Genomic DNA, 544160 nt, shown 5'->3' on the forward strand with positions numbered 1-544160 from the left:
TACCTTAGCAACTACCCACGTTTCATTAAATCTAGGACATCAGCCAGGCATGGCGGCTCACGCCTGTAATCCCATAACTTTAGGAGATGGAGACAGGCGGATCACGAGGTCAGGAGTTCGAGACCAGTTTGACCAACATGGTGAAACCCCGTCTCTACTAAAAATACAAAGATTAGCTGGGCGTGGTGGCACACACCTGTAGTCCCAGCTACTAGGGAGGCTGAGGTAGGAGAATTGCTCGAACCCAGGAGGCGGAGGTTGCAGTGAGCCAAGATCATGCCACTACACTCCAGCCTGGCGACAGAGCATGACTCCATCTCAAAAAAAAAAAAAAAAAGGCCGGGCGCGGTGGCTCAAGCCTGTAGTCCCAGCACTTTGGGAGGCCGAGGCGGGTGGATCACGAGGTCAAGATATCGAGACCATCCTGGTCAACATGGTGAAACCCCGTCTCTACTAAAGATACAAAAAATTAGCTGGGCATGGTGGCGCGTGCCTGTAATCCCAGCTACTCAGGAGGCTGAGGCAGGAGAATTGCCTAAACCCAGAAGGCGGAGGTTGCGGTGAGCCGAGATTGCGCCATTGCACTCCAGCCTGGGTAACAAGAGCAAAACTCCGTCTCAAAAAAAAAAAAAAAAGGGGAAGTGAAGTCACTTTGTGGTCATGAAGTGGCCTCATCTATGTCTCATTCTAAAAACATAGCTTACGTTCTGCTGGTAACAGTACAGTCTGAATGCCAGAAAAGGCATCTTTCACTTTCTTGATATTCCTAAACTTCACACTGATGTCAATTACAGAAAGCATCCCCATTTGGGGGATATTAAAATATGGGGGAAATAGTCACCTTAGGCTTAATGAAATAAGATTCTTGCAGTATTACCTTGGGCAAGTAATCTAACCCTTTAAGCTTCAACTTCCTGTTCTATAAGCTGAGAATAATATGACTTAAAAGAAAAAATGTCTACTAATTGGGTGGTACAATACTGTATCACTCAAGGTTCAACCAGGAAAATAGGAACCACTTTTTTTTTTGAGACAGAATATAGCTCTCATCTCTCATGGTGGACTGCAGTGGCACGATTTCAGCTCACTGCAACCTGCGCCTCCTGGGATCAAGCAATCCTCCTGACTCAGCCTCCTGAGTAGCTGGGATTACGGGCAAGTGCCACCAAGCTCAGCTAATCTTGTATTTTTAGTAGAGATGGGGTTTCTTCATTTGGTCAGGCTAGTCTTGAACTCCTGACCTCAGGTGATTCACCTGCCTTGGCCTCCTAAAGTGCTGGGATTACAGGCGTGAGCCACCATTATTTTTTGTTTTGTTTTTTAGTAGAGATGGGGTTTCGCCTTGTTGGCCAGGCTGGTCTCAAACTCCTGACCTCAAGGGATCCACCTGCCTCAGTCTCCCAAAGTGCTGGGATTATAGGTGTGAGCCACTGTGCCCTGCCAGGAGGGAACCACTTTAAGTATTGAAAACAGAATGTAATGCAGGGTTGTGGTGACATGGTTAATAGGGGTAATGGCCAGTGTGGACAACATGGTGAAACCCATCTCTACTAAAAATACAAAAAATTAGCAGGGTGGTGGTGGTGCGCACCTGTAGTCCCGGCTGCTAGGGAGTCTTAGGCAGGGGAACCACTTGGACCCAGGAGGCCAAGGCTGCAGTGAGCTGAGATCATGCCACTGCACTCCAGCCTGGGCAACAGAGCAAGACTCAAACAAACAAACAAACAAACAGGGGTAATGGAAGGTCTGGGAAGCCCAGCAGGGGACAGAAAGAGGCAGTACAGAGATTAGCAAAAGCAAGAAGCTGCCCACCACTCCTAACCTGAAGGGACAAACAGAGGAGCTGGCCTAGATGGAGCCCAGGGGCATGGATCACCCTACAGATGTTGGGACCTCAGCTCCCTGTCCATGAGCTGGAGCCACAGAGAGGCCTCCTCTGCTGCTGGAGATGTGCCTCAGCCTGAGCAAGAGAGACAAAGAGAAGAAATACCCTGGCTTTTTCTTTCCTCCTGCCTTCTCCTCTCCTGCCACTGCCTCTCACTGGCCAAACTGAGGCCCGAGGCCAGATGCTCTGGGAGACTGAGAAACTGCCCAATACAAGATTCAGCCCCCTGCAATACAGAGCAGAGCAGAGGGGCAAGGAAGGCATCTGTGGCAAATGGTAGAGAATGACTAATAGAAATAAACAGGTTTAGTAATACCTTTATTTGTAAAACCTTTAAAATACCGAAAACACTTGTATGTAACAAAATAATTCATTTAAAAATATACTGCAGTCCGGCCCGGCGGGGTGGCTCATGCTTGTAATCCCAGCACTTTGGGAGGCCAAGGTGGGTGGATCACGAGGTCATGAGATCGAGACCATCCTGCCTAACATGGTGAAACCCTGTCTTTACTAAAAATACAAAAGTTATCTGGGTGTGGTGGTGGGCACCTGTAGTCCCAGCTACTCGGGAGGCTGAGGCAGGAGAATCACTTGAAACCGGGAGGCAGAGGTTGCAGTGAGCCAAGATGGAGCCACTGCACTACAGCCTGGCAACACAGCAAGGCTCTGTCTCAAAAAAAAAAAAAAAAATATATATATATATATATACACACATATATGTATATGTGTATATATACATATATGCATATATATGTGTGTATATATATGCATCTATATGGGTATACATGTACATGCATATGTGTGTATATATATACACACACACACACACACACTGCAATCCAAATAGCCTAGTTCACACTTCTTCTCCCACCCCCATCCGACTACACGTTTCTGAATACTACTGTATCTGGTCTGATATAACCACATTTAAAGATGGATTTTCAGTGTCAGACATTTTGCATTTTCTGAGCTGAAATCTCATGAGGGCTGCTATAGAAAAGGAAGATGCACATTCTATGTCACAGAAGTAAAAGCTCACCCAGAGTATGGTTGTAGCTCAGCAATTTCATAGCAACTAATCTCTGGTCTTGGGGCTCTCAAGGGATTGCTGTGTGTCCTTGGAGAGGGTCACAAAATCTCTGGACTCACGTTTAAAAAATGGAACTCATACCCATCCAGGGTGGTCTGCGTCCGCCCACAGTCCACTCCGCTCCTCTTCTTTGCCTTCCCAGAGGGTCCAAAATGGTTTTTGAAAGGATGAGCTGGTCTAACAAAACAGATAACGTGCCCACGGTCACAGAGCTGGCAGTTGAGAAGGAATTCGGTCTCCACGCTTCCAAGCCCAGGCCCTTTCCACTCCCCCACCGGCTCTCTCCCTGCGCGGGGCATCTGCTGGCGGAGAAAGGCTGGTCCACGGAAAGGCAAAAGCGAACCCCCTTCAAAAACTGGGGGCACCTGGTAGCGCTCTCCACGCCAGCAGAAACGCCCAATCGGTTTCTCAATGGACAGAGAACCCCAGGCTCGGCCAGCCGACTCAGGCGCCCGCGCTGGGGGAATCTGGGAGCCCCTCAGACTCTGCGAACAAGACGGCCCCGGGTCCGCTCAGCCCTTCCCGCCGCCTCCCGGGTCCAGGGATTCTAACGGGGCCGCGTGCCCGGGGCGGGGCCGCGCGCGATTGGCCGCGCGGGGCCGGGGGCGGGCCCGCGGCGGGCCGGCCGGGCGGGAGCTGACAATGAGCCTCCATAAAAGGGAGCGGCAGGGGGCAGGGGCCCCGGATTGAGCCCTGATTGAGCCCTCCCCGCCCGGGCTCCCGACGCGCCGAGGTCTCGGGGAGGCCCGGACGCGCCGGTGGCAAGTTCGGCCGGCGAGTGGCGGGGAGGGGGCTGTTCCGGGCGGGAGGCTTGAGGCGGCCGCCAGCTGCGCGCCGAAGCCTGCGCGCCCGTCCTCCGGCCACCGCTTTCGCCCACGGCCGCACGATGGCCGTAAAGGCCGAGGGCGCCGCACTCGACTGCTTTGAGGTGACGCTCAAATGCGAGGAAGGGGAGGACGAGGAGGAGGCCATGGTGGTGGCCGTAATTCCGCGGCCTGAGCCGATGCTCAGAGGTGAGGATGGAGGGGACCCCACTTCCGCGTCACGGTGCGGGGCCGCCCTTCCCCAGTCGGGGTCTGAGACCTGGGTATCTTCTCACCCCCTTCAGCCTGGGGCGCAGCCTCCCCTCGGTTGTGGGTCCAGGGCGCGCTCTCGCACCTCCCCCACCTTGGTTTGGAAGCTCAGGCCTCCTCAATTTCCCCTCGCTCCCCCTCCCCCTCCCCCCGTCCGGGGTCTGGAGACATCGATCCACGCCCCGCACGCTCCGGATCTTCCGGTGCCCGAGCGCCCCCTCTCCCGGGCCCAGCACCGGAGGCCGGATCCCCAGAGGTGCTGGGTGGCCGCCGTCTCATCGCCTGAGAGGCGGAGGCCAGCACCACGGCCCGGCTGTGTTCTAGGCTGAGGGGCGGCGAGGCCTCTAGGCCCGAGGCTGGAGGCGCGCGCCGCTGCCGACCTCCAATAGAATTTAAAGACTCTCCAAGCACAACGCTTTCCTGCCCAGCACCCCGCTTCATCGCATTCCCGAGCCTTCCATTTGCACGAGCCACAGGTGTCAGGTTCTGGAGAGAAGGGCTGCATGGGACTGCATACGACACCTAGTTTGGGAAAGCAGTGCAGTGCCAGAGTGAGCTTCGCTTTGGGAGGGGACGGGAGAAACAGTTTGAGAACGTTCGCTCTCCCCTCCCCCTTCACCGATTTCTTTAGTCCTCAGGAGCTTGCAGACCGTCAGAAAACCAAGAGCCATGTTTGTGGGAAAAACTTAATATGCGTGAAAATGCAAATATCTTTCCATTCTTCAGTCCCACTTTTCTTAGGGGGGGGATAGTACCCAAAAGAGGTTGAAAGCCCCAAGGCCATTCTTTAAACTTCAGCCCAACCGAATGCTGTCTGTCTGCACTGCCTCTCATCCTTTTTGGAACTGGAAGGGTTATAAAATCAATGAGGGAAATAAAGGTCACCTCTCTCCTCGGAGCATTTAGTTAGGTTATTTTCCTACTTCTGCTGCTAATATTTGTTGAGTGTTCACTGGGCATTGTTAGAGGCTGTCTCAGTTAATCCTCTCCACTCTGCAAAGATTGCCTTATGCCCACTGTTAGGGTGGGAATAGACAGGTGAATTCATGCAACCAGTATTCACTGGGTATCTGCTTTAGGCTGTTGAGGCTACTGTTTTAGGCTGGGAAGCAGCAGTGGCAGTCAACAGAGCAGCCGAAACCTTGCTCTTGAAGAACACATATATGCCAATGGCTGAAGACAAATACATAGGTTCCTGTATAGGATGTTAGGTGGCGATAAGTCGTTCAGAGATCACTAGAGCAGGACGAGGAGAAAAAGGGGGAATGGGTATTCAATTTGGTATATCGAGTGGTTCAGAAAGGCTTCTCTAATAAGGTGAATTTTGAGCACAGACCCGAAGGAAGTGAGGATGGCCAACTTTGCTGATACCTGGAGGAAGAGCATTTCAGGCCAAGTAGCAAGTGCAGAGGTCCAGCAGCACACGCTTCTGCAAAGATTTCAGCGGGGAGGCGAAGAGAGATTGAATTCAAGGTTTTTGGCCTGAGCAACTGGAGAAACAGCCTTCCTATTTTCTGAGATGGGGAAGGTTGCAGTACTCATGGGAGATTGGAAGTGAGCGTTTAAATATGATTAAGTTTGACATGCTATTTATGACATATTCAGGTAGAGAGGTCACTAAACAGTCAGATACAGGAGCCTAAATTTCCTGGAAGTATCTGGCTGGTGGTGTCAAGGAAATTGCCAGCAGGCAGGCAGTGGCATCAGAAGGAAGTAGACACAAGTGTCCAAGGACCGAAGGCCCAGTGCAATGGCTCATGCCTGTAATCCCAGCACTTTGGGTGGCCTAGGTGAGTGGATTACCTGAGGTCAGGAGTTTGAGACCAGCCTGGTCAAAATGGTGAAGCCCCGCCTCTACCAAAAATACAAAAATTAGCCAGACATGGTGGTGCACGCCTGTAATCCCAGCTACTCAGGAGGATGAGGCAGGAGAATCGCTTGAACCTGGGAGGTGATGGTTGCAGTAAGCCAAGATTGAGCCACTGCACTCCAGCCTGGGTGACAGAGATAAGACTCCGTCTCAAAAAAAAAAAAAAATGTTCAAGGACTGAGTCCTGGGAAACTCCAGTGATGGCAGGTTGTAGACCGAGTCAGTCCATCCTCACAATTACTAAATGCCACTACATGCCAGGTACTGCTGTTCTTGGTGCTGGAGATCCAGATGCAAAACATCAGAAATCTGTGTGGTCCTGTATTCTATGGTGGTGAGGAGACAGGCAGTGAACATCCCCCAAACAGGTGCCGGGTGGTGACGCGTGCTGGGTTGGAAATGCTGCGTAAGGGGAATGGAGTGGTCTAGATGGGGAGATAGTTCTTCAGCAACAACCTGGAGGAAGGGAGGGAATATTGAGAAGAGACGAGGAAGAACCAGCACACGTGACTTAGAAGGAGTGCCAGGGAAGTAAAAGAAGAACCAACAAAAGGTCATTCCCCGGACGCAAGTGATGCAAATCAAGATGGAAGAGGTGATCAGCAGAGGCTGACGTTGAAAAACTGGTCACCGGGTTTAGCACTGCTGACGTGGATGAGAGCTGCTTGGGAGAACTAGTAGGGAAGAAAGCTGATGGCAACTGACAGGTCAGGTTTTCTGCCCATGGTCACGTGAGAGATGGGTATAAGACATGTCTAGTCTCTATTTCAGCCACCACCTCTTGTATCCATGCAAGCCGAGGCTCCTATTTATTTCTAATGCCGCCTCTTCCATGCAGCCTCCAGGTGTTTTAATTTTGTCTCGTCCTCTCTGGAAGGTAGGAGAGAGATGCAGCCCTGAGGGATCATGGGCACTTCGTCAAAGCACTGAGCCTCCAGGCTGATGCAGTTCTTAGGCTACCTTTGCTGAACTGGAAAGGGCTGGTGCCCTGTGAGAGCTTATGGTCTGTCTGCACAAAGAGCAGGTATCAGACAACAGGAGTGAGACTGCAGCTGTAAATGTGTGAGCACTGAGGGGAGGGTTCTGAGGGGATGGGGTGGCCCTTAGTAAGATGATAAAATATACTGTTCTGGGCTGGGCACGGTGGCTTGTGCCTGTAATCCCAGCACCTTGGGAGGCTGAGACAGGAGGATTGCTTGAGCCCACTTCAAGACCAGCCTGTTACTATGGGCAACATAACAAGATCCCATCTCGGCTCACTGCAACCTCCGCCTCCTGGGTTCAAGCGCTTCTCCCGCCTCAGCTTCCAGAGTAGCTGGGACTACAGGCGCTTGCCACCACGCCTGGCTAATTTTTTTTTTTTAGGTTTAATTAGATAGGCATGATAGTGTGCATCTGTAGTCCTAACTACTCAGGTGGCTGAGGATGGAGGGTCCCTTCAGCCCAGGAGTTAGAGGCAGCAGTGAGCTGTGATAGCACCACTGTACTCCAGCCTGGGCAACAAAGTGAGACCAGACCATTTCTTAAAAACACAAACAGGCCGGGCACGGTGGCTCAAGCCTGTAATCCCAGCACTTTGGGAGGCTGAGGCGGGTGGATCAAGAGATCAAGACCATCCTGGTCAACATGGTGAAACCTCGTCTCTACTAAAAATACAAAAAATTAGCTGGGCATGGTGGCACGTGCCTATAATCCCAGCTACTTAGGAGGCTGAGGCAGGAGAATTGCCTGAACCCAGGAGGCGGAGGTTGCGGTAAGCCGAGATCGCAGCATTGCACTCCAGCCTGGGTAACGAGCGAAACTCTGTCTCAGAAAAAAAAAAGAAACACACAAAAAATTATTAGCCAGGCATGGTGGTGCTCACCTACAGTTCCAGCTGCTTTGTGGGGGCTGAGGAAGGAGGATCGTTTGAACCCAGGAGGTCAAGGCTGCAATGAGCTGAGACTGCACCATTGTACTCCAGCCTGGAGACAAAGTGAGACTCTGTCTCAAAATAAATAAATAAAAATTTTTAATTAAAAAAATTTACTTTTCTCACAAAGCGTAGAAGTCAGATTTGGATGAGATCTGTTGTTAGGAGTGGGGTCTTGGAAGGCTTCTCAGGGATGGTGTCACCCAGCTCAGTCAGGGTGGTCTGGACAAATGTACAAAGGCTGGAGACCAGCAAGAACGTGGCTGTTGGAAAAGTATGTGTAGTCCTAAGGCCCAAGAGTAGGCAAGGGGAGTGGGATCCTGGGCACACTGGCTGTGTTTAGTGTGATGTGTGCCTCATGGACTCCAGGGGAAGGAAGAAGAACAGTCTGGACAGAAATGCTGTCCCCCCGCCCCACCCCACTCAGACCTCTGAGTCTGGAGCTGTGCTAAGTATTGTCGGTGGCGGGCACCTTTAGTGATAACACCCTCCGCATCTCCCCTCGCAGTGACCCAACAGGAGAAGACCCCGCCACCTAGATCCAGCCCACTGGAGGCAGGCAGTGATAGCTGTGAGGAACCCAAGCAACAGGTGTCTTGGGAGCAGGAATTCCTGGTGGGCAGCAGCCCTGGAGGCAGCGGGCGGGCACTGTGCATGGTGTGTGGTGCTGAGATCCGGGCACCCTCGGCCGACACGGCGCGCTCGCACATCTTGGAGCAGCATCCTCACACCCTGGACCTGAGCCCTTCCGAGAAGAGCAACATCCTGGAGGCCTGGAGTGAAGGGGTGGCCCTCCTGCAAGACGTCAGGGCTGAGCAGCCATCCCCACCCCACTCAGGTAGTTGGGCCTGGGGTGGGTGAAGGGAGAAGGTGGACTTGCTGAGACACTAGAAGCTCACTGTGCCCTTGCCCCCTGCAGACTCAGGCCAGGATGCCCATCCAGACCCAGACTCCAACCCAGACCCTGCCAGAGTGCCAGCTGAAATCGTCGTGCTCCTCGACTCTGAGGATAACCCATCTCTCCCTAAAAGGAGCCGTCCCAGGGGACTTCGCCCCCTCGAGCTTCCTGGTTAGTTAACGGGGAAGCCAGTGAGCCCCGGTGGAGTGGAGGTGGGGGTTTGGGGACACGGTGAAGTACAGATCCTGTGTTCTGGGCAGGAATCTTTGGGAGCCCTGGGGTGGCAGGGTTGGGGGATGGCCTCTTAAAGAAGGTATGAGGTCTTTTCTTTTCACAGCTGTCCCTGCCACAGAGCCAGGAAATAAGAAGCCACGTGGTCAGAGATGGAAGGAGCCCGCAGGGGAAGAGCCAGTCAGGAAGAAAAGAGGCAGACCTATGACCAAAAACCTGGACCCTGACCCAGGTGAAGGGGAGGCTCAAGGGAGGTATGGGCTCTGCTTGCAGGGCTCCACGGAGATCCACATCAGTGAGGATGGACCAGGGCCCGGGCACTGGGCGCCTGCAGCTCCCCTGAAGCATTTTCACTCACAGTTCCATCCTGTCTTCCCTTCCAGAGCCTCCATCACCAGACTCACCCACGGAGACTTTTGCAGCACCAGCAGAGGTCCGACACTTCACTGATGGCAGCTTCCCCGCTGGCTTTGTCCTGCAGCTCTTCTCCCACACCCAGCTCAGGGGCCCAGACAGCAAGGACCCACCCAAAGATGGGGAAGCGGCAGAGGAAGCCCTTCCCCGGGAAGAGAGCCCCTCTCCAGGTAAGCCCTCCGCAGCAAGAGGCACGGTGGGGACCTCACAGGCAGTACCCCTGGGCCGGGCCTCAGCAAGGCTACTCTGTGGCGGAGCCCAGTATCGGGTAGGTGGTGCTCAGGTTTCCTGGGACACGGGGCCAGAGGCAGGGGGATCTGAATGATGAGGGAGGCTGACCTGAGAGTTGAGTTTTTCTTTTAAAAAAAAAAAAATTATTATTGTTTGTTTTTTGAGATAGCATCTTGCTGTGTCACCCAGGCTGGTATATAGTGGCACAATCTCAGCCCACTGCAACGTCTGCCTCCCAGGTTGAAGCAATTCTCCTGCCTCGGCCTCCCAGTAGCTGGGATTACAGGCAGGTGCCACCACGCCTGGCTAATTTTTACATTTTTAGTAGAGATGGGGTTTGGCCATGTTGGCCAAATCCACCCACCTCGGCCTCCCAAAGTGGTGGGATTACAGGCGTGAACCACTGTGCTTGGCCTATTTTTTTATTTTTTGAGGCAGTCTTGCTCTGTTGCCCAGGCTGGAGTGCGGTGGTGTGATTTGGTTTCACTGCAACCTCCAATTCCAGGTTCGAGCAATTCTCCTGCCTTGGCCTCCTCAGTAGCTGGGACTAGTGCATGCCACCACACCTGAGTAATTTTTTGTATTTTTAGTAGAGACAGTTTCGCCATATTGCCCAGGCTGGTCTTGAATTCCTGAGCTCAGGCAGTCCACCCTCCTCAGCCTCCCAATGTGCTAGGATTACAGGTGTGAGCCACCACGCCCAACCAGCTGAGCTTTTCTTAGTGTTCCTTAGGAGTTTTCTGGAATTGGTCATTGGGTCAGGGTAGGCCGTTTCCCAGAAGCTGATTTCCACATATACAGTTGTTCTAGCTAGAGTATGAGAGATGCTCTGTTGGAGCAGAGGCCCAGATGGGGCTGCTCAGCAGTTCTCTTAAACGTCCAGAGAATAGATGGGATGAACAGTGAACAGACACCTCCAGGGGATACCAGCTCAGTAAATTGCCTGGTAATAGCAGTAAGTGCTTGTCGTGTTCAGTGCCCTACTAAGTTTAAGAAGCTTACATACAGGCCAGGCGTGGTGGTTCATGGCTGTAATCCCAGCACTTTGGGAGGCTGAGGGAGGCAGATCAAGAGGTCAGGATTTCGAGACCAGCCTGGCCAACATGGTGAACCCCATCTCTACTGAAAATATAAAAATTAGCTGGGTACGGTGGCAGGCGCCTGTAATCCCAGCTACTCAGGAGGCTAAGGCAGGAGAATTGCTTGCACCTGGGAGGTAGAGTTTGCAGTGAGCCAAGGTCGCGCCACTGCACTTCAGCCTGGGTGACAGAGTGAGACTCTGTCTCCAAAAGAAGTTTACCGTATATGGTTTATTGGTCCTTATAAAAATAGCTTGTATAGAAGGGCAGATGTCCATTCCTTTTTCCAAATGGGAAAACCATTTCTCAAAGAAATGGTTTCTTCTTCTTCGTGATCCTTATGTCAGTTTCCTGTTTGCTGCTGTAACAAATCACGCAAATATAATGGCTTAAAACAACACACATAGCTTGTGCCTGTAGTCCCAGCCACTTGGGAAGCTGAGACAGGAGGATTGTTTGATCCAGGAGTTCAAGGCTGCAGTGAGCTACGAGCACACCACTGCACTCCAGCCTGGACGACTGAGCGAGACCCTCTCTAAAAACAAAACATAACACACATTATTTTACAGTTCTGGAAGTCAGAGGTCCAAAATGGGTCTCACTGAGCTAAAATCAAGGTGTTGGCAGGGCTGTGTTTCTTCGTGGAAGCTCTAGGGGAAAATCTACTTTCTTGCCTTGCCCAGCTTCTAGAGGCTGCCTGCATGTCTTGGCTTGTGGCCTTCCATCTTCAAAGCCAGCAATGGCCAGTCTTTCTCAGATACTGCCCTGGTTCCAGCTCATCTGCCTCTTCCCCATTCAAGGACCTTCATGATTATATAGGGCTCACTCAGTCCAGGATCATCTCTTTTTTTTTTTTTTTTGAGACAGAGTTTCGCTCTTGTTACCCAGGCTGGAGTGCAGTGGCGTGATCTCGGCTCACCACAACCTCCGCCTCCTGGGTTCAGGCAATTTTCCCACCTCAGCCTCCTGAGTAGCTGGGACTACAGGCGTGCACCACCATGCCCAGCTAATTTTTTATATTTTTAGTAGAGACGGGATTTCACCATGTTGACCAGGATGGTCTCAATCTCTTGACCTCGTGATCCACCCGCCTTGGCCTCCCAAAGTGCTGGGATTACAGGCTTGAACCACTGCGCCTGGCCGGATCATCTCTCTTTTAGTCTGCTGATGAACAACCCTAATTTCATCTGTAGCCTTCATTGCCCTTTGCCATGTAACAAAACATTCAACTCACAGGTTCCAGGGATTAGGACATGACTATCTGGTGGGGGGTGAGGGGCATCATTCTGCCAACCACACTCATGTGACCCAACAAGCAGAATTAGGATGAGACTGGAATGTAGTCCAGCAGGCAGAGACCAAGCCTAGGTCCTCTGTTCACCTCTCCATGCCAAGCATAGTTTACAGGCACTCAGGAAATGCTTCTTGAAGAAGTGAATGGGTCAGGAGTGCATGGTTCCTTGTACCAGCTTGTCTGAAATGTGTGTTTGGAATTAGAGCAATAGAATGATGGCCAACGGGGTGGCCGGAGGTTCTCCTGAGAGTAGGGCTCTCAGAAAGCAGGTGTGCTCTTTGTTTTTTGAGACAGGATCTCTGCCCAGGCTAGAGTGCAGTGGTACCATCATAGCTCACTGCAGCCTCAAACTCCCAGGCTCAAGCAGTCTTCCTGCCAGAGCTTCCTGAGTAGCTAGGACCACAGATGTGCCTCTCCATGCCAGGCTAATTTTTAAATTTCTTGTAGAGACAGGTTTTCCCTATGTTGCACAACAAGCTGGTCTTGAACTCCTGGGTTCAAGCAGTCCTCCCACCTAGGCCTCCCAAAGTTCTGGGGTGACAGGTGTGCTTTTTTGCATAAAGAAAAAAATCCTTGGCTAGGCACAGTAGCGCACACTTATTATCCCAGCACTTTGGGTCGCATGGTGGGAAGATTGCCTGAGGCTCAAGTTCCAGACCAATCTGGGCAACATAAGGAGGAGACTCCTTCTCTATAGAAAGTTTTTTTTTTTGTTTGTTTGTTTGTTTGTTTTGAGATGGAGTTTCACTCTTGTTACCCAGGCTGATGTGCAATGGCACGATCTCGGCTCACCGTTGTTTTGAGATGGAGTTTCACTCTTGTTACCCAGGCTGGAGTGCAATGGCACGATCTCGGCTCACCACAACCTCCGCCTCCTGGGTTCAAGCAATTCTCCTGCCTCAGCCTCCCGAGTACCTAGGACTACAGGTCCACGCCACCATGCCCAGCTAATTTTTGTATTTTTAGTAGAGACGGGGTTTCACCATGTTGACCAGGATGGTCTCGATCTCTTGACCTCGTGATCCACCCGCCTCGGCCTTGGGATTACAGGCATGAGCCACCACGCCTGGCCTAGAAAGTTTTAAAAGTCCTTACTAAGGCTAGAGACTAAGGCAAGAGGGTCACTTGAGCCCAGGAGTTTGAGTAAATTCTGATTGTGCTCCAATCAGATTGTACCACTGCACTCCAGCCTGGGCAACAGAGCTAGACAGCTGCGCACGCGGACGCGCGCACGCACGCGCGTGTGTGTGTGTGTGTCTGTCTGTCTGTCTGTAGTTGCTTTTATCTGTTATTTGGGTCCCCCTTTTTCTGATCTCAAGGCAGGCCTCAGACCTGACAGAACTAGACCATTTTGTGTGTGTGTGTGTGTGTGTGTGTATTTGGGTCCCCCTTTTTCTGATCTCAAGGCAGGCCTCAGACCAGTCGTGTGTGTCTGTCTGTAGTTGCTTTTATCTATTATTTGGGTCCGCCTTTTTCTGATCTCAAGTCAGGCCTTACCCCTTCATAAAGATCACAGTTTTAACTATGTCAAGTTTCAGCCTGAGTCACATTCCAGTCCTGGCTCCCTGAGACCATGTGTTCCACTTGGACTTGAGCATGTCCCGAGGCTCTTGGTTCTCTCTGGTGGATCCCTGCTCTAAATGGCTGACCTCTTCCACTGTCTAATGGGTCTTCTGGTTTCATTCTCGAAAGGGAGCCTTCATTTCGAGTCCTGGGGTACTCTGTGCGCAGACTCCACCTATCTGGAGTGGTGAGTAGATGAGAAGAGAATCCCTGAGCTTTTAGATTTCTTTGGGGTGAATGGGCAAAGTCTGAGTGGAAGGGGGCTTCATCTGCTGCTTGAGTGATCTGAGAGGGACAGAGGCGATTGTAGGGTGTTGTCAAGTGGTGGCAGCATTTGTGGAGGTTGGAGAGGCCTGGGAAACTACAGAAGACCTGAGTGGTGCACAAGTGTTCCTGGAGCCTGTGCCCGGGGGAAGCACCCTGGGAGATGGCATGAGTGAGGCAGCCTTTGTCCCCCAAAGCTCAGCGTGTCCACTGAATTTATAGGCTCCAGTTTATAGGCTGGAGGCAAGTAAATCTTTAAAAACCAGGGGACCCTCATGGCAGTTCTTTGCAGAGCAGAGGCTCTGGACCTACGGTTTCAGATGGTCTCTCGAACCAAAAGCTTGGCCAGATTTCTCAGAAACCTGTGATGCTTCCACCAGAATGTCTCTACTTTCTGTATTATGTACATATTGAAGTTCTCTGAAGACTTCATTTAAATAAAGATCCTGCTACTTTAAAAAAATTTAGAGGTGTAAAAATTATGGATTTCACAGTTGGGAAAGGCCACTGTCGTCAGGTTAGCTGAGCTGATGGATATCAATGTGAGGTGGTCTGGGAAGACTCTAGAACCCTCCACGGACCTTGCCAGAGGAGGATGGAGAATGTGTCCAGGCCAGGAGGGGATGGGCCACAATGACCTGCTGACAAGTAATGGAAAGAGGAGCCTCTCTGTCTCACTGGTGTTTAGTTTGAGTAGGACCTAAGGATAGGATACCTCGGCCAGATCCTGTGTTTCCAGGCTGGACCAAGGAGGAAGCAGAGTAAAAGAGTGAGTGTGTGTGTGCGTGAGTGTGAGCTTCAAACGGGTGTTTTGTTTGGTTTTTGAGTGTCACTCTGTCTTCCAGGCTGGAATGCAGTGGTGCAGTCTTGGCTCACTGCAACCTCTGCCTCTGTGGTTCAAATGACTCTTCTGTCTCAGCCTCCCAAGCAGCTGGGATTACAGGCATGTGCCACCACACCCAGCTATTTTTGTGTTTTTAGTAGAGATGGGGTTTCATCATGTTGGTCAGGCTGGTCTGAAGTCCTGACCTCAGGTGATCCACCTGCTTCGGCCTCCCAAAGTGCTGGGATTATAGGCGTGAGCCACTGCGCCCGGCTGGTCTTTCTCTTTCTGATCTGGCAGTTACAGTGGACCCATCACTCACTCCTTCCTGGGGACAACTTTCTTCCCTTGGCTCTTCAGGCAGCTGCTCGCCTGGTTTCCTCTTCCCTCACTAGCTGCTCCTTCTCAGTTTCTCTTGCTGCTCATTCTCAGCTCCTAGAGCTAGAAACACGTCACATCGTTGTCTGCCTTTCCCTTTCTGGAATGTAAGGGCCTACAGGTTAGGGTGTTTGCGTCCTACACTGTGATGTCCCCAGGAGCCAAAACAGTGCCTGGCACAGAGTAGGCCCGACTTATGTGTTTGGTGAATGAATAAGTGCTTAAATATTCCCAGCCGGCCGGGAGCGGTGACTCACGCCTGTAATCCCAGCACTTTGGGAGGCCGAGGCCGGTGGATCACGAGGTCAAGAGATCGAGACCATCCTGGTCAACATGGTGAAACCCTGTCTCTACTAAAAACACAAAAAAATTAGCTGGGCATGGTGGCACGTGCCTGTAATCCCAGCTACTCAGGAAGCTGAGGCAGGAGAATTGCCTGAACCCAGGAGGCAGAGGTTGCGGTGAGCCGAGATCGCGCCATTGCACTCCAACCTGGGTAACAAGAGAGAAACTCCATCTCAAAAAAAAAAAATATTCCCAGCCATGGGCCATTGTCAGACCTTGCTCCCTGGGAGGTCTCACCCAGATTTGCAGCTTTCAATGCCTGTGTGCTCGTAACACCCACTTCGGCCCCTCCTTCCTGGTTCCATCCTCTTTTCCGGTTGCCCAGGTGGCACCTCTACATGGTTGTCTAAAAGATCTCAAACATCACGCCACTGCACTCCAGCTTGGCGACAGAGAGAGACTCCATCTCAAAAAAAAAGTCAAACTCAGCACGTTGAATCTGAACCCCCAGTCTCCCCAATGCACCCCACCCCTAGCCTCGACGATTTTCCCTTTCCCAGTAAACGACAGCCCCAGCCTTCATTTGCTGTGGCCACACCCATATAGTCACTCTCTTCTTTCTCTCTCCAACCCAGCATCAGTCCAGCAGCCAATCTTTCAAAACAAGTTCAGAGCTCACGTTGCTGTCACCACATCCACTGCTGCTACCCTAGTCCTGGCTGGCTCTCACCTGGTTCCCGAAACAAACCACTAAGTCATTATAAATTCTAGCACATTGCACAGTAAAATTGTACCTGTTTTCTCTGCCATGTTTTAAGCAATCGTGTCTCTAAAAACAGGAAGAAAAGGAACAAATGAGTCCTTCCCAATATAGACGGGGCAGTAGTTGCAATCACCATTTTCTGTTTTTGCCTTTAAAAAAGTAACATAACTTTTTTATGTATGTGTGATGGAGTCTCGCTCTGTCGCCCAGGCTGGAGTGCAGTGGTGTGATCTTGGCTCACTGCAACCTCAGCCTCCTGGTTTCATGTGATTCTTCTGCCTCAGTCACCTGAGTAGCTGGGATTAGAGAGGTGCACCACCACGCCCATCTAATTTCTTTGTATTTTAGTAGAAATCAGGTTTCTCCAGGTTAGCCAGGCTGATCTCAAACTCCTAACTTCAAGTGATCAGCTCGCTTTGGTCTCTCAAAGTGCTGGGATTACAAGTGTGAGCCACTATTCCTGGCCCCAGTGTAACGTAACTTTTGCACATGTCCCTGTTGCATGCTCGTTTTTTGTGACTGCACACTAGCTACAGCAGTCCTCTTTTCTCTGTCTCAAGGCCCAGCTTTGCTCATGGGAGTGGCTTCTCCATACTGCTAAGGTGAATGCCAGATCCTAGTGATGTAGGTGTTGACACTCAACAGATAAAGAGCCTGGTAGAAGCTGCAGTGTGGAGCTGGTCACTCACCAGGGCTCTTTTCTCTGCCCTGTGTAGTCCCTTATGAGCTCTTTGGTGGACACAGCTATGCCTTAGACTGCTTCTGGGTGTTCCCACCCCTGCACCTCTGCTGTACTCAGGCAGAACCCATTAAACTAGGATGCACAGTAAGCTTGAGATGAAATGGAGTTGGCTGCAGGTAAGAGTTAGAGGGAGAGGCACACAGCACCAGGCATCCCTGTGCCAGAATACATACAGGAGGAAGGCTGCCTAGCTTCATCTGGCTCTTGCCTAGGGAGGCTGTGAGCCTCATTTTCTGGCTGGCAGCAGTCCTCGATCAGCCAGGAGTGGAGCTTCCTGCCATCCTTGGACTTCCCCTCATGCTAGGCACTAGGCTGTAGACATAAAGCCCTGGAAATGGGGATACAGTTTGCAGCGCTTCCAGGGAGCATCCTCATGGTGGGGTATCTGGGGGGCCCTGACTCTGCTCTCTGCTCTCATCCCTGCCCAGCTCCTCCGGGGCTCCGTGGGACACTGGATCTCCAGGTTATCCGCGTGCGGATGGAGGAGCCCCCAGCGGTCAGCCTCCTGCAAGACTGGTCCAGGCACCCCCAGGGCACCAAGCGTGTTGGAGCAGGTGACACCCCAGACTGGCCCACGGTTCTGTCGGAATCCAGCACTACTGTGGCGGAGAAGCCAGAGAAAGGGAATGGGGTGTAGATTCTTGTTTTCCTGGGGGAGGGAGGGAGGGAGGGAGGGAGGGAGGGAGGAGAAGGAGGAGGAGGCAGTGTCCCCCTGTGGCTTATAACTCAGAGCTGCCCAGCTCAGCCACCTGGTGGAGAGAGTAGAAACAGGTGCCAGGGCAGGAGGCGGCTGGGCAGCATCCATTGTTATTTCGAGGCACTGGAAAGTGTCTGCTCCTAGCCAGGCCCGAGGTCGGCGAGGGTGGCTGAGGCTGTTGTGCAGTAGGGCACTGGGCCTGTGGAGAACACCTACCCCAGCCCTTTGCTGACCCCACCTCTCTCTGTCCCCCATGACACCCTCCCCTGGCTCCCCACCATTCTCCCTTGGCACAGTGCCTTACACAAGAGTGGTCATAAGGGGGTTTGAACTGAGTCCCACTACCTCGGGGGACACCTCCCCTCCCCACTTGTTCAGGCTCCTAAACCAGGAAGCCTCCATTACCTCTTCCTATCCCACCCCTGCAGAGGCCTGAGGCTGCCTGGCTGGGTGCCCCATTCACTCCCATTCTCTTTTTCGTCTGTTTTCATGTTGTATATATCACCTTTGTTGACAATAAATTATTTTTTTTTATGAAGAGTTCCGTCTGGGCCATCATTGGGGGAAGGGGTTTGCTAGCATGATACCTGGCCACCTAGAGCAACCCTGAGGGTCAGGGGGGCTGGAAGATGATCCTGGGGGAAGCCAGGGAGCCACCTCTCCCGAAGGTGGGACAGCGCCGGGGTGGGGGGACAAGGGCTGACTTGTGCTCAGTCACCTGCAAGTGTCTCACCCCCTCCCCTCCTCTCTGCCCTGGAAATGGGGTCAGAAGCAATCTTCTTGAACATTGTACCTCCTGGCTCACCTGGTAGGCCTCTGGCCAAAAGAGGCCACTGTGCAAGCCCAGGGGTGCTCACACCCAGGAAGAAGCTGAGAATTATCCTGAGCTTTCTAAAGTGAAATGGTGGTAGCCAGCTTGCAGGTGGGAAGATGCCTCTCCTCCCTTTCCTCGTGACAGGGAAGGGAGCACAGGGGTCCTAACTCAGCCCTGCCGTGTACAGCCCTGCAGGCCTGCACCCTCAGCTATCCAACTTCATCCACCCACCCCTTGGCTTAATTAAACCCAAATGTTTGCTGGATTCCCCCATTCCCTGGACCACGAGGAGGCCACTTTGGCAGGTGTGGGAAGCGGGACCATGCACCTGTGGACAAATGTGCATGTAGGATAAGTGGGGGCACAGGTGAGACTTGGAGGGCAGCTATTCCTGTAGGACGCTGACACCGCCAAATTTATTTATTTATAGCAATGGAGTCTCGCACTGTTGCCCAGGCTGGAATGCAGTGGTGCGATGTCAACTAATCGTTGATATTTTTAGTAAAGATGGGATATCGCCGTATTGGCCTCCCGGGTTCAAGCGATTCTGCCTCAGCCTCCCGAGTAGCTAAGGTTACACGTGCCCGCCACCATGACTGTCTAATTTTTGTATTTTTTTGGTGGAGACAGGGTTTCTCCATGTTGGCCAGGCTGGTCTCGAACCCTGACCTCAAGTGATCCTCCTGCCTCAGCCTTCCAAAGTGCTGGGATTACAGGTGTGAGCTGCCACCCCTCGCCAACACTACCAGACTTGAGATTGACCAGGGATTTCATCTCAGGCAAGCAGGGTCTGGGCCTGGGCAGTGTGTGCTGCATGCTCACCTGATAGGGTGTTGCCATGGGCCAGCCATGTACCCATGAGGGATCTCACAGCTTGGTGGGCTCCTGGGACATGGTCCCTTCTCCCCATCTGACAAGCTCAGGAGGAGCCAAAAAATGTATAGGGTCAGCCAGGCATGCTGGCTCATGTCTGTAATCCCAGCACTTTGGGAGGCTGAGGTGGGCTGATCACCTGAGGTCTGGAGTTCCAGACCAGCCTGGCCAACAGGGTGAAACCCCACCTCTACTAAAAATACAAAGAATTAGCTGGGTTGTGGCAGTCATCTGTAATTCCAGCTTCTAGGGAGCTTGAGGCAGGAGAATCGCTTGAACCTGGAGGGTGGAGGTTGCAGTGAGCCAAGATCTTTCCATTGCACTCCAGCCTGGGCAACAAGAGCAAAACTCTGTCTCAAAAAAAAAAAAAAAAAAAGTACAGGTTCTTTGTCCAGGGGAGATTAAAAGACGGTGAGGTATGGTGGCCAGAAGGCAGTGGCCAGGGCTTCAGGACACCTTGTACCTAGGGTGGCTTCCCCGCTGCATGACGGCAGCCAGGCCACAGAACCCCCATGTCTCAAACACTGTTACCCGAAGATTGGCAAAACTTATATCCTACCTGACAGGGAGGAAGAAATAATGCTAAAAATTTGGTTCTGCAAGCACAAATATTGCAAATGGTTTTCGCCCATTCTTTCAATCCTGTGACTTGTGTTTACATTTATGCCAGTGTGCTTTTAAAACCACATGACTGTGTTGCTGGGTGTTTACACTTGAGAAAAACCTATGTAAAAGTTTGTTGTAAAATTGTGAAGCTAAATGCACCTTTGCTGATTTATGGCTTAGCCCTTTAGACTGTGAGCTCCTGGGCAGGGACCAGGTTGTATTGACTTTGTTTTCCCAGTGTCCTGCCTAGGTCCTGGCACATAGTGGGTGCTCAATAAATGTTTCTCGAGTGCACTCTGAGTGTGTATTCCTGTGTGACATTTTTCTAGTGCATGCTGGTCCCTGGAGTGTGGTTCTCAGCAAGCATAGTGACTGTGGGTGGGTGACTTCATCCCCACATTGTGGCCAGTAGGGGTCTGCTCAGCCTCAGCTAGGACCCTGGGGACTTCATGAGTGTGTGTGGCCAGCAGGTGTGTGTGGCACCTCTGGGCTTCCAAGGAAGAGTTGGAGAAAGTGGGGCTGGGGCTGGGGATGGAACTCCTCCAGCCCAGGCTAGAAGGACCTCACTGATGACTGCCTAGGGCAGCACCAGGGAAGCTCTGCACGAATGCCAGTGGTCTCAGGGCTGGTGGTGGCACCTTCCTGTGGTGCTGAGGCCCAGCCATGCATTTGGGTGAAGAGGTTGGGGAAGAGGGTGCTGCTGCCCCCCGACTGCTGAGCCACACACCCGTTTCTGTGCTCCCCAGTCCTCGGCTCTCTGAAGCCAGTCCCTCCTGCCCTCCCAGCTGCCTTCCTGGGGACCCAGATGTGAGAAGTCTTTCTGGATCCCTAACAAGGAAAATCTCTACATTTCCAATACTTCTGACACCAGTGTTAGTGGGGAGGGGTCTCCCACACCAATTCTCCAACTCTCCAGACACCAGCCAGCTGTCCTGACATTCAGTTCTGACACTACCTGGAGTTAGCACAGACCCCGCAGGTTCAGGGCTCGGTCCCAACAGACTGCCTCTGCTTTAGATGCCAGATCTAGTCCCAGGTTGTCACCTGTACATCTGATCAGCCCAAATTTGGAAGTTTCCCACAACCCCCTCCTTAGCTTTGATAATTTGCTATAATGTCTCAAAAAAATCAGGGAAGCAGGCCTGGTGCAGTGACTCATGCCTGTAATCCCAGCACCATGGGAGGAGGCTGAGGCAGGTAGATCGCTTGAGGTCAGGAGTTCAAGACCAGCCTGGCCAACATGGTGAAAGCCCGTCTATACTAAAAATACAAGTATTGTATTGTTGGTCATGGTGGCAGGTGCCTGTAATCTCAGCTACTCGGGAAGCTGAGGGAGGAGAATCACTTGAATCCAGGAGGTAGAGGTTGTAGTGAGCAGAGATCACACCACTGCACTGCAGCCTGGATAACAGAGCAAGACCCTATCTAGCTCAAAAAAAAAAAAAAAATCAGGGCCGGGCAAGGTGCCTCACGCCTGTAATCCCAGCACTTTGGGAGGCCAAGGCAGGCGGATCCCAAGGTCAGGAGTTTGAGACCAGCCTGGCCAATATGGTGAAACCCCATCTCTACTAAAAATACAAAAAAATCAGCTGGGCGTGGTGGCAGCTGCCTGTAGTCCCAGCTACTCAGGAGGCTGAGGCAGGAGGATCACTTGAACCCGGGAGGTGGAAGTTGCAGTGAGCCGAGATCACTCCAACCTGGGCAACAAGAGCAAGACTCCGGTCTCAAAAAAAAAAAAAAAATCAGGGAAACATTTATTTAGATTTACTGGTTTATAAAAGATGTTACATAGGATATAGACAAACAGGTGATGAGGTACTGAGGGTGAGGTTCAGACAGGTCACAAGCACAGGAGCTTCTGTCCCAGTGGAGTTGGAGTGAGCCACCCTTCTGGCATGTGGGTGTTGTCACTCACTTAGAAGCTTCTCAAACCCCATTATTTAGGGTTTTCATGGAGGCTTTATTAGGCACGATTGATCAAATCATTGGCCACTGGTGATTGGCTCAATCTCCAGCCTCTCTGCCCTGCCTGGAGGTCTGGGGTTGGAATGAAAGTTGCAATCCCATAATCACGTGGTTGGTTCCTCTGGCTACCAGCCCCATCCTCCAAGAGTCAGCTCAGTAGCATAAACTCAGGTGTGATGAAAAGAGACTTATTATGATTAACAAAAGATCTCTCCCATCACTCAGGAAATTTCAAGAGTTTTAGTTCTGGGCCATAAACCAGGATGAAGACCAGATGCATATGTCTTTTTTTTTTTTTTTTTTTTTGAGACAGAGTCTCACTCTTGTCACCCAGCTGGAGTGCAATGGCGTGATCTCGGCTCACTGCAACCTCTGCCTCCAGGGTTCAAGCGATTCTCCTGCCTCAGCCTCCCAAATAGCTGGAATTAAGGTGAACACCACCATACCCAGCTAATTTTTTGTCTTTTTAGTAGAGACGGGGTTTCGCCATGTTAGCCAGGCTAGTCTCAAACTCCTGACCTCAGGTGATCCACCCGCCTCAGCCTCCCAAAGTGCTGGGATTACAAGTGTGAGCCACTGCGCCCAGTTGACATATATGTCTTCTTATATCACAGTGCTGGTCATCCTCTCTTGTGCTCAAAGCCAGGCTGAGACCAGGGAACAGTCACCTCTGCCCTCCTTGAAGAGAAACCGGAGCATGTGGGAATGTGAATGGGAACGGAGGACACTGGCTGGGCCCCTGCCGGCACCCCAGTGGTGGAGCCGGTCTGGTCCAGGGCCTGAGGCTTTCGAACAGATGCTCCTCCAATCTGTGCTTCTTGTTTGCAGAAAATGTGGCAGTTACCCCCACCTCTACCCCACACACAGCTGGGCTGCTGTGTGGCTCAAATGAGACTCTGCATGTGGGGTCCTTTGTAAACTGTAAAATCCTGCACACCCCTGAGGTATGGTGGAAGATGGGGGCTGGGATGGGAGAGGGTCTCTGATGGGCTTGGGGAGTCTCTCTGCCACCAGAGTCTCTCGGGGGAGGGGGTACCCTGCTGAGGCTGCTTGCAGGTGCAGTGACAAAGGAAGATGCTTCAACACCTCCTGGGGTGTCTGCCTTCCCACCTCTCCGGAGTCAGGTCTCAGCCCAGAGCCTTCATGCCACCAAATCTGCTCAGTCCCTTTCTCCCCTAGAGGGAACACCCTCATTCTCAGGACAAATGTACCAGCCTCCGAAGAAGGAAGAGGAGGCTGGGCGCTGTGGCTCACACCTGTAATCCCAGCATTTTGGAAGGCTGAGGCGGACATACCACCTGAGGTCGGGAGTTCAAGACCAGCCTGACAAACATGGAGTAGCCTCATCTCTACTAAAAATACAAAATTATCTAGGCATGGTGGCGCATGCTTGTAATCCCAGCTGCTTAGGAGGCTGAGGCAGGAGAATCACTTGAACCCGAGAGGTGGAGGTTGCAGAGAGCTGAGATTGCGCCACTGTGCTCCAGCCTGGGTGACAAGAGCAAAATTCCTCTCAAAAAAAAAAAAAAAAAAAAAATGAAGAGGAGCTGGCCTTTAGGTTCCCAACATTGATGTCCATGGCTTGGATCTCTTCCAGCACCACATCTGGTGGGGGTGGGCAGAGGAAGCAGGAGCACCAGGTGGGTGATGGGGGATGGGGTGACCACCCTGCAAGGCTCAGATCCCACAAATGTCCATGAGGGACTTCATGGGCAGGCACTGTGTTAGAAACTATGGGGTACGGACCGGACACCTATCCTCGTTTCATCACAGACTGCCTCACACTGCACCCATTATACAGGTGAGGAAACTGAGGCACAGTGAGATGCACACAGTGATTTGCCTGCCATTCCAGAGCTAGTAAAGGAGCAGATCCAGATGGGTGTGGTGGCTCAAGCCTGTGATTCCAGCCCTTTCAGAGGCCAAGACAGGCAGATCACCTGAGGTCAGGAGCTTGAGACTAGCCTGGCCTACATGGTGAAACCCTGCCTCTACTAAATATACAAAAATTAGCTGGGCATGGTGGCAGGTGCCTGTAATGCCACCTACTCAGGAGGCTGAGGCAGGAGAGTCACTTGAACCCGGGAGGCAGAGGTCGCAGTGGATGGAGATGGTGTCACTGCACTCCAGCCTGGGTCAAAGACCGAGACTCTGTTTCAAAAAAAAAGAAAGAAAGAAAAACAAGGGAAAAGGCGGTCTCTGTTGCCCAGGCTGGAGTGCAGAAGTGTGATCATAGCTCACTGCAACCTCAACCTCCTGGGCTCAAGTAATCCTCCCACCTCAGCCTCCCGAGTAGCTGGGACTACAGTTGTGCCACCATGCCTGGCTAATTTTTTTACTTTTTGTAGAGATAGGGTCTCCCTATGTTGCCCAGGCTGGTCTTGAACTCCTGGATTCAAGAGATCCCCTCCACCAACTTTGGCCACCCAAAGTGCTGGGATTACAGGCATGAGCCATCACACCTGGTCTTTATTTATTTACATGTGTATTTATTTATATTTAGAGGCTCACACTTGTAATCCGAGCACTTTGGGAGGTTGAGATGGACAGACCACCTGAGGTCGAGAGTTCACATCCAGCCTGGGCAGCATGGTGAAACCCTGTCTCTACTGAAATACAAAAAGTTAGCCAGGCATCTTGGGGTGCACCCAGGCTGGAGTGCAGTGGCGTGATCTCGGCTCCCTGCAACCTCCCCCTTCTTGGTTGAAGCTGGTTGAAGTGATTCTCCTGCCTCATCTTCCTGAGTAGCTGGGACTGCAGGCATGCGCCACCATGTCCAGCTAATTTTTGTATTTTTAGTAGAGATGGGTTTTCACCACGTTGGCCAGGCTGGTGTGGAACTCCTGACCTCAGGTGATCCACCCGCCCCAGGCTTCCCAAGTGCTGGGATTACAGGCATGAGCCATTGTGCCAGGCCCACTCAAGCAATTCACCACCCACCTCAGCCTCTGAAAGCCTCTGAAAGTGTGGAGATTGTAGGCATGAGTCACCATGCCGGGTCCAGCCTTAATTTTAAATTTTATAAAATATTTTAAATTTTAAAATATTTTTGGGAATCGGGGGGGCTGGGGTGAGGAGATTCGGGAGGGATAGCATTAGGAGAAATGCCTAAGGTAGATGACAGGGCGATGGATGCAGCAAACCACCACCATGGCACGTGTATACCTATGTAACAAACCTGCACATGTACCCCAGAACTTAAAGTATAATAAAAAGTTTTTTTAATGTTTTTAAATTTAAAATTTTTGATACATTTTATTCAGATAGTAATCTGACCACATATAGTCCAAGAACATTCAAATCATAAATCAAACATAAATGTTAAAGATGAATCTTCAAACATTGTAGCCAATGATGCCACACTTGCCTCTGATCTATGTCACATAAAACTATAAAACCACGTCCACACCCCAGCCGCCTCTGAAACATTCAGTGCAGCCTCCTTGACTGTGAGCTGTTTGAAGCTACCAGTTTGGGCTCTATTGACTGTTTTTTTTTCCTGCCCCGGATAACTCCAGGGATCTCAGCAGGATTTGGAGGAATCTGCTCAACTTTGGCATAGAACCAAAACGTGGCCAATCAAGGCTTCAGCTGAGTCATGGCAGTGTTCACCCATACCAGGGCAGCGAGGCGATGGACACATCAGGTCATGGCTCTAGAGTGGAAAGTCTGTTGCCCGAAAGGCCCACTGAATGCCACCACCTCTCGGCAGTTTTACTTTCTGTATATGTTTTGTTTTCATTTGTTCAGGTGGGAAAGCCTGGAATCATCCATTTCACTCCTCTCTCTCTCATAACCCCAACCCATCCGAAAGCCCGTTGGCTGTACCTTTCAAATATGTCCCAAATCCAATCACTTCTCAGTACTTCCACTGCTGCTGCCTGGCCCCAAGCCACTGGTGTAAAAGCCTCCTTGCTGATCATCCGGGTCTGCTTCTGTCATGCCCTTTCACTCTGTTCTCAGCCCAGCAGCCAGTTAGATAATGTTACTCCAGTGGCAACTCATCCCACTCCCAGGAAAAACCACAGCGGTAGCCCACCAGGCCTGGTTCCCATGGCCACATACCTCCTCACTCACTCTACTCCAGGCTCATTGGCCCCTTGCTCTTCCAACAGGCCAGGTATGCTCCTTTGCCTGGTTGCTCTTCCCCCGGATGTCTAAAGAGCTCATGTCTTCACTTGCTTCAAGTCTTTTTTTTTCTCAGCCTCCCAGAGTGCTGGGATTACAGGTGTAAGTCACCACGCCTGGCCTCCTTCAAGTTTTTTTTTCTTTTCTTTTCTTTTCTTTTTTTTTTTTTGAGATGGAGTTTTGCTCTTGTTGCCCAGGCTGGAGCACAGTGGCACAATCTCAGATCACTGCAACCTCCACCTCCCAGGTTCAAGCAATTCTCCTGCCTCAGCCTCCCGAGTAGCTGGCACCACAGGCATGCATCATCACGCCTAGCTAATTTTTGTATTTTTAGTAGACACAGGGTTTCTCCATGTTGGTCAGACTGGTCTCAAACTTCCAACCTCAGGTGATCTGCCCGCCTCGGCCTCCCAAAGTGCTGGGATTCCAGGTGTGAGCCACCACTCCTGGCCTCCTTCAAGTTTTTACTCAAGCGTCACCTTCTTGTCAGGGCTTCATGAACCCCCTCAATACTGTAGGTTGTCTTCTACCCCTCACTCCTGTAATCCTGACACCCATTAGCTGGCTGTTTTTTTCTGATGTCACTTAATACTGACTCTTTTGTTTGTTGTGTCTTCCTCAGAATGAAAAATAAGTTCCCCAAGGGCAGAGATCTTCATTTTTTCACCAATCTACCTGAAAAGCCTAAAATAAAAGGCTTTTGCACATAGTAGGTGCTCAGTAGGGATTTGCTGAATGAAGGAATACGTTTGCAGATTTAGAGAGGGAGTAAATGTGTGGCAATAATTCTTTTTTGAGGAGAACTAGGAGGGTTTCTGGATTTGAGTAGGTGAGATTTGAACTGGATCTTTTTTTTTTTTTGAGACGGAGTTTTGCTTTTGTTACCCAGGCTGGAGTGCAATGGTGCGATCTCGGCTCACTGCAACCTCTGCCTCCTGGGTTCAAGCAATTCTTTTACCTCAGCCTCCCAAGTAGCTGGGACTACAGGCGCGCGCCACCATGCCCAGCTAATTTTTGTATTTTTAGTAGAGACGGGGTTTCACCATGCTGACCAGGATGGTCTCGATCTCTTGACCTCGTGATTCACCTGCCTTGGCCACCCAAAGTGCTGGGATTATAGGCGTGAGCCACCGCACCCAGCCTGAACTGGATCTTGAAGTGGTTCTGGAAGCTGAGGTAGGTGACGGGCAATCATCTATCAGCTTGAACAAAGGCATGGAAGTGAGAGAGCTTGGCAGCAGGGTGGGAGTTAGGGAGAAGTGTGATCAGTGATAGTTGGAGAGGTTATTGCAAGGTAATGTGAGGTGGGATTGAGCAAAGTTTTGAATGCAGGCTTTTCCTACAGCCAGGACCAGCTACATAACTTGTGGGGCACAGTGCAAAATGGAAATGCAAGGCCCCTTTGGTCAAAAAATTCAAGATGGTGGGCCTGGCATGGTGGCTCACACCTATAATCCCAGCAATTTTGGAGGCCGAGGAAGGTGGATCACTTGAGATTGGGAGTTCAAGACCAGCCTGGCCAACATGGTGAAACCCTGTCTCTACTAAAAACTAAAAAAATTAGCCAGGCATGGTGGTGGGCACCTATAATCCCAGCTACTGGGGAGGCTGAGGCATGAGAATCACTTGAACCCGGGAGGTGGAGGTTGCAGTTGGCTGAGATTGCACCACTGCACTGCAGCTTGGGTGATAGAGCATTATCTATCTAGTCTAAAAAAAAAGTTTGTTTTTTTTTCAAGACGGTGATGGCAGAGCATTAATCCAAGCTCAGGGCCGTCCTGAGCTCAGGGCTCTGTGTGACTGCACGGGTCCTGGGGCCATGAAGCCAGTCCTGCCTATAACCCATTAGGGAGCTGGTGATAGCTTTCTAGCAGAGCAGAGACATTACTGGAGCTGGACTTTGGGAAGATTATTCTGACATGTCTGGTGCAGTAGGTTGGAGGGAATCAAGGCAGGGAGACAAGCTCCACAGCCTTTGCAAAGCTAGTAAGGAAACGGTTAGGTAGGGTCGGGGTCACAGCCAAGGGCCAAGGGATGAGGCAGGGGTTAGAGCTACAGTGAGAAGCATGGAGGAGTTGGAGTCTATTTAGACGAGAGTGTGGACCAGGGCAAGACTGCTGGAACATCAACCACCAACTGCTTCCTCTGAATTTTCCCTGCTTTTATTAGAGGTGATACCAGGCAATGCATCTCCCTTTGGCCACCAGAGGGCAGATGATTCTCAAGGATTGAATTTGGGTTGGGGGAGTGAAATGTTCTCTGTCCTCTTCCTCTCTCTTCCTCACCTCTATTGGTGTACCTTCACCACCTTCTTCCTCAACGGGTGGGTGCCTGAATGGAGCTGGGGTGGGGCATGGAAAACTGTGCTGGAGTCCCAGGGATTTACTAAGAGTGTGGGTGATACCTGTTGCCTTAGGAAGTACTTTCATACCCCCGCTAATTACATCTGCTCAGATGCCTATTTCTCTGATTGATGGAATGAAGGCTGGCTCAAGATGCTGTAACTGGGAGTTGGAGGTCAAGTAGCCGGGGACCAATCAGCAGTTTTCCCAATAACTCCTGGGTCCTCTCTGCTCCTGTGTACCTTTGAGAACCTGTTGCTTGAGCCTGGTTTCTGACTTCCATGGGGCCTCTGCCTCCCGCCCACCTTAAGCCATGGATGGGAGGGTGTGGTTCCAACGTGTTTCAGCTACTGTGGGTGAGGACAGCTTGGTGCTGGGGAAATCAGCCCAGGATACTGCCTGTCCTTGGTAACAGTGTAAGGGGAAGTGAGGAGTTGACTGCAGTTGCCAAATAGATTTCCTGTTAGTCAAGGGCTCTCCAAAGCCGAGAGGGACCTCAGAGTTCATGAATCCAATGGCTTCACTTTACTGATGGGGAAAATGAGGCCCAGAGAAAGAAAGAAAAGAAACTTTAAATACCTTATCTTGCAGAGGCATTTTAAAAGGTAATTGGAATACAGAAACGTCATTTCGAGTGTCAATGTAGGAGCAAAGGCATAGGAAAGAGGAGCCTAAACTCAGTGATGTTATGTGATCACGCGGCATTTTCACTTGGCAGAGCTGGGGCTGAACTGCAGGGCCCCGGATGCTCCCGCATCCAGTGCAGAGGACGCTGCCCTGGGCCTGCCTGGGGCCTTGCCGAGCCCTGCGGACTAGATGCGGGGATCCATAGAAGCCAAGATAGACGATGGCAAGTGGTGGATAGGAAGCAGACAGGCAATAGACTGATTCTGCATAAGACAGGTATGTTGATAGGCTAGATGATAAAAGGGAGGTGGATTTTATGAGACGACCGACAGACGGACAGAAATGCAGACAGGAAGTTGCTATAGAACCAGAGGATGCTAATCGCAGGGACGGCTAACAACCTTGTTTTGTATTTAGTCAAATCACAAGCACTGACAGGTGACCGACGCTTCCCGTTCAAGATTTGAAAATACCCGAAAACTGACGGAAAGACACGAAGCGAATCAGACTCCGAGAGCCACCCGGGGAAACAACCGGGGGCTCGGAGGGCCTCGGGTGTTGCCGGAAATGGCCGACGACCGCCCTCAGCAGCGCGGCGGGAGGGGGCGTGGCCGGCTCAGCACGCGGAGCAGCTTCGGGTGTTTCCGGAAATTGCCGAAAGCCCTCTTGAAGTGGGCGGGGGAAGACCGGTGGGCGTGGCTGGATGGTTGTGTAAGGGGGCGGAGGGGTAGATACCCGGGGTCGCTTCGTGAATTTCCGTAAACAGAGCCGAAACTTCGTCTTCGGAATCGAGGAGGTGCGCGCGTCCCCGGAGTTTACCTTCTTCGGCTGTTTCCGGAATTCACCCGTAGTCTGTGGCCGGGAGGAGAAGGCGCTCCCCACCTCCCTTTTCTAGCCGCTTCGGATGTTTCCGGCTGCTGCCGGCGGAAAGAGCCGAGGGCCGGCGGTGGTGGCGGCCATGTTGGGAGCAGCAGGTCCGGCGGCGGCTGCCTGTGTGCCGGGCGCGGAGCAGTGCCGCTGAGGGCAGGGGAGGAGCGAGGCAGGCGGCCGGCTGCGGCGGCAGAGAGTAGGCGGAGCGGCGCGGCCCGGCCGAAGGGCGGCACAGCCCAGCCGGGGGTCGGGGGGGTGCGGTCCGGAGCCGCTCGGAGCCGGCGCGGCCTAGCCCGAGCGGCGCATCCCCGGGCTGGCGTGAGCGGCTGCCCGGCCTCCCCGCACCCCCGGCCGGGGCCCATGCGGCGGGTGCTCCTGCTGTGAGAAGCCCCGCCCGGCCGGGCTCCGCGCCTTCCCTTCCCTCCCTTCCTCCAAGCTTCTCGGTTCCCTCCCCCGAGATACCGGCGCCATGTCCAGCGCCCGGACCCCCCTACCCACGCTGAACGAGAGGGACACGGAGCAGGTAAGGAGCCCTGAGGGCTCCCCGAATTCTTTGGCTGGGCCCCTTGCACCTTGCGGAGCCTCCTCCCTCTGCTCTCCTTGTGCCCCTGCTGCCATCCTGCAAGCCTCGGCTGCCCTGTCATCCGGCTCCCGGCTCCGGCCCCGCACATACCGCTTCCGAGTCCTGACCTGGGACCCACCTTGTCCTGACTACAAGCTGTACACTTGTCTTTCTGCCAACCCCCCCGCTCCCCTCACCACCCTCCTGCGCTCTTCCGTGTCACCTCCCCAGCTTCCCTTTCTCTTCCCTTTTTCTCTCAGGGGCCTTTCTGGTCTTCCTCCACCCACGCTTAAAGCAGCCACCCTCCCGCCCCTCGAATAGCAGCACCCGGCGATTTGCCACAGATCTTTGTCCACCTCTCCCTTCGTCTCTCCTGCCTCGCTTCCCCTCCGCCCGCACCGGTTCTGCTAGTCTCTGGTTATCACCCTCAGGGTCCTTGCCCCTGACTGTGCTCTCGATCTTGGCCCCTTGCAATTCCCTCACATTTTCTACCCTGCTTCGTCGTTTTCCAAATTGTGCTCTCCCTCTTGCTTGCAACCCACCAGCTCCACCCTCATCACCTTTCCAAATCCTTCGCCTACTCTTTGCTCATCACTTTCCCTTCTTTTCTCCAGGAGCTCCCTGAATCCTGGCGCTGGCATTTGTCGCTTCCGTGTTTCCCACAGCTGTCATGCGCATAGTTTTCCCACAGGTTGCCTTTGGGGTAACAATCATCACTCCCTTCAGAGTCTTTGGATCCCTCTTGTTCTCTTCCCCACGGGTTTGGCTTTTAAGTCTCTGGGCCTCCTGTTTGTCTCTGTGAGTGTTCTGCCAGCCTTCTCCTGGGCTCTTCCTCCCAACCGAAGGACGCTTGGCCCCACCGCGTTAACACAACCTGTTGCTCAGTCTTTTCCCGGACCTCGCTGCATCACAGTTTTTGCCTTTCTGTCTTTGTGCACTGGAACACAAACCATGATGCCTTTCCGTGTCTTCACTCCCGTGCCTGGCCCTTCTCAGAGTATCTTCCTTGCTTGTTGCCTTCCTGTTTCTCTGCCCTCACCCACCTTCCTTACTGTGCCTTTTAATCAGGGTTGCCCTTCGTCTCCACGTTAGTTTCCTGCCTTCTTCATGTCGTATGTGTCCCCACCATGCTTGGATCCATTCTGTTCCTTTCGGCTAGTCTCTAATTCCCAGGAAGTCCAGGTGTTTTCCGTGCTAGTTTCTTGAGCTACACCTCAGCCTCACGACTTTACACGGTCCCCCCTCATCTTGGCAATCAGTGCTATGGTTTGTCACCCAAGTCTTAGTCTTTCTGGGTCATCTCACTTTGGAGCAGAGAGGCATCCACTTTCCATCCCTCCCCTTCACCGACTCCAGCGTCCTTTGCTGACTGCGCTGTGGAGAGTCCCCTGCCTGTCACACCTTTATTGGTGGAGAACTTTCCTAGGCCGAACAACTTGACTTGAAAAAGGAGCGCTTCTGCCCCAGGGCTGCTGTGCTTTTTGCCTTCTTTCCCCTCATTCTGTCCTTTATGTTTCCCTTTTACTCCCTCCTTTCTTTGTAGCCCAGTAGAGCAGTTGTACTCTTGCATGTGAAGATTCTTCTCTGAAAAATCTTACCTCCTTTCATTTACTGTGTTTTTCTGTTTTGTCACCCCCTGGCTGTCTGCCATCTGGGCAGTTAGGAACTCTGAGTTCCTAACTCAGAGAAGTTCTAGACAAGAGTTTTTCTCTGCAGGGTTGACCCTTCTATTACTTGTGGATTATTTGCTTCTGAGGGTGAAATAGTGGTTGAGAGGGAGGGATGGTTGATTTCCATTTCATCACTGGGTTTGGCAGCTGGTTCTGCATGGGACAGAGGTCTTTGGAGACAGAGGAGCGTGTTCTCTGCCTCACAGTCTTTCTCTCCCTTGCTTGCCAACTGTGTCTTTCTCCTTACTGGGAATCGCTTTCTCTAGGTCCTCTTGAGGTTGCTTATTCCATCCTTTTTCCTCTCACAACCTTTGTTTGAGCAGGTAAACCCTGCTTAACTAGAGAACTTTCCCAGACTGTTGATTGTGAGCTGGTAGGAGGAGGCCAAGTGACTGACTGGCACCCTCAGGCATTTGGGGAGTGGTGATGGAGTGCCTGCTCTTTCAGTGAGGCTGGTTGGGGGGCATCGTGTTCAGCAGAGCAGAGTAGCAGACTGCCTCAATGTGGTTTCTTTGTGCGGGTTACTAAAGGTAAATGTATTATTGCCATGGTGTTTTTCTTGTGATGTGTGTGTTGATTTCCTCTCCTCTTTACATGCCTAGCATACTGCTGAGCATACAGTAGGGAATCCACCGTAGTGCACATCCACTGATTTCATGTTAGCAGCAATCAGTGACCATTTTGGAATGTAAGTAAGCTCTTTGCTCTTTGATAACTTTGCCCAGAGCAGTAGCTGCATACATTGTCATCCTGTTCCAATTATGAATTTACCCATCCTATTTCTGCTCATTATGGACTTAGATTCTCCTTAGCCCCTTGATACCTTCTGTTGTTCTCAGGGTAGCCAGTCACAGCATTGACTTAATATTAAGTCTCATTCCAGTAAAAGCAGGAACTTTGGGAAACCTTGGATGTACCTATTCCATTCACATTCCTGTATTCCTTTTTTTTTTTTTCTGAGGCAGAGTCTTGCTCCGTCCCCCAGGCAGGATTGCAGTGGCGTGATCTTGGCTCACTGCAATCTCTGCCTTCCTTGTTCAAGCAATTCCCCTGCCTCAGCCTCCAGAGTAGCTGGGACTAAAGGCGTGCACCACCACGCCCAGCTAATTTTTTGTATTTTAGTAGAGACAGGATTTCACCATGTTGGCCAGGATAGTCTCAATCTCCTGACCTCTTGATCCACCTGCCTTAGCCTCCCAAAGTGCAGGGACTACAGGTGTGAGCCACCGAGCTCAGCCTGATTTTTGTATTCTTTAAAACAGAAAAAAAAAACAAGCAGCAGCTCCTCAGGTCACAAGGCCAGGAATATCAAATATTGGCCTTCGAGAATAGAGAACAGATCATGCCACCAAGTGAAAGAAACCTCTTCTTGGTCCTGTGATTTTAGCTAAAGTGGTCATGGAAGCTTGATCATTACTGTAGTCTTAATGTTATTTTTTTAAAAAGGGGATTTAGTTGGGCTGATTTCCTCCCCCTAAAAGTCCTCTGTCACCTTATTTAAATTATTTAAACTGGTTTTACCAGAAAATAGGTAAACAAACACCACTGGTTGTCTCCAGTCTCTTTCTTTTCTTGCTCTTCTTAAAAATGTGGCTGATGAGAACCTGTTTCCAGGAGACCTTTGATCACATCTGAAATACACAGACACAAAATATTGAAGCATAAAAATAAACCTTGCGTTGCAGGGAGATTGCGAGTTTGCTGTTGACTTTGCTTATAACAGTGAAAGTAGGAGATTAAAAAAAAAAAGTTGAGTCCTGTTTTTTTGTTTTTTTTTTTTTGAGATGGAGTTTTGCTCTTGTTGCCCAGGCTAGAGTGCAGTGGCATAGTCTTGGCTCACGCTAACCTCTGCGTTCCAGGTTCAAGCAATTCTCCTGTCTCAGCCTCCTGAGTAGCTGGGATTACAGGTGTGTGCTGCCATGCCTGGCTAATTTTGTATTTTTTTTTTTGAGACGAAGTTTCGCTGTTGTTACCCAAGCTGGAGTGCAATGGCACGATCTCGGCTCACCGCAACCTCCGCCTTCTGGGTTCAAGAAATTCTCCTGCCTCAGCCTCCCGAGTAGCTGGGACTACAGGCACCACCATGCCCAGCTAATTTTTGTATTTTTAGTAGAGACGGGGTTTCACCTTGTTGACCAGGATGGTCTCGATCTCTTGACCTCGTGATCCACCCGCCTCGGCCTCCCAAAGTGCTGGGATTATAGGCGTGAGCCACCGCGCCCAGCCAATTTTGTATTTTTAATAGAGATGGGGTTTCTCCATGTTGGTCAGGCTGGTCTTGGACCTCAGGTGATTCGCCCGTCTTGGCTTCCCAAAGCTGTGGGATTATAGGCGTGAGCCACTGCGTCTGGCCAAGCTCTGTCTTTAAGATGGTTTTTGTTAAACCAATGAGACTTAATATTAAGTCAATGCTGTGACTGGCTACCCTGAGAACAACAGAAGGTATCAAGGGGCTAAGGAGAATCTAAGTCCATAATGAGCAGAAATAGGATGGGTAAATTCATAATTGGAACAGGATGACAATGTATGCAGCTACTGCTCTGGGCAAAGTTATCAAAGAGCAAAGAGCTTACTTACATTCCAAAATGGTCACTGATTGCTGCTAACATCTGATTCCACATGTGCTTTTTTTGCAGAAGGAGGGTTCTAATCTGAGGCTGGTAGTTTTGGGGATTCTTCATCTGTGAGCTGAGCTTTCTGTTCACTTCTTTTCCAAATGACTCTGCTGGCCTGGAAGCTTGGCAGTTGTGAAAGCAATCAGCAAGATGATTGTTTGTCTTCAAGCCAGCAGCAGCAGTAACAGGCAAGCCTGGAGAAAGGTCCAGCTTCCAGGCTTCACCTGCTTAAGTTTTCCATAACATCTGGGGGAGAGGCTCCTCAACTTGAGACCTGCCTCACCTCTGGGCCACAGAAACTGTGAGAGAGGGATTAAGAGAAAACTCACCCCGCTTCTGCTGCAGTGAGCAAGGGAGGGGGCTGCTGTCAGGCTTCTAGGCAGTGAGTGGAATTGTTTATTCTCTCAGTTCTAGGACAGGGAGTTTGGAAGTACTGGTGAAGAAAACAAATCTAAGTTACAAGATCCTGTAAAGAACAGCTGAACCACTCCAAACACACTATTCATTGAACCCCAATATATTGGACCCATATGTGTGTGTGTGTGTGTGTGTGTGCGTGCGCGCGCATATATATGTGTGTGTGTATATATGTGTGTGTGTATATATACATATATACATATATACACACACACATATATACACACACACATATATACAGAGCGAGAGAGAGAGAGAGAGAGAGAGAAAGAGAGAGAGAGAGGTGGGGACAGAGTCTTGCTCTGTCACCCAGGCTGGAGTGCAGTGATGCAGTCTTGGCTCACTGCAACCTCCACTTCCTGGGTTCAAATGATTCTCTTGCCTCAGCCTCCTAGAGTAGCTGGGACTACAGGTGCCCACCACCACACCTAGCTAATCTTTGTATTTTTCGTGGAGATGGGGTTTTGCCATGTTGGCCAAGCTGGTCTCGAACTCCTGACCTCAGGTGATCTGCTGGATAAATACGGTTTTTGCTTCTTGTGTCACTTAGGTAGATTGGCTCAGCTAGCTAGCTTCTCACTGCACACTCTGAGCTGTTCAGTGGTGTGCCCTGGTGCTAATTTTCACTCTGTTCTTTGATTCTGGCCAAGGTGCTACCTTCTGGTTAGGAATGTGGATGAATGTTAGACCAAATAGTGTCACTTTCAGCTTGACCCTAGAGATCAGGAAGGAAGTGTTAGAGCAAGGGCTTTGGGAGTCCTTGGAGTTCATAGAATTACCATATTGTAACTTTTGGACCTGGTAAAAGTAACTTTACCTAGTAATTTATCATAATTTCTCTCTGGTCAGGCACCGTGGCTCACATCTGTATTCCTAGCACTTTGGGAAGCTAAGGCAGGATGATTGCTTGTGGCCAGGAGTTCAAGACCAACCTGATCAACAAAGTGAGACTTCATCTCTACAAAAAAAATTTTTTTAAATTTAGCTGGGCGTGGTGGTACATGCCTGTTGTCTGCAGCTGCACAGGAGGCTGAGGCAGGAGGAGGGCTTGAGCCAGGGAGGTTGAGACTGCGCGCCACTGCACTCCAGCCTGGGTGATAGAGCGAAACACTATCTCAGAAAAAAAAATACTTTTCTCCAATTTATGGACTTTGGGAAGTAGCTAAACAGATAGATAAAAGGCAGTTGTTGAAACTTGGCCTGCTTCAGGTTAAAATTAAAAGTTTGCACAGGGATAACTGGATCTTTCAGACTAACCAAAGATTGGGCTGGAGATTTTTCTCAGCATAAATGTCCTAAGCAGGGTTGGTGCCTGTGAGGTAGGGAAAGATTGAGACTTGTTTGCTTAAGAGGTTTGCAGGGTTAGAGCTCTTGGGAGTCAGAACTTCTCAGACTAGATTGTTTCCCTTTTGGACAGAACAACCCAATTCTCAGTGGGCATTTGATCAGGACTAACTCAGGCCTTCATGAACTCTTTCCCATTGAGCACTTAGCAACCTGGCTGGCATTTCTCTTCTCCCAGGAGCTTCCACGAGGTTCCTACATATGTATTATGTTGACTTGAATGAATATTTTATGCTTAGAGTGCAGCCAAGCCTCAGACTTTGTGGCCCATTATTGACAAATGGGGTAGTGGGTAGGCGCCACCTTTGGCCCCATGATAGCTTCTCTGCTAAATGGACTCCCCCCAGCAGCTCTTTGAAGCCCATTAATGGATTGGGATGAAGTAACCTCAGCAGATGGAAAGGGTGAGGAGGATGGTCATCTTCCTTCCCCGAGACTGCCTGATGAGGCTTTCCTAACAGTAACCAGTACCAGCCTCTACTCCCTCTGCTTGGTTAAGCTGTGGATTGGAGCTATCAGGCCTCCGATTTCAGAGATGTATGGAAAGGATTTGATTCTCTTTTAGCCATGGTGGGGCTGCCAGTTTCCCTACTTTCCCATCAAAGCAAAAATTGAGAGGGATGTGGAAAGGGTGGGTGGAGTTTAAACCTGGCGCTTCCTCCTTCAGAGGAAGTTCAGCAAAATGACAAACCAGATAGGTGGCTGAATTTCCTTCTCTTGACGGGAGATTCCAGTATTTGTTCGTTTTGTGCTTGAAGCTTGGATTCTCCAGGCTTTTTCCCAGCCTTCATCAAACATGAGTGAGTCACTGAAGTGTTATCTATGCATTTTCCCCCTTCTGTCTCAGCAAAGGGGAGAAGAGTAAGCCTTTACAAACCTCATGGGGGAGGAAGTCACCCTTTTCCTACTGCTGGAGAGCCAAGCTATCCCCAGGTTAACCCTGAAAGTTCTAACTTCTGAGCAGAACATTACTGCCCCCTACCCCTTCCTTTTTGGTATAGGCCTGAAGGTCATTGTTCGTCTTTTTTTTTTTTTTTTTGAGATGGAGTCTTGCTCTGTCACCTAGGTGGGAGTGCAGTGGTGAGATCTCAGCTCACCATAACCTCCGCCTCCCGGGTTGAAGCAATTCTCCTGCCTCAGTCTCCTAATTAGCTGGGACTGCAGGTGCATGCCACCACGCCTGGCTAATTTTTGTATTTTTAGTAGAGACAGGGTTTCACCATGTTGGTCAGGCTGGTCTCAAACTCCCGATCTCGTGATCTGTCTGCCTTGACCTCCCAAAGTGCTGGGATTACAGGTATGAGTTACCACACCTGGACAAAAAATTTTTTAATAAGTTACCTGGTGGAGCATGGTGGCTCACACCTGTAATCCCGGCCCTTTGGGAGGTCGAAGCAGGCGGATCATGAGGTCAAGAGATTGAGACCATCCTGGCCGACATGCTGAAACCCTGTCTCTACTAAAAATACAAAAATTAGCCAGGCGTGGTGGTATGCGCCTGTAGTCCTAGGTACTCGGGAGGCTGAGGCAGGAGAATTGCTTGAACCCGGGAGGCAGAGGTTGTGGTGAGCCGATGATGCCACTGCATTCCAGCCTAGATAACAGAGTGAGACCCCATCTCAGTATAGATACGTTTTCTCGGTGCCTGTGGGGGTTCTTTCCGCAGATGTCTGTCTTTGGGTTTGCGCTTATTTCCCCCTGCTTGCAGTTATTCCTTACATTTCTCATTAGAAAAGGGCAAAAGTAAATTTATTTTTTTTACACCAAATTGTTAGTTTTAGGCTTATAAACCCAAATAATGAACAAATGATTTGGTAGGAGAGGGAGGGAGATGGACACTGATACTGGTGGCTAGGTATCCTGAGGGACAACTGGTACGGGCAGGAAGAGAAGAGGGCTGTGTTCAGTGACTGGCTCCCAGCCACCTTTTTGGCCTTTTTCTTCTTAACATGAGGAAGGCGGAGCAGACCAGGGGCTTCTCTGTAGAACCAGTCAAGCTGGTTTTGGGCAGCCTCGGCCTATTTTCTTCTGTGCTCTTTGGGAAGTTGGCAATACAAAGGTCTGCCTCCTTTGGGGCTGTGTTCGATGAGGCGTAAGTTTGGAAGACATCTATCTGTAAACAACCCCTCCTCCCCAAACACTGAATGGGTCTCTGAGCTGTTCCTTCACTCCAGGAAGGAGGCTTTCTCTCACCGTATGCTGAATCTGAAGGCAACTTTGCTTTATATACCTTTCACTGGAAGCTTTAAGACTCCTTTTCTGGGGCCCTCCTCCCAATTCATAGCTTGGCAAAAGGCCCTCAGCCTGGCCAGGAGGAAGGGACTGGGTCTGCCTTTGGCTCCTCATTTATGGGTCTGGAAGGGGATCAGGACTCCTGACTGCTATTATCTGGCTGCTAAATTCAGTGACACACCAGGCCTTTTTTGGTCTGCAGTGGGACTGTCTGTTCAGGCCTGCTGGGAAAGAAAAGAGAGAAATAATATTTATGCTCTTTGGCAGCTTACAGGCACTTCAGCCACAGGAAACAACCTGTAGGAAAGCGGGGAGCTGCTGGTCACCATGTGTGCCGACACTTCCTGCAATACCAGTAGGGAGTCTTTGTCAGGGAGCAAGGCCCAGCCAGGTAGGATTGTTTCCCAGTCTCCCAGCTAAGCAGGAATTGCCAAAATTTGAAGGTTTAGTAATTAGTATAACTACCTGCAGACAGGGCTCCAGCCTAGACCTTGTCCTTGAGGGCTGGTTGCCCTGTTGATAATACAGTGAGCTACTCATTGCTTCTGATGACTTTCAGTAGGAGTTTTGCTTTGGTTTCTGGTATCCCATATGCATGGTGGCTCCCTTTTTTCTCCACCTTGTTGTTGTTGTTGTTGTTTTCTGTTACCATGCTGCAGTGCGGTGGTGCAATCTTGGCTCACTGCATCCTCTGTCTTCTGGGTTCAATCGATTCTCCTGCCTCAGCCTCCTGAGTAGCTGGGATTACAGGCATGTGCCACCAGGCCCGGCAAATTTTTGTATTTTTAGGGGAGACGAGGTTTCACCATGTTGGCGAGGCTAGTATTGAACTTGTGACTTCAGGTGATCCGCCCTCTTCGACCTCCCAAAGTGCTGGGATTACAGGCATGAGTCACAGTGCCTGGCCTTGTTTTTAAGAGACAGAGTCTTCTTAACATACCTTTCTTGAGGAAAAAAAAAAAAGACCAGAATCTCATCCTGTCACTCAGTCTAGTGTGCAGTGGTGTGATCATAGCTCACTGCAGCCTCTAACTCCTAGGCTTAGGTGATTCTCTCACTTCAGCTTGCAGAGTACTGGGACTTCAGGTCACACCTGACCCACTCCACCTTCTGGAAGTTCACTCACCCCATCACTTCCTACTTCTTTGCCACAGAAGACTCTCACTGGCTATCTTTGCATGTAGTGTTGAAGGCACTTGGGGATTGTTGCTTTATCTTTTTGCCCATGAAAGTTTGAATTACTGGTTCTCCCGTCACAGGAAGTGGGATTCCTCAGGGATTCCTTAGGCCAGCTCCATCTCACATAGCATACTGATTATGTTGAGCTTATGGTACAGTTGAGAGGAGAGTCCAGCACTTTTTGACTGCCAATAAGTGGTTCCATTCTGGTTAAAAGCAGGTTTTGTGGGTTGGGGGCAGTGGCTCACAGCTGTAATCCCAGCACTTTGGGAGGCCAAGACAGGCGGATCACTTGAGGTCAGGAGTTTGAGACCATCCTGGCCAACATGGTAAAACCCCATCGCTACTGAAAATACAAAAATTAGCACGGTGTGGTGGTGTACACCTGTAGTCCTAGCTACTCAGAAGGCTGAGGCAGGAGAATCGCTTGAACTCAGGAGGTGGAGATTGCTTGCAGTGAACAGACTGTACTCCAGTCCGGGCAACAAAGTGAGACTTTGTTTCAAACAATAAGAGCAGGTTTTGTGGCTGGATTTCCTGTATTAGAATCCTGGATCGTCCTCTCCTGTGATCTTAGCATCCCTTTGTGCCTGTTTGCTCATCTGTAAAATGGGAGAAAAGCAGTACCTATCTTATAGGTATAACTGTTACGAGTGTTAAAAGAGTTAATGAATAGAAAGCACTTAGAATAGTGCCTGGCACAGCAGAATAATCATTGTCATTATTGTTCGAGTTGAACAACACAGTGAATTTTATCTGAGCACCACATAACTCTAGGTCAGTATAAGGGGTAATGATTGGGATTTCTTTGTAATCAGTTGAAAAAATCTTGTTCTCCTGGCATCTTCAAGCCATTGGGGTCCTATAGGTGCTTTTTCTTTTCTTTTCTTTTTTTTTTTTTTTGAGACGGAGTTTCACTCTTGTTACCCAGGCTGGAGTTCAATGGCACGATCTCGGCTCACCGCAACCTCCGCCTTCTGGGTTCAAGCAATTCTCCTGCCTCAGCCTCCCGAGTAGCTGGGACTACAGGCGCACACCACCATGCCCAGCTAATTTTTGTATTTTTAGTAGAGATGGGGTTTCACCTTGTTGACCAGGATGGTCTCGATCTCTTGACCTCGTGATCCACCCGCCTCGGCCTCCCAAAGTGCTGGGATTATAGGCATGAGCTACCGCACCCGGCCCTTATAGGTGCTTTTTCTAATATATTTTTAAAAAATGGTTTAATTTTTCCTTTTTTTTTTTTTTTGAGATGGGAGTCTTGCTCTTGTCGCCCAGGCTGGAGTGATGGTACAGTCTTGGCTCACGGCAACTTCCACCTTCCAGGTTCAAGCAATTCTCCTGCCTTGGCCTCTCAAATAGCTAGGATTACAGGCACCTGCCACCATGCCCGGCTGCTTTTTTTTGTGTGTGTGTGTTTTAGGGATGGGGTTTTGCCACGTTGGCCAGGCTGGTCTTGAGCTCCTGACCTCGTGACCCGCCTGCCTCAGCCTCCCAAAGTGCTGGAATTACAGGTGTGTGCCACTGTGCTTGACCTAGTTTGCTTTTTTACCAATCACCTATTTGAAAAAAAATGGAATGCTACTGGAGAGATTTATGTACTTCTGAGAGCACTTTTAGCTCATTTTTTTTTTCTTGAGATGGAGTCTTGCTCTGTCACCAGGCTAGAGCACAGTGGCGCAGTCTCGGCTTACTGCAATCTCTACCTCCCAGGTTCAAGCGATTCTTCCGCCTCAGCCTCCTGAATAGCTGGGACCACAGGCGTGTGCCAAACGCCCGGCTAATTTTTGTACTTCTAGTAGAGACGGGGTTTCACCATGTTGGCCAGGATGGTCTCGATCTCTTGACCTCGTGATCCACCCGCCTCGGCCTCCCAAAGTGCTGGGATTACAGGCATGAGCCACCGTGCCCAGCCTTAGCTCATTTTTTATAAGTCATCAAGATTAGGTGGTTTTCTTGATTAAAGAAAAAAAACACAACCGGCTGCCTGCCTATATTTCCGTGTTGCAAATGATGGTGGTGGATGTGCAGCCTCATCTGTGGCTGGAAGGCCAAATCCAAAGTCACCAGAGCTTGGATTTTTGAGAGTTGAGATCTGAGTGTCAGAGGGGAAGCCCTAGGATTCTCTGCAAAGCCCCACTAAGAGCAGGGTTTCATTTCATCATGTTCCTTTTTTTTTTTTTTTTCCTTTTCTCTCTCTCTTTTTTTTTTTTTTTTTTTGAGACGTAATTTCCCTCTCGTTACCCAGGCTGGAGTGCAATGGCACGATCTCGGCTCACCGCAACCTCTGCCTCCTGGGTTCAGGCAATTCTCCTGCCTCAGTCTCCTGAGTAGCTGGGATTACAGGCATGTACCACCATGCCCAGCTAATTTTTTGTATTTTTAGTAGAGATGGGGTTTCACCATATTGACCAGGATGGTCTCGATCTCTTGACCTTGTGATCCACCCGCCTCGGCCTCCCAAAATGCTGGGATTACAGGCTTGAGCCACCGCGCCTGGCCTTCTCTCTTTTTTTTTAGGTGAATGAGAGGTTCTTATGTTGCCCAGGCTAGCCTCAAACGTGAAGCTTAGCTTCCTGAAGCTCCGTAAGAACTGGCCTGAGCTACCGTGGCCCCCTTTTCTTTTCTCTTTTTTTCTTTCTTTCCCCACTTTTTTTTCTCATGGGTTCTTGCTATATTGCCTAGGTTGGTCTTGAACATCTGGCCTCCAGTGATCCTCCCACCTTGCCCTCGATGTGAGCCACCACACTCAGCCGTGTTCCTTTCTTCAAGTACAGTATTGACCCTTTGATCACAGGAGAAAGCTCCTGGTTTCTCTTAAAAGACCATGTGGGAACTTAACAGCCCACGAATGTAGGTTCCTTTTTCCCTAGTAGAGTGGCCTTCAAGGGCAGGTTCTTGTTACCTCCCTTTCAGAGACCTGAAGGGACACAGGCATTTCTGCGCTGCTCCTGGGAATTTGTGGACTTTGAATCTTGAGCTGAGATTTTGGTCTCCATTGGTTGCTTGTTTATCTTCATCTCTTGCCATTTCTGGAGCCTTCATGCCTTCTCAGAGCAGCAGGTAAGTTGCTTAGTTTTTTTCACATTGTAGCTGTGGCTGGGGGAAGGTAATAGTGTCCCCCCAGAACTCATGAAGGGGCCAGGCATAGTGGCTCAAACCCCCGTAATTACAGTGCTTTGGGAGGCTGAAGTGGGAGGATCACTTCAGGCTGGAGAATTGCTTGAGGCCAGCCTGGGCAACATAGTGAGAGCTCATCTCTACAAAAATTTTAAAATGTTTTTTAAAAAAGAACTCATCAGGGACTATTTCTTTCATTGTATTTTCCTCTTCCTTTAGCCCCCTCTGCTGACTTGACTTCCTTTTGTTTTGTTTGGTTTCTTTGAATCCCCTTCCTTCATCATCATGTCCTTGTTCCAGTCATCTCAGGTTTTCATCTCCTCATTCCACTCTCCCCAACCTGTTTCTGTGCCCTGTTTATGATAGGCATGGCTCAGGATATGAATTTTGGTACTCTTGAGATTTCCTTCAGGTATAGAATCCCAGGCTACCTGGTTCTTTTTTTCTCTCATTCCTCTGATTTCTGTACATTTAAGGATTCACTGTTTTAGAAAACATGTTTGTTTTTTCCTTTTAATGTTTCTGGAGCCACCTCTCTCAGTAAAGCCAGGCTTGGCAGCTTATTAGGAACAGCATTCTGGTTTCCCTGGTGACAGGGTTTAAGCTCATTCTAGGCTGTTTCCTCTAACCTATCGGGAATGTCACAAGTATAGACCCTGTCTTGGAAGAGATCTGGAGAGGTACTTGAGAATTTTGGACACTGTGATGTTGAATTTGATTCTAATTGTGGTCTAGAGACCCTTAGACTCTTTCAGGTGATACAGGAAGTCACATTCTGCTCATCCTACCATTAACACATTGTTTCCTTTTTCACTCTCATTCCCTCACCAGTATACAGTGGCATTTTCCAGAGGCTAAATGATGTGTGCTGACATCATCATTCTTCTGGCTAATTAAATGTGTAATTCTCTGTTCTTGTGTTTTCTATATTTTTTAAGGTAGTACTTTAAGGTAAAAATATAGAAGTTTTTGCTGATGAACTCAGTTTGTTCTTGGTTACTTCTGTGCTCTTACTAGCTCTCTTCAGTTCTAAGTGCTATCATCTTTTTGTATACTTCATTACTGTCTAATAAATCCTTATTTTGAAATCCCAACATTTTCCTGCAACCTTTGAGGAAATACAAGAAGTAAGTACTACTTGTGAAACTTACTTGTAAGAACTTTTAAGAAAACTCCTAACTTCTAAAATTTTATTGACAACTTACTTTAGCACTTTATTTTATTCTAAAATAGAATAAAATTTGTAATAGTTCTCTTATATTTAAAGATGGATTGTTGTCTTAAAAAAGGGAGATTAGAAGACTTGCTTTTTCAACCTGTAGCTGTAACTTATATGTTGAAAAATACTGAATGGACACATCAACCAATATATAGCAGGACTCTAAAGAAACTAGGCAAAACTGGCCCGTCGCGGTGGCTCACGCCTATAATCCCAGCACTTTGGGAGGCTGAGGCAGGTGGATCACTAGGTCAAGAAATGAGACTATCCTGGTCAATGAGGTGACACCCCGTCTCTGCTAAAAATACAAAAATTAGCTGGGCATGGTGGTGCACGTCTGTAGTCCCAGCTACTCAGGAGGCTGAGGCAGAAGAATTGCTTGAACCCAGAAGGCATCGGTTCCAGTGAGCCGAGATCGTGCCATCGTACTCCAGTCTGGGTAACAAGAGCGAAACTCCATTTCAAAAAAAAAAAAAAAGAAACTAGGCAAAACTGTAAATAAGAACTAAAAGAAAAGAAAACAAATGAGACTATAATGAAAGCTATCTTCTTAGCTTTAGAAATGTTCATAATGTACCTTATTGTGTCTTAGGCGACAGAACATTTTAGTATCATGGTACCAGTTAAGTTGTGGCATTCTTTCAAGATCATTTAGAGTTTAAAGAAAAAAGGAATTACGTATTTTATGTATACGTACTATGAGCTCTTTAAGAGCCAAAATTTCGGCCGGGCGCGGTGGCTTAAGCCTGTAATCCCAGCACTTTGGGAGGCCGAGGTGGGTGGATCACGAGGTCAAGAGATCGAGACCATCCTGGTCAACATGGTGAAACTCTGTCTCTACTAAAAATACAAAAAATTAGCTGGGCATAGTGGTGCGTGCCTGCAATCCCCAGCTACTCAGGAGGCTGAGGCAGGAAAATTGCCTGAACCCAGGAGGCGGAGGTTGCGGTGAGCCGAGATCGCGCCATTGCACTCCAGCCTGGGTAACAAGAGTGAAACTCCGTCTCAAAAAAAAAAAAAAAAAAAAAAAAAAGCCAGAATTTCTTCCAGCTTTTAAACTAGAAATGAAAAAGTCACCGAAGCCTCTACCTAACAGGGTAATTTGCCACATTGCTTTGGCTGGAAAAGCCCACACATTAGCTGAGAGACTAATGAAGTCTTGAACAGCTGACATTCCTGAATGCCCACTGGATGAAAAGTCAGTAAAATTCAAAGCAGTGCCACTTCAGATGTTACCAGGACTCGTTAAAGATTTAGCTGCACACATGAAGAGAAAGCTGAGAACTTATTTACAGAATTTTACTTTCACCTTACAAATGAGCAGATCTGTAGACGTGGCTCGACTTGCCGTATCAGCACCAACTGCTCATCAAAGAATAATTTATTTTATGTGAATGCTCAGCAACAGATACAAATGGTGATAAATATTCAAAGGGTTGAATAACTTCCTGAGTCGCATGATTTCTCCTGGAACAACTTTATTTCCATTTGCGCCCTTGGTGCAGAAGCGGTGGAGAAAACTGCTGGTGCCGTGCATGGATCAAGGAAGTGCCACTGAATTCTACCAGTGGTTATTGTCATGGTCTTCTTTCCCACCAGAAACTTGTGGTTGAAAAATAAAAGCCATTTTTATTTCATAATGTCTTAAATCAAGGACTAAAGACTACTAATTTATTTTTTAATTTTTTTTTTTTTTTGAAATGGGGTCTCACTCTGTCACCCAGGCTGAAGTACAGTGGCATAATCTCAGCTCACCGCAACCTCTGCCTCCTGGGTTCAAGTGATTCTCCTCCCTCAGCCTTCCAAGTAGCTGGGATTACACACCCAGCTAATTTTTGTATTTTTAGTAGAGACGGGGTTTCATCATGTTGGCCAGGCTGGTCTGGAACTCATGATCTCAGGTGATCCATCTGTCTCGGCCTCCCAAAGTGCTGTGATTACAGGCATGAGCTACCATGCCCGGCCAAGACTATTAATTTTTGTTTTATTTTGTTTTGAGACTGAGTCTTGCTCTGTCGTCCAGGCTGGAGTACAATGGAACGATCTCAGCTCACTGCAACCTCCGCCTCCTGGGTTCTAGTGATTTTCCTGCCTCAGCCTCCCAAGAAGCTGGGATAACAGGCATGTGCCACCATGGCCAGCTGTTTTTTTTGTATTTTTGTATTTTTAGTAGAGATGAGGTGTCACCATGTTGGTCAGGCTGGTCTCGTACCCCTGACCTCGTGATCTGCCCACCTCAGCCTCCCAAAGTGCTGGGATTACAATCATGAGCCACTGCATCCAGCCAAGACTATTAATTTTTTGTGTGTCAGCCTTTGTGTGTATGTGTGACAAGGTCTCACTGTGTCCCTCAGGCTGGAGTGCAGTGATGCGACCTCAGCTCACTGCAACCTCTGCTCCTAGGTTCAAGTGATTCTTTCACCTCAACCTCCCCAGTAGCTGGGACTACAGGTGTGCACCACCAAGCCTGGATAATTTTTCTATTTTTTTTGTGGGGGGGAGCGGGGTAGAGATAGGTTTCACCATGTTGGCCAGGCTGGTCTCAAACTCCTGACCTCAAGTGACCTGCCGGCCTGGGCCTCCCAAAGTGCTGGGATTACAGGCATGATCCAGCATGCCCAGCCTTTTATTTTATCAACCCTTTAATAAAGGTCTCTTTAGGCTGGACACAGTGGCTCACATCTGTAATCCCAGCACTTTCGGAGCCTGAAGTGGGTGGATCACCTGAGATCAGGAGTTTGAGATCAGCCTGGCCAACATGGTGAAACCTTGTCTCTACTAAAAATACAAAAATTGGCCGGGTGTGGTGGTGGGCGCCTGTAATCTCAGCTACTTGGGAGGCTGAGGCAGGAGAATTGCAATGAGCCAAGATCATGCCATTGCACTCCAGCCCAGTGTGTCAACATCGAGACTCCAAAAAAAAAACAAAGGGTATTCCAAGTGGTGAAAAACAAAGTATCCATGAAGCATTGCTGCTGTGTGCCAAACTTGAGGAAAGCACTTGTGTTGGAGCTGAACCAGCTGCAGGGATCATAATTTTTTCTTGAACAACTGATGGACAAACGAAAGTTGTTTATGTGGACATTTTCATGAAAATGAACAAAGTGAGCCTGTCAGTGTTGCCATTGATAAAATTCAGATTTTCAAGTGAAAATTAGAATTTTGGAACGCTTATGTCTGCTAAAACTTTTCCGAGATTGATAGTAAAATTAATGAGTATGATTTTTTTGATACTGTGTGAAATGTCAGTGTTTGGAAATTCTGCACAATTCAGTGAAGAAATATTTTCCAGATTGCTAATGGGTAAAAGAGCCATTCAAAGTGCAGGATGAGGCCAGGCATGGTGGCTCATGCCTGTATTGTCAGCACTTTGGGAAGCTGAGAAGGGAGGATTGCTTGAGGTCAGGAGTTCAAGGCCAGTCTGCGCAACATGGCAAGACCTCATCATCTCTGCTAAAAATTTGGAAAATTGGCTGAGCAGGTGGTATGTACCTATAGTCCTAGCTACTCAGGAGGCTGAGGCAGGAACATCACTTGAGCCCAAGAGGTCAAGGCTGTAGTAAGTCGTGATTGTACCACTATATTCCAGCTTGGGCAACAGAGTGAGACCTATCTCAAAAAAAAAAAAAAAACCAAACAAACAAAACAAAAAAACCCGAAGTGCAGGATGACCAATGGATTTTAATGTAAAAGTATATGAAAAGTTCATTGATAAACTTTCAGATTCCGTATTGCAACTATCCTTTAAAAGCTACCACTTGTTAATTTTGATGTAGTATCAAAGAAGAAAATGTTCAGTATCTGAAAAGCTATTGAGCTCAACTACATGTCTCTGTGAAGTGAGATTGTCTTCATATACTTCAACCACAACTTATTGAAACACATTGAATACGGAAGCAGATGTGAGAGAGAAGTCAGCTGTCTTTCATTAAGCCAGACATTAAAGAGGGGCAAGAATGTAAAGCAGTGCTCCTTTTGTTGTGAAATTTCGTTTTATTTTAGAAAATCCAGTTTTTTTAAGGTTATTAGCATAAATATGTAGGTTAATTATCTTGAATGAATTAATAATTTTTTTTAATTAGTTTCAGTTTCTAATAAGATAGCAGCTGTGGATAGCTGTAAGCCACTTAAAATATTTTTGCATTCCTTAATAATTTTTTAAGCATATAAAGAGTTCTTGAGACCAAAGGTGAGAAAACTAAGTTTAGACATAACTTTGGGACCCTGGTCTTGATTGGTTGGTTGGTTACTTGCTATGACTTCATAAGAAGCACTTGTTTTGCTGTTCCCAGCCCCAGTATAATCCCTGCCTGGGCCTCAAAGAGGCATTCATTACTTTGGTTTGCAGTCCTTCTGGTTCCAGAAGTAGTTCTCTGTGATGTGAGAGATTTTGACCAAAGATAACTGATTTCCTCCTTCTGAAACATACAGCATTGGCCCTCTGGGGTTTGTTGGGGTTTTTTTGTTTGTTTGTTTTTTTAAATATGTGGCTTGTTTATTCTTTTTCTTCTCTTTTTTCTTTATGTCTTACTTTTTTTTTAATTTTCCCTTTTCACTCCTTTATTTATTTATTTATTTATTTATTTATTTAGAAACAGAGACTTGCTGTGCCACCTAGGCTGGGATGCAGTGGTGTGATCTCGGCTCACTGAGGCCTTGAACTCTCCAGGCTCAGTTGATCCTCCCACCTCTGCCTCCCAAGTAGCTGAGATGACAGGTGTGCGCCACTACATCTGTCTAATTTTTGTATATTTAGTAGAAACAGTGTTTCGCCATGTTGGCCAGGCTGGTCTTGAACTCCTGGTCTAAGTGATCTGGCTACTTCGGCCTCCCAAAGAGCTAGGATTACAGGTATGAACCACCACACCCTGCCTTATTTCTTTCCTCATTTTTAAACTTTTTATATTCATCTCTTTTTTGTTCTTTTTGTTTCTTTAATTTGTTAGTATTTTTTTTCTTTTTTTTTTTTTGAGACAGAGTCTCATTCTGTCGCCAGGCTGGAGTGTGAAGGCGCGATCTCATCTCACTGCAACCTCTGCCTCCTGGGTTCAAGCAATTCTCCTGCCTCAGACTCACCAGTAGCTGGAATTATGGGCGCCTGCCACTGCGCCTGGCAGATTTTTTGTTTATTAGTAGAGACAGGGTTTCTCCATGTTTGCCAGGCTGGTCTCAAACTCCTGACCTCAGGTGATCTGCCTGCCTCGACCTACCAAAGTGCTGGTATTACAGGTGTGAGCCACCGTGCCAGGCCCTGGTATTGTGTTTTGATTGCATTATAAGATTAGTTCATCAGGTGGACTTCCTTTGATATATATTTAGTTTTGGTTTGGAAAATAACTTTTTTATTAAAAATGAGTCATTTATATTTACATGTGATGAGTTTATTCATGTTCTGTTATGAATTGATACATATTTAAATTTTTCCTTATCTGAATTTCTAATACAGTAAATATTCATAGATACAATTCATATAAGCAAAACCTTCTGGGTCTTCAGTTATTTTTCAAAAGCAGAGTCCTGAAACCAAAAAGTGTAAGAATCATGGTTGTACACAAAACTTAGGCTGGTTCTCCATGACTTTGGTTGATCAATTTTTTTTTATTTTTCGTTTTTTAAGACAGGTTCTCACTCTGTCACCCAGGTTAGGGTGCAGTGGCATGGTCTCAGCCCATTGCAGCGTCAGTATCCCAGGCTCAGGCAATCCTCTTGTCTCAGCCTCCCAGAGCGCTGGGATTATAAGGCATGAGCCATTGTGCCTGGCTTTATTATTATTATTATTATTATTATTTTGTTTTGTTTTGTTTTTTGAGATGGAGTTTTGCTTTGTCACCCAGGCTGGAATGCAGTGGCACCATCTCAGCTCACTACAACCTCCTCCTCCTCCTGGGATCAAGCGATCCTCGTGCCTCAACCTCCCAAGTAGCTGGAATTGCAGGTGCACATCCCCATACCTGGCTAATTTTTGTATTTTTAGTAGAGACAGGGTTTTGTCATGTTGGCTAGGCTCCTGGCCTCAATTGATTTGCCTATCTCAGCCTCCCAGAGTGCCAGGATTATAGGCATGAACCACTATACCTGGCCCTGTAATATAACTTACATTAGTTATATAACATTAGTTAATAGTGTAACATTTTATCAGTTTTAACTTTAATACAATAAATATCAGTAACTATCACCCACATGAACAAAGCCATTTGATGTCATCAGTAAGAGTGTAAAGGGTTTCCAGAGAGTATGAGAACTCTTTTGTAGACAGAGATAGGACTGATAATCCCTGTCTTTGATTGGTTGATTACTTGCTATGACCTCATAATGAGCCTCTGTTTTGCAGTTCCCGGGGTCCTGGCTGGGCCTCAGGAAGGCACTTGCTGTCTTGGTTTTCAGTTATCTAGCTGAGGAAGCTGGTTCTCAGTGACCTCACAGACCTTGGCCAAAGTTGGCTCATTTCCTCCTTTGAATACATACCATTACTTTTTTTAAAATTCCATTAAAAAGATCATTTGGCTTACTTCGATTTTATTATGACAGTAGGTGTGTGTGTGTGTGTGTGTGTGTGTGTGTGTGTGTGTGTGTGTTTAACTTACATATGGGCTATTGGTCAATTCCAAATTTGAAAACTACAAAGCTTGCACAGCGTCTATCCTTAAAGGCATCAACCTTGGTGCCTACAATAGCTGAGGACTGGTAAGCTGCAGTCACTAAGGACAGACATCCAGTAGTCTATTCCCTGGGCAGCTGGAGAGCTGACATACTTTGTTTTTTTTTCCTTTTGTATTTGACTCTTTTTAACCTGTGTTTCTTTTTTCTTTTCTTTTCTTTTTTTTTTTTTTTTTTTTTGAGATGGAGTCTTGCTTTGTCACCCAGGATGGAGTACAGTGGTGCAATCTTGGCTCACTGCAACCTCTGCCTCCCGGGTTCAAGCAATTCTGCCTCAGACTCCCGAGTAGCTGGGATTACAAGCGCCTGCCACCACACCCAGCTAATTTTTGTATTTTTAGCAGAGATGGTGTTTCATCATGTTGGCCAGGTTGGTCTTGAACTCCTGACCTTGTGATCCACCCACCTCGGCCTCCCAAAGTGCTGGGATTACAGGTGTGAGCAACTGTGCCCAGCCAGTCTCACTCTTACGTAGGTATATTTTATGTTATCCTGTAAGAAGTAGGCATATTTGGAGTGTTTGTAGCAGGGTGTGAACATTGTATCTCTTGACAAGTCCTTAAGTGACAGGGAAAAATCTCTAAACTACCCTGTAATTCTCAGCCTTATTCTTTTGCATATACTCATTGTCCAATTTCCATAGCACCTCTAACTTTTAAGAGCTTCCCTACGTCCCACAAATAGTAGCCTTGGGCCTCCTCTAATAGTCACTTTGGCCAACTTTAAGCAAATCTTTTAAAACTCATGTCGGCTGGGCGCGGTGGCTCACACCTGTAATTCCAGCACTTTGGGAGGCTGAGGTGTGCGGATCACAAGGTCAAGAGATCGAGACCATCCTGGCCAATGTGGTGAAACCCTGTCTCTATTAAAAATACAAAAATTAGCTGGGCGTGGTGGCTCGCACCTGTAGTCCTAGCTACTTGGGAGTCTGAGGCAAGAGAATTGGTTGAACCTGGGAGGCAGAGGTTGCAGTGAGCTGAGAGCTTGTCACTGCACTCCAGCCTGGGCAACAGAGCGAGACTATTTCAAAAAACAAAACAAAACAAAACAAAAAAACTCATGTCATTTGCTCAGAATCACGTCTCATTTGGAATCATTTTTTTAAAACTTTAATAACGCACAACCTATCAGTTCACCTCTGCATATGGGATCATAGCTCCATTTCTCATCACTTAGCAAGTCCTATAATGTGCTTTTTACACGAAGCATATTTCTTTTCAGATTTACACGCGGCTTGCATTTCAGTTCCAGAATTGAACTTAATGTGCTATTTTCTCTCTGGCTACTGGTCTGTGTGGAAGATAAAGAATGTTAATTTCAAAGATTTGTTTACTGTATTAGCTAAGGCAGCAGCTTAGTAATGGCACCACCTGGATGGCCCTCTCAGTGCATTAATCTGGTCCAACTCATTGGGAAACTCAGCCTTAAAGGGAATGGACTGAGTAATTGAACAGTAGGCATGGCCCCCTCATTCTTGGATGGTTTGTCTCTGATGCTGTGTATCTTTAGCTGTAGACAGAATAGCTAACATTTACTGAGCACTTACTCTGTCCCAAGCACTCGTTTAGCTGTTTTACATTCATTAACTCTTTTGCTCTTTGTAAGTTAGTAGATCTTACTGTTTTACAGTTGAGGAAATAGAGGCCCAAAATGTTGAATAACCTGTTTAAGGCTGCAAACCCAGGTGGTCCAGAGTGTGTCATTGTCAGAACCAGCCTTTCTTGATTGTAAAGAATCCTTTGTCCCTGCCTTTGGTGTGTCCAGGCAGTAGAAGATAGTTTCCTTAGGATTAGCTCCCAGTTGGTGTGAGGCAGATGTCTCACAGATGGGATTTAGAGTCACACATGGCCTCCTCTGCCTCCAGTCATTTCTTCTGTCCTTGGTGGCCTTTGGTAAATGTGGCAGAAATGGTGCAGATGCAGTGGGAGCAGCTTTCTGGGCTTACCTCCCTGCTGTTGAGCGCTCTATGCAAGAGCTGTGAGAGACCTTTTTAAGAAACCTTCTTTAATCCCAGCCTCTGATTCACATCTTTTCCTGCCTTCTGGAATTTCAAGAACCCCTTTAGAAAAACAAAAGCCCTGAGTCATAAAATTGATAACCAGCAAGTAAGTACCTTAAAGTATAAGACACTGGATTTCTAGGTTTGACTAGAACCTGCTTTGTGGCACCCACGAAATGTTGGGACCCATGAAATCCTGCTCTGTGGCACCCACAAAATTTTGGGATTCTAGAACTCTTTCTTTGTAAGTGCCCCACTCCCCACAAAAAAATCCCCACGAAAAGTAAGAAGCTTTTGTGTGTGGATCTTAACTGTGTATATTTTGTCTCTATGAAGCAAACTCTAATTCTGTCTTACAAACCCCTGTGCACCAGTTGCACATGCAGAGGCACAGAGCTACTTGCTTCTAGCCTTGACTGCCAGCAGCCCTGAGTACCGTACCTGGTAGTGTCAGGCCTTGTGTGTTTTTAGGACTTGCCAGTTCAGTCCTGGGAGCTGAACTCTGGGCATCCTGCTGTGTGTCTCTTGATCCCATCACTTGTGTAATTTATTCCACTACTTCCTGTTTGCATTTGCTCAGCCTCTCCTCTGGATTGCTTCTCTCTCCTGAAGCTGGACCCCAGAATCATGCACATGGCTAGCTATGGGGACCAGACATCTAGAAATCCTAGACATCTGCAGTTGTTTATTAGTGGGAATGGTTGCTTTGTGCCTCTCTACAGAATTTTAGTTAAACTTGAGTGTATGGCTTAATTTACTTGCTTGTCTGACTTTGGCAATGAGGCCTTTTATTTTAAGATGCTAGCATGGGTGAGAGTAAAGAGAGGAAAGGGGTGAGCTGTTGCCTCCCACCACCTTTTTTTTTGAGACAGGGTTTCTTTCTGTCACCCAGGTTGGAGTGCAATGGCGCAATCTCTGCTCACTGCAAACCTCCACCTCTTGGGTTCGAGTGATTCTTGTGTTGCAGCCTTCTGAGTAGCTGGGACTACAGGTGCCCGCCACCATACCTGGTTAATTTTGTACTTTTAGTAGACACGGGGTTTCACCATGTAGGACAGGCAGGTCTTGAACTCCTGACCTCAAGTGATCTGCCTGCCTTTGCCTCCGAAAGTGCTAGGATTACACGTGTGAGCCACTGTGCCCATCCACCACCACTTTTTATTGAAATAGGATCTTGCTCTGTTATCCAGGCTGGAGTGCAGTGGCCCAAACATGGCTCACTGCAGCTTTGACCTCCTGGACTCACACAGTCCTTCTGTCTGAGCCCCCTGCGCAGCTGGGGACTAATAGGCACGTGCCACTATACCCAGCTAATTATTTTATTTTAATTTTTTTCAATTTTAATTTTTTCGAGATGGAGTTTCACTCTTGTTGCCCAGGCTGGAGTGCAATGGTGTTGTCTCGGCTCCGTGCAATCTCCCCCTCTAGGGTTCAAGCTGTTCTCCTGCCTGAGCCTCCTAAGTACCTGGGATTATAGACATGCGCCACCTCGCCCAGAATATTTTTGTACTTTTAGTAGAGACAGGGTTTCTCCACGTTGGTCAGGCTGGTCTCAAACCCCTAACCTCAGGTGATCCACCTGCCTCAGCCTCCCAAAGTTCTGGGATTACAGGTGTGAGCCACCGTGCCTGGCTTTATTTTTATTTTTTGTAGAGATAGGGTCTTGCTTTGTTGCCTAGGCTGGTCTCAAACTCCTGGGCTCAAGTGATCCTCTCCCGCCTTGGCCTCTCAAAGTGCTGGGATTACAGGAGTGAGCCACTAGGCTCCTCCTGTTGCCCTTTATTAAAGTATCACTTAGGGCTAGATGTAGTCCCTGGCTCACAGCTGTATTCTCAGCACTTTGGGAGGCCAAGGTGAGAGGATCGCTTGAACCCAGGAGTTTGAGACCAGCCTGGGCAACAAAGCAAGACCCTGTCTCTAATACTAAATAAATAAATAAGATTTACTTATCCAAAATCACAGTTATGTGCCATTTCTTTTTCTTTCTTTTTTTTTTTTTGAGGCAAGAGTCTGCCTCTGATGACCAGGCTGGAGTGCAGTGTGGCAATCCCGGCCTTGACCTCCCAGGCTCGAGCAATCCTCCCACCTCAGCCTCCCAAGTAGCTGGGACTACAGGCATGTGCCACTACGCCTGGCTAACTTTTTGTAGAGATGGGGTTTTGTCATGTTGCCTAGGCTGACTAGAACTCTCGGCCTCAAGCAGCTTACCTGCCTTGCCTCCCAGAGTGCTGGGGATTACAGGCATGAGCCACTGCACCCAGCCCAGTTATGGAGTTTTGTGCCATTTCTAAATTACTTTAGAACCCGTCTCTTTGCGTGTTTGTTTGTTTGTTTCTTTGTTTGTTTTTTGAGACAGAGTCTCACTTTGTCACTCAAGCTGGAGTGCAGTGGTGTGATCTCAGGTCACTGTAGCCTACGCCCTCAAGCCTCAAGCAGTCCTCCCACCTCAGCCTCCTGAGTAGCTGGGACCACAGGTACTCTTTGTGGAAAAGCCAAGGTCCATATAAATTAATTTGAGAAGCACAGCCTGTTGGCTTTCTTAGGAGTGGTTCTGTCCCTTCCCGTACCCCATCCCCAACACATTTTTCTCTCTCAACAGAGGTAGCTGCTATTCACTCAGGTGTTTTTTAATGCTGTGGCCACTGCCTCCTTGGAGAGTGTGTAGCAGTGCTTTCCTTGCTAATGAAAAGGCTGTCATAATGGGTTAGGTCCATAGGGGCTCTGCCCTTCTGTACTTGTATTCCCAGGGAGAAAAATCTCTGCCTTAATTACCGGCATCATGCTGGCAGAGGTGTGGCTGCTAATTGATTAGATGACAGTTCTTTGCATTGATGTGGCACTGTTGGGCTGGTTTTGTTTTGTTTTTTTGAGTAAACAGATAGATTTGGGCCAGGTAAGCTGATTTTGGAGAGATGAAGATCTGTATAGGGAATTCCCTTTATTAATCTCACATCTTTAGTGCCACTTCTATGTCCTAATTTTCTAACTTGGTAGTAAGAAGTACTAAGTTAGCTTGTCTTGCTGTTTTGGTGTGGCTGGTGAATAATGTCTCTTCCTACCCTGTGCTCCCGTTCTGTTTGGTAGTACTACATTCCTTTATTTCATTTGGTTTTCATTCCATCCTTCTCTCTTGGAATCGTTGGACCCTATTCTGAAATGTATTTTTAAGATGGTGTTACTTTGGGAGGTCGAGGTGGGCAGATCACCCGAAGTCAGGAGTTTGAGACCAGCCTGGTCAACATAGTGAAACCTCGTCTCTACTGAAAACACAAAAATTAGCCAGGTATGGTGGCGTGTGCCTGAAATCCTGGGAGATTAAGGCATCAGAATTGCTTGAACCCAGAAGGCGGAGGTTGCAGTGAGCAGAGATTGTCACTGCACTTCAGCCTGGGTAATAGAGTGAGACTTGGTCTCAAAAAATAAAACAGTAGTGTTTAAAAGCAAACACCCTGCCTTTAGCTTGAAACCACAGAAACTGCTTGTGAAACAGCCAATAGGGCAGGCTGCCAAATCCAGACTGTTAAAACCAATCTCTTAATGACAAAATGTCAAACAGTGATGTTAAACCTTCATCATGATTGTGGTGTGAGGATTTTTCTCAATAATAAATGTTTAAGTGCTGAACTCCCAGTTTCACATTCAGAGTGCTTACATTATAAAATTCCTCTTGGTAAATCATTTCAGGAGAGGCTTGTGTGGCTAATCCACTATCTGCTGTACAGGAAAGGTTTTAAATAAACCAATTCCCATTCACTCTCGTCTGTGTTTTTTGTTTTAGTTTCAAGAAGTGATTTTCTTTTCAAGTGATTTTGACTAACCCTCTCACTAGCTTTTCCCATTTAAGATAGGAAAACTAGCTTCAGAATTGTGTCTTTTTCCTAAAGGAAAACTGGGGCCTTGATTTTTACCGCCCCCCCCCCCCCCCCCCGCCCCATCCCCAAGCTCTAATTAACTGACTTTTCTCTTTTTAGATGGCAGAGAATCTTCTGTCTGTCTAGGGAATTTTATTTCTTGCCAGGCATTTTCAGGAATTAGTATTTGTTTCTGCCTACTATCTTCCTGAAGAGCTCTGAACCTGCTGGTAGCCTGATGGATAAGGGGACAGTTATTTATTTGTTTGTTGAGACAGGGTCTCACTCTGTCATGCAGGCTGGAGTGCAGTGGTGTGACCTTGGCCCACTCCACCTCTCAGGCTCAAGCTCTCCCCCGACCTTAGCCTCCTGAGTAGCTGGGACCACAGGCATGTGCTGCAACACCCAGCTAATTTTTTCCATTTGTTATAGAGACAGGGTTTCCTCATGTTCCCCTTACTGGTCTTGAACTCCTGGGCTCAAGCAATCCACCCACCTTGGCCTCCCAAAGTGCTGGGATAACAGGTATGAGCCGCCGCACTTGGCCAAGATATAGCTTTACGAACTGAGCTGGTTGAATGGGAATTAAGGAAACCAGACAACCAATCATTTGAAAGTAAAGGAAAAAGAAATGTGCGTTCTTAGTCACAGCCAGCGTTGTGATATTGGGGTTCTGGATGCAGAACTTCAGGAATCCCTTCCAGCTCTTCCCCAGGAGAATATTCTTTTCATATTATAAGGGGATTTTTCCAACTTCATTTCCATTACCAAGAGTCTTGAGCAGCATTTTTTTCAATGTTGGTTTTTTAAGCTCTGTGTCACCTTTGCTTGTATACTGGGCCTGTCTCAAGTTTCCAGAGGGAGATGAAAGATGAGAAAGGCTAAATGACTGGTTCTTCCGTGAGTCTCCCAGAGTTGGCTTCCTCTTATTCCAGCACTGCCTACCTTGTCACCATGGCTGACGCCACAGCAGACATCCTCATTCATGTCCTAGCTGGAAGTGACACCTGGGATCTTCGAGTCTCTCTTTGCCCATTGTTCCTCTGAAAAAAACAAAAGCCATAGACAGCTAGTAAATTGAGGGAATAGGCTGACTGTAACTTCAGTTCCTGGATTTGGGTCCCACACTGGATTGATGATTTGTGCTCATCTCCTAGTAGATTGTTACCTTCTTTGAAGGTTGGGCTGTATTTTACCCTTCTCTGTATCCCTTCTCACACCCACAGACTGTTGGAGTACTTTGCAACAGTGAATTATTTGTGAAATAAAAATTTTTTAAATTTGTAACATGAGGCTGGGTGCAGTTGCTCACACCTGTAATCCCAATACTTTGGGAGGCGGAGGTGGGCAAATCGCTTGAGTCTGGGAAATTGAGAACAGCCTGGGCAATGTAGTGAAACCCTGTCTCTATAAAAAAATTAAAGGTTAGCTGTGCATGGTGGCGCAGGCCTGTAGTCCCAGCTACTAGGGAGGCAGAGGTGGGAGGATTACTTGAGACCCTGTCTCAGAAAAATAATAATTTTTTTTTAAATTGTAACACGGGTATTCTCCTTTACAGCCACCCTTAGGGAAGTGCGTCTGTATTGATTTGTAAGTCAGACATTCTTTAACCAGTATCTTAAGCAGGTGTGGTAATGACTACAAAAATGTGCTTTTTCAGGATGAGAAGATGAGGGAGAAGGTTTAAACCATTGTTGGATTGTGTTAAGAACTTGGAGGGGAAAGCACAGAGGGAGAATGTCCTGCAGAGGCTACTGTCTGGCTTCCTGGAGTAAGGACCAGAGCCAGAGAGCCAAGCCCTCCTGGCCTTGCTGAGTTCTGTGCTTGCCCCTGACACCAGCCTGTCTGCCTGCCTGCCTGCCTTGTTGCTCCTGACTACAGTGAGCTCAGTCTTCCCTCTTTTGTGATGGGTGGGCAGAGGAACACTAGTGTTGGGGATTTTGTCCAGTGTTGGAGGGATCATGTGGTCTGTATCAGAAGGCTGGAGTTATTTATAGTGGGAGAGAAGCCCAGGAGCATGGCACAGGAAGAACTGATTTCACACCAGCTTCAGCGCCTGATGATGGCGAGGACCCAGATTTTCCTTTAAGTATCTGAGAGCAGATCAGTTGCTTTTCCTATTTGACCCACGAGCTGAGATTACGGACCATGTTTTTCGAGGCCACTGTGGGTAGGGCAAGAGTGAGAAGGATGACCATTTTCTTCTTTCTTGATTCTAGTCTTTGTGGTGTGTGGTATGAAAGCTCCATCTGACTTGAATCTTCTTTTATTGAACTGGTGAAGAAGGCACCAGCTGTGTAGGGTGGAGGAAATAAAGACCTGTTAGACTGGTCTGCTTGTACCCGCCTCCCTCCTCTCCCCTCACCCCACCCACCCCCACTCTGGGCAGGGAGGCTGAAACTGCTGCTCGCTGGGCTTTGCCAGCTCAGTTTCTCCTCGTGGGGCAGCTCCCCACCTGGGAGCCTGCAGACTCACCCAGCTTCTGTGGGAACCATGCTGCAGGTGGGGGCAGGTGCTAGGAACTAGGTGTGCCACTTGCCCTAACAGGGGCTGTGCCTACTCCAGGCTGCTCAGACTAAGGTTGCAGAGCTCTGGGTCCTGTTGGAAATAGACTGTACCTTTCCCTGCGCCTTGTGGCCGCATTTATGGTATGTAGAGAGTCTGGGAGGGGCCAAGAGCTTGTAAATTATGAGTAAATAAAGTCTAGGAAGGGAGAGGATCCTTCCCAAGGGCACCCTGAGTCCAGGGTTGTCATGTTTCTGAGGTGTGCTGCTCCTTAGTACCTTAATTTCTGGAGTTGTCACGTAGGGTGTTTTTTAATCTTTTCATCCTTAGGCGGGAGAGATATTTCCAGCCTGGTGTTTAGGTGAGGTTTACTTCTGGAGGCAGACTTTTAGGCAGGTTGTCTTGACATAAGCCAAGGTCAGGAAGCTATCTTCAGGACACACAGATGATGCCCACTTCCTGCTGTAGTCTTGAAGAGGGCCGGAAGGCTTGTGAGCACAGAGGCACTGAGAGCTGTCACATCCACACAGGGCAGACACTCAGGACTCCTCTCCAGTGCCTCATTTTATAAGCATGGAAACAAAGGTCCCAAGAGGGTGAATGACTTGCCCAAGGTGACATAAATTGTTTGGGCAGAGCTGGGTCTAGAATGGATCTTAGGGCCCTTGGCATCGTGCCCCCATTACCATCACTTCAGAGGGGCTGGCTGCAGCCCTCATGGCAGAAGGCAGGCTGGGAAAGAACAAGTGGAAGGGCAGCAGGCACTAATTCTACACATCAGAGAGGAACTCTGACATCCTGCCAGAGACCTTGTCCGTAGAGGCGCCAGAGGCCCTCAGGAATGATTCTTTATTTTGGATTTTTGTGGAGACAGGTCTTACCATATTGCCCAGGCCGGTCTCAAATCTAGACTCAAGTGATCCTCCCTGCTGTGTTCCCAAAGTGTTGGTATTACAGACATGAGCTGCGGCGCCTGGCTGGGAATGGTTTAAAAGTGGTCACCAGCATGCTAGCCCTGACCCAGGCTGAAAGGGGTCACACGGAGCAGAGCTGTGTAAAGGGCTTTTGTGTGAGGAGTCACTCCAAGAAAAGCAAGAAGATTTTGACCCCGAGACTTTCCATGATGAGTTAGGAAAGCATTTCTGGAGAGCCTGTTAGGTGCCAGGCTCTGTGCCTGGGCCCTGAAGACACAAAGTGACTTAGTCTGGAAAATTCCCTTATGCTGCTCTCAGTCTGTGTAATAGTGAACAAGACAGCCAACAGGAGCTGTGAAGCAGACAGGCCATTCAGCAGCAGTGAAGTGCTAGTGCAGGAAGCCCCGAGCTGGGAAATGTCCAGAGAGACCCTGGGAAGTGATGCATGGAGCAGGGAAAGCTTCCTGGTGGAAGTGATGTGTGAGAGGCTCATCACGAAGAGGAATGGGAGTGGCTGCTAGAGGGAAAGTGTTCCCATCAGTGGAAAGCTGTGGCCAAGATCTGGAGGTCTGAGAGACCATTCTACATTTGAAGACAAGGTGGCTGAAGCCTGGAGTGAGACTCTAGGAAGGGAAGAGAGTTAGCCTGGAGCTGCATGCAGAGAAGGGGAGATAGCCAGCTCATAATGCAGTTGGTTTCAGGAAAAAAATCTAGAAACCATGTGGATCTAATCGGGATATCAGTTTAGCTAAACATTTTACATGTATATGTGTATGTACATACACACACACATAAAAATCAGTTGTGTGTGTGTGCGCACGTGCATGCATACACGAAGTATTTTTCTTTTTTGAGATGGTGTCTTGCTCTGTCGCCTAGGCTGTAGTATAATGGCGTGATCTCAGCTCACTGCAACCTCTGCCTCCCAGGTTCAAGCCATTTTCCTGACTCAGCCTTCTAAGTAGCTGGGATCACATGTGTACACCAACATACCTGGCTAATTTTTGTATTTTTAGTAGAGGCGAGACTTCACCACGTTGGCCAGGGTGGTCTTGAATTCCTGACCTCAAGTGATCTGCCCGCCTCAACCTCCCAAAGTGCTGGGATTACAGCCGTGAACCACTGTACCCGGCAGAAGTTTTTTTTAAGGCATGCCTTGAATATAATGCCGTCACTTCCTTTTCCCAGTGTTGGTTGCCCTTTTGAGATGACTGTTGGTGCTCCCCCACCGCTGTGTGCCATGTTCTAGAGTAAGAGGGAGTGTTTTTTCTGGGTGCAGGTGTGAGTGAAGAGTAGGCTGTCCAAAATTTCAGTCCTTGGCTTTTGCTCTACAGCAAGGGCTGGCTGAGGGCACTGTGAGTCTTCTTCAGGCCCGGGAGTCAGGCCCACTTTTCCTTTTCTCTGGCGGGAATAGCTCAGAGAACACTGCTGCCACCAGAGGTTCTGCAGGCTTTTCAGAGGCAGCCAGTGGAGGCTGATGGTAGCAGTTGGTGAGAAAGAGGAAGTATGTAGTGGCCATTCCTTCTGCCACTCCTGACAAATATTTCTGTCACTAAATAGCACCTCTCTGTGGCAGCCTGGGACTCTGCTACCACAGAGAGGAAAGGGAGGAGCTTTCCTCTCCCTGTGGGAGGGCCCGTCATCTGAGGCTTCCGCTCTGCCCTTGGCCACAGACTAGATTGCACAACACAACCAATGAGAGTCCCCTTTTCCTCTTATCAGTGGCACAAGTGCTTTGAGTGGCAGACCTTAACTTACAGGGTTGTAGAGGTGGCTGTGTTCCACTCTGCAGGGTCCAGGGCACAGCCGGCCAAGCATATGAAAATTGACCTAAGGTTAGAATGTGATTGTCCTACTGGGAAAGGTTTCCTGGGACAGCATTTCACTTCTGACTACATAGGCTGTTGTCTCTCCTGCCAGGGAGTGAGTTTTGTTTCCATGCTGTCCAGCCTTTACTGCTTTCCCTCCTGCCTTTTCCCAGAGGCCACAAACCTGCCAACCTTCTGTTATGTTCTGGTTCTGATAGGAGTACCATTCAAAGTTCTTGGCAGGGGACCAACCCACTTCTACCCTGGTTGGTTCCCCCTCATTTTCCCAGCTTGTTTGATGTGCACATTCTCCAGAATTCTTATGCCCGTTGGCTCTGTAGTGCCCAGAGATTGGAGCTTCTGCAATAGGAACCCCGATGCTTCCCTCCCTGGTTTTAGGGGTGGGGCTTGAAAATAGAGAATCATAATCTCCCTTCCTCCTCCTCCTCTCTCCCACTTCTCCCTGCCCCTCCCCCCACCCCCATGCTGCCAGGCAAACTGGAGTGACCAGCTCAGAGCGGGACTCAGTCCACCTCCCTGCTCTGCATGTCAGCAGTGATCTGGAGGAGATTCCTGGGCACGTGAGTATGTGAACTCTGGAGCACGTTACTGTCCCGGGCTGGCACTCTGGCAGGTGTATGCACTCTTCTGCTGTTATTGGAGACCAGGCCCCATAGGAGTGATGGTGACCCAGCTAGATGTCTGCCAGGTCTGCCCAAGGCTACCCTGTTCTTTAATGCCTTGGGAAATGGAAAGCATTTCTAAATATTCCTCTTCTTTAGAAGAACTGGCTGAGTGGTTTAGGGAATTTCTTTTTGGAATCCCTTGGAGTACAATATCCCTTTTTTCCCCAAATCCAGGTTCTTTAGTTCCTAAGCTGGGTTCTCTTGTCATTAACTTACTAACTTCAGTTTTCTTAGGTTGGGCGCATCTTCCCTGGCCTCAGCAAGACTGTGGATGGAAGGTCAGGGGAGTGGTGGCTGCTCCTGTGTGAGAAAGGGCATGTTGGAGTGGGAGCACAGTAGCCAGCAGTTGTTTCACGTTCCCCCTTTGGCTGCTAGAAGAGAAGCTGTAGCCTTCTGCCAACCTCCACAGCCAGCTGTGGGAAAACCCAAATGGAAACATCCTCTTGCTGCTAAATAAGACTTGAGTGCCTAAGGCAGAGACCAGCCAGTAGCAGCCCAGCCTTGCTGAACGGGGAGGATTGGTTATTTTATTTATTTGAGACGGAGTCTTGTTCTGTCACCCAGACGGGAGTGCAGTGGCACAGTCTCGGCTCACTGCAACCTCTGCCTCCCGGGTTCAACCAATTCTGCCTCAGCCTCCCTTGTAGCTGGGACTACAGGCATGCGCCACTACGCCTGGCTAATTTTTGTATTTCTAGTAAAAATGGAATTTCACCGTGTTGGCCAGGCTGGTCTTGAACTCCTGACCTCAAGTGATCCACTCGCCTCAGCCTCCCAAACTGCTGGGATTACGGGCATGAGCCACAGTATGCGCCTGAGGATTGGTTATTTAGAGGCTATGACAAATGGTTTTGTAGAGGAGCAGTGGAAAGGGTCTAACTTCACAGAGCCAAGGGTCAGCTTCTGCGCCATAGCCATATAGCTTCTGTGGCCTCTACTGCCTGAGGCCAGGGGCTCAGATGCTGACCACCTTTCCCTCTTCCTTCCTGTGTTTTGCCGCCAGTGACTGTCATTGTCAGGTTGACCCGCTGGTTAGAGAGGATGACTCTGGCCTGGTGTCCAGACTTCCTGCTGCCTGATCCCTTCTGCTCTAGAAATGCATCTAAAAGCGATTACTTTCCTCCCAATTCCAACATTGATTAGGGCAAGATGTGATCACACAAAGTTCTGTTTTGGCATTTTGCCTTCTGTTTGGGAGTTGAGGCATCTGAGAATTGAATGCTTGCTTTATATAAATACACCCTTAAGACATCTCTTTTTTAAGCCCTACATGCTTTGCTTGAGTATTAATTGAACTTGGGGATTTATAGGGACCCTATGTTGCTTATCCCCCTAGAATCCCCTCCACTCCCAAAAAACCCAAAGAACATTGGAAAAATTGAGCAGCACCTCGAGGTTACTTGATCATAAGTAGTACTTGGCATAGTTAGCTGGTTTGATGTTTGGTGAGAGAGTTCTGCTTTATGTTTGAGCAAAAGATTTGGTGGGTGGCCTCTGTGCTGTGTGGCCAATGCTTGCCCTGTGCACAGGGTTCCCCTCCCTCCCTTGACAGGTTGTTTTAATCCCCTTGCCTATAAACAAGTTTAGCAGAACGTGTTGGCCCAGCTCACATGACCTTGGTTGTCTCTTCATGGGGTAACCAGCATCAGCGTTAGATACCATGGTCACTTGACATGGTAGAGCTGTCAGGGTAAAGAGTGGAGACACCAGCAGGAAGCCTGGTCTGCCAAGGAAGTGTGTGTGAGGCCTTAGGACCAGGTGGGAAAAGTCTCCCATGGGGTGGGGCTTTCAGCTGTGAGAAGAGAACAATTTCATTCCTTCTTTTTTTTTTTTTGGTTTTTGAGATGGAGTTTTACTCTTGTTGCCCAGGCTGGAGTGCAATGTCACAATCTTGGCTCACCGCAACCTCTGCCTCCCAGGTTCAAGCAATTCTCCTGCCTCAGCCTCCCAAGTAGCTGGGATTACAGGCATGCACCGCCACGCCTGGTCAATTTTGTATTTTTAGTAGAGATGTGGTTTCTCCATGTTGGTTAGGTTGGTCTTGAACTCCAGACCTCAGGTGATCCACCTGCCTTGGCCTCCCAAAGTGCTGGAATTACAGGCATGAGCCACTGCGCCTGGCCCTTTTCCTTTTTAAAGAGACCGTCTACTCTGTCACCCAGGCTGGAGTGCAGTGGTGTAAACAAGGCTGACTGCAGCCTCAACTTCCTTAGCTCAAGCAATCCTTCTGCCTCAGCTTCCTAAGTAGGTGAGACCACAGGTGCATGCCACCATGCCCAGCTGGTTTTGTCGTTGTTGAGATGGGGATCTCATTATATGGCCTAGGCTGGTCTCGAACTCCTTACCTCAAATGATCCGCCCACCTCAGCCTCCCAATGTACTGGGTTTATAGGCATGAGCCACTGTAGCCAACTTTCATTTCTTCTTTATCCCCCTAAAATTTCTACTTCTGGCATCTTGTTTATCTTTTTCAAATCCTGTCTGCAGGGGCCTAGGACATGCAGCTGTTTCAGGAAACTGCCCCGGAGATGGGGTAGATCTGTGCTAGTTCATGGGCTACAAAACCTAACACCAAAAATCCTATCTTCCTAAACAGTGATCCTGTTATTGTTGTGTGAAGGACAGCTGGCGATGGGGGCCTGGCTGCCAGAGAGGCTGCTGAATTCCACTCAGGAGCTGGAAGTGTGGCTAAGCTTTCACCAGCACCATCACTTCCCTCCCCATAAACATGCACACAGATTTCCCTTGTCTCACAGCTGAAGAGGCAGTGCCCAGCTTCAGTAAGCACTGTATATGAGAATGGACTTATTCTGGCCACACTGTGCAGGCACGTGTGTGTAAGAGAAACACTGATCACATTTCCCATTATGACTGTTGATTTGCAAAGGTTTCAGGTCCATACATCTACGGCGGGATGTGTCTGTTTTCATCAGGAGAGAGTAGAGTGGCCTTTTGTGGAAGGGATAAAATGGCTGAGCTGCTGGAGCCTTTTCTAGCTCCATTTATGCAACGGCCTTTCTGCCTGGGTACAGACTTGAACTCAAGTCCCAAGTTTGAGCCATACGCGTAGATGACCAGAACTTAGCCTTCAACTGCAGGGTTATCCTGGGCCAGTTTGAAAACATCCATCTCCTTTTGGAGATGCAGAGAATTTGTGGTGAGCTTTGGGTAAAGAAGTTCAAGCTGTATCTTCTGGCAACCTGCAGAACAAGTTGGGAAAGCATATGTAATTATAGAAACAACCAGCATATTGCCAGGCATTGTCCTCAGTGCTTTGGACGGTGTGGATATTTGGTAATTTCTGATTCTGTACCTTCTGTTTTCAAGATTTGGTAGAGACCCTTTATGCCTTTGGGGTTCTTTTTCCTTGGTAGTTAGTATGAACTATGTAGAATACCAGAATGAGTAGACGTAGCCTGTGGCCGCCCAGCTAAATTCTACTGTTGTTCCTGGGTGGCTTTCTTCTTTGGGTCTTCATTTATGCCACCATACCTATTGCCAGTTAGAGCTGCCTTTTAGGATTTGTTGGGTGGGAGCGGTATTCCTCTTGGAGCCATCTTTTCTTCCCTGCCATCTCTGAGTGAATGCAGAGGTGGAGAGCCGCAGACTTGGCTGCTTGCCTCCTTCAAAATACCCAGCATTCTCTTGTCCACAGTCTGTGTAGCAGCACATGTAACAATGCCCGAGCGGCCCCCTTCCTCCCAGCACCACCTGTTAATTGATGGTTCTAGTTCCTGAGGACTTCTACCAGTGCATGAGCTAATCTGCACCAAAGAGTGCCATTCCCAGGTTCATACCACAGAAATTACAAAGCTCAGAACCCAGGTCTTCTGCTACCTTGGGCCATTCCCTTCTCTTGGAAACCAATTCAATCAGACTTTTTCTTTTTTTTTTGGACGGAGTCTTGCTCTGTCAACCAGGCTGGAGTGCAGTGGCACGATCTTGGCTCACTGCAGCCTTAACCTCCCCAGGCTCAGGTAATCCTCCCACCTCAGCTTCCTAAGTAGCTGGGACTACAGGCGCTTGCCACCATGCCCGGATAATTTTTGTGTTTTCGGTAGAGATGGGGTTTCACCATTTTGGGCAGGCTGGTCTCAAAACACCTGACTTCAAGTGATCTGCCTGCCTCAGCAGTAATCCCAAAGTGCTGGGATTACCAGCGTGAGCCACTATGCCCAGCCCAGACTCTTCGTAGGATGCTGAAAGGATGAACTGAGCATAAAAAGTGCCTTAGGCCTGGTGCAGTGGCTCACGCCTATCACTTGAGAGCAGTCTGGGCAACATGGGGAAACCCCATCTCTACAAAAAATACAAAAATTAGGCCTGGCACGGTGGCTCACCCCTGTAATCCTAGCACTTTGGGAGCCCGAGGCAGCCAGATCAAGAGGTCGAGATCATCCAGGCCAACATGGTGAAACCCCATCTCTACTAAAAATACAAAAATTAGCTGGGCCTGGTGGCACACGCCTGTGGTCCCAGATACTTGCAGGGCTGAGGCACGAGAATCACTTGAACCCAGAGGCGGAGGTTGCAGTGAACCGAGATCGCCACTGCACTCTAGCCTGGTGACAGCAAGACTCCATCTCAAAAAAAAAAAAAAAATTAGCAGGGCTGGTGGTGGGCATCTATAGTCCCAGCTACTCAGAAGGCTGAGATAGGAGGATCACCTGAGCCTGGGAGGTTGAGGCTGCAGTGAGCCAAGATTATGCCACTGTACTCCCACCTGTGTGACAGAGTGAGACCCTGTCTTGAAAAAAAAAAAAAGTGACTCTTCTTTTTGTTTTTCTTTTCTTTTTTGAGACAGAGTCTCGCTCTGTCGCTAGGCGCCAGGCTGGAGTGCAGTGGCATGATCTCGGCTCACTGCAACCTCCAGCTCCTGGGTTCAAGCAATTCTCCTACCTCAGCCTTCCAAGTAGCTGGGACTATAGGTGCATGCCACCATGCCCAGCTAATTTTTGTATTTTAGTAGAGACAGTTTCATCATGTTGGCCAGGGTGGTCTTGATTTCTTGACCTTGTGATCTGCCTGCCTCAGCCTCCCAAAGTGCTGGGATTGCAGGTGTGAGCTACTGTGCCTGGCAAAAGTGCTTTTTAATAAGGCAGATGTAATAGAAAATGGCTGTCATCTAGTTTGGCATACTCTGCTCCTGGGTAGAAAGTACAAACAGCGAGGGCCCCTTAGAGCAAAACTGTCATTGCCGCCAGTAAATAAACAGCAGTTTTGGCTTTGAGGGGCACCTTCAACCTAAAGCCGTAAGCTGACATATACTCAGTCTCACTGAGAAGCTTGAGCTTTCCACTCTTCACCTAACTGCTGACAAATGAATCCTCCATTGATCTGGCAAGCTGGCCAGGATGCCTGCCCAGGCCACGGCCACTTAGTAACAGGATCCAGCCCTCAGCACAGAGTTGAGACTGCAGTAGCAGAGGCAAGCCCAGGAAGGCAGGTTTGCAGTACAACCCCTGTGTCAGTTGCCTAGTAGGAGAGACAGTTGCAAAGAGCATTTGCCCCTGATATGCCAGGGCACTGTTGCAGGTTGTCTTTTCTTTTCTAGCTGGAAGTTGTTCTGCCTGGTCTTCTGTCTTGCAAGGCAGCACCCATTCAAAATTCCTTTCCTCTAGCCCCATTCCTCATCTCCATTTGGGTTTGTATCTTCTCAGACCCTCTCTCCAGCCTTAAGCTCTACCCCAAATGCTTTGAAGCTCTCTTTTTCAAGTCTTTTTTTTGAGACAGAGTCTAGCTCTGTTGCCCAAGCTGGAGTGCAGTGATGCGATCTCAGCCCACTGCAGCCTCCACCTCCCTGGTTCAAGTGATTCTCCTGCTTCAGCCTCCTGAGTAGTTGGGATTACAGGCGCCCACCACTACGCCCAGCTAATGTTTGTATTTTTAGTAGAGACAGTTTCACTGTGTTGGCCTAGCTGGTCTCCATCTCCTGACCTCGTGATCTGCCCACCTTGGCCTCCCAAAGTGCTGGAATTACAAGTGTGAGCCACCACACCCAGATGTTCAAGTCTTCTTGATTCAAGCTCTCATCTAAAGCTTGAAGGTTAGGGATCCCCAGGGTCTGCTGCCCATGGTGCTTGGAGAGCAAAGATCTGTTCCCAGGTCCTGAGTTGGAACTCTGAATTCATTTCCTGTTCTGGATGATGGTTTAACTCTTAAGTACTTGAAATACTATGCGAGGACCTCATGGGCTGGCCAGAGCACCTAGCTACCATTTGTAACATGTTTCTGTGGAAAAAGAATTCCTTCTCAGAACAGAACTTTTGTTAACTTGGGGTTTTCTTGACTAATAATGCTGCAACAGATTTGCATTTGCCTGTAGAAGTGTCTATTTTGTATTCAGCCGGGTGTGTTGACTCATGCCTGTAATCCCAGCACTTTGTGAGGCCGCTGCAGGCAGATCATTTGAGGCCAGGAGTTCCAGACAAACCTGGCCAACATGGTAAAACTCTGTCTCTACTAAAAATACAAAAAATAAATAAATAAATAATCTGGGTCTGGTGGCACGCGCCTGTAGTTCCAGCTACTCGGGAGGCTGAGGCAGGAGAATCACTTGAACCTGGGAGGTAGAGGTTGCAGTGAGCTGAGATCACGCCAGCACAGGTGATAGAGTGAGACTCTGTCTCAAAATAAATAAATAAAAATTTTAAAATATCATATTTTGTGGTCATAACACTATCTATCACACAAGTAAGTTGTCCTCCTGTATGCCAAATGACAAAAAAGAAGCACTCTCCTCTCCCTACCCAGAAAGGTTGCTAGAGAGCTACCCTTGTCTCTGTGATTGCCTTGAGGGGCAGGTTTGTCTGGCTTCTCCATGTCAGCAGATTTGATCCGTGGTTCCATAGCACCTGAAACAGAATGCCCTCTCCTGCTTGGGTTTTTAATGATCTACTGTAGGAGAACAATAGCATCTCTTTCTATCAACAGGAGCAGCCCAGTAAGGGCTTCTAGAAAGATCAGCCAGTTGGATTTTCAGTGGTCGCTTAAGTGGAATAGCCATGTTGCAGCCTGGTGCAGCAAGGAGAGAGTTCTGAGGTGAGGGTGGCAGTGACAGCCTTGGGTGGTTTCTGATGTGCTCTGACCTCTGGCCATGGTGACTTCTGGGGCAACAAACTTTGTCCCAGTGTTTTTTCTGACATTTCCTCCTCCTTATTCAACTCCCTCTTTGAAACTGGAGGAATAGGAAGGCGGTATTTGTTCACTTCCAAAGACAGATGCAGCAGAAAGAGGCACATGTCTTGTTCAGCACCTTCCAGCAGCAATGCTGGGACTGGGAGGTCTAGAAGGCCTGTTTCCCAGCTCCAGGCTGGATAGTATCCTCAGCATACAAGCAAGTTTTAAGGAAACCACATTGGAAAGGGCAGAAACAAAGGGTTAAATCTGTACCCAGGTGGAAAGGCTGTTGCATAAATACTGAGAGAGTTTTTTTTTAAGATCTCATGCTTCTTTTTTACTTTGTGTTGGCAAAAACCCCAGGAAAAGATGGGAGATTCTGGGAGGAGATGATTATGCTGGGTGAGTCAACTGAGCTCCCCAGCTGCCGTTTTTAGTTCCTTTGCTTTTCTGTAACAGGAGGCAGTTTGAGGAGGGGTTGGGGGCAGGGTGGGAATACTGATTTGTGCATCAGGACGGGAGGCAGGTGTGTATGGGTGAAATTATTTTGACACCCTAGAGTTAACAGGGCCTTACAGTCATTACGTTGGTTCAAGTAAGAAACATTAAAGCAGAACTCTTAGTGTGGCAAACAATAAATGAATGTCTTCTAGATTCTTATACAAGTCACTGTCTGTCCCCAATTGGTAGCTCTTAGGATGGCTTGAGTTGCATTCATGGTCACAGCAAAACACAATGGTTTTGATAGCAAAGCAGTAGAGAAACTGAATGTGGAGAGGCAGAACTGTCTTAAGTGGGAGGGCCTGGTGGTTGTCACGGGCAGCAGGAAGTTTGAAGGAGAGGGTTTTCCCTCTGATGAAAGGAGGGCTAGGGTTTGATTCAAGGGAGCAAGTGGGATGGGCCCTGCTGGTCCCTGGCTGTGCCTATATTTTGAGTCTGTCTCCAGCTCACCTTGCTGACCACTTTTCATCCATCCCTGGGATAGGGGATCTTGTGGCCCACTACCCACATGGGTATTTTCTGCGGAGTACGCTGATGTGGGCTATGACTTGTCAGTTATGGGTCCCAGAGACTGTCATGAAGACACCCCAACACATTTTCTTATTTATTCATTTGTATACATTTAGTTATTCAGTACTTTTTTGAATACTGTGCTGGGCATTGTTCTGGCAAATGAGTAAGACAGACCTGGCCAGGCACAGTGGCTCATGCCTCTAATCCAGCACTTTGGGAGTTTGAGGCGGGCGAATCACCTGAAGTCAGGAGTTCAAGACCAGCCTGGCCAGCATGATAAAACTCCGTCTGTATTTAAAAAAAAAAAAGTACAAAAAGTAGCCGGGCATGGTGGTGGGCACCTGTAATTGCAGCTACTTGGGAGGCTGAGGCAGGAGAATCACTTGAACTCGGGAGGTGGAGGTTGCAGTGAGCTGAGATGGCACCATTGCACTCCAGCCTTGATGACCAGAGAGAAACTCCATCTCAAAAAAAAGACAGACCAAGTTCCTTCCTTTTGTAGTGTAGTGTAGCAGGAAGGACAGATAGTAACCAACCAACTTCAAGGGCAACAGATGCCTTGAAAGAGGGGAAATCGGACTGATGGCAAGAGGTTGTGATCTTCCTTTCTCTACCCTTATCTCTTGTGAGAGCGGGCAACTTTAAAGATCAAAAATTGTGCCTCTCTTGTTAACTAAGTATTGTAACAAGGGCCAGCTAGGTGTGGGCACCGTTGGGCACTGAGGGTATATAGAGGTGAGGGAGACACTGGCTCTAATCTGTCAGAGCGTGAGGGGGTTATGGTAGGGGGACACAAACAAGAAATTAATGGGGCTGGGTGTGGTGGCTCGCCCCTGTAATCCCAGCACTTTGGGAGGCTGAGGCAGGAAGATTGCCTGAGCCCAGGAGTTTGAGGCCAGTCTGGGCATGATGGCAAGATGCCATCTCTACAAAAAAATGAGATTAAAAAACTAGCCAGGAGTAGTGGTACTCACCTGTAGTCCCAGCTGTTTGAGAGGCTAAGGCAGGAGAATCCCTTGAGCCCAGGAGTTTGAGGATGCAGTGAGCTGTGATTGTGCCACTGCAGTCCAGCCTGGGTGAGAGAGCAAAACTTTGTTTCTTACAAAAGGGGAAGAAATGAAGGGTACAGATAGAGTGCTGTGAGAGTCTAGAGAAGTGAGCTACCACTCCCAGCTAAGATAGTGTCTGGATTTAAGATAAACAAGGGATGAGAAGACGTACCTGGATCAAAGGAAGGCACACAGGATAGATGAGCACTTTCCTTTTAGCGTGTGCAGACCTGGGTAGCTGTTTGTACCACAATTCTGACCCATTCTCTTGTATTATTTATTTGTTTGAAATGTATTTATTTATTCATTTATTTATTTATTTTGAGATGGAGTCTTGCTCTGTGGCCTAGACTGGAGTGCAGTGGCATGATCTTGGCTCACTACAACCTCCACCTCCCAGGTTCAAGTGATTCTCATGCCTCAGCCTCCTGAGTAGCTGGGACTATAGGCACCCGTCACCACACCCTGCTAATTTTCTTTTTCTTTTTTGAGACAGAGTCTCGCTCTTGTTGCCCAGTCTGGAGTGCGATGGCACAATCTCAGCTCACTGCAGCCTCCGCCTACCAGGTGCAACCGATTCTCCCGCCTCAGCCTCTTGAGTAACTGGGATTACAGGTATGCGCCACCACACCCAGCTAATTTTGTATTTTTAGTAGAGACAGGGTTTTACCATGTTGGCCAGGCTGGTCTCAAACTCCTGACCTCAATGATCACCCACCTCACCCTCCCAACGTGCTGGGATTACAGGCATAAACCACCATGCCCAGCCTGAAATAATAAAATTTTTAATATTTTAGAAAATATGGAATGCAGCCAGGCACGGTGCCTCATGCCTGTAATCTCAGCACTTTGGTAGGCCAGGGCGGGCGGATCACGATGTCAGGCGTTCAAGACTAGCCTGACCAATATGGTGAAACCCTGTCTCTACTAAAAATACAAAAATTAACCGGGTATGGTGGCATGAACCTGTAGTCCCAGCTACTCGAGAGGCTGAGGCAGGAGAATTGCTTGAACCCAGGAGGTGGAGGTTGTGGTGAGCAGAGATTGAGCCCCTGCACTGCAGCCTGGGTAACAGAGTGAGACTCTGTCTCAAAAGAAGAAAAATATATATGAAATGCTTCACAAAATTGTGTGTCATTCTTGCACAGGGGCCATGCTAATCTTCTCTGTATGGTTCCAATTTTAGTATATGTGCATGTGCAGAATGGTGGAGCTGGGTTATCACCACAGGTCTAACTCCAGAATGACACCCTTCACTCCTATACTCTATACAACACCCCAGTATATAGCAGCGGAGCTAGGAAGAGAAGCCTAGTGTCTAGAGAGCCCAGAAAATCTAAGAACATACACACTAGGCAAAGAATATGAGATTAGGAGGAAGCCCAGCCACCTCAGCTGCACTGGTTAGGATCTGCTACCTCCCCACAGTCCTCTGTAAAGTGAGCCAAACCTCTATGCTGCAGGCTGCCTTCTTTCTACCCCCACCACCCCCATCCCCCAGGGCCTTGGGCTACTGGCAGCCTGGCTCCCCTGTGATATGGAGGAACTTGCTGGTCTCCATGGTTACAGTAACCCACTGGTATGGGAGGAACCGCATAAAGAGCGAGGCTGGCAGTGTGAGCTTTCCCCAGCCCTTGGCATTATGTGGTACTGGTATGTCGGCTGTTTCTCTTGGACCTTTTCTGGGAGGAAGGAGTTAAGGAACTGACGAGGAAGGGAAGAAGCCTGGCAGGACCACTGTCATCATCCTCTGGGCCACACAGAGGGCAGAGGCATGGGCACGTTGTCATTCACCACTCCTCTTGCAGGATGGTTTTATGTTAGTCTATCGAGACCATCCTGGCCAACATGGTGAAACGCTGTCTCTACGAAAAACACACAAAAAATAAGCTGGTTGTGGTGGCGCACACCTATAGTCCCAGCTACTTGGGAGGCTGAGGCAGGAGAATTGCTAGAACTCAGGAGGTGGAGATTGCAGTGAGCTGAGATTGTGCCACTGCACTACAGCCCCCTGGGCGACAGTGTGAGACTACATCTCAAAAAAAAAAGGGGGGTGGCTCCTCTTTGCCTGATTGCCCAGCCATGGCAAGAATTTGACTTTTCCTTGTTATAGAAGGAATACCAGGATGACAGGAATCAACTTAGCTACACTGGTACTTTCAGCCAAGTTCCTCGATATTGTAGCTTTTCCCAGAGCCCAGAGCCCTTGGAGATGGGAAATAATGGTTCCTACACAAAAGTGAAGTAGGTAATAGGAGAATACATCACGACATCACTGAACACCAGGTTCTATGGTAAACTCTGACGTGGATTTTTTTTTTTCTTTTTCTTCATCTTCTTGAATTATCTTTTTTTCTTTTGAGACAGGGTCTTACTCTGTCACCCAGGCTGGAGTGCAGTGGTGTGATCATGGCTCACTGCAGCCTCAGCCTACTTCCCTGGGTTCAGGTCATCCTCCCACCTCTGCCTCCCAAGTAGCTAGGATTATAGGAATATGCCACCACATCCCAGCTAATTTTTGTGTTTTTTTTTTGTTTTTTTTTTTTGTGGAGACTGTGTTTTGCCATGTTGCCCAGGCTGGCCTTGAACTCCTAGGCTCAAGGGATCAGCCTGCCTCGGCTTCCCAAAGTGCTAGGATTGCAGGCATGAGCCACTGTATGTATCTGGCCAGATTTTCTTATTTAATAATCACTCTAATTCTGTGAAATGGGTATAGCTAGTATCTTTTTTTTTTTGAGATGGAGTTTCGCTCTTGTTACCCAGGCTGGAATGCAATGGCGCGTTCTCGGCTCACCGCAACCTCTGCCTCCTGGGTTCAGGCAATTCTCCTGCCTCAGCCTCCTGAGTAGCTGGGATTACAGGCACGCGCCACCATGCCCAGCTAATTTTTTGTATTTTTAGTAGAGATGGGCTTTCGCCATGTTGACCAGGATGGTCTCGATCTCTTGACCTCATAATCCACCCGCCTCGGCCTCCCAAAGTGCTGGGATTACAGGCTTGAGCCACCACACCCGGCAGCTAGTATCTTTACAATCCAAATGAGGAAACAGATTTGGAGAAGTCATGTCACTTTGCTCACATTCAGTCAGCTGGTAAGCAGCAAAGGTGGGCAGAGCAACTGCAGTTACGTTTTTATTTTTGTTGTTTTCTTTTTTTTTTTTGAGATGGAGTCTCACTCTCGCCAGGCTGGAGTGCAGTAGCAGGATCTCGCCTCTCTGCAGCCTCTGCCTCCCAGGTGAGGTGATTCTCCTGCCTCAGCCTCCCACGTAGCCGGGATTACAGGCATGCGCCACCCTGCCCAGCTAATTTTTACATATTTAGTAGAGACAGGGTTTCACCATGTTGGCCAGGCTGGTCTCAATCTCTTGACCTCATGATCTGCCCACCTCAGCCTCCCAAAGTGCTGGGATTACAGGTGTGAGCCACCACGCCTGGCCCAACTGTAGTGAGTTTTCTATATAGTTTCCCTCTTCTGAGTTTCTGGAAAGCAGGAGCCACATCTCACTGAGCTTGGCAACTGGAGCCAGGGCTTCAGAGTACTGTTCAACAAAGGTTTCCTGGGGCAACAGTAGTTGGGGATTTGGAGGGCATACCCCAGCAAGCAGATTTCAGGGATGAAAGTAGTCCTGGAAGCCTCTGAAACCCTGGTTGCTCAGTGAAATCCAGTATCAAGAGGAGCCCATCATTTCAGGTTGCTCTGAAGGCAGGAGGTTTGGAGAGTGCTTTTTGCATTGTGGCTTCCAGGTCTGAAGGGGAGTGAGCTGGAGGTGGCTCTCTGTTCTTACCTCTTATGCCATGTCAGGTTTTTCCCAGGCAGGCTTGAGGCCTGGGGCTGTGGGGGAGGGGCCACCTCATGGCCCAGGCTATAGTGCTTATCTCCCTAGCTACCTTGGGGTGAGGATTGCAGCTCGGAGAGCTAAAGGGCAGTAAATCATGTTGGTTTTGGCCTTGTGCTTAAGTTGCAGGCTCTTCTGGTATCCTTTGTGAGGGGGGCCCCTACCCTGGCTGGAAAGAGGGAGCAGCCCCTACCTCCCATCTACAGTGGGATAGTAACGGAATCTGTTTCTCAAGTAAAACAGTCATCACAGTTAATTTTGGGTGTGGGAGCATCCAGCCTCTCCACTGGTAAGTGCCTGCCAGTTTTACAAGTTTGCTCCTCTGGTTTATTGACTCTTGGCAGTTGATAGCTGATAGTTGCTCAGAATCAAAGGATGCAACGATATCCACCTGGATATGGTGGAGGGAAGAAGGGTCAGAAAACTAGGGACTCCAACTTCCAGTTACAAGATGTCCTATATGGCTGTGCACAGTGGTTCACACCTGTAATCCCAGCATTTTAGGAGGCCAACGTGAAAGGATTGCTTGAGCCCAGGAGTTTGAGACCAGTCTGGGCAACATGGCAGAATCCTGTCTGTACAAAAAATACACAAATTAGCTGGGCCTGGTGGCACATGCCTGTAGTCCCAGGTACTCAGAAGGAAGATCACTTGAGCCCAGGAGGCAAGATCGTGCCACTGCACCCCAGCCTGGGCAACAGAGCAAGATCCTGTCTGAAATAAATAAATAAATAAATAAATATTGACTTGCCACAGGCACATGACTTTTTTTTTAAGAGGCAAGTCTTAGCGGGGTGTGGTGGCTCACGCCTGTAATCCCAGCACTTTGGGAGGCTGAGACAGGCGGATCACAAGGTCAAGAGATAGAGACCATCCTGGCCAACATGGTGAAACCCCATCTCTACTAAAAATACAAAAATTAGCTGGGTATGGTGGCATGCGGCTGTAGTCCCAGTTACTCAGGAGACTGAGGCAGAAGAATCGCTTCAACCGGGAGGCAGAGGTTGCAGTGAGCCAATATTGCGCCACTGCACTCCAGCCTGGGCGACAGAGCAAGACTACGTATTTAAAACAAAAACAAAGTTTTGTGCTGGGAGTAGTAGCTCACGTCTGTAATCCAAGCACTTCAGGAGACCAAGGTGGGCAGATTGCTTGAATTCATGAGTTCAGTACCAGCCTGGGCAAACTGGCAAAGCCCTGTCTCTATAAAAAATAAAAAATTAACCGGCCATAGTGCCGTGGGTCTGTAGTTCCAGCTACTCGGGAGGCTGAGGAGGGGAATGCCTTGAGCCCAGGAGGCAGAGGTTACAGTGAGCCAAGATCATGACGCTGCACTCTAGCATGGGTGATAGAGTCATACCTTATCTCAAAAAAAAAAAAAAAAAGGCTGGGCGCGGTGTCTCACATCTATAATCCCAGCGCTTTGGGATGCTAGGCAGGTGGATCACTTAAGGCCAGGAGTTGAAGACTAGCCTGGCCAAGGTGGTAAAACCCCATCTTTACTAAAAATACAAAAATTATCTGGACGTGGTGGCATGTGCCTGTAATCCCAGCTACTTGGGAGGCTGAGGTAGGAGAATCACTTGAACCCAGGAGGCGGAGGTTGCAGTGAGCCAAGATCACATCACTGCACTCCAGCCTGGGTGACAGAGTGAGACTCTGTCTCAAAAAAAAAAAAAAAAAAAAGACAAGTCTTATTCTCAGTCTGTCACCCAAACTGGAGTGCAATGCCACGATCATAACTTGCTGTTACCTTGACCCCCTGGGCTGAAACAGTCATCCTGCCTTAGCCTCCCGAGTAGCTGACACTGCAAGCCCATGCTACCACACCTGGCTAATTTTCTAATTGCAGAGAGAGGGTCTCACTTTGTTGCCCAGGCTTGTCTCGAATTCCCAGGCACAAGTCATCTCCCACCTTGGCCTCTCAAAGTGCTGCGATTAAGGCATGAGCAACAGTGCCCAGCCCCATATGGCTTTTGAGAGAGTCTCACTCTGTCGCCCAGGCTGGATTGCAGTGGCGCAATCTCTGCTCACTGCAGCCTCCCCCCAAGCAGTTCTCATGCCTCAACATCCGAGTAGCTGGGATTACAGGCAGGCACCACCACATTGTGCAAATTTTTGTATTTTTAGTGGAGATGGGGTTTCACCATGTTGCCCAGGCTGGTCTCCAACGCCTGACCTCAAGTGATCCACCTACCTCAGCCTCCCAAAGGGCTGGGATTACAGGTGTAAGCCACCATGCCCCGCCCCCATGTGGCTTTTTATCTAAGTCCCACCCTGTCTCTTCCCAGCCTTTCTGTTTGAGGTCAGTGCTTTATACTTCCTCAGTTTATAAAACCCTCTACTGTCTCCCACAAATAGGATTGACAAACAGTCCTTCTGTCACATTGCAAAGCCCTGGTTAAATGAAGGGACTGGAAAAAACAAGCTGTTTGATCCTGCTCTGGTTCTCAGTCTACCAGTGAGTGAAGGGGCCGGAGGTCCCAGGAAGGCTCGAGCCCAGGATCCAGAATAAACTACAGCTGACCTCCTCCACTGAAGTCAGGGCCCACTTTGAGGGGGCTGGGAAAAGGAAGGGTTGCCGTGGGACCACCAGGATAGGCCTGTAAACAGCACTCCACCATTGGTCTGAATCACACGTCATCGTTCATTGTCCCGAGCACCTTTCCTGAGTCTTCAAACCTCCCTCCTAACCTGTAGAGGAAGAGCCAGGGGCTTATCTTGTTTTGGGGGAAATGAGAGCACAATTCAGCATCAGGAAGGGTTGATGAGAAACTGGTAAGGGGGACTGACTGTCAGAAGCGGCAGAGTGCTGAAATGGTGACAAAAGCTCTGGGCTCCGGCCCCAGCTCTGGACTTAGAAGTGTTGAGATTTTGGGCAAGTCTCGTAACCTGTGAATGTCAGTTTCTCAATGGAAAGCAGGGAGACTACCTGCCCTGTAGGTCTGTGTTTGGAGAAAACAGTGTAAGCGTTGGGCATACAGTGATCAGAAATGTTGAATCTGCTGACCAGGGCTTGTGGGAAGGCAAACATTTCTCGGCCCCTCCTGAGTAGCATGTTCTTGTAAGGATGTATGCTTAAGTGCTGTGAGGGCACAGAGGAAGCTTTGCCCTTCCCTGGAGGGTTAATGGCTACCAACAGGAGAAGGTCATGGAGTTCCTTAATGAAAAGGAGCCTGGCCTAGAGTCCTGGAATGAATGAGAAATAGATCTGAGATCCAGAGGAAAGGCTGCAACCAGCACATAGACAGGGGTGGTTGGTCTGAAAGGAGAGTCTTCTCCAGATGAGAGAGCCAACTTGCTCCGAACTCACCACATACCCAGATAGTGGGGCTTAGCAGGAGGAAGGTGTAAGGAATCCCAGGCCTTTGGAATTCCTTGAAAAAACAGGTGTTTTGAAGGTAAGGCAGGGGATTGGTGACTGGAAACTTGGAGATGAGTGAGAATCTAGGGGTAAACTTTCAGAAGCAGGCCTAGAAGGAACCGAGAAGGGACATTTGGATCATTTATAGCTTTGGGGCAAAATCTAGGATTAAACATGATTTTATCATGGATAGAATGCTCTATGAGTGATAAAAGCCCGTTATCTAGAAAACATAGACCTCTAGGGGGCTTTACGTAGAGTCCCTGAACTCCCTGAAATTATATCCAAAGTATTTTGTGTCTAAGTGGAATGCGCATGTTTCTAAGGTTAAGCACTGCTTTTTTAGGAAGTAGGAGGTCCATCCGCCACTGTCGGCTTGCTGGTTTCTACTTACCCTCCTCCCCACTTCGTTCTTGAGCAGGTGGTTTGCTGGTCTTTGGCGGGGCTGCCACTCCGGGTCAGCACATCTGAGTCACACATATTCCTCCCCAGCCCTATTCAAGGCCTTGTTAAAGTGATCTGCCCCTACCCAAGTCCCACCTGCTACAGGTGAGATAGGGCTTTATGACAGCCGTGGCTGCAGTGAGTCTCCTCGCCCTCTCACCAGCTGTTACCCTGCAAAGTACCTTGGGGAGGGTGGGGCAGCCCACTTCCGGGGAGGGAGGGAGGGGGAGGGGAGAAGGAAGTTGATCTAAACCCGCCTCTTTCTCTGTCTCCCTTCCTGCCCTATTCCCCTCCTGCCCCTTCCCTCCCACCTTGCTCCTCGTGTACTGTCCTGGAATTGCACATACTTCCTGACCACCAGGCTCTGGCCCAGCGGGGCTTTGTCCCGGTTGCTCTCCTTGCCAAACCTCTCTGCTAGTGGTGGTTTCGGTTGCGACACTGTCCAGGTTCCCAGGCAGGAACCGCTCGGCCTGGCTGCTTAGCTACTTTTCACTGAGGAGGTGGTGGAAGGTGTCGGCTGCTCTGGCTGAGTAAGGGTGGCTGGCTGAGCCGGCAGCCCCCGCCCTGGGCCTGGCTCTTCCCGGCCTCTGTACTTTGCCCTCGCTGCCTGACAGGTTCTGCTGTGGGCTCTGCTGAATGGAAGTCGCTGGTAGTCCTTGTCCCTTTCTCCAGCCGGGTATGTTGTTCCCTTTTTCATCTGAGGATTCCCTTCTCCTCTTTCTTCCCTCTTACCTCAAACATAGGATCTTTAGAGAGTTGCTAAGTGGTGCCATGCCTGAGTCCAGCATAATAATATTCATGGGAAGGGTGTCCAGATGTGGAAGAGGCATTGACTAGGAAAGGAAGAGGAGGCACATACCAGAAGAGTCTCCCCTGAGAACAAGCAGCTGGACAAGTGGGCGAGGAGGGGCTGGTGGGAAGCAGAGGCCTGAGGCCTCAGGGAGGATGCTCCGGTGCTACAGTGAGGGGGAGCCTAGGATCTGGGGCTGTTGGCCAGGGCTACTGCCCAAGGGACACTTTTCTCCTTTGACTCCATAGTGCCCAGCTTACTCTGTTTCTGGCCAGGGAGTATCACCCCTCCCAGTTTGGCCCCTCCCCAGCCCTCGGGAAGCCAAAGGACACTTGAGTCCAGCCCTGATTGCAGAGCCCCAAAGCTTCTCCAAGGGCCAACTGTTGGTAGGCGCCTCCAGCATTAGGGCAGGGAGCCCTGCCTGCCTGAGTCAGCGCCAGGCCTCTTGGGGTGGAGGCTGTCTTCTGGGCGAGCTCACAACACACCTACCGAGTCTGAGATCCCAGACAGAAGGACCCTGGCAGATCCAGTGGATGTGAAACTGTCTTTTTCTTTTCTCCTCCATGTCCTGCCTTCTCTCTTCCTCTCAGTAACAGAACCCAAAGCTGTTTCAGCCCTACTTCTGAGTCAGGCCTGCTTAGTAACTGGTTGGTCTGCCTTTTGGTTCCAAATAACTGCCTTGCAGGGTAACCCCTTTTTCTTTCTAAAGGCTGTTTGAGAGCCATCGGGGCTACTCTCAACAGACCTCCTCCATCCTTTAGGGCTTGCCTGGGGTATGATGCAAGCCAGAGCTTTGGGAGTGCCTCGTGTGCTACATCTTACTATGAGCAGGGAGGATGGTGGTGCAGGGGAGAGCATGGCTTTCACCAGGTCCTGTGGAGTTGGCCCAGCAGGGCAGCTAATCCTCAGCCCGACATCCTGTTGGTGAGACCCAGTGCCAAGCTGAATGGTGTGCCCAGAACCACAAAAGGGAAACTCTGTCTCCATAGTAGCCCCTGCACACCTTTACCTCTTCATCCCTCAGGGAAGCACCCAGGTGAGGAAGTTGCCTCACTTGGGCCTTGGCCCAAGAAGCATTTCTTGGAGACTTTCTCCTCTCTATTCCCTTTCTCCTTTCTCTGCTTCTTCCCAGTGGCTTGCCGCCTTATGCTGGCTCACATCCCTGCTGTGGGAAACATCTTACAGCATAGTAGAGGGGGTGGGGGATAAAGGAAGGATTGAGCGCTTGGAGTCCTATGAGTTGGATGGTTCAGTCCTGAAAAGAGCGTTGGTGGCTTTGGAGCAGGGGATCAAAGAGCAAACACCAGTGCTTGTCGCTTCCCTGGCTCCTGAACAAGCAGAACCTCCTCTCTTTCCCTGTCCTAGATACCCAGCGTGGGACCAGTGCTTCACAATGACCCTGTCTTGAGTTCCTGACTCCCCTTCTTCCCTCTTTTGAAGGCTAGAGGTGCTGGTGTGGGCTAGCAACAGGCTGAGGGAGTGTGGCATTTTAGCAGGTCTGGAGGAGAGTGGGCACTCAGTCTGGCCCCCTCTGCAGAAAGGCCCCTAGCATCTCCTCAGCCTCCAGCTAGGCTGTAGCTGGCTTAGGCTCCACCTCGCTACAGAAGGTTGTTGACAATGAGACTGCTGGATTGGCGGGCAGTAGTATTTGGGGACTTAATGGGTGCTCTTACTGAACATTGGATAAGGCCTTTTACATGTGTTCTCTCATCTACCTGGGTAAAGTAGGGAATGTTTATAGCGACTTTACAATTAAAAAAATTAAAGCTCGTAGGTGGGGGAACCGGGACTTGAACCTGTTCTGTTGGACTGCAGCGTTCTCAGGATCGCTGCCTGGCACTGATGTGCCGCAGTATTGGCTGCAGGTCTTTTGGGTAGTCTCTTCCTTGTTTGTAATAATCTCACCTCCCTCTTGACAATGTTGATGTTACACTTGTTTTGTTTTGGATTTTTTTTTTTCCTTTTTGTGAATGGGGTCTCGCTATATTGTCTTTTTAAAAATATATTGTCTTTTTTTTTTTTTTTCCTTTTTGTGAATGACAGGTCTCAAACTCTTGGGCTCAAGCTATCCTCCTGCCTCTGCCTCCCTAAAGGAGGCCCGAGCCACTGCACCTGGCTTGATGATGTTGATGAGAATCATAAAGTTAATATGTGCTGAGTAGGTGGCAGATTTAGGATTTGAAACCTGGCAGTTTGTCTCCAACATCTACAGTCTTAACTAGAAGGAAGAGAATGAATGGCAGAATCTTGCTTGTGGTGCTTAAGCTCCTTGAGGCCCAGCATGCCACAGGGCCAGGCAAGGAATGCTGACCTGCTGTGCCATGCACACCAGCCCCTCTGTTCACAGGGATGAGACGGGCAGAGCTTAGGAGGGGCATGGGATGCCCAGATTTGGTTTCAGAGGGGCAAAAGGCCCAAGTGCCAGGTGGGTGCTAAATCCCTGTTCTGGATTTTGAGAACTTAGAGACTGTATGCTTCCTGCTGTCTTGGGCTTGTATCCTCAGAGAAAAGGGGAGTGACAAGAAACTTAGAAGGTGTCATCCGACCTGGGTATAGGGAAGTAAGACAAAAAAAAAAAAACAAGTTAGAAGGTGAACTAGAGGTTGCCAAGGAAACTTTCCCACCCATCTTCCTCTTGTAGGAGTTGGGGCAGAAGGAAGGTTTTTCCTGTTCATTGCCCCCTAGGCAGACTAGGTAGGGTGGGAGGCAGTCTAACAGCACTTTCAGGGAGGATGGGGCTGAGAAAAAGGTAGCCAAGGAGGCCAGGCTTTCAGTACCCGGCTGGACAGGGCTAGGGTAGCCCTCAGGAGACTGGCCCAATCAGGTGCCAGCAGGGCCTAGAAATGCCCTTCTCTTTGAGGGGTGTGAACGCTAGAGTTCCTTTGGAAGGGAAAAAAGCAGGTATTCAAAAATCTGCTTGTCTAGCAAACACTGAGGATCAACCAGGCTTAGGTGAACTGCAGGGTGTGTGAACAGAGCACCGGCGAGCTCTATAGGCTGGAATGAGCAGACAGTAAGGGCTGGGGGGCTTCGTGGAGATGCAAAGGTCGGTGAGGAAGAGAGAAGGAAGGAAGTTAAAAGGGCCTCTTCTGGGATGTGAGGAGCGTCCCCCTTCAAACATCTAACCAGATGCATGGGTTCTTCCTCCTCCAAGTTCCAACCCCACGTGTTTCTGGGATCTGGTCTAACAGTTCACCAAAAGACAGCCTGCAGCTACTATGCAAAGGCCTATGTGGGCACAATGTCAGAATCAGGATACTGTACTTAGTTGTTAACTGTCGTTTTTGCCTGAAAAGCATCTGGGTGGGCTAGTAAGCTGCTTGCCTAGGAACGCTGGACAGTTCCTCGGGTAGTAGCAAGTCATTCTTTTTCTTTGTGGTTTTTGAGTGCTTCACTTACAGCCAACAGGGGCCATGAAAGGAAGAACTTTGACTCACACTCCTCTGGTCACCCTACTGCTCTCCAAACTGTTTCCTTGAAGTTTCCAAGACAGCTCTGGATGATTCTGGGATGAGGCTCTGGCCTCTTGTTTTGTTGCAGTATGCTGGAGCAATTGACCCAGATGTTCTTTGTGAGACATAATCAGGGCTCTAAACAGGAGTTAAAACAGACTCTGCCCCCATTTTTTTTGTTTTTGTTTTTGTTTTTTTGAGACAGGGTCTCGCTCTGTTACCCAGGTTGGAGTGCAGTGGCACTATCATGGCTGGCTGCAGCCTCGAATTCCTCCTGGGTTCAAGCGATCCTCCCACCTCATCCTCCAGAGCAGCTGGGACTACGCCACCACACCTGGTTTTCTTCATTTTTTGTAGAGACAGAGTCTCTACAAAAAATGTAGAGTTGCCCAGGCTGTTCTTGAATTGCTGGCATCAAGTGATCCTCCTGCTTCAGTCTCCTAAAGTCCTGGAATTATAGGCATGAGCACCTTGCCTGGTCCAGACTCTGTGAACAGTTTTAATGAGAGATAACTCACATATCATACAGTTTATCCATTTAAAATGTAAATGAGTGGCTTTTATTAAATTCACAGTTGTATATCCATCACCACAATCAATTTAGAACATTTTCATTAACCCAAAAAGAAACCCCACATTCCTTAGTCACCCTCAAATTCCCCCTATCCTTCTCAGCAACCGCTATCCTACCTTCTGTCTCTATAGATTTGTCTGTTCTGGGCATTTCATATAAATGGAATCATACAATATGTGGTTCTTTATGACCAGCTTTGTTTACTCAACATTGTTTTCAAGTTTCCTCTGTGTTGTAGCATATATTCTTTTTACTGCCAACCAGTATTCCCCGATATGGATATGCCACATTTGTTTATCCATTCATCCAGTTAACGGGCATTTGAATTGTTTCCACTTTTTGACTGTTATGGATTGTGCTGCTGTGAACGTTGGTTACAGGTTTTTGTGTGGATTTCTGTTTTCGTTTCTTGTGTGAATACTGAGGAGCGGAATTGCTGGCTCACAGTCACTCTGTTAGCGCTTAGAGGAACGTACACATCTTCATGTGGATGTGTATTTTTGTATAGACCATATCCATTTTGTACAGGTTGAACATCCGTAATCCAAAAGCCAAAATGGTCCAAAATCTAAACGTTTGAGTGCCAGTATGATGCCACAAGTGGAAAATTCTACATGTAACCCCATGTGACAGGTTATAGTCAAAATTCTATCACTTTGTTTCATGCACAAAATTATTTTAAAATGTATGAAATTACCTTCAGGCCATGTATATGAGGTATACATGAAAAATAAATGGCTTTCGTGTTTACACTTGGGACCCATTCCTTAGATACCTCATTATGTATATGCAGATATTCCAGAATCCAAAACAGTCCAAAATTTGAAAAGTTTCTGGTCCTAAGCATTTTGGATAAAGGATATTCAGCCTATATTATGTTTATATGCCTGTTGAGTGCTGGTCATTGTAGCTTCTGCTTCCTCATGCTCTCGTTTGAACCAGGAGGGCAGAGCAGGGCAGACTGCTGCCTTGCTCAGACCCAGTCGTTCAGTTCATTCATTGTACAAGTATTCATTGGGCAGCAAACATAAGCCAGTCTCTCTGAGAGCTGGGATGTATCCGTGCATAAAGAATACATGCCTGCTTTCATGTGCTTCCATTCGCACTGGGTGAGACAGCAAATAAATGATAAATAATAAAGGTTCATGTAAGTGTTGGTGGCGATGAGGGTGTTGAAACAGTTCTGACCATGTTGCTGCCAGGACTTTGAGATGCAGTCTTCTCCCAGTGTGCACAAGCAGCACAGAGGGAAGCAGGGTACTGGCTCTCTGTCCTAAGGCAGAGGAGCTATTGTGTTGCCAGGTGAGGTTCAGAGAGCCAGTGGTGGGACTGCTCTGCTCCTGAGCTTTGCCACCCATGGGACCTGGGCACCGGACCTTATGATGTGCTCCTTTGGAATGAAAACTGGCTGTCATCTCAGCCCCCTCTCCTTTCTTCTGCCCTATGACTCTTCACATGCCTACCAGCCCCCTGGAGTTTGCCCTGTACCCTTATTCCTTACGTATTTTGCAGAGAGCTGAGGGCAAGGGTTTAGGGGACTGGAAGGGTGGCATGTAATGGTATCTCTGTTTCCACCCTGCAGCCCACCTTGGGACACCTTGACTCCAAGCCCAGCAGTAAGTCCAACATGCTTCGGGGCCGCAACTCAGCCACCTCTGCTGATGAGCAGCCCCACATTGGAAACTATCGGCTCCTCAAGACCATTGGCAAGGGTAACTTTGCCAAGGTGAAGTTGGCCCGACACATTTTGACTGGGAAAGAGGTGAGCACTAGGGCTAGGGACATGGCAGCACCGTCTACCCTGGTTGATACTCCAGCAGATGGTGATGGGACTGCTACTGTAGCCATCCTCTTGTTTATTCAAGAGAAATGAGATCTGAGATAATAGGGTGCAAAAAGCTGTGGGATGAAAAGGAGTGGGAAATAGAAAGGAAGAAGTAGATTAGCGTCCTGGTTTCCACCTGGTCAAAGAAGTGATTTGGGGCTTTTTTGTCTCATGCTTAGGTAGCTGTGAAGATCATTGACAAGACTCAACTGAACTCCTCCAGCCTCCAGAAAGTAAGCACACAGCCCCTCCTGTCCCTTTCTAAACCCCTCTTCTGGGTTCTATGAGCTAGTGACCCCATTTAGACCTTCTCTTGAATTCCTGGTTTGAATTTTCTGGCCGTTGTACTCACCACCCCTCCCACACTTCCCTCCCATGGCTCTGCTGCCTTCAGGGCTTTAGTTGGATCCTCTGTGGGGACTCCTCCTGAGTGGGTTTCCTGGCCACAGGCACTGGCTCTTCTGAAGTCTTTCTGTCCATTCCCAGCCACTTGGCCTACCTGTCTGACCCACTTCCTGCATCTTGTTATCTTCTGGCTTGTGGCCAGCCCTATGCAAAAACACATGTTTGTAGCCACTACTAGAAACACACAAGCTTCTTCAAGATCTGGAGTGATCCAGGGGAGTGGCTTTAGAAATACGAGGATAGGAGGAAGCAGGGAACCTGCGCTGGGTTCGGTGCCAGCTATTTTTTAGAGAATGAGCTCTGGCTTAGATTTTCTGAACAAAACCTAGATCTGTTCATCTTGTGGCAAATCAGATATTTTCTCCATAAATATATTGTGGTAGTTGAGTTAGGAGAAGGCATGATTTGTGCTAACAGAGTCAGATACAGTGATACTGGCAACCTTCTGAGTAGGGGTTGAGGATTGTTGTTGAGGGCAGTGCTTATGGAATTAGAGTGGATGAGATGTTCCCCTGACATGCAAACAGCTAGAACCAAGGTGTTTCCTATTTATTGTTAACGCCAGAATCCCTTCAAGGGTTCTTCAGTTCAATGGAAGCATTGCTGTCATCACCAGGATGTCCCTGCTTGGAGCTTTCCAGGAGGAAGGAAAAAAGGGCTGCTCATGACATATTGGCTCCAGCCCCACAGAAGTAGAAGTCCGCATGGGATGGGCATTTGGTCTTGGGAGCAGTCTAGCCTGCCATCATAATAGTTGCCAGTCCACCAAGCCATCTTATTCCCTGCCTTGTTTTTCTCCCTAATTCTTCCTGACTCTCTGGAAGGCACCAACACCAGACAAATAGAGCCATTTTCAAAACCTTTGAGACTCTTTGTTACTAAAGCCAGTCTGATTCTGGCCAAAAATGTGATCCCAGCAATGATTCCTAAAAAATGAATATTGAAGAATCTAGCTCCCTCAGGGGTCTAGACGAGCTCAGAAAACCCCAAGTTCTCCCAGAAGAATGCCGCTTTCATGCCGGGTGAGCACCCTCAGGGGAAGAAGCCCTGGTAGCCACCACTGGCGCCATTTCAGTGCTGCTCTCCATGACTCCCCAGAGGGTGGTATCCAAGCTTTTTGCCTCTTCATCCAAAATATCTATTGGACCAGGGAAGAAAGTAAGAAAAACCTAGGCTCTGGCTGGGCGCAGTAGCTCACGCCTGTAATCCCAGCACTTTGGAAGGCCAAGGTGGGTGGATCACGAGGTCAAGAGATCGAGACAACCCTGGCCAACATGGTGAAATCCCATCTCTACTGAAAATACAAAAATTAGCTGGGCGTGGTAGTGTGCGCCAGTAGTCCCAGCTACTTGGGAGGCTGAGGCAGGAGAATTGCTTGAACCCGGGAGGCGGAGATTGCAGTGAGCTGGGATCGCGCCATTGCACTCCAGCCTGGAGCCTGGCAACAAAGCAAGACTCTGTCTCGAAAAAAGAAAAAAGAAAGAAAAACCTAGGCTCTAATAAAGGGTAAGGTCAACACTGGGTTCCTGAAGATTGGAAAGCCTCTTTCTTCTTTTCCTTTCTAGCTCAGGAGCTCTAGGGCATCATTAAAGGGGAAACAAATGTATTCACTTTACTCCATAAACCATATCTTGAAGTAGGGCTTCCCCTAAGCCCCTGACAAAACAACAACAAAAACTAGTTCTCTTCTTTGTGCAAGTGATGAGGCCTGGAATTTCAAAAAGCCCCACCTCCAGTTCTCTGGCCCCCGCAGAGGGGAAGGAGTTCATTTCTGTCATCTTTCTTTATGGAAGTACATGGTTTGGAGCCCCTGGTTTTGTTTCACAAAGAGAGCGTGAGTGTGTGGAGGTGGATTTGATTAAAATTGGCATCAGCTATATATAGGAGTGGCTTCTTCTATCATCACCCTGAAGGCCTATCCTCTAGAACAGAGCCCTCCGACTGCTGTAAATGAGAAAATGATGGGGTCCCTCTCTGGTGCTCTACCACCCCTTTACACAGACCAAGCTGGGGTGTATGCTGTCACTGAACCGAGGCAGCAGCTCGGGTTCTGAATATTCACGCACATGGGTTCGCACTCCCTCCAGTAGAGGCACCCAGCCAAAACCCGCCTGCTGTTTTGGGGCTGGATTTGGTAGACGCAGCAGAGGGCATGGCTGGCTCATCCTGATGCCATGCTGGGTAGCAAGTCCCCACAGCAGCCCTCCTCCAGCTTCCCTGGCTTCCCAGCCACGGGGAAGGCCATGCATGAGCTAGACAACAACGCTATTTTCTTTTCCCTGCCTGGTTTTGATTTTCTGGGGAAAAAAGTCCTAGCAGGGGCTCTGTTTGGAGGGACCTGAGGGGAGCAAGTTGAGCATGCCTGAGCCCTGGTATTTTATCTTCCAGCTATTCCGCGAAGTAAGAATAATGAAGGTTTTGAACCATCCCAACATAGGTGAGCATACCTTGTCATTTCTCTCTTCTTCCCCAACAGCGAGGCTCTGCTTTCCAGCTTCTCATCTTCTCTCTGAGATGCACTGCCTTTTGGAGTTTGCAGTCTTCAAGGAGTTTCCTGGGGAAGCTCAGCTCAAAATCCATCTCCCCTTCTGACACACTGGGCTGTCCTTAGTAGTTTGGCTGGCATGAGAGGAGCTTGTTCTTGGGAGTGGGAGATCCTGAAAGGAAGGGAGACTTTCGTCCCTAGGATGCTCCTGGACATATTGGAGAGCAGTATGTGGCCCCTGCTGCTTCTTGACTTAAGGCTTGGCCTTTTCTCTTGTAGTTAAATTATTTGAAGTGATTGAGACTGAGAAAACGCTCTACCTTGTCATGGAGTACGCTAGTGGCGGTAGGTGTGGAAATGCCTCTTCCTCTTGTGTCCCTACTTCTTCCACGTCCAGCCAGCTCAGACTGAGGTCCCTGCCTGGTCTCTTACAGGAGAGGTATTTGATTACCTTGTGGCTCACGGCAGGATGAAAGAAAAAGAGGCTCGAGCCAAATTCCGCCAGGTAGGTGTGACTCCATCCACAGGCTCTGGGCCCGACCTCTGCCTTTTGGGGTTTGACATGTAAGGATAAGCTGCCTGTACTTTGGGCTCTGCTTATCTGTGTGGCAGCTTAGCACTAGGTCACAGGGTCACTGCTCTGCCAGGCCCCGTGGCCCACTCTCAGGTGCCCCTGGGTTAACCCTTCTTCCTTCCTTTCAGATAGTGTCTGCTGTGCAGTACTGTCACCAGAAGTTTATTGTTCATAGAGACTTAAAGGTAAGGCACGCACTTCTCCTTGTGCCTGTAAGTGGGGGCTAGGTTGTCCCTCTTGGTTCTCCATGATAAAACCATCAATAACCATCAGGCCCTGAGTCTTCCAGGAAACTCGAGGCTTTCATTTGTTTTTTTGAGATGACCAGAAAGCCCCTAGGGCTGCTTCTGATAGAGACCTTGCGGCTGGACCTTGGGTTCCACCCCAGCCTGTGAGCAGGGGGCCTCTGCCATTTCACCTCCCAGCACATCACTCTTCAGTGCTGCCAGGCAAGGCAGGCACACTCCAGGCTTTTTCGGTCTTTCAGGCAACCTGGTAGCTGACCCAGGGAAGAGTGCTGAAAGTTCCGCAGCTGTATCCCAGCTGCTTTGCAGGCACGCACGCATATACCATCTCCATTACCAAGATGCTCAAGTTTGAGGACACCTGTGAGTCTTCTGGCTGCCAAGTCCTCACAGACATGATTTGATTAACCTGGGCCTGATGCTGAAGCTTTGCACAGCTCACAGGGTCTCTGGGCCTTCTGATCCCAGTCTCTCATTGCTGCCCGTGTGAGGAGTGGCCTACACTGCCATCCTCCTGCCCAGCCTGCACGCTGATTGAAGCCCTGCCCTGAAATTGGTGGAGAAGGTTCTGAGACTGAAGATGACTTCCCATTTGTTCTCCCATTCCCCTCAGCTCCTTCCTGCCTGGGGCCTTAGTCTGTTTCACTTCTTCCCTCATGTTTTCCATCTTACCTCCCAGGCAGAAAACTTGCTCTTGGATGCTGACATGAACATCAAGATTGCAGACTTTGGCTTCAGCAATGAATTCACCTTTGGGAACAAGCTGGACACCTTCTGTGGCAGTCCCCCTTATGCTGCCCCAGAACTCTTCCAGGGCAAAAAATATGATGGACCCGAGGTGGATGTGTGGAGCCTAGGAGTTATCCTCTATACACTGGTCAGCGGATCCCTGCCTTTTGATGGACAGAACCTCAAGGTGGAGTGAAGTGCAAGCTTTTTATGGCTTTTCATTTCCTCTCGGCCTCTGGTCTTAGCCCTGACCTCCCGCCTTTGCCACCTGTCTACATTTGTCCTGAGCCAAAGCTTCAGAGAAAGGCTTGCTGAGGTAGCAGCAGTCAAAGGCCTTCTGCACCTGGGAATGAATAACCTCAGTTCCTTTCTCGAAAGATGGGATAAGTTGTGTGTGTGTTCATCCCCCAAGGCAGTCCGGATTGCAGGCCTCGGACTGGTCAAGTTAGAGGGTACGAGGGTACTTGACTTCACTTGCCTCTCTGGTGAGGTGTCTGGTCCCAGCCTGTCTGCCTTCTTCCATACTTCATTTGTGTCTGCTTGGCCAGGCTTCAGCTCTAAGGATCCTGGATATTAGGTTTCTTCCTTTGGCCTTGGGGCGATTTCTAACCCTGGATCCTCCTACAGGAGCTGCGGGAACGGGTACTGAGGGGGAAATACCGTATTCCATTCTACATGTCCACGGACTGTGAAAACCTGCTTAAGAAATTTCTCATTCTTAATCCCAGCAAGAGAGGCACTTTAGAGGTGAGTGGTGGAGCCCAACTGGTGGGAGGGCCTGGGGTCCCCACAGAAACTTTCCAGCTGAGTTTCTTCCCCCTTCCCTTTTCCTTCTCTGTGCTCCCCAGCAAATCATGAAAGATCGATGGATGAATGTGGGTCACGAAGATGATGAACTAAAGCCTTACGTGGAGCCACTCCCTGACTACAAGGACCCCCGGCGGACAGGTGAGGCTGTGCTGGGCTGTGAGGTTAAGCTCGCCTAGGAGTTGAGGCCAGTCTTAACTATATGTCCCCCTCTGCAGAGCTGATGGTGTCCATGGGTTATACACGGGAAGAGATCCAGGACTCACTGGTGGGCCAGAGATACAACGAGGTGATGGCCACCTATCTGCTCCTGGGCTACAAGAGCTCCGAGGTGTGTGCTCCCTGCTCCATTCTGTGACCTGGCCAGTCTCACTGCCAGTAGCACCCCATGCTTCTGACACCTGTTTAGAATAGAAGCTCATCTCTGAGGAGGTGTGCTCTCTGCTCAACAATTTGAAGCTTCCGCTTTGGTGTCTAAGGTCCACTGGCCATTCACTGATCTCCATGAGTGAATTAATAGAAAGCCGGTAGGGTCTGGGACTGGGTTAGGGTTTCAATATAGGCAAGTTGATCTAGGTTAGTCTTCGTTGATTAGATGTGTCTAGGTCACTGGCTAGCACTTCTGTGTTGATCTAGATATCTTTGTGTCTCTTTCTGTATCTGGAAGTGTACGTTTCTGGGTGGGTGTGTGTGTGTGGGTCTCTGTGTCTGTCTTATAGGAAGCTTGAGTCTGTTGCTGCTGCTGCCTTTTTTTTTTTTTTTTTTTTTTTTTTTGAGATGGAGTTTCACTCTTGTTGCCCAGGCTGGAGTGCAATGGCAGAATCTTGGCTCACTGCAACCTCCACCTCCCGGGTTCAAGTGATTCTCCTGCCTCAGCCTCCTTAGTAGCTGGGATTGCAGGCATGCGCCACCATGCCTGTCTATTGAGTCTGTTGCTTCTGTTTAGTGCTTACATCTGGGTGTGTATCTGTGTGCGTGTATGTCCATCTTCCCGTCTGTGGATCTGGAGACTTTGTCATTGTTCCTCTGCCCATTTGGGTTTTGTTCATCATCTGTGTGTCCCCATATGAACCCCCAGCCTCCCCACGCTGCTCCTTAAGAGGCCCCTGGTAACACTTGGTACAGGCCCATATTGCTGTGTGTTGAGGGGAGTGGTGTCTTAGTCTGGACATGAGTTCTTGTGGATGTCTGTGTCTCTGGGTGTGTGGCCATATGTATTCCTCTCTGAGGGTGGGGAGTCTTTCAGGGACATATTTGGCTGTTGGTCAGTGTCTGTGTCAGAGCATGTGTCTCCAGGGTGAGGGGATGTGCTGGTCTTGCAAGTGGATGTCTGGGATGATCCTGGGGTGTGTGTGTGTTGCGAGACGGTGGTATGTGTAAATGTGTCCATCTTTAGGGATCTCCATGTGACTTCTGTCCTCTCTTGAAGCCACTTTCTTGAAGCCGTTTTCTGTTTCTTTCAGCTGGAAGGTGACACCATCACCTTGAAGCCCCGGCCTTCAGCTGATCTGACCAATAGCAGCGCCCCATCCCCATCCCACAAGGTACAGCGCAGCGTGTCAGCCAACCCCAAGCAGCGGCGCTTCAGCGACCAGGGTAAATGCTTTTGGGAGTTGTAGATGGGGACTCGCCCTCTCTGGAGAAGTCCCAGGTTCTGTGGGGTCTTGGGTAACACAGCTAAGTTTCAGTCCTGCTTCAGCCACTTATTAGTAACACGGCTGTGGGCAAGTGAATTCCCTTCCCTCGCCTCTGTGGAATGGCGGCTTGCTGGGTTGTTGGCCAGACCTATAGGAGATGACCATGCATGGGACTGGTGCTCAGCGGACCCCTTGGCCTCACCCATTCCCACCCTCCCTCTGGCCCAGCAGCTGGTCCTGCCATTCCCACCTCTAATTCTTACTCTAAGAAGACTCAGAGTAACAATGCAGAAAATAAGCGGCCCGAGGAGGACCGGGAGTCGGGGCGGAAAGCCAGCAGCACAGCCAAGGTGCCTGCCAGCCCCCTGCCTGGCCTGGACAGGAAGAAGACCACCCCTACCCCCTCCACGGTGAGCCGCCCCTCCCGCCCCTCTCCTTCCTTCCTGCGGTGGGGCCTGCCCTCTCCAGGCAGCTCATCTCTTAATTCAGACTCTGTTCCCTTTGGCTCCCACTTCCGCTTACAGTAGGAAGCCTCACTCCCAGGAGTGAAAGCAGAATCCTTTCCTTAACCTACCACTGTCTGCTTCAGGTGGAAGGGAGAGGAAGGGAAGAACATGGCTATAGACCACTTTGGTTTTCTGATAGAATGCTTGCCCTTTATTCCCCACAGAACAGCGTCCTCTCCACCAGCACAAATCGAAGCAGGAATTCCCCACTTTTGGAGCGGGCCAGCCTCGGCCAGGCCTCCATCCAGAATGGCAAAGACAGGTGAGAGACCCGGGTCCTGCCTGCCCCGCTCCCTAGGAGCCGCGTCTCACAGGGTGATGTCTGTCAGCAGCCCCGTCTCCTGTCCCTGCCAGCACATTGCTCCCTGCTCCCTGGAGTTCCATCCTGGCTGTGTCCAGTCCAGCTTTCCCCTCCCCTGTTCCACGCCATCGCCTCCTCCCCATCTTCCTCTGACTGCTTCTTGCAGTTTACCAAATGTGGGGCTGACTGTGGCCATCTCAGCTGCACACTCGCTTCTTGGCCACAGCCAGCGCACAGCAGCTGCCCTTCTCTAGACATGAGCACCTAAGGCCTTGTGTTGGAGGTTCCAGCTCAGGGCAGAACCAAGAGATGCCCATCTTAGGGGTGTACACATAGAGGGCAACTCCAGCCATCCCCAAGAGACCAGAGCTTCCCAGCCTTAACCATCAGTATTTCTTGGTTTTGCATTCCTGGCTTTTCCTCTTCTGAGTTTATGAAAGTTTCCCCTTAGCAGCACCCGACTCTTTATGCAGAAGAAACTCTCCTGTTCTTAGAATTCTTAGGAGGCCAGTGCAGCGTGGCGGCAGTGACCCCCGTCTGCTCTCCTTCATTTCTGGTTTCCTCTTCCCGGGCTCTGGCCTACCTTGCTGCTTCCCCACCTCACCTCCACTTGCCAGCCCCGCATTCCTGAGTTCTGACTTGCTTCCTGCTGCTGCCCAGGCCTGACCTCTGCCCTGCTAGAGCTCCCCAGCTCTGGCCCTTCCCCACCCTTGCTTCCTAATCCAGGCCTCCCACCCTCACTCACCCCTAACATGGGCCTCTCCGCTGCTTTTGTCTCCTAGCCTAACCATGCCAGGGTCCCGGGCCTCCACGGCTTCTGCTTCTGCCGCAGTCTCTGCGGCCCGGCCCCGCCAGCACCAGAAATCCATGTCGGCCTCCGTGCACCCCAACAAGGCCTCTGGGCTGCCCCCCACGGAGAGTAACTGTGAGGTGCCGCGGCCCAGGCAAGTGTGCTGGGGCAGCTGGTGCACCCGCTGCCCTCAGCCCACCCTATCCCCTCACCCCAGCAAATTCTTCTTCCCACTTGGGGGTCCTGCTCTGTTCTTGTCATCTTAGCCACAAGAAATGGGTCTGTCCCCTGCGGCCAGGAAGTGGAGGGAACAAAAAAGAGCCTTAGTGCCCCTCTTTTCCAGTTCTCCCTCTCAGAACAGGTATGCAGGAAGCTGTCCTAGGCTCCAAAGGGAAACCTTTTTGTTCTGAACCTTCCTGGGTTTCCTTAGGGACCCTGGGGATAGTCAGCATCACAGGGACTCAATCCTTGAGGGTCGATCCCCATTGTCCCCTTGAGGGTCCAGTCTGCCTGGCTCCCAGGGGGTCCGCTCTCTGCAGCCTGAACCACACTCCATACGTGGGTCCTTCCTTGCCTCCCTCCCTCCCAAACCATCTCCTTCCACTTCCACGAGACTTCCTTCTCACCAGTGTCCTCAGTAGTCACACCCTTCCTTCTGTGTCCTCGTGATGGCTGCCTCTGCCCTAGCATCCCCCTCCCTGTCCCCACCACAGGGTATCCAGGTGCCCAGTGATGATGGCTGTCCTGTACCCTAATGCGTCCCCCTCAACCCCACTTCTCTTCCCACAGCACAGCCCCCCAGCGTGTCCCTGTCGCCTCCCCCTCCGCCCACAACATCAGCAGCAGTGGCGGAGCCCCAGACCGAACTAATTTCCCCCGGGGTGTGTCCAGCCGAAGCACCTTCCACGCTGGGCAGCTCCGACAGGTGCGGGACCAGCAGAATTTGCCCTACGGTGTGACCCCAGCCTCTCCCTCTGGCCACAGCCAGGGCCGGCGGGGGGCCTCTGGGAGCATCTTCAGCAAGTTCACCTCCAAGTTTGTACGCAGGTAAGCACGGAACTTTGGGTGGCAGAGAGGCTCAGGCCAGGCCTTCCTCCTTGATTGGGTGGGGGTTGGGGTTGGGGTTTTGGACACTCTGTGCCTGTATTGGGTCTTGGGGTTAGAAGAGGCTTCAGGAAGCACAAGAAATTGGGTCTTTGTCAACTCCTTATGTGCCCATGCCCAGCCCCACCCCTCTTAGGCCTCTCCCCAACTCCCCACAGGCACCCCTCATTCTCTGGCCCCAAGCAGATGGCCGATGCCGCCTCCTCTCTAGGAGAGTGTGAACTCAGATGCTAAAATAAAAGCCCCCCCTCTCTCCTGGGTTCCCATGGAAACTTATATTTGGTGACGCAGCTGCAAAGTCATGAGGCATGAGCCAGGCTGGGGCCAGCAAGGAAAATTTTGTCCTGGTCTCTTGCCCCTTTGACCACCTCTCCCCCTAGTTGGTTCTGTCTGACTGCAGGCCCAGGGATTCTTAGGGTGAAACCTATAAATGAAATCAGTGGCGAGGGCCCACAGTGGCCTCCTCCCCAACCTAACTCCTATGTGCCAAGGCTTTCCTCTGTTGGACCCAGGGTATGGTCTCTTCAGGGGGTTTCTCATACCTGAGCACCCAACCCCCACAGAGGGGCGGCTTAAAGTACATCCAGCCATGTGGCTGGCCTCCTGAGATGCTCCACGTCCCCATCCCACCCATTCTACTCCCCACCTTGGAGTAGCAACTCAAGAAGCAGCAGGGGCCTGAGAGAGCAGGCGTGCTGCCCTTCCCCTACGTTTCACTCCACTCCGCTGGAGCCAAAGCCACTGCCCAGCCCAAGCCCCAGAATGCAGGTGTGAGGCTGCAGAGAGGGAGGGCAGGTCTGGAGGCCTGGGGCTCTAGTCCTGGTCCAAGCCCCAGAATGCAGGTGTGAGGCTGCAGAGAGGGAAGGCAGGTCTGGAGGCCTGGGGCTCTAGTCTCGCTGAGCGGCTCTTCCAAAATGGGATGACCCATGAACCTGTAAAGCCCACTCCCCACCTGCTTATCCACATACCGTCTTGTTGGTTTTTTTTTTTATTTCTCTTTTTATTTTGTCTTTTTTTTGTTTGTTTTTTTTAGAAATCTGTCTTTCAGGTTTGCCAGAAGGTAGGCGTTGAGCCCGCTGTGTGTGTGTGTGTGTGTGTGTGTGTGTGTGTGTCTGTGTGTGTGTGTCTGTGTCTGTGTCCTGTGTCTTGCCTCCATCACTAACTCCCCTTTTCTGGCTCTTACTCTCCTCCATCTGCTTAATCAAGTCTGTGTGGCCCTCCTCTCTCTGCCATCTTAAAGGGATGAAGACTCCCTCTGAGTGGGCATCGGCACAGGGCCTGCCCTCCATGCGCCCAAGTGCAAACAGGCAGGGCTAAGAGGCCACGTTGCCCTACTCTGAGCAAATAGGCTTTTAAAATGAGGGGCCTTCCTTGGGCCCACAGTTACGCCTGTCCTCAAGTCAGAGGAGACCATCTCAGGGAAGCCTCCCTTTAAGATTGTCTCCTCTCACCCACCCCACCCCCACTCCCCCTCACCCCAGGTTTTGGTCACAAGTGTTGGGATCCTTTTCTGGCTCCTTCCCTGTCATGTGCATGCGCTGTGAGGAAGCTCCAGGGTTACGAGCGCATCTGGGATGCTTTCACCTTTGTTGTCTTCTGGGCTTCCTGAACTTCAGAGCTGTGTGACCTCTTCCCCGTGGCCTGTGGGATGGCAGGACTTTGGAGACACTACAGGGACCCTGGGGCCCCAAGGTTTCAACTGTGACTCCTCCAGACCTAAGGAGCTTTTGTCACAAATGGAGCACAGCACCCCCTCCTGGCAGCTCCTGCAGACCTAGGCCCCCTCACCCACACCCCTGCCCCAGCACCTCTGCCACCAGCAGCATCTAGATAAATCAAGCCTCTTCTCCTGTAGGCTGTTTTGTGGAGATATGGCCTGTCCCTTCCAAAGTGCCAGGAGCTGGAACATTCTAGGGCAGGGGCCATTCTACCCCAAGCCCTAGCAAAACAGCTGGCAATCTCTGCACCCTCACTGTGGGTCTCCCTTCACGGGCCCCATCCTGGCCCTTTCCGCGCTGGCCTTATGCTCATCCTTTCTGCAGGCCTCAGGGGCCAAATACCAAGCTGAAAACCAGGGGTCAGGTTGAGAGTGCGGGTTCCCCAGTGCTGTCTGCTCAGGCCCTGCACTGGGGCTGGACACCTGGCAGGCACATTGGCGCCACTGCTGACAGAGGAACTGTCCAGACAGGGTCTTCAGGCTTTCCCCATCCCCTCCTCCTCCCACCCAGCTCTTGACTGCATGGCTGGCTGCTGCCTCAAGGAGCCCAGCAGGGGGCTGCCCCACAGGGGGTCTGGAGAGAGCAGGGAGGTGCCTTCCTCGCACAGCGGGGCTCTCTGCTCGCAGTGCGCTTGTGTGCACCCCCGTGTTGGTTGTGTCTTCCTGTTTATTTCTATGTGCTGCTGCTGCTCTTTCTCCCTCCAATCACATCCCCCCTCCTCAGCAATCCCCAATTTCCTAGCTCCAGACACCCATCTTTCAGCCAGGAGCTGGAGAAGCCGCTCAGCGGGGCCAGACCTCTTCCCCACCCACTCCCCCAAGGTGTCTGCCCTGCCCCGCCCGCCCCATCCTCCCTGTTTATGAGCAGATGGCCTGGCAGGCCGGCAGGTAGGGGAGTTGGGAAAGGTTGGAGGAGGCGGCGTTTTGCACTCAGCAGCTGGCATCCACCATGCAGACCCAGGCCGTGGCGCTTTGAGCCTCGGGACGGAGGCCTCTGCGTAGCCCCGGCCCCTCCCCCACAGAGATCCAAAGCATTGTAGCCCCTTTTCTCCAAAAGGACTGCAGTCCTGAGACCCTAGCGTGTGGCTCCAAAAACCCACTCACACCCACAACCCCTAGAACAGCGCATGAGCCCTGGCTGTGGGGGAGCAGCCTCGTGCCGGGCCGTGTGCTCAGTGTGCTCAGCGCGAGTTTGTGCACAGCCACGCCCCCTCCTCCCCCAGAGCAGAGGCTCCTTCTCCCTGGCACCTGGTAGAGATCTGGGAGTGTGGGGAGGGACAGGCCCATGTGCTGGGCTCCCTGCTGGAAAGGAATAGTGGAGCCACCAGTGTGAGGTGCTGCAGAGCCCTGCTGGCCTGCCGGGAGATGGGCAGAGGGCCCTGGGCTCGGATCCTGCCCACCCACTAGTGGCACCTCCCCAGACCCACTCTCATCTGGGTCTGTGGTGGTGGAAGGAGCGAGAGAGCTCAGCACTAAACTCTCCCTCGCTCTGTTTTTTGAGGAACCTGAATGAACCTGAAAGCAAAGACCGAGTGGAGACGCTCAGGTGAGAGGGCTGGAGCCAGCACTGGCCCTGCCCGGGCCACCGGGCTTGCCACAAGCCTCCTGCTCCTCTCTTCCTTCTGCCACTTGGCTCTTCCTCCCGTGGTTCTGCCCTGTCCCTACCCTCTGGGGCCTCCCTTTCCTCAGAGAGTTTCCCCTTCCCAAACCCAGTTGCAGGAGTTATGGGCCCTTCTCAGGTCTGGTATATTCTGTGAGTCTTGAGTTCTGGGTCGGGTGGTCGGGTCTACAGATTCCTACCCCTGGACTACTGCCCTCCTCTTCCTGTCCCTGGACTACTACTCCCGCACCCCCACACTGCTTCCTACCCCTGAACTCCTCCTCCCTCCCCATCGTCCCCTCCACCTGGTGCTCTGAGGCTCCTTTCTAGAGAGGCAGCCTATGCTCGGCTATTGAGGGCACTGGTGTCTTCCCTAACCCGGCTCCCTGCTCAAGGCTGGCTTCTCCTCCCCTTCGCTGTCCTGAGAGATGGGGATGGAGGACGGCCTCCCTCTGCCCCCTGGGGCCGGGCTGCACCTCGCTGCTCCTGCTCCCTCTCGCTCTCCCCTCTGGTCTCAGGGGCTGTCTGCCAGGGTGGCTCTGTGGGGGTTGGGTGCCTTAGCCCCCCCACCGCCACCATGACGCCTGCCTCTGCCCTCTCCACAGACCTCACGTGGTGGGCAGTGGAGGCAACGACAAAGAAAAGGAAGAATTTCGGGAGGCCAAGCCTCGCTCCCTCCGCTTCACGTGGAGTATGAAGACCACGAGCTCCATGGAGCCCAACGAGATGATGCGGGAGATCCGCAAGGTGCTGGACGCGAACAGCTGCCAGAGCGAGCTGCACGAGAAGTACATGCTGCTGTGCATGCACGGCACGCCGGGCCATGAGGACTTCGTGCAGTGGGAGATGGAGGTGTGCAAACTGCCGCGGCTCTCGCTCAACGGGGTTCGATTTAAGCGGATATCGGGCACCTCCATGGCCTTCAAAAACATTGCCTCCAAAATAGCCAACGAGCTGAAGCTTTAACAGGCTGCCAGGAGCGGGGGCGGCGGGGGCGGGCCAGCTGGACGTGCTGCCGGGCCGCCGCGCCGCCCCACCCCACCTGGGTGAGACTGCAGCGATGGATTGGTGTGTCTCCCCTGCTGGCACTTCTCCCCTCCCTGGCCCTTCTCAGTTTTCTTTTCCATGTTTGTGGGGGGTGGGAGATGGTTCTCCACACCCCCCACATTCAGCCCTGCCCAGAGATTCCCCCTTCCCCTCTCCCCCACTGGAGGCAAAGGAAGGGGAGGGTGGATGGGGGGGGCAGGGCTCCCCCTCGGTACTGCGGTTGCACAGAGTATTTCGCCTAAACCAAGAAATTTTTTATTACCAAAAAGAAAAAAGAAAAAAAAAATCCCAGCGGCCACCTTTCCTCCCTGCCCCATTGGGACAGTCGAGACTGGATCTGTGGGGTTTCCCGGGAGGGTGGCTCAGGGCTGGAACACTCTCAGGCAAGAGTGGTGGAGCTCCCGTCAGGCCCTCCGCCAGGCCCACTGTGGGCTTCTCCCCTCTCCTCCCTCCTTCCCCTCCAAGCAAACCACCAGAGGTGGCCTTCCCCTGACCTCAGGCCCCTGGGCTGGAGGCCTGGGCAGCGGGGCGGGGTGGGGCGGGGGTGCTGCGCAGCCCTGCAGTGGGTGGGGCTGGGGGCTGCTCCGGGCTGCTGAGGCTGGAGGGCCAGCTTGAGGCTCCGCCTCCCTCCACACTGTACCCTCTGCCCCTCCTTCCCAGAGCTGGGCATTTCCTTCCACAAGCTGCTGTGGGGACGTGTGTTCCCTCCTCAAAGTCTGTGCCATCTTCTCCCACCCCTCCCGGGTAGAAGGAGGGGCTGACCCCAGGGCTGGGAGAGGGGAGGGGACTGCAGGGCAGATTGGCTCCTCTGTCCCCAGGGGGCCGCTTGGGCTCTTGGTCTCCAGAGCCAGGCCGCTGGGCACTGTGTGATGGGGGAGCCTTTGTCTGAAAGCACAGCCCCCTCACCCTTCCTCTCCCCATTGGCTTCCCCTTCATTGGCATTAATCTGGGCACCAGCTCTCTCCATAGCAGTGACTTCCCTCACCACTCTCATCTCTCAGCCTTGCCTTTTCTTCCTGACACTGTCGCCCCTCCTCTCAGGAGACACTGCCCAGGGCCACCTGGCAGAAGGCTGGGTTGGGCAGCAGGGCCGGGAGCATCTGCCCTCCACCGGGTGGGGGACAGATAGGCAAAGCGACTCCCAGCTTGCTACCCTCAGTGGCCGGCGTGGGCGTGGGCATGGGCGGTTTTGGGCGCTGGGCTGGTGGTGGCCACTGCATCCCTTAATTTATTTCTCTGCTGTTTCTGTTCTTGAGAAATTGGGGGAGGGAGTCCTATGCAGAGGCTGCCCCTACCCTCACCTGAGTTGTACATTTTTTTTGTGATGGGTTTTATTTTTTATTTTATTATTTTATTATTATTTTTTTTTGATTTATGATGACTCCACCCCTCTTCATCACCCCCGCTCCCAGGCCAGGCTCAGCGATTAAGTCGAGCCCTTGGGTCCTAGGAAGGGGCCTCGCCAACCTCAGCCCTCCTGCCCCACACTCCTACTGCGGCTCAGACCAAGGGCTCCCCTCCCTCCCTTCCCCCCTCCTGCCCTATGGAACAGCCCGGGTGCTCTGAGGGGGCCGGGAGGGCATGGCTTGGCTCCCAAAGGGGGTAGGGGCCTGGGGCACCCAGGCAAGGTGGCCCCTCCCCATCTAACCCCCTCCTCCCCAACCCTGCACTTAGTTTCTCCTCTGGATCAAACACGTAATAAAGAGAATGTTTGGAATCTGAGCTGCCTCCTCCTGTTTCTTCTCCCAGCCAGGCAGGGACCCAGTCCCCTGTGGGCAAGATGTGGCCCAGCCGCCTGCCTTGCAGGAGACCAGCTCCCCACCCACCCTCAGGGCACAGACAGGAAGCAAAGCCCAGGGCCCTTGCACCAAAAGGGAAAGAAAACTCACTCAATAAGCTTAGGAGGTTTTATTTTTTATTTAATTTTTTAAAAATGTTGAAAAATAAATCCAAGTCTGCATAAGTTCCCAACCCCCATTTCTCCAAGCTTCTGGAAGGCGGTCCTGGTGGGTACCCTCAGCTCCTTAGCACTTCCCAGCTGACCCCTGAAGACAGAGCTTCCCTTCCAGCCTCTGCTGCTGTAAGGCCCCTCTGCCCACCTCCCCACTGCAGCCTCCCTCCCCACCTCACCCCAGACTTATTGCTAAAAGAACGGAAAGAGGAATGAGGACAGCCAGCACACCCAACTGTCCTCTCTCCACCCCCATGCTAAGGTCACTACCCCCCACACAGAAAGGGCAGGGCCCAGAGGCCAAGCCCCAACAGACTAGGAGGCAGCCATTCCAGTCCCGGCCAGGAAGCAAAAGTGCCCTCAGGCCAGCTCAAAGGCTCCTGAGCCCCGGCCATAGCCCCTGGGAGACAGGCCCAGCTTCCAGGAACACATGCAGAACCCACAGGTCTGGGCCGGGCTGTCGGCAGCTCTGGGTCTTGGAAAGACCAGGCAAGAGCCCTAGTCCCTTCTGTCCTCAGTGACACTAGCGATGCCTGGGGATGTCCAGCAAATGGGTCCTGGAGCCTGTGGTTGGTGGAGGACCTCAGGGCTCAGAGTGAGGGTGCTGGGGGCTCCAGAGGGGCTCCAATCAGGGTGGGTGGGGGCTGAGGGCCAGGTCGGGCACTGTGGCGGGAGGCAGCCAGAGCGGGGCGGATGAGAGGTGGTGGGGGTTGGTTGGGGGCCAGCCGGGGCTGGAGGAAGCGGCCCTGCTGCAGTGGGGGTGGCTGTCGGAGTAGAGTGGGAGCCGTGGGTAAAGGTGGCCTCAGCAGTGGAGGTGGCTGAGACAGTGAGGTGGGAGGTGGAGGGGGGGGTGGCGCAGGGGGCACTGATCGGGGCACAGATGTGGAGACGGATGTAATCTGGACCTGAGGGGAGAAAAAAAAGAGTAAGAAGCCAAGCTCTTCGCCGCCTCAGCCAGGTCTAAGGACTGAGGCAGCACCTCGCCTCGCCTCTCCTCTCTGAGGGTTTTCTCTCATCCCCTTCTCACCTCATCATCTTCCTCTAGGGCTGGGGCTGGCAAGGGAGCCCCTCTCCTAGCCTCCTCCATGGGGACTGGGGCTCCAGGGGCCCCATCCTGCTCAGCCTCCCATTCCTGCAGCACCTCCTCCAGATTAAAGCGGCGCCGGTAGCTCACAAAGAAGGTCTTCACCTGGGTCAGAGTCTTGTTCCCAATCACCTCTGCAATAGCCCCAAAGTCTTTGCCATACCTACGGATGGCTGCAAGGGTCAAAAGGGCAGCAGTGTCAATACCCCTTAGAACTAGTTACTTCCCTGACCCTTTCTCTCTGCCCCACGCTCCTTGGAGGGTGGGGAGATAGATTCCTGCAGTCATCTCTTCTCACCACAGTTTAACCCACCTTGGACAGCCAAAAGCTGCTCATCCGTGGTCCAGCGGGAGTTGAATTTGGTGTTGGCCTGGAAAGCAAGAAACACACATATTCTTTAGACTCAAAACTGTGCAGAAGGCAGCCTTGCTCCCCAAGCAGTACTCTTTCTGTTCTACTCCAGAGAGAATCCCTTTTGCACCCTAACTTAAGGAGCCGCCATACCTCCGGGGGTCGGAGTGGATCAATGCCGCCCTCCAGGGCTTGGCGCAGACTGCTGTTCGTCTGCTTCATGCTCTGTACCTGAGAAGGCCAGGAAGTGGAGGAACATCAGACTCCCCATCTCAGGCAGGCCACCACGCCCCTCAGGGCCCTACTTCTGCAGACACCAGCACCACTGCCCCAGCAAAGGTCTCTGCCATCCACCATCTGGCTTGTTCCCCCTGCACAGCTACTCAGTAGGGAGTTCTCCCCTTTCTGCAGACCAGGTTTTATTTATTTTATTAATTTTTGAGACAGAGTCTCATTCTGTTGCCCAGGCTAGAGTGCCATGGCAGAATCTCGGCTCACTGCAACCTCTGCCTCCCAGGTTTAAGCGATTCTCCTGCCTCAGCCTCCTGAGTAGCTGGGACTACAGGCGCATGCCACCACACCCAGCTAATTTTTGTATTTTCAGTAGAGATGGGGTTTCACCACGTTGGCCAGGCTGGTCTTGAACTCGGACCTCAGGTGATCCACCCGCCTTGGCCTCCCAAAGTGCCTAGATTATAGGTGTGAGCCACCGTACCTGGCCAGCAGACCAGTTTTTAAAAGAGGGCCCCAAAAGAATGCCACATTACCCAGAGTCTCAGAGGATGGGGCTCAGCCCCTGAATCATCTCCCTTACACCTTGGCTGTCCCCAGAGTTCAGTTCCCAGGTGCCAAATACCCCCTCTGCATAGCCCCTTAGTTTCCCAGGCCCCCACCTGGCGTTTGAGGGAGATGAGTTGAGAGTCAAGACCTCGGAGTGTGAGGTTGGCAAGGTCCGGGCTTCCTGACACTGCCGTGAGGCCCTCAGGACTCAGGTACATGCCCTTGGGTGGGCGACGACGGGTTCGCAAAGGGTGGTGGCGGTACTGAGACACCTGGACCTCCTTCTTCCCAGGGCCTGGGCGTGCATTCAGGGGCCGAGAGGGCAGAGGCTGCCAGTGAAAGGAGAAGCGGGTAGGTGGTCCAGAGCCCGAGAGAGACAAGAGGGCAGGCAGGGCCTGAAGGTTCTGGGAGCTCACCTCTCTCTTGGGGTCTCCAGCATCAGGCTCTCCCTCACTCACACCTCCTCGACCCTCTTCAAGCTCATCACTGCTGACACAGGGGCCAGGGAGGGAATGAGGCAGGTGCCAGGAGCTGTGCCTGCCCCCCTGCCCAGTGCTTGCTCCTGTCCCCACCTGTCTTCTCTGTCCTTTCGGCCCCCCAGCCGCCGGGCCTGTCTATCCATCACGCTAGTTCGGCTTCGGGTCTTCTTCCAAGAGTAGTAATATTTCACCAGGCTGGGAATCAACTTGTCGGGCAGCTGGAGGAGGCAACGCCAGACGCTGGGGCTCACCCAAGACTCTGGGCCCCAGGTAAGCTCTTCAGAAAGGAGGGGCTGAGGTGAGCCAGGGAGTGGGAGTGGAAGGGCTTTACCATCTGCTGGATCCGCTGGAAGCACTTTCCGTGGAAGCCAAAGGCCTGTTCAAACAGCACCTTGTCCTCTACTGTCCACTCATCAGGGAACGGAGTGAAGTTGGCTAGGTCAGCCAGCGACTTCTCCACATCGTGCTTATGCCACAGGAGCATGCCCAGTGCCTGGCCCGGGACAAGGGGCAGTTCAGGCTTAGCTGCCCTCAGTACATTCCACCCCACTCCCAAGTTCCTGGGGGCCAAGCCTCACCTGCTCTATGTTGTAGCCATGCTTCTCCTTGGCCATCGCAATGTACTTGTCAACTGCAGGGGCAGGAGGGGCAGGCTCTTGGAGAAGGAGGTTATAGCTCCTAACCCAGGCCTGTCCAGAAAAGGACCACCCCCCCATCTGCCAGGTCCCTCAGCACCAGCCCCAGGGCAGGGGTTGGAGCCCCACACGCCTCAGCCTCCAGCCCCTTCTGAGAAGAGTGGCCTGGAGCTGGGATGAACCCAAGCCCCCACCTCCCAGGGATGTGCCCACTCACGCTTGGCATCTGACACACAGTGGTTGGGTGACCACACCAGCATCCCCTTCAGCTCCTTGTTGCTGTAGCGTGCAGGGCTCTCTGAAAGGCCAAGGAGCAGGAGGGAAGACACTCAGATCAGCCTGGTGGCACAAGCCTGGACCCATGCCAGAGGGTAGCAGAGGAGTGGGGCCTGGGCGGTGAGGCCCAGAAGGGAAGGAGGGGCAGAGGCCCAGACAGGAAGGCAGGGCAGGAAAGCTAACCATGCCACAGGGCCACCCACCCCGCCAGTCTGTCCTTCCAGGGGGAGCCAGCCAAGGGTGCCCCAGGTGGAGCTTCAGGCCAAGCCCCAGGCCTCCACCCCCACCCACTTCACAGCCTGTCCTGCCACTCACCAGGCTTGCACTCCGGAATTACCGCCTGGTAATTGGTTCCAACGCGGATCATGCTGTCTGTGGAGCCAGGGGGAGGCAGTCAGGACTCCAGGGAGGGCGGGTGGGAGGGAGGATGTGGCGGGGGAGCTGGCTGGCCTGGAGTTCTCCTTCCTGACCACCCAAGGCCCCACCTTCCAGGAGGCTCACTTTTCCCTGATTGTCCCCCTCATTTACCTGCAGCCACAGAAGGGACTGGAAGAGGAAAAGACCCTCTCCAGCCATGGCCATTGGGGCTGGAGGGTGGACAAGAGGACAGTTTTAGAGCCCAGGCCAAGCAGAGTGCTTTGTTCCGGCTGGGGGAGGGGAGAGGGGTTGGAGGGCAGCCCCTAGGCCTGGACCACAGCCCTGCAAGGACCCCAAGGCTCCTCCTCACTGCAGGAGCCTGAGCTCCGTGTGGAGGTGTCTCTCCAGCCTCTGCTCCAGCCAGACCTCAGTACCCTGCAAGGTAGCAAGATATGAGGGACCCACTCTGTGCAAGGGAGGGATGCCTCGGTCCCTGAGGGGCTGAGGGCAGGGCAGGGACGCCTCCACAGCAGCTAGGGGCCCAGGTTCCAGATTGGCTGTGCCGGCAGCCTGGGCTAGGGGGAGAAGCAAGACAGAGGCTCCAATCCAGGAGAGGCAGGAGCCATTGGGGTATCAGGCTCGTGGTCTGCAGCTCCTCCCCTTCCCGCCCCACTCCGCTCCCTCCAGGCCGGCGCGCCTTTAACCCTAGGCCACCGGGCTCACCGTGCGAGTGCTCCTCCTCGCTGCTGTCATCCTCCGAGTGGGGCTGTCCGCCGTTGGGCACCGTCTTGGCCCGGCTGCGGGACAGGATCCCGGAGCCCGCGCTCGGCTTCTCCATCACCGAGGGCATTACACCGCCCAGCTGCCCCGGGGGGCGCGGGAGCCTTGGGAGAGCGACAGTGGTTGCGGCACTCGCCCCGAGTGCCGCGCCCGGCCCGGCCTGGAGAGGTCGCCACTGAGGTTAGGAGAGGCAGGAGGTCAGCGTGGCTAGGGTCCAGCGGGGTGGGAGCCCACCGGGCAGCCCCCAGCGCTCTCTGCGACCCCAGGAGCCAGGGCGTCAGAAAAGTTTGTGCAGAAGTGGGGTACGCAAGGGATGAGGACAAGGTCCGGTGCGGCTGAGGCGCGACCGCTCTGTACGCCCCTCAGGATTGGGGTTCCCCTGAAGAAGTCGGGACCCCTGTCCTCGGGGCGCCCTGGAATCCCACCGCCCACCTGCCCACGCCGTTCAGCGACCGGGCGCTGCAGCGCAATCTGCGCCCCCCGCGGGCTCTGCGCCTCTCGGCTGCGCCCAGGATGCCCCAGTCCTCGGGCGGGGACCCGTGTCCCAAGCAGACCCCTGTCCGCGACGACAGCCGGCCGGGGCCCCGGCGGCGGCGGCGGCGGCGGCGGGACGGCGCGCACAGCGCGCGGCACTGGGCAGAGTTGCCGGGAGGCGGGCGGAGCGCAGCCGCGGGCGCCGCCTCGCACCCTCCCCGGCGCGCTCGCTCTCCCCGCAGCGCTCGGGCTGCCGCTCGCTCGCCCGCTCTCCGCCGCCGCTCACTCCTCGCGCACACAATGAAGCTGCTGGCAGGGAAGTAGTGCCGGCTGCGGCCTCAGCACCCCTCCCCCAGCCGATGCCTCCGCCAGCTGAACATCTGGCCCTGGGGTGGGAGGGAGGGCCCGGGGGGCGGGGCCTAGGGACCGGGGCCAGACCTCTAGGGGGTGGGATCAGGACCCTGGTGGGCCGCGCGTCCCGCTGCGGGGGCTCCCCTCGCGTCCCTGGGCTCCCAGACTTGCCCCCGGGGGAGACCCCACTGCCCCCCAGGAGTAGCCAGGGGTCAGCCCCACCCACGCGCACACCGGCACCACACACCAGTGGGCTCGTGTTACTGCCGCCTGCCCCGGGGGCCCTGGGGCCGCCTGCCCGCCCGGGTGGAGCCCTGCTTTTCCTTCCATTTCTCTTCCTGCCAAGGAACTCCCCGCCCCCCCTTCCGCAGGGGGGACCCCCCTTCATGAGCCCTTGGGGGCCAGAACGGATGGGAGGCTGGACAGGCAAGAAATGAATTCCTCCAAGAGCTACCCAGCCAGAGCTTGGCTTCTGGTGTGGATCTGTGGGTCCCCAAGGGTCGCCCCAATTCCCTTTAACTGCTGCAGCGTGCACCCCAAAACAGTGGTAGCAAGGACTGAGGGATGGGGAGTGGGAGTTGTAGGGGAAAGTCAGGGCTGCAGGGGAGGGAGGAGCTGGGTCTCCTCCCCACTGGGTTCACTGTCACCCCAGCTGGAAGCAGCATCCGCCTCCCCCCGGACAAGCACGGGCAGAGTGACAGACAGGGAAGCGGGTAGAGCGGCACAGACGGAGATGGGGGAGGGGGTGGGCAGAGACTTTCAAAGCCAGACCCAGCCACCCTGCCAGGCACACAAAGAGCCAGCGCACACACCGGCGGCGGCTCCGAGCCTGGGAGCTGCGCCCATGCCCGTCCCCGCCGCCCGGGGCACGTGCTGCCGCGCACACAAGCCGAAGCCCCCGCCCGCCGCCCCTCCCACCCGGAGCCCCAGGCTCCTGGACACACCTCCACCCGGGCACACCCCGCTGTGCCCAGACTGAGCCGAGCCCGCACCCGCGCCCTCCTTTCCCTTCCCTTCCCTTCCTCGGCCACTCTGTAATCAGATTCCTAAATTTAGAAGCAGCCCAGGGCCCAGCCAGGATCCCTGCCCCCACCCGCTGCCTGCGGCAGGGCGGCCGGGGTCCTGCGGTCGGGCCACGACCCGGCTGGGGCCAGTTGTTCCTGGGGCTACCGCGGACAGCCAGGGAAAGCCAGGCTCGACCCCACCCGGCTGCTGCGCTGTCGAGCCACATGGGGCCACCCAGCCAGCGGCCACGTTGCCCGCCACACCTCGGGCCAGGGCTATGGGGCCTTTTTCCTCCTCTTGAATCATGGATTGGGCACCAAGCCCCAGGGCGGGGAGGTCTGGACAAAGGAGGAGAATGAATGGACCTAGGGCCGGTCTGAGCTGAGGAGGTCTGCTCCAAGAGGAAAAGAGTCTTCCCAGGCCCACCCCTCGTGAGTGGCAGGGCACCATCCCTGTCCCCAGCACCTCCACCCTTTAGGGAGGCTCTCATCTCGGGCCTCTCCTGCCTGGCAGGCGACCATTGCTGCACACCATCCTCTCCTACCGTTCTGTCTTCCATCTTGCCCCCGCCCCCTATTAGGCAGGGCCTCAGTGGAATCCCCCACCCCCCTTGCCTCCTTTCCAGACTCAAACCTGGGGACCCGGGCCCGGCCTCCTGCCCCCACCTCCAGGCTCACCATCCTGCTTATTTCTTGCCTCCTTCCTTCAGGGCTGCCCCAGGTACCCCTAGTCTCTCTAGCAGGGATTGCCAGCCACTGGCTTCCCTCCGAGCCCAGCACCCCTCTTCCCCGCCCCCTAAGAACCTCGTGCTCTTCATTTCTCACTAGAGCTAGGCACTCTGGGCCAAAGGAAGACTCTGCTCTAGAGGTGGGGACAGGGAGGGGAGGTTTATTTCTTGGGGCGGCGTTGGGGGAGTCCGTAGGCCCTGATGCAATGAGGCTTCTGCCTAGGAGGTGGGCCAAGACAAAGGAAGTGTGTCCTCAGAGTTTTGGGGCAACTGTGGGGGCCACGGTGTCCAGAAGGTGAATTCCTAGTGAACAGCCCCCTCATCAAGGGGCAAGGGTGCAGGGTTAGGAGGGGGAGGGGCAAGGCCCCACCCCTCCCACCTGCTACAGCGGCCCCCTCCCCAGCTGGCCCCCTCTTTTGTGCGAAGCCACACAAAGGACAAGGGGCCCCGGCCGGCCTGGCCATCTGCTCCCAGCAGCCTGAAGGCTCTTAAAGAGACAGCACCCCCTCCCTGCCGCCCCAGGGCTGCAGGGCGGGGCTGCGCCACCAGATCCGGGCTCCGAGGTATCCCAGATCCCACCCACCTTTCCCTGGCTCCACTTGCCCCCAGGTCAGAAATCGTCCTCTTCTGGGCCTGGGGCACAGAGGTGCCACGTGGCCAGGAGCATGGGGGTGTGGGAGGGGAGGGAAGAAGAGGCAGCCTGGGGACCAGCCCCTCCTCTCCTGCAGCCTGAGGCAGCGGAAGGGGCCCGGGAAGCTGGGCGGTGCAGCCGAGCACCCCAGGTCCTCACTCCCTGAGCCACTTCCGAGCTTGGTGGGAATCAGCGGCCTCCCGGGAATGCCCTCCCCACCATTTTCGTTGATGAGCTCGGGCTCACCCTTCCACTAGGAGCGACAGTGCCTTCTTTTCGAGGGCTGTCAGCCAGGACGCAGGATGCAGGACGCAGGATGCAGGACGCAGACCGCCTGGCAGCAAGCGTGATCAGGGCATTTATTTCGTACGTTGTTCCAGATGAGGAAACTAAAGCCTTGCACAGCCCCTCCACAGGCCTCTGCCAGAAGCTGCATCCCTTGCCCGGCCCAGAAAAGCCTCCTCACCCCTCCTCCGGTCCCCAGGGAAGTCCGCCCTGGCCAGGCCGAGTCCCACTCTGCGCCTTCACCACACACCACACAGCTCAGAGACACACATCTACATGATGTCTTGGCGGTTTCCTTCCCTGTCTCCTGCTGGGCTGTGACCCCATGAGGGCAGGGACTCTTTCTCCTGTGTTCTCAGGGCCTGGCATACAGTAGGCACTCAGTGTTTGCTGAATGAATAAGTGACAGGAACCTTTTCCATTCCCTGGGCTCCTTTGCGCTCTGCCTGCTGGGTTTCTCGCCTCCTCCCTCCTCAAGGTGAGGCTGAAGGGACAAAGGTTGAGCAGCGATGCTGGGAGGGAAAAGGAGGGTGACCTTGGGCCAGCCACCCGGCCTCCCCTCACTGCTTCCTCCTCCCACAGGCGGGGGCTGCTCCAGCCAATCCCGAGGCTGCCAGCCCTGCTAGACAGACTGGGACTGTCCCTCGCTCCAGCCCTAGAGCCTGGCCGCTGTGTGGTGTGGTGCCTGGGACCCTGGCCAGGCCCTCAGCGGCCACAGCCAAGGGGCTAAACTTGGGGAGGGAGGGAGGCGGTGGGAGGGCCCTGGGGTCGGGGAGGGAGTGTGATGGGATCCAAGCCAAAACCTGGCTGAGCAATTAGGGGGCCAGGGGGAGGTGCTCCCATCGACTGGGGGCCTGTGGGGAGGTGACCCAGGGGAAATGGAGGAGATGGGCTAGAGTGGAAAGACCACACAGCTCCCTCTGGGGCCCCCACCCTCTCAGTCCTGCCCAGACAGGAATTCAGTTCCTCCCTCCCCTGCCACCCACTGGGGCCCTGGGCAGGCTGTGTGGCCCAGAGTGCTGCCCTCCCCTTCTCTGGCCCCTGTCGGTGACCCCCCTGGCTGAGCCAGCACTCCTTCCCCCACCCGCCTCACCCCCCCGCAGGGTTGTGAAGAAGCTGAGAGAACTGACCAAAGTGGCAACCTGGCACTTGGCACCACCCCGGCACGGTGGCTTCGCAAGGAGGGGTCACGACAGGCCCATCTGGGAGTGGCACAAGGGTGGGGGGTAGGACACAGCAGACCAGGCTCGGGGTCAACAAGGAGACTCCAGGCTTCTGACACCCCTGAGGAGGAAATCTGACTCCCTGAGCAAATCCCACTTCCCTGGGGAAAGTTAAGCAAGACCTCGGGTTGAAATGAGAAGTGACAGGAGCTCCCCAGCTCTTTGAGGGGGAGCCTACTTAATTTCTCTGGAAACTGGGATGGGGGGCCTCCCCTTGCCCTCACCTGGACAACAGTTGCGCCCTCTGGCGGTGACAGCATGGACCAAGGGGGTCCCACCTCCTTCTGGGCACAAATGTCCTCCCAGAAAGGTGGAGCCTGGCACCCTGGGCAGCCCATGCTCCTGGGAAAGGGCCTGGATCATTGTCCCCCTGGGCCATTGGAATCATTGAGCGTTAAATCTGTCCCCAGCAAGCCCTGCCCCAGAACGACCCATCACCTTCCAGAGCAGTCAGGTGGAGCAGAGGGCCCTAGAGAAGTGGCAGGAGCTTAGACATACAGTGAGTCCTGGTTTTGCTTCTTGCTTGCTATGTGGCTTTAGGTGAGTTACTTGTCTTCTCTGAGCCTCAGTCCTCCCTCTCTAAAAGGGAATGATGATCCTGACCTCATTGACTGTTAGGAGGATCCAAGGACCTCTCAGATGGAATGCAGTCACAATATCAGTGCTGGTTTCCATCTGAAGCCATGCTCCCCTCCTGAGCACTCCCTCTGCTCCATGAGGCAGCCCATGCCCAGTGGGCCAGCTCCAGGCCAGCCCCACCTTGAGCTCCTGGGTCTAACCTCTGGAGCAAGAAGCTTCTCCATGACAATGGGCACTTCACATCTCGACTATGGTTTGAACGTTTCCCACAAAGTTCATGTGTTGGAAACTTAATCCCTAATACAACAGTGTTGAGAGGTGGGACCGTTAGCCTTGAGGCACTGCCCTCAGGAATGGATTACTGCCATTATCTCAGAAGTGGATTAGTTACTGAGGGAGTGGGTTCTTTTTTTTTTGGTTTTTTAAAATGTTTATTTTATGTACAAAGCACTACCATGGTTTTTCATGGCAGATGTCTTGGATAATCCTTTGAAGGTCATTTAGTCCAACTTAATGAAACCTATATCCTTTGCGTACTGACGGAAACACTGGCGGCACATATTGAGACCCTGTTTCCGGATCAAACCCTGCCGGTTTGAACAGACTCAACAAGAGCGAGAACCCTGGCTGAATTTGCTCGGGTGGCTCCAGTACAGCTGCTGGTGACCCATCTTGCTCTCAGAAAGGCAACGAGGTAAATGGGGGAGTGGGTTCTTGATAAAGGATGAGTTTGGCCCCCTAATCTCCACCCCGAACATAAGCTCCTTCTGCCATGTGAGGATACAGCAAGAAGGCCCTCACAAGATAACAGCACCATGCTCTTGGACTTCCCAGCCTCCCGAACTGTGAGCCAAATAAACTTCTTTGTTTATAGACTACCTAGTTTTGAGTATTCTGTTATAGCAACAGAATAGGCTTAGAAAATGGATTGATACTTCCTTTAGACATGTCAGCACTTCCAGATACCTGCCTTCAGTCTGACCTCTCTAATCCATTATACACTATACACATATACACACATAACTTAATACAAATTCTTTTTTTTTTTTTTTTTTGAGACTGAGTCTGAGTCTTGCTCTGTTACCCAGGGTAGAATGCAGTGGTGTGATCTCGGCTCATTGCAACCTCTGCCTCTCAGGTTCAACGGATTCTTTTGCCTCAGCCTCCCAAGTAGCTGTGATTACCGATATGTGCCACCATGTCTGGCTAATTTTTGTGCGTTTTTTTTGTTTTTGTTGTTTTTTTTTGTGGAGGAGTTTCGCTCTTGTTACCCAGGCTGGAGTGCAATGGCATGATCTCGGCTCACCGCAACCTCTGCCTCCTGTGTTCAGGCAATTCTCCTGCCTCAGCCTCCTGAGTAGCTGGGATTACAGGCGCGCACCACCATGCCCAGCTAATTTTTTGTATTTTTAGTAGAGACGGGATTTCACCATGTTGACCAGGATGGTCTCGATCTCTTGACCTCGTGATCCACCCGCCTCGGCCTCCCAAAGTGCTGGGATTACAGGCGTGAACCACCACGCCCGGCAATTTTTGTGTTTTTTGTAGAGATGGAGTTTCACCACTTTGGTCAGGCGGGTCTAGAACTCCTAACCTCAAGTGATCCACCTGCCTCGGCTCCCAAAGTGCTGGGATTACAGGTGTGAGACACCGCACCTGGCCACTGAATACAAATCCTTTTTTTTTTTTTTAAGGTAGAGTCTCTCTCACTCAGGCTGGAGTGCAGTGGTGCAATCTTGGCTCGATGCAACCTCCACCTCCCCAGTTCAAGTGATTCTCCTGCCTCAGTCTCCCGAGTAGCTGAGATTACAGGTGCCTGATGCCATGCCCAGCTAATTTTTGTATTTTTTTTTTTTTTTTGAGATGGAGTTTCGCTCTTGTTACCCAGGCTGGAGTGCCATCGCACGATCTCAGCTCACCGCAACCTCCGTCTCCTGGGTTCAGGCAATTCTCCTGCCTCAGCCTCCTGAGTAGCTGGGAATACAGGCACCCACCACCATGCCCAGCTAATTTTTTGTATTTTTAGTAGAGACGGGGGTTTCACCATGTTGGCCAGGATGGTCTCGATCTCTTGACCTCGTGATCCGCCCGCCTCGGCCTCCCAAAGTGCTGGGATTACAGGCGTAAACCACCGAACCCAGCCTGCAAATTCTTAAATTCGGCTTTGATTATGTTCCATTCCTGCTGAATAGCCGTCCATCGCTCCCTATTGCCTTCCAGGCAAAGTCCTCACAGCCCAGTACTCTAGGGCTTTTTATCCCATGTATGATCCAGCCAAACAGGTCTGCTCACCATTCTCTGAGCCTCACTTGGTACCCTGGATGCTCCACCCACCCTGCAAACCCTAGCCTGGCCCACACATCCGCATGCCCCATGCGCAGCCCTTCGCTCAGGGCTGCTGGGTCCTTTGAGTGAGCTCTGCTCTGCCAGGGCACCTCCAGGGATCCCACTTCAGCCATGAGTAACCTTCCTGCTTTCCCCACCCCCGCCATCTCCCCTCAGCCCCCCCACCACCCTACCTGCCATATGGCTCTTAGCATATGACCTTGCCTCCCACTTCCAGAGAGAACGGAGGCCATCTGGGAGGAACCCCCTCCCTGTAACATAGATGGACCTTCCCCCTTAAGGCCAACCTCACTCCCAGGCTTTGCATCACCCCCAGTGCTGGCCCCATCACACACAGACCCCAGTCCCAGTCCTGAGGACCCTGATTTCTATTTTCCTCTCCTTACTCATGTGCATCTTTCTCTTCATCACATGAACCTGCTTCAGTCCATTCATCAGAAAACACACACACACCCCTGCACCTCAGTCCCCGACTCCCAACCTTCCTCCATCCCTTATTCACCTTAGTTACCCTTTCAGCTAACAGTATCGCCGCCTCAAAAAAAAAGCACTTCTTAAAAGAGATGTTCACACCCCTCCATCCTTGTCCTCACCTCCCACTCACTCCCCAGCTCCACCACTCCACAGAAACCGTTCCTCCAAGGTCACCAGTGACTTTACTAACTCTAAACCCAAAGGACCTTTGCGGGTATGAGCTCACTCCATCTCTGGGCAGGACTGGATATTAGGGCCACCTCTAGCTCCAGGACGTGGGCTCCTCACTGGCTCCCCTCCTGGCTGGACTTCAAACCCTTCATGTGGGTCCTTTGGACTAGATCCACTCCCTCAATTCCCGAGACTCAGATATCAAAGCCTGGGTTGTGGGTAACTGCTTTCATCGCCAGCCCAGACCCCTGACCCCAGGCTCTGAACCCCCATATCCCCCCACCTGCCTTCCTGACTCAGCATCACTTGCTGTCTCCCAGGCCTGTCCAAAACTATCATAGAATCTTCACCAGTCTTTACCACCATATTCCCAGCCTGACCCTTCCCTATGCCTCTTCCATTTATTTATTTATTTATGTATTTTTCAGACAGAGTTTCACTCTTGTTGCCCAGGCTGGAGTGCAATGGCATGATCTGGGCTCATCACAACCTCTGCCTCCCAGGTTCAGGCAGTTCTCTTGCCTCAGCCTCCCAAGTAGCTGGGACTACAGGCATAGGCCACCACACCCAGCTAATTTTGTATTTTTAGTAGAGATGGGGTTTCTCCATGTTGTTCAGTCTGGTCTCGAACTCCTGACCTCTGGTGATCCACCCACCTCAGCCTCCCAAAGTCCTGGGATTATGGGCATGAGCCAATGCACTTGGACTATTTTATTTTATTTTTTGAGATGGAGTTTCACTCTTGTTGCCCAGACTGTAGTCCAGTGGCACAATCTTGGCTCACCACAACCTCTGCCTCCCAGGTTCAAGCAATTCTGCCTCAGTCTCCTGAGTAGCTGGGATTACAGGTGCACCCACCATATCCAGCTAATTTTTTTGTATTTTCAGTAGAGATGGGGTTTCACCATGCTGGCCAGGCTGGTCTCGTACTCCTGACCTCTAGTGATCTGCTCACCTCAGCCTCCCAAAGTGCTAGGATTATGGGCCCCTATCCTCCTCCCCATCAGGATCCAAAGTCCAAACCTGGGAGTAGCCCTCCACTCTTCCTTCTCCTTTACTTCCTGATCCAAAGGGATCCAGCTCTTGCCAAGTCCCCTCCCCCACTGTTCCTCCTGGGCCTCATCCTCTTCCTGAAAGTCTGCGCACTGGCCTCTCTGCCTCCTCTCTTGCCTTCCTCTAATCTGTTCTTTATTTGACAGCCGGGATGATCTTTCTTTTTTATTTTTTGAGATACAGTCTCCCTATAATGCCCAAGCTGGTCTTGGACTCCTGGACTCAAGCTGCCCTCCTGTCTCAGCCTCCTGAGTAGCTGTGATTACAGGCATGTGCTACCATGCCCAGCCAGGGTGATCTTTCTAAAACCCAATCTGATCAAGTCAATCCTCTGCTTCTCATTATCCTTGGATTAAGTTCAAGCTCCTTAGCACAACTTATCTCCTTCAAAATCTGGCCCCCTGACATCCATTCCCCTTCCCCTTTTTTGTTTGGGGATCCATGTGGTGCTGTGAGGTTGACCCCCACGCCAATGCCAGCCGTTCCCAAGGCCCTGGATACCATGAATGCTTCAGAAAGGAACTAGAAACCAAAGCTGGTCCAATCGACATGTCGTAAATGTAAGACAAAGACCAGGAAGCTGAGCGCAGGAGTGTTGGCTGCCATCTTTGATCTTCGGGGAAAGCGATGGATCTATGGAGAATACCATGAGGAGATGGAAAAGGCCACCCAAGACCAGGTGCAATGATTCACACTGTAATCCCAGCACTTTGGGAGGCAGAGGTGGGTGAATTGCTTGAAGCTATGAGTTCGGAACCACCCTGGGTAACATGGCAAAACCCCTGTCTCTGCAAAAAAAAAAAAAAAAAAAAAAAAATTCGCCAGGTGGTGGCACGTGCCTGTAGTCCCAGCTACTAAGGAGGCTGAGGTGGGAAGATTGCTTGAACCCAGGAGCCATGAGTGCACCACTGCTCTCCAGCCTGGGCAACAGGGTAAGACCCTGTCTCAAAAAAAAGAAAAGATGGGAGTCTGAGGCATGAGAATCACTTGAACCTGGAGGTGGAGGAGAAAAGCCACCCAACCACCCTCCCTTGAAGCCACTGAACCTCTAACCCTTTTATTTTTATTTTATTTTATTATTTCTTTTTTTTTATTATTATTTTGAGACAGGGTTTCACTGTTGTTTCCCAGACTGGAGTGCAATGGCATGATCTCGGCTCACCGCAACCTCTGCCTCCTGGGTTCAGGCAATTCTCCTGCCTCAGCCTCCCGAGTAGCTGGGACTACAGGCGTGCACCACCGTGCCCAGCTAATTTTTGTATTTTAACAGAGACGGGGTTTCACCTTGTTGACCAGGATGGTCTCGATCTCTTGACCTCGTGATCTACCCGCCTCGGCCTCCCAAAGTGCTAGAATTACAGGTGTGAGCCACCGCGCCCGGCCTTATTTTATCATTTCTTTTAATTTTATTTTCTTGAGATGGAGTCTTGTTCTTTCGCCCAGGCTGGAGTGCAGTAGCTCACTGCAACCTCCACCTCCTGGCTTCAAGTGAGTCTCCTGCCTCAGCCTCCCAAGCAGCTGGGACGACAGGGCTTGCCATCATGCCTGGCTATTTTTTTTTTTTTTTTTTTTGGTGAGACAGAGTTTCGCTCTTGTTACCGAGACTGGAGTGCAATGGCACGATCTTGGCTCACCGCAACCTCCGCCTTCTAGGTTCAAGCAACTCTCCTGCCTCAGCCTCCCGAGTAGCTGGGACAGGCGTGCACCACCATGCCCAGCTAATTTTTGTATTTTTAGTAGAGATGGGGTTTCACCTTGTTGACCAGGATGGTCTTGATCTCTTGACCTCGTGATCCACCCGCCTCAGCCTCCCAAAGTGCTGGGATTACAGGTGTGAGCCACCGTGCCCAGCCTTTATTTTATTTTTGAAACAGAGTTTCTCTCTTCTCTCCCAGGCTGAAGTGCAATAGCCCAATCTGGGATTATAGGCATATGCCACCATGCCTGGCTAATTTTTGTTGTTGTTGTTTGTTTGGTTTTTTGAGATAGAGTCTCACTCCATCACCCAGGTGACTGGAGTGCATTGATGGGATCTCGGTTCACTGCGACCTCCGCCTTTGGGGTGCAAGCAATTCTCCTGCCTCAGCCTCCCAAGTAGTTGGGACTACAGGCATGTGCCACCACACCCAGTTAATTTTTGTATTTTTAGTAGAGACGTGGTTTTACCATGTTGGCCAGGATGGTCTGTCTTGATCTCTTGACCTCGTGATCCGCCTGCCTTAGCCTCCCTAAATGCTGGGATTACAGGTATGAACCACTGCACCTGGCCCCACCTACCTGTTTATCTGGCTGTCCCCTCCAGGAGACTGTGAACCCAGAGAGGGTGGGGCACCTGTCTCACCCCAGCTCCTCACACAGTTCCACAGCAGCTGGTACACAGTAGGTGCTTAACACACAATTGGCTGTTGGGAGAATCAGCCTCAGGTGTCCCAAGCACCACCTCCCCAGGAAAGCCCTTCCTAACTGTCCAACTGTCCCCAGCCCCCTTCCTATCTGTTCCTCCCCTCCCTAACTACCCGTAGCCCCTCTCACTCCAGATACCCACACTGCTAGGTCCAAGAAGATCAATTCTGCCAAACCTATCCTGATTTTACCAACATATTAGGACCTGCTCCTTGAAGGCAAAGACTTGCAATAATAGTAGAAGTAACAGGCAATTTCAAGTGCTTATTAGTTTTTCACAACTACATTCCCAGACCCTATTAGTGCCAGGGCATAGTAGGTGTTGAGCTATGATTATTGAATAAATTAGTGGAGGAATAAACAAATGAACTGAATGCGTAGCTATGCCAACCACTGTGTGCAAAATGACTTACTTGAGTCATCCCGTTTCCCCCACAGCAGCCCTGTTTTCCAGATGAAGGCTGAGGCTTCAGATCATCTGCCTAAGATCACACAGCTTGGTGGTGCGGAGATGGTATCCCAAGCTGGGTGATACTAGAGTCATATTTTCTTTCCTTCTTTTTTTTTTGAGATGGAGTCTCCCTCTGTTGCCCAGGCTGGAGTGCAGTGGCATGATCTCGGCTCACTGCAACCTCCACCTCCTGGGTTCAAGTAATTCTCCCGCCTCAGCCTCCCGAGTAGCTGGGACTACAGGCAGGTGCCACACCGTCCAGCTAATTTGTAATGTATTTTTAGTAGAGACGGGGTGTCTCCATGTTTGTCAGGCTGATCTTGAACTCCTGACCTCAGTTGATCTGCCCACCTTGGTCTCCCAAAGTGCTGGGATTACAGGAGGGAGCCACTGTGCCGGGCCCAGAAAAAAAACTTTAATTAGCTTGGTGTGGTGGTGAACACCTGTGGTTCCAGCTCCATGGGAGGCTGAGGCAGGAGGATCACTTGGGCCTGGGAGGTGGAGGCTGGAGTAAGCCAGGATTGCACCACTGCACCCCAACATAATCAAAGGAGTGAGACCCTGGGGTTTTACAGGCTGACTTATGTCCTCCCAAAAATTCCTGTATGGGACTGGGTTCGGTGGCTCACTCCTGTAATCTCAGCACTTTGGGAGGAGGAGGCGGGCAGATCATGAGGTCAGGAGTTCAAGACCAGCCTGGCCAACATGATGAACTCTTGTCTCCACTAAAAATACAAAAAATTAGCCAGGTGTGGTGGCAGGCGCCTGTAATCCCAACTACTCGGGAGGCTGAGGCAAGATTAGTGCTTGAACCCAGCAGGTGGAGGTTTCAGTGAGCTGAGATTGCACCACTACCCTCCAGCCTGGGCAATAGAGCGAGACTCCATCTCAAAAAAATAATTCCTGTATGGAAGTCCCAGCTCCCAGTGCCTCAGAATGTGACCTTTATTCGAAATAGGGTCTTTACAAAGGTAATCCAGCTAAACTGAGGGCATCAGGGTGGGCCCTAATTGTCCTTATAAGAAGGAGAAATTTGGTCGAGTACAATGGCTCATGCCTGTAATACCAGCACTTTGGGAGGTTGAGGTAAGAGGATCCACTTGAGCCCAGGAGTTTGAGACCAGCCTGGGAAACATGGTGAAACCCCATCTCTACCAAAACACACGCGCGCACACACACACACACACACAAACATTAGCTGGCATTGTGGCTTATACCTATAATCCCAGCTATTCAGGATGCTGAGGCAGGAGGATCACGTGAGCCCGGGAGATGGAGGTTACAGAGAGCCAAGATCAAGACATAGCACTCTAGCCTGGGCAACAAAGCTAGACGCTGTCTCAAAAAAAAAAATAATAATATTTAAAAAGGGAGCCCGGGAGCAGTGATTCACTCCTGTAATCCCAACACTTTGGGAGGGAGGACTTTGGCAGGCACTTTGGGCAGGCGGATCAGGAGGTCAGGAGATCAAGATCATCCTGGCCAATATGGTGAAACCGAGACTCTACTAAAGATACAAAAATTAGCTGGGCGTGGTGGCAGGCGCCTGTAGTCCCAGCTACTCAGGAGGCTGATGCAGGAGAATTGCTTGAACCTGGAAGGCAGAAGTTGCAGTGCGCTGATATGGTGCCACTGCACTCCAGACTGAGGACAGAGTGAGACTGTTTCAAAAAAAAAAAAATAGGCTGAGCGCAGTGGCTCACGCCTGTAATCCCAGCACTTTGGGAGGCCGAGGCGGGTGGATCATGCAGTCAAGAGATCGAGACCATCCTGGTTAACATGGTGAAACCCTGTCTCTACTAAAAATACAAAAAATTAGCTGGGCATGGTGGCGCGTGCCTGTAATCCCAGCTACTCAGGAGGCTGAGGCAGGAGAATTGCCTGCACCCAGGAGGCGGAGGTTGCGGTGAGCCGAGATCGTGCCATTGCACTCCAGCCTGGGTAACGAGCGAAAACTCCGTCTCAATTTAAAAAAAAAAAAAAAAAGGGCTGGGAGTGGCGGCTCATGCCCGTAATCCCATTATTTTGGGAGGCCAAGGCAGGTATATCACCTGAGATCAGGAGTTCGAGACCAGCCTAGCCAACCCCATCTCTACTAAAAAAACAAAGAAAAATTAGCTGTGCGTAGTGGCACATGCCTGTAATCTCAGCTACTCGGGAGGCTGAGGCAGGAGAATCACTTGAATCCGGGAGGCAGAGGTTGCAGTGAGCCGAGATTGTGCCATTGCATTTCAGCCTGGACAACACTGCGAAACTCCCGTCTTAAAAAAAAAAAAAAGATTACTGGGGCCATGTTGGTGGCTGGCCACACAGGCCAGATAAGAGATCTGGTAGTAGAGAGGGTTCTGGGGCCGGAGGTCCTAAAGGAAGAAACAGATTTCAGGAAACATGGAGCCCCGGGAGTGTGTTAGTTTCCCAGGGCTGCCCTCATGAAATATCACAAACTGGATGGTTTAAAACAACAGCCGTTCATTTTCTTCCAGTTCTCCCAGAAGCTCAGAATCAAGTGCTGGCAGAGCTGCTTCCTTTTCCAGGCTCTGCAGGAGAATCCATTGCAAGCCTCTCTCCTTGGCAGTCCTTGATTGTAGCTGTCTCATTCCAGTCTCTGCCTCTGGCTTCACAGGGCCGTCTTCCTGCTGATCTCCAATCTCCCTCTCCTTTCTCTTCTAAGGACACCAGTCATTGGATTTAGGGCCCACCCTAAATCCAGGATGATCTTATCCCAAGAGCTTTAACTTAATTACATCTGCAAACACCTATTTCCGATTAAGGTCATATTCACAGATACAGAGGTGGGGGGGCAGTTAGGACTTGAACACATAATTTGGAGGGATTCCATTGAACCCAGTATGGGAGATATCTCCGTGGAGGGGCTGTTGGTGCATGACCTAATATTTCCATCTGCAGGGCTCAGGTGTCACCTCCTCTAGGGGCCTTGCTTCTTTTATGCCCCACAACACCTGTGCCTGCCACCATCACTGCCCATATTTCTTCAGCTAACACTGAGTGCCTGCTCTATACCAGGCACTAAGCTGGGTGCTAAGGGTACAGCAGTGAGGACTGCCAAATTTAACACATAAAAATACAAGACAGCTGGGCACAGCGGCTCAGGCCTGTAATTCCAGCACTTTAGGGAGGCCCAGGTGAGCAGATCACTTGAGGTCAGGAGTTCAAGACTGGTTTGGCCAACACAGAGAAACCCCATCTCTACTAAAAATAGAAAAATTAGCTGGGCCTGGTGGCAGGCGTCCATAATCCCAGCTACTCAGGAGGCTGAGGTAGGAGAATCACTTGAACCTGGGAGGCGGAAGTTGCAGTGAGCCGAGATCGAACCACTACTCTGCACTCCAGCCCGGGTGATAGAGCAAGACTCAGTATCAGAAAAAAGAAAAGAAAAAAAAAAAAGAAAAGCAGGATGCCCAGTCATTTATTTTATTTTATTTTTGAGATGGAGTCTTGCTCTGTCACCCAGGTTGGAGTGCAGTGGCTTGATCACAGTTCATTGCAACCTCTGCCACCCAGGGTGAAGCAATTCTGCTGCCTCAGCCTCCTGAGTAGCTGGGATTACAGGTGCCTGCCACAGTGCCTGGGTAATTTTTTTTGTTTGTTTGTTTCTTTTTTGTTTGTTTTGATTTTGAGATGGAGTCTTGCTCTGTCACTCAGGCTGGAGTCCAGTGGTGCGATCTCAGCTCACTACGACCTCCCCCTCTTGGGTTCAAGCAATTCTCCTGCCTCAGCCTCCCAAGTAGCTGGGATTACAGACACCCACAACCAGACCTGGCTAATTTGTGTATTTTTAGTAGAGATGGGTTTTCACCATGTTGGCCAGGTTGAGCTCCTGACCTCATGTGATCCACCCACCTCGACCTTTCAAAGTGCTGGTATTACAGGCCTGAGCCACCACGACCGGCCTATTTATTTTTTTGAGACAGGGTCTTGCTCTGTTGCCCAGGCTGGAGTACAGTGGTATGACCACAGCTTACTGCAGCCTCAACCTTCTGAGGTCAAGTAAGCCTCCCACTTCAGCCTCCTAAATAGCTGGGAGGCTGCTATGTGCCATCACATCCAGCTAATTTTTTTTTTTTTTTGAGCTTTAGTTTCTCTCTTGTCACCCACGCTGGAGTGCAATGGCTGGATCTTGGCTCACTGCAACCTCTGCTTCTTGGATTCAAGGGATTCCCCTGCCTCAGCCTCCAGAGTAGCTGGGATTACAGGTGTCTGCCAACAGGTCCAAGGTAATTTTTGTATTTTTAGTAGAGATGGGGTTTCTCTGTGTTGGCCAGACCAGTCTTGAACTCCTGACCTCAGGTGACCTGCCTGCCTGTATCTCCCAAAGTGCTGGGATTACAGATGTGAGCCACCGTGCCCAGCCTGATTTTTTAAAATTTTTACTTTTTGTAAAGGCGGGGAATATGTTTATATTGCCCAGGTTGGTCTCAAACTCCTTGACCCAAAGGATCCTCCCACCTTGGGCTCCCAAATTGCTGGGATTACAGGGGTAAACCACTGTGCCTGGCCAGTTAAATTTAAATTTCAGATAAATGCTACCATTTATGGGGCGTGGTAACATGCACCTGTAATCCCATCTACTCTGGGGGCTGAGGCAGGAGAATCATTTGATTCCGAGGGACAAAGGTTGCAGTGAGCTGAGATCGCACCACCATACTGCACTGCCGCCTGGGCCATAGAGACTCTGTCTCAAAATGAAGTAAAATAAGGCCAGGCATGGCGCACGCCGGTAATCCTAGCGCTTTGGGAGGCCAAGACGAGCAGATCACAAGGTCAGGAGTTCAAGAACATCCTGGCCAACATGGTGAAACCCTGTCTCTACTAAAAATACAAAAATATAGCTGGGCACGGTGGCACACACCTGTAATCCCAGCTACTTCAGAGGGTGAGGCAGGACAATCGCTTGAACCCAGGAGGCGGAGGTTGCAGTGAGCCAGGATCGCACCACTGCACTCCAGCCTGGTCAACAGAGCCAGACTCCGTCTCAAAAAAAAAAAAGAAAAAAGAAAATACAATTAAAAATACATTTCAGATAAACAGTGAGTTTCAGTTTGTCCCACTTCTTGAATCTGGCAACCCGAACAGCAGAAAGGCACAGTCCCCACTGCAGGGAGCACAGGACGCGGTGTGGAGCCAGTGACCTGGGCCAAGTGGGCAGGGATGGAACCGCCAGACAGTTTCAAGCCGAGGAAGGCCTTTCACTCACCAACCAGTTGTGGGTTTTAGAAAAACAGGGGTGTGTGGTGCCACAGGAGCCAAGGAAAGAACAGTGTTTCAAGGAAGAGGGAGGAGAGGGAGGGAATAACAGAGCTACATGTGTTGCAGGAAGGGCTGGAGGATGAGGCTGAGACCCGGAAGCAGAGCTGGAGTTCGCAAAACTGCCAGAGGCAGCAGGAGGGAGGCGTGGGCTGGGGTACAGAAGCCAAGCTGCAGGGCTTGAGGAGTGAGAGGAATGAGAAGCCCAGGCGGGACACACAGGCTAGGCTGCTGCCCCCACATGCTTTTTTTTTTTTTTTTTGGAAACAGTCTTGCTGTGTCACCCAGGCTGGAGTGCAGTGGCTCAATCTCGGCTCACTGCAACCTCTGCCTCCCAGGTTCAAGCGATTCTCCTGCCTCAGCCTCCCGAGTACCTGTAGCTGGGATTAAAGGTGCCCGCCACCACGCCCAGCTAATTTTTTGTATTTTTAGTAGAGACGGGGTTTCACTGTGTTGGCTAGGCTGGTCTCGAACTCCTGACTTCATGATCCACCTGCCTCGGCCTCCCAAAGTGCTGTGATTACAGGTGTGAGCCACCACGCCTGGCAATTTTTTATACTTTTGATAGAGGCAGGATTTCAACATGTTGGCCAGTCTGGTCTCAAACTCCTGACCTCAAGTGATCACCTGCTTCTGCCTCCCAAAGTGCTGGGATTATAGGTGTGAGCCACCTCGCCTGGCTTCCGCAAGCTTTTGAGTCAGGAAGAGAGGCCCCCCGAGGGCAGGCAAGAGCCAGGGAGGAGCAGAAGTGAAGAAGGCTTGGGGAGAGGGGTTCAGGGCCAGTGGGGGGGACCCCGAAGAGCCTTAGTGTTTTCTTGACACTCTAGGCGGACCTGGCCCTGGGTGGCAGGAGAAGTGTAAATTCAGATTCTTTGGGGGAAGTCCGGGGACTCTCAGCTGCCCACTCATTACACAGTGCGATGGCTGCCCTCCCCAAATGTGCTTTCCCTCTCCGACAGGAGCTGTCTCCCAAGCTCTTCCTCTGCACAGAAGCAACGCGAGCATGTGGCAGCTCCCGCGCCTTGGCTGAATGAAGGAGTGAATGAATATCTGGGAGCAGCTGAGGGCTATAGAGTGAGAAGAGGGCAAAGCCTGGAGGCGGGGCAGGGGCTGCGTCCGAGGAATAGGGAGAAAGAGGCGGCGGGAGAAGGAACCAGGGAGTCCAGGGGCCGGGAGAGATGAGGGAGACCAGAGAGGTCGGAGCAGAGCGTGGAGGAGGGGTGCCTCAGTCCCCTGCGTGGGGGTTGGAGGTAAGGATAAATGAAGCAGCGTAGAAAGCGTGGTCAATGTGGGTGTGGCGGGAGGGATGTCATGCCAGGGAGGGGAGAAGGGGAGATATACCTATTTTTTTTTTTGAGACAGAGTCTCACTCTGTTGCCCAGGTTGGAGTGCAGTGGTGCAATATCAGCTCACTGCAACCTCCTCCTACAGGGTTCAAGCTATTCTCCTGCCTCAGCCTCCTAAGTAGCTGAGATTACAGGTGAGCGCCACCACACCTGGCTAATGTTTGTTTGTTTGAGACAGGGTCTCCCTCTATTGCCCAGGCTGGAGCACAGTGGCGCAATCTCAGCTCACCGCAACCTCCATCTCCTGGGTTCAAGCTATTCTCCTGCCTCAGCCTCCCAAGTAGCTGGGGCTACAGGCACCCGCCACCATGCCCAGCTAGTTTTTGTATTTTTAGTAGAGACAGGGTTTCACCATGTTGGCCAGGCTGGTCTCGACCTCATGTTCTGCCCACCTCGGCCTCCCAAAGTGCTGGGATTACAGGCATGTGCCACTGCCCCCTGGCCTAATTTTTGTTCTTTTGGTAGAGACTGGGTTTTGCCATGTTGGCCAGGCTGGTTTCGAACTCCTGACCTCAGGCAATCCACCCACCTCCGCTTCCCAAAGTGCCGGGATTACAGGTGTGAGCTACCACGTCTGTCCACTTTGATGTACTTTTGTATGGGGGTAGAGAGTTCCATTCATGCCCTATTTAATTCTCAAACCAGCCCTGGAAGAAGATTTTACTGAAGATGAAGATGACTGCTACTGGTGGTCTCACTTTACAAATAGGGAAACTGAGTCTCAGAGACAGTAGGCCCCTTGCCTGAAGTTATAAGGCAAACAAGCAGCAGAAAGGAGGATTAAACACAGGTTCCAACTCCAGAGCAGGCTCCGTCCACCACCCCACAAGAGCAAGGAAGCTCTGAGCAGGGGAGACAGCCCATAATCAGGGCAGGTCGCAGACAGAAGGAGGCTGCCTTGGGGCAGAAATAGGGCATTGGGTCTTTTCAGGCCTCTCAGATGGCCCGGATGATGCCCCTTTCTGCCCCCACTCCCCCGCCAGGGACTACTGGGCTCACCTCCCAGGTCTTGCCTGGTTTCCAGCAAATCCTGGAGGAGCAGGGAGCAAACCCAAGAGTGGGGTGTGGCAGAAGGAATAGGGCACAGGGGATGGTGGTGGCAGTCACCTGTGCACTGAAACAGCTGACCGTGACGTTCACTGCAGGTAAGGAGACCAGAAAAACCAAAACACAGTGAAGACTGTGCCAAGGCGCGGGTGGAGTCTCACCCCCCACCTTTTCCATTCCCTCATACCTCCCTGGCTCTGCAAATCCTTTTCTGTCAGTTAAAATTTCCTTGTCTCGGCCGGGCGAGGTGGCTCACGCCTATAATCCCAGCACTTTGGGAGGCCGAGGCGAATGGATCACAAGGTCAAGAGATCGAGATCATCCTGGTCAACATGGTGAAACCCCGTCTCTACTAAAAATACAAAAAAAATTAGCTGGGCATGGTAGTGCACGCCTGTAGTCCCAGCTACTCGGGAGGTTGAGGCAGGAGAATTGCTTGAACCCAGGAGGCGGAGATTGCGGTGAGCTGAGATCGCGCCATTGCACTCCAGCCTGGGTAACAAGAGCGAAGCTCGGTCTCAAAAAAAATAAAAATTTCCTTGCCTCATCGGCCAGGCACAGTGGCTCACACCTGTAATCCCAGCACTTTGGGAGGCTGAGGCAGGCAGATCATGAGGTCAGGAGTTCAAGACCATCCTGACCAGCAGGGTGAAACCCCGTCTCTACTTAAAATACAAAAATTCGCCTGGTGTGGTGGTGCATGCCTGTAATCTCAGCTACTCAGGAGGCTGAGGCAGATGAATTGCTTGAACCCAGGAGGCGGACGTGCAGTGAGCTGATATTGCACCCCTGCACTCCAGCCCGGGTGTAGAGTGAGACTCCGTCTCAAAAATACATAAATACATAAATTTCCTTGCCTCCTCTTCCTCCTTCAAGGATCAGCTCAGATGTTCCCCTCTTCCCACCTGGCTACCCTCCTCCCTCTCTCAGCTCCCTCTCCTGGTCCCTAGAGGGCTGGCAACCACAAATTTCCTTACTGCACAATAGGGCTCTCAGGCTGAAGACCCACTCACTGCCGTCTAACTACATTCCCTCCACAGCTTCATCCACTCTCACAGCTTTTTTTTTTTTTTTTTTGGTAGTAGAGACAGGGTCTCACTATGTTGCACAAGCTGGTCTTGAACTCCTGAGTTCAAGGGACCCACCTGACTCAGCGTCCCAAAGTGCTGGGATTACAGGCATGAGCCGCCACATCAGCTTCAGTCTTACAGCTTTATTTATTTATTTATTTAAAAAAATCAAATTGGATTTGTCTTTTGTATTTATTTTTTATATTTATTTATTTTGAGAGGGAGTCTTGCTCTGTCACCCAGGCTGGAGTGCAGTGGTGCGATCTCAGTTTACTGCAACCTCCGCCTCCCAGGTTCAAGTGATTCTCCTACCTCAGCCTCCCGAGTAGCTGAGATTACAGGCACACGCCACCACGGTAGGCTAAGTGTTTCCTGTATTTTAGGAGAGATTGGGTTTATCATGTTGGTCAGGCTGACCTCGAACTCCTGACCTCAAAAATCCGTCTGCCTTGGCTTCCCAAAGTTCTGGGATTACAGGTGTGATCCATGGCACCTGGCCAGTCTCACCGATTTAAATATTATCTATGTGCTGACTGAACTGAAATATTTCTTTTTTTTTTTTTTTTGAGACAAGAGTTTCCCTCTTTGTCACCCAGGCTGGAGTGCAACGTGCAATGGCGCGATCTCGGCTCACCGCAACCTCTGCCTCCTGGGTTCAGGCAATTCTCCTGCCTCAGCCTCCTGAGTAGCTGGGACTACAGGCTGTGCCACCATGCTCAGCTAAGTTTGTATTTTTAGTAGAGATGGGGTTTCACCATGTTGACCAGGATGGTCTCGATCTCTTGACCGCATGATCCACCCGCCTCGGCCTCCCAAAGTGCTGGGATTACATACAGGCTTGAGCCACCGTGCCCGGCCTGCACTGAAATTTTTATCTCCAGCATGGACCCCTCTCCTGAGCTCCACTCTGACTATCCCACATCTCCACAAGAATGTCTAAAAAGCACTCAGACCTGACGTGGCCTAAACAGAGTTCCAGTCTTCCCTGTACTCAAGCCAGCTCCTTTCAAAGTCATCCATGTCTCCATTGAAGCCACTTCATTTTCCCAGCAGCTCGGGCTAAAAACTATGAAGATATCTTGGTTCTGCTCCTTCCCTCACACCCCACATCCAGTCTGCAAGTTCTGTAGGCTCTGCCTTCAATGCCCTTCTCCCACCTCCGCTGCTGGTCAGCCATGGAGGCTTCATCCCTTGTATTGATTATAGCAGTGGCCTGTGGACTGTCCTTCTTTTTTTTTCTTTGTTTTGAGACAGAGTCTCGCTTGGTTGCCCAGGCTGGAGTGCAGTGGTGGGGTCTCAGCTCACTGCAACCTCTGCCTCCCAGGTTCAAGCGATTCCCCTGCCTCAGCCTCCCAAGTAGCTGGGATTATAGGTGCCTGCCATCAGCTGGGCTAATTTTTGTATTTTCAGTAGAGATGGGATTTTACCATGTTGGCCAGGCTGGTCTGGAACCCCTGACCTCAAGTGATCCACCTGTCTCAGCCTCCCAAAGGGCAGGGATTAGAGACCTGAGCCACCACCACGCCTAGCCTAGACTCTGTCCTTCCTTTTGTTTTTTTTGGATCTGTTGCCAGGCTGGAGTGCAGTGGTGCAATCTCAGCTCACTGCAACTTCTGCCTCCCGGGTTCAAGTGATTCTCCTCAGCCTCTCAAGTACCTGGGATTACAGGTGCCTGCCACCATGCCTGGCTAATTTTTGTATTTTTAGTAGAGATAGGTTTTTACCATCTTGGCCAGGATCGTCTTGATCTCTTACCTCATGATCCATCTACCTCGGCCTCCCAAAATGCTGGGATTACAGGCCTGAGCCACCGGGACCGGACACTGCCTTTCCTTTGATCTTGTCCCTACATTCTCATCTCAACCCAGAAGCCAGGGTGTTTCTGGGACCCTCCTACCCCACAATCCCCTTCCCCCAGACATTCTCATTACTTGCTCCCTCACCTTTGGATTTTGACTCAAGTATCACCCCATTTTTGCCTTTCCTGAGCATCCTAGTTAAAACTATAAATTAGCCGGGCGCAGTGGCTCAAGCCTGTAATCCCAGCACTTTGGGAGGCCAAAGTGGGTGGATCACGAGGTTAAGAGATCGAGACCATCCTGGTCAACATGGTGAAACCTCATCTCTACTAAAAATACAAAAAATCAGCTGGGCACGGTGGCGCATGCCTGTAATCCCAGCTACTCAGGAGGCTGAGGCAGGAGAATTGCCTGAACCCAGGAGGCGGAGGTTGCGGTGAGCCAACATCGCGCCATTGCACTCCAGCCTGGGTAACAAGAGCAAAACTCCGTCTCAAAAAAAAAAAAACCCTATAAATTAACCTACCGAGAACCATCCCAGCAACCTGACTGTAGTTGGTCTTCCCTGGACATCATGAACCACACTGTCCAAACCTTCTTCACTCCCGCCAACACTGACCATCCCCACAAGGAGGAGCATGAGGTGGCTATGCTGGGGGCGCCCCACAACCCCGCTCCCCCAACATCCACCGTGATCCGCATCCACAGTGAGACCTCTGTGCCTGACCATGTCATCTGGTCCCTGTTGAACACCCTCTTCATGAACTCCTGCTGCCTGGGCTTCATAGTGTTCGCCTACTCTGTGAAGTCTAGGGACAGGAAGAGAGTTGGCGACCTGACCAGGACCCAGGCCTATGCCTCTACTGCCAAGTGCCTGAATGTCTGGGACCAGATTTTGGACATCATCATCAGCAGAATGCTCATCATGATCCCAGGATTGATCTTGCAAGTCTATCAATAGATCAAGAGGAATCATCCCGGCCAGGAGCTCTGCCCGTGACCTGTTTCCCACATACTCCACCTTCCATTCCTTGCCCTGCCCCCGAGCTGAGTCCTGTATCAGCCCTTTATCCTCACATACTTTTCTTTTTTTTTTCTTTTCTCGGTGCCATGACTCGGATCCTCACACACTTTTCTACAATGGTGTTTGATAAAGTGCACATGTTCCCAGAATAAAAAAACTATAAATCTCCTTTTTTTTTTTTTTTTCCGAGACAGTATCTGGCTTTGTTACCCAGGCTAGAGTTCAGTGGTGCGATCAGCCCACTGCAACAGTCACCTCCTGGGCTGAAGCAATCCTCCCACCTCAGCCTCCCAAGTAACTGGGACCACAAGTGCACACCACCATGCCTGGCTAATTTTGTGTGTGTGTGTGTGTGTGTGTGTGTGTGTATTCTTTTATAGACACAGGGTCTCACTCTGTTGCCCAGGCTGTCTTGAAGTCCTGAACTCAAGAAATCCACCTGTCTTAGCCTCCTAAAGTGTTGGGATTACAGGTGTGAGCCACTGTGCCAGTCCAAAACTATGAATCTTGACCTTCCCTGTCCTCTCTCTCTGCTTTCTCTTCCTTCTAGAGCCTGTATCATTTAACTTACTATGTATATTACCTATTTATTTCATCTATTACTGGTCTCCTTTTAGGATACAAGACTGGTGTCTATTCTGTTTTTTATTGTTTTCCTTGCTGCTTGGAACATACAGTAGGCACTGAATTTGCCCTGAGCACTAAAGTTGAAATAATGAGACTAAGCCCAGTGGCTCATGCCTGTAATCCTAGCACTTTGGGAGGTCAAAGTGTTTGAGCCCAGGAGTTTGAGACCAGCCTGGGTAACACAGTGAGACCCCATGTCAACAAAAAATAAATTTAAAAAAAATTTTAGCTGCATGTGCTAGTATATGTCTCTAGTCCTAGCTACTCAGGAGGCTGAGGTGAGAGGACTGCTTGAGCCCATGAGGTCGAGGCTGCAGTGAGCTGTGACTGCACTGGGTGACCAGGAGACCCTGTCCCTCTCTCTCTTTTAGCAGAGACGGGGGTTTCTCCATGTTGGTCAGGCTGGTCTTGAACTCCGGACCTCAGGTGATCCGCCCACCTCAGCCTCACAAAGTGCTGGGATTACAGGCATGAGCCATCGATCCTGGCCCTTTTTTTATTTTTATTTTTTTTAGAGACAGGGTCGGCCAGGCATGGTGGCTCACACCTGTAATCCCAGCTACTCGGGAGGCTGAGGTACGAGAATCGCTTGAACCCGGGAGGCGGAGTTTGCAATGACCTGAGATCGCGCCACTGCACTCCAGCCTGGGCAACAAGAGTGACATTCCATCTCAAAAAAAAAAAAGATGTAATGAGCAAAACCTGAAAAAGTCCATTAAACTTGAAGTGTTGGGCAGCATTTCTCTGATTTTCGTGTCTAAGACCCTACCTGGGGAGCACCAGGAAGTGAAGACTCTGGCTCCACCCCAGGAGATTCTGGGGTAGATCTCAGGGGTGTGCACACTGCGGAAGCGCCCCTGGCGGTTTGGATTCGGGTCGGGTGCGGGTCAATCCGGAGTGCTGGGGATGGGTTGAAATTAAAACTGTCAGGGATGCCTGGTGTCTCACCCTAACAGCACCATCCACTCTCTCCTAAACAGTGCTTACGTGACCGTCTCCCCTCTAAGCCGTGAGGTGTCGAGCTGCGATGGCACCTCTCTCCTCTCTGTGCCCCCTAGGCTCAGCACCGTGCAGGTGCAAGTTAATGTTTATTGAGAACGTGATGAATGGAAGGCGAATGCATGGTTAGAAGACGAGTGAATGAGTAACAGGACTCTGGTTAGAAAAGGAATTTGAAGAGTCAAGATCTGGAAGACGGGAAAGTTTCCAAAGACTTCCGCTGCGCGCAGGCGGGGGGGGCTCGGGAAGGGCAGGTACTTCACAGGTCGAGACGCGATTGGCCGCCTGGGAAGGTAGCTGTGCCATCGGCTGCTAAGCGCTGGCCTCAGGGGAGCTGCTGTCATTCAACCGGCCCCCAGCGGCGCTGCGGCTCGCGGCCGGGGTGAACGGCCAGGCCTGCGCCGCCGTTGCCATAGCTACAGACGCAAGCCGGCGAGGGGGCGGGCCCGGGGCGCCCGGCATTCCTGGCGCGACGCTCCTCCGCGCTCCCGCCTCCTGGTCGGAGACCCTCGGCCCGCCTCGCGGACGCTCCACCTGCGCGGCGGCTTCCCGCTCCCCCACCCCGGTCTGCGCCGGCGCGGTACCAAGGCGCGCGGGGGAGCTGCGAGGCGCATGCGCGGTGCGGAGCCCTCCGCTCTGCTGCTGTCGCTGCCGCTGCCTCTGCCGTCGCAGCCGTTGCCGTTACCGTCTCCCTGCCGGCAAGTGTGTGAAGAAGGAGCTAAGGGTCGCCGCCGCTGCCGCCGCCGCTATGGGGGTGAGTGAGGCTGAGGAGACGGGAGGTTCAGGGGCGCTCCTCGCTACCCTCACCCCCTTTGTTCTTAAACCCCCCCTCACGTGACCCCAACCCCCTCCAGCTTCACGTGACCCTTTGCCCCCATTTGACCCGACTCCCCGATTCTAAGGGTCCCCACGCTAGGCCTAGCCCGGGAATCCTCTGGAGAGCCTCTAGTCCGGGGCCCCACCCCCTCGCCGCCCCCAGCGTCACGCCAGCCCCTTCCTGCCTCGCGGACCCCTTACCGGCCTCCCCACCCCCGTCGCCAGCGCGGACCCTGCGATTAGCTTCCCGCTCCCCCGGGGTCACTCATCACCTGGCAGTCACCAGCTTCGCCGCTTTCACATCCGAGGTCAACCCTGGCTTGGAGGGAATTGAGGCCCAGAGGAAAGAAGGCGCCTAGCCAAGGTCACACTGGCTGGGGCGTCAGACCCCACTTTGAGTCAATCGAATCCCAGTCCACTGCACTTCCCGCTACTCGAGTCTCAGCGAAGCCAGTTCCCCTACACTGTGGGGAAACCTCTCCAGCAGGTTCCTGCTGCTCTTGATAAACACAGCCTTCCCTTCCCTTCCCATAGACTCCTGTCTTGACGCCTACTGGTTGCAGTGAAGTGGTTCTTAGGACCACTTGGGTTGTTAGGAGTTTGGGTAGTGCAGATGCTTTTGCAAGGGGAGGGCTGTGCAGGTGAGCCGAGAAGATGCGGGGAAGGCGGGGGCGGAGGCCGCGGATGGATATTGACCACCTGTTCCGGCCGGCAGCCTGGGGGTGCATTTTGGTTTACTTTCCCAGCATATAGGGTAGGGCAGAAGTTGTTTGCAAGTTTCTGTGCGTTCACCGTGCTAATTCTTAATTACAGCAGTATCAGTCACCCTCTTTAAAAGATAACGTCCTCCCTGGTGCTAGCTATATTAGTTTTTTTTTTTTTTTTTTGAGATGGAGTTTCGCTCTTGTTACCCAAGCTGGAGTGCAGTGGCGCGATCTCGGCTCACCGCAACCTCCGCCTCCTAGGTTCAAGCAATTCTCCCTGCCTCGGCCTCCCGAGTAGCTGGGACTACAGGCATGCGCCACCATGCCCAGCTAATTTTTTGTATTTTTTAGTAGAGACAGGGTTTCACCATGTTGACCAGGATGGTCTCGATCTCTTGATCTCGTGATCCACCCGCCTCGGCCTCCCAAAGTGCTGCGATTACAGGCTTGAGCCACCGCGCCCGGCCTAGTTTTTTTTTTGAGACCGAGTTTTGCTCTTGTCGCCCAGGCTGGAGTGCAATGGTGCGATCTTGGCTCACTGCAACCTCCTCCTGGGTTCAAGCGATTCTCCTGCCTCAGCCTTCCTAGCAGCTGGGATTACAGGCGCCTGCCACCACACCTGGTTAATTTTTGGATTTTTAGTAGAGACGAGGTGTCACCATGTTAGCCAGGCTGGTCTCGAACTCCTCAGAAGTCTACCCGCCTGGGCGTCCCAAAGTGCTGGGATTATAGGTGTGAGCCACCACGCCCATATGGAATTTCCATCACTTAAGGGAACCCTGACTTTGGAGGTACCTCAATTCCAGCTTCATCTTTGCTGCTGCCGGTATAATATTGTGCCAATGAGTTGGCCTTGATGTGTTTGTTTGTTTGTTTGTTTGAGACGGAGTTTCGCTCTTGTTACCCAGGCTGGAGTGCAATGGTGCGATCTCGGCTCACCGCAACCTCCGCCTCCTGAGTTCAGGCAATTCTCCTGCCTCAGCCTCCTGAGTAGCTGGGATTACAGGCACGCGCAACCACGCCCAGCTAATTTTTTGTATTTTTAGTAACGACGGGTTTCAGCTTGTTGACCAGGATGGTCTCGATCTCTTGACCCCGTGATCCACCCACCTCGGCCTCCCAAAGTGCTGGGATTACAGGCTTGAGCCACCACGCTTTGATGTGTTTTAATTTCCTCACCTGTGTGAGGGATGTGGGGATGCAGATACCTCCCCCTTAGGTTGGTAGTGAAGATTAAGTGAGATAATGGATGTGGATTACTAAGGAGGTGTCTCCTAAATAGTGGCTGTTATTTTTGCCTGTATCCTCAGCCTTCACTTTACTGATCTAAAATAGATTTGTGCTATTTTTAACTGTTGTTAACCTAGTTTTTTTCCCCTCCAATATTTGTCGACTGAACAAATCAACATATTAGACAAAAATAGTTGTCTATGTCAAAACAGTCATCATGTTTTACCAAAGATTTTTGGGTATTACATACTTCATATGTAGAAAACCAAGTCTAGAGATTTAGGCATATTTAACCTAGATTTTGGTGAAAGGTCCTAGATGCAGCCATTGTTGAAACTAAATGAAAACCGTGTCCCGGGTGTCGCTTAGTAACTGTCTAACCAGAAGCAGGCACTACGGATTCAGCAGAAAACAAGAAGTGTAACGTGACATTTTACTTCAACACTTCCTCATTGGTTGGGTCGAAATAGCAGGCCCTCCACTCCATTAGACAGGGTGAGGGAAAAAATAAGAAATATGCCCCAGAGATTCCGTGATCCTTGCTTCCTTTAGGGCCTCAATCTGATTACTTAAACTTTTTTTTTTTTTTTTTTTTTTGAGACGGAGTTTTGCTATTGTTACCCAGACTGGAGTGCAATGGCACGATCTCGGCTCACTGCAACCTCTGACTTCTGGGTTCAAGCAGTTCTCCTGCCTCAGCCTCCCATGTAGCTGGGACTACAGGAGGCCAAGGCAGGCAGATCACCAGGTCAGGAAATCGAGACCATCCTGGCTAACACAGTGCAACCCTGTCTCTACTAAAAATACAAAAAATCATCCAGGCATGGTGGCGGACTACTCCCAGTTACTTAGGAGGCTGAAGCAGGAGAATCGCTTGAACCCAGGAGGTGGAGGTTACAGTGAGCAGAGATCACACCACTGCACTCCAGCCTGGGTGACAGAGCAAGACTCCATCTCAAAAAAAAAAAGGCCAGGCGAGGTGGCTCATGCCTATAATCCCAGCACTTTGGGAGGCCGAGGTGGGTGGATCACGAGGTCAAGAGATCGAGACCATCCTGGTCAACGAGGTGAAATCCCGTCTCTACTAAAAATACAAAAATTAGCTGGGCATGGTGGTGTGCGCCCAAAGTGCTGGGATTACAGGCATGAGCCACCGAGCTCCGCTTATTACTTACGCTTTACAGATGTGTTTCTCACATCAGACCTACAAAGTCTCTTCTGGCCTAAAATTCACAGTAACAGAGACTTGAATTGTCCTCCCCGAAACAGCTGGAACGATCTCATCACCCTCATTCCACAACTGTGGGTGCTGGGGAGTCATCATTCCTTGTAGTCACCCTGTGGCAGAGGGCTGGGCTCCACTTGACAGCCTGGCCTCAGGCTGAGTGAGGCTTCAGATGGAGGCTTTCTCTTCAGTTGCCACACATGTGTCCTGGTCGCCACACATGTGTCGTCTTTCAGGAATTAGAATTTGCATTTCTCTTGCTTCACCAAAAACAGGTTCATTTTGGATACTGGATACTATATGAGATGGAGACATTGATACTGAAAACCTCAGAGATGCCGAATTCCTTTTCTGAAAGGTGCCTCCTCCTCCCATCTGGACATTTTTTTCTTTTTTTTCTATTTATTTATTTTTATTTTTGGAGACAAAGTTTTGCTCTTGTTGCCCAGGCTGGAGTGCGTGGCACAGTCTCAGCTCCCTGCAACTTCTGCCCCCCAGGTTCAAGCCGTTCTCCTGCCTCAGCCTCCCAAGTAGCTGGGATTATAGGCATCCGCCACCACATCCAACTAATTTTTTTGTATTTTTTGTAGAGATGAGGTTTCAGCATGTTGGCTAGGCTGGTCTTGACTTCCTGACCTCAGGTGATCCACTCGCCTTGGCCTCCCAAACTGCTGGGATTACAGGCATAAGCCACCTTTTTTCATTTGTCTTTATGACCTCTTACAGTCGTAGAACTGTGTGTGGACTTGCTTCTTCGATGGGAATAGTAAGGGGAGGAGTTTTGCACTGCACAGGAAAATATTTATAAAACCCTTTATAACAAAAAGTGCCATATAAACATAATTGTGACAAAGTGGAAGGAGCATGGACTTTAGGTTCAAATGTGGGTTTGAATCTTGGATGATTCATTCAGCAGCTATGATCTGAGTGCCTGCTGTTTGGTGAGCACTGGGTGAATATAGGCAGATAAAGTGGATCTACCCTTGCAGCATGGGGCAGAGTCGAGGGAGTGAGGAGGGAGTGGGAGGAAGAGCAGCTTCGAGAACTCTCCTCACCGGCTCTGTGTCCAGTCTCTGTGCCTCAGACTTCTCATCAAAGAAGTAGTCACACCTACCATGCTGGGTTGTGAAGATTAGATTGATCACCCTTATGGAAGCACCGGCAGAATGTCTGAGGGAGGTCCCTGTAAACAGAATCCCTTCCTGCAGCTGCTGGTGTAGGCATTGTGAGCCCCATTTTATGGATAAGAAAACTGTGAGTCAGAGAAATTTGGAGTAACTTGATGAAAAGAGCTCAAGTAACTTGCCCGAAGTCACATAGCTATTAAGGGAAAGAGCTGAGAATCAAATCCAAGTCTTTTGACTCAAAATCCTGCACTCTCTCTTTTTTTTTTTACAAAGCTCCCTTGGGAAAGACACTTAACCACAGTGAGCTTTACTGTTCATTGTGCTTATTTCTCATTTTAATTAGGAGCATTTTCTCGTGCCTTCATAGGACAGCCTCACCTCCATAAGGCAGGGGCAAAGCTATTTGGAATAGTAGGAGACCACTTTTCCTAGTGTGGCCCCTCCCTGCGGTCTGCCCAGCTGGCTGCACCCTGCCTCATGCCCCGTGGGCAGGCGGTGGAGCACATAAGGGGTTCTTGAGTTACCGCAGTCTCAGGTCATGGCAGCCCCAGGCCTTGCTTTGAGGATTGCCTAGCTTGCCAGGTCTGCATGAATGAGCCTACAGATCTCCTGGAGGCCAGACTGGCCCTCCTGCTGCTTGTGCTTAGGAATTACTTCTCATACTTAGAAATGAGATAGAGGGAACCCAGGCTTCAGTGCTTTCTGAGTTCTGGGCGTCACCCTTGCCCTCCAGCACCTTTGGTCCTTGAGCCCTGTATTGTGGTAAGAGAGCAAGCATGTAGGGTAAAGGAAGGGAACTTGTACCCACTCTGAAGGTGTGCTGGCTCCTAATCTGCCCTTACAGCTCCAAGAGGTCAGCATTTGCACCCGCATCTTCATGGAGATGGAGTTGCTTTCACAAGTCATTCTAGGGGTGGCAGGAAGAGCATAGGCCCGGTCTGATTGATGCCAAAGCTCATGCTCTTCTGCCCCATGGTGCAGCCCTGGAGACCTTCTATCCGAGGCTTCTCTGTTCCATCTCTGCCTCGGTGCTGAGGGTAGGGCCTGTACCGGCACTGTATTGGCACGCTGTTAACAAACCAGCTAGGCAATGAGAAAGGAGTTGCCAAGTGTTTGCTGAGGGCTCCTGAAGCCCAGGTGTTATCTTGGCAGGGTGCAAGAATCTTTGTTGATGATGGAGTGGAAGTCCACTCTGCAGGATGTGGGTGCCTCAGTAGGAGACAGTGTGTAACAAGCATGAGCTGCAGTCCATCCTGGGACTGAGTCTCCCTCTGCCCCTCTTCACTGCACAACTCTTGAGTGGTCAAATTGTCCCTTCAAGCCTCAGTTTCCTATTGTGTAAAGGGAGGTGATAGTTTCTGCCCTGAGAATTGAAACACATAACGTAGGCTGGGCGGTGTGGTGCCTCACGCCGGTAATCCCAGCACTTTGGGAGGCCAAAACAGGAGGATTGCTTGAGCCCAGGAGTTTGAGACCAGCCTGGGCAACATAGTGAGACTCCCCCTATCTCTCAAAAAATAAAAAGAAACATAATGTTTATAAAAGCACTTTGCAAGCTGTATCTCGTTGTTGTCTTGAAACCCACATTTCCAGAGAAAAAGATAAATACTCTAAGCCTATCCATGGTAGAGGGAGGATGGTTCTGTCCCAGGAGTCCAGCCTTATGCAGACAGCCCATTCTCTGGTTTGTTCCTTCCTCTAAGGAGGTAAGACAGGAGATCTTGCCTGTGTTCCACACAACGCTCAGCCATGAGATGATTAGTAACTGGTGTTGGTAGAGTTTGTGCCTATGAGAGCAATCCCTGTAAGTTCCTGGTGAGTTCTTTCTTGGCTGATTAAAGCAGGAGGTAAACTGTCATTCTTTGGAAAATCGAGGGTAGAATTGATTCTGAGAACTTCCCCAGCAGCTGGTTTTTCAACTCATGCAGAAGAGTTAATCCCTCTGAGTGTCCTTTCCTGGGGCCAGTCTGTGTTAGGGCTAGATGTAATTGGGGGTTATCAAACCTCTAAAAAGAGCTTGGGGAAAGGAGGGGTAGGAGGTGTCAAAAGAGGCTGCTCTATTGGTAAAAAGCAGAGCCAGCTTACCAGTGCCTTTGGAGTGCCTTCTGGGGACTGGCTGGGTGGCATGGGCCCTCTGTGCTCTCAGGTTGCCTGCGGGAGAGAGAATGAGAACGGCTGTTTATTGAACACATATCCTATTGACCCTCATGGGGATCCTCACTCATCAGGCCATGGGAGGAGGCTTGAAGTGCTGTGTCTTGTCCTAATACTGCGGGGGCGTGGAGAGCAGGAAGAGGCTTTGATGGCTCCCACCTGAGCAGCTGGATTACTTGAGGTCAGGAGTTCGAGACCAGCCTGGCCAACATGGTGAAACCCTGTCTACTAAAAATACAAAAATTAGGCCAGACGCGGTAGTTCACACCTTTAATCCCGGCAATTTGGGAGGCCAAGGTGGGTGGACCACCTGAGGTCAGGAGATCAAGACCAGCCTGACCAACATGGTGAAATCTGTCTATATTAAAAAAAAAACAACAACAACAGATAAAAGAAGCCGGGCACAGTGGCTCACGCCTGTAATCCCAGCACTTTGGGAGGCTGAGGCGGGTGGATCACTAGGTCAAGAGATCAAAACCATTCTGGCCAACATGGTGAAACCCCGTCTTTAAAAAAAAAATTAGCAGGGCGTGGTGGTACATGCCTGTAATCCCAGCTACTCGAGAGGCTGAGGCAGGAAAATCCCTTGAACCCGGAGGCAGAGGCTGCAGTGAGCCTAGATCATGCCACTGTATTCCAGCCTGGGCAATAGAATGAGACTCCATCTCAAAATATATATATATATAAAGGAGGCTTTCTTCAGTGCGCCTGAAGAAAGAAAGAAAAAAAAGGAGGCTTTAGATGAAGTCTGCCAGACTTCAGAGCCTGGCTCTTGCCCTGTGTTACCCAGCTTTTCACAATAGGGTGAGCAGGTCTTAGGCCTGAGAGAATCCCGCCTTGGCCTCAAACCAGGACCTGCTCTAGAAACAGCTGTGGGTGATTTGCCGTTCTCTGCTCTGTGCCAGGAGAATCCCCCTTTGCTGCTCCTCTGCTGCGAGCTGCTGACTGCCTGCAACTTCGTCTTGCTGACCACGTGTCACCTCTGTCCTGAGGTGAACCCCTTGGGCCCCTGTCCTCAGCCCTTTGGCTAGCATATAGTGTGCCTGCCACTCATTGGCCTTAACTGAGCAGGGCTTCTCGGAATGGCTATGTGTCTTAGAGTCAGAAGATGGCCCCCACTTTAATGAGACCCCACTCCCACAGGAGCTGTGGCCGACCAGATCTTTGTCTCCCAAAGCCAGAAGACACTGAAAAGGGTTTGAATGAACTTACACTTAGGAACAGCCTCAGCGACTCCCTCAGATGCCGCATCCTCCCTGAGGCAGTCTTCAGTGTGCCTAGAGTTGGATGTTCCCTCTTCAGTGAGTGAATGTTTACTAGGCGCCTGCTGGGGACTGGCCTGCTGCAGCCACTGTCTGCTGTCTCACTGGTCCCCACAGTGTCTGTGTCAGGAGGGCCACTGCTCTTCCTGAGGGGAAGCTGAGAAGTCTGGTGACCTCTGAGGACTTCCTGCTACCAAGTGACCTTGTTGGGTCTTCCCCGGCCCTCCAAATGTGTGGCAGCCGAGGTGGGAAGTTTCTTGCTGCTGGGCCAGGCCTGTGGATGCAGGGCCCTTTGGTTCCTCAAAGGGAAAATCAGTGTTTGATTGGCCACAGCCCTTCAAGCTAACGTTGCTTTTCCCTGTTGCAGAGAAAGTCAAGCAAAGCCAAGGAGAAGAAGCAGAAGCGGTTGGAGGAGCGAGCAGCCATGGATGCCGTTTGTGCCAAAGTGGACGCTGCCAACAGGGTGACTCTCCCTTTCTTCCCAGTCCTTGCCTCCTGGGACTTCCACTTGGTTTATGATTTGGCCTATTTTGTCGCCACCCTGTGGCAGAATTGTGACACTACCCACCCACACCTCTGCCTCCTTGCTGTTCAGAAAACTGAGCTCATACCTGTGTGTTGGGAGGAGGCGCCAGCAGTTGGCCCAGGTGTTTAGGAAAATGTGGATTCCAGTGAAGCAGCTGCCTCCCTGTGGATCTTCTTCCTTATGGATAGAGGAGGATCTAGATAATTTTAAAAAATCTTTTTATGAGAGAGTGTTTCACTCTGTCATTCAGCTGAAATGCAGTGGCACGATCTTTGCTCACTTCAGCCTTGCAACCTCTGCCGCCTGGGCCCAAGTGATCCTCCCACCTCAGCCTCTCAGCTAGCTGGGACTACAGATGCCTGCCACCACACCTGGCCCATTTTTGTAGAGATGGGGTTTGGCCATGTTGCCCAGGATGGTCTTGAACTCCTGAGCTCAAGCATTTCACCTGCCTTAGCCTCCCAAAGTGCTGGGATTACAGGCATGAGCCACAGTGCCCAGCCCCTGCCTCATTTAGTATCCCATTTTTTGGTTATTCTTTTAGCCCACTCATAGTAAACACTCCACATTTATAAGGGTGTGGCTCAGGGACATGATTTTCCATCTGGAGTTTTAAGCAGGTGAAGGCAGTGGAGGCTTTTAAGAAGTGTGCAGGCAGATCAGATGGCCTCTCTGCTTTGGGTTAGCTGTGTTCTGAGCAGGTAGTATGCCCACAGGCCAATGAACAGGTGATGCCAAACTTAACTCTCCTGGGCTTCCCCACCAAAGCCTTCCTCGCACATGTGACTTCAGAGCCAGGCAGATGGAGGGTCTGTAAGGCTGCAGCTAGTCTCCCGTTGTGGGTCCCCACAGCGTCCCACTCCAAGACAATAGCTCTTGGGACAGGGCCTGCACCTCTGCCACACGTGTCTGTGCTAGTCCTCTTTTCTTTCCCTCCACAGCTCGGAGACCCTCTGGAAGCTTTCCCAGTGTTCAAGAAATATGATAGAAATGGGTGAGTCATATTGAGCATTACCAACTGCTGTCTGCTTGAGTATCTTCAGGAATTCCCCTTCCAGAGTGGGCTTCCTCAGACCCACATTTTCTTTCTTCTTCATATTATGAAAAAGCAGAAACTGGCTTATCCCCCAGGTAGGGTGACAGGAATCCATAAATGAGCAAAGATTGCTCTTAATCTCAAAGATGTCTTTTTGTTTTTGTTGTCTTTGGTTGTTTTTTTTGTTTTTTTTGAGATAGAGTTTAGCTCTTGTTGCCCAGGCTGGAGTGCAATGGCGTGATCTCAGCTCACTGCAACCTCTACCTCCCAGGTTCAAGCGATTCTCCTGCCTCAGTCTCCTGAGTACCTGGGATTACAGGCACCACCACGCCCAACTAATTTTGTATTTTTAGTAGAGACGGAGTTTCTCCATGTTGGTCAGGCTGATCTCAAACTCCCAACCTCAGGTGATCCGCCCGCCTCGGCCTCCCAGAGTGCTGGGATCACAGGCATGAGCCACCACGCCCAGCCTGATGTCTTGTTAGATAAATATATGTGTGTGTGTGTGTGTGTGTGTATGTGTGTGTGTATGTGTGTGTATTTGCCACTCTACACGTAACATCTTTGACCATAGAGATAAATATTTATTTATTTTTTGAGATGGAAGCTTGCTCTGTCACCTAGGCTGGAGAGTAGTGATGTGATCTCAGCTCACTGCAGTCTCCATCTCCTTGGTTCAGCGATTCTCCTGCCTCGGCTTCCTGAGTCGTTGGGATTACAGGTGCATGCCACCACACCCAGCTAATTTTTGTATTTTTATTAGAGACAGGGTTTCACCATCTTGGACAAGTGGGTCTTGAACTCCTGACCTTGTGATATACTCACCTCGGCCTTCCTAAGTGCTGGGATTACAGGTGTGAGCCACTGCACTTGGCTAAATTTAGTATTTTTAATAGAGATGGGGTTTCACTGTGTTGGCCAGGCTGGTCTTGAACTCCTGGCCTCAAGTGATCCACCTGCCTCAGCCTTCCAAAGTGCTGGGATTACAGGCATGAGTACCGTGCCTGGCCTAATGTCTCTTTAGTACTGATGATTCTCTCTTTACAAAGAATTATTGAGCTGAAGCAAACTTGGAAAATTATCTAGGCTGACACTCACATTTAACTCATGGGAAACTGAGGCTCAGAGAAGTCAAATGAGCTTTCTGAGTTTATGGAGTTTCCCTCTGACAGCTGAGGGGTCTTTTAATTTCCAATCTAGTGATCTTTCCCTGAGTATATAGTATAATTGTTAAAAGCCACTTACTGGCTATTTGGCCCTGAGCAAATTACTTTTTCTCATATATATATATATATATATATATATATATATACACACACACACGTATAAATTTTGGTCTCACTACATTGCCTAGGCTGGTCTCAAACTCCTGTCCTCAAGTGATTCCCCCACCTAAAGTGCTGCACCTAGCAGACCCTCAACAAATTACTTAACCTCTCTGTTCCTCAGTTTTCTGGTAAAAAATGGGCCTAGGCCAGATGTGGTGGCTCACACCTATAATCCCAGAACTTTGGGAGGCTGAGGTTGGGAAGATCATTTGTGCTTAGGAATCTAAGACCAGCCCTGGCAGCATAGGAAGACCCTGTCTCTACAAAAAAAAAATTTTTTTTAATTAGCTGGGCATGGTGGCACATGCCTGTAGTCCCAGCTACTGAGGAGGCTGATGTGGGAGAATTGCTTGAGCCTGGGAGATGGAGGCTGCAGTCAGCCGTGGTGGCACCATTGCACTCTAGTCTGGGTGACAGCAAGATGCTGTCTAAAAACAAATCCAACAATGGTTCTAATAATAGTACCTCTCTCATGGAGTGTCAGGAGGATAAGATGCAGAGTGTTAGTTCCTGCAGCATAATGAAAACTAGATAAGTGTTTGCTGTTATTTTATTTTGGATTGGGGGGTACATGTACAGATATCTTGTGTAATAGTGGGGTTGGGTATCTAGTGTCCCATCACCCAAATAGTGACCATTGTACCCAGTAGGTCAGCTTTCACCCCTAACCCTGTTTGCTGTTATTATTGCTGATCCAGTTAACTACAGGCCATGGATTGAAAGCTTCCTCACCTTTTTTTTGTCCTTTTGGTATCTAAAATAGGAGGCATAATCTGCCTTAGTTGAAATGCTGTTGATGAGTTGTGCTTCCAGAATATAACATCTTGGCTTGGGGATGAACAAGGGCTGTGGCTTCTCTGTGCTGGGGGTTGGATTATAGCTGGCTTGCTTATTAACTCTATTTGGAGAAGTCGCTCATACTCTTCAAGCCTTATTTTCTTACCTGTCAGATAGGATTATGCCAAACTTGCAAGGTTGTTTTAAGAAGGAAACAGAATATATTCGGCTCAGTAAGTAACAGCTGGTATGGGTATTGTTTTTTTTTTTGAGGTGGAGTCTCACTCTGTGCCTAAGCTGGAGTGCAGTGGTGCAGTCTTGGCTCATTACAGCCTCTGCCTCTTGGGTTCCAGCAGTTCCCCTGCATTAGCCTCCTGAGTAGCTGGGACTATAGACACTATCATGCTGGGCTAATATTTGTATTTTTAGTAAAGATGGGGTTTCACCATGTTGGCCAGGCTGGTCTTGAACTCCTGACCTCGAGTTATCCATCCACGTTGGCCTCCCAAAGTGCCAGGATGGCAGGTGTGAGCCACCGCTCCTGGTCTCTGAAAAGTCTTTTGACATGCTTTAGAGATCCCATATTGTGATGTCTCTTAGTGTTTCCATATTTCACATTCCCACCGACTTCCAGAAATGTGTTAGCTCCAAAACAGGCGTTGCCAGCCAACTCTGGGCTCCTCTGGTGCCTTGAATTTTGTGTGATTCCTGTAGCTGTGATCTTACTTTCATGTTCTTTTTTTTTTTTTTTTTGAGACGGTGTTTCGCTCTTGTTACCCAGGCTGGAGCGCAATGGCGTGATCTCAGCTCACCGCAACCCCCGCCTCCTGGGTTCAGGCAATTCTCCTGCCTCAGCCTCCGGAGTAGCTGGGATTACAGGCACGCGCCATCGTGCCCAGCTAATTTTTTTGTATTTTTAGTAGAGACAGGGTTTCACCTTGTTGACCAGGATGGTCTCGATCTCTTGACCTCGTGATCCACCATCTCGGCCTCCCAAAGTGCTGGAATTACAGTCATGAGCTACCATGCCCGGCCGATATGGGAGCTTTTTAAAGGCTTAGCGTTTGCTGACTCTAGTCCTTTCAGAGTGTAGTGCTATCTAGAGAATGTGATTTCACAGATTGGTCAAGGAGTTTAACTGCTTTTTACTTAAATTTCATTTAGAAACAGATACCTTAACATCTGTGGCATTTGTGGATTTAGAAAAATAGTGTTGTACTGGAGCCTGCTTCACTCCGTTTTTTTTGTTTGTTTGTTCACTCTTGTTGTCCAGGCCGGAGTGCAGTGATGATCTCAGCTCACTGCAACCTCTGCCTCCCAGGTTCAAGCGATTCTCCTGCCTCAACCTCCTGAGTAGCTGGGATTACAGGCATGTGCCACCATGCCCAGCTGATTTTGTATTTTTAGTAGAGACGGGGTTTCACCATGTTGGCCAGCTTCTGGCCTCAGGTGATCCACATGCCTCGGCCTCCCAAAGTGCTAGGATTACAGGTGTGAGCCACCATGTCAACCTCACCCTGTTGATTAGCTGAGAGTATCCCCCTTCCTCAGATGAAGCAGACAGGACTCCTGGCATGGGTGGGCGGGTTTGGGGTGTGTTGAATTATAGTCTTCTTGAAGGACCTTGGGTCACCCAGGGGTTTTGAAGGCGAGATTGGTAGATAAGAGGAAAGGGGTCCCATGGGAGTACAGTGAGGAGTCAGTTCAGAAATTACAGCAACAGGAAAAATGCCTAAGGGCAGGAACGAAATAACAGAAGACATGAGTGTTTATAGCAAAGTACAGAAGAGACAGAAAAGGTGGGAAAAGAATAAAGAGGTAGCAGAGAGAGACAAGAAGTTTACAAAGTGCCGAGGCAGATAAGGACATCCTGGGGAGGCAGGAGGCAGGCCTTGTGGTGGGGGGTGGGCTTCGTGGCCACAATTCTTAATCTCAGCCTGAAAGACTTCGTTCCTGCAAGGCACCTTCTCTGGTCATGCTGGGGAAGGTACAGGGTTGGCTCTTCTCTGTAGATAACAGAGACCAGGCCCTCTTCCCTGGAGCCTTTGAGTGGGGAACAGCAGTGTCCTGGCAGGAGCACTGTAACCCATTCAAGCACCACCTGTTCTTCTCAGGTTGAATGTCTCCATTGAATGTAAGCGAGTGTCTGGACTAGACCCTGCCACCGTGGACTGGGCCTTCGACCTGACCAAAATGAATATGCAAACCATGTAAGCGTATCCTGGTGAGGGAGCCTAGTTCCTCTCGCCTTCCCTGTCTGACTGCTCCCAAATTCCCCAGGTATGAGCAGAGCGAGTGGGGCTGGAAGGACCGAGAGAAACGGGAGGAAATGACAGATGACCGAGCCTGGTACCTCATTGCTTGGGAAAACAGTTCCGTCCCTGTTGCCTTTTCTCACTTCCGGTTTGACGTGGAGTGCGGGGATGAAGTCCTGTACTGGTAGGAGCCATGGCTTGGGGGAGGTCAGGGAGAGAGACCCTGGTGAATCCAGGCACTCACTCCAGCCTACCTAGGTCTGTGGGCTGCCAGGAACTGCAAGCTCCTCTGCCAGCCCTTACAGCCTCCTCATGCTCATCCTGCAAGCTCACCTCTCTGCTTTCTTCACCTAGCTATGAAGTGCAGTTGGAAAGCAAGGTGCGGCGGAAAGGCCTGGGGAAGTTCCTCATACAGATCCTGCAGCTCATGGCCAACAGGTAAGGCCCCTGCTTCTTAGGAGGCCCGTGCAGCACTCAGTTGCAGGGAGCTGTCACTGAGGCACTTGCTATTCTTTGAGCTTCGTTGGAGGGCCAGGCTCCTAGGCATGTTTTGTGAGAAAGGTGTCTTAGAACCCTCTCAGTAAGACACTCCCTGCCTTGTTATGACTCCAGATTTTGTATGTTCACCTCAGCAAAGAAAAATCTTTTGAGTTCCTAAGCTGTGCCACATTCTGTACCTAAGTAATGGGGCTACAGAGGGAAAGTGGGAAAGATCCCTACTCTGGAAGAAGCCAGTCTGGTCAGGGCTGATGCTTCTGCAGTCTCATCAACCTGTGAAGGAGGGAAGCAATGAGTGCTATGGGGGTCCAAGACCTCTGGAGGCTAGAGGCCAAGTTCAGGAACACTTCTTTGGGTGAAAGGGAGGTAAGAGAGACAGAAAAGAAAGGAAGCATGACCTTAGTCTCTGTTTTTCCTGTTTTTTTTTTTCCGAGACAGTCTCACACTCTGTCACCTAGGCTACAGTGCAGTGGTGTGATCATATCTCACTGTAGCCTCTACCTCTGAGCCTCAAGCAGTCCTCTGGCCTCAGCCTCCAGAGCAGCTGGGACTATAGGCATATGCCACCATACTGGGCTAATTTTTTAAATTTTTAAAATGTTTTGTAGAGACAGAGTCCAACACTGTTGTCCAGTCTGGTCTCCCAACTACTGGGCTCAAGTGATCTTCCCACCTCAGCCTCCCAAAGTGCTGGGATTACAGGTGCAAGCCACCACGCCTGGCCATGTTTCTCTTTCTAAAAGGTGCTTGCTCTGCTTTCTTCCAGCACACAGATGAAGAAGGTTATGTTAACAGTATTTAAACACAATCATGGCGCCTACCAGTTCTTCAGAGAAGCGTTGCAGTAAGGAGCTGGGTGTGGGTCCTTCTGGGTGGTAGGTGGGCCTGCTGAGGACCATTTTTCTGGTCCTGGCCCCCACTCATCCTGATACCTGAGCTCACAGTCCAGTGGCATGGGGGTTCAGGTTTGGGGAGATGGTATGGTAGTGCCCTCTGACTTGGTCCCCTGCCCTCCTCCTGCACCTTCATCCAAGGGCCTTATCGGTGTGGCTAGTAGAAGAGTCCTCGGGCCAGGGAGGAAGGCATATTCAGCTCCCTGCCACCAACTCTTCTCTCCTGCCTGCCTTGCAGATTTGAAATTGATGACTCTTCCCCCAGCATGTCCGGTTGCTGTGGGGAGGATTGCTCCTATGAGATCCTGAGCCGGAGGACCAAGTTTGGGGACAGCCAACACTCCCACGCGGGTGGGCACTGTGGTGGCTGCTGCCACTGAACTCTCAGAGCCACTTGCAAGTCACAGTGCTCTCTCCTAAGGCCTTTCCTCTTTCCTGGTCTCACCGTTTGCCAGGTGCCCTCAGAGCTGTAGCCTCCCCAGCCCTGCATGTGCCAGGCTGCAGCCTGAGAGCACAGAATCCTGGAGAGAAGTGGTATGAGCTGCTGCTCCTCCTCTCCTAGGAGACCAGAGTGCCAGGAGGGAATGAAGGGGAGAGGGAGGAGTGGGTGGGCCTGACTGTGAAGCTCATCCTCCACGGCGGCTGCCTCCTCACTTGGCTCCTGGGCCCTGCAGTGGAAGTTCTCCCACCACTGCAGCCCCTAGATTCCTGGCACCGTCCCTGCTCCCATACACACACACTTGGACAAATGGAATGTTTATGCCCACCTTTATGAAAGTTCTGGAGTCCTGGGTCTAGGGTTTGCTGATCCCCAAAGAGGAACACACTGGTTATAAGATCTGGGCATACAGGGAGGCTTCAGAGAGACTCACGCTTTCACAGATGGAATGCTCCTATGGAGACCATGGGAAGATCTTTTGTGCCAAGACGCAGGGAAGTGAAGAAAGCTCTTTCCAGCTGTTTTTATGGATTCACGGAGTGGGCTCATGTTGGGACCAGCTGACTCGAGGAAGACTGCTTCTCTCCATCGCTGTCAGTGAGAGAGCCTGAAAGGACCAGGAATGAGGTGTTCTGTGGGGCCCGCTGTGGGGATGATCTTCTCTAGGCTCCTGGACTTGGCTGCATTCTGAGCTTAACCTCCGGCTGCTTTCTGAGCTTAACCTCCTGGTCTCATGTCAGTCACTTGAGCTTTTGATTCATAGAAGAAAGCCAGAGGTTCTGCTTGTTCATGTCTGCCAGCCCTCACCGTTATTTCTCCTCTGCCTCTCGCCTCTACCCTAGATACCTCTGTTCTTAGTCTTAAGGGGAGAATAACATCAGGGAGCCCCTTGTCATTCCCAGAAGGACTTCTCTTTCCTCCAATAGTTAACTCCATTTCTTGTCTTCTCTTGGTGCTGATCGCTCTCTAAGGGTAGGGCATCCCTCCCTGTGGCCACTCGCCCTCTTCAGAGAGCCCCCAGCCAGCAGCAGGCCCCTCTGCCTGCACTCCTCAGCCTTGCCCCTCACTGCCTCAGTGAGGCACTAGTGCCACTGCCATGGCCTAGCCGGGCCATAGCTCAGCTGCAGCAGGAATGCCTCTCAGTGGCCAAAACAGCTGCTTTTGTCTCTGGTGTTACCCTGTGGCAACAGGCTGGAGCAGGGGAAGGAGAAAGCCTTCTCTTCTCTTACAGAATAGAGAGGATGCAGGCTCAGAGCTAATGCTCATCCTGATCTCCAGGCCTTGTTCCTCTTCCAGGAAAGAAAAACCAAATCCTGGCCGGGCGCAGTGGCTCACGCCTGTAATCCCAGCACTTTGGGAGGCCGAGGTGGGCGGATCACGAGGTCAAGGGATCGAGACTATCCTGGCCAACATGGTGAAACCCCATCTCTACTAAAAGTACAAAAAATTAGCCGGGCATGGTGGTGCATGCCTGTTGTCCCAGCTACTCGGGAGGCTGAGGCAGGAGAATTGCTTGAAACCGGAAAACGGAAGTTGCAGTGAGCCAGGATCGTGCCACTGCACTCCAGCCTGGCAACAGAGCAAGACTCTGTCTCAAAAAAAAAAAAAAAAAAAAACAAATCCTTATCCAGGAAAAAGCACCTAGCAGCTCCCCTTGGACATCCCTGAGCTCTGCTTTGGGGAGTATCATAAAGGTTCTAGCCTTCGTGAAGTTGCTCCTGTGGAGGTCTGTTGGTCCCTCTGACCTCAGCATCTGCTCACACCCGACCCTATGCCCGACTCCGGCAGTCTGTCCTGGCAGATCTCCTAAGTGGTCCTTGCTTCGCACAGGAGCCTCTGTGCACAGGGCCTCCCTCACCCAGCCTGGCCCTTCTGCTGAGCACTCTGCGCTGCTCTTGATTGGCAGCAGTGGGACTGGGCACTCCTAAGAGAGTTGCCTTGTGGCATTACACTGGAATAAGTCTGCCTCTGCCTCACCCTGCTGGCTCCTGGGGCTTTCACCCCAGGGAGAGTTGACATTGCTGGAGGGTTTGGTGGATTCCTAAGAACCATGAAATCACAGGAGCATGTTTAGGAAGACATTTTTCTCTGGTCCCTGTCTCACAAAGGACACATATGATTAAATATTTATTGTCTTAGATCATGGATTCCTGATCCTTCTCCCTCAGGGGGATCGAAAGGAACCCTCTGTAGTCATCCCATGTAAGGTGAGTTCGGTGTACATTGTCTCTTTCCAGTCACTGGATGCATGGCACCAGCTGGACAATGGTGCTTGGTGCCATGCCTTGCTTACCTCAGTCTCTGCAAGCCATGTCCCAAGGCTTCCTCAGGAGATCGGGGCTGGGGTGGGAGAGGCACTGAGACCCGCAATCACCCTTGGTGTTGAGCCTATTCGTTTCCAAAACATCTGTCTTTTCTCCAGTTCCCCTAGGTCTTGGTTTTGAGAAACAGCAGGCATGGCTGGTCGCGGTGGCTCACGCCTGTAATCCCAGAACTTTGGGGAGTCTGAGGCAGGTGGATCACCTGAGGTCAGGAGTTCAAGACCAGCCTGGTCAACATGGCAAAATCCCATCTCTACTAAAAATACAAAAATTAGCTGGTTGTGGTGGTGGACGCCTATAATCTCAGCTTCTTGGGAGGCTGAGGCAGGAGAACCACCTGAACCTGAGAGGCAGAGGTGGCGGTGAGCCAAAATCACACCATTGCTATCCAGCCTGACAGTGAGACTTTGTCTCAAAAAACAACAAAGAGAAACGTAACAGCCGTTTTGTACCAGGCTTTTTGTTGTTGTTTTTTGTTTGGAGCATGTTAAGATACTTTTTTAAGATTTTTAAATTTTGTTATATCCATCCTAATTTTTGTTGATGACAAATGTGTATAGGACATGTAAATGGTTCTTTTTAACCCCTTCTGTTTTTTTTTAAGAGGAAATTTTTTTTCCCTTTAGCAGCTTGTTATCACTGGAATCAAAGGGAAAAAGTGATCTCTTTTTGCATTGCTTGTATTTGTACGTCACAAATAAAAGACACTTTGTTCAGCTGCTGAGATGGCTTCCTGATGCTGGGACACTGTGGGCAACGTGGACCCGGGAAGCCCTAGGCCCTGAGCCTGTCCCAGCATTGGCCCCGAGTCTTGGGAGATGCGTGGCTATGATGGCCCGATACCCTGCCCTGTGAAGAAGCCCCAGGCTGGAGAAAACCTCAGGGTGTCTGGGGCAAGCAGCCAGAGGTGGGGACAGACCAGATGTATGTGTGTGCTGCTTCCCAGAAGTTCCGAGTGTGGGCAGAGGTGTTCTGAAGGGCGCTTGGTGTGCATCCTGGAGAAAAAGTCCCAAGCTAGGGCTTGGGACATTTAACATCTGTCCAAGCATAAATTCCAGTGCCTGTGTGTGGGAGGTCAATAGACGAGAGTGCTGCTTTCCTCTTCAGCATTATTGGGTTACTCAAAATATTCATCTCTCTTTTTTTTGTTAGAGTTGGGGTTTCACCACATTGGCCAGGCTGATCTGGAACTCCTGACCTCAGGTGATCCACCCACCTCAACCTCCCAAAGTGCTGGGATTACAGGTATGAGCCACCTCGCCTGGCCAAAATATTATTTGTCTCTTAAAACTCCTGCCCTCTTCCCTCCATTCACAGAAGACAAAGGCTTCAAAGAAGGGCAGCTCACGTCAGGCCTGCCAGAGCAGGAGAGTTATGAGCTAGGGGAGGCTCTGACCCCCCTGATGTGACAGATGGAGTTGTGCAGCTTGTTCCCCAGACAGGGATCCTGCCAGGTCCTGGTCCGGGGAGCTGGATCTCGGAAGTACTTTCTGTGGCCAGTGGAGGGCCTACCCTGCTATACTCTGCTTGGCGGTCTGCATCTGCTGGAGCAAAGAGTGGGAGACCCTGATCCACACGGAGCGTTTTGGCCCTGGCAGATTAAGCATCTGGGGAAAGGAGCCAGGATCACACCTGTCCTGTGGGTACCAGCCATGGCATGTTGTGGCCTCTCACCTGTGGGCAGGGCACACCTGCGGGTGGTCTGTGCAGCTATCTTACCTGAGGCCGGCCCAAAGAAAGGCAGCACAGCCCTTCCTTGGGAAGGGAAAGCAATTTGCATGACGAATCACACAGCCAGTTTTCCTTGTGGCAGAATTCTGGACCCCATGTTCTTTGTTCCTTGAAGATTGTGTTTTTGTCCCAGGCAGAAACTTCTTGAGATGGCCATCCCTTGCTGAAGGGTAAATGGCCACAGTTGGAGGGCATGGGGCCATTCCTTCATCCCTGCTGGCTGAGTGCAGGGAGAGTTGAGGTCTGCGCCCGCTCTTCCTCCGTCTTCACAGTGGCCTGGGCCCTCCACAGCAGCTGCCTCAGTGAGGTGTGGTGTGACTCCTGGGGCTGCCCATGGGCAGGTGGAGCCAGAGCCCCCGCTGCCAGGCAGTAGACAGCCCAGAGCCTGTGCTGGATTGAAAGGGACTGTGTCCCAGGGAGTGGGACGCCACTCACCAGATGGTTTCTGCTGCCGGCTTTGGAGGTAGTCAGTTCAAACTAGGGGGAAGGCTTTTCTAGTTTTTCCTAGAATCCTCTCCCCATGTGCAATAGAGGTTGTTCTACACCCCTGAGGACAGATGGGGTCTGGGGAGAGGGAAGATGTTGCCGTGGAGCCTGGTGAACTACTTGTGGTGGCATTACTTCCCTCTAAGGATAAATTGCCAGTGCCATGGCTCATGCCTGTAGCCGAAACACTTTGGGAAGCTGAAGTGGGAGGATCGCTTGAGGCCAGGAGTGCAAGAAAACCTGTGCATCATAGTGAGACCCTGTCTCTAAAAAAATATTTTTTTAATTAGCTGGGTGTGGTGGCTGGCACCTATAATCCCAGCTATTTGGGAGACTGAGGTGGGAGGATTGCCTGAGCCTAGGAGTCAGAGGCTGCAGTGAGCCATGATTGTGCCACTGCACTCTAGCCTGAGTGACAAAGCAAACAAAACCCTGTTCTTTAAAAACAAAAGCAAAAAAAACTCTAGGCATGGTGTGTCACGCCTGTAATCCCAGCACTTTGGGAGGCCTAGCTGGGCAGATCAGTTGAGGCCAGGAGTTCGAGACCAACCTGGGCAACATGGCGAAACCCCATCTCTACTAAAAATAAAAAACTTATTACCACTGATTCTAAAAAAAAAAAGAAAAAAATAAAATAAAATAAAAAATTTAGCTGGGTGTGGTGGTTTCTGCCTGTAATCGTAGCTATGTGGAAAGCAGAGGCTGCAGTGAGCCAAGGTAGCCCCACTGCACTCCAGCCTGGGTGACAGAGTGAGACTTTCTCCAAAAAAAAGATAAATTGAGAGTGAAAAGTAACTTGCTCATAGTCCCAGTAGGTGGCAGAGCCAAGAATTGAACACAGCAGCGTAGGAGGTGTTACTCCATTTAATAGGTAACCGGGAGCTTGGAAAAGAAAAGAAAAAGAGGAGCAAGCCAAGGACAACCACAGCTGTGTGCCTGACTAGGTGCCTTCCCTCCCTAAGCTGCCCTCCTGCACAGTGGCTGTGAGAGGCCTAACTTCTTCCTGAATGGGAGCTATGGGCCCCAGAGGCCCCTCCCGCCCCACCTTGCTGTTCCCGGTGCTGGGGACCAGGGTGGTGTCTCCTGCTTCTGGTCTGCAATGCCAGCATATTATGCAGTGCTGACCTGGACACAGGATGTTGGCTTCTGTGAAGTCCATCTACGTTCCTGGCTTCTGATTGTGCTGAAGTGAGCAAAGAGAACCTCTTGGCCTGTACTGGGGCTTTAGGAGTCTCTGTTGTGGTTTTTTTTTGTTTTTTTGGCAGGGCCTTAACCCTGTTGCCCAGGCTGAAGTGCAGTGGCACAATCAGCTCACTGCAGCCTCAACCTCCTGTGCTCAAGCAATCCTCCCACCTCAGCCTCCTGTGCACTGTCAAACCCGACTTAAATTTTGTATTTTTAGTAGAGTCAGGGTTTCACCATGTTGGCTAGGCTGGTCTCAAACTCCTGAGCTCAGGTGATCCTCCTGCCTCAGCTCAAGTGTTGGAATTACAGGCATGAGCTCCCAAGCCTGGCTCTGCTGTGGAGTGTTAATTCCATTAAGATGAACATTTAAGGCCAGGCGCGGTGGCTCATGCCTATAATCCCAGCACTTTGGGAGGCCGAGGCAGGTGGATCATGAGGTCAAGAGATCGAGACCATCCTGGTCAACAAGGTGAAACCCCCGTCTCTACTAAAAATACAAAAATTAGCTGGGCATGGTGGTGCGTGCCTGTAGTCCCAGCTACTCGGGAGGCTGAGGCAGGAGAATTGCTTAAACCCAGAAGGCGGAGGTTGCGGTGAGCCGAGATCGTGCCATTGCACTCCAGCCTGGGTAACAAGAGCGTAACTCCGTCTCAAAAAAAAAAAAAAAAAACATTTAATAGTCCCTACAGACTGGCAGGGCTGGGGCTGAGGTCACACCATGTGGTGTTGGTTTTAGCACAGGCCACCCCAGTGTTGGAGGGAGGAGGCCCTGAGCAATGGGAGCAGGCCAGGAGCCTCCGAAGGGGTGGAGGCTGTTTGACTCAGAGAAGGGGTCGGAAAGCCATAGTTGAGGGCAGATCAAGAGCTGGGAGCAGGGTTAGAGCCAGCTGTGGCTGCTCTGGCGGTTGAAGGCCAGGCCCTGTGCCTCTCTGGGGTCCTGCTGTGGCACGGCGGGGGCACTGTTGCAGCAAGTGAGGCTGAGGGGTGGCCTGGACACTAGTGGCTTCCCCTCATTGGTGACAAAGGACTAGGCAGCCATGTTCACTGACTGTCGTCGTGAGGTCTCAAGCCGCCAAGAGCAGGCACCGTGGGTGGCATGGGGCAGCACATGCCCTCGAAGTTCGGCGTGTTGTGAAACTGTCCCCATGTCTAGCTCAATGCTGGGCAGGTGGGCCACACAGGGACGTCACACTTGGGAGCTGTGGGGGAACCACTACATGGTGGCCCCTCTCCTAAATGTTGGATACATGGAATGGGGAAGGTGGGGTATGTGGCTCCAGGGGTCCAGGTATGCGGAGCTCAGTTAGGGCCCTCTGAGGGCCCCAGCAGTGAGACTGGTGTCCAGGAACAATGAAAAGGAGTGGGGACCCACCTTAAGCTGATCAGGGGTCTAGAGGCAAGAGGCCCCTGGGTTGGGTAGGCCCGGAGGCTCATGCATGTAATCCTAGTACTTTGGGAGACCAAGGCAGGCAAATCACCTGAGGTCAGTTCAAGATTAGCCTGACCAACATGGAGAAACCCTGTCTCTACTAAAAATACAAAATTAGCCAGGCATGATGGTGCCTGTAATCCCATCTACTCGGGAGGCTGAGGTGGGAGAATCGCTTGAACCCGAGAGGCGGAGGTTGTGGTGAGCTGAGATCACGCCACTGCACTCCAGCCTGGGCCACAAGAGCAAAACTCCATCTGAAAAAAAAAAAAGGCCCTGGCCAGGCGCGGTGGCTCAAGCCTGTAATCCCAGCACTTTGGGAGGCCGAGGCGGGTGGATCACGAGGTCAAGAGATCGAGACCATCCTGGTCAACATGGTGAAACCCCGTCTCTACTAAAAATACAAAAAGTTAGCTGGGCACGGTGGCACGTGCCTGTAATCCCAGCTACTCAGGAGGCTGAGGCAGGAGAATTGCTTGAACCCAGGAGGCGGAGGTTGCGGTGAGCCGAGATCATGCCATTGCACTCCAGCCTGGGTAACAAGAGTGAAACTCCGTCTCAAAAAAAAGGCCCATGGGTATTGGAGCTGTGAGCCTGGGCTAGGGTCTCTAAAGGCAGAGGGCCTGGATGCGCTTTACAGCCTGGTAGGGGCTAGGATTGGGGCCAGCCCATGATGGAGGGAAACGAGGCCTGAGAAGCTGGTCTTCACCGAGCTGGAGCCATGGTCCCCCTCCACCGGGTGCAAACGCGGTGATCTTGCCCTCATCACATAATGCTGCTGTCTGCGGTCTCCGTTCCTGAAGGGGTTAACCACCATGGGCTCTCGGCAGGCACACCCAGCCCTCAGCTTGCACCATTCCCTCTGGAGGCTGCCAGACCCCTGGGGTCCCCAGCCGGGACAGCTGTGCCTGCCTAGAGCACAATCCTCCACCCTCAACCCCACCCCCGACAGCTATGTCTGGGCCCGCCCCCTGGACGCCTAGCAACAGCTGTGCCCCGGGAAGAGCAAACCCTTCAGGAACCCTTATTTCTGTCCCGCCCCCTCCCTTGATCATTGCCTGCTTAGGTTTCCCAAACCAGCTCTTCCAATGAGGACGTCTCTTTCTCCACCTTCTCCTGCTGGACTTTGCAGTAGCGCCCCAATTTTGCAGATGGGGAAGCTAAGGCTGACTCAGGGAAAGGCACATCCTCAAGGTCACCCAGCACACCAGTGTAGGCCTGTACCTCCTCCCTCAAGCCCCTTCTTCACCCACCTCCTCTGGGCACTGGGCCCTTCCTGTGGCTTCACTAGAATCTCCTACTGGTGCTCTCACCCCAAGAGTCATTCCTCCACAGGCAGTTGGAGAGGCCCCAGCTGCCCTCCGATAGCATAGGGCTGGCTCCTTCGCACCCTCACCCTGAAGCCCTCCCTCTGGCCAGCCCCAGGGCTTGGAGCCTAGTACCCACTTGACGTGCCAGGAGGAGAGACCAGGCCAGGGGGGATACTGGAGACCCAAAACTGAGTTTTGTTTTTGTTTTTGAGATGGAGTCTTGCTCTGTAGCCCAGGCTGGAGTGCAGTGGCGCAATCTTGGCTCACTGAAACCTCCGCCTCCTGGGTTCAAGCAATTCTCTTGCCTCAGCCTCCGGAGTAGCTGGGATTACAGGCACCTGCCACCACATCTGGCTAATTTTTGTATTTTTTAGTAAAGGCCATGTTAGTCAGGCTGGTCTTAAACTCCTGACCTCAGGTGATCTGCCCGCCTTGGCCTTCCAAAGTGCTGGGATTACTGTCGTGAACCACTGCGCCAGCCAAAACTCAGGTTCTTACCAACTTCAGCTCAGATGCTTTGGGAGGTGGCAAGCTCTAGAAGGTGTGGAGGGGAGGGGCAGCTGAGGCATTTCTACCTGCTGGCCCCAGAGGATTGGGGTGCAGCACCCTCCCTGGGCCTCAAAGCTCCATATTTGGACCAGAGCAGTTACTGGGCCAGAGCCTTTCATGGAGAGAGGGCAGGCCTGGGGTGGGGAGACCTAGTGTTTGCCCAGCCCGTGTGTAAGCAGATCTGGGGGCCGGCTGTAGGGTGGGGCACCTGGTGTGACAGTCAGTCACACTGGAGGCCTAGGCCAGCTCCCCTACGCATCCCCAAGGGTTGGGATCTATCCCTAGTGCCCCACTTGGGAGGGAGCATGTTGAGCCCTGGGATCAGAGAGACCAAGGGCTCAAGAGACATAGGTCTCACTCCTTGGTATGGAGAGACTCCCTAGCAAGCATTCTGAGCGTGGGGGCAATCCCAGGTCGGGGAACTAAGCTCCCAGTCCTTGCAGGCAGCACAGCAGCTGTCCAGGGTAATAGACGGGGTCCCTGTCCCGTAGAAGATCCCTGTCACCGAGTCTGTCACCACATGGAACACATCTCCCTCATTGGACCAACAAACCCCCACTTCTCCTTGCTTATTTTATTATTTTATTTATTTAGAGATGGAGTCTCATTCTGTTGCTCGGGCTGGAGTGCAGCGATGTGATCTTGGCTTACTGCAACCTCTGCCTCCCAGGTTCAAGCGATTGTTCTGCCTCAGCCTCCCGAGTAGCTGGGACTACAGGTGTGTGCCATCATGCCCGGCTAATTCTTGTATTTGTAGTAGAGACAGGGTTTCACCATGTTGGCCAGGGTGGTCTTGAACTCATGATCTCAGGTGATCTTCCTGCCTCCACCTCCCAAAGTGCTGAGATTACAGGCGTGAGTCACTGTACCTGGCCTTATTCATTTTTTTGAGATGGGGTCTCGCTGTGTAACCCAGGCTGGGATGCAGTGGTGCAATGATAGCTCACTGCAGCCTCAACCTCCTGGGCTTAAGTGATCTTCTTGCCTCAGCCTTCTGAGTAGCTAGGACTACAGGTGCACACCACCATGCCCGGCTAATCTTTTGTTTTTAGTAAAGACTATGTTGCCTGGGCTGGTCTCGAACTCCTGATCTCAAAGGATCCTCCCACTTGGGCCTTCCAAAGTGTTGGGATTACAGGTGTGAGCCACTGTACTTGGCCTTTGTTTGTTTATTTATTTATTTATTGAGACAGAGTTTCACACTGTTGCTCGGGCTAAAGTGCAGTGGTGCAATTTCAGCTCACCACAACCTCCACCTCCCAGGTTCAAGTGATTCTCCTGCCTCAGCCTCCCAAGTAGCTGGGACTACAGGCATGCACCAACATACCTGGCTAATTTTTGTTTTTAGTAGGGATGAGTCTTCATTATGTTGGCCAGGCTGGTCTTGAACTCCTGACCTTGTGATTAGAGCCTCAGCCTCCCAAAGTGCTGGGATTACAGCTGTGAGCCACTGAGTCCGGCCTCTTGTCAAAAAAAAAATTTTTTTTTTTTGAGATGGAGTTTCGATCTTGTTACCCAGGCTGGAGTGCAATGTCGCGATCTCGGCTCACCGCAACCTCCGCCTCCTGGGTTCAGGCAATTCTCCTGCCTCAGCCTCCTGAGTAGCTGGGATTACAGGCACACGCCACCATGCCCAGCTAATTTTTTGTATTTTTTTAGTAGAGACAGGGTTTCACCATGTTGACCAAGATGGTCTTGATCTCTTGACCTCGTGATCTACTCACCTCGGCCTCCCAAAGAGCTGGGATTACAGGCTTGAGCCACCGCGCCCGGCCCAAAAAATTTTTAAGTTTTTAACTGAAGTGTAACAGACATACAGAAAAGTGCACAATCATGAAAATCCCACCACTCAACGATGGACTCATAACTAAGTGAACAGAGTGACCAGCACCCAGAAGCCAATCATTGCCTCTTCTTGGCTCCGTCTTCCCTCTCCCCCTGGGGTCCCTACCTCATGGCTCAGACCAGCTTGCTGTTGGGCTTTGTATAAATAGAACCATGCGGTCTGTGCCCCTTCACGTCTGGCCTCTGCCCTCAACATTGCCTGTGGGATCCAACCATGCCGCAGCTAGAGTTTGTTCTTTTTCTGCTGTTCTGTCACATCTCATTGTATCAATGCACCACACAGTCTCATTGCTCTCTTGTTAAAGGACTGTGCCTAAATTTTGGGAAAGGTTGGTTGCTGGGAGGGATGAGGAAAGAGCAGAGACCTTGGTATTAATCCAGTGGACAGACCTAGGTGCAAGCCCTGCCTGGCACTAACAGACTCGACTGCATTATGGTACCTGCCTGCCAGCCTCTGTTTCCTCCACTCTGATGGGGATTCTGAGAGATACACATCACAGGGACCTGAGGAACGTGTGGAACAGAGCACAAACAAAAAGTTCAGTTCCCTAGCGCCAGAATGGCCCCATCACCTCCTAGAGTATCTCCAGGCTCCTTGCCTGTGCTGGGGCTCAGGACACACCACCCCAAAATGCGACTGTAGGAGACCAGAATATCCCAGCCCAAAATGTAATACTTTGGCATATTTTGAGCTGGTTATTCAGAGAAACTGCAGACATAGGAGTAGCTCTGAAGAGCTAAACTTTTGAAAAACATTTTTTTTTGAGAGAGATTTTCTTTGCTCTTGTCGCCCAAGCTGGAGTGCAATGGCACGATATCGGCTCACTGCAAACTCTGCCTCCTGGGTTGAAGCGATTCTCCTGCCTCAGCCTGCCAAGTAGCTGGGATTACAGGCATGTGCCACCATGCCAGGCTAATTTTTATATTTTTAGTACAGAGGGGGTTTCTCCGTGTTGGTCAGGCTGGTCTCGAACTTCCGACCTCAGGTGATCCTCCTGCCTCGGCCTCCCAAAGTGCTGGGATTACAGTCATGAACCACTGCACCTGGCTTTTTTTTTTTAGGGCACCGGGACCAACGATCATCAGCTGCCCAAGTACCAAAAATTATGCTTCCAAAATCTCTTGATGTCCATTCTGCACGAAGAGCAATCAAGTTGCCCTGCATGTGCCACTTATGACAGAAGCCCTTTTTATAAATAAATTTGGCTGGGCACAGTGGCTCAAGCCTGTAATCCCAGCACTTTGGGAGGCCGAGGCGGGTGTATCACGAGGTCAAGAGATCGAGACCATCCTGGTCAACATGGTGAAACCCCGTCTCTACTAAAAATACAAAAAATTAGTTGGGCATGGTGGCGTGTCCCTGTAATCCCAGCTACTCAGGAGGCTGAGGTGGGAGAATTGCTTGAACCCAGGAGGCGGAGGTTGCGGTGAGCTGAGATCTCGCCATTGCACTCCAGCCTGGGTAACAAGAGCGAAACTTCATCTCAAAAATAAATAAATAAAATAAAATAAATTAAAAAAAATTTTTTAGTCCGGGCGCGGTGGCTCACGCCTATAATCCCAGCACTTTGGGAGGCCAAGGCGGGTGGATCACGAGGTCAAGAGATCGAGACCATCCTGGTCAACAAGGTGAAAACCCCGTCTCTACTAAAAATAAAAAAATTAGCTGGGCATGGTGGTGCGCGCCTGTAGTCCCAGCTACTCAGGAGGCTGAGGGAGGAGAATTGCTTGAACCCAGAAGGCGGAGGTTGCGGTGAGCTGAGATTGTGCCATTGCACTCCAGCCTGGGTAACAACAGAAAAACTCCATCTCAAAAAAAAAAAAAATTTTTTTTTAAAACTAAAGCAATAAAGAATGGTTACTCTGGCTGGTCGCAGTGGCTCACACCTGTAAACCCAGCACTTTGGGAGGCCGAGGTAGGTGGATCCTGAGGTCAGGAGTTCAAGACCAGCCTGGCCAAGATGGTGAAACCCCATCTCTAGTAAAAATACAAAAAAAATTAGCTGGGTGTGGTGGCAGGTGCCTGTACTCCCAGCTACTAAGGAGGCTGACGCAGGAGAATTGCTTGAACCCAGAGGTGGAGTTTGCAGTAAGCCAAGATGGCACTATTGCACTCCATCCTGGCTGACAGAGTGAGACTCCATCTCAAAAAAAAAAAAAAAAGGTTACTCTATAGGCAGAGCAGCAGCATGGGCTACTCACTGACTACACTTGAGTTATTTCTTGATCATGTGCTAAATAAGAGTGGATCATTCATGAGTTTTCCAGGAAAGGGGTAGGGATTTCCCAGAACTGAGGGTTCCTCTCCCCTTTAGAGATAAAGGGTAACTTCCTGGTGTTGTCATGGCATTTGTAAACTGTCATGGTGCTGATGGGAGTGTCTTTTAGCATGCTAATGTATTATAATTAGTGTATAATGAGCAGTGAGGATGACCAGAGGTCACTTCTGTTGCCATCTTGGTTATAAGTTTTTTTTTATTATTATTTCTCTTTTTTTTTTGAGACAGGGTCTCACTCTATCACCCATGCAGTGGCATGATCATGGCTCACAGCAGCCTCTGTCTCCCAGGCTCAAGCAATCCTCCCACCTCAGCCTCCCAAGTAGCTGGGACTACAGGCACTCACATGTCACATCAGGCTTATTATTATTATTTTGTAGAGACAAGGGTTTTACTTTGTTGCCCAGGCTGGTCCTCCTGCCTTCCTGTCCTCCTTTTTTGCCTTTGCTTATTTATTTTTTGAGACAGAGTCTCATTCTGTCTCAACCTCTGCTCACTGCAACCTCTGCCTCTCGGGTTAAAGCGATTCTGCTACCTCAGCCGCCAAGTAGCTGGGATCACAGGTGCACACCACCACACGCGGGTAATTTTTGTATTTTTAGTAGAGACAGGGTTTCACCACACTGGCCAGGCTGGTCTCGAACTTCTGACCTCATGATCTACCCGCCTTGGCCTTCCAAAGTGCTGGGATTACAGGCATGAGCCACTGCACCTGGGCTCCTTTTTTTGCCTTTAAAAATCTATTTACAACTGCTGCTAATCAGAGTATATTTTCAGGACAAGTTGATTCTGCGCTTTCAGGTTATAATCATCAAACTTGGCCCAAATAAGCTCTCTGCTTATGTTAATTTTGTTTCAGCTTCTTCCTTTTAGGTCGCTATTTTGTAATTTACATCCATAATGGAAATTTACATTAGTAAGAGTATATCAGGAAGAGGGTTGCTCCGGACAACTTATTTGTTTTTTTGAGACAGAGTCTCGCTCTGTTTACAGGCTGGAGTGCAGTGTCGCAATGTCAGCTCACTGCAGCCTCCAACGTCTGCCTTCCAGGTTTAAGTGATTCTCCTGCCTCAGCCTCCTGAGTAGCTGGCACTACAGGCATGCACCACTATGCCCAGCTAATTTTTTGTATTTTTAATAGAGACAAAAATTTTTAATTTGCCCGCCTTGGCCTCCCAAAGTGCTGAGATTATAGGTGTGAGCCACAGTGCCCGACTGAGTTTCATGTTTTGTGGTACTCCCTTGCGTATGTGTATTAGGGTTCTCTGGAGGGACAGAACTAATAGGATCTATCTATCTATCTATCTATCTATCTATCTATCTATCTATCTATATCTATATCTATAAAAGAGAGTATATTGGCCAGGCACGGTGGCTCAAGCCTGTAATCCCAGCTCTTTGGGAGGCCAAGGCGAGGGGATCACAAGGTCAAGAGATCGAGACCATCCTGGTCAACATGGTGAAACCCCGTCTCTATTAAAAAAATACAAAAAATTAGCTGGGCATGGTGGTGTGTGCCTGTAATCCCGGCTACTCAGGAGGCTGAGGCAGGAGAATTGCCTGAACCCAGGAGGTGGAGGTTGTGGTGAGCCAAGATTGTGCCATTGCACTCCAGCCTGGGTAACGAGCGAAACTCCATCTCAAAAAAAAAAAAAAAGAAAAAGGAGTTTGTTAAGTATTAACTTACATGATCACAAGGTCCCACAATAGGCTGCCTGCAAGCTGAGGAGCAAGGAAGCCAGTCCGAGTCCCAGAACTGAAGAACTTGGAGTGTGATGTTTCAGGGCAGGAAGCATCCAGCATGAGAGAAAGATGTAGGCTGGGAGACTAGGCCGGTCTTGTCTGTTCAAATTTTTCTGCTTGCTTTATCGTCTAGCCCCACTAACGGATGATCAGATGGTGCCTACCCAGATTGAGGGTGGGTCCGCCTTTCCCAGCCCAGACTCAAATGTTAATCTCCTTTGGCAACAGTCTCATAGGCACACCCAGAATCAATACTTCCTATCCTTCAATCCAATCAAATTGACAATATTAACCATCATAGTATGTACGTAAATAGAACTGTATTTTCACCTGTTGACCTGTTAAGTCAATTTAGTTCATAGTCCAGCCAAATACCTAGAGTGTTGGAGGGAAGCCATTTTTCTCTTGCCTACACCTGACTGATTTGGGAGTTATTCCTTTGTTTTCCAGTGCCCAACAAGCCCAGGAGGGGAGCAGGGAGGTCCTTGCTCCTTCCTTCTCCCAGTGGTAGCTTAACTGGGCCTCTTAACCTTGTGCCCCTAGGACCGGAGAGGGAGTTTAGAAGCATCTCTCTGGGGCCGTTTGCTAGGACTCAGGGCAGGGCAAGAACAGAGGCATGGTGGTTGTGGGTGGGGTTGGGTTGAGACTGCTAAGAAGGGGGCCAGGCACAGTAGCTCACACCCATAATCACAGTACTTTGGGAGACTGAGGCAGGTGGATCACTTGAGGTCAGGAGTTTTGAGACCAGCCTGGCCAACATGGTGAAACCCTGTCTCTACTAAAAATACAAAAATTAGCCAGGTCTGGTGGTGCATGCCTGTAATCCCAGGTACTCAGGAGGCTGAGGGAGGAAAATCATTTGAACCCAGGAGGCAGAGTTTGCAGTGAGCTGAGATTGTACCGCTGCACACCACTGCACACCAGTCTGGGTGTGCAGAACAACTCTGTCAAAAAAACAAAACAAAACCCATAAAATAGAGTGGGGAAGGTGAGGGAGAGATGAAGAGGGATGAGCTTGGGGCCTGGGAACACATCCCTCCAGAGGAAGCTCAGACACAGCTCCCCTTCTAGGGCACCCCGAGTTCATTGACACCTTGCTGTGACACTCCCCCACCCGTGGGCTGAGGTTTCCTCTCAAAGCTCCGGTATCTCAGTCTCTTGCCACCCCATCACTACACGCTTTGGTGGTACTGACCTCACTGTCAAAACTGGAACTTCTGGAAACTCTGTCTCTGCGGCAGCATGTGTGGTGACTAAAAGCATGGGTTTTGGAGGTGACAGACCCGCCCTGGAATCCTGGCGAGGCAGCCTTGTAGCTTCATGAGCTCCAGCAAGCCTATTTCCTCATGTGTAAAAAATTTGAAATAGACCAGGCACAGTGGCTCTTGCCTGTGATCCCAGCATTCTGGGAGGCCATGGTGGGAGGATTGCTTGAGCCCAGGAGTTCAAAACCAGCCTGGGCAACATAGTAGGACCTTGTCTCTACAAAAAATAAAAAGTTAGCCAGGTATGGTGGTGTATGCCTGTAGTCCCAACTACTTGGGAGGCTGAGGCAAGAGGATCACTTGAGCCTGGGAGGTCGAGGCTGCAGTGAGCTGTGGTCATAACACTGTGCTCCAGCCTAGGCAACAGAGCAAGACACTGTCTCAAAATAATGAAATAGCCCAGGCATGGTGGCTCGTGCCCGTAATCCCAGCACCTTGGGAGGCCAAGGAGGGTGGATCACCTGAGGTCGGGAGTTCAAAACCAGCCTGACCAACGTGGTGAAACCGCGTCTCTACTGAAAAAATACAAAATTGGCAGGGCATGGTGGCACATGCCTATAATCCCAGCTACTTGAAGAAGGAGAATTGCTTGAACCCAGGAGGCGAAGGTTATGGTAAGCCAAGATCGTGCCATTGCACTCCAGCCTGGGCAACAAGAGTGAAACTCTGTCTCAGGAAAATGATTTGATAATAATGAAATAATAATAACATCTCTTTCGTGACATTATTGTAAACCTGGAATGAGATTGCACCATGAAGACCTGGTCCAGTGGCTGGGCCCACACTCCCCTTCCTGGGGTGCCTTCTACCCAGTGGAATGCTGTTAAGCCTTCTGCAGCTCATAAACATTCTGAGTGTCTGGTTGGAAACACTGGCGAACTAACACAGGCTCTGCCCTCAGGTGGCCCCGAGTCTTGATGGAGACACACTACCAAGTACCAGCTCAGCCAGGAGACCCCCCACCCAGGCAGCACTGAAGGTAATGAGAGGCAGACACCCAGATAGAACAGCAAAGTGGGTCTATCTGGGGGCCAGCAGCTGACCGAGCTGAGAGCCTCAGGGGCTGACAGCATTCCAGGCTGAAGGCCCCGAGTAGATTCTGATCCACATATTTATTCTCTCTTAACTGGTGACTATTACTAATAACTCAAAAAATTCCAAGTAGGCAGCTGTTACCCTTACCACTAATTGCAAACTAAAAGGTATTCTCTACAACGGAGCCATGGCGGCAGGGTAAACTTAATGTTTCTCAACAACCCACCTTGTGGGGCAGAGCTGTCACAGGTGTCACTGGCACAAAGGAGACACAGGCCCAGGGTGGCCAGTGAAGGCATTCTGAGGGTGCCACCGCACGTATCTTCCTAGCTCATCATGGTTTTATTTTCACCATGACACATACATGATAGTTTCTAATTAAGTGCCTGTTTATTCCATCCAGAATGTCAGCTCTGTGACAAGAAACCTTATCCATGCTGTTTATACTGGTGTCTACAATAGCTTCTGACACACAGTAGAGGCTAACAAATATTTGTTGAATAAAGTAAGTTGTATAATTAACTGGAAGCCAGGAAGCAGGAATTAGCATGGTGAAAAAGGGAGGCTGGGTAGGAGTTGGAAAAAAATGAACATAAAATGCAGAAGCAACGCTGGATGTGGTGGCTCATGCCTGTAATCCCTTTGGGAAGCCAAGGCGGGCAGATCACATGAGGCCAGGAGTTCAAGACCAGCCTGGCCAACATGGTGAAACCCTGTCGCTATTAAAAATGCAAAAATTAGCCAGGTATGGTGGTGCACACCTGTAATCCCAGCTACTTGGGAGGGTGAGGAAGGAGAATCGCTTGAACCTGGGAGATGGAGGTTGCAGTGAGCCGAGATCGCACCACTGCATTCCAGCCTGGGTGACAGCTTGTCTCAAAACAAAACAAACTCAAGCAGAGGCAAGGTCAGGTACAGTGGCGCATGCCTGTAATCCCAGCACTTTGGGAAGTTGAGGCGGGCGAATCACCTGAGGTCAGGGGTTCGAGACCAGCTTGGCCAACATGGTAAAACCCTATCTCTATTAAAAATTCAAAAATTAGGCTGGGCGCAGTGGCTCACCACTGTAATCCCAGCACTTTGGGAGGCTGAGGTGGGTGGATCATGAGTTTAGGAGTTCGAGACCACCCTAACAAATATGGTGAACTCCGTCTATTCTAAACATACAAAAAATTAGCCGAGCATGGTGGTGCATGCCTACAGTCCCAGCTACTCAGGAAGCTGAGGCAGGAGAATCACTTGAACCCGGGAGGTGGAGGTTGCAGTGAGCCGAGATCGTGCCATTGCACTCCAGCCTGGGCAATAACAGCAAAACTCCGTCTCAAAAAAAAAAAAAAAAATAGCTGGGCGTGGTGGCAGGCACCTATAATCCCAGCTATTCTGGAGGCTGAGTCAGAAGAATTTCTTGAACCTGGGAGGCAGAGGTTGCAGTGAGTCAAGCCACTGCACTCCAGCCTTGGCGACAGAGCAGGACTCTGTATCCCGCTCCCCCAAAAAAAAAAAATAGCCAGGTATGGTGGTGGGCGTCTTAGTCCCAGCTCCTCAGGACGCTGAGGTGGGAGAATGTCTTGAGCCTGGGAGGTGGAGGTTGCAAGAGTGCTGTCAGCTGAGATCACACCACATTGCCCAGCCTGGGCAATAGAGCTGGACATTTTTTTTTTTTTTTTTTTAGACAGAGTCTTGTCACCAGGTGCCAGGCTGGAGTACAGTGGCACAATCTTGGCTCACCGCAACCTCTGCCTCCTGGGTTCAGGCAATTCTCCTGCCTCAGCCTCCCGAGTTGCTGGGACTACAGGCACGCGCCACCGTGCCCAGCTAATTTTTGTATTTTTTTAGTAGAGTCAGGGTTTCACCATGTTGGCCAGGATGGTCTCGATCTCTTGACCTCGTGATCCACCCGCCTCGGCCTCCCAAAGTGCTGGGATTACAGGCTTGAGCCACCGTGCCCGGTCAGAGCTAGACTTTTTTCAACAACAACAACAACAACATGCAGAAGCAAAACGCTTGGTGGTGGAAATCAGAGAGCAGGGTCAAAGGTGTGGAATATTGCAGAGTTTTGAGAGTTGAGGCTGGACAGTGACATCCAGGAATTGGGATTTTGCCTAGGAAGCAATGGGGAGCCACTGAAAGTATACGACTTGGTCAGATTTAGGTTTAAAAACCAAAGAAAGAAGGGTTGGGGAGGGAGAGATAGAGATAGGGTAAGAAGGAAGGGAAGTTGGCTGCCCCAGCATGGTAACTGCAATTGAAGAGTGTAATAGTAATTGAGGGGAGTTTGGTTACTATGTCAGTGTCAAGAATTCTGTGCAGAAATGAAGGAGGCCTGACAGAGACGAAGGAACTCTGAATAGAGATTTTATTTTTTTGAGATGGAGTCTCGCTCTGTCACCCAGGCTGGAGTGCAGTGGCACAGTCTTGGTTCACTGCAACCTGGGTTCAAGTGATTCTCTTGCCTCAGCCTCCCGAGTAGCTGGGATTACAGGCACCCACCACCATGCCTGGATAATTATTATTTTTTCCTCCAGAGGGAGTATTGCTTTGTTGCCCAGGCCAGAGTGCAGTGGCACAATCTCAGCTTACTGCAACCTCCGCCTCCCAGGTTCAAGCAGTTCTCCAGGCTCAGCCTCCTGAATAGCTGAGATTACAGGTGCCTGCCACCATGCCCGGCTAATTTTTGCATTCTTGGTAGAGACGGGTTTCACCATGTTGGCCAGGCTGGTCTTGAACTCTTTTTTTTTTTTTTTTTTGAGACAGAGTCTCGCTCTGTCACCCAGGCTGGAGTGCAATGGTACAATCTCAGCTCACTGCAACCTCCATCTCCTGGGTTCAAGCAATTCTCCGGCCTCAGCCTCCTGAGTTCCTAGAATTACAGGCACCAGCCACCACACTCAGCTAATTTTTGTATTTTTAGTAGAGATGTGGGTTTCATCACGTTGGCCAGGCTGGTCTCGAACTCTCCACCTCAGGTGATCCACCCGCCTCGGCCTCCCAAAGTGCTGAGATTACAGGGATGAGCCACCGTGTCCGGCCTGAATAGAAATCTAAGAGTATGAATGGAGGGAGGAGTCGAGAACAGTTAGGCTTCTCGCGTACATCATTGGGTGGCTCCAGATGTCACTCACAAATATAGGCTTTGGAGGAGGAACATAACCAAAAGAAACGCCCCTTTGTGCTCCGCCCATAGCGGGAGGAAGGTGTCAATTGGCTGCTTCGAGCAACGCTCCAAAAACTACCGAGGGTGGTGGGAGATGTGTTCTTGCGTTATTGCCGAGACTTCCCGGCCTCCCCAGCTCCGGAACTTCCGGCCGGCGCAGCCATCTTGCCTTCCTGACCTTGGGCTCCCGCCGGTGGCTGTCCGTGGTGTACTCCGTACCATCATGTCCGTCCTGACACCGCTGCTGCTGCGGGGCCTGACAGGCTCGGCCCGGCGGCTTCCGGTGCCGCGCGCCCAGGTCCATTCGATGCCTCCGGAGCAGAAGCTTGGGGTCCTGGTGAGGAACGGGCCGGGAAGAGCACGGGAGGCGTCGTGGGCTGGCCCCTTCTGCGGCGCTGAGCTCAGGCGGCCCTGAGAGTGCCCCGCACCCCGCGGCCAGCCGCGTAACGGGGAGCAGCATTGCCGGTTTGGGCGTGTCTGAAGGGCGCGGACGACGGGGACAGTGCCCGGGTGACAGTAGGGACTATCGGCGTTAGGTCTTTCCCCAGAGCCTCACCATCTCGAGTCAGGCCCCGTCAGGTCCTCCCTCCCCTGTCGCTTTCTCGCTGCGCCGCCTGGAGCAGACTTCTTTAGCCCTCTCTGAGCCCATTTTCTCATCGGTTCACTGGGGGATGCCTGACGACCGTCAGCGACGATAATGGTCGTTACTGCCATTTAATTCACGTTTTTTGAGGCTGAGTCTTGCTCTGCTTCTTGGCTGGAGAGCAATGGCGCCGTCTCGGCTCACTGCAACCTCCGGCTCCCGGGTTCAAGCGATTCTCCTGCGTCAGATTCCCGTACGGGCCCGTGCCACCACAGCCAATTAATTTTTTATTATTAGTAGAGACGAGGTTTCACCATGTCGGCCAGGCTGGTCTCGAACTCATGACTTCCAAGTGATTCTCCCTCCTCGACCTCCCAAAGTGCTGGGATTACAGGTGTGAGCCACCGTGCCCAGCCCTGCTATTTATTATCATTAGAGACGGGGAAAGAAGACCCCAACAGGCTTTCGAATTCCCAGAAATGTGGGGGTGTTTAGCTCTTTAGGGCATCTTTCACCTCTTTCAGCTTCTGTGCCTTTGCCTCAGGCGGTGGAGCCAGGCATTAAATGCCAGCCCTCAGAATCCAGGTTAGTGGGCCTTGAGTGTGAGGAGCAGAGCCAGGAGGGCACTGCAGCTAAAGAAACATCAGTGATGATAAGGAGTGTATGGCCATAGCACCCGGAACACGCCACATCTCCTCTGATAGAAACTGCACCCATACACATCGCCTGCCGTGTGCCAGATGCTGTGCTGGTCTGATTCAGTCCTTCCAGTGACCCTGAGAAGAAAGCATGATTTATTTGCATTTTTTGTGTTTTTTTTTTTGAGACGGAGTTTCGCTCTTGTTACCCAGGCTGGAGTGCAATGGTGTGATCTCGGCTCACCACAACCTCCGCCTCCTGGGTTCAAACAATTCTCCTGCCTCAGCCTCCCGAGTAGCTGGGACTACAGGCGCACGCTACCATGCCCAGCTTATTTTTGTATTTTAAGTAGAGTTAGGGTTTCACCATGTTGACCAGGATGATCTCGATCTCTTGACCTCATGATCCACCCGCCTCAGCCTCCCGAAGTGCTGGGATTATAGGCGTGAGCCACCATGCCCAGCCGCGTTTTGTGTTTGAAGGTGCTGAAACATAGGAGCAGTGTGTTGATTTGTCAGAAGTAACTTTCAGTCAGGTGTGGTGGCTCACACCTGAAATCCCAGCACTTTGGGAGGCTGAGGTGGGTAGTTCATGAAGTCGAGAGTTTGAGACCAGCCTGGCCAATATGGTGAAACCCCGTCTCTACTAAATAACCCTAAAACTAGCCGGGCATGGTGGCGTGTGACTGTAGTCCCAGCTACTCAGGAGGCTGAGGCAGGAGAATTGCTTGAACCCGGAAGGTGGAGGTTGCAGTGAGCTGAGATTGCACCACTGCACTCCAGCCTCAGCAATAGAGGGAGACTCTGTCTCAAAAAAAAAAAAAAAAAGTTACACCTTCAGTGGCAAAGGATTTTATCACCCAAGCTGGAGTACTGTGGGTGCGATCATGGCTCACTGCAGCCTCAACTTCCTGGGCTCAAGGAATCCTCCCACCTCAGCCTCCCAAGCAGCTGGGACTACAGGGACATGCCACCATACCAGGCTAGTTTTTGATGTTTTGTTGAGACAGGGTCTCACTACATGGCCCAGGCTGGTCTTGAACTCCTGAGCTCAAGTGATCTCCTGCCTCAGCCTCCTAAAGTGCTAGGATTACAGATGTGAGCCTCCCTGCCCCAAAGATGGAATTTGAACTCAAGGCTGACTGCAAGTTGTTCTGTGGACCTAATTACTTTTGAGACGATGGCAGTGGCTGAAAAGGTCTTTTACCCCTAGCCTCCAGGTCTTGGAGAGGAGGTGGGAAGGGAGGGCTTTTAAAAAAAATTTTATTTTTATTTTTTTATAAAAATGGGGTTTCACCATGTTGGTCAGGCTGGTCTTGAACTCCCGACCTCAGGTGATCTGCCTGCCTTGGCCTGCAAAGCGCTTGGATTACAGGCTTGAGCCACCACACCCAGCTGGAAGGGAGGGGGTTTTAAGACAAAGAAGGATAGGTATAGTTTTAGTTACTGGCCAATGCAAGGATCCTGGGTCTCAACAGACCAGCTTTGTTTTTGTTTTTGTTTGAGATGGAGTGCAGATCTGTCACCCAGGCTGGAATGCAGTGGCACGATATCAGCTCACTGCAACCTCTACCTCCCGGGTTCAGGCAATTCTCCTGCCTCAGCCTCTCCGGTAGCTGGGACTACAGGCTCCTGTCACCACTCCCCACTAATTGTTTGTATATATATATTTTTGAGATGGAGTCTCACTCTGTCACCTAGGCTGGAGTACAGTGGCTCAATTTTGGCTCACTGCAACCTCTGCCTCCTGGGTTCAAGCGATTCTCCTGCTTCAGCCTCCCCAGTAGCTGAGATTATAGGTGCCCACCACCATGCCTGGCTAATTTTTGTCTTTTAGTAGAGATGGGGTTTCACCATGTTTGTCAGGCTGGTCTCAAACTTTTGACCTTATGATCCACCCGTTTTGGCCTCCCACAGTGCTGGGATTACAAACATGAGCTACCACATCCAGCCTTTTTTGTATTTTTTTTTTTCTGTAGAGGTGGGGTTTTTCCATGTTGGTCAGGCTGGTCTCGAATTCCTGACCTCAGGTGATCTGCCCATCTCGGCATCCCAAAGTCCTGGGAATACGGGCGTGAGCCACCACACCTGGCCCCTTTTTTGTATTTTTAGTAGAGGCGGGGTTTCACCATGTTGGCCAGGCTGGTCTCTAACTCCTGACCTCGTGATCCGCCTGCCTCAGCCTCCCAAAATGCTTGGATTACAGGCATGAGCCACTGTGCCTGGCCCAGACCAGCTTTAAAACAGGTTTCTTTTTTTTTGTTTTGTATATATTTTTTTCTTTTTTCTTCTGCCCAATTCCATTTATAAAACAGGCTTCAGTGAATCCTGCTTCCTGTCCTTTCCTTTATGATCTGGTGGTGGATTTCTCCCTGGACCCTGACCCTGGCTGTCTCTCCTTCCTCTCAATCCTCCCCCTCCTTATAACTGATCCTTTACCTCAAGGGCTCAAGGGTTAGTGTGGCCTTGGATCTGCTCTGTCTGCTCCCTCCAGCCTGGATTCCTTTAATGTGAGGATGCCGGGTCCCATTTGCCTCTGAGTCCTGGCTCCCCGAGGGGGGCTTTCTGCTGCCTGGTAACTGATAGGACTTAAGAGAGCTGAGGAGAATCCTGACTCTGAGGTGCCTTCTTTCTTGTGCTCTGTGTAGGAATTGGCCATTGGGCTTACCTCCTGCATGGTGACCTTCCTCCTGCCTGCAGGCTGGATCCTGTCACACCTGGAGAGCTACAAGAAGCGGGGGTGAAGGGGGCCGTTCTGGTCCTCACACCGTGACCTGACCAGCCCCACCAGCCCATCCTGGTCACGTTCCTGCATTCCTGGCTGGCCTCCCCTGGATCATGTCGTTCAATTCCAGTCACCTCTTATGCGATTATGACCTCTCGATGTCTCCATGGTGACCTCCTAGGACCACAAATATTGACCCTGCTTGGTGGGGTCCCCGTTGTAACAATAAAATCTATTTAAACCTTACTTCAGAAATTCATGGTGCCTTCCCTCCTGCCTGAGCTCATGCCTCCACTGGCACTGGTGGGGATGTGGGGAAGAGCACCCAGCTGGCTGCCCTGTGTTGTGTGTGCCTCAGCCGGACTCCTCGTGTGCTTCTGTGCCTTTAAATGGTGCCTGACTTCCTGGGAAGACAAAGCCTGTTGTCACTGGGCAGCTTTTGTGGCTCATCCCCTCCAGCTCCCTTGTTTGTGCAAAAGCCCAGTGGGTGTGTGTGTGTGTGTCTGTGTATCTGTCCTGTTAGGGCTGGGTCTTCAGCCTCTCCTCTAAGGGGCCAGCCTTCCAGCCTGCCCTGGTCTTCCTTTTTGGTGGACTCCATTTCTTGGGTGCTGGTGCCCTTCCTAATTAGGGGTAGGGACTTTGCAGAACTTTGCCTTTGAGACGGAGTCTTACTCTGTTGGTCAGGCTGGAGTGCAGTGATGTGATCTTGGCTGACTGCAACCTCTGCCTCCCAGCTTCAAGCAATTCTGCCTCAGCCTCCCATGTAGCTAGGACTACAGGTGTGTGACACACCAGCTAATTTTTTTTTCTTTTTGAATTGGAGTCTCGCTCTGTCACTAGGCTGGAGTACAGTGGCTGGATCTCAGCTCACTGCGACCTCCGCCTCCTGGTTCAAGTGATTCTATTGCCCCAGCCTCCTGAGTAGCTGGGACTACAGGCACGTGCCACCATACCCAGATGATTGTTTGTATTTTAGTAGACAGGGTTTCACTGTGTTAACCAGGATGGTCTCGATCTCCTGACCTTATGATCCACCTGCCTTGGCCTCCCAAAGTGCTGGAATTACAGGCGTGAGCCACCATGCCTAGCTGCTGCTTGCCTTTTTTTTTTTTTTTTTTAATTTGAGACGGAGTTTTGTTGTTGTTACCCAGACTGGAGTGCAATGGCATGATCTCAGCTCACCGCAACCTCCGTCTCCTGGGTTCAAGCAATTCTGCCTCAGCCTCCCGAGTAGCTGGGACTACAGGCGTGCACCACCATGCCCAGCTAACTTTGTATTTTTAGTAGAGACGGGGTTTCACCTTGTTGACCAGGATGGTCTCGATCTTTTGACCTCGTGATCCACCCGCCTCGGCCTCCCAAAGTGCTGGGATTATAGGCGTCAGCCACCGTGCCCGGCCGCTGCTTGCTTTTTAAATGTCAATTCTAGGGCCCCTTTCCTTCTAGCACTCTCCATACATGGCTATGGACTAACTGGTCTTTGTTCTATAGGCCAGCTTCCCTTTTTTCCTCTGTTTGACTTGTGGAATCTGCCATTCCTCTGTCCCCAGGAGTCCTTCCTCAGCAATCCTTTCTCCTGGTTATGAGGGGCAGGTAGTGCCTCAGCAGGGACGATGTTTTGAAAGGCTGCTGAGCTGGAGTGCTGATCACTGTGGAAGGAACACTCAGGCCTGCTGCGTTGCACCCTCCAGGAAGACATGGCTTTACCTCTCGTTTGCATCTTCTTTGCTGGGGTGACTTGACTGATCTCTGAACAGACACAGGTTCAGTGTCCCCTGTGGAGCTGAGGCTGCCAGGATGCCTGTGTCTGGAACAGTGGGCAAAGATGTCAGGTGAGAGCTGAGGGCTGTGGTTGGCCTCAGGCCCTGGGTGTCAGAACACACGTTTTCCCAGCTCCTCTTCTGCAGGCTGTTCCCTGATTGATGTTGACATTGCTGAGAGGGGACCCGACTCTCCTGCCTTAGTGTGGTCTTGTTTGGCCTTTCTGCATGATGTCTAGGGAACCCTGTGGGGCCCAAGGCCTGGATTCAGTAGTGGGTTCAGTTCCTGCCATAGCTGTTTCTCTGAGCAGTAGGAAACTGTCCTCTGCCTCCTGGGTGGCTCCTTTCCTTCCATACAAGCTGGACTTTGTGTCTGAGACTGAAGGGATGGGGCCTGGTTGGAGGGCCAGGGAGAAGCTACCATTGAGCCGGTTGCCTGCAATGGTACTCGGAATGCTGCAGCTGTGCCCGGTGGGAGCATTGGCTGAGGAGGGGCGAGCCTGCGTTGGATCTGGAGCCTGGATGGGGTGCTGACCTAGGATAATCCACCTGCCACATACAGGCACCTCAACAGCTCTCTTGTCTCTGGATGGAGGGGCCTCAATGCTGTCTCCTACACAGCAGGACCACCCCTTGTTCTGTGCCTGTTCTAGGATGCTTTTCTGCTTAATGTTAGTCCCTGGGTGGAGGTGGGACCTGACGCCCCCTGCCTGTCAGGACCGTCTTCTGGCCCAGCTGGGACCAAGCACAGCTTGGAGCTGCAGTGTGGGAGGCCAGGCCATTCCCACCGAGCCTGCACTTCCTGAGTAAGGGCCTGAATGGCCTAGCCCTTGGTTGGCCCAGGGCTGCTTTCCTCCGGCTGTGGGAGCAGATGAAGCGCTGGTCTCATAGCCATGGCTCTGCACAGAGCAAGTACATGGCACTGGAAAAGAAGCATTGTCTTGAGTTTCTTCTCTTTTTTTTTTTGAGACTGAGTTTCGCTCTTGTTACCCAGGCTGGAGTGCAGTGGTGCGATCTCGGCCCACTGCAACCTCTGCCTCCCGGGTTCAAGCAATTCTCCTGCCTCAGCCTCCCTAGTAGCTGGGACTACAGGCGTCTGCCACCACACCCAGCTAATTTTTGTATTTTTAGTAGAGACAGGGTTTCACCATGTTGACCAGGATAGTCCCGATCTCTTGACCTCGTGATCCACCCGCCTTGGCCTCCCAAAGTGCTAGGATTGCAGGTGTGAGCCACTGCGCCTGGCCTTCTCTTTTTTTTGAGACAGTTTTGCTCTGTTGCCCAGGCTGGAGTGCAGTGTTGCGATCTCAGCTCACTACAGCCTCTGCCTCCGAGGTCCAAGTGATTCTCCTGCCTTAGCCTCCCAAGTAGCTGGGACCATAGGTGCCCACCACCACACCCGGCTAATTTTTATGTTTTTAGTAGAGACAGGGTTTCACCATGTTGGCCAGGCTGGCCTCCAGCTCCTGACCTCAGGTGATCCTCCTGCCTGGACCTCCCAAAGTGCTGGGATTACAGGTGTGAGCCACTGCGCCCAGCTGGTTGTCTTGAGTTTTTATGGTGACTCCACTGCCCTGCTGAGGGTTTGCTTGGGTGTCTTCCATTTTTTGTGCCCCTGGAATTAAATGATAGGTGATGGTCCCCTTCCCAGGGGACTGCTCCAGCCCACAGTTTGATGTATTGAGCCACTGCTCCACCCTGTGCAACACCAGGGGCCACAGGCGATTCCTCAGGACCCTGGTCTGAAGAAGCCCCAAGCAAACCCCACTGTTCCTCAAGCCTCTTCCTCCCACAGCCTGCCACGTCCTGCAGCATTTGTGGGGATGGATGGGGTGATATGCATAAGGGTGGGCAGGAGAGTGTAGAGTTAGAGTGACCTGTCATGTTTGAACCCTAAACTCCTTGGTCTCCTCGGTGGCCATTAGGTCTGAAATCTGGTCAGCTTTCACTGGTCTGCCCTTACCCCCGACCAAGTCAGGGCCCTGGAGCAATTCCCTGTAGAGAAAGCAAGGATCCTTGTACCCCAAACATTTTCTGTGTCCACGTGTGTGGGGATCTGTGCCTGCTGTGCACACTGGCTGGAGAGGCTACAGTCCCGGCAGGTGCTGGGATGTCAGGAATGGTGGTCCGAGAGTGGGGAGGCTTGGGCTTGAGGCCTGGCCTGGTTGCTAAACTGTACGACCTTGGGCAAGTCATCTGGTCTCTGAACCTCAGTTTTATAAAATGAAGATACTGTGGCAGGCAGAATAACGGCCCCCCAAAAATGTCCATGACCTATTCCTTGGACTGGTGAATATGTCATCTTACATAGCAGGGGGCTTTGTAAATGGGAATAAGGTTGAAGACCTTGAAATCCCAGGCTGTCCTTGGAGACCCAGGTGAGCCCGATGTTGTCACAAGCCCTGCCTGAGAAGCAGTTGGCCTCCCGTGCTGGCTTTGAGGGCAGAGAAAGTGGGCCATGAGCCAAGGACTTCAGGGACCTCTGGAAGCTGGGAACAGCCCTCCATTTACAGCCAGCAAGAACATAGGAACCTTGGTCCTACCTTCTGCCAACCTGGATGAGTAAGAAGTGGATTCTTCTTTAGAGCCTCCAGAAAGAAATGCAGCCTGCAGACACCTCGACTTTAGTCTGGTGAAACCCAGGCTTCTGACCTCCAAACTGTAAGAGAATAAATTTATGTTGTTTTCAGCCACTAGGTTTGTGGTGACTTGTTACGGAAGCAATGAGGCAAGTCATGCATCACGTGATGCTGTGAGACCCTCGGGAGGGGTGGGTACCAGCTGACAGGCCCTCTTTGGGCATAAGGTGAAACGAATCTATGGCATTTATAGTGGGTACGCTGCAAGGACTGGGGCAGTGTGAGTTGCTTGAGAGGGGCTCTGCCTGCATCGCCTCTGCCCCTCTGCCTGCTTTCTGCCTTAGGTGGTGAGATGTTGATCACCACCTGTGGAGGTCTGTCCTGCAGACCCTGACTTAAGACTGGATGAATGAACGCACTCACACACAATGCAGCCAGCCGCCTCGCGATTCCCAACAGGTGGTCTGAATGCTGCAGGTGACTCATTCCGCCCATCAGCCTGGCCTTTGCTGCCGTCAAAGCCTCCCTAGACCATGATTTCAGGGCTGCTGCCTGGGGACTCTCATGAGGACAATGCAAGGTTCATGTGCCTGGCCAAGAGAACAGTTATTAACCACAAATAAACCATCACTGAAAAGAGCTGGGTGTGGTGGCTCATGCCTGTAATCGCAGCACTTTGGGAGGCGGTGTGGGGTGGGGGGGGGCGCAGATCACTTGAGGTCAGGAGTTTGAGACCAGCCTGACCAATATGGAGAAACCCCGTCTCTACTAAAAAGACAAAATTAGCCAGGCATGGTGGTTCATGCCTGTAGTCCCAGCTACTTGGGAGGCTGAGGCAGGAGAATTGCTTAAGCCTGGGAGGCAGAGGTTTCGGTGAGCTGAGATTGTACCACTACACTCTAGCCTGGGCAACAAGAGCAAAACTCCATCTCTTTTATTTTCTTTTTTTATATTAAAAAAAAGTTATTTTTTTTTTAAAGATGGGGTTTCACCGTGATGGCCAGGCTGGTCTTGAACTCCTGACCTCAGGTGATCCACCCACCTCGGCCTCCCAAAGTGCTAGGATTACAGGCGAGAGCCACCGTGCCCGGCCAAAACTCCATCTCAAAAAAAAAAAAAAACAGCTGGGCAAAAGTTGACCATCATGGGGCTGGACTAAGAGCTAAAGCTTCCCTCTGGCCATTTCCTCCCCATTCTGCTGGACAAGGAAGGGAAGGCTTAGGAGACTTGGGCTGTGTTCTTCTGCTTCTGGCAGGGCTGGACCCCAGCTGCGAGAGGGCGCTCTCACTTACAGGCCCTTTGGACATGCAGAGTACAAGTCTGTTCTTCAAGACCCACAGCCTTGGCCAGGTGCGTGGCTCACGCCTGTAATCCCAGCACTTTGGGAGGCCGAGGTGGGCGGATCACTTGAGGACAGGAGTACCAGACCAGCCTAGCCAGCATGGTGAAACCTCATCTCTACCAAAAATATAAAAATTAAAATTAGCTGGGTGTGGTCGTTCATGCCTGTGATCCCAGCTATTGGGGAAGCTGAGGCAGGAGAATTGCTTGAACCTGGGGGTTGGAGGTTACAGTGATCCAAGATGGCACCACTGCACTCCAGTCTGGAGACGGAGTGAGGCTCTGTCTCAAAAAAAAAAAAAAAAAAAGAACACGGCCGGGCTCAGTGGCTCACGTCTGTAATCCCAGCACTTTGGGAGGCCGAGATGGGTGGATCACGAGGTCAAGAGATGGAGACCATCCTGGCCAACATGGTGAAACCCCGTCTCTATAAAAAACACACACACACACACACACCACAGCCTTGAATGGGAGGAGGCATTTGCTTGGCACTGGCAGCCTGGCTGCAGGCCAGCACTGAGCCACCACAGGGAGTTCCTTCCACTTTCCAGAGCAGCCCTTCCCTGTCGTGACATTAGTCCCTACCCCAGCTCTGCTGCATGTACCCCCTAGTCCCGGTAAGGGGAGAAGGGGTAGAGTTGTCTTATAGCTATTTTGAAGATTTTAAAAAGCCAAATAGAAATATCTCTGTTCTCAAAATCTTTGCCCTTCATTTGGTACCTGTTCTCTCCGGCTGGCTGTGGGTCTGACTGGTGGTTACGAATTTCATGGTTCACAAGGAGAAAAGGAATGAACAGTTTGATAGGCATGGGGTCCATGTAGGGTGGACCTTTTGTTTTCTTGAGTTTGGAAGCAATCCCAAAGGTCTAATGACCCAATAAGTAGTAATGTGTAATGTTGCTGTGTAATGTGTAAGATGTGGCATTTGTAGACTTGCTGTGAGAAGGCCAATGTGAGCTGAGTGTGGTGAACCCAGGTACCCACTACACCTACTCCAGGACTGGCGCCACCTAATGAAACCATTCAGTCATACTCCACTCCTGTCCTTGCAGGACCCAATGAGGCTGATTGGGACTGACGGAGGCAGCCTCCTTGAGTGCTAAAGGATGATGGTCATAAAAAGAACCCTAGACAGTAAAAAGTCAGGAACCTGAGCCGCAGACTGTGACCTCTTTCTGATGCAGCAGCTTCGGCATCTCTGGCCTTGCTTTTTTTTTGAGACAGGGTCTTGCTGTGTCTCAAAGGGTCATCCAGGCTGGAGTGCAGTGGTGCCAACATGGCTCACTGCAGCCTCTACCTCTCGAGCTCAGGTTATCCTCCACCTCTGCCTGTCAAGTAGCTGGGACCACAGGTGCATGCTACCACACCTGGATAATTTTTTTTAAATGTTTTTTGCAGGGATGCGGGGGTGGGTCTCCCTATGTTGCCCAGGCTGTTCTCCAGCAATGCCTGAGCTTGAGTATTTCTCTCACCTTGGCCTCCCAAAATGCTGGGATTACAGGCATAACCCACCACACACAGCCATTTTTGCTGTTAAATACAGTGAGCCCCAAGTTTCTCCTAAAAAAATCAGTATGTCAATATGTTCAGTTCTCTTATTCTTTGTCCCCCATTTTAAAGTTTAACTTCCTGGTTTCTCTTTGCCCCCTTGCCTCTAGTTTCAGTAAACAACTTTCCTGACAGTTCTAATCAGTTCACATCTGTTCCCCTGGTCACCTGCTCTGTCCTGACTCATCCTGGTCACCTGATCTGAGTCACCTTTAGTTACCTGTTCTGTAACCGTCCTTCCCACCAAACTGCTTGCTCTGCTACTCTGGCTCATACCCCTGCTCTCTTTAAAATAGCCAATGGGAATTAGCTTAGAGTGTGTGGTCGAACCCTAGCCAATAGGGGAATGACACAGAAGAAGGGATACCTGCCTCAGGGATGAGAACCCCTTTCCTTCCCCTGTTCAGGTGTGCTCTCACCACTGCTCCATCTGTGAGACACACCCTTCTCCAGAAGTAAATAGCCTTGCTGAGAAAATTCCTTGTCTGAGCTCTAGTTCTTCTTTCAGCACTGAGGAACAAGCATTTGTTTCTAATATTTGCCATTTAAAAAATTAAACTTGGCTGGGTGCAATGGCTCACGACTATAATCCCAGCACTTTGGGAGGCCGAGGCAGGCAGATCACAAGGTCAGGAGTTCAAGACCAGCCTGGCCAACATGGTGAAACCCCGTCTCTACTAAAATACAAAAAATTAGCCCACTGTGTTGGTGCGCACCTGTAGTCCCAGCTACTCTGGAGGCTGAGGCAGGAGAATTGCTTGAACCTAGGAGGTGGAGGTTGCAGTGAGCTGCACTCCAGCCTGGCGACAGAGCAAGACTCTGTCTCAAAAAAAAAAAAAAAAAAATTAAACTTAATTTTTAGATAATTCACAGGCAACTTAAAGAAATTATCAAGATTCCATGTATCCTTTACTCAATCTCCCCTGCCCACACCAACATCTCGCAAAACTGTAGTAAAGCATACACCAGAATGTTGATACAGTTAGGGTATTGCACATTTCCACCTTCACAAGAATCCAGACTTTTCCTTTCACAGCCACACTCACTTCCCTCCAGCACCTCTGCTTAACTCCTGTAACCTTTATTTTCCTTTTTTGTTAAGTCTTTGCTTTTATAAAGACCCTGCTTTAGCCGGGCGTGGTGGCTGGCGGCTGGAGTCTCAGCTACTCTTCAGGCAGGGCCGGAAGATCGCTTGTGTCCAGAAGTTCGAGACTACCCTGGGCAACATAGCAAGACCCTTTCTTCTTTCTTCTTCTTTCCTTCTTTTTTTAGAGGCCCTGCTTTGTCACAACCAGAAGGACACAGAGCTCAAAGTTAGGTCCCAGGCTTTGGCTTGACACCAAGGGACGCATTCTCCCTGCCGGAAGCAGCTTACCAAAGCCTGCGGAGAACGGCAGGCTAGGTGGGGCCGCGATGTGGGGCTACGCCGGCGCCCCGGCGCTGGCCGACTTCCTGTCTCCTGGGCCAGATGCTGCTCTGCACTGCAGCTACGGTCGCATGCAGTGCGTGCGGAAGCCCGCAGCAGGAATGCTGCCTTCGGTGATTTTAATTTCACCTTTCTACTTCTTTCAATAACACAATCCGCGTTTCAAACTCCATTGAAAAGAAAATGGAATTCGCTCTAGGAGGCTTTGAAATCACCACCTGGAACCTCGGGAGGCTGAGAAGATGGAGCCAAACCAGTGTGTGGGATGGAGTTGCGGACCGGGGTCGGCCGGCCTCTTCTAGGGGTCTCAGGTCCGCGGGCCTAGCGTGGCAGCAACTGCCACTTGACTGGGAGCCCTTTCGTTGACAACGCCTAAGAGAACCCCGTTGCTAGGGCCGTTGCCGAGGCGGGGCCACGAGGAGGGGCTCACTTCCTGGAGGAGGGCAATTGGCAACCCGGAAGCGGTCGGCAGTGCGGCGCTGTTTAAAGATGGCGGCGGAGGAACCTCAGCAGCAGAAGCAGGAGCCGCTGGGCAGCGACTCCGAAGGTACAGATCCAAGGAGGGATGTCCGGCCCGGGCTAGTGGGGGCGATGCCGGGCCAGCTGCTACCGATGAGAGAGGAGAGGCAGGGCCTCCGGCGGTGGGGTCGAAGTGCGCGGGGGTCCCTTCCTCCACCTCCGCTGCCTCCCCTCCCCCTCACAATGGAAGGAGCCACCGCCGCGACCCCCGGCCGGGAGGGAGGACAGGCGAGGCGGGCCGAGGCCCGATGCCCTTCTACAGCGTGCGCGCCCGGGGCGGGGCCTGGGCTGCCCCGCCCTCCGCCCGGCCCCTTGGCTCCAGGCTTCAGGGGCGCTGAGCCCTCCCGCCCCAGTCCTTGCATTTAGGCCGAGGCCTAGGTCAGGGCTGGGCCCCCTTGGCTGCTCCACCGCAGCCCGCGCCGTGAGGGCCTCGGGTTTCGCTGGGTTCCGGAGCACAAAGGTTCGGGCGTGCCGTTCGGGATGTCGCAGGCGGCCCTGGGATGTGAGGGGCTGCGGGGTCTGTCCCTGAGGCCTGCGACTTTTTCCGGTAAGCCTCCTTTTCTGGCCTTGCAGCCCCTTTCCGCCTGCCTAGGCATTGTTAGTCTCTTGAGAAGATGGGCTTTTCAAAAATGACCCCACTCTGTCTTTTCCCGCCTATGAGTTGGGCCCTGGGGACCACGTAGGTCACTTGGGTGGCAGGGACACCTCTTTCGCTGAGTAGTGCAAAAAGGGCACGTCGACGCCCAGCCGAGAATCTGGGATGGCGAGCCCCAAAAGGGTTGACCTTAAAAGTCATTCAGTACACGCACCTCATTCTCACCGAACACTTTGAGGGAATGAGAAATGGGAAAACGGGCCCAGAAGGGACTTGTTCAAGATCACATTAAGAGAGAGTCAGGACTAAAATTCAGGTCTCCTGGCTCCTCAACTCCGGGTGGACCTGCCCAGCTGGCTGATGATCCTAGAGCACATACTGGTATGCCTCTAAGAAAGGCGGGGGTATTCACCCCATTTTACAGTCTCCACTGTGAAGTAGCCAGGGAGAGGTATTGTGCTGAAGAGCTCAGCCTGGAATTAGACAAACCTGGGTTTGACCACATGTCTTTGCTAGTTACGACCTTGGGCAGATTGCTTTCTTTGCACTTGTTTTGTTAATTGTAAAATGGGCACTATTAACAATATCCAGGAGGCAAGAGGATGAAGGGGTGATGGAGCAAAGTGCAGGCTCACAGGAAGCTCTCCTCCACCCCAGGATTCTGCCTCCTCATCTTACTTTTCCCAGGAGACCCCGCCTGGCCCCAGAACATTCCCAGGCTGCTGGGAAGTGATGTTAACCCGAGGAAGCGGGTGTCAGAGCTGGAAGAGCGCACCTTAGGGGTACCACGGTGCACCTCTGCGCCTTCTTTTTAAATATGAGGAAATGAAAGCCCAGATGGGGAAGGGACTTTGCCAAGATGACACATTTGAGGTGGGGCAGAATGTAACATGCTTGCTTCCAGATTCTAAGCTTGTCGTCCTGCCCCTGGGCTGCTCTTGTGCCTGACCCAGCTGCCTGCAGTGGAGATGGCCAGGACACCTGTAATCGTTGCTTTTTTCCTTTTCTCAGGTGTTAACTGTCTGGCCTATGATGAAGCCATCATGGCTCAGCAGGACCGAATTCAGCAAGAGGTGAGGGGCTGCAGCGGGCGAGGGAGGCAGTGGCCAGCAGCCCCACTGTGGCAATGCATAGGCTGAGCCTGAGGTCTGTTGTCTGTCTCTACTTGGGAAGCTCCCTCCTCCCCAGGCTGTGCTAGGTACTGGCTGTTTTTCTGGGGGTCACTGTGCCACTGGCTGAGCAGCCCAGCCCTTTTGTGGGCGTTCCGGCTATTAGGCCTGGGGCACTCCATCTCCCCGCCAGAGCGTGACAGATCCCCGCCTCTTCCAGATTGCGGTGCAGAACCCTCTGGTGTCAGAGCGGCTGGAGCTCTCGGTCCTGTATAAGGAGTATGCTGAAGATGACAACATCTATCAACAGAAGATCAAGGTGGGAGCTTGGCCACAGGTCGGGGGAAGCATCCTGGGGTGGGGCAGGAGAGTGCCTGCTTCAGACCTGCTTCCTGCTGGGCCTGTCCCTGAGGGAGGAGGCTGTTGGGGACACTTCTTGTTGCTGATCCTTGAAGTGTGCAGGCTGGGACCTCAAAAAGACATTGATTCAGCGCTTGAACCCAGGAGGTGGAGGTTGCAGGAAGCCAAGATTACACCATTACACCCTCCAGCCTGGGTGACGAGCAAAACTTCGTTTCAAAAAAAAAGGCCGGGTGGGGTGGCTCATGCCTGTAATCCCAGTACTTGGGCAATTTGGGAGGCCAAGAGGATCACTTGAGATCAGGAGTTTGAATCTAGTTTGGCCAACATGGTGAAACCCCGTCTCTACTAAAAATACAAAAAAAAAAATTAGCTGGGCATGGTGGCAGGTGCCTGTAATCCCAGCTACTTAGGAGGCTGAGGCAGGAGAATTGCTTGAACCTGGGAAGTGGAGGTTGCAGTGAGCCGAGATTGTGCCACTGCACTCCAGCCAGTGCGACAGAAGAATAAAAAGAAATCGATTCAGCATCTAGACTCCACTACTCAGCAGGTGTATCCTTGGCAAGTCCTTCAGTGTCTCTAACATGGGTGTCCTCATCTATAAAATAGGGACAATAAAAGCGTCTTCCTGGCCAGACGCAGTGGCTCATGGCTGTAATCCCAAGCACTTTGGGAGGTTGAGGTGGGAACTTTTGACCTGAGGTCGAAAGTTCGAGACCAGCCTGGTCAACATGGCAAAACCCTATCTGTACTAAAAATGCAAAAATCAGCTGGGCGTGGTAGCAGGTGCCTGTAGTTCCAGCTACTCGGAAGGCTGAGACGGGAGAATTGCTTGAACCTGGGAGGCAGAGGTTGCAGTGAGCCGAGATCCTGCATTACACTCCAGCCTAAGAGAGTAAGACTCTGTCTCAAAAAAAAAGCCATTTTCCTACAGGGCAGTCGTGAGATTGAGGGAGGTGCAGGCTTGGTGGTAGCTGACGATCTCAGTGTCCATAGGGGGGCTGACCAGGCTGGTGCTGAGTAGGGCAGGAGGGTTGCAGGAGGGCCATTTCCCACAGCATGCCTCCATGATCTTTGTGGAGGGGCAGGGGGCACCATTCCCTCCAACTGCCCTGCTGCATTGCTCAAAGGGAGGCAGACTTCACCACCTACTTACTAGGTCTGTGGGCTGGGAGGCTGACATGTGAAATGGGGCCAGCCATGGTGGCTTGTACCTGGAATCCTAGTACTTTGGGAGGCTGAGGCCAGAGAATCGCTTGAGCCCAGGAGTTCAAGACCAACCCATGCAACATAGTGAGACCTTGTCTCTAAATCAAAAAACTACTGGGCATGGTGGCATATGTCTGTAGTCCCAGCTACTCAAGAGGCTGAGGTTGGAGAATCACACGCCCATGACAGTACCACTGCACTCCAGCCTGGTTGACAGACCCTGTCTTTAAAAAAAAAAAAAAAAAAAAAAAGGCTGGGTGTGGTGGCTCACACCTGTAATCCCAGTACTTTGGGAGGCCGAGGCAGGCAGATCACAAGGTCAAGAGATCCAGACCAGCCTGGCTAACATGGTGAAACCCTGTCTCACTAAAAATACAAAAATTAGGTGTGGTGGTACGTGCCCATAGTCCCAGTTGCTTAGGAGGCTGAGGCGGGAGAATCGCTTAATGCTGGGAGGCAGAGGTTGCAGTGAGCCAAGATCATGCCATTGCACTCCAGCCTGGGTGACGGTGAGACCCTGTCTTTAAAAAAAAAAAAGGGGGGACCTGGCGCGGTGGCTCAAGCCTGTAATCCCAGCACTTTGGGAGGCCGAGGTGGGTGGATCACGAGGTCAAGAGATCGAGACCATCCTAGTCAACATGGTGAAACCCCGTCTCTACTAAAAATAGAAAAAAATTAGCTGGTCATGGTGGCATGTGCCTGTAGTCCCAGCTACTTTGGAGGCTGAGGCGGGAGAATTGCTTGAACCCAGGAGGCGGAGGTTGCGGTGAGCTGAGATCGCGCCATTGCACTCCAGCCTGGGTAACAAGAGGGAAACTCCGTCTCAAAAAAAAAAAAAAAAAAGTCACAGCGGGTGTGTGGAAACAGTATCTGGTAGGTCAGTGTAGGTGTTTAGTAAGCATTTCTCTTCCCTGCAAAGATCACAGATGCTTAGAATCTTCCACCTGTAGGGGAGGTGACTGAAGATGGCCAGGAAGTCAGGTGTGGAACAAGGAGGGCACCACAGCTCGGTATCAGCCAGACTGTAATAGGGAGTGGAGGCCCCTGGGGAAAATGGGAGTGTCCATATCTGTCACTCCATTGTCTCCAGACCTGTTTTTTCCAAGAGAACCCAGAGGTAACCACGCTCCAGACTGAACATTTGGCAGCTAATTCAAATTTTAAATGTGTGGGCGAAACACCTGCAGGCCAGATCCAGCTGTGTGCGCTCTGTGATCTACAGATACCTCCTGCTCAGGGAGTGGGATTTCCTCAGGGTGCCTGTGGAGAGGAGGCATTGGCTTTGGAGCCCGACAGCCTGGGTTCCAGTCCTGGCTTCACTGCTTCAAGCTTTGTGATCTCGGGCAGCACCCTGAAGCCCTTAGATCCCTGTTCTCTCCTCTTTGGGCAGGGCGTTGTCTTCCTCACAGGGCCACTGTGAGGGTTGAAGGAGATGTTACCGGGTGTTGTAAGCAGCAGGTTACAAACCCCCTCCTCTCCCTATGCAGGGGGTGACCTTCCTTCATTCATTCCGCTTATGTCACTGCCCACCAGTGGGGCCCCCATGCCAAGACCTGCTGGTCATGCTAGACCACCCTGGGAAAGTAGACAGGCTTCTTCCCCCAGGTTCTTCCCATGGAGTCATCAGATGTTTGGATGTCCAGAGCGTGCTGTCTGGTATCCCTGTGCCCCCAGCACCCGCATTCTTTGTGTAGAGACAGCTGTGGCAGCAGAGCCCGAGCAGGCCTGGGCGCAGACTTTGCTCCTCTCTATAAATGGGCTCTTGTGAGATCAGCTAGGATGACATTTATTTGCCCTGTGCCAAGTGCCTGGCACAGAGAGTGTGCTCAGAAGGCTGTTCCTGTAGCAGCAATGATTCGGGCTCTTTGTGGTCCTGGTGTGCTACTTATTTAACAGTTATTGAGCATGGATTGTGGTCCAGGCGCTGTTCGAGGTACTGAAGACAGAGCAATGACTAAACAGACAAAGCCTGCCCTTGCAAAGCTTACAGTTCAGGGTGGAAAGACAGATGATAAGCCAAAGAGGGCTCTAGGACGTGTCGGGTGTCCGAAGGTGGAAGGCGGTGAGTGCTGTGGAGGAAAATAACAAGGAGAAGGGGATTGAGGCCAGCTGTGGGGTCTCACACCTGTAATCATAGCACTCTGGGAGGCTGGTTTGAGACCAGCCTGACCAACATGATGAAACACCATCTCTACTAAAAATACAAAATTAGCCAGGCGGCGTGGCGCATGCCTGTAATCCCAGCTACTTAGGCTGAGGCAGGAGAATCGCTTGAACCTTGGAGGTAGGGGTTCTAGTGAGCCAAGATGATGTCACTGCACCCCAGCCTCAGTGACAAGAGAGAAACTCCATCTTAAAAAAAATAATAAGAGGGGATTGGGAGTGGGAGCGTTTGCCATTTTAAATAGGGCTTGGTGAAGGCCTTGCTGATGAGGTGGTATTTGAGTAATGAACAGAAAAAGGCCAAGGAGCGAGTCACAGGTGTCTGAGAGCAGTGTTGGCCCAGGCCTGAGGCAAGAGGGCGCCTGGATGGCTTGAGGCCAGTGTGGCTGGAGCAGAATGAGGACCCAGGGGTTGGGGCTAGGGAACTGGTTGGGGGAGAAAGGACTCTGAGGGAGATGGGGTGCATCTAGCAGGTGACTCTAGTCAGTCTTTTTTTTTTTTTTGAGACAGAGTCTTGCTCTGTTGCCCAGGCAGGAGTGCACTGGAGTGCAGCGACACCATCTTGGCTCACTGCAACCTCCACCTTCAGGTGTTCAAGCGATTCTCCTGCCTCAGCCTCCTTAGTAGCTGGGATTACAGACACCCACCACCATGCCCAGCTAATTTTTGTATTTTTAGTAGAGGTGGGGTTTCACCATATTGGCCAGGTTGATCTTGAACTCCTGACCTCAAATGATCCACCAACTTTAGCCTCCAAAGTCCTGGGATGACAGGCGTGAGCCACCTTGCCCGGCCGACTGTGGCCACTCCTGTGCTGGGGTGAGCATGACTCCAGAGGGTCAGGTGGAGGCAGGGACGCTGCTAGGAGGCTTGTGCAATAGAATCCGCCACAGGCGGTAGAGGTGAGGAGTGAGAAGCCGTTGGATGCCAGACATATTGAAGGGATGGATACAGTGATGGAGTCGGCAGCGACTGTAAGGCTTTGGGTGCTGTGGGTGACCGGGGTGGGGCAGCTGGGGGAGGAGCAGGTGTTCAGAGGGTGATCTCAGCTGCACTCAGTTCAGAGGAGGCGTGGTGAGGCAAGTGGGTGTGAGGGCCACGACTGGAGTTGAGATGGACACTTGGGGCTATTAAAATCCTTGTGACTTTGGCAGGGTGCAGTGGCTCACACCTGTAATCCCAGCACTTTGGGACGCTGAGGCGCAGGGATCACTTGAGGTCAGAATTTCGAGACTAGCCTGGTCAACATGGTGAAACTCCGTCTCTACTAAAAATACAGAAAAATGGGCCAGGCACGGTGGCTCATGCCTGTAATCCCAGTACTTCAGGAGGTTGAGGCAGGCGGATCACCTGAGATTGGGAGTTTGAGACCAGCCTGACCACCATGGAGAAACCCCATCTCTACTAAAAATACAAAATTAGCCGGGTGGTGCATGCCTATAGTCCCTGCTACTCAGGAGGCTGAGGCAGGAGAATCACTTGAACCTGGGAGGCGGAGGTTGCAATGAGCCAAGATTGCGCCATTGCACTCCAGTCTGGGCAACAAGGGTGAAACTCTATCTTTAAAAAAATTAAAAATTAGCCGGGTGTGGTAGTGGGCACCTGTAATCCCAGCTACTCAGGAGGCTGAGGCAGGAGAATTGCATGAATCTGGTAGGCAGAGGTTGGAGTGAACTGAGATCATGCCATTGGACTCCAGCCTGGTGACAGAGTGAGACTCTCAAAAAAAAAATCCTTGAGACCAACATTGTTAAGAGAGTTTTTTTTTTTTTTTAAAGACAGAGTCTCACTCTGCTGTTGCTCAGGGTGGCTTAATCGTGGCTCACTGCAACCTCCGCCTCCCGAGTTTAAGCCGCCTGTCTCAGCCTCCCGAGTAGCTGGGACTATAGGCACATGCTACCTTGCCTGGCTAAGTTTTGTATTTTTAGTAGAGACAGGATTTCACCATGTTGGTCAGGCTGGTCTTGAACTCCTGAACTTGTGATCCACCCGCCTCAGCCTCCCAAAGTGCTGGGATTACAGACGTGAGCCACCGCACCCAGCTAATTTAAGTTTTTGTAGAGATGAGGTCTTGTCATGTTGCCCAGGCTGCCCTCGAAGTTGATCCTCCCACCTTGACCTCCCGAAACCCGGGGATTACAAACGTGAGCCACTGTACCTGGCCATGTGAGTGAGTGCAGTTTAAACGAGGAAGCTGGAGGTGCAGCACTTTGGGAGGCTGTGGCAGGCAGATTACTTGAGCCCAGGAGTTCAAGACCAGCCTGGGCAATATGGTGAAACCCCATCTCTACAAAAAGTGCAACAATTAAATGGGCGTGGTGTGACCTGTAGTTCCAGCTACTCGGAAATCTGAGGTGGGAGAATCACTTGAGGCTGGGAGGTTGAGTCTGCAGTGAGCCTTAATCTTGCTACTGTATTCCAGCCCAGGTAACAGAGGAGACCCTGTCTCAGAAAAGACAAAAAAAGTAGAAGTTGTCCCAGGCCTGAGCAGGGCGGTGACGGCACACGGGAGACAACACTCGCACCTGTGGTCACATGGCAGGCACAGTGGCTGAGTGTGCAGTGACCGTTTTCTTGCAGGTGACACACCACGCCTTGAAGGATTCAACCTTGTTGTATGGTTTGGTGGTGTCCTTGACCCTTGGAGCTTAGAGAGCTGGGGAGTGGCCTCAGGCAGGAAGAAGACAAGTAGAGGGTGGGGGCACCAGCCCAGGGCAGGAGGCATCCAGGTAGGGCTGTGGTCATTGGCCTCAGTGCCGCTAAGTGGCCAGGGGCGTTGGGGGCTGGGTTTGCCCCTCTAACTGAGGGTGTTCAGCTGACATTGGCTAAAGCAAAAGCCTCCTGAGGGAGGAAGGAGGTAGAGACAGCACGGATGGATTCATGAGAAGTTCCACTGTTAAGAAAGCAGAGATAGCGGCCAGGTACGGTGGCTCACGCCTGTAATCCCAGCACTTGTGGGTGGATCACGAGGTCAGGAGTTCCAGACCAGCCTGGCCAACATAGTGAAACCCCATCTTCACTAAAAATACAAAAATTAGCTGGGTGTGGTGGCGCGCTACTCAGGAGGCTGAGGCGGGAGAATCACTTGAACCCAGGAGGTGGAGGTTGTAGTGAGCCAAGACCATGCCATTGCACTCCAGTCTGGGTGACAGAGTGAGACTCTCTGGGGAAAAAAAAAAAGGAAAAGAGAAATTGAGGGGTAGCTAGACAAACGGAAGAAAGTGCAGGATTCCCGTCCTTTGAAAGAAGTAGCTGAATGTGTATCTGCTTTTGGGCCTATACCAGTAGGGAGGGAAAACCTGACGACGGGGGCACTTACTAGGATGATGTCTTTAGTTTTTACTTTTGGAGACAGCATCTCGCTCACTCTGTCTCCCAGGCTAGAGGGGCAGTGGCGCCATCACGGCTCACTGCAGCCTTGACCTCCTGGGCCCACACAGCCCTCCGACTTCGGCCTCTTGAGTAGCTGGGACCACAGGGATGCACCACCATGTGCAGCTAACTTAGGTTTATTTATTTGTTTTTCTGAGACTGGGTTTTGCTCTGTTGCCCGGGCTGGACTGCGATGGGGCAATCTTGGCTCAGTGCAACCTCTGCTTCCCGAGTTCAAGTGATTCTCCTTCCTTAGCTTCCCGAGTAGCTGGGATTACAGGCATGTGCCACCATGCCCAGTTAATTTTGCATTTTTCGTTGAGATGGGGTTTCCGTGTTGGCCAAGCTGGTCTTGAACTCCTGACCTCAGGTGATCCACCTGCCTTGGCCTCCCAATGTGCTGGGATTACAGGTGTGAGCCACTGCGCCTGGCCAGTTGTTTTTTTTAGAGAGATGGGGGGGGTCTCACTGTGTTGCCCAGGCTGGTCTCGAACTCCTGGGCTTAAGTAGTTCTCCCACCCTGCCTCCCAAAGTTTTGGGATTACAGGCATGAGCCATGGCACCCAGCCAGGTGAGGTTGGGCTAGTGTGGAGGGGAGAGGCAGCTTAGGTGGCAGCTGGAACAGATCCTCTGAGGATTGTGGGAGGAGGCTAAGGGCAGACGTGCTGAGGAAAAACAGACAAGGTCACCAGCTGGGGGTGGGAGCAAGATGGGTAGGGGAGAGGCAAGGGTGCCCAGGCCAGGGGAGTGAAGTGTGCTTGCCAGGCGGCACTACCAGCCTACTAGTGTGGGAAGCACAGGAGACAGGAGACACTCCCTTTAATTTCGGGAGGAACCTGTAAAAGGCTGCATGGAGATGGCACCTATGAGTGGGCAGGTAGGGTTTAGAAGTGAGAAGGGAGGACAGGCATGGTGGCTCACGCCTGCAATCCCAGCGCTTTGAGAGGCTGAGGTGGATGGATAACCTGAGGTCAGGAGTTTGAGACCAGCCTGATCCACATGGTGAAACCCTGTCTCTACTAAAAATATAAAATTAGCCAGGCATGGTGATGCACATGCCTGTAGTCCCAGCTACTTGGAAGGCTGAGGCAGGAGAATCGTTTGAACCGGGGAGGCAGAGGTTGCAGTGAGCAGAGATCGCACCACTGCACTCCAGTCCCCATGGGCAACAGAGCAAGACTCCATCTTAAAAAAAAAAAAAGTAGAGGAGGGCTGTGGGCAAGGCCTGGAGGTGAGGGAAGTGTTAGTCTGGTAGGAGCTGGGCTGGGCTGGGCTGGGCTGAGCTGAGTTGGGGAGAGGGCCCAGCTGCCTGGCCGAGGTGTGGAGCCCAGCACTCCGCCCCGCCCTGACTTGCTTGCCCTGAGGTTCTGTGGGCTGAAAGGGTGGAAAAGACTCATTGGCCGAGGACAGGCTGACTCCCGTTTTTGTACAGTCCTGTAGGCCCTGCAGCACTTTGGTGACCCATGCGACTAGTTTGTCCTTAAGTGCCCAGCTTCCTGCAGCTTTTTGGGGGGACTCTGGGCAGTGGGCCACTAAGTCAGTCCCATTACCACATTCGGCAGCCTGTTGTAGGGGCCCAGGGTGGCAGGTGGCTGCTTTGAGTTCAGTTGCCACCTTCTGTAGTGTGACCTTTGCTGGGGACATTTCCTGGCCTTCTGTTAACCCGGTGGGGTGGGACTGTCTCTGTAGGACCTCCACAAAAAGTACTCATACATCCGGAAGACCAGGCCTGATGGCAACTGTTTCTATCGGGCCTTCGGATTCTCCCACTTGGAGGCGCTGCTGGATGACAGCAAGGAATTGCAGCGGTGAGAAGGGTGGGCATGGGGTACAGAGGCAGGTGGGCTGGGAGGGTAGGAGGTGCAGCTCCACCTGGGGCCAGGCGATGGGCTGGGCTTTAGCCTTGCCAGGCGGGGCAGTGCTGGCTGGGCCCTGGCATCTGGGCTGGTCAAGGAGCCCATGCTGGGCCGGCCTTTCCCTCCCACCCCCAGGTTCAAGGCTGTGTCTGCCAAGAGCAAGGAGGACCTGGTGTCCCAGGGCTTCACTGAGTTCACAATTGAGGATTTCCACAACACGGTGAGCCCTGGGGCCTGTCTTGGGCTGGGCCAGCGTGGAGGGGTTCACCTGGCTGTGATGGGGACCACCCACCCATCTTCTCCGCCATCTTGCCCTTTCTCCCTCCGTGGCTGCAGTTCATGGACCTGATCGAGCAGGTGGAGAAGCAGACCTCCGTCGCTGACCTGCTGGCCTCCTTCAATGACCAGAGCACCTCTGACTACCTTGTGGTCTACCTGCGGCTGCTCACCTCGGGCTACCTGCAGCGCGAGAGCAAATTCTTCGAGCACTTCATCGAGGGTGGGCGGACTGTCAAGGAGTTCTGCCAGCAGGTGCCGTCCCCCTCCCCTTTTCTCTCAGCCAGGCCCCGGGTGGCGAGCACCAGGCCAAGCACCAGGCTGGGGAGTGCAGTGGGTCCGCAGGGCCTGGGGCGGGGTACGGCGCGGAGACCGGGGCCTGACCCGCCCCTGTGCCACAGGAGGTGGAGCCCATGTGCAAGGAGAGCGACCACATCCACATCATCGCACTGGCCCAGGCCCTCAGTGTGTCCATCCAGGTGGAATACATGGACCGCGGCGAGGGTGGCACCACCAACCCGCACATCTTCCCGGAGGGCTCCGAGCCCAAGGTCTACCTTCTCTACCGGCCTGGACACTACGATATCCTCTACAAATAGGGCTGCTCCCGGCCTGCTGCTGCCCTGCCTGCCCCCTCTGCCAGGCGCTAGACATGTACAGAGGTTTTTTTTTGTGTGTGTGTGTGGTTGTAAATGGTCCTATTTCACCCCCTTCTTTCTGTCACATGACCCCCCCCATGTTTTATTAAAGGGGGTGCTGGTGGTGAGCTGTGTGTGTGTGTGTGTCCCTGCTCTGCTGCCCGCCTGCCTGCTCTGTCTGCTGCTCCCTCCCCCCCAGGTGGGTCCCCCTGCTTTTCACCCATCCACCCGAGCTTACCCGACAGGAGCAGGTTTAAGGGGCCAGGCCTTTTGGAGGCCCCTCCTACTTCCTTGGGTTCCGCTTCCTTCCCTAAGGCCCCACTTTCCTTCTTAGCTGGCTCAGGGGCTTATATGGGATTGTGGAAGTTCCTTGGGGACTTGCCCAGGGTCCCGGACTTGACCTGCTCCCTCACAGGCCCCACTTCCACCCTGCTGTCCCCAGCCAGGGCCCCAGAGCCCAGCTTCCTGCCCTCCATCAGGGGTCTGCATGGTTGGGAGTCCAGGGTGGAGGGGCCTTTGTGAGGCTGGGCCTGGCTCAGGGCAGGTGGAGGATCTGGGCCTCCCACAGGTGCCCGTGCCCCTGGCAGTGCCAGCCTGGTGGGGGAGGGCAGCCTTCTAACCTGTGCGGGGCCCATAGTCCTCAGGTCTTGGCAGGGCTGCTGGTTCTCCACCTCCCCTTCGCCCCCAGGCCCCCTGCCTGTGCCTGCCTTGCACCCCCTCTGCTTGGGCCACGGTGTCTCTGCATTGCCTGCCTTTTTGCCTTCACTTGTTTTCTTCCCTGCCCCCTGCACATTCAGGGGCTCAGCCCCCCCAGGCTGTGAGCTCCTTGGGGGCAGGCCCTCAATAAATGTGAACTGCTGCTGCCGCCTTCGCCTTCCACACGTGCCGCCGTCCACCTGGCTCTCAGAGCTCTTGCCGGCAAAAGCATCTGGCCAGGGACTCCATCCAACACCTGGGCTGCCTCCCTCCCCACAGTCAGAGCTCAGACAATAGGAGCTGCCACAGGGTGATCTTTATTAGGCTCCTCCGGGTGGGCGCAGAGGGAAAGTGGGGGTGGCCAGGCTGCAGGCTTTGGCGACCTCTCAGAGCTGGGAGCGAGGTCCGGAAGGCGGGTCTGAGGGCAGAGCAGAGTCAGAGGTGTCTGTGGGTGTCCCCGACCTCCCAGGTTGCCCCATGGTTTCCCGACCTGCTTGGGGATGAGCCGGTGTTAGTGGGCGGGTTAGTCTAGGGCCTGGGCCACCGCATGGTGCCAGGCCCTGCTTACCAGTCCCGGTCAGGGTGGGCTGCAGGAGCCTCAGGCTGGAAGGCAGAGGACAGTGAGAGCCCGCCCCCAGGGTGGGCCGGGGCCGGGGTCGGGGTGGGTGGTGGGGCGGTGCGGGGTACTTAGTACGCACCCACAGGGAAATAGTGGGGAAGCCGGCTCCGGTAGATGTCCTCGTCCTTCTCGTGGAACACGCAGATGATCAGCCGCTCCACCTGCGCCAGGGGCTGGTCAGCCTGGGCCGGGCCACCATGCCTGGCCCCAGGATCCTGTCACTGCCCACCAGGTGCAGGCTTTCACCTGCCTGGCCCAGCACCCTTCACGGAGGCTCAGGGCTGTGTGTCTTCATCCCATCTCGCCACCACCAGGTGCCCTCGCGCAGGAGAAACCGGGATGGAAGGGGTGGGCCTGGCCCTGAGCTCTGCACCCTGACTCCCTGGGCACCCTCACTCCTTGGGCGATGACTGGGGCTGGTCAGACTGGTGGGGGTGCGGAACCCACCCTCGCCCGGGCCCAGGCCCCACCTTGTCCTTGTGCTGCTCCAGCCACTCGCGCAGCGTGGCCAGCACGACCTCGGCCGCCGCCTCACTGGGGTAGCCTGTGGCCGGTGGGGCAGGAGTGAGTCCTGGGCTCTGGCCCCGCCCCCCGCCAGCAGCAGGTCCCGCCCAACCCTGACTCTTGCCCTTCGTCCAAACCCACTCACCAAACACGCCGGTGGAGATGCAGGGGAACGCCTGGGTGGGGAGGGGTGAGAAGGGTTTGGGACATTGTCACTGCGCCCCGCCTCCCGCCCTCCCCCGCGGACCGCCCCTCACCACCGAGCGGAGCCGGTGCTCCAGCAGCAGGTCTAGGCTGCTCAGGTAGCAGCTGCGGAGCTCGGCAGCCTGGCTGGCGCTGGGCTCTCCGTAGGTCATGGGTCCCACCGTGTGGATGACGTCTGCGGGGAGCGACCGGGTCAGACCAGACGGGACCTACGCCGTCCTCAGCTCCCTCGCTTCCCCCTGCCGGCCCGGGCAGAAGGGATAAGGAAACCCCTTTCTCCCCAGGCGCTGAGCCTCCTCGGCGAAGGCCCCCCTGGGGACCCCCTCGAGCCTGGATCGGCACACTCTGGGCGCTTCGCGCCCGCTCCCCATATCCGTATGGGCCTGAGACTCAGGCGCGAGTGTGGGCGCAAAGGCGTTGCCCTTCAGCTCCTTCCCCAGCCTCCACGCACGGTCTCCCCTATCTGCTTTCTGGGTGTTCGGGGGCGGGGGGCCGGGTCTTGAGCCTTAAGGTTGAAAAGGGCCCTCTGAGAAGGTCCCCAGCACTCCTGTGGGGGCCGCAATCCTGATGCCCCAGTGACACACAGGCGCCCTGTCTGCGCCCCGCGGCTGGGGGCGCTTCGGGGACTCACATTTGGCGGGCAGCCGATAGCCGCAGGTGATCTTGGCCTTGCCGGTGTCGCAGCTCTGCAGGGTCCGGCACTCGTCGGTGAGCAGGGCGCCGGCGGCCCGGTGAATGCAACCGTCCACTGCGGAGAGGGCGGGTGGGGCTGAGCCGGCCTGGCCGAGAAGGCTGCGACCCCGGACTGAGCACCGGCAGTCCGGAGAAGCCCCTCGGCGGTGCGAGGACCCACGCGGCGCCGCGCCCCAACCCCGCGGCCTCGGCCGCTGCCCCCATCCCCACCCAGAGTGTTTATCTGGGTGAACCGAGGCGCACAGCGGGGCGGCCCTGGGCCTGGCGGGAAGTGGCGCAGGGAGGCCAGCAGGGGGCGCGCCCGGCCCACCCTGCTCCTTCCAGGCCTCCCCGCCAGGGCCCAGGCAGGGCGGCTCCGGGAGGCGGGGGCCGCCAAGGCAGGAACTGCCGCTGAAGCCGGGGTGACGGGAAAGCTTCACTGTCCTCCCCGACGCCCCTCTCTAGCCCTGTCTTGCGACCAGTCACTGCCTCCTCCCGGGCCTCGGCGTTGGTGGGATCCCAAGGACCACCTCCCCAGGCAGCGCCCCACGGGACGGGGGCAAACCGTAGGACCCATTTTGCGGAGGAGGAAACAGAGGCCACCTTGTTACAAGGTGATCAGATCCGGAGCTGGGGGCCCGGGTCTCCCCGCGCAAAGCCTGCTGGTTAATGAGCCTCCTCGTTAGCGCATCCGGCTTAATTGCGGCCCCTCCTGGGCTTGTTTATCCGAGGGCGGCTCCAGGGCCTCGCGAGTGACCCTGGGGACCCGGGCCCAGATAAACAACCCGGGCGCAGCGGGAGGCTTGGAGGAAACCCTCCAGCAGCCCAACCTCGCCAGGGCACCGCGTAGGTGAGGCACCGCCTCAGGCAGGCCTGGGTCCAGCCCGGGCTTGCCCCTCATCGGCTACGAGATCCTGCCTCTTACCCTCTCTGGCGTCCACTGTCTCATCTGGAATACTGGGACAGCGACCCTCCCACAGAGGAAAAGACCCCGTGCTGGCCGGGAGGACCCGGCCCATCTGTGACAGCTCTAATCGCACCCTAGGCCCGTGCCAGGAGCTCCTCAGGCACCAGCTCCCTGGTGCTCAAGGGCGGGCATCAAGAGAGACCATCATTCCCCATTTTACAGATGGACAAACCAAGGCTCCGCCTCCTTCCTCATCTCAGCCTCGGCACAGCTCCAGAGATGCCAGCTGGCTCACACCCCTTTCTTTTGTGTCCCAGGGGCACAATTAAGCCTCATTTTGCAACTTTACTTAGAGCTGGCACCGGGCAATTTCCCAGAGCGTCCCAGGGATAGGTGGGCAGAGAGGTTAGGGGAACCCTGAGAATGGCTCAGGCCTGGATCCCGACCCCCGCTTCTCTTCTATGCAGGGAGAAAGGCAGCTGCAGCCGGCAGGGAGGCTGAGCTGGAGCAAGAAGGGTGGGCCAGGAGCGGGCGTCCGGGCTGGAGATGGGCAGCGAGGGTTCGAATGGGGAGCCATGGCTGGCTGTGGAGATGGGCAGTCTGAGTTCAAATCCCGGCTCTGCCAGCCACAGATGTGAGACCCCACACGTATCGTTTAACCTCTCTGGGCCTCAGTTGCTCCATCTGGAAGATGGGATAGTAGCACCTGGAGCTCACTGGGCTGTTGGAAGGATTGAGTTAACTTTGGATCGTGCTTAAGGCAGTACTTGGCACGAGTGGAGGTGATGTGAGTGTATCCTGTTACTAACAACAGTGTGACAGCGTGGGCATGCTCGGGTGTGTGTACACCAGCATGATGGGAGGGGGTGTGCGCAGGGTGTTCACGAAGTGTGGGGTTGAGCGCAGGGGCCTGTCTGAGCCGGCTCTCCTAGGAGCCTCCCAGCCCTGCCCTGATGGCCTCAACCACCTGGCACCCAGCTGCTCGCTGTCACTGGGTGCTAACTGCCCTGCAGGCGACCTTGGCCAGCTGTGGGGGCCCTTCGGAAGTGGAGCTCAGTATTCAGGGATTTAATGTTTCCTATGGAAGTGGCCCACGGGCCTGCAGCCAGGCCTTTGGGGCTGACCTGGGGGCACAAGGGAGGTGGAGGGAGCTGGAATCCATGCTGGGAGAGGCTCAGGCCAGACACCCCCTGTCTCACTGCCAGCAATTCCAGAACAGCGCCCGCCCAGCCAGGTGGTGGCTCTGCAGGTGCCCCAGGGAGGGGCTCCCCTAAAGCAGACATGACAGACAGGTCATTATCGGCCCATGGCTGCCCACCCTCATCCCAACAAGCGAGTGAGCAGCCTGGCCCCTCCTGCCTGCATGCCCCTCCCTGTCTACACACTGGCCTCTCTCTCCCCAGCAAGTGCAGAGGGGATTCCCCACCCTGCTGTTCTTAGCCAGGGCCCACAGGGCCCCTCCCACACACACACTCCCAGAGCCCCCTTAGCTCTGCCCTCTAGGCCTGTCCTGGCTCTTACTGGGTCCTAGAGACTCAAGCCTCCTGATGTCCCGTCCAACGGAGATGCCCTCCTTCCCTCTTTCCTCTTCCCACGCCACCCCAAGGCAGCTGGAAAAGACCCGCAGCCCTGGTCGCCGGGGCTGCCTGGTGGAAGGTGGGATCTTCCCAGTTCCCGGGAGCTGAGCAGCCCTCAGTCTCTCTTCAGGTCCCTCAGCCACCAAAACAAGCCTCCAGCCCAGCCTCCAGCTCATCCTCCATCCCAAGTCAGCAGAAGACCTGGGGTCTTTCCTGGGGAGACAGAACCGACGGGTGGCGGGGCCCTCCTGGGATGTTTCTCCATCAGGTCAAATGAAGCCTTCCTCCACCTGACTGCAAGATGGCCCCTGAGGCCCTCCTCCCCGCTGCAGTCTCTTCCTCCCTCCTCTACCTTTAAGCTTCCCTCATCCGGCACCTTCACGTCAGCCCTCTGTCTCTCTCTGACGCCCAGTCTGGAGTGCAGTGGTGTGATCTCGGCTCACTGTAACCTCTGCCTCCCGGGTTCAAGTGATTCTTGTGCCTCAGCCTCCCAAGGAGCTAGGATCACAGGTGCACACTACCACGCCTGGCTAATTTTTTGTATTTTTGGTAGAGACAGGGTTTTACCATGTTGGTCAGGCTAGTCTCACACGATCCACCTGCCTTGGCCTCACAAAGTGCTGGGATTATAGGCATGAGCCTGTTTTTTGTTTTTGGAGAGAGTCTTGCTCCGTCACTGGGCTGGAATGCAGTGGTGTGATCTTGGCTCACTGCAACCTCTGCCTCCCGGGTTCAAGCAATTCTCCTGCCTCAGCCTCTCAAGTAGCTGGGATTACAGGCACCCACCACCATGCCCCGCTAATTTTTGTATTTTTAGTACAGATGGGGTTTCACCACGTTGGCCAGGATGGTCTCGATCTCTTGACCTTGTGATCCACCTGCCTTGGCCTCCCAAAGTGCTGGGATGACAGACGTGAGTCACAGCGCCCAGCTGAGCCTGCTTTTTTTTTGAGACAGGCTCTTGCTATGTTGCCCCAGCTCAGCCTTCTAAGTAGTTGGTATGACTCACCCCCACCCCGTGCCCTTTCTCAGTCCTCTTGTTGGGTAAGCACCTGCGCTGTGATTTATATCCACTGTCCTATTGTATTTCTGCTTATAGAAGAAGAAACTGAGGCACAGAGAGGGAAACTTGCCCAGCAGCTGGAAGGCTGGGCTCTCAACCTAGGTGGCTCTGCTTCCTCTGGGACCCTAAGAGGGCCTCACCCTGAAGCACTCTGACCGACTGGCTTGAATGGCCCGTTCCCACTCTTGGGGAGGCACGTCCCCTCCCAGCAGAGGGGCTGCCTGGGGCCTCTTGCTGCTCAGTGTTCTGAGACCACTGTCTTTCTGGACAGTGTGGCTGCCCCCACAGCTGACGGCTCCTCCATTCAGCGGGCCCTTCCCTGTCTCCTTCCTCAAGCTGCTCCTCAGATGTCGACGGCGCCCTGTCTGCCCTTTCCTGAGCCCTGAGGAGCCTCTTTCTGCCCCCGCCCTGGCCTCTGAATAGCCTCTGGCCCTCCGCCCCATCTCAGGTGCCTCCCTGCTTCGCAGGGAAACCCCGGCCTGCCAGCCTCCGAGGTCCTGCACTCAGCCCCCAGCCTCTCTGCGCCTCCCATGGAAGGATGCTGAGGAAGGAAGGAAGGCTGGGCCAAGTGATTGTGGCCCCGGGCATTCCTGGGGCAGAAGAGGGCACCAGGAGTGGGCAGGCGGGGCTGGAGCCAGGCCATCCTCAGAGCCAGCAGAGGCGGAAGGCAGCCAGGCTCCGGTGAGGCCGTCCGCCAAGGCGCTTAGGATGAGTTGGCCGCTATTTAGGGTGCTGTAATATTCATGAAGGGAAGATTAGATATTTAAATTTATTCAGCAATAAATGCGTCTCAGTGGGGGAGCATTCCTCATGCTAAACAAACAAGCAGGCAGGGGCTAATTAATTATTTACGGGAACAAGAGGAGGCCTGTGCCCGAGGGACCAGGAGGGCAGCTGTGCCCCTGCTGAGGGCAGGGCACCCCAACCTGCAGGCCTGGACCTGCTCCTGGTCTCTCTATGCCACCCGGTTCCCCCACCGTCCTGTGGGGCTGGTCCATGGTGTGCTCTCTTTGGGATTTTTCTTCCCAGAATTCTTGACCATAAGATTGCTGGTGATTTGGGGCAAATCACTTAACCTCTCTGAATCTCAGAGCCCTGGCCTCTAGGGAGTGCTGGGGCTGGGCAGGGTGGCTCATGCCTGTAATCTCAGCACTTTGGGAGGCTGAGGTGGGAGGATCACTTGAGCTCAGGAGAGTCAGATCAGCCTGGACAACATAGTGAGACCCCATCTCAAAAAAGAAAAAAGAGTGGTGGGGGAAGTGAGATTATGCTGGGAGCTGTCCAGGGGGATGGGACTGAGGGCCCAGGGTTAAGCAGCTTGTCCAAGGTCCCACAGTTAGAGGAGGAGCAGGAACTGAGACCCACATGATGGTGACGATGGTGATTATTTTTCGATACAGAGTTTCACTATTGTCGCCCAGGATGGACTGCAGTGGTATAATCTCATCTCACCAAAACCTCCACCTCCTGGGTTCAAGCGATTCTTCTGCCTCAGCCTCACGAGTAGCTGTGATTACAGGCATGTGCCACCACACCTGGCTAATTTTGTATTTTTAGTAGAGACAGGGCTTCTCCATGTTGGTCAGGCTGGTCTCGAACTCCTGACCTCGTGATTCACCCACCTCGGCCTCCCAAAGTGCTGGGATTACAGCAGTGAGCCACCACGCCTGGCCAAGACCCACAATATTAACCACAATATTAATGAATATTAACTTCATCTTATGGAAGTAGTGATAGGCTCAGAGAGGCAAAGCCACTTTCCCAGAGCCACCCAGCAAAATGTAAGGCCTTGCCTGGACAGCTCTTGCTGCTGCCCCCCACCTTCCTAGACTCCTGTGGGCCTGAAGAGCAGCCAAGTGAGCAGGAAGGGGCCTGGGCCGGGTTGTGAGGGTGAGCGGGGCCTGGGCTGGCAGGGTCTCTGGGCTGCTGGTCTCCAGCCTGCCCCATGACTGCAGTGTCTGGCCCTGCGCCTCAAGTGCCAAGTCTCATGCCTCTGGCTCAAACTCACACCTTTGAATGAGCTTGCAGGGGCGATGTGGGGGCATCCCCTTTTACAAACAGGAGGCTGAGGCTCAGCTATGGACTTTACAGGCAGGGGATTCCTTTGCCCCGTCATGCTCTCAGGGGACCTTGTACCCCAGGATGAGCCGCACTGCTAGGGTGGAGACGTCCCTGACAAGGCAGGCAGGAGGGGCTGGGGAGAGAGGGCCTTGGGGAGGCAGAGGCGAGAGCTGGGGTAGGGGAGAGGTGTGCCTCCCCTCCAGCCCAGGGAGGCACAGGGGTCTGGGCTCTGGGAACCACTCCTGCCTAGACGGGCTGAGCACAGCAGGGAGGGTACTGGCAGCTGAGCCTTGGTACGGCCCATGCTGATTTCCCTCTCTGGGGGAGGGCTACAGAAATACCTGATACCAAGGCAGAAGGGCCAGGCTCCCTGGGAAATGGGGGAAACTGAGTCCTGAGAGAGTGCCAACTACATCAAGGACAGGCATCAGAGCTGCTGCCCCAGGCTCCCAACCCTGCAGAGGGAAGGTCTGCCCACAAAGCCTGGGTAAGTGACCCACCCAAGGGTCTTGCCCTCTCTTCTCTCCTAGCCCATTCCTCATTCTCTACCTCTGGCTTCTCTTCAACTCCTCGGCCAAGAGCCTCAGTAATATCCCACTGCCAGAACCATCTTTGCCTCTGTTTACACCTCCTGGTCGCCCATTCAATCAACAAACCCTCGCCAGCCCCGGCTGCGGCTTGGGCTCAGCCCAGCACGGGTACAGAGCCCATCCTTACCAGGCCCCACCCTCTCTCGGTGCCAAGGCGGGTGGGTGCCCCAGGGAGAAGATGGATGGACGACAGCTCTGTTATGTGATCTGAAATTCATTACGGGGTGAGATCAGCTCCTTAAATGGGGATTTGAAAACATTAGGGCTTCATTATGTACACAACGGCGGTGCCTCATTCATCATGCAAAAATCACTCCCGTTATTAAAAATCCCTGTGGCAGCTGCATGCAGGGGCTCGGTGGCATCGTGCCTGTGGGGGGCGGAGCAGGAGCCCCACTAGCTGCCTGGTCAAAGCTGTGGCCATGGGACAGGGGCCCAAGTCCCAGTGTCCCTTTTATACAGCAGGGCCAGCTGCAGGGTGGGGTGAGAAGGTTCAGCTCCGGGAACTTGGTGCCTCAGTTTCTTCATCTGCAGAATTAAGATGCTGATGCTACCTCCCTTAGGACTGGGTGAGGGTGTGTGAGATTTTGCTGGGAGAGGTTCAGAGGGCACTGGTGGCCACGTTGTGAGTACTGAGAACGCCCGGCTGTTGTTGGCACCATCATCATCATCACCAACTGGGGTCAGGCAGGGGTGGCAGGGAGGCCTGGGACCTTTCCTTGGAAAAGGGCTCAAGCCATCTGCTCCTAAAACCTCCCATGGCTCCCAAGGGTACATAGAATAAAATCCTCAATTCCAGTGAAGCTTTCAAGGACTCTCTGGGGCTCCCTGCTACCTCCCCCTCAGATGAATGCCCTACCTCCTGCATTCCTCCTACTGGCTCCAAAATCTGCACTATTCAAAGAATGCGGGCGAGGCCTGGGGGGTGGCATTCCACGTGCCAGCCCTGTGCAAGGCCAGGCCTCCCGTGGCCGCAGTTCTAGGGACAGGACACGCGGCTGTAAGTCATGGCGGTGGTGAAAAAGAAGGGGAAGATGAAGCTGGACAGGAGGGAGGCGGGAGGGGCTGGCGCTGTTCAGCAGTGAGGAGGCCCCTTGGAGGAGGCGGCATCTGAGCAGAGCCCTGATTAATGAGAAAGAACTGGCTTTGAAGGAGATGGGGAGGAGAGTCGGGGGTGAGGCCCCGGGGCAGAGAGCTCAGGAAAGCAGAGCCCTATGGTGGGAACAGGCCGGCAGGTGAAGCTGGGAGGAGCCGCCTCTCCAGGGCCTCCTGGGTGCTGAGGAATCAGGAGCTGGGAATTGAGTCCAGCGGGGTGGGAAGGTTCTGGCAGGGGAGGGAGGTGTTCTGAGTTGGCATCTGGGTGCCCTTCTCTTCCCTCTTCCTGGCACGCCCTTCCCTTCTATGCTGAAGCACAGCCCCCACCCCTGCCCTTTGCCAGACAGCCCCACGCCCCACGCCAGAGAGCACGTCCGACACCCTGCACACCCAACACCCACCAGACTGGCACAGGGACAGGTGCAGGGCTGCCGAGCCCCTGGACCACCTGCTTCTTCTGAGCTCAGCTCAGCCAGGGAGGGGTGGGACACACACAGCCCGGCCTCCAGAGGGCCAAGGCCGGCCACAGACCACGGAGACCACGTTATCTGCTCTTGGAGCCGGGCCACAGCTAATCGGAGCGGCCGGAGCTGAGCCTTTTCCCAGCGGCCATGGGAAGCAATCACGGATTAGCAACAGCAGGGCGATGGGAGATAGTGCCGGAGCAGGGCGTGGAGCGCTTGCCAGTGGGGCAGGAAGCAAGGACTGAATACTTAGAGGCTGGAGCGAATCCTCCTGGGCCTGCCGGTCTAGGAACAGAGAGCGCCAGAGTGAGAGGAATGACAGAAGGAAGAGGGAGCCAGAGAGAGGCAGAGGGTAGAGGGAGAAATGGAGAAAACGAGGGAGAGAGGGGGGTGGTAAGGGAGATGCCCAAGGGAGAGAGGCAGGGGTGTGGGGAGGATGCTCGGCTGGCCCCCAGGGCCCCAGCACGTGTGTGAAGAGCTTCTGAGCAGCTTCTGGGTGGCAGCTTCTGAGCATGCTAGGGAATCCATGGTGGGGGCCTGGGGCAAGGCGAGAGGTGCACACACACACACACAGGCGCCCAGGGTTGGCACAGGGCTGGGAGGGTTGTTCACATGGCAGGCTTCACTAAACGGAGCAGAGTGGAGGGGGTGCCCTGACATGGGAAGGTGAAACTAGGTGGGAGGGTTGTGGCAGGAGGGCAGAGGGGCACTCAGGCCAGGTGCAGCATGTGCAAAGGCCCAGTGCCCAGAAGATAGTGAGGGAAGCCCAGCCACCCTCCCTTCTCTTGGACCGGAAGCAGCTGGGCCAGCATGTACAGGACACACACACACTCATGGGCTTGCCCTGTGGGCACAGGGTGCAGGGGTGCTCAGGGTGAAAGGCATTGGGGGCAGGGGCACTTGTGCCCACATAAAGTGGACCCTGCAGTTTGGGTGGGGTCGCTGACCTCAGGAAGGCCCAGGGCAGAGGGTGGGGATGGGGTTCCATCCGCACCCTGCCCACCTGCCAGGGACCTGCCTGACCCTCTCCTGCCCACTCCAGGAGCTGACCCTTTGGGGCGCTGGCCAGGCCAGAGTAGAGATGGCGGCCACGCAGGCAGAAGAAGGCGGCCCTGAATTAATCTGTCACTAAAGCTTGGCCGTGGCAGGCGCAGTCATGATTTAGATGAATAATTGAAACGCTCCGATACATTTATTATCCCTTTAGTGCAAAAGTGGCAGAGAAAGACGAGGGGTAATTGAAAAAGAGCGCACAAATCTCCCCGAGAAAGCCGGCTCCTTATCGCCGAGTAAACATTTCAGTCCTAATAAACAGGAGAGACGCGTCAGGGCCCCGTCGATTCCGTCCTGATTTAGGACCTGCCTCCCTTTTTACCATACAATAGGAGAGTGTTTTAAAAAATGTTTTTATTGAGTCAGTAAAAGCTTTCCAGGAGGAAGGAGGGAGAGAGGAGGGGGCCTGGCAGACACCAGGCCAAAGGGTCTGTTGGGGAGGCTGGTGGCTGCCCAAGTCCATCAAGCCTCTCTGAAGCAGACACAGGCCCTCTCCCTGGGGGTCTCCATCCTGCTCTACCAGCAGAACTCCTATTCAGACTTCAGGACCCAAGTCAAATGCTCCCTCTGCTGAGAAGCCTCCTACCAAACTGGGTCTCCCTGAAGGTAGAGCGAAGTCCTAAGTCCCAGCATTTGGCATAGCTCCCCCAACTCAGAGTGTGCCCCAGGAAGGAATGGGGAGCTCGGGAGCTTGCCCGGGGCTCATTGCGTTGCCAGCACCATCTAGTTTGGCCTCAGGGCCTGATGGGTGAGTCCAGGCAGTCCAGGCCCAGAGTGAGGCAGGCCCGCTCTCTTTTTTTTTTTCCTTAATCAGAACTCTTTTTTTTTTTTTGAGACAAGAGTTTCGCTCGTTACCCAGGCTGGAGTGCAATGGCGTGATCTCGGCTCACTGCAACCTTTGCCTCCTGGGTTCAAGCAATTCTCCTGCCTCAGCCTCCCGAGTAGCTGGGGCTACAGGCACGCACCACCATGCCCAGCTAATTTTTGTGTTTTAATAGAGATGGGGTTTCACCTTGGTGACCAGGATGGTCTCGATCTCTTGACCTCGTGATCCACCCGCCTTGGCCTCCCAAAGTGCTGGGATTATAGGCGTGAGCCACCGTGCCCGGCCCAATCAGAACTCTTGAGCCACAGGTTAAGTCCCTTTAGCCTAGTAACCCCTGGGGGCTCTCACTGCATTGGGGCTGCCTGGGAGACTCCCTTCCCTGCTCTCCAGACTCGAGCCCTCTCCTGCTCCAAATCAACACACATCTGCCGTAAAAACAGTGGGCTTAGGCCCCAAAGCCCTGCAGGCCAGTGCAAGCCCTGGCTTCTGAGCCCAGCTGTGCCAGCCCCTCCTGGCAGAACTCCATGCCACCACACACTCCAGGAAGCTGGACAGGGTATTGGCTGGGGTGTTGGTTGCAGCGTTAGCTGGCATGTTGACTGAGGTGTTTGTTGGTTGGGGTGTTGGTCCGGGTGTTGGCTGGGGCACTGGTTGAGGTGTTGGCTGGGATGCTAGTTGGGATGTTGGTTGGGGTGATGACTGGGGTGTTGGTTGGGGTATTGCTTGGGGTGTTGGCTGGCATGTTGATTGGGGTGTTTGTTGGTTGGGGCGTTGGCCAGGGTGTTGAGTGTTGGCTGTTGGTGTGTTGGCTGGGGTGTTGGTTGGGGTATTGGCTGGTATGTTGATTGGGGTGTTGGTTGACTGGGGTGTTTGTTGGCTGGGTGTTGGCTGGCATGTTGATTGGGGTGTTGAGGTGTTGACTGTCATGTTTGTGGGGGTATTTGTTGGGGTATTGGCTGGGGTTTTGAGGTGTTGGCTGGGGTGTTGGCTGTCATGTTGGTATGTTGGGGTGTTGGCTGGGGTGTTTGGGGTGTTAGCTGTCATGTTGGTTGGGGTGTTGGGGTGTTGGCTGGGGTGTTGGTTGGAGTGTTAGGGTGTTGGCTGGTTGGGTGTTGGCTGGCATGTTTGGGGTGTTGGCTGGGGTGTTTGGGGTGTTAGCTCTCATGCTGGTTGGGGTGTTGGCTGGGATGTTGGTTGGGGTGATGGCTGGGTGTTGGTTGGGGTGTTTGGTGGTATGTTGTTTGGGTGTTGGCTGGCATGTTTGGGGTATTGGGGTGTTGTCTGGGGCGTTGGCTGGCATGTTGACGGGTATGTTGGTTTGGGTATTGGATGGGGTGTTGGCTAGCATGTTGCCTGGCATGTTGGTTGGGGTGCTGGTTGGTTGCCTGGCAGGCTGGCAGTCCCTGGAGTGAGAGGATGGGATGGGGTTGCCAGACTGAGAGCTGTGTCCTCAGCTCTCAGTTTAGGGCAGGCACATAGAGGGTGCCACTCAGCGCACTGCAGACGTTCACTATTTACTGCAGAGCAGGCAGCTCTTCCAGAGGCTCAGAATCTCCCAGAACCCTGCCCTCAGGGAGAGTCCATTCCAGTGGGGAGGAAGGCAATGAAGAACAAACACAAAACATAAGTGGGGACCACGGCTGTGGGACAAAGACATGGAGCAGGGGGCACATCAGGGCGCCGGGCAGCATGGCCAGGGCAGGCAAGAAGGCCCTTGTGCTTGTTGGAACAATGGGTGGGTGGTCATGGGAGGGAGGGGTAGAAGCCTGAACCCCGCGGGGAGGACGTCAAGGGGCATCACAGGAAGATGCGTGTGTCTGGGCAGAATCAGGTGGGGTCTAACTTGGGCAGGTAGGGGATGAGGGCTGGGTGGACTCAAAGAATGGCGGAGGAGTAAGGGTACAGGGGAGGGCAGAGCACCTCCAGGGCCCAGGCTGGGCTCCATTCCAGCCCCAGGCTCGTCCCTAACAAGCCCCTCCCTGCCACCTCCACTGTGTTCTCATCCCATTAGCAGAGTGACAGTCCCAGCAAGCGCTGGCGGTGGCTCCATAAATCTCAGCCTGTGTTAAAAGGCTGGACTCCGGGCCCACGTCCTCTGGGCACCCGCTCCGTCCATCTCTGTGTCAGTCAGGTTGTGCGAGACGCCTGTGCCAGCTGCTCCTCACCCCTAAATGCTGGCAGGGGAACCAGAATGACCGTGACCCTGAGTGGTTAGGGCAGGGCCCCTCCACTTTCCAGAGTGAGGTCACAGGCCACCTGTGAGCCAGTCCTGGATGTGCCAAAACTTCTGTGGTTTCCCCTGCTGCCCGTGGGAAAGTCCCTTGATGAATGCATAGGGTCCCTACCTTCACCTGTAATTCAATCAACTTTTGTCAGTTTTGAGACAGGGTCTTGCCCTGTGGTGATGTGGTCTCAGCTCACCTCCGCCCCCCAAGCTGGAACTACAGGCGCATGTGCTACCACACCTGGCTAATTTATTTTTGTTTGTAGAGATGGGGGTCTTTCTATGTTCCCCAAGATGGTCTTAAATTCCTGGGCTCGGCAATCCTCCTGCCTCGGCCTCCCCAAGCGCTACGGTTATAGGCTGGGATTACAAACCTTTATTGAGCACTTATTATAAGTGCCAGCCCCAGTTCTGGGTGCAAAAGATGCAGTCTTTCATTTTCGGGGGACAGAAGACAAGGAATACAATATGTAAGTAGATTATACAGCACGTTAGGAGACAGGCGCTCAGAAAAATGAAAACCGGAGCAGGGCGGGGCCAGGGCGGGCCCCCGAGAGACAGCATTCAAATGAAGGCTTGTGGGAGTGCAGGGAGCAGCCGAGTGGACACCTGGGTCAGGAGGACCTCGGGCAGAAGGACCTGCAGCGAGAGGCCCAGAGGCAGGAGTGCTTGGGGCCTGTCCGGGAAGGCAGGGGTGACTGGAGCCGAGGGGGGAGGGTGGCAGAGTAGAGGTGACTGTGAGAGGTGGCTGGGACCTGACAGACCATGGAAAGAACCTTGGCCTAGGCCTTGAGTGAGATGAGAGCCCAGGCAGGGTCGTGGGCAGAAGAGACTCAATGAGCTGATGTGGGGTTGAGGCCCACCCCTGTGTGACCTTTGTCTTCCTGAACTGAGTGGCTAGAGATCTCGTTCCTCATGGGTTCTCTGGGCTCCTGGGCCATCTCCCGTCTCCCCACCTCTTGGCCGGGCTCCAGTCATTCCCCGAGTCGGAGCCTCCCTAAATTCCCCTCCCTCTCCTCCGCTTCCAAACCTTTGCCGTGCTGTTCCCTCTGCCTGGGACACCCTTCCCAGCAGTCTTCACCGGGCTCATACCCACCCATCCCTTGGATTGCTGTGGAGGTGCCACCTCCTTCTAGAAGCCTCCCTGATGTCCCCAAGTGGGGGCAAGCACTCCTCACCAAGCTTCTATGGTGCCACCCCCACTCTCACTCCCACACCCATGCCACAGCTCACCCTGTGTCATGGTGGTGCCCTCATCTGCACTGTGAGCTCAGGGGACAGGAACCAGGCCCATCTGTGCCGAGGAGTACCTGTCCCGGCACCCAGCTCAGGGCCCAGCACACAGGGGTGATAAAGGAACAGAGGAAGGACAGTGCTGTGGGTGGGACACGCAGGGGCTGGGTCTGCAAACTGTCCTCCCAAAGGACAGGCTTCGGAAGATGGTCTTAGGTGGCCTGTCCTCAGGCCAACAGTCCCCAGCAAAGTCCCTCACTTTATGAGGCCTCCAGGGAGCTGTGACCTCCATGGGGACAGCTAGAGGAGAAAAGGGAGGAGGGAAAACATCTCGGCCACAAACAGCCCCCCACCCTGCATCCTGGCTGGCCACCGACAGCTCTTAACGCTGCTCTTATTTATTCCTGACCTTCATGCCCCTTTTATTTTTCCCCCTTTTAAAACCTGGCCTGGACCCCGCCACCGCTGCTGTAAACACGGCCCCCGGGATTTATTCCACGGCGCATTAACCCCTGGCCCCTGGCTCACCAATCATTCTGCTGCCTGTGCAGACAGTGGGCAGCCCGGCCAGCTGGGGGTAAGGGGCTGGGGTGGTCTGCCCAGGGTGGGCTGGCCATGGAGGCAGGGGCTGGGGGTAGAGAGACACACCCCCACTTGGTACCTGTGATCTGGGCCTGTATCCCTGGTGGCCGGGTCCACCCTGACCTCCGACCTCCTGCCCACCTGGCCCTGCCGGAACCCCTGCTCCGTGGGGGTTGTTAACAAGGGTGAACACAGCGACATCCCAGGACTGAGAGCTGGCGGCTCTCTCCCTGCCTTTCCAAGACCTGTCCTGGCTGCAGAGCCTGAGGTCCAGGGGCAGGGCAGAGATGATCATTTTGCCCTCACAGGTGGGGAAACTGAGGCCAAGAGGGATAGAGCTACCCAAGATCATGGGGGGATCAAGGGCAGGGCTGGGCTTTTCCCACCACACTTGCGGCCCCTGCCCAGTTACAGAGCAGGAGGTTTGTATTCAGAGGGGTGGGGAGCTGGCCTGGGGTCCCTGGTGGTGAGGGTGGCAGGCCTGCCATCCAGGTCTCTAGCTCTGGGGGAGGGATACGCCCTGTGAGGTCATCAGGGAATGTGGATGGCAGTGATCTGGGCACCGAAGTCGAGGGGCAGGGGAGATGCCACTCCCACCCTCACTCCCACCAAGACAGAAGGTCCACTCACCACCACCGCCTCCGAGCAGGGAGCTGTTGGCTGCAAGAGAGACAGACAAAGGCTGATCAGTGGGGACAGGGCTGGGGTGGGAGTATCAGTCTTGAGGGGAGGGTGAGGTCGAGATGGGAGTGGGCTGCCAGCTGGGTCTTCAGCCTCAGGGCACAGGATCTTCCCAGTCCTCTGGGGCAGTGGTAGATGATGGGGAGAGGGAGGAGGTTCCTCATGGGCTTGGGGTTTGTAGGGTGGCAGGGGTGGGGACACAGGAGAGCTACTAGGGCCTCCTGCCCGATCACCCAGACGCAAAAGCATGGGGGGTCCAGAGAGGCAGATGGCTTGCACCACGGCCCTTTCATTCCTTCACTCTTTTGTCCACAGTGTGTCCTGAGGCTGGTCAGCACCAGGCCTAATGCAGAGTTGGGGAGGATGGCACAGGTCCCTGTCCCCAGGGCTCACAGCTTCTGGCAGGACACAGCCTTGAAGCCACTAGGAAGCAAACTGCCTTTGCAACCCAGCTAAGTACTGCCCAGGGCCAGGGCAGGAGGGCTGAGAACAAGGACCCTCACTGGGGGTGTGGGCGTGGTCATGGGAAGGGGCACCTAGCTACGAGAGGGACAAAGTGAGCCAGGTTAAGAGGCCTGGAGCCCTGCCACTGGAGCCAAAGCCAGACCAATAGCGGGTGACTGGGGCCACGTAGCCTCATGCCTCAGTTTCCCCATGTGGGAGAACAGCCCCACCTTGCCGGCCCGTGTGAAGGCCAATGGAGAGGGATCCTCAGTCTGGGCCTTGCTGCAGGAAGGCCTGGGTCCCTCCCCGTCCCTGGACTAGGGTGGTGCTGCCAGGCAGAGCTGTACGGACGGCTGTATGGCTGCCACTTTCCTGCACAGCCCTGTCCCTCTCAGTCTGCCCAGTCAGTGACCCCCACACCATGCAGCTGACATGGGGGCAAAGTGAGGCTGGCAGCCCCCCTCTGCAGGAATGCCAGGGCCGTGCAGGCCGGTGCTGCCCCCAGCCTGGGCTCCAGCTCCCGCCGGCAGCCTTCGTCCTTGGAAACTGCCAGAGCTCATCAGGGAAAGCGGTGGGCGAGGCCAGGCAGGTGCCGCCCAGGCCTAGATGCTGCCCAGGTGGGAGGCCAGCTGTGCCCGCCCCTCTGCCCGGGAGTCCTGGCTCCCAGGCAGGGCTTCAGCTCCGCACACAGCTCTGCCCCCCACCCCACCTGCCCAGCCCATCACAGCCCTTTCTGTAGAAAGGTGGTGGTGGGGGGCACAGAGCCGAGCTGGGCCGGCCAGGCTGCAGGCCCCAGATGCCGCGAGGATGGCGTGGACGCTGCTGAGTGGTGTCGGCGGCTCCGAGTGGCTGGTCTCCCACAGCTGACATCTCTTCGCTTGGGGAATAATTAATTCCACAGCCTGAAAACCCAGGGCTGCAAGTTGCCACGTTACTTGCGAGATTAATACAAGCAGCTAATTAAGATGGAGAGGCCAGGAGCGACTGGGCGCTCCCAGAGCAGGGGTGGGGGCCTTGGGAAGTGAGGGGGAGGTGAGCCAAGCGGTGCCAGGGAGGCAGTGGGAGCATGAGCCGGTGCCGGAGGGAGAGCAGGGAGTCGGACCACAGTGGGGTGCCGAGGCCGGCCCGGGGCAGCCCCCGTGACTCTGGGTAGGGCCTGTGCCCATGAATAGACATTTCTTTTGTTGTTGTTTTTGAGATGGAGTCTGGCTCTGTCGCCCAGGATGGAGTGCAGTGGCATGATCTTGGCTCACTACAACCTCCACCTCCCAAGTTCAAGCGATTCTCCTGCCTCAGCCTACCAAGCAGCTGGGATTACAGGTGCCTATCACCAGAGCCAGCTAAGTTTTTGTAGTTTTGGTAGCAACAGGGTTTCACCATGTTGGTCAAGCTGGTCTCAAATTCCTGATCTCAAATGGTCTGCCCGCCGTGGCCTCTCAAAGTGCTGGCATTACAGGTGTGAGCCACGGCGCCCGGCCATGAATGTACATTTCTGCTGACCAAAGACTATTTGCTGCGTGTAGGTTGGACGCTGGGCACAGATGGGCCCATTTATTATTATTATTATTATTTTGAGACGGAGTTTCGCTCTTGTTACCCAGGCTGGAGTGCAATGGCACGATCTCGGCTCATTGCAACCTCCGCCTCCTGGTTTCAGACAATTCTCCTGCCTCAGCCTCCTGAGTAGCTGGGACTACAGGCACGTGCCACCATGCCCAGCTAATTTTTTGTATTTTTAGTAGAGACGGGGTTTCACCATATTGACCAGGATGGTCTCAATCTCTTGACCTTGTGATCCACCCGCCTCGGCCTCCCAAAGTGCTGGGATTACAGGCGTGAGCCACCGTGCCCGGCGGGCCCATTTATTATAACAAAGCCACAAGGGAGGTGCCATGGTTCCCACTTTACAGAGAAGGAGACTGAGGCTCAGGGGGCTTGAGTCATGGAGTGATGGTAGCAAAATTGGGACAGGGTCTGACTCCAAAGCCAAGCCACAAAGCCAGCTGACCCCTGGGGAGACTGCCTGAGGTATGGTCAGAGGGACCACCTTCCCCTGGCCAGGGGTGGGGCATGCCTTCTCGAAACCAGGCAGAACACCCCACAGGCCCCAGATGCAAGCTCCACCCACTCCCCACACAGCAGGTCCGGCTGTAGAGGTGAGGGCTGGGTGTCTGGGCAGTGCTACCCCAGAGCCAGCAAGGTAGGAGGGGGGCATCGCGGGTCACAGTCCAGCTCTTGGCCCCTCGACCTGGGCAGTCTGGGTGCCTCTCGGCAGCTGCCCTCCTTGGCCCCTCCCCACCTACCCCCATCACCTCTCTCTTAATTAACACCGGCCACAAATGAGCTGGCTCCCGCTCAGAGAGGGCACTGTGCCAAATAGGCTGGCAGTGAGCCACGTAGGGGTGGCAGGGGAGGGTGCTGGCCTGCCGCTCTGTAGGCCCCTGTGGGAAGGTGATGCTGTCCCCTGCCCACCTGGTGCCCCCAACTCCACTGTGTGTGGCCTTGCCTCGGCAAGGTGAGTGGGTGAACTGACCCGATGCCCACCGGCCAGAGCTTGAGGAGGGAGGTGGGTGGGGGCAGAGGGAAGCCTTCACTGGGTGGAGCTGCGGGAGGCCAGGAGGTGTGATTGGCCACAGGTGGGAGAGGGCGGCTGCGGCCAGTGTGGGGTTCAGACTCGGCTGCACAGAGGACCTGGTTCCAAGCCTGACCCACGCCCAGTGGGTGCCCTGGGAGGTCAGTCTGCTGTGCCCCTTTCTCCAGCCTGCCATGCCTGGTGTCCCATGGGTGGGGGCTCCAGGGGGCAGGTTGCCAACCTGGTGGCTGGGACCCTGTTCCTCAGCTCCTCTTTTCTCTGGGTCCCCGTTCTGGCCCTCTCCCCTAGGTCCCGACACCCGTCCACATGGTGGTCCCATAAAGCTACCTCCAAGACCCGACAGCTGGGCTGTCCAGGGGAATGGCCTGGAGGCTTGGGGAGAAGAACCAAGGCTGGCTGTGCCAGCTGACGCCGACAGCCAGCCTTCCAGGTGTGGCCACCAGCTCATCCAGCCCAGGGCCAGGCCTCCTGGGTCTCCCTGCTCCCCAGGCCTGTGTGCACCCCAAAATCTTGGCCCGTGTCCAACCCTTTTCACCTCAGCCAGTCCCTAGCCACCAGCTTGAGCCTCCAAGTTCCTGCTCTACTGCACCCCATGCCCCCCTCAGTTTGCTGGAAGGCTCTAGTCCTTATCCAATGGGTCATCAACCCAGTTTCCAGAGGGGGTAAGTGAGGTTCACCGAGTACCCAGGGATGGGGGGAGATGGACCTGGGCCCAGGAGACTGGCTGCTATAGCCCCTTTCCTTGATTGCAAACACACCCATCTCAAACGGTTGTTCTTTCGAGATTTGGGGGCTGCAGGCAGGCCATGGCCACGTGAGGTGGGGGATGGGCGCTGGACTTCCGGTCCGAGCTGGGGCTCGTGACCAGGCCCCACCCAAGGGACCCAGACCTGCTCCCAGCAAACAGGGGTCTCTGAACGCCGTGTGTGGCTGAGGGCCCCGAGCCTGGCCCTGGGAGCTTGGCGGGGGGCACAGCTTGCTGGGGCTCCAGGTGGGGGTGCAGCTCCCGGCAGCAAGCACAGCCTGGAGGCTGTGGAGTGCCCTGGTCTGTGGCTGCTCCTGGAGTCACCTGTTGCCCCCACTGCAGGCAGAGGTGGCCCGGTCCCGCTCGCCTCGGCCTCCCAAAGTGCTGGGATTACATGTGTGAGCCACTGCTCCCAGACAGATATAATATGAATAAATTTGTCTTGATGCTAACCAAGTCATAAAATGTAATTTAAGATATTTTTATGGAGGAAAGGGACCAACATGGCGGCATGCCTGGGCCCAGGCTGGGGAGGCTCAGTGCGTGCACAGCTCGATCACAAACCCGTTTTACAGATGAGGATGCTGAGCTGTGGAGAGTGATCCTCTCACACTGTACATTTGGAAAGGAGGTAAAATCTCCTCTTTCACACCAGTTGCCCTATGAAAACCCTCCCAATGGGAAGCCCTGGGGGCCTTGGGAGCCCCAGTGAGAAATGAGAAATCCTCTTTGCTCTTAGGATAAAGACTAGCCCTTTGCAGACCCCTAAGCCCCATCGACCATGCCCTCCCCTCCACCTCTCCCTCTGCTGTACACATGGTTCTCAAACTTGCCCCCTGCCCTCCAGCCCCAGGGCCTTTGCACAGACGCTGCCATGGTACCTCTGTCTGGAGGAGACCCTCATCATCCCCCACCTCCTTGGGTCTGGTGGCCCCGGCAATGCTCTCTGGGGGGCCATGAATCGCTGTCACTACCTCCAGAATCCTCCCCTCCCAGGTGCCTATGTTTTTTTTTTTGGAAACAAAGTCTCACTCTGGTATTCAGGCTGGAGTGCTGTGGTTCCATCTTGGTCCGCTGCAACCTCTGCCTCCAGGGTTCAAGCGATTCTCTCACTTCAGCCTCCTGAGCAGCTGGGACTCTAGGTGAGTGCCGCCATGCCTGGCTAATTATTTTGTATTTTTAAGGACAGGGTTTTATCATGTTGGCCAGGCTGGTCTTGAACTCCTGGAGCTCAGGTGATACACCTGCCTTGGTCTCCCAAAGCGCTAGGGCTACAGGCGTGCATCACGGTGCCCGGCCACCAGCTGCCGATCTTGATACCCCCATTCCTGCCCTCGGGTGTCTCTCCCACAGTTCTTCCCCAGCTCTCAGCACAGCGCCTGGCTCACAGCAGGTGCCCATGAATGAGTTCCTGAAGGAGCCCATAGACATTACAGATGGTGCCCAGAGTCACTTGGCTGAATTTGAGCCGGGTCTGCCTGTCTGACTCCCAAGCTTCAGCTTTCTACCATGGGCCTTGCAGAGGAGCCCACCCAGGACCGAGGCTGGGGGCCCTTGGGAGGCAGGACCAGGGCTGGGAGCTGTGGAGGTGACAGGGGCTGCTCCAAGGGCACAGCAGGCTCCCCGACAGGGACGACTTCATCCAGCCAAGGGAGGGGGACTGCCGAGGGCGGCGAGGGGCGCGGTACAGGGCTGGGGCACCAGAGGAGACGCAGTGACCCGAGGAAAGCGCTGAGCAGGTTCCTGGCCCAGGGAGAGGCCGGGCAAGCAGGCACAGCGGTGACTTTGAGGCGGGCACAGCCCCACGCATGTCCTCCAAGGCTGCCTCCACTCCCTGTGCCCGCTGCTCTGCACCTCACCCTGGCCTCACCTGCCTGGAGGGGCCCCAGCCAGGAGTGGGAGGCTGGGGGCTGCTCCCCTAAGTCACCCAGCGTCCTGGCCTGGCCTGCATTCTCCCCTCCCCCTTGTGAGCCCAATCTCAGCCTTCTGTCCTCTGACAAACGTGCAGCCAGTCCCACTGTGTGCCAGGCACTGGGACACGGATGGGCACAGTCCTGCTGGCACATGGTGCATCATCTGGCCAGGAGATTGGCAAGAAAGACAGCATAAAAATCAACTTGCATAAGAATTCCCGTGAGTGCCAGAGGCCAAGCAAGAAATGCAAGGGCGGGGAGGGTGGCGGCAGGCAGTGGAGGGGAGGGGCGGGGCGGGCGGGGCCTGCTGAACCCCAGAGCCGGGGTGAGCAGCTCAGCCAAGCAGGGGTCAGGGACACAGGCCCTGAGGCCCTTAGTGAGAAATGGGAGCCACTAGGGGGCTTTAGACAGAGTGGGGTTGAGCCAGTCGCACAGGGAAGGGACTGGGGGCACAGGTGGTGGCAGGAGGGGCCTCCTGGCTACTGCAGGGTGACCCCTGCCTCCAGGACACCTCTCAGACCTCCTTGGTGCCTTCATAAAGTGCATTCCCCAGTAGCCTCCTCACCTTCCACCCAGATCCTGCCCCCAGCACAGAGCCTGGCACCTCAGAGGGGCTCTGTGACTGCCAACTGTCCCACCATCTGACCAGCTGGTAGGCCCAGCCCCACAGGGGGCTCCGGGGAGCAGGTGTGTTCTTGGAAAATCGATACCCCACTTCCCACAGGCCAGCGGTGGGTATCCGTGTGACTTGAGGGTGAGTCGTTTAAAACATGTTTCAGATTAGAAAACCCCGCAGATGGAAGAAAATGTGAGATGTGCTGGATTTTGAAGATAAAATAAGAGACTTCAAAGGCATCTCCCAGCTGTGAGAGCAGTTGCTTGTTTGACAAGCTCTGTCCCCCCAGGCCAAGGTCACTGTCCTCCGAGGTGGGGTGGCCCAGGTGGAAGGTGGGGGCTTCCTGGACATTCCCCACCCTGGGGGGCCAGAGGAACATAGGCCTCACTGGAGGGTGAGGGCTCCCATTTGTGGGAGTACATTCCCAGCAAGCTTCCACATGGACTTTTTTTTTTTTTTGAGACAGAGTTTTGCTTTGTTGCCCAAGCTGGAGTGCAATGGCGCAATCTCAGCTCACTGCAACCTCCACCTCCCGGGTTCTCCTCAAGTGATTCTCCTGTCTCAGCCTCCTGAGTAGCTGGGATTTCAGGCATGCACCACCATGCCCAGCTAATTTTGCATTTTTAGTAGAGATGGGGTCTCCGTGTTGGTCAGGCTGGTCTTGAACTACTGACCTCAGGTGATCCACCCTGCCTCAGCCTCCCAAAGTGCCTCGATTACAGGCATGAGCCACTGCACATAGCCTTTTTTTTTTGAGACAGAGTCTTGCTCTGTTGCCAGGATGGAGCGCACTGGTTCGATCTCAGCTCACTGGAACCTCTGCCTCCCAGGTTCGAGAGATTCTCCTGCCTCAGCCTTCCACGTAGCTGGGACTACAGGCATGTGCCACCACGCTGGGCTAATTTTTCTATTTTTAGTTGAAACAGGATTTCACCATGTTGGCCAGGCTGGTCTCCAGCTCCTGACCTCAAGTGATCCCCCCACCTTGGCCTCCCAAATGCTGGGATTGCAGGTATGAGCCTCCACACCTGGCCTCCACATGCATCTCTGACCATCATCTTCACATGCACACACACATCCTCCTGCCCCACTTACAGATGGGGAAACTGAGGTCCAGAGAAGAGCAATGACTTGCCCAAGGCCACAGGCTTCAGTGGGAGTAGCCAACATCCTTTTCCTTCACCAGCCCTGGTCCTGAAACCCCCAGCTGTGATCTTCGGTTAGCTGCTCCACCCCTGGGGTCTCAGTTTCCTCATCTGTAGAGTGGGTGGTCATTTAACTGAGGGCCTTGTGAGGCATAGATGATAAAGTTAAAAATGCCAATAAAACAGCCAGGTGCGGTGGCTCACACCTGTAATCCCTGCACTTTGGGAGACCAAGGTGAGCAGATCACCTGAAGTCAGGAGTTCAAGACCAGCCTGGCCAACAAGGTGAAACCCTGTCTCTACTAAAAATAAAAAAATAGCTGGGCGTGGTGGTGCATGCCTGTAGTCCCAGCTACTCGGGAGGCTGAGGCAGGAGAACTGCTTGAACTTAGGAAACAGAGGTTGCAGTGAGCTGAGATCATCGTGCCACTGCACTCCAGTCTGGGTGACAGAGTGACACTCCATCTCAAAAAAAAAAAAAAAAAAAAAAAATGCCTGGAAAACCTACAGCCTCATAGGACTTCTCTGAGGCTATGGGTCCCGGAGCTGGGGGGTGGGGGGCAGTCCCTGAGGCAGAAGCTCCCAGCATCCCTGGTAAGTCAGGGAGAAGGATTTGAATGCCACTGGTCCAGGGCTAAGCCGATCGCCACCCCTTCTCTGGCAGGAGCTTGGGAGCTGCCCAGAGCTGCTGGGGCTGGCACCCAGCTGGGCCTCCCCACGAGATTCCCCTTGTCTCCTCCTCCATACTGGCCCCATTCCAAGCCCTCCTTCCCCCAACTCCCCTGCACCTGAGAGCAGCCTCCTTCACTCCAGCACCCCTCCGAGTGCCCCCTGCCCGTTCACCCACGTCCACTCCACTCTACAGCCCCTCTTCCTGGTCTATTTGAGGCATCCCACCCCCATGCCTCTCCCTATAAAAGCCTCACAGTTCGCTGTTTAAAGCTCAAAGTAGGTGACGTGGCTGAGGTTCCAGCTGGCCTGGGCCTCCTATTCGTCCCCTTCCTGCCTGGGTTTCTTGGGTTCTGCCTTTGTCCAGCTGCCTGGGCCCCTGGAGACCCAATCTCCTGGTCAGTCTCACCCCAAGCTGGCCCCTGAGCCCCTGGCAACACAGAGGTCCCCTCAATACCCACCCTCCAAGCCCCGTCCCCGGCCACCTTCCACTTGCTGGTATTTTGCTAAGTAAGAAATTCATGTTCATTCCCCCAAATGGAATACCACGAGCATGCAACACGGGAGCAAGGCAGCTCAGCTGCTCACGACGCAGACTCGGCTCGCCCCATTCCGGTGGCCCTGATGGACCTTCCAGATTTTGAAACAAAACGAAAAATAGCTGATAACGCATTTGTCAAGCAAGTTCTCGCAGCAACGCATTCGGCCAAGTGTTTCCGGTGGCTTCTCTCAACTCACCCTCCCAAGAGCCCATTGAGGGGATCCTATTATTTTCCCCACTTTACAGATGAGAAAATAGAGGTTCACCGAGGCTGAGTGACTTGTCCAAAGTCACAAAGCTGGGAAGTGGGGAGCGGGGTCTGAATCAGGAGGCGTGACTTCCACCGCAGGACTAAGCTGCAGCCGTAGCACTCGGGACCCCCAGCTGCTGCCTGGGCCTCCCCTCCCCCTGCGACGGGCGCCTTGGGGCAGGCACTCTGCATCCCACATTAGCATAACCATAAGCATCCCTGAAACTCAATTACCAGGAGATGGCTTGGGCCCCAGCCAGCCGGGCAGTCTCCATCCTTAGAGGAATGAGGGGCTGGGGATCCAGGGAGCCTTGCCCGGTGGGAGGGCGGAGGGCAACAGAGATGAGGGAGGGGTTGGGGGGCCTTAGGGCGGCCAAGGACCCCTCAGTGGGTGGGCCTGGGCAGGCCCGATTGCTGCATAGGAAGGTCATGGTATCCTCTGCATCCAGCTTGCTGGGTGACCCCGGAAAGCCCCTTGCCTCTCTGTGACTCAGCTTTATTCTGAAAGGAGAAAACCAGGGGCTATTCTATAATTTTAATTTTTTTTTTTTAGACAGTCTTACTCTGTTGCCCAGGCTGGAGTGCAGTGGTGCAATCTGGGCTCACTGCAACCTCCCACTCCTGGGTTCAAGTGATTCTCCTGCCTCAGCCTCCTTCGTAGCTGGGATTATAGGCACAGGACACCACACCCAGCTGATTTTTGTATTTTTAGTTGAGGTGGGTTTTGCCATGTTGGCCAGGCTGGTCTTGAACTCCTGAGCTCCTCAAAGTGCTCGGATTAAAGGCCGGAGCCACCGCATCCGGCTGGGGCGACTTTAGGAATACAAAGCAGGGGTTTACAGGAGGAAAGAGTGAGCAAGCGCCAGCTCCGAACAGCCAGGCCAGCCTGGGCTCCACCCGATCCCAGATCCCCATCCCAGAGGCTGGGCTGCTGTGGCTGCCCACCTGTGCGGCTCCTCAGCTGTCCCTTGCCCCTCCCTGCCTTCCTCTCCCAGCAACTGGCGAGCCTTTCCCATGCATTTCCTGCACGCAGGAAATCAACCTCACAGAACAGCAGAAGTCCCTCCCCGCAGAGGTATCTGCTACTCTGGATTTAGCATGTATTTTCTCTAGAGTTTACTATGCATGTCCCTCAACAAGGTAAGACTTAGGTTCTGTGTCTCTGAGTTTTGTATGAACAGGAGGTCCCGCTTTGCTGTTACTATTCATTGCCGTGCCTGTGAGATTTATCTGGGCAGGCCCACACTGCTCTCATGGCCCTCCAGCCTTTTTTTTTTTTTGAGACAGGGTCTTGCTCTTTTGCTCAGACTGGAGTGAGTGCAGTGGAGAGCTCATAGCTCGCTGCAGCCTTGACCTCCTGGGCTCAGGAGATTCTCCTGCCTCAGCCTCCCAAGTAGCTAGGACTACAGGCACACACCACCATACCTGGCTAATTTTAAAATTTTCGGGCTGGGTGCGGTGTAATCCCACCTATAATCCCAGAATTTTGGGAGGCCAAGGTGGGCAGATCACAAAGTCAGGAGTTAGAGACCAGCCTGGCCAACATGGTGAAACTCCGTTTCTACAAAAATTAGCTGGGGATGGTTATGCGCACCTGTAATCCCAGCTACTCAGGAGGCTGAGGCAGGGGAATCACTTGAACCTGGGAGGTGGAGGTTGCAGTGAGCTGAGATTGAGCCACTGCACTCCAGGCTGGGCAACAGAGCAAGACTCCATCTCAGGGAAAAAGAAAAAAAAAAAAATTGTAGAGACAGGGTCTCCCTATGTAGCCCAGGCTGGTCTTGAACTCCTGGGCTCAAGCAAGCCTCCTGTCTCAGCCTCCCTGAGGGCTGAAATTACAGGCTGAGCCACTGTGCTCAGCTTCATGGGCCCCTTTTCACTGGTGTTTAATGTTCCATGGTGGAACTACCCCACGCCCAGCCACCCATTCTCCTATGGACCCGCAGTCCACCGTGCCTGGTTTTTTCTCATGCAAACATGCCCCATGCACCAATCCACTACATGCACATATGCACCCACGTTTCTCCTGGGTCCATGCTTGGAAGCGGGCTACTAGGTTGTGGAGTACACAGAATCTAAACTTTATTTATTGCCGAAGTGCTCTCCAAAGGGGTTGCTGAGATGATCATTTAAAAATATAAATTAGATCACATCACTTCCCTGCTTAAAATTCTCAAATAGCTTCCAATTATACTTAGAATGAGATCTATGCTTCCCCCATGGAGGCATGGCTGTACCCCACACGCCCTGCCCCACAATCTCCTGGCCTCCTTTTTCTTCCGTCAATAGGTCTGGCTCTTTCATGCCCCGGGGCCTTTCCACATACAGGTCCCTCTGCCAGGCACATTATTCTTCCAGCTGTTCTCAAACTGGGCTCCTTCTTATCCTTCAGGGCTCAATGAAAATGTCCCCTCCTCTGAGGCGCTGCCCCTGACCACCCAGTTAAAGTGCCTTTTGCCCCATTCCTCTTTTTTTTTTGAGATGGAGTTTTGCTCTCGTTGCTCAGGCTGGAGTGCAATGACTTGATCTTGGCTCACTACAACCTCCCCCTTCCTGGTTTAAGCGATTCTCCTGCCTCAGCCTCCTGAGTAGCTGGGATTACAGGCGTGCACCACCATGCCTGGCTCACTTTGTATTTTTAGTAGAGATAGGGTTTCTCCGTGTTGGTCAGGCTGGTCTCCAAGTCCTGACCTCAGGTGAGCTGCGTGCCTTGGCCTCCCAAAGTGCTAGGATTACAGGCGTGAGCCACTGTGCCTGGCCCCCGTTCCTCTTATCAGACTCTTATTTCCTTGGGAGCCCACACCCTGGGCCCATAATGACCCCATCCTCTGACATGTCTGCTGGTTTATAAACAACATGGCAGCCTGTAGGGAGGCGACCTCATCTGCTTCATACGTTTCCTGGATCTCAAAGGTGGGCATGGCCTGGCACCTAAGAGTTCCCTTCAGGACTGTTCGTTCCTTCAACAGACATGATTAGGCCACAGATGTCACAGTGGGTGAGCAGTGGGGAAGGGGCTTCGTAGAGGGGAATGTGGCTGAGAGGAGGGCAGAGGAGGTGCCAGGCCCAGGGGGTCTCCCCGATCCTTCTTCCACAGTCATAGGGTGTCATGGCGGGTACTGGAGCTGGGAACATCAGGGTTGGGCTTGCACTTTAGAAAGACCCTTTTTTTTTTTTTAAAGACAGAGTTTCCCTTTTGTTGCCCAGGCTGGAGTGGAATGGTGCAATCCTAGCTCACTGACACCTCCACCCCTCAGCTTCAAGCGATTCTCCTGCCTCAGCCTCAAGAGTAGCTGGGATTACAAGCATGCACCACCACGACTGGCTAATTTTTGTATTTTTAGTAGAGACGGGGTTTCTCCATGTTGATCAGGCTCGTCTTGAACTCCCGATCTCAGGTGATCTGCCTATCTCAGCCTCCCAAAGTGCAGGGATTACAGGCGTGAGCCACCTCGCCCAGCTAGACAGATTCTCTTTAGAGCTAGGGAGGGGAGCGAGTTGAAGGGGTGGGCCTGGAGGCAGGGGCTGCCGGATGATAGTGTCTGAGGATGGGTTGAGGGAGGGCTGGGAGAAGTGGCATGACTGAACCCATGGGACCAGGGGAGGCGGTACTGGGTCAGGGATGGGATCAGCTTATAACTGTGGCTCAGTCCAGTCAATGGAAGCGACATGGTACTGAAGACACAGTGGTGGCCCTCGCCCTCCTCCCCTCCTGCCCATGCGGCCTTCTGCCACTCTCTGCAGGAAACTGGGAGGGAGCTCATTCCCGTCTAGCCTATCCAGAGACCCAGGTCTTAACCTCTGGGGTCACAGCCTCCCCCTGCCCCAGTGACAGCTTTTAACACTTCTCCAGGAGCTGCTTGTGACCACAACTCTGGGCAGACAATTTCCTACACTTTTCGGGGGGAGGAAACTCCCTAGGCCCCCAGCAAGGCGCCCTTGACCTATGTTCCTCTCCACCACCGCAGACCCGAAACTGAGGCCAGGGAAGGAGAGGAACTGGAGGAAGATGGCACAGCTGAATCTCACTTTGCTTTTTGGAATACCAAGTATTGTGCCGAGGCCAGAAACGTTCCCTTCTCAGTGCGGACAGAGAAAGGCAGAGGAAAGGCCGTCGCCACTTGCTGCACAGGGACTCTAAGAGAGCCACCAGAAGGCCCCGTCTACTGCCTGCCAGGCACCCCTCTGCGCAGCCAGTGGCAGCTCACTCGCTGAGGCTGCCAAAGACTCTCGGGAGGAGGGGCTGGGGAGGGGGACGAGGCAGTTGTGTCTGACTCTAAAACTGGTGGCCCCGAGTGGGGAGTGCCCAGAGTCTCGTGGGAAGGGCCAGGTGGGGTGGGGAGGAGGCCTTCTAGTTCCCTGCTGTGCTGAGGGTCTGGAGCCCACGGTGCCCCATGCCGTGTGTTATAACCCCTCCCAGGCCTTGTCCTGTGGGGACATGAGAGGACCCCACCTAGTCCCTGCTTGCCTGCCTACCTCAGGCCCCCCTGGCCCCATGCCTCCTCCCGTCTGTTCTCCTGCCCTCCCAGCTTGGGCTCCAAGCTGCAGAGGGAGGAGGGAGAGGGAGAATGAGGAGGGCAGAGGGAGGAAGGAAGAGGGAGGAGGTTGTGGGAGGCGGGAGGAGGGAGCGGGAGGCAGGAGGAGGTCACTGTGGCAGCCATTGGTATGCGAAGCCCAGTCTCAGCCCCTTTGCGGCCCAGCCTTTCTGCTCAGCTCTTTAAGAATCCCTCCTCAGTGGCAGCAGCGTGGTGGTTGCCTGGCAACCCCCTCATGCCCCGCCCCCTGCCACTGGCGCTGGCCCTTTTCCCTTCCCCCTCCTCCCACAGCTCCTCCCAGTGCCCAGCCTAGCTCAGAACCTACCAGGCCTGGCTGCTGGAGGCACCTGAGCCTGTTTGGAAAGGGGCTTTGAGCAACTGCATCCAGTACCAGCCCTGGACCACAGCTCTGCCCCCCAGGACTCAGGGAGGGGACCCTGGATTTAGGATACCCTTTCTCTTTACTCCTCTGCCCCTGGAGCACCTAGGCCAGCAGCTAAGGGCAGCTGAGGGGTCCCAGAAGATGCCATGTTTCCTTGGCCCCAGCCCTGCATCCCCAGGACTCTGGGAGAGGGAACCTGGGCTCAGGGCACCCCACCTCAGACTCTTCCACCTCGACCTGCCCGCCCCAGGGCACCATCAGCGGCCTCAGCTGCCCGAAGATATTGGAGTCTGTTGGGGGACAGAGACAACCCAAGGGGAAGGGGCAGGAGCTGCCTGAGTTCCCAGTGGGTTGGGGAGTGGTGACCTGCTGCGGTTGGTTGAGCTGGGTGCTGGGCTGTAGGGGAGACCAAGGCCATAAAACAGCTCACACTGGGGCAGAGGAATGGGAGGGGGAGATGAGGGGCTGCAGAGCTTGGAGCCCCTGCAACAGGAGTCTGGCGGCTGGCAGAAGAGGCAGTGACAGAGTTGGGGGATCCCCAGTAGAGGTCTCTGAGACACCAATCTCAGAACCTCTTGCATCCCCAACCTTGGGCAGTCATGGGGACCAGGCTCCTTGGCTTTTTTTTTTTTTTTTTGAGTTGGGAGTTTCGCTATTGTTGCCCAGGCTGGAGGGCAGTGGTGTGATCTCAGCTTGCTGCAACCTCCGCCTCCTGGGTTCAAGTGATTCTCCCGCCTCAGCCTCCTGAGTAGTTGGGACTACAGGCTTCCTCCGCCACACACAGCTTATTTTTTGTATTTTCAGTAGAGACAGGGTTTTGCCATGTTGGGCAGGCTGGTCTCAGACTCCTGACCTCAGGGGATCCACCCACCTCAGCCTCCCAAAGTGCTGGGACTGCAGGCGTGAGCCACTGCACCCAGCCTCCCCAGTGTCTTGGGGCTGCCACCCTCTCTTTGGATCAGGCCCCACCTCTCACTCCCAACAGCAGCCCCTTGCCCATGGTCCCGGGCCTCATCAGCTTCCACCTGCCACAGACTTTTGCACCAACCAGAAAGCCCAGTCTCTCCCCTGGAGACCCTTCCCACCCTGCCCTGCACAGCTGGCCTTGACCCCGCCCCCTCTCAGACGCACGCACCCGGCCCTCCCTGTCCTGGCCCTGGCTGGTGTCTCCATGGGGCTGTCTTTCAGGACATGGTTCACATCTGCTTCACGAACTTGGATGTGTGTAACAGGTGAATGACAGCTGGAGTCAAGGAAGGTTTAAATCACTGCAAAAAGCATATCCTCTGCTGGGAATGATGGCTGGGAAGGGAGGGAGCCAGGAGAGGCAGCCCTGGGTGCCTGGAAGGGGTGGGAGCAGGGGAGGTGATATCACTGGTGGGGAGGCAAGGAAGCTCCCAAGGGAAGGAGGGGCCCAGGAGAGGAACCTGGGCACCAAAGCCTTGGTCCTGCTCAGGCTGGGGGCTGACTGGCTGACAGGTGGAAACAATGCCTGGCTGGGTGACAGTCCGGCCTCTGCCCAGGCCTGCATTCCCACCCTATCTGGAGTCTGTCTCCCCACCCACCCAGGGGCAGCTGGTGAACCTGATCTCCCCTGTCATGTCCCCTTCACCCCCCAAACTTACACCCAGACGCTACCCACTCCCCAGTAGCTGCATGTGATCTGGCCCCCCAGAACCCCAGGAACCATCATCTCCAGGCAATTCTGTTTTGTGAATCATAGCCGGCCTTGGGACAACTTGTCATTGTTGCCTTGAAGGGCTCCATCAGCCTGATGCTCATTCACCAGTGCCTGACCATGCTGTCCCCACATGCCGGGCACTGTAGCAGGGGTTGGGGACATGCAGGAACCCAAATAGGCCCGACTGTGCCCTCGAGGTGCTCACAGTCCGGTGGAGAGTTGAATACTAACAGAATGCTCACGACTGGACACAGATGCCTGTCATTCTAGTCCCGCTCCTATTGTATGTACTCTCCAGGAAGCAAACATACCGCCAGAGAAAATTAGCCACACCCAGATCTTATAGACGCAAACACGTTGGCCAGTAGATGAAAAACACCACTGAAATCATAAGCGGTTGGGTGAGGTGGCTCACGCCTGTAATCCCAGCACTTTGGGAGGATGAGGCGGGTGGATCACCTGTCGGGAGTTCAAGACCGGCCTGACCAATATGGTGAAATCCCATCTCTACTAAAAATACAAAAATTAGCTACTCGGGAGGATCAGACAGGAGAATCTCTTGAACCCAGGAGGTGGAGGTAGCAGTGAGCTGAGGTTGTGCCATTGCACTCCAGCCTGGATGACAGAGTAAGACTCCATCTCAAAAAGAAAAAGAAATTATAAGCAGTCACCAATGAGCTAAGTGCTACAAAACAGAAGTGAAGGAAGGAGACAGAAGAAGGTGACCTAACTGGGAAGGGGGCTGAGGTGGGAGCGTTGCTCGAGCTGAGGAGCTCAAACCCAGCCTGTTGTACATCGTAGGTCTTACTGTTCTCTCTTCTTTGTTTTTTTTTGAGACAGAGTCTTGCTCTGTCACCCAGGCTGGAGTACAATGGTGTGATCTTGGCTCACTGCAACCTCTGCCTCCCGGGTTGAAGCCAATCTCCCTGCCCCAGCCTCCTGAGTAGCTGGGATTACAGGCGCCCACCACCACGCCCAGCTAATTTTTGTATTTGTAGTAGAGATGGAGTTTCACCATGTTGGTCAGGCTGGTCTTGAACTCCTGACCTCAGGTGATCTGCCTGTCTTGGCCTCCCGAAGTGCTGGGATTACAGGGGTGAGCCACCGTACCCAGCCGATCCTGTATCTTTAAAAAAAAAAAAAAAAAAAAAAAAGGTGGGTGGGGATGTGGGGCTTAGGGAGGCTCTCTGATGACAGGTTGGCCAAGCCCTGGCTGGTGAGGAGGAGTTGGTTAGGGCTGGAGAGGCAGAAGCATGCAGGGAAGACCCCTGTTTCAGGGCCTGGGGGCAGGAGTGTGCTGAGGGTAGGGGTGAGGCCAAGGATGGAGGCAGGCACTGGTGCAGGGCTGGACGGGGTGCTCCTGTCCTGGCTGCAGCCTTCCCAGGGCCAGTGACCTGATCTTCCTTGCACCCCTCCCCGCTCCCAGCACCAGCCCTAGGGGTGCTGACGTCCCCTTTCCTGGCTTTGTCCCTTCTGTGCCCACTCCTTGGGGAACCTTCTCTGGGACCTTCCTCCTGGGCTGGAGGTCTTGCTCTCTGGCTCTCCCAGAAGCTCTGCGCCAGGGCCCACCCTCCCAGTCCTGGACCTTGTGCTTAAAAGGAAGAAGCCCCAGCCTTCGGTGTTGTGTATAATGGCAGGAGTTAGAAGTTGGATCCGAGAAGCTGCTAGAACTTTCTCTTCTTTTCTTTTGAGACAGAGTTTCATTCTTGTTGCCCAGGCTAGAGTGCAGTGGTGCATTCTCAGCTCACTGCAACCTCTGCCTCCTGGGTTCAAGTGATTCTCCTGCCTCAGCCTCCCAAGTAGCTGAGATTGCAGGTGCGTGCCACCACACCTGGCTAATTTTTGTATTTCTAGTAGAGACAGGGTTTCACCATGTTGGCCGGGATGGTCTCAATCTCTTGACCTCATGATCTACCCACCTCAGCCTCCCAAAGTGCTGGGGTTACAGGTGTGACCTACCATGCCCGGCTGCTGCTGGAGCTTTCTGAGGAGAGCTGGTGTGCTAGCCCTAAAGTGGCACACACAGCCTGCCTACCCACAGACATGTCCATGCATTTGTGCCAACATCCCAGAGCACACTGGGGCATCACTGGGGCCCTGGGCTGGGAGTCCACCCCTCCGTGGAGGTGATGCCAGGCTGGGGCCTGTGGGGAAGGCTGAGGCCAGCGTTGTGTCCTCTGAACATCTGCTCTTTGTTCTTGCGTTGGTGCCAACCCCTGACCACTGCCTCGGGATGGCTTCATGCCTGGATGCCTAGCACAGAGCCTGGGGCTAAGGGTCCCCGGTGATGCCCACGGACCTCCTCCCAGTAGGGAAGACCCGGTTCCTCTTGAGTCAAGCCACCTCCTTCCCTGCCCCCAGCTGAGAACAGGCCCAAGTGAAGCCCAGGATGGCACAGCTTTAGCCGACCACGGTCTAATGATGGGGAGTGGTATCGTCACAGCGCTTCACAGTACACAAAGTGCTTTCCTCCTGGGACCTCACTGGATGGCCCCGTTAAGATTAGGAAATGTAGGCACAGCAGAGCTGGGATGGTGCCAGGGCCCATGGCTCGTGAGTTGTAGGATGGTGAGCAGAACCCAGATTTATGGGCTCCAGAGAGGGTTGATGGTGGCCAGAGAGGCAAGGATGCTTCAGGCTGTGCCAGGGTGACCTTGGCTGCCTGGTGGTAGGGTCCGTCGCACCAGGCTGCGTGGGTTACTGCCGGCCAGGAGCCGCGGAGCTGGGGCTTGGCGAGCTCAAGGTTGAACCTACAAATCATCGCTGGGTGACTTGAGCTGCGCTTGCGGCTGAGCGCATCCCCCATGAGTACCCAGCAGGGACTAGCTCAGTCCTCCGGGCCCAGGCCACACTGCCTTTACCAGTCACCTGTGTCCTCCTAGAGCCCACAGCTCCCCGGGGCTCGGCAAGGGATTGTTGACGGAACAGCGATCTTTCTGACTCTCAGACCACTGTCTCCTTCCTGGAATGACATTGCCTTATGGTGCCCTACTCCTTCCCAGATGAAGTCCAGGCCCTCCAAGTTTGTCTAAGACCCTGCACACCTGGCCTGGCTGACACTTGCCACCTCATCTTCCACCATGGCCCCTCCAACCAAGAATTCCTGAGCCTCAAAGCCAAGACTCTCACATCAGAGCACCTGTGAGCTTCTGCTGTGTGTGCGGAACACTCCTTCTGACCCTCTGAGACCCAGGTCAGGAGCCACCTCCCTGGGGAAGCTGATGTCAACATCGACTTGGCCCTGTGTCTTGGGGTCACGAGATAATGCCTGTTTCAGCAAGATCTTGCTAAGCCATAACTGTCTAGGTGCCCAGCACCCATCCTGGAGTTCCAGCTTTGCCAGAGCGAGATGCAGCAGGGCCTGAGTCACTTCTGGCTCCTGGTACCCCAAATAGCACCTGGCACATGGTGGACTTCCAGCCATATGCCCTGAACTGAGCAGGTTATTCCATCGGCTCTGTGGAATATCATGCAGCTGTTAAAACCACAATTATGACAATGATTTGTGTCTGTTTTTTCTTTTTTGAGATGGAGTTTCGCTCTTATTGCCCAGGCTGGAGTGCAATGGCTCAATCTCGGCTCACTGCAACCTCCGCCTCCTGCGTTCAGTGATTCTCCTGCCTCAGCCTCCTGAGTAGCTGGGACTACAGGCGTGTGCTACTATGCCCAGCTAATTTTGTACTTTTTAGTAGAGACTGGGTTTCTCCTTGTTGGTCAGGCTGGTCTCGAACTCCTGACCTCTGGTCATCTTCCCACCTCGGCCTCCCAAAACCAAAACGTGGGGATTACAGGCATGAGCCACCACGCCCAGCCTGATTTGTGTCTTTTTCAGGGACAAGGTTGCCCAGGCTGAAGTGTAGTGAAATGATCATAGCTCACTGCAGCCTCAACCTCCTGAGCTCAAGTGATCCTCTTGCCTCGGCCTCCTGAGTAGCTGGGACTACAGGTGCCTTACTAATTTTTTAAAAATTATTTTTTGTAGAGACAGAGACTCTCTATGTTGCCCAGGCTGGTCTCAAACTCCTGGCCTCAAGCAATCATCCCACTAGAACCTCCCAAAGCTCTGGGGTTACAGGTGTGAGCCACCATGCCTGGCTCAAAAATAAAATCTAGCTGGGCACGGTGGCTCACGCATATAATCCCAGCACTTTGGGAGGCCGAGGCGGGTGGACCATGAGGTCAAGAGATTGAGACCATCCTGGTCAACAAGGTGAAACCCCGTCTCTACTAAAAATACAAAAATTAGCTGGGCATGATGGCTCGTGCCTGTAGTCCCAGCTACTCGGGAGGCTGAGGCAGGAGAATTGCTTGAACCCAGGAGGTGGAGGTTGCGGTGAGCCGAGATCGTGCCATTGCACTCCAGCCTGGGTAACAACAGTGAAACTCCGCCTCAAAAAAAAAAAAGAAAAAAAAAAAAAATATATATATATAAGTGCAACATGTCAAAGAGAGCTACATTCATACAATCCATTCCACTTCGAGGTACTGAGTGCCCGCGCTATGTTTCAGCTCAGTGGCTTGGCATGGGGGTGACAGGAATAGAAAGGGGTGTCTCCTGTAAGGCGTTTGGCTCAGAAGAGAAGGAAGGCTACATAATTCCTGTGCCACACGCCAAGTACTGTGATGGAGGCACAACGGAGCCCCGGGGCTTCGTGTCCATCTGGGGGTCTGGGGAGGCGGAACCGAAACCACAGCTCTGTAAAAATTACAGCCGTCTCTGCATGGACAAGCCTGGAAGGGAGCAGAGGAACGGAAGCTGTTGACGCCACAGGGCGGTGGCATTGTGGGTGATTTTTCTTTCTTTTATTGTTGGTATAATGCTGTTTGGGCAATAAATAAAAATTGGGAGGAAAAAATAGCTGTTTGGTGAATTGAGTAGAAATCGAGAGAAGGAAGAAAGGGAGTTAAGGGGAGGGAAATCTGGAAGGAAGAGGTGAGGAGGGAGAGGCAAGAAGGGCAAAGACAGGCACGTGTAGAGCGCACAGAGGCTGCGGCCTCAGGCTAGGCTCCAGTCTACCCCCAGGCTGAGCGCAAGAGGGATGGGTTGGCACAGGGAAAGGATGGGGAGAAGCGCAGGAGTCTTTATGGGGAGACCCTCCCCAGGGGGATCTGGGAGGGCATCCCACAGGGGAGATGGCCTGTAGGCCTCGATGGACAGCACAGAACAGGGCTATTGGAGGGTCTCCCAGCCAGACCATGGGCAGTCTGAGGGTGGATCAGGAGCAGTGGGGTCCTGGTGGGCACTCTGGGCAGGCTTGGGACTCACTCAGAGCAGCCACTGACAGTTGCCGAGGTCTGACCAGGCTGGGTGTATAGGAGAGTCCCTTACTTAGTGTCCCAGAGAATGCCAAGGGCACTGGGACTTTCAGTCTAAGAGGAGGCTGGTCTAAACACTCCCTCACCCTACCCAGATGTCATACCACAGGCAGGAACGTGTCCCCAGTCTCTAACAGGTGCCAGGCACTGGCCTAGCCATCCTCCCCTTCAAGGTCTTCTTCATCTCTCTCAGTAACCCTTGATCTAGGTAGTAACGCTCCCATTTCACAATCCAGGACACTGAGGCTGGGAGAGGTTCAGCGACTTGGCCAAGGTCACAGCCGGGGATGGGAAGGGGCACTGGCACGGGAAAGGGTGCCCCATTAGCAGCTGGGAGGGGCACTGCTGGGGAGCTCCCCGGTGTTTACAGCACAAGGCAGATGAGGGGGTCCGCCCAGGGAAGGGGTGCCAGGCAGGGAGGAAGGGGTTACCTTGGCATGCACAGTAGGCAGTGCTTACCTTCTGTGAATGAATGCATGGGTGTATGGATGAATGAATGAATGGATGGCTGGAGGGATGAATGAGTGGGTTCAGAGAGGAGGGTGTTGGGGAGGCGGTGCATGAGCGAGAACCCCTTTCTCCCCCGCCTCTGCGCTGGAGGCTGGCTTTGGGAGCCTCCCTCCCCCCACTCCCCAGAGGGGCCGGCTCCCCGGTTCCCCAACCCGCCCTCCCCCCAGCCAGTTTAGCCGAGGGCGGCGGAGGGGGGCACGACAGAGGCCATTTCTCCTCAGCTGGGCCAGAGTCCCCGCACGGCAGCACAGCCTCCCGCTCCGGGTCCCGCCGGCCAGTGCGCAGCGCGGCGCCCCCGCCCCCGCCGCCTCCTCCCCGCTCACTGCCTCCCCTTCCTCCTCCCCTCCCTCCCTGCTCCGCGCCTGCACGCACGGCCCCCGCCGCCGCCGCGAGGGGAGAGGCGGCCGCACAGCCTGGTTCCCCGCGCCCTGCTCGCCGCCGCCGCCACCACCACCACCTCCGCTCACGCGGGCACCACCATTAACCCCCGCCCCACCGAGCGCACCCGCCTGGGCACACGCACCCCGCCGCCGGGCGCATCCCCCCCACTCCTCCCCCGGCTCCGCCGGGTGCCCGAGCCGGGCAGATGCGCCGCCGCGCGCCCCCCGCTCCGGGCCCGCCACCGTGCTCTGCCGTGCGCCGGGGGGCTCCTCTCCTGGGCCCCCCTAGGCGCCCTCCGGCTCCCGTTCCCGCTCGCTCCTTGGAATAACCCCTGAGGCTCCAGCCATCACCGCAAAGTTTCCCGAGGAGACCCGCCTCCCCGGGCCGCTGCGCAGGTAGGGCTGGCTGCACCGGGCGGGGGTCGGGATCTGCGCGTCCGGGACGGGTTGCTGGGGCGAGGGCTGGGGCACCGGGGCCACTGAGGCTCCGCGGGGTCAGGCAGCCTGGCTTTGTCCCAGAGCGGTGGGAGTCAGAATACTCAGCCTTTGGTATTTGGGGTTGGGGGGTCCCTGAGTCAAGAGCCAAGGGCCGGTGGCGGTGGTGGTGGCGCTGGCCCCACCGCGGGGGAGGTACGGGGTACGCGGCCAGCGGCTCTGCTCTCCCGAGCTGAGGCTGGAAAGGGCGGGGGCTCCGCTGGAGCTCTAGCCCAAGCCCTTGCTACGCCCCCAGGGAGGGGGCCCGGCCCGTGGCGGGCGTCAGGCCGGTCATGTGGGTCCCAGCTCCCGCTCTCGGGAACCAGAGGAGGGCGCGCGGCCAGGGACAGCCGGCCGGCCCGGGCGCCGCGCTCCCGTCCCCACCAGCCGCGTGAGTCACGGTTGGAGCGAGGTTTTATTTTTAAAACGACTTCAAGGGGGGCATGAGCAGCCTCCAACTTCCCTCCCTGTGCGCGCTGTGGACTGTCAGCCCTGAGCCAGGCAGGGGCTGGGGCCGTGCACCTGGTGGCCGGAACGGTGACCACAGTGCCCGGGCGGGGGGCGGCGGGCACTCCCCCATCCCCCAGCTCTCAAGACTAGGAGGCAACCCGGTGGCGCACGCCCCTCCTTGCGGGCACAGGAGGCCCCAGGGAGAAGGCTTGGGAGTGTTGTTGCCCAGCTGCAGGGAACCGTGGCGGATCAGAGCTCCCCGAGGAGGAGAAAGTTGTGGAGCAGGGACACCAGGGAGCTGCCACAGCCTTCCTCGTGGCCCCGGAGGCCTTCGAGGCTCTCCAGGGTGGGCAGCTTTGAGAGAATACAGCCCAGCTGGGGTGTGCCAGGCTCCCGAGGCCCAAGCCAGAGTTCTGATGTGAATCAATACTGCCAAGGCTGGGAACAGAGGTCAGGGGTGGCTGAGACCAGCCCTGCCTCACCGCTGCCCCTACGCTTTCGGGTTGGATGGAAACCAGCCCCTCCCCAGGTGGCTCAGGACTTAGGAAGGAGGCTGCCTGTGGGGGGACCCACGATGCCACTGTGGAGGGATGTGGCTGGGGCACCCCATCTCTGCCCAGTGGCCGTTGGGGAGGCAGCTGCACTCTGGGGCTCTAGGCACCGGTTTCTGGAGTCGAAAGCTACTGCATCTCTCCTGCCAGCCCCAGGAGGAGAGGCGCAGACATCACCTGTCAGCTGGTGCTGACTCCGTGGGCGACCGTTTAGGGCTTCCTCGGAAGGTTTAAAATGGAAATGGCCTGAGCTGACAGGGTCAGTGCCTGGGAGGGGACGCTGTCCAGCAGTGAGGGGACCCTGGTAGGTGTGAGGGGCAGGAAGAGCTGAGGGCTGCCGCTGGCCCCATGTTCTTACCAACAGAGACTGGACACTCCAGTAAAAAGCACCCCGACCCCAGCATGGAGGCTCCACAGCCCACGCCGGAGGCAGCTGTGCCTGCCAGACCTCACTAGATCTGTGCATCACACTCTACCGTTTATTGGTCCCTCTCCTGCTCTCTGCCACAGTTTCCCTTGTTGGTAAAATGGGGTTGACAGTGCCATCTACTGAGCCTGAGCTGGGGGCTGCTTTGTAAGTGCATTTGACAGTGTTGTGACTGGTTCTGCTCCTGGACTGGATCTCAAGGGCTGAGGGTACCTGCAGGGACTGTGGAGGGTCAGGGAGTCGGATCCCCCCCGACCATTGTGCTGTCATTGGGCTTCGTCCTCACGCTGGCCCTCAGCTGCAGTGCCCTCTCTGTGCCTCCTCCTCCCCCTCTCCCAGGCCTCCCGTGGAAGCCCCTGGGAGATCTGCCCAGCCTATTTCTAAGGAGGTGGTGGGGAGGGGATGCTGCCACCCCACCATGTCACCCGCTGCCAGGGCTGTACCCGGGAGGGCGCTGGCTCACAAGACTCAGCTCTGTGCAGATGGAGGCCTGGTGGCCGAGCCTGTGTTGCACTGGCTGGGTGACCCTGGGCCTGCAGCTTCGCTCTGGGATTGGCTTCCTCGCCTGCACAGGGGTTACAGCAGTTGCCCCACAGAGAGGGTATCTGCAGGGAAGGGCGGTGCACAGATGGGTAGGTGGTGCCTGTGCTCACCGTGCAGTTGGCTGAGAGAAGGACTGGGGCTCTTGTTGGCCCTGACCTTTTGGGTGTTGAGGGATGGAGAGGTGGGCATAGAGCCCGGAGGCCAGTGCGGGGGCAGCTGTCAAGTGGCTGTTCTGGTGCAGGAGGCCTCTGGGGTCAGCTGGGCACAGCCATTTCTCTCCAGCCAGGGGGCTAGCAGCCCTCTCCCCAGCCAGCCAGACATCCCCAGAATCAGGGCTGGACCTGGCCTGATCTGAGATGGGGCCTGTCTGGAACTGTGTGGGGTCTGGCTGTGCTGGCCCATCTGCTCTAGAGTCTGGTATCAACCTGCTCATCCCTGTTGATGGTGTTCCTGGGACCCTAGAATGCCATCGCAGGGTCCTAAGGACTTCCGGTTCCGGGGGAGGGCTTTTCTACCCGGCCTGCTGACCTTCGGCAGGTGACCCGACTTCCTCATTTGCAGACACCCCTTTGAGGTGATGCACGTGGTTCCTAGCACAGAGTTCCTGCCTAACAATGTGGAGCTCTGCCTGGTCTGCAACCCCAGGTCACTGTGGGCCAACAGCTTTCAGCTTCTTCAGGCTTTAGGGTAGCAGGGAGGATTGATGTGGCCCTGCAGGCAGGGGCCATCCGCTCTGGCACCCGGTCCAAGTGGCAGTGGGAAATGCCCCAGAGCAAGGGGGAGCTGGAGGGCCTCCAGCATGGGGTGTGGGAGGCGTGCTGGCGAGCCAGCATGGGTGGAAGAGAAGGGGTGTGGGCATGGCGAGGGTGCTGACTGCCTTCGGTGTGGTGGGGTGGGGGGGGTTGAGTGCCCCGGGGGGTAGCTTTCCGTGCTCACTGGCAGAGAAGAGCGCCAGTGCTCTGGGAGGCCCAGGCTCAGGCCCTGGCTGCTGGCCTTGTTGAATTGCCCTCTAATTGTGTCTGTGGTCAGGGGTGGGCGGTCCCCTCCCTGGAACCCGTGCTGTCCTCCTGGAGAACAAAGTTCAGGCTCTGCCTGGACCGCAAGGCCGGTGCATTCTGTCCTCTGCCATGGGACAGTGACCCTGAGAGGGCCAGGGCTGCGGTGTGGGCAGACTGGATGGCAGGGAGGACGCAGGGGAAAAGACAGCGCCTGTTCTGCCCTCCTTCCCTGGACAGCCTGCCTGGTGTTCCCTGGCAGCAGCTGGAACCACCGAGGGTCGCGCGGAGCGGCTGTGTTTGTGCAGGCCTGTGTCTGCCTGTTTGCTGTCACTCGAGGCCCCCCGCCGCTCCCCAGGGTCAGCAGCTCTGCAGATGCTGTCAGGGTTTGGGGGCCTCTCCTTGCTCTGTGGAGGTTCTTTGCTGGATTCCTGCAGCCCTGGGTTTTAAACTGCCACCCTGCAGAGCTGGGGGCCAGTGAGGGTGCGGGAGAGTGCTGGGATGGATGGCTGGGAGTCTGAGGCTGAAGCCAAGGAGGATGAATGAGGTGGCCCAGCAGTGCTCCCCCGGTACCCCTGGCTTCTTGGCTCTTCTGTTTTCCCTTCCCTCACTCCTTCCCTCCTTTCCTGCTCATTCGTTCTTGCGATAATTATTGAGCATTAGTTCTTGCCAGGCACAGTGCTGGGCTCTGGGACAAAAGTGAGGAGCAGGGCCGGGTGCGGTGGCTCAAGCCTGTAATCCCAGCACTTTGGGAGGCCGAGGCGGGTGGATCACAAGGTCAAGAGATCGAGACCATCCTGGTCAACACGGTGAAACCCCGTCTCTACTAAAAATACAAAAAATTAGCTGGGCATGGTGGCGCGTGCCTGTAATCCCAGCTACTCAGGAAGCTGAGGCAGGAGAATTGCCTGAACCCGGGAGGCAGAGGTTGCGGTGAGCCGAGATTGCGCCATTGCACTCCAGCCTGGGTAACAAGAGCGAAACTCCGTCTCAAAAAAAAAAAAAAAAGTGAGGAGCAAAAGCAGCGGGTATCTTGCCCTCAGGCGCTTCCACATCTGACTGATGTGGTGTCAGATATCAGTGAGACCTCCTTCCCTGTGAAGCCTTGGGTCCGAGGGTGCAAAGTGGTGAGGTCAGGTAACAGAGGGCCTACTGGGAGGTGGGACTGAGGGGAACTTCCCAGAGAAGCGGGTGCTTGAGTTAAGATGTGAAGCGTGAGCTGGAGCTGGGGAAGGGTGGGGACAGAAACAAGGGCCTGGAGGGCAGATGGACGAGAGGGCTGCAGGGAGACCCCGTGGCAGCAGGGCTGAGGGGTTGGAGGCCCTGGCTGGTACGGGGCCGGTGGGCTATTTCCCTGGGTCTCTGCCAGCCCATCCACCTCTGATCTTTCTGGCCTCCTGAGTCTGCCTCAAGTACCCTCTGCCTGTCCTTGTAGGGGGCCTCTGGGAGAGTGGGCTCCCTAGGCCTGGGATGCCAGGTCCCCTTTTCCTGAGAGCCTGTGTTTACCTGCATAGACAGCATGTGATGGACTGTTAGGGACAAATGTGGGCTTGATGATGGGGGTGGCAGCCCTGGGTGGACTGAGGGTTATTAGTAACGGAGACTCCACAGAAATCCTCCCCAACACTGAATGTTCCCGATGCAGGCAGAGGGAGAAGGGAGCGGAGGCCCTGTGTCCTGGGGGCCCCGGACCCGGCTGTATGGGGCTGAGCTAGCCACTAGGGGACACTGCCTCCCAGGCAGATCGCCGGACCCAGGCATCCGACGCCCCGGCCAGGCCCCAGAGGCAGCAGGCTCTGCAGCGAGGGGCGTCCTCATGGGCAGCTGGGGTCTCTGGTCTGGCTGGCGGGGAGGCAGTGGCCAGGTTGGCTGGGGATGGCTTGTACTTAATTAAAACTGGGATTGAAACGGGGTCGCTGGGCGTTAGTCCTGGCCATTCCTGCTCGCGCTGCTCTCTAGACGCAGCTCCGTGGCAGTATTTTTTTTCACTCCCCTTTCCCTCCTTCTGCCTGAATTAATCGCTGGCACCAGATTACAACAGATTTAGCAAACTGTAAAAAAAAAGAGAGAGAGAGAGAGAGCATGAGCGAGAGAGGAAGAGAGAAAAGAAAGGAGGGAATGCCTTCCGTGAGGAGCCGGCGTTTATCTCCAGAAGCAAATTGCTCTTGTTGAACTGTCCCTGTCGCCCCCCATCCCTCCCACCCCTCTGTGATGCCTGGGAAATGCTGCTTGGGAAAGCGGCCTCCAAAATGCTGCTGGGCGCCGGAGCCAGGGGGGCTTTTCCTGGGGGAGGTCTGCCAGGGGCTGCGTGATGAGGAGAGCTCAGTGGGGCGTGGAGGGTGCCCGGGGCTACTCTGGAGGGTGTGTGTGGGGGACGCCTGGCTGGTTCTGAGTGGTGGCAGGGCTGGGGACCAGGGGGTCAGAGGCCTGGTGAGAGGCAGGGATGGCTGAGGGCAGGGTCTGTCCATGGGGTTCCTTTCGGCAGCCCGAGGGCCTGGTGCTGGGCCCAGGGCATGGCAGGGCTTGGCGTAGGCAGAGTGAGCGAACAGAGGAATGAATGGAAAACGGGATGCAGCTGGGACTGAAGAACCGCCCCGGGAGCTGGCGTGGGCAGCAGTGAGGGTCCCGCCTGCCCATCGGGATTCCTAGGGACAAAATCCAAGGACGGAGCTGTCTCCAGCGACGCAGCATCTTGGGTCCTGACCCAGTCCGACTCCTCTCTGGTGAGACCACAGGGGCCTGGCTTTGGTTCAGGGAATTTGGCTGCTATGGGGTGGACGTCTAGCCCCAGGGACAGGCCAGGTTGCAGAGGGTCACGGGAGTCTGAGCGCAAGGCTGAGGGTGCCCCGTCCAGTTAAAGCACAGGAATGAGATTTGGTGGGCGAGAGCCCCTGGGCTCCTAGGCTGGGCTGGGCTGGCCCACCCTGAGTGGGGACTTAGGTTCCGTGTGGGGCAGTGAGAGGCCTGTCCCTTCCTTCTTTCGCCCACTCACTCTCTCGGCAGCGGCCACGGTGGGCCAGGCCTGGAGCTGGCCACAGGGAGGTGGTGGTGGCCCAGTCCAGTGGGGCCAGGTCGGGAGGCAGACAGATGTGCACCATGCTCACGCCTCTGGGAGCGCACACACACCTGCATGCTCGCACTCTTGCACACACAGGCTCACTCCTAACCCGCCTCCCTCCCTGCCTTCCCTGAGCCAGCCCGAGCCAGGCTCCGAGGTGAATGAAGCCCACATCCCACCACCACCTCTGGAAGCTGCCTGGAGGAAGGGACTGGAGTGGCCGCCCTACCCTTCCCGCTCAGTCTCCCTTCCTGCCCCCAGACAGTGGCCATCTGTTGCCAGGCCTGGGCCCCTCTCTGGAGAACGGGTGGATACAAAGGAATGAGAAACAGGAGTGATGGTCCCCTCCCTAAGCCCTGCTCCAATGGTGGAGGCCCTGTGATGGCCAGCCCTATGGCTAACCTTTGACCCCAGGGAGCCCAAAGTCAGGTGGGCACTGGGCGGGGCTGCCCCCCTGGCCAGCTGATACGGGGCTGGTCTGGTGCCCAGGCCTGTGGGGGTCCTGGAAGCCCTTCCCTGCCTCACTGGGGCTGCACGCCTTCTCAGCTGCCCACCAGTCCCAGGGAGATAGACCATATGCACTCCCCTCACCCCCAGTCACAGTGGGGCTCTCCATGCCTCAGTTCCCCACTACTTCTGGACAAGGGGTTGGACCACTAGGCTCCCAGCAGCTGCGACTCAGAGCAGTACTGTGGCTCTGAGCCCTGAGACCCCCCACCAGGTTAGGGCTAGCCAGAGGGCTGGGTAGTGCTACACCCCAGCTTCCAGGGGCTTCTGGCTTGACAAGCTCTGCCAGGTTTATTGTCTTCCCACCGTGAGAGCCGGGAGACTGAGGTACAGAGTGGTGACACACTCTGTCCAATGCTGCGTGGCAGTCAGGACTGTGACCCCAGGGCAGCAGGGCTGTGAGATGAAAGTGCCAGGCTCTGGAGCCGATGGACTCAGGCTCGGAGCCTGCCTTTGACACTTACCATCTGAGTGCCCTGGATGCCTCACGTCCCCTCTCTGTGCCTCAGTCTCCACACCTGTGAAACGGGACGATGGCACATGTGCACACTTCCCAGGGTTAGCAATGAAGACTTCATGTGACTGTCCACAGAAGGGCTTTGTGGGAACCATTGGTTACTGTGGATCACTGGACAGGCCCCGCCAGACACATGCTGGGACAGTGACCCTGCTCGGGGCTCCGAGGAGCTCGGGCTGGAGAGGGGCTGCACACGCTAGCTTTCCGCCCTCAGGACCCCACTCTCTCTGGCAGGCAGGCTCGTGGGGCACTGCTGAGCCCCGAGTTCTGGGCCCATGCAGTAGCAGGTGGAATGGGTCACGGAGTGGGGACTGTAACCGTCCAGGTGTGATAAAGAGGCAAGCTGGGGTGTGGGTGACTCCCGGGGGACTTGGGGAGAGGTGAGCTCTGGAGGGCCCTGGAGAGCAGCAGGGGTCAGGAGGCTGCAGGTGTGGGAGGGGCTAGGGGTCAAATCCTGGAAAGGGGCAGTGTGGGGCTCAGATGTCACCTTCTGCCCACTGAGGGTGGCAGAGCGGTCATTGTAGCTGCCATTATTGAGTGTTTACTGCATACGATGCATATTTCATAGAGCACAAGGGCTGTACCTTGCAGAATCTCACCGAGGCCTCACAACAGCCCCATTCCACAGAAGAGAAAACAGAGGCCCAGACAGATAAAGTGACTGGACCAAGGTCACAGAGCCAGGGCATGGTATCAGTTTTTTTTTTTGAGATGGAGTTTCACTTTGGTTGCCCAGGCTGGAGTGCAATGGTGCGATCTTGGCTCACCGCAACCTCTGCTTCCCAGGTTAAAGGGATTCTCTTGCCTCAGCCTCCTAACTAGCTGGGACTACAGGCACCCGTCACCACGGCCGGCTTTTTTGTATTTTTAGTAGAGATGGGGTTTCACCATGTTAGCCAGGATGGTCTCAAACTCCTGACCTCAGGTGACCCACCCACTTAAGCCTCCCAAAGTTCTGGGCTGACAGGCGTGAGCTACCACACCTGGCCAGGACACAGCATTTGAAGCACATGCTCATAACCCTCCCTAGGCCCCAACACACGAGAGTCGTCGACGCAGCAGTAGCGGTGGACAGTTATATCGGACTTTACTATGTACTTGGTAGGTAGTTGGCAGTTCCCCCAACAAATTCTTTTTTTTTTTTGAGAGTCTGCATCTGGCCAGGTGCTGTGGCTCAGGCCTGTAATCCTAGCACTTTGGGAGGCTGAGGCAGGTGGATCACCTGAAGTCAGGAGTTCGAGACCAGCCTGTCCAAGATGGTGAAACCCTGTTTCTACTTAAAAAAAAAGAAAAGAAAAGAAAAAAAAAATTAGCCAGACATGGTGGCACATACCTGTAGTCTCAGCTACTCGGGAGGCTGAGGCAGAAGAATGGCCTTAATCCAAAAGGTGGAGGTTGCAGTGAACCAAGATTGTGCCACTGCACTCCATCCTGGGCAGCAGAATGAGACTCCATCTCAAAAAAAAAAAAAAAAAAGAGTTTGCATCTGTCTCTGTGCGTCTGCATCTGGCTGGAGTGCAGTGGCTCAATCATAGTTCACTGCAGCCTCGAACTTATGGGCTCAAGTGATCCTCCCACCTCAACATTCTGAGTAGCTCGGACTACAGGCACACACCACCATGCTGCCTAATTTTTTGATTTTGCAGAGATGGGGTTTCATTGTGTTACCCAGGCTGGCCTTGAACTCCTGACCTCAAGCGATCCTTGTGAGCCACTGCGCCTGCTCCCTCAGCAACTTCCGAAGTAGGCACCATTTTATCCTGATTTTGCTCCAGGGGTAAACTGAGGCACTGAGTGACGAAGTGACTTGCCCAAGGTCACACAGAGGAAGGGGAGCCACGTTCGTTAGGGTGAACTTGGGTCCTTTACAAAGGAAGATGGGAAACTGAGGCGTAGAGATGGCAGGTAACTGCCAGGGGTCACCAGTGCCTGAGCTTTCATGTCTGTCATGCTCCCTCCTCACCAATCCCCTCTCCAAGCTGGGCACCTGCCAGGACCCCTGGGCTGTCTCCTGTGGTCTGAGAGCCTCTTGCTTCCTAAGGGCTCTTCCCTGCCTGGATTCTGCCTTCGATTTCCTGAGGCCCCACCGTGTGCTGGGCGTGGGACTGGTACTGACAGTAGGTGATGTCATTTAACACAGGTGTCAGGGAGGAATCAGGGAAGGCCTCACTGGGGAGGGGTCATTTCTGCCTTTGAGCCAGGTGGAAGGGCATTATTCCTGGAGGGGAGCAGCCTTGGCAGAGGTGCTGTGAGCTGGTCAGGCCTGTGTGGGCTAAGGGGGAGCAGTCCGAGTACGTGTGGCGTGTGGCGTGTGGCATGCGCTTCTGCCTCTGCCGAGCGCTCCTCTCCAGCCCAGGCGCTCCTCTCCAGCCCAGGCGCCGGCCTGTCACCTCAGCAGGTGGCCCAACGGGAGGAGCAGGGCGGGCGGCGGGCGAGGGGGCCCGGGAGGGCCGCGGCGGCCTGCGGTCATGGAGCAATCTCCATTAGGGCCCGTGAGCGAGTGGCAGCAGCTCTTGGAATCCTATTAAAAGCTTTTTCATTGTTCCCCGCGTTATGCTGGGCTCCTCCGGGACCTGGGCATGTTGATAATTTATTTGTGGAAGGGAAGGGGCAAAGAGTGCAGGAGAGAGGAGGAAATATCATTATTTACTCAGTCGGGTTTCTGCAGCGTGGGCCCTGCCATGGGGCAGCTGGAGCGGGGGTGCTACCACCCCTATCCCAGCCTCTGGGTCACTCGTGGGATCTAATTTGGTAGGTGGAGGGTGAGGGTCTGCCAAGGGAGCAGTGGGAGTGGCCGTGGCTGGGGTGTGGGGGGCTTTGGGGGAGGTGGGGTCCTCAGTGCTGATTGTCAGGGGCTCCTCAGCCTGGGCATGTTAGGGGGACTCCAGGCCTCCAGCCCTGAACCTGGGGTTCAGCTGGGGTAGGCCTCTGGCTGCCCTGCTTCCAGCTCTGATGTGGAAGTCCTGGCCCACCCTGTGCATGGGGTGGGGGAGGTGGCCACCTTGCTGGGTCCTGAGGGTGCAGATTGGAGAGACTGCTCCTGGGGTCTCAGGGCAGGCCCACATCCCTGCTGCTGGCCAGCCTTGTGGTTGCATAAGTCGCTGTACCCCTGGACGCCAAAAACCAGAAAGAGACCTCACTTCTCTGGGGGATGAGAAGGAATTCACAACTAATAGTAATAACAGGTGGGCTAGGTGTCTCACACCTGTAATCCCAGCATCTTGGGAGGCCGAGGTGGGAGGATGGCTTGAGGCCAGGAGTTCGAGACCAGCTTGGGCAACACAGCAAGACCCCATCTCTTAAAACAGTAACAGCAGGGATGCTAGCTAACATGACTGAGCACTCACTGCGGACCTGCAGTGTGCTATGCATGTCACAGACAGCACTGTATCTCATTTAATCCTCCAAGTGGCGGTGATACTGTTATTCCCTTTTTACACATGGGGAAACCGAGTCACAGGCAGCCAAGGTCACATGGGTTCTAAGTGGCAGGGGTAGGATGGGAACCCTGGCTTCTCTTAGCATGGGTGCTGTGTGTGTCCCCTGGAGCAGCCTGGTGTCACTCTTCCAAAGTGAGGAAGCCCCAGAAGAGGGAACAGGGGCCACCTACAGCAGAATGTTCTAGTAGCAAACTTAGTTGTCATCGGAGCCTGGTGGGGCACAGATGAGGACACAGAGGCTTACAGAGGTGACAAAGGCAGGGTGCGGCCAAAGTGTCCCCTGTGCTGGGGTGCGAGGCTGCCCAAGGGGACAGGAGGGAGGTGGGTCCCACCTTTGCCCTGGACCCCAGACATTGCTGGCCTTTGCCTAGGACCCTGCGCTGTGCTCTGGCCCAAGGCTTCATGCACACTCCTGACTGGCCCATTCTTCTTTTTGAGACGGAGTTTGGCTCTCATTGCCCGGGCTGGAATGCAGTGACACCATCTTGTACCCTCCTGAGTAGCCGGGACTACAGGCATGCACCACTATGCCTGGCTCATTTTATATTTTTAATAGAGGCAGGGTCTGCCTGCCTCAGCCTCCCAAAGTGCTGGGATTGCAGGCATGAGCACCGCGCCCAGCCTGGTCACTGTGGAGCAGGAATTCATCATATAATGCAAAGTCTCTCCCATCCCTGCCTCTCCCATCCTCTAGCCCCGACACTGCCAGACATTTAAAAAACTTGAATTCAGTCAAGTCACTCAGTAGCTCTGAGACCATCAGTGGCTCCCTAGTTCCTGAGAAGCCGATTCCTCAGCTCCTCCCAGCAAGCATTCCAGGCCCCAGATTTGCTGATAAATGGCTTTCTTCATATAACACCCCTAGGAGTAGGTAGTGTGAGCCCATTTAAAGAAGGCGAAATCTGAGACTCGGAGGCTCAGTCACTGGGCCAGGGTCACCCAGCAATTGGAGGAGACAAAGCCAGGTCCCTGCCATGGGGTCCCTGTCCTGTTCCATTTCACCCCCAGCAGCTGTGAGACTGGTGGGAGGAGTGACTAGCTTGGCATTCCCTGAGCCCTCATTGCCTGCCTGGCATTCACTGACAGTCATATTTCATCTTTACAGTGGCCCAGATGTATTTAGAGGCTCCATTTTACAGATGAGGAAACTGAGGTTAAGAGAGGGAAGGAAGGCCGGGGGCGGTGGCTCATGCCTGTAATGACAGCACTTTGGGAGGCTGAGGCGGGTGGATCACCTGAGGTCAGCAGTTCAAGACCAGCCTGGCCAATGTGGTGAAACCCTGTCTCTACTAAAAATATAAAAATTAGCTGGGCATGGTAGCTGGTGACTGTAACCCCAGCTACTTGGGAGGCTGAGACGGGAGAATCGCTTGAACCCGGGAGGTGGAGGTTGCAGTGAGCTGAGATCACACCATTGTACTCCAACCTGGGTGACAGAGTGAGACTCCATCTCAAAAACCAAAAAACAGAAAATGCTGGGCATGATGGCTCACGCCCGTAATCCCAACACTTTGGGAGGCTGAGGTGGGTGAATCACAAGGTCGGGAGTTCGAGACCAGCCTGGCCAACATGGTGAAACCCCATCTCTACTAAAAATGCAAAAAGTTAGCTGGGTGTGGTGATGTGCACCTGTAATCCTGGCTACCTGGGAGGCTGAGGTAGGCGAATTGCTTGAACCGAGGAGGTAGAGGTTGCAGTGAGCCGGGATCAGGCCACTACATTCCACCTTGGGCGACAGTGCGAGACTCCAACTCAAAAACAAAAATAAAGGGAGGCCGGGCGCGGTGGCTCAAGCCTGTAATTCCAGCACTTTGGGAGGTCAAGGTGGTGGATCACGAGGTCAAGAGATCGAAACCATCCCGGTCAACATGGTGAAACCCCGTCTCTACTAAAAATACAAAAAAATTAGCTGGGCATGGTGGCATGTGCCTGTAATCCCAGCTACTCGGGAGGCTGAGGCAGGAGAATTGCCTGAACCCAGGAGGCGGAGGTTGCGGTGAGCCGAGATCGCGCCATTGCACTCCAGCCTGGGTAACAAGAGCGAAACTCCGCCTCAAAAAAAAAAAAAAAGGGAAGAAAGCAGGGAGTCAGAGCCCCAGCCCTGTAGTAACTTCCTGGGACCCTGATGAGGGATGGGGCTTTCCCAGTGCCCTGTGTGCTGGGCCTGAGCCGCCACTTCGGAGTGGGGACGCTGGCAGACCCTGCCCTCCTGAGGCCCAGCCTGGTTCTTAGGCCTGCAGCCTGCCCTGTCCAGGCTTCTTCTGGGTGAGAGGAGGCTGGGGAGGCAGCGGGCCCAGAGCAGGGCTGGGTGGGTCCCTGCCCCCACAGCAGCTGCCTCTCTGGCCCACTGGCCTCTCAGACAGACAGGGCTTGTGAGAGCCGGGGGCCTTCGGGGAGAGCTCAGCTCCCGCCGGCAGCCACTCAAAGGCCTCATTGTGGCAGGAGAGTCCGCCGAGGGCAGCTGCCCCCATGGGAGGTACAGACAGAGCCCAGCCTTTGTGCCAGTGCACTGTCCCTGCCCTGACCCGCGGTCAGCAGGACAGAGGCCTTGTCTGTGGCAGCTGAGGGCCTCCCGGGGAGGGGCTGCCCTGGACCCTCCATTGGCCCGGGCCGGGTGTGGTCTGTGTTGCCAGGCTGGGGTTGCCAGGGACCCAGAACCGCTCCAGCTCCCAGATCCAGCCACGGAGGGGCTGGCCCTTGGCCTGACTCAGGCCTGGAGAGGTGCACAAGGCAGGTAGGAGGGTTAATGACAGTCACGGCAGCAGGGGCTGCGGCCACCTCGGGACTCATCCTGTTTCCACCACTAAGCACTGACGCGTTATCACCGATTCCTCAACGCAGCCGATGGTGCCTGCAGTTACTTGCTCCATTTTAGAGATGAGAAAAGGAGGCTCTGTGGGGTCAGGAAATTCACCCTGGACCCCATAACTCTGGGGGTGGAGCTGGATGCTACTTCAGAACCCATTCTCAGCCCCAGGGGCTGCTGTCCCCGAAAAACACCCAAGATGGGCCACCCATGTTGTAGACTCACTCAAAGTCACCCCAACCCTGTCCCCACAGAGCTCCCAGCCAGCTCGACAGACCCTCAAAGCTGTCTGCCGTGACGGAGAGCCTGTCAGCCCATTTCAGAGCCAAGGACATTGACGCTCAGAGAGACGGGCTGGGTGCCGGCTGCCTCCTGCCTGGGGTGTGAGTGATGGGCACGTCACATAGAGATGGACTGGGGTGCCGGCTGCCTCCTGCCCGGGGTGTGGGTGATGGGCACGTCACACAGAGATGGACTGGGGTGCCGGCTGCCTCCTGTCCGGGGTGTGGGTGATGGGCACGTCACATAGAGATGGACTGGGGTGCCGGCTGCCTCCTGCCCGGGGTGTGGGTGATGGGCACGTCACATAGAGATGGACTGGGGTGCCGGCTGCCTCCTGCCCGGGGTGTGGGTGATGGGCACGTCACATAGAGATGGACTGGGGTGCCGGCTGCCTCCTGCCCGGGGTGTGGGTGATGGGCACGTCACACAGAGATGGACTGGGGTGCCGGCTGCCTCCTGTCCGGGGTGTGGGTAATGGGCAGCGTGCATACTTGCCCTACAGGTGCTGGGGCAGTTACCTGCCCTTTGCAGGCAACATCAGGGCCTAGTTGGGATCCTGTGGATATTGGGGACCAAGCCCATCCCATTGTGAGCCCCTGTCTTTCCTCTCTGGGGGCTGCAGGTGAGGTATGGAGTTCACTGGAGTGGGGAACAGTGGAGGAAAAGTGATGGAGCCCCTGAGGGGCCTGGGGGCTGAGCCCCCCATTCCTAGTACCACTCTTGCAAGGACCCCCACCAGTGGTGCCCACAGCGGGTCCTGGGCATGGAGGTCAGCAGGCCCCCTGATACCCTGTGCACTGGGCCCAGTCCTGACCATTCCCACATGACTCGCTTCATCCTCACAACCTGATGGGGGCAGTATGAGGAGACAGGCCCCTACCCCATGCCACACCTCCAAGGTCAGCCTCCCAGGGCAGTCTTGGTCTCCTGGCTCAGGTGGTTCTATCGGCTTCCTGCACCACTCACTGACCCCCGCACAGACATCCCGAAGGTTCAGGGTTGGAGGTGCTGGCTGAAGGGAGCTGGGGGGCTGGGGGTTGGGGGTGCAGACAGCTCAGTGACTTTTGAGGCAGGCTGCACACCCCAGAGCCCCGTGTCCTGCCGCTGAGGGACCCACAAGTGAAGTTGTCTCTGCAGACTCCCTTACTGCTGGGGCTGGGGCCTGGCTGAGCTGTGCTCTTGTTCAGGAGAACTACAACACCCCCGCTTCCCCCGGCTCTTGTTCTAGAAAGGCTCTGTCTAGACCAGGACCCCGTGGCCCTGGGGAGGAGGCCACACCTCTCTCAGAGCCCTCTTGGCCTAGAGATCACACAGGGCCAGCCCAGGGCTGGATGCCAGATTATAAATAATTAATGCTATTAATATTAATAAGAAATGGCCTGGTAAAGCGACAATGAGGATGACGGCCTGCTCTTTCCTGGGCATCTCTCTGGAGGCTGGGAAACCAGGCCCTCAGTCCTACCGAGTGTCGGCTCCGAACTCACCCTGCTGCTCCCACCCCTCCCTCCCTCCCTGGACCCCAACCTGGGAACGCAGGGAGGGCTGATGACCCATTCCCACAGGAGGAGGGACCTGAGACCCTGAGAGATGAGTGGACTCACAGCTACCATGAGGCCCAGAGCTTATAGTTCAGTGCTCTTTCCACTGACCCTTCTGAAATGTGCAGGCCACCTGGGGATAGCTGGACACATGGCGTGTTTGCTGTCCTGGGGCCGGGCCCTTGGTCCGCCCTCAGTGTGATGGTGGTGGGGACCCAGATGCCTGGGTACTGCTCCCACTCTGCCCCTTCCCGGCTGTGTGGCCATGGATGCTTCAGCCCCTGGACCCTCTCTGATGCTTCCGTTCCCAAGGGTCACCTGGCAAGGACAGCCCTCCCCCAGTGCTGAGGACAAGCCTGGCGCACAGTGAGGGCTGTCCAGCAGTGACCGTGGCCCAGCTGACTTTTGCTTTTTTGCCCAGGCTGGAGTGCAGTGGCGCTATCGTGGCTCACTACAACCTCTGCCTCCCAGGTTCAAGTGATTCTCCTGCCTCAGCCTCCTGAGTAGCTGGGATTACAGACACATGACACAATGCACAACTAATTTTTGTATTTTCAGTGGAGACTGGGTTTCATCATGTTGGCCAGGCTGGTCTTGAACTCCTGACCTCAGGTGATCTGCCTGCCTTGGCCTCCCAGAGTGCTGGGATTACAGGCGTGAGCCACCACACCCAGCCACAGCCTTACTTTTCTTGACCCTCTGAGATCTTCTTGTAGGCAGCCAGGCCTGTCCTCTGAGCCCCCACTCCTGAATCCTCTTGACCAGCCTTCCCCACAGGGACACCCTGATGAATTCCAATGGTTGGGGCTAAAGTATTGTGCCCCACCCATCCAAGGGGTTCACTCCATGGATGCTGTCTGTGGGTACAGCCCCCAGAGCCCTAGGCTTAAGGCCCCCGACCACTCACCTAGCCACCTCGATAGGTCTCGGTTTTGCCATCTGTGACATGGGCCAGGGGTGCCAAGACAGGATGATGTGGGTGGCAGCTGTAAGGCCTGATCAGGGGAGGGGACGGGCTGGTCCCTCTTTTGAAGTAGCTCTGGGCAGACACCCAGACGGCCTTGACGGCCCTCTGGGTGCTGATGTGGTGGTGGGGTGGGTGTGTGTGGTCTCAAGCTCGGGGGGGGGGGCAGCAGGGACTCTGGCGACTTGGCCTGACACTCAGTGGTGACAGCAATGGCGGCCTCACCCTCCCTAGGGTGGAGCTGATTGAGTCTCATCATTGTGGGGCAGGGGCACTCTCTCAGAAGCCTCGCTCCTGGCTCCTAAGTGGCAGAGCTGTCGGCTGGGCAGCCTAACAGCTGTTTGTGCAGAGACTAAATCTGTCTGGGTCTGACAGGCGGCCTTGTGCCATGACTGCCGCTCCTGCGTGGAGCAGGTGCTGGGCTGGTGTCGATGTGTACATCAGCCTTCTCCAAGCTCATGGTCCAGAGCTTGTAGGGGCAGGGGCCGAGGGTGGTGAGCACCTCCCTCAACAGTGGGCTGGCCAGATAGCCCTGCGGCCCAGTCCCTCTCAGGACAACTTCTGAGGGTGCCCACTGCCCATGGCCTCATTGCCTGTCCACCCCCAGGGACATCAGGGCCTAGTTGGGATCCTGTGGATATTGGGGACCAAGCCCATCCCATTGTGAGCCCCTGTCTTTCCTCTCTGGGGGCTGCAAGAGAGGTAGAGACTGGATATTCCAAGACCACTGATGCGCGGATACTGTGTTACATGTTTATGACATTCCTGCTTGGATGAGAGGGAGTCTAGGTGAGAGCTGGGGGCTTGCTAGTGAACTTGGCTGGCATCTAAGGGGGCATTTTGGGGAGGAGGAAGGCAGGGTCCCTGCATTGGAGCAAATCCCTTGGAGGAAGCCCTGGCCCTCCTCCCTGTAGTGAGAAAGATGGTCCCGGGGCCAGAGGATGGCTCCCCAAAAGACACCCAGAGCCCCGGTGCTAAACTAGGGGTGTTCAGTTCTAAATCTAGAAGGGTAGCAGGAAGCCCAAATACGCATTGTCAGAAAAAAACCAACGCCGGGTGTGGTGGATCATGCCTGTAATCCCAGCACTTTGGGAGGCTGAGGCAGGTGGGTTGCTTGAGGTCAGGAGTTTGAGACCACCTTGGCCAACACGGCAAAACCTCGTCTCTAGTAAAACTATAAAAATTAGCTAGGCATGGTGGCGGGTGCCTGTAATCCCCGATATTCAGGAGGCTGAGGCAGATTAATTGCTTGAACCTGGGAGGTGGAGGAAGAGGTTGCAGTGAGCCGAGACTGTGCCACTGCATTCCAGCCTGGGTGACACAGCAAGACCCTCTCTCTCAAAAAACAAAAACAAAAACAAAAACAAAAACAAAAAAACCTTTTTGAGCTGTGAGGCCTTGAAACAGTGTGAGGGGATTGTGAGAATTATCCAGTGTGTGACCCTGGAAAGGGTTTTTAAAAATTTTTATTTTTAAAGAGATGGGGTCTCACTAGGTTGCCCAGGCTGGATGCAAATTCCTGGCCTCAAGCGATCATCCCACCTCAGTCTCTCTCCCCAGTTGCTGGGTCTGCAGGGGCAGGCCTGGGCCCAGCTCGTGGGAAGGTTTAAATGTTGACATGCAGACTTAGCCCTTCTGAGGTTGGCAGGATGGTCAGGAGCAGGATGGTATCTGAGCTTTTACTCCTCACCCGCTGCCCCCGGCAGACATGGCTAATCAATCCCTGCACTGTCTCCTGCTGAGTCCAGGGAGGGCCCGCCTGGGAAGGAAACTGGCCTGAGCACTCCTAATACTGTTTTGCAAATGAGGAAATGGCACTTAGCAAGTCAAGTAGCCTGCTGCGACCTCCTGTCGGTGGAGTTTTGATGTAAGCCTCGTTCTCCTAACTTCAGAACCTTGTGATCACGGAAGCTGGAGGTCCAGGGGCCCTGTGCCCAGGTGGGATCCTGCCATGGTGCCAGAGCTCTAGTTTAAGCCCCTGCCAGATCCACCACTACATTACCCAGCTATCCACCAGACAGGCACAGTATGGCCAGGCTTGGCCTCACGGTCACAGCCATCTCTTTCCCACCCCGGGCTGCAACTGACCTGTGCTTGGGTCAAATTACATTCGGTCACTTACACCCGGGCTCTCCACTGCAGCCAGGCAGTGCGCTGCGGCTTCCCAATGTGGGGGTCCGATTCCTGCCAGCACACTGGGCCTGCCTGAGGGCCGTGCAGGCACCAAGAAGGTGCTGTCACCAGGCTGATGCAGGCCCCAAGTGAGAGCTGGGGCTGGGTTTGGGGATCTGGGGCGGATGTGCTGGGGAGCAGGTCGGGGTGAGGCGCTCCTCTTCAGCTGCCAGGCTGCCTCAGTACACCTTGGGCCTCGTTAGGAGGTAGTTTTCCTGGCTTTGAGGTTACCCTTTTAATTAAGCCAATTAATTAGTGCCTTTAATGAAGCAGATTAAGCAGGCTGGGCTCTGTTAGCTGGGGCTGTCACAGCCCATGGTTTCCTGCAGATCTGGACTTCGAGGCCAGCCCTCCTTCCAGGGGCGCTGAGATGCTGGGGCAGGCTGGGCCAGGGATGTCTGTGGCCCCCATGGGAGTGTAGCCAGGAATGCGGGCCCGGGTTGGGGAGACGAGGCTGGTCTGGGGCTGCAGGGACAACCCTGGACCCGGACACCACAGCACACAAGGGCCAGAGAGGGAGCAGGAAGCAGGAAGGATGTGGGGCTCCTACCCTGGGGATCTCCAGGGCGCAGCTGGCCCAGCAGGGTCCTCAGCAGGTGTGATTGGCTGGGGGAAGGGGCTTTCGGACCCTGGAGCCCCAATTTTCTCCTTCCCTTGCCTTCCCCTCCCTGGGGCTGCTGGACCTTGGTTGCTTCTAGCCCACTGGGGTAAAGCCCTGTAGAGAGACATCCCGAGCCTCCTGCCTGCCCGCACATCGGGAAGGGGAGTGGTCAAGGTCACATGGGAGCTAGGGGCGGGGCTAAGATGCAAGGCGGGGCTAAGATGCTAGGCGTCTCCCTTCACCCTTGCGTGGCCTCCTTGCTGAGTGCTCCACACTGTGATCTAGTTGACTTCTCACTCCATCCTGGTTCAGAAAGCGAGGCCCTGGCCCTGGTGGCAGCAAGCAGCTGTCACCTCCGCCTGTGGATGAGAATCCTAGCCCCACGGCCCCTGAGTTCTCCTATTGGGCAGGAGCGAGCAGTCCCACAGCTATCCAGGGTCAAGGCGGGGAAGCGGAGAGGAGGCCCCCAACCTCCCTGGGGACACCTTTATGTCTCCCTGGGGTCCAGAGGACAGACCACAGCCTGCTTCAGGAGACAGTTGGCTCAAGTCACGACAGGAGAGATTTAGGTGAGACAGAGCGGGAGCTGCCTGACAACGGGGATTATTAACAAGTTTGCGAAGGAAAGAAGCGGCCACTTCCCCAGGAGACTGAGTGCTTTCGGCAGCAGGCCTGATAGGCTTTGAGTTCTTCTGCAGACAGCGCACTATAAATCCAGGGTGCTTCCAGTAAATATCAACAAAGTGGGTGCTGGGTTTGCCGTGCAGTGCCATCGGCAGCCCTCACCCCTTGCATCATCTCTCTGCCCAGAGGTGCCTGATGGGGTACAGACTGGCAGTCAGCCAGCGGGCCAGACAGCCTGGGTCCGCCTAACAGGGCAAGCCATGGCTCCTGGGCCTCCGTTTCCTCATCTTTAAAATGGGTGAAGTGTTTCCTGGGGAGAGAGATGACCTCACCTCCTGCTTTTCGGAGAAGACAGACATTCCCCTCTATCTTGCTGCCAAATCAAACTTTCTGTTCCTGTCTTGAACCTCCACCTGGCCAGCCCCTTCCTGCCTCGACGAGTCCCCCTGGGTCCCTCATCCTGTCTCCTTGAGTGGCCAGCCCTCCTTCGGTGGCACTTTCCAGCCAGCTTTTAAGGGAATTCTAGCATCTCCCATGAAAAATACCCCCACTCGTCTTTCTCCCTTGCTTTTCACCGCCGAATTTCTCAGGATGGTTCAGGATCTCCTGCCAGCCCTTTCCTACCCCACTACCCTCCAGACTCCACCAGCCTTTTCCTTTCTTTCCTATGCTGACAAGCCCTTCCTCCAGGAAGCCTTCCCAGATTCCCCCAGTGTGGTCCAGAAGGTGACCCTCATCACTGCCAACCTCAGAGCAGCCTTGGGCTTTATTTGTCCCCAGATTCACGGGGCCCAGCATGGGGCCTAGCATGGAGCCCAGCCTGCAGGAGGTGCTCCTCTGGGGCAGGAGCAGGGTGAGGGCAGCCAGTAGCTTTGCCTCCAATTTCCTTTGAGCGGGACAGCATGCAGTAGGCGGGAGACAGGAACAAATGCCATCAGCACACTCCGAGACACCTCTTCAAATACCAGCTGGAAGCAGCCTGGCTTCGGGGTGGGTGGAGTTGCCCTTCATTCACAAGAAACCACGGGGGATGGGTGCTTTGCACAGGCCGGGACGGGAGCTAATGGCAGGGCGGGCCGCTCCTGGGACCCAGGGTCTGCTTGTCCCCATTCTAAGTGGCTCCCCTGCCCCTCTAGGGGGCTAAAGAGGGGAACATTTCACTGGTGTCCTTTCCAGCATGAACACAATGCAATGGGACTTCCTCTGTCCCTCCAAGGCTGTCCCTCCATGAGGCAGCCAGCCCAGCAGAGGCAGGGATCTCATCTCTCGCTTCTATTTCCTGGGCCTGCACGTTAGACGAGTAATAAATAGCCTTGGACGGATGGATGGGTGGACAGACGGATGGATGGATGGATGGACGGATGGATGGATGGATGATGGGCCACGGGATAGAGTGGCAGGGGGATTCCCTGCTCCTCTGCATGGCCTCAGTTTCCCTTTTCATGAACGGACCCTGGTTGGTGGGGCTCAGCATCTTTCTGGATACCATTCTTAGCACCAGGCCAGGCCGGTGACTCTTGGGTCTGCTATTGTCCCTCCAGGGCTGCTGGCAGGCAGGGCACAGCAGGCTGGGGACAGATGCCATGCTGCCTGCAGCCGACAGCCATGTCAGCATCCAGCGAGCTCCTGGGAGGGACAGGCTACGGGACCTCTGGGCCTCGGGCCTCCTGTCCACAGAATGGGAGCAGTTCGTCCTCGCTGTGGGCTGGGGTTCGCAGGAGGCTGTATTAAGACAGGCGGGGAAGGGAGCTTGGAGTCTGCTCCACCCCCTGGCAACATGCAGCCCCACAGTTGGGACCCCCGCCCACTTAGTTCCCATCTTTTGGGCTGTGCAGGCAAAAATGCCCAGGTGTCTTTGCCCATTTGGCTTCCTTGGAGGAGCTGTGGCAGGAGGGCCCACAGGAGAGGCTGAGGGAGCTGGGCCTCGGCCTGTCTCCAGGGTCCCTGCCGCAGCTCCTCCCCCACTTGCTTTCTGCTCCCCGCTACCCCCCGCACCCCCGCCCAGGCGCTGCTTCAGTGCCAGAATGAACAGGTCCCCTCTCCTAGTGGAAATTCACACCCACAGCCAACCAAGCTGCCTGTGGGGAAGAGGGTGGGGAGGAAGGGGGAGCAGCTGCGGGAACAGGAGGCCGTACTAGAAAGAAGACAGACGGATGGGAAGACGGACCCTGGGTCTCCATCTGTAGGCCACAGCTGGGGGCCCAGTGCAAACCTTGTGCCCCAGAAGCTACGGCCAGGGTGGCCAGCCCTGAGTCTGGATGGCAGCAGCCAGGGCTGGTTGTGATGGAGAAACACGGCTGGCAGGTCACGGGGGACAGGCACCACCTAGGGCTGCGTGCACCAGCAGCACTCACGGGGACAGCTGAGAACCTGGCAGGGGCGTGAGGCTCATCCCGGGGACCCCTTGGTGTGGGGTGGGGTAGTGCAAACCCTGGACTCAAGGAGGTGTGTCACTAGTGGGAGGCCTGTCCCACCCCCTAGGAAGACCCCAGGCTGCCTTCTGTTGTTTTTGAGACAGTCTTGCTCTGTCGTCAGGCTGGAGCACAGTGGTGCAATCTCAGCTCACTGCAACCTCCACCTCCCAGGTTGAAGCAATTCTTCCACCTCAGCCTCCCGAGTAGCGGGGATTACAGGCACGTGCCACCATGCCCAGTTAATTTTTGTATTTTTAGTAGAGATGGGATTTCACCATGTTGGCCAGGATAGTCTTGATCTGTTGACCTCGTAATCCGCCCACCTCGGCCTCCCACAGTGCTGGGATTACAGGTGTGAGCCACCGCGCCTGGCCTCTGCCTTCTAAACTCGTCTATACTCCCTAGACCTAAGGCACCAGGCTCAGAACTGGGCTGCACCATCAGGCTCACTGCCACGGGACAGCCCCTCCTTTGCCCCCAGCTTCCCTACCCAGCCTGGGGACAGTCCTGGCCTTCCTTTCAGTTCCTGTGCCCGTGTCACCTCCCTAAGGAAGCCTGTCCTGAGCTCCCGGGCCCTGCAGGCCAGCCTTGGCCACACCAGCTCTCACGAAACAGAGCCTCCTGTGTGTTCATCAGCTCCCTGAGTGCTCGCTGGACCCGGGTGCCCCTGTGCCACTTGGGGCCACAGCCAGCCCCACATTTATAAGGCTGGGAGAAAGGGCAGCCTCTGGGACCAGCTTGGCTGGGGGCCTGAACATAGGGGATGGGACAGCCCACTGGCGGTTCCTCACTGCAGACTGAGAGCGGGGGGTGGGGGGGTCCCTCTGCTCAGGCCACAGGGACCCGTCGTCTACCTGTGTGTGCACAGCTCCTGCGTGGTGGTCAGTTTCACCTACGGAGGAGGCAGATTTAAAATCTCATGAGGAGTCATGAGACCAGCTCAGGCTGGTCATGGTGCCAGCTCAGGCCAGTTCCAAGCTCAGAGAGGGGCCAGACCCAGTCCCTCCCCTCTGGAAGCCCCAGCCCACCAGGAAGGCTGGCGTGGAGGCAAGCCCAGCTCTCCAGGACAAACAGCTGTCATGCCCATTTTACAGGTGAGAGACGGCCTGGCATCCTGAGGCCATCTGGCTAGTCACTGCCCAAGCAGGAGCTACGTTCAAGGGCCTGGATCCCTTGAAGGTGAAGTCAGAAGAGGTGCTACAGGGTTCCCAGGGAGTCCCCAGACCTGAGGGAGACCTTCCCACATTCCCACAAAGGGGTGCCTGACACAGCCCAGGAGGAGGAAGGGGACACCCACTTGCTGAGTGCTTACTTGGCGCTCGGTGCTGCTCATGCTCGCGGGTCCAGCAGGCAGCAACACCCCGACTTTACAGATGCAGAAACTGAGGTATGAATTCATGAGGTCACAGGATTTGAATTCATGTGGGTCCAACCCCAAAGCCAGTTTTCTTTCTACTGTGCCACCCCTGGGCTCCCAAGACAACGCTGCCACTGCCACCCACCCCCTGCTCAGCCTCCCGGGACAGCTGGCCTACCACGGTCTGCAGCCACCGAGTAACGTGCAGTGTAATCTGCGACACCGGCTGTGCTACGGACAATCGCAAATCCATTACAGGCCTATTTTCCTAATCCATGACACGTAACTGCCGCCCCCAGCGACAGCGTTTCTGGGATAGACGGTGGAGTGCTGTCCACCCACGAAATGACTAATCATCTCTTTCCAGGGCTGGTAGAGAGGTGGGCATCTGAGCAGGGTAACCTGCCCCTGCCCTGAGGGTGCTCTCAGATGAGCAGTTGGGGACCCACTGTCGGCTGTGCTGTGAACCTCAGTGCCCATCTCAGCCCCTGCCCGAAAGGATGCTTACAAGAGGTAGCCCAGGCAGGGCTCAGCCCAGTCACCTGCAGTGAGAAGGGCTGGGTGGGGGGGCTCCCTTGTATGCCAGGCTTGATGAGGGGGCACCTGTAGCTGCCACCTGGGTGGGTGAAGAGCAGGTCAGGCCTTTTCCCAGGCAGCTGCTTCATGCCTTTTGGAAGGGGCAGCTGATGCCCAGGCCTGGGAGATGCCATGAGGACACTGATGAGGGGGCAGTGGAGGAGCCGGCAGCTGCTGGGTGCAGCGGGCACAGCCCTGTAATTAGGCATCCTGTTCCCAGATAAGGCCCATGACACTGAACAGCTTCCCGCTCCATGCCGGCTGCAGCCGCTCATTTCCTGCTCCCTAGCCGGCGATGCCAATTACCTCGCCTCCTGCTTGCCAGCGGCGGCTTCTGGGGTGGCCAGACGATTCCAGGGCCTGGATCCTCTCTGGGGGGTGGGCAGCCGGTGAGTGGGGATAGGACCAGTGATAGGGGAGCTTCCATCTTTACTCTGGCCTGGGCCACATCCGGGCACAGCTGGAGGTGGGGGTGAGTGACACATGGACCGAGGCCATCCTGGGAGGGCCCCATTTCCCCCTCTGCCCCATCTTCAGAACAGGGGCCCACTGTCTGCTGAATGAGCTGAGGAGTGCCTGACACTGAAATACTGCTCTCTGGAGTGAGGATGGGCACCCAGTTTACACTGGGGGAAACTGAGGCTCACACCAAGATTTGACCAGTGCTGAAAGGACAGAACTGCCCTTGGCCATCCTCTTCCTCTTCTGAGCCAGGCTTGGCCCCTTTTAGACAGGCTGCCCCTCCCCCCTGCTCCCCAGAGGACAGACATGGGGAGCAGAGGCGAGGGGCAGCCTGTCTAAAAGGGGCAAAGGCTGGCTCCAGACTTCTCCTGCCAGGCAGGGAGACGGGGGAAGCAGGTAAGAGGTGCTACCCTGAGAAGAGGGTCTTGCAGGTAGGTCTTGGCTCCACTGAAGGTGGATATGTGTAGCCACAGAAATGGCTGGCGTGGAGGGCCTATCCCAGGAGGCTGGCAGCCCAGCCGGCTGCCCCGCTCACTGTAGGAGGGGTGGGAAGAGCTGCCCCCCACCCCCAGGGTTGGAGGCTGGACAGGGAAGGGTGGGCCCACCTGTTCTGAGAGGGCATCTCAGGCCCCTCCACAGGCTGACCTGAGCTCCCAGGGCCCCCAGGCCATCCATGCCTGCAGGGCACTGCCATTCTCATCTGGGGAACAGGCAGCTCAGAGGCTTCAGGCAGGAAGGGGTGTGTGCCTTTGCAGGGGTCTGGAGGGGCGCCTGGACTCTTGAAGGATGGTGGGCCAGAAAGGCCCAGCCCTGCAGTGGTGCAGATGGGGAAACTGAGGCCTAGGCCCAGAGAGGGGCAGGCCATTCAGCTACTCCCAGCAGAGGCAAACTCAGGCCTTCCCTTCTGAGTCCGGGTCTATTCCCTCTCCTGAGTGTCTCGGTTACTCATTTTGGGTCTTCCAAGTGGGCCTGACCCCGAGAGGTCTGCCCCTAAGCTCTGATTGGTTGCTACTGATCCAATAGGGTCCAGACCTCAAAGGCCAAGGGGGTGAGGCGAGGCTGGCATCTGCAACTTCTCAAGCAGCTGGGGCGCTTGGGGGGTGTTGGGGAGCCGAGGCACCTTGTGGCACCACGGGCTGGGAAAAGCCGTGTTGGATGGCTAGGGGGCCCCCTCCCACACAGCAGGGGAGAACTGCAAACAACTCCCTAAGGGGCAACTAACAGGCCAATTAAACTGCCAATAAAAAATTTAATCAAGTAATAATGCACCTTACTTTGTTTAATTAGTGTTCTGTCAAGTGAATGAATATTTAAGGCACGGGCTGCGGTGCCAGCATCTGCCCAGCGGGCAGAGAGGCCGGGCCCACATTTCAAGTGGCCTGACAGCTCTCCACGTGGGCGCCCAGGAGGCCCCAGAGCTCTGGGAGCGGCGGAAGGTCTTCCTCCGCCCGCAGGCTGACCTGGGCCTCAGTTTCCTCATCTGTAAAATGGGGGACAGGAGTCCAGCAGAATGCCAGCCTTAATGCCAGACCTAGGAGGCCTCAGATTGATTTTGTTTCCGGATCCCTAGAGTCCCAGGTGGGTACGGGAGGTGTGTGGGGCCTAGGGGCCCTGTCTGGCCTGCCCGTGACTCCAGGCCCTCACCGGTGCCTGGTGGCTCCGAGGTCCGAGCTCTCTGTGCTGTGAGAGGTGCCCGGAGCAGACCCCCAGCCTGCGGATACGCTGGGCAGTGGCACCCCCCATGCGCCCCCAGCTTGAGGATTAGAAATGGTGAAACTGGGTTATCCTCCCGGCACCGTGACCTGGGGCAAAGCGGGTCTGCGCTTCTCTTTAGCTTATTCATTCATTCACTGAGCAACTTCAGGGCTGAGCTCTGTGCGGATCTCATTGTATTTTCCCTGTAAAATGCAAGACTCTCATCTCTACCTCTCGAATGCCCAGTCTTTGAGTCCTGCAGCCCCGGGTCTCCCAGCTCCCGGAGCAGCGGGTGTGGACCGGGCCAAAGCCCTCCAGGCCGGGCGTGTCAGCCCCGCCCCGAGTCTATTTGCATATTCATGAGCTCGGCGGGCATGCGCACCGCGGCGGCGGCGGCGGGGCTCGGGGCGGCCTGGCAGGCCGGCGTCGACCTTCCCCGACCCGGGCATACTCAGCCGCGGGCTCCTCCTCCCTTGTCTTGATGGAAAGCGTTTGGTGTCCCCCCCAACCACCTGAGAGCCTCGCGCTGGAAGGACTTTGGTAATTATTTGTTTCAGTTGAGCTGTTTTCAGTCTAGGCTAGGCTGAGTCTTGTAATGAGTATGGATTTGCCAGTAAATAAGTCCCCCGCTTCTAACCCCTGTAATAAATGCATTTGGAGTAATCTGGCGATCACGCGGTGTAATTGCTGGCTGTCAGGGCAGATGGATGCTCCACGCGCCGACTTTGCCGCCGTCTGCCCTTCCTTCACGCTGAGCCTCCGCGCCCCCCCCAGCCCGCAGCCTGGAGGTGAGCACGCTCTGCTAGGGGAGAGGAGTGGGCTGGGCGCGCCCAGACCCCAGACTGGCCTCCTGGACCTTGGGGTGCCTCCTGCGCCCGACAATGAGGTGGGCTTTCCAAGTCCCCTGCCTCTGACCCCACAGTCACCCCAGGCAGCCCCTCCCCGATCACAGGGCCTTGTTCACAATTCAGGGTCCTGGGCACCACCCGGACTTGCTGGACTGGGTTATCTGTAGCTGGGGTCTGAACCTGCCTGCCTCTCTCTGGCCCCAATTAGGCACACAGGGCACTTTTGATGTTATAGCATCAAGGTCCGATTTTAATTTTTAGGGGAGTAAATTAGAATTTTCTTTTTCTTTTCTTTTTTGTTCAGACAGGATCTCACTCTGTCACCCAGGCTGCAGTGCAGTGGCACAATCACGGCTCACTGCAGCCTCAACTTCCTGCGCTCAAGCGATCCTCCCAACCTCAGCCTCCCAAGTAGCGGGACCACAGGCATGTGTCACCATCCTAGCTATTTTTGTTGTTGTTGTTTGGTAGAGATGGAGTCTCACCATGTTGCCCAGGCTGGACTCAAGTTCCTGGGCGTCTGCCACCACCACGCCCCCCCACACCCCCTCTTTGCCCCTTTCTACTTGCTTCTGTTAGTTACTTTTCCAAACAAATGCTGTCCTGAAGTTCTGTCCAAGCCTCTGCCTGGCATGCCTTTGCCCCTTCTCTGCCTGCCCAGCTGTGCTGAAATGCCCCTCTCCTCCATGAAGCCTTCCTGGACTTCCTCAGACAGGGATTCCTCTGGCTGAGCCCCCACAGGGACCTGGTCCTCCCACACTCTGAGGGCTCCACCTCTCTGCTTCTTTGTGTAGCCCCCATCCTTGCATAGTGCTTGGCACACAGAAGGTGCTCAGTAAACGTGAGGGGCATGAATCAGTGAGTGAGTGAGCGATGAGCCTTGGTTGTGTCCCAGAGGGAGTCCTGCATCTGTGGCTCAGGCATATGCAGAGAACCTCCCACACCTGCAGGTCTTATGCTGCCTGCCCCTCTGCCCACACCCTGGGACCAATTGGGCATAGGCCGAAGCCTCGCCTCACACAGGGCTGAAGGAAGCATCACAGATTTCAGCCAATCCAGCACAGCCCCCTCCCGTACTCTGGCACCCAAACAGGGGCGACTATGAGACTCTTAGTACAAGCTCGGTTTCTGCTTCCTCAACACCACCATGTTCAGGTGCTGTCCTGGGCACTGGGGACAGAGCAGCAAAGGCATGTGGCCCTGCCTCCCTGTCTTCCACTCTGCAGTGAGGGTTCTCAGGGAAGCCAGAATACTAAAGGCTTCCAGTGTGCCCATCCTGCCTCGTGCAGCCTGACCCAGGCCGAGGCCCCAGATGCCCACCTCAAAACCAGGCCAGGCAGGGCTGGGGTGCCTGGCTTTAGGGGGTGGTGGCCCCCCATACAGCTCACATGGCCGGGGCAGAACTCAGCAGGGGGGCTCCCACCCTGGCCCTGCCTTGCAGGCCAGCCCTTCCCAGCTGGCACTCAGTGTGACCCATTACCCCCTAACAAAAACCTGAGCCACTTCTGTGCTCCAGCATGGCCTGGGGCTGGGGCACCACAGCTGCAAGGGACAGGGCTCTTGGCCCATCTTCTGAGTTGTGAGGGACTCAGTGAGATAACTCAAGCAGAAGCACCCTGCCTGCTGACAGTCATTTTAGTTCACTCTTCACATGAGTGGAGACTCCAAGGAGAAAAGTGGGCAGCAGAGAGGCCACTCTCTGGTGATCAAAGGCACAGATGCAGCAGCTGGGTGCGTTACAGCTGTGTGCCTTGCTTAGGGTACACAGCGAGGTTGCTTAACCGTTCTGTGCCTCGGTTTCCTCATCTGGAGAATGGGGAGTAACACTAGTGCCCTCTTCCTAAGGTTCATATTGGTCAAATGAGTTAACAGTTGTCAAATACCTAGAGGACTGCTGGGTGCAGGGAGCTGCCACACACGTGCCAACTGAAAATACAGCAGAGACCCATGCCATACGCCAGGGAAGCCTGAGGAGCGATGGAGGGAGAGGAGGAGGACTTTCAGGGGTGGTGAATTGTGCTTTTCTTGAAGGATGAACAGTTCATCGAGGGGTGGGGAAGGGCATCCAGGCAAAGCCCCAGGCACCCCAAAAAGCCTCCGTTACTGCCCAGAAGCCAGCGACCTTCACTGCTGCCTCCTCCCCAGCATCCCTGCCTGGTGAGGCTCACGTGGGAAGGAAGCCACCTCTGGAGGAGTGGGCTTTGGGTGACGTGGGTGTGAGTGCAGGATGGGCAGAAGCCTGGGGGTGTCAAGGGACACACCCCAGCAGGTGCTGAAACCTATTCCCCCACCACGGGCAGCCACGAGGTCCTCGCCCGGCTGTCAGCCAGCAATCATGCCTAATCACGAGACAGCTGAACAGGAGCACCTTTACTCTAACAATGCAATTAGCACAGACGATGCCTCCCGCTTCCTCCCCGGCCCCAGAGAGGGTGGCGGAGGGGGACCAGCGGGCCCTCCCCAGTGAGCTGTGGAGAGGTTTGAAAGGAACCGGTGATAGACTAAGAGGTGACAATGAATCCATTCGAGTGACGGCTCCTCTTGTCAGGCAGCCGCGGGGAGAGCGCATCTTCACTGGGTCTTTGTAGGTTAGCCAGCTTTGAACAGCGACACCCACACAAACCTGAGGTCTCTCTCTCTCTGTGCCCCCATCTCTCCCAGCCCCTCGGTCTCTCCCACTTTCTCTTTCTGCATCTTCTCTCTCTTGTCTTCTGAGGACAGATGCAGGCTGGGTTTACATGAATAAAACATCAGTGCAGGGGAAAAAATCCCAAACTGCACAGCCCAAGGTTGGGGACAAAAAGCAACCAAGCCACACTGCAGTCTCCACACGCACCCTGTTCAGGCGGTGGGTAGGGGGGCGATGTCTCATCGGAGGAGGGGCCTGCCTGTTCAGGTAGATCATATGGGGCCACAGGCATTGGATGGAGGACGGAGCAGGCTCAGGGCCAGTGCTGGGACCCCAGCTCCTCTGGCACCAGGCAGGCAATCTCTGTTTTCTTTTGGCCAAAGAACTGGAGGCTTCAGGCCTGTCCTGGATGGGCGCGGCCAAGGGTGCGTATGTGCGTACGTGCATGGCATGGTCCTTGCCGGAGCCCTGCCTGCTGGCTGATACGGAGCTGGCTTTCTTCCCTGGCCCTGTTAAAACCCAGAGTGTATCCTGACAGCGTCAGAGCAGGATGGAGATTAGGGGCCTCTGGCAGGACGTTAAATAGCACTGAGGTAGGAGGGAGGGCCCTCTCTGAGTTCTCTCCCCTCCCTGCCAGCCCCCCAGCAGACAGCCAGGCCTGGACCCACCATCCAGCAAAGGCTGGCAGAAGGAAGGCTGCCAACCAAAACCTGGGCACCCAGTGGCCAAGAGCCTAGAGTTTCACAAGGACCTTGTTCATTCATTCATTAGTTCATTTGATGAGTGCTTCCAGAACCCATCTATGACGTGCCAGGCAAGGCGGCAGGCAGAAGGGCCACCATGGTGACAGAGACAGATTCGGGGTCTGCCCCTCCACTCTAGAGCACAGGCTAATTGGGGGAATAAGTCAGAGGTGGGCAGTGCTGGTGCTGGGACAGGAGTGGTGTGAAGGAGCCCAGCGGGTGCCCAGCACAGGCACCTGAGCCAGACTCGGGGGCCTCAGGGAGACTTCCCAGAGGAGAAGGGGCTATACGTGGGCACGGTGCCTCACCGTGAAGGAGGCCAGACTTTGTTCTGAGGGCGACTGGGGCCTTGCAGGGTTTTAAGCCAGGTCCTCACAGATTTGTCACTACGAAGAGCTCCCTCCCTCCTTCCTCTCCAAAACAGAACATTTGCTGAGGCTCCAGAGAGCCTGGCAGGGTGTGGGCTTGTCCTGAGATATTGAGGGCTTAAAAGATGGACAAGGGGACTCCCCACTCCCTCCATGTGCAGCCAGGCAGGTGAGGGAACAATCACCATTCACCCCAGTGCAGAGTGGGCGGGGGGGGGGGGGGTGGTGGAGAAAAGCACAACTCATCCTGCCTCAGGAAGGCTTCCCGGAGAAAAAAAGCTCACCGGGTGCGGTGGCTCAAGCCTGTAATCCCAGCACTTTGGGAGGCCGAGGCGGGTGGATCATGAGGTCAAGAGATCCAGGACATCCTGGTCGAAATTGTGAAACCCCGTCTCTATTAAAAATACAAAAAATTAGCTGGACATGGTGGCACGTGCCTGTAATCCCAGCTACTCAGGAGGCTGAGGCAGTAGAATTGCCTGAACCCAGGAGGCGGAGGTTGCGGTAAGCCGAGATCGCGCCATTGCACTCCAGTCTGGGCAACAAGAGCGAAACTCCATCTCAAAAAAAAAAACAAAAAAGGAAAAAAGAAGCTTGCCAAGTGGCTATAAAGATGAATTTAGTCCGGGTGTGGTGGCTCATGCCTGTAATCCCAGCACTTTGGGATCAGAGTACGGTCAACATGGTATTTGTCTACCGTAATTCCTCTAACAAAACCAACCAAAACATGGCAGTCTTGTACGGGTCAAATTATTTGTAAGTAGAAAAATAATACTTAACATCCAGATAATATTTTTATATATTTACCACCTGACACTTTGTGTCTGTGGAGGTCAACTACAGTTCTTGAATCAGGAGTCCAAGGCCAGCCTGGCCAACATGGCGAAACCCCGTCTCTACCAAAAATACAAAAATTAGCCAGGTGTGGTGGTGGGCACCTGTAATCCCCTTGGGAGGCTGAGGCAGGAAAATCACTAGACTCTGGGAGGGGGAGGCTGTAGTGAGCCAAGACTGTACTACCGCACTCCAGCCTGGGTGATGGAGCAAGACTGTGTCTCAAAAAATGAATTTAGACCAGGTGCGGCGGCTCACACCTGTGGTCCCAGCACTTTAGGAGGCTGAGGCGGTAGGATCATTAGAAGTCAGGAGTTCCAGACCAGGCTGGGCAACAAAGCAAGAACCCCGCTATCTCTACAAAAAATTTAAAAAGATTAGCGGGGCCTGGTGGCACAAGCCTCTAGTCCCAGCTACTCCAGAGGCTGAGCAGGGGGATCACTTGGGCCCGGGAGGTCAAGGCTGCAGTGCCGTGAATATTCTGCATGTGAATAGCCACAGCATTCCAGCCTCCAGCCTGAGCTGCGTAGCCAAACCCGTCTCAACAACAACAAACGATGGATGTAAATAATCACTCTCCTGAGATGTCTGCCTGCAAGGTGAGAATACGATGAGCCCCAGGCAGGAGGCTTCCTTCCTACCTTCCAGGCCCTTCTGAGGACCTAGGTCAACTGAATCCCAACAACCATCCTATAAGAACCCCGCTAGACAGAGAGGCAACTTGACGCGCAGGCTGGGAAGCAGATGGCCAGGCTCAGGCTGCTGGAAGCCGAAGAGCCAGGATTCAGCTCAGGCTGCAGCTCCAGGGCCCACTCCCCAGCCCCGGTGCTGCCTGCCCCAGCGCCTTGCAGAGGGTCACACAGAGCCCAGCCGGCCTCCCAAGCCTCTGCCCTCACGCTGGACAGTCCCTGGGGAGATTGGATGAGGGGCCCAGTGACTCTCCATGCCCAATGTCCTGGCTCATTTGGGTAAACTGAGGCCTGACAGAATGGAAGCCATTCCCATTACCCCACAGGCCAGGGCCAAGCAGGCAGGGCTGGTAGGAGTGGGAGGCCAGCGGCACCCACCTGTGAGCATGTGCGGCTCCGAGGAGATGGCAGACGGGAGCGGTGGGGAAGGGCCTTGCACGGCACCCACTCCCACCTGCATGGCCCGAGAGGGAGAGAAGGAGCATCATTAACAGGACATGGCCTCCTCCCCACTGCTCAGCCTTTCCCGGAGGATGGTGAGGGGGGAATCCATTATCGGGCAAAATAGCAGCCGCTGACGTGAAAATGAAATATAGATTCAATACCTGCGCCTTTCAGCTCACAAATCATGCCCCCAGCCCAGGTGACAGTCAGCACAGATGCCTGGCTCAGATAACAGAAGGGAGGAGACAGGTTGGGGACAGGGACAGACTGCACCCCCCCAACTCCCGGCCCTTCTCCCTGGGGCTCGGGACCCAAAGCAGGGACCAGGACCCAGGCTTGCCTCCCTTCTCTCCCTAAGTGGGTGATGTGCCAATGTGCCCATGACCTCTGGTGCACACCAAGGGTCCCCAAGCAGGGGGCCGGAGGGCGGGGCTGCCTGGAGCTGCCACACCTGCAGTGATCCCAGACTCGCCCCTCGGCAGGCACTGCAGGCTGCCGCCCCAGCTGGTGAAGTAGGGGTGGCTCCAGAGGTTTTTGTTTTCCCTGACTCGGGGGCGGCTGTGTCACCCCCACACTACAAAATGGGTGACGAGGGGACTTGCCGGGGGAGCTGAGCGGCGCACTCCTGCTGCTGTCAGTTTAGTCCGTGGTTATCCTGGCTTTTAGGAGGGGCTGGCGGTGAACCCATCCCCATACCATGCACTCAGGGACCCTGACAACTAATTTAATTTCAAACAGCCTTGCAATAAAAGCTCGGAACCGAAAACTGCGGAGTCCTGGGGGTTATTTAACAAATTGCCTCACAGATAAATACATTAAGGTGCCGGAGCCGGTGAAGTTGAAGTAAAATTAAGAAAGTTGAATCCAAATGTAAATTAGTGGCGTTAAGATCCAGCCTTTGAGTTGGCAGGAGTCATGCTTCGGGAGTGCTGGCAACAGTTCTGCCTTCTGTTCAGGTGACGTGGCACCTCCAGGCAGTGCCAGAAACCCCTTCAGTCCCAGGCATGGGGGTGCTGGTGACAAGGCCACCCCTACCCCACCCAGCACCCGCCTGTCCCACTCTTCTGCCTTTGGGGACAGTCGCACCTACCAGGCCCCGGCAGGCTCAGCCCCAGCTCCCCGAACACGCTGGTAGTTGTGACATGGAGGTGCCCACTGCATTGACCTTGCCAGCTGGTAGCAGGGAATAAAGGAGACTGGGCACAGTAAGGCCTGGCACAGACTAGAGCCCTCCAAAAGCATGAGGTCCTAGGATAACTACGGTATCTCCCTTGCACGCATTTACTGCCGAATGACTCTTACAGTGCCGTGCATTCCCATTTGACTGGCACATAAACTGAGGCCGGGGAGGCCCAGGCAGAGACAGTGTTCCGTGTGCAGAGGGGCTCTTGTGTCCACCTCCTCCAGCCTGCACCGAGGGTCCTCATCTCACGTCTCTATCTCTCCCAGCTGAGGGCAGATAAGCTGCAGCTGGGCCAGCTGCCAGCCTGGGTGCCCAGATAATGGGCTCAAAACCTGGCAGCACCCCCATGGGCATGCCCCTCCATCCTTCGTGGGCCTGTACCCCCAAGCAGTCCTCCCAGCCTGACTGAGTCAGCCTCAGCTTCCCTGGAGGTTCACAGAAGTGTGGGGGCTTGGCAGGAGATGGGCACCCGTGTGAACTCCCACCCCAGAGTGGCCCAGGTGCCAACAGACAGCGCTGGGAACATTATCTAGAGCTGCCTGTCCTGATATGACCACTCACTAATCAGCTTGGGAGAGAAAAGAAGAGGGATTTCCTCAGGATCGGCGGCAGGTGGGGGTGAGGTGGGATGAGGGCAGGAGACCGAGGCCTGGAAACTGGGGTAGCGGTGTGAGGGTGTGGGTGGCCAGCCCTACTCCTAACCTTCTATTGCAGGGGCTGAGCGGGAGCAGAGCAGGAGGGTCGCTGCTAGTGGCTGGGGGGCCGAAGTGGGCGCCTTCACCCGGAAGCGCAGTCCCACCTGACACCAAGACAGCTGGGAACCGCAGGGGAAGGTGCTGTGAGGCCTGGCTGAGGCATGGCTGTCAGCCGAGGCACCTGGGGGGCACAGGAGACTACCAGAGGAGGGGGGGTCTCTCTCCATCTCAACCCCCAGGAGCCAGACCCTCTCCCTGCATCTGCTCAGGGACTCGGGGGGTCTTTGAGTCCACTCCCCGACGACAAGCTGCTGGCCAGTCTGGTCCCCTTTTTTAGCCTCTGGCTCTGGGATGAGGGAGGGGCAAGCACAGCCACAAGAAGCCTTCGTGGGGAGGGAGGGGCTCCCTCTGCCCACATGGTGCCCCTGCTGCAGGGCCAGGGCTGCTGATGGCTCCTGCAGTGGCCTGACCCTATCCTGGGCATGGGGAGGCAGCCCCTCCATGGCCTCCCTGCTGGGGCACATGCAGAGCTGTGCTGTCATATGGCAGGCAGTGGCAGGGCTGGTGACACCCCCGGGCCTGGGCAGCTGCGTCACCTAAATGCTTCGCCAGGAAACCTCTGCACGCCGCCGGCCGCTGCAGACGCAACAGGCTTTTTATCGACAGTCATTAAGTCTTTAGCAAATGGTTCAGGGAGGAAAAAAATAGCTGCGATGAGGATTTATCTTGGGCGCCCATCCCAGACCTCAGCTGAGAAGGCGCATGTCACCCTGACCCCGACTCTCCCACAGTGGGATCAAGGTCCCTCTGCAGGGGGCAGAGCAGGAGGCCAGGAAGTGGGGGTGCGGGGGGTGGGGGAGGACTAGCGGGGGTGGTGAGAGGTGTCTGCAAGACCAGGCTCTGTGCTAAGCCTCCCTGCAGCCTCTTAATCCTTAGGGCGGCCTGAGAGATGGATGCTGTTATCACTATATATTTTTTTTTTTTTGAGATGGAGTCTCCCTCTGTCACCAGGCTGGAGTGCAGTGGCGCAATCTTGGCTCACCAAAATCTCTGCCTCCTGGGTTCACATGATTCTCCTGCTTCAGCCTCCCTCCCGAGCAGCTGGGACTACAGGCACATGCCACCACACCTGGCTAATTCTTGTATTTTTAGTAGAGACAGGGTTTCACCATGTTGGCCAGGATGGTCTCAATCTCAAACTTGTGATCCGCCCGCCTCAGCCTCCCAAAGTGCTGGGATTACAGGCGAGAGCTACCACGCCCGGCCTGTTATCACCATTACTATCACCTTACACAGATGTGGAAACTGAGGCCTGAAGAGGCCAGGTCCTGTGCTCAGGGTCACACAGCTGGTTGGGTGACAGATGGGAGGTGAATCCCTGGTGCGCCAAGTGGGGCACCTGAGTTTGCTGATCAGAGCCTTACCCTGGCCCGTGTCCTCAGCCCGGCCTTAGAGAAGGAATCGGAGCCTCCTCATGTTCCCTGGGGCCCTCAGAGCTGTAACTGAGAATTCCACTGATCCTCCTGGCCCTTCTGAGCTTGAGCTTCCTTTCCCATAAAATGGAGCTGGCAACACGTCTCCAGGAGTGGCCACCGGGAGGGAATGCCAGGGAATTGTTTGGAAATTGAGAAAACTGCCAACAGGAGCGGGGACTCGGACCCTCCTTGCAGGCGGGCCGGCCCTCGGGAAGGCTGCCTGAGAGCTCCAGGGCGTGGAGCAAGGCAAGTGGGATCCAGCCTCACCCTCCTGCACCTCTGGAGGGGCCCCCTTCCCCAAGGAGGAGAAAACACCATAACTAACGCAGGCGTGCTGGGGCCCAGGGGGCCTCCCAGTTGATCGGGGCAGATTTAACAGGACTCTGAAAAATAAAAAAGGTAAAACAGCAAAACCGCTGCCTGCTCCTCCCGCTGCAATAAAAATGGATTTATTTGTTCGTGGAATGAAATTTAATAACTTTGGTGGGAGATGAGGCGTGAACAATAATAGTTTTTTGCTTTCTCATTTTGGAAGGGGGAGGAAGGAGGAGGAGTGAGTAGGGGCCCCGCTCTGGGACAGCTGGGGCAGGGGTACCCATGGGTCCACATCTTCTAGGGGTTGGTTAAGTAGACCAAGGAGGGGCTGTCTATGCCGGGCTCTGAAGGGTTTGCCCATTCAGTCCTCAGACCTCTGTGGTTCACAGACGGCCCATACTCATTTCTCTCTTCTTCTCTGTGCCCCTGCTGGGACCTCCATCTGGGATGGCTTTTTGCCTTTGTTGTCAAAATTCTATTCATCCCCAGGGAACCCTCAGAAAAACCTCCTCTAAGGCCCCCTGGCTTCTGCCAGCTGCAAGCCACCTTCCCAGCTTCCCTCCCTAAGACCCTGTCAGGGACCTCCCTCTCTCAGGGAATCCACAGGGTTCCCACCCAGCACAGGCCTGTGTGGGGTGCTCAGATGCTCCCCGATTCCAGCTGGGATCCCAGACCTGTGGTCTCAATCTCTGGGCCCAGCACAGAGCAGCTCTCTAGCAATGTTTGTTGAATGAATGAGTGAAATTCACAGATGGGAGGCCCAGTGTCTACTCTTCCCCTTAACTGGTATGGCCAGGGCTTGGGGCTGGGGCTGGGCTGAGGCCAAGGAGAGTGTCCCTTTGGCCGGCTCTCCAGGTGGCCACTGCTTCTAGACTGGGCTAGAGTCATCCTGGGGCGCATCTCAGACCAGGGGCCCACTCTGGGCAGGAAGGGAAACCTTGCTCCTTACTCTCCTTCCCCTAATGACGGCTCTTCCAGCTACAGGTGCTGTCCAATCACCTCTCTGGACATCAGTTTCCCCATTTGTGATGTGGCAACCACAGAGCCCCCCAGCTTGGTGGTTAGGAGATGGCCATGAGGCCAAGGCCCTTTGTCAAGCAGGAGCCCCTAGTCATGGATGGCAGGATGCTGGCCTGCCCCTTCCTCCTCGGGGCCATGGGGCCTAAAGGCTGGGGGGTAGGGATGGGTCTTGAAGGGGCATGGAGACTCACCCAGGCCGGGCTGTGGGCAGGGGGCGGTGGTGGCGAGAGCCCTGGGAGGGCACCTCAAGAAGCACCCCCAATCTGCTGGTGCTTCCAGGTCCCGGCTCTGCAGCCTGGAGAGGCCTCAGCTGCTGAGGGGGTATGCCGGCTTCTGAGCCGCTCCAGCAGGTCGATAGCAAAACAAACGCACTATTGACTGCCGCGCACACTAAATCCTCCCGGCAGACAAGATGATGTGAGCCCGAATTGAATCGACTGCCGAACTCATAACCGCCTGGCCCTGCCCCGGCTGGCAGCCGGGGGTAGGAGTGAGTGGGAGCTGCGGCTGGGCCTAGGGGCACGTGGGGGCCGGGAGCAGGGTCCGCTTCATCCTCAGCTGCCGTGGGGTGGAGGGGTTGGTTCTGCCTCTGACCCACAGATGGATACGGGGTGATGCTGGCCCCGGGGAGTCAGGCCCAGGGACAGCAGGGGCCTGTGGCTACACCAGGGCGAGCCTTTGGGGGCTGCCTCTGGCAGAGGCTGTGGAAGCCAGCAATGCAGGAATCCCAGAAGCCAAAATTAGAAGGTCAGCCGATCCAGCTCGTTTAAAAAATAATAATTACATAACATTGGATAAATATGAAACGTACACGTGGCATTCCGTAAGTTACAAGCATGATGATAAACCAGGTGCCTGTGAACCCACCTCAGAAACGAATAACAGAGCAGCTGTGCTGCATCCTGACGTGTGGCCTTGGGCGTGACTGCTGGGGCCTGGGTTTCCACAAGCATCAAATGGGGATAACGAAGCCCCTTGCCCTGCCCTGGTGTTAATAGGGCTCCTCTGGGGATTGGGGGAGTTAAGGTCTTAAAGCGCTAGAGATACTTTAAGAAGCAGCCGCTTAGGAACCTGGGGTTGGTCTCTTCCTTGTGTCGCTGCTCTCCGCCCTGCATGTGGCTCAGTGGTCCCCAACTTGAGCCTCTAAAGGTCTGTGAACCCTGACTCCCACAGGAACCTAAGTGTAGGGCAGCGGCTTTATTTTCAGGAAAGAGTCAGGTTCTCAAGGTGACCTTCCCCAAAGTGGAACCCTCTGACCTGTTCTAACTGTCCCATCTTCTGAAGGGTTCTGCACCCCAGAGAACGGTCAGGACCCACCCACAGGGGACCAGAGGCAGAGCCCTCAGGCCAGCTCCCAATGGCACAGGGCCACTTGTCCCTGCTCCAGGATGCCCAGCCACATGCAGAGAGGCTGTGAAAGGGGCCAGAACCCCCCACTGTGGGTTTGAGGGCCATGGGGCACCAGGCACAGACTCCCAGGGCTACCTGCCTCTGCTTCAGTTCACCCCCCTTTCAGCCATCGGTTTCTTCACAGACACTTCAGAGTACCCGCTGTGTGCTGATGGAGCTGGCTGTGATCAATGGGCTGTCACCTAACCACTGTCCTGTGCCCTCAGCAGACCCCTACTCCCCCATGCCCATCCTGGCTTCACTCTGAGGCAGCCCAGAACAGACTTGGGGGGTCTCAGAGATCTTTGAACCCCACTTGCAACTTCTGGCTCCTACCCTTAACTCTCTTGAGCCTTAGTCTGGGCACCTGTCAGGTGGACGGCATGAAGCTGGGGGTTGGTGGAAGGATGAGCCGAGGTCCTCTGTGGTACTTACTAATTAACTTATTCATTCAAAATTAGTGGCAGTTACCTGCCGTGCTCAGGCCACTGGCCTGGCCCAAGTACAGCAGGAGCAGGCCAGGGCCAACGCTGGGGGTGCACATCTGCGTCTGGGCCGGGAGCCTGTGCGGTCTGGCGCATCAGATGGCATGCGAGAGCGTGTATGCGCGTGGGTTCTCGCCTCCCAAACACACTCCTCGGGGAGTGAAAGTTGGGCCTCAGCAGGCTAAACACTGGAGCTTCCCACTGAGAAACCCTGCAGTGTGTCCAGCCCCGTGTTGGGGAGGGGAGGCCTACAGCCCCCAGGGCCTTACAGGGCCAGAGATGCAGCTGCGTACAGGTCCAGCCCAGCCACTTAGCGGCTCTGGGATTGGAGGGTTGGCTGGGCTGAGGATGGGAGAGAGAGGCCCGGGCCCTGACCCCCCAGGGTGCTTTGGAGGCCTAGGCACAAGGGAGAGGCTCTGGCCAGGCCTGAGACCCCAGTGTATTTTCTCCAGGGCCACTGTCAGCCCAGAAGGCTGGGGGATGGGGTGGGGAGAATACCCTCTCCCCACTCTGGCCTTGCCTCTTCTCAAAGAAAGAGTCATCTAGAATGTCACAAGTAGACATAACGCTGGCTCAGGGCAAGGGTCTCCTTTTATGATGGGGAAACCGAGGCACAGAGAAAGGAAGGGCTTCCCAAGGCCCCAGAATGCAGTTGATGGGGTTCTTTCCTCTTTCCCAGTGTGTGAAGCTCATGAGGAACTTTTCCCCACCTTTCCTGGCCGCCAAGCTCCTATGCATCTCGCAAGGCCCCTCTCTTGGAGGATTTCCTGACCGCTGCCCTCTCACCTCTGCAGTTTCTAACAGCTGCTTCCTATGCTGAGCTGCGGGGTGTGGTCCACCCACAGGATCCCATGTGACCCTAGGAACAGCCGTGGAAGGAGGACTTGTCATGTTAGAGTTGAGGAACAGAGCTCAGAGAGGTTCCATTTCTGGCCCAAGGTCAAGCAGCAAATAATGTGTGGAGAAGCAATACTGATGTCACCTTTGTGTCCCCGAAGGCCCTCCACAGCAGCCCTTCTCCCATTGCTGGACTGGGCTTTACCCAAGGGGGGACCTGTGCTCTTCCGGCATATCCAAGTAGTGGGACCCCCCCTTCTCCCAGGAGCCAGATACTGCCAAACTGCCCTGTGGATCCCTGAGTGGCTGCCCTACAGGCCCAGGGGTGCCGAGGCTCCAGGCTTCTCATGAAACAAGCGGGTCACTGAATGGAGTCACTCCCTCGTTCCTGGGGTTTGGCGTGGGCAGGACTGTGGCCTGTGTGATCTCTGGCCTCACTCTGGCACCCTGAATAACCCCCATTTTCCATCTGGGAGCTGCCTGCAGGATCAGGGAGATGCCACCCTGAGGTCAATGGGGTCACTTCCCATCAAATCAGCTGGGCTCCTGACCACTGCACCCCTCTCTGCAGGGGTGAAAAGGGAGGTCCAGGAATTCAAGACCCCACCTGACCCACCTGTGTGGGGACAGGGAATCCTGGCTTTGGAGCGGGCCTGAGCTCCACGGTGGCCTCAGGAAGCACCTTGGCCTCTCTGGGCCTCTTTCACTTGGAGAAAACAGTAGGTGAGGCTGACCCCACGGGACAGCTTGTGAAGTTCTGAAGCCACAAGCCTGGACCATTCTGATCCACGTGCTGGCTACAGGACTCCTGGACCATGTCTAGATAGGCTGGGACCCACCTGGCTCACCCTTGGCCCCACCCTCCAGGTGACGGCCCATCGCCCTGTTTGGACAGAACCCGTCCTCCTGGGTCTAAGCCGTCCCCTGGGCAGCATCCCAAGCTCCACACTGTATACCCATCATTTCCTCATCGCAATTCCATAGTTTCCATTTTACAGATGGGGAAACTGAAGCTCAGAGAGGCTAAGTAACTTGCCCAAAGCTGCCCAGCTAGTAGGTGGCAGAACCCCAGCCAGGCTCAGACTGAGGGAACAGGTGAAGGTGGAGGGATAATTTGGCCGCTGCCCTCATCGCCTCTGCGGCTGGAACCTTGTTCCATTCCATCCTGGTATGGAGTGACAACCTGCACAGCTCTGAGCGAGAAGAAGGCGGACCCCGAATCTGGCCCTGGCTTTTTTTTTTGAGCCTAAGTTTTGCTCTTATTACCCAGGCTGGAGTGCAGTGGCACAATCTCAGCTCACTGCAACCTCCGCCTCCCAGGTTCAAGTGATTCTCCTGCCTCAGCCTCCCAAGTAGCTGGAATTATAGGCGTGAGCCACCATACCCAGCTAATTTTGTATTTTTTAGTAGAGACAGGGTTTCTCCATTTTGGTCAGGCTGGTCTCAAACTCCTGACCTCAAGTGATCCACCTGCCTCAGCTTCCCAAAGTGCTGGAATTGCAGGCGTGAGCCACTGCGCCTGGCCCAGCCCTGTCTTGTTGGTACACTGCTACCTCCGGCTGGCGTGAAGGCAGCCCTGTTCCAAGGTGCTGTCTTGGTCCCTCCTTCCGACAGCCTCCTGGCGGATCCAGCCTGCAGCCAGAGGCCTCTCCCTAAAGCAGGGTAAACGCTGGAGCTGGCTTTAGGCTCTCTAGTGACCTGCCTGGCCCTGCCAGTGACCTTCCCAGATCCCAACATGTCGCCCCTCCCCTGCTGTGCTCCTGTCCCTCCATCTCACTGAGCAGGGTCCCATTTCCTCAGCAAGAACCTCTGACCCTCTGGGTCACCCTGTGGGTCAGAAGACCCAACATGCTACAGTCTGACTTGGGGTTAGGGACGGGGACAGGTCTGGAGGCTCCCTGGTGCTCAGAGCAGCCTGGAGACCTCGACTGTTTCCAGGGTCCACAGCAGTGCATGGCATATCACAGCTCAGAAAGAGGGTGTCCTTCACGTTTTCAGGAGCTGGAGGTCTGATCCAGGCCAGCACTGGGATGACCGTGTTGTGAGCAGAGCTAAGGTGGGACCCAGGCTCTGGACCGCTGTCCTTCCTACCCTGTGAGCAGCCCCGGCCCCTCCTGCAAGCCTCCTCCTGCCGCCATCCCCTGCTTTCCCAAGCTCCCTCACGCGCTCATTGGCTCGGGGCTAAGACTTCTTCATGTGGAAGGGATCAGCACGGGGAAAATTTTCACAGCTGGGTTATCACCTCCTAAAAATAGGGCTGAGTGATGGCTGGGAGCTGTCGCTAGGCCCTTGAGCTGTGGGGAGCAGATGGGAGTGAGGGAGGGGGGTAGGGCAGGGTCAGGGGGTCCACAGACCCCCCCAGACCTCAGCCCAGTGCCCTGAACCTCAGTCCAGCACCAGGTAGGCCTGAGCCCCTTCTCCCTAATGGGGGAGAAACTGCTCTGCAGCTGAGGTCTTCAGAACTGGGTCTGAGCCTGCAGGAGGAGCTACTTGGGCAGGCACCAGCCACAGGTGCCCCAGTGGCCAGCTGGGAATGTTTGCAACTGGGGCGCTGAGGAGGCCAGCACCATCTCTCAGGCATTGTGCTTCCAGAAGCAATATCTGGGCATTGGAGGTCCCTGTCGCAGGCTCCCCTGCCCTCTGTCCCTCCCTAGCTGTGCCCTGTCCTCAGATTTTCCCCCCAGCTTCTTGGTTTTTAAAGACCCATCAGCCTGGCCTCAAGCCCCAGGTACTGATGGGCATTTGTGGAGACAGCCTGGGCTGCAGGCCACAGGTGGGAAGGCGAGGGCGGGGGCGGGGCTCCCTCATGCCCAGCACACACGCACATGTTTCACCTAGACACTGGCTGACGCAGACTGACGAACACACACTAACAGAATTTGGATGCTCAGAGGCACACGCTGGCACGCCTCCCCGCCGCACCCCCTTGGTCTCTGGAGGCACCAGCATTCAAGCACAGGTCTCAGGGGCTACTACCCCTCACCGCATTGCGGAGGGAGGAGTCTCCAACCCAGGGCTGGACTGGGCCCTGGCTGGGTCTCCAGCCACCGTGTGGACTTTTGGGCGAGGAGCCTGCTTTGGCTATGGGTGGGCTTCAGGAGCCCAGGCCCCCCGATTGGTGGCAACAGCAAGTATGTTTAGGCCCTTAGACTCTCTGGGGACTGTGGCCTGAAGCCAGCTAAGCACTGATGGACCCATGCCCAGCCTGGCCTCCTTTCCTCTTCCTTTTCCTCAACTGGGGTCCCAAACGCTCTCCCCGTGCCCAAGGCCCAGGCATCCGGGTGCAGGGGGGTACCGTGGCTCTGGGAATGGCCGCCCCTTTGGCAGTCACGCTGCCCTGCACGCCCTGCACACCTGCTGGCTCGGGGCTTCGGGCAGCACTCCTTCCCTTCCTCCCACCCTCAACCCTCCTAGTGCCCAGATCGGTGCCCAGCCCAGAGATGCAGAAAGAGCTGGCCATGCCCATGCCTAGAAGGATGTGCCCTCCAGGAGGGAGGTGGGCAAGTGTGCCCTCAGCACAGGTCCAAGGCATGAGACCCCAGCCCTGGCCTCTTCTCCAGCCAGAACCCCCACCTGCAGGCCTGCCTCCCCTCCCAGTCCCTGGCCCGTCTGCCTTCAGCGGCTGCTCTCAGGGGGCTGAGTGGCTGCAGAATTACAATATTAAATGCGGCTGCACCGAAACATGGCCTCAATCCAATTACGCCCAGGAAACAAGAGGAGCCGCTTAGGCTAATCTGGTTATTCCACCCCGGCCTCCCCTCGAAGCACCGGGGGGATGCCCAGGAGGGGAGCTGTCTGGGTGGGCAGTGGTGTGAGCATGGCCCTGTGCCCCACAGGGTCCCATGGGGGGTGGCGGCAGGGCTGCCTGGCCGTCTCCTGAGGTGATCGTGGCTCCTGCATCCTCGTCCTACAAATATGTGCCCTGCGCCGCGCTTCCAGGAGCCCCAGCAGTGAAGGGGAGCCAGGTTCTGCCCTCAGGGAGGGTACCCCAAGCTGGGGAGACAGGTCACGAGGACACCTGAAAGGCGAGTGACTGCAGGCGGGAGTCCTCTCAGAGCAGGGAGTGTGGAGGCAGAGGCCAGCTTGAGGACATGAAGCTGGCCGTGGAGACTGTCCCAGCAGAGGGAACAGCCAGAGCTGAGTAGGGGTTTGGCAGGTTCCAGAACATGCCTTTATGCCAGTGTGATTAAGGGTGGTGAATGGCGGGGCAGAGGTCTGGAACATGGATTTGTTCTGAGGGGAGGGTGGTGATGGGACTGGGTCCCCAGACATTGTGTGGACAGACCCGGGGCTGTGGGGAAGTGCCGCTGTCTCCTGGCAAGAGATGGTGTGGGTGGGGGTGGTGGACAGTGGATGGGAGGGAGGTGGATGGGAGGGAGGTGTTTGGATTCATTCAATTGGAAAGGACTTGTTGATGACTGCGTGCAGGGTGAGGGAAGAGGGTGTCCAGGGAGCCCCACGGAGATGGCCTGATGGGTCACAGAGGCTCCCTCCTCTGCTGTATGCAGCTGGTGCTGTAGATGCCTCTGGAAATGAGACAGACAGGGGTCTGCCCTCTGGGAGGTTATGGTTAAAGGGAGAGAGATTTGGAGCGAGAGGTGACAGGAGGGAAGGGGGTTGCTGGCTGGGGCTGGGAGGTGGGGGTGTGCAGGGCACAGTGGGTGTTGAAGCCAAGATCCGAGGAATGAGCACGGAGTCAGCTGGGCATTTGGGGGCGGGAATGGGGTAAGGATGAGAACTGTGTCCTAAGCAGAGGCAGCAGCAAGTGCAAAGGCTTGGAGGTGAGAGAGACCGCGGCAGTCAGGCTCTGAGAGGAGTCCAGGGGGCTGGGCTTAGCTGGTGGGAGACAGGCTGGACAGAGTTGGGCCCAGAGGCCCTTGATGGCCTCGCTCAAAGCCTGTGGAAGCTGAGTCCCCTGATGGAGGTGGAGGAGGTGTGATGGGGACAGGCAGCATGGGGTACTGGGTCCAGGGAGGGAGTGGGGTGCACCCTCAGGGAAGTGTGGAGTGGAGGTAAGGAGGGAGAAGCAGGCACTTCCATCTGAAGGTGTAGTGGGCCTGAGGACCACTTGGACCCCAAGAAGGAGCCACAGGGAGCCAATGACAGTTCTGGAGTGAGGGAGTACCAAGATGGAAGCTTGTCTTCAGTGGTAAATGAGGGAAACAGAGTTGTATCACAGGAAGAGACAAACTGACCTGAGATCCAGCCTCAGCTGTGTTATTTATTCACTTGAGACCTTCAACAAGTTGCTTCCTCTCTGAGCCTGGAATTTTATTTTTGAGGCAGAGTCATGCTCTATCACCCAGGCTGGAGTACAATGGCGCATCCCTGCAACCGCCGCCTCCTGGTTTCAAGCGATTCTCCTGCCTCAGCCTCCCCGAGTAGCAGGGATTACAGGCACCTGCCACCACACCTGGCTAGCTACGTTTTGTATTTTTAGTAGAGATGGGGGTATCAGCATGTTGGCCAGGCTGGTCTCGAACTCCTGACCTCAGGTGATCCACTTGACTTGGCCTCCCAAAGTGCTAGGATTACGGACGTTAGCCACTGTGCCCAGCTGAATTTTTTTATAAGCTTAGTTCAAATTCATCTTTAAACATTGAGATATAACTCACCATAAAAGCCACTTCTTCAATGTGTAGAATTCAGTGGGTTTTTGGTGTTTCCAAGGTTGTGCAACTATGGTTCCTAGCTAATTCCAGAACACTTTCATCCCCTCAAAAGAACCCTCAGGTTTATTGTTTGTAAAGTGGGGACAAAAATAAGCCCCTGAGTCAAAGGGAGGTCACGAGGGTTGAATACAAGACACCCAGTAACGTACCCGACGCACAGGCGTTCAGCAAGGGAGGGTTACAGTTACAAAGCAGAAACATGGCCCTTCCCTGTCTCCGTCCTGGATAACCCTGGGAGCCTCCCCTCCCTGCGTCCACTACACAGACCTCAACTACTGAGGACTTCTCAGACCCAGAACCAGGGAAGGAGGTGGCTTTCAGAGCCAGTAGTGCTCAGAGAGGACTGGCAGAGTCCCCCTGCTTAGTGATGGGAGAACTCTGGGGGTGGTGGGGAGGAGAGAGGCACCCTGAGAGGCCATCAGTGACTTTACGGCACCAAGGATTTGATTTGGGCCGAAGGCAGACCATGAAGGGGTCCCCACTGCTCCTGAAGTCCCCCAGCTGTTGGAATTATGTGACATCGTTGAAGTCTCTTTAATGAGGGGACTCTGCCATCTTCCCCCAAAAGTTAGACTTCTTATTTTATTTATATATTTATTATATTTATTATGAAATAGAGTCTCGCCCTGTTGCCCAGGCTGGAGTACAGTGGCATGATCTCAGCTTACTGCAATCTCTGCCTCCCGGGTTCAAGTGATTCTCCTGCCTCAGCCTCCTGAGTAGTTGGGACTACAGGTGCCCACTACCATGCCTGGCTAATTTATATTTTTAATAGAGACAGAGTTTCAGCACGTTGGCCAGGCTGGTCTTGAACTCCTGGCCTCAGGTGATCGCCTACCTCAGCCTCCCAAAGTGCTGGGATTACAGGGGTGAGCCACAGCGCCCGGCCTGCACTTCTTATTCATGAAAATGAATCAATGACCATGAATCTGACTATTCTAAGGTGTCTAGAGAGCTGGGCGTGCTCAGGGATATAACAACAGCACTGTGTTGTGGGGCCTGTCCCAGCTGTGACCCTCAGGATTGGCAGAGTGCCAGCAAGGGCTCAGGACAGGCCCTGCTGGTACATGGGGTTCTTTGAACATCCGTGTTGCCAAGCCCCGGCCCCACCACTGAGCCGCCACTGGAACTGTGGCCTCAGTCACCGCCTGACCCCCGCTCCAGCAAAGCACACATATCACAGGTGTTACCACAGCAGCAGCTGAAGGCACAGGTTGAAGGATGAGGGAGCGGGACGGGTGGAGGGGACCACTCTGGGTATAGACTGTGTCTGGTATTCAGTCAGCGCCCGATACATGCTTCTTTGCTTGAACTATTCAGGGAGGGTGTGTGGCTGAAGCCTGTTCCTGCTGGAGGGAGGTGGCATACGGCATCCCAATTTCAGGTCCAGAGCTGGCCTGACAGCCCCCTCCACTGCCTCCTGGAGCTGCCAGGGAGAGGTCTGGGTCCGTTCTCCCCAATTCCCAGACATGAAGACTGAGGCCACAGTTCCAGTGGCGGCTCAGTGGTGGGGCCGGGGCTTGGCATCATCCTGCAGCCCTCTGGACTCCCAGCTCTCAAGTGCCAGGTTCCACCTTCTGGGCTCTAAATGGACAAGCCATCCCCATATCTGTGTCAATAAATCAGCCATTGACAGAGCAAGTGCTGGCTCCCATGACAGGGATGAAGTGTGTGGGCTGCAGCGGCCTGGGCTCGGGCAGAGGGGCTGTGCCCATTTCCCCAGGCCCTCCTGTGGCCATGCCTGGGACCCCCTGCCCCCGCCGGGAGGGAGGCCAGAGCCAGAAGCAGGTCTGAAATATCCCTTAAATATCAGTGCTCTCGGCAGCATGGGGCCTCTGCTTAGAGGGTGGCTGAACCTGGAGGTGGAGAAAATCTTGCCTTCTGCTCTTCGCAGCCACGGGGGACTCTGCAAGGAGGATGATTCGGGGGTGGGGGAGGTGAGGCATGGAAGGCAGGACCGGGGCCAGGAGCATGGCTGTAGTGATTGATGGCTGGGATGGAGCCTGAAGTGAGGGGGAACCTAAGGTGAGGGGCAGGCAGGGGAGGGGCTTGGGGGCAGCTGGCGACGGGGCTGAGGGACTGAGGGCCAGGCTGGGGCCAAGAGCTGGTCCTGGGGGGTGAAACAAGGCTTGGTGCCAAACGGTGGTGGCCGTGGGAGTCAGCACTCAAGGCGGAAGTGGGGTTCGGAGTCAGGTGAAGCTCAGGGGTCCCAGGGCTGAAGACCAAACCTCTGAGTGCAGTGGGAGAGTGGGGACCCCTAGCCTGGAGCCCCAGACCCCTGTCCTGCTCCACCCCTGCAGGCCCCTGGCTTCACACGAGGAAGGTGCAGCACCCTCCTCCAAGAGGAATCAGGGCATTCCTGGGACTTGGCATTTGGGACCCGGACTCCTGAACGTCACCTGCTCCCAGGCCTGTTTCCCCCAGCTTAGACTTCACCACGACCCGGAGACCCCAGACACAGAGGTGGGCAGTGCTGTGCCTGCTCCAGCCCAGGGCCCCCTCCCTTTCCACCCTCAGCTGTCCCCCACCCCGACGTCTCTCTGCCCACCTTCCTCATCACAGCAGCTGCCGTGTACCACTGGCACCTCCTATGTGCCAAGTGCTGGCTTCATCTCCCCTGGCGTTTTCACATCTCATTATCAACCCACAAGGTGGGCATCATCATCCCCATTTCACAAATCAGGAAATTGAGGCTCAGAGAGGCAAAGTGACTCCACAGGCCAAAGATGAGTGAGTGGGGAAACAGCAAAGAAACATTGATACATATGCAAATGAGCCCGGGTGGTGGCCCTCGCCTGTAATCCTAGCACTGTGGGAGGCCTAGGCAGGTGGATGGCCTGAGGTCAGGAGTCCCAGACCAGCCTGGGCAATATGGTGAAACCCCTTCTCTACTAAAATACAACAAATTAGCGGGGCATGGTGGTGGGTGCTTATAGTCCCAGCTACTCGGGAGGCTGAGGAGAATCTCTTGAACCCAGGAGGTGGAGGTTGCCGTGAGCTGAGATCGCACCACTGCACTCCAGCCTGGGCAACCTGCCTGGGCAACACAGCGAGACTCCATCTCCAAAACATAACATAAGTAAATGGCGGGATTTGAACCCCAGCCCGGCCGCTTCGGATGCCTGGCTCTATTCCACCCCGTCTCCCTCCCTCCTCTTGATCCTCTTGTATTATGTTGTATTTCTGTAAGCTGCCACAAATCCTTTCGAGAACGAGCCGGGAATAAATAAATAAGCATGTAAGTGAGTAATGAGAGGCTGCGGTGAGATGCCGACGCCGGGTCAGAGCTAGGATCTGGTATCAGAATAGGAATGAGACTCACACGGACAGGACCGGCTCTGGGCCTTCTGCTAGTGTGCGCATGCGGGTTTGGGGACTCCGGAGGGGCCCCAGTCCTGATTCCCCAGGTCAAGGCTGAGTCAGAAGGGGCTGGCATCAATAGCCTGACGGATCTGCTGGGGCTTGGGGGGTGCTGGGTGAGAGCAGTGTGCAGGTGGGCGTGTAGCCGGCCCCACTGGCAGGGTCGCACGTGCGACAGCCCCATGCTGCTGTGAACTGACATGGAGAGTGTCACTTACACAGCTGGAACAGGTGCCAGGTTCAGGCCTCACTTTCACTGGTCCCTCAGGAGGTGGGGCTGGTGGCGAGGCAGAGACTGAGGTATCCATAGCGTGTCCCTACCATCCTGCACACGGGCTTGTGTGTGCATCTGTGGCCATGTGCGTCTGTGAGCATGTGCACAGGTGTGCATGCAGGTATGCCTGTGCATGCGTACATGGCACGTATGCCTTCTGCAGTCTTGGAGAGATACTGCCTGTCCCTCCTCAGCCTCCTTCCAGACCTGGGGCAGAGCAACGACAGGGATTCAGTCTCTGAAGGTGACACGACTATTCCCAGGTGTGGATCCGGCCAGAGGCTGCAGGAGCACGTGCATGAGAGTGGGGGATGCCTGCCCCCCACCTTCAAGGAGCCCCCAGTGCGTGCTCTGCCCTTGCTGAGCTGCCTGCCTTTCCCTGAGAACCCCCTCCCTGCACTGTGGGCAGAGACAGCAGCAGAGACAGTGGGGGTGGGAGGAGCGAGCCTTGGGGTCTAGGGGCCCGGGCTTGGGTCATCGCAGCTACAGGCCTGAGGCCGTTTCTTTGTCTCTCTGAGCCTCGCTTTCCTTCTCTGAAAAGTAGCTAGACAGAGCCCACTTAGGAAAGCGCCTCAAAGGGACCCAGCGCATGGCAGTGGGGTGAGAAGAGCAACAGGTAGGTCAGGCAGGACCAGCCGGGAGGGAACAGGGCTGTCCACGTGTCCACGCTGCCTCGGCTCAGCCCTCAGCTACACCCCGTGCCTTGGCGACCCCAGCACTCTCCCTCACCCACCAGCCCAGACTGGGCAACCAAGAGCCGGAGTCCCCAGGTCCAAAGAGGTAATGCCCCGGTCCAGGCGGGGAGTGAGACCATAGGACTACTGGGGAGACCCTGTGTGTGTGTACGTTCTGCAGCCCCTCCCTCCAGCCAGCCTCGGTGCCTCCGTCCCACAGCGAGGGCTTCCTCTATGGGGAGGCCACGTGCAGACACAGTTCTAAGTCTGTGTTATTATGATAACAATAAGTCCTATTATTGTCCTCATTTTACAGATGAAGAAACTGAGGCTAAAAGAGGTTCAGTCACTGCACAGGTCCCTAACATGTCAGTAGGTTTCAAGCCCAGGCAGTAGGGCACCAGGGAGGATTGGGGGTGCTGGGCAGAGGATGGGGCCTGAGGGCGGCTTGGAGGGGCCCGTCTGAGCGGACAGGTGGGGAGCTGGCAGACTTAGCGGGCTCCTGGAGAGAGCGCTGTCCCTGGGCACCACAGAGGTGGTTCTTGCCAAAACCGATTCTGTCCTGTTCAATTTTTAACTGAAGTGCAAACAAGGCTCAGCACCGCTGCTTCCACCCCAAATCGAATTCGTGCTAATATTTCTCTGAGGGCAGCGGCTGGCCTGCTTTCCGGGGAGGGAGGGCGGGGGACGCTGGCAGGGGGGCCAGGTCCAACCACGGGGCTGCTGAGACCAGGCCATGCGTCTGGGGTGGCCGGCTGGGCTGGCTGGGATCGTCCACCCAAATTAAATTTTAACCCGGCTCATAAATCTCCCGCTAAGTACATCCCCTGCTGCTCGCCAGGTCCACCCCAAGCCACAGCGAGGGCCAGCAAGCGACAGCCCTGTTCCTCTGCCCCGAGTGGCTATGGGGAGGCCAGGCCTGCCTGCCTTGGGAAGTGGGGACTGTCACCCATAGACAGGCCAGGGGGCAACCTGCAGGCTGAGGAGGAAGTTCAGTGTTGTCTGTTGGGGGCCTGAAGGCCTGGGCCAGGGCCCTCGTTGGGGGGCATGGGTGGGCTCTCGAGTCTCCCAGCAACCTTAACTTCTCAGGCTTCAGTTTCCTCAGCTGGGCAGTGGGGAAATAACAGTGTCCCAGCAGGGATGCATGGGGAATAAGAGATGATGCAGATAAAGTCCTGGGGGTTGATGAAAGGGGGCTCTTCTTGGAGGCACCCCACCCTCTCAGAAAGGGTGGCTCAGGTACCCTTCCTGCGCCCCAGCCCGGCCACAGAAGATAGTTAGTGCCTTGCAGCCTCAAAGGAGGCTTGGAGAGGGAGGGTGGGGGTGGAGGTAGCCACAGTCTGTCCCTGTCCTCCCCCGCCTCTCCGGAGCCCTGGAGCCTGGTGCACCCGTGGGTGTGAGCTGAGTCAGCTGGACCAGGTCATCGGCACTCAGCAACGGGGGGGTTGGGAGAGGAACACACAGCCATTCAGAGACCAGGACTCCACAGTGGGAGCCCAAGGGCTGGGGTGGGGAAGACCAGCCTGCCCGCCCTGGTCCCTCCACATGGGGCCAGAGAGAGGCTTCCTTTGTTGAATTGTGGTTTTAGGGGGTGCAAGGTGTGTACCATCTCCCACATAGCCTGGGATGTGCAGTCTAAGACCTGGGAGTTTTCCATGTGCATATGGGGCACAGAGGACGGAACATTCCCTCCCTACCCCCAACTTTCTAGTCAGTCCAGACTTGTCCCTCTGCCTCTGCTCTCCTCATGCCCTCAGGAAGAAGGCCCTTCCCTGAGGTCCCCTAGCTGACCGCCCTGCCCCAGACTGCATTTTCTCAGGACAGCCACAAAGCCAGCTTTCCTCCTGCCTCCGGGCCTTTGCACCTGCAGTTCTAAGGCTGGGTGCTTTTTCTGGCCTCTGCAGCCCCACTTCTGTCTGAGACTCCTACTCATGCTCCAGGAACTCACATATGTTCAGGAAAGAGAGAAAGGGGGAGAAGCACGTGAGGGAGGAAGGTTCTTGTGCTTGCAGTACAGACGGGGTTGTGGACACGCCCAGATCACCCAAGCAGCTGCAGAGCTGGACGTGAGCGCTCATCCACTCCTCCACCCAGCCCGTGACTTCCACAGGCGGCGCTGTGGGTGAAGGCGGGAGGTGGAGCTGGAGGGGAGGTAGCAGGCAGCCTGCCAGCCCTTCCCTGTCCTGGCAGGAGCTCTCACTGCCTCTCTCCTTGATGGCGGGGTACGAAGAGGAGCACTAGAGAAGCCTTTCCATGCAGAGAAAGGACCCCTCCCCAGCCTCCACTCACACCACAGCCACGCAGCCGCCCTGGGCAGCTGCCACAGTGACCCATGCCCCCTGGATGTGTTTGTCTTCCCACAGCCAAGCACAATTCACATCCCCACCAGATGATGTGGGGCCATATTTCACCTGCACCCAAATGTGGTCTACAAGGGCATTAAAATAAATGACAGCTCAGTTCAGTGAGGTCTCAGATTTTCGGGTCTGGCCGACGTGCACCTGTGCAGCAACCGTGCTGCTCTCCTGGGACCCTGCCCCAGCTCCCTGCTCTCTGTGCCAGGAAATCAACCTGCTCCCGTCACCTTGGACACGAACAGGGCCCACTGCCCAGACTTCACCCTAAGCCTGCCACCCCGGCCTCGGCTGTAGGTCCTGCCCAGCCCTGACCACAGGCCAGTGGCCCCCAGCCTGAGGGCACCCCGGGGGTGCATCTACCTCCCAAGAAAGCTGGATTCTCTGGGAACCAGACTGGTCAGGGTCCAGCTGGCCACACCTCTCCATGGTCACCACCCCTTGCTGAAGTTCTGGGCTTGGAGGCAGGGACCCAGTCCCTGGGAAATGCACCCTCAGGGTGCAGTTTCACTCACTGCACCCTGCAAGGCTGGCCTTGCCCAGGGTCCCCAGCCACCCCCTCGGGGCATGCAGCCACAGGTCCTTGTCCTTCTATTCACTCTCCTGTGATGATCTGGTTTATGTCTATGCCCCATGATGCCGCATGCTTGGCCTGGCCCTTGTGGTCCCCAACCCCATCCACCCAGGAGACAGAGCACGCTGTCCATGCCTGATTGCCTGGAGGATGAATGCCTGCCCAGGGCTGGCTTCTCTGTCTGCGGGTCCACAGCCCACTGTCCTGGGGGCTGATTCAGGAGATGAAGGCCGAGGGTGCACAAGGGCTTACCTTCTCATTTCTGCCAGAGGGGAGAGCGGGGAGAGACCCGGATGTGTCAGGAGGGGAAACCAGGCCTCCTTGGCTGCTCAAGGGGCAGCAGCTGGGAGGGCCCCATGGGGCTGTGTCGTGGAAACGTCTGGTGGTGGAGGCCCTGGTGGCCCTGTCACTGGCTCTCTGGGCCTCCCATGGCTCTTCCCATAGGCACTTGCTTCCCCCCAGCCCCCCTCCCCCTAGTGCCCTGAGGACTCTGTTACTCAGAAAGTGCTCTTCAAAAATAAAGCCGAACCCAGAAGGCACCCAGAGCCGCCTGACTCCTCTGGGGGTGTAGAGTGGGGAGGGAGTGGGCAGGCACCCAGGGCAGCCATAGGCAGGGGATGGGGGGACCTTGTGTTACTGGGCGTGGTAGCCAGGCGGGGCCAGGGAGGGGCAGCACAGGCAGCCTCCGGGAGCCCTGAGGTGCGGCCATGGGCCTGGGGCAGGGCAGGAGCTGCCCACCTGGCCTCCCCCTGCTCACCCAGGGCGGCAGAAGGCTGACCCCTCTGACCTGCAGGTGGTGCTGCCCTTTGCAGTCTGTTTCCCCTGGCCTGGAGCAGGTCTGTCCTCCGCCCCACGTCGGGTCAGTTTCTCCATCAGCACACACGCACAACCAGGCCACCCTTACTGGCTGTGTGACCCACAGCAAGTCACTTGACTTCTCTGGGTCTTGGCTGCCCTGTCTGTGAAATGGGGATAATGTGTTTCCTGGGTCACTAAGAACATGAAATGAAGCAAGGCAGACAGTAAGAGGCTGAACAGACCGGGCGCGGTGGCTCACGCCTGTAATCCCAGGACTTTGGGAGGCCAAGGAGGGTGGATCATGAGGTCAGGAGTTTAAGACCAGCCTGGTCAACATGGTGAAACCCTGTCTCTACTAAAAATATAAAAATTAGGTGGGCGTGGTGGCGCATGCCTTAGTCCCAGCTACCTGGGAGGTTGAGGCAGGAGAATCACTTGAACCAGGACATGGGAGGTGGAGGTTTCAGTGAGCCGAGATTAGGCCACCTCTCTGAGCTTCAGTTTGCTCCCCCCACAATAAAGTGAGAAGGTTATCTTCATTTTTTCTTTGAGGTGCAGTCTCACATTGTTGCCCAGGCTGGAGGGCAGTGGCGCCATATTGGCTCAATGCAACCTCTGTCTCCTGGGTTCAAGCGATTCTCCTGCTTCAGCCTCCCAAGCAGCTGGGATTACAGGCACCCGCCACCACGCCCAGCTAATTTTTGTGTTTTTTAGTAGAGGCGGGGTTTCACCATGTTGGCCAGGCTGGTCTCAAACCCCTGACATCAGGTGATCCGCCTCAGCCTCCCAAAATGCTGGGATTACAGGCGTGAGCCCCCACGCCCAGCCGCGCCTTCATTCTTTCAGCCCTTACAACAAGGCCCTCCATCTAGGTCACAAACAAAAGGGAAAGACTGGACCTAATGGCCATGCCATCCTGAGCCCAGAACCTTCTAGAATGGGACTGGGGGAAAGGAAGATATGCACCCTGTCCCCACGGGGCTGGGGACTCGTCCTCTGCCTGTCTTCCCACGCCCCAGGTTTCAGGCCCTGAACTGCCTGCGTCCATGGGGTGAGAGGGTGTGGAAGAGGCCGACGGGTCGTGGATCTCCAGCCCTTGCCCATCCTTGGGAAATGCATCGCGCGGTGCTTTTCCCGTCCGGGAGCCTAACAGTCAGCAGCTGTTTATCATCTCGTTTCTCAGTGTGTAGGAAAGCCACAAATAAGTAAACTCAGGCAGCAGGGCACAATTACCGAGCCTGGCGCTTTATTTCCCCAACTCGCCTCCAACCTGGGCAGCAGTGGGTCGATAGTAATTTACGAGGCAGCCCCGATGTGGAGGAGGAGGCCAAATAACCGTGTTTGCTTCCCCTGGCCCTCCCTCGACCGGCTCCGCGCGCTCACAGGTGGCTGGGCCAGGAGGATTCAGGACAAGGCAGGCAATGGAGGCTGGGCATCGCCACTGGAGGGGTCCCAACTGGAGCACTGCACAACCCCAGACCTTGTCCCCGGCCACCAACAGACCTCTTCTCTGAAGCAGAGGCACCCCAAGACTAAAACGGGGGCAGGGGTGGCAGCATCTCTCCCCAGGCACTTGGGGTTTGTCTCCGGGGCTCCCCAGAAGCAGAGCCTGAGTTAGGGGCGCACCCTGCGCTCCCAGGAAGCCCTGAGGGAGGGAGTAAGGCAGGAGAGGGTTGGGGGAGAGCCAGCTGGGGTGGTCTCAATGTGCTTTGCAGGGGACACTGGCAGAATCTGCAGCACTGAGCACTGACCTCTGGGTCCGTTGGTCATTGACTGCTGGCTGTGGGAGGGGAGGATGGGGAAGGACATGGGAGGAGGAGGGGAGGATGAAGGAGAGGAGGGAAGAGGATGGGGAGGGGACATGGGAGGAGGAGGGGAGGATGAAGGGGAGGAGGGAAGAGGATGGGGAGGGGACATGGGAGGAGGAGGGAAGAGAGGATGAAGAGGGATATGAGAAGAGGAGGGGAGAAGTGAGGAGAGAAGGAGGAAAGAGAGGATGAAGAGGGATATGAGAAGAGGAGGGGAGAAGTGAGGAGAGAAGGAGGAAAGAGAGGATAGAGAGGGGCCGTGGGAGAAGGAGTGGGGGAGGAGGACAGAAGAACAGGTGGGGAGGGGGCCTAAGACTCCAGCTCCTGGGGCAAGGCACGTGGGCGTGGCAGGCTCCAATGCGGAGTCTGCAGCCCGCAGAGCGTGGGACAGCATTCACCCCACCTCGGAAGAAGGCTGTGATGTGGATTTCATCATTCACGTAGCTGATTTCATCACATTTCATTTTCTGTCAAGTTTCCTGCTGTTACAATCTCGTTAATTCCTCTGGGGACATGAGGATGTGAGGCTGGAAGGTTGGGGGGTGGCAGCTCTTGCCCCAGGGCTGCACTGGTGCCAGGGAGGTTGACGTTGGGGAGGAGCCTGCAGGGGTGAGGCTGGGGTGGGATCAGGCTCATGGGTTAGAACGGCGCTGATGTGCATGTCCCAGGAGAGCTGGACCAGTCCTTTGGGCATCCGCACAGCACCTCCTGGACCCTCGCCACAGCCTAGGACGTTGCTATCACCGTGCCCCCCATCTCACAGATAAGGAGACTGAGGTTCAGAAGACACTCAGCCAGAGGGGCGCAGCACTGAAGCTGCATGAGGGGCCCCAGCTGAGCACTGTCCTGTCCCCTCCAGCGAGGCTTACCTCTTCTTCCCACAGCAGCCCTCCTGCCCCAGGCCCCCAGGAGGCTGCTGAGGCCCGCTGCAGCCAGAGGCAGGAGCACTGGAGCAGGTGCTCCTGTGCTGGGCCAACCCTGCCATCTGGCCACTCTTCTCTGTGCCCCAAGGCCTCTCTCTGGGGCTGCAAGACGCATACTGAGGGTGGTAGGGTCACTCTGGGCTCTCAGGTGGCACGGAGGACAGAGGACTTGCTGGCCTTCTATCCCCACGTGACCTCAGCTCCTGAGGGTCCTAAAGAACACTCCTCCCCAGCCATGGCCCTAGCACACTCTGGTGTATTCAAAAGGACATCGTCCCTCCTGGCCTCCAAGCATGGCCTGTGTTAGGACAGCTGGAGTCACTGCACAGCCTCAGGGTTCCAAGGAGGCTCCCATCCCACCCACTAATGCTTCCCCTTTCCTTGTCTTGTCTGTCTGCCTGCCTGCCTCTTAAAAAAATTAAACACGGATGGTTTCATCCAGGGAGAATTAGTATTCCAGGCAGGCCGGGGGATGTGATGAGAATGTCAAGGCCATAGAGACACAGGGCCTGAAGGGAAGAGGTGCTGGGCCTGGCAGGGGTCCTGGGTGGGGGCAGAGGGCTCTCACCCCGCCAACGGAGGGCTGGTGGGGCCTCCAAGGGGCCTAGATGCCCTTGGAGAGGTTGAAGTTGGGTGTGGCCAGAGGTCCCGACACGGCATCCAGGATGGGAGAAGGTGGGGTGGCTCAGAGACCTTGTCTGGCCATGACACATGGCTTCCCACGGCCCGGCCCAGCTCCTCTGCCCCATCCATACCCACCCTCATTCAGCCCTTGCTTGCTGCATGCACATGTGCCAGCCACCAGCTAGGCACCAGGGAGGCACAGGGCAGGGACAGGCCCGTCCTCACTACTGCATGGTCACCTGGTGCTGGTGATGCTATTCACACATCACAGCTCCAGGGCCCTGTCTGGCACACAGCAGCCCCTTTCCAAAAGCCTGAGTAACTGGGTATGTGAACACCCACAGCATCTCCCCAGCATGGTTTGAAGAAGAGGGGAATGCTGGGAGGTTAACAGGTGTCGTCGAAGACGAAGTCACTTGGTAACCACCGGAGTGAATGAACTTCAGTGTCTCTGCCTCGGGGCTTCTCAGAGCCTTTAATGTGCTCATGTGCCCCGTGAACCTGCAGAGGCAGCTCGGTGTGCAGCCTCCTGCAGTGCGAACAGACAGGCCAGTGGCCAGTGTGGCCTTGAGGATCTGGAGTGGAGAGGGGAGTGAGTTTGCATCCAGGCTCTGGAGCAGACCCCCGTGGGACCTGGGGCGGGCTCTGGAAGATCTGTTTCCTTGGGTGGAAAATTGGAATGGTAATCACGGCACCCGCGCACACAGGGAGGCGATGTGTGAATAGCATCTGCCTTGGACACAGCCCAGGGCAGCCACCAGTGTTGTTGTTAGCAGCATTATTCCCACCGAGCATCTCAGCTCTGTGCCTGGGCCACCTAGAAATCAACTGCATCCGCTGCTGATGTCACTGCTGTGGACGCAGTCCTTGCCCTTAAGAGCTCACGGCCCACTGGGAAAAGACAATTATACTCCCGGTGGAGAGGGCAAGGGCTGAGGGGAGTGAGGGGGGAGCCCGGCCTGCACCTGGCATGCTCACCCTGCCTGGCATCTCTGCCAGTGGTCATGTAGCCTGGGCATGGACATCCCTGGCAGGGGCAGCTCAGCCCACCTTTGGGTGTCTCTGCCCGGTACAGATTTCTTCCCTAACTGCATTCCTCCCAGTACTTCCCTCCTGGCCATTCCAGTTCTTGGGCCTCCCAGAACAGGCCAGTCTTCCTTCTCTGCCAGGACAGGGGACCACCCTCTTCCCTGGACTGGTCTGAACAAGCCCCACCCCCTCTTGGTCACGGCCACGGTCACTCCCCACCCACTGGCCTCCTGCTCTGCAGTGTGGCTTCGCGTCTTGCAGAGCCTAGAACGAACAGTGCTCTAGCTGGCATGACTGGAGCGGGAGGAGGGAGGAGGTGTAGCTATCTCCTTCAATACGCTGTCAATTCCTCCATTAATGCAGACTGTGTGGCAACCAGAAGCTGAGAGCAAGGCGTCCCTCTGTGTCTGGTCCAGAAGGGCCGGTTAATAGAGAGCATGGTGCCAGGGGAGCCCAAGAAGTCAAGGTTAAGCAAGCCAGGGGCTGGGGCTGGGGGCTGGTCGCCGTGGCTCACGCCTGCAATCCCAGCACGTTGGGAGGCAGAGGTGGGCAGATCATCTGAGGTCAGGAGTTTGAGAGCAGCCTGGCCAACATGGTGAAACCTCATCTCTATTAAAAATATAAAACTTAGCCGGGCATGGTGGCACACACCTATAATCCCAGCTACTAGGGAGGCTGAGGCAGGAGAATTGCTTGAACCCGGGAAGTGGAGGTTGCAGTGAGCCGAGACTGCACCATTGCACTCCAGCCTGGGTGACAGAGCAAGACCGCATCTCAAAAAAACAAAAGAAAACAAAGTTAAGCAGTAAGCAGGCTGGGGACAAGGAAGGATCAGGGAAGGCTTCCTGGAGGAGGAGACAGTTGTCAGTTAGAAATGAATCGCAGGCTCCTGGAGTGAAGGCCTCCTGAGTCATCCATTCCTGCCTCTGTCTAACCGCAGGGTGACTGGCATAGCCATTTGGTCACATATGTCATGGGGCAGACTCTGGAAGCCGAATGTACGGCTGCAGTGGGAGAGATCATTTGTCTTTGGAAACAGTGGCTCAGGGAGGCTGACCACAGAGGCCAGAGGCCTCTCAATGCTGGCCCCCTATCCACCAGGATTCAGAAAGTCACCCCCCCAACGGTGATGTCATCCTTGGCTGTGGCCAGGGTTCACAGGGGAACTGAGGCCACAGCTCTTCCCAGAGGTCACATCCAGGTTAGGGGGCCCAGGAGTGTGTTTTGCCAAATGCCCCAGCTGGGCCTGCATCCCAGGAGGGGAGGCAGCCACAGGTTGCCTGGCCCCATGTGCTTCAGGAGCGAAGGTACCAGGGGCCTCATTAGCTGTGGCTTCAAAGAGCCTCATTATTAACAAAAGTGCGATGTGAATCCTTTCTCTTCTCCTTCTCTCCTTAAGGCAGGCTCCCAAATGAAAAGGAAAATATACAATGAGCACTAAGGAAGCCTCAACGGAGAGTCAGGCGTCTGCAAAGCTGGGGAAGGAACGACATCCCGCCCTCGTGCGAGGTGTGGGCTGGCCTGCTGGCTTTATTTATTTAAAACAGTTTCTCTCTTTTTCCCCTTCCTCCCAGTTCAGCTAGTCTCTCAGGCTGAGCTTTAAGCTCTTTTGAAGTGTTACAACCATTTTCTCCTCTTTCAATTAACAACAAGAAAAGGAAGCTAATAGCTTCCTGAGCCACTCGTTGTAAATATTCACAGTTGGGCCGCCTGGGCCGGCGCGCAGCCCTGCTCTCGGCCAGAGAGCATGTTTACGGGAAGGAGGGGAAGGGTGGGAGATTTCCAACACAGAAGCAAAAGTCTGTTGGCACAGGCTCTTGCTGGTGCAGGGAAACCAGAGAACCAGGGAGCTGGGAGTTGAGAGGGCACCTGTCCCTGGGGGCTGGAGGCTGGCAGAGCTGGTGGGAGGGAAGTAGGGAACTGAGGCTGCTGGTGGATGCTTCTGGAAGGAAAGGCAGCTTCCCTCCGCTGCACCTGAGTAACTCGGATGACGGCAGATGCGTGGCCTGGAATCCCCAGCTCACAGCAGAGGTCTGAGGAGGAGGGCTGGGTTCCTGGAGGCAGCAGGCGAGGGAGGTGCTGCCAGTTCCTGGGGTACACGCTGGACTCCCAGCACTAGCACAGAGCCCTTGAAGGAGGTGGGCAGGGGGCTCCTGGGATAGGCCAGGAGGGGCTCCACATCAGGGTTTGAGGCCTGAATGGAGGAATGCGAGGCTGAGGAGAGGGCCGGGGAAAGGCGCAGCCAAGGGAGGGAGCTGACGGCCCTGGGGCAGAGCCTGGGTTTCCTGACAGCTCCTCAGCCTTCTCCCTGGGGACTCTCCAGCTGTGGTTCTCCCACCTCCTGGGGCCGAGAGCCTGCAGGACACACGATGCTGCAGCCAGCAGAGCGCGGCTTCAAACGGCCACTCGAGAGCTCCAGCGTGGGGACAGCCTGAGCCATTTCACAGCCAGGGTGCCAGGAGACGCTGTGACAGCACCCAGACCCTGGAGGCCAGGCGGGGACCAGGGCTGCCTGCAGGCTCCACCACCTGCCTCGGCTGCAGGATGGCCAAGAGGACTGTGGTGGGCAGGCAGGGGGCCGGGTAGCCACTGTTCTGCTGACAAAAGCAGGCCAATTTCCTGAAAGAAGAGATTCCGGCCTCGGCTGGTGGCACCGGCTCATCACCCCCTGAGCTTCCTCTAGGCTGGACATAGGCCCTCATGGGCACGGGTGACGCATGACAGTAAGGTCGGCTCGGAGGGGCTGGCAGGCAGGCGGTCATTTCTGTCTCCCCCACTTTTTTGAAACGGAGTCTTGCTGTGCTGCCCAGGATGAAGTGTGATGGCACTATCTCGGCTCACTGTAACCTCCGCCTCCCCAGGTTGAAGTGATTCTCCTGCCTCAGCCCCCTGAGTAGCTGGGATTACAGATGCCTGCTACCACTCCCAGCTAATTTTTATATTTTTATTAGAGGTGGGATTTTGCCATGTTGGCCAGGCTGGTCTCAAACTCCCAACCTCAAGTGATCCACCTGCCTCGGCCTCCCAAAGTGCTGGGATTACAGGCGTGAGCCACTGCGCCGGTCCCTGTTCCCTTTTGTATCTAGAGTCAGTCTATGAAGGGGCGAGCTCTGGCCTTAGTGCCCCTCCCTGAGGGCAAGAGGGCAGGCCTCTGGGGGGCTGCCATGGCCCCATGCCCTCCAAACACACTGCCAGCCGTGCCCCCTTGAGAGACTCCCCGCAGAGGCTGAGAGCCTCAGGTGTCCCTCAGTGAGCTGGGTGCGAGCAGCTCTTGCTGGTCTCCCCTCACCCACCCTCTCAGCACCCGGCCTGGGAGCTCCTGCCTGCCCTTGCTGGGAGGAGATTTCAAAGGCACAAGAGCACTCCAGGCAGATGAGGACTCTTCAGGCGCCTGCCCACTCCTGTCTCCCTGCTGCCCGGGATGGCAGTGCCCACCAGCAGCCGTTTCTAGGTCCCCTGTTGCTCAGCTGCACTGTGAGGGCTGCACCCTCAGCTCGAGAACCCTCCTCCTCTGCGGTACCCTGAGCCTGGCAGAACTGGGCCTCCCGATCCTCCAGACTGTGCAGGGAGGGTCCTAAGGGGCAGATGGCCATGGTCTGTGCTCAATTTGGCCTGCTGGCTTCTCTGCCAACTCAGCACCAGGGTACGATGAACTCCCAGGCCACCTCTGGTCAGAGCTGCCCACATGTGAAGGGAAGGAAGGAAGGGAAGAAAGAAGGGGAGACGGCCCGTGGCAGGAGCTCTGTCCCGGTGCTGCCTGCTGAGTGTCTCTGATGGTCATCTTCAGGGTGGGCACTGGCAAAGGCCCAGGCCTGCTGGTCGGGCGGCACAAGCTCCTGAAGCCACCCACGGCCTGGCTCGCACGCTCTCGTAAATACCCTGAAAGTCTGGGTTTTGTCAGGAGATGGTTTAATTAGCAGAGCGGAGGCTGGGAGGGTTCGCGCCGCGCAGGCAGGCTCTCGCCTCCCCCTCTTCTCGCCCTGCTACTCCAGTGCCATGCAGCAGTGCCCAGCCTGGGCTGGAGCGAGTGGGCAGGAGATGAGGTGGGCCCATTGCACAGGGCAGAAGGGAGGAGCTGGAACCCCGAGGCACGGCCTCCAGAGGCCTTCCTGTTCCTGCTCGGCCCGGGGCTGCAGATCAGGGCCCGGCTTGGAGCTGGCTGCCACGGCTCCCCCGGGAGTGCTGCCCTCCACGGAGGAGGAGGAGGAAGCAGGAGCCCACTAGCACCCAGGCCTGTCTTCAGGGAGTAAAGCCCGGGGCCTCCCAAGTTGGCCCCTTCCCTTCAACCCTTCACTGCGCGAGGGCCCCAGCCCAGACCCCACCCCCGTTCCTGAGGATGCGGCCCCAGCCCAGACCCCACCCCTGTTCCTGAGGACGCGGCCCCAGCTTTTCTCTGGTCCCCTCCAGTGCACCCAGCACCTTCCAGGCCTCCATGCAGCAAGCACGCTCTTTCTAAACTGCAAGTCTGGTCACACTCCTCCGTGCCTGGGCACCCTCACAGCCTCCCCGCTGCCCTTGTATGCCCCGCAGGCCCCTCAGCACAGGATTCACAGCACCCCCAAAGCCAGGTTCTGAGACCTGCTTCAGCTCGGATCACCGCCCTTCAAGCACTCAGAGCTCTGGGACAGGGCCTCTCACTGTGCCAAGCCCTCCCACCTTGAGCCTTTATACACGCTGTTCCCTCAGCCCAAAATGCTTTTCCTGTCCCACTCCCTATGGGCTGAGCCCATTCCAGGAGCGGTCCTAGCCCCCAGACTGCAATGCTCTCCCTGCCCCCAGCCTTCTGTCTCCAGTACCCTCAGGAGAGAAGGAATAAGCAGCCCCCAGACCTCTCTCTCTGCAATGGGAAAGAAAGGAACAGGCTCTGTGAACGGCCATCCTGGCAGGGGGAGTCAGCAGCCACGGAACAAACTCCAGTTTGAGTCACAAAGAGCCTTTTCATCTATAAAGGTCAGATACAGATGCTGACCTCAGCCTGGAAGTCCAAAAAGAAAGAAGATCCTGGGTCTCCTAGCTCTCGCCAGCTCTGACCTGCTTACAAGGATCTAAACTCTGCCCTCTCTGCCACAGGGCAGCTCTGCCCGGGGAGGGGGGCAGGCATGTTGTTCATTTAAAACATCACTTCGCTAAGTCACCAGCCATAAAGCCCACCTGGGTTTCTAGCAGCTCGTACCAGCCATCTGATTAATGACACCTACATAAAAATCCATCCCTAAGAGCCAAAGGTTGAAATAAAACAGGAGGGCTAATTGCTAATATAGGAATTAATATCAGAGAGCACCGATCTTTAAGGCAGCCATGCACTGAAAGCTGAGGACCCGAGGACCATTTCTACTTCGGGAGGAAGGCCTGAGGGCCGAGGCTGGGCGGTGGCTCTAGAAGATGGGCAGGTGGTCAAGGGGAAACCCAGTCACACCTGCCCCACTCTGGATGGCCACTGAGCTCATGTGTGATTGTCATGTCATAGGAACACCCCAGAACCACAGCACAGCATCATCTTCCCCAAGAAGCTCCCCGATCCACTCTGCTTCCGAAGGCTGGGCAAGGCGGGGCTCTTGGCTCCCATACGGCCTTGTATGCTTCTCACACTGCAGCCCTCTGAAAACCAGTGCCCTCCCCACTAGACTGTGAGCTCCTGAGGATGGGGGCATCTCTTTGGATCCCCAGTGTCTTGCACAATGCCTAGAGCATGATTAGACTCAGAATGTGTTTGCTGGATGGGAAGATGGGTAGATGGAAAGATGGAGAAATGGATAGGTGGGGAGAGAGGGATGGATGGAGAGAAGGATGAATGGATAGATGGAGAGACAGAGAAATAGATGGGTGAAAAGATGCAGATATGAATAGATGGATGGATGGATGAAGGTGAACAAATGGATTGATGGAGAGATGGAGGGATGGAAGGATGAGTAGACAGATGGAAGGATGGGTAGACGAAGATATGGTAGGATGAATGGACAGACTGATGGAGGGATGGAAGGATGAATGGAGAGATGGAAGGATGGATGGAGAGATGAGTGGATGGGTTGATGGACAGGGAGATGGATGGATGGAGAAATGAGAAGGATGAATGGATGGAGAGATGAATGGATCGATTAATGGAGGGAGGGATGAATAGAGAAATGGTGAGATGAAGGGAGAGATGGAAGGACGGAGGGATAGGTGAATGGAGGGGTGCGTAAGAGAGCCTCAGGAGAAGCCCAGGGCCCCTCAGTGCAGGGTTTGGTTGGTGGTCCGTTTCTCCTCTGTTGTCTTGGAGTAGAACAGCGAGAAGGAAGCTGGCCTGGAGTCTGAGGCCCTGACTGTGCTGCAGGTTGTACAGCCCTGGACAAGTCCTGCTCCCTCTTCTCAGTCCACGCAATGGAGGTGATCCTCCCTGACCTGCTAGCTGGGCTGTCTCCCCAAGCTCAGGGAAGACGGCAAGGCAGAAATTACTGGGGAAGGACACGGTGCACTGTCCCTGGCAATATCTGGACAGGCAGATCCGGCCAAAACGCAGAGCGTGGTGCAGAAAAGTGAGGTGGGTGCGTGGCCTTCTTTCCCTCCTCTCAATTTTCTTTTAATACGGTTGTGATGCTATTGATTACAACAGAAGTAGACTTGTGTACGCAGCTCAAAGCACTTCTACTCATAATGGAAGCTTTTACTATGACTCAAAACATGGTTTCTGGGTTTTGAGAACAGAGACCAGACCTGGATCCTGTGGGAACAGGGGAGGCTGAGGCGATGAGTGTAACCACTAGCTTCCCACCGTGTGGTCTCCGCTCACTCGAGCCGGGAGGGTGGCCACTGGGGGCGCTGTGGCTCTGGCTGGAGGTGCCTGCCAGGCGTGCGCATTTACATATTTATTCTTGGGCCTCCCTTGCTTCAGTGAATGCAGGTGGCTGCTAATGATCATCATTAGGCACCCACACACGGGAAGAGCCACAGCGCTGCTGGAGAGCTCACACCTCCCAACCACCGCCAGCCAGACTCACTTGGAAAACCAGTACACACCCCCGAACTCTGAGAGGCCCCACTCATCCAGGGCAGAGACGCGGAGGGACCCAGTATTCCAGCACTGGGGTTCCAGGAGGCTCTGCAGGCCCCAGGAAAGGTGGGGGTGGGGGCTTCAGCAGGGAAGGCGGACTGAGGACACACAGAGCTGGACGGGCACCAAGAGCCTCGCTCAGTGCCCTGGTTTTCTAAATGAGGAAGCAGATGGGGAGTTCGCTGGGTGCATTTATTAAGCACCAACTGTGTGCAAGGCACTGAGCCAGGTGCTGCGGGATCCAGCCTCAGGTCCTCCCCTGAAGCCAGGGAGACAATTCTGTTCATGCTGCATTGTTACCGTCATGGTTCACAGGACCACACCGGCCGAAGAGGAGGGCAGCCGCTGCAGGAAGAGAGGGGTGCCGGCTGCACAGATTCTTCAGGCCAGGCGGGGGACTAGTGGGCAGTAGTGGGAGACACAGCTGGTGGGCTAGCAGGAGCACTGCCTCTATCCCGAGGGCTATGGGAAGCTCTTAGGATACAGCTGAGCAGCTACGGGAAGGGCCTGAGGCGGACACGCTGGTGGGATGAATGAGCCTCCTTCCTGGGTTCTTCATTTCAGAAGCAGAGCTTAGTTCATCAGGAGGCAGCAGCCATGGCTGCCTGGAGCCTCTGGGCTCCCAGGACACGGCAGCCATCCTCTCAAAATGCCTAGGCCGGCCGCCCTTGCCCCACCCCCATCGGTGTAAAACAATTTCTGCGCCCCTGCCAGGGAGGCAGATGACCTCATTGGACTTCTTCCATCTCTCGCTTTCATGGAGAAATTACAATTTATAATTGGATGAAATCACGTGGGTGGCAATAGCAATAAGGGCTTGTGCTGGAGCCGGCTGCCTTCCCCCCTCAACCCCTGGCAAGAGGGGATTCTGTCCTCATCTTCCCTCCTTCGTGAGCCCCACTGCACCCCTTCCAGGGCCTGTGCCCCACCTGGAGTGTGGACCAGGCCCTGGCCATTCAGAACTGACTGACGTCCTCCAGGGTTTGCTGGCTCTGAAACCTCCTTCCTCCTAGGGCAGCTTGTCCCAAGAAACTCCCCCCACCCTGTCCACCCTATCAGACTCAGCCCGAATACCACCTGGCCGGCACACACCCTTCTCGAATGCCTTCCCTGCCAGGCTGTGAGCCCTGTGGGCAGCCACCCCCTATTTGGGTGCTGGCTTATTAAAACGTGAACCCTAATATCCCTGTTATTTTTAAGGGCCTCCAACAACAAGCATTGCTCACATCAACCACCTTAGGCCCTACAAAGAAAAGTGCCCAGATGCAGCTGAGCCCATCTGGATCTGATTTCAAACCAGAGCGAACACTCTCAGATGTGTAATAAAAGCCCTTTTCCAAAGAGGGGCTCCTACAGGGGGATACAGACACCAGGGCACCTCGGCCCTTCCACAGGCCTTGCTAATGAGAGGTGCTGCGGAGGCTGGGGTTTTGTTTTGGATTCTGGAACAGCCTGCCCTGCCTCCCCGCCCCCCACCCCCACCCCCCCAACCCCCCCACCCCACCCCCCACTGTCTGTGCGGAAGGGGAGGGTGGCTGCTGGTGTGGAGGACTGACCCCCTGCCTAGGAAGGGGGTGGTGCCAGACAGAGGCCAGGAACACGAAGACCCAACTTCCCCAGTTCCCGATGGTCCTGCTTCCCACGGTGGGGAAAGGCAGTGCTTGTTCTGGATGCCCAGGCCTTGGTGCCCCAGTCGGAGCTTTTGAATGACATTTAGCAAGAAGAACAGGTGCTGCGGGAACTGGAGCCAGCTCTGGACTGGCCTGGGCTGGGCAGGCGGCCCTGCACGGCCCGGAGTTCAAAAGACTTCATTTTGCTCTTCCCAGTCCTTGCACCCCCAGGGAGGGAAAGCCAGGTAGATGCAAGGCTCAGCGCTTGGCATGATCCACGGTTTATTGTCTGGATTGGGAAAGAGGCAGGAGAAGGGGAGAATAACCCCAGCCCCTTCCCTGGCTCATGGGTGAGTGGCATTAAAAAAAACAAACAGGATCCAGGCCAGGCGCAGTGGCTCACACCTGTAATCCCAGCACTTTGGGAGGCCAAAGCAGGCAGATCACAAGGTCAGGAGTTAGAGACCAGGCTGGCCAGCAGGGTGAAACCCCGTCTCTACTAAAGATATGGGTGGCGGTGGGGGGGGAAGGTGGCACACGCCTGTAATCCTAGCACTTTGGGAGGCCGAGGCGGTTGGATCACAAGGTCAAGAGATTGAGACAATCCTGGCCAACTTGGTGAAACTGCTTCTCTACTAAAATACAATAAAATTAGCCAGGCATGGTGGCACACGCCTGTAGTCCCAGATACTTGGGAGGCTGAGGCAGGGGAATCGCTTGAACCCGGGAGGTGGAGGTTCCAGTGAGCCGAGATCATGCCACTGCACTCCAGCCTGGGTGACAGAGCAACACTCTGTCTCAAAAAAACAAAAAACAAAAACAGGATCCAAAGCCAAGGGGGCTGTGGCCCAGTGGCCCTCATGGATGTGGCCTCATGAGAGGCCTCAGCACTTCCCAGTGCTGCCCCTCACGCCCCTGGGCTTAATCACTGGTATTGTTTTTGGCAGGTGAGGAAGCAGGCGATGAGAGGATGATTCCTTCTTGGACAGCCAAGACCAAGGGATGAAGCGGGAATAACCCATCCTCCCCCCTTCCCAGCGAGGAAACCTCTGCAAACAGGAGCAGCCAAGCAGGACCGAGGCCCTCGCCCCCCAAGCATCTTCCCAGAGAAGGGCATGTGGGGGCTGACAGCTGAGCCACACGTGTCAGCAGCTGCAGCCCCGCCGTGAACATCTGAACTCCTCAGCGGGGTCATGGACCCCCCCTTCCCGCTGGAGACACAGCCTGAGTGGCAGGAATACGGAGCCGTTGGAGAGCGGCTCCCTCTAAGCTGTGTCACGCAAGAACGGTCTCTGCACCGAGCCCATTCTGCCAAGTGACTTAAAGGGATTAAAAAAAAAAAAGCCCTGGTAAACAAAAAGGGGGTAAGAGCCACGCAGAGGCCTTTCAGAAGAGGTGGCAGCCTGCAGACAAAGGGCAGGAGTTGAAACGGGCCGTGGAAGTAGCGAGCAGCAGAGGCCACCCTCCCCGGGGCTGGGCACCAGGCCTCAGGGCATGCCCGAGGAGCAGGGGCCCGATACCCCTCAGGCCACCGTTGGGAGTCCTGGGGCCGAGAGGGGTGTCCCTGTACCTCCTGTGCGCAGGACCCTCACTCCGCAGGGAGAAGCCAGCTGTGCCCGAGGCCTCTAGGGTGCCAAGGATGCTGCTGATTGGGGCCCGCAGCCTCATCTGAACGCCAGGAGACCGAGGCACCCAGGAGACCGAGGCACCGGATCCCCTCTCTGTTCCCCAGGGCGCCCCAGGTCTGAGGTCTGCGCCCCTAGTGGTGCGAAGCCTGCTAGGACCACGGGGCTGGGAATGTGAGAGCCGTCAGGGCTCCAAGACTTTGGTGGGGACCTCCGGACCAGCCACCCCAGTTGGACTCAGAGGGCTCCTGGGCTGCATCGGCGAAGGAGGTAAGGCCCCGGCCAAGGGAAGAGGGACGTGGATTCGGGACGCAGATTCAGAAGGGCTCCAGGGTGGCCCAGGGTTCCTCGCACCCAACAAGGGCATAGCGCACAAAACCAGCGGGTCCCAGCCGGAGCTCCATGGGTCTGCAGCTCCATCCCCCCACCCACTCACACAGTCCACGCAGCTGGTGGCTTCTGCTTGCCAGCGTGGATCACTGGCCACCTGGTGGTTCCCGTGCTGCTTGCTGGGCTCTACCCACGGCTGGACCTGGGGTGTAAGGGGCTGGCCTCCTCTGGAGTCCATGGCCCTGCAGCAGGGTGGGTGAATCTCATTTTGAGCCTCCTTCCTGAAGGTGGTAGCAGTGAGGCCTGGTGAGGGGTGGGCAGGAGCTCTGGTAACCTAGGCTACCTGCCCTGGCATCTGCTGCCCATGAACGGGAGGGAGCCCATAGGTTTCCATCAGGGCCTGCACCTGCCCTGGCCAGGGACCAGGGATGGGGCTGATCCAAAGCTATCGTCCCAGGTCCTGCTCCCGTTGGCCCTGGGGCATCATCTGCACCTGCTTCCAGTTCAGCCTCTTTGTTGGTTAGAGGAACAAGCTGAGGCCCAGAGAAGGGCAGCGAGTGCCCCAAGGGTCACACAGCCACCGGGAAGGGCTCCCTCACACCACCGAGGCAGGGAGAGCAGGGGGTGAGGCTGCGCCTCCGGAAACACAAATCCCAGGCAACCTGAAGCCGCAGTGCCTTGGGCAGGACAGGGAAGCCCCAATTCATTACCAAGATGGAAAACGACACTTCCCCATGCTCTCTCTTAGGAGAGGGGTTGATTTATGATTGCGCCAGGGTCCGGGACATTTGTCAGGGCGGCTGGGCTTGCACGCCGCCTGCGGGGGCATTAATAGCCATGTTATTAGCCACTGGTGTGAATGATGCCCTGCGGATGGGCTATTTGCTGTTATTTATTATAAAAGCGCGCCAGCCCAGCAGTGGGGCGGTGAGTGCGCTGGAGCCTGGGCTGGACCCCTGCCCTACAGCCCTTCCGCTCCTCTCTGCTCCTCTCCCTGAACCCAGCCCTGGACGCTTACTGCCCCATCCAGTCCCTAGGAGAGTCTGAGGGTCATTTCTAGTCTGAAGCCAAGCTGGAGGGGAACAGCTGCTGTCCCCCAGGCCTGCTACCCCTCGGGTTTATGGAAGACCTGCCCAGTGGTCCTGTGCAAAAGGAAGCAGGAACACACAGCTCTGGGCAGGCAGGCCTAGACTGGGGCCTGGCCCAATGGTTGTGAGCTGCGACCTCGAACAGGTCTGCCCTTTCCTGTGTGCCACCCCTTTGTGCATCGGGGATGCAGCCTCCCCTGTGCACAGGGCCATGGCCAGGTGGAGAGAGCATTCTGTAGCGGGCCCAGCACTCAGCGGGCACGAAGCCCTGCTAGCTACTGCTAACGCTAACAGGCATGACCCCACAGGCGTGAGAGACCACGGACCCACGAGGTGGGGAAAATCAGTCCCCATGAAACTCCGCCGGAGTTGGAACACTGTATCCCAGCATCCTCCCTGTGCCAAAGCCCTGGGAAAGGGTTAGAGTTGGGCACCAAGGCCGTACGAGGTGGGTGGGAGGCTGCCCAAAGCTGCTGGAGGCTTGCTCTCCATCCTGAGCCTGTCCCATCCGTTCGGGGCCTTAGGTTTTCCTCCTCTGCATAAAGCAGACAATCGCTGGCATCCTTTATCTCACGATTCCAGGGTCCTGAGGGGTGGTTCCATCTGTATGTGTATCTGTGGGGTGGGGTGGAGGGGAAAAGGCCATCTGTAGGAAAAGGAGGCCCACCTCTGATACTTGGAGACAGACACGCAGTTGGGCGGTGCCAGGCCAGCATCCGTATCAGCGGGGTTGAACAGGGATGGCCAGGAGTCTCCCTTTGGGGCCAGAGAAGCCCCGATGGACAGCTAAGAGGGGTAGGAGGAGACCTGGGATGGGAGGAGCACCCCACGTCCAGTCTGGTCCTGGATTTGCAGCCACCCTCTGCTATCTGCTGCACAGGCCAGACACTTCCCTTTGCCTCTTTGGGCTGCTGTGCTGCTGAGGGCACCCTGGGTCACCATGACGTCCTGGGGTAGGCTATAGGAAGGCCAGGCTCCCTCTTCTCCCCACTGCCCAGCCCTGGGTCTAGGTTCGGGGCCTCCCTTTTGGTGGCCCTGTTCCTTGACGAATCAGATGTTTATGGAGCACCTTCTGTGCCAGGCTCCGTGCCAGGTACAAGACAGGCCACGTCCCAACCGTCGGAGTTTACGTTCTAGGGGGAGGAGGCAATCCGTAAACTGATGATAAATAAATGGGGGTGTCCCACTGGGAGCAGGGCCTGCCTCCCCGCTTGTCAGGGTTTTTCTCAGCCCATGAGAGGCCCCACCCTCTGAGCCCACTGCCGAGCCTTGATCTAGGACCAGTGGGCGTCGCCCATCATCAGCCTTTCCTGGTCACACCGCTGTGGCCCAGGATCCTAACGGAGACCGAGGAGTGCAGCAACGCAGGCCCACAGCCCTGTTCTTGGGGACCGTCTCCAGCGCTGCTGCTGCTGCTGCTGCCTCTCTTCCTTTTCCCTGCCCCCCAAAATAAAGACCTTTAGCCCCTTTCCTTCCCTCTGAAACTCCATTGGGCTTTCTTTTCTTTTCTTTTGAGATAGGGTCTCACTCGGTCACCCAGGCTGGAGTGCAGTGGCACAATCTGGGCTCACAGCAACCTCTGCCTCCCGTGTTCAAGTGATTCTCCTGCCTCAGCCTCCCAAGTAGCTGGGATTATAGGCATGCACCACCACGCCTGGCTAATTTTTGTATTTTCAGTAGAGACGAGGTTTTGCCATGTTGACCGGGCTGGTCTCAAACTCCTGACCTCAGGTGATCCACCTGCCTCGGCCTCTGAAAGTACTGGGGTTCAGGGATGAGCCACCGCACCCAGCCCACTGGGCTTTCTTTTTCCCTTCCCAAAAGGAATTAAGTCTCAGTTTAGGCAGCTTTACTAAAAATGGACACAGACAGACAGAAATATCAGGTGTGGGAGCATCTTATTAAATAATGCCGAGAGAGAAGGGAACAAAGTCACATGTGACTACTTTCATCCCCCACCCCCTCCTGGCCTTGAATGGTTTAATATCGAATACTGTTATCAATATAATTAACCTCCTAAGACATGATTCTAAAGTCTTGTTTTTTAAAGCGATTTACATTCTCTGAAGTTCAGGACATCCCGCCACATGGCACCAGCACCGCCCAGACGGCCTGTGCGGTTAGGTGCGTTTATAGTAGATTTGCATACCTGTCTGCAATTACCGCCAGTGATAACAGCTGATGCATAATGCATGCAGCCTGAAATTAGAAAAATAATTAACTTTAGGTTTTAAAAGAATCCCCGCCCCAGCCCCCATGCATCACAAGCGCTAAATGATACCAGCGGACGGGATCCAGCAGCAAGTTGTTCAGGGTGATGGGTATGGCTAGCTGGCACCATGCCCTGCTGGGAGCTGGGGTCAGAAGGTCCTCGAGGGCCGTGACATCTAGCCCCTGCCCTAAAAAGATGCCTCTGGTAGACCTGCAGCCCTTGGGACATCTGCCTGAACTAGGGCTTGGAAAAGTCCCACTCACACTCAAGGCCCCCTTCCTTCCTGCAGTTCACGTCTGGGGCTCATTGCTAGGAACAGTAATGGTTCCCTCATTCTGAACCCCACGCTGCTAAACACTGAAAGGAACCTTATTTTATCTCCACAAGAGCCCAGGGAACTAGATCGTTTATGGTCGCATTTTGCAGATAAAGACATGAGACCCAAAGCCACCCCACAGTAGGCTGAGCAGCAGGACTGAGCCAGGGAGGTCACTGCAATACTTCCCTTCACAGGAGAGGGGCTTCCTAGGGAGAAGGGGGTAGCTCTCCCTGGGTCTCCCTGAGCACCAGCAGGCAGTGGCCTGCCTTGTCCACCTCCTGGCCTTCCTCCCTCTGTCTTGCTTGCAGCTGAGCCCCCAGGAAGGTGGGGTCTCTCATTAATTTAAACGAAGGTTTGCTGAAGCCCCATCACAGAGCTGGAGACGACTGTGCTTAGCGGGGCTTCCCCTCTAGCAGGGGGTGGGGCTGAGGTCCCACTGGCCTTTCCTACACTGGGGCTGAGAAACTGCTCTGCCCACAGTCTGTCCTGCACAGCACTCTCAGTGAGGACCTGAAGGACTGGCAAGGTTTAGGGGAGACGTGTGAATTACTGCAGAAGGGAGGGACTGGCAGGGAAAAAGACACCTGCAAGAGACCCCACCTGGGGGCTGGGAAGTGGGGGAAAAGCCAGAGGACCCAGGACCCGTGGCAGCCACATACAGTGCCAGGCCACCTGGGGAGCCAGATTCCTAAGGACAGCAGTGGACAGGTGGGCAGGAAGGAGGCTGAGGGGTGAGTGGGGTCAGGGAGACAGGACCAGCGAACACCCGCCTGAGCATGTGCTTGTCCTTCCTACAGATAGAGTTTAGATGCTGGGCCCTTCCCCACCCTGCCTGAGATGCCCTCACCCCAGGGATGGGGCAGGAGAGAGGAGATGAGGGAGCAAGGCTAGGCTGCGATGAGGGCTGTTTCCTTACTGGCTTCTGGAAGCTCCTGGGAGATGCCCGTGAACAGAAAATAGCATCACCAAGTTCCATGAGGGCCTGGAGGCAGCGGCAGGGTCCCCAGCAAAGGCCGGGCAGCAGATGCTGGGCCCTAAGCCACCATGAGCGGTGGGGAAGAAGCTCGGTGTCACTAGCTTGTAAAGGCTTTGCAGTTGGGTGCGGACACCCCCACTCAGCTTCCCTACTGCTCCCCCAGATCGGGGCACCCGGGAGGCTGCCAGCCTCTCCCCACGAGGGGCACTGGGTCTAATGTACTGTGAGGGAAGCTTCTGGGGAGGGCTGCGGGGGGGGTGGGGAAGGGAGGGACGGAAGCCTCAGGACTTCTCAGGGGTGGGAGTGAGTATGGCATGGAGGAGCTAAGGAACTATTTCTGGCTGCTGGGTGACCTGGTGTTGAAGACCCATTTAAAACCCTCTTACCTCCCTGACCCCTTCACCCTGCCCCCCAGCCCGGAGGGCTTCCCAAGGAGGGCTGGCACAGCACCACGGGAGGGGACGGTGGATGGCCCTGTCCACCAGGGCCAGCATGGCTTGGGGGAGGGACGGGGCTGTGCCTGCACAGTTCGAGGTGGGGGGCAACATCTCAGCTTCACAGAGTCTGATAAGGGGTCAGCCTGTCCTAAAGGGAGGGCCGGAGCAGGGGGCCGGGTGGAGAACGGGCCACTGGAGCGCAGGGGACAGAGACAGGCAGCTACTGCAGAAGCTAGGTCATGTGTCTGGAGAGGCAGAGGTTTAAGGCAGCTTTTAAACTGGATGCGTTGGGGGCATCCAGATGGCACTCAGGAGGGGGTACTCTGCACGTATCACGTCAGTGAATCCTAGGTTGTAAGTTCCCATGTAAGGGCCTCTCTTATGACCATTTGTAGATGAGGAAACAGAAGCTCAGAGAGGGCAAGCAACTTGCTCAAAATCACAAAGCCTGAGGCTGGGTGCAGTGGCTCATGCCTATAATCTCAGCACTTTGGGAGGTTGAAGTGGGCAGATTGCTTGAGCCTAGGAATTCAAGACCAGCCTGGGCAACACAGCAAAACCCCACTTCTGCAAAAAATACAAGTAGCCGACTGTGGTGGTGCATGCCTGTGGTCCCAGCTCCTTGGGAGGCTGAGGTGGGAGGATCACCTGAACCTAGGGAGGTAGAGGCTGTAGTGAGCTGTGATCGAGCCACTGCATTCCAGACTGGGTTACAGAGTGAAATCCTGTCTCAAAAAAAAAAAAAGGAAATCACACAACCTGAAAGTGGCAGAGGCCAGACTTGAACCCAGGCCTCTCTGTCCTAGAGGTGGGGCCAATGACTGATATAGCCAATGCCAAAAATAATCCCCCACCGTTCCCCTCCCCCATCCCTGGGCCCGCTAAGGATCCGCTGTCAGTCATGTAGCTGGCAGGTCATAACTCACAGCACGCTGAAGTCTGAGGGATCCACGCAAGGACGACAAGCGATCCCGTAAAAGATGGGTGATTTACCAGGTTTAATTTGATGGCTGCATGAAGTATGAAACAGACAACAAGGGAATACAAAGGCAGCCAGGCACCCCCGGGTCCCGCCCTTCTTTCCTAGAGCCAGAGGGCTCAGCCTCGGGCCAGCCTTGGGGAGGGGGTGGTAGGGGAGCCTCTGGCCAAGATGGATGAGGCCCATTGACAGTGGAGCGGAAAGGCCTTGGTCCCTGCCTCCCAATGCTTCTTGGTTATCCATCAGGCATCTCTGAAAGGTGCAATTTAGACTCTATTATGATGCTGAGGCCTCTAGAGGCTGAGGACTGTGACTGTGAGCTGAGCGGGAACAGATGTCCATGCCAGAGTGCGGTGGCTGGCCTTGGCTTTGGCCTTAACAAGTTTGCCCCTGCTTAGGGCACTGCCCCGGAACAGCCAAGTACAAAGGCTATCTGTATCCCTTGGGCCAGGACTCAGTAGCCAACAGACCAGGGAGGAGGTGTGTCCTCCAGCCAGATCCTGCCCCCCACCCACCTGGCACAGGTGCTCCTAGACTCAGACGACCATGGAGACTGAGGCCACGTGGCCTGTGCGCAGGCCTGAGTCTCCCTGTCTCTGGCACCTGCCCTGTGCTACCTGCCTGCTTGTAAGTGCCTTGAGGCAGGACCTCCAGCTCCACGGGCCTGGCTCAGTGCAGAAGGGAGAGACATGCAGTGGGAAATCTGGGCTGGCTGTGACCTTGGCTGGGCCCCTCATGTCTCTGAGTCTCAGGCTGCTGGGCTGAGAAATGAGGACTGCCTTTGCAGCGACCTCTGCACCCTTGCCTGTGCAGGGGAGTGGGCGAGGTCTGGCCGGAGAGGTCACCCCACCCCCTGGGCTTATCCCGATCCTCTAGCGGCTGATGTGTCCGGCTCTGCACACTGTCCTGGCCTTCAAGCCCATCCTCTCTCCCAATCTGGCCAAGTATCCTTCCCAGTCTCCGATGTAACAATAGGTGAGGTGGCCAGATCAGGGCTGGGGCAGCCTGGGAGGCCCTGGGCAAAGCAGGCAAGAGGCTTGAGGGAGAGTAGGTACCTCCATGAAGGTCTGAGAATGCTCAGCCTGGGCCCCAGGACTGTGTCCGGGCTGCTGGGGGATCAGTCCTCCGCAGAGTATGGAGTCAGGCGCTGGCATGCTGCAGCCACACAACCCTGGGGTGGAATCCAGACCCCACCTCCTTCTGCCCCGGACCGGTCTTTGTGCCTCCATCCCTCACCTACAGAACGAGTCCATCAGTTTCTCCTTTATTTAGTGATCATCTGCCACGCAGGAAACACCATGAATAAGATGCACAAATCCCCGCCCTCACAGAGCACCTTCCAGTGGGGAGACACAATAAAAACAAAACAGGTAAAACATGCAGCCTGTTAGTTGGGGGTAAATACTACAGATAAACAAGGAACCGAGAGGAGTCTCTGGGGGTTATAATTCTCAATGGGGTGCCCAGGGAACGCCTCACCGGAAGGAAATTTGGGCGTGACTCTGGAGATGAGCTGTCCGGGCAGAGGGCACAGCACGTGCAAGGGCCCTGGGGGTACCGGGGGGTGCTCGGCTGCTGCAGTCAGTGAGAGGGGAATGGAGTGGACAAGGCCAGTGGGGGTGCCACACAGGACTGCATGGGGCCTCAGCAGCCACCATGATGACTGTGGCGACTGACTGGGCAGAGACCCCATAAATGCAAAGGGAGCATTTTGAGTGTTCAAGGGTGAGTGGCAGAGGCAGTCACCACGGCAGGGTCCCTTCTGTCACTAGTGCCAAGTCACACTAGGCCCATGCAGTTCATTCAGTGACATGAAAACACCAGTCATGAAACAGTGTGACTGCAACCCACAGAATGCTGCAAGCCTCGAGACTGCCGAGATTCGGGCTCCTCCAAGACGGCCTGGGTTCCTCCTACCTGGTCTCAAGGGGTCTTGACTGAGTTAATATCTCTGAGCTTCAGTTTTCACATCTGTGAAATGGGTTTAAGAGCACTGACCTCATGTTTGCTGGGAGGGTTAAATGACTTAAATAGTAGAAAAGCTCTAAGCAAAGTCTTTATTATAGTGTGAGCTACCATTCATCCCACCAGAATGGAATCCCAAGTGGCTAAAACAGGGCCTGGAATATAGCAGATGCTCAATAAAGCTCTGATGGATTAATGGATGGAGGGATGGAGGGAGGGATGGAGGGAGGGAGGGAGGGAGGGAGGGAGGGATGGATGGAGGGATGGGCAGGTGCATGCATGGATGGATGAATGGATAGGTGAATGCATGGATGAATGGATGGTTAGGTAGGTAGGTGAGTGGGTGGATGGATGGATGGATGGACAGACGGACAGGTGGATGGATGGGCAGGTGCATGCATGAATGGATGGATGGATGAATGTACAGGTAGATGGATGGATGGATGGATGGTTAGGTGGGTGGGTGGATGGGTGGATGGATGGATAGGTGGATGCATGGAGGATGGATGGATGATAAATGGACAGGTGGATGCATGGATGAACGGATGGTTAGGTGGGTGGGTGGATGAATGGATGGGTAGATGCATGGACTGATAGCTGGATGGATGATGAATGGACAGGTGGATGCATGGATGGATGGATGGTTAGGTGGTTGGTTGGATGAATGGATGGGTAGATGCATGGATGGACAGATGGATGGATGATGAATGGACAGGTGGATGCATGGATGGATGGACAGGTACATACATGAATGGGTAGATGGATGAATGGACAGATGGATGCATGGATGGACGGATGGTTAGGTGGGTGGTTGGATGAATAGATGGGTAGATGCATAGATGGATAGATGGATGGATGATGAATGGACAGATGGATGCATGGATGGATGGATGGTTAGGTGGGTGGTTGGATGAATGGATGGGTAGATGCGTGGATGGACAGATGGATGGATGATGAATGGACAGGTGGATGCATGGATGGATGGATGGACAGGTATATACATGAATGGGTAGATGGATGAATGGATAGATGGATACATGGGTGGATAGATGGTTAAGTGGGTGGGTGGGTGGATGGATGGATGGATGGATGGATGGATGGATGGATGGACAGGTGGATGCATGATGGATGGATGGATGAATGGACAGGTGTATGCATGGATGAATGGATGGTTAGGTGGGTGGGTGGATGGACAGGTGGATGCATGATGGATGGATGGTAGGCAGATGGATAGATGTATGGATGAATAGATGGACAGGTGCATGCATGGATGAATGGATGGGTTGGTAGGTGGATGGCTGGAAGGATAGACAGGTGGATGCAGGGATGGATGGACAGGTGCATGCCTGAATGAATGGATGGATGGATGAATGAACAGGTGGGTACATGATAGACAGATGGATGGTGGACAGATAGATGGATGGATGGATGGATGGATGAATGGATGGTGGGTGGGTGGGTGGGTGGACAGATGGATGGGCAGAGCAGAGGGAAGCTCTATCAGGGGCCTCAGGAAAACCTGGCAGAGGAGGTGACATTTGAGCTGGGTCCTGTAGCGTGAAGAATAGTTTGCTTGATGGAAAGAAAAAGCAGCCCAGGAATAGAGAAAGACAGAGAAGAGAGAAAGTTTGGCCCAGTTGAGAAACAGAGACATCCAGTCCCTGGGGGTGACAGTAAGGTCCCTGCCGGCTCAGCAAGCAGGTGCCGGTTCTGCTCGGCACGCCAGGTCTGCCCTCCTAGGCTGGGGCTTCAGCCTCCAAGAGACCATCATGTCCCACCATTGAAAAGCCTTTGTGGACCCAGAATTCTACCGTAGACTTTTGCTGGCTGCATGATGACACCTTCCTCGCTGAGACTGAAAGATAATTTCTTTTTAATTGATTTTTTTACCACTATGAACAGTAAAATAAGAAAAATCTATGCTGCAATTTTTCCATTTGTGAAAACCGAAGTTACACCTCGCAGCCAATTCCCTCAGAGCGTGAACTCCTCCCTCCTTTATTTGTCTCTTTCCTTTAAATGCAAGAAAACAGATCTCTTTTTCTTTTCCTCTGGAATACTGAAAGTTTATGATTTGAGAAAGGGGCAAGGTGTGGGACAATCTCCCACATAACACGGAACAAAGGGCTAGGGAGGCACCTCTGATGAAAAGAGATTTCTGTAAATACACGAGAAAGCGATTCTGTTGACACCTCATTCTTCTGTCTGTAGCACGTACAAATGACAACAGGATATGTTGTTTTAACACCAGACAATGAAGCTCCCTGCTTTCCACTGCTCGCCGGTGATGGCACTGGCAGCTTTGTTCTCGCAGGTTCTGGCGATGCCCCCCTTTTAAGCTCCTAGGCCTTCCAGAAACAAGCTTTCCTTTTGAACCCTGGGTCCGAGCCAGATAGCAATACCTGCTCCTCGCGCAGCGCTGGGGAACAGCGGCCGCGAATCCATAAAACATGCCCTAAATCCATCCCATCCGTATTGACTGGTACTTTTAGCATTGGCCATAAAGACTGGCTTTGTGTGAAGTATTGAGAGAAGAACCGAAACCTGCAGAGAGGCTCTCCCCGAATTAACCTCCCCGAGGCTCCAGATCACATTCCGGGAGGGCTGAGGCGCGTCTCATTAATGGGCAGCCTCTTGGCTCCTGATACGATTTAATGTTAGCCAGATGTTGCTGGAGTCCGACCTTGGTGGGAGTATTTACCTGTGATATGAAACTGGCATGAAAAGGGCCGCTCCTCCAGTTTGACCTCAGCCCGCAGGACCCGACTGTGACCACCCCTTGGTGCAGGCTGGCAGGTGGGAGGGCATTCGCGATTCCTTAGCTCCTGGGGTCACTGTCACCACCTCCCTCTCACTGCCCGTCCTGTGCTCCCTGCAGGTGTTCAGGCTCCAGGCTGGGTGGGGCCAACTCTCCTAGCCATCCACCATGGTGGTGGCACACCCCACCGCCACCGCCACCACCACACCCGCTGCCACTGTCACGGCCACCGTCGTGATGACCACGGCCACCATGGACCTGCGGGACTGGCTGTTCCTCTGCTATGGGCTCATTGCCTTCCTGACGGAGGTCATTGACAGCACCACCTGCCCCTCAGTGTGCCGCTGTGACAACGGCTTCATCTACTGCAACGACCGGGGCCTCACCTCCATCCCCTCGGACATCCCTGATGACGCCACCACCCTCTACCTACAGAACAACCAGATCAACAACGCCGGCATCCCCCAGGACCTCAAGACCAAGGTCAGCGTGCAGGTCATCTACCTGTACGAGAACGACCTGGACGAGTTCCCCATCAACCTGCCCCGCTCGCTCCGGGAGCTGCACCTGCAGGACAACAACGTGCGCACCATTGCCAGGGACTCGCTGGCCCGAATCCCGCTGCTGGAGAAGCTGCACCTGGACGACAACTCCGTGTCCACCGTCAGCATCGAGGAGGACGCCTTCGCTGACAGCAAGCGGCTCAAGCTGCTCTTCCTGAGCCGGAACCACCTGAGCAGCATCCCCTCGGGGCTGCCGCACACGCTGGAGGAGCTGCGGCTGGACGACAACCGCATCTCCACCATCCCGCTGCACGCCTTCAAGGGCCTCAACAGCCTGCGGCGCCTGGTGCTGGACGGGAATCTATTGGCCAACCAGCGCATCGCCGACGACACCTTCAGCCGCCTGCAGAACCTCACGGAGCTCTCGCTGGTGCGCAACTCGCTGGCAGCGCCGCCCCTCAACCTGCCCAGTGCCCACCTGCAGAAGCTCTACCTGCAGGACAACGCCATCAGCCACATCCCCCACAACACGCTGGCCAAGATGCGTGAGCTGGAGCGGCTGGACCTGTCCAACAACAACCTGACCACGCTGCCCCGCGGCCTGTTCGACGACCTGGGGAACCTGGCCCAGCTACTGCTCAGGAACAACCCCTGGTTCTGTGGCTGCAACCTCATGTGGCTGCGGGACTGGGTGAAGGCACGGGCGGCCGTGGTCAACGTGCGGGGCCTCATGTGCCAGGGCCCCGAGAAGGTCCGGGGCATGGCCATCAAGGACATCACCAGCGAGATGGACGAGTGCTTCGAGACGGGGTCGCAGGGCAGCGTGGCCAATGCAGCCGCCAAGACCACGGCCAGCAACCATGCTTCTGCCACCACTCCCCAGGGCTCCCTGTTCACCCTTAAGGCCAAAAGGCCGGGGCTTCGCCTCCCCGACTCCAACATTGATTACCCCATGGCCACAGGCGATGGGGCCAAGACCCTGGCCATCCACGTGAAGGCCCTGACAGCAGACTCCATCCGCATCACGTGGAAGGCCACACTTCCCGCCTCTTCCTTCCGGCTCAGCTGGCTGCGCCTGGGCCACAGCCCGGCCGTGGGCTCCATCACAGAGACCTTGGTGCAGGGGGACAAGACGGAGTACCTGCTCACGGCCCTGGAGCCCAAGTCCACCTACGTCATCTGCATGGTCACAATGGAGACCGGCAATGCCTACGTGGCCGATGAGACGCCCGTGTGTGCCAAGGCAGAGACGGCCGATAGCTATGGCCCTACCACCACGCTCAACCAGGAGCAGAACGCTGGCCCCATGGTGGGCCTGCCTCTGGCGGGCATCATCGGCGGGGCCGTGGCTCTGGTCTTCCTCTTCCTGGTCCTGGGGGCCATCTGCTGGTACATGCACCAGGCTGGTGAGCTGCTGACCCGGGAGAGGGCCTACAACCGAGGCAGCAGGAAAAAGGACGACTATATGGAGTCGGGGACCAAGAAGGACAACTCCATCCTCGAAATCCGCGGCCCCGGGCTGCAGATGCTGCCCATCAACCCATACCGCGCCAAAGAGGAGTACGTGGTCCACACCATCTTCCCCTCCAACGGCAGCAGCCTCTGCAAGGGGACGCATACCATTGGCTATGGCACCACACGGGGCTACCGGGACGGCGGCATCCCCGACATAGACTACTCCTACACGTGATCCCCGCCCGCCTGCCCGCCCGCCACCCAGGCTGCCCCACCCCAGCCCCAGCTACCCTGGCGTGGCCATGTGGCTTTGCCCAGCCTGCTGCAATCTGAGAGAGCAAGGAAGAGAAATTCCATGGGTGACTTTCCCCCCCCCAAGAAAGCAAAGCTTGACGATTTTGTAGAACACAACAGTGACCTTTTTTTTTTTTTTCTTTTTTAAAGAATAGAAGGCAGGAGGGGGAATTCAACATTGTTGAAGATGTAATTTATACCGAGTTATGCCAGTTGGGGAGGAAAGGACTAAAAATAGTATCGCAGAAGGGCTGGGTTGGGTTTTTTCCTGAACTGGAAGGATACTACCTGTACCACATCTGTGGACACCTCATGCTCTGTTCAGGGCCATCACAAAGGAACCGCCGGGGAGAAGCAGCCGGCTCTCAAAGCTCCCACGCAGCTCTCCCGCCGGCCACTCGCTGGTGGCGTGATGGAAGGTTTTCAGGCTCCTCACAAAGGAGAGGGGGAAGAAAAGATATTCTGCCCTGGAGATGTGGTCCTGAAATCTCTCCCCGGCTCATTCCATACCATTTCCCTTGCAGATCTGCAGAAACATGGCGTCTTTCACTGCATATTCTTCAAACAATCATGTAGTCGATTAAAAAAAAAAAACAAAACTTTTTTCCTAGGCTGAAGCCCTCTTCAGTTCCATGCACCATGCTCTGTAGAAGCCCCGGCGGAAGCCCGTAGCTTTCCCCGCCACCTGGAGGTGCATCTGTCTGCCCGTCTATCCCTGCCATGCTGTCTCTAAGTACAGATGGGTAGATAGAGCCACATGCACGGTCCTTACCATTCTTCTGGGGCCAGTTCTTACCATTTCCTGAGACAATAGAATTGCGAAAGTGTTGCTTTCTCCTAGAAATCATTGAGTAAGTAGATGATGTGTTGGGGATGGGAGTGAGGTGGGGGGAGGAGACTCGATCTCTGGGGGCTGTCACTGTTCCTAAAGGCTGAGGCATGTGTGTTGCAGACTGGTGGCTTAGGGAGGCGTCGTGGCAGGGATTTCCAGTTCCATCTCAGTTCAGCTTGGCCAGAGCTGGGCTGCTCTCCTTTCTGATACAGAGAAAAGCTTTATTTTATTCCAGTGTCCTCATCTTCCTCCCCATCAGGTGCAATCACCTTAACAGCTACTTTCTGTAAGCATTTACCGTGTGCTGAATGTTCCCTCCTAGGACGGGTAATTAGTGCAGGGATTTTTTTTTTCTATAAGCTCATTAGACCTATTGGTTTCCATGGCTGCTCAAAGCCCAGAAAAAGACACAAAAATTCTCGAAAAAGCCCTGGGTGATGGCAACCCCTACCTGAATGCAGAAAACTCAGCTGTGCCCGCCCCTGGGACTCTGTTTCTTGAGAGGGAGAGACCAGATCTCTTTCTAAAAACAGGAGACTCACAAAGGGCCCTGACCGGGGCCCTCAGAAGAGTTAAGATTTTATTTCTTCCCTCTAGAATCAATGTCGCTATCATTCATTTATCAAGTGACAGTGCAGTGTGGCGAGCCATGAGATTAAAACGATGATGAAATAATGACAGTGAATCGGAGAGCGGGAAGAGCAGAGCCTGGGGTTCTGACGTGCCTGCGTCCCAGTACTCGGGGAGCCCAGGTCACCATCTGTCACCCTGTCGCTTGTTCTGCACCGAGGAAAAGCAACGTCAAAGAGGAGATGCTGGTTGGAGGGCAGGAGGATGAGAGGGCTGGGAGCGCCTGGCGGTGCTGTTTTCAAACAGCCTCTGCTGCCGCGAGAAAGCAAAGGCAGAAGCAGCGTCGGGCAGGGGTTACATTAAAAGGCCCGACAGGCGCCTTCAGGGAGGAGATGCGGCTGAAAGGAGTGGATACAACAGCCGCTCATGGAAAGTGGAAAGAGGGGCACAGGATCCCAGCGAGACCCCGGGGGGCTGGCTCACAAAACAGGCCACTCCCCAGCCCCGGGGGACAGCCAAGCAGGGTGGGCACCTTTTACTCCCAACTAGATGCGTTTTCCCTTTTCCTGCCTGAATCATTTTCTCATACAATGAGGTCAAGAGAGAAATTTCTTGACTTTTATACAGGCTTTAATGTGAGGTCTGTATAAAAGTCAGCCCCAGGCTGGGTTCCGTGGCTCACGCCTGTAATCCCAGCACTTTGGGAGGCTGAGGTGGGCAGATCTTCTGAGGTCAGGAGTTCAAGCCTGGCCAACACGGTGGAACTCCATCTCTACTAAAAATACAAAAATTAGCCAGGTGCGGTGGTGGGTGCCTGTTACCCAGTTACTTGGGAGGCTAAGGCAGGAGAATTGCTTGAACCAGGGAGGCGGAGATTGCAGTGAGCCAAGATGGTGCCACTGCACTCCAGCCTGGGCAACAGAGTGAGACTCCATCTCAAAAAAGAAAAAAAAAATGTCGGCCCTCCTTGTGGACCACAGCCCCCCACCCCAGATGAGCAGAGGGGCCTGCCGGGGATGTCTGGGAGGAGAGAGGGCCTGAGGTGTGCTGTGATGGCACGGGGGACAGAAGTCCTAGGTCTCTATGAATTCTGAAATGAGACCCCCCTCCATGAAGGACATCACTCTGATCACTGCCTTCCCCCGAGTCCTGCACATCTGGCACACACTGCTGCCAGCACACTGTCCCCACCTTACTGAGGTCCCCCTGTGTCCTCTCCCCACCCTAGACAGTTCAGGTCACACCCTTAGTGGCTAAGAAGGCATCTGGGGACAGCAGGTGGCCCAGACTGTGAGAGCTGCCTGGGAAGGCCCCACTTGGCCTGTGCCTAGCCATGCCCTCCAAGACCAGAAGCCCGGCCAGCCACCCCAGAGAAGCTCCTCGGGCCCCAGGACCACGTGAATCTCCTGCTCCCGGTTCTTGCACTAACGGGGTGAGGGCGGGGCTGGGCCTCTCTTACCAGACCCTGCCGGCCCCTCAGCCTCGCCGAGTGCTGCTGAAGGTGGACACTCCACCCAGTCAGGCCCTGGGACCCAGCTCTGAGAGCTGACTTTCTCTTCTTTTTTGCCGCTTAGCTATCCTGGCACCTTCCCAGGGTCCTCTCTGGGCTTTCCCAAAGCAAACCCCCAAATATCTGCTGTGTCACAGCCCCCCCCAGCCAGGGAGGGGGCCAAAAGCTGGGTCCATGCTGAAACCCCATCCCCTCTTGGTCCAGCTCCTCCCAGCTGGCCTGGTACAAGATAGGAGATGTTTCAGGATGCCCAACCTGCCCCTCCCGTTAGACGTGCCGAGGCCTGGGGTGCCAGCCCTGGGCTGTCTAGATTCTCGCAGGCTCCCACGCACAGCCGACAATTCCGAGGGGAAGCCTGAGGCCAGGCTCACCCTCACAGCATCTAAGTAGGCAGAACAACCTCAGCGGCCTCAGCGCTGACGAGTACGTATTGTGGCATTTAGGGCAGGTCTAAAGTTAAAAATAAAAAAGCCCACGACACTTCTCTGGTTAAGTGGTTTACCCTTCGTGGTAATTAGATGTAGTGATTGGAATCTCTTTTCTATTACATGGCAATTTTCCTTTAAATTTCCCCTAAAAAAAAAAAAAAAAAAAAAAAAGGAAAGAAAAGGCAAGGAAGGAGAGAGAAGAGAGAAGGCAGCAGCAGGCCGGGAGGCATTTGCATTTTTCGAATGAGGCCTCTTGTAAGCTCAGCTCAGGCGTGGGGCCCAACGTATGGAATGCTTAAGAGATTACTAAAAATAAAATCTATTAATTAGTCATACTCAATTCCGCAGACATGATGTGCATCAAAAGCTCCTTTTCTTCCCTTTTCTCCTTCCCCGTTCCCTCGGCCTCCTGCCGCAGCCTCCATCTTCTCTAAATGGGCTGGAGTGTGCTAGACCACCTCCATGCTAAACTGGTGCACATGGTGGCCAGGGGCCTCCCCAGCTCAGGGCTGGGATGTGGGTCTGGAGCCAAGAGCTGAGGCACTGCACCTTCTTCGCTCTGGGTGATGCTGACAGGGGAGGGGACAGCCCCTGAAGATGGCAGCAGCTGGGAGGGGCCCAACCTGACTCTCCCAAAGCCCACACCTGCTGTGTGCCTCTTCTCCCTCCCTCCATGCAGGTACCAGGTCTCCTCCTTCCCCTGGGGGTCCAGGAAGAGGGGCTGGGCACAGTGGCTCACGCCTATGATCCCAGCACCTTGGGAGGCAGAGGCCAGCAGATCACTGGAGGTCAAGAGTTCGAGACCAGCCTGGCCAACGTGGCGAAATCACTTCTCTACTAAAAATACAAAATTAGCTGGGTGTGATGGCGCATGCCTGTAATCCTAGCTACTAGGGAGGCTGAGGCAGGAGAATCACTTGAAACCAGGAGGCGGAGGTTGCAGTAAGCAGAGATTGTGCCACTGCACTCTAGCCTGGGTGACAGAGCAAGACTGCATCTCAGAAAAAACAAAACAAAACAAAACAGGAAAAGAGCCGAGGAGGGTGTCAGGGAGATGTTTCTAGAGAGGTGCAGGGAAAGTGGGTTTGGCAAGAATACAGCCTCTGTTTCTCCTTCTGTAAAATGGGGGTGTACTGGGGCGGGGTCCAGCTTCTCTCAGGAAACTGGGGCTCCAGAGGCCAACAGGGGGCACCTCCCCTCCACTGGTGCTGAAAAGTTCTTGTTGGCCTAAGTCAGGTGAGGGGTCCCAGCAGGGTAGGAGGGGCTGGTCAGAGACTGAGCAGGGGACAGGCCGGGCACCCAAGGCTGCCCCTGAATCTGTGCCTTCCTCCTCCACCCCCGCTCCCCGGGAGCCAGGAGAGAAGGAGAAAGAGCAGACCCTCCCCCTCAAAAATGGCAGCTCGAATCCCAAAGCCAGCCCTCTTCAGAAACCTGCTTCCTGTCGAACGAACGTGCCAGAGAGGAGACTGGGGCTTCTGAGCCTCACACTTATGAAAAATATAAGGAGAACTGGATGTGGCAGAGAGGGAGCAAGGGGGCGGGGAGGGCAACGGGAAGAGCGGGGACAGTGCTGGCAGGAGGGGCCAGGTGCAGAGACCTGTGCCTCGAAGGGCCAGACCTTGCTCTCAGGGCCAGGACGCAGCCAGGGTCAGCAGCCGGCGTCCACGTACCTCCTCATACTCGATCGCGCAGGTGACGGCGGCTGCTGCCTGCCCCTGGATGGGTGCCAGGGCGAGCACTCACACGCGATTCTCAGCCCCAAGTCAGCCTTCCCAAGCGCAGAGGGGAGGCATTTTTTTTTTCTTTAGGGATAAGAAGGCTCAAAAACGTAAATCATTACCGTTTACAACCAAGCAAGTCTGTGAAACTGATTAGGAGAAATTAAACTCCTTGGAGGTGAAGGGAAAGAGGGATTTTCCGAGGTATATGGACCCGCCCCAAGTGGCTATCTGCATGAAAGGAGCTTTCTGGGCCTCGAGGTGGGGGGCCGAGATGGGGGTGCCTGCCCCGGCTTGGCTCCCCGGGGAGCCAGGGTCTCTGAAGGCCAACACCAAATGGGCCAGAGCACTCAGGCTTGAGTCTCCAACACTGCCCTAGGGAAAAAGGCTCTGGCCTCTGGGACAAGTGGCCCATCCAATCCTCAGAGAGCAAGACTCTAGAGCTGTGGGCTTTTCTGCTTCCTTTCTGTTCTGGGTGGGTCTGTCTCCAATCCATTCCTTGTGGCCGGTGAAAGGAGAGTGGGTAAAAGGAAAACTGGAGGTCAGGGAAGAGAAACTTGAGCCTGGCAAAGGAAGCAGGCAGTGAGCTCTCCGTCACTGGGAGCATTCAAGCACTAGATGGGCAGATATTTTCCTGGCAAGGATATTTTCCTGCTTTGACTAGAAGATCCTGGCTCCCACCCTTGCTTTCCCATCCCCCAGGACCCTGAAAGGGAGCATATATCAAGAGATCTTCACTGTGTGGCTCAAAATCACTGGTGTCCCCTGAAAACCCCAAGTCAGGGGGTCCTGTAGCCAGAGCAGCCCGCCACAGAGCCGCTTGTGCCACCAGAGAGGCCGCAAAATACCCATCCTCAGTGTGCAGGAGGCACCAAGAAAGTACAGACATGCGCCACCCCCTTTCCAGAGTCTAAACTCAGCACCTATGGCTCACCGGAGGGGAGGCGCCGATGAGAGCGCCTCCTGGGCCCTGTGGCTCCGAAGCCTGACCGTGTCCAGGCCTGTCTCTCAAGCCAGGGCCACCCCACATGCAATCTAGCATGTCCCACGTGCAGTCCAGCATGCTGGATGCTGCTCCATGCATCCATCACGCAGGCGGACAGCGCCTGGGGCACTTTTCACTCTGGTTGTGAGCGTTTACTGTTTCTTTTGAAATGTTCCAAGTAGGTGCCTGAAATACTCATGTTTGCTTGTTTTTAAAAACTCACAAAAAGATTCTGTTTGCTCTCCATCCCCTCCCTTGGAATTTTCAATCTGTGGTTTTTCCCTGGTTTTGGAAATTCCAAAGTGGGGCCAGGCCCCCTTTCTCACCACAGACAGATTTGTGGTTGTGCCTGGAGACCCCCAGAGCCACAGAGCAAAGCCTGGTCTTTTCTCCACGTCTCCCTCGGAGACTGGGACAGCTCCAGCTTCTGGCACCTGCTGGAGACCCTGACCAGGGCATGGCTGAGACCATTGTCACTGTCCCCTTCCACCCCTTGTCACTGAAATGCCTGACCTGTGCCAGGAGAGAGTGTGGGCATGCTGAGGGCATAGGGCACCCTGTGGGTGGAATGACCGCCCCCACATCCTAACAAAGACAGCCCCTAAACCACTGTGGTCATCAAATCACAGTGCCCTGGCCCGCGGCCTCTCCACAGCTGCAAGCCCAAAGCTAAGCCCAGAGAGTCCTCGAAGGAAGGTGTTTACTGCCACCAGCCCCAAATCTCATCAAGGCAGATGGTCAGAGTCAGTGCCCTGCCCTTCCCAGGGCCACCAAGGCCCAGCACAGCGCCTGGCACACAGGGGCACTCAATCCTTTCTCCACAACAATGGAACGAGGCCACTTCCTCCTCTCACTTCCTCCCCACTTGCCGTCTGCCCACTCAGTGAGGATGGCCCAGCCATGGGAGTCGGCAACAAATGGCTTCTCTTGTCCTGCACCTGCCCCGCCGGCGGCTGGCACGGGGAGGGGCTCATCTTGGCAGCTTCACCTCTCGGAAGCACTCCGATCCGATCTGCTCTGCCTCAGATCCATGCAACGCCAGCTGTGAGCCAGATGGAGAAACGCAGCCACTCTGCGAGATCCGGTGGCTGCCTCCACCTGCATGAGTGACTCAGTTTCCCTTCTCCAAGACCTGCCAAGAGTGGATGACAAGGGGGAGAGACCTGGGGGAGGGGCCCACAGAGCCACTGCAAGAAAGCCGGATCCCAGGCGACGCCCGCTGCCTTGCCTGCAGCCCCCGCAGAGTCCCTGCACCCACCTGGAGGAACTAACCAGGCTTCCTCTTTAGACAGGAAAAAATAAATGCACCACAGTCCGACAATCAAAGCCACAGACGCGGGGCGCCACCCGCTCATCTCCCTGGAGCCTCTCTCACCTTCCCCGTATGGAACGCAGGCTTGCACTGTTCTGAGCCCACCCACCTAGAACCATTTTCAAAAGTTCAGAGTACGTGGGTGACAGGACACCCACCCAAAAACCCTGAAACTAGCCTTAGACTGTTTATCCCCAACCCAAAGTACCTCCACACCGCCAGCAGCCCACTGGACACCCAAGGCGAGCCGCTAGGGACTTCACGGGACCCTGCCTGGTGCCTTCCAGCTCATAGGAGAGGCTGAGAGCTGCAGGGAGGAAGCCACACAGAGCAGCGTTCAGGGCTTGTCATCTGAGAGGAAGAGGAGTGGGGAGAGAGAGGCCGGAGGGTGGTGGGTGCCGGGCGTCTCAAGCTAGCCAGAGCGAGGGGTGCCTGTGGGATTCTGCTGATGGGAGCCACTGAGGCAAGTGTGAACAGGGAGCTTATCTAAAAGAACCCGCACCCCTGCAACAACCACAGAGGAAGTGTAAGAGCCAGCAACACTCATTCCCTTTCCGGATGTTAACAGGTTATTTGTATCTTGTGTGGTGTCATAAAGCATTCTGGAGTAGCACACGGTGTCATCCCCTTCCCGGTGGTCTGAAGTGTAGGAGGAGGCCAGGGAGGGGTCCCTAGAGAATGGGGTTCGTCCTTCTGTTCTGTAGAAGGCAGGAAGCCCGCCAGCTAATAGCACGGGTCAGAGGAGCAGGCCTGATCTCACCCAAGACTGTGACCGAGGTCCTGTCTGATGTCCAAGGGGCCCCTCGCTGGCACCCCCAATTCCCAAGTCCCCCAGCCTTCCTCACCGGCAGAATCAGCGCCCAGGTGCAGCGCTCTCTTTCCTTCTTCTTGGAAGTGGTCTCAGGGGCCTGAGTGACAGGCCTGATCACCCTGCCCCTGCCCACTGCCCCATGACCAGATGGCTGACCCGGCCTGGCTCCTCAGCTCCCCAGGGCCCAGGCCAGCCCGGCCTCACACCCACCTGCCTTGCTCCCAACCTCACCACCAGGCAGGGGTTTCTAGAAAACTGAGACACACAAACACCCACCACGACAACGACACAAACCAAAGTGCACTGCGAACCGCCCTTTGGCCTCCTTCTTGTAGGTGCCTTGAAATTTCAATGTTGAGATGAATGTGATTAACTACTTGGTCCTATTTTCTGTTTGTCTGTTTTCATATAAAATGTCCAAGTCCACTTGCCTTGTTCTTTCTTGAAATAAATAGAAAGATTTAACTTTTACGGTCATCTCTGCTGCTGATTCTCGGCTTGGCACCCCAACGGGCCAGGAGCCAGGTGTCCAGGGCACACATGGTCTCAGCGGCCCTCACCCCTCCCCAGGCCTTGCCCCAAGGGTCAGCTCTGTTCTTGGCTCAGAAGCGGCAGCCGGGCAGGATGGAGACCCTGTTCCCTTGGGCACCGTTCCAGCCAAAATGATTCCACAATGGGAAGAAGGACCCCCTGTCCCCACCCACAGGCCCCAGAGGTCTACTGACACTTGAGTCACCACGAGGGGACCCAGAGCTGAAAGTAGACTCAGAGGGTCTCTACATGGAGAGGTGTGTGTCACCGGAGCTGTGGGTTATCCTGGAAGAGGTTCCAGCAACCACGTGGCACCCGGATAAAAGCGGGACTGTTGGGTGTTTGGGGACATGAGTTTATGCCACCACCTCAGTTGGCCGCCATCCCCTAGATGTGCCCGTAACACTCACAGCTCTGGAGCATCATCTCCCTCTCGCACACCCCAAAGGGAGGGGGACAGGAAGGGAAAACTTTCCATGAGAACAATAGCAGTTTCTGCTAAATTTAACATAAAACAAGAACCCATTACTTCTGCCTGAGCTCCGATTTCACGTCTGGGTACAGTTAACTGTATTTCCTTATATTCCGAGGAAGCAAAATTAATTCTTGGTGGCAGGTGGCCCTGGGTGGGGTGACGTGGGCCCCACAGGTGCTCTCTGCCCCCCACCTCAGTCTTTACCTCCCGTCCTGCTGGGGCTGGAGCCGACCAAGAGAGACCATTCTAACGTGCTGCACGCAGTGTGACCACAGGGAGAGGGCCCCAAGGCTGTTTTTCCAACTTCTCCCTCGGACCCAGCGCACAATGGGTGCCCAGGAGGGCTGCCCACTCCCTCACCCGAGACCCATTCTCTGGGGCTGCCGAGAGATCTTTCTGGAACACAGCCAGCCAGTAGACAGCCTACTACACACTGGGGCTGGTGTAATCCTGACTCGCAGAGGAGCGGGGAAGAATCTCCGTGGCTGAGTGGGGGCCTGGCCTGGGTGGGTTTCCACAGAGGATGCTTCCAAGGATGAGGAGGACTAGGAGGCCTGGCACACCGCTTACCCAAGGCAGGCAGGAAGGCAGGTCCACTTCTGGTCCGCTTCCCTCAGGAAGGCCCTGCGTCCCCCCATCTCCCTGTCGCCCCTCTCAGACTCCAGTCACAGCTCAGCCCTGCCCTCTGCCCCCGAGGCTCAATGTGGCTGAGACTCCAGGTCTGTGCTGTGCTGGCTTCCTCGGCTGTCCCACCCCAGGGCCCCGTGCTTTTGTTGGCTTTCCTCGCCTGTGCAGGTGACCCTGCCAGCACCTCACTCGGCTGGGCCCACACTGACAGGTCTTGCCCCAACACCTCCTGATCCCCAGAGGGCACTGGCCTGGCACCAGGAGGCCCCGTAAACAGGAATGAAGAGTGAGTCAATGAACAGTAAATCAATCAGCTGATTGCTCCATGAATCCACGTGAGGACGGGGAGGAGGACTCTCCAAGCACAATAACCCTTGCCAACACCAATGTCCCCACCCTTCCCCTAGGGAGTCCTGCTCCCGGCTTGTATGGCAGTGCCACAAATCTGGGGACACCTGTGGAGCCCTCCAAGCCGGGGAAGAAGGGCTACGTTCTCGAACTGTGTTCCTCAGCCCCTGGAGCTCACAGAAGTGCTGCTCAGAAGGGTTCCCGGTCACACGGCTTCGGGAAGCATCGGATTAACAGCACTGCCCTCCTGGGGTAGGGCCTTGGAGTCCCTGGTGCTAGGTTAGACCCATGGGCTCCACCAGTTACTGACTGTGCTACTCTGCCTCTCTGTGCCTCAGTTTCCCGGCTGCTGTTGGGAGGATGAGGTGGGATGACACAGGTAAAGCTGCTGGGCATGCCCAGCTCAGAAACCATCTGCACTGACCTTACGGCTGGGACGTGGCCTCTGTGAGGGGTGTGGGAGGCCAGGGCGCTTTCAGTTTGTCCGGGGAGTGCAGGCCTCCCCCACCCCCCACCGCTAGCACAGCCTCCTGGGGAGTTTGGCCCACACTCGTGGCCCCCAGGGATGAAGCCAGGTGTTGAGCTGCTGGCACTCCTTGCAGGGAGGCCCAGGTTCTTGGCAGGACCTTTGGAGCCTAGCAGCAAAGTGCCTCCAGGTCCAGCGCAGAGAGGTATCCATATTGGGTAGGGCCTGTTTCTCAAACCCCCCAACCCCCGCCAGGTCCACGGGCTGCTGAAGAGGATAACAGCTGGCTGCAGCCTTAGGCTTCAGGACAGGAGGTGGGCATGGGGGCATCTTGGGTTTTAATGAGGCCACACAGGAGGGAATGGCCAGGACCTGCATTTCAGGAATGGAAGGAAGACTCTCCAAATATAACCCAGTTCTGAAGAAGGCAGGGAGCCTCCCGTTCTTACAGGAGACCCAGCAGGGCTGGCCAGGGACTCAAGGGAACTGCACAGGACCTGCTGGTCCCCCAAAGCCCTGCCACTATGTCTTCAGCAGGATGCCAGGAGATGGGGTGTCCCCCCAGAAACCTGCATCCCCACTACTGCAGCCCGCACTGTGCCACCCTCCAGCCAACTGAGTTTGGGCCCTTTCCTTCCCCACAAATCTCTCAGGACTTGCATTATTACTGAGATTAGGGGCACATGTGGGTAAGACCCCCGAACAGCTACCCTGTGGCCAAGGGGCACCCCAAGCCCCGGGGCCCCGGCTTTGTGTAACTGACATCATCTGTTTGATCAGACTCAGGACTAAAAGTTCCCGCCCAAATGGGAGAAAGAGTGGGTGATGCCTTAGCCCTCCATGGCCACTTTCCTGTACCTGGAAACTGCCTTGCCTGGCTACCACTGGGTTCTGGAAGCTTCCCTTCTGCCCCTACTTCCCAGGACGGGTCCCTAGCCTCACTGAGCATCCTGGAAAGGAGGCGTCCAAACCCGGGAGGGGTCTAACACCCCAGGCCACACCCCTACACCCAAGTTCTGCGGCTGAGTCTTATCTCCCAGCCTAGGAGGGTTCTGGACGCATGGGAGGGCACCCAGCCGGCCCCGAAATTCTGCCTCCGTGGGTCTGACATTGGCTCATCCATTTTCAGGCACCCCAAATAAAGCGTGCTTCCAGGACCCCCCCATATGCCGCTGCCTCCCTGCCTCCATACCCACATCACCTTCCAGCACTGACACTGCCACCTCCCTGCCCACCCTGTCCAGCACCTCCTGAGGACCTTCTCCTCCTGCGGCAAAGTAAACAGGCTCTCTGGAGTGCTAACTGACAGCACAAATGAAATCCTGCACTCCCCCCCAGGAGATTTACAGGGGAAGTGAAATCTTATTTGCAATGCTGCCAAGCCTGGGACGAGATGAAATTATGCCTCAAGAAGAGACCCGGCCAGCCCCGAGAAGCAGCACCGCACTGGAGATGGGCTTATTAAAGCCACGGCGGCCACATTTCAACCTGTTTCAGGTGTTAAGTAATTTACTGCCACCCAGAATTCAGTGGCAGGTTTTTATCATTTTCATTCTTGTGATACAGGCGAGTGCCCCAGAGGTCCCCGAGCAGGGAGCTGTGGATCTAAATGCTCCCTGTCACCCCCGCCCCAGGCACTGCAGAGGGAAATGGGGGGCAGCAGCCTAAAGGGGGTGAGGACACTCTCTCTCCAGGGTTACATCTGGCTTGGCCATAGCTCAGAGTGACAGGGAGGGCAGGCTTTAGGACCCCCACCCACGTGTGGGGGCTCTGTGATCCCTCAAAGACCCTCAGAATTTTTTTTTTTTTTTTTTTTGGAGGGAGTATTGCTCTGCCACCCAGGCTGGTGTGCAGTGAGGTGATCTCAGCAGCCTCCACCTCCCAGGTTCAAGCAATTCTCCTGCCTCAGCCTCCCGAGTAGCTGGGTGTATAGGCATGTACCACCAGGCCCGGCTAACTTTTGTATTTTTACTAGAGATGGGGTTTCTCCATGTTGGCCAGGCTGGTCTTAAACTCCTGACTTCAATGATCCACCTGCCTCAGCCTCCCAAAGGGCTGGGATTATAGGCATGAGCCACCGTGCCTGGTCCCTCAGGATGTTTTCTGAAGGCAGCAGGAGTGTAAGCTCTCTGGGAGCAGAGACTACCCTTGTTACGTCTGAGTGAGTTGTTAGGAAAATGCCACCCTTTGAAATCTGATTGATTCCTTTATTGCTGGCGACCGAGAGTCAGCTCATTCTCAAAATCTCTCGGCCCCGAGGAAGAAGTTTGATTTCCTTTTATATGTTGCTCAGGGCAAGGGGGCAAAGAGGAATTTTACAGAAGCAGCATAAGCAGTTAGGGAAGGAGGCTGGTAACTAGGAGGCAGGAGGCTCCCATGATCGTTGATTAACTAAAGAGGGTATACACAAGCAGTTCCCATGATTGCTGGTTACCAAGGTGGGGGGGCATCCGGTACTTTTCATATAATCAACCAAGGGGCTATTCACAATAGCAAGTGGGCTTGTCAAGCAGGGTATAGTTACAACAGTTATGTTTATATAGCCCTAAGCACAACATGACCCAGCCCAGGTATGCACTCGAGGGAGGAATGGCAGGGGGAGAAGCCAAGATGGAGTCAGTCAGGCTCACATCTAAGATGGAGTTAGTTTGGTTCATCTCACCCTGTCTCAGTATGTGACTACCAACCAAGCTTTTATTGAGCACCTACTGTATGCCACGCCCTGATCAGATGGGGAACACGTAGCACATGGGACCAAGGGCCCCCTGCCCCATGGAGCTCAGGTGCTGCCTGCCGGTAAGCGTTGAGTAAATATTTGTGGTTGGTTGATGAAAATCTCCTAGAGGCAAACAGGCCCTTGAAAGTGAGGCCTCCCGACTCGGGAGCTGCTGGGGCCAGGTCTCTGCACCTTCTCCTGCTCTGGAGAACTCTGCAGAAAGGGCTGATACTCCGTCTCAACTCATGAGGAACACAGTCTCCCATTCATAGGGAGCTGGAAACAAGGGGACCTGCAGTCTGGGACCCACGGGGTTGGGAACAGCCTCACATCCTCTGAGCTCTCGCACCCTTTCTCGGTGGTCCCGGGATGAGAGCCGTTTGATTCCTGCTGGCTTTAGGAAGATTAAGCCTATTATGGAGGCTCCTAGGGCTTATCTGATGTCCCCTTTCTCCACCTGTTTTCAGATACTCCAGGAAGACAGAGGGGAATCTTCTATGTCCAAGCTGAGCCAAGAGCAGAAATCCTTTAATTAGCTTTCTCTTGGATCAGGGCCCTGGCGAATAGATTGGTTGTTGGGGGTGGGCCAGGGGGCAGGGGGACAGGGGAAAGAGGAAAGGGATCGGAGTCCTCGTTAAAGCAGAGATTACAAGCCCAGGGTGAAGGAGTGAAGGGGCAGTCACCAGGGACGGGCGGGTCCTCCCAAGCAGGCCCTCCCCAGTCAGCAGCTCCTCAGGGTCTGGCAGATGGAACCTGCCACCAGGAAGAAGCAGGAATGTGCTCTATCGAGCCCACAGTCCTCAGGAAGCTGGCACAGAGAGACGCTTGGCACAGACCAGGCTGTGTGCCCAGGTCTCCTAATGAATGTGCCTCCTCCCCATGTGACCATCCAGAGCTGTAACTTCATAATTAGGGGGGATTTCCTGAAGGGGCGCCCATCTGCCAAAGGCAGTGGGGCCAGTGGTGCCAGGCACCAGGCTTCTGTCACCAAGCTCCATCCCCACGGCTGGGAGGCAAGGCAGGCTGCCTTACTCGTATTTTTAAATGAGTAAACCAAGGCCCAGATCTAAGAGCTTGGCTGAGGCCATGGGGACAGAGTTAGCTCTGGAACCAGGTCTATCTGGATTCCTCCACTGCCCCGAGTCCTGGCCCATGAGGCCTCATGAAAAGACCAGGCTGAGGGTCAGTGAGCTGGAGGCAAATGCACACCCATGAGCCTCACCCAGGAGCAGGGGGGAGGGGGGGAGGGGGGGAGCTAGACCTCCCTAGGAGGACCTCCCTTGGGAAGCCATCCCTGAGCAGCCCCCAGTGCCTTGGATTCCTGCACAGTGCACGGAGCCCCCACTCGATGCCCTGCTGCCTACACAGGAGCAGGGACTGGGTTTGGTGTTTTATTTGTTTTGAGATGAAGCTTCAGTCTTGTTGCCCAAGCTGGAATACAATGGCTCGATCTTGGCTCACCATAACCTTTGCCTCTTGGGTTCAAGCTATTCTCCTGCCTCAGTAGCTCAGTATTCAAGCAGTTCTTCCAAGTAGCTGAGATTACAGGCATGCAACACCACACGCGGCTAATTTTTTGTATTTAGTAGAGACAGGGTTTCGCCATGTTGGTCAGGCTGGTCTTGAACTCCTGACCTCAGGTGATCCCCACCGCAGCCTCCCAAAGTGCTGGGATTACAGATGTGAGCTACCATGCCCGGCCAGGACTGGGTCTTATCACTTCATGCCCTTTGAATGCAGAAAGGAAGGTGGCATCCATCTCGGCTTGAGGAACTAGCAGGAAGATTGGCCGGAGCCCAGAGGCACAGGATAGGCCAGGCTATGTCTTAGAAGATGGGGGACAGGGACACAGGGAGTGGAGAAAGGAGACTGCTGGGGATCCAGGCTGGAGCTCTCCTGCTGGCCGCCTTGCACAAGGAGGCATACGCAGGGTGAGAGGGTGGGAGGCTGAGCCAGATGCCCAGGGCTGCAGCCGTGTCAAGTGTGGCTTGCATTCTCTCCCCTGATCTCTCCTGAAAGGCATCTCCCCTGTGCTCTGGAAGCACTGGATGTGGGTCAGGCCTGCCCATATGGGGCAGGCAGAGAAAGACATCCTGACTCCATGAGCATGGCCCTGCCCCACCCCCCAGCCTCCCTTCCCGGTGTAGCAAGCTAAGCCATTCCCAGAGCAGGCTGCCCCAGGGCCCCTGGGCCCTGTCCCTGACTCTCAGACAGGTCTTCCCCTGGGATCTGGTCATGACAGGTGACTTGCAGGACCCTAGGGCACCCCACCTGCCCAGGCCCCATCTCCCTTGCTCCCCCTCTCAGCCCCAGCACCTAGCACCTGCTGTGTGAATTAATGAAATGAATGAATGAATGACTGTATGGAGCACATAGGAGCGACGGCAAACCCAGGTCCAGGGAGGTTCCTGGAGGGGATGGTTTCTCTGCTGGGACCTGGAGGATGGTCAGAGTCAGCGAAAGAAATGGAGGAGAGGGTGCTCCCGGCAGGGGTAAGCGCCTAGGCAAAGACAGGACCAGAGGCAGAACATGAAGCTATAAAGCCCAAAGTCACTCGGCCTGGCTACCGTGGACAGGGTAGGAGAGGGAATGCACGAGAAAAGGCAGTTCTGGGGCTGGATGATGCAGGCAGCCATCAAGGCGCCCAGAAGGCTGAGGTCATTAGTAGGGCAGGAGCTTCGCCCAGTGGAGGATTCTAGAAGATTCCAAAGAAGCCATGAAAACAGCAGGGGCCGCCCAGCTTTGGAGGCCCCCATGTCCATCACAGGCACTCCACCCCACCCTGAGCTGTGCAGTGCGCCCCCGGCACCAGCCATGAGGTTGCAGGGAGAGTTGAAACCCTGAAGCAGAAGCAGCATGTCCCCAGTGAGAGGCCAGGCCCACAAAGACCCCAGCCTCTGCCAAGAAAGCATGTGGACCCTGAGGACAAGGGAGCTGGGGGGTAGGGGTGAGACTGGAGGCTGAGTCCCCAGGGAGGAGGGAAAACAAGGGATACAAAGGCGGTGGTGGCAGCAGCCCTGCTGAGACTTGCTGGGAGCAGAGGGGAGCCCCGTCTGGCTGGCATGTATTTCCAGGTACCTACTCCATGCCAGTTTGGTGTGAGATTCATGGGTGGAAGACAGCACCCGAGAAAGCGCCTGCCTCCCGTGGGCGCACCACACCTATGCACACCAATAATTCCAGCACCCGCCTCTCTGCCGGTAAAGAATGATGTCTCTTATTTCAATTAGCTTTTTCTTGATTACTAGCGAAGTTCTGCATCTTTTCACTTGTTCACTGGCCATTTGCTTTTCTCTACCGGGAATTGCCTGTCCACATCTTTCACCCATTTTTCTTACTGATTTGTAGGAGCTCTTCACATATTAAGAGAGGAGGAGAGAAGCAGCCTTCTCCTGGGGCGGGGCCCTAAGAGTTTCCCTCGAGGGTCCTCGGTCCCAGGGAAGGCAGGAAGATTTGTGTGGGTTTCTGGGTGCTCCTGCTGAATCTCTGCCCCTGCCCAGCTCCCCATCAGTCAACTCTGCCAGAAGATGAGGCATCTCCTGCAGGTGAGATCCTGCCAGGCCTGCATCCTGACCAACAAAACCCAGAGGGCTTATTTTTCACTTACACTGCGAAGTCTACACTGCCAGTGGCTGGCAAGATGCCCCGGATGGCACCTGAAGGGAGCCAGCTGGCATACCTGGGCACAGCAGAGGACAGAATGACTCTCACCATCCCAGGTTAGTCTGGCAGGGACCATCTGACAAATAGGATAGGTCCAGAGGCCTCAGGCGGACCCTCCCACTAGAATTCCAGACCCCCCCCACCCCGCCCAGCAGCCCCGCTTCCGGCACATGCCTTTCCTGTCCCCCTTTCCAGCTACCACGGTCCCTAAAGTAAAGAGCAGTCCCGGCCTGTGGGACACACCTGAGCTCTTGCCCTATCCCTGCATTTTATTTTCCTCCAGAGCAGCCCATATTTCAGCGAACAAACACGCAGGCCATAAAACTGATTTCCAAAGCCTATAAAGGCAGTAACATTTAGGGAGGAGGAAAAAGAAAGCCCGCCATTCCGGGAGTAACAGCTGCTGGGAGTCCTCTCGGGGACCCCTGCAGCTGGGGGTGGCGCAGTTCAGGGCCAGCCTGCAGCCTTCCCTGCGCCAGGTGGTAAATGGCCACCCAACACATGTTCCGAGGGCCCACGGCAGCCAGGAAGACTGCAAACTGCCTGCTTTCTCTCTTTCCGGATGCCCCTGCCCACAGCTGTGTGGTTCCCCGAGAACCAGGAAAGCCTCATTGGCACCCCATGCCCACCCTCTCCCCCTTCCCCCACTAAGCTCCCTGCAAGGACCTCTGGAGCAGCTTCCCAGCTAGTCCAAGTCGCCCCTGCTGCAGTGAGCGCAGGGGACAGCCCATGCTGCGGGTAGCCTGGGGGCTGTCCTAAGCAGCCAAACCCACCATCCTGCTCCCCGTCATGCTCCGGTGAGCCCTCTGGGGAACACAAAGGACACTGCCACAAAGGCAATCACCATGACCCCAATGGCAGAGGGGGATCAGAAAGCTCAGCTGTCCCCCAAGCTCTCCACACACCCCCATCCTGGACTGTCACCAAGTTCACTAACCAGAACAACACCTAGAATGGTCACCGTGGGCCCACCCCTCCTCATTCATTCATTCATTTACCCATTCACTGATTCATTTAAGGGCGCTTCCTAGGATACACAGGGAAAGGATCTGGGTTCAAGCATCCTGGATCCCAGCCAAGTCACTTACAGTCCCCTCAGCATAGCTTTCCAGCCTGAGAAGCGGGAATGACTGTGGTGGTGACACTGGGCTGGGAGAGCTGCCTGATGACAGTGGGATGCATTGTCAGCTCCAAGGCTGGACCCCAGATAAGGGCAAGGTCCAGAGAGAAGGCGCCTGCCTGGAGGCCAGGGCATGTCCCAAAGGACCCCAACAGTCCTTTCCAGGCAAGGATGAAACAAGGTCAGGGTGGGAGGCCTGCAGGAGAAACATTCCTGCCTCAGGGCAGAGCCACCGTGCAACCCACAGACCCGCCCTGGAGGCTCAGAGGGATACCCCTGACCTGTGAGGGACTCGGATGGCTTCCAGGAGCCCCAGGCCCGGAAGTCACTCATCCTCCTCCTCCACCAGGATTAAAACAAGTCAGGACATGGAATTAGCCACAGGTTCAGCCTCTGAAAAGAGGTGGAGAGGGCTGGGTGTGGTGGCTCAAGCCTGTAATCCCAGCACTCTGGGAGGTTGAGGTGAGTAGATTACGAGGTCAGGTGTTAAAGACCAGCCTGGCCGAGATGGTGAAACACCTTCTCTACTGAAAGTACAAAAATTAGGTGGGTGTGGTGGGGGGTGCCTGTAATCCCAGCTACTTGGGAGGCTGAGGCATAGAATTGCTTGAACCCAGGAGGCAGAGGTTCCAGTGGACCAAGATTGCGCCACTGCACTCCAGCCTGGGCAACAGAGCAAGACTTTGTCTCAAAAAAAAAAAAAAAAAAAAAGAGGTAGAGAAAATCAGGAGATTGGGATCTTCTAACCAGGGAGTCCCTCCCTGCAGAGGCCTCCCCAAGTCTCTGCAGGGTTGGGGGGATGAGGAAGCGGGGTATCAGCCCCCAGTAACAGGACTGGCGCGGGGCTGGAGTGGGCATCTCAGCATTTGCATGGAGAGCTCTCTGTGGCGCTGAATTTATGCAGCTGCCTGTGTGATTCCTAAGGCGAGACGAATCTCCAGGCCGCTTTTCTCAGCAGGAACAAGGCTTTTCTTCAAATCGATGGTGACACATTTTTAAACTCCAATATTAAGGAGGGAAAGATTTTGCCAGCTCCCTGGGGGCAACCTTATTAGTCACAGGCTCATCTGAGAGAAACAGCAGCGGCAGACCCAGTGTGCCTGGGCAAGACAAGAGGCCCAGAGGCCAGCGGCTCTGAGCAACTCAGGGGAGTCAACAGCAGCAAACAGGAAGGCAGCAGTGGGGGGGCGGGTCTCCCGAGCTGTGGGCAGTGCCAGGTGAGGTTCGAGCACGTTGGGACAGGCTCTGGAGCAAGGGATGAACCATATTTGGGGGAGATAAAGAACGCTGGTGAGGATATTAGAGAGGAAAATGAAAAAAGGCCAAGAGGAGAAAGAAAGGGAGGCATTCAGCCAAAATTTCAATTGACTTCCAAGCTTGGAGTTATGGATCCTAAAATCTTTTTACAAATTTTGCAGTGGCTGCTAGGAAGCTCAAAGCTGCATCTCGTACTCAGTTGCAACAAATTTGCTCAGCCTAGTTTTGAGGCATCCTCTGGGTAAGGTCAGGATAGGACACCAGAAGCCAAGATTCCTCAAGTAGCCAGCAAGAGTGTAAAGACAAGGGCTAACCCGAGCCGCAGCTCCTCGGATGGCCACACGCCAGCATCGCATGGCAGGTGCCGCGGCAGAGAGCAGGCCGTGACCAGGAACCAGGCAAGAGGCTGGTAGCCTGCAAAGTACGTGCTGAGGGCATCCAGGCCACAGGGTTCCAGGTGGGACCAAGAGCACGGCTCTCAGGAGACGCCCTGCACAGTCCCCTGCTGTGGCTGGGTTCTTTGTGTTCTTGGGGGTTTTGATTTTTGAGATGGAATTTCGCTCTTGTTGCTCAAGCTGGAGTACAATGGTGCGATCTGGCTCACTACAACCTTTGCCTCCCAGGTTCAAGCGATTCTCCTGCCCCAGCCTCCCAAGTAGCTGGTATTACAGGCATGTGCCACCACGCCCAGCTAATTTTTCAATATATATACACATATTTGTTTTCGTCCCCTCAACCCAGCTTTTCCAGAAGAGAAGGCCTAATTTTTTATATTTTCATCAGAGTTGGGGTTCTTCCCTTTGCCCAGGCTGGTCTCAAACTCCTGACCTCAGGTGACCCGCCCACCTCAGCCTCCCAAAGTGCTGGGATTACAGGCTTGAGCCACCGTGCCCAGCCGTGTCCCTGTTTTAATGGTCTCATTCTTACTGTTCCTATTTTTCAGTGAAAGTAGGTCAGATAAATGTTTTTTAAAAAACTTAATGCCAGTGCACAGGCCCATTTCCTTGGTGACAGCAGACACCATTTACTGAATCCCCATGACTTGTCAAGCGTTTGCATGCACCATCCCCCGCCTTCAGAGGGGACATCGCTCTCCTGGGTTTACAGATGAGGAAACTGAGGTTCAGGGGAGAGGTGTATCCTGGCCAAGGTCCACAAAAGCTAGCAAGTGCCCACAGGAGGACTCGAACCCAGCCCTGTCCCACGAACACCGGGAGGCTCCTGCCTCCCTGTTAGGAGGAAGAGGAGGCGGGGTAGAGGCCGAGGCCAGGGAGGCCTTGAGAGGCAGTCGGCTGGCCCTGCCTGGTCTCCTCCCAGGCAAACCTACCCTACCTTCCTGGGACCCTCACGGGGAAAGCTCTCCCCGCCGGCTGCCAGGGCGGATTTAGCTCCTTTGACAAGCAAACTGCCAAGCTCCCATCACAAATGTCAATTCTGGGCCATTTGCTTCGTAGATTTTAATGTTCCTGTTTCTCCTCAACATCCTCAGCAAGGTAGCTCTTGCTTTTCAAAAGGGATGTGGCGTTTGATGATGTTTAAACCATACCTGAAACATAGCCAGGCGGCAATATAAAACAGCCGCGAGCCCTGCTGGCAGAGGAATGGCTGACGGCCGGGCCTCTCTCCCCACCTTTGATGCTCCGCTCTGGTTTTTATGGAAATTACAATGTCAAAGAAGGGGAGGAGGCAGCAGCAGGAGGAGGAAGCAGGGACAGTGCTCAAGAGCCACTTGTTGCCACCGGGAGGTGGGTGCCACTGATGGCTTTTTTTAAAACAGAGTCTCACTCTGTCGCCCAGGCTGGAGTGCATGATCTAGGCTCACCGCAACCTCCGCTTCCCAGGTTCAAGTGATTTTCCTGCCTCAGCCTCCTGGGTAGCTGGAATTACAAGCACCCACCATCATGCCCCACTCATTTTTGTATTTTTTTGTAGAGAAGGAGTTTCACTATGTTGGTCAGGCTGGTCTTGAACTCCTGACCTCAGGTGATCCGCCTGTCTCGGCCTCCCAAAGAGCTAGGATTACAGGCATGAGCCACTGCACCTGGCCCCACTGATGGGTTTTAATGAACCAAAGGGGCTGCCAGACATGCCTTAGTGGAGGAAGCTGGCCAGTGGCCTCTCAGCCCCAGCTCTGCTTGCTGCCTCCTGCGCCACTGTGAGGACCAGCTCCGTCCTAGTGCCCATCCTCCCCTGGGTCTGCAGCCCACATGCTCTCTGTGCTCCCGCTTCCTCCCATCCTCCCTGGTTTCCAGCTCGACACCCACCACAGATATAAACAGCTGCATCCTTGCCCCTGACAGGAGTGGACAGAGTGGGAGACCCCTGTACAGCCGTGCCCACCAGGGCCGCCTGCTTCCCCGTAAGACTTCTTGGCCATGAGCCGTTGTGAGTGAGTTCCTGTATGTCCCTTCAGGGGCGGGCATGCTTGGGCTGCCCCCACCTCGGAGGAGCCCTGTCCAGGGACGGTGACCAAGTCCAAAAACCTGCTCTTGCCCTCAAGGGGCTAGGGGACTAGTGGGGGTGAAGTGAGATCCCTTACTACTAATAACAATCACTGCTGAGTGTGGGCGGTGGTTCACGCCTATAACTCCAGCACTTTGGGAGGCCGAGGTGGATGGATCACCTGAGGTCAGGAGTTCGAGACCAGCCTGACCAACATGAAGACACTCCACCTCTACTAAAAACACAAAATTAGCCGGGCATGGTGGCACACGCCTATAATCCCAGCTACTCGGGAGGCTGAGGCAGGAGAATCCCTCGAACCCAGGAGGCGGAGGTTGAGGTGAGCCGAGATGGTGCCATTGCACTCCAGCCTGGGCAAAAAGGCAAAACTCCATCTCAAAAAAACAAAAAGCAACCACCACTGTTTCCGAGCCCCTCCAATGCGGTGCTGGGCCTTCCAGGCATTTCTTAGTGCATTTCTTTCCTATGAATGCCCCCGTGAAGGACAGATGGGGAACCCCCGAGGCCTGAAGCAGCAGGGGGCTTACCCAGTGTAGCAGTGGGACAAGATCTTAGCAGGGTCTAGTGAGAGCCATGGTCCTGGCCTCTAGGACCTCCGAGGCTGGCCAATCAAGTGTGTCAGTGCCCTCCACCCCAGCTGGGGCCCCGCCACCGACCCCAGTGGCAGGGAGGCGGGGACCGTAATGGCACCACTGCAGTAGAGCTCAAAAGCCAAGTGTCGGAAATGTATGAAGACCCTGAGCAGGATGGCAGCTGCAGGGGAGGCCTTCAGGGGCCTTCATGTCTGCCAGCTTATGCCTCAGCAGATGGCAGCCAGGCCCTGACAGGACCACTTTGGCCACCCGGCTTCCCTGGGGACATCCCCTGTCCACGCTGTCCTAGCCTACCTTGCACCCCGCTGCACAGGCTGTTTCCATAATACCACACATGCTTCCTGATGGAAGGCGGAGCAGGCACAGGCAGCCCTGCTGGCGGTGGGGATCGAGGGGCCCAACCTGCCCATCCTGCACCCTCACGATCAGGAAACCCCACCCAAGAGACTCTGGTGGTCAGGAGAGGCCCGTCCCCTTGGCCACACCAGGTCCAGCAGGTGACTCGATTCCCCACTGTGAATATGGGAAAGAGGTGCCCTCAGCCTGCTTGGGATACAGGGACCGTTCCCCTGTTCCCAGCCCCACCAAGCACTGGGTGCAGGGCAGGCACTGGCTGATGGGACACCTGGTTCAGCGGGTCTGAGAAGCCCTCCCAGGGCAGCAGCTACGACAACAAGAACTAGAGCTGGCATCTCCTGGGTGCTCGCTCTGTGCCAGGCACTGTACTGAACATCTTAATAAGCGCCTACTCTCAAACCCACAGTGCCAGGGCCTGGATCCCCGTGCACTCTCATCTCTGTTTTATAGACAAGAAAACAGGCTCAGAGAGGTTAAGTGATTTGCCCAAGGTCACACAGCTGGTACATGGTGAAGCCAGAACTTGTACCCAGGACTTCAACTCCCAGTTACAAGATGTCCCATATGGCTGGGCACAGTGGCTCATGCCTGTAATCCCAGCACTCTGGGAGGCCTAGCAGCAGGCTCACTTGAGCCCAGGAGTTTGAGACCAGCCTGGACAACATGTAAATCTGCCTCTACCAAAAATACAAAAATTAGCAGGGCATGGTTGCATGAGCCTATGGTCCCGGCTACTCGGGAGGCTGAGGCAGGAGAATTGCTTGAGCCCAATGTACTCCAGCCAGGGTGGCAAAGCAAGACCCTGTCTTTTAAAAAAAAAGGTCCCTTGGCCAGGCACGGTGGCTCAGGCCTATAATCTCAGCACTTTGGGAGGCCGAGGTGGGTGGATCACAAGGTTAGGAGTTCAAGACCAGCCTGGCCGACATGGTGGAACCCCGTCTCTACTAAAAATGCAAAAATTAGCTGGGCATGGTGGCACACACCTGTAGTCCCAGCTACTTGGGAGGCTGAGGCAGGAGAATTGCTTGAACTGGGACCCGGGATGTGGAGGTTGCAGTGACCCGAGAACGTGCCACTATACTCCAGCCTGGGCTACAGAGTGAGACTCTATCTAAAAAAAGAAAGGTGTGCCACATGGAGACTCCACAGTAGATGGGGCTGTTCGAGGTGGGGAGGTGAGGAGACGGGGTCTGGGTCCTGGAGACCATGCCAAGCTGAGACCAGGCCAGGCCAGACCTCACCCAGGAAGCCCCAGGGTCAGGGCCTGGAGTGTCTCAGCCCACTCTAGGGGTCTAGGGAGAAGATTCAAGTGAACATACCCACAGACATTGCTGTCTGCACAGAGCTGGGTGTTGAAAGGAAGGAAAGGGGACCCTGGTCCCCGGCGGGGGGGGAGGGCACTGTGGCCACCTCATGCTGCTACAGCCAGTCCCCTTCATGTCCCAGGGACACAGAGTACCCCTCGTTAAACGGGCAGGCAAGCCGAGGCCTCCTGGGGAGCCCTGAAGCCAGCTCAGCTGCGCCTTGCCAAGGCACTGGCAGATGATTCCAGGGGAGCGAGCCAAGGGCTGCAGATCCAGCCCTTTTCATGCTTGGCCAACTTAATGGTCCCCATTAATTTCAAAACACACACATTCCCACAAGCTCCGGCCTCCTCGGCTCAGCGCTCGGGTGGACAGCACATCAGGGGCACAGGTGCGGGCGCTGAGGCCTCAAGGACGGAGAGGAGCCGGAGAGGACGTGCTCAGGACACTCCGCAAAGGGTGGGAGGCAGGGTGGCCACCCATGGGTGGGCAGCAGACCCCTAGCTGGGATTTTCTAGCTGTGAGTCTGCTGTGAGGGGAGAAAAGGCTCCTGGGTTTGCAGCTCTGCTTTGCCACCTTCCTGCAGTGTGACCCTGAGCAGCTCACTGTCCCTGTCTGGGTTTTAGTTCCTCCCCAGTCTTCCTCTACAGGACTGCAAATGCCCGGAGGGTAGGCACTGGGTTTCATTGCTCCTTGTACCTTCAGCACCTCAAAAGGAGCCAGGAACTTATGAGGACCCTAGAAATGCCTACTACGTCCTAATCTGTAAAATGGATCAGCCGCTTCAGGCCTGGGACGGGGGTAAGGGGCTGGGCTGGGCAGAAAGAAGGGATTTAGAGGGTGTTGCTGGTTCACGGAGCCCCTCCCACCATGTGGCCAACTCTCAAAGGCATGTGGTCACTCATTCATTCAACAAACACCAGCCCAGACACGGTGGCTCACACCAGTAATCCCACCATGTTGGAAGGCTGAGGCAAGAGAGTAACTTGAGCTCGGGGGAGATCAGCCTGGGCAACACAGGAAGACCCTGCCGTTACAAAAAAGAAAAGAAAAGGAGAGGCCAGGTACGTGGCTCCCACCTGTAATCCCAGCACTTTGGGAGGCCGAGGTGGGCAGATAACCAGAGGTCGGGAGTTTGAGACCAGCCTGACCAACACGGAAAAACCCTGTCTCTACTAAAAATACAAAATTAGCTGAGTGTGATGGTGCACGACTGTAATCCCAGCTACTCAGGAAACTGAGGCAGGACGGTCGCTTGAACCCGAGAGGCGGAGATTGCAGTGAGCCGAGATCACGCCACGGTATTCCAGCGTGGGCAACAAGAGCAACACTCCACCTCAAAAAAAAAAAAATTAAAGAAATGTACTGAAACCCAGGACAGAGTTATCGGGTCCACAGTCCACTCTCATAGTCCTCGTGGAAATGACAGAAGGACTTTGGGTAAGAAGCAGGGGACTTGGTGGAAGACCTTGAGATGGAAGGGCCCTGGGCGGTCCTTCCTGAGTCCCGCCCCCTAGCCAATGCTCCGCCCACTGGACCAGGCCCTGTGAGCCCACAAGGACATCTCAATAATTCAGGAGGGATCCATCATTTATGAATTTATGTAACCACTGCCCGACCTTGTTGGGATGAGCCACCCTCCTCCTGCAATCGTGGAAACTGGGTCCTGGCTATATCCGGGTGTTCTGGGCTTTCTGGCTTTCTGATGTGGGGAGGCACCTCTTAGACCCCAGGAATCCTGACTGGACCCCCCCACCGCCGATGACTCTGCCCCTCACTCCCAATGACCCAGAGGGAGTTTACGAAAAAGCAAACCTGGGCCAGGTATCGTGGCTCACGGCTGTAGTCCCAGCACTTTGGGAGGCTGAGGCGGGTGGATTGCCCAGGAGCTCGAAATCAGCCTGGGCAACAAGCTGAGACTTTGTCTCTACAAAAAATTTAAAAATTAGCCAGGAGTGATGGCATGCCTGTGGTCCCTCTACTCAGGAGGCTGAGATGGGAGGATCGCTTGAGCCCAGGAAGTTGAGGCTGCAGTGAGCCACAACTGCACCACTGTACTCCAGCTTGGGGAACAGTGTGAGACCCTGTCAAAAAAATAAAAAGGAAGGGACAGAGAGAGAGAGGGAGGGAAGGAGGGAAGGAAGAAGGAAGAGGCAGGGAAACAAGGAAGGAAGGAAGGGAGGGAGGGAGGGAGGGAGGGAGGGAAGGAAGGAAGGAAGGAAGGAAGGAAGGAAGGAAGGAAGCCAGCCAGCCTGTCTGTCTGCCTGCCTGATTGTCTCTTTCTTAAACCCCAAATCTGAAAGATGAGGGTTTGATTCTCAGCCCTGCCTTTTCCCCAGCACCATGATCCATGGGTGCCTCAGTGTCTTCATCTGTATAATGGGGGAAAAGTCAGAGCCTGACTCAGACATGAGGCAATGTGTGGAGTGGAGGGAACACCCAGCACCAGGCGGCAGGTGACAGGCAGCCCTCAGTCCAGAGCCGGGGCTCTGTGGGGCTTGCCAGAGACTTGAGGGGGCTTGGGACACAGGACGCCGGGCAGGCTAAGAGAGCTGGAGCCCACCAGGAGGCTTAGGGGACCCAGGAGCCCAGATTCAGATGTTGGTCCCATCTTTTTATGACGACCCCTCCCCCAGTGGCAAACTTCTGCCCTACTCTCAGCTTCTAGGCCAGGAGGACAGACAAGACGCACTCACTATTGTAACTCAAATTCATCAGCCAGAAAAAAGAGAACAGAGAGGAGGTATTCCCTCCCCCAGCCCTCACACACACGCGCGCGCACACACACACACACACACTCTCACACTCACCCTTTCCTGGGGCCTGTGGAGTTTGGCAAACCTCCCACCCCACCTCTCCCACCATTTAGCTGTGTGACCTTAAGTAAACTGTTTCATGTCTCTGAGCTGCCGGTGCACCACTAGCACAACGCTGAAATAACGCAAGAGCGGCACGCAGTGCAGACCTGGAGGGAGCCGCCTCCCACCCAACGCTCTGGGCCTCCCTGTCCTTATCGTCTCATGCTCCCTGCCCTCACTTTCCACCCAGCAGCCCAAGTGATCTGACCAAGCCCCCAGCTCAGGCCCGTGCCATGCCGTGGCTCACTCCAAATCCCTCGGCGCCTCCCCAGTGTCCTGCCCACCTCAGCCCTCCCTGTCTGTGCTCTCTCACCCTCAGAATGCCCTTGCCTGACTTCTGACTTAGCACCCCATCTAACCCAAGCACTCCTCCTCCAGGCAGCCTTCCCCACTGCCTCCCTCCCCTGCAGGCCAGACCCGTCCCTCCTGCACCATGCTTCCTGTTCCACCCCACGTCTCACGCCCTATCTGGAATTAGAGGCTGTGTCTTTTGCAGCCCAGGTCCACCCCAAGGCGTGGTGCCCAGCCGCCCTGTCACCTATGTCTGCTGCATAGACAAAAGTGTCTAAGTTCGAATTCTGGCTCAGTCACCTGCCGAGGTGGGGCGTGTTACTTGATCCCTGAAAATGGGGTAACAACCCTGCCTGCCTCTTGGGGCCTCTGCGAGCACTGCACACATCCAGAGTGGCCAGCATCTGAAAGCCGCCGGCCCCACCTGTGCTTGGCTTCCCCTGAGGAGGGAGCCCAGGGCCAGGGCTGCTGTCTGTCGCTAACAGGCTCCAGCTGCAAAGTCTGCTGTGCAGCTGGCCCGGACTCGCTGCTACCTCAGCCCGGCCACCTCCCCTGCCCACTGCAGAGAGGTTTCTGCTGTGTTGCAGCCGGCAAGCCTCAGCAAACACATTTAAATCTGAAGTGACAGATAAAGCGATTTACGGCGACAGTTTAGCGTCAGATCACTTCCCACAAGGCAGTCCGAATCCCTCCCGGCCCCCGCCTGGTAGTCCATCAAGGCGGTCTCTAAATCACGACTCCCAGCGGCGGCCCAGGGACAGCCAGGCGCAGGGGCGGGTGGCCGCTCGGGTCCTGGCCTGCTCCTCACCAGGCCAGGCTCTGCGGGGTGCTCCAGGTAGCAGGAGAAGACGAGGCAGGGGCTCCTGGTGCTTGGGAGGAGGGCAGTGATAAGCGGCGGGCAGATTCTCACAAATCAAAGCCCCAAGACTTAAGGAAACAGAGCACCACTTCATGACTTATTTTAAATAAATAAGCGGCTTAAAAAATCTCCGTGCAAGGCCGGCTTGTCGCTGTGAAACATGGCTTCCCACCCGTCCCCGCCGCACACCCGGGCCCCTCAGAGGCCTCACAGACCCACCTCGCCTCCCACCCCCGCCTTGCAGAATTAATTGGTCCCTGCGGCGTCTCGTGGCACTTTGCTCAGACCTTGCTCCTAGCGCTCTGTCACATTATATTCTGCTTAGTCGCTCTCGCTCCCACCTTCCCAATAGTCATTTCCTGGGGACTCTCCATGCACCAGGGCCCAGGCCCAGGGCTAGACAGGCCCCATCTCCTGGACTCCTCACCCTCACCCTGCGGTGGGACTGATGGTGATGCCATTTCTCAGATGAGGAAGTGGAGGCCACAGCATGGCCAGCAGGGGCGCTGGGACCCCGACCTGCTCCTGGCCACGGCGCCCACAGCCCATGCTCGCTGCTCTGGGCTAGTGCTGAAGAAAAGATCCCTTCCATCCTTCGCAAAGTCTTGCATGCCTCTCTGCCCTGTCCTCTTATGACCTGAGGGCCAAAGCCAGGCAGCCAGACCCCTGGGCTGGCCAAGGGGATCTTTTTAAATTTTTTTTGAGATGGAGTCTTGTTCTTGCTGCCCAGGTTGGAGTGCAGTGGAGCAATCTCAGCTCACTGCAACCTCGGCCTCCCGGGTTCAAGTGATTCTCCTGCCTCAGCCTCCTGAAGAGATGGGACTATAGGCACGTGCCACTACATCCAGCTAACGTTTGTATTTTTAGTAGAGACTGGGTTTAACCATGTTGGCTGGTCTTGAACTCCTGACCTTGTGATCCGTACACCTCGGCCTCCCAAAGTTCTGGGATTACAGGCGTTAGCCACCACGCCCAGCCAAGACTACGGGTCTGTCTTTGTGCCCAGACATTTCCTGGCTGGGACTCTGCTGCGTGTGTCCACACACACAGGCCTGGTGCACCAGGAAACTCAAGGGCAGGGAGGTGACCCACTCAAGGTCACTGCACCCCTGTGGCAAAAAGATGATATAAACACCCTGGAAGCCTCAGCACCCCCTGCGTGAGACCCCCAGACCAGAGCTCTTCCCAGACGAAGGCCTGAGGTCATAGGCCAGGCTGGAGAGGCTGGCACTGGCTCCGAGAACCTCCTCCTCCAGAAGAGGGAGCCTGTGGGGGGTACCCGACTTATCTCCTGCGCGAGGCAGCCCAATTTCATTAAGATGGATGCGCCATGCTCCTGTGGGCAGAAGCCGCGGCCGGCACAGATGGCAGGAGTCTGAGACTCTCACGGATGGTGCCCGAGCACGTGGCCTTGGCTGGCAGCCCATGGGGCCAGGGCCCAGGGAGGCCTGTGCTGTGCCCTTGGGTGGGGGGTTTTGTCCCGTCCCTGTGACCTCAAGCCCTGCCACCCACCAGCCAGGCATCCCCACTTCTATGCTTCTGCCAACCTCCCACCGCACCCTATACACACACACATCGCACCACACACACTGCATCGCACAGCCCGAATCACACACACCCCAGGCAGCACACAAGCACAGACACAAACACGCTACCGCACACACATAGCATCACACATCACACAAATGCATACACGCCCCCCACACTCACAGGTAGAACTCCTGACCTCACACACACACCATCACACACACCTCAATCACATTTCACATAGCCCGATAACATGATAGTGGAAACCACTCCTGAATTTCAAATGTCAGGAGATCACTAAGGAAACAGAGTCTGATTTTCTTATTTTTATTTGTTTTTTGAGACAGGTCTCACTCTGTTGCCCAGGCTGGATGGAGTGCAGTGGCACAGTCACAGCTCAATGCATCCTTGACCTCCCAGCTCAAGTGATCCTCCCACCGAGGCCTCCCGAGTGGCTGGGACTATAGGCATATACCACCACACCAGCCAGTTTTATTTTTTGTAGAGACAGGGTGCCACTGTGTTGCTCAAGCCGGTCTCAAACTCCTCTGCTCAAGCGGTCCTCCCGCCTCAGCCTCTCAAAGAGCTGGGACTACAGCAGTGAGCCACCGCATGCAGCCTCTCAAAGAGCTGGGATTACAGCAGTGAGCCACCGCATGCAGCCTCTCAAAGAGCTGGGACTATAGCAGTGAGCCACCGCATGCAGCCTCAGAGTCTGATTTTCTTTTTTTTCTGAGACAGAGTCTCGCTCTGTTGCCCAGGCTGGAGGGCAGTAGCACAATCATGGCTCACTCCAGCCTGGACCTCCCACGTTCAAGCAGTCCTCCTGCCCCAGCCTCCTGGGTTCAAGTGTTTCTCCTGCCTCAGCCTCCCAAGTAGATGCCTGGCTAATTTTTGTATTTTTATCAGAGAGATGGGATTTCATCATGTTGGCCAGGCAAGTCTCAAAACTCCTGACCCCAAATGATCTGCCTGCCTCAGCCTCCTAAAGGTCTGGGATTATGGGCAGAGACACCATGCCCAGCCCAGAGTCTGATGTTCTATTTTCTATTTTCTTTTTGAGATAGGGTCTCACTTTGTCACCCAGGCTGGAGTGCAGTGGCACAATCATGGCTCACTGAAGCCTCAACCTTCCAGTTTCAAGTAATCCTCCTGCTTCAGCCTGCTGAGTAGCTGGGACTATAGGCACAAACCACCATGCCTGGCTCATTTTTTTGTTTTTAATTTTTTGTAGAGATAGGGTCTCATTATGCTGGCCAGGCTGGTCTCAAATTCTGAGCTCAAGTGATCCTCTCGTCTTGGCCTCCCATGGTGCTGGGATTACAGGAGTGAGCTACTGCACCCAGCCCAGAGTCCAATTCTCAAAGGCCTGAGGGAGGTTGTAGGCGGGGAGGAGATGGAGTGAGGGGGGCAGGAAGGGGACATCTGGTGCCCACCATCTCCAGGGATCCCCAGAGCCCTGCTGAGTAGCAGGAGGGATGCCTACAGCCTGGCTGGAGACTCCTTCAAACCCACAGCTTTTCAGGATGGAGGAGGGTAGGGGGTTGGGAGCCCCCCCGCCTCCTTTCCCTCACAGCCCTCTCCCAGCTCCCCCTGTACCCTTCCCCTCCACATCCCTGCAGCTGGACCCACGCCCAGGCAGTGACAGCCCCTCCCATATGGCAGCAGGAACAAAGAGAACCCCCTCTCCTCCCCAACAAAATCCAGAAGCTCCGGCAGCTAGACCTCAAGTTCCCAGCCCAGGGCGACCCTCCACGTTCTCCATGGGCCACTGATGCCTGCGGGGCCAGCACTGCCCCTGGCTTCAAAAATATAAATTAAAAAATCTCCACCCCAAGATAATTGCTCTCTCCTCTGGCTTATTGTGGTGGCTCGTGGTAGGCACTGAGAAGCAATTATTCACGGCTAATGATTATAATCAAGTCAAATAGAATTTAATGGACACGTATTCTCTTCCTGCTTGAAACTTTACATATGAATTAAGCACATATGGGTTTCACGAGGCACAGACGCAGATTTATGCAGCCCTGAAAAGCCCCGCCGTTGCCGGCGACTTTTATTCCACTAATAAACAGGCTGATTTATGGGCTCCCGGGAGCTGCGATCTCTGCTGCCGCCTGGTGGGCGAAGAGGCTGGGGTGGGAGCCAAGGCACCCAGGACCCCGGAGGCCTGACCAGTACCGAGGCCACTTTGAACGCTGGGGCTCCACAAAGCCCTGGACGGCCCGGAGGAGATTCCGGCTCTGTGTGGGAAGCCTGTGTCCAGACTCTGCCTCCACCATTCCCTGGGATTCCAGGCGGGTACTGGATTCTCCTGGCTGTACAGGCTTCTGAGGACCCTAGCTGGGTCCTCCTAGAAGTGAAAAGATCCCAGGAAAACACATCAAGAGGTGTGGGGGTAAACTGAGGCAAGCAGGGGGAGGCAAAAGCTGATCATCTGCAGGAGGTGCCATGTCCCCCCTCGGCACCCCCAGGACAGGGGTGATGCCCAGATGGCACTGAGGACACCAGTTTCAGCACCAACGCGAGGTGCTGGGCCCGGATTCCCACCGGGTGCTGAGTGACTGTCATGTGCACGTCACAGGCATCAGCTCTGAGTGCCCCCAGCAACCTGACGGGTGGTTTCCTCGCCACCCCCACTGTGCAGAGGAGGAAACAGGTCAAGGCAAGGGCACAGAGAAGGGGAGTCCCCAGAGAAACTTGGCCAGGGCTGCCCCAACCCTGGCCCTACTGCAAACGGAGCCGGCACTAACACGCTTCTGATGGAGCTGCCATATCCGAAGCCTGGCACCTCGCAAGGGCACTTAGGAAGAGGCATTAATCACATCACAGTCCGGGTGCAGCCTCCAGAGTGCCCCCATTCCATCTGCATCTGCCGTCACCCCACCCTGGTCCCTGCACCCTTTGTCCCGGCCCACGTTCCAGCCAACCACCAATCCAGGGGGAACAGAGCTCACAGGACGCCTCATTTTCCCTCTGACCACTGTGCAGCTCAGCAAGAAGATCCCGCTGGGCACCTCTTGCACGCCTGCCAGTGACTGGCAGGGCTGGGGTACCCAGTGGCCTGCCTGACTGCCCCCTCAGCCACAGCCCCAAGGCTCTGTCCTCCCACTCCAGGCCAGCCAGTCCCTGGGTACAGGCAGCAAGAACACCTTACTCCCTAAGGTCTCTGTAACATCTGACAAACCAGATGTGGCTTTGTCTTAGCCATGTATCCCCAGACGGACTAGCAGTCGTCCCAGTGGCCCCAGAGAAAGACACCAGAACCACCTGCAGGAGCCCAAGGTGACCCCAGCTCCCTCTGCCCCCCTCAGCCAGACACTCTGAGCAGTAACTCCTGCCTACGTGTGACATGTCATCTGCGTGCCTAGATAGGCGACGTGTGGGCAAGACACCCCCATATGACTATCCAGCTTTGCCATCACCAGCTGCTTCGGGAAACACAACTTAGACCCCATGGACCAGGACTGGGGCGGCCGAGTGACCTCCCGTTTCCGGATCGCAGAGCCGGTCACTCACAGAGATCAATGGAAATGCTTAGAGCATCCACCCCACCCCACCCCAGAGTCACTGGGGGACAGTGCTGGGGCCAGGCACCACCGCTACAAGCCCAATGTGGGGACGAAGGACACTAGAGAAGCTCTGCAGGTGGCCCGAGCCTGCATAGGTTGGGAAGGGGCTGGCAGGCAGGATTCTCCCTGTGAGCTGGAGTCCAAGATGAGAGGGTCCGCCCCCACATTCAGGGCCTGAGAAAGGCCTCCCTTCCTCCGACGCTAGGTGCAGGTGCTAGGTAAGCAAAGAGCGAGAAGCAGGCAGGCGAGGAGTGGGGTTCAGCTGCCAGTCAACCTGTTCCACAGCCACCTGCTGGACCTAACCAGCCCCTGGCACCCCAAGCCAAAGTCCTTTCCTGGAGCCTTTGGACCTTGCTAGACAACCGCCGCCTGCACAAGGAGCAGCCCCTTCCTCCCCCTGACAAAGAAGAGCCATTTCCCACACTCATCACGATAAACTGCCAAGCCAGCAAGAGGCGAGTGCAGGAAGCTCAGCGGCTCCCATTTCCAGGCGCTGGAAAGTTGCCAGGGTGCCGCAGGGGACCTCTCTGCCCCCACTGTCCCCTCAATGAGCTCCCTAACCTGCTCAGGCCTTAAGGGGGGCAGGGCAAGCCAACGACAGAGGAAGGCAGGCAGTCGTAGGGGCGTCTGCGGCCCCCCAAGGTCAGACCTCCCTGCTCTGGCCACCGCCTTCCTGGCAGGGCAGCCTAGTTCTAGCTGAGCTCTCCCACTTTCCCGGCCACTAATGGGTCTCTGTGGAGCAAGGTGCCCCTGACACAGCAGGTCAGGGTTTCAGGGGAAGAGGAGCCGAGTGGCCGACATGCTAGGCTCCCGTGGCGCCAGCAGGCCGTCCTCGCCGGCAACCCAAGCCTCAGTGGAGCCAGGTGGCGTCCACCCAGGCCTGGCATAGCACAGCAGAGCAAAGGCAATGGGGCGGCCACTAGAGCTCTGGCTCAGGCCGGGCACTCACCAGCATTGACGATGGCATCCACCTCCAGCTTGGTGATGTCGCCACGGAGCAGGGAGATCTTCTCATTGAGCTGCTTGTCCTTTTTATACCTGGGCTCCTCCACCTTCGTGGTCACCCCTGGAACAAGCAGGGACCAGAGAGGTCACAGCGAGGCTGGCCACTGCAGAGGGACCCAGCCAGGGCCCAGGGCCTTCCCCATCGACCTCCCTCCACCTCCAGAGGCAGGCTGCGGCGCCATGACTGCTGACCCTGTACCAGGAAGCCACGCTGAGGGGCACCTACTGCATGCCAGCACCGTGAGGGGACTCCTTGCATCTTCAGAGCAAGGCCACCAGCAGGTACAGTGCTAATATCATCCATCCCATTTCACAGAGGTGGAAACTGAGGCTCAGGTGGGTCAGGGACTTGCCCAGGGTGATGAGTCACCAGGCCCACTTTCTCACCAACACACCCCACTGTAAGCAACCAAACCTCAGCTTCACAACCCAGCTCCCCACAAGCAAGGAGCGTCTGGCAGGTGGCTCACCTGACCCAGGGCTCTGCCTTCTACCATATAATGGGGATAAAAGTTCCACTTGCCTCAGGCTGTGTTAATAATTGAACAGGGTGGTCGGGCACGGTGGCTCACGCCTGTAATCCCAGCACTTTGGGAGGCTGAGTCAGGCAGATCATTTGAGGTCAGGAATTCGAGACCAGCCTGGCCAAAATAATAATAATAAAAAAAAAAAAGCCAGGCACGGTGGCTCATGCCTCAAACCCCATCTCTACTAAATTTACAAAAATTAGTTGGGCATGGTGGTGCATGCCTTGTAATCCCAGCTTGAAACCAGCAGGCGGAGGTTACAGTTAGTGGCGATTACACCACTGCACTTCAGTCTCAGCAACAGGGACTCCATCTCAAAAAAGAAAAATAAATAATTGAATGAGGTTGCCAGGTGCGGTGGATCATGCCTATAATCCCAGCACTTTGGGAGGCTGAGGTGGGCAGATTCCTTGAGGTCAGGAGTTTAAGACTGGCCAACAGGGTAAGAGCCCGGCCCGTCTCTACTATAAAGCACAAAATCAGCCAGGCATAGTGGTAGGTGCCTGTAATCTCAGCTACTCGCGAGGCTGAGGCAGAAGAATACTTGAACCCAGGAGGCGGAGGCTGCAGTGAGCTAAGATCGCACCATTACACTCCAAATTGGGCAAAAAGAGTGAAATTCTGTCTCAAAAAATAAAACAACCGAATGAAGTGACACACAGAGCGCCTGCACACAGCAAGCACCTGATACATGCTGTAGACTCACTCCTCTCATCGGCACACTTCTCCCGGCCGCGGGTCTGGGGCACCCCACCAGGGCCTCCCTGAGCAGAGCCTACCTTTCGCCATCTCCTTCCACGTAGGGATCTTCTTCAGTTTCACAAAGTCCTTGCAGAAGTAATGTTCCTCCCGCTGCTTGTCACTCAGGCCCTTCAGAAAGGCTGCAGGAACAGGAAGGAGGATCAGGGCCGGGGGAGAGGAGTGGGCCGGGCACTCCCACCCCAAGGTGTCCCCTCTTGCCTCATCAAGAATGCAAACCAGCCCTTCCTGTCCATCCTCCCCTGGGCACACAGGGTGTGCATGCTGGGGGAGCCTCATAGGCCCCTAGAACATCTAGAACATCTTGTCCTGTTCTCTTTGTTCAGGGAGGGAAACTGAGGCCTGGGGAGGCTGAGGGACTGGCTCAGGCACTGCAGACCTGGGTTCAGAATTCAGCCCTGCCACTTTCCAGCAGAGTCCACATCTCTCTGGGTCCCAGCTCGGAGCTTCCTCCCACACACTAAGGCCAGGCCGGTTGGCAGCCTCACCAGTGACATTATCCGTCAGTCCCACTGCCAGTCAGTTCTGCCTCATTGTCACTGCATGCAGGCAGCGGGATGCTGTCCTCTCCTCCAGGAGCTGAAGGACCAAGGGGACCTGGCACCTGTCCCCAACATTCCCCCAGCAGTGGCTGAGGGCTCCCAGCGTGGCCAAGGCGGCTGGAATCACCCCCATTTTACAGATGAGGAAACCGGGTCTCAGGCAGGTTGGGAGGCCACGCTCACACAGCAGGAACTAGAGTGAGGAGTCAGGCCCTCCCACTCACTCATGGACTCTGGATCCACCCTGGCCACATCCCCTTGCCCAGGCCCCGCCCCATGGGCCCCGCCTTCCCTTTGGGGTGGCACTAGGCACAGAAACCCCAACCAGCTGAGAAGCGCCGGCCCTGACCAGGCTCGCAGCTCGTGGGCTCCCCCTGCTGGCCAGAGGCCGCCTGCACACCCAGGCGCTCAGTCCAGCCTCGCACCCTGGACCACAGGCTCCGAGGATGGGGCAGCCCCCATGGCAAACAGCAAAGGCTACAGTTGAGAAACTCAAAAAGCATCAAGAAGTATAAAGAGGTGGGAGGGCAATTCGAGGAGGTGGTGAGAAAGGAAGGATTGACTCCTGGAAGTGTCTATGCACCTGGCGGTAAGGGGCAGGCACTTAAGAGACAGGTAGGTCCCCCCACAAATGCCCTTTTCCCGGCCAGAGTCACTTCACCATCAAGGCCTCCATCTCCTTATCTGTCCGCTGCTGACAGTGGTGACAACAGCGCAAGGACACTGAGAGCATCAGATGACAGAACTCACGCGAGGGGCCCATTCCAGAGACCCTGCTGGATGCAAAGGTGGGGTCATCAGAAAAGGCTAAGCCACGGCCAGGCACAGTGGCTCACACCCATAGTCCCAGCACTTTGGAAGGCCGAGGCAGGTGGATCACAAGGTCAAGAGATCAAGACCATCCTGCTCAACATGGTGAAACCCCATCTCTCTAAAAATACAAAAAAAATGGCTGGGCACGGTAGCTCACGCCTATAATCCCAGCACTTTGGGAGGCCGAGGCGGGTGGATCATGAGGTCAAGAGATCGAGACCATCCTGGTCAACATGGTGAAACCCCGTCTCTACTAAAATATACAAAAATTAGCTGGGCATGGTGGTGTGCACCTGTAGTCCCACCTGTAGCTACTCGGGAGGCTGAGGCAGGAGAATTGCTTGAATCTGGGAGGCGGAGGTTGTGGTGAGCTGAGATCGTGCCATTGCACTCCAGCCTGGGTAACAAGAGCGAAACTCTGTCTCAAAAAAAAAAAAAAAAATATATATATATATATATATACAAAAAAATTAGCCCAGCGCGGTGACGTGTACCTGTAGACCCAGCTACTTAGGAGGCTGAGGAAGGAGAATGGCTTGAACCTGGGAAGCAGAGACGGCAGTGAGCCGAGATCGTGCCATTGCATTCCAGCCTGGCAACAGAGCGAGACCCCATCTCAAAAAAAAAAAAGAGGAGGGGGCTAGGACCATCCCTGGTCAGTTTCAACTGCTGCCCGAGCCAGAGCCACTTACTGAAGGGGGGAGAGGTGGCAGCCCCTTCTCCCCTCTTCCATAAACATGTTTGAGTCCGAGTAGGTCCTGCACTCAGTGCCAGGATGCATCAAGCAGGCTGACCTGGCCCTGGCCCTTGTGAATCTACAACCCAGACGGGAAGACGGAGGCTGGCCAGGTGCTTCAGTGAAGCAATTCTAATTCTGAGACTTGCTATGAGACACTCAGGGGCCGGGAGAGGAGTTCCCTGGAACCCTGTCCAGGCAGGTGCCGGCGGAGGCTTAAGGTAGACTCGGAAGAGGAGTGGGAAGAACAGGGCCAGAAAGGGTGTTTGGTGGCAGCAACAGCACATATGAGGTCATAGGAGAATAAAATTGTGTGTGGGGTGATGGCGGGGGGCGGGGGGGACAGGCTTCATCCCAGGGGCACCATAACCAAACTGACAATGCTTTCACCTGGCCAGGTGTAGTGGCTCACGCCTGTAATCCCAGCACTTTGGGAAGCCGAGGTGGATGGATCACGAGGTCAGGAGTTCCAGACCAACCTGGCCAACACAGTGAAACCCTGTCTCTACTAATAATACAAAAAATAGCTGGGCATGATGGTGGGCACCTGTAGTTTCAGCTACACAGGAGGCTGAGGCAGGAGAATCGCTTGAATCTGGGAGGCGGAGGTTGCAGTGAGCTGAGATCATACCAGCCTGGGCGACACAGTGAGACTCCACTAAAAAAAAAAAAAAAAAAAAATCTTTCACCAGGCCAGGCACAGTGGTTCAAGCCTGTTATCCCAGCACTTTGGGAGGCTGAGGTGAGCGAATCATCTGAGGTTGGGAGTTTGAGACCAGCCTGACCAACATGGAGAAACACTATCTCTACTAAAAATACAAAATTAGCAGGACGCGGTGGGCACGTGCCTATAATCCAGCTACTCAGGAGGTCGAGGCAGGAGAATCACTTGAAGCCGGGAGGCCGAGTGTGGTAAGCCAAGATTGCACCCTTGCACTCCAGCCTGGACAACAAGAGTGAAACTCTGTCTCAGAAAAAAAAAAAAAAAAGCCAGGCCCGGTGGCTCATGCCTGTAATCCCAGCACTTTGGGAGGTTGAGGCGAGCAGATTACAGCATCAGGCATTTGAGACCAGCCTGGCCAACATGATGAAAACTTGTCTCTACTAAAAATACAAAAATTAGCCAGGCATGGTGGTGCCTGCCTGTAATCCCAGCTACTCAGGAGGCTGAGGCAGATCACTTGAACCCGGGAGGTGGAGGTTGCAGTGAGCCGAGATCGTGCCGGGCAACAGAGTGAGAGTCCATCTCAAAAAAATAAAAGGAATGCTTTCACCAGACACTTCCCATGAGTGTGCCATGTGCCCTCTTTCTAAGAGGCCAAGGATACCCCTGCTGGCCCCTCCATCACTAGCATCCCTCGCTGCTCACAGCCCTTTCCCTGCCCCCCTTTTTGAGAAGCCAGCCTCCACACTGGCACACGGCCCCAGCAGGACTCAAGGAGCAGGCCGAGGGCTACCATCTGAAGACCGCTTTGTTGGGGTCGGGGACGCTGATATCTGGAAGGAACGGCAGCAGTTCCAAGCCTCTGCTGTCCTCTTCCGTATAGTGAGGTTGTGGGAAGCTACCTCCTGTGTTTCACAGGAAGTGGACCAGGCTAGCCTGGCATGTGGCAAAGGGCTGAGCTCCCAGCAGCCGGTACCCCCTACGGAGGGTAAAGAGCAGGAGAGGCAGCTCGAATGCTGATAAGTTAGTTCATAAATATTTATCAGGCATCCTCACCTTCACCAAGGTGAGGTCCTGGGGCCTGACCAAGCAGAGGGGAGCATAGGAAAGCTCCAGGAAGTGGCCACCATTTCTCTGGTTGGTCCCAGGGGCTATAAATCACTGGAGGAAATCCTACCAAGCAGAAGACGGCCTCTAAATGTTTTACCTCCCCCGTGGAAGGCTCTGTCAGCCCAGCCACTCAGCAGCTGCTTCGGAAGTAGACTCCCCCTTGCCCCCTCTTCCCCGCTGCCCCCACTCCTCCTCCAACTGCTGTCCTCCCCACCGAGCTGGGCACCTCCACCACCTGCCCACACGTTGTCCTCCCTCCCTCAGGTCACTGAGCACGAAGGTCCCTCCTGCCAGCGCTGCCTCGTGCCAGGCCCACCTCCCAGAGGACTCATTGCCGCAGGACCCCTCCACCAGGCTGTCCTGTCTGCCCTCAGACAATCCCATCCCCTCCCTCAACGCCCTGCAGCCGCCCCCTCCTCCGTGTCTATACACCTGTCTCCACGTCCTCCATCCAATGCTCCCTCCAGTCTGTCCAATCTGGTCCCTCCCTCCACAAGGTCAAGGTCACCACGCCCCGTGGAGCGGCCCTTTCTGTCTTCCCTGTGGACAGAAGTGTCCTTGCTTTCCTCCCTAGGTCTTATAATTGCACGGACTCAAAACCCTCTTTAAGCGAGTGCCCTCTGGGGCTGTCCCTCCACGCTCTTCTGAGCCTCTGACCCCCAGGGCGCCTTGTCTGCTCTCATTCCCCAAAGGGCAGGCATGCAACATAGAACGTTTGACTCGCCCCCAAAACGTCTTGTCTCTCCAGTCTTCCCCCTTCTTTGCTCGGGGGCCTTGAACCAGGGGTCCCCCTCTTTCCTTCCTCTTCCTCCCATGTCCCATCCAGCCACAGACCTGTTGGATTGATCCCTGTGTCACCCCAGAAACCAAGCCTTCCTTTCACCCCCCCCTGGGGCTGAGACTTCCTCATGGCTCCCTAGACCCCAACAGACACCCCCAACTCCCAGCTGATCCCCAAGTGCACCTCATCCCCATCTGTTCGACCGCAGCCCTGGATCCTGGGAACACAACTCAGGCGCCATCTTCCTCTGTCCAAAATTCCATTCAAACCCTGGTCACCCCACCTCCTTCGCACCTCACTCCCAACGCCACCTTCCCTACTACGCAGGTCCCCTCAACAGCCAGGCTGCTTCCTGGCCCACAGCCTTGGTACCTGCTGTGCCTCTGCAGGATATGGGATAGTTTGCTTTTGCTCACATTTATTCCTTTTTTATTTTTTTGGAGACGGAGTCTCACTCTGTTGCCCAGACCGGAGCACAGTGGCGCAATCTCGGCTCTCTGCAACCTCCGCTCCTGGGTTCAAGCAATTCTCCTGCCTCAGCCTCCCTAATAGCTGGGATTACACACACACGCCACCACGCCCAGCTGATTTTTGTATTTTAGTAGAGATGGGGTTTCACCACGTTGGCCAGGCTGGTCTTGTACTCCTGATCTCAAGCAATTCACCCACCTCAGCCTCCCGAAGTGCTGGGATTACAGGCGTGAGCCACGGCGCCCGGCCTCCTTTCTTCATCTTGGCCATCCTAGCCTGTAGGTTCCATAGAGGATCTGTTGTGTTTATCGTTGGATTCCCACCACCCCACATAGTGTACAGACTGGTGGAGGGCAAGTCCACCTGAGGGTGGCTGAGGGGCGCACTGAGGAATGAATGAGCCAAGAACAAAGGCCGAGGGCAAGTTTGCTAAGAACAGAGTCTTCCAGGCAGAGGGAACAGCATGTGCGAAAGTCCGGAGGTAAGAGGGAGCGAGAGATGACCTCTAGAGCATTTGGGTGGAGAAAGTGAGGCAAGTCGGCCTCTCTGGGTCTGCCTCCCCATCTGAGGATGGGCAAATGCTGGTGGCGCCCAGCCTAGACCCGGGCTGTTGCTGTGGCTCTTCTTCTGTTCCGGGTCCCGCCAAGTTTGGGCCCATGACCTCCTGACACCATGCTCGGTTTGGAGCCTCAGTTTTCCCATCTCTACAAGAGGAACAAGGCAGGCCTTCCCTTGCTAGCATCCAGGCTTGCGGGGCGGGTCAGAGGAGAAGCTGGCTGCGGAAATGTTCTGTAAACCGCAAAGTGCAGTCTGCCCGTCAGACACACTCGCTCCTTCCTGGTGGTGAAATAAGACTCGAAGAGAACAAAGCCAACAAAATTGTGGAGGATAACTTTTTTTTCCAACTTGGGAACACAGCAGGTAGAGGAGCTTTTCTAATTATTTGGGTCCTCAGCACCTGGGGAGGCCAAGGCAGGCCAATGGCTTGAGCCCAGGAGTTCAAGACCAGCCGGGACAACATGGAGAAACCTCATCTCTACCAAAAAAAAACACACACACACAAAATCAGACGAGCGTAGTCAATGTGCCTGTAGTCCCAACTGCCCAGAGGCTGAGGCGGGAGGGTCACTGGAGCCTGGGAGGTCAAGGCTGCAGTGAGCTGTGATTGTGCCGCTGCACTCCAGACTGGGCAACAGAGACCTTGTCTCTAAACAATAATGTGGGTCCCTATATGTGTCAGCTTGTGCATCTGTGACCTCCCCACTGTGAGGCCTTGGTATGCCACTGTGTGGGCACTCCCAGACGGCTGCACCTGTGGCCAGAAAGGCAGGTACCCACCGTGACGCTGGTGGGACTAGCAGGCCGGGACCCCACAGGCCCTGCTAAGTGTCTCTGGCTAGGCAAGCCCTGGTCACTTCATGGAACTAGACAAGGTGCCCACAGACACCTCAGGTGCTCTGGCAGACATCATCTGGCAGGTGCCACCACCTTGTTCTAGGGAAGAGGCAGAGTGACCTGCCCCCAGTCACACACAAGTGAGAGGAACCTGGGCTTGCTCCCGTAAGCATGGTGGCCTGGTCTGAGTGACCCACAGCTCACAGAGCCGCTTCTCTCCAGCAAAGCCCACAGGACAGCTCCACTTCCCAGAGAGAGCATGCCTGCTCTGCCACCAGCCGGCTGGGCGCTGAGCTTGGGGACATCTGTCAGCCTGTCCCTTCTAGTCTGTGGAGCCCAAGTGCAAACCTCAGAAGGCCAGCAGCGTCTTAGCGCCAGAACAAGGCTGTGGCCCGGCGGATCCCCAAAGACCTACACGCTGCACTGGTTTCTGATTTACAGAGAAAGAAAAGGTCAACAACGCCATCCGCAGCGGTCCTCGCCCGCCAGGCCCCTCTTCACTCCCCCAGAGGAAAAACAGGGACCTGAAGCCAGGCACATGCCCCATGCATTTGTGTTTTTATTTTGAGACAGAGTCTCACTCTGTCACCCAGGCTGGAGTGCAGTCATGTGATCGCGGCTCACCGCAACCTCTGCCTCCCGGGTTTAAGTGATTCTCCTCCCTCAGCCTCCTGAGTAGCAGGGATTACAGGCACCCGACACCACAACCAGCTAATTTTCTGTATTTTTAGTAGAGACAGGGTTTCGCCCTGTTGCCCAGGCTGGTCTTGACCTCTTGACCTCAGACGATCTGCCCACCTAAACCTCCAAAAGTGCTGGGATTATAGGCGTAAGCCACTGTGCCTGGCCTGCCCCACGAATTCCTAACATTTCCCATCTCCTCCTGTAAAGACAGATGCAGACTTAAAGCACAAGTGAGTTTTATTTTTTTTATATATATAGAAGATGTAAAACATGCATTTTCATTTCTTTCATTTTTGAAGAGGCGAGAGTATTTCACAGCTCAGTGAGACAGGCGCTGTAAAAAGATGTTCGCAGTAAATTTTGACGGAGAGGCCTGACCCCAGATGCAGCTTCCAGCGGCTCCCGGGCACCAAAGCCGAGCGGGAGGAAGCCGGCTCCGCCAGAACCATAAAGTGCAGCGGCGAACGGGAATTCAATGATGTGTTTTAAGAAGTGTCTTTATGGCACTTTGCAAGACGGTGTTCAGAGAGCTGAGGGCAGGCCGGCGTGCCAGGGCAGGGCTCCACTCAGAGAGAATGCCAAGTGGGCTGGGCTGAAAAAGGCTGGGCTCCCAGAATGCGGTAGCATTTAGACTCGTGGCAGGGGCATTCGTCACCTGTGCTCACCAGCCAGCAAGACCAAGGTCCTGTCAGAGCCCATGGCTCAAGCAAAGGGGAGACCAAACACGCAGTGCCTCTCTCCTCTCCCCTGCCTCCGTCTCCGCCCACACCAGGGCATCCGCAAGGCTGCATCCCCAGAAGACAGGAGGAAGAAGCCCCTCCCCCACTCCCAGGAGTACCTGGAAAACTTGCCAGTGCTGCAGTCAAATCAGATGAGACATCCGCTCCGGATAAAATCGCACGGGGCTGAAATTGGTCCCAGCTTCTGCGCAGTGTGGCATGAGGCTGGGGCGCAGCAACCCCACGTTGAGCCACCATGGAGAGGATGAAGCTGTGCAGGCTCAGGGCCCCAGCACATGAGATAAGCTACAAGAGCCCAGTGTCACCACGGCCAGCACAGAGCAGAGAGAGGAGACAGGCCTGAGGGTCCCAGGGGTGACAAGGAAGGGGGGCCGCTGGTACCCACCCGGGGCCATGGTATATAAAATGGTTTCTTTTCTTATTTTTAGGAGAGACAAGGTCTTGATATGATGCCCAGGCTGGTCTCGAACTCCTGGGTGCTAGCAATCCTCTCACCTTGGCCCCAAACTGCTGGGATTACAGGCATGAGTCACCACACCTGGCCCAAAATGGTTTCTAATGTGATCCCAGCACAACCTCCAAGCAGGTGCTATTGGTCCCATTTTAAAGATGAGAAGACTGAGGCTTGGAGAGTGAGGAAGCAGCAGCATGTGCCCACGTCTGATGACACCAACGTCCTTGCTCTCTGCAGCACACAGCTCTGCCTGCGGTGGGGTTGGAACAAGGACCCAAGGCCAGACCCTCCTGTAATGACACAGCACCTAGAGACCTCCCTAAGGGCCCAACCAGAAGTCCCCTCATGCCCAACTGCCTTTTCGGTGAGGCTGTTTCCGTGAGCGAAGTGCCCCAAAACTGAGGATATTAAATTAGAGAAAGTCAGCTGGGCGCAATGACTCATGCTTGTAATCCCAGCACTTTAGGAGGCTGAGTCGGGTGGATTGCTCGAACTCGTGAGTTCAAGACCAGCCTGGCCAACATGGCGGCACTTCCGTCTCTACAAAACATACAAAAATTAGCAGTGCATGGTGGTACCCACCTGTAATCCCAGTACTCAGGAGGCTGAGGTGAGAGGATCATGGGAGTCTGGGAGGCAGAGGCTGCAGTGAGCCAAGATCCCGCCACTGCACTCCAGCCTGGGCAACTTCATTCACAAGAATGCTCAGGGCAGCTTTATTCAAAAGAAAGCCAAATACCTATCAACAAAAGAGTGGGGGCCAGGCACGGTGGCTCAGCAAAGTGAGACCCTGTCTCAAATAAATAGGCCGGGTGCGGTGGCTCATGCCTGTAATCACAACACTTTGAGAGGCCGAGGCGGGCAGATCACCTGAGGTCAGCAGTTGGAGACTAGCCTGACCAACATGGAGAAACCCTGTCTCTACTAAAAATACAAAATTAGCCGGGCCTGGTTGTGCATGCCTATAATCCCAGCTACTCGAGAGGCTGAGACAGGAGAATCGCTTAAACCTGGGAGGTGGAGGTTGCGGTGAGCCGAGATGGCGCCATTGCACTCCAGCCTGGGGAACAAGAGCAAAACTCTGTCTCAAATAAACAAACAAACAAACAAGCCCTGGCCAATAAAACCAGACACTGCTGAAGTCTCCCCAAAAGACTGAGTCTCCCAGTCAGGGAGATCCAGCCTGAAGGCATCTCCATACCTGGAGGGAGAATGGGCCCACAGAAATGAGCATCAGCTTGGATGTAAAGAAATGGAGCACCTGGGGGAGGCTGAATTTGGCCATCAGCCTGGAGGACAAACTGGGCATCCTTACAGGGGTCCTGAGCAGGCACTCAGCACTATATATAGACAGAAATACTGGGCAAACGCCCAGGGAAGGGGATCTTTGTGGGTGGGCTGACCCTTCTCAAGCAGGGAAGCTTGTCTGCCTTGCCCAGGGCAAGGCTTCCAAAATCACACAACCAACCCTAGATGAGAACACATGCTCTGAGCAATCCTAAGGTTACAATCTGGGTTCCATGAGGCTTTCCTATAGGGAAAGGAGGCTCCCCTAGGGACATTTGGGTTTTCAGAACCACTGCCATCATATTTCCCCACCATGAACTGCGCATCTGCCTTCTGACCTTACATCAGTCTCTTATGAGTTTGGTTACTGTGTGCCAGGCTTTGAGGATCCTCTCAGGCAGACAAGTGTTTGGAGGTCTATCTAGGTATATCCCTGAAATGAGAGCACACGTCCATCAAAGACATGGAGAGAACATTCAGGAAGCAGGGCACAGTGGCGCACGTCTGTAATCTCAGCACTTAGCCCTTTCGCAGCCAGAGGTGGGAGGATCACTTGAGCCCAGAGTTCAAGATCAGCCTGGGGCAATATGAGAACCTGTCGCTGCAAAACTTTTTAAAAACATTAGCTGGGCATAGTGGCACATGCCTATACTCCCAGCTACTCAAGAGGCTCAAGTGGGAGGATCGTTTAAGCCCAGGAGATGGAGGCCGTAGTGAGCTGTGATTGCACCAATGCACTCCAGCCTGGGCAACAGAATAAGACCCTGTCGCAAAAAATAAACAAACAAATAAAATGTTCAGTGCAGCTTTATTCACAAGAAACCCAAATGCCTCTCAATCAACAAGAGTGGGGGCTGGGTACAGTGGCTCAAGCCTGTAATCCCAGCACTTTGGGAGGCCGAGGTGGGTGGATCAGCTGAGGTCAGGAGTTCAAGACCAGCCTGGCCAACGTGGCAAAACCGTTTCTCTACTAAAATAGAAAAATTAGCCAGGCATGCTTGCCGGTGCCTGTAATCCCAGCAACTCAGGAGGATGAGGCAGGAGAATGGCTTGAACCCAGAAGGCAGAGGTTGCAGTGAGCAGGGATTGTGCCACTACACTCAAGCCTGGGCAAGGGAGCAAGATTCCATCCCAAAAAACAAAACCACCAGAGTGGGAAGCAAGCTGTGGTACATTCACACACTGGAACACTATACAGCAATGAAAAAGCGCGAACCACCGCCACACCCAATAACATGGACAAACTGCCCAGATACTGAGTAAAAGGGGCCGGACTTCAAGAAGAGACAAAATGAACAGATGCCGCAAGAGTAATTAGCTCCAGACGGTACCAAGCGAAAAGAGATGACTTCTGGGGGTGATGACAGTGTCCTACCTTTTGACCCAAGTGGTAGCTGTGCAGGTGCATATGCTGTGCACTGGAGATCTGTATGCTTGGGGCCCTTTATTGTCAAATGTGACTTGGCTGAAAGTGTGATTTAAATGTAAGATGAAAAGTGCAGGGGTCATCAAGGGCCATGGCTCAGGCCCAATCGGAGGCAGAGTCCAGCTGAGGCAGCCCCCCAGATCTCCCATAATGTGATGGCTTAAAAAATCACTTGGCAGGCACAGTGGCTCATGCCTGTAATCGCAACATTTTGAGAGGCCGAGGCGGGCAGGTCCCTTGAGGCCAGGAGTTCGAGACCAACCTGGGCAACATGGTGAGACCCAGTCTCTAAAGTTTTTAAAACATTAGCGGCTGGTGGCTCACACCTGTAATCTCAGTACTTTGGGAAGCCAAGGTGGGTAGATCGTTTGAGCCCAGGAGGTCAAGGATGCAGCAGCGGAGATCTCACAACTGCACTCCAGCCTGGGTAACAGACTCTGCCTCAAAAGAGCTCTTTGAGGAAGACGCAGTCGTGGTAGTTTTGGGTTGTGGATCCGCACGCTCCTGCTCCTGACTGACCGCTGTTCGCTCTGGCTGAGGAGCAAGTTGGTCAGGAAGCCGGGCAGCAGCCGTGGCTTTTAAGGATACTAGAAAAACACCCGTGGAGCGGGAGGTGGGAGTTCACTGATTCCAATCACTCTAACATCCCCGGGGAAGGAATGTGCTGACTTGATCAGAGGAGCAAAGTTTTGAAAAGAATCTCAAAGGGAAAGGACCAGTTCAAACGCCTACCAAGACTGTGAGAATCACAAGAAAAACTCCTTGTGGTAAAGGTTCTAAGACATGGGGTCGTTTCCAGATTAGAATCCACAAGTGCCAGGCGCGGTGGCTCACACCTATAATCCCAGCACTCTGGGAGGCAGAGGTGAGCGGATCACCTGAGGTAGGGAGTTCGAGACCAGCTTGACCAACATGAAGAAACCGCATCTCTACTAAAAAGACAAAATTAGCTGGGCATAGTGGCACATGCCTGTAATCCCAGCTACTCCGGAGGCTGAGGCAGGAGACTCGCTTGAACCTGGGAGGCAGAAGTTGCAGCGAGATCATACCATTGCACTCCAGCCTGGGCGACAAGAGTGAAACTTCATCTCAGAAAAAAAAAAAAAAAGACAGCGAATCCACAAGTGACTCACTGACTTGCACAGTCCTTTGAGATTCTTAAGCAGATGACCTCCAACAGTATTGAGCCAGGAGTTGAGGTGGAAGTCGCCACTGCAGGTGCTTAAATCAACTATTTTAATAAATTGATTACCAGTTGTTAAAAAAAAAAAAAAAAGAAAAATCAGTTGCATATGGTGATGCACACCTGTAGTTCCAAATACTTGGGAGGCGGAGGCAGGAGGGTTGCCGAGCCCAGGACATAAGGGTGCACTGAGCTAGCTACACCACTGCATGTCAGCCTGAGCAACGGAACAATACCCTGTCTCAACAAAAATTAAAAACTAATGTTTTAAATTTTAAGAAAATTGGTCAGGCGAGTGGCTCACACCTGTAATCCCAGCACTTTGGGAGGCAGAGGCAGGCAGATCACCTGAGGTCAGGAGTTCAAGACCAGCCTGGCCAACATGGTGAAAGCCCCATCTCTACTAAAAGTACAAAATTAGGCTGGGTGAGGTGGCTCACTCCTGTCATCCCAGCACTTTAGGAGGCTCAGGAGGTTGGGTCACAAGGTCAGGAGACTGAGGCCATCCTGGCTGACACGGTGAAACCCAGTCTCTACGAAAAATACAAAAAATTAGCCAGGCGTGGTGGCAGGTGCCTGTAATCTCAGCTACTCAGGAGGCTGAAGCAGGAGAATCGCTTGAACCCGGGAGGCAGAGGTTGCAGTGAGATTGTTCTATTGCACTCCAGCCTGGGCAAAAAGGGCGAAACTCTGTCTCAAAATTCATTTAAGAAAATAAAAGACACCTGCAAATTCTTTGAGAGTCTTTCCCTCAAAAGGTGGAAATTTCCCTCCCCTGGAGTGTGGCCAGACTCCCTGACTCGATTCTAAGCCCTAGATAAACGCAGGGGAGACAGTGCAGGACTTCAAAGACGAGGTCACAAAGAAGGCACTGTGGCTGCATCCGGGTCTCCTCCCTCTCCCTCTCGTGGAGCACATGCTGTCGGGGAAAGGCATAGGACATCTATGCCGTAAGACACTCAAGCCGCTCCATGGAGAGGCCCCAAGGTGACGAACCCAGGCCTCTCACCAAATGCCATTTCACGGGAGGGAGGTGTCTAGGACGCCCATCCTCCCACCCTAACCAAGCCCCAGCGGGCCTCAGGGTAGAGAGACCCTGAGCTAGAACCACCCAGCTAAGCTTCCCTCCATTTTCCTGACCCTCAGGGACTGAGAAGATGCAGGTTTAAGTCACTAAGGTTCGGGTGTTTTGTTACACAGCAACACATAACTATTGGGAGATCTCCAGGTCCCACCCCCAAAAGCTCCAACTGTGGCTTCAGTGCCAGGCAGAGCCCCAAACCAGCCCCACTCCTGAGCCTGGCCCAATATCACTCAGTAACAGGTCTGGAATGCCATTCCCAAGCTGGAGGCCTCTTCTAGGCCACCACCTCTGAGATGCCTCCTCTGATCACCCCAGCTCAGATGGCCCCATCCGCCATGGCGTCTTCACAGCACTGAGGTTACCGGGCCTTGGGGCTGCTAGAATACATTATTTACAATACATTCTTTGTAATCTTCCCACTAGATGGCAAGCTCCATGAGGGCAGGGCCCTTGCCTGTCTGACGTACATCTGAGTCCTCAGCCTGGCCACCTAGAGGGCATTCATCAAGAGTCTGCTCCATGGTTGGAAATCCCAGCTAGAAGCAAAGAGGGAGACCCCAGGGACAGCACAGCAGCCGGGGAACCCCGGCCCCAGCAGGTCTGGCTGCTTTCATAGCACCGAGGAGTGGGGTGTGGGGGCTGGATCCTAGAAACAGTGGCAGCTCATGAGCAGGGGCCTGGGTGACTGGTCTCCTTAGCTCTTTCCCACCCTCCTGGGTTATTGTTCTCTGAGAGAGTGCTGGGGGAAGCAGGGGTCTCTGTGGGGACAGCGGCTCCCCCTCCAGGGGTCTCTGCCAGCCCCCACTCCTCCTGCTGTTCTGGGGCAAAGGCCAAGCACCTGACAAGTTCTCCATTTGCTCGCGGACTGAAGTCCTTGCTTTCTGGCGTCACTTTCAGATCCCGGCGCAGGCCACACAATTCATGTCAGGAGTAAATCATTCTGATTTCCACCTCCCTTGCCGAGACAGCCAGCTTCTTTTTAGTCCTCACACAGCAGGCTCCTCCATCCTGCCCGCCCAGCCGAAGGCCGCGCCCACTCCACCGTGGGGGCCCAGCCAATGAGCCACTTCCCTGCACTTCTGAAAGGGGATCCAGCTGGGAAGAGACAGGATCCCAGGAGGCAGGCCCTGAACGGCAGGGGCAGCTGGGTGCCCAGCAGGCCTATTTGGGGCTTGTCTCGGGTTCTCTCCCTTCCCAGGCCCAGGACTCATGCCCCTCCCAGGAGTGGGAGGAGGTAGCGTGATTCTTGGGGGTATCATCGGTTGTCACAGGAACAAGACGCCACCTCTGCCCTGCCCCTCTAACCTCTGTTCCTGGCACGAGCAAGCTGCTCACAGTGGCCAGAGGCCAGCGAGGAGGGGAAAAGGTCACCAGACCACGTGCCCAGGAAGGCAAAGTGCACGCTTGGGGTGGGGTGAAGGCAGGGCAGGCAGGCCAGCCCAAGGAGGTTACTCTGTGGTGTTACGCGCCCCACCAGGTGGGACGCCAGCCCCGGAGCTGTTCCCTGGGCCTATTCCCGAGCACTTGAGAACCACACTGCAAAGTTTGGGGAGTCCGAGATCATAACCTCCACTTTGACAACAGCTCCCAAAGTGACCTTGGGGAAATCAGCTGTGGCACTCGGCCTCAGTTTCCTCCCACACAGGGGAGGAGGCAGCTCCTGCACAATCTCGGGGTACTCTGTGACCCATTCTAGTGGGGTAAGGAAGGCCTCCTTCCTCTCGCTGCCACACTGCGTGGACACAGGGACCTGGTCTGGAGTCAACTGTTCCATAGGGGTGGGAACAGGCCGGATTGGGGGTGGCTGTGAATGGACAGGAGGGGTCCGTTCCAGGGGAGATGGGGCCTCAGCTTCCCCAGGTCTCCGGGTAGAAGGGGCTGCTCGCTCGTTGGGAGCTGCTCAGCCAGGAAGCCCCACGTGGGGCCGCCCTCTCCCTCGAGACCCTCGTGCTTACACTTACATTTCGCCTCCTTCCAGTCGGTGGAGGTGTTCAGGTCCACCTTCGCCGCCATGGCCAGGGGGGCCCAAGTGCGCACCCCGGCTGTCCGCCCCACCGCCGCCGACCCCCACGACCCAACTCCAGCTGAGGTCTGCGCCTGGCGGCCAAACGCGCCCAGGGACGCCGGGGGACCGCACGCGCTGCTGCGGGTCCGCGGGGCACCCCCCAAGCGCCCGGGCCAGGGGCGCGGGGCGACCAGCAGTTGCCTCGCCGCGCGCAGCTGTGCCAGGCGGCCGGACACTCGGCTCTGCAGAGACATGAGCAGGCGGCGCGGGGCAGCTCTCCGCCCACTTGGACTCTATTTACGGTGCGCGGGAGTGTCTCTCCCTTATTTACTCTGGGACTGGGTGGCGACTGCCAGCCAGTGGCGACCTGCTCGGAGCCAGCGGGCGGCGCGGCCAGAAAACCCGGGAGCGCCGCTGGGCACGCCGGAACTTGTAGTCCGGGACGCCGAGTGGGCCCACGCACTTGTATACACACGTGCGCGCCCGCCCAGGCTCCTAGTGCCGCGGGTGGAGCCACGCCCGAGCCCCTCCCACTTTCCCGTGGCCCCCGGGCACCTCCCCCGGCTTCCCCGTGGCCTCGGCTGCCTCCAATTTCCTGGTTGGCTGCGCCTCGGTTTCCCCCGCACGGGCTGAAGCCCCCGGGCCTTCCACGCAGCGCCGGCCCTCTTTGCCTCTCGGCTCCGCAGCGGAGCAGGCGCGCGGGGTGCTCGGTACCTAGTTGGGAGAGCCGAGAGCGGCTCCCGCGGTGCCGAGCGTTTTGCAGCCTCGGAGACCAGGGCTTGTCTCCCCACGGGTCCGCGGGGCACCGCTTCCACACCCCAGCCCGCCCTCCCAGGGATAGGTGCGACGAACGGGTAAATCTGGTTTGGGAACTCCTACCCAGAGCCTGTTCCTCCTAATAGCCCCAATGCCATGGCTCGGCTGGAGCAGAATCTAGGACAGTCGGGGAGCTGAGGGTGGAAATAGTGGAATTTGGAGGCAGGACACTTGGGCCTCAAGTGGCATTCAAATTGAAGAATTGGGGTGATGTTTTCTTTTGTTTTTCTTTTAGAGGCGGGGTTTCACCATGTTGGTCAGGCTGGTCTTGACTCCTGACCTCAGGTAATCGGTCCGCCTCTGCCTCCCAAAGTGCTGGGATTACAGGTGTGAGCCACTGCACCCGGCCTATGTTTTCTTCGTATTTTTTCTTTTTTACAAAATCCATGAGGATGGATTTTTAAGTACTTTTACATCTTTTCCTGTACTATTAATCTTACTTTATGATAAATATAATAATACAAACTATGCCATTATAATATAATGAATATAATAACAAATATTTGAATAGGTGCCTCACACCTGTAATCCCAGCACTTTGGGAGGCTTTGGCAAGAGGATTATCAGAGGCCAGGATTTCAAAACCAGCCTGGGCAACATAGTGAGACACCCCCCCATCTCTACCCCGAGGAAAAAAAATGACTTCGGTGTGATTGATAGTAGGTGCTCACCTCTAGTCCCAGCTACTCCAGAGGCTCAGGTGGGCAAGCACTTGAGCCCAAGGGTCCAAGGCTGCAGAGAGCTATGATGGCACCAGTGCACTACAGCCTGGACAAGAGTGAGACCCTATCTGAAAAGTAATAGTAATAATAATGAGTATATTTTAATACCGGGGGGAACAAGCCAGGGTTTTGGAGAAGGTTCCAGTACTAGTGTTGCCGCCCCGGGGTACCCTAGCCCCTGAGAGCCGAGCTCCTTGAGCTGTCAGTCAGGAATAAGAGAGTTGCTGGTTGCAAAGTTGCTCCTGTGTTCCAGGCCTCCGGCTCTGAGTGTGGCAATAACCCTGACCGGCTGTGGGCGGATCCCTGACATGCTGTGGATGCAGATGGCACGGCTGGGATGGTGACATGGGCTCAGCCTTGCGCCTCAGATGTTAAATCCACCCAAGACAAGATCAGCATAGACTTGCCAACAGCAGGGTAGGCATTAATCAGTCTTGGGAGTGAGGGCAAAGGGGAGGCCAGAGGCCAGGAGGGAAAAGCCCATGGCCCCCAACATTCCAGGACCGCCAGCAAGGCCTGCACCGTCTCCTGAAAACATCAGCAAGACATGGTTCAAGACACAGGAGTCAGGCTCTGGGTCACCTCACCAGTTGTAGCCCCTCCAGTCACTCGGAGTAAAAGAAAGACCTTGCCACCTGCAGCCAGGACAGCCATCTATAGGCATGAAGCCCCAACTGTACTGAGCTAAGCCCTCTGTGTCCATTCCCGCTCCCTCCATTAGCCCATTACATCCTCAGCTCTCACCACCGCTAGGCAGTGAGATGACTGGTCCGAGGTCAGCACAGCGTCAGGATTGGAGCCCCGACTTGGGTCCGGGTGTGTTTGGTTCCCATCTGTGGTCTGGAAGGTAGTTATGCAGATGTCACTGATTGGTGGAATGAAGCATGTGGGTGATGCTGTATATTACTTCTCCATTGCTGCTGTGCCATTACTTCAAATTCACTGGCTTCAATGACACACATATAGTATCTTAAAGTTCTATAGGACAGAAATCTGATGTAGGTATCACTGGGCTAAAATCAAGGGGTCGCCAGGGCTGTTCCTTTCTGGAAGCCCTAGCAGAGAGTCTGTTTCATTTCCTTTTCTGATTTCCAGAGACCACCCACATTCTTTGGCTCAAGACCTCTTCATCCATGTTCAAAGCCACCACGGTTGCCTCTGAGCATTCTTCTGCAGGGGCATTTCCCTCTGATGCTCTCCATCTGGCTCTCTCTTCCATCTTCAGGGACCCTTGTGATTACATGGACCCACCTAGATAATCTGTGATAATTTCTCTACTTGGCGGATTTGCTGCCTTCATTCTCCTTTGCCAGGTAATGTAACATATTACAGGTTGTAGGATGTAGGATGTGGAATCTTTGGAGGGCCGTTATTCTGTCCTGTGCAACCTTCCTGGCAATGAGTAGGGAGGAGGATTATGAGGCAGAGGCTGAGGCCCCAGCCATAAGAAAGTCTTGGCCAGGCCAGGTGTAGTGGCTCAAACCTATAATCCCAGCACTTTGTGAGGCCAGCAGGCAGATCATGAGGTCAACAGATCGAGAACATTCTAGCCAGCATGGTGAAACCCCATCTCCACTAAAAATACAAAAAATTAGCTGGTTGTGGTGGCGCACGCCTGTAGTCCCAGCTACTTAGGAGGCTGAGGCATAACTGCTTGAACCTGGGAGGCAGAGGTTGCAGTGAGCAATATAGCAAGAGTCCATCTCAAAAAAAAAAAATAAAGTCTTGGCCAGGCACAGTGGCTCACACCTGTAATCCCAGCACTTGGGAGGCCAAGGCAGGCGGATCATGAGGTGAGGAGTTTGAGACCAGCCTGGCCAACATGGTGAAACCAAATATCTACTAGATACAAAAATTAGCTCAGTGTGGTGCACACACCTGGAATCCCAGCTACTCGGCAGGCTGAGGCAGAAGAATCACTTGAACCTAGGAGGCGGAGGTTGCAGTAAGCCAAGATCGTGCCACTGTACTCCAGCCTGGGCGACAGAGCAAGACTCCATCTCAAAAAACAAACAAACAAAAAACAAAGTCTTGGTGCTCAGGCTGGGCACAGTGGGTCATGCCTATAATCCCAGCACTTTAGGAGGCCAAGGCGGGTAGATCAATCACCTGAGATCAGGAGTTCGAGACCAGCCTGGCCAACATGGTGAAACCCTATCTCTAATAAAAATACAACAACAAGATCAGCCAGGTTTGGTGCCTGTGCCTGTAATCCCAGCTACTCAGGAGGCTGAGGCAGAACCTGCAAAGCAGAGACTGCAGTGAGCTGAGATCATACCACTGCACTCCAGCCTGGGTGACAGAGTGAGACTCCATCTCAAGAAAAAAGGAAGTCTTGGTCCTCAACTAGAGGCCACCTTCCACCCAGCTATCGGGGAGACTGAGGTGGAAGAGGCCACAAGTTGTTGGCTGTAGTGTACTTTGAGTATACCTATAAATAGCCACGGCACTCTAGCCTGGACAACATAGCAAGATCACATCTCTAAAAGACAACTGAACAAAAATGATTAACTTAGAATTAATGTAGAATAATTTCATTATCTTGATTGTTGTGATGGTTTCATAGATCCTTATGTCAAAACTCTCCACATTTTGGCTGGGCATAGTGGCTATTGCCTGCAATCCTAGCACTTTGGGAGACCCAGCTGGGAGGATTATTTGCACAACTCAAGACCAGCCTGAGCAACATAGCAAGACATCATCGCTACAAAAAACGTAATTTAAGAAAATTTAAAAACTCACCGCATTGTACATTTTTAATGAATGCACTTTCTTTTTACTGGGAACTCTGCAGAGAAGCAAATATGTGCAGTGTATCGTGTGCTAATTATGCCTCAATAAGACTGTCAGAAAACCACAAGAAAAACTTTGTAGCCACCAGGCACAGTGGTTCACACCTGTAATCCCACCAATTTGGGAGGCCAAGGGGAGTGGATCACCTGAGGTCAGGAACTAGACAACAGCCTGGCCAACATGGTGGAACCCCATCTCTACTAAAAATACAAAAAAGAAAAAAAAATTAAATGGGCATGGTGGCGCACATCTGTAGTCCTGGCAACTAGGGAGCTTGAGGCAGGAGGATCACTCGATCCTGGGAGGTGGAGGTTGCAGTGAGCAGAGATCATGCCATTGCACTCCAGCCTGGGTGACAGAATGAGACTCCGTCTCAAAAAAAAAAAATCAAGGCAAGTGCAGTGGGTCACACCTGTAGTCCCAACTACTTGGGAAGCTGAAACAGGAAGATCAGCTGGAGGTCAGCCTGGGCAACACAGTGAGATCCTGTCTCTAAAAATAAATAAATAGCATGTATGTATATATGTATGTATGTATATATTTTGAGACAGAGTCTGGCTGTGTTGCCCAGGCTGGAGTGCAGTGGTGCAATCGCGGCTCACTGCAAACTTGCCCCCCAGGTTCAAGCAATTCTCCTGCCTCAGCCTCCTGAGTATCTGGGATTACAGGCACGGGCCTCCATGCCTGGCTAATTTTTGTATTCTTATTATAGACAAGGTTTCACCATACTGGTCAGGTTGGTCTCAAACTCCTGACCTCAGATGATCCACCCACCTCGGCCTCCCAAAGTGCTGGGATTACAGGCGTTAGCCACTGCACCTGGCCAACAAACATGTATATATATATATTTTTAATTGTATCATGTTATTTGCCTGCTCAGAAATCTCCAAAATCCGTGTCCTACATGGCCAGGCTGCTGAAGCTCCCTGGATGCCCACTATGTGCCAGGGCTACTGTTTCTTCTTGCTGGGATTCGGCTCTGTTCTCACACAGAAGGTCCCAGTTAACAGCTCTCCGAGGTCTACTGGAGGCCTGGGTCACATGCACAAGTGGTCCTGGGCAGGAAGCCGGATTCTGACACTGGAGAAGGAGGATATCTTCGTAGAATTTGAGCTAGACCTTTTGGAAAAAGTAAACTTTTGCCAGGTATAGAAGGTGTGTGTGTGTCGGGGTGTTCCAGGCAGAGGGACCCACAGAAGCAAAAGCATGGAAGTCTGTGGAATGCTTAGTCTTCCACTGGGCCATAGGGTGTCAGTTGAGGATTTTTAATGGAGAGGGGCTTTTGTGCAGAGAAAAGCTACCTACTGCTGCTTGTCTTTAAATTAATGCTGTATTTATTAAACGAATAAATTTTAAAAACTAGTTTTTCTTAAACATCCAAGTGCCATTTGTAAATCTAGTTTTCTATGTGTAAGCCTTCTAATTTTTTATGAAAATAAGAACAATTATGTTCACTTATTCTTTGATTAATATTTAATTAACTCATAAGTTCAACAGATTAAATTCTTCTAAAAATGAATGCCAATTACAAACTTAGGTAATTAAATTCTCTAATAGATTTTAAACTTTATTTTACAGAGTTAAAGTAGCTGATCTCTCAAACACCTCAGATTCCCAGCAGAAGGAAAAAAAGGATTTACAAGGCTTTTTTTTTCTTATCACTTAAGCAACTCTTTTTCTTTTTTCCTTTTTGTGGAGATGGGGTCTACAGGGTCTGGAGCAATCATGGGTCACTCAGCCTTGACCTTCTGGGCTCAAGCAATCCTCCAGCCTCAGCCTCCTGAGCAGCTGGGACTACAGGTATATGCTACTATGCCCAGCTAATTTTTTTTTTTTTTGTTAGCGATGGGGTCTCACTGTGTTGCCCAGGCTGGTCTCAAACTCCTGGGCTCAAGCAGTCTTCTTGCTTAAGTCTTCCAAAGTGTTAGGATTACAGGCATGAGCACTGTGCCCAGCCAAGCAACTCTCTTTATTTATTTATTTATTTTGTTTTTTTCAGACAGAGTCTCGCTCTGTCACCCAGGCTGGAGTGCAATGGCCCGATCTTGGCTCACTGCAACCTCCACCTCCCAGGTTCAAGCAGTTTTCCTACCTCAGCCTCCTGAGTAGCTGGGATTACAGGCACCCACCACCATGCCCAGCTAATTTTTGCATTTTTAGTAGAGATGGGGTTTCATCATGTCGGCCAGGCTGGTCTCAAACTCCTGGCCTCAGGTGATCTGTCTGCCTCAGCCTCCCAAAGTGCTGGGATTACAGGTGTGAGCCACTGCTGGACAAGAAACTTACATACTAATAAACTTGTAAGTGTGGCAAATCAGTTATCTTAAATATTCAATACTATTTCCAAACTTAGATCGTCTTAGACTGTCACGGTTATCTATTGCTTTGTAATGAGTCACTGAAAATTTACTGGCTTAAAATAACAACGGTTCTAAGTCAGCACTTTGGGCTGGGCTAAGCTAGCCGGTTCATCTGCTGGTGTCACTGGGTCACTCCTGCAGCTGAAGCTATAGTCATCTGACAACCCAACTGGGCTTGGGGGATCCCAGCTAGTCTCACTCACATGACTGATGGTTGGTGCTGGCTGTCAGCTGAGGCCCCTTGGCTCTGCTCCACATGGTCTCATCTTGAAAGGTGGCAAAGCCAACCAAAGGAGCAGATACACCATCACAGCAGGGCTGAAGTTGCAGTGACACGCAGGACCACAGTACAGTTAGGGTTTTCCTGCTACTGGTCTGAGATTTAAGACCAGACTAGGACCCAGGAGAATTCTACCATATCTAAAGGGATCCCTAAATCCACACCTCTCCCCTGGGACTTAATGCTAAAGACTGATTCATCACTGTTTCCTGAGAGCCTTTCTTTCTTTTTTCTTTTCTGAGACAGAGTTTTGCTCTTGTTGACCAGGCTGGAGTACAGTGGCACGATCTTGGCTCACCGAGTTCAAGCAATTCTCCTGCCTCAGCCTCCCGAGTAGCTGGGATTATAGGCCCGCACCACCACACCTTGGCTAATTTTGTATTTTTAGTAGTGATGGGGTTTCTTCATGTTGGTCAGGCTGGTCTCAAACTCCTTACCTTACCTCAGATGAGCTGCCTGCCTCAGCCTCCCAAAGGGCTGGGATTACAGATGTGAGTCACCTCACTCAGCTTCCTGAGAGTCTTTCAAGTGGTGGCTCTCCCTGATTTTTCCCTGGCCATCTTTCTACTTTGTATCGCCTCTTTTGGGTAGATGAGCTCTAGCTCTCAGGTTCTCCTGCCGTCTTCTCTGTCTGATGACAATTTTGCATTCCACCCTCATCCAGAATGTACTACTCTCTTCATATTTCACTTTATTACTTGCCTATGTTTCATTTTACTATCCGTTTCATTGGCCATATTGTAGAGTCATTATGTTGAGAGGTATATAAGGGAAGGATGGGTTATTACAAGGTATTAAATGCCCAGAGCTTGTAGCTATAAACCAGGAGCCTGGAAAACAGACGATGCCCCTCCACCTGGTTTTTTTTTTTTTTTTTGAGATGGAGTCTCGTTCTGTTGCCCAGGCTGGAGTGCAGTGGTGCGATCCCGGTCCACCGCAACCTCCGCCTCCCAGGTTCAAGTGATTCTCCCGCCTCAGCCTCCTGAGTAGCTGGGATTACAGGCACGTGCCACCATGCCTGGCTAACTTTTCTATTTCTGTAGAGATGAAGTTTTGCAATGTTGGCCAAGCTGGTCTCAAACTCCTGACCTCACATGATCCACCTGCCTCACCCTTCCAAAGTGCTGGGATTATAGGCGTGAGCCACCTCACCCAGCCTCTACCTGATGTTTGGCAGGGTGGTCTGAAGACCATGTCGGCTATCTGGGAAAGGCCTCGGTGATGGCCAGACAGGTACTGAATGTTCTTATTTCATGCCACCTTCCCCAGGGGCAGTGCTTAGCTTCCCCAGGGGAAGGTCCTTAATGGGCCCGGGTTTTGTCCCTGGAGCCGGCAGAGGGAGGGCTTCAGCTCCCCTACTCTGACTTCAGAGGAGGCCCAAGAAGGAGGTGGATACTTCAGGGACATTTGGATTGAATTGCACAAAAAGTAATGTTTATTGTAATACATTTTAACAACATAGAAATAAAGTAAAAAGTGAAAGCTAGCAGGGTGCTGTCGCTCAGGCCTGGAATCACAGTACTATGGGAGGCTAAGGCAGGAGGATTGCTTGAGCCTGGAAGTTTGAGACCAGCGTGGGAAACATAGTAGGACCCTGACTCTACAAAAAATAAAAATATTAGCTGGGCATGGTGGTGCTCCTGTAGCCCCAGTTAATCTGGAGACTAAGGTTAGAGAATCACTTGAGCCCAGGAGTTCAAGACTAGCCTGGGCAACATAGCAAGACCCCGTTTCTACCAAAACAAAACAAAAAAAGGTGAAAACTTTTGTTTTGGGCTGAATGGTGGTGTGTCTGCCTGTAGCTCAGGATGTGACTATATTTGCATACAGGGCCTTTAAAGAGTTGGCCGGGTGCAGTGGCTCATGCCTGTAATCCCAGCACTTTGGGAGGCCAAGCTGGGCAGATCACAAGGTCAAGAGATCAAGACCATCCTGGCCAACATGGTGAAACCATGGGACTACAGACACGCACCACCACGCCCAGCTAATTTTTTGTACTTTTAGTAGAGACGGGGTTCACCACGTTGGCCTGGATGGTCTCGATCTCTTGACCTCGTGATCTGCCCGCCTCAGCCTCCCAAAGTGCTAGGATTGCAGGTATGAGCCACCCAGCCTGACTGATAGACTTTGAAGAGGAAAGTTGGGGGCTGGGTACAGTGGCTCATGCCTGTAATCTCAGCACTTTGGGAGGTTAAGGCAGCTGGATCACGAGGTCAGGAATTTGAGACCAGCCTGGCCAGCATGGTGAAACCCAGTCTCTACTAAAAATGCAAAAAAATTAGCTGGGCATGGTAGCACACACCTGTAGTCCTAGCTACTTGGGAGGCTGAGGCAGGAGAATTGCTTGAACCTGGCAGGTGGAAGTTGCAGTGAACCAAGATCATGCCACTGCACTCCAGCCTGGGTGACAGAACGAGACTCCATCCAAAAAAAAAAAAAAAAAAAAAAAATTAGCTGGGCGTGGCAGTGCTTAGCTGTAATCCCAGCCATTTGGGAAGCTGAGGCAGGGCAATCGCTTCAGCCCCGGGAGGCAGAGGTTGCAGAGAGCTGAGATCTGGCACTCCAGCCTGGGCCAGAGAGCAAGATTCCATCTAAAGAAGAAGGAGAGTTGGACACACAAAGAGACACTAAGGATGCAGGAGTGCAGAGGAGGGACCATGTGAGGCTGCAGGAAGAAGGCGGCCGTCTGCCCACCACAAAGAGAGGCCTCAGAGGAAACCGAACCTGCTGACGCCTGGAACCTGGGCTTGCAGCCTGCAGAACTGCAAGAAAATACATTCCTGTTGTTTAAACCACCCCATCTGTGGCATTCTGTTATGACACCCCCAGCAAACTAGCACAGCCACCGCCTCCCTGTTCCCATTTCACAGAGGTAATTCCTTTAGCTGTTGCCTATGTATCCCCCCCGATTTTCTCCATGCATGTATAATCATATGTGAAGAATTGTACACATCATTTTATTTTTACAAAATAGGATTCAGCCATACACATGGTTCCTCAACAGTGCCTGTGGAATGCTTTTTTTTTTTCCTCATAACACTTCTGACACCAAATGTGTGGTTTCTTTTTCCACACCGACCAATTCTCCAACACCATCTGGGTGTCCTACAATTGAATCCATTCTGATACTCTCAACCTGGAGTTAGCATCTGATCCCACACATTAAGTGCCCAGTCCCACAAGACTGCGCCCACTTCAAACTCCAGGAGCAAGTCCTGGCCCCCCCATACTTCTGACATACGAACTGGGGATTCCCATGACCCCCTTCTCAGGTTCAATAATTTGCTAGAAAAGTCTAGGCACGATGGCTCACGCCTGTAATCCCAGCACTTTGGGAGGCTGAGGCGGGTGGATCATGAGATCAGGAGTTCAAGACCAGCCTGGCCAATATTGCGAAACCCCGTCTCTACTAAAAATACAAGAAAACTTAGTCGGGCGTGGTGGCAGATGCCTGTAATCACAACTATTTGGGAGGCTGAGGCAGGAGAATTGCTTGAACTTGGGAGGTGGAGATTGCAGTGAGCCAAGATTGTGCCACTGTACTCCAGCCTGATGACAGAGTGAGACTCCATCTCAAAAACAAACAAAAAAAAAAAAGTAATTTGCTAGAAGAGCTCACAGAACTCAGGAAAACAGTTTACTTACTTTTTTTATTTTTATTTTTTGAGACAGAATGTCTCTGTCTGGAGCGCAGTGGTGCTCACTGCAGCCTTGAACTCCTGGGCTCAAGCAGGTCTCCCACCTCAGCCTCCCGAGTAGCTGGGACTAAGGCATGTGCCACTGCACTCAGCCTTACTTATTATTGCTGGTTTATTATAAAGGATACAAGTTCAGGAACAGCCAGATGGAAGACACAGAGGGCAAGGCATAGAGGGCGGGGTGAGGAGCACCCAAGTCCTCTCAGGTTGCGCCACCCTCCCAGCACCTCTGTGTGCTCTTCTCTGAGCCCTGCCATTCAGGTGATTTTTGTTTTTTGTTTTGAGATGTAATTTTGATCTGTCACCCAGGCTGGAGTGCAGTGGCGCGATCTTGGCTCACCGCAACCTCTGCCTCCTGGGTTCAAGTGATTCTCCTGCCTCAGCATCCTGAGTAGCTGAGATGATAGGCACATGCCACCAGGCCTGGTTAATTTTTGTATTTTAGGTAGAGACAGGTTTCACTATGTTGGCCAGGCTGGTCTCGAACTTCTGACCTTGTGATCTGCCCTCCTCAGCCTTCCCAAAGTGCTGTGATTACAAGCATGAGCCACTGCACCTGGCTCATTTTTGTATTTTTAGTGGAGACAGGGTTTCACCATGTTGGCCAGGCTGGTCTTGAAATCCTGACCTCAGGTGATCCACCTGCCTCAGCCTCCCAAAGTGCTGGGATTACAGGCATGAGCCACTGCATCTAGCCCTGTTTAGGAGTGTTATGGCGGCTTCATTATATAGGTATAATTAATTAACTCAATCTCTGCCTCATCTCCTGTCCCCAGAGTTTGAACCCTCTAATCACTTGCTGGGTTCCCCTTGCTACCAACCTCATGCTCCGAGTCACCGAATTAGCATAAACGCAGGTGTGGTTGAAAAGGGCTCATTATGAGTAACAACCCCTCCATCACTCATGAAATTAGAGGCATTTCAGGAGCTCTGTGCCAGGAACTGGAAGTGAAACCCAAATATGCATACTTATTATATCACAATATCACAACTGTTGACTTTTTTCATTCTACCATATGTCACTGCCATGTCAATATCTACCCAAATGTTGTTTCTTCACACTTGCCAATATCTCATCCTATGGAGGCAGAATCATGTTTTCCAGTATCCTCCATGGTTGGACTCGGGTGGTTTCCGTCCCTTTTGCTGACCCAGACAGTGCTGTATTAGACGTCCTGTGCCACCAGGGTGGAGTCACGTGTGGGAAACATTCCTAAGAGTGGAATCACTTCTGTGTTCTCAATAGCTATTGCTAAGCATAACTTCCCACTGGCGGTGTAGGAGAGATACGTTTCCCACCCATGCACACACAAGCACACTCTCCACCACTTGGACTTTCTCAACAAAGGTGCTGGAAAGGAGACAGTGGGGTTGGGCCATTTAGATCTGAGGGGCTACAACTATTTGGCTCAGAAAAGAATAAGCAGGATAGGGAGCGAGGCTATCCTGCCTCCATAGGATGGGATATTGGCAATGAGCCTAGTTCCATTGGCTCATTCGACAAACACAGAGCACTGGGCCGGGTGTGGTGGCTCACGCCTGTAATCCCAGCAATTTGGGAGAACAAGGCGGGCAGATCATGAGGTCAGGAGATCAAGACCATCCTGGCTAACACAGTAAAACCCATCTCTACTAAAAATACCAAAAATGAGCTGAGCGTGGTGGTACATGCCTGTAGTCCCAGCTACTCAGGAGGCTGAGGCAGGGGAATCGCTTGAACCCAGGAGGCAGAGGTTACAGTGAGCCGAGATCACGCCACTGCACTCCAGCCTGGGTGACAGAACAAGACTGTCTCCAAAAAAAAAAAAAAAAAAAAAAAATAGGCAACACTAAGCACTGACAGTGCCCTGGGCTCTGCACTGGGGCCAGCACATGGCAGTGAAGGCAACTTCTTCCTCGTGGTAAGAAGTCAACACATGGGAGTCATACCAGAGAGTGCTCAGATCAGCGGGCTGGGGTGGCTGGAGGGGAGCAGGTGGAACAATCACCAGCATGACACTGGCTCACGAGAATCCCCGAGAATTTCTGCCATATGTGGAGAGGGGGAAAGGACAGGAAAAAGCCCCTGAGAGTGACTATTCTGGTACCGACTGCTGTGGAACAAATGACCTTAAGCAACCTTGCTTTTCTGGCTGGGAACAACAGCTATTTAATTCTACCTCAAGATTCTGTGGGTCAGGGCTCTGCTAGGTGATTCTTCTGCTCCATGTGTCCTCCAGTAGGGTCACTCAGTGAGATCTGCTGGAGACTGGGCTGGGCTAGAGGGCTCAAAACAGCTGCCTTCACATACCTGGAGCCCACGCTGGGCTGTGGAACGGTTGGCTTGCCACAAGGCTAGCTTGGTCTTCCCCACACCATGGTGGCCTCAGGGCACTCAGACGTCTTCGGTAGCAGCAAGGGCTCCAAGAGAGTGTGCCCCCAGAAACAGGAAGTAGAACCTGCAAGATGTTATTGCTATTGTATTTCGTTGGTGAGAGTAATCCCAAGTCCATGGAACTCAAGGAGAGGGAACACAGACCTCCAACCTTGCAATGAGAGAGGGGTGTCAATGAGTATGTGCTATCTTTCATCTCCCACAGTGACCCCTGACGTCTTTCTCTTGCCATTGGGTGTCATGTTATGTGCTGTGGTCAGTTTCAATCTGCCTGTCATATAACAAGTTACACCCTCGAGCCTCAAGCTCAGGCATGCAAGAACTTCTGTGTTTTCTATTAATATTTCTTTCCCTTAGCTCTATTAACATTTGGAGCCAAATAATTGTGATGGCTATTCCGTGCCGTGTAAGGTATTTAGCAGCACCCTGGCCACCGTAGCACATGCACGCATACACACACACTCAGTTAGGGTAAGCTAAAATGTCTCCAGACATGGTCAAACGACAGCTGGGGACACCCTGGCTGAAAACCATTGCCTCGGCCGAGCACCGTGGCTCATACCTGCAATCCCAGCACTTTGGGAGGCCGCAGCAAATGGATCATCGGAAGTCAAAAGTTCAAGACCAGCCTGGCCAACATGGCGATAACCCATCTCTAGTAAAAATACCAAAATTAGCTGGGTGTGGTGGTGCATACCTATAATCCCAGCAACTAGAGAGGCTAAGGCAGAAGAATTGCTTGAACCTCGGAGACAAAGGTTGCAGTGAGCCGAGATCGCGCCATTTCGCTCCAGCCTGGACAACAAAGCATGACTCATCTCAAAAAAACAAAAAACCAGAAAACCATTGCCTTGGGATCACCTTGTTCTGACTCTAAGCCTCCAGAGCAGTGAGGAAACCATTCCCTTCCCAGTCCACGGGGCCCTTAACTCTTGGGAAGGGCTCTGATTTACTATGTGCCATGGCTGCCGCAGAGTTGTCCTCACCTCAGCAGTCCCCTGAAGTATGGAGTCTCTCCTCCTGTGCCCCAGCCCAACCCCCGCCTTGCAGAGGATATGCTGGGTGCCCAGGCTAGGGGGTCCATTTGTAGGGTGTCTTAGAACATTCTCACCCCTGACTCTGGCCATCTACTAGCCCAGGGAGCAACACTCCTTCCCCCCAACACCCAGAGGGGGTGCTGGGGGTCTGCATCCAGCTGACGGAATTAGCTGATGGACTGGATGTGAGCTGTGAAAGAGATGAGTCAAGAATGGCTTCAGCCAGGCGTAGTGGTTCAAGCCTGTAATCCCAGCACTTTGGGAGGCCAAGGTGGGTGGATTACAAGGTCAGGAGTTGAAGATCAACCTGGCCAAGATGGTGAAACCCTGCGTCTACTAAAAATAAAAAAATTAGCCAGTCATGGTGGCACTCACCTGTAATCCCAGCTACTTGGGAGGCTGAGGCAGAGAATTACTTGAAGCTGGGAAGTGGAGGTTGCAGTGAGCTGAGATTGTGCCACTGCACTCTAGCCTGGCACCTGGCAACAGAGCGAGACTCCGTCTCAAAAAAAAAAAAAAAATGGCCAATCACGGTGGCTCATGCCTGTAATCCCAGCCCTCTGGGAGGCCGAGGTGAGCGGATCACAAGGTCAGGAGATCAAGACCAGCCTGGCCAGCATGGTGAAACCCCATCTCTACTAAAAATACAAAAATTAGCTGGGCGTGGTGGTGCATGCCTGCAGTCCCAGCTACATGGGAGACGGAGGCAGGAGAATCGCTTGAACCCAGGAGGCAGAGGTTGCCATGAACTGAGATTGTGCCATTGCACTCCAGCCTGGCAACAGACTAAGACTTCATCTCAAAAAAAAAAAATGCTTCCACAGTTTTCAGCCTGAGGTGCTGGAAGAATAATGATGCCCTTGGCAAGAGGAAGCCAAGGGCGGGCGGGGTTGGGAGGGATATTGGGAGCTCTGATTTGAGCACCCTGGGAAGTCCGTCAGTCATCCAAACGAAGATGTCAGGATGGCAGCTGGATAGATAAGTCTGGGACTGGGAGTTGAGATCTGTGCTGAGGATAGTTATGGGAGTCATCTGAGATGGCAGTTATTGCCATGAGACTGGCTGGGTCTCTCACAGAGGGAGCTGTGGACAGCAAGGCCCAGGACTGGGCTCCAGGCTTCTCTGATTAATAATTAGTAGATAATAATTATCATTTTATTCCTTGAAGCATCTGGCACAGTGCCTGGCTCTACACAAGTCCTCGGAATTGCACAGGCCTCTATAGTACTTTATTTTCCCCACTAATGAGGATGCCAATTCTATCCTAACAGAAGAGCTACAAGTTATGATTACTCAGTTACGTAGGAAGTTAAGAGATTTCTTAGGAGTTTCAAACAAAAATTCCAGGTTTTCAGATCCCAAATTCTGAGTTGCAATTCCTCCCCAACCCCGACTCCCACCTATGCTGAGATCCAGCTCTGTAAATTTGTCTCATAGAGAAATTTAAAGTTGGGAATTTGCTCTGCTGTGACTTAGTCACCCTCGCTGTCCCTTCAGTGCCACTGCTGCAAGAACTCTGGCCTTCACACTGACTCCAGATACAGCCTCGCCATGTCTCTGCCTACCCTTGACTGCAGCAGCACTGAAATAGCAGCATGAATCACTCTGAGACGTCACATGATGCCCAGGCCAGGACGCAGCTGTGGCTGGTGCTCCTGTGTTCCAGGGACCCGGGACGAGGGCCCTGGCCGTCCAGAGTGGCTGCCTCCCTCATCTCCTCCCAGTCCATCTCCGAGTCCATCAAGAGGCTTGGAGAAGACTGAGTTGGTGAAAGTTATAAGAGCTAACACTTCTGGGTGTTCAGAGGTGGCTTTAACATAACATTAAAGCATCTTAAACATCGGGGACCCCATTTGTGCTGCTTCTAAAAATCCCCACACCTCATTTTTTGTGTGTTTCTTTTCTCAAAGCAAGCTCTCAAATGTTCATACGCTTCAGGTCTGACAAGACTCAAGTCCAACCCGGAAGGATTATATTGCTCAATCTGCATACTAACCTTGGGAAGTCAAGGGCACTTCATCCTCCCCACCTTCACCTCATCCCCACCTTACAGACGAGGATACTTAGAGCACAGAAAAGCCTTCCTTAGGTTTCTTGAAAATTCTGGACCAGGGCCAGGCATGGTGGCTCACCCCTGTGTAATCCCAGCACTTTGGGAGGCCAAGGCAGGTGGATCACTAGAGGTCAGGAATTTTGAGACCAGCCTAGTCAACATGGTGAAACCCCGTCTCTATTAAAAATACAAAAAAAAATTAGCTGGGCATAGTGGTGGGCGCCTATAATCCCAGCTACCTGGGAGGCTGAGGCAGAAAAATTCCTTGAACCCAGGAGGCAGAGGTTGTAGTGAGCTGAGATAGCACCACTGTACTCCAGCCTGGACAACAGGGAGAGACTCTGTCCCTCAGCCAAACAAACAAACAAACAAAAAAAGGTAAAGAGAAAATTCGGAATTTGCCCTGGCCTTGGGATCTTTGCCTCTTCTGTTGCCCTGTGTGGCACCCTGGGCCCCCAGGCTTCTCCTCTGGCAACCTCACCTCTGGGAGTGCCTTCCTTCGCTGCCTCCCAGGTCATCTCTGTGCCTTGTTTTTTGTGTTCTCTGTAGCACTCACTCTTGAGAATTATCATTTGTGCAATGATTTTAATAAATCCACATAGTGTTTATTTCACAGCCAGGTACTATTCTTTTTTGGGGGGGGAGGCGGGGGCAGGGGCGATGGAGTCTTTCTCTGTCTCCTAGGCTGGAATGCAGTGGTGTGATCTTGGCTCACTGCAACCTCTGCCTTTGGGTACAAGCGAGTCTCCTGCCTCAGTCCCTCAGTAGCTGGGACTACAGGCGTCCACCACCACACCTAATTTTTGTATTTTTAGCAGAGACAGGGTTTCTCCAGGTTGGCCAGGCTGGTCTCGAACTCCTGACCTCAGGCGATCCCCAGGCACTGTTCTTGACAGTTTCTATGTGCTTCATAAATATTAAATCATTTAATCCTCACAACTACTTTGACGTCAACACTTTTTAATCCCCATTTTAAAATGGAGGCAATGGAAATACAGAGAGGTTGTGCAAGTTGCTTGAAGTCACACAGCTGACAGTTTAGGTATCATCTGTCTCAGCACAAAAGCTTCATCTGGGCTGCCCTGGTTACTGCTAGAGCCTTGCACCCACAGCAGTGCGACACACATTGCAGGATCCTAAGAAGGCTGTGTGGGAACTGGGACCCAGCCACTCGGAGAGGCTGCTGGGGAGAAGATGGACACCTGGAAAGGCCACTGCTGGTCAGGTGGGCAGCAGCGTGGTGGCCTGGAGACAGTCGCAAGAAATGAAAGGTGTCCTTGACAGAATGGATGTTGATGAATAAGAGACGAGGCCAAGGACTGGGGGGAAGCCCTGACCCCACTTCCCTTCATGATCCCTCCAAAATGCATCCAGAACCCAACTCCCATCTCCTCCTCTGCTCCCACCCTGGCCCACGCCACCATCCCAGCTCCCTGGGATAACTGCAACAGTCTCCTAAGAGATATCCCTGCTCTCACCCTCCTGTCTTCCTCCACACAGCAGCCAGACGGATTCTGAGAAAACTAAGATCATGTCACTTCTCTGCTCAAAACCTGCCAGCGTGTTTGGAAGTGGCAATGGCCTCTAACCCTGCAGGACCTGGCCCCTGCTGCTTCTTGGCAGCTGTGCCTCCTGCCATCCTGGCCACTCCAGGGCAGCTCCCCCCCCCCCACGGCCTTTGCACTGGCTGTTCCATGGGCCGGTAAGGTTCTCCCCTACGTTTCCATGGACCTCACTTCCTTGCTATCTTCAAGTCATTTCTCACCATGCCCCAGGATTGAAAATGCAACACCGCTGGGCAAGGTGGCTCACACCTGTAACCCCAGCACTTTGGGAGGCCGAGGTGGGCAGATCACTTAAGGTCAGAAGTCTGAGACCAGCCTGGCCAGGATGGTGAAACCCCGTCTCTACTAAAAATACAAAAAATTAGCTGGGCATGGTGGCACGTCCCTGTAATCCCAGCTACTCAGGAGGCTGAGGCAGGAGAATTGCCTGAACCCAGGAGGCAGAGGTTGCGGGGAGCAGAAATCGCGCCATTGCACTCCAGCCTGGTAACAAGAGTGAAACTCCTTCTCAAAAAACAAAAAACAAAATTTAGCCAGGCATGGTGGTGCACGTCTGTAATCCCAGCTACTTGGGAGGCTGAGGCAGGATAATTACTTGAACCAGGAAGTCGGAGGTTGCAGTGAGCTGAGATCGCACCACTGCACTCCAGCCTGGGTGACAGTGAAAGTTTAAGACCAGCCTGGGTGACAGAGTGAAAGTTTAAGACCAGCCTGGGCAACACAGCGAAATCTGTCTATACAAAAAAGACAAAAATTAGCCGGTCGTGGTGGTGCCTGCCTGTAACCCCAGCTACTTGGGAGGCGGAGATGGAAGGATGGCTTGAGCTGAGGAGGTCGAGGCTGCAGTGAGCTGTGATCGAGGGAGGAAGGAAGGAGGTGGGCACGGGACGGAAAGGAAAGGGAAGAAGAGGCAGACGGTTAGATTACACAGGCCCTGAACTCCATCCTAACGCCTCCAAGACTTTCAAGCAAGGGATTACCAGGTTTGTGGATCTGCTGCAACTTGGCTACAGTGTCCAAAATGGGTGGTAAAGGTAGGATGAAAGATGGGACTGAGGAGACAAGCTACTGGCAAAGAGGACACACTTTAAACCCTGGGAAGACGGCATTACCGAGAGGGGGAAGGACCAGGACACTGCAGGGCCCGAGACCATCACCAGACCCGAGTCATGTGGCTTTTTTGTTCTAGGAACCACAGCTGACCCAAGAAGCAACAGCAGCATTTTCACTCCGCAGGTGTCTCTTCCACACTTTGAGGTGCTTGCCCGCCTCTGACTTCTGGGGCTGGGATTTAAGGCCCTACCAGGCCATAACTCGCCCGCCGATAGGCGGTCAACTCCCTGATTAAGCTTTTCCTCTCCTTCACCCCTTTACATCGGACTCACGAGGGCTGGGGGCAGCTCCCTTTCGTTAAGTGCTTCCTGCGTGCTCAACAGCGCATGAATTCCCCTCGGCCCTCCAGGATGAAAGGACCCGCGAGCGCGGGCTCAGAGAGGGTATGCAGTTCCACTGAGGACGCCCAGCGGGACAGCCGGGCCCGCAGCCGTGAGATCCCCGGCCTGTCCAGCCCAAGCCCCCGGCGCCCTCGCGGCATTTCTAGAACATTCAGAACCTAACAGCCAGGATGCAGAAGGGCCGGGCCCGAGGCCAGAGCGCTGGACAGCACGGGCAGCTGGCGGTCCAGGGCCAGGCAGCGCCCACCGGCAGGGACCCCCATCGCGATACGCGGGCGAAGGGATGGGATCCTGTGCCGTTGGCGATCCCGGGGACCGCCTGGGACTCGCGGCCCACGGGAGCGAGAGGAAAGGGCCGCCGGAGCCACAGTGTAGCCTGCCTGCGGCCGGGGCTGCCATACTCTACGGGCAGGGCAAAACCCGGCCTTTTGAAGGACAGCAGCTTAAGCCAATTAGCGCAAAGGGTTGGCAACCCTCTAACCCAATTGGAATTTCTCTCATTTTAAAGGCGGTTCCTACATGGAGTCCGGCAGCCCAATGGGAGAGGTGGAAATTTCCAGAACGAACAGGACCAATGGGCGCGGCCAGCGGGGCCACGATTGGCAAAGCAAAAAACCAATCCGTGTCGCAGAAGTCCGCTCCTCCCTCCATTCGTGGAGCCTGAGATGGGTGGGGTTTATGGAGGAGAGACCAATCCTGAGGTGCGGGGGAGGAAGGGTTGCGGGAATTACTCCCTGCTGTCCAATGAAAGGGAAGCAGAGATGATGGGCTGAACCTCAAGCCAATAATAAAGCGTCACAGAGAGCCCCCTAGAAGAACTCGACCAGTGAGCAGGAGAGGAAGGGGCGGGAGACGGGGGTCCCGGCAGCTTCTAGTAGGTTCCAGAAGGCGGCGCGTGCGGTTGGTAACGCGGAGCGGACGGATTCGATTCAACGAGATTCCGGGCTGCGCTGCGCTATGGAGCAGGTGAAGGGGGAGGGGCGGGCTAAGGCTCGGGGACCGGCGGAGGCCAGGCCGCGGTAGGGGGGCGGGGCGGGTGACGGATCGAGGCGACCGAAGAGGGGTGCTGGGGCCGGACAGAGCGGCGGCGGGGAGGCGAGGGTGTGAGGGCCGCTGCCGGCGGGCGGGAGCGGGGTCTATAGCGAGGCCCGGTCGCGGGGATCGTCCATCACCTCTTGGTTGGGCAAGGAGGGCCCGAAGGAGGCCACAGCTTGTGAGTCCGGCCGGTGGCGGGAAGAAGGGGCCGCCGCCGGGCCCTGAAGGTGTCCTGAGGGGCGGCTGGAAGCCGAGCGGGGGAGGGTGTGGGCCACACGGGGCAGGGTGGAGGTGGGCGAGGGGCCGGGGTCCGCACCCGCGTTGTCGCCCTTCGGGAGATCTGTGACGGCCGACGGAGAAACCTCTCGGACTGGCCACGAGGAACTTGGACGGATCCAGGGAGCGGGGACGGGACTACACTGGGAGTCGCCGAGGGTCGTAGCAGCCTGGTGTACCCAGTTGGGGCACATCCTGCTCCTCTGCATCTGAGAAGGTCGGGGAGCGAGAGTGTTGAGCGGGGGTTCGAGGAGCCGCAGGCTGAGTGCCTGATGCGGGGAAGGGGAGGGTGCCGCAAAAGTCCTTGGAACGAATTCCATCTCTGCCAGTGTTTTACAAACGTATTGCGGCCCCTCCCCCTCTTCTTGTATGCTTGTGTGTGATTGTCGAGTGACCGAGGACTGACACTTCCGAAAGGTGGGCTTTTGACTACGCGGGGAGGAATTCGTGGTTGTAGAATTTACGTTACAGAGAACAGCAGCTGGAAGTTATGGGCCTCCATTGAGCATTTGGGGGGCCGAGTTTGAAGCGGCTACTGCTTGCTTTCAGTGACTTGGTTATGTCCTCAGTAGCTTGTGGTTGTGAAAGGCCTGGAGGTTTTGTTCCATTGGAAGCTGTCATTGAGCTGTAATGATTCATCGGAAGAAAAAGGACAAAACAGCTCACTTTTTTTGGTGTGAGACAGAGCTGAGCCTTTTGGTGTCCTGTAGCAGTTGGTTCTTTGGGCAAAACTCGAGCTTCCTTGCTGTGTTAAAGAAAAGACTACAAATGAAGTTAATAAACTTTTTGTTGCCCATTTAATAGTAAAGTTGTATCTAGGGTTAAATGGGCTGTAGTATAGGGGAGAAGGTTTCTGGACTAAGGCATTGTTCTTTTAAGAAAGTATCACAGCTGGGCGTGGTGGATCACGCCTGTAATCCAGCACTTTGGGAGGCTAAACCCAATAGATCACCTGAGGTCAGGAGACCATCCTGGCTAACATGGCGAAACCCTGTCTCTACTAAAAATACCAAAAAAAAAATTGGCGTGGTGGCGCATGCCTGTAATCCCAGCTACTCGAGAGGCTGAGGCAGGAGAATCCCTGGAACCAGGGAGTCGGAGGTTGCAGTGAGCCGAGATCGTGCCACTGCACTCCAGCCTGGCAACAAAGTGAGACTCAGTCTCAAAAAGAAAAAAGAAAGGATCTCTTTCTAATGTTACCAAATTTTAACTTTATTTTTTAGACACAGGGTGTGGTTCTGTGGCCCAGGTTGAAGTCCACTGGCAGGATCATATAGCTCACTGCAGCCTTAAATTCTTGGCCTCAAGTGGTCCTCCTGCCTCAGCCTCCTGAGTAGCTGGGCACACCACCATCACAACTGTAATTTCTAAATTTTTTGTAGAGGTGGGGGTTTCGCTATGTTTGCCAGGCTGTTCTTGAATTTCTGGGCTCAGGGAATCCTCCAGCCTTGGCCTCTCACAGCGTTAGCACAAGGATTACAGGTGTGAGCCACGTTGCTTGGACTTAAAATGTTCGTTTGTTTTTAAATCACTCATAGAAGTGTATGTACAGGTAGATAGTCAACGAATGTTTTGCTGAACTCAGGCCTGCAAACTGATGTGGTTTCTGTACAGGCGACCTGCCATTTAGCCCTAGGTGTGTTTGGGCCCACTGTCTTGAAACCATTCCTGAAAATAAACATGCAACTTCTCTACCTTTTGTTTTCATTTTCAGCTGTCAAGTTTGTATTTCAGTTTAGAAAATACTCAAGTTGGGCCAGCCTGATGGCTCACACCTGTAATCCCAGCACTTTGGGAGGCTGAGTTAAGCAGATCTCGAGTTCAGGAGTTCGAGATCAAGCTGGCCAACATAGTGAAACCCCATCTCTACTTAAAAAAAAAAAAAAAAAAGTTAGCCTGGCATGGTGGTACACCATGAGACCTGTAGTCTCAGCTACTTGGGAGGCTGAGGCAGGAGAATTGCTTGAACCTGGCAGGTGGAGGTTAGAGTGAGCTGAGATTGCACCACTGCACTCCAGCCTGGGTGACAGAGCGAGACTCTGTCTCAAAAAAAAAAAAAAAACAACTCAGGTTGGACAGATTTTGAGTGTTCAAGCGTGTATTTTTTTAGTAGGGGCCTTTCAAATAAATCCCACAATGTTACACTTCTTACATTTAACCCAGCACAGGCATACGGCTGCGAAATACATTACTCTTTTAAAATGCTGGTCATGACCTACGAAATTGATTTCCTGACCCACTGCCGATCAGTGCTCTGTTTGAAAAATGCTTTTCTAAAGGATGGGCAGGAACTTCACCAGCTGCCTCTTGACACCACTTGAGTTTTGTTAACTCCTTGTCTTCTGGCCTCCATCTTGGGCTCTAGGATTTTTCAATCCCCTGTTTGCTTAATTTGGCAGGTTCCTTATGCCGGTCCCTCTCTAAGGTCTGGCTGGTTGATGGAAGTTTCTGATCTCTCTATTTCAGGGTTCCAAAATCATTTCTCTCTTTTTTATTTTGAGATGGAGTCTCACTCTTTTCCCCCAGGCAAGAATGCAGTGGCGCGATCTTGGCTCACAGCTACCTCCGCCTCCCAGGTTCAAGCAGTTCTCCTGCCTCAGCTTCACAAGTAGCTAGGTCTACAGGCATGTACCACCACATCCGGCTAATTTTTATATTTTTAGTAAAGATGGGGTTTCACCATGCTGCCCAGACTGGTCTCAAACTCCTGACCTCGTAATCCACCCACCTCAGCCTCCCAAAGTGCCGAGATTACAGCCTAAAATAATTTCTCTTAACAAAATTATTTCTTGCATCAATTTACGGGTCATGGGTGGATAATACATACAATGAGTTAGTAACTTTGGTGCCATAGCTCTATCTCACAGAATGTTTACCTCTTAAAGGGATCCTTTGGCCTGGTGTGGTGGTTCACCTTTGGGAGGCTGAGGCAGGAGTTGCTTTAGGCCAAGAGTTTGAGACAGGCCTGGACAATATGGCAAGACGCCATCTCTACCATACACACATACACACACACACAAAATTTAGCCAGACCTGGTGACACACACCTGTAGTTCCAGCTACTTAAAAGGCTGAGTCAGGAGGATTGCTTGAGCCCAGGAGCTCAAGGTTACAGTGAGGTGTGATCATGCTGCTGCACTCCAGGCTGGGTAACAGAGTGAGATGCTGTTTTAAAACAAATACAGCCGGGGTCTCTGGCTCACGCCTGTAATCCCAGCACTTTGGGAGGTCAAGGTGGGCAGAACATGAGGTTAGGAGTTTCAGACTGACCAACATGGTGAAACCCCATCTCTACTAAAAATACAAAAGTTAGTTAGCATGGTGTAGTGGTGGGTTCCTTTATTCCCAGCTACTCAGGAGGCTGAGGCAGGAGAATCGATTGAATCCAGGAGGCAGAGGTTGCAGTGAGTTGAGATCATGCCACTGTCCTCCAGCCTGGGGGACAGAGCAAGACTGTGTTTCAAAATAAATGAATGAGTGGAGCTTTTTGAGGGGTCCCTGCCCTCAGGTAGGCTTTTGTGGGGCAGCTCAGTAAGGAGAAGCCCGTTAGTGAGGACCCCGTTTTGACGGGGCCAAGGTCTGCCTCTCTTTTTAAAACTGCTGTATCCCACCAGGCGTGGTGGCTCATGCCTATAATCTCAGCACTTTGGGAGGCCGAGGCAGGTGAATCACCTGTAGTCAGGAGTTCAAGACCAGCCTGACTAATATGGTGAAACCCCATCTCTACTAAAATTTAAAAAATTAGCTGGGCGTGGTAGCATGCACCTGTAGTCCCATCTACTCGGGAATCTGAGGTAGGAGAATTTCTTGAACCCGGGAAGTGGAGGTTGCAGTGAGACACTGCACTCCAGCCTGGCGACAGAGTGAGACTCCATCTCAAAAAACAAAAGAAAACCTGCTGTATCCCTATTTCTGGCATTCTAAATGTTTGAGAAAGATGTTTTCATCACAACAGTATTTCTTTATCCTCCATCTCCTTTGTAATATAGTAATATTTGAGCATGGCAAGAATCAATTTAGGGGCTATCTTGACTCTTACCCATTAATGAACATTTATCTATCATGTGGTGACATGTTGCCACACCAGGACATGGAGATCGGTTCTTCTCTGATGGGAGGACATGGTAACCACGCCATAGGCAAGCATCTTGCCGCTCCTAAGAAAGAGAAGCTTCCCTGCCATCCCACAGCCTTTGGGTCACTGGAGTATGTATCACTGCCACTTCATCCACTTTCTTGCTGTGAAGGGTGACTAGGCCTGTGCTCCGTTTGTCTTTTGGATGCTTTGGAAATCTGTGACAAATGAATTTACTCTTCTGTGAAAGGAACATCTGGGTCCGTCCTGGAGTGGCTTCCTGAGCTCCATGTGGAGACTGGAAGAGTGACAGAGCCCTTGTTCGTCAGGTGGGGCCAGTGTGGCACGCAGCCTGGGCTCTTTGCCTCTGCTTATTTTTTCTTTGTTGGCTCCCTAAGGAAGGCGTGGAAAATTAAATAAAAATGAACCCGTTTCCTCTCTTCTGATCTATAAAGTAACCTATTTATTTGTTGGTATCCACATAAAAGAATGAGTGTCGTCTTAAAAGCTTGGGATGAAATGGGCACATCATGGAGAAGCTGTGTGCTCTTTTTCCCTTAGGTCAATGAGCTGAAAGAGAAGGGCAACAAGGCCCTGAGTGCAGGCAACATTGATGATGCCTTACAGTGCTACTCCGAAGCCATTAAGCTGGATCCCCACAACCACTTGCTCTACAGCAACCGTTCTGCCGCCTATGCCAAGAAAGGAGACTACCAAAAGGCTTATGAGGATGGCTGCAAGACCGTCGACCTAAAGCCTGACTGGGGCAAGGTCAGCTGTGGGCGGCAGAGGTGGAGGGGTCCTTCATGCCTTTACAGAAATGCCCTTTGGTGGCCTGAGGCTCACCTGTCTTGATAGACTGATAGTTACCTACCCACCTCCCGTTTGAGTATCCTCCTCAGAAATGGTATTTTTCATCAAAGCTAAGACACTGGTTAGCTGTAATACAGGCTTTATTTTTGGTGCTAAGAAGGAAGAGGCCAGGGCTGGGCATGGTGTCACACACCTGTAATCCCAACACTTTGGGAGGCCAAGGTGGGCAGATCACTTGAGGTCAGGAGTTTGAGACCAGCCTGACCAACATGGTGAAACCCTGTCTACTAAAAATGCAAAAAAACTGAGCCAAGCATGGTGGCGCACGCCTGTAGTCCCCACTACTCAGGAGGCTGAGGCAGGCAGGTCTTCTGGGCCCGGCAGGCAGGGGTTGCAGTGAGCTGAGATCAGGCCACTGCACTGCAGCCTGGGTGACAGAGCAAGACGCTGTCTCAAAAAAAAGAAAAAAAAACAGGTGCAGTGGCTCCTGGCTATAATCCCAACACTTTGGGAGGTTGAGGCATGACTTGATTACTTGAGCCCAAGGGTTTGGGTCCAGCCTGGGCAACAAGAGGAGTCCCTGTGTCTACCAAGAATTAAAAATACCTAAACGGAAGCAATGCTGTCAAAGAAACTGACTGGAGTTGATGAGGTGAATGGGATGGGGCAGATGTGCCTCTGCTATTTGAATGGATTCTTAAAGTAGCAGCCTTGACTCCATAGCCCACTCTCTCCTTTTTTCTCTTTGGCCTTCATGTGAATTTTTTTTTTTCCATAAAATGTAGGATTGTTCTTTTCTGAGTTTGTTTTCTGGATTTACCTCTGGGTGTTCTTTATTTTGTGTCTTTCTTTTTTGGTTTAAGGGCTATTCACGAAAAGCAGCAGCTCTTGAGTTCTTAAATCGGTTTGAAGAAGCCAAGCGAACCTACGAGGAGGGCTTAAAACACGAGGCAAATAACCCTCAGCTGAAAGAGGGTTTACAGAATATGGAGGCCAGGTTGGCAGGTAGGCGCCACACACCATTTTCTTTCTTATTTTCTTAATGGAATGAATTTTGAGGCGCCCCTCTCCCCGCAAAATGTCGGTCTGGTAGGGTATGGGATGCAGTAATTCTAGTGAACATTTCATAGTGATGTGCTTTCCTTTACTCGGGCAGAGAGAAAATTCATGAACCCTTTCAACATGCCCAATCTGTATCAGAAGTTGGAGAATGATCCCAGGACAAGGACACTGCTCAGTGATCCCACCTACCGGGAGCTGGTAGAGCAGCTGCGAAATAAGCCTTCTGATCTGGGCACGTAAGTGGATGCCTCTCATTGAGGTTCTGGCAATGGGGGGAATGTTAGGTTGTCTTCCTGTAACTTCACGGCAGAGGGTTCCCTGGTCTGAATGGCAGAGTTCCTGCCTTTGCTTATTCTCTGCAGAGCAGTAGGGGGTGATTGTTTATTTGTAATTATAGAAGGGGTCGGGGGAGCACATATCACTGTAATCTAGAATGTTCCTTGTAGTCCAGATACACCTCTTGCCTGGTCTCCTAGAACTCTGATCTAGCATCAACCCCATCCTTTCCATCTACTTAGGTCCTGCTGTCTCTATTGGTATATGGGAGTGGAAACAGGGTTGCAGTTCATCTGTAAAGCTGTGTCTAAGTCTTGTAAATGGTATCCGTCTCTATCTCAGTCATCTGGCCCCTGAGATCAGCTAGGGAAGTATACCTGTAACAACTCATTCCTCTGTGTCTGCCAGCCTTGAGGAATAAACTTGACCTCTGTTACTTCATTTCTTTTTTTTTTTTTTTTTTTTGAGATGGAGTCTCACTCTGTCACCCAGGCTGGAGTGCAGTGGCATGATCTCGGTTCACTGCAATCTCCACCTCCTGGGTTCAAGCGATTCTCCTGCCTCAGCCTCCCTAGTAGCTGGGATTACAGGTACACACCACCACATCCAGCTAATTTTTGTATTTTTAGTAGAAACGGGGTTTCACCAAGTTGGCTAGGCTGATCTCCAACTTCAGACCTCAAGTGGTCCGCCTGCCTGGGGCTCCGAAAAGCTGTGAGCCACTGTGCCCGGCCATCTGTGACTTCATTTTATTTTTTATTTTTTTGACTTTATTTTAGATGGATGGTGTTTTGAAGGTTTGCATATCCGCTAGTTGTAGCTCATGAGTGGCGCCAAATCTAGATCTGACTTTGATACTGTAGGAGTTAAACACTGATTGTGGGGAGGAGTAATTGCAATATTTCTTTCTTTTTTTAAATCAATACTAGGAAACTACAAGATCCCCGGATCATGACCACTCTCAGTGTCCTCCTTGGGGTTGATCTGGGCAGTATGGATGAGGAGGAAGAGGTTGCAACACCTCCGCCACCACCACCTCCCAAAAAGGAGACCAAGCCAGAGCCAATGGAAGAAGATCTTCCAGAGAATAAGAAGCAGGTCTCGTTGTTTGCCTCCTCACGGTCATACATTTATGAACAACTAGAAATCTTTATGTTAAATGGGAACATCTGTTGACCTTGAATGACCATGAGTATTAATATTATTATTATTATTTTAGAGGTCTCACTATGTTTCCCAGGTTGGTCTTGAACTCCTGGGAAACACAGCGCTTCTGCTTTTCAGCTAGGATTACAGTCATGAGCCAGTGTGCCCAGCTGTAACTATTTTGAGTACTTTAGTATATGCTAAGCTTATGGCTATTATTCATTAGAATGGTCAGCATGTTAAAAGATCAGCTTCAGGCTGGGCACAGTGGCTCACACCTATAATCTCAGCACTTTGGGAGGCTGAGGTGGGTGGATCACCTGAGGTCTGGAGTTCAAGACCAGCCTGGCCAACATAGGGAAACCCTGTCTCTACTAAAAATACATTAGCCGAGTGTTGTGGCGTGCGCCTGTAGTCCCAGGTACTTGGGAGGCTGAGGCAGAGGAACTGCTTGAACCCGGGAGGCGGAGGTTGCAGTGAGCCAAGATTGTGTCACTGCACTCCAGACTGGGCAAAAGAATAGGACTCCGTCTCAAAAAAAAAAAAAAATCAACTTCCCAAGAGATTTCCTAGGAGTAACATATAGCGAAGACAGCAACGCTGCCAGTGTGTGAATGTTGGTCAGAGCAGGACTGGAAAGTTGTGAGCAATTCAGGTCCTTGCCATGATCCAGAAGAGCATTGTCCACATCAGTCCCTCAGCATTCACTTCCTGGCTGGACGTGGCGTGTGGTTGCAAGTGTCCGCTAAGCAGCACTCCTGGAGCAGAAGGCATGTGCCTCAACAATTTCATTTTCCTCCTTGTAAACTGGAGCAGCAGATTGTTGCTAAATTTAGCACCTTGAAATGGGTGAGTGTTGGTTGTTCAGGGTGTCTCGGCTGGAAAAAGGCCCTCCAGTGTGGGCGGTAGTGAGTTCTGCTGAAGACTCGTGCCACTCATCCCCTTCTCCCCATCTTCTCACCACCCCCTCTGCTGTGGTTCACTGAAGCTAAGACCCTGAGGCAGCCATACAACCAAAACGAGATCTGCTGCAGCCTCTCAGAATAAAGCCTGGTCCAAAACTGTACTGTCCTCACCAGTTGCTTTAAGTTGAAGGGATTTCTTCTCCCCTAAAGAAGCCCTCTGCTTCCTGACAAAGATCCAGGATAGTAGGTGGGAAAGGGGGAGTTTCAGAGCAAGCAAAGACGAAGGTGTCATTCTAATGGCTGATAAATGGCTATTGTCTATAACTGATGAAGAGGTCTTCTGGAGAACTTGCTAGAATTCTATATATATTAATTGTATTTTAGAACTTGTGACAGATCAGAGATTCTTGCTGTCTTTGTCACCAGAGTTAGATTTGCTCAGCACTCACTTCTTCTAAACTTCACGTAGGCACTGAAAGAAAAAGAGCTGGGGAACGATGCCTACAAGAAGAAAGACTTTGACACAGCCTTGAAGCATTACGACAAAGCAAAGGAGCTGGACCCTACCAACATGACTTACATTACCAATCAAGCAGGTGAGGCCTAAAACAAGGGGCAGGGAAGTTGTTGGGTGTCTCTGAGGGAAGGAGCAAGGACTGACTGTTCCTTTTTAACCATCCTGCCTGACAGCGGTATACTTTGAAAAGGGTGACTACGATAAGTGTCGGGAGCTTTGTGAGAAGGCCATTGAAGTGGGGAGAGAAAACCGAGAAGACTATCGACAGATTGCCAAGTATGCTCAACCTTCCAGAATACCTTGAGTAGCACGGAGGGTTTGCTGTCCAAGACTTCAGTTTCCCTGCATGGGGAGGAGGGCTCCTGGCTATAAAATCTGCTGTGTTAAGAAAGGGCTGGCAAGAAGGTCACCGGAGCCAAGACAAAAGGTGTTGAAAGGCAGTGCTGCGGGCCTTTCTAGTTGCAGGTGTGTTTTCTCTGCAGGAGCTGACCTTATCTCTTTGTCCTAAGCAATACTTGTCCCTGTTTTCTTTATCAGAGCTTATGCTCGAATTGGCAACTCCTACTTCAAAGAAGAAAAGTACAAGGATGCCATCCATTTCTATAACAAGTCTCTGGCAGAGCACCGAACCCCAGATGTGCTCAAGAAATGCCAGCAGGTGGGTAGGAAAAGAATAGGGGTGTTTCCTAATAATTAAGCTGTTGTTTCTTACTGTTTTATTTATTTAATGATGAATTTGACCTTTCTTTTTTTTTTTTGGGATGGAGTCTCGCTCTCGTCGCCCGTGCTGTAGTGCAATGGCACGATCTCGGCTCTCTGCTACCTCCTCCCAGGTTCAAGCCATTCTACTGCCTCAGCCTCCTGAGTAGCTGGGATTACAGGCATGCGCCACCATGCCCAGCTGATTTTCTTTGTATTTTTAGTAGAGATGGGGTTTTACCATGTTGACCAGGCTGGTCTCTGACCCCATGACCCACCCACCTCGGGCTCCCAAAGCTCTGAGATTGCAGGTGTGAGCCACTGTGCCCATTATTATTGTAGAGAAAGGGTCTCACTGTGTTGCTCAGGCTGGTCTTGAACTCCTGAGCTCAAGTGATCTGCCCTCCTCAGCCTCCCAAAGCACTGGGATTATAGGCGTGAGCCACTATGCCTGGCTGAATCTAATTTTTTTAGGTCGTGACTTTGGTCATCTTCTATGCTTCTTTCTCTGTCATTTAACAGTGACAACATGGAGGAGATGATCTGGCTTTTTTTGCAGCTTTTTGTATTGGCCAAGAGTTCAGCCCTAAATGTGTTAATATTGAGGGCCTGTGTATTAATGGTATTAGTAGTTGTTGTAACAAAATTTTTACTATTTTATACAAGAAAAATGGTGTGAATTAAGCCAGTTGTCTTAAATTATGTAGGGGGTGAGTTTATTCACAACAGGTGAGAAAATGAATGGGGCTGGCTAGGCATGCATCCTTTTCATACACACCTTATTTTTGTACCAAGTGTTGTGTCAATATCATTCCTTCTCTTTCATGTTATAGCTTAATAATAAAAACTGTACATTTCTTTTAAAATCTTGTCAGCAGTACTCTGAAAATTAAAATCCTAATTCTGTTTTTAAGTCTAGTATTTAGATGTTTATGAGCATTAAATTACTATTCCAAGAATTATTTTTTGTAGGCAGAGAAAATCCTGAAGGAGCAAGAGCGGCTGGCCTACATAAACCCCGACCTGGCTTTGGAGGAGAAGAACAAAGGCAACGAGTGTTTTCAGAAAGGTACTGCCTGCAGCTCAGGGGGTCGGGTGCATGAGAGCGTGCTGGGTGCTTCCCGTGCCTGACTGTGGGGTAAATAGGGCCTGGTACACATGGGGGCTTTTTTAAAGATTGTCTTTGTTTTTCTTCCCCAGGGGACTATCCCCAGGCCATGAAGCATTATACAGAAGCCATCAAAAGGAACCCAAAAGATGCCAAATTATACAGTAATCGAGCTGCCTGCTATACCAAACTTCTGGAGTTCCAGCTGGCACTTAAGGTGAGACCCAGTTGTGTGGGAGCAGCCATTACTGTAAACCTGCAGATGAGGGGAGGGTTTTCTCTCTGTGTTTTCATCAACTTTGGGTTGATGACATTTGAGATAGTCTCTTGCTCTGTCCCACCTCAGCCTCCTGAGGAGCTAGGACCACAGCACATGCCACCACACCCAGCTACATTTTTAATTTTTTTTATAGAGTTGGGGTCTTGCTATCTTGCCCAGAATTATGGGTGTGTGTGGGTGTGGATGTAGGTGTGGGTGGGGTGTGTGTGTGTGTGTGTTTAAAATATGGGACATGTATCTAAATGGTCCTGGCCCATGGAGTCATTAGTGGTTGGCAGTACATGGGTTGTTTCACCTCCGTATCCTTCCTCACATTTTTTTATTTGTTTTTGCCTTTTTGGTTGTTTTTTGTTGTTGTTGTTTGTTTGTTTTTGAGACAGAGTCTCTCATTGTTGCTGGGGCTGGAGTGCAATGGCGTAATCTTGGCTCACTGCAACCTCCGCCTCCCGGGTTCAAGCAATTCTCGTGCCTCAGCCTCCTGAGTAGCTGGGATTACAGGTGCGTGCCACCACATCCAGCTAATTTTTTGTATTTTTAGTGGAGATGGTGTTTCATTATGTTGGCCAGGCTGGTCTCGAACTTCTGACCTTGAGATTCACCTGCCTCAGCCTCCTAAAGTGCTGGGATTAGAGGCATAAGCCACTGCACCAGGCTGGTCTTGATTCCTGACCTCAGGTGATCTGCCTGCTTCGGCCTCCCAAAGTGCTGGGATTACAGGTGTGAGCAACTGCACCCAGCCAGGTTTTTGTTTTTTTGAGACAAGGTCTGGCTTTATTGCCCAGACTGGCTGGAGTGCAGTGGCACAATCTCAGCTCACTGTAACGTCCGCTTCCCTTGCTTAAGCCATCCTCCCACCTCAGCCTCCTGAGTGGCTGGGATTACAGGCATGCACATTGTACCCAGCTAATTTTTGTATTTTTATAGGCAGGGTTTCAACATGTTTTCCCAGGCTGGTATCAAACCCCTGGGCACAAGAGATCCTCCTGCCTTGGACTCAAAGTCCTGGGATTATAGGCATGAGCCACTGAGCCCGGCCTGTGTTTAATTTTTGACGAACTGCCCTGTTGTTTTTTCAGCAGCTGCACTATGCTTTCTTGTCCTGTTTTGCTCGGGTAGGTAGGTCTGCCGTTCTCAGTCACATGAAGTTTGGTCAGATACGATTAAGTTTGATACTGTGGAGTTCCCATCATTCTCTTGAATATCAGCCACTCTGCCTCTATCAGAGTTTTTTGGAATGTTCTCTAACAAATCTGGACCGTACTATGGGAAGGTGACAAAGTGTGATCTGTCTAGAAGCAGCCATACCTGGCTTTGTGTTGGTTTTATATTTTGTGCCACTGTCTTCTGGGTCTGTGTCTTGGCCTAGAGACAGCATTTCCACTAGTAGAATTGTCCAAGAGTCATGTCAAAAGCATATCAATTTGTGATGCGAAGACTAGCAGGTTGTCAGTCACCTGGGAGGTGGGCAGTACTATCCCAGTCGTGAAAGTGTGGAAGAAGAATGAATGGGATTTCTGCCGCTCTGCTGACTTCTTGGTGGAAGGGTTGGAATTAGGCCCAGGCAGGCTCAGTGTGCTGCATCATGTTCTTCATAATTTCTTACTTGGAAGATGTTTGAAAAAGAAGAATACATAGCGAATTCCTGGTGTAACTTCCACCTTTGATGATTAAAAATTGACCCGTTATTGCTGAACCGTTTGTGAAAGAACTGTATACATTTGGCACTTAGAATGAAACATCCAAGTCTCATGCACACATTGCCTGAAAAGACTCCCTGTCCAATGCGGCACTGTCAGCACAGGTGACCTCATCTGTACCAAGGCCTAATGTCATCTGCTGTCTCTCCATCCATACTCAAGATTTTCCCACTTGTCCAAAAATATGTTTTGAAACTCTGGGGTTAATTTAATCTTATTTTTTTGAAATGGAATTGGTTTGTGGTCGCCCAGGCTGGAGTGCGATGGCATGATCTTGGCTCACTGCAACCTCCGCCTCCCAGGTTCAAGGGATTCTCCTGTCTCAGCCTCCCGAGTAGCTGGAATTATTGTAGGTGCAGCCAGTAGCCCAGCAAAAAGAAATTTTTTAAGTAGAGACGTGGTTTCATCATGTTGGCCAGGCTGCTGTGGAACTCCTGACCTCAGGTGATCCACCCGCCTTAGCCTCCCAAAGTGTTGGAATTACAGGTGTGAGCCACTGCGCCTGGCCTTGTTCTGTTTCTTTTTTGTTTTTGTTTGTTTCTTTTAAACGGGATTTCATTCTTGCTGCCCAGGCTGGAGTACAATGGCACGATCTCAACTCACTGAAACCTTTACTGCCTGGGTTCAAGCAGTTCTCCTGCTTCCACCTCCCAAATAGCTAGGATTATTAATAGCTAGGTGGCACGTGCCACCACGGCCAGCTAATTAAAAAAAAAATAATTTTAGGCCAGGTGCTGTGGTTCATGCCTATGATCCCAGCACTTTGGGAGGCCAAGGTGGGTGGATCACCTAAGATCAGGAGTTCGAGACCAGCCTGGCCATTATGGTGAAACCCCATCTATCTATTTTTAAAATATATATAGATGTTTGTTTGTTTGTTTGTTTGTTTTTGAGATAGTTTTGCTCTTGTTACCCAGGCTGGAATGCAATGGCGCGATCTCAGCTCACCGCAACCTCCGCCTCCTGGGTTCAAGCAATTCTCCCGCCTCAGCCTCCTGAGTAGCTGGGACTACAGGCGCGCGCCACCATGCCCAGCTAATTTTTGTATTTTTAGTAGAGACAGGGTTTCACCATGTTGACCAGGATAGTCTCAAATCTCTTGAACTCGTGATCCACCCGCCTTGGCCTCCCAAAGTGCTGGGATTACAGGCATAAGCCACTGTGCCCGGCCCTTTTTTTTTTTTCTTTTTGGTTGAGACGGGTTTTTCCATGTTGGTCAGGCTGGTCTCAAACTCCTGACCTCAGCCTCCCAAAGTGCTGGGATTACAGGCGTGAGCCATCACGCCTGGCCTGTTTTGTTTTTTAACCAGCAGTGCTTCTGGATTCAAAAGCTCTCAGGACCAGTGCCCATACATTTCATCTAGTTGTCACGTACTCATCAGTTTCTCAAACTGGAATTGTTCCCCCCTTGCATTTATTTCCACAACATCAGCCTCTTACAGAGTCTGGGCCGTTTGTCTTGTGTGGGTTGTTCATCATCTGGAGTTGTCTTTCCTGATGTGTCACCTCTGTGTGGTGCTGGGTCAGGCTTTAAGAGTTGGAAGTCCACATGCTCGAGCTGCCTGTAGTGAGCTTGTCCAAGGGAATGAGCCTAATTTCTTTCTGCCGCTTCTTCCTAGGACTGTGAGGAATGTATCCAGCTGGAGCCGACCTTCAGTAAGTGCCTTTTTGCTGCCTGTCCCGTGTTTCTAGCCAAAAGATTAGAGAAGGAAAGGGCAAGTCCTTTGTCTACCTGTGTGTCCTTGGGACCTGTAGCATTTAGGACCCAGCATCAGCAGGCGTGAACGGTGTTGGTCACAGCAGGTGAAGAGGCACAGAGAGCAGCCTTGGACACTACTTGTGGATAATGTGCCACCTCTCCTGTTTGTAGTCAAGGGTTATACCCGGAAAGCTGCTGCCCTGGAAGCGATGAAGGACTACACCAAAGCCATGGATGTGTACCAGAAGGCGCTCGACCTGGACTCCAGCTGTAAGGTGGGGCTGCTTCTGGCCTCCCGGGGACAACTCCTGCCTCTTTCTCTGTTGGGTCTTTTCCGTGTTCAGTCCCTGATATCTTTCCTGTCGCCTCCATTTCTCTGGGTTTCTCTCTTACTTGCTGTCTATCCCCCTTGTCAGTTACCTATTATCTTGGGCCTGCTGAAGCAGTGAGCCGGGTGGTGGTCACACTCTTCCCCTTTGTTTCCTCTGGACTGCAGGAGGCGGCAGACGGCTACCAGCGCTGTATGATGGCGCAGTACAACCGGCATGATAGCCCCGAAGATGTGAAGCGACGAGCCATGGCCGACCCCGAGGTGCAGCAGATCATGAGTGACCCAGCCATGCGCCTTATCCTGGAACAGATGCAGAAGGACCCCCAGGCACTCAGCGAGTACGTAGAGTCAGAGAGACAGCCTTGCTGGACATGGGGAACAAAAGCAGGCAGATGAGAGTGCACGCAGCTGGGAGGGTTGTGCTCGGTCTCTGAGGAAGAGGAATTGTATCATTCCTCCCAAACCTATGGAGATTGGCAGCGGGCGTTGAGCTGGAAGGGCTTTGTTTGTTAGTTGTGATAGCTTAAGCAATCATTTGGAAAGCCAATTGAGCTGGGAGAAAGGTCTTGGCTGGAAGCTGTGGTGTGGGCTTGGAGTCTGACTGACAAGTTCTGCAAGGTGGAGCAGGCCTTTGCAGTCTGCGCGCCCAGCCTCGCCAGGACTCCTCCCTGCCAGGGCCTTCTGTGAACGGGGGTTGAATTGGAGCTTGCTCGGAGAGCAAGGTTGTCTCATTTCATATAACTGCCTCTTCCTTCGTAGACACTTAAAGAATCCTGTAATAGCACAGAAGATCCAGAAGCTGATGGATGTGGGTCTGATTGCAATTCGGTGATGACTTGTTCATCCCCCCCTTCCCTTCACCCTCATGTGGAAAGAGGAGCTGGGACCGCGGCGAGCAGCACGGAGCAAAAGGGAGAGCAGGGGGAAAGAAGGCCTCATCTCTATATTTATACATAACCCCGGGAAGACACAGAGACTTGTATTGACGCTGTTCGTGCCGCCGCTGCCTCTGGGCCTTCCCAGCACACGCATGGTCTCTTCACCGCTGCCCTCGAGTTCCGTGTCTCCTTCCCCTGCCCCTAGTCGCTGTCTCAGCTGCTCTCCCATAGTTGGTTATTTTTTATTTGGGGCAGTGGGCATGTATGGGGAGGGAAGGGGGCTCTTCCCAGCCTCAGGTCCCAGCTGTCTCGTGTTGTTTATTCCACGTCCCCTTCTCCAATAAAACAAGCCAGTTGGGCGTGGTTATATGTTGCTTTGGCCTTGAGTGATTTTTTTTTTTAACCAAAAGTTGGTCTTGCAGAGGCTGCTCCTGGAACCTGAGCTTGTTCTCTCTGAGGGGGGCCTAGTAGGAGTCAGGTGCTTGGCAGAGCTCCCTGGCTTTGCTGAGAGGGTTGCCAGGTGGCGCTGTTGCTCAGCAGCTGGAAGGGAATCTGGAGGCTTCCCCACCCCAAGTGGTACCAATGAGAGGTTCAGATAAGCTTTGGGATAACTCTAGTGCTTTGAATTCACGTTACAATCTCAGAGAAACTGGCTACATCCAGAGCTCAGTGGGTCCAACCCAGGAATCAGCGTTCTTTTTTTTTTTTTTTTTTTTTTTTTTTGAGACATAGTCTTACTCTGTTGCCCTGGCTGGAGTGCAGAGGCAAGATGCCTGCTCACTGCAACCTCTGCCTCCAGCGTTCAGGTGATTCTCTAGCTTCAGCCTCCTGAGTAGCTAGGACTATAGGTGCATGCCACTAAGCCCGGCTGATTTTTTTTATTTTTAGTGGAGATGGGGTTTCACTGTATTAGCCAGGGTGGTCTCGATCTCCAGACCTCATGATCCACCCGTCGTCTCAGCCTCCCAAAGTACTGGGATTACAGGTGTAAGCCACCTTGCCTGGCCAGAATCAGGGTTCTAATGTGAGATGCTGAGACCTCTGGGGAGAGGCACCTCTGCTGTCAGCTGCTGTTAGATGTAGGAGTTGGGTCATGGATTTATTTTTTGGGTTTGCCTTTGGTTTTGTTATTTGAGACTGAGTTTCAGGCTGGAGTGCAGTGGCACTCTCAGCTCACTGCAGTCTCCACTTCCTGGTTTCAATCGATTGTCCAGCCTCAGCCTCCCCAGTAGCTGGGATTACAGGTACCTGCTGCCACACCCAGCTAATTATTTTAGTAAGACAGTGTTTCACCATATTGACCAGGCTAGTCTCAAACTCCTGACCTCAAGCGATCCACCTGCCTCAACCTCTCAAATCCTCATGCTGGGATTATGAGCATGAGCCACCATGCCTTGCTGGGTGATGGTTTTAAAGAACGCACGGCTTGGTGGGTCACCCGAGGTCAGGAGTTCAAGACCAGTCTGACCATCATGGGGAAACCATGTCCCTACTAAAAATATAAAATTAGCCGGGCGTGGTGGCACATGCCTGTAATCCCAGCTACTTGGGAGGCTAAGGCAGGAGAATCACTTGAAGCTGGGAGGCAGAGGTTGTGGTGAGCCGAAGCCTGGACAACAGAGCGAAACTGTCTCAAAGAAAAGAATGCATGGCTCTCACCTGAGAACTTAGGGTGCTAAGCTTTAATTAGACTTTTCCATGGTTGCAACAAACTGCGTTTTCTAAAGCTCTCTTCCTGGACTGGGCAGGCTTCTTGGGCAGGAGTGAAACTTCCTCATTTGCTCCAAGAGTGCTGCTTTCTGGGCTAGGAAGCCGCTGAGACTAGCAGGTGGCTGGACTTCTGCTGCTAGTTCTGTCAGCTGACTTTTCCCCTGGGAATCCCCGGCAGGCCTCCTTCCCCATCTGGGTGGCCACAGTCAGGCAGTCCCCACTCCTCGACAGGACTCTGCCGCCCCCAGGCCTGTCCACCCTCTGTGCTGCAACCCCCAGTGTATTCCCTGAAAAGGCCGTCATCCGGTGCAGAGCTGGTGGCAGATATAATCTTGGTCTACTGGAGCCCATGTCCTAGGGCAGGTGATGGGCAGGAGGGTGATAGACTGCCAGAAACCCCTAAGGTGACCCCTAAGCATGGACGTGATGGGAGTGAGCCTCCGGGTTCTGGGGCAGGCACATCCAGGAGGGACATAGTGGAGGTATTACATTTGGAGCTGGGGGCCCTGAGGGCCCGGGAGGTTGTGGATGGTCAGGGCCAAGTTCTGTTCCGATGGAGTGGTCACCTGGCAGGTCTGAGTTCATGAGTTTGGAAGTAGCCCAATGTGAAGCTACGAAAAACTGCAAAATGGACTTGTTTCCCTCTGGGGTAGGCCTTGAGGGATCCTTGGTTGACAGGGACAGCCAGGCTGGAGCCGATTAGACTTGGGTCCCAAATAACCTGGATCCACTCTGCCAGCTCCTGGGCTATCCCTCTGGCAGCCCAGTGATGTTTTAAAGCCTGAGGTCCCCACCTCATGACAGGCTGGGGATGGGAGATGCTTCCCACAAAGGCAGACCTAGCCCTGAATGCAAACGGTGGGAGGGGCTTGTTGAGTTCAACTGAGCTTCCCTCAAATGAGGCAGGGGACGATTTCATGGTTTTGAGTCATTAAGCTCTGCTCTTCTGTGCTCTCTGGGGACAAAGGTGGGGGCCCCTGGAGCCCTCTGCGGGCTGGCAGCGTGCTTCCTGCACCCAGCGCCAGCCCGCCCTGGGGAGGGGCTGAGCCCGCCCTGCTGATAAAGCAGAGAGGCAAGGGCTGACCTGAAGGAAGCTCCAAAGAGAAAGGAGGGCAGGAAGCCCACGGCCCGCAGGGGAGTACCCGAGACCCGCCGGCAGCTCTTGCCAGGAAAGGTAAGCTCGGGCCTCACTGGGATCCCAGGCTCTTCTCTTCATCGACCTCCAGCAGCCTCTGCCCAGCCTGCCTCTCACCACGAGGCAGCCTGACCTTTCCACCTCCCCAGGGAGGCTTTGGCTGGTTTGTCATGTTGGCATCTGAGCTGTGGGCCAGGATTGAAACTACTTCCTGGCCTGGGTACAAAGTCATGGCCAGAGTGGGCAGCTGCCCTTGTGGATCTGGGGTGAGCTGTGGGCTGGGGAAGCCACCCCTGGGCTATGCCCAGCTCTGGCATTGAGCAGGGTGGTCCTGAGTGAGTCCCTTCTTACCCAGCCTCAGTCTTGCCGCCTATAGGTTGGGAGTGGTTTGGACTCTATGGTCTCTGAGGGCCCTTTCAGCTCAAGCACCAGCACTGATGAGAGGGTGTGAGGGTACTACGGCATACTGGCCTGGGGCTCACTCTCCCCTCCTTCCTGGTGTGTCCAGGGCACCACGGAGCTCCTCTGTCCACCTTGCCTCCTTTCCCGCTCTCTGTAGAAGCAGCCGAAGCCATGGCGGGGATGAAGACTGCCTCCGGGGACTACATCGACTCTTCCTGGGAGCTGCGGGTGTTTGTGGGAGAGGAGGACCCAGAGGCCGAGTCCGTCACCCTGCGGGTCACTGGGGAGTCGCACGTCGGCGGGGTGCTCCTGAAGATCGTGGAGAAGATCAGTGAGTGTCTGCTACCCTCCTTTGGCCCCCAGCACCATGGGTGGCCGCCACGGGCATCACTGGGCACTTCCGGGCCATCCCTGCTGTGTGGCTCTTGATAATGGTGTCACGGTGACTCAGGCATTAGCTTAATCATTTGGTTCCAAAAAAGACATTTCCCCAACTTCCTCTCCCTCCCACCCTACTCCCTCCCCCGCTTCTGCTCCAGCTGGTCTGCTGAGTATCAGACCCAGCCATGATCCCCCATTCAGCAACCTGTAGGGGCAGAAGGGGTAGTCTTGCCTGGGATGAGACTGAAGCCACATTGCTCAGCTCTGAGGGGGTCTAGGTGGCCTAGGGGCCTGCCCCCGCACTCCCTCCCCCTGGCGGAAGCTCTCAGCAGGCTGGTGAGGGGCCCAGCCTGAGTGCAGAGGCCCTGCCCCCACAGGAAGTTAGGGCAGAGCAGCCTGTGGTATCAGTGGAGGGCCACAGGGCCAGTGACTCGGGGGCTCCTCAGCTTCCTTCCCTGCCGGGGGTTGGGGCTGCCCCTTCCTGGGAGGGCAGCAGGAAGACCCTGATAGAGAAGAAGCCAGGCCCACCATAGTGCGGGCCAAGAGCCTGGGCCTGGGCTGCCGGCTGCGGGCTGTGGGCTGTGATGCGGGGGAGGCTTCCTCAGACCCCGCCAGGCCACCACGTGCAGCTCAGGAGGTCTGTCTGACTCTGGAGAGGACAGGGCCCAGGATGGCCCGGCCATAAGGCTGAGACCTGGAGCAGCTCTGAGAGCAGAAGTGGGGAACAGAGAGAGGGTGGTGAAGACCTGGGCAGCCCTGGGGCACAGCACGAGGGTAATGCAGGAGGCCTTAACCTAGAGTCAGACACACCCCGCTGCTCTACCCACTGCTGGCACCCAGGGTGAGTTCCTTTAGCTCCGTGTCCCCTGTGGTGGGGATACTGTCACTCCTAAGTGTATCAGCTCTGTCTACTGATGCTCAGCCTGGCCTTCCTGGGCCAGTCTCTGGCCTCCTGGAGCACCAGCGGGAGAGGCTGACCCTTGGAAGCTACATGCCGGCTGCCGCACAGAGGGAGCTATCATGGGGGCCTGGAGCCCGAAGAGGGGGCTGCCCCAAGCCCAGGATGGGGATACCCCCAGGAGAAGTCATGCGGTGGCCTCATCAGGGAGGCCGGGGTGGGGTGCTGGGACTCGGAGTGCTGTGAATTAGGGCACTCAGCCGGTGAGGACGCCTGGACCATGACCAGAAATGAGGCTGGATGGTGCCTGGCCAGCTCTGCACAGCCCTGAAGGCCTCCAGGAGGGGTCTAGACTTTGATCTGGAGGGGAAGGTGGCCACTGAATGGTTCTCAGCAGGAGGCCGTCCTGCTGAGGTCAGCAGCGGGGCGGAGGGCTGGAGGCTGCAGAGCCCTGAGGAGGCTGTGGTCCTGGTCAGAGATTCCAGGGCCTCCTAAGGCTGGGCAGGGAGGGCGGAGAGGAGGGTGGATTTTGGAGGTGGGATTGACACTGGTCACACTTGGCAGCTAGGAAAGGGAGATTCCTGGGCCTCTGGCAAGAGTCCTTATCCCCCAGCCCTGAGAGGTGGCATGGGGAGCTGGTGAGGACAGGGCACCTCTTTGCAGAGTCTGAGCTGAGCACCCAAAGCTAGCACCAGGAGTTGTGGCACTTACAGTCCCAGTGTCAGGCACTTGGCCAGGGGAACAGACGCTTCTGAAGGGAGAAAGCCAGTGGACGGGCCCCTCAGCCGACGGCACATGGGTTTCTGGCCGGGATCGCAGGGCAGGGTCTGGACCAAGGGCCACATATAGGGCTGGCGGCAGAAAATGGCAACTGAAGCCACAGAATAGGGAGAGTCAGTCAAGGGGCATGGCTGAGATGGGAGCAGGGGGTTCAGCCTGAACCTGGGGAAAGGACAAGGTAAGGGGCAGGTCAGGAGAGGGGCCAGAGAGGGCAGAAGAGCAAGGAGCCAAGTGAAGGGGAAGTGGCGGCACACAGCCAGGGCCCAGCCAGGGTGCCCAGGAGGGAGAGCCAGTTCTGGGAGGGGAGGAGTGGGAGGATGGGCGCTTCTCTTGGTTTGGCAGCAGTGGCGATGCCTGGAGTGTGGAGTGGGGGGGGGATGGAGTTGGGGGCGTTGAGGCGGATGGCATGCGGCAGGAATCAGAAACTCGCTGGAGGACCCTGGAGGAACCCAGAAAACAGGGCTTTGCAAACTCTCGAGGACTGTACACCCAGAGCAGCTTCTGGGCAGCCTTTTTTGAGTGCGCCCTCCCGCTGGGTCCTGCTCCTGGAGGGAGGAGTGGGTAGACCTGTGCCTTCCATTACTATGTGCCCAGTGCCTAGCTGGCTGACAAGGGACATGCGCACATCTCTAACTCAATGCTCACTCGTGGATAGTCATGTGTGCATGAGTTTGCCACAAACTCTGCACCCACCATGTGGCAGGTACTGTTCCATGTCCCAGTTTAAAGATGGTTATTATATCTGACAAACAGGGAAACTGAGGCCCAGAGAGGTTAGTGGCTTGTCCAAGGTCACACAATAGTACTTATAAATATTGAGTGCCCACTGCCCCAGGCCAGGCACAGATCCAGGCCCTGAGGACACACAGCAGCCAGACAGATGTAGTCTCTGCCTCCGGGAGCTCCCCAGAGTGCAAGACAGGGGCCATTAAACCGTGGATTATGGGGGACAGAGGAGGTGCCATGTGGAGAGAGCCCAGTGGGCTAGACTGCAAGAGATGAGGTGCTAAGATTGGGGTTCACAGATTCTGGGTTGGAGAGCTCCCTGGGAAGAGAAGCCAAGCCTAGAAGGCCAGTCAGGGCAGCCCACAGAGAGCGCTGCTGCCGTTACCATGGGGTAGACCCCAGGCCCACGCAGGCTGTCCCACTCTTGGCCTAGGTGGGCCAGGGCCGTGGTCACCCCAGGCCTCTGCATCCTGGGGTTGTGCTGGGTGTTGGGGGCAGCAGGGAGGAAGGCTGGACCCAGATGCACCCCCGTGCCCCGCAGATCGCAAGCAGGACTGGTCAGACCATGCCATTTGGTGGGAACAGAAGAGACAGTGGCTGCTGCAGACCCACTGGACACTGGACAAGTATGGGATCCTGGCGGATGCCCGCCTCTTCTTCGGACCCCAGCACCGGCCTGTCATCCTTCGGCTGCCCAACCGCCGCGCGCTGCGTCTCCGCGCCAGCTTCTCCCAGCCGCTCTTCCAGGCCGTGGCTGCCATCTGCCGCCTCCTCAGTGAGTTGCCTGGCTGGTCCCCCCGGCCCACAAGGGTGATGCAGAGAGGCAGATCCCCCCGTTTCCAGACCCAGCTCTGGTCACATTGTCCTTGCTGTCTGGGTCGTCACCCTGCCTGCAGGGCTGTGACCCATCCCAAGTGCCCCTGGGTGATGTGGGGAGGCCACAGCAGGACCTTGTCCCTACTGAGGCCCTAGCTCCCCTCAGGCATCCGGCACCCCGAGGAGCTGTCCCTGCTTCGGGCTCCTGAGAAGAAGGAGAAGAAGAAGAAAGAGAAGGAGCTGGAGGAAGAGGTCTATGATTTGAGCAAGGTCGTCCTTGCTGGGGGTGAGTGCAGGTGGGGGTGGGCCTGGGGGGCAGGGGCGGGGCCAGCCCGTGAGTACCAGCCCTGGGGTACAGGCCTGGTTGACCCCCAACCTGCACTCCAGGCGTGGCGCCTGCACTGTTCAGGGGGATGCCAGCTCACTTCTCAGACAGTGCCCAGACTGAGGCCTGCTACCACATGCTGAGCCGGCCCCAGCCGCCACCTGACCCCCTCCTGCTCCAGCGCCTGCCACGGCCCAGCTCCCTGTCCGACAAGACCCAGCTGCACAGCAGGTGCGCCCAGGAGCCACACCCCTCATGTCAGGGCCCCCCACCCAGGATCCACCCCTGCCCCGTGTCCGTGCTCACTCCAAATCTGTGCTTCGTTTCCTGGCCTTTCCTTTGTGTTCCCCAGCCCAGCCCCCCTCCCCACCCCAGGGCCGTACCTGGTGCAGCCCTGACTGCTGCCTCTGCTGCGGCCCAGGTGGCTGGATTCGTCGCGGTGTCTCATGCAGCAGGGCGTCAAGGCGGGGGACGTGCTCTGGCTGCGCTTCAAGTACTACAGCTTCTTCGACTTGGATCCCAAGGTGGGCTGGGGCAGGGAGAAAGGGGGCCTCGGGTCCATGCAACATGGAGACCTAGGTCCCAGGGTCTGGAGTCTGGGATGTTAGTGACTTGTAGTGGCTTGTCTGGCTGCCTGTTTGTCCATCTACACATTTGCGTACTGACCCCACAAACACGCACTGAGACATATCTACACACCTCAGCATCGGCCCGGGTGCTGGACCCTGGGCAGATGCTGAAGCAGGTGAAGACCAGTCAGTCTCAGTGCCTGTTTCCCAGGGAGCTATGGGGAGGAAGCTGAGACCCACCGATCCTCGCAGACAGTGGGGGATGCCCCTAGGAAGTCTGGGGCTCATGTGGGAGAGGCCCAGGCCTGGGAGCTCTGGGAAGACTTCCTGGAGGGGGCAGCATTTGGGACTGCAGGACCTAGGGTGCATGAGGAAGGAAGCTTTGCAGGGCAGTCCCAGTGTGCCCTGTCCCCTCTTCTTCCCTTCCTCCATTGGCAACCAACATGCTCCATGCAGAGTGCTCCATGTAATGTGCTTCACGTGCATCTGAGAAACTGCCCAGGAGCTCACAGGCTGCTCTACCTGTCAGCCCCGCTTCTCTGCCCTGCCTCTCTGCAATACATCGTGGTTGTCTGAACACTTACTCCGCAGAATCCCACTCCTACTTACAAGCTTTCTCTGGATGCTGCTCGACTCCCTTGCACTCCTCTCGCACTCCTCGGCCATGGCTATTCTGTATCTTTTGTCACCATCCACATGTGAGAAGTGCACCTGCTGAGGTGGCCACACCTCCAGGCTGTCTGTCCTCTGGCCCTGTCCCACCCGCTTCTTACTTGACCACTTGTGACATAGTCACCACCCTGACCACTTCTCTGGAATATCTTCCTCCTGAAGCCTCAGGTCCACTTTCGTGGGGGGTGGCCTCTCCCAGGCTGCTCTGCCAGACTCTGTGGCTCTGCCTCCTCCTCTCCGTGGCCTCTTGGTGTCAGCGAGCCCCAGGCTCCGCCCCAGCCTCTGCTCCCTCCCTCCTTCTCTCAGTCACCTCCAGCCTCATGGATTTCAACTCTGTCTCCACACTCTGTCTCCCAGCTGATGATCTCCAGCTCAGATGACTCTCCCCTAAGCTTTATTTATTTATGTATTTATTTAATTTTATTTATTTATTTATTTATTGAGGTGGAGTTTCGCTCCTGTTACCCAGGCTGGAGTGCGATGGCGCGATCTCGGCTCACTGCAACCTCCGCCTCCTGGGTTCAGGCAATTCTCCTGCCTCAGCCTTCCGAGTAGCTGGGATTACAGGCGTGCACCACCATGCCCAGCTAATTTTTTGTATTTTTAGTAGAGACAGGGTTTCACTGTGTTGACTAGGATGGTCTCGATCTCTTGACCTCGTGATCCACCTGCCTCGGCCTCCCAAAGTGCTGGGATTACAGGCGTGAGCCACCGCGCCCGGCCTACTTTTATTTTTGAGATAGTCTTGCTCTATCGCCCAGACTAGAGTGCAGTAGCGTGATCCCAGCTCACTGCAGCCTGGACCTCCCAGGCTCAAGTGATCCTCCGGCTTCGGCTCCCTGAGTAGCTGGGACTGTAGGCGTACACTATACCTGGCTAATTTTTCTTTTTAATCTCCAATGTTTATCTGAAGTTCAGGGGTACATGTGCAGGATGTGCACATTTGATACACAAGTAACTGTGTGCTGTGGTGGTTTGTGCACAGATCAACCCATCACCTAGGTATTAAGTACAGCATCCATTAGCTATTCTTCCTGATGCTCTCCCTCCCACACCACTGGTCCCCTTAATTATTGTATTTTTTGTAGAGATGGTGTTTGACCATGTTGCCCAGGCTAGTCTCCAACTCCTGGGCTCAAGTGATATGCCCATTCTGATCTCTCAAATACAGATTTTTAACTGTGTCTTTTTATTCTAGTGTTTCCTTCTCTATGACATATTTCCACGTCTTGGTTTTGCTGTTTCACACATATCTACTGACTTTGTAAGAAAGTTGAAGTTTTCGCTCTTACATTTTCTTCCTGCCCACACAATACACACATTTCCTTGCATCTTTCTAAGTGAGTAGTGTCTGTAGTCGTTGGTTAGAACAATGTGATATGGCTGTAAATAGTAACACATATAATTAGTGTTCCTAGTTAAGCCACAGAGTAACTATGATTATTTTTCCTTTTTTGCTCAAGTGTTTTTGAAGTTCATAATTGCATAATTGCCTTTTTTTTTTTTTTTTTTTTTGAGATGAAGTTTGGCTCTTGTTGCCCAGGCTGGAGTACAATGGCTCAATCTTGACTCACTGGAACCTCTGCCTCCCAGGTTCAAGTGATTCTTCTGCCTCAGCCTCCCAAGTAGCTAGGATTACAGACATGTGCCCGGCTAATTTTTTGAATGTAGTAGAGACGAGGTTTCACAAGGTTGGTCAGGCTGGTCTTGAACCCCTGACCTCAGATGATCCACCCTCCTCAGCCTCCCAAAGTGCTGGGATTACAGGTATGAGCCACCATGCCTGGGCATAATTCATATATATTTTTTACTTATTTTTCTATTCATTGTTTGCCCAAATTACAAGAAAGACTAAGGCTCTCTGGACACTCTGTTTGACTGTGGCTTGCCACTGGAGGCGCTCCACAGTGATCAGGCAGGATGCCCCTTCACCAAGTTCAAATGATCCTTCAACAATATACCCAACAGTAACGATTCCTTTCAAATGGTCAATCACATTAGGATATTAATCTGTATCATTTCTTTCTCAGAATCGTGGATTTCTTGTACTCCAGAGCCACTGCTTGAATGCTGTTCTTGGACTTTCCTTCACTGTTTTCCCAGGAATTCCTACACTGTACTTCATTTCCTGGCCTGCTGGGTTCCCCTTTATTGATTAACTTCCTTCTTTGATGCAACTCATACATCAATAGCTTCTTCTAAAAGGGTGCATGAGACATAAATATTCTGAAATCCTGTTTCTCTGAAAAGGTCACTGTTCACACATGTACTTTGGCTGGGTATAGAATTCTAAGTTGACATTTTCCTGCAAAAGTCTGAAGCCATCTTGCCACCGTCTTATAGTTTCCAGTGTTGTTATCTGGTGCCATCTGTGTTTTCAATCCTTCATATCTGACCATTTTGCTTTTTCTTGGAGGGGGAGTGGAGATACTGGAAGCTTTTAGAATTTTTTTTTTTTAATCCCCTGGTGTTCCAAAAATCTCTGAACATATGTCATGGGTATGGATCTTTCTTTATTTGTTGACCTGTATTCTTGCTGGGCTTTTTCAAATCTGAAAGCAGACTTGGGTCATTCAAGTCTGGAAAAATGCCCTATACACTCTCTTTAATAGTTTCTGGCCTGGCGTGGTGGCTCAAGACTATAATCCCAGCACTTTTTGGGGTGAGGTGAGGGGTTCATCTGAGCCCAGGAGTTTGAGACCAGCCTGGACAACATGGCAAAAGCCTGCATCTACAAAAAAATTGTTTTCAAGACAGAGTCTTGCTCTGTCACTCAGGCTGGAGTGCAGTGGTGTGATCTTGGCTCACTGCAACCTCCATCTCTTAGGTTCCAGAAATTCTGTGCCTCAGCCTACTATGTAGGTGGGATTACAGATGCCCCCCCATCACACCCATCTAATTTTTGTATTTTTAGTAAAGACAGGGTTTCACCGTGTTGCCCAGGCTGGTCTTGATCTCTGGAGCTTAGGCAAGCCACCCGCCTCAGCCTCCCAAAGTGCTAGGATTAGGTTCTTTTTCTTTCTGTGTTCTACTCTCTGGAGACTTCATCAACGTATCCTCTAAAATATCTACTGAATTTTTATTTTCTGTAACTCTGTATTTAAGTTCCAAGAGTTACTGTTTTTGGAGTGTTCCTTTATAGGGCATTTTCTTATTGCTGTTATTTTTGAGACAGTGTTTTACTCTTGTTGCCCAGGCTGTAGTGCAGCGGCATGATCTCGGCTCACTACAACCTTGCCTCCCGAGTTCAAGCGATTCTCCTGCCTCAACCTCCCACAAAGCTGGAATTACAGGTGCCCACCACCACCACGCCCAGCTAATTTTTTTTTTTTTTTTTGTATTTTGAGTAGAGATGGGGTTTCACCATGTTGGCCAGGCTGATCTCAAACTCCTGACCTTAGGTGATCCACCCCACTCAGCCTCCCAAAGTGCTGGGATTACAGGCTCGAGCTACCATGCCTGGCCATGGGGCGTTCTTTTCAAGTGTAACATATCTTTAGAAAAATGCACAAATACAATTAAAATACCAAGCAACAGAACTTTACTGGGCCCAGAAGCCCCCTTACACTCCTTCCAGGCAATATTTCCCACAAGAAGTAACCATTAACTTTGTTTCCAACACCTTAGATTAGTTCTTTCTGTCTGTGAAAGTTACATAATGGAGTCACACAGTCTGTACTCTCTGCATCTGGCTTCTTTGAGCTTTACGTTTGTATGATTCATCCATGTTGCATACAGTCATCTTAAAGTCTTTCTCACTGTTGTATAATATTTCATTATGTCAATATATCACAATTAATTTATCCATTCTACTGGTTTTTTTTTTTTATTTCTTTGTTTGTTTTGTTTTGTTTTTGAGATGGAGTCTTGCTCTGTCACCCAGGCTGGCGTACAGTGGCATGATCTCATCTCACTGCAACCTCCGCCTCCTGGGTTCAAGCAATTCTCCTGCTTCAGCCTCCTGAGTAGCGGATTACAGGCATGTGCCACAATGTCCGGCTAATTTTTTTGTATTTTTAGTAGAGACAGAATTTTACCATGTTGGCCAGGCTGGTCTTGAACTCCTGAACTCAATTGATCTGTCTGCATCGGCCTCCCAAAGTTTAGGGATTATGGGCATGAGCCACAGGACCTGGGGCTCCATTCTACTGTTGATGGACTTTGCACAATTTCCAGATTGGGGCTGTTATGAATAGAGATGCTATGAACGTTCCAGTCTGTGTATTTTGGTGAACATGTTTATACCCTGTGGTATAGGGCATGCATGAGTTTAACTGTGGTAGCTACCATTACACAGCTTTTCAAAGCTGTACCAGGCCTGTTGTGGAGGCTCACGCCTGTAATCCCAGCACTTTGAGAGGCTGAGGTGGGCAGATCACTTGAGGTCAGGAGTTTGAGACCAGCGTAGCCAACACAGTGAAACCCCATCTCTACTAAAAATAGAAAACATTAGCTTGGCGTGGCGGTGCATGCCTGTAATCCCGTCTACTTGGGAGGCTGAGGTGTGAGAATCCCTTGAACTTGGGACCTGGAGGCTGCAGTGAGGTGAGATCCCAAGATAAGCCACTGTACTCCAGCCTGGTGACAGAATGAGACTCTGTCTCAAAAAAAAAAAAGAAGAAGAAGAAAGAAAAAGAAAACCAAAGCCTGGTGTGGTAGCTCACGCCTGTAATCCCAGCACTTTGGGAGGCTGAGGTGGGTGGATCACGAGGTCAGGAGTTCAAGACCAGCCTGGCCAATATGGTGAAACCCTGTCTCTACTAAAAATACAAAAAATTAGTCCGGGCGCGGTGGCTCAAGCCTGTAATCCCAGCACTTTGGGAGGCCGAGGCGGGTGGATCACGAGGTCATGAGATCGAGACCATCCTGGTCAAAATGGTGAAACCCCGTCTCTACTAAAGATACAAAAAATTAGCTGGGCATGGTGGCACGTGCCTGTAATCTCGGCTACTCGGGAGGCTGAGGCAGGAGAATTGCCTGAACCCAGGAGGCGGAGGTTGCGGTGAGCCGAGATTGCGCCATTGCACTCCAGCTTGGGTAACAAGAGTGAAACTCCGTCTCAAAAAAAAAAAAAAAAATACAAAAAATTAATTTCTTATCTTGTGGCTATGCAATAAAAAAAAAAATACAAAAAATTACCCAGGTATGGTAGTGCACACCTGTAGTCCCAGCTACTCAGGAGGCTAAGACAGGAGAATCACTTGAACCCAGAAGGCAGAGGTTGCAGTGAGCCAAGATCATGCCACTGTTCTCCAGCCTGGGTGACGGAGCAAGACTCCGTCTCAAAGAAACAAACAACTAAGTGACTGCACCAGTTTACACTCCCGCCAGCAGCACGTAAGCGTTTCAGTTCCACGGCTCACCAGCGCCTGCTATTTTCTATTTTTCCGTGTGGCCATTCAGATAGGTGTGTAATGGTATCTCATATAGATATATTTTTTTTCTTATTATTTTTTTTAATAAGATGGGGTTTCACCTTGTTGGCCAGGCTGGTCTTGAACTCCTGACCTCACGTGATCTACCCCACCTCAGCCTCCCAAAGTGCTAGGATTAGAGGTGTGAGCCACCACGCCCAGCCCATGGTATCTCATAGAATTTTGTTTAAACAGTTGCATTGAGGTAGATCTTATATACCATAAAAATCACCGATTGTTAGCATTCAGCTTGATTATTTTTAATAAACATGTATGCTCGTGCGACCATCGCCACCATGCAGTGTTAGAACATTCCCACTGCCCCAGACAACCACTGATCGTACGATGCGCATTTGCAGTCGCTTCTCCTCCCACACTCACCCCCGACCACCACTGCTCTCCACGTGGCTTTAATTTACATTTCCCTGATGACTATTAAAGTTGAGTCCCTTTTCATATGGCTGTTAGCCATCTGCGTACCCCACTTTCTGAGGTTTCTGCTCAAATACTTTGACAATTGTCATATGAGTTGTTTGTCTTGTTCTTATTGACTTGTAGGAGTTCTTTATATATTCTGAATATGAGCACTTTGCCAGATAAATACATTGTGAATATATTTTCCCCCTCTGTGCTTTGCCTTTTAATTCTCTGGTTTCTTTTGATAAAAAGCAGCTCCTAATTTTAATAGAACCAAATTTATATTTTTATCTTTCTTTTTTTATTTTTAGAGATGGGGTCTCGCTCTGTCTCCCAGACTAGAGTGCAGTGGTGCAATCATAGCTCACTGTAACCTTGTGTCCTGGGCTCAAGCAATCTTCCTGCCTTAACTTTCTGAGTAGCTGGGACTACAGGCATGTGCCACCAAGCCTGGCTAATTAAAACAAAAATTTTTTTTTTTTTGAGACGGAGTCTCACTCTGTCGCCCAGGCTGGAGTGCAATGGTGTGTTATTGGCTCACTGCAACCTCCATCTCCTAGGTTCAAGTGATTTCCTGCCTCAGCCTCCTGAGTAGCTGGGATTACAGGCATGCACCACCATGTCTGCCAGATGTTTGGTATTTTTAGTTAAGACAGGGTTTCACCATGTTGGTCAGGCTGGCCTTGAACTCCCAGCCTCATGATCCGCCTGCCTTGGCCTCCCAAAATGCTGGGATTATAGGCATGAGCCACCGTGCCTGGCCTAATTTAAAAATTTTTTAGAGATAGAGTCTTGCTACATTGCCCAGATTGGTCTCAAACTCCTGGTCTCAGGTGATCCTCCTGCTTTGATTTCCTGAGTACTTGGGATCTTTTTTCACATGTATGATTAACACATTTTGTGTCCCGTTTAAGAAGGGGAGGAGGGCAGCAAATCACACTGCCACGTGTGTACCTATGCAAATATCTTGCATGTTCTTCACATGTACCCTAAAACCTAAAATGCAATAAAAAAAAGAAAGAAATCTTTCAGCCAGGCACAGTGGCTCACTTGATTATCCACCCAAAGTGGGTGGATCACAAGGTCAGGAGTTCAAGACTGGCCTGGCCAAAATGGTGAAACCCTGTCTCTACTAAAAACACAAAATTTAGCCAGGTATGGTGGCAGGTGCCTGTAATCTCAGCTATTTGGGAGGCTGAGGCAGGAGAATCGCTTGAACATGGGAGGCAGAGGTTGCAGTCAGCTGAGATTGCACCATTGCTCTCCAGCCTGGGCAACAAAAGTGAGATTCCATCTCAGAAGAAAAAAGAAAAGAAATCTTTCTTGTCTTCTTGACCTGGCGCAGTGGCTCATGCCTATAATCCCAGCACTTTGGGAGGCTGAGGTGGGTGGATCACCTGAGGTCAGGAGTTCGAGACCAGCCTGACCAACATGGTGAAATCTCATCTCTACTAACTACAAAAAATTAGCCAGACGTGGTGGTAATGCCTGTAATCCCAGCTACCTGGGAGGCTGAGGCAGGAGACTTACTTGAATCTGGGAGGCGGAGGTTGCAGTAAGCTGAGATTGTACCATTGCACTCCAGCCTGGGCAACAAGAGTGAAAACTCCATCTTGGAAAAAAAAAAAGAAATCTTTCCGAGCAGGTGTAGTGGCTCATGCTTGTAATCCCAACACTTTGGGAGGCCAAGGCAGAAGGATTGCTTGAGGCCAGGAGTTCAAGACCAGCCTGGGCAACACAGAGAGACACCATCTCTAAAAAAACAAAAAGCATCAAAGAATCTTTCCTACTTCAGGAGAGGTAGCCCCGTGTTTTCTCTAAAGGCTTTATTGTTTTTGGTTTTTTGAAACAGAGTTTCACTCTTGTTGCTTAGGTTAGAGTGCAGTCACCTGAGCTCGGCTCATCTCGCCCTCCACCTCCCGGGTTCAAGCTATTGTCCTGCCATAGCCTCCCGAGTAGCATTACAGGCATACACCACCACACCCAGCTAATTTTGTAGTTTTCTAGAGACAGGGTTTCTCCATGTTGATCAGGCTGGTCTCAACCACCCGACTTCAGGTGATCCACCCGCCTTGGCCTCCCAAAATGTTGGCATTACAGGCGTGAGCCACTGCACCCCGCCTATTATTTTAACTTTCATATTTAGATTGGCAATTCATCTGAATTGGTATTTGTGTGTGGTCTCAGGTAGGAATCCAAATACTCTTTTTTTTTTTTTTGAGACGGAGTTTCACTCTTGTTACCCAGGCTGGAGTGCAATGGCACGATCTCAGCTCACTGCAACCTCCGCCTCCTGGGTTCAGGCAATTCTCCTGCCTCAGCCTCCTGCAAATACTCTTTTTTTTTTTTTTTTTTTAACACATCGATATCCAGTGGCCCCAGTGCTGTCTACTGAAGAAGCACCTGTCCCTGGGAAGTATGGCATCACCTTTGTCCTGGGTCCTGTGAACATACATGTATGGGTCTCTGACTGGGTCTTCAGTTCCTCTGCACTGATTTGTCTCTCTTTGCCGATGCCACACATTCTTAGTTACTATCACTTTATAGTTACAGTCCTTTATTTTATTTATTATTTATTATTTTTATTTTTTGAGATAGAGTCGTTCTGTGGCCTGGGCTGGAGTGCAATGGCACGATCTCAGCTCACTGCAACCTTCGCCTCCTGGGTTCAAGAGAGTGTCTTGCCTCACCCTCCCACGTAGCTGGGACTACAGGAACCCGCCAGCACAGCCAGCTAATTTTCGTATTTTTAGTAGAGACAAGACCTGAAGTGATCTACCTGCCTTGGTCTCCCAAAGTGCTGGGATTATAGGCATGAGCCACTGAGCCCAGCTACATTCCTTTGACAAAGAACATTTTGGGGCCGGGCACAGTGGCTCACACCTGTAATCCCAGCACTTTGGGAGCCCAAACCCAAAGTTTGAGTTTGAGACTAGAATGGTCAACATGGTGAAACCCCGTCTCTACTAAAAATACAAAACTTAGCTGGGCGTGGTAACACATGCCTGTAATCCTAGCTCAAGAGGCTACTCATCTCACTGCACTCCAGCCTGGGCAACAGAGCAAGACTATCTGAGGAAAAAAAATTCTGATTTTGTTTTATGAGTGTAGCGCTTTATTTCTGTAAGAGTTTTTTTTTTTTTTTTGAGATGGAGTTTTGCTCTTGTCCAGGTGGGAGTGCAATGGCACGACCTGGGCTCACTGCAACTTCCACCCCCCAGGTTCAAGCAATACTCCTGCATCAGCCTCGCAAGTAGCTGGGATTACAGGTGTGTGCCACCACGCCTGGCTAATTTTTATTTTTTTTGAGATGGGGCTATTTCACCCAGGCTGGAGTGAAGTGATGCCACCTCAGCTCAGTGCAACCTCCGCCTCTTGGGTTCAAACCATTCTCCTGCCTCAGCCTCCCGAGTAGCTAGGATCACAGGCATGCAACACCACGCCTGGCTAATTTTTGTATTTTTAGTAGAGAGCGTTTTACCATGTTGGCCAGGCTGGTTTCAAATTCCTAACCTCAGGTGATCCATCTGCCTCAGCCTCCTGAGTAGCTGGGATTACAGACACGTGCCACCATGCCTAGCTAATTTTTTGTATCTTTAGTAGAGACAGGGTTTCACCATTTTGACCAGGATGGTCTCGATCTCTTGACCTCATGATCCACCTGCCTTGGCCTCCCAAAGTGCTGGGATTACAGGCTTGAGCCACCGCGCCTGGCCAAGTGCTAGGATTATAGGAGCCACCATGCCTGGCCTAATTTTTGTATTTTTAGTAGAGGCAGGGTTTCACCACATTGGCCAGGCTGGTCTTGAACTGCTGACTTCAGGTAATGCACCCGCCTTCGCCTCCCAACCTGCTGGGATTACAGGCACAAGCCACCGCACCCAGCCAATCTCCGTTCATTTTGCTGCTTGCTTTCTATCTATTTTTCAAATCTCATTGGTGGATTTACCAGACATTTACCAGACAGTAGAGGGGAAAGGCATGAGGCCCCAGCTCTCTCTGCATATCCCAGTTCCCAGTTATAGTTTGCTCTCCATCTTCTAGATTTTCTTCTTCTTCTTTGTTTTAGAGACAAGTTCTTACTCTATCCCCCAAGCTGGGGTGCAGTGGTGCAATCACAGCTCACTGCAGCCTCGACCTCCCCAGCTCAGGTGATTCTCCCACCTCAGACTCCTGAGTACCTGGGACTACAGGCATGTGCCACTTCACGTGGCTAATTTTTTGTATTATGAATAGAAATGGGGTTTCACCGTGTTGCCCAGGCTGGTCTGAAACTCCTGGGCTCCTATCCACCTGCCTTGATCTCCCAAAGTGCTGGGGTTACAGATGAAAGCCACCGTGTCTGGCCTCTCCTTTCTCCTTTTGAGTTTATCTTCCTATGTCTTTGCTATCAATTTTGGCTGGGTTTCAGCAGGAGTGTTGGTAACTGGGATCCCCCCTTGGAGCCTCTGCCCTCCCTGTCCCTTTCCTCTGGAATCCTCTTCCTCCACTCTTCACTTTAGTGACCCATTGTCATCCTTCCTGTCTCTACTCAGCTTGTCGCCTCCTTAGGGAAGCCTTCCCTGACTGCTTCACCATGTTCCATTCTCTCACCTCCTTTGAACTTGGGGTGCCCTAGACTGAAGGCTTGTGTGAACTTCCCTGTGGAACCCGTTTCTTTGATAGTGTTTATTGCAGCTTTGAACTACTTGGCATTGATTGGTTTACTTGGTCTCCCCTGCACTCAGGGCAGCATGCTGTCACACAGTAAACATCTGCACAGCCGAACAAAGGTTTAGAGGGGAAATGGGTGCAGGCCTGGGCAGCAGGGGCTATAAGGGAGGGGTGGGGATCTGCGGCTCATGTCTGGCCACTGAAGGAACCTGCCTCAGCAAGGAGGGCAGGGCAGACAGAGGGCCAAAGGCTGGCAGGGGCTGGGTGCTGGGCGTCCAGGACAGCTGGCATCTGACCAGCCCAGCCTCCCCTCCCACTGCTCCAGACAGACCCTGTGCGGCTGACACAGCTGTATGAGCAGGCCCGGTGGGACCTGCTGCTGGAAGAGATTGACTGCACGGAGGAGGAGATGATGGTGTTTGCCGCCCTGCAGGTACCAGGCGGGCCTGGGGGCATGGGAGTGGCTGGGAGGTGGGCTAGTCCCAGGGCAGGAAGGGCCTTCCAGAGTGGGGGCTACCTCCAGGGAAGCCCGGCCTGGGGGCACTGCTACGGGACCCGCTGCTGGACTGAGCCCTCCCTGGCTTCATGCCCACCTAGTACCACATCAGCAAGCTGTCCCAGAGCGGGGAGGTGGGGGAGCCGGCTGGCACAGACCCAGGGCTGGATGACCTGGATGCGGCCCTGAGCAACCTGGAGGTGAAGCTGGAGGGGTCGGCGCCCACAGACGTGCTGGTGAGGAGGGGCTCAGGGTGAGGACTGGGCAGTGACATATGTGAGGCCCTGGGTGCCCCTCTGACTCTGTTCCTCCCATAGGACAGCCTCACCACCATCCCAGAGCTCAAGGACCATCTCCGAATCTTCCGGTGAGTTGGGGGCCAGAGTAGGTAGCACTGCTGGAGGGCCCAGTCTGCCTATGGAGGGAGGGGGCCAGGTGGTCTTTCACAAACCTCCCGAATTCCACAAAGGCCCCGGAAGCTGACCCTGAAGGGCTACCGCCAGCACTGGGTGGTGTTCAAGGAGACCACACTGTCCTACTACAAGAACCAGGACGAGGCCCCGGGTGACCCCATCCAGCAGCTCAACCTCAAAGGTGAGTGTACCAGAGCAGGGGTGGGTGCGGTCCCCACCTGTCGGCTGGTTTCCTCCCGGAGACGGCAAGATACCCTCTGTCCTGAGGTTATGATGTGGAGCTGGCATGTACTCCAGGACCTCAAGTGGCGCTGCCCCTCCCGACCTCCTAGGCCACCCCTCTCTCCCTCCAGGCTGTGAGGTGGTCCCTGATGTTAATGTCTCTGGCCAGAAGTTCTGCATTAAACTCCTAGTGCCCTCCCCTGAGGGCATGAGTGAGATCTACCTTCGGTGCCAGGATGTGAGTGAGGGCCAGGCAGGAGCTGGGGCAGGGGCTGGGGCTGAGGGTCATCAAGGATGGGACAGGGGCCGGGGTCAGGGCTTGGCTAGCGCTGTCCCCCTCACCCCCCCACCCAGGAGCAGCAATATGCCCATTGGATGGCCGGCTGCCGCTTGGCCTCCAAGGGCCGAACCATGGCCGACAGTAGCTATACCAGCGAGGTGCAGGCCATCCTGGCCTTCCTCAGCCTGCAGCGCACGGGCGGCGGGGGCCCGGGCAACCACCCCCAGGGCCCTGATGCCTCTACCGAGGGCCTCAACCCCTATGGCCTGGTGGCCCCCCGTTTCCAGCGAAAGTTTAAGGCCAAGCAGGTACCAGAGGGAGTCAGGGTGGGAATGAGCACAGTGTTTACCCAGACACCCCTGAGCCCTGGGTCTCCACAAAGCCTTCCTTGGGAAAGCCATGTGCTCACTGGGCTTCTCCCACTGCGTCCCTGAAGCTGCATGGCTGGTCCCCACCCTCTGGGAGGAGTCACGGTCTAGGTGGCCCCGTCCACCTCATGCCTGGCACAGTGCAAATCTGCACCTTGGCAGCCCCACCTGGGCACTGCCATTCCCAGGCTCACAGGCTGTCACCCTGACAGGGAGGTGGGGGCTTGGTGACTTTGGGAGAAGGAAATAGTACCTTCAGCCTGTCACCAGTATGGTCCCACAGCTCACCCCACGGATCCTGGAAGCCCACCAGAATGTGGCCCAGCTGTCACTGGCAGAGGCCCAGCTTCGCTTCATCCAGGCCTGGCAGTCCTTGCCCGACTTCGGCATCTCCTACGTCATGGTCAGGTATGGTCCCTGACTGAGCCCCTGCTGAGCACCGCCTCTGCCCTCACCTGCCACCCGGCTGCTGTGTGCACACATCCCAAGTGGGGTCTGGACAGGCACCCTGAAGACTCCCTTCCCTTGTTGTTTGTAGGCAGGACTTAGTGAGGGCCCATGTGTGCCCCTTATGCTGCCCCTCCACAACAAACATAAGAGACAAAACTCACGCTGGGTGCAGGGCTCATGCCCGTAATCTCAACACTTTGGGAAGCGGAGGCAGGAGGATCCCTTGAGCCCAGGAGTTTGACACCAGCCTGGACAACATAGAAAGACCCCTGTCTCTACAAAAAATTGTAAAAAAATTAGCTGGGCATGGTGGTGGGCACCTGTAGTCCCAGCTACTTGGGAGGCTGAGGTGGGAGGATCTCTTGAGCTTGGGAGGCTGAAGCTGCAGTGAGCTGTGATTACACCACTGCACTCAAGCATAGGTGACAAAGCAGGACTCCATCTCAGAAATAGGCCAGGCACAGTGGCACACATCTGTAATCCCAGCACTTTGGGAGGTTGAGGCAGGTGGATCACCTGAGCTCAGGAGTTCAAGACTAGCCTGGCCAACATGGAGAAACTCTGTCTCTACTAAAAATACAAAAATTAGCTCGGGGTACTGTGGCACATTCCTGTGGTCCCAGCTACTGAGGAAGCTGAGGCAGAATTGCTTGAACCCGGGAGGTGGAGGTTGCAGTGAGCAGAGATCACACCACTGCGCTCAAGCCTGGGTGACAGAGCGAGACTCCATCTCAAAAAAAAAAAAAAAAAAAACCTAAAATTAAATGAAGAGCTCAGGCCAGGAGAGCAGAAGAACCAGTTCTTGTCCCAGCTCTGCTGTGGACAGTTCACTGCCTGGGCCTGGGTTCTCCAGTCTGCAGGAAAGGGTTAGGGGTGGATGCTGTTATGGGGAGTGAGCCCTTTCGATTAGTTGCTTCCCAAGACTGCAGAGAAGAGAGTGAGACAGCAGCTGATGAAGAAGACACCAAAAACCAAAAAAAGTTCCTATTTAAAGGCATGGCCTGTTTGCTGCATGCTGCTAAATGCTGTTGTGGGATTCTATCAGTTCACCTCCATTTTCCAGATGAGGAACTGGGGGCCCAGGGAACCCAAATGGCTTGCTCAGGGTCACACAGCTGGTGAGCTGCAGCGTGGGAAAGGGCTCGCTCTCCAGCATGGAAGCACCTTGTCTGGGCGGATTGGGCCATGTGGAGGGTGGGGGGGCCCTTGCTCACACTCTCTCCCACTGGGGACCAGGTTCAAGGGCAGCAGGAAAGACGAGATCTTGGGCATCGCCAACAACCGACTGATCCGAATCGACTTGGCTGTGGGCGACGTGGTCAAGACCTGGCGCTTCAGCAACATGCGCCAGTGGAACGTCAACTGGGACATCCGGCAGGTAGGCCCAGACCAAGGGCAGGGATGGGGGGAAGGTGCCAGGCCGGAGCTGGATCCAGCCAGGGTGGGACAGTGGTGCTCCATTATCCCACCCCCCATTCGCCCCTCTGACTGTCCCCTCTTCAGGTGGCCATTGAGTTTGATGAGCACATCAATGTGGCCTTTAGCTGCGTGTCTGCCAGCTGCCGGATTGTGCACGAGTACATTGGGGGCTACATTTTCCTGTCGACCCGGGAGCGGGCCCGGGGGGAGGAGCTGGATGAAGACCTCTTCCTGCAGCTCACAGGAGGCCATGAGGCCTTCTAAGGGCCGTCTGACTGCCCCTACCCTGCTCACCACCTGTCACAGCCACTCCCAAGCCCACACCCACTGGGACTCACTGCTCCACACCTGCTCCAGGCAGGCACCCAGCTGGGCATATTCATCCGCTGTCACTGGCTTTCTGCAGGCCAGCGACCTGGCTGGGCCAGACACTGCCATCACCCAGGCTAGGGCTAGGGGTGGGGGTCCCCGAGCTCATGCAGTGCCCCCTTTCCTTGTCTGAGTGGCTGATGCTGATACCCCTGACCTATCTGCAGTCCCCCCGCACACAGGGAAGACCAGAAGATGTAGCTATGGGATGATGAAGCATGGTTTTGAACTGGAGTTTCTTTCTTGTTACTTTTTAAAATTTCTTTTTCATAAATTAATATTTTATTGTTGGATCCTCCCCCTTCCTCTGGAGATGTGCTTGGGGCCACTCTGACACTCTGTCTCTTCATCACCAGTCAAGGAAAGGGGCTTTCCTGATAGAGACAAGTTGGTTAGAGAAAGGGAAATCTAAGTCAGCCTGGGGTTGGAGGCTAGGAGAGAGGTGAGGGCAGAAGGGCACAGGCTTCAGGCACAAGGAATAGGGGCTGGGGTGGTGGCTCTCACGGGTAGGGCGTAGCCTCAGGGCCTCCTTGAAGTACTTGGGAAGCAGGAGGCCATCAGTATTCCCTGGAGTCAGAATCACTCCATTGGCAGAGCGGAAGAAGGGTATTCCATCTGCCAACAGAGCCAGAGATGTGACTCATGCCCTCCGGAAGGCCAGGGAAGCCCCTACTTTGACCAGACTCACCTGCCAGGGCCAGGGGTCCATCGATGAACACAGCTATTTCACAGTGTGGCCGCATGCCTGCAGAGACAGCGGGGGTGGGGGCCTAAGCACCCAGGGCGCAGTCAGCAACCCTGGGTTGGGGGATGCGGGGGTGCTGTTCCATGTTGGGCATGGGGTGGCCTCAGATGAGGGTTGTAACCTTTGGAGGGGACCTGGGAGTACAGAGTGGGTAGGAGTAGCTGGGTGGAGGGGAGGGCACTCACCACTGATGACACCGGGGTCTCCAGGCAGTCCTGGGGCCAGGTGGATATGCGTCCTTCCCCGGCAGGACAGGCCCTTAAGTAGGATGGATGGCCAGTGCTTCCAGAATGTACCATGAACTAGCACCGGGGGCAGGGCCTGTGGTGTCTCCAGAGGCATCAGCTCCAACTCAGGTACCTGGTTGAATGGGCAGCAGTGAAACCACCTTGGCAGGCAGGGGTCCCTCCCATCTGGCTCTCCTGCTTGTCCCCTCACCCTGACCTGCAGGGAGTGGCCCTGGTTGGCCCGGATGAGGGGACCAGTGCTGGGATTCCCAGGCTGCAGGGCGAATCGCTGCTTGCCGTTGGTGTCCACCACGCGCTGCACGTCTTCAGCAGAGAAGCGGTGGAACTGGGGCAACTGCAGGAGGGCGCCCAGGGGCACAAAGCCATCTGCGGGCAGGCAGGTACTCAGGAACCAGGCTTGCTCTGGACTGCACCAGGGTTAACAGGGAGCCACAGGTAACACAAAAAAAGTCTGGACTTGGGAATTGCATGGGCATCCTCTGTGGGACCTTCGGAAAGTCTCCCCTTTCTGCCAGGCGCGGTGGCTCACGCCTGTAATCCCAGCACTTTGGGAGGCCGTCGCAGGTGGATCATGAGGTCAAGAGTTCGAGACCAAAACAAACAAACAAAAAAACAAAAAAGAAAAATTTAAAAAAAGTTCAAGACCAACCTGGCCAACATGGAGAAACCCCATCTCTACTAAAAATACAAAAATTAGCTGGGCGTGGTGGCAGGCACCTGTAGTCCCAGCTGCTCGGGAGGCTGAGGCAGGAGAATCGCTTGAACCCGGGAGGTGGAGGTCGCAGTGAGCCGAGATCACGCCACTGCACTCCAGCCTGGACGACAGAGCGAGTCTCCATCTCAAAAAAAAAAAAAAAAAAAGTCTCCCCTTTCTGGGCCTGTTTTTTCAACTTACACAGAAAGAGGATCTGCCTCACGGAGGGGCAGGGAGGTGAGTACACACTTTCGATACCAGGTGCCCATACCCTCCAGGGCACGCCTTCGAGGTAAGTGCTGATGTAGCTGCTTAGCTGGAGGGGGCATCGCCAGGCCTGGCCCAGACAAGAGCCCTCCTCGGTCTGCTGTGGGCATGACAGGGTCTCTAGGCCTGGCTCTCCTCTGTGCGTGGGGAAGAAGTGCCCTCTGTGCCTTCCTCAGGGAGCAGTGGAGGCAGCCGTGGAGGAGGGGTCACAGACAGGCTCTTGTTGCTCTCTGGGCTCAAGCGCCAGCCTCCAAGGCCCCTACTTACCGGCTCCCATAGGAAGCCCCAGCTTCAAGGCTCCGTGGCGCAGGGCATATGATAGAGCCTTGGACAGCTGCACGTCTCGGTCCTGAAAGAACCCAGCGGTGGTCCCTGGTCTCCATGGTGACCCTGCCCTGCTGCCCACCCTGAACCCTCAATGACCACTGCAGAGAGAGCCCAGAGGGAGAGGAGTGCCAGTGGTCTCCAGGAATGGTAGAACCCTTCAGCCCCGCCCCTCAGCAACTCCCAGGGAGCCTGGACTGGTGGGAGCGGGTGGGGAGGAGGCGCGCACCTGTTCCCGGGGTCTGAGGGTCCTTCTAGCCCTGGGCCCTGCTGCTTCCTGCCTTCCTTCTCCAGAGGAGTTCATGGCTAAGACCTGTGGGGCAGTGACGAGGGAGCACTGCGTTAAGGACCCTCCCAAGTCCCCACCCCTCCCAGAAAAATCACAGTCTCAGGAAATGAGCGCTGGGTGGGGGCATACGGCTCATTAAATTCACCACCCCCCCTCCCACGTCCCAGGTGCAGAGAGGGAAAGCCAGACTTGCCCAAGGTCACACCGTCAGCCAGGAGCGCAGGGAGACCGAGCCCTGCATACCAGCTTGCGGGTGCGTCCCAACAGGGTAGTCTGGGAGGCGGGGCCGACGTGCGGACGGACGGACGGAGCGGAAGCGTCTGGGCAGCGGGGACTAACCACCAAGCTCCGCGACCGCGGCGGGGCGGGCGGCGGACCCGCCAATGAAAAGCCGCGGGGCAAGTAGGTGGGCACTTCCGCTTCAGGGGAAGGGGCGGAGCCTGCGGGACCCGGCGGTCGGTGAGCGCCGGCTCGAGGCTGGAGCTTCTGGGCCCTGGGAGGGGGATCTCCGCGCGACCAGGGTCGGAGGCAGACTCTGGGTTTGGGGAACATGGGCATTTGGGGTCACCTGAACCCAGCCTTTTGGTGGTAGGGATGCCTGGGTGTCCTGGACACCCTGCGGGACTCGGGGCTCCTGCGGGGAAGATGGGACGCTTCGCTGCCCAAGGAGTGGTCAGGGGGGTGCAGAAGGGCTGCGGGTGCCTTCAGGAGGTCTGCGACAGAGGGGGCCAGCTGCGCACCCCAGGAGTGGTAGTGGCCCTCCTGGGTGACAGACCTGGCTGTATCCTCCCCCAGAGCTGCCCCACCATGGATCCTGAGGTGACCCTGCTGCTGCAGTGCCCTGCGGGGGGCCTGCCCCAGGAGCAGGTCCAGGCTGAGCTGAGCCCCGCCTATGACCGTCGCCCACTGCCAGGTGGGGACGAGGCCATCACTGCCATCTGGGAAACCCGGCTAAAGGCCCAACCCTGGCTCTTCGACGCCCCCAAGTTTCGCCTGCACTCAGCCACCCTGGCGCCCACTGGATCTCTGGGGCCACAGCTGCTCCTACATCTGGGTCTTACTTCCTACCGGGACTTCCTGGGCACCAACTGGTCCAGCTCAGCTGCCTGGTTGCGACAGCAGGGGGCCACCGACTATGGTGACACTCAGGCCTATCTGGCGGACCCACTGGGGGTGGGCGCTGCACTAGCCACGGCTGATGACTTTCTTGTCTTCCTGCGCCGCTCCTGGCAGGTGGCTGAGGCCACCGGGCTCGTGGATGTGCCTGGTGGGCACCCTGAGCCTCAGGTGAGATGCCAACCTGGGCACAAAGACCCAGACGGCTCAAGGGAGCTGCAGCTTTCCACCTTCCCAACCCTCCCAGCTTTGGTTTCCTCGTCCCTTAAAGGGAAAATTGGCCTGGTGTTTCTCTGAAAGTTTGCTCAGGGCAGTCCGGCTGCCTCCCCACTGACCCCTGCCCCAGTCCTGTGAGAAACTAGAAGCATAGGGAGGAAAGATCACGAACAGGAAGAAGATGCCCTACCCCATCCCACCCCCTGTGTGACCCCTTTGAAGCTGGACCTCTGGTTGTCTGCCTGGAAAATGACACCAGACTTGGGATCACTAACTCTCTTACACTGCGTCACATCAGGATCTCAGGGCCAGCAAGCATAGGCTTGCTGATCCTGAGATGGGGTGGGAGGGAAGAGGGTGGGGAGCAGGGGCTGAGCCTGACTTCTCATAGGCCCTGTGCCCTGGTGACAGCCCCCAGCACCAGGACCTCGCTGGGGAATTGGTGGTACGTGAGTTCTTTTCCAGTGTCCTTCAGGAGATCTGTGATGAGGTGAGTGAGGTTGACCTGCACAGGGTGGTAGACATGAAGGGAGGTGTAGGACTTGCCAGAATTCTACAGGTCTGGGCTGGCAGGAGGCCTGCAGGCATCTGGCCAGCATTGAAGAAGTTGGCTTTACAACTAGACATACTTGGAGTGGAATTCTAGCCCTCAATGCCCGCTGCCTTGGATTCTTATTTTCTTTCTTTTTTTTTTTTTTGAGAGTCTTGCTCTGTTACCCAGGCTGGGTGGAGTGGTGCCATATTGACTCACTGCAACCTTCGCTTCCCGGGTTCAAGGGTTTCTCATGCCTCAGCTTCCTGTAGCTGGGATTACAGGTGCCGGCCACCATGCCTGGCTAATTTTTTTTGAGACAGTCTGGCACTGTTGCCAGACTGGAGTGCAGTGGCGTGATCTCGGCTCACTGCAACTTACGCCTCCTGGGTTCAAGCGATTCTCCTACCTCCGCCTCCTGAGTAGCTGGGATTACAGGCACAGGCCACCATGCCTGGCTAATTTTTTTGTATTTTTAGTAGAGGCGGGGTTTCACCATGTTGGTCACGGTGGTGTTAAACTCTTGACCTCGTGATCTGCCCACCTTGGCCTCCTAAAGTGCTGGGATTAAAGATGTGAGCCACTGCCCTCGGCCTCACCTGGCTAATTTTCGTATTTTTAGTAGTGATGAGGTTTCACCATGTTGCTGGGCTGGTCTCAAACTCCTGGCCTCAAGTGATTCACCAGCCTCAGCCTCCCAAAGTATTGGGATTGGCCAGCCAAGGAATCTTCTTTTCAATGGAAACAATCACAAATGTGTTGCCTCCTCCTCAAGTCTGTTGAAAAAGGAGTACGTGGGAGTCCCAGTCACTAAATTGACTTCCCTTGGGCAACTCTGGGCAATGTGCTCAGTCTCTCTGGTTTTGGTGCATCTGTAGAACAAATATGGCCATCAGGTGACATACTGTGATGCTGGAACCTTGATCTACAAGGCATAAAATACTGTACATGGGTAACAGGCTGATTTTCATTGAGAGGGGCAGGGATGTGGGCAGTGGCATTGATAGGAGGGAATCCCCCCCACAACCCTCCACCCCAGGTGAACCTGCCGCTGCTCACCCTGAGCCAGCCCCTGCTGTTGGGAATCGCCCGAAACGAGACCAGTGCTGGCCGAGCCAGTGCCGAGTTCTACGTCCAGTGAGTGGGCTCGGGTACTTGATCCTGGGTCTTGGGGAGGTGGGTGATGAGGAATGGGCTGAGGCAGCTGTGGCTCCACAGGGACCCCCGCAGGGGCTGGTCACCCACTAAGCCACCCGTGTGTTCTTGTCCAGGTGCAGCCTGACTTCTGAGCAGGTGAGGAAGCACTACCTGAGTGGAGGTCCCGAGGCCCACGAGTCTACAGGAATCATCTTTGTGGAGACACAGGTGCAGAGTGACAAACCGTCTTGCTTGGAGGCCAGGGCTGGGGCCTGCAAAGAGGCCTGGCAATGCTTGTCTTGTAGGGGAGGTGTCGGCTGGGTCACAGTTCCCTCCAGAGTCACAAGATTATCCCTCAGTGCAAGGGAAAGGTCCAGGGACCTGTTCAGCTCCTTAACATGCCTTCCTAGGGACAGTCCAGAGGTCTCTGAGGCTCAGGAATTCCAGGCACAGCCCTAGCAGATGTGGCAAGGCCTGAATGCCTGGGTCTGGCTGTGTCCCCACAGAACGTGCGGAGATTGCAGGAGACGGAGATGTGGGCTGAGCTCTGTCCCTCCGCCAAAGGCGCCATTCTCCTCTACAACCGGGTTCAGGGAAGTCCCACCGGAGCGGCCCTAAGGTCCCCAGCCCTACTCCCACCATTCTGAAGACAATAAAGGACTTCATTCATTTTGTTGGCATCTGCTGTTTCTGTGATAAAAAGGAGCAATGGGGCCTGAGTGTGTACGGCAAGACACGTGACTTGGGGGGGAAAAAAAACCTCCGCCAGCCTCAGTGACCCCCTCTGCAAGCACGGGATAAGGGCTGTGCCTCCCTTTGCTGTCTCCAGCAAGGCTCCGGGGCAGAAGCAGCTCTGTGAGATATGCCTCGCTGCAGAGCGGAGCAGCAGCGTAACGGAGAGACGGTGGCCGGGCCGAAAGCCTCAAAAAGACTCAGAGAGTGGGCTCCGTCCCTGCCGCTCCTGTCCAGCGCCCGCGCCTGTCCCGCGAGTCCGAAGGCGGGAGGGCCGGAGGCACCAAAGGCCAATGGACGCGTAGGGGCGGGGTCTCAACCGTATTTTCCGGCAAGTTGGGCGTGGTCTTAGCAACCACGCCAATGAGAGTGCGAGGGCGGGGCCTGATTAGAGGCAGGAAGTGGCGGCGGCCGCGGAGTCCGTGCGCGGTGGGGGCGGGGCCTGTTCGTGGCCCCTCCTTCGCCCGGCCTCAAGCTCCCTGGGTGGGAACGGGGCGCGGGAGGCCGGGCTGGTTGTCCAGACCTGGAAGCTAGCGCGGGGAAGGGCCGCGGATGCCCCAGTCAGAGGAAGGGGCAGGTCCAGGACACGCGGGTCTGGTCCTGGGCAAGAACCGCCCCCTTCCCGGGCCTGCTTCAGTCTTCCTTCGCAGGAACACTGGGTCAGGCCACTTCCCTCTGCCTCAGGTGCTTGAAGTCTAGCCCCATCCTGCTCCCAATGTGCTCTTGGCGGCCTTCTTTCCCAGCTGCCCTCCCGCCGCCATGCCGCCCCTACTGCCCCTGCGCCTGTGCCGGCTGTGGCCCCGCAGCCCTCCCTCCCGGCTCCTCGGAACGGCAGCCGGGCAGCGGTGAGTTGGGCGCGGGAGGCCGGCCTGGTTCTTCAATGGGTTACTGTTTGCCCTATGTGCTGAGATATTTGTGGTCTCTACTGCGTGTCAGGAGGTTCCCAGGTTTGTCTCAGGTAACCCTCACCTTCACTGTTGAGGATCGGAGATAAAGACCCCCAAGGTCATACACCGATTTAAGCGGCATAGGAGGAATTTGAGTCCAGGAATTTGCGTTGAACCCAACGCTCTTACCACAGCTCTAGTGGTTTTCAAGCATCACTGTGCATAGCCCTCTGTGGGGATTGGAGGCATGTGGGCGGGGGGGTGTTGGGTACAAAATGCAGATTCCTGGGCTCTGCTCTCGAGATTCTGAACTGAAGGAATCAATTGGGTGGGGCTTAGGAATCAGTTTTTTCCAACAGTTTTTGGACTCCACTTTGAGAGATGCTGACGTGTATTATGCCTGAAACACTCCAAAGGGAGGGCTGATCTGGAGACAGATGGGTCCTTGGACCTGTTTCAGCCTCTCAGCTCCCTGAGGCTGACTTAAAGGCCCAGGGAGGGCTGGGAAGGGCAGAGTGAAGCTATCTTCTGGGTTTCCTCAGCCCCAGCAGGTCTGGGACTCTCTCCACAGGTCCAGGCCCAGGAATTATTATGACGTGTTGGGGGTGCATCCTGGTGCCAGCACTGAGGAAGTTAAACGAGCTTTCTTTGCCAAGTCCAAAGAGGTAACAGTGCCCCTAATGTGCGGAGGGGGAGCAGGAACAGCCAGTGAGGGCATGCTTCAAGTTCCCAGGTGTAGACCTGCATCTCTGGCTGGTAGCATGTTCTTTCAGCCCTCAAAGGGAGTGGCAGGTGCTCAAGGGCAAGGGAAAGGCTGTAGGCAGGAGCCAGGGGTCGTCTGATGGGCTGGGCTTGGTTTTCTTGACCTACCTATTCTTGAGAAACCTGGAACCAGGCATATGGTAAATGCAGGGGGCTGGCAGGTAGGGAGGGCTTGAACACAGGAGGGGGCAGGAGTCCATGGCTCTCTGGCCTTCTGAGGAGTAGGGAGGCCAGAGTGAGGGTCATCGACCAGGTGGGGCCTCTGGGCATGATTGGAACCCTGGGGGATGGATGTCATCAGCATGGCTCCTGGGGAGGGACAGGCAAAGGGAGACAAGGGGAGTCCTGCCTCACCCCAGCTGCACCCGGACCGGGACCCTGGAAACCCGGCCCTGCACAACCGCTTTGTGGAGCTGAACGAGGCATACCATGTGCTCAGCCATGAGCAGAGCCGCCGCAGCTATGATGACCAGCTCCGCTCACCTGGCCCCCCAAAGTCTCCAGGAACCACAGCCCATGACAAGTCTGCCCGCCAAACACACAGGTACAGTAGTCCTGCCCTCAGCTCACCCCACCCCAGGTCTCTTGGGGAGCCTCATTTCCAGTGTCCCTTCCTCTGCCTCCTAGCAGCTCCTGGGAGCACCCCAACGCACAGTACTGGTCCCAGTTTCACCATGTGAGGCCACAGGGCCCCCAGTCTAGGCAGCGGCAACACAAATGCAACCAGCAAGTGCTGAGGTACTGCCTCCTGCTCATGCTGGTTGGCATGGGCCTGCACTATGTCGTCTTCAGGTAACGCCTCTTCTCCCTGGGGGAAATGGGCAGAGGGCAGGAGGATGGGTGAATTCCAGTGTGGTCAGCCAGCCCCGCACGGCACCTCACGGCAGGTACTCTTGTGACTCTCAAACTGCGAGTTGCTTGAAATCTCACAGTTTTTGGAGCCTCTCCTTACTTAGTGAAGACAGCGCTGCACTAAGAGCTAACGTTGTCACTTACAGTTTTTCATATTACAAATGTAAATCTTTCATGCTGGCTGCCAGGGAGGGATTGAGCCAAACAAAAGCACAAGCAGCAAATGCAGCACTGCTTTCATTTGGCAGTCCGCATCTCTTTGCCACTCTCACACGTGCCATGAAGCTGATTTTCTTTTTTCTTCCTTTTTTTTTTGAGACGAAGTCTCACACTGTCGCCCGGGCTAGAGTGCAGTGGTTCGATCTTGGCTCACTGCAACCTCATCTCTGCCTCCTGGATTCAAGCAATTCTTCTCTCTCAGCCTCCTCAGCAGCTGGGACTACAGGCACACACTACCATGCCCAGCTAATTTATTGTATTTTTAGTGGAGAAAGGGGTTTACCATGTTGGTCAGGCTGGTCTTGAACTCCTGACCTCAGGTGATCCACCCACCTCCGCCTCCCAAAGTGCTGGGATTATAGGCGTGAGCCACCGCGCCTGGCCATGAACCTGATTTTCTATAGCAGATACCTAAAGGCCAGTGCCCACTGCTAGCAGCCTGCCTCGTTCAGTGACGGAATTAGATGCACACCCTTTCTAGTCTTCTGGGAGGAGCACCCAATGTTCATAGCTGCTGTCACACCTCGAAGCAGCCAGGACCTTTGGATGCCTTTGGACCCTGGACAAGCCAGGGCCACTCTGAGCTCTCCCCACCTATCATAGACAGTGTCAGGCTGAGGTCCCTAACCCTGTGAGGGTTAAAGAGCTGTGAGGCCCCTAGAGTGGGGTGGAAGAAGGCAGGACTTGAGGGACAGCAGGAATTGGAGTCCCAGAGTTAACTGTGACCCATTGCAGGATGGTGGAGCAGATGCACCTTAACTTCATGGATGAAAAGGATCGGATCATCACCGCCATGTACAATGAGGCGCGGGCGCGGGCCAGGTCTGTCCCTGCTCTATTCTGCCCCCCTGCTCCCTGTCCTGGCACTACCCTTGGGGATCCCTGTCCCAACCACCCAGGTGCCCTCTCCTCCAGGGCCAACAGAGCCAGCCTCCAGCAGAAGCAACAATGGCAGAAGCAGCATCAGCCACCATCACCAGGGCCAACCCAAGGCCCCGAGATCGTGCCCCCAGGCGCTGGCCCCTGAGGAGCTCACCTGGTTGCGGGTCTGCTGTACGTTCCATCTTGCTTCCTTCCCAGGACTGCCCGCTCCCCAAAATGCACCCAATAAAGTGTTTGCAGAGCTCGTGTCCGGCTCCCTCTTTTAGGCCTAGCGCCCCTAGTCCCAGCCTCCCCAAGGGGCAGCGCCCCGCCCTCCAGGTTCCAGCGATGGGCCACCGGGGAGCCCGGCCCCTTGGGCGGCGCGTCCCCTTTCCCCTGCTACGGCGGGAGGCGGGAGGGGGTGTGTGGAGGGGGCGGGCCCCGCCGGCGGCCTCGCCCCCCCTACTGCCCCGCCCCCGCCCCACGGCCCGGTGGGGAGCGCGTGTCTGGGTCACATGAGCCGCCCGCCCGCCAGCCCCGGCCCGGCCCCCCGTCGCCCCCGCCGTCCCCGCCGCCACAGCCCGCCGCCACCGTTCGCCCGCCTGCCCGGCTCCTCCTGCCGCCACTGTGCTACGCTGCGCTGCCTGAAATCAGGGCTCGGGAGGGGGCCGTGGAGGAGCCGCCCCCCGCGCCCGGCCCCTACCCGCCGCGTCCGGGCCCAAGCCATGGGGCTCTGGCTGCCGCCGCCTCCCGCGCCACCGGGCTAGGGCGATGCGGGCGCCCCCAGCGGGCGGCCCCTGCGGGCACCATGAGCCCCTTGCTCCGCCGCCTGCTGCTCGCCGCGCTCCTGCAGCTGGCCCCCGCCCAGGTACGTGCAGCCAGACAGCGCGCCAGCCCGCCTTGCCCTCTCTCAAGGTTGGCGGAAGTGAGGAGGCGACCCGCGGCCTCCGCCGAGGGGATCTACGGGGTCCGGCCTTGAACGCGGACGTCTCAGGGGCCCGGCGCGTGCATCCCCTGAGAGGTGCCCCTCCCCGCCAGCCTGCCAGCCCTAGCCTGGGGCCACTCCTCTGCCCCACCCCGTCCCCTGGGCACTGCCGGGGGCGGGGCTGCCTCGGTGCCCGCTGGACCTGGTGCGCTCTCCTGATCTGTATGCAGCCCCAGACATGCTCGGCTCCGCAGCCTGGAGATTTGATGCGGCCACCGGGGCACCTGTTTTTGAGCGAGGGTAGGTCCAGGATGGCCAAGAGAGGACAGATAAAGCTAGAGCAGTGGCCACAGGAACAGAGCAATCTGGAAAGATGGCAGCGAGGTGGTGAAGCCTCCTGATGCAAGGGCAAAGACCCAGGGATGGCGACAATGCCACACTCTCCTGGCGTGTACCTCGGGTCCAGGTCTTTTCTCTCCCACAGGCCCCTGTGTCCCAGCCTGATGCCCCTGGCCACCAGAAGAAAGGTAATACTCATAAAAACTCAGTTCTAGCCAGCGCTAAGAGGGTTTATCACGGGCCCTGTTTCCAGGTGCCTGGCGTCCATCATCTTGTGTAACTCCCCTGGAAGACGCAAACTATTATTCTACCCATTTCATGAAGGAGGAAACTGAGGCAGTGGGGTTACTTGGTTCTGGATAAACAGGGCAGGGGAAGACAGGTTGTGAGGGCAGAGCAGGGAGGGCTAGTGGAGGGTGGCTGTGGGGGGACTGGGGAGGACAGCTGCTGGGAGCAGCTGCAGGAAAACCAGTGGGGACTTAATCCTTTACCGGTCTGCCCCCAGTAGTGTCATGGATAGATGTGTATACTCGTGCTACCTGCCAGCCCCGGGAGGTGGTGGTGCCCCTGACTGTGGAGCTCATGGGCACCGTGGCCAAACAGCTGGTGCCCAGCTGTGTGACCGTGCAGCGCTGTGGTGGCTGCTGCCCTGACGATGGCCTGGAGTGTGTGCCTACTGGGCAGCACCAAGTCCGGATGCAGGTACTGGGGCAGTCAGGGCATCGGGCAGGGGATGCAGGTACTGGGGCAGGCGGGGCAGCGGGCAGGGGATGCAGGTATGGGGCAGGCGGGGCAGCGGGCAGGGTGATGCTGGCTGGCTCTGGGACTGGGGCAGCCTGGAGACTGAGGCACAGGAGGTGGGTGGAGAGGAGGGCTGACAGCCAGGGTCCAGGCTGTTGGGTGAGCTTTTCTCCCTCCAGCCTTAGAGCATCCCTTTTCTTTCTCCCTCACTGTCCTCCCTGTTCTTCTGAGCACAGATCCTCATGATCCGGTACCCAAGCAGTCAGCTGGGGGAGATGTCCCTGGAAGAACACAGCCAGTGTGAATGCAGGTGCCAGCCAGACCCAACTTCTCAGCTCTCAGAGGCCAGGCTTGGGGGTGCTGGGTATGGTGGTCCACAGAACTGGGAACCAGGTTCCTAAAAGTAGAGCCAAGGGTAGGCCTTGGATCTGGGGCAAGAGAATAGGATGCTTAGGCTGGGTGCAATGGCTCATGCCTGTAATCCCAGCACTTTGGGAGGCCGAGACAGGTGGATCACCTAAGGTCAGGAGTTCAAGACCAAGCCTGGCCAACATGGTGAAACCCTGTCTCTACTAAAAATACAAAAATTAGCCAGGTGCGGTGGCGGACACCTGTAATCCCAGCTACTTGGGAGGCTGAGACAGGAGAATAGCTTGAACCTGGAAGGCGGAGGTTGCAGTGAGCTGAGACCATGCCACTACACTCCAGCCTGGGCAAGAAGAACAAAACTCAGTCTCAAAAAAAAAAAGAGTAGGATACTGGGATTTCCTGATCTTCCTTCTCTTGTCTCTGTCTATCTCTCTTACTTTTCAGACCTAAAAGAAAAAACAGTGCTGTGAAGCCGGACAGGTGAGTCTCTTGGACTCCAGCTGAGTGGGGGCAAGGGTAGTACCAGGGAGTCTGGAAGCCGTCGCCCCCTCCCATGTTTCTCCGCTCACCTGTCGCCCGCTTTCCCTTTTCCTCTGCTCCCAAAGCCTGTGTGCTCCACCCTGACCCCAGCTCCAGGGAAGACTCTTTCTTCCCACCCCAGACATGTTGCTTCTCCTCCCTAGGGCTGCCACTCCCCACCACCGTCCCCAGCCCCGCTCTGTTCCGGGCTGGGATTCTGTCCCCGGAGCACCCTCCCCAGCTGACATCACTCATCCTACTCCAGCCCCAGGCCCCTCTGCCCACGCTGCACCCAGCGCCACTGGCGCCCTGACCACCGGACCTGCCGCTGCCGCTGCCGACGCCGCAGCTTCTTCCGTTGCCAAGGGCGGGGCTTAGAGCTCAACCCAGACACCTGCAGGTGAGGCATCTGTGGGGTGGTATTTGTTTGGAAATGCATCAAGGCCCTGTTCTGGAGCAGGTGTGTGGTGAGCCTTCCAGTAGGAGGAGGGCCAGGGAAGGGGAAGCTGTTGAATATGTTGAACAAATATTACCAGGCAGCTGTTGGTAATTGGAGCTGTGTAAGCAAGTCAAACATTCTAACTCAGGAGTCAGATACAGGAGGGATGATGCCAGTAGAGATGTCAAGGGCTGTGGTGAGGAGCACCTGGCCTGATGTTTCAGAGGTCAGAGATCTCTTGGAGGAGGTGACATCTGCCTGGAGTAGAAATGCAAGCCACAGGGCCAGGCGCGGTGGCTCACGCCTGTAATCCCACCACTTTGGGAGGCCGAGGCAGGCAGATCATGAGGTCAAGAGATCAAGACCATGTTGGCCAACATGGTGAAACCCCGTCTCTACTAAAATACAAATATTAGCTGGTCATGGTGGTATGCACGTGTAGTCCCAGCTACTTGGGAGGCTGAGGCAGGAGAATCACTTGATTCTGGGTGGCAGAGGTTGCAGTGAGCCGAGATGGCACCACTGCACTCCAGCCTGGCGACAATGCAAGACTCTGTTTCAAAAAAGAAAGAAAAAATGCGGGCCACAGCTTTTCCAGCTTGCAGTTCGGGCCTTCCCAGAAGCCTCTGTGGTAGACACCTACCCTACCTATGGGTTTCAAGAGGCCAGGGGACATAGTGGAACCCTCATCCACCCTTATCTGATGTGTCTCTCACCACCTGTGTCCCACAGTGAGGCCATGGGGTGACATATGGGCCAGGCCAGTGGGAGCTTCCCAGGAGTATCAGGAGAGGATGGACTTCACAGAAGTTTTGTCCTTCTCCCTGCAGCCTCCAGCGCCCAGGGCTGAGTGGTGTGGCAGGATGCCTAGGTTGTGAACTTAATGGGCCCGAGGCACAAGTGAGTCCAGGGCTGGGGCTGAGTTCCAGCAGCATGAACACATCACATCCTCCCTCCTCAGGTGCCGGAAACTCCGAAGGTGACATACGGCTTTTCAGACTCACCGGGATGACTTGCCTCAAGAGGCCATACCCTAATGGGGGAACAGAGAGGAGCCTGGTGAAAACGGCCAAGCCCCCAAGACCTCAGCCCAGGCAGAAGCTGCTCCAGGACCTGTGCCTCTCAGAGGGCTCTCCTGCCATCCCTTGTCTCCCTGAGGCTGTCATCTAACTGGACAGAGTTGGAAGAGGAGACTGGGAGGCAGCAAGAGGGGTCATTTACCAGCTCAGGGGAAAATGGGGTACTGTCTCAGCTTCTAACCACCCTGGGCAAGTAAGCATTTTACAACTGGCTCTTCCTCCCCTCACTAAGAAGACCCAAACCTCTGCCTACTGGGATTTGGGCTTCTGTATGAGAACTGTGACCCCCAACCCTGATAAAGGAGATGGAAAGCAGCTGTCCCTGCCTGTATCACTGTTTGTCACTGTCCAGGCTGGCTGGTTTGGGCATGAATGTCTGCAACACTAAATCCACAGCCTGCCTCGCTCCCTCATTGTGCAGATGAAGGAAATGAGGACTAAGGTGCCGCCGCAGATCCCAGGCAAGGCTGGAATCATGGATTCATCACTTCCATGTTATTGCCAGGCGTGCAGGTCAGGGAGAGCCCAGTTGATACAGAGTGCCAGCCCTCCTGCTTCACACCGGGGTTCTTTTCTGGAAGGAGACAGCCTTCTGTGGCCAGAGCGTTTGGGGTGGGACCCAGATCTGCTGAGTGACCCTCACTCACTGCCCCTGCCTCTCTATGTTCCCACATAGAGGGAACAGAAGATTGCTGTGGTTGGGTCCTTGGGCTGCAGAGAAGCTTGAGACCATCTTCAGACAATGGAAAAGGACACTCGTTCTTCCTGCCAGTCCACACTGGCAGCATCTGCTGCTTTTTGTTCCCTGTAGCTTGACTCTAAAGTCCCGGCTCCTGCCCTGTCTTCACTTTACTCCAACTTTCCTGAAAGGGAAGCACCAAAGGTCTGGGGCTGGTGGGCCTGGTTTGGGCAGCAGGCTCCCCTCACCACAACCCTCATAGTTTTCTTTTCTTTTCTTTTTGAGATAGTCTTGCTCTGTTGCCCAGGGTGGAGTACAATGGCATGATCTTGGCTCCCTGCAACCTCCATCTCCTAAGTTCAATTCTTCTGCCTCAGCCTCCCAAGCAGCTGGGATTACAGGCACCCGACACCACACCCAACTAATTTTTGTATTTTTTTCTTTTTTGAGATGAAGTTTCACTCTTGTTGCCCAGGATGGAGTGCAATGGTGTGATCTCAGCTCACTGCAACCTCTACCTTCCGGGTTCAAGCTATCCTCCTACCTTAGCCTCCTAAGTAGCTGGGATTACAGGTGTCTGCCACCATACCCAGCAATTTCTTGGATTTTTAGTAGAGACAGGATTTCACCATGTTGGCCAGGATGGTCTTGTACTCCTGACCTCAGGTGATTTGCCCACCTCAGCCTCCCAAAGTGCTGGGATTACAGGCATAAGCCACTGCGCTTGGTCCAATTTTTGTATTTTTAGTAGCGATGGGGTTTCATCATGTTGGCCAGGCTAGTCTCGAACTCCTGACCTCAGGTGATCCACCTGTCTCATCCTCCCAAAGTGCTGGGATTACAGGCATGAGCCACTGCGCCCACCCAACCCACAGTTTTCTCCGTCTTCACCTCCCTTGAACCCTGCAGTTGCTGCCTGAGATTCACCTGACTTGTCTATCCCAGCCCAAGCCCGGCCCCTCCCCCTTCTCCCTGCAGCCTCCAGTGCCCAGTGCTGAGTAGTTTGGTATGTATAAAAGGCCAGCCTTGGGCACCAGTGCTTTGCCCACTGAGGCAGGACACTCAGGGGCAGAGTTAACTCAATTGGGCAGCCACCTGCATGAAGGGGCAGCCACCTGATTGGAGGGACAGCCACCCTAATGGAGGTTTTCTCTGAGGTGCTGGGTCAGAACATGTGGTTATGATTTTAGTGGGCCCAAGGCAGCAGTGGGTTAAATGAGGAGGCAATTCCTGACAGCGATTACTACTTTCAAATCATTTTCTCAGTCATGATGTCACCGGTCATGCCCACAGGTCAATTAGCATGAGGCAGAGGACGGTTAGGGCCCCAGAACTACCACCTACAGAGCCCACTTAGCCCCACCAGGTACCCAAAATGCTTCACATGCACCTCCTCAATTCTGAGATCAGCATGATGATTGTCTTCCTTTTTCAATGAGGCAACAGGCTCAGAAAGACTAATTGGCCTGGGGATTTGCCCTCACATCGGAACCTTCAACCTAGGTTTAGCTGCCTCTCAACTGCAGGCTCATTACTTCAGTTGATAGATGTTTGGTGGGTGCTGGGGCGCCTGATAATAAATCTGGTGAGGGAACGGGCCCAGCCAGATGATTCCAGTCAAGAGTCAGAGCCCAGCTGCACAGGTAGAGGTAAGCCTGGCTCTTGGGAGAGAGAGGCGGGCAGGAGCATTGGCTGGAGGTCAGGGCTTGGCATTGGAAATCATCTGGTCCTACAGGGGCCCGGTGGGGTGGGTGTCATCAAGCCCATGTTACACGCCTGTGTCGGATGCCAGATTCTACCAAGTATACAGCCAGTCAAGTGGCAGACCCGGAATTCAAACCTGAAGCCCAGGATCTTTCCACGGCGACTGAGGGCTGTGGGCCATGAGGAGGCCCAGGCAAACAGGAGTGCTGTGGGAGAGGCTGGAAGCGACTTGAAATGGCGCCTCAAGTCCCCCTCCGGGAACCCGCGCCCGCCTGACCTTACTATCACCTCGGCGGGAAGCGCCTCCGGACTTTTCTGAAGTCACTTTCACCTAACCTTTCGGACTACCTCTCCGCCGGAAGTGACGCAGGGTAGCGGCGTCGAGGGGGCGGGGCTGGGGAAAGAGCCGCGCCAGAGGGAGTGTGGCCGCGGGTTTCGCACTGCCCAATGAGGGAGGGCGGCGTGGCCCGGCCTGGTAGCGACGAGGACGCGCCTGCGCAGAGGCAGCACCACCAGCGGGGTTGACTCCGGGGGCGCGGTGAGGAGGTGAGCGGGGGCCACAGCCCGGGCCGGGGGGACCCGGGGTGCAAGAGGGCAGGCTGGATCAGGCCGGGCAGGAGCGAGCCGGGCTCCGAGGGTCAACGAGAACTAGGTGACGAGGAAATTGGGGGTGGAAATTGGCCGGAGCTGTCCGGAGATGCCGCAGGGGGAGGGTTCTCACGCCGCACAGGGCGGAGCCCTGGGGCTTGGGGCGGGACGTGGAACCGGGACGGGTGGGACCTCCGAGCTGGTGCCAGTGGAAGGCGGAGCCCGGCGGCGGGGGACGGAGCTGGGAGGGTCGGGGGACGGAGCCTGGCTCTTGAAGGAGGAGCTGGAGGAGGTAAAAGGCGGAGCCTCGGGGTCGGAAGCAGAGGGGAGCGAAGCGCAGGCGCTGGGGGCGGGGCTTCAGCCGGTGAGTGGCGTGGCTACAGCTCCGGAAAAGGGGTCTAGTTCTGACGAAGGCGGGGCTGCAGGCTCGGGGGCGGCACCGCGTCCTCCGAAAGGCGGTGCCAAGGAACCAAGTGAGGAGCCCGGCCCGAGTAATGGCCCCGGGCGTCGACGCGGGGGTGGTCTTCGTGGTGGTCGAGCTTGGGGACGCGGTAGGCCGAGAACTCCTCCGGGAGAGGTGGTATGGGTGGAGCGGTCTCGGCGGCCAGCGGACACAGGGCCAGTCTGGGTGCCCCGGAGACCCCCAAGGGCTCAGAGCTGGGGCGGCGCCCCGGGCGGAGGCACAGGGCCAAGCTGGGGGGTATCTCCCGAGGACCCGGGCTCCTCGGAGCCACCCAGCGGGGATGTGTGGGTGCCTCGGGGCCGACCCCCTGCAACGGCCGCAGAGGTGTGGGTGTGCTGGGCCGAGGGCAGCTGGGTGTGGCGTGAGTGGGACCGCCCAGTCGGGGCAACTGCTGTGCAGCCAGATAGGGTCTGGACTTTGCGTAAAGGGACTGGCGGGAACTGAAGAGTGGAGGTGGGGACCGGGAGGGAGGGAAGGTATGGGGGTGAGCAAAGGGGCGGGGCCCTGGCTGCTGTGGCCTCCCCTGATCCCCTCCCTCCGCTGCTGGGGTCCTCGGCCAAGCCCCCTTCTCACTGGACTGGTAAGTGTGGCCCCGGAGCCCAGGGGAGAGGGCGGTGACCCGGGATAAAGGGGATCCCCCGGGGCAAGCAAGATACAGTGGTGGTGGGATCCTCCTGGTACCTACCCGTGTTCTATGCCCTCCCTGTCCTCCGCCCCATGTTCAGTCTGTCTGTTGGGGTCTGTGCCCACAGAGACATGAGGCTGAGCTGGGTCCAGGTCCTGACAGTACTGTCCATCTGCCTGAGCGCCGTGGCCACGGCCACAGGGGCCGAGGGCAAAAGGAAGCTACAGATCGGGGTCAAGAAACGGGTGGACCACTGTCCCATCAAATCTCGTAAAGGGGATGTCCTCCACATGCACTATACGGTGAGTGGGATGGGCAGGCCTTTTGGGAGTGGGTGGGGCTTCCGAGGACCAGCAAGTGCTTGGGAGTCTGGTTCTCCATTAGCCAGGTAGGTGACCTTGGACAAGTCCCCTCTCCCCTCTAAGCCGGTTTTCATGGTTCTGCCTTGCCTATGCCTGCTCCCCACGTGGGCACCAGCAGGCAGTGACAGTGTACTGTCAGCTGCCCAAGACTCTGTCTCCTTAAAGGACTATGCCCAGCCGGACATGGTGGCTCGCACCTGTAATCTCAGCACTTTGGGAGGCCAAGTTGGGTGAATCGCCTGAGGTCAGGAATTTGAGACCAGCTTGGCCTCATGTTGAAACTTCGTCTCTACTAAAAATTCAGCTACTTGGGAGGCTGAGGTGGGAGAATTGTTTGAACTCAGGAGGCGGAGGCTGCAGTGAGCCAAGATCCTATAATCCCAGCTACTTGGGAGGCTGAGGTGGGAGAATTGTTTGAACTCAGGAGGCGGAGGCTGTAGTGAGCCAGGATCCCGCAACTGCACTCCAACCATGGTAATAGAGTGAGACTCCATCTAAAAAAACAAAAAGGACTGATCACCAGTGCTGTGGGAGCCAGCTTGATGGGGAGAGCAGCTGAGGGAGGGGGTGTTGGGGTGGTCCCCTCCTCCTCATGGCCTTCCCATGGTCCCACAGGGAAAGCTGGAAGATGGGACGGAGTTTGACAGCAGCCTGCCCCAGAACCAGCCCTTTGTCTTCTCCCTTGGCACAGGCCAGGTCATCAAGGGCTGGGACCAGGGGCTGCTGGGGTGAGTCATGGGGGAATGGGCTTGGGAGCCTGGGGGGGGGGGGCGCGCGTGCATGGCCACCACCCAAGAGGTAAGCTGTGGGAGGCAAGCCCCAGGGACACAGGACAGGGGCCCTGGGTGTTGCCGTGGGCTGAGCATGTGTCTTCCTGCAGGATGTGTGAGGGGGAAAAGCGCAAGCTGGTGATCCCACCCGAGCTGGGTAAGGGGCCCTCTGAGCGTGCAGAGGGTTTGGGGCGTGTGACCGGGAAGGGTGAAAGCTGCTTCCGCCTCTCATTGGTCTTCACCGTGTCTATAATACATGCCTCCTCCAAGTTTGGCTGTGTCTAGCAGTGAGGACAGGACAAGATCCTTGAGCACTCAGCTGTAGTGGCCCCGCTCTGCCCTTGCCAGGCCTTTGGCACCCCCTTCCCATCTCCATTATACCTTCTCCATTTCTGCCCTTCTTGCTGAGGGGCAGAACACCCTCCCTTTGCCCAGGCTGAAAGGGAGCTTGGCCATCGCTGACTGTTTCTTTCTGCATCTTCAACAGGGTATGGAGATCGGGGAGCTCCCCCAAAGATTCCAGGTAGTCAACCTGTTGACCCCCCCATCACCTGCAGCCAGCCCACCTCCCTGTAGCTCTGGTTGGCATTTTGACCCCACTTCTCCCCCACAGGTGGTGCAACCCTGGTGTTCGAGGTGGAGCTGCTCAAAATCGAGCGACGATCAGAGCTGTAGCCAGACTGGGAAACTGGGGAGGGGCGGGGGGAGAGGCCCCCATCCAGGGACCAGATTATTCTAAAAAAACAAAACAAAAAACAAAAACCTTAGAGGCCCATGGAGTGACTGTGTGTGTTTGTGGGCGCTGAGAGACTCAGAGACCTCAGCTCCAGCGTCCCCTACCTTCTCCTTTCCTGACTGCATAGCCTTGGGGGTCTAGGCTCAATGGCATGGTGGCCCTCGCCCAGAGAAACAGGAGTGTTCCTGCCTGCCAGCAGCAATACTGCTCACTGCCCCCCCCCACAGCTCCCTAGCCACTTCCTGCTCCTGGTCTGGGAGCCAGCACTGGGCTATCGCCATGACTACGTGGCCCTCAGGAAGGCCTGCGGTCACCTGGGGAGAAGCTGAGCTGGCAGAAGTCACAGAGCGGGGTGCCCCCCTAAAAGAGATCAGTGGAGTCTGTTAGCTGCACCAAAGGCGTATCCTAGCTTTATTAAAGGGCCCGCGCCGCAGTCAATATAAAAACACAAAAAGTCCCATCAGTTTAATAACAATAAAAAACCCCAAGTGGAAAACTGAGGGGGGCAGGGGAAGAGACCCCTGGGCCAGGGGCACGAGGAGCCCTGCTCATGGCACCAGGCCTGGCCACAGGGTCCCCTGGTATTGCTGTTGCTATGAGGTTGGGGGCAGCGATTGTCCTGTGGGAGCCACCGTTCGCCTGGGTCGGAGACCCTTATTTCTTCTGAGGTGTGCTCAGCTTCTGCATGCCCCGGATCTTGTCCAGCAGGCCAGAGATGAAGGCCTGGGTGGGAGGGTAAACGTTAGGGAGACCAGACCCCAGAATGTCAGGAGCCAGGCTCCACTCACCCTGCCCCTGGGGAAAGCTCTTACCTCTGTGGGTTTGTAACAGTCAACCAGCAGCTCCTAGCAGGGTGAGGGGAGGAGGGATAAATGAGTCCTCAGGGGCAGGCGCCTGGAGCTTGGGCTATACCCACTTCCAAGGGACTGGGGCCACCCTGAGGCACAGGAGATGCCACGGCCACCTCACAGCTAGGCACTGGCCCCCTTCTGCTGAGGCAGGAGCTGAGACTCCAGGGCCTGGCTGCACAGTAGTGCCTCAGGCAGGCCTCTGCCCACCACCCCCCCCCCCAGCTCCCTCACCTTGACCCTGGCAGCCCGGGCATCATCACTCTCCATGTCCAGGAGTTCATCCACGTCAATCTCCAGTTCTGGGATCTCCTCTTCCTGGGGTGGGGGTGGGGGAGGGGGAAGAGACAAGAGCCTGAGTTAGAGGGTGTAAAGGGGCTCTGGGTTGAGGCCCCTGCCTACCTCGGAGGAACCCGGCCCTGTGCCCATCAGACACAACGGCAGCTGCTCAGAGGAGGAAAACAGATCAGGCCCGTGCCAAGGCAAATTGCCCAAAGGGGGGTGGGGGGGGTTTCCTGTCCCTGCCAGTGGGCACCAGGGGTGCCAGACAAGGCCAGCTAGCCAGGGCTGCAGAACTTGGGCTGGGAACCCAGCAGATGTGTCTCCTCAGCATCCGGGCCCCCCATCTCACCAGGGCACCGGTGGGTGCAGCTGTCCCAGCTCATCATAGCCCCCTCCCCTCCCCCAAACACCTGTCACAGCTCCCCGGGAATGAGGAGGAAGTGAAGGCTGAGGGGTCACTGGGAAGGACCCGGGCCTGGCAAAGAAAAAACAAAGAACCCATGCTTTGGTGAGGGAGGGGGTGCCCACCACCCTGCCCCACCCTCCCCAGGAAGCCCCTATCCTGTTTGGAGTCCGCTGCATTCCAGGGCTGGGCTACGGTAGGCAGGCAGAACTGGGCAAGCCCACTCCTCCACCCTGCCCCCCGGGGCCTGAGTCACCATCTGAACAACCAGGGAGTCATGGGGGTGGAGAAGCAGAGCCCAGAAAACGGGCTAGCCTGCACGCACGCCAAGATGGAGTTCCAGGATAGCCCATAGAACAGCCCAGCCCCAGCCACCTATCAGACTAGCTCCTTGTAACCACAGTCTAAGCCAGCGGGCACTAGGGGATGAGACCTCCTGCCACTGCCAGCCCAGACTTGCCCCCCTGCCTCTTGCCCAAGGCCCAGGCCACGCCTTGAGGCTTCTGGAGGGCACCAAACTTGACCTGGGGAGTGGCATGAGGGGCGCAGGGTCTGAGGCAGCGGAAAAACAGAAGTGACTTAAGTCAGACAAGAAAGAGCATATATTCGGGGCGGGGAGTACAGAGAGGAGGGGAGCGCGCGTGGAAGCAGAGTGCCCTTTGACTCCGGTGACAGGCGAGCTCACAGCGGGGCTCCCAGGCGGACCGGCTGGAGATCGATTTTAGGGTGTCGGCGCGGGGTGGGAACACACCTGGCAGTCGTAGAGGCGCGTGAGCTGCTCCAGGATCCACTCCTCTAGGTTGAGGCGCTTCCGTAGCTCCTTGCGGTCATACTTGACGGTGACCTTCCCTTGGCGCCTCACTGGGCCCTCATCGTCCGCACCGCCCGGGCCTTCTCCTGCGGCCCCGGGGGGGCTCTGAAAGTAGACGCGTGGTCCTGGGCCGCCACTGCCGGGTCCGGGCGCTGGGGCCGCCAACGCCGCGCCCCCCGCGGTGCCGCTGTCCGCCATGGCGGCCGCCGGGGCCACGTGCGCGCGTCGGGCCCCTCCCTGCGCCGCCGCCTCCGGGACGCCCGCCGGCTGGCTCGGGTTAGCTCGCCCGCTCCGCTCCGCGCGGCTCCGCGGCGAGAGCGGCGGCGGGGGCGCCCGGGGGCAGCTGCAGCATGCGGAGCCCCCGGGCCTGGCCTGGCCGCGCCCCGCCCCCTCCCCGCCGATCCGCCCGCCCTTTGTCCCCCGCGGCCGCCGCCCGAGCTGCCGCCGCCGAAGCGCTTTCTCTGTCTCGCTCTTACTCCGCCCCCCGACCACACCCCCTTAAAGGGCCAGCCCCTCTACGGGCCCCTGTCCCTTACTCCGCCCCCGGGCAGGGGTAGGGGAGGGTCTCTTCCACAGAGGGTGGCCTAGCTGTCCGTACCCCCTAAATGCCGCCGTCCAGTCCCAAACCCAGGCGTTCTAAGTGCTCAGGACGACGCTTTGCGCTCCCGCCAGGATCCTAGTCCTCCCTGGACCCTTCCTTATTCTGTCTTCATTGAGGCGACCTGAGAATAGGGGCCCTCTGAGAATGCAGGGGAGTGGACAGCGTGTGCAGACTCGCAGTCTGGTGAGGAGACGCTGCGGTCCCCGATGTCCGGGTCCTGTAGCCCTCGGCCAGCGAGGGGCGAACCCCCTCCTGAGCACCGACCGACACGTGGACCGGGCTCCCGGGGATGGAGTGGAGAAGACGGGCGGGAGCTGTCCGGGTCCCCAGACGCCCTGACTAGCAGGGTCCCACGCCCCCAACGAAGGAAGCCGGGGTTGGCGTGGAGGGGGATGAGCGGAGGCGGCCGGCCAGCCGGAACGGCCAACCGCGGCAGCCACCGCCCACCGGCAAGATGGCGCGGGGCGCGGGCTTGTGGGAAACGGAGTCCACGCCCGGCACCGCCCCTCCCCCGCAGCGCGGCCGGGCCGGGAAGCGCGAAGTTGTTTGGGGCGTCCTCTGCGCCCCCGACCCATGTGCGCACAGAGTGAGACGCCAGGGCGCAAAGAGCTGGGCAGTGAGGGGGCCGGGACTCAATGATGAAGGGGATCATCGCGGCTTCCCCTAGGAGCCTGCGTCGGGACAGCAGCCCAGACGGCTCCGCCAGGAGGGCGCCGCGCCGGGGCTCCCACACCCCCGCCCTGCGGCTCCTGGGTCCTCCACACAGCCCTGGCCCACCTCCAATAGGCTGACGGCGCATCTCATTCCCTCCCCCTATGTGATTTTCTGCATCTTTAAATGGTCTCATTCATTCGTTTATTGTCTGTCTCCCACTTCTAGACTGTGAGTTCCTTGGGGCTGAGCCCTGCGCGGACCTGGTCTGCTGGTGCTACCAGGCTGGAGTGGTCTTCAAATCCACTGCTATTAGGCAAATTACCTGGTCCCTGCCGAACCCCAGCACCTAGAACTATGTCAGACTCATAGCAGGTCGCCGCACTGGTTGAACAAATAATTTGGAAAGAATGAACGGCTTCCTCTGTGCCTGCATTTCCTCAGAAGGTTGTAACAAAGATTAAATAGGAAAATTCGTGGAAAGTTCTATTACTACACCACGGAGGTGAATTAAGTCGCACTGATAGATGAAACGAGAGCTGAGGCTTTAAACCCAGGCTATGTGACTCAAACCCCCTGACACAAGTCTCTCCTCCACCTCCTCGCCTCCCTGTAGACACCACCCAATAAGGCTGCAAAGCTCCAGGGCATTTCTGTGGACCGCAGGCTCACCTTGAGCCATCCCAAACAGGGTCTTGGATCTGAGTGGCAATATTCTGCCCCCAGCCCCTCACAGACCCTCTTTGGATGTTGTGGGGGAAGCTAGCTGCAGCCAGTGAGGTTCAGAGCTGGATTGGGACTGGCACTGGGGTTGCATCCAAACTCCAACCCAGGATATCGGGCTCCTCCTTTGCCCTATAGTCACAGAGGAGACAAACAGAAGACAGCGGCTGGGCATTGTGAGGGCGATAAGCTCCAGGGCTCCGTTCAGGGAAGGGTAGAGTGAGCTGACCACCTCCCCGTGCCCTTCCTCTGGCCTCAGCCTCCTTGCAGCCAGGCTGGGCGCTGAGGAAGGTCTGACCCTTGCTCTTTCGGATTAGGCAGCGATTACCCTCTCCACTGGCAGCCCCATTTGTGGCCTGGCCTCCTGCCCGAAGCCTGGCCTGATAGGAGGATCACTTTCTTCCAGTCCAAATTCCCCACCACACCAAGCATTGATTTGCTACTTGAGGGTGTAAACAGATTGAAGGGGGAAGATCCTCAAATAGTCCCTCATGCCCAACAGCTTCTGTGGAAGTGGGGCCTGCAGGCCATGAAGACCTCCAGCTCTAGCTCTGCCCCCAAGATGCTTCCACCCTGAGAGCTGGCCTTTCTGTCTGTCCACCCCTGAGGGTTGGTGTGAAGGTTTCCAGCCATGTTCACAGGTCAGGGCACCCCTCTGAGGGTTCTCTGGGCAGGGTGTTCTTCCTGACTCTCCCTCATTCTCCATTCTGTGCCACTACCAGGCACACCCAGATTCCTGTCCAGTTCCCATGGCCATCCACCCAGGACCACTTGGTGTGTGCTGGCCTGCCACCTTCCTGGAAGCTGGACCATCCTGCACAGAACCTTAGCCTTTGAGTAGAAACTCCTACTCCAAGAAGAACTGTGTTCAAATCCTGGCTCTACACCATAGGCTGAGAGGTTGTTTGCAAGTCACTTACCTGCCCCGGGCCTCTTCAGGGGGCTGATGGTCCTGACTTCCTGTGGTTAGGGGTCTGTGCCCAGCCGTGGCCCTCCTGCCTGAGCCCTACTGGGACTGGAATGTACCCTGCTCCTCCTTCCAGCCTCAGGCTGTGGCCTCCCCAGCCCTACCCCTCCCAGGGCCCCCGCTCCCCTCCATTAGAGTGCATCCTTGAAGCAGCGGCTCTGGGGAGGGTCCTGTAGGTCAAGACTCTCCTTTAATCGAGGGTAGAGTCCAGAAAGGCTGCCTGCCTTCACCATTACTGCTTGCTGAGAAACCCTATTACCATTAACAAGGCTGGAAAAAAGTGTCTGGGAAGGAAGGAGCCCTCTAATGGGGGCTGCCCTGGCCTCAGGAGACACAGGGTGGGGGAAGGAGAAGAGGCTCCAGCCCAGGAAATAGGTGCCCATCCTGTTTTCTTCCCCAAGGAGCTGCTGTCCTATGCTTCTTTGAAGTATCCTTGCCCAAGGCCTAGGGCCGACAGCTTGACCCCCTGAGCACAGGCTCTGGCTCCAGACTCTGCTAGCCCCAGCACAGGCCGGAGGTTCCCCTGCCCCAGAGCTGACCTGTGCCCTTTCCTCCTTCCTCCCTGGTGTCCCCACAGCTTCCAGCCACTCATGTCAAATTGGCATCTCCCCACCCATTTGCTTAAATATCCAGTAACCTTCAGCTTCCAGACAAGGTGACTGAGGAACCTAGAAAGAGTAGCTTTGGCCACTAGCAAGAGCCGACCTTGAACTCCAGCCTATGAGGCAGGGGCCAATCTCTTGCATGGCTCTGTTTTCCCAAGGAGGTCTAGAGGCTCCTGGGCTTCAGGAAGTTGGAGGGTTGAAACTCTCCTCAGAAGCTGTGTGACCTTGGGCAAGTCCCTTGCCCTCTCTAGGCCTCAAGTGGAGATCATAATCACACCTCACAGGGCTAGAGCTGAAAGCAAGGAGATTCACTAGGTTAGAGTTGATGGAGAACTAGGTGGGGTGTGGAGGAAGGCCAGGGCCAGGCAGGGCTCCTCGCGGGGGGTCTCAATGCCTGGGGCAAAGGGGCCTGCAAGGCAGCTCCTTCTCTGCTGACCCCTCCCCCCCCAGAGCCAGCTACATCTCTTTCTGGGTTTCTAGGTGACTTGGCTGGCCCCTCTGGATGAGTTCTACTTTAAACATGCTGCTGTTACTGCCTCTGTATTGGGGGGGCTCCCACAGGGGCCCCCAGGCAGGAACCCCCCCCCACCCAGCCAAGCCCTGCGGGAGGGGCTGCAGCACCCACCCATCCCATTGGTCATGCGCCTTCCCCGCTCCCATCCTTGGAACGCAGATTTCAGGGCACCTGCTGTGGGCCAGGCACTGCAGAGCCCCTCCTCAACCCTCCTGTTTGGGGACACCCACAAAGCTTCTGACCCCTCTGGGCAGACAACAGCGTTCCCCGCGTAGTTCTCACAGCCCACAGTCAGGCTCCAGTCATGGGGTCTGCGGCAACAAGAAGGGGGCTGTTCTAGGGCCCATTCTCAAAGACCAGGATGCTTGGGTTCTCAGAGGAGGTGGCAGGCGCCCGGCCTCCCAGGGCTAGGGACGGGGGAGGGGCGCCTGCCTGCGGGAGGCCCATTAGTCGGATAAGTGCTCCCAGGGAGGGGGACCGCGCAGCAGAAGAGTGGGTGAGGCGAGGCCAGGGCAGAGAGGGGCGGGAGAAGCTTTTCCTGCTTTCAGCTAAGTGCAGCAGAAGCGGGTGGGCGGCAAGGCTCTGCGGCGACCCCCGGCCCAAGTCCAGCTTTCCACTGGCACCGCAGCCCCGTCGCTCAGAACCTCAAGTGGGCTGATTCCGGGCCGCTTAAGCAGCGCCCTCTACACCCAGTCCCTCCAGTTGCTCCCCAACAGCCACTCTGGCCCCCAGCCCCTTCCTTCCACCCCAGGCCCGAAGGATCAGGTCCTGCTAAGTCCCGCAGCAAAGTCCCTAACCCGTCCGCGTGCCCCTTCCCCAATCCCCGCTCCGGCTGCAGTCGCCGCCCCGGCCGCCAGGGGGAGCCGACGCGGGGCGGGCGGGTCCGACGCAGTGGGAGGGGGCGGGACCAGGGAGGCCCCGCCCCGTCCCCGCCCCGCCCGGGCCCCGCCGAGGCTCTGGTCGGTCCGGGACAGACTGGCGGGCGGGCGGGCACTGACGCCGCGGGGCGGGAGCGGCCCGTGCGGTGGGACTAGCGGCGCCGTCGGTCCCCGTCAGGGCTCCGGGAGTCCCCGACCCGCCCCTGGTTTGGCCATGGCGGGCGCCCAGCCCGGCGTCCACGCGCTGCAGCTGGAGCCGCCCACCGTGGTGGAGACCCTGCGGCGCGGGAGTAAGTTCATCAAATGGGACGAGGTAAGCGCGCGGGCCCCTGCCCCGCCCAGATCCCGGGACTCCTTCAGTCAAGCTCGACCAGACGCCGGGGACCCCCCACCCCAGCCTCGCCTGCCCATGGCGCCACCCCCATTCCAGCCTGGCGGCCCTCTGGAAACTTAAGTCCCCGATCGTCCCCGTAATGAAGACTTTGTTCCCCCAACCCCCAGTCCATCAGCCCTGGAAAATTTGGCTCCACTCCTTGGCACAGAGACTTCGAACCCCAATAAACCTCGTCCGTATTCAATCGCCCTTCCCACCACTCCCTGCCAGACTAATTCTGGTGCCCCGATCCTGGCCTGGCCCCAGACCCTTGCCCAGCACTGGACCCCTGGCTGCAGGACCCTGATCCTCAGGCTGGCTCTGGGCATCCTCACTCCGGGTGTGTGCTAGGGCGCCCCTACTCTTCCTGGTGTCCTGCCTGAACAGTCCTCGCCCATTCATCACTTTTCCCCCTGTTCTTGTTGGCACCCCTTTGCCCTGCTTCTGGATCCTAGCCCAGCTCCCTGCCCAGGTGGAAGCACCCAGTCACCCCCTAGTGGAGACTTTGCCCCCCAAGTTCCTCCACCCTGGGAACTTTGCTCCCCACTCCTTAGGCTTGGGACCTTGAACCCCAATACATCCTGGCCCCCCTTTCTCTGTCCTGCCACTGGTGCTTCCCAAATGCTCGGGTCCCCACTTTTGGCTGCCCATCCCCATCCTGGATCCCCCCCTCTGTCCCCTGAGTCCGTCCTTCCCCAGGGCCTCCACCCCGCCGGCCTGAGCTTCCTCAGGGCTCCTTCCCAGTCAGGCTATGGGCCTGGAAGACTCTGGGCTCTTTTCCGGCTGGGTGGGGCCCCAGGGTAGGCGTGGGAGCTGGGGGGAGGAGATGGGGGCGTGGCCTGAAGCGGCAGGTGTGCTAGGAGGGGTGCCTGGGTGCCCCAGGGTCTGGGGGAGACCCCTCCCCCCAGGCTGGCCTGAAGGGAAAAGTTTCTTCTTTTCCTTCCACTGTGATAAACCCAAATAAGGAAGTGGGAACAGGGAGAGGGCCCTGGGGGTGGGGTGGGGGCTGCTGAAAGAGGCTTGGAGTAGGAGAGGAGGGGGCCTGGGCTGCCTTTAAGGGCAGACCCCTGGGGAGAGACAGGGGGAAACCCTAGGGGCAGTACCCACAGACTCCCCCTCCTCATACCATTTGGGGACCTCAGCCCCAGAGTAGGGTCGGGAACCCTGAGAGGGAATGGGGCTGGGTGTCAGCACAATGAGGTGGGGAGGTCCGTGTGTTTTAGAGCCTCCTGTCCCTTCTGTTCCCAGGTCGATGCCCATCATTTGTAAGCAAAGCCTACCATGGGTGGGTCTGGTGCAATCCCCATTCCCCAGAAGAGGAAACTGAGGTCTGGAAAGCAGAGACTTAGCCCAGGCCCCACAATGGGGTGTGGCTGAGGCCAGGAGCTGGGAGCCTGGCAGAAGTCTTGGCTCTCTGCTTCCTGGGTCACAGGGCGCTGGAACCATACTGCCTGCAAGCAAGTCCTGGCTCCGATGACCTCGGGCAGGCTACAAAGCATCCCTGTAACTCAGTCTCCCCATCTGTTAAATGGGAGTGACAAGAGCACACCCCTCTTAGGCTCGTTAGGAGGCCTGTGAGTGCGCAGAGACATTAGGTGCATTGGACTGTCCTTGGCGCACAGTAGGGGCAGTGTGTGTATGTGAGACTTTGTACTGATAATAACAGTATTGCCCATCAGACACCGAGCAGCAGTTTGGGGGTGGCACCCAACATGAGGCAGGGTCCTTTCCTGGCTGGAAGAGCCTGGGATGGGAGGGTCCTACCTGTGGCCACTTGGCCACACTGGCCCTGGCTGAGTCTAAACCCTGGAGGACATCCCCTCTGGCTGCTGGTCCTGAGTCACACGGGTTGGCCCTGGGAGTATGCCAGGGACTGGGCTCTTCTCAGAAAATGGGGCTGGCATGTACTTCCCTGGCCCCTGCCAGCTGCAGGGCTGTTTGAGGGAAGAAGAGCTCACTCATTGCCTGGTCCTGAGAGCAGGGCGAGTCCCCTCTTGGGGGACTGTGCTTCTATAAGATGGGGAGGAGCGTTGAGGCTGTGGGGACCCTGGAAAGTGTGGTAAGGTGGATAATGGGATTTGAGGCAGACCAAGGGGTCATTGTGGGGTCCCAAGGGACACAGAAGGGCAGTAGGGTCAGACTCCTCATTTTCATGCCATAAACATTCTGTGAACTAGGGGGCGGTGAACTAGGGCGGCTGTTCACAGAGCTCTTAGCACTTCTGGGGAAACTGAGCCCAGCATGGGGGCTGGAGAGCCCTTCTGGGGGTGGGTCAGATTTCATGGGTGGAAAAGGAAGGGTGTCCTGGCGAAGGGAACATGAGACAAAGCCCTGGGAAAGGGCAGGTAGAATCCCAGGGCCAGAGAGAGGTGAGGCTGGGAAGAGGCGTTGGGGTTGGTGTGATACTGGACCTTGGCTTTGTTCTGAGGCCACAGTCAGCCACGCAGGACCTGTGGCTGGATGAGGTTTGGCCTCAGCTCACAGGCAGGAACTCTGGGGTGCATGATAGGGGGGTACAGGGGCCAAGCCGGCACCGCAGCCCTCACTCCCTGATTCCTGCTGCCCGGTGCTGTCCCCAGGAGACCTCCAGTCGGAACCTGGTCACCCTGCGTGTGGACCCCAATGGCTTCTTCTTGTACTGGACGGGCCCCAACATGGTGAGAATGGGTGCTGCTGCAGCTGGCTCAGGCCAAGGGCCCCTGTCCCAGACTCCTGCCCTGCCCGTGGGGGTGGAGCCCAGCTGCAGGCTGACCTCTCCCACGGCTGCCCAGACAGGAAGTGCTCAGGCCAGGAGCTAAGGCTGGGGCTGTGGCCAGGGGCTGGCCCCACCCTGGCCTGGGTGGGGAGCTTGGAGGCTCCTGGCTGTGGACCTACAGCTTCTCATACCCAGCCTGGCATCTGGTTCCCCCCAGGAGGTAGACACACTGGACATCAGTTCCATCAGGGACACACGGACGGGCCGGTACGCCCGCCTGCCCAAGGTGAGTGATGGAGCCCAGGACTGAAGACCACAGTGAGGTTGTGAGGCCCGGGAACCCCTCCTCACCCTTGGCTCTCACCGACTCAGGACCCCAAGATCCGGGAAGTTCTGGGCTTTGGGGGTCCCGATGCCCGGCTGGAGGAGAAGCTGATGACGGTGGTGTCTGGGCCAGACCCCGTAAACACAGTGTTCTTGAACTTCATGGCCGTGCAGGACGACACAGCCAAGGTGGGCCGGCACCGAGGGGTTGAGGGAGGAGTCACTGCCTTACTCTCTGAGGCGGCTGTCACTTACTGACACCTGCTGTTTCTAGGCTGCTCTGTGACCTACTGTGTCCCAGAGCCAGTTGCGGGCCTGGGCTGTGGCTGGGCAGCCCCTCTGCACCCCACTCACTGCCTCCCTGCGTATACTGGCCCCCAGGTCTGGTCCGAGGAGCTGTTCAAGCTGGCGATGAACATCCTGGCTCAGAACGCCTCCCGGAACACCTTCCTGCGCAAAGCGTGAGCCCCAGGCCACCCGAAGGGGATCTGGGGGGTTCACGTGGCTGTTTTCAGGGTGTGACCCCTTTACCTACCTCCCCAGATACACGAAGCTGAAGCTGCAGGTGAACCAGGATGGTCGGATCCCCGTCAAGAAGTGAGCACCCCTTCCCCAAACACCTTCCTCCTGCCCTGACCTTGGTGACCCTTGCCCCTCACTGACCCTGCACCGCCCCCACCGCCGACCCTGTACCCCTGCTGCCCGCATCAGCATCCTGAAGATGTTCTCAGCTGACAAGAAGCGAGTGGAGACTGCGCTGGAATCCTGTGGCCTCAACTTCAACCGGGTGTGTGAAATAGGGGTAGGGGCAGGTGGGGTGTCATGGTGGGTACCCACCCTTCCAGGGCTGGCTGCCCCTGGGTTCTCACCCCACACTCCTTGGCCCCCAGAGTGAGTCCATCCGGCCCGATGAGTTTTCCTTGGAAATCTTTGAGCGGTTCCTGAACAAGCTGTGTCTGCGGCCGGACATTGACAAGATCCTGCTGGAGATGTGAGCAGGGCCTGCCTCCCAGCTCCCATGCTCGTCTGTGGCTTCTGCTTAGCGCGCCTCTAGCTCAGTGGGGAGAAGGGGAGCTGGTGGGCTGGGTCCTGGAGCGCCGGGGTGGGCCCGGGGAGGACCTGTCGGTGTGTCCCTGCTCAAAGCCACCGTTTGTGTCCCTCAGTTAGTTACAGGTGCTCTGGGCTGATCACGTGGCAGAGGTGTTTAATCAGCCCACTCTGCGATGGGAAGCAAGGCTCAGGCGTCCTGTGAGATCTGGAAGCGAGGGGTGGTGGGCCGAGCACTGGGCAGCTCCCAAGCTCTGGCCATTGCCAGTGCCCACTGGTCTGCTGCCTTGCCAATGCTGAGTAGTCAGAAGAGTGAAGGGAGAAACTGTGGCCCAGAGCGGGCTGTGACTCACCCAGAGTCCCACTCACTGGGTGCCAGATCCAGGGGCAAGCCTTCTGACTCCCTTGCCCAGGGCCCGGGCTTGTCGAGCGGATGGGAGCCTGGTGAGGCTCCAGCCTGACCTGGCTTCCTGCCCCCTCCAGAGGTGCCAAGGGCAAGCCGTACCTGACGCTGGAGCAGCTCATGGACTTCATCAACCAGAAGCAACGCGACCCGAGACTCAACGAAGTGCTGTACCCACCCCTGCGGCCCTCCCAAGCCCGGCTGCTCATTGAGAAGTATGAGCCCAACAAGCAGTTTCTGGAGCGAGGTGAGCTGGCCAGGGTGCAGGTGGGCGGGGCAGGCGGGGCCCAGCTGACCCTGCTGACCCCCTCCGACCCCAGACCAGATGTCCATGGAGGGCTTTAGCCGCTATCTGGGAGGTGAGGAGAACGGCATCCTGCCCCTGGAAGCCCTGGATCTGAGCGCAGACATGACCCAGCCGCTGAGTGCCTACTTCATCAACTCCTCGCATAACACCTATCTCACTGGTGAGCAGGGCGGGCTGGTGCCCGTGACCTCCGCTCGTGGCATGGCCCACTCCTGAGGCACCGTTCTTTCATCTCATTTGCTTGTTAATTGGCCGGTGCTGGGGATGCAGGCAGGGAACAGGTAGCCGGCCCTGGGCAGTGGGGCCTCTCTGCGGCAGCATGCCTCATGGTGGCTTCCCCAGGGAAAGGCTGAGGCCTGGAACGGCCTGTGTTAAGGCCTGGAGCAGGAGACTGAGGGTTTTTTTTTTTCTTGTTTTGAGAACGAGTTTCGCTCTTGTTGCCCCAGCGGGAGTGCAATAGTGCGATCTCAGCTTACCGCAACCTCCGCCTCCCGGGTTCCAGTGGTTCTCCTGCCTCAGCCTCCCGAGTAGCTGGGATTATAGGCATGTGCCACCACGCCTGGCTAATTTTGTATTTTTAGTAGAGATGGGGTTTCTCCATGTGGGTCAGGCTGGTCTCGAACCTCAGGTGATCCACCTGCCTTGGCCTCCCAAAATGCTGGGATTACAGGCGTGAGCTCTTGCCATGCCTAGCCGGCAAGGTGCTTTCAAGAGGCTGGAATGGGGATGGGTGTAGTGGCTCATGCCTGTAATCCAGAACTTTGGGAGCATAAGGCAGGCAGATCCCTTGAGCCCGGGTTTTGAGACCAGCCTGGGCAACACAGTATGACCCCATCTCTACAAATAATTTTTTAAAAATTAGCTGGGTGTGGTGGTGCATGCCTGTGGTTCCAGCTGCTTGAGAGGCTGAGGTGGGAGTGTCCCTTGGTTCTGGGAAGGTTGAGGCAGCAGTGAGCTATGATTGTGCCACTGCACTCCAGCCTGGGTGACAGAGTGAGACCCTTTCCCCCCAAAAAAAGTGAAAAAAATAAAAGCAGAGCTGGGTGAAGTGGCTCACGCCTGTAATCCTAGCACTTTGGGAGGCTGAGGTGGGTGGGTCACATGAGGTCAGGAGTTCAAGACCAGCCTGGCCATCATGGTGAAACCCCATCTTTATTAAAAAAAAAAAAAAAAAAAAAAAAAAAAAGCAGAAAGGAAGCTGGGGAGTCAGGATGCAGAGTGGGCTGGGGATAGGTTCCTGGTGTGAGAGGGAGAACAAGGCAGGGCAAGACCCAGGGCCCGGAGGCACTTGTATTCACCCTGAGTGGAGGGAGCGGCTTTTTGGAGGGTGAAGCAGAAGAGGTGACATGACCCCATGATATATTTTTAGAAAGATGATGCCAGGTGCTCTATAGAGATTGGATTGAGGCTGGGTGCAGTGGCTCACGCCTGTAATTCCAGCACTTTGAGACGCTGTGGTGGGCGGATCACCTGAGGTCAGGAGTTCGAGACCAGCCTGGCCAACATGGTGAAACCCCATCTCTATTGAAAATACAAAAATTTGCCGGGTGTGGTGGCTCACATCTGTAATCCCAGCACTTTGGGAGGCCAAGGCGGGTGGATCACGAGGTCAAGAGATGGAGACCATCCTGATCAACAAGGTGAAACCCCGTCTCTACTAAAAAAAATACAAAAATGAGCTGGGCATGGTGGTGCGTGCCTGTAGTCCCAGCTACTCGGGAGGCTGAGGCAGGAGAATTGCTTGAACCCAGAAGGCGGAGGTTGTGGTGAGCCGAGATCACGCCATTGTACTCCAGTCTGGGAGACAGCAAGACACTGTCTCAAAAGAAATAAAAAAAGAAAGAGGCTGGGCACAGGGGCTCTCGCTTGTAATCCCAGCACTGTGGGAGGCTGAGGCAGGTGAATCACCTGAGGTCGGGAGTTTGAGAAACAACAGAGAAACTCCGTCTCAAAAAAAAAAAAAAAAAAGAAAATACAAAAATTACCCAGGTGTGGTGGTGGGTGGGTGGTGCCTGTAATCCTAGCTACCCAGGAGGCTGAGGCAGGAGAATCTCTTGAACCCATGAGATGGAGGTTGCAGTGAGCCGAGATTGTGCCAGTGTATTCAAGCCTGGGAGACAGCAAGACACTGTCTCAAAAGAAATAAAAAAAGAAAGAGTCCGGGCGCAGTGGCTCTCGCCTGTAATCCCAGCACTTTGGGAGGCTGAGGCAGGTGAATCACCTGAGGTCGGGAGTTTGAGACCAGTGTGACCAACATGGAAAAACCCCATCTCCGCTAAAAATACAAAATTAGCTGGGTGTGGTGATGCATGCCTATAATCCCAGCTACTCAGGAGGCTGACGCAGGAGAATCCTTTGAACCTGGGAAGCGGAGATTGCAGTCAGCCAAGATCACGCCATTGTACTCCAGCCTGGGCAACAAGAGCAAAACTCTGTCTCAAAAAAATAAATAAATAAAAATAAAAGAGACTGGACTGGAGGCAGGGAGGCCTGGAGTATTCCACACAGGAGGTGGTGTGAGCTGTGCCAGGACCGACGTGGGTGGAGGGAGTGAGGAGAGGGAGCAGTTGCTGGGGCAGTGGGGAGCTATAGTGAGACTCAGGATGACTCCCAGAGCTTGCACTGGTGGGATGGGCAGGTGGGCATGCATCTGAGAGAAGGAGAGCCTCCTGCGAACCCAACATGGCCTGTTTTGGGTGGGGCCGGGGTGGTGAGGAGCTGGGCTGGTGGGCAGCCTTGGTGATGGAGCCTCCCCTGCAGCGGGGCAGCTGGCTGGGACGTCGTCAGTGGAGATGTACCGCCAGGCCCTGCTCTGGGGCTGCCGCTGTGTGGAGCTGGACGTGTGGAAGGGGCGGCCGCCCGAGGAGGAGCCCTTCATCACCCATGGCTTCACCATGACCACGGAGGTGCCTCTGCGAGACGTGCTGGAGGCCATTGCTGAGACCGCCTTCAAGACCTCGCCCTACCCTGTCATCCTCTCCTTTGAGAACCACGTGGACTCGTGAGTGAGCCCCTGGCTGGGACCCCAGGACCCTGTGACCCTGGGGACAGCCCTCCCACCTCAGTGCTGTTGGACTGCTCCAGGACCTCCAACCCTGTGAACCACCACTGACATGTCCCGTAGATCCCAGCTTCCCCTGGGGACCTCTGAACTCTGACCTTGGCTCGTAGGGCAAAGCAGCAGGCAAAGATGGCCGAGTACTGCCGCTCCATTTTTGGAGATGCACTGCTTATCGACCCTCTGGACAAGTACCCGGTACGGAGGCTCGGAGCCAGGGTGGGGGCGTGGGGGCCAGGGTGGGTGCACGGGGGCCAGGGTGGGGGCTCAGAGCCAGGGTGGGGGCTTGGGCCAGGGTGGGTGCACAGGGGCCAGGGTGGGGGCTTGGAGCCAGGGTGGGGACACGGTGGCCAGGGTGGGGGCTGCAGACCCAGTCCAAGGCCCTGACCCATCCATGCCTGCCCAGCTGGCCCCAGGCGTCCCCTTGCCCAGCCCCCAGGACCTGATGGGCCGAATCCTGGTGAAGAATAAGAAGCGGCACCAGCCTAGCACGGGTGGCCCAGACAACGCCGGGCGCAAGCGGCCGCTGGAGCAGAGCAACTCGGCCCTGAGTGAGAGTTCTGCCGCCACCGAGCCCTCCTCCCCGCAGCTTGGTAGGCCCCGGCCCGGCCGCAGTGCCACTTCACCCCAGACACTCAGCCCACCCTCTCATAGACCCACGGACCTGTCCTGCCTCTCTGTGCCTGTCTCCACACCCAGCCTCTCCTGCCACCTGTCGGCTGACCTCAGATGCATGCCTCACTGAGCTGCACCCCCACTCCTGACCCCCAACCTCAGCCTCTCACCGCTCAGAGCCTCCCCACAACCTGGTGGCTCTGAAGGCTGACCTCTGACCTTGGTGAACCACATCCCACACCTTGTGTGTGACCTCAGACCCCTAAGCCCCCATTGAGTCTACCTGCCCAGTTGGTTATCATTTCAGCTGACCTCTGACCTCTCACCCCTGACTTCACCTCACTATGCCCCCTCCTTGGACATGGCTCTGACTGACCCCTGACCTATAACCCTGTTGTCATCCCTTAACCCACTGTCAAGGCTGTGGTTCCCAACTTCCTGACTTCTCACCCCACTGAGCCACCCTACCTCCCAGCTGAGTACCACCCTAGACCTTCACCTTTGACCTATGACCTCTCTCAACCCCTGCTTGGTTTGATACTGTCCGACCCCTGACCTCTTGGCCTCTCCGCCAGCCATACTGCCCTGGAGTACCCTGTGACTTCCCCACCGAGTCACCTTGGCACACACTGGGAACAACCCCTCCAGGCTTCCTGAGCAGACATGTGGCCCTGACCCCTGACCCTGTGGCCCTGTCCTCTGCAGGGTCTCCCAGCTCTGATAGCTGCCCAGGCCTGAGCAATGGGGAGGAGCGGGTGCTCGAGAAGCCCAGCCTGGAGCTTCGAAAATCTTTGGGCGAGGAGGGCCTGAACCGGGGCCCCTATGCTCTTGGACCTGCTGACCGTGAGGATGAGGAGGAAGACGAGGACGAAGAGGAACAGTCAGACCCCAAAAAGCCCACCACAGATGAGGTGAGGCCCACAGGGCGGGCAGGTGGGGAAGGCAGCATCTTTATTACCTCCACTGGAGCTGGGTCTGACTGTCAACAAGACTGACGTCACCCCGGCCTCCTGGGGCTCAGTGTGGGTGTGAGTGAAGGTGGGAGGAGGGGTCTTTAGCATCAGGCATGTAAAGTATTCAGTTCTGCTGCTGGTGTGGCCCAGGAGGGTGAGTTAGCATACAGAACTGGCAGAGGACAGGGAGCCTGCTGGGCAGGGAGGTGGGGCAGGCAGACCTCAGGAAGTGGGACAGCACGTGCAAAGGCCCTGTGGCAGGGCCAGTGGGTGCAGGAGCGGGGAGCGTTGTCATGGGAAGCGTTGAGGAGCTGTGAGGAGTGGTACAGAAAAACTCAGTCTGAGCCGGGTGTGGTGGCTCATACCTCTAAGCCCAGCTACTTGGGAGGCAGAGGCATAAGAATTGCTTGAACCTGGGAGGTGGAGGTTGCAGTGAGCTGAGATTGTGCCACTGCACTCCAGCCAGGGAGACCGTGTCTCAAAACCCAAACCAAACAGATATTGCTATAAAGACAATTACTGGGGAACTAGTGAAGTTTAAAGAGGGGCTGCATATTAGATCGCACGTTAATGTCTGTTTCCCGAACTGAATATTGTACTGGAGTTACCTAAGAGAATGTCCATGCATGCTCATGTATTTACGGGTAAAGGGCATGATGTCTGCAGTTTACTCCCAAATGACTCAGCAAAAGTAATGACAATTGTAACACCTACACAGGCCAAGTGAGGGGCTCACGCCTGTAATCCTAGCACTTTGGGAGGCCGAGGTGGGAGGCTTGCCTGAGGTTGGGAGTTCAAGACCAGCCTGGCCAACATGGTGAAACCCCGTCTCTACTACAAATACATAAATTAGCCTGTCAAGATGGCGGGCGCCTGTAGTCCCAGCTACTTGGGAGGCTGAGGCAGGAAAATTGCTTGAGCCGGGGAGGAAGCGGAGGCTGCAGTGAGATTGCACCATTGCACTCCATCCTGAAAGACGAAAGAGCAAGACTCTGTCTTAAAAAAAAAAAAGTCAGTCTGGCTGTCATAAGAGGTCAGATCCGAGAGGAGCCCAGAGGAAGGGAAGGTGTGGTGAGGGGTGCCCAGAAGTCACCATTGGAAGGGCTGAGTTTGAGGGTCCTGTGAGCCACCTGAGAGGAGGCGGCAAGGTGGGGACTGGAGACGGGCTGGGAATGGATGTAACTGAACCCCTGGGCGTGGGGGTGACGGGCTCCAGTCTCTGAGGATCAGGGAGAAGAGGAGTGGCTGGGTGGCGTCCAGGGCGCATCAGTGGGACCCTGGGGAGAAGAGTGTGGGCACCAGCAGCGGTGCATGTGTAGTGATGGGAAGAGGGTCAGCGCCTCTTTCATGGGGGGCAGGTGAGGGGCTGTCCCCTGTGGTGGGAGTGGCACTGCTGACCCTGGGTTGGGGCCCACAGGGCACAGCCAGCAGCGAGGTCAATGCCACCGAGGAGATGTCCACGCTTGTCAACTACATTGAGCCTGTCAAGTTCAAGTCTTTTGAGGCTGCTCGAAGTGAGTAGGCGTGGGCGGCTGGTGTGGGAGCTTGCCCAGCTTATCCCTGCCAGGCCTGACGCCCTCTCCTGGCTCACCCCACAGAGAGGAACAAATGCTTCGAGATGTCGTCCTTCGTGGAGACCAAGGCCATGGAGCAGCTAACCAAGAGCCCCATGGAGTTTGTGGAGTATCCTTTCAAGGCACCGTGGGCGGGCAGGCCAGGGTGGAGTGTCCTGTCCCCGCGTGCGCCTCCTGCACAGGCTGCTGGTCCTCCTGTGGCCCCCGTGCACCCTGGCCTAGGGCTTGGGCAGGTCCAGGCAGTCTCAAGGGGATGGTGAGGCTGAGAAACGGAGGGGCTGGATGTGGGGGGTCACAGGAGCACCTGGCTGAGGCAGGAGGTGGAGGCTGACAGGGTGGGCCCTGGCACCCGTGTGGCCCCTGACCGCCAACCTCAGATACAACAAGCAGCAGCTCAGCCGCATCTACCCCAAGGGCACCCGTGTGGACTCCTCCAACTATATGCCCCAGCTCTTCTGGAACGTGGGGTGCCAGCTTGTTGCACTCAACTTCCAGACCCTGGGTGAGCCCTGGGCTCCGTCTTGACCCTCACCCTCAGTCTTGCTGACTCTGACCCGCGATGCTGCTGGTCTTGCCTAAATGGATTTATGACCCTGTCTAATCCCAGATTCCAGGCGAACCCAGCCCCCGACTCACCCTGCCTCCTGCCTTTGACACGCCAGACCCCTCCCCTGTCTGATCTGCCCCGGATCTGGACCCCGATGCCATTTGAACCCACCCCTGACCCTGGGCCTTGGATGCCATCTGACCCCTGATGATCTCCTGTTCCCCCACATGGCACTGTCCCGCCTGATGCCTGCCCTGCTTGACTTGGCCCCGCTGCCCCAGATGTGGCGATGCAGCTTAACGCGGGCGTGTTCGAGTACAACGGGCGCAGCGGGTACCTGCTCAAGCCAGAGTTCATGCGGCGGCCGGACAAGTCCTTCGACCCCTTCACTGAAGTCATCGTGGATGGCATTGTAGCCAATGCCTTGCGGGTCAAGGTGGGGTCTGGGAGGGCTCAGGCCGGGGGTGTCCTTGGGGCAGGACTCTCGCAGCGGCCTCACCCTCCCTGCTCCCCAGGTGATCTCGGGGCAGTTCCTGTCCGACAGGAAGGTGGGCATCTATGTGGAGGTGGACATGTTTGGCCTCCCTGTTGACACGCGGCGCAAGTACCGCACCCGGACCTCTCAGGGGAACTCCTTCAACCCTGTGTGGGACGAGGAGCCGTTTGCCTTCCCCAAGGTGAGCCGGGCGCCCTCGCCCACGCAGGCACAGGCAGATCCAGACCCGACTGCCCCGGCTCTCAGGTGGGAGAACAGGAACCAGACAGGCTGTTAGTGACTGGGGATCAGAAAGTGGGGGGCGCCCGGGGTCTGCCAGGACCTGCCTTTCCCAGTGTCAGGCTCCCTGTCCTCCTCAGGGGAAGAGACGAGGGTGAGAAGGTGAGATGGGGGTGGGGGAGTGCCAGCTAGAGGTCTTGTGTCCCCTGCAAGGAGTGGACAGAGCCTGCCCTATCTGCAAGGCAGGAGCTGAGGTCACAACCCCAAGCTCACGTCCGCTCTTCTACACCTCCCACAGCCCCGCATGGATGCAGCCTCTGCTCCCAACCTGGGTGGTGTGTTTGCAGCTTCCTACTCGTGGCTCACTCCGTTTCTAAATTGGAGATGACCAGAGCTGTCTGTAGGGGCCCTAGGGGCCTGGTTGCCTGTCGTCTTGCCACGGGGTGCTGATAGCTGTAGTCATCTACTAGGCCAGGCTGTGGAGGTGGGGTCAGCCCTCAGCTCATGGTGATGGTGACTGATGGACAGTGGGTCAGCTCAGCTAAAGGTCTGCTGTTAGGCTTTGACGGCTGTGGTTAGCTGTGGCCTGGTGGCCACAGTGGCCACAGTGGTTCGGGGTCAGCCCCGTGGCTCAGCTCCGGTCTGGCCCGCAGGTGGTGCTGCCCACGCTGGCTTCGCTTCGCATCGCAGCCTTTGAGGAGGGCGGCAAATTTGTGGGGCACCGGATCCTGCCTGTCTCTGCCATCCGCTCCGGTGAGGCCTTGGTGGGCTCTGGGCAGCCCAATGGGCAGTGGGTAGGGGCTCCGCCGGACCCAGCAACCCAACATTGGCCTCCTGCCCGCCCAGGGTACCACTATGTCTGCCTGCGGAACGAGGCCAACCAACCGCTGTGTCTGCCGGCCCTACTCATCTACACCGAGGCCTCGGACTACATTCCTGATGACCACCAGGGTGAGCCATGCCTTGGGGACCAGACTGGCCAGGGAGGGTGAGGGACAAGGGCCATCCTCAGGGCCTGGGAGTGGCCGAGCTGGGTGGCCCCAACTGAGTGGTGAACAGACCTGAGGACAAGTTCTGCAATTCCTCATTGACACCAGGGCGGATGGGCAGGGTGTGGCTTGGGGGCTCCATCTCTGAAACCCTGGCCTTCTGCCTCCCCCTAGACTACGCGGAGGCCTTGATCAACCCCATTAAGCACGTCAGCCTGATGGACCAGAGGGCCCGCCAACTGGCTGCCCTCATTGGTGAGAGTGAGGTAAGTCGGGTCAGGGCAGGGCCCAGGCTTGCTGTGACCCAGGGGGCCACTGGACATGACAGCTGTGGCCACGTGGCATGGGGGCTTCTGGTCTCTCTAGCTCAGTAAGCTTGGCAGCCCTGGGATTTTGAGGAAATGAAGAGCACCCATTTGCATTCAGGAGGCCTTCAGGTCAGACCTGGGCTGGAATTCCTCCAGCTCCATGCAGGCTCCACATGGGGGTACAGGGGTCCCAGCCACTGTGTCAGGGCAGTGTGAAGCCACAGAAGCTGCTCAGATGTGGGGTCCTGGGAGCCATGAGGAGGGCAGTGGCCTCCGTGGGGAGGGGTCAGGCCAAGAGGTTCACCTGTGCTTCCAGACCCAGTCCCCCAGGGCCTGTGGCAGGCGGGTAGGGAGAGACGACTGCAATTAGGGCTGCCCGGAGCTGTTAGCGGAGAGGCTGGTGCCCACTCTGCGGTCTCATCCTTTGTTGATTTAATCAGGAGCTGAGCAGCAAGGAAAATGAGCGACTGTAGACAAGGGCGGAGGACATGGGCAGGGGAGGAGAGGAGGCTCGGGACTTAGTCAGGCCTTTCCAGAACAATCTGGGAGTTCCTGAGCACAGGCAGTGGCTGCTGTTAGGTTATCTTCCCCACAGCCCATGTGGAAAAGGGGCTCAGGAAAGCATGATCTGTATCTCTCCTCTGCAGGTGCCCAGACAGCCTCCTGCCACAAAGGAGCCCAGCAGCTGGGCTAAGGGAGGCTGATGGGGGTGCCGGGGGCCCGGGGGTGGTGGAGGACAGAAGGGCCCAGAGGCAACAGCATTCTGGAATGAGCATTCTCCTTTCTCCACGTAGGCTCAGGCTGGCTATGAGACATGCCAAGACACCCAGTCTCAGCAGCTGGGGTCTCAGCTGTCCCCAAACCCCAGCCCTAGCCCACTCGATGCCTCCCCACGCCGGCCCCCTGGCCCTGCCACCTCCCCTACCAGCGCCTCTCTGAGCAGCCCAGGTAAGGAGTGGCCTGGCCAGGGTGGGCCGAGGGGAGGCACCCCACGGCCCTGTCGTCCAGCTCCTCACCGGGCCTCTGCTCCCCAGGGCAGCGCGATGATCTCATCGCCAGCATCCTCTCAGGTAGGGGGCTGGGTACCTGGAGGCAGGGGGGCGCAGTGGCTGCCCTGCAGGTTGGCCTGCCCAGTCCTGTTCCCCTGCCCCCTGCCCACCTTTGCTTTGCCACTCCCAGAGGTGGCCCCCACCCCGCTGGACGAGCTCCGAGGACACAAGGCTCTGGTCAAGCTCCGGAGCCGGCAGGAGCGAGAGCTTCGGGAGCTGCGCAAGAAGCATCAGCGGAAGGTGGTCACCCTCACCCGCCGCCTGCTGGATGGCCTGGCTCAGGCACAGGCGGAGAGCAGGTGCCGGCCACGGCCAGGTGCCCTGTGAGTGTCCGGCCTGGCTGGGTGCTGGGTGTGTTGGGGGTGCTGATGTGAACATGGGGGTCGCTGGGCATGGAGATGGCAAGAGCCGCTCCTCGACCCCCAGGGAGGAGGGTTCAGTGCAAGAACAGAGGAGGCTCCACACCAGGCCCCCAGTGTCCCCCAGGGAGTGACATCTCTTTTGAAGTCCCCCATGAGGAGCTTGTTGCCCAAACAGTCTCCCTTCACTTGGGTGGTGCTAACAGACTCCTGGTTTGCATAACAGACCTGGCTACACAGGGTGGTGTCTGCCATCGCCTGCGGGATGGGCCCTCCCTCGCACCCTCCCTGTCCCAGTCCCATGTGGTGGACTCAAGCGTCACCCAGAGGGTTTCTCCTCGCAGAGGTCGGGCCGCTGACGAGGACTCAAAGGAGGGGGAGGATGAGGTGAAGCGCTATCAGGAGTTCCAGAACAGACAGGTGCAGAGCCTGCTGGAGCTGCGGGAGGCCCAGGCAGACACGGAGGCCCAGCGGAGGCTGGAGCATCTGAAACAGGTGAGGGGCCCTCGGTGGCCAGAAAAAGCCTCCTGGATAGACCTGTCATCAGCCCAGCGTCACCCATCAGGTCCCATGTGTCCACAGGCTCAGCAGCGGCTCAGGGAGGTCGTCCTTGATGCAAACACAACTCAGTTCAAGAGGCTGAAGGAGACGAACGAGAGGTGAAGGGTGACGATGGTCTATGGGGGGGTCTGGACGCCAGGAGGAGGGCGGAGTCTGTGCTTCTGCTGCTGACCACTCCCCTTCCCCTGCCTGCTTCTCCAGGGAGAAGAAGGAGCTGCAGAAGATCCTGGACAGAAAGCGCCACAACAGCATCTCGGAGGCCAAGACGCGGGACAAGCATAAGAAGGAGGTGTAAGGGCACCTGGGCCGGGGGCCGTGTGGGCACTGGGGAGGCAGAGTGGGCACCTGGGCCGTCTGGGGACTAGGGGGAAAAGGCAGGTGCCTGTGCCGTCTGGGTACTGGGGAGGCAGGGTGGGTGCCTGGGGCATTTGGGGGGCAGGGCAGGTGCCTGGGCGCCGAGCCATCCTGCGTTGCTCCTGTGCAGGGAACTGACAGAGATTAATCGTCGGCATATCACTGAGTCTGTCAACTCCATCCGTCGGGTGAGTCAGGCTCCCAGCCCACCCTACCCCAGCGCCCTTCCTTCACTCATCAGACACCGTTCTCCGTGCCTGGCCTGGTGCCATGTTGTCCTCAAGGTTCTTCTAGAACCTTTCCCAAATGCCCAACAGCCCCAGAGTGCCCACATCATACCCAGAGCCAGCTGTCTGCATCAATGCCCCTGGCTTTGGTGTCCTCGGGCCCGGTCCTCTCACAGCCCTGGTACACCACCCTGGGAGCCTTCAGCTACCTGACTTTTTTATTTTCTTTGAGACGGAGTCTCGGTATGTCACCCAGGCTGGAGTGCAGTGGTGTGATCTCAGCTCACTGCAACCTCCGCCTTCTGGGTTCAAGCGATTGTGCCTCACCCTCCCAAGTAGCTGGGATTACAGGCATTCGCCACCACAGGTGACTAATTTTTGTATTTTTAGTAGAGATGGGATTTCACCATGTTGGTCAGGCTGGTCTCTAACTCCTGACCTCAGGGGACCCGCCTGCCTCAGCCTCCCAAAGTGCTGGGATTACAGGCTTGAGGCCACTGTGCCTGGCCTTGCCCACCTGGCTTCTATACCCAGCCAAAGCCCCAAGGCCTGAGCCCCTCCCTCAGGGCCCCTCAGCTGAGCCCTTGTCCACCCGTGTAGCTGGAGGAGGCCCAGAAGCAGCGGCACGACCGTCTTGAGGCAGGGCAGCAGCAGGTCCTGCAACAGCTGGCAGAAGAGGAGCCCAAGGTGAGGCCACAGGCAGGCAGGAGGGCAGGCGGGCAGGAGGGCAGGCGGGGTGCAGGGCAGCCAGGCCTCCCTGTGATCACCCTCCTCCCACAGCTGCTGGCCCAGCTGGCCCAGGAGTGTCAGGAGCAGCGGGCGAGGCTGCCCCAGGAGATCCGCCGGAGCCTGCTGGGCGAGACGTCGGAGGGGCTGGGGGACAGGCCTCTGGTGGCCTGTGCCAGCAACGGTCACGCACCTGGGAGCAGTGGGCACCTGTCGGGCGCTGACTCGGAGAGCCAGGAGGAGAACACGCAGCTCTGAACTGGCTGAGCACGAGGTGGCCGCAGGGCCAGGGTTGGCACCGGGTGGAGGGCAGGAGGCAACGACACTAAGCCTTTTTTTTTTTTTTTTTTAACTTTTTATCTCTAGAAATTTTATTTTTTTAAACCCGGGGCAAGTACCTCAGCTAACTCCCTTCATCCTCCTGGGGCCCCTCCTTCCTGCCCTAAGTTCTCTGTTGGGGCCCTGCTCAGGGCCTTGCTCCCCGTGACACCCACACCCTCGAGCTTGCAGCGTCTCCTTCCCTTCCTGGGAGAGCTGGCTAGAGACGCGGAGCTCCGGGAAGTAGGAGTCACAGTTTTTCTCTACTCTCTGGGGATTTTTTTTACATGAATAAAAGGATTTCAGGGACCCTGTGTGCAGTGTGATTTGGGGTGAGAGGACTCTGGGCCCTAAGTTTCCTCATCTATGAAATGGGCTTCGGGCCTTTGTGGGGTTGAGGTCATGCCTGTGGCAAAGGGCTGCTGGTTGAACCCAAGCCTGCCCTGCTGAGCCTGCCGAGTGTCTGTGGCTTTCTCTGCCTGTGCCTCCAGGCCGCTGTTCCTGTTCCCCCTCCCCACCACTTTCTTCCCTCCACGGCTCTCCCTGTTCTCTCTTCGCTGAGGCTCAGGCCTCTGCTTCAGGAAGCCTTCCCTGCCCCCTTTCCTGTGGCCTGATATGACCCAAACGCCTAGCATCTTCCGCCCTGGCTGCTCTGGGCCCCGACAGGCAGTTGACTCTATCGGTGATAGATCGGCCCGGGTGGAGCAGGGCAGAGAACCTGCCCACACTAGGGGGCCCGGACCTGCCTGTGACACTGGGGGAAGGGAAGCGGACAGACACGGGCTGGGCCACCTGGCATCCCCTCGTCCCTGTGAGGGAGATGTTATGCCTGTTTTACAGATGAGGAGACTGAGGCCCGGAGCCATCTCTCCTGTGCCAGGCCACAGCTCAGTCAAGACGTCCTGACCTGGAGGCAGGGCAGGCCTGGACCCTCCGTGGTGGACTGTCTTCAGCCAACCTGGACCTGTCCCGTGCTTCGGGACCAGCGAAGAGTGGTGGAGAGCCCACAGCGAGGGCTCCAGGGTGGGGCTGGCTCCCAGCAGGGTCAGCCTGGCACCTCTTCAAGGCCTCTCCCAGCTTCCTGGCGCTTCCCAGGCTGCCTGCCTGCATCCCTCCTCCAGGGGAAGGCGGCCTCTTATCTGGGCTTATCTCCTGCCAATTGAGTATTTTCTTTGCTTTGTTTTTGCTGTGGCCTCAGTCAAACAGATGGGGTGGGGAGGCCAGGGAAACAGGCTCCGGAGCAGGGCCCTCCTCCCTCAGGGTCAATGCCACAGCCCCAGCCTTCCTCACTTCTGCTGCGGGACCCAGCCTGCTCCCCCAGTCCTGCCCACTCCAGTGTATTCCGTATCCAGCCCCCTTAGCAGCCAACTCCCATTTCCCTGACTGGCTGCTGTCCACTGAGGGACACACTCCAAATCAGTTCCTGGGTCCTCAAATACCAGCTAAATTGCTAACTTCTGGGTGTGACATTCCAGCCCCTCAGAAGCCTGGCCCCTGCTGCTCCCCCATCCTTCCATGGGTCCACTCCTCCCCTCGCGCCAGGAGGGATGACCCCCCTCCTCCCCCACCTCATCTTCAGGTCGCAGCTCTAGCCGCCTCCTTCCTGAAGCCCTCCCTGACTGCTCTGCCGACTCTGGGCCCCCGGGCGCTTCCACGAGCAGAGCTATGGCGCAAAGCATCTCTGTACCCAGCACCAAGCACCGACCCAGGTTATGGGGCGGCGCTAATAAATCTTTCTGGAACGGAGCCCCGAGTCTGACCGGGTCACCGCGTGTAGCCTCGGTTTCCAATGACCACCCTGCTCCCAGTCCAGCTCCGTTACTCCCTCTCGCGCCGTGTGTCCTGTCCCCGGGCAGCGCTGGCCCTGGGCCGGCCACACAGTAGCTGCTGGCAAGGGCTGACCCAAATAGGAGCCAGTGACTCTCCCTGGGGGGCCGCAGCACGGTTTCCACAGCGCTGCGGTCCCAAAGCGCGTGCTGGGCACTTGGACCTAGGCCGCGCAGCCCTGGCCCGCGAACCGCCCCGAACCCTGCCGTCTCTGTCGCTGGATGTCAGGCAAAGCCTCAGTTACCCTCTTAAGAAAGCGGCCTCTGGCCGGGCACGGTGGCTCACGCCTATAATCCCAGCACTTTGGGAGGCCGAGGCGGGTGGATCACGAGGTCAAGATATCGAGACCATCCTGGTCAACATGGTGAAACTCGGTCTTTACTAAAAATGCAAAAATTAGCTGAGCGTGGTGGCGTTCGCCTGTAGTCCCAGCTACTTGGGAGGCTGAGGCAGGAGAATTGCCTGAAACCAGGAGGCGGAGGTTGCGGTGAGCGGAGATCGCGCCATTGCACTCCAGCCTGGGTAACAAGAGCGAAACTCCATCTCAAAAAAAAAAAAAAAGGGCAGCCTCTTTTGAAAGTATCCGTGAGAGCACTACCCCGGCCCGCGGAGCCCCCGTCGATGCACAGGGAAGCACAGAAGCCTCGGCGGCACAGACGCGGGCTTTATTAACATTTGGTAGCGAGCGCAGTCCGCAGGGCATCGCGAGGGCTCGGTCCCGGTGACGCAACGGTGAAGCCTGGGTCGTGACTTGGCTCAGGCGCCTGGAGGCAGCCCGGTGCCGAAGGGCGGGGCCGTGGAGCCACTTCCGGGGGCTACCGGCGGAAAACGCAAAACTTCCGATGGTACCAAGTTTTCCGCGGCTTCACACGCACCGGAAGGGAATCTGGGTCAGCCCGCCCTCCGAAAGAGACAGCGCGGATCCTCTTTTTGCATAAGGCCTGTAGGAAGCACTTCCGCCCATATCCAAGATGGCCGCTCAGGGCGATGGGAGTTGGTGGAGTGTCGGGATGTGGAGCGAAAGTCACTGGGAAGGAGCGGAGCCTCCCCTGCCCAAGTTCCTATCCCACCAGGACTGGATGACTCGCGTCCAGCTGGAGCTTTGCCGCATCTGCGTTGCTGTGCCCGCGCTCTTCGGGCGAGGAAGTCCCTTCCGGGTGTGGGGAGAAAAGGGTTACATGAGTTAGATTACCAGGGCGGCTCGAGCCATACCGTCCACTTCCGTGACCCCTCCTCTGAGATGGGGGGCGCAGATAATGAAGGCCACAACTTCCAGCAGGCTTCACGCTGGGTGGTCGGGGACGCTTGGGAGGACGCATGGGCCCTCAGGAATGGGAACTGGTTAGATCCCGGGAACTCCGTGCTGGGGACGGGAAGAGAGGATACCTAGGGCCCTAAATGGAAAGGCCAGAGCTGGAAACTTAGCACTCAGAAGATGGGACCGCGATTCAAGAATTAAAAGGCCGGGAGCGGTGGTGAGCGCCTGTAATCCTATCACTTTGGGAGGATGAGGCGGGAGGATTGAGGCCAGGAGTTCCAGGCTGCGGTGAGCCGTGAGTGCACCACTGCACTCCAGCCTGGGCGACAGAGCATCCAGGTGCCAGCCAGGAGCACAGATACCAGCATGCCTGGCCCTCCGAGAATGCGGGGAACCCAGGAGCTTTGGCCTGGAGTGGGATCTAGACTACAGATCCCAGCATGCCCTGGGACGGACACACACACACACCCGCATCCCCCCCACCCCCCACCCCCTTCACCAAGGTCGGGGAATCCTGCCTGCCCGGGGATTTGGAAGAGAAGAGCTAAGGGGTGGGGGTAAGATCCCGTGACTAGAGATCCCAGAATGCTCTGAAGCTAGGAAGGGACCGGACGGCGTTGGGGAGGGGTCGTGGGACCAGATCCGGGCGTGCCTTGGGACAAGGAAAGAACGGACCGGCGGGCGGCGTCCTGGGACTGCAGGTCCTGGCACGCTGGGGACCGGCGCTCACCTTAAAGGAGTCCACAAACTCATCACTCATCCTCCGGAGCTCGCGGCCATAGCGCTGTGCTGCCCAGAGGTTGGGGGGTGCCGAGCGCGAACGGCCCCGAAAGGGGCTGGGCTCCTCCTCCATCCCTTCGTCCTCCTCCGTCCCTGCGGGGTACGAGCTGTGGCGACTCCGGGTCTCCACAGCCCCAGCGCCTGCAGAGGGTCAGTGGGTAAAGGGCGACATTAATCTCAGCTCCTCTAAGCCCCTGGCCCTGCCTGAACCCTCCCCGCGTCAGCTCTGCAGGTGCACTCATGGGTCTGTCTTCCAGGGACACATCACAGCCCACCTCTCAGGGACCCAGGGCCGTTGTATGTAGATTGAGGGAAGCTCAGTGGCCTTTGGTGAAGATTCAGGTTAACTTCTCATTAATCCCATGAATCCTTACTAAGTGCCAGTAATGAATGAGGCCCGGTGCCCGGCACAAAATAAGGGATAAGAAATACTAGCTACTCCCGGGCGCGGTGGCTCATGCCTGTAATCCCAGCACTTGAGGGTGAGGCAGGCGGATTACTGAGGTCAAGAGTTTGAGACCAGCCTGACCAACATGGAGAAACCCTGTCTCTATTAAAAATAGAAATATTAGCCGGGTGTGATGGCGCATGCCTGTAATCCCAACCACTTGGGAGGCTGAGGCAGGAAAATCACTTGAACCCAGGAGGTGGAGGTTGAGGTGAGCCAAGATCACACCATTGCACTCCAGACTGGGCAACAAGAGGGAAACTCCATCTCAAAAAAAAAAAGAAAAAAGAAAAACTGGTTGCAAATATTAGAGCAGAACCTTCATGGGGTCTCCTGGCAACTCCTGGGTTGGTAAGCCATTTCAGCATGTCTATTTTATATCAGGGGAAGCCAATCCCTTGAACAGGAAAGTGTCCTGCCACAGCTGGCAGGACTGAACGCCAGCTCTGCAAGGGACCTGCAGAGGCCCCTGGAGAAGGACCTGTCTGTTGCATGTCCGCACCTCTCACAGCGCCTGCTCTGGAGACGATGTCTGGAACTGTCTGTCGATGTTTTTAGGTAATCACTGATGGAGCACTTATGTGTAGGCCAAGACATTCCCTCATTATCCTCCTAACAACCCTGGAGGTGAGCACTAATGTGCTTAGGTGAGGAGACAGAAGCTTAGAGAGTTAAGACTTGCCCAGTTTCTGTGAAGCTGTGGAGGCCTGATGCTGGAAGGTTCCAAAGGTTTGGCAGAATCCAGAGTCCAGTGATTATCAGCTGAGCTCTGTCTCTCTCCCCTTGTCTAGCCAGCCTTTGACTCTCTGAGCCTGTGTCCTCACCTTGATAAGGGGACAATCCTAGCCCTGAGTCCCAGTGGCTGTATCAAGGTTGGTCACATAAAAAATGTGAAAGTGCTTTGTGGCTGGGCAGGATACCACACGCCTGTAATCTCAGCACTTTGGGAGGCCAAGGCAGGCAGATTGCTTGAGTCCAGGAGTTCGAGATCAGCCTGGGCAACATTGCAAAACCCTGTCTCTATTAATTAAAAAAAAATAATAAAAGAAGGCCAAGTGGGTGGCACACCTGTAATCTCAGCATTTTGGGAGGCCGAGGTGCGTGGATCACCTGAGGCCAGGAGTTTGAGGCCTTGAACTCGGTGACACCCCGTGTCTACTAAAAATACAAATATTAGCCAGGTGTGGTAGTTCACACCTGTAGTCCCAGCTACTCAGGAGGCTGAAGCAGGAGAAATGCTTGAACCCAGGGGTGGAGTTTGCAGTGATGCAGAGTGAGACTCTGTCTCAAAATAATAATAATTATAATAAAGAAAGTGCTTTCTAGGCTGCAAGTACTCTATGGGTTATTATTCAGAGGTGTGCCTACTGTGGTCTGTTTGGGTGGTTTTTTTTTTTTTTTTGAGACGAAGTTTGACTCTTGTTGCCCAGGCTGGAGTGCAATGGCCCCGTCTCAGCTCACCACAACCTCCACCTCTCATGTTAAAGTGATTCTCCTGCCTCAGCCTCCTGAGTAGCTGGGATTACAGGCATGCGCCACCACACCTGGCTAATTTTGTATTCTTAGTGGATATTTGGTCAGGCTGGTCTGGAATTCCCAACCTCAGGTGATCTGCCAGCCTTGGCCTCCCAAAGTGCTGGGATTCCAGGCGTGAGCCTCCGCGCCCAGTCATGTGGTGGGTTTGAGCTGAGCTCTGTGTGCCATCTCCCAATTCCTGCCAATTCTACGCAGATGGATAAAGACCTACAACCAGTCCCTGGAGCAAATGCTCAGAGTGAGAAGCAGGTGGGGAACATGCTTGGTGTTTATGGCAAGGTTTATCTGTTAGGGAGGCTCTTTGGAGGAGGTAAATTCCAGGCCAGGAACTGAATGTCTCCTCCTCCCACAAAGGACCTGAGGCAGAGCCTGTGGGCCAGTGCAGGCTGCCAAGGGTTCCAGATAGGACACATAACTGAGACACATGACTAAAAGCAAGTAGGCACGGTGGCTCATGCCTATAATTCCAGCATTTTGGGAGGCAGAGGTAGGCGGATCACTTGAGACCAGAGTTCGAGGCCAGTCTGACCAACATGGCGTAACCCCATCTCTACTAAAAAATACAAAAAAAAGGCCAGGTTCGGTGGCTCACGCCTGTAATTCCAACTCTTTGGGAGGGAGAGGCGGGGGGATCCTACCTCAGCCTCCTGAGTGGTTGGGATTACAGGCATGCACCACCACACATGGCTAATTTTGTATTTTTAGTGGATATTGGTCAGGCTGGTCTGGAACTCCTGACCTAAGGTGATCTGCCAGCCTTGGCCTCCCAAAATGCTGGTCAAAGTTTGAGACCAGCCTGGCCAACATGATGAAACGCTGTCTCTACTAAAAGTACAAAAATTAGCTGAGTGTGGTAGCATGTGCCTATAGTCCCAGCTACTCAGGAGGCTGAGGCAGGAGAATCGATTAAACCCAGGAGGTGGAGGTTGCAGTGAGCTAAGATTGTGCTACTGCACTGCAGCCTGGCAACAGAGCAAGACTCTCAAAAAAAAAAAAAAAAAAAAAAAGCTGGGCATGGTGGCTGATGCTTGTAATCCCAGCACTTTGGGAGGTTGAGGCAGGCAGATCAGGAGGTCAAGAAATAGAGACCATCGTGGCCAACATGATGAAACCCAATCTCTACTAAAAATACAAAAATTAGCTCGGCGTGGTGGCATGCACCTGTAGTCCCAGCTACTCAGGAGGCTGAGGCAGGCAAATTGCTTGAACCTGAGAGGCAGAGGTTGCAGTGAGTCGAGATCGTGCCACTGCACTCTAGCCTGACGGCAGAGCAAGACTGCATCTCAAAAGAAAAAGCAAGTAAGGGAATGAGAGGACAGAATCTGGAAGGCCTAGCATAAGACAGGGTGCGCTAAGAGTGCCCAGCCATGCTGAGCATCACCGAAGCCGGGACCTGCCCCAGGTCAGGCGGGGATACAAGACCCTGGAGGAGTGAGGTGGTAGTAGGGACAGGCATACTAGGTCAAAAGTAAGGATTGCAGAAGAGAGCCGGGCGTGGCGGCTCATGCCTGTAATCCCAGCACTTTGAAGGATTGCAGATAGGGGCAGGAGAGCCAGGAACAGAAGGGCCCCGACAGAACAGGCCTGTCTGCAGAGTAATTTCCAGTTCTGTGGGTGGTGGCTGTGAGGCAGGGGTCAGCTAGGTGGGCCAGGCCTCGCCCACATTCCTGCTCTGACCTTGGGCCCATTCGCCAACCCTTTGGGGCCCCAGTGTTTTCTGTGAAATGGGGGCAGTTCCCCATCTGCCAGGATCGTCATGACAACAAATAAGAGCAGGAGAGCCACCTGCCTGCCCCTCACAGCCTGAGGCCTCTGTCCCAGTGAGGCGAACACCCAGCTCTCCCTGTTGTACAGACAGAGGCAGAGGTTAGGAACTTGCCTGCGGCCATGTGGCTGGCACAGCCTGCTTAGCCACCTAAGTATGCGGGAAAGGGCAGCTCTTCTCCACTAGCTCTGAGTGAGGCCACAGGACCACTGCGCCTGACGGATCCAAGGCCCCACAGGTGGAAGGTGAGTGACTTGCAGCCAGGCACCTGGCCTGGGTCCCGCCCCTTTCCCAGGGATCAGAACAAGACACTGACAAGGTGTGGTCAGAAGCTCTCCCTGTGCATTCATTCGATCCTTGTCACACCCTATCAGGGAGGTTCCTCATGGTTGCCATTTTAGAGGAAGAAACTAAGGCAGAGAGCATAAGTAACTTGCCCAAGGTCACAGAGCTAGTAGGCAGCAGAGCTGGGATCCTTGCCCAACCAGTGTGGCTGCAGGGGCTGTGTGTTTAGCTGTCATGCTGCAGGCTCCTTCCAGGTGTACCGTGGGCTCCCCTGGAGGCCTAGGCTGGGGAAGACCCCCTTGAGCCTTCTGCTAGGGCCAGTTCTGCCAGGATCCTGTCCTATGGGGTGGGAGTTTTTCACCAAATTCATGGACTTAACAATGCCAAGCCAGTTGTCATCAAGATGACACCTATTTATGCAAATTGAATTATATATAAAAATACAGCTGGGCATGGTGGGAGGCCAAGCACTTTGGGAGGCCAAGGCGGGTGGATCACCTGAGGTCAGGTTCAAGACCAGCCTGCTCAACATGGTGAAAGCCTGTCTGTACTAAAAATACAAAAAATTAGCCGGGCGTGGTGGTGGGCGCCTCCCAGCTACTTGGGAGGCTGAGGCAGGAAAATTGCTTGAACCCAGGAGGCAGAGGTTGCAGTGAGCTGAGATCCAGCCTGGGTGACAAGAGTGAAACACCATCTGTAATAATAATATGGGCCAGTTGGTGGTTCATGCCTGTAATTCCAGCACTTTGGGAGGCCAAGGTGGGTGGATCACTAGGTCAGGAGTTCAAGACCAGCCTGACCAAGATGGTGAAACCCCAACTCTACTAAAAATACAAAAAAATTAGCTGGGCATGGTGGTGGGCACCTGTAACCCCAGCTACTCGGGAGGCTGAGACAGAGAATTGCTTGAATACGGGAGTTGGAGGTTGCAGTGAGCCAAAATTGTGCTACTGCACTCCAGCCTGGGTGACAAAGTGAGACTCCATCTCCAAAAAAGTAAAATAATAAAAAATAATAATACATATATTTATTATTATGATTATTTTTAGAGGGAGTCTTGCTTTGTCATGCAGGCTGGAGTGCAGTGATGCAATCTCAACTCAATGCGACCTCTGCTCACCGGGTTCAAGTGATTCTCCTGCCTCAGCCTCCTGAGTAGCTGAGATTACAGGCACCCACCACTATGCCCAGCTAAATTTTGTATTTTAGTCAAGATGGGGTTTTGCCATGTTGGCCAGGCTGCCTCGAACTCCTGACCTCAAATGATCCACCCACCTCAGCCTCCCAAAGTGTTGGGACTACAGGCATGAGCCATAGCACTCAGCTGTATTATATTTATGGTTTTTTTTTTTTGAGAGGGAGTCTCACTCTGCCACCCAGGCTGGATTGCAGTGGCATGATCTTGGCTTACTGCAACCTTCACCTCCTGGGTTCAAGGGATTCTCCTGCCTCAGCCTCCCAATTAGCTGGGACTACAGGTGCATGCCAGCATGCCTAGCTAATTTTTTTGTATTTTTAGTATCGATAGGGTTTCAGGATGTTGGCCAGGATGGTCTTGATCTCCTGATCTCGTGATCAGCCCGCCTTGGCCACCCAAAGTGCTGGGATTACAGGAGTGAGCCACCATGCCCAGCTGGTATTTATATATATTTTTTAATAGAGATTGGGTCTCCCTGTGTCTCTCTCACCCTGACTGGAGTGCAGTGCTTCAATCTCGGCTCACTGCAGCCTAAAAATTCTGGGATCCAGTGATCCTCCCACCTTGGCCTCCCAAAGTGCTGGAATTACAGATTCGAGCCGCCTCCCCCAGCATAAATTGAATTTCTAAAAAGTGTCCTATTTACCTGGAAAAAAACCCTGTGAATTCCCTGGGGGAATGAGAGGGCTGGGGCAGGGCCTAGGCCAGCCTCTCCCTTCTCTGGGGAAGGAAAGGGGTGTGGTTCCTCCTTCGGTCTGAGCATGGGTGGGTGCCCAGGCCTGCCCACTCTTGGCGTCCGCCTAGAGAGCCTGGCCTGGAGCTGGGGTGTGGAAGTGGGGGTGGCGGCTGTGGCTAGAAGTGCCCCAGGCCCCAGCAAGGCACCTCCAGCTTTACATTCTCTGTGTGTTGGGCTTCTGAGTCAGTGGCTGGGGCGGACATCCCTGCTGATGCTTTCGAGAACATCCTTACACTGGGATTCTCAGATAAGGAAACAGAGGCACACTTAATTACAACACACTTGTATGCTTAGTGCACACTTAATTAAAACAGTGGTGTTCCAGACCGTTTGGAGTAGTGCAACTCTGCCATCAGGCAGGGCTGGGTTTGGGTCCTGCCCCTACCACATGCGGACCACACACAATCTGTGGCCGGGGGAGGCTGACGTCACAGTGGCCGGCCAGTGCTACCGCCCCACCCTGGGCAGACACTCACAGCCTGTCAGCCTCCGGCACCTGCAGGCCTCGGCCTTGATTACAGCCTTCCAGACAGAAGCCCCTCCAGGCTTGCAGAGAACATCCCCTACCTTGCTCAGAGCTGATGAAATCAGAAAGCACTCTAAAGTTGGCAAATGTTTCCCTTTCCTTTTTCTTTTTCTTTTTTTTTTTTTTGAGACAGAGTTTCGTTCTTATTACCCAGGCTGGAGTGCAATGGCGTGATCTCAGCTCACTGAAACCTCTGCCTCCTGGGTTCAAGCAATTCTCCTGCCTCAGCCTCCCAAGTAGCTGGGACTACAGGCCTGTGCCACCACGCCCAGCTAATTTTTGTATTTTTAGTAGAGACGGGGTTTCACCATGTTGACCAGGATGGTCTCGATCTCTTGACCTCATGATCCACCTGCCTCAGCCTCCAAAAGTGCTGGGATTACAGGCGTGAGCCACCGCAACAGGCCAATGTTTCCTTTTTCTTTTTACAAAACAGCGACAGGGTCTCTCTCTGTCACCCAGTCTGGAGTGCAGTGGCACAATCTCAGCTCCCTGCAGCCTCCAAATCCTAGCCTCAATTGATCCTCCCACCTCAGCCTCCTGAGTCACTTGGACTACAGGTACCACCCAGCTAATTTTTTAATTTAAAAAATTTTTAGCCAGGCACGGTTGCTCACGCCTGTGATCCCAGCACTTTGGGAGGCCGAGGAGGGTGGATCACGAGGTCAAGAGATTAAGACCATCCTGGTCAACATGGTGAAATCCTGTCTCTACTAAAAATACAAAAAATTAGCTGGGCATGGTGGCGCGTGCCTGTAATCCCAGCTACTCAGGAGGCTGAGGCAGAAGAATTGCCTGAACCCAGGAGGCGGAGGTTGTGGTGAGCCGAGGTTGTGCCATTGCACTCCAGTCTGGGTAACAAGAGCGAAACTCCGTCTCAAAAAACAAAATTTTAGAGACAGGGTCTTGCCATCTTGCCCAGGCTGGTCTGGAACTCCTGCCCTCAGGTGATCCTCCTGCCTCAGCCTCCCAAAGTGCTGAGATTACAAGTATGAGCCATTGAGGCCGGCTGGCAAATGTTTGTTCACTTTCTTTTCCCTTTCCCAAGTAGCTGAAAATGTTTTTTTCTTTCTTTTTTTCTGAGATGGAGTCTTGCTTCGTCACCCAGGCTGGAGTGCAGTGACGCAATCTTGGCTCACTGCAACCTCTGCCTCCCGGGTTGAAGTGATTCTCCTGCCTCAGCCTCCCGAGTAGCTGGGACTACAGGAGTCTGCCACTGTGCCTGGCTAAGTTTTGTATTTTTAGTAGAGATGGGGGTTTCACCATCTTGATCAGGCTTGTCTTGAACTCCTGACCTCATGATCCACCTGCCCCGGCCTTCCAAAGTGCTGGGATTACAGATGTGAGCCACCTCGCCCAGCCAAAATGTTTTCTATAAAGGGGGTTCACTGGGCCACATGGCCTCTGTGATAACCGCTCAGCTTTGTGACTAAAGCTTACAGGAAACCATAATCCATGTGTAAATGAATACACTGTACCTTGCTGTGTTCCACTAACACTTTAGGAACCCTGAAATCTGAATTTCACACAGTGTTCACATGTTACAAAATATTGTTCTTTGGATCTTTGTCCATGATTTAAAAATGTGGGCCCAATGTGGTGGCTCATGCCTGTAATCTCAACCCTTTGCGAGGCCAAGGCAAAAGGACTTGAGGCCAGGAGTTTGAGACCAGCCTGACCAACATAGTAAGACCCCTATCTCTACAAGACTCAAAATAAGAAATTGGCTGGGCATGGTGGCATACATCTGTAGTCCCAGCTACTTAGGAAGCTGAGGTGGGGGAGGGCTAGAGCCCGGAAGTTCAAGGCTTTATAAATATACAAAATATTAGCTGGGTGCAGTGGCTCACGCCTATAATCATAGCACTTCAGGAGGCCTAGACAGGAGGATCACCTGAGGTAAGGAGAGACCAGCCTGGGCAAGATGGTAAAACCCCATCTCTACTAAAAAGTACAAAAAAAATTAACCGAGTGTGGTGGCGGGTGGCTGTAATCCCAGCTACTCAGGAGGCCGAGGCAGGAAAATCACTTGAACCTGGGAAGTAGAGGTTTTGGTGAGCCAAGATCTCACCACTGCACTCCAGCCTGGGCAACAGAGCAAGACTCCATCTCCGAAAAAAAATTACACATTTTTGGCCCAGCGTGGTGGCTCACGCCTGTAATCCCAGCACTTTGGGAGGCCGAGGTGGGCAGATCACGAGGTCAAGAGATCGAGACCATCCTGGCCAATATGGTGAAACCCCATCTCTACTAAAAGTACAAAAAATTAGCCAGGCGTGGTGGTGCGTGCCTGTAGTCCCAGCTACTCGGGAGGCTGAGACAGGAGAATTGTTCGAAACTGGAAAACGGAAGTTGCAGTGAGCCAGGATCGTGCCACTGCACTCCAGCCTGGTGATAGACTGAGACTCTCTCAAAAAAAAAAAAAAATTACAGATTTATATGTATATATAATAAAAAAATCTGTACATAAGATAATAACAATGGCAGTAGTAGTAATAACGGCAGCAAACACTTAGCCGTCGTCTGAGCCAGGCACTGTTTCCAAGCACTTTTCCTGTATTACCTCATGAGGTCTTTGCTACATCCCTGTGAGGTGGGACTAGTTCTATTCCCATTTACACAGACGAGGAAACTCAGGGAGGTGGAGTTAATTAACCTGCTCAAGCTCAATCTGCTAGGAAGGGGCAGAGCTGCATCTGAACCCTGCAGTCTGGCCCAGGGGCTGGCACTGGGCTGCTTCTCTCTGCTCTCCACAGTCCACACCTGTTCAGACACTGAACTGTGTGAGCTGTCCACAGCACAGGGGGCTACAGACCCTGGCCTGGGGACAGCTTGGCCGGCCAGCAGGGGCTGGTGGCAGGGACTGTGAAGAGTGACCAAACCCAGTGTGAGTCCCTTTGCGCAGGTCGTGGGGACAGAGGCCCGGTGAGTGACTGTACCGAGGGTGAGTTGCTCTGCGCAGGCAGAGGGAGGCAGAGGCCCCGTGGCTCTGGCAGGGCACTGGCACTTGCTGACCGTTTTTGGGAAATCACTTGCTTGTGAAGCTTAAGAAGCCCAGCTCTGTCCTCACCTGGCAGCCGTCTTCTCCCCCAGCCCTCCTTCCTGTGCCTCTGCAGCTGGCGGTGGGGGCAGGTGCACTCCGCTTTGCTCCTTATTACCGCGCAGGCCCCTCCCAGGCCCGGCTCCGCGGTCAGGCGGAAAGCTACTCCCATCCTCTGCCACTCCTCGTCTCCTTTCTATACGTTGCTACTCCTTCTCCCATGATCTTGTCCCCCTCTCCCCTCAGACTCATTCCCAGGGGCATAACCTAGGCCTGGTCACCATCAAATAACTCCATCTCAAGCTTCCCACCAGCTGACCCGACCTGCGTGGGTCATGCCTTTGGGACCCCCAACTCCAGCGATGCTGCAGCTTCCCAGGGCCTGCTTTTCTCCCTGAAGCTGAGCCAGCTTGCACCCCACACCCACCCTGCCTTCCTTTGCACACACCTGAAGCCCCTACCCCTAACTGGGCTGAGACAAGCACAACTCTGGTTTACTTCTACTCCCTGCCAGCTCCCACCAGCACCCTGCTGGAAATCCCACCAGATGCTTAAAAGCCACCTCTAGCCCACCCTCTAGGGTGGCCTCCAGATCCTCCCCACCCTTCAGTGTTTTTTCTCCCTTGAACAACTTCATCCTACTGAGTGCTCCAGCCAGATTCCTTGGTGTTGGCTGGGCACTGTGGCTTGTGCCTGTAATCCCAGCACTTTGGGAGGCCAAGGTGTGAGGATCACTTGGGGCCAGGAATTCAAGACCAGCCTGGCCACCATAGCAAAAGCTTGTCTCTAAAAGTAGTAATTATTTATTTATTCATTCGTTTTTTGAAACAGTGTCTTGCTCTGTTGCCCAGGCTAGAGTGCAATGGTGTGATCTCAGCTCACTGCAACCTCTGTCTCTGGGGCTCAAGCAATGATCATGCCTCAGCCTCCCGAGTAGCTAGGATGACAGGTTGGAACCACCAAGCCTGGCTAATTTTTGTATTTTTTTTTAATAGAGATGGGGGTTTCACCATGTTGGGCAGGCTGGTCTTGAACTCCTGACCTCAGGTGACCCGCTGCCTTGGCCTCCCAAAGTGCTGGGATTACAGGCCTGACCCACTATGCCCAGCCTTATTTTTTGTTTTTTTGAGATGGAATCTCACTCTGCCGCCCAGGCTTGAGTGTAGCAACATGATTTCAGCTCACTGCAACCTCTACCACCTGGGTTTAAGTGATTCTCCTGCCTCAGCTTCCCAAATAGCTGGGATTACAGGCACGTGACACCACATTGGCTAATTTGTGTATCTGTAGTACAGACAGAATTTCACCATGTTGGCCAGGCTGCTCTCAAACTCCTGACCTCAAGTGATCTGCCTGCCTCGGCCTCCGGATGTGCCAGGATTATAGGCATGAGCCACTACATCCAGCCAATCATCCTTTTTTTTTGCGACGGAGTCTTGCTCTGTTGCCCAGGCTGGAGTGCAGTGGTGCAATCTGGACTCACTGCAACCTCCACCTCCCGGGTTCAAGTGATTCCCCTGCGCCAACCTCATAAGTAGCTGGGATTACAGGTGCATGCCACCACAGCAAGATAATTTCTGTATTTTTAGTAGATAGGGGTTTCACCATGTTGGTCAGGCTGGTTTTGAACTCCTGACCTCATGATCTGCCCACCTCAGCCTTCCAAAGTGCTGGGATTACAGGCATGAGCCATTGCACCCAGCCAATAATAATTTTTAAAAAATTCCTTGGCATCATCCTGGCTCCTCTCTTTCCCTCACACCCCACATCCAGTCCATCAGCAGATCCTGCCAGCTCTGCTTTAAAAATAAATCCAGAGGCCAGCTACTTCTCACCACCTCCCTGGTGACTCTCTGAACGTCTAAATCAGACCATGCTGCCTCTGCCCAAAGCCTTTCCAGGTTTTCACTCAAAGGCAAAGCCAGAGTCCTTACAATGACCTTCAACTTCAGGTCTCCAAGTGTCCTTTCCTAAACACCCTCCCCTAGGCCCACCCTAGCTGGGAGTAGGTGTTGCCCTCAGGGCCTTAGTATCTGCCCTTCCCTCTGCCTGGAACACTCCCCACATCCCTGTGGTCTTGGCTCCGGCGTTGCCTCTCAGCAAGGTGAGCGCTGGCTGCCCGCTCTGCTACCATCACTCCCCAAGCCCCTGTGACTCCAGATTCTCTCTTTTCCACGCTGCCCCCACACAAATCTGCTCACGAATGACAGGATGCACTTTTGTGCCCCTCCTCTCCACCTCAACAGAATATAAGCTCCACAAGGGCAAGGATTCCTGACGCCTGGGTTCACTGAGGTCCCCCTTAGCCACCGGAACAGCCTGTGTCACACGGAGAACAACGATTGTATGGAGCGAGTAAATGTGGAGTGTGTGGGGACAGAGAATGGGGGAGTTTGTGAGCAGGAGAGCAGCCCAGTGCAAGCTCAGGAAGCTAAAGAAAGCTGTGGAGGCTGGACATGTAGCTCATGCCAGTCATCCCAACACCCTGGGAGGCCGAGGTGAGAGGATCACTTGGGCCCAGGAATTCGAGACCAGGCTGGGCAACAAAGCAAGACCCCACCTCTACAAAAAATACAAAATTAGCTAGGTGTGGTGGCATGCACCTGTGGTCCCAGCTATTTCTGGAGGCTAAGGCAGGAGGATTGTTTGAGTCCAGGAGTTTGAGACCTGCTTGGGAAAGAGACCCCATCCCTGCCCTCGTCTCTAATGAAAAAGCGAAAAATGCCAAGGGTGGTAGCTCATGAGTGTAATCCCAGCACTTCGGGAGGCTAAATCGGGGTCGGATCAAGACCATACCCACTAACAGGGTGAAACCCTGTCTCTACTAAAAATACACAAAATTAGCCAGGCGTGGTGGCTTGCACCTGAAGTCCTAGCTAACTCCTAGCTTGCACCTGGAGGCCTAGCACTCCAGCCTGGGCAAGAGAGTGAGAGTTCATCTTTAAAAAGAAAAAGAAAAAGTGAAAAATAATTTAACTGGGTGTGGTCCACACACCTGTATTCCCAGTTACTTGGGAAGTTGGGGTAGGAGGATCACTTAAGCCCAGAAGTTCCAGGCTGCAGTGAGCTGAGATTGCACCTCTGTACTCCCTCCCGGATGACAGAGTGAGACCCTGTCTCAAAAAAAAAAAAAGAAAAGAGAAAAAAAGCAAGTTATAGGGTCCAATCTGAGGAAGGGAGTGAGTGTGTGTGGTAAGAGAGGGAGAGGGAGGAGGCCTCTTAAGCCTTCTTAATCCTGAAAATGGGGAGGAGGTCGTTTAAGCTTCAGTGCAATAGTGACCTGACCTAGTTTTCTATTTTTAGAGATGGGGTCTGGCTGAATTGCCCAGGCTGGTCTTGAATCCCTGGGCTCAAGCCAGCCTCCTGAGTAGCTGGGACTACAGACATGTGCCACCCCACCCGGATTGACCTAGTTTCTTTGTTCCGAAATTATCTGTTGTTGTTCCAGGCCAGTGCTGGGCACAAGGTAGTGGAGCCTATTGAGAAATGGCCGTGACCCCCAGTGTTCATTCATCCTTCCATCTTGCAGCTTGTGCTCCCCACCACACATAGCCCCGCTGTCTGGGAGGACTGTCTGCCCCTTGAGGTCACCTGCTCCTGGCAATTGTACCAGGACAGCCTTGCTGTGGGTGCGAGCCACAGGACAAGACAACACACCCGGGAGCTGGAAGGCCCAATCCCAGGGAAAGCACATAGCCTGGGGCAGGGCACCAAGGAGCCTTCCAGCCCCACCTCCTAAGGAAGGAAACCCCAGGCAAGTGTAACCTTAGGCAAGTCACTTTTCCTTTTTGCATCACTGCCTGCCTGTCACTGATTTCTATCCTGGCCCCACACTAATAGCTACCCATTATATATATATGTATGTATTTTAAGAGATGGAGTCTCCCTATGTCACCCAGGCTCACCTTGAACTTCTGGGCTCAAGCGATCCTCCTGCCTTGGCCTCCCCACGTGCTGGGATTACAGGTGTGAGCCACCAGGCCCAGCAGCTGCCATTTTGCCACTTTAATGTGCACCAGCTCTGTAATCAAGTGAATCCTATATGTTCCTGCTAATTAACCCAACAGTCCTACAATGGTGGTGATTAATTGCTCTGTTTTACAAAAGAGGAAACTGAGGCTCTGAGAGGTTGGGGACTGCCCCGAAGCCTTCAGTGCGTGTGGATGCAGCTGGGATGCAGGGAGCCAATGGGCTGGAAGTGAGGCGACCCAGCAGGTGGAGGCGGAGGGGAACTCACCTCCATGGTGGCTGCTGCTGGTTGACTGTCCCTGCTGGTGACTGGCGTCCCCCGGGAGGCCTGGGGCCTGGCGTCGATGCTTGCCAGAGCCTGGGGGCCTGTCCCCTGCGGTGCTGGGGCTCAGGCCCCTCTCTGCAGAGCTGGAGTCTTCCTGCTCACTCGGCTCAAACTCTGGGATCTGGAACATGCTCTGGGCTGTGAGGACAAGATGTTAGGTAGTCAAGGCACAGCTGGGGCCAACGGTGGTCCTGGAAGGCAGAGGCAGGTGCCCCTGGCTCCCTCTCCCACCCTGGCGCCCCGAAGCCCGCCAGGCCTCCCGGGCCCTCATCTGTCTGCTGGGTCTGGCCTGGCAGGGAGCTGAGGCTGTCGGCTCAGGACCTCAGTCTCCCGTCAGAACCCTGGTGGACCCAGGCCCCTACCCAGGGGCCTACCCAGGTCCCGCCCCGCCCGTGGTGACGGCGGACAGGTCTCACCCCAAGCCCGATCTCGAGGCCCCTGACCCGGGCCTGCCGCCTCCCTCCTGCAACCGGGCTCCCGGCCCTAGTTGCCTGGGCAACGGGAACTGTCAGCGACCTGCCCCAATCACCTCTCGCAACGTCACTCGGGTAGGTCCAGAGGCGGGGTCAACCCGGCCCGGCCCCGCCCCCCCTCGTCCCGACCTCCTAGCCCACCGCCTTTTTCCTACCTCCCGCGGCCCGGGTTCTCACATCCCTACTGCCTCACACCTTGGATGTGTGTAGGAGCAGGAGAGGGATTCTCTGGGGTCCCCATTTGGAACCTGGAGACCTGCTTCTGCAGACAAGTCCTTCAGCCCCTCTGGGCCTTAGTTTACCTCCAGTGAAGAGGGGATGGTGACAGCTCTCCCGGGAGCCAGTGAAAACTTTGTGAAAGGAGTGATTACTACGGGCGAAGGCGCTCGGCACAGCCGCAACTGAAGCTCAGCCGTCGGATGCGATTATTGTTGCTATTGTTACTGCTTCGCCTGGACTGGGTGACCCGGTCGGAAAGTCCCGTTCCCCGCTCCTCCTCCCAGGCGTGGAAGCTTCGCGCCGCCCGCCTCGGGGGACACCTCCCGCGCCATCTCGGGGGCACTGGAGATAAGGGAGGGAACCTCCTCCCTGGCTGGGATGGCTGCCCGGGCGCGGGAGGAGGGCCGGGGACCCAGTGAGGGTGGACCGTAGGGCCCGCGGGGGCTTCGCGCCTGGCAGGCGGCAGGCCAGGTGAGCGGGGCCGCGGGCGCGCCAGGACGGGGGGCGGGCCCGCGCGGGGGATTCGGGGCTCCGCGGGTTCAGACCCGGGGGCGGGGCCCGGAAGCCATCTTGGCTATGGGCGGAAGTTTTCTTTAGAGACCGAGGGTCGGGGATTCGTTGTCCCCGGCCGGGAGGCAAGACCCCAATTTGGGGATGGGGGAGAGAAGCGTGGGAACTGGCGGCCCCCCGAACTAGTAAAGGCTGGCGGCCCGGGGCGCGGCCTACCCGGGGGTCCCCTGTGTGCGGCACAGTCCCCCGCAACTCGGCCGCCCGCCTGCCGCCTCCTGTAACCCCGGGCGCCCGCCAGCGGCGCAGCTCGTGCCAATTCTCGAACGGCTCCACGCCGGGTGCGGCGCTAGACTGCGGAGCCAGCCCGGCCCCTGCGCAATTTGCGTAGCGAACGGCGCCCGCGCAGGCGCAGGAGGGGGCGGAGCAGCGGGAGCCGGGGAGCCGGAGCCCCGGGTCCCCACGATCTGAGCCGGCTCTCCCAGCAGCGGCCTGAGGACCTGGCATCCGCCTCCTCCCGCCCCTTGACGCTGGAGAGTGGACGCGGTGGAGGGGTGGGGCGGGGGCAGCCTCCGAGAATTCCGAGGACAGAAGGCAGAGGCTCTCCCCATCCGCATTATTGGAGGAGAGAGCCTCCCCCAACTTGGGGAGGGGGAGAGCGGGGCATTGGGCGCCCCCGATAGCGGCCGCTGCCCTGGGCCAACGGGCATCGGCCGGCTCTCCCCCTCCAGCCAGGACGACACGAGCGATTCAGGCCAGGGACTCCTTTCCTTGGGCCTCTGCTTCCCTCCATCACTGGCTCTGGGGTAGGCCCAGGGAGGAGACACCACCAACCCTCAACCGATCTGCCCTGGAGAGAAGAAACTGCCCTTCCATGCCCCTGAGTGAGGGGCCTGGGGCCCAGGCTGCCCATGTTCCCCAAGGGCAGGGGTCTCTCTGTTGAGGAGGAGAGGTCTGTCAGCCACAACTTCTTTCCTCCTGAGCGCCCCATCTCCCTCTCTGCACCCTGCAATTCCCACCCCTCCGTATTTATTTCCTTGGCCCCGCCGACAGCCCCTCCTTCTCTGTCTCAGGGATTCAGGCCTCCCTCCCTGACATGGAGAGTAACCTGTCTGGCCTGGTGCCTGCTGCCGGGCTGGTGCCTGCGCTGCCACCTGCTGTGACCCTGGGGCTGACAGCCGCCTACACCACCCTGTATGCCCTGCTCTTCTTCTCCGTCTATGCCCAGCTCTGGCTGGTGCTCCTGTATGGGCACAAGCGTCTCAGCTATCAGACGGTGTTCCTGGCCCTCTGTCTGCTCTGGGCTGCCTTGCGTACCACCCTCTTCTCCTTCTACTTCCGAGATACTCCCCGAGCCAACCGCCTGGGGCCCTTGCCCTTTTGGCTTCTCTACTGCTGCCCTGTCTGCCTGCAGTTCTTCACCCTGACGCTTATGAACCTCTACTTTGCCCAGGTAACCAACTGTGATCCTGGGTGGGGGGTGGGCGGTGGCAAGCCTCAAGGACCAACAGGAGTGAAGGGCATCTCTGCTCGTAGGTGGTGTTCAAGGCCAAGGCAAAGCGTCGGCCAGAGATGAGCCGAGGCTTGTAAGTACTGGGGACACTGGTGGGCCCAGCCTCCAGGTCAGGGGCAGGGGACAGTCCCATATAGATCCCTTCCCGCCTCTCAGGGCTGAGACGAGGGGAACCCAGGGAATGTCTGTGGAAGAGCCTGGCACAGATGGCTCAGCAGAGGCGTTGCAGATAGATCTGCAAGGCACAAGAATGGGAATGGGCGTGGTAGTGCGGGAGAGGGTCCCGGTGTCATCCGTCGCGGAGGGTGAGCTGGAGGCTCCAGCCATGGAAGAACCAAAGCCATATGCACTCCTGGGTGACCTTGGGCCCCAATGCACCCGTCATTTATCCAGTGTCTTATGGTTTATAAAGAGCTTTTCCAGCCATCTTTCATTTGTACAATTTCCCTGAGTTATCCTCCCTCGAGAGATGAAGAAACTGAGGCCCAGCCAGGTAAGGCAGCAGGATCAAGGTCGCAGAGCTGGGGCTCAGACCGAGACTTCTGTCTCCAGTTAGTACACCGTCTGACCTCTTTGGGCCTCAGTTTCCCCATCTGTAAGAGTGGAGGAACAGGACTCAGACCTGATGCTCTGAGTGCGGTGGACATTGGGGTTTCCTGCAGGAGGTGGGGCAGGTGGTGAGTGCCGTGGGTCGGGGCTGACTGTGCTGTGGCTGCAGGCTGGCCGTCCGAGGGGCCTTTGTGGGGGCCTCGCTGCTCTTTCTGCTGGTGAACGTGCTGTGTGCTGTGCTCTCCCACCGGCGCCGGGCACAGCCCTGGGCCCTGCTGCTTGTCCGAGTCCTGGTGAGCGACTCCCTGTTCGTCATCTGTGCGCTGTCTCTTGCTGCCTGCCTCTGCCTTGTCGCCAGGCGGGCCCCCTCCACTAGCATCTATCTGGAGGCCAAGGTAGGGCCACAGCACTGATGCCCAGGTGTACTTTGGGGTCTCTGGGTTCATAGGGTATAGAGGAAGCTGGGAGCCTTCTCTCCCTGAGAGTCCTCTGTTGTTACCTGTGCCAGGGGACCAGTGTGTGCCAGGCGGCCGCCATGGGTGGTGCCATGGTCCTGCTCTATGCCAGCCGGGCCTGCTACAACCTGACAGCACTGGCCTTGGCCCCCCAGAGCCGTCTGGACACCTTCGATTACGACTGGTACAATGTGTCTGATCAGGTGGGCATACGCAGTCGGCTGCCTCCTTAGTAGCTGTGGGACCTTGTCCCCAGCTGGCCTGGGCCCTGTCCCACTGCCCCTTTGGCGTGACTGCAGACTGGCACAAGCCCCTGCCTTCCCACAGGCGGACCTGGTGAATGACCTGGGGAACAAAGGCTACCTAGTGTTTGGCCTCATCCTCTTCGTGTGGGAGTTGCTGCCAACCACCCTGCTGGTGGGCTTCTTCCGGGTGCACCGGCCCCCACAGGACCTGGTAAGGGTCTGCACCCTCCTCTGCGGGGCTGGTGGAGAGGGGCAGATGCTGGGAATCCTGGGGTTGGGGCCTGGGGACAGGTGAGGCCAGTGCGGGACAGGAGTAAGTATTGATGCTTCCTCCCCCAGAGCACCAGCCACATCCTCAACGGGCAGGTCTTTGCCTCCCGGTCCTACTTCTTCGACCGGGCTGGGCACTGTGAGGACGAGGGCTGCTCCTGGGAACACAGCCGGGGTGAGAGCACCAGGTAGGAGCCCTGGCACCACCTCAGCACCCCTGGACCCCCGCCTGGCTCCATTGAGCTACGGGGGACCGAGAGAGCCCTGCCATGGCCTCTGCGTCCCCATCTGTACTAGGTGAGGTCCCCTTGGTTTCTGTTGCTAAAGCCTCCACCCCTTGCCTAGAGGTGCACTTCAGCCTGAGCCCCGAAGGTGTAGGTCACAGGGGTTGTGTTCTGAGCCTCTCTTCCTCCTGCAGCTCTTGTGACTGGCCCTGGTCACTGTCCTGAGACTGACCCTGTTTCTCTGCCTGCAGCATGTCGGGCAGCCTAGGCTCTGGGAGCTGGTATGGCACCATCGGGCGTGAGCCAGGCTGGTATGGGGGCAGCCAGACGAAGACCACTCCTCTGCTCTTCTCCCAGGTTCCAGGACCAGGCGGCCACCACCACAGTCTCTACTCCACCCCACAGACGTGATCCCCCTCTCTCTCCCCACAGAATACCCAGGCCCCAGTCCCCCTCACCCTAGGCCCCTGTGCCAAGTTCATCTGCCACTTCTTGCCCAGGAACCTGGGGGTCGTGACTGCCCCCTCCTCTGGCCGGCTCCTTGCTGCTCCTGTCATAGTGAGCTTGTGCCATCCCCCTAGGATGGGGGCGTGGCCCTGGCTGCCAGATGCCCACAGCGCCCTGGCATGACCTGCCGCCCCTTCTACACCGGAGCCAGCTGCCTTTCCTGTGCCTGCCACTCAATAAACAGTGTCTCCACCCCACGGTTGTGCACCTGTCTGTCATCTGCCATGTGCCCCATCACTTTTGCCTGTTTGGCCTAAGGCTGAGCAGACACTGGCCCTTGCAGTGGGCTGCTAGGCTGGTCAGGGGCCACTTACCCCATCAAGGCTGGTGGGCTGGGAGAGGAGGGGCCTGCAGTTTGCAGGGGAAGGAGACCACACAGGCCTCCGTTCTCAAAGCTCTCCTGGCCCAGAATTGCCCCACTCACTCCAGATCCTTCTTCACTTAAGCAGTTCCTACCTTTTCCTCAAGACCTGTGTCAACTGTCACCTCCTTTAAGAAGCCTTCTGTCTCCTGGTCAGGGGCCTCGGGCCCTCTGCTGGGCCCCACAGCCCCACATTACTGTGGTTATATGGCTATTGAGGTTTTTGTTTTTGAGATAGGGTCTTACTCTGCCACCCAGGCTGGAGTGCAGTGGCACAATCATGGCCCACTGCAGCCTCAACCTCCTGGGCTCAAGCAGTCCTGCCTCAGCCTCCTGAGTAGCTGAGACCACAGGCTCATCCCACCATGCCTGACTAATTTTGTTTTTTTATTTTTAATTTTAGAGGTGGGGTTTCACCATGTTGCCCAGGCTGGTCTTGAACTCCTGGGTTCAAGCAGTCCACCCACCTCAGCCTCCCAAACTGCTGGGATTACAGGCACAAGCTACCATGCCTGGCAGTTACTGAGTCTTAACCCCAATGGGTGAGACTTTCTGGAAGCCCCTGTTTCCCTCTCACCACCCTGACCTGCTCTTTAGGAGCCAGAAGTGAGTCCAGGGCTCCCTGGGGAGTTGATGTGACTAAGCAGCTCCCATCTTCCTACCAGGGTGTGGGTTTGCCCAGATGGACAGGTGGCCCTCTTCTCCACTGTTCTCAGTAGCATCGTCACTGTCCTCTGCTCCCATGGCCCTGGCAGGTCTGTCCGATGGCTGGGAGTCCATTACTGGAGGGTCTGTCCCCTGCCTACATAGTGGTTGTCCCAACTTTTCAGAGTTCCCTTGGCTTGTATCACTGGGGCTGCTTCAAAACCCTTTACTTGGGACTATCCTGGGCACCAGGCCCACAGGGCCACCAAAGAGGGCATCTGAGACCTCAGAGAATCAGCTTGAAGCTGGACAATCACTTTTTGTTGAAAGGAAAACTACTGACGTTTGTGGGGCCCTTTTTTGTGCGTGCCAGCCTCTGTTTTGAGCATTTCTAAACACTGACCTCCTTCATGCCCAGAACAGCACCCCCAAGTGATGATCAGTCATCCCTTTTCTGTAAGTGGGAACAGGGAGCCTCCAGAGTTCGGTGACCTGTCCAGGTTCCCTACCAGTAGGGGGTGGTCAGCCTTAAAGCCCAGGCTGAATGCCATCCACCAGGAGGGCTGAGGACTCCAGCAGGCACCAGAGGGTCTTTGGAGAGATCAAAGGTTGTAAAGTGGGTGAGAACAGGGTGGGGCAAGTTCGGGACTAGCCAGGGCCTGGGTGTTCAGGCAGTGGGAGAGCGGATGCTGGCACCACTGCCATGCTGGGATCTGCTGGCAGCTCCAGCTCCAGCCTTCTGGGGCTGACTTCTGGGCATGGAAGTGAGGACCAAAAGCTGGGGGAGGGAGCAGGGAGAGGGCCAAACACTGGAGTGGGGGCAGGAGGTGCTCCAGCAGCGACTCCCCAGAGGTGGGTCCCAACCTCCACGTCGGCCAATTCCAGGTGGCCTCACCGGGTTTCCCCCACGCTTTTGTCCCGCGGGTTTGTCCCTCATGAGTGCTGAGCCCAAGGGCCAAGCTGTCCCCAGGGGCGGAGAGATACGGGCCCTTCTCGATCCCGTAATGGGCGTGGGAGATGCCAGATTAGCGTGGTGCCTGTCTGGAGAGGTGGGCCAACTGATGCCCAGGTTGGGGCCCTGCCGCTGGCCACACTGGGCTCCGGTCCAAGACTAGAAGGCTGACCCCAGCTGCAACCCCTCTCCGGCTCCTCTGCCACCCACCTCCCGGGACTGGCCGGGACCGGGGAGCCCGGCGGCCGCAGGTAAAGGGCTTGGGGTGGCGCTGGCGGCGAGGGCGCGGCACGGAGGGAAACGCGGCACTGGAAGGGTTAACTGCGGGAAGAGGGGGGCTTCTGCCGGCGGGAGGGGGGGTCCCAGCCCCGGCGGCCGGCCGCTCCGCCCCTGCCGCCTCCGCGGCCCAGTCGGCACCGGCGAGGCCGTGCGGGAGCCCGGGCCGCAGCCGCAACCGCAGCGGGGCAGACAGTAAGTGCGGGGTGGGCTCTGCGGTGCGGGCAGGACTCCGGGGCAGGGGCGACCAGGGGGCGACGGGCCGGTGGGGTGCCCACCTCCCACGTGTGGGCGCCTCCGGGAGTGGTGTGGCTGGGGTCCCGCCGCCCGTCAGGCTCCGAGGCAGGCGTCGCTGTGCCGACGCGGGGGGAGGCGGTGGGAGCGAGCGGCGGGCGCTGCTAGGTGGCCCTGCGGTCTGGCGTCTCCACGCGAGTGTCCGCACTCGTGTGCGTGGGCTCTGGGTGCCCTAGCGAGGCCCGCACGCCTGTGGGGGCCGGGAGTGCCGGGGCGTCTGCGGAGTGTGCAGGTGGGGTGCGTGCGTGCAGCTGGGCGGCGCGGCTCTGCAGCCTCGGGGTGGAGCGTGGGCGCGCGGGTCTTTGTGCCCGTGCGGGGCGGCGCGTGCCGGGGCGTGTGTGCGCGTGGGCGCCGCCGCCCGCGGTCCCGGGCTGACAGCTGTCCCGGTGGCTGCCGCCCGGGTGTGGCCTTTGAGGACCCCCGCCCCGCTTCTTCTGGGAACTGGGCGTCTCCCGCACCCCTCCTCGCCTGTGCGCAGCTGCCAGGACCCGCTCTTGGGTTCCTCGAAAGCCCGGTGGGGCGCGGGGGCATCCTGGAGGGACAGCCGGGAAGCAGAGCGAGGCGAGAGGGGATGGAAAAGCCGCGGAGATGCTGCAGCGGGAGAGCCGAGACCCGCCATTCCCCTGTCCCCGCCCTGCGCGGTCCGGCCTCTCCTCCGGGTTTCCCTTCGGACGCCTCTGAGCCCCTCAGCCTCTTCCTTGAGGGCCAGTTCCCGAACCTCGCCAAGCTCCCCACATATCCTTGCTCGCCCCGCTTCCCCCTAGGCAGGCTTAGGTTCTTTCGGCCTCCCACTCGCCTTTCTTTCCCTTCCCGGTGCCCTCTTCTCCTCCCTCACCCGGGAGCCGGGCAGCGGAGGTAAGGGGGAGGCTGGAGATGGGAGGGGGCTGGGTGTGTCCAGCCAGAGGGATATCTGTGGACAGTGCGGCTGGGGGCTTTCTGGATCTTTGGGTGTGTAGGGGATCGAGGAGGAGGGTGTGGGTGTCAGGCCAACTCAGTGACCCCAGAATCCCTGGTTTTGCCCGCAGTGACGACAGCTCCCCAGGAGCCCCCAGCCCAGCCCCTCCAGGCGGGCAGTGGAACTGGCCCAGCCCCTGGGCGCGCCATGCGCAGCACCACGCTCCTGGCCCTGCTGGCGCTGGTCTTGCTCTACTTGGTGTCTGGTGCCCTGGTGTTCCGGGCCCTGGAGCAGCCCCACGAGCAACAGGCCCAGAGGGAGCTGGGGGAGGTCCGAGAGAAGTTCCTGAGGGCCCATCCGTGTGTGAGCGACCAGGAGCTGGGCCTCCTCATCAAGGTGCGTGGGTGAGCCACAGCCCCTTCAGCTGTCACCCATCACCCCTGGCACTGGCTGCGTGCCAGTGAGACCCTGTGCTGGTGCTGCTTTCAGACCAGTATCCCTGAGGTCGGGATGCAGCGGGAGGCTGTGGGGCAGAGGCTGGGGTCCAGGTCTCTGTGTTTTCAATAGGGCAGTTGTGGGGTCATTTGTTTTCCCTGGAGGGCCTGGCATAGGACTGTGTACGATGTCTCCTTCAGAGTGTGATGGAGGTGGGATAAGGGGGAAATGAATGAATGAATGAGTGAATGGCCATAGCGAATGTTACATTTGCACAGGTCTCACCGGTGTAGATTGCCACATAAGATCCAGGACTATTATTTAAATGTGAATTACAGTTAGACCACAGATGCCTTTTTATTTTTTTTGAGATGGAGTCTCCCTGTGTTGCCCAGCTTGGAGTGCAGTCGCTTACTCTCAGCTCACAGCAACGTCTCCCTCCCAGATTCAAGAGATTCTCCTACCTCAGCCTCCTGAGCAGCTGAAATTACAGGCATGCATCACCACGCCTGGCTAATTTTTGTATTTTTAGTAGAGACGGGGTTTCACCATGTTGGCCAGGCTGGTCTCGAACTCCTGACCTCAAGTGATCCACCCACCTCGGCCTCCCAGAATGCTGGGATTGAAGGCCTGAGTCACTGAGCCTGGCCCACAATTACCTTTTTAATACAAGTCCATCCGTGCAATATTTTTGTTTGCTAAATCTGGCAACTCTACTTACACCGGTCTCCATACATTTTTGGAGTCATGCACCTTAGAAAAGCCAAGAACATAGTGAACTCACCCCCTCCCCCTGGAAAAGAGTGCATATGAACGTATGCAGATGATTTCAGAGGGTTCCAGGATCCATGCCACCAGGGATGGCAGGTCAGGCACCCCTTCCCCCCATGATGCATGCTTACCTTGTGGGGAGAAGTGGGGCGCTTCAGGGTTCCCCGAGGCACTTCTGGTCGGCCTCCAACCAGTGACTCAAGCAAGTGTTGGGCTGCAGCCTTCGGGGGTACAGTCAGGCAAGCACCTCTGTTGCTTTCTCTGATTTCGGAGTCACTGTCATTCAAAAAAATTAAGATTTAGCTTTAATAAATTCATGTCTATTACTTAACATTGAACAGTACCCTTTGTTCCCTGCCTGTTCTTTGTGGAGGGAGGGGCTGTTGGCACGGAGGCCTCAGTGTTCCAGCTGATTCCCAAGGTAGCAGGACTCAGGGCAGAGATGAGTGTGGGGTGGGGCTGGGACACAGACCACCCAACATTGTCTCTGACACTTCCAGAATGCCATCGGAGGTTCAGAGAGGCCTGGGAAGAATGTGTCTGGCTGGACTACAGGGCAGAGGGAGGGAGGGAGGGAGGGAATCTGACCTAGTTTGTCCTCACAATGGAATTGCTTTTTTCCTGGATAAGAAGGAAGAAAAGGAGAGACAGGACCTAGAAGGGTGGGGTGACAGCGGCTTTATTTCTCTTCCACAGTAAGATTCACTCCCTGAATTAGTTGTGCAGCAATTGTGCACCTACTGTGTTCTAGGTGCTGTAGTGTTATACGCCAAGGGGATATTGGGGTGGATCAGACACTGGGTCTGCCTCGGAAGGTGTCACATATAGGTGAGGGGACAGATCCATGGTCAGAGATCACTATAGGATTCAGTGGAAAGGAAGTTTCCCTTTTTCTGTTAAGCACCAATTGTGTGGGCCTTGAGCTAGGTGCTGGGGACGAGGAGGGGGATGGCAGGGGCCTGAGGGAGAAGCTGGCAATTCAAATGCACCAGGCAACAGGGGTAGAGTGTAGAGACCAGGGGCAAGAGACGCCCATGCGGAGAGGCAGCATGAGCAAAGGCGTGGAAGCAGGAAAGTTCCAGGGCGTTTTGCAGAACCTGGAGTTAGCAGGTGCCTAGTCATTTGAAGCAAAAATTAGAATACACAGAATGACGAAGGATTTTTCCCTGAAGTCATGAATTTATGGGAAAAGTGTTGCAAAATACATACTAAATAACTTTTAGCTATTTCTTTTCTTGCTTTTTTATACAGAAACTGGAAATATCTCAGAAAATCTGGGGTGAAGGTGGCTGTAACATGGGGTGCCAAATTGGAGTCCCAGGAGAAGACTGGGGGCGGAAGGTCGGGACCAGTTTGAAAAAAAGGGCTCAAGGCCAGGCGCGGTGGCTCACGCCTGTAATCCCAGCACTTTGGGAGGCCAAGGTGGGCGGATCACGAGGTCAAGAGATCAAGACTATCCTGGCCAACATGCATCTTAGTCTTTACTAAAAATGCAAAAATTCTCAGGAGGCTGAGGCAGGAGAATTGCTTAAACCCGGGAGGTAGAGGTTGTGGCCAAGATCTCACCATTGCACTCCAGCCTGGGCGACAAGAGCAAAACTCTGCCTCCAAAAAAAAAAAAGCAAAAATTAGCTGAGTGTGGTGGTGTGTGCCTGTAGTCCCAGCTACTCGGAAAGCTGAGGCAGGAGAATCGCTTGAACCAGGGAGGCGGGAAGTTACAGTGAGCTGAGATCACGCCACTGTACTCCAGCCTGTCAACAGAGCGAGACTCTGTCTCAAAAAAGAAAAAAAAAAAGGGCTTGAATGCTGGCCTGGGGAGTTTAGGCAGGGAGTGGGGAGCTAGGAGGGCGTTGAGGAGCCACATTAGGAGGGGCGCTTTAGGATATGCCCCACAGACTTCCTTCTTATGCCTTGTTTCTGTGCTGCTCTGGCTTCCTCTCACTTAGGGCAAGCACTCTCCAAATAGACCCTGCCCACGGGATCTGCATGCTGGTGAGAGGGGGAGAAGTCCAAATAGAGACATTATATTCATTTAGTAATCTGTATCAGCTGGTGCAAGTACAGTGGTGTCATAACAGTTACAGATTTCTTCCCTCTTTCTCCACTCCCACTGCTTCACTTGACTAGCCTGAAAAAAATAATACTTATTGAGAGGTGTTCACTAAATATTATTTACAATGCAGCAAGGCTTGGCTTGGACTTCGGCAGGGGTGTGATGTTTGTGTTTATGTGTGTGCCTATGAACTTCCTCAATGTTGGAAGCAAAATTTCATGGCATATAAACCTTCCTGGAGAGAAAGTCCCTAGCTTTCATGAGATTTTCTAAGGAAAGGGACTCAAAGTCAGCTTCCGTAGGTGCAATGGGAGTGGTGGGTTCAAAGCTGGAAGCACAGGGTGCAGGCACTGCTTGCTAACTTACTAACAGTCAGTGCTTACTTTGTTGCCAGTTCACAACAAATCTGGGAGGCAGATGCTGTCACTATTATCCCCACTTGAGAGATGTCAAAACTGAGGCCAGAGAGTTAATTTGCCCAAGGTCCCATAGCACCAAGATTTGAACCCAGGCAGCCTGGTCCCAGGGTCTGTGCTCCTGACCATGGTAAAATTGGTAAAATTGGAACTCTGTTTCCTGAAATTAGGGGCCAGATGCCACAAATGTTTCTCAAACATTGTAGAGGTCAAACAAACTTGCCTGTAGGTAGACTGGACCCAGTTTGCATCCTCTGCCATAAGGGACTGCCTCCTGGGAGACCAGAGGGAAGGGGAGAACCCCGAGGAGCAGGGAGGGAGCCACCCTAGAGACTGGAGGGGCCACGAGTTGGCCTAAGCAGGAGGGAAAACTGAAGCTCCTCCTTCTGCACCTTATCCCACAGGAGGTGGCTGATGCCCTGGGAGGGGGTGCAGACCCAGAAACCAACTCGACCAGTAACAGCAGCCACTCAGCCTGGGACCTGGGCAGCGCCTTCTTTTTCTCGGGGACCATCATCACCACCATCGGTGGGGGAGGGGATTGGCATGTGGGGGCGGGCAAGGAGCCTCCTCATGGGGGAAGGTGCAGGGAGACGGAGGGGTCCCAGGCAGTCCCTAGACTTCCTGCATCGCCCCTCTGCCCAGGCTATGGCAATGTGGCCCTGCGCACAGATGCTGGGCGCCTCTTCTGCATCTTTTATGCGCTGGTGGGGATTCCGCTGTTTGGGATCCTACTGGCAGGGGTTGGGGACCGGCTGGGCTCCTCCCTGCGCCGTGGCATCGGTCACATTGAAGCCATCTTCCTGGTGAGCTGCTCCATGCCCTGCCTGCCCTTGTGCTGGGCTCTGGCTACCCTTCCCCACGTCCCTGGCACATGAGCACGTCTCCTAGACCATAAGCCTCCCCACAGACTCCTGGGGGGTGGGAGTGGGTAGTATGGGAGTGGGGATGGTTGGTGTCTCCTGGGTCCTGCCTACTGCCCCTCCCCGCAGAAGTGGCACGTGCCACCGGAGCTAGTGCGAGTGCTGTCGGCGATGCTCTTCCTGCTGATCGGCTGCCTGCTCTTTGTCCTCACACCCACGTTCGTGTTCTGCTATATGGAAGACTGGAGCAAGCTGGAGGCCATCTACTTTGTCATAGTGACGCTTACCACCGTGGGCTTTGGCGACTATGTGGCCGGTGAGGCCGCCCTTCTGGTGCTGCACTTTCCCATCTACCTAATTCCTGTTCAGGGCTCCGCACTCTGGCCTTTCCCTCCAAATCCCATGTGGTAGCTCTGACCCCTGCATCCATCATGGAATGCACCATCACATTCCTGCACACATGCCAGCGCCTTCATGCACCCTCACATTCTTATATGCCTGAGGCCCATGCACACTCACACATATGTCAAATGCACCCCTCACACGTGTCACATTCTTGCACAGGGCACCCCTTTTCTCGCACGCTTTCATCTTGTACACTTTCAACTCATGCACACCACTCGTGTTCCTACCTGCACTTACACACTTAAGTACATCCCCATTGACCTAGGGAGGGGAGGTCCTCTCCAGGAGCTGGGGAGGGGGCAGTGAACCGGGGTTCACAGCCTTCTTCCAAGTCCAAGTCTTTCCGCCTTCACTGGTGGTATCCCAGGCGCGGACCCCAGGCAGGACTCTCCAGCCTACCAGCCACTGGTGTGGTTCTGGATCCTGCTCGGCCTGGCTTACTTCGCCTCAGTGCTCACCACCATCGGGAACTGGCTGCGAGTAGTGTCCCGCCGCACTCGGGCAGAGGTAGGCGCCCCTGGGTTGGCACTGCGCCTACACACTGTGGTGCAAATGTGCTGTACCCTAGCAGGGGGTCGTGCAGGCTGTCTTCCTTCCAGGGCTTGGGCCCCTGAGGCAGGGGCCGAGGGAGCCTCTGTGTGTGCCCTGAAGGGAACACAGGGGTATACATGTGTGGGTAACTTCACCTCTGCCCTCATGGGTAGGATTGCCAGATTTAGCAAATAAAAAATGCAGAAAGCCAGACAGGGCAACAGGGTGAGATCCTGCCTCTAGAAAATAAAAAAAAATTAGCCTGGAGTGGTGGTGTGTTCCTGTAGTCCCAGCTACTCAGGAGGCTGAGGTGAGAGGATCACTTGAGCCAGGGGCGGTCACAGCTGCAGTGAGTCATGATTGCACCACTGCACTCCAGCCTGGGGGACAGAGTGAGCCCTGGTCTCACCAAATAAATAAATAAGCTCAGTTAAATTTGAGTTTCAAATAAATAATGCAATTTCAATATAAAGCATGTCCCAAGAATTGCATGAGATATATTCAGCTAAAATTTTGTTTCTGTGAAATTCATATTTAGCTGGGCGATTTGGATTTTGCCTAGGCTGGAGAGCCAGGCAGAAAGGAGGGTTGGGGCTTGATCCCTGCTGGTGAAGGGGCAGGTTCCCGGGGGGCTCGGAGGATAGTCTAAGAGCTCCAGTCGAGGGCTGCTTCCTCTCTGTGCAGATGGGTGGCCTCACGGCGCAGGCTGCCAGCTGGACTGGCACGGTGACGGCGCGTGTGACCCAGCGAGCTGGGCCCGCAGCCCCTCCGCTGGAGAAGGAGCGGCCACTGCTGCCTCCACCGCCCTGTCCAGCGCAGCCGCTGGTCAGGCCCCGATCCCCTTCGCCCCCAGAGAAGGCTCAGCCCCCTTCGCCGCCCACAGCCTCGGCCCTGGATTATCCCAGCGAGAACCTGGCCTTCATCGATGAGTCCTCGGACACTCAGAGCGAGCGCGGCTGCCCCCTGCCCCGCGCGCCTCGGGGTCGCCGCCGCCCCAATCCCCCCAGGAAGCCCGTGCGGCCCCGTGGCCCCGGGCGTCCCCGAGACAAAGACGTGCCGGTGTAGGGGCAGGATCCCCGGCCCGGGCCTCGCAAGGGCTTCGTTCCTGCTCCCCGGCATGCTTGGCTTGTTTGACCAAAGAGCTCTCTTTCCATGGGACTCAAGCCTGGGGAAGGGGCGACGTTTGCCTTTCTGCCGCCCCCCGGGCCCGGCCCTTTCCTCACTTCCATCCATCTCCAGATCCCCCAAGGCTTTCTGTGTCGCTGCCCTGGGCGGGCATGTCCCTCACAGCACCTCACGACTGTGCCTCAAAGCCTGCATCAATAAATGAAAACGGTCTGCACCGCTGCGGGCGTGAGCGCTCCCGGACGCGAGTGGGTGTGGGAGTGCTTTCCTCGGGCCACACAGTGGGGGCACCTCTGGCCTCCCGTGACCCCCAGGCCGAGGGTCCCAGGCACCCAGGTCTGTCAGGTCTCGGCCCTCTCGACTGGGCTCAGGCCTGCGTCACTGCATGGAGGCGGCTGGGTAGGGTCCCGCGTGGGGATCAGCCGGGATGGGCCTCGCGTCTCCAGCCTCCGCACACACACTGGGCGTGCGGGGTGCGGGGCGGGATAGAGGCAGGAGAGAGAAAACGGCCTCTCGCGTGGAGGGCTGTCGTTTGAACTCTCCTGGCGCGAGAGACCCTGCCCCGCCCTGTTTCTGGAACGTTGACCCCTCCTCCTCCTCGTCCCGAGGCCTGTGGCGTCTGGGTCCGTAGGGGCAGAACCATGGAGGAAAAGCCTTCGAAAGTAAGACCTCTCCCCGTGCCCCTTACCTTGTCAGCTCCCAACCCACTCCTGGTCCGACACGGGCTGTGGCGCGATTTCTTACTCAGCCTGGGCTTCCCGCAGCCCCCACCCAACCTCACGCTCGACGGGGCCCCAGCCCGGGCCCGGCTCAGATCCCCGCCCCCAGCCCGCCCTTCCTTCCCGCCCCAGCCACCCGCGACCCCTGGCTTCTCTCGTTGTATGTGGCCCACAGGTGTCGCTCAAGCCTTCGGACCGCCATGGCTCGGACAAGGAGAGCAAGGAGAGCCTGTACAGCGACATTCGGGACCTGTGGACCACGGCCACGCTGTCGCAGTCCGAGCTGAACACGCCGCTGTCCGACGTCTGCGGGAACTTTGACGCGGAGGGCCGCAGCATCAGCCACACCCGCGGCTGGTACGGCCAGGGGCGCCGCTCGTTGGACGAGGGGGACAAGGCCAGCCGGAAGCTGCGCCGCAGCAGCTCCATGGAAATCAATGAAGGGAAGGAGGACACCGCATCCGAGATCAAGGCCGGTCAGTATGCAGTGGGCGCCCGCGGGGCAAGAGGCTGGTCAGGGACTCAATGTCCGGAGCTGTAAAATGGCGGGGGGGGGGGGGAAGCTGATGGGATCCAAGTTTCTAGGATTCCCTGGGAGAGGCGCCAGCGCGCATCTTCGCCCGTCGAATCCGCCAGGCATTCTTGGAGCGCCTCCTCCCGGGCAGGCGTTGTAACAGGCCTTTCGGTCGTCGCGCGCGGAGTCCCGGGAAGGACTCACTAAGTAAATTGCGCAAAGACCCCGTGGTAGGACCTGCGGGGTTTTTTGTTTTGTTTTTGAGGCAGCATCTCGCACTGTCGCCCAGGCTGGTTGGAGTGCAGTGGTGCGATTATAGCTCACTGCAGTTCAAGTGATCCTCCCGCCTACCGCTTATTTTTTTTGAGACAGTCTCACTCTGTCGCCCAGACTGGAGTGTAATGGCGCAATCTCTGCTCACTGCAACCTCCGCCTCCCGAGTAGCTGGGATTATAGGCGCGCGCCACCACGCCCAGCTAATTTTTGTATTTTTAGTAGAGACGGAGTTTCACCATGTTGCCCAGACTGGTCTCGAACTGCTGACCTCAAGTGATCCGCCTGTCTTGGTCCCCCAAAGTGCTGGCATTACAGGCCTGATCCACTGTGCCCGGCCTTTTTATGTTTTTTTAGAGACGGGGTCCTGCTTTGTCACCCAGGCTGGAGTGCAGTGTTGTGATCATAGCTCACTGGAGTCTCAAACTCCTAGGCTCAAGCGATCCTCCAACCTCAGCCACCCTCCCCACCCCCACCACCCCGAGCTTGGAAGATGGGCCGGCACCACCCTGCTCAGCTAATTAAAAAAATTTTTTTGAGGTCGGGCGCGGTGGCTCACGCCTGTAATCCCAGCACTTTGGGAGGCCAAGGAGGGTGGATCACGAGGTCAAGAGATGGAGACCATCCTGGTGAACATGGTGAAACCCCGTCTCTACTAAAAATACAAAAATTAGCTGGGCGTGGTGGCGCGTGCCTGTAATCCCAGCTACTCAGGAGGCTGAGGCAGGAGAATTGCTTGAACCCAGGAGGCGGAGGTTGGGGTGAGCCGAGATCACGCCATTGCACTCCAGCCTGGGTAACGAGAGCGAAACACTGTCTCAAATCTTTTTTTTTTTGTAGAGAAAATTTTGCCATGTTGCCCAGGCTTGTCTCACTTGGCTTCCCAAAGTATTAGGATGACAAGCGTGAGCCACCATGCCCAGGGAAAGCTGTGTTTTTAATGGAATCATCTGGCCAGTTGCAAGAGTTAACTCCTTGTCTGAGGATTTGCGCTGGTTGAGGAGGTGTTCATCTTTCCATTAGTCAGTTGCTGGTTACAATTTCTAAGCCCCTGCCACATGCTGAGCACTGTCTGGCACCCCCAACCCACTTCAGAGAATCACAACCAGTAACAATGGGCACATATTGAGCACTAGCTGTGTGCCAGGCACCAGGCTTCCCCTGCATTGTCACCTTCAAACTTCACAACCTCCATGAAGAGCTATTCTTATTACCCCATTTTCCTGATGAAGAACTTGAGGGTCAGAGAGTGTCAGTCACTGGTCCTAAGTGCCACACTGTGGGGCAGTCAAAACTGGAACCAGGTGGGTGGGACTCTAAAGCCCAGGCTTGTAACCTCTGTCCCATGCTGACCCAAAGCTGCACTAGCAGCAGATCTCTGAGGGCCACTCCCTCCCACCAGGTGCCTGCCCATCTCCTCTGCTCCAGGGAAGGCCCAGGAGTCTGCAGATGACTGACCCTTTTTTCTCTTTTCCCAGAAAAGTCTTCTTCAACGTCATCGCTCGATATTGCGAAGCACATACCCCATCGAGCCTACTGGGCAGAGCAGCAGAACAGGGTTGGAGGGGCCAGGGAGACTGGGAGTTTCAGTGGAGTAGGGGATAGGCCAGTTGAGGGTGATTGGCAGGGTGGAGGGGCAGGGAGGCTGCTAGGGGGTTTAGGGGCCATAGGGAGCAGGTGGGGCATTTCATCTGTGGGCAGAGATGAAGTCCCCTGGAGGCCTAAACCTCTTGTTGCTTCTCCAGCTGCCACTGCCCCTGATGGAACTCATGGAGAATGAAGCTCTGGAAGTCCTCACCGAAGCCCTCTGGAGTGAGCTCCCACCACAGCTTCTGGTTGATTTTGCAGGGCTGGGGCCCGGGGGGGAGGGGTTTCAGGCTGCCTTATGTTTTGTCTGTGCCCTTGGCACTCATGAGTATTCCAAGGGCCCCATAAAAGTTAAAAGCTAAGGGACTGGGCACAGGAAGACCCAGGAGGGGATATGGTGATGGTCAGAGGCCTGGGCTCCAGGCTGGGCACAGCCCCTCTCTAGCTGAGGGAGGCTTTTCTGTGGCTGTTTCTCCACCTGCCCAGTAAGATGACAGGCTTGGTGTGGCCTCGACTCCCTCTGGCTGTGAGGCGCCTTTGGACAGTGGGTTATTTGGGTGAACTTCTTTTGCTGGGGTCGAAAGCCCAGCAGTGATAGAGGGCTGGCTGATGGCTTAGAGTGGATGGCTGGTCCAGAAGGTGGGCAAACTGCTCGCTACCACCGTCCCAGTTCAGGCCTGCAACGTCTTCCCTAGCCTCGACCTCATCCATCCTCCACCTCATCCATCCTCAGCACCCTTAAAGAGTCAAAAGTTTCCCAAGTGAACACAGACCTGAGTGCCCTGTGCTGCTGCTACCCCCAATCATCGGCAGTTCTTCAAACCACACCTGCGGTGCCTGCTGATGGGGAGACCTTGCAGGTGCTCACTGCCTTGACCCGAGCTCTGCCCTCCTCCTAGGCTACCGGTTAGGGATCGGCAGGGACCACCTCCTGACCCAGGAGCTGCAGCAATACATCGAGGGGCTCAAGAAGCGCCGGAGCAAGAAGCTGTACTTGATTGAGAAGGACACCCTGGGCTCGGGCAGACCCGAACCAGCCCAGTGCCATGACAGGTCCCCAAATCCCAGCCTGACCCCATCTGAGTGAAATTTGAGTCCTAAAGAAATAAAAGAGTCAACGCATGATCCGTGAGTCAGTGCATGGCAGCCCGCGTGAGGCAGACGCACGGGGCCCCGCCCTTCCCCATGACCTTCATTCGGTCACCGCAGTGACCTTGAGCTTTCTCCGTCCGGGCCCTATCGGCCCTACCTTCCGGGACTCGCAATCCAGGGCATCTTCAATGTTTTAGGTCGGCTTCACCCACCAAGAGTTCCGCAGCTCTGTGGGGCTACTGGGTCTATAGTTCGAGTGCCCAGTTGGTGTCGCTTGGGGGGAAGGGGACAGAGGGAAGGGGCAGCACCTCCCCCCTCGCGAAGGCGCGCTAGGCTCCGCCCCTCAAGCATAGGTAGCAGGTCCAGCCTCTCCACTCGTCCTGCCCTTGCGTTTTCATTTGTAAGTGGTCTCTCCCTGCTCCGCAGCTGCAGCCTGCACTGTCTCGCCCACTCCTCTGGCGCGCAGCGCGCCCCGCCTCTTTCTGTTACGAAAGAGCGCTTCTGGCCCCACTAGCTATCGGCTCTATTCCCCGCGCTCTCCGCGTCTCCCGCCCCGCCCCTCTCCAGGGGCTGCTTACGCCTGTGCGCCGCAGTGGCTCGGCGGACTTGGGGGCGGGACCTGCGCGAGGGCCCGCCCGCTGGCGCTGCCGGCTCCGCCCCGACTCGTCTGGGCACGCAGGCACCGCCCGCCCCGCTGGTCTGATTAGCATAGGACCCCCGGGCCCCGCCCCCTGCTTTGCATGCGCACGGCGGGCCCCGCCCCCGCTGTCAGCTGGAGGAAGCGGAGTAGGAAGCGGCCGCGATGTCCTTTTGTGTCCTACAAGCAGCCGGCGGCGCCGCCAAGTGAGGGGACGCGGCGCGGTGGGGCGGCGCGGCCCGAGGAGGCGGCGGAGGAGGGGCCGCCCGCGGCCCCCGGCTCACCCCGGCATTCCGGGCCGCTCGGCCCCCATGCCTGCCCGCCAGCCCTGCCGGAGCCCGAGGTCCGGGGGCGGAGGGGAGCGCTGCCTCGGGGGTGGGCGGGCGGGGCGCGGGGGCCATGTGCGAGCGCGGCAGGGAGGCGGGAGGGGCGGGCTGCAGGCGGGGTCCAGCTCTGGGGCCAGTCCGGGCCACGGTCGGGACCCAGTCGAGGGCTGGACTGGTTAGGGTTCAGGCGGGATCCGGCGTCCGAGTCCTGTGGACCGGCCTGGGGCAGAGTCTGGCTCTGGCTGCGGGTCCTGGCCCGGATCAGCCTTGGGCCTCCGATCCACCCCGCCCCGGGGCAGGGTTCAATCCCGCACTTGCCGAAGTCTCTGCGGCGGGCCGGGGTGGAAGACGGGGAGGGCTCTCAATCGGGGAAGGGGCTCTGAAGACCACGTGGGGGCGCTCGAAGGGGCCTGGGGCCACCCTTCTCTCTGGGTCAAAGGTCATCGCACCGGCTGAGGAGAACTTCCTCCTCCTTGGCTCTCCCCACTTACTTCCTGATAACCTGATAGAGGTCCCCGCGGGGGGAGGGGAGGCGTAGCAACTTCAGGCAACTTCCCAAAGGTGTGCGCAGGTTGGGGGGCGGGGCGCGGCGCCCTGGGAGGTGGCGGCCTCTGCGACAGCGGGACTGTGAGAGTGGACGCGCAGGCCGGTCCAGAGGAGGTGCCTGGAATCGGCATGCTGGGGCAGGAGGTCAGCCGCTTGTCAGGTGTGAAAAGCTCTGGAGGTGTTTTCACGAGTCCCTGCCCGTGCGTGTGGACGTGGGGACCTAGTGAGAGTGTGTGTGATCATGAGCCTTGACTGAGTTCGCGGATGGGGTGTGCGCCCCAGGAGAAGTGTGTGAGCATAAGTGTGAGCAGGAGTGAGCACCAGTTTGGGAAGGCTGGTGCGAGTGTGAAGGCCCCCAGCGGAGAGTGAGCCTGCGTGGGCTTGTGGGCCCCTGCACAGCCCTGTGAGTGGAGTGTGTGAACTCGGTGTGAACACGGCCGCTGCCCTTGGGTCTGTGCTTCAGTGTGTGCCCTCCAATGCAGAATACCCGGATGAGGGCAGGGTCTCAGAGGTCCCCCGAACATCTGGAGAAAACTGGGAGGTATCCTGCTCCTGGCTGGGGATTCCGGGTGGGGTTGAAGGTTGCCTGGGGGCTACGGTTACCCTGCTTCCTGGCCTGCGGGGGAGTAAGGGCTTTCTAAGCCTCCCCCAGGTTCCCAAGAGGGAGACCTGCTGTCAGTTACTGGCCCTGGAGGCTCTGGAGACTCTGTTTCCATGGCAACAGCTGTGGGGGGGGCCCTGTGCCTGGGCAGTCCTTCCTTGGACTCTGTCCCCCCTTCCTCCCTGCTTGCTGGGCCTGGAAGCCTGGCCCTAGGCCTGAGGTTGGGCAACCCCTGTGGCAGGGTGTCTCCCATCCCCCATGCCAGTGCCTCCCTGCGAACCTACGGGTCTCTTCCTGCAGGTGACCAGCGCCATGTCCAGCCAGGTGGTGGGCATTGAGCCTCTATACATCAAGGCAGAGCCAGCCAGCCCCGACAGTCCAAAGGGTTCCTCAGAGACGGAGACCGAGCCTCCTGTGACCCTTGCCCCTGGTCCAGCTCCCACCCGCTGCCTCCCAGGCCATAAGGAAGAGGAGGATGGGGAGGGGGCTGGGCCTGGCGAGCAGGGTGGTGGGAAGCTGGTGCTCAGCTCCCTGCCCAAGCGCCTCTGCCTGGTCTGTGGGGATGTGGCCTCCGGCTACCACTACGGTGTGGCATCCTGTGAGGCCTGCAAAGCCTTCTTCAAGAGGACCATCCAGGGTGAGCCCCCAGCCCACTCCCCTGGCCTTTGCCCTGCATCCTCTGGGTACACTGCTGGGTGCAGTAGGCCCCCAGGTTGTCGTGCCACCACTTGAGGCTGACAATCTGGCGTTTCCAGGCCCTCTACCTCCCAGAGACACCCTTTTCCTTAGAAGTGTGGTGAAGGCACCAGTGTATGCTGATGCATTGCAGTGGATGTGAGTGAGCTCAGGGCACCACCTGGGTTTCTGGGTACTCTAGGCCCCGCACCTTCTATGGTGGCTCTGAAAGAGTCCAAGGCAGCCTGTGTCTGTTCCTAAGGTTTGTTCTTCTTTCTGGCAGCTTCTGACCTCTCCCCAGCATAGAACATGTCCCTTTTTCTTGATTTTGCCAAAGCAGCACCAACACAAAGATTTTAATTTTTTTTTTTTTTTTTTTTGAGGCAGTCTCACTCTGTTGCCCAGATACTAATTTTTTTCTCACTCAAGAAAGCATATTAGAATTTGGGGAATGAGCAAGATGCTGATGTAAGCATTACCTGGGAAGGGCCTGTTATTTTCGTTATTTCTGTTTTTACCTAGCCGTTGGTTACTTTGGGGCTATAACACCTATAATTAAAAATATATATATATCAGCCGGGTGCGGTGGCTCATGCCTGTAATCTCAGCACTTTGGGAGGCTAAGGCGGGTGGATTATGAAGTCAGGAGTTCAAGACCAGTCTGGCCAACATGGTGAAACCCCATCTCTACTAAAAATACAAAAATTAGGCGGCGTGGTGGTGGGCTCTTGTAATCCCAGCTACTTGGGATGCTGAGGCAGGGAATTGCTTGAACCCAGGAGGCTGCAGTGAACGGAGATCGAGCCATTGCACTCCAGTCTGGGCGACAGAGCGACACTCTTGTCTCAAAAAAAAAAAAGTATTGAATGTTTACCTTGTGCTAGGCACTGTGTCCTTTTATGATCTCAGTTAGCCCCGATAGCAACTCTGTAAGGTGTTATAACTAAGACGAAGAGAGGCGTTGGAAATGCTGTTGAAGTCTCACAGCTACGAAATGGCAGAACCGGATTTGAACTTGGGTCAGTATAGGTCCATAGCTGAGCTCTTCAATGTTAGACTGCTGCCTCTGCTTATTACTAATAACACTGAACTTTGGACAGGCGCCGAATGACTGATTGTGACATTCCAGCAACGTTTTTTTTGTTTTTGGAGACAGAGTCTTGCTCTGTAGCCCAGGCTGGAGTGCAGTGGCACAGTCTCGGCTCACTGCGACCTCCACCTCCTGGGTTCAAGCAGTTCTCTACCTCAGCCTCCCAAGTAGCTGGGATTACAGGTGTACACCATCAAGCCTGGCTAATTTATTGTATTTTAGTAAAGATGGGATTATACCGTGTTGCCCAGGCTGGTCTGGAACTCCTGAGCTCAGGCCATCTGTCCACCTCAGCCTCCCAAAGTGCTTTGATTAGAGGCATGAGCCACCGTGCCCGGCCAAGTTCTGTTTTTGTTTTTGAGATGGACTTTCACTCTTGTTCAGGCTGGAGTGCAATGGTGCTGTCGTGGCTCACTGCAACCTCTGCCTCCCGGGTTCAAGTGATTTGCCTGCCTCAGCCTCCTGGTAGCTGGAATTACAGGCGCCCGCCACCACAGGCGACTAATTTTTGTATTTTTAGTAGGGATGGGGTTTCGCCATGTTGGCCAGGCTGGTCTCCGACTCCTGACCTCAGGTGATCCACCTGCCTCCCAAAGTGCTGGGATTATAGGTGGGAGCCACTGTGCCCGGCCAACCTAGCAAGCTTTACTTGGCCAAAATTCTTGATCTAAACCTTTGTACACCCTTCCTGCTCTGAAGACCAGTGAGCCAGCAGGCCCGGGTGCAGGTGCCTCCTACCCACTCTGGGGCCCTTCACTGTATATTGACTGTTGACAAATATTTAATGAGTGCTGGCTATGGATAGGAATTGTATACTGAGCACCTAGAATTCAGAACCATGGTAGATGCTTTGCCCATATTATCCCCTTTCATTCTCACCACCCATCTCTGTGGGTCATTCCTTATCATCCCACTTTTACAGCTGGGAAAACTGAGGGCTCAAGGGGTTAAGTATGGGACTTTGCCCAAGGTCATAAAGATATGTGGTAGCCAGAATCTCTGCTCGGCACGGACCTGTGCTTTGCTGTCCTGGCCAGTGTTCCGGGCCTTTGGGGACACAGCAGGGCTGTTTCTGCCCTCAGGCAGTTTACTTTCTGGCAGAGTGGAGAGCTGGCCAGCAGTGAGTTGCACAGGCTTGTCTTATTACAGGTATGCACAGGAAGGGGAGGTGTTAGGGATATGGCAGGGGAAGGGGCTGGTTCTGAGGCTCCGGAGGGCTTCCCTGAGGAAGTGTCTTTTTTTTTTGAGACAGAGTTTTGGTCTTGTTGCCCAGGCTGGAGTGCAATGGCATGATCTCGGCTCACTGCAACCTCTGCCTCCCAGGTTCAAGTGATCTCCTGCCTCAGCCCCCAAATAGCTGGGATTACAGGCTTGTGCCACCATGCCCGGCTAATTTTGTATTTTTAATAGAGTTGGGGTTTCTTCATGTTAGCCAGGCTGGTCTCGAACTTCTGACCTCAGGTGATCTGCCCGTCTCAGCCTCCCAAAGTACTGGGATTACAGGCATGAGCCACCGTGCCCAGCCCCCTTTTTTTTTTTTGAGACAGAGCTCCCAAAGTGCTGGGATTACAGGCATGAGCCATTGTGCTCAACCTTTTTTTTTTTTTTGAGACAGAGTTTCACTCTGGTTGCTCAGGCTGAAGTACAGTGGCATGATCTCAGCTCACTGCAACCTCTGCCTCGCAGGTTCAAGCAATTCTCCTGCCTCAGCCTCCCAAGTAGGTGGGCTTACAGGCATGAGCCACCACTCCCAGCTAATTTTGTATTTTTACTAGGGAGTTGGTTTTGCCATGTTGGCCAGGCTGGTCTCAAACCCCTGACCTCAGGTGGTCCGCCCGCCTCAGCCTCCAAAGGTGCTGGGATTACAGGCCTGAGTGTCCGGCTATGGTGTCTTGAGCCTAGTTCAGAAGCCCAAATAGGGGGTAGGAGAAAATGCATTTCGAGGAGAAACATGCTGCTGGCCTGCTGGCTGGCTGTGTCATTTGGTCTTTGCGGGGCCTGTGAGGCTGGGAGGGCCGCCAGCATCCACTATGTGCCAGTCCCTGTTGCTAGTGCAGTAACTGCCCCGGTGGAGCTGCCACAGAAGGGGGAGGTGTAATAAACAAGACAGGTTGTGCATGCTCTGTGGGGCTCGGGGCTGAAGAGAAATCATAAGCAGGTTCAGAGGCCAGGGGGGGCTCTGTAAAGGGATTTGGCATTGTCACAGGGTGACCAGGAAAGTCTTCTCAAGGTGATAGGGAGCAGAGATCTGAAGGTGAGGGAGCCTGTGTGGACCTCAGGACCAGAGCTCTAGGCAGGGCCTGTTTGAGGAACATGGAGGAGGCCAAAGGAGGGAGCAGAGGTTAAAAGGCAGCAAGGGGCCAAGTGCGGTAGCTCATGCCTGTAATCTCAGCATTTTGGGAGGCTGAGGCAAGATCAGGAGTTCAGGACCAGCCTGGTCGATGTTGTGAAACCCTGTCTCTACTAAAAATACAAAAATTAGCCGGGTGTGGTGGTGGACGCCTGTAATCCCAGCTACTCGGGAGGCTGAGGCAGGGTAATTGCTTGAATCCGGGAGGTGAAGGTTGTGGTGAGCCAAGATGGTGCCACTGCACTCCATCGTGGTGACAGAGAGAGACTCTGTCTCAAAAAAAAAAAAAAAGATGGCAAGGAGCAGGGGCGTAGGCTTGGGAGGACGTGGGTTCGCTTTGGCTTCGACTCTGAGAAGGGAATCCCCCGAGGGTTTTGAGCAGAGGAGGTACAAGGTGTGATGGAGTTTTAATAGGACCCTCTTGGCTGCTGTGTTGAGAATAGACTGGAGCAAGCAGGGGACAGAGCAGGAGGCCAGCAGGGGCGAGGTGACAGTGACTCTTGGGTCGAGGGTGGAAGCAGTTGCCAGACGCAGGAGGTGGCTTCTGGACCTAGGAGGAGGTAAAACCTGCCAGAATGTGTCAATGGCTTAGATGTGGGGTGTGAGAGGAACCAAAGATGCTGCCAAATGAACAAGTGGAGTCCATGTAGGCTGTGTTCATCTGAGGTGCCTTCTAGACATGCAGGATGTCGAGGCGGCAGCTGAGAGTTGAGTCTGGAGCTCACAGCAGGTCCAGGCTCGAGGTAGAACTGTGAGAGCCGCACAGCTGGGGAAGATTGCCATGGGACTGGAGACGAGCTCCAAGGACAGCCCTGGAGTTCCGGATGGAAGAGATCGGGGAGATGTACATAAACCACTAAGTGGCCAGCGCGGTGGGAGGAAAACCAGTGTATGGTGTCCTAGAAGCAAAAGAAGGTCTTTAAGTATTTCTAGGAGCAGGAAGTGACCAGCGGCCTTAGATGCTCATTTTAAACCAAGTAACATGAGGACTGAGAACTGACCACTGGGTTTAGCAACGCAGAGACCCTTGTGGCCCTTGTCAGCAGGTGAGGGCAGTGTGGTCCAGAGATGAGTCTTGGGGCCGATATGTAGCCCAGCTGCCTGGTCCAGCTCCTCCCTTGTCCAGGCAGGGCCCCACCACCTAGCAGTTGCTCCCCTTCCTGCCTGCTTATGGCCACCTGGTCTCCCTTTCCTCCCCATATCCCCAGACCTGTGCTTGGCCGGGGAGAGTCAGAGCTCTCCTGTCAGCTGGGTCCCCTCCTGGCCCTGAAAGGCCGCCACTGGAGCCCTGCCTCTTCCTGGCAGGGAGCATCGAGTACAGCTGTCCAGCTTCCAATGAGTGTGAGATCACCAAGCGGAGACGCAAGGCCTGCCAGGCCTGCCGCTTCACCAAGTGCCTGCGGGTGGGCATGCTCAAGGAGGGTGAGCGCTGGGCAGGGGCTGGGTGAGGGGTGGGGGAGCAGGGCCTGGCCCAGGTGGGGGTGAGGTTTGGGAGTTCTGGTGAGTGGCCTGGGGGAGGAAAGCTCTGGAGAGCAAGCCCCACCCTGCCCCTACCCCACAGTCACTGTCTGTCCCACAATTCAAGGAGTACGCCTGGACCGCGTCCGGGGTGGGCGGCAGAAGTACAAGCGGCGGCCAGAGGTGGACCCGCTGCCCTTCCCAGGCCCCTTCCCTGCTGGGCCCCTGGCAGTAGCTGGAGGCCCCCGGAAGACAGGTGAGAGCACTGTGGGTCCCTGGGTTAGGACACGAGAGGCCTGTGTGTGGCATCACAGTTACCTTGGGCACTGGGACCTGTGTTTCCCCTTCATCTCTTCACTCATTCATTTCCCCCAAGACATTCTAAAATGCGTTTTCCTGCAGCAGTATGTCTGGGAACAGGTACAGATTTTCCAACACTCACAACCTGTCCACAATAGACAGGCTTTCCCTGGGAGACAGTCAGTGCTCTTCCCTGGAGCAAAGTTGCTAGCCAGCTGCTTACTGAGGACGGCCACAGTGGGAGCGGCTCTGGGAGGATGCTTGACCCCGGAGGCTTAACAGACTCGAGTGCTCCTGACGCTTGTCCTCTAATTGTTGCCACAGCCCCAGTGAATGCACTGGTGTCTCATCTGCTGGTCGTGGAGCCTGAGAAACTCTATGCCATGCCTGACCCTGCGGGCCCTGATGGGCACCTCCCAGCCGTGGCTACCCTCTGTGACCTCTTTGACCGAGAGATTGTGGTCACCATCAGCTGGGCCAAGAGCATCCCAGGTAAAGGACCCACGTGACCTGGGGCCACGCTGAACGAGTTGGCTCTGCTGCGCTCGCTTAGCCAGGCCCACTCCCCTCTAGGCTTCTCATCGCTGTCGCTGTCTGACCAGATGTCAGTACTGCAGAGCGTGTGGATGGAGGTGCTGGTGCTGGGTGTGGCCCAGCGCTCACTGCCACTGCAGGATGAGCTGGCCTTCGCTGAGGACTTAGTCCTGGATGAAGAGGGGGCTCGGGCAGCTGGCCTAGGGGAACTAGGGGCTGCGCTGCTGCAGCTGGTGCGGCGACTGCAGGCCCTCCGATTGGAGCGAGAGGAGTATGTCCTCCTGAAGGCCCTGGCCCTTGCCAATTCAGGTGAGCCTGGGGCAGGCACTAACAGGTCTCTTCATAAGGTCTTCAGGTTTTTAGCTCAGTGATGGTGTCACAGTCCCATTTTGCAGATAAGGAAAACTGGCTTAGGGAAGAACAATGATTTGCTGAGAGTCAAAAAGCAAGCCAAGTGTAGGCTCCAAACTGCACATGCAGAAAGGCCAAGTTTAGTGGGAGGGAAGGTGAGGAGGGTACAAGGTGGCCACAGTTGAGGGAGAAAGGGTGGGGCCCTGGCTCATGGGCTGGAGCCATGAATGGTGCCCCTCAGTCAAGCCAATCAACACATCCTCGTTTGGCTCCTCCTTAGGCCCCATCTAGCAGTGCTCAAGCAGATGTGGGGAGTGCCCTTGCCAGGGATAGTCCAGGCCAGCAGCATGCTCCTTTCCTTGCAGACTCTGTGCACATTGAAGATGCCGAGGCTGTGGAGCAGCTGCGAGAAGCCCTGCACGAGGCCCTGCTGGAGTATGAAGCCGGCCGGGCTGGCCCCGGAGGGGGTGCTGAGCGGCGGCGGGCAGGCAGGTTGCTGCTCACGCTACCGCTCCTCCGCCAGACAGCAGGCAAAGTGCTGGCCCATTTCTATGGGGTGAAGCTGGAGGGCAAGGTGCCCATGCACAAGCTGTTCTTGGAGATGCTCGAGGCCATGATGGACTAAGGCAAGGGGTGGAACTGGTGGGGGTTTTGGCAGGATCTGCCCAGCATGGGGTCAGCCCCAAGGGCTGGGGCGGAGCTGGGATCTGGGCAGTGCCACAGCCTGCTGGCAGGGCCAGGGCAATGCCATCAGCCCCTGGGAGCAGGCCCCACGCCCTCCCCTCCCCCCTCCTAGGGGGCATTAGAAGCTGGGAACGTTGTGTCCAGGCTCTGGGCACAGTGCTGCCCCTTGCAAGCCATAACGTGCCCCCAGAGTGCAGGGGGCCTTGCGGAAGCCATAGTGGGCTGCAGGGGATGTGTGGGAGGCAGAAGCCTATCTCAGGGAGGGAAGGGGATGGAGGCCACAGTCTCCCAGTGGGTGATGCTTTTGCTGCTGCTTAATCCTACCCCTCTCCAGAGCAGAGCGGGAATTGGAGAGCAAAGGCCCCTGCTACCTTCGCTCCTCTTCTCATCATTTGCATTGGGCATTAGTGCCCCCCCCTTGAAGCAATAACTCCAAGCAGGCTCCAGCCCCTGGACCCCTGGGGTGGCCAGGGCTTCCCCATCAGCTCCCACCCAGCCTCCTCAGGGGGTAGGAGAGCACTGCCTCTATGCCCTGCAGAGCAATAACACTATATTTATTTTTGGGTTTGGCCAGGGAGGCGCAGGGACATGGGGCAAGCCAGGGCCCAGAGCCCTTGGCTGTACAGAGACTCTATTTTAATGTATATTTGCTGCAAAGAGAAACCGCTTTTGGTTTTGAACCTTTAATGAGAAAAAAATATATACTATGGAGCTCAAGAGCACTGTGTGTTTGGTGTGTTACTGTGTCAAGGGTTGGGGATACGCAACAAAAATACACACCGTCGTAACAAAAAAAACTGGCTCCTGGCACAATCAACTCTCAGATTCGTCTTCACTCAGCAGCATGTTGGGGATCCCGCGGCTGATGGGGAACATACGTCCAGACTCCGGGCACTGCAGGGTGCCCTCCACCACTTCCACCTGCGGGCGGGGAGGGACAGAGCTGAGCACTGGCAGCCTCTGCGGGAGGCAGGTGGCCCGGGAAGCAGGTGATGGGCCGCGTCTCACCTCCAGCAGCAGGTGGTGCATGGTCTTCAGAAACTCTTCATTCTCCTCATACCCCTCAACCGGCCCTTTAGGCACCTGCATCAGGCGCAACTGTGGGCAAGAGGCCGAAATTACCTAGTGACATCCCGAACTCCCGCCTCAGTCCGGCTGAGGTGTGCCCGCCCCCACTCCTCGGGATATGCTCGGGCGGGGGAAATATCCTCACGTTATCCGCCGCCTCCAGGAACGCCGCCCACTCCACCTTGGGTATCATACGCGCCACGAATTCGCGGTTGAACTCCACGGGGCAGATGCGGACCTCCGTGGCCTGCGGAGTGGAAGTTTGGTTAGGCAAGCACTGGGCCCCGGTCCACCACCCCGCCCGAAGAGAGGAGAGACCGCCGCCGGCGGGTACCTGGAGGCGCAGGGGGTAGCCTCGGGGCCCCACCCCTCGCACATGCGAGCTCAGAAGATTGTGGGTGAGCAGTTTCATGTCTCCTCACGAGCTTTCTCCAGGCCGGAACCGGAAGAAGGTCGTCCTCCGCTTGCGTCACTTCCGAGGATGCGCCACTCAATGCTATTGGATGGCTAGAAGAACCGGAAGTGGTGAACTTGCCGGAACTTCTCGTGCTTAAGGGAGCCGAGGTAGGTAGGTGAAAGACCTGTCCGGTCACGCGCTGCTACCGGAAGCGTCTTAGCAGGAGATTGCTACGGCGCACGCCCAGTTTTTTGTTTTTTGTTTTTTTTGCCACAAAGACTACGTAAGATGCAAATTATATGCAAAATAGCTGCAATGCAGAGGCTCTCGTTGAACGCAAAATAAACATGTTTTACCCTACAGAGGCCCCTGACACCGTCGTCTTCTGTATCCCGCTTTCGGTTAAGGAGCAGAAGCACTGCCCCATCTAAATTAGGCCCATGGAAGCCAAGCGGCACCTCATTCTTGTATGCAAATTAGAGGCTCCACTGCCGAAAACTCCGCCCCATTTATAATTGCGTCTGCGGTCCAGCCCCAATGCAAATGAAGTTAGGGTCCTACAGGATCTGTTCGGCGCGTAGCCGCTCGCGCCTGCGCAGTGGAAGAGGTCCCGGCCCGCCTTCCGCCGGCTATCGCCGCTGTGCTTCCAGCTGTGCCCCGCCTGCTGCGGTGGCTCCAGCCAGGGGGCGGAGTGGAAGTAGCCTTGGGGCGGGTATGGGACTAGCCACACTGTGCGTCCTGAGACGCCCAGCGGGTTTTGTACTCTTTGGTGGGGCCGCCGGTCAGTTTGTGGCAACGGGAGCGGCAGCCGCAGCGAGAGCGGCAGCAAGACGGCGAGGTGAAGGAGGGTGGGCGTCTGGCGGGGTCCGCAGTTTCAGCAGAGTCGCTGCAGCCATGGCCCCGATCAAGGTGACCGCTGGCCCAGCCGGGCCTGACATCCCCCACTCTCCCCGTGCCAACCCCTGTCCCGCTGGTCTGGGGGTGTCACCTTTCCTGCCTGCCGGACCCCTCCCGCCGCCTGCCCCTCTCATCCCCACAGAAGGCCCGCGTGGCTGCCCACCCTTCTCTCCAATGGTGGGGGGCCTCACCTTCTGGGACAGTCCCGAGGCATTTTTTTTTTTTTTTTTTCTGAGACAGAGTCTCATTCGCCCAGGCTGGAGTGCAGTGTCGCGATCTCGGCTTACTTCAACCTCCACCTCCTGGGTTCAATCGATTCTCCAGCCTCAGCCTCCTGAGTAGCTGGGACTACAGGCGCAAGCCACCGTGCCCGGCGAATTTTTGTATTTCTAGTAAAGACGGGATTTCACCATGTTGGCCAGGCTGGTCTTGAACTCCCGACCTCAGGTGATCCGCCCACCTCAGCCTCCCAAAGTGCTGGGATTACAGGAGTGAGCCACAGCGCCCGGCCTGATTTTCCCCATCTGTCTTCTGAAACAGCTGTCCCTCAGCGACGTCGCAGGGGCTTCCCCTATCCCACTCGGTGGCCTTCCCTCCTCCTATGGCAAATTCCCACCCTCTGCCTCCTCTTTCCCTCATCTCCTGGAACCGTCCCCAGGGCCTTGGACCTTCCCCCTGTTCCTCCCAAACCCTGGTGAGACCCCCTTCCGTTTGCTTCATCCTGCTCCCAACGCCGGGCTCCTCAGAGACTCCGGCACCTCTGACTCTCTTCCTACCCACTCTGGCCCCAGGAAGCCCTCAAATACTCCGGGGAGACGGATCCTTCCTCCTTCAAGAGATTCCTTCTTTTGTTCTACACGTCCTGGGTGTAGGGGCCTGGACACCCTCCCGGAACTTTCCCACCTGCTGCTACCCTCCCTCTTCCTCCTCGTGAGGGTGGGACCCTCAGACCTGGCCAAGATCCTCTCCCTCCATGTTTTCTGGGACTCCTCCTCACCCCCAAATGCAGCCCTCTACCCACCACCCCGCCCATTTATCCCACTCCTTTCCTGTAACCTAGACAGTGTTATGCAACCCTTTTGACACTTGGGGAGGCCTTCCTGCCCTTTCTCTGTTGTCACCACTGGGCCCTTAAGAGGAGCAGGGGCAGCTTGAAACCTGGAGGATATGGGGTAACTTGGTGCGGGCGGGCGGGCAGGGAGGGCCCCTGGAAACTGACAGGTCTGGAGTTTCCTGCTAGCCGTCAGCCCTAGCTCCTGCAGGCGCAGCTGCCAGGCTCTCCGTTCTCACCTTCCCGCCTCCGGTTTGCCCTGATCTCTCACTGCCCTTACCTTGGAGTCCTTCCTTCTAGGTGGGAGATGCCATCCCAGCAGTGGAGGTGTTTGAAGGGGAGCCAGGAAACAAGGTGAACCTGGCAGAGTTGTTTAAGGGCAAGAAGGGTGTGCTGTTCGGAGTTCCCGGGGCCTTCACCCCTGGCTGTTCCAAGGTGAGGCCCTTCCCTTCTGAGGACCAGGACCTGGGATGTTTTGTGTTGCTCTGAAGTCCTCCACATAGTCCTAACAGGAAGGCAAAAAGCATTTCAGTGCTACTGGAAAACAGGTAGAGGCTGTGAGAAGGGAGCAGCACCAGGAATGCTGGCGAAAAGCTTTCTGCAATGAAATCCAGCACCCCTGTTGGTCTTGCTAAATGACAGGCACTGTGGAAGGTGCTTGGGACTCAGATAAATAAGACATAGTTTTGCCCATGGGAAGTTCATATTCTGGACCAGAAGGCATTAAGTTTCATTCTGAGCTTCCTAGTGGCCAAGGCAAAAAGGAAATAGAATGGTTTAGACAGCCCTCATTGTTTGATCAAAGCTGTTGAGGCAGAGCAGTGAGGAGGGCCTGGAGATGAAGGGTGGGTTGGGGGGCAGATATAGTTATCCCTTTGCTGACCCTTTATTTCCCTTCCCTAGACCCACCTGCCAGGGTTTGTAGAGCAGGCCGAGGCTCTGAAGGCCAAGGGAGTCCAGGTGGTGGCGTGCCTGAGTGTGAATGATGCCTTTGTGACTGGCGAGTGGGGCCGAGCCCACAAGGCGGAAGGCAAGGTGAGCTGCGGGACTGCAGGGAGTCAGGGCCAGGTAGGAGATTCTTCTTGTGATGTTTCCTTTCTCTGCAGGTTCGGCTCCTGGCTGACCCCACTGGGGCCTTTGGGAAGGTGAGTGTTCTGTGTTCCCCCAGCCTCGACAGGGATATAGCAGTGTGGGGAGCAGTGGGGGCCCTTGGCCTCCTCAGGGGTTTCTGACACTTTTCTTTGTCTCCTCTTAGGAGACAGACTTATTACTAGATGATTCGTTGGTGTCCATCTTTGGGAATCGACGTCTCAAGAGGTGAAAGTGGGAGAGTCCTTTGTGGGGGGAGAGTTCTCTGTGGGGGGAGAGTCCTCTATTGGGGAGAGTCCTCTGGTGGGGGGGAGAGTCCTCTGTTGGGGGGAGTCCTCTATGGGGGAGAGTCCTTTGTGGGGAGGAGTCCTCTGTGGGGTTCTCTTGGGCCCCTGGCTCTTCACTGCCTGTCTCCATGCTCTGCCTCCAAGCCCAGGCTGATGCAGCTGTCTGGGCCTGTCTTTCTGGCAGATTCTCCATGGTGGTACAGGATGGCATAGTGAAGGCCCTGAATGTGGAACCGGATGGCACAGGCCTCACCTGCAGCCTAGCACCCAACATCATCTCGCAGCTCTGAGGCCCTGGGCCAGATCACTCCCTCTACCCCTCCCTATCCCACCTGCCCAGCCCCGTGCCAGGGCCCTGCAGTTGTAACCTTGGCCAGATTTCTGCAATAAACATTTGTGGCTTGTGCCCATCTCCTTAGTTAGGAATGGCTGTTTTGCTCAGTGCTAGGCATCCTGGCATCGTCACAGACTGGGCAGGAGTGGTCAGGGCGCATATGGGCTGAAAGGGAGAATGTAGGGGGTCTTGGCTTAATTAAGGGGGAGTCGGGGAGGGAGTTTCGAGCGAGGTGTTTTTTATTTCTTTTTGAGATGGAGTTTCACCATCGCCCAGGCTGGAGTGCAGTGGTTCTATGATCTTGGCTCACCGTAACCTCCGCCTCCTGGATTCAAGTGATTATCCTGCCTCAGCCTCCTGAGTAGCTGGGATTACAGGCACCCACTACCAGGCCTGCTAATTTTTTGTATTTTTGGTAGAGATGGAGTTTCACCATGTTGGCCAGGCTGGTCTCCAACTCCCGACATATGATCCACCCGACTTGGCCTCACAAAGTGCTGGGATTATAAGTGTGGGCCACCGTGCCTGGCCTTAAGGGAGGTGTTAGTGAGCACTGAGAAGGAGCCAGCAAACTGAAGAGCGAGGGGAAAGCGGTCCCCACAGAGGCAGCACAGAGAGCAAGGCCCAGCCGATGCCACGTGGTACACAGTGTGGCCTTTGTGCCTGCTCTCTGGGTGCTTACTGATGCCATTTGGGCTGGAAACCCCAGGGCAGGAATCTTGGCTCCCAGCACTCCTGCTGGGCCCAGCCTCCTTTCAGACTTGAACCCCTCCTGGGTGCACCCTCATCCCAGGAAGAGCTCAGGTCACCTTAGGAGTATCTGACAGACAGGGAGAGGGGCTCCAGCGCAGCACTTGCTCAGTCCAGGAGGGCTCCCTGGGAGAAGAGTCTAGGTGAGCTGTAGAGGGGAGAAGACGCTGGTAAGGCCTGACCAGTAATGGCTCGGTGTGAGGAGCCTTGAGCCAGGGACACCAGCAGGGTTTGGGCTGGGGGCCATTGCCGTGGCAGGCCCTGCTACTGGGCGTCTTCCTCTTGGCACTGGGAAGCCGTGTGTGCCAGCAGGCAGTGATTGTGAGGCCCCGCTTTGTGGAGTGTAGGGGGCCTGCGTGCCGCTCTCGATGCTGCCTGCCTGCTGCAGGTGTGGTAACAGCCCTCACAATAATCCGGTGAGGCGTGGGCTGCTGCTGCCTCTCAGCCACCTACACAGAGGGGATTCCATCACTGTGTGGAGCTGCACTGTCAGGAACCACATTGATACCTGGTTTGCCTAGTGGTCCCCAGGGCTTTTGAGAGGTCAGGAAGAAGGTCAAAGACAGGCCTCCTAGAGCAAATGACCCTTGAGGCAGTGGGAGTGGTGCGGGAGGCGAGGGAGCCTTAGGAGTGGAAAGTGGGATGGGATAATCCCACGCAGCCCAGCACAGTGCAAGGTGGGTGTCGAGGGTAGGGGGAATGTCAGGGATGAGAGGATGCCTGGTGGTCCTCGGGGCCTCTGAAGCTGGTAAGCAGCTTGCCTTGCACCCTACAGGTACCTTGGTCATGGGGCTACCATGTGCCCCTGAGCTGGGAGGCTGAGAGAGGCACCAGATGGGCCGCAGAGAGCAGGACCCATGATGAGAGCAATGCCCAGGAGGTGGGGGTGGGGGCGTGTTGGGAGGAAGGGTGCATCCAGGGGGCCACTTGCTGAAGGTGGAGGGGCTGGGTGGTTATGACTATGTCTTTGAGGACAGACACGCAGTAGGAGGGGAGCCAGCCTCCCCGCCCAGGGTCCAAGTGCTCAGCCTTCCCGAGTCGTGCTGCCCACCGACCTCTGTCACTGTGGTTCTCTCCCACAACCTGCCACCACTTCAGGGGTCTTGGACGGGGTCAGGGCAGGAGGCTGACTGCATCCCCAGCTGCCCTCGTAACCTGACTGCTTCTCCTCTCCCACCATACTTGGGGGCACGGCTTTGTCCTCATGGACACACATGGCGCAAAGACCCTTTTTTTCCCAGATAGGCAAAAAAAAGGGCACCTGTGAGCTTCAGTGTCTCATCAGCAAACGGGAGGCAGTGGTGGCTGACAGCCGACCCCATGGGCTGTGCGCCCCATTGCTCTTTACTGTAGCCTCGTGCTGCCAGGACAGCTCCCTGCTATCGGGCAAGCCCAGCTCTGTCTCTGTCACTCAGCTGCCTCTGTTTCCTCTGCTCCGGGGTTCTTATCTGGGCTGACTGAGACCAAGCAAAGCCTCCAGAGGAAGTGTCCCCTCCAGGGTCCACTGCTACTGGCTGGGCCTCTAGGAAGGGTCGAGGGGGCTTCTGGGGCTGGGGTGGCCCTCCAGGACAGTCTGGTGTTGGTGGCCGCGGGGCACCCACCTCAGTGGCACAGACTGCTGAGCATGTGGGTGAGCTTGGGGGGGACGTCCTTGGGTGGGGGACAGGGGGCTGGCCCTGGGAACTGCTCCAGTTCCTGGAGGGCCAAAGATGAAACAGCACCTGGCAAGAGAGCCTTTCTTAGCTGTCTCCAGGGTGGACAGGTGGGGCTTCAGGCCTGCAGATAAGGGCAGACCAGGCCATGGTGTCCTGGACCAGAGAGCCCTGGACGCCTGGGCTGCACCTGGCAGAGCTGTACGTGTGGCCTTCCTGGACTGCTGGTGGCTGAAGGACCAACGTTAAAAAATATGACAGAATATCCTAGGCTGGGCGCGGTGACTCACGCCTGTAATCCCAGGACTTTGGGAGGCAGAGACTTGAGGTCAGGAGCCTGAGACCAGCCTGGCCAACGTGGTGAAACCCCAGCTCTACCAAAAATACAAAAATTAGCGGGGCATGGTGGTGTATGTCTGTAATCCCAGCTACCCGGGAAGCTGAGGCAGGAGAATTGCTTGAACCTGGGAAGTAGAGGTTGCAGTGAGCTGAGATCTGGCCACTGCACTCCAGCCTGAGCAACAGAGCAAGACTCTCTCAAACAAACAGACAAAAAAAGGTTGGGCAAGATGGTTCACACCTGTAATCCCAGCACTTAGGGAGGCTGAGGCGGGTGGATCACCTGGGATCAAGAGCTCGAGACCAGCCTGCCTGGCCAACATGGTGAAACACCTTCTCTACAAAAATACAAAAAAATTTAGCCAGGCATGATGGCGGGTGTCTGTTATCCCAGCTACTCAGGAGGCTGAGGTGGGAGAATCGCTTGAACCCGGGAGGCAGAGGTTATAGTGAGCCAAGATTGCGCCACTGCACAATCTAGGTGACAGAGTGAGACTCTGTCTCGGAAAAAAAAAAAAAAAAAAGGAAAATAACCTGAAGCATCCACCCTACACATGCCCAGTAAGACTTACTGGCCTGACCCGGCATGCCCAGGGCTGTAGCAACTCACACCCAGAAGGTCAAGGGCGTTACTCATCATCGGTGGTTCTGGGCTTCCTGGGTCTAGGGGCCCTCTGAAACGGAGCTGAACAGACCCTCACATGAGCCTTAAGGGTGTCGACCTGAAAGGAAGAAGCTTAGGCAAAATTACTATCAGCAGAGACTTTATTTGGGCCAAGCTTGAGGATTGCATCCCAGGAGCACAGATTCCAGTTGCCCTCAATATACACTCCAATTAGTGCAGTTGAAGTGGATTTGAAAAGGATGAGAGAGCTCCTGAGCTGTTTACCAAGAATTTACGTTAAAATAACAAACTGGCTGGCTGCAGCGGCTCAGGTCTGTCAGTTACTCTGGCATCTGAGATGAAAGCCTTGCTTCAGGCCAGTTCAAGACCAGCTTGGGCAACGTAGCAAGATACTATCCGTAAAAAAAAAAAAAAAAAAAAAAAAAAAAAAGTGGTCTGAGCGCGGTGGCTCACGCCTGTAATCCCAGCACTTTGAGAGGCTGAGGCGAGTGGATCACCTGAGGTCAGGAGTTCGAGACCAGCCTGGCCAACATGGTGAAACCCCTCTCTACTAAAATTACAAAAATTAGCCAGGCATGGTGGCCAGCGATTGTAATCCCAGCTAATCGGGAGGCTGAGGCAGGAGAATCGCTTGAATCTGGGAGGCAGAGGTTGCAGTGAGTCAAGACCGCACCACTGCACTCCAGCCTGGGCAACAGAGTAAAACTCCGTCTCAAAAAAAAAAAAAAAAAAAAGATTAGGCTGGGCGAGGTGACCCACGCCTCTAATCTTCCACACTTCGGGAGGCCAAGGCAGGTGGATCAAGGTCAGGAGTTAAGAATAGCCTGGCTAACATGGTGAAACCCCGTCTCAACTAAAAGTACAAAAATAAGCTGGGCCCGGTGGCATGCACCTGGAGTTCTAGCTACTCAGGAGGCTGAGGCAGGAGGATCGCTTGACTTCAGGAGTTGGACACTATAGTAAGCTATAATTGTGCCACTGCACTCCAGCCTGGGTGACAGCGTCAGACCATTCTTTAAAAGAATAAAAACAATTGGCCGGGCGCGGTGGCTCACGCCTATAATCCCAGCACTTTGGGAGGCTGAGGCGGTGGATCACAAGGTCAAGAGATCGAGACCATCCTGGTCAACATGGTGAAACCCTGTTTCTACTAAAAATACAAAAAATTAGCTGGGCATGGTGGTGCGCGCCTGTAATCCCAGCTACTCAGGAGGCTGAGGCAGGAGAATTGCCTGAATCCAGGAGGCGGAGGTTGCAGTGAGCCGAGATCACACCATTGCACTCCAGCCTGAGTAACAAGAGCGAAACTCCGTCTCAAAAAAAAAATAAAAAAATAAAAACAATTTAAAAAACCCACATTGTCTTTTGTATCACAAATCTTAGGAATGTGAAAATAATGAGTGGACAGCTAATCAGGAGACGAACAGTTGCCCCAGGTCTGGGCGTGACTGAAGCCCCATACCTGTGTCTCTCTGGGCCTGCATACCTTGCATAGCTCCGACTGTTCTGAGCTTTTTTTCTTTTTCTTTCTTTCTTTTTTTTTTTTTTGAGATGGAGTTTCGCTCTTGTTTCCCAGGCTGTAGTGCAGTGGTGCGATCTCAGCTCACTGCAAACTCTACCTCCCAAGTTCAAGTGAATCTCCTGCCCCAGCTTTCCGAGTAGCTGGGATTACAGGTGCCTGCCACCACGCCCGGCTAATTGTTTTGTATTTTAAGTACAGACAGGGTTTCACAATGTTGGCCAGGCTGGTCTCAGACTCCTGACCTCAGGTATCTGCTTGCCTTGGCTTCCCAATGTTTTGCGATTACAGGCACGAGCCACCACTCCTGGCCTATCAGGGAGTTTTCAGTGGGCCCTAAGGGAGTCTAATCTGGGCTTCTGAGACAAAGAAAGAGTTGGAGGTCCTGGTGTTCCTGGCCTAGACCTCAGGCTTGGGCTACAGCCATGAAGGTGCTGTGATCAGGGGAAGTGGAGGCTGCCGGCCTCAATGGGACACACTCTACTGGGCGTGGTTGGGGTTTGGTGACACAGGCATTGAGGAGTGACAGCAGAGAGTGAAATGTATGCATGGATATAAGTTCTGGAGAAGTTCGGGTAGCATCTACGTGAAGGCGGATTCTTGGTGTTAATAAGCGTGCATATTGGCCTGCCATGTGATTATATTGTATCATCAACTCTCACCCCTGGAGTTGGGAATCTTGTCTTTTTACTTAACATGGGTAAGGAGCCCTGGTCAGCGTGGGGAACACAGATAATACTCAACACATGTTTTGGGAAGAAGTAAAGAAGTGAAGGCCGGGTGCAGTAGCTCACACTTGTAATCCCAGTACTTTGGGAGGCCGAGGTGGGTGGATCACCTCGTAAAATCCCATCTCTACTAAAAATACAAAAATTAGCGGGACGTGGTGGCAGGCGCCTGTAATCCCAGCTACTCGGGAGCCTGAGGCAGGAGAATCGCTTGAACCTGGGAGGCAGAGGTTGCAATGAGCCAAGATCTCTCCACTGCATGCATTCCAGCTTGGGCAACAGAGTGAGATTCCATCTCAAGGGGAAAAAAAGTGAAGGCAGGGAAGGACAGAGGAAGCTACCCTTTCCCTAGCTTCCTGGACACACTGGTTTCCATTGTTTGAGCATAGACGTGACCATAGCGGGCCTGAATTAGACCTAGATTTGCTTGGGAGTGACATAAATCCCTAAATACCAGTGACTTAAAACAAAGGCTCAGGGCCAGGTGCGGTGGCTCACGCCTGTAATCCTAGCACTTTCGGAGGCAGAGGCGGGGGATCACTTGAGGTCAGGAACAATGCTCAGATAACCAAAAATTATCTGAACATAGTGGCTCATGCTTGTAGTCCCAGTTACTAGGGAGGCTGGGGCAGGAAGATTACTTGAACCCAGGAGGTAGAGGCTGGTAGGGACTCATGATAATGCCACTATATTCCAGCCTGGGTGACAAAGCCTGTCTCAAAAAAGAAAATCCACCTTTGTGTTAGTGGTGACGTGGTGATGGTTGCACAACTTGGTGAATATATTAAAAACTGCTGACTTGTTTACTTTAATTAAAAAAAAAAAATAAGCCAGAGCAATCAGGCAAGAAAAAGAAATATAGGGTATTGAATTAGGAAAGGAGGAAGCCAAGTTGTCTCTATCTGCAGATGACATGATAGCATATCTAGAAGACTCCATTGTCTCAGCCCAAAATCTCCTGAAACTGATAAGCAACTTCAGCAAAGTCTCACAATACAAAATCAATGTACAAAATCACAAGCATTCCTATACACCAATAACAGACTTAAAGAGAGCCAAATCAAGAACGAACTGCCATTCACAATTGCTACAAAGAGAATAAAATACCTAGGAATACAACTAACAAGGAATGTAAAGGACCTCTTCAAGGAGAACTACAAACCACTGCTCAAGGAAATGAGAGGACACAAACAGATGGAGAAACATTCCATGTTCATGGTTAGGAAAATCAATATCGTGAAAATGGCCATACTGCCCAAAGTAATTTACAGATTCAATGCTGTCCCCATCAAGCTACCAATGACCTTCTTCACAGAACTGGAAAAAACCACCTTAAACTTCATATGGAACCAAAAGAGAGCCCGCAGAGGCAGGTCAATTCTAAGCAAAAAGAACAAAGCAGGAGGCATCATACTACCAGACTTCAAACTATACTACAAGGCTACAGTAATCAAAACAGCATGGTACTGGTATCAAAACAGAGATATAGACCAATGGAACAGAACAGAGGCCTTGGAGGCAACACAACATATCTACCACCATCCGATCTTTGACAAACCTGACAAAAACAAGCAATGGGGAAAGGATTCCCTGTTTAATAAATGGTGTTGGGAAAACTGGCTAGCCATGTGCAGAAAGCAGAAACTGGACCCCTTCCTGACACCTTACACTAAAGTTAACTCCAGATGGATTAAAGACTTAAACATAAGACCTAACACCATAAAAACCCTAGAAGAAAATCTAGGCAAAACCATTCAGGACATAGGTGTAGGCAAAGACTTCATGACCAAAATACCAAAAGCATTGGCAACAAAAGCCAAAATAGACAAATGGGACCCAGTCAAACTCCACAGCTTCTGCACAGCAAAAGAAACAGTCCTTAGAGTGAGTCAGCAACCAACAGAATGGGAAAATTTTTTGCAGTCTACCCATCTAACAAAGGGCTGATATCCAGAATTTACAAAGAACTAAAACAGATTTACAAGAAAAAAAAATAGAGACAAGGTCTCATTATATTGCCCAGGCTGGTCTCAAACTGGACTCAAGTAAACGTCCTGCACCGGCCTCACATAGTGCTGGGATTACAGGCCTGAGCCCCACACCCAGCCTTTGTACACTTCTATGGGCTGAACTTTATGATATGTGAATTGTTTGCCAATTTGGCAATCTATCTTTGATGAAGCCGAACAGTATGGCCCAGTTCCCACAGGGACTAATTCAGGGAAGGGACAGGGAACCAGGGGAGAGGGCTGTTGTCCTCAGCTGTGGGACTGACTGAAGGTCGGAGTGATTTGGGCAGGGGCATCCCAGTGGGGAACATGGTCTGGTTGATGCTGAAGAGGGAGGAGACTGGAGGACCCACAACTGGGAATCAGGGTGACTTTGGCGTTGCAGGGAATGGGGACAGAGGCTTGGAGAGAAGTCACTGGGGAGATGAGGGGACCACACAGGGATCTGGACCAGCTTCATACGAACCAAACCCCTTCCAAGGCTGATGGGAAGGGCAGGGTAGTGAGCAGCTCCTGGGAGGCATGGAGCCCTCGAAGTCCCTCTGCTCAGAGGTGACCCTCGAGTGGCCCACACTGCTTGCTGTCCGTCCAGTGTCCTTTCTCTCTCTCCCTGGCTAACAAAACTCATGATTTTTATGTAGACACAGGGCAGCCTGGAAATGAAGGTGATACTTCTCAGCTGCCCTTGCGGCTAGTGTGACCATGTGACTAAGCCCTGTCCATAAGATGTAAGTGGAAGGGATACATGGCCGCTTCCAGAAAAGCCTTCTTGACTGACAGCTGGCATGTGCCTTTTTTTTTTTTTTTTGAGATGGAGTTTCACTCTTGTTGCCCAGGCGGGAGTACAATGGCACAGTCTCTGTTCACTGTGACCTCCACCTCCTGTGTTCAAGTGATTCTCCTGCCTCCACTTCCCAAATAGCTGAAATTACAGGCACCCACCACCATGCCCGGCTAATTTTTGTATTTTTAATAGAGGCAGGGTTTCACCATGTTGGCTAGGCTGGTCTCAAACTCTTAACCTCAGATGATCTGCCCGCCTCAGCCTCCCAGAGTGTTGGGATTACAGGCATGAGCCACTGTGCCTGGCAGGCATGGTCCTCTATCTCCTGCTCCTCATTTCCTCCTTCTTGCTGGCTGGATGATCAAGGTGACAGCTGGAAATCAAGCAGCCACAGTGTTAAGTAAAGACATGCGTTTTAAATGGCAGAGCAGCAAGACAGAAGGAATAATCACGCAGTGGCCAATTGGCTCAGCGTCTCTCGTGCATACCTGTGAGCTCAGCCTTTGTTTTGTTTTTGTTTTTGGTTTTTTGAGAGACAACGTCTCTCAATGTTGCCCAGGCTGGTCTCAAAATCCTCGGCTCAAGTGATCCTCCTGCTGTGGCCTCCCAAAGTGCTGGGATTACAGGCATGAGACACTATGCCTGGCCCTAAGACAGATCTTTAACCTCAGTGACTTCTCACCCAAAGAAGCTGATTCTCTCATCTGAGCATTGCAATCCTCCTGTCATTATGAGTGGCCTGACCAGGTGTTCAGGGGTCCCCTTGACCACCTGTGTCCTCACCGGCACATAGGGATCTCCTTTCAGTGGCTGTTGCTGAGAGTCATCTCTGCAGCAGACACTGTGCCAGCCTCTGCGGACTGAGTGGTGAATATTCTGTGCATGGGCCCTGCAGGCACCAGGAAGAGTGTTCCAGGGGTGGGAGCAGTCACTGCTAAGGTCTATAGGCCAGGAAGATGAAGGCGGTCTGGGCTGAGCAGTGATGGAGGGCAGAGGTGGGGTATCACCCGGCAGCTGCGCTCTCTCGGGTTCTCTGGGTGGAGAGCGGGTGTTTCCAGCATTCGGCTAGGGGCAGCTTCCAGCTTTGGAGACATTTCTATTTTTGTTTCTTCTTGGGCTCCTTCTTCAGGGCTTATTCCAAAACGTCAGGTCAGAGGGATCCGGTGGTTTTATTGGTCTCAGGAAATTCTGAGACCAAGCTGACTTGTACACTTTTAGAGACTGAATTTTATGACATGTGAATTGTTTGCCAGTGGCAAATCTATCTTTGAGGAAGCCGACCATTGTGGCCCAGTTCCCACATGGAGCAATTCAGGGCAGGGACGGGGAACCAGGTGCGAGGGCCATTGCCTCGGAGCCACCTGTGACCTGGGCTGTGTTCTCCGCTGTGGTTGCCAACTGGAGTTGAGTTTTACCTTTTGGATTTCTTTCGCCAGTTTAATGGCACCTCGGAGCTGTCTTTAATGTGTGTGTCTTCAATTACAAGGGCGACTGGCAGCCAAGAGGCTTGGCCCTGGGTTTCCACCTTGTTCGCTAATTGGGTGCTGGGCTCCAGCCTTGCCGTCCCGCCCGACAGCAACAAGAAGTGGAGTGCAGCCGGGCGCGGTGGCTCACGCCTGTAATCCCAGCACTTTGGGAAGCCAAGGCGGGTGGATCACCTGAGGTCGGGAGTTTGAAACCAGCCTGACCAACATGGAGAAACCCCATCTCCACTAAAAATACAAAATTATCTGGGTGTCGTTATGCATACCTGTAATCCCAGCTACTTGGGAGCCTGAGGCAGGAGAATTGCTTGAACCCGGGAAGCAGAGGTTGCAGTGAGCCGAGATCATGCCACTGCACTCCAGCCTGGTGACAGAGCAACACTCTGCCTCAAAAAAAAAAAAAAAAAAAGGAGTGAAATGGGGGGGTGAAGGGGGTTGTGGGTAGAGGGAGGCTGGGGGATTGTGAGCTCTCAGAGCCAGAGGAGGATGAGATTTCAGCCTCAGCTGCCCTACTTGCCCCATTCTCTTCTGAGCATCACTTTCCTGACCTCTGAAATAGGAGTTAATTTATTCAAACACACACACACACACACACACACACACACACACACAAAATCTGCCTTCAGTATCTTGGCTCCACCACTTCCTGGCTGTGTGGTCTTAAGTAAGTGACTTAACTGCTCTGGGCATCAATTTTTTTCATTGTAAAATGGGGATAACCAAGAGCTCCTGTATTTTACAGCTGAGGAGGGGATTAAGTGATTGAGACGTGTAAAGTGCTTAGAATGGAGCCCGGCCCAGATCAGTGGGCAGCAGACGGCAGCGCTCTCATGGACCCGGCGGGCTCAGCGCTGTGCTGCCTGCACTGTGGTTGTGAGTGGGCCCATGATGGCTTCCACTCGAGAGGGGAGTAGACAAAGCGAACATGGGAAGGCGGCCACAGAGTGGAACCCTGCTGTGGGAGGAGGATGGGGCTGCTTTACAAGAGAAAGGACTTTTCATTTTTTTGAGACAGGATCTCACTTTGTCATCCAGGCTGGAGTGCAGTGGCCTGATCAGAGCTCATTGCAGTCTTGCACTCCTGGGCTCAAGCGATCCTCCTGCTTCAGCTTCCCTTGTTGCTGGGACGACAGGTGTCCTCCATCATGCAAGGCTAATTTCTGGATTTTTTTTGTAGAAGTGAGGTGTGACCATGCTGCCCAAGTTGGTCTTGAACTCCTGGGCTCAAGCGATCCTCTTGTCTCCACCTCACAAAGTGCTGGGAAGCTACTCGGGAGGCTGAGGCAGGAGAATCTCTTGAACCTGGGAGGCGGAGGTTGCAGTGAGCCAAGGTCCCACTGTTGCACTCCAGCCTGGGCAACAAGAGCGAAACTGTCTCCAAAAACAAAAACAAACAAACAGAAAACCAAGTGCTGGGAGTGCTGGGTCATGAGAAAGGAGCGGTTGGGAGAACAGCATGGGAGGAGGGACTGGGATTGGAAAGGGTGTGTGTGTGACTGTGAGCATGTGTGACTGAGTGTGAGCATGCAAGTATGCGTGACCATGTGTGTGTCTGAGTCTGTGTGAGACTGACCATGCGAGTCTGTGAATGTTGAGTGGGTGAGCATGTGATGTGTGAGCATGTGTGAATGAGTGTGAGCGTGTGAATGTGTGTGAATGAGCATGTGATGTGTGAGCATGTGTGAATGAGTGTGAGCGTGTGAATGAGCATGTGTGAATGTGTGAGCATGTGAATGTGAGCATGTATGAATGTGCATGTGAGCATGTGTGAATGTACGTGTGAGCATTGTATGTGTGAGCATGTTTGAGTGTGAGCATGTGTGACTGTGGACATGTGAATGTGTGAGCATGTGTGAATGTGAGTGCATGTGAGCATGTGTGTGTATGAATGTATGAGCATGTGTGAATGTGTGTGTAAGCATGTGTAAATGTGTGTGAATTGTGAATGTGAATGTGTGTCAGTGTGTGAATGTGTGTGTGAGCATGTGTAAATGTGTGTGAATTGTGAATGTGAATGTGTGTCAGTGTGTGTGAGCATGTGTGAATGTGTATGAATGTGTGAATGTGAATGTGTGTCAGTGTGTGAATGTGTGTGTGAGCATGTGTGAATGTGTATGAATGTGTGTGAATGTGAATGTGTGTCTGTGTGTGAATGTGAGTGTGAATGTGAGTTGTATGAGCGTGTATGAGCATGTGTGAATGTGAGGGTGTAGGGAGTTGAGGGTGTGACTCAGATGTTGAGTTCCGGGCTGAGGCATGGGCAATGCAGAGGTGCGGAGTAGGGGAGAGTGATTGAGCAGCCAGCGTGGCCAGAGCAGAGGGAGGAGGAAGGATGAGGTCAGGGTGATGAGGGGCCCCTCTCCAGGGCCTTGAAAGTCATGGTGAGCGAGTGAGTCACCAAAACACAGGGAAAAACCACTGGAGAGCTTTAAGCTGGGCAGGACCATGAGCCAGGCAGTTTCAGAGTGACTTCTTGAGTGTGGGGTGGAGGGGTGAAAGCTGCCTGGAGGAGGACTGGGGCTTGTGGTCCAGCATGGCTTGGAAGTAGAGGGAGAGGCACAGTGCGTGCCCCTGGAGTATGGGAGTGGGGAGAACAGGAAGGGAGAGCCGGCCAGTGTCAGGTAGTGGGGGCTGGGCTGGGCCTCAGTCTTCAGTTGGGGGACCCCAGGCCCTGCAGGCTGCACTCTGAGTCACAGGCACCCGGATGGGCACTGGGTAGGTGGCCCTGGGCCCCACCCTTCCTGGCTGTGGCTTCCTACTGCCTCCTGCCTCCTTGGGACCACTGCTCTGGGCAGGACTGCTCTAGTCCAACCCCAGCTCCACCGTTTTCACCCTTGAGTGGTGGGTGGGGAGACGCCCTCTTCTCAGACACTTAGTGCACACCCAGCACCAGAACGTCAGCAGCCCACAAGGCTTTGGAGGCTGTTTTTCGTTTTTTGAGCCTGGGGCCCTGAATCATCTGGTTAGAGAGCTGGGCCCCAGCCAGGCCACAAGGGTGCCAGGCCACAAGGGGTGCAATCTCGGCTCACTGCAATCTCCGCCACCCGGTTTCAAGCGATTCTCATGCCTCAGCCTCTCATCTGGTGCCTGCCACCATGCCTGGCTAATTTTTGTAATTTTTAGTAGAGAGGGGTTTCTCCGTATTGGCCAGCCTGCTTGAACACCTGACCCTCAGTGTTGGGATTACAGGCGTGAGCCACTGTGTCTGGCTTCTCATGTACTCTAGACATTGCTTTTGTCTCGAGGCAGGATCTTGCTCTGTTGCCCAAGCTTGAGTGCAGTAGTGTGATCACAAGTCACTGCAGCCCTGACCTTCCAGGCTAGTCTTGAATTCCTGACTTCAAGTGATCCGCCTGGCTCAGCCTCCCAAAGTGCTGAGATGACAGGTGTGGGCCACCATGCCTGGCCTGAAAAAAAAAATTAAGGGAAAAATCCAGGGACCACTTCCGCCCTTTTAAGAACACCCGTCAACACCTAATTGAGCCCCGGAATCCCCAGATCTCACCGTCAGCTGATGAGGGTAGCCCCTCTCTGGCCTCCCACTCCTCCCAGCAGACTCCCTCTGCCTGGCTCAGTTGAAGCGAGTCAGATAACCAGATGGAGGTACAGCCAGGCTTGTCTGGAGTGAGGGATGTGAGAGTGATAGAGACACGGCCCTGCCCCTGAGGCCTGAGGAAGGGTGTGACTCAGAGATCTTGAGCAAGACGGAGGCCCTCAGCCACCAGCTGAGCCTGTCTCCACACTTGGCTAACCCTGCAGGAGCTGCTTCGCCTGCCCAGGACAGGTGCTCCTGAGGGATGCCTGCGCAGAGCGGATATGCAAATAGGAATAAGCTTTACTGAGTGAACTGATGCTTGATATTATTATTATTTTACCATTATAAAATAATTTATTAAAATTCAAGAAGAGCTGGGTCAGGTGTGGTGGCTCACACCTGTAATCCCAGCACAGTGGAGCCTAAAGCAGGTGGATCACTTGAGGTCATGAGTTTGGGACCAGCCTGGTATAGATGGTGAAACCCCGTCTCTACTAAAAATAGAAAAATTAACCAGGTGTGGTGGTGGTGAGTGCCGGTAGTCCCGTGGGAGGCTGAGACATGAGAATTGCTTGAACCCAGAGCGGAGATTGTGGTGAGCTGAGATTGCACCACTGCACTCTAGCCTAGGCAACAGAGTGAATAAGACACTGTCTCCAAAAAAAAAAAAAGAGCTGAGCATGGTGGCTCATGCCTGTAATCCCAGCTGTAAAATTAGCTGACTGTGGTGGTGAGCACCTGTAGTCCCAGCTACTCAGGAGGCTGAGGTAGGAGAATCACTTGAACCCGGAAGGCAGAGGTTTCAGTGAGCTGAGATCGCGCAGCCTGGTGACAGAGCAAGACTCCGTCTCAAAAAAAAAAATTCAGAAAGGGTTAATTCAGCATAATTTTTTGTTGTGGGGGACGGGGGATACGGAGTCTCACTCTGTCACCCAGGCTGGAGTGCAGTGGCACGATCTCAGGTCACTGTAACCTCTGCTTCCTGGGTTCAAGTGATTCTCCTGCCTCAGCCTCCTGTGTAGCTGGGACTACAGGCATGCGCCATGACACAGCTAAATTTTGTATTTTTAGTAGTGATGGGGTTTCACCATGTTGGCCAGGCTGGTCTCGAACTCATGCCCTCAGGTGATCCGCCCGCCTTGGCGTCTCAAAGTTCTGGGATTACAGGCATGAGCCACCTCCCCTGGGTTTGTTTGTTTGTTTGTTTGTTTGTTTTGAGACTAAATTTTGCTTTTGTTACCCAGGCTGGAGTGCAATGGCGCAATCTCAGCTCACTGCAATCTCTGCCTCCTGGGTTCAAGCAATTCTTCTGCCTCGGCCTCCAGAGTAGCTAGGATTACAGGCCCATGCCACCACACCTGGCTAATTTTTGTGTTTTTAGTAGAGTGGGAGGTTGGCCAGGCTGGTCTCAAACTCCTAACCCCGTGATCTCCCCACCTCGTGATCTCCCCCACTCAGGCTCCCAAAGTACTGGGATTATAGGCGTGAGCCTCTGTACCCGGCCTGGTATAGAATTAAAAAAAAAAAAAAACTTTTTAGATTCAGGGCTATGGGTACAGCTTTGTTATAGAGGTAAACTCATGCCATGGGGGTTGGTTGAATGGATTATTTTGTCACCCAGGTATTAAGCCCAGTACCCAATTGTTACTTTTCCTGCCCCTCCTCCTGTGCCCCTCTCTGAGCTTAAGTCGGCCCCAGTGTCTGCTGGTCCCCTCTTTCTGTCCATGTGTTCTCATCATTTAACTCCCACTTATGAGGGACAACATGCGGTGTTTGCTTTTCTGCTCCTGCTTTAGTTTGCTAAGAAAAATGGCCTCCAGCTCCATCCGTGTCCCACAAAGGACGTGATCTCTTTCTGTTTTATGGCTGCATAGTATTCCGTGGTGTATATGTACCATATTTTCTTTCTTTTTTTTTTTTTTGAAACGGAATCTCCCTCTGTTGCCCAGTCTGGAGTGCAGTGGCATGATCTCAGCTCACTGCAACCTCTGCCTCCTGGGTTCAAGCGATTCTTTTGCCTCAGCTTCCTGAGTAGCTGGGATTAAAAGTGCCTGCCACGACACCTGGCTAGTTTGTGTTTATTTTTATTTTTTTTCCACTTTATTTTTATTAAGCACTATATAACACACTGCATGCTACATAATATACTGTATAATCTTCTAGCAGGGGTAGATGAGCATAACTGAGTTATTTTTTCATCAATCAGGAAAATGCTTCTTTAATCAATGTTCTCCAAACCCTTTGACTTATAGTAAAGATCAACTCCAGAGATGCACCTATCTCTTTCCATCAAATTCCATGGATACAAAACATGAGCAACCCTTTTTTCCTTGCCGCCGTTAGTGAACCTGTGGATGTACGCAGTAGAAAGTCCTGGAATAAGCAAGCCCACGCCCATGGCGGGGAGGCCGGGGAGTATCTCGAACCACATCTCTGCCCGGTTACCTAGGCCAAAACCATATATATATTTTTTCGATACGGAGTCTCACTCTGTCTCCCAGGCTGGAGTGCAGTGGTGCGATCTCGGCTCACTGTAACCTCTGTCTCCTGGGTTCAAGCAATTCTCCTGCCTCAGCCTCCTGAGTAGCTGGGATTACAGGCGTGTGCTACCATGCCCAGCTAGTTTTTGTATTTTTAGTAGAGACGGGGTTTCACCATGTTGACCAGGATGGTCTCGATCTCTTGACCTCGTGATCCACCCGCCTCGGCCTCCCGAAGTGCTGGGATTACAGGCATGAGCCACCGTGCCCGGTGTGATTTTATTATTATTTTTAAGAGGTGGGGACTTGCTCTGTCACCCGGGCTGGAGTGCAGTGGTGTGATCATAGCTCACTGGCCTCCAACTCCTGGGCTGCAGCCATCCTCCCATCTCAGCCTCCAGAGTTGCTGAGATTACAAAAGTGAGCCACCACGCTGGCCTGGATCCTTGATATTATTAATACTAAAGATAATAATCAGGCCAGGCTCGGTGGGTCACACTTGTAATCCCAGGATGTTGGGAGGGTGAGGTGGGCAGATCACCTGAGGTCAGGAGTTTGAGACCAGCCTGGCCAACGTGGTGAAACCCCATCTCTTCAAAAAAAAAAAAACAAAACACACACACACACACACACACACACAACAAAAAAACCCCACAAAAATTAGCCAGACATGGTGGTGTACACCTGTAGTCCCAGCCACATGGGGGCTAAGACAGGAGAATTGCTTGAACCCGGGAGGTTGAGGTTGAAGTAGGCTGAGATCACTCCAGCTTGGGTGATAGGGGGAGCCTCCGTCTCAAAAAAAAAAAAAAAGGATAATAATCACCCCAACCCAGGGACATTTAATGAAGACTTGTGGGGTTAAGTTACTTAATCTCTCTGTTCCCTCCTCTGTAAAATGGAGATAATCTATAGTCCTTATTTGACAGACTAGTCGAGAGCAAAGTTAGTAAGTGCAAAGCACTTACAACCGTGTCTAGCTCAAGGAAAGCCCGTGTTTGCTACGATGTTATCATTATACCAGATTTCATCAGAGCTAAGATGTTGGCCAGGCGTGGTGGCGCACGCCTGTAATCCCAGCACTTTGGGAGGCCAAGACAGGTGGATTGCTTGAGGCCAGGAGTTTAAGACCAGCCTGGGCAACATGGTGAAACACCGTCTTTACAAAAAATATAAAAATTAGTCCAGTGTGATGGTACAGGTCTGTGGCCCCAGCTACTGGGGAGGCTGAGGTGGGAGGATCCCTTGAGCCAGGGAGATCCAGGCTGCACTAAGCTGTGATTGCATCACTGCACTCCAGCCTTGGTGACAGAGAGAGATCCTGTTTAAAACAAAAAAACTAAGATGTCATTGATTATAAAAATGTCACTAAGAAAAATGAATGCTGCCAGTTAACGATGTCACAAGGTTCTTCCATCACTAGAATTTTTCTTGTATATTTCCCGAAAGAGCTCTGTTTGACTTAAATGTAGATTCGCATCATATGTAATCCTCATGCACACATAAAAAGGATAATGGAAGCAAATAAATTGATTACCACGTTCAGAAAACTCCTTCATATTTAGAGTTCGACTCGTGTGAATCATTTGGTCTGAGAGTCATGATGTCTCCCTGCCACCTCCTGCTCTGAGCCCTCGAGAGTTCTAGGGAGAGCGGCACTGCTCAAAACATTCTATAAAACAGCCGTATACCAGCCAGGAGCTCTGAAGCCAGCTTTGCAATTGTGCAGAGGAAGTGGAGCTGACTTTTCACGCTGCTTTGGAAGTATTGCTGACAAGCCTGGGTGCCTTCCCCTGGGGTTTCCCGCCATTTGGGTCCCAGGGCTAAAAAGGGATCCGATTTTGCCCCTAGGGTTTTCTTCCAAGCTGCTGACACTCTTCTGAAGGATTTAATGCTGGCGCCTTTGAAGTGAAGGTCATGACAATGATGTTGGGACTGCAGCTAGCTAGACAGCAACTGTACCACGTCAACTCACTTCAGAGATGTAGAGGGTTTGACCTTACCTGGAGCTGAGACAAAAATAAAAAAAAAAAATAAAGAAAACCGAAAAAGAATAAAGAGGAGAAAGAAACAGGAATGTAAAATGTGGGCTGCCTATGGCGGCTCACACCCTGTCATCCCAGCACTTTAGAAGGCCAAGGTGAGGCCCAAGCACTTAAGCCCGGGAGTTCGAGACCAGCCCGGGCAACATAACGATACTCTGTCTCTGCAAAAAACAAGCAAAAACATTAGCCAGGGGTAGTGGCACACACCTGTGGTCCCAGTTACTCAGGAGGCGTGCTTAAGCCCAGGAGGTTGAAGTTGCAGTGAGCTGTGATCTTGCCAATGGATTCCAGCCTAGGTCACAGACTTTTTTTTCTCTTAAAAAAAATGTGGGCTGGGCGTGGTGGCTCAAGCCTGTAATCCGAGCACTTTGGGAGGCTGAGGCGGGTGGATCACGAGGTCAAGAGTTTGAGACCATCCTGGTCAACATGGTGAAACCCCATCTCTACTAATACAAAAAAAATTAGCTGGGCATGGTGGCACGTGCCTGTAATCCCAGCTACTCAGGAGGCTGAGGCAGGAGAATTGCCTGAACCCAGGAGGCGGAGGTTGCGGTGAGCCGAGATCACGCTATTGCACTCCAGCCTGGGTAACAAGAGCGAAACTCCGACTCAAAAAAAAAAAAAAAAAATTGAAATGTGAACATTAAGCATCTCAGAACAGATAAAACATGCATAATTTCCCATCTTTTTTTTTTTTTTTTTGAGATGGAGTCTTGCTCTGTTGCCCAGGCTGGAGTGCAGTGGCGTGATCTTGGCTCACTGCAACCTCTCCCTCCCAGATTCAAGCGATTCTCCTGCCTCAGCCTCCCAAATAGCTGGGATTACAGGTACCCGTCACTGCATCTGGCTAATTTTTGTATTTTTTAGTAGAGACCGGGTTTCACCATGTTGGCCAGGCTGGTCTCGAACTCCTGACCTTGTGATTCACCCACTTCAGCCTCCCAAAGTGCTGGGATTACAGACGTGAGCTACCTCGCCCGGCCAATTTCCAATCTTTATACTGACCATGCTTCCAGCTGCCTCAGAGCAGTGGAACATTCTGTTCCTGCTGCCTGGAATACCCTCCCTTCCTCTCCACTTTGCTCTGTTAACCCAGCCATCCCTGATCTCATGCCTCCTCCAGGATGCCTTCCCTGATCATCCTGCAAAGATCAAATCCCCTCCCCTTCATAGCACCTAGTACTGCTACAACTGTCTCGAGTGTGCAGAGAATGGGGTGGGGTGAGGTGACTGGAGCAATGCTCCCTTCTGTCTGGGGTTCAGGGGAGGCTTCTTGGAGGAGCATCTGAACCAGGAGAGGAAGGGAGGGTGTTCCAGGCAGCAGGAACAAATGTTCCACTGCTCTGAGGCAGCTGGAAGCATGGTCAGTATAAAGATTGGAAATTGGCCGGGCAAGGTGGCTCACGTCTATAATACCAGCCCTTTGGGAGGCCGAAGTGGGTGAATCACAAGGTCAGGAATTCGAGACCAGCCTGGCCAAGTTCAAGGGGAGGCTTCTTGGAGGAGCATCTGAACCAGGCTTCCCAGGCTGGGGATGTGGTTTGGATTAGTTTGAAAAACACTGAGGGGAAAGGGAAGGATGCTGAAGTGAGTGAAGCCTGGCATTTGGGAAGATAGGTGTACGGGTACCCAGACTCACCACGCAAGGCCCAGGGCCCTTGAAGGTCCTAGGCTGGAGTCATCCTTTCCCATTTCAGTTTGAGAAAACAAGGCCCAGAGAGGTGAAGGACTGTCCCGACATTGCCCGTGGAGCCAGGACAGCTGTGGCCCTTCCCCCTGCCAACCTCTGGGCCTCCAGCGGAGATGCTGGGAGGATGCAGGGAGGTGAGTTGGGGCCGAGTTACAGGCCCGCCTGCACCCGGAAGGAGGAAGCTGCACGGGGTGTCTGTGGCTGGCCCCAGGGATCCCCCACTAGGGGACTTCCTCTTCCTCTCCCCGCAGGTGCAGCTGCCACAGCAAGACGGGCACCCTCACCCGGGCATGGAGGGGGGCAAGGGGCCCAGGCTCAGAGACTTCCTGAGTGGGAGTCTGGCTACCTGGGTGAGGGGCAGGTGGCAGAGTGTTGGGGAGGGGAAATGAGCCCCAGCCACAGGCTGGTGTTGGGGCTGGCTGGGGGAGGATGGGGCAGAGCCAGGCCGGAGGGGAGGGCTGGGTTCAAGTGTTGAGGATGGAGATATGGGAGGGAGGGTGGGCTGTGGTTAGGGAAGAGGGGCCAGAGGCACTCAGAGGACGGGTTGGGGAGTGCTTGGGCTCACTGGGGCAGGCCGGAGGGGCTCAGGGTTCACTCTGCTGGTCGGCCGACCTCTCTGGGCTCTTCACAGGCGCTGGGACTGGCCGGGCTGGTGGGGGAGGAGGAGGAGTCGGAGGGGGAAGATGAGGAAGAGGAGGAAGAGGGGCCCCTTTGCCCGGAGAAGAGGTTCCTGCGCCTCAGCGATGGGGCCCTGCTCCTCCGGGTGCTGGGCATCATGTAAGGGGCATCGGGTGGGGGCGGTGGCAGGGAAGGATCTGAGGGGAGGGGAAGCTGGTGGGCGGAGCCTGATGGGCAGCGGGCGGGGCTTGAGGGAAGGTGAGCGAGGCCTGTTGACAGGAGGTGGGTCCTTGATCCCACCTCCCTCTCATAGTGCCCCCAACTCCCGAGGGGGACCTCGGATGCTCAGGGGCCATGATGGGCCTGCTGCCCGGCGAGTGTGGAACCTGCACCACCTGTGGGGCCGACTGAGGGACTTCTACCAGGTAAGGGGTCTCAAGGCAAACTGCAAGGAGACAGGAGGGAAGGGGAGCTTCTCTGGGAAGGCCCCTCATAGTCTGCCCCTCTGACTCCAGGAGGAGCTGCAGCTGCTGATCCTGTTGCCACCCCCAGACCTCCAGACGCTGGGGTTTGACCCCCTCTCAGGTGCTCTCCCCACTCACCCCCTCCTACCTCTGTCCCCTTACTACCCCCCCACCCTGCCCAGTTAACCCCTTGGGGCATGTGCTCTGCAGAAGAAGCGATGGAGCAGCTGGAAGGCGTTCTTCGGCTACTTTTGGGGGCATCGGTACAGGTGAGCCGATGGGGGAAGGGAAAATTGGGGTTGAGCTTTGGTGACAGAGGAGGGAGATCCCGCTCCAGCTCCCATTCCTGTCGCCCCTCCCCTTCCTCAGTGTGAGCACCGTGAACTCTTCATCCGCCACATCCAGGGCCTGAGTCTTGAGGTCCAGAGCGAGCTGGCCGCTGCCATCCAGGAGGTACCGAGGCGGGTCGGCCGCCCAGACTGGTATGGCATCTGGGACGCCCTTGCCACACTGCTTCTTCCACTGAACTGCTCTCCCTGTGTCCCAGGTGACCCAGCCGGGGGCCGGCGTGGTGTTGGCACTGTCTGGGCCAGAGCCTGGGGAGCTGGCACCTGCTGAGCTGGAGATGCTGTCCCGGAGCCTGATTGGGATGCTGTCCAGGCTGGCACGGGAACGTGACCTGGGGGCCCAGGTAGGGGCAACAGGGGCATCGTGGCTGGAGGACCATCACGGAGCCGGTTGTGCAAGGGAGATGGAAGTTCGGGGCCCACATATGGGGTTGTGGTCTGAGGTCTCGGGACTGTCACAATCAGATGGCCCAAGACTGTAGACCACAACCCCATGACTGGTATTGAGGTTGGGGGTCGATGTGCAGAGACATTGAATAAGCTAGTTCTGACCCTTGACCCCTGACCTCCTATAGCGGCTGGCTGAACTGCTGCTGGAGCGAGAACCCCTCTGCTTGAGGCCTGAGGTTCCCTCTAGGGCTCCCGCCGAGGGCCCCTCGCACCACCTGGCCCTGGAGCTGGCCAACGCCAAGGCCCAGCTGCGACGTCTGCGGCAGGAGCTGTGAGTGTGTGAAGTCTGGGAAGAGGACTGAATGGAGAGGGGCAGGTTAAGCCTGGATGGGACCCGAGCCCTGGTGTCTACGGAAGGGGTCAGTCCTGGGAAGGGCTGGGGGTTGTGGACCCCAGATCCTCTCCAGCTGCTCCTTCCCTCCAGGGAGGAGAAGGCAGAGCTGCTGCTAGACTCCCAGGCCGAGGTGCAGGGTTTGGAGGCTGAAATAAGAAGGCTCCGTCAGGAGGTGCGCTCGGATGTTCCTCGCCACCGCGACATTCCCTAACCTCCCCGCACCCGGTCCCACTGCCTCCCTCCCAACCCGGCTCTGTCCCGTCCCTAATCCCTCCGGCCCACGGCTGACTGTTCCCAGCTTCACACTGTCTGGTCCAGGTCCAGGCGCTGTCAGGACAGGCCAAGCGGGCCGAGCTGTACCGCGAGGAGGTAGAGGCGCTGCGGGAGCGGGCCGGCCGCCTTCCCCGCCTGCAGGAGGAGCTGCGGCGCTGCCGCGAGCGGCTGCAGGCGGCGGAGGCCTGCAAGGGCCAGCTGGAGGTGAGGGGGGCGGGACCGCGGGGCGGGGCGTGCGAGAGGGGGCGGGCCAGGAGGAGGGGCGAGATTGTGTCCCAAAAAGAGAGAAGCAGGTTCTCTGGTGGGGACAGTCACGAGTAGAGAAATGGGTGAGAACAAATGCTGGGAGATGGCGTCTGGGAAACGGCCTCCGGAGGATGGGGCAGGTGGAGGGGAGAGGTGGGGCTGTGTAGGTGCTGCAGCCTTGGAAGGAAGGCGGTTCCTGGGGAGAAGGGGCGAGGCATGCACAGAAGGGCGGGGCCCGGGGCGAGGGAGAAAGTACCTGAAAAGACCCTGCAGAGAAGAAGATGCAAGGGATGACGGGGCCTAGAGACTTATGGGGTGCAGCGTCGGGGAGGGAGGCAGGGTCTGTGACAGGCCGTGGGGAAGGAGTTTGGGACCCCCAGGTCCTGGAGTGCATAGGGCTGCATGGCCCACCGGTTCTCCCTGGTCTACCAACAGGAGGAGCGAGTGCTCTCAGGGGTGCTGGAGGCTTCCAAGGCGCTGCTGGAGGAGCAGCTGGAGGCTGCCCGCGAGCGCTGCGCCCGGCTGCACGAGACCCAGCGCGAGAACCTGCTGCTGCGGACCCGGCTGGGCGAGGCCCATGCGGTGAGGTCGCCAGAGTGAACCCAGCTGTGTTGCCCCGTCACCCCCATAATCCCACTGATCTTAGGGGTTTCTAGTGATTCGTGCAGCCTCCACTCTTGGTGACCTCTAGTGACCCTCCGGCCTACACACTCGGCCTGGCCATGGTGTGGAGGGCTTGTCTGACCCTGCCCTCGCCCCCAGGAGCTGGACTCTCTGCGGCATCAGGTGGACCAGCTTGCCGAGGAGAATGTGGAGCTGGAGCTGGAGCTTCAGCGGAGCTTGGAGCAGCCCCCGGGTTCCCCTGGGGAGGGTGAGGGACCCCAGTGGAGGGGCTGGGGTAGGGGGCTACCTGTGCTTTCCAGCAGCTGTACTGGGGAGAGCCTCTGACTTCCTCCCTTCCCGCAGTCCTCTGGGGTGGTATGTGAGGAGCCAGGGAGTAAGAGAGGGGTCCTGACCTCATCTTACACCCCCAGCACCCCTGCCAGGAGCAGTCCCCTCACTGCAAGATGAGGTGAGGGAGGCAGAGGCCGGGCAGCTGCAGATGCTCGAGAGGGAGAACCGGGAACTTCGAGGGCTGCTTCAGGTGCTTCAAGGGCAGCCAGGGGGCCAGGTGAGTCCCCTCCCACAGCGTCCTGGCCGGCTCCTCCCCTAGTCCATCCCGAGGCCTGACTGTCCCTCTCCTTTGCCCTCAGCACCCCCTGCTGGAGGCGCCGAGTGAGGACCCCATGCTGCCGGGCCTGGAGGAGGCTCCCCGGACTCCTGTGGCCTCCGAGCACAGCCCCCAGGGCTTGGTTCAGAAGGCGAGGGATGGAGGCCCCCAGACCTTGAACTTGGCTCCCTTGGCATCAGACTCAGTGCTCAA

The 544160-nt window shown here is 54.7% G+C and overlaps 27 protein-coding genes, 3 long non-coding RNA genes, 1 other non-coding gene and 3 pseudogenes across 135 annotated transcripts in view; 21 read left to right on the forward strand and 13 right to left on the reverse strand.

The window, feature by feature from the left end:
* The first annotated feature begins 3658 nt into the window (after nt 1-3658).
* SPINDOC (spindlin interactor and repressor of chromatin binding) lies at nt 3659-18030 on the forward strand. The gene is made up of 6 exons (XM_002755457.5): nt 3659-3988; nt 8339-8668; nt 8750-8899; nt 9066-9191; nt 9343-9543; nt 17224-18030. The coding sequence occupies exons 1-6, from the start codon at nt 3862-3864 to the stop codon at nt 17430-17432; spliced, it is 1143 nt and encodes a 380-aa protein (XP_002755503.2). The 5' UTR covers nt 3659-3861; the 3' UTR covers nt 17433-18030.
* A 10890-nt stretch (nt 18031-28920) lies between these two features.
* On the forward strand, nt 28921-101631 carry MARK2 (microtubule affinity regulating kinase 2). Of its 26 annotated transcripts, none has more exons than XM_078341243.1 (19): nt 28921-29123; nt 85720-85899; nt 86142-86195; nt 88756-88804; nt 89132-89197; nt 89287-89357; nt 89555-89611; nt 90351-90587; nt 91028-91147; nt 91249-91348; nt 91426-91538; nt 92671-92803; nt 93073-93254; nt 93515-93612; nt 94434-94595; nt 95231-95488; nt 96579-96605; nt 98764-98808; nt 99468-101631. In XM_078341243.1, the coding sequence occupies exons 2-19, from the start codon at nt 85765-85767 to the stop codon at nt 99826-99828; spliced, it is 2268 nt and encodes a 755-aa protein (XP_078197369.1). In that variant the 5' UTR covers nt 28921-29123; nt 85720-85764; the 3' UTR covers nt 99829-101631. The 26 variants fall into 26 exon arrangements, with proteins under 26 accessions (XP_078197369.1, XP_078197371.1, XP_078197372.1 ...); XM_078341245.1 differs by having other exon boundaries at nt 93076-93254; XM_035263050.3 differs by lacking the exon at nt 28921-29123 and adding an exon at nt 29790-30240.
* Nucleotides 48389-49437, forward strand: LOC144578169 (uncharacterized). Its single transcript, XR_013523471.1, has 3 exons — nt 48389-48521; nt 48832-48926; nt 49053-49437. It is a non-coding gene; the product is annotated as an uncharacterized LOC144578169 (long non-coding RNA).
* LOC118145902 (U6 spliceosomal RNA) lies at nt 72781-72880 on the reverse strand (annotated as a pseudogene).
* A 176-nt stretch (nt 101632-101807) lies between the features above and the next one.
* RCOR2 (REST corepressor 2) lies at nt 101808-107379 on the reverse strand. 4 transcript variants are annotated; one of them, XM_035263068.3, is made up of 12 exons: nt 106547-107379; nt 105782-105838; nt 105408-105488; nt 105134-105186; nt 104887-105048; nt 104649-104773; nt 104493-104562; nt 104190-104405; nt 103450-103527; nt 103258-103315; nt 102888-103117; nt 101808-102765 (listed from the first exon to the last, which is right to left on the reverse strand). In XM_035263068.3, exons 1-12 carry the CDS (start codon nt 106671-106673, stop codon nt 102451-102453), a joined length of 1572 nt encoding a protein of 523 aa, XP_035118959.1. In that variant the 5' UTR covers nt 106674-107379; the 3' UTR covers nt 101808-102450. The 4 variants fall into 4 exon arrangements, with proteins under 4 accessions (XP_035118959.1, XP_035118961.1, XP_035118962.1 ...); XM_035263070.3 differs by lacking the exon at nt 106547-107379 and adding an exon at nt 105995-106471; XM_035263071.3 differs by lacking the exon at nt 102888-103117.
* A 4921-nt stretch (nt 107380-112300) lies between these two features.
* Nucleotides 112301-112577, reverse strand: LOC118145653 (small ribosomal subunit protein uS14 pseudogene; annotated as a pseudogene).
* A 19988-nt stretch (nt 112578-132565) lies between these two features.
* On the forward strand, nt 132566-151260 carry NAA40 (N-alpha-acetyltransferase 40, NatD catalytic subunit). Of its 3 annotated transcripts, XM_078341255.1 has the most exons (10): nt 132566-132707; nt 140115-140201; nt 140353-140510; nt 140839-140934; nt 141939-141991; nt 146253-146348; nt 146419-146577; nt 146748-146831; nt 147658-147735; nt 148023-151260. In XM_078341255.1, the coding sequence occupies exons 3-10, from the start codon at nt 140412-140414 to the stop codon at nt 148162-148164; spliced, it is 807 nt and encodes a 268-aa protein (XP_078197381.1). In that variant the 5' UTR covers nt 132566-132707; nt 140115-140201; nt 140353-140411; the 3' UTR covers nt 148165-151260. The 3 variants fall into 3 exon arrangements, with proteins under 3 accessions (XP_078197381.1, XP_035118964.1, XP_009006629.1); XM_035263073.3 differs by lacking the exon at nt 140353-140510; XM_009008381.5 differs by lacking the exons at nt 140115-140201; nt 140353-140510.
* Nucleotides 151261-160138: 8878 nt separating this feature from the next.
* LOC118146018 (U11 spliceosomal RNA) lies at nt 160139-160271 on the reverse strand. The gene has a single exon (XR_004731488.1). It is a non-coding gene; the product is annotated as a U11 spliceosomal RNA (small nuclear RNA).
* Nucleotides 160272-168722: 8451 nt separating this feature from the next.
* On the forward strand, nt 168723-172747 carry COX8A (cytochrome c oxidase subunit 8A). Its single transcript, XM_002755461.6, has 2 exons — nt 168723-168892; nt 172425-172747. The coding sequence occupies exons 1-2, from the start codon at nt 168779-168781 to the stop codon at nt 172518-172520; spliced, it is 210 nt and encodes a 69-aa protein (XP_002755507.4). The 5' UTR covers nt 168723-168778; the 3' UTR covers nt 172521-172747.
* LOC118145526 (uncharacterized) lies at nt 169782-177403 on the reverse strand. 2 transcript variants are annotated; one of them, XR_013523472.1, is made up of 3 exons: nt 177264-177403; nt 176805-176920; nt 169782-169914 (listed from the first exon to the last, which is right to left on the reverse strand). It is a non-coding gene; the product is annotated as an uncharacterized LOC118145526 (long non-coding RNA). The 2 variants fall into 2 exon arrangements; XR_004730715.3 differs by lacking the exon at nt 169782-169914 and adding an exon at nt 175686-175876.
* A 4215-nt stretch (nt 177404-181618) lies between these two features.
* OTUB1 (OTU deubiquitinase, ubiquitin aldehyde binding 1) lies at nt 181619-194117 on the forward strand. Of its 2 annotated transcripts, none has more exons than XM_054241011.2 (7): nt 181619-182221; nt 183281-183342; nt 183599-183697; nt 192172-192290; nt 192474-192558; nt 192675-192869; nt 193016-194117. In XM_054241011.2, exons 1-7 carry the CDS (start codon nt 182155-182157, stop codon nt 193211-193213), a joined length of 825 nt encoding a protein of 274 aa, XP_054096986.1. In that variant the 5' UTR covers nt 181619-182154; the 3' UTR covers nt 193214-194117. The 2 variants fall into 2 exon arrangements, with proteins under 2 accessions (XP_054096986.1, XP_002755508.1); XM_002755462.7 differs by having other exon boundaries at nt 181619-181702.
* Nucleotides 194118-194249: 132 nt separating this feature from the next.
* On the reverse strand, nt 194250-383827 carry MACROD1 (mono-ADP ribosylhydrolase 1). 15 transcript variants are annotated; one of them, XM_078341274.1, is made up of 12 exons: nt 383771-383827; nt 377920-378067; nt 352224-352334; nt 349606-349707; nt 348244-348360; nt 210253-210282; nt 195907-196023; nt 195329-195450; nt 195217-195247; nt 195038-195111; nt 194647-194728; nt 194250-194438 (listed from the first exon to the last, which is right to left on the reverse strand). In XM_078341274.1, exons 1-12 carry the CDS (start codon nt 383810-383812, stop codon nt 194335-194337), a joined length of 1080 nt encoding a protein of 359 aa, XP_078197400.1. In that variant the 5' UTR covers nt 383813-383827; the 3' UTR covers nt 194250-194334. The 15 variants fall into 15 exon arrangements, with proteins under 15 accessions (XP_078197400.1, XP_054096982.1, XP_035118968.1 ...); XM_054241007.2 differs by lacking the exons at nt 377920-378067; nt 383771-383827 and adding exons at nt 194517-194551; nt 364917-365364 and having other exon boundaries at nt 194250-194366; XM_035263077.2 differs by lacking the exon at nt 352224-352334.
* On the forward strand, nt 232016-314945 carry FLRT1 (fibronectin leucine rich transmembrane protein 1). Its single transcript, XM_003734292.6, has 3 exons — nt 232016-232419; nt 300108-301055; nt 311970-314945. The coding sequence occupies exon 3, from the start codon at nt 312018-312020 to the stop codon at nt 314040-314042; it is 2025 nt and encodes a 674-aa protein (XP_003734340.3). The 5' UTR covers nt 232016-232419; nt 300108-301055; nt 311970-312017; the 3' UTR covers nt 314043-314945.
* A 1184-nt stretch (nt 383828-385011) lies between the features above and the next one.
* On the forward strand, nt 385012-401282 carry STIP1 (stress induced phosphoprotein 1). The gene is made up of 14 exons (XM_002755464.5): nt 385012-385078; nt 390060-390269; nt 391175-391316; nt 391468-391609; nt 392579-392747; nt 394170-394296; nt 394391-394493; nt 394755-394875; nt 395889-395985; nt 396117-396241; nt 399621-399657; nt 399872-399975; nt 400197-400369; nt 400791-401282. The coding sequence occupies exons 1-14, from the start codon at nt 385070-385072 to the stop codon at nt 400861-400863; spliced, it is 1632 nt and encodes a 543-aa protein (XP_002755510.1). The 5' UTR covers nt 385012-385069; the 3' UTR covers nt 400864-401282.
* A 2425-nt stretch (nt 401283-403707) lies between these two features.
* FERMT3 (FERM domain containing kindlin 3) lies at nt 403708-424122 on the forward strand. Of its 3 annotated transcripts, XM_035263084.3 has the most exons (15): nt 403708-403793; nt 404314-404487; nt 407483-407716; nt 407924-408043; nt 408145-408313; nt 408504-408606; nt 420133-420240; nt 420405-420539; nt 420621-420670; nt 420773-420897; nt 421070-421176; nt 421293-421526; nt 421870-421994; nt 423273-423414; nt 423540-424122. In XM_035263084.3, the coding sequence occupies exons 2-15, from the start codon at nt 404328-404330 to the stop codon at nt 423717-423719; spliced, it is 1992 nt and encodes a 663-aa protein (XP_035118975.1). In that variant the 5' UTR covers nt 403708-403793; nt 404314-404327; the 3' UTR covers nt 423720-424122. The 3 variants fall into 3 exon arrangements, with proteins under 3 accessions (XP_035118975.1, XP_035118974.3, XP_035118973.3); XM_035263083.3 differs by having other exon boundaries at nt 404263-404487; nt 423273-424122; XM_035263082.3 differs by having other exon boundaries at nt 423273-424122.
* On the reverse strand, nt 406994-408611 carry LOC144578171 (uncharacterized). Its single transcript, XR_013523473.1, has 2 exons — nt 408466-408611; nt 406994-407962 (listed from the first exon to the last, which is right to left on the reverse strand). It is a non-coding gene; the product is annotated as an uncharacterized LOC144578171 (long non-coding RNA).
* TRPT1 (tRNA phosphotransferase 1) lies at nt 424060-426713 on the reverse strand. Of its 2 annotated transcripts, none has more exons than XM_017978227.4 (8): nt 426635-426713; nt 426332-426415; nt 426046-426127; nt 425014-425183; nt 424755-424929; nt 424513-424569; nt 424329-424439; nt 424060-424198 (listed from the first exon to the last, which is right to left on the reverse strand). In XM_017978227.4, exons 2-8 carry the CDS (start codon nt 426404-426406, stop codon nt 424107-424109), a joined length of 762 nt encoding a protein of 253 aa, XP_017833716.1. In that variant the 5' UTR covers nt 426407-426415; nt 426635-426713; the 3' UTR covers nt 424060-424106. The 2 variants fall into 2 exon arrangements, with proteins under 2 accessions (XP_017833716.1, XP_002755512.2); XM_002755466.7 differs by having other exon boundaries at nt 426585-426713.
* Nucleotides 426691-430061, forward strand: NUDT22 (nudix hydrolase 22). Of its 7 annotated transcripts, none has more exons than XM_035263086.3 (6): nt 426691-426797; nt 427187-427678; nt 428115-428213; nt 429295-429392; nt 429527-429620; nt 429899-430061. In XM_035263086.3, exons 2-6 carry the CDS (start codon nt 427199-427201, stop codon nt 430037-430039), a joined length of 912 nt encoding a protein of 303 aa, XP_035118977.1. In that variant the 5' UTR covers nt 426691-426797; nt 427187-427198; the 3' UTR covers nt 430040-430061. The 7 variants fall into 7 exon arrangements, with proteins under 7 accessions (XP_035118977.1, XP_035118978.1, XP_009006635.1 ...); XM_035263087.3 differs by having other exon boundaries at nt 426691-426793; XM_009008387.5 differs by lacking the exon at nt 426691-426797 and adding an exon at nt 426815-426850.
* A 507-nt stretch (nt 430062-430568) lies between these two features.
* DNAJC4 (DnaJ heat shock protein family (Hsp40) member C4) lies at nt 430569-433967 on the forward strand. 6 transcript variants are annotated; one of them, XM_035263088.3, is made up of 6 exons: nt 430569-430969; nt 431583-431676; nt 432097-432317; nt 432401-432565; nt 433580-433666; nt 433760-433967. In XM_035263088.3, the coding sequence occupies exons 1-6, from the start codon at nt 430884-430886 to the stop codon at nt 433869-433871; spliced, it is 765 nt and encodes a 254-aa protein (XP_035118979.1). In that variant the 5' UTR covers nt 430569-430883; the 3' UTR covers nt 433872-433967. The 6 variants fall into 6 exon arrangements, with proteins under 6 accessions (XP_035118979.1, XP_035118981.1, XP_009006643.1 ...); XM_035263090.3 differs by having other exon boundaries at nt 432404-432565; XM_009008395.5 differs by having other exon boundaries at nt 432133-432317.
* Nucleotides 433968-434266: 299 nt separating this feature from the next.
* Nucleotides 434267-438431, forward strand: VEGFB (vascular endothelial growth factor B). 9 transcript variants are annotated; one of them, XM_035263093.3, is made up of 7 exons: nt 434267-434573; nt 435115-435157; nt 435475-435671; nt 435947-436020; nt 436524-436559; nt 436763-436998; nt 437999-438431. In XM_035263093.3, exons 1-6 carry the CDS (start codon nt 434514-434516, stop codon nt 436974-436976), a joined length of 624 nt encoding a protein of 207 aa, XP_035118984.1. In that variant the 5' UTR covers nt 434267-434513; the 3' UTR covers nt 436977-436998; nt 437999-438431. The 9 variants fall into 9 exon arrangements, with proteins under 9 accessions (XP_035118984.1, XP_035118987.1, XP_035118985.1 ...); XM_035263096.3 differs by having other exon boundaries at nt 436864-436998; XM_035263094.3 differs by having other exon boundaries at nt 435478-435671.
* A 2551-nt stretch (nt 438432-440982) lies between these two features.
* On the forward strand, nt 440983-444080 carry FKBP2 (FKBP prolyl isomerase 2). 2 transcript variants are annotated; one of them, XM_078341290.1, is made up of 6 exons: nt 440983-441151; nt 442303-442477; nt 443153-443265; nt 443418-443464; nt 443795-443830; nt 443921-444080. In XM_078341290.1, exons 2-6 carry the CDS (start codon nt 442307-442309, stop codon nt 443980-443982), a joined length of 429 nt encoding a protein of 142 aa, XP_078197416.1. In that variant the 5' UTR covers nt 440983-441151; nt 442303-442306; the 3' UTR covers nt 443983-444080. The 2 variants fall into 2 exon arrangements, with proteins under 2 accessions (XP_078197416.1, XP_035118996.1); XM_035263105.2 differs by having other exon boundaries at nt 440983-441045.
* Nucleotides 441158-444080, forward strand: LOC128928998 (uncharacterized). The gene is made up of 5 exons (XM_078341282.1): nt 441158-442130; nt 442303-442477; nt 443153-443265; nt 443795-443830; nt 443921-444080. Exon 1 carries the CDS (start codon nt 441197-441199, stop codon nt 441992-441994), a length of 798 nt encoding a protein of 265 aa, XP_078197408.1. The 5' UTR covers nt 441158-441196; the 3' UTR covers nt 441995-442130; nt 442303-442477; nt 443153-443265; nt 443795-443830; nt 443921-444080.
* A 351-nt stretch (nt 444081-444431) lies between these two features.
* Nucleotides 444432-446861, reverse strand: PPP1R14B (protein phosphatase 1 regulatory inhibitor subunit 14B). The gene is made up of 4 exons (XM_002755469.7): nt 446328-446861; nt 445126-445209; nt 444856-444888; nt 444432-444766 (listed from the first exon to the last, which is right to left on the reverse strand). The coding sequence occupies exons 1-4, from the start codon at nt 446583-446585 to the stop codon at nt 444698-444700; spliced, it is 444 nt and encodes a 147-aa protein (XP_002755515.1). The 5' UTR covers nt 446586-446861; the 3' UTR covers nt 444432-444697.
* LOC144578170 (uncharacterized) lies at nt 446355-447802 on the reverse strand. Its single transcript, XM_078341283.1, has 2 exons — nt 446986-447802; nt 446355-446492 (listed from the first exon to the last, which is right to left on the reverse strand). Exon 1 carries the CDS (start codon nt 447785-447787, stop codon nt 447086-447088), a length of 702 nt encoding a protein of 233 aa, XP_078197409.1. The 5' UTR covers nt 447788-447802; the 3' UTR covers nt 446355-446492; nt 446986-447085.
* Nucleotides 447803-451404: 3602 nt separating this feature from the next.
* Nucleotides 451405-470574, forward strand: PLCB3 (phospholipase C beta 3). Of its 4 annotated transcripts, none has more exons than XM_035263113.3 (32): nt 451405-451639; nt 454279-454356; nt 454612-454680; nt 454767-454907; nt 455100-455179; nt 455262-455315; nt 455430-455505; nt 455609-455709; nt 456249-456415; nt 456489-456635; nt 459236-459476; nt 459647-459731; nt 459940-460126; nt 460854-461059; nt 462519-462615; nt 462700-462784; nt 463053-463177; nt 463504-463658; nt 463738-463899; nt 464591-464690; nt 464784-464888; nt 465101-465192; nt 466029-466182; nt 466269-466304; nt 466414-466606; nt 466987-467137; nt 467225-467301; nt 467405-467494; nt 467688-467745; nt 468385-468471; nt 468565-468784; nt 469669-470574. In XM_035263113.3, exons 1-31 carry the CDS (start codon nt 451541-451543, stop codon nt 468766-468768), a joined length of 3702 nt encoding a protein of 1233 aa, XP_035119004.1. In that variant the 5' UTR covers nt 451405-451540; the 3' UTR covers nt 468769-468784; nt 469669-470574. The 4 variants fall into 4 exon arrangements, with proteins under 4 accessions (XP_035119004.1, XP_035119003.1, XP_078197383.1 ...); XM_078341257.1 differs by lacking the exon at nt 451405-451639 and adding an exon at nt 453656-453758; XM_035263112.3 differs by lacking the exon at nt 469669-470574 and having other exon boundaries at nt 468565-469137.
* A 727-nt stretch (nt 470575-471301) lies between these two features.
* Nucleotides 471302-502317, reverse strand: BAD (BCL2 associated agonist of cell death). 6 transcript variants are annotated; one of them, XM_078341289.1, is made up of 5 exons: nt 502194-502317; nt 496244-496388; nt 486465-486659; nt 472644-472834; nt 471302-471805 (listed from the first exon to the last, which is right to left on the reverse strand). In XM_078341289.1, the coding sequence occupies exons 3-5, from the start codon at nt 486649-486651 to the stop codon at nt 471680-471682; spliced, it is 504 nt and encodes a 167-aa protein (XP_078197415.1). In that variant the 5' UTR covers nt 486652-486659; nt 496244-496388; nt 502194-502317; the 3' UTR covers nt 471302-471679. The 6 variants fall into 6 exon arrangements, with proteins under 6 accessions (XP_078197415.1, XP_017833719.1, XP_009006648.2 ...); XM_017978230.4 differs by lacking the exons at nt 496244-496388; nt 502194-502317 and adding an exon at nt 487297-487725; XM_009008400.5 differs by lacking the exons at nt 496244-496388; nt 502194-502317 and adding an exon at nt 487190-487725.
* Nucleotides 487106-491680, forward strand: GPR137 (G protein-coupled receptor 137). Of its 3 annotated transcripts, none has more exons than XM_035263131.3 (8): nt 487106-487684; nt 488794-489173; nt 489257-489306; nt 489952-490177; nt 490291-490440; nt 490565-490693; nt 490822-490940; nt 491228-491680. In XM_035263131.3, exons 2-8 carry the CDS (start codon nt 488817-488819, stop codon nt 491385-491387), a joined length of 1191 nt encoding a protein of 396 aa, XP_035119022.1. In that variant the 5' UTR covers nt 487106-487684; nt 488794-488816; the 3' UTR covers nt 491388-491680. The 3 variants fall into 3 exon arrangements, with proteins under 3 accessions (XP_035119022.1, XP_035119019.1, XP_035119021.1); XM_035263128.3 differs by lacking the exon at nt 487106-487684 and adding an exon at nt 488149-488672; XM_035263130.3 differs by lacking the exon at nt 487106-487684 and adding an exon at nt 488149-488526.
* Nucleotides 493512-501751, forward strand: KCNK4 (potassium two pore domain channel subfamily K member 4). Of its 11 annotated transcripts, none has more exons than XM_078341265.1 (8): nt 493512-493692; nt 495037-495302; nt 497364-497534; nt 498986-499109; nt 499227-499387; nt 499574-499760; nt 500217-500356; nt 501065-501751. In XM_078341265.1, exons 2-8 carry the CDS (start codon nt 495114-495116, stop codon nt 501443-501445), a joined length of 1353 nt encoding a protein of 450 aa, XP_078197391.1. In that variant the 5' UTR covers nt 493512-493692; nt 495037-495113; the 3' UTR covers nt 501446-501751. The 11 variants fall into 11 exon arrangements, with proteins under 11 accessions (XP_078197391.1, XP_078197396.1, XP_035119010.1 ...); XM_035263119.3 differs by lacking the exon at nt 493512-493692 and adding an exon at nt 493850-493912; XM_078341266.1 differs by lacking the exon at nt 493512-493692 and adding an exon at nt 494095-494866.
* On the forward strand, nt 502118-505721 carry CATSPERZ (catsper channel auxiliary subunit zeta). Its single transcript, XM_009008403.5, has 5 exons — nt 502118-502167; nt 502400-502700; nt 504490-504569; nt 504757-504823; nt 505498-505721. The coding sequence occupies exons 1-5, from the start codon at nt 502147-502149 to the stop codon at nt 505683-505685; spliced, it is 657 nt and encodes a 218-aa protein (XP_009006651.1). The 5' UTR covers nt 502118-502146; the 3' UTR covers nt 505686-505721.
* A 736-nt stretch (nt 505722-506457) lies between these two features.
* On the forward strand, nt 506458-515961 carry ESRRA (estrogen related receptor alpha). Of its 11 annotated transcripts, none has more exons than XM_078341263.1 (7): nt 506458-506670; nt 508101-508437; nt 513124-513337; nt 513501-513629; nt 513998-514165; nt 514247-514516; nt 514924-515961. In XM_078341263.1, exons 2-7 carry the CDS (start codon nt 508276-508278, stop codon nt 515181-515183), a joined length of 1203 nt encoding a protein of 400 aa, XP_078197389.1. In that variant the 5' UTR covers nt 506458-506670; nt 508101-508275; the 3' UTR covers nt 515184-515961. The 11 variants fall into 11 exon arrangements, with proteins under 11 accessions (XP_078197389.1, XP_078197384.1, XP_035119006.2 ...); XM_078341258.1 differs by having other exon boundaries at nt 513221-513337; nt 513477-513629; XM_035263115.3 differs by having other exon boundaries at nt 513221-513337.
* Nucleotides 515910-516759, reverse strand: TRMT112 (tRNA methyltransferase activator subunit 11-2). The gene is made up of 4 exons (XM_002755475.5): nt 516645-516759; nt 516456-516557; nt 516251-516340; nt 515910-516163 (listed from the first exon to the last, which is right to left on the reverse strand). The coding sequence occupies exons 1-4, from the start codon at nt 516720-516722 to the stop codon at nt 516056-516058; spliced, it is 378 nt and encodes a 125-aa protein (XP_002755521.1). The 5' UTR covers nt 516723-516759; the 3' UTR covers nt 515910-516055.
* Nucleotides 516760-517302: 543 nt separating this feature from the next.
* PRDX5 (peroxiredoxin 5) lies at nt 517303-520449 on the forward strand. Its single transcript, XM_054241010.2, has 6 exons — nt 517303-517616; nt 518956-519090; nt 519559-519690; nt 519762-519800; nt 519911-519972; nt 520216-520449. The coding sequence occupies exons 1-6, from the start codon at nt 517422-517424 to the stop codon at nt 520319-520321; spliced, it is 669 nt and encodes a 222-aa protein (XP_054096985.1). The 5' UTR covers nt 517303-517421; the 3' UTR covers nt 520322-520449.
* Nucleotides 520450-535889: 15440 nt separating this feature from the next.
* On the reverse strand, nt 535890-536252 carry LOC128929002 (NADH dehydrogenase [ubiquinone] 1 alpha subcomplex subunit 1 pseudogene; annotated as a pseudogene).
* Nucleotides 536253-540244: 3992 nt separating this feature from the next.
* CCDC88B (coiled-coil and HOOK domain protein 88B) overlaps nt 540245-544160 on the forward strand; it is an 18179-nt gene continuing 14263 nt past the window's right edge. For 4 of the 6 annotated variants that reach the window (XM_054241017.2, XM_054241015.2, XM_054241016.2 and 1 more), the window contains exons 1-14: nt 540245-540355; nt 540637-540782; nt 540937-541048; nt 541139-541208; nt 541298-541356; nt 541457-541540; nt 541635-541778; nt 542010-542155; nt 542309-542390; nt 542537-542695; nt 543173-543319; nt 543500-543608; nt 543772-543908; nt 543991-544160. The exon at nt 543991-544160 is cut by the window's right edge and continues 1012 nt beyond it. In XM_054241017.2, coding sequence (XP_054096992.1) covers nt 540296-540355; nt 540637-540782; nt 540937-541048; nt 541139-541208; nt 541298-541356; nt 541457-541540; nt 541635-541778; nt 542010-542155; nt 542309-542390; nt 542537-542695; nt 543173-543319; nt 543500-543608; nt 543772-543908; nt 543991-544160 — 1625 coding nt within the window. In that variant the 5' untranslated portion in view covers nt 540245-540295. Of the gene's footprint in view, nt 540356-540636; nt 540783-540936; nt 541049-541138; nt 541209-541297; nt 541357-541456; nt 541541-541634; nt 541779-542009; nt 542156-542308; nt 542696-543172; nt 543320-543499; nt 543609-543771; nt 543909-543990 lie in introns of those variants that run through there. The other 2 variants (XM_078341292.1, XM_078341293.1) reach the window with 2 other exon arrangements.

Source organism: Callithrix jacchus, chromosome 10 (assembly GCF_049354715.1).
Source record: "Callithrix jacchus isolate 240 chromosome 10, calJac240_pri, whole genome shotgun sequence".
In the NCBI taxonomy this organism is placed as follows: Eukaryota; Metazoa; Chordata; class Mammalia; order Primates; family Cebidae; genus Callithrix; species Callithrix jacchus.

Bases quoted from the DNA above. Each gene is read 5' to 3' on its own strand.
- SPINDOC (XM_002755457.5), top strand. From the start codon at position 3,862: ATGGCCGTAAAGGCCGAGGGCGCCGCACTCGACTGCTTTGAGGTGACG. The intron at 3,989-8,338 runs GTGAGGATGGAG...CTCCCCTCGCAG, and splicing joins GCCTGAGCCGATGCTCAGAG to TGACCCAACAGGAGAAGACC. The intron at 9,544-17,223 runs GTAAGCCCTCCG...ATCCCTGCCCAG, and splicing joins GGAAGAGAGCCCCTCTCCAG to CTCCTCCGGGGCTCCGTGGG.
- MARK2 (XM_035263050.3), top strand. From the start codon at position 30,187: ATGTCCAGCGCCCGGACCCCCCTACCCACGCTGAACGAGAGGGACACG. The intron at 91,148-91,248 runs GTGAGTGGTGGA...TGTGCTCCCCAG, and splicing joins GCAAGAGAGGCACTTTAGAG to CAAATCATGAAAGATCGATG. The intron at 95,489-96,578 runs GTAAGCACGGAA...TGTTTTTTTTAG, and splicing joins ACCTCCAAGTTTGTACGCAG to AAATCTGTCTTTCAGGTTTG.
- RCOR2 (XM_035263068.3), bottom strand. From the start codon at position 106,673: ATGCCCTCGGTGATGGAGAAGCCGAGCGCGGGCTCCGGGATCCTGTCC. The intron at 105,489-105,781 runs GTGAGTGGCAGG...TTGGCCTTTCAG, and splicing joins AATTCCGGAGTGCAAGCCTG to AGAGCCCTGCACGCTACAGC. The intron at 104,406-104,492 runs GTGAGCTCCCAG...TTTCACTGGCAG, and splicing joins CTGGAGACCCCAAGAGAGAG to CCTCTGCCCTCTCGGCCCCT.
- NAA40 (XM_078341255.1), top strand. From the start codon at position 140,412: ATGAACTTACACTTAGGAACAGCCTCAGCGACTCCCTCAGATGCCGCA. The intron at 140,935-141,938 runs GTGACTCTCCCT...TTCCCTCCACAG, and splicing joins AAGTGGACGCTGCCAACAGG to CTCGGAGACCCTCTGGAAGC. The intron at 147,736-148,022 runs GTAAGGAGCTGG...CCTGCCTTGCAG, and splicing joins TTCTTCAGAGAAGCGTTGCA to ATTTGAAATTGATGACTCTT.
- COX8A (XM_002755461.6), top strand. From the start codon at position 168,779: ATGTCCGTCCTGACACCGCTGCTGCTGCGGGGCCTGACAGGCTCGGCC. The intron at 168,893-172,424 runs GTGAGGAACGGG...TGCTCTGTGTAG, and splicing joins AGCAGAAGCTTGGGGTCCTG to GAATTGGCCATTGGGCTTAC.
- OTUB1 (XM_054241011.2), top strand. From the start codon at position 182,155: ATGTCGCAGGCGGCCCTGGGATGTGAGGGGCTGCGGGGTCTGTCCCTG. The intron at 182,222-183,280 runs GTAAGCCTCCTT...TCCTTTTCTCAG, and splicing joins GAGGCCTGCGACTTTTTCCG to GTGTTAACTGTCTGGCCTAT. The intron at 192,870-193,015 runs GTGCCGTCCCCC...CCTGTGCCACAG, and splicing joins TCAAGGAGTTCTGCCAGCAG to GAGGTGGAGCCCATGTGCAA.
- FLRT1 (XM_003734292.6), top strand. From the start codon at position 312,018: ATGGTGGTGGCACACCCCACCGCCACCGCCACCACCACACCCGCTGCC.
- MACROD1 (XM_054241003.2), bottom strand. From the start codon at position 365,214: ATGTCTCTGCAGAGCCGAGTGTCCGGCCGCCTGGCACAGCTGCGCGCG. The intron at 196,024-210,252 runs GTGAGTGGACCT...CCCTCTCCGCAG, and splicing joins CCTGCTCGGAGGCGGTGGTG to TGGACGGTTGCATTCACCGG. The intron at 194,439-194,646 runs GTGCGTACTAAG...ATCCCCAAGCAG, and splicing joins TCCCCACTATTTCCCTGTGG to GTCGGGAAACCATGGGGCAA.
- STIP1 (XM_002755464.5), top strand. The intron at 390,270-391,174 runs GTCAGCTGTGGG...TTTTGGTTTAAG, and splicing joins TAAAGCCTGACTGGGGCAAG to GGCTATTCACGAAAAGCAGC. The intron at 391,610-392,578 runs GTAAGTGGATGC...AATCAATACTAG, and splicing joins AAGCCTTCTGATCTGGGCAC to GAAACTACAAGATCCCCGGA.
- FERMT3 (XM_035263083.3), top strand. From the start codon at position 404,328: ATGGCGGGGATGAAGACTGCCTCCGGGGACTACATCGACTCTTCCTGG. The intron at 408,607-420,132 runs GTGGGCTGGGGC...CCACTGCTCCAG, and splicing joins TCTTCGACTTGGATCCCAAG to ACAGACCCTGTGCGGCTGAC. The intron at 420,898-421,069 runs GTGAGTGTACCA...CTCTCCCTCCAG, and splicing joins CCAGCAGCTCAACCTCAAAG to GCTGTGAGGTGGTCCCTGAT.
- TRPT1 (XM_017978227.4), bottom strand. From the start codon at position 426,406: ATGAACTCCTCTGGAGAAGGAAGGCAGGAAGCAGCAGGGCCCAGGGCT. The intron at 426,128-426,331 runs GTGCGCGCCTCC...GGGTTCTTTCAG, and splicing joins CCCTCAGACCCCGGGAACAG to GACCGAGACGTGCAGCTGTC. The intron at 425,184-426,045 runs GTAAGTAGGGGC...GCCTGCCCGCAG, and splicing joins GGGGCTTCCTATGGGAGCCG to ATGGCTTTGTGCCCCTGGGC.
- NUDT22 (XM_017978225.4), top strand. From the start codon at position 426,986: ATGCCTGGGTGTCCTGGACACCCTGCGGGACTCGGGGCTCCTGCGGGG. The intron at 427,679-428,114 runs GTGAGATGCCAA...GACTTCTCATAG, and splicing joins GTGGGCACCCTGAGCCTCAG to GCCCTGTGCCCTGGTGACAG. The intron at 428,214-429,294 runs GTGAGTGAGGTT...CCTCCACCCCAG, and splicing joins TTCAGGAGATCTGTGATGAG to GTGAACCTGCCGCTGCTCAC.
- DNAJC4 (XM_009008391.5), top strand. From the start codon at position 430,884: ATGCCGCCCCTACTGCCCCTGCGCCTGTGCCGGCTGTGGCCCCGCAGC. The intron at 430,970-431,582 runs GTGAGTTGGGCG...CTCTCTCCACAG, and splicing joins GGAACGGCAGCCGGGCAGCG to GTCCAGGCCCAGGAATTATT. The intron at 432,318-432,400 runs GTACAGTAGTCC...TCTGCCTCCTAG, and splicing joins TCTGCCCGCCAAACACACAG to CAGCTCCTGGGAGCACCCCA.
- VEGFB (XM_035263091.3), top strand. From the start codon at position 435,031: ATGCAAGGGCAAAGACCCAGGGATGGCGACAATGCCACACTCTCCTGG. The intron at 435,672-435,946 runs GTACTGGGGCAG...TTCTGAGCACAG, and splicing joins AGCACCAAGTCCGGATGCAG to ATCCTCATGATCCGGTACCC. The intron at 436,021-436,523 runs GTGCCAGCCAGA...CTTACTTTTCAG, and splicing joins CACAGCCAGTGTGAATGCAG to ACCTAAAAGAAAAAACAGTG.
- LOC128928998 (XM_078341282.1), top strand. From the start codon at position 441,197: ATGCCGCAGGGGGAGGGTTCTCACGCCGCACAGGGCGGAGCCCTGGGG.
- FKBP2 (XM_078341290.1), top strand. From the start codon at position 442,307: ATGAGGCTGAGCTGGGTCCAGGTCCTGACAGTACTGTCCATCTGCCTG. The intron at 442,478-443,152 runs GTGAGTGGGATG...ATGGTCCCACAG, and splicing joins TCCTCCACATGCACTATACG to GGAAAGCTGGAAGATGGGAC. The intron at 443,465-443,794 runs GTAAGGGGCCCT...CATCTTCAACAG, and splicing joins GGTGATCCCACCCGAGCTGG to GGTATGGAGATCGGGGAGCT.
- PPP1R14B (XM_002755469.7), bottom strand. From the start codon at position 446,585: ATGGCGGACAGCGGCACCGCGGGGGGCGCGGCGTTGGCGGCCCCAGCG. The intron at 445,210-446,327 runs GTGTGTTCCCAC...CCCCCACCCCAG, and splicing joins CGCGCCTCTACGACTGCCAG to GAAGAGGAGATCCCAGAACT. The intron at 444,767-444,855 runs GTAAGAGCTTTC...CCTCCCACCCAG, and splicing joins ACTGTTACAAACCCACAGAG to GCCTTCATCTCTGGCCTGCT.
- LOC144578170 (XM_078341283.1), bottom strand. From the start codon at position 447,787: ATGCGCCGTCAGCCTATTGGAGGTGGGCCAGGGCTGTGTGGAGGACCC.
- PLCB3 (XM_035263113.3), top strand. From the start codon at position 451,541: ATGGCGGGCGCCCAGCCCGGCGTCCACGCGCTGCAGCTGGAGCCGCCC. The intron at 465,193-466,028 runs GTAAGTCGGGTC...TTCTCCACGTAG, and splicing joins CCCTCATTGGTGAGAGTGAG to GCTCAGGCTGGCTATGAGAC. The intron at 468,472-468,564 runs GTGAGGCCACAG...CTCCTCCCACAG, and splicing joins TGGCAGAAGAGGAGCCCAAG to CTGCTGGCCCAGCTGGCCCA.
- BAD (XM_009008400.5), bottom strand. From the start codon at position 487,235: ATGGGGACCCCAGAGAATCCCTCTCCTGCTCCTACACACATCCAAG. The intron at 486,660-487,189 runs GTGTGAGGCAGT...TTGTCCTCACAG, and splicing joins TGCTCCTACACACATCCAAG to CCCAGAGCATGTTCCAGATC. The intron at 471,806-472,643 runs GTGAGCGCCGGT...CACACCCGGAAG, and splicing joins AGTTTGTGGACTCCTTTAAG to GGACTTCCTCGCCCGAAGAG.
- GPR137 (XM_035263131.3), top strand. From the start codon at position 488,817: ATGGAGAGTAACCTGTCTGGCCTGGTGCCTGCTGCCGGGCTGGTGCCT. The intron at 489,307-489,951 runs GTAAGTACTGGG...CTGTGGCTGCAG, and splicing joins CCAGAGATGAGCCGAGGCTT to GCTGGCCGTCCGAGGGGCCT. The intron at 490,941-491,227 runs GTAGGAGCCCTG...CTCTGCCTGCAG, and splicing joins AGCCGGGGTGAGAGCACCAG to CATGTCGGGCAGCCTAGGCT.
- KCNK4 (XM_035263119.3), top strand. The intron at 499,388-499,573 runs GTGAGCTGCTCC...CCCTCCCCGCAG, and splicing joins ACATTGAAGCCATCTTCCTG to AAGTGGCACGTGCCACCGGA. The intron at 499,761-500,216 runs GTGAGGCCGCCC...GTGGTATCCCAG, and splicing joins CTTTGGCGACTATGTGGCCG to GCGCGGACCCCAGGCAGGAC.
- CATSPERZ (XM_009008403.5), top strand. From the start codon at position 502,147: ATGGAGGAAAAGCCTTCGAAA. The intron at 502,168-502,399 runs GTAAGACCTCTC...TGTGGCCCACAG, and splicing joins TGGAGGAAAAGCCTTCGAAA to GTGTCGCTCAAGCCTTCGGA. The intron at 504,824-505,497 runs GTGAGCTCCCAC...CCCTCCTCCTAG, and splicing joins CCTCACCGAAGCCCTCTGGA to GCTACCGGTTAGGGATCGGC.
- ESRRA (XM_078341258.1), top strand. From the start codon at position 508,113: ATGTCCAGCCAGGTGGTGGGCATTGAGCCTCTATACATCAAGGCAGAG. The intron at 513,630-513,997 runs GTGAGAGCACTG...TTGTTGCCACAG, and splicing joins TGGAGGCCCCCGGAAGACAG to CCCCAGTGAATGCACTGGTG. The intron at 514,517-514,923 runs GTGAGCCTGGGG...CTTTCCTTGCAG, and splicing joins CCTGGCCCTTGCCAATTCAG to ACTCTGTGCACATTGAAGAT.
- TRMT112 (XM_002755475.5), bottom strand. From the start codon at position 516,722: ATGAAACTGCTCACCCACAATCTTCTGAGCTCGCATGTGCGAGGGGTG. The intron at 516,341-516,455 runs GTGAGGATATTT...TCTTGCCCACAG, and splicing joins TCCTGGAGGCGGCGGATAAC to TTGCGCCTGATGCAGGTGCC. The intron at 516,164-516,250 runs GTGAGACGCGGC...CCCCGCCCGCAG, and splicing joins TGCACCACCTGCTGCTGGAG to GTGGAAGTGGTGGAGGGCAC.
- PRDX5 (XM_054241010.2), top strand. From the start codon at position 517,422: ATGGGACTAGCCACACTGTGCGTCCTGAGACGCCCAGCGGGTTTTGTA. The intron at 519,691-519,761 runs GTGAGCTGCGGG...CTTTCTCTGCAG, and splicing joins CCCACAAGGCGGAAGGCAAG to GTTCGGCTCCTGGCTGACCC. The intron at 519,973-520,215 runs GTGAAAGTGGGA...TCTTTCTGGCAG, and splicing joins GGGAATCGACGTCTCAAGAG to ATTCTCCATGGTGGTACAGG.